General features: G+C 51.4%; 2 protein-coding genes across 10 annotated transcripts; both read left to right on the forward strand.

The window, feature by feature from the left end:
* The first annotated feature begins 77,675 nt into the window (after positions 1-77,675).
* Positions 77,676-399,897, forward strand: LOC147736573 (transmembrane protein 176B-like). 8 transcript variants are annotated; one of them, XM_086953312.1, is made up of 8 exons: positions 77,676-77,760; positions 233,201-233,305; positions 368,839-369,033; positions 379,874-379,984; positions 384,022-384,078; positions 386,331-386,567; positions 397,892-398,011; positions 399,574-399,897. In XM_086953312.1, exons 2-8 carry the CDS (start codon positions 233,228-233,230, stop codon positions 399,676-399,678), a joined length of 903 nt encoding a protein of 300 aa, XP_086809438.1. In that variant the 5' UTR covers positions 77,676-77,760; positions 233,201-233,227; the 3' UTR covers positions 399,679-399,897. The 8 variants fall into 8 exon arrangements, with proteins under 8 accessions (XP_086809438.1, XP_086809439.1, XP_086809435.1 ...); XM_086953313.1 differs by lacking the exon at positions 77,676-77,760 and adding an exon at positions 186,766-186,957; XM_086953309.1 differs by lacking the exon at positions 77,676-77,760 and adding an exon at positions 222,233-222,330.
* Positions 399,898-449,816: 49,919 nt separating this feature from the next.
* On the forward strand, positions 449,817-552,455 carry LOC147736574 (transmembrane protein 176B-like). 2 transcript variants are annotated; one of them, XM_086953316.1, is made up of 8 exons: positions 449,932-450,061; positions 472,315-472,509; positions 499,996-500,106; positions 502,929-502,985; positions 513,991-514,215; positions 549,865-549,984; positions 551,769-551,911; positions 551,947-552,088. In XM_086953316.1, the coding sequence occupies exons 2-7, from the start codon at positions 472,324-472,326 to the stop codon at positions 551,853-551,855; spliced, it is 786 nt and encodes a 261-aa protein (XP_086809442.1). In that variant the 5' UTR covers positions 449,932-450,061; positions 472,315-472,323; the 3' UTR covers positions 551,856-551,911; positions 551,947-552,088. The 2 variants fall into 2 exon arrangements, with proteins under 2 accessions (XP_086809443.1, XP_086809442.1); XM_086953317.1 differs by lacking the exon at positions 502,929-502,985 and having other exon boundaries at positions 449,817-450,061; positions 551,769-552,455.
* Positions 552,456-572,815: the final 20,360 nt, after the last annotated feature.

Genomic DNA, 572,815 nt, shown 5'->3' on the forward strand with positions numbered 1-572,815 from the left:
TTTAAATAGCTAGTCTAACAGTGCTTATTGTTTCCAAGAAGGGGAGAGGTAGAAATCAACTTACGGACAGACGATCACACGATGCCATCCAGAGGGTTGACGAGCGCTAGAACTGAATGCCGATGACACTACGCGTAGTTTGAAAAAACGCGGGTCACGTGTCCAAATAGTGATCGAAAGTGAAGACATACTTCACAATACGAGCAGCTACTGTGTCTTGGTCACGGAGAGCCATCGTGGGTTCCAAACGAAACTCAATTAATTATTTGAGATTTGAAATGGAAGGGCAAAATTGAATAAAAATAATTATAAATAAAATAAAATACCGAATATCCGACCATAATGTCAGGTTCAGGAGAAGGGGAAAAACAAGATATAGAACGGTCCCTCTAAAAGCGATAATCGTGCAACTCTCAAGCATGAGGTTGTAGACGATATTCATGGGAACATTTGCCCTCATATTTGAGAAAACCTTTTCTATCATTTGTTCCACAGCATAGAATTTTTTGAAAAGGATATCCATGAGCTAAATGTAATTCTCAGTAACCTTATTGAGTCCATTGGGAAAAACCCGTGCAATTCTCCACACATGAGATTGAAAACGGATTATATGCCAACGGATGAATTGTAAAATCACAGAGTGTATAGTAAATGACGCAGACCTGGTTACAGTTACATGTCTATTGTCAATGGGTGCACTATCAGACAATACTGTCAAAAAAGGCCACTAATAAAGGCTCGGGCACTTCTCTGGCACGAGAGTGAAACCGAGTACTTTTGTGTTCAAAACGATATTCATGGGCACATTTGCCCTCGTATTTGAGAAAGCCTTTTCTATCATGTTACACAGCATAGAATTTTTTGAAAAGGATATCCATGAGCTAAATGTAATTCTCAGTAACCTTATTGAGTCCATTGGAAAAAACCGTGCAATTCTCCACACATGAGATTGAAAACGGATTATATGCCAACGGATGAATTGTAAAATCACAGAGTGTATAGTAAATGACGCAGACCTGGTTACAGTTACATGTCTATTGTCAATGGGTGCTCTATCAGACAATACTGTCAAAAAAGGCCACTAATAAAGGCTCAGGCACTTCTCTGGCACAAGAGTGAAACCGAGTACTTTTGTGTTCAAAACAATTGATTAATGCAATACAGCTTCATTGGGAATAATGAGGGCAAGGATCTACATATACCCCACTATTAGCCAAGTGCTGCCAATTGGGACAGACTGCTATCCTGTTCATTAAGGCCATTTTTAATAGTGTCCAAAAGGGACATCCATTTTGCTTCACGTGTGTTAAGTACAGTCATGACATTGCCCCCTCTCCTACCGAGGGTTACTTTTTCGACAACCAGCCACCTCAAGTCACTAACTAAGTGGCCACTTTTATGCCAGTGGTCCACCAGAGGTGCCCCTGTCACCTTGCATCTTATCCTGCTGCTATGGGATGAGATCCTTGCTTTCACCTTTTGCCGAGTCTGTCCTACATAGATCTGTTTACATGGGTACAGAATGATGTAAATCACACAGGCCATATTGCAGTTGGTGTGATGTTTCAGGTGAAATGTGCGTCTACCATGTTCAAAACTTTTTGTCTGCATGGTGGTATCACAAGCGGTACATGTCCCACACCTGTAGTGTCCCAACAGATGGGGTAAGTTCCATAGGGTAGTAATGGTGGGTTGACTTGCAGGTTCCAAATAGGAATGAACTACCATGTCCCGTATATTCTTTGCCCTCTTGAAAGAGTGGAGAGGTGGGTTCATGTGTTCGATTTCTTCTGCCACAAGGTGCCAGTTCCTATTGGTAATTTGCTTGATTTCATTGCTGCGAGTCGAGAAAGTGGTGACGCAGACTATGCGGTCCATCTCCTCTTTGTTGTTTGTTTCTGGATTAAGCAGGATGTCCCGAGGGTTGTACCAGGCCCGTTTCCTTGCTCGTCTGACCATCCGAGCCGGGTATCCACGGGTGATAAGGCGATCACACAAAACATCAGATTCTTGAATGTAGTTCCTTCTAGTTGAACAATTTCTTCTGACCCTAAGAAATTGGTCGATTGGCAAATTGTCTTTTAGGCCCCTAGGATGGTGGCTACCATATTGTAGTAGGAAGTTGCGCTCGGTTAGTTTCCTATACAAGGTTGTCTGTAGTCGATCCTCATTGACGTATATGGTGATATCTAGGTAGGGGATACTCACATTACTGGATTCCAGGGTGAATTGTATGTTGGGGTTACATTAATTCAACCATGCATGGAAATTACCCAACTGTTCTTTATTACCATCCCAGATGCATAGAACGTCATCAATGTACCTTACCCAAAGGGTAAGATTGCTCTGGTATGGGTTGTTGCTGGTAAAAATGAATTGTTGCTCGAAATGGTCCATGAAGATAATAGCCAGGTTTGGAGCAAAAGTGGCCCCCATAGCCACTCCCTTAGTTTGTAGGAATTGGCAGCACTTGGCTAATAGTGGGGTATATGTAGATCCTTGCCCTCATTATTCCCAATGAAGCTGTATTGCATTAATCAATTGTTTTGAACACAAAAATACTCGGTTTCGCTCTCGTGCCAGAGAAGTGCCTGAGCCTTTATTAGTGGCCTTTTTTGACAGTATTGTCTGATAGAGCACCCATTGACAATAGACATGTAACTGTAACCAGGCTGCGTCATTTACTATACACTCTGATTTTACAATTCATCCGTTGGCATATAATCCGTTTTCAATCTCATGTGTGGAGAATTGCACGTTTTTTTCCAATGGACTCAATAAGGTTACTGAGAATTACATTTAGCTCATGGATATCCTTTTCAAAGAATTCTATGCTGTGTAACATGATAGAAAAGGCTTTCTCAAATATGAGGGCAAATGTGCCCATGAATATCGTTTTGAACACAAAAGTACTCGGTTTCACTCTCGTGCCAGAGAAGTTCCCGAGCCTTTATTAGTGGCCTTTTTTGACAGTATTGTCTGATAGTGCACCCATTGACAATAGACATGTAACTGTAACCAGGTCTGCGTCATTTACTATACACTCTGTGATTTTACAATTCATCCGTTGGCATATAATCCGTTTTCAATCTCATGTGTGGAGAATTGCACGGGTTTTTCCCAATGGACTCAATAAGGGTACCTGATTCTGTCTGACTGTGAATTACATTTAGCTCATGGATATCCTTTTAAAAAAATTCTATGCTGTGGAACAAATGATAGAAAAGGTTTTCTCAAATATGAGGGCAAATGTTCCAATGAATATCGTCTACAACCTCATGCTTGAGAGTTGCACGATTATCGCTTTTAGAGGGACCGTTCTATATCTTGTTTTTCCCCTTCTCCTGAACCTGACATTATGGTCGGGTATTCGGTATTTTATTTTATTTATAATTATTTTTATTCAATTTTGCCCTTCCATTTCAAATCTCTAATTATTAATTGAGTTTCATTTTGAACCCACGAAGGCTCTCCGTGACCAAGACACAGTAGCTGCTCGTATTGTGAAGTATGTCTTCACTTTCGATCACTATTTGGACACGTGACCCGCGTTTTTTCAAACTACGCGTAGTGTCATCGGCATTCAGTTCTAGCGCTCGTCAACCCTCTGGATGGCATCGTGTGATCGTCTGTCCGTAAGTTGATTTCTACCTCTCCCCTTCTTGGAAACAATAAGCACTGTTAGACTAGCTATTTAAAACCCTGTTTCCTCAATGAGTAACGGATTTTGTTTCCGTGTGCTTAATCCCCTAACAGTAATCGTATGGGACGTAATTAGCAGGTCCAACTCGTCTGGCCCACGCTTTAAGGACCATGTAAGTAATTGCTCCCCTTCTCCCCCCCCCCCCACCCCATTGTTTGCCGCTAAGCTTTGTACTGTGGATTATAAGACAAATGAGCTCGGAAGCAAGAAAGATTATTCCTTTATTTTACTCCACAGAAGTGATTTGTGGGAACTAAGCGCCCTGCCCTTTGATGTGACTAGACCATAGCAGTAAGTGCCGATTTTGTACCGCACAAGGGGGCGGTGCGATACTGTTTAGCTACACACCTCATTCTGTATGTTGCTAATCTTTTTATCGGTCCCATGCTTTTCTGCCGACAGCGTGGCGTGTCTAAATTGAATTCCTCCTGCAACAATGTGCCAATGGTATACATGACCCGTGTGTAGAAAATCTGCATTTCCAACAAGCAGTTTGTTTTTTCTAGATTTCCAAATCTTTTCCAAAACAAGGGTGAGCACTATGGCTATGCCTGCTGAAAGTTGATGTTTTAATTCACAAATCCTTGTATTTAGTGTGATTATGAGACAACAACTCTCTCTATATTAGATCATGAGCAAACCTTTGATTACATTGGTAGTAACCATACCGTATGTGTGGTGAATCCTTTTAAATGTCCACAGGCCTCTATGTTCTGAGATAAATTCTATGATCTGATGTAAGAGGCTTTACCCTCTATGAATCGAATCACTAAGTAACATATCTGTAAGGACTCTTCTTGACCCCAGTGTGTCTAATAATGGACTTCGTTCTCTTAATCTATTCCTCTGTAGTTGGAAATTTTTGTCGTGGCGGTTATCCATTACGATTGAGTGGCTTACCCGAGTTCCTTCACCAGAGCCTTTTGGGGCCTGTTGACCATGGTAATTGTGATTATTAGTAATTTTGACGTCGTATCTACGACGTCTTCTGTTATTTGCCAACATTCGTTGTTACCTTTTTAATGTCTGATACTCTGTTTTGAAATTTTCAGATAATCTTGCCCCATTACCACCTTCCCTGTTTTGTCCTGATGAAGACCCCGCTTAAGGACCTTATCTGACCTATCATACAGGGGTCGAAACGTCGACGGCTTGTGTTTACTTTGACATCCGGTCCAAATCCCTGAGTTTTCCATTGATAGACTGTGACCGCTGAATTTCCTTCTCGAAAATTTTGTTAATTTTGGCCACAAATTTCGGCTTGTCACAATTGAAATGTTTCATTCTATTTTGTCACTGTTTGATTGTTTCTGATTAAATATGCCTAATTCTTTTTGCACTTCACATCTTTGAGCACCCCCCTTCTTTTCCTTTCTCCCCTCTCCTTGGGGCTTCTTAGTAGATACCAATTTTTATTAAGTAATTGTCACCAGTTTAGGTGCTCAGTGTTGTTAATAAACCACAATACTTGGTAATTTGCTTTAAATTGTGTATTTCTTTAGTATCTCTTTAATTGTGTTAAAAAAGTACTAGCCTTCCTAGTGCAATATATCTCTCTTGCGGGGACCCCCCACTTATATGTACCACATAGCGCCCAGGTCCCCACGACTGCATGGGTTGAACCCCTTTTAGTGTAATGGCTTCAGAATATCAAGCATATAAAGGTAAAATGTACAAAACAGGTGAGCAGGCAGGCAAGGCATTGGCAGTTAGGATCAGACAGAGCACAAAAAGTATAATAACTAGTATCCAGGAGAATGGTCGGGAGTTCGTAGAACCACAGGAGATTCTCTAGGTATTTAAAAACTTCTACCAAACATTGTACCGGGAAGAGATGGAGGGGGAGAAGCCACAGGGGAACTATCCGGATGAAGGTGCCAAACTGGATGAGTTAGAGAGGGAAGTATTGGAGAGAGATATGACGGCCAAAGAAGTGCTTGAGGCATTACCAGAGCTAGCAGCTGGTAAGGCAGCGGGGCCGGACAGCATCCCATTGGAGGCTTATAAATGTATGTATAGGGAGGTGGCACCAATGTTATTAGATTTATTTAATGGTATAATAGGCACTTGTAAAATACAGGAGACATGGAAGGACACAAATATAGTGGTATTCCACAAGAAAGGGAAGTCGAAAGAAAACCCAGGGTCCTATAGGCCGATATCGCTTATAAATGCGGACAATAAAATTTATGCTAAAATCTTGGCGAAGCGTTTGGGGAGGGTCATTGTCGGTCTGGTCTCCTGGGTTCATCCCGGGTTGGGGAACAACCGATCATATAAGGCGAGCAATATCCTTGTTGGAGGCACATGCTGTCAAGGGGGAGGGGATGGCCATGATCCTCCTTGACGCTGAAAAAGCCTTTGACCGCGTTAGGTAGGATTATCTGTGGGGGGTACTGGTAGGAAGAGGGTTTGGCCCAAGAATCCTGACCTCCATCAAAGCCATATATTCCGATCCAGTGGCTAAGGTGCAGTTGATGGGTGAAATCTCGGGGAAATTTAATATAACGAGGGGAACCCGTCAGGGGTGTTCCTGTTCACCCATCCTGTTCGCAATGTACATTGACCCACTAATTAGGCAGATTCTGTGTAATGATGAGATCAAGCCGGTTATAATTAATGGATTTGAGACCAAGATTTTAGCTTATGCTGATGACCTGGCAGTAACCTCGGTGGAACCTGCTTCCGCTATGCGGGCATTGGTAGAAATCACCAAGGAATTTGGGCGGCACTCGGGATATCGTTTGAATGAGGGGAAAACCCATGTGATCTGCACTAAAAATATTGCTAAATTAGACAACAGATACGTAGATTCTGCAATATATTTGGGAGTGACAATTAATGCAGCAACAGAATTAATTATAAAGGATAATTTTGTCCCACTATTAAAAACGATCGAGCGGGATCATAAAAAAATGGACACTCTGCATCTGTCACTAATAAGTAGAACTAATGTCCTGAAAATGACTATGCTACCAAAAGTCCTCTACCTGTTTCGTTCCATTCCCTTCTTAATAGACGAGGGGATGATAAAATCAATGGAGGCCATTATTGTGAGCTTTTTATGGCAATATGGGAAGATTAGGCGCTCATTAAAATGTATGTCTCTCTCACAGGAACTGGGTGGTTTAGGAATCCCGAATGTAAGGTGCTATCATTGGGCATGTTTGCTAACCCAAATGGCAATTCTATTTGATCCGTCTTCAAGCAAACCATATACCCAAGATCCGCCACATAGCAATCAAAATGTCGCTTCTATATATGAGTTAATAATGGGGAGGGAGGTGGTGGGGGCTCTGTTAAGGAAAACGGACCATAGGTATTTCAAGAAAATGCGCTGTAAGATACTGGAGATTACCTGGGAGCTGTGGAAAAAACTTCAGAAGATAATATTAATCCCAAAGATCAATGTTCATACGCCACTCTGGAAGTCAGGGTTCTTCCCAAACTTAAGTGTGGAGGGTGCATGGAAATGTTGGGAACAGCAGGCTATCCGGACAGTAGGGGACATAATGAATGGAGATAGTGTGATGAGTTTTGCTGCGATTCAGCAGAAATATGGTATATCTAGCAGTCAAGGCTTCAAATATGCTCATGTCTTGCAAATACTTAAAGCTTTAAGACCTCCCATGTCCCCTGGCAATCGGTGTAATGTAGTGGAGTATTTGTTAAAAGGGGGACACAGGATTAAAATCATTTATAGGGTCCTAATAGATGGGATCCAAGATGATCTGGAAAAAAATGAAGCCGCCTGGGCCATAAAGTTGCATGATCCTGATGTGGACTTGGATAAAGCGCTACATCTAGACAAAGAGATTTTACGCTCGTCTAATTTAAAAGCACAACATTTTAAAACACTATTTAATCTCTATTTTACACCTTCGAAATTATTTGACTGGGGCAAAAGGGAAGATAATAGATGCCCCAGATGCTCGAAAGGGCCTGCGGACCTGTTGCACATGCTCCATCATTGTGAGAAACTAAGTGTTGTTAAAGGGGAGATCGGGACATTCTGGGAGGGGCTGCTAGGCTTAAAGATCAGTCTATCCCGGACCTTAATGATCTTGGGAAATGAAAGTAAGCTCGGTGTAAATAGGGAGACTAAAGCATTTATTTTTTTATCAGTGGCAGTGCTGCGTATTCTTATATCAGCAGCATGGAAGGATGTTACTGCTTCATCTTTTCAGATGTGACTGTCCGGGCTCCTTGGTATCCATAACATCGAGTCTACACTTTAAGCGCATAAGGACAGGAAAACACGGGAGTTTGGGCTAAATATCTGGGCGCCCCTGAAAGTTTGGAGGGACTCACGGATGCAAAAATAGGATGCCCTTTTGTCCTTTCTCTGTACTACTGACCACCTAACTTGCCCAGCAACAGGCTATTTTTAGTACTGGTCAAGCTTGCACATGCGTAGTCAACCCTCTGTATTAGTGGACAGTCATCACTTAGGAATGTCCTTTCAACCTGACCAGTGGTGTTGTAACTCCTCCCATCAGTTGGCTGTGTTCCAAAAAAGTCCTTATATGTACCTAAACCGAGCAAATGTGTTCCGCCTACTCTTTTTATTACTGTAAAACTGTATAAAAGATGTCTTGCACCGATGCTCGGTGTGATACTTCTTGCATTGCTGAAGGGTGCTGTAGGAATGTGCCACCACCCCATGGGGTCTTAATAAACTTGTCTTTTGTATTTTCCAGTTTCCGTGCCAACGTCTGTTTTATGGTATAGCAGGTTTTTGCGGAATATGTAGGCCTGGAGAACCCAATACCACAAATATGTCTATTTATTGTATTTATTGTATTTCCTTTTTGCCCTGTTTGATGGAATAATGTATGGAATTGTGTTTATGGATATTTTGTACCAGTATCAAATTCTCAATTAAATAAATTAAAAAAAGAGTGAGAATAGGAGTAAAAAATAAAAGCATAATGTGGAACAGGTATACAACACATGAACAAAAAATGAGAAAACATGAAAGAAACACTGCTAGGGTGCACTGAGAAGGACAAGAACTAAGCCAGGAAGAAAGAAGAAATATAAGCAAGGATGAAAGAAGGAAGACAGGGCATCTTCTCCTTTAAAGACATAATAGGAAGGAGAAAGAGGAAAACAAAACGAAGAATGCACAGAAGGACGTAAGGTAACACGTATATAAAAAAGGTTCAAGATACAGCGAGGCACACCAGTTGGCCATACTGGAATGGATGCATGAATCAAGGAAGGCTGAATAATGAAAAGAAAAAACAGATAACAAATAAAAGCAAGAAAATTACTCCAACAGGAGAGCATAAGAGATCTCCAACACATGAAAGTGTAAAGAAGAAGAGTGAGGAAAAACCACACCCAAAAGGAGTAATAATCAAGAATGAATTAAAGGTAAACCTTAATTGCCAGGAAAATGTCAGAATGAAAACTTTGCTCAAAATTGCCTAGAACCTGGCATAACTTTAAAAGAACATTAATTAACAGGGGTTCCCTGCACAGAACCGCTGTGAAAACTCTTGAGTGAACATATTGAATGAATAAGAATATGCAGGAGTCGACATCCTAGAACAAAATATTAGAATTATGCGAAATAAAACATATTCTAAATTAAAACCTGTGAGGAAATACACAGTGCAAGAACTTAAGTGAAGGTGCAAAAATTCTGCATTCAAACAAACATAGTAAATTGAATGTTTTATAAAAATATGAAGAAACTGTGAAATACTGTTTGAAATAAATATGGAAAGTCATATCAGACATATCAGACATAACAACAAGCAAACAGAATTACAGTATGCAAAGTTGCAAATGTCATTGAAATTATTTCATGAATAAAGAGAAATATATTGCAGTACAAGCTAAAAACACATTCAAGAATTGTGCAGAACAGGAGCTACGCCAGCAAACAAGATGGCCGCGTAAGATCCCGGCTCCGCCGATCTCCGACTCCTGCCAGAAGATCCTGTTATTTACCCTGTTTCTGCGCCCGGCCTTCGTGTGTATGAACCGGAATGGAGCTTAACGGTGCAATCCCGAGATTTCTATCAGTTTGGTAGACAAAGATAGGTCATGTGGCAGTTTGTGGCCTAGACCAGCCTGGAAGCCGGGGTCTCGAGTACTGGCCCTGCCGGGTTTCAGTTGAACAACATTGGCTGTAGTTGTATGACAGGGTGCCGTCTACCGAGGTGGAAATTGTTTTTCTTGGACCGAGGTTGACGATGGTTGGCTGAATTGGTGAATATTAACGGAGGGGTGACGACGCACAATTGGAGCGGCGGACGGGGGTCCCTGCCCCGGTGGCCCGGTTAGGGCCCTGCCGGTGTTCGCTGGGTTGGGATCTCCGCCGGCGGTGGCTGAGTTCAGATTGTTATTGTCCCCAACGATAAGTCCCCCTCTGAAATCGTCCGTTCCGCATCCACCTATTCCCCCCGGGGAGACCGGGCTCTCTGGGGACGCGAATATGACTGAAACTGAGCTTGATGTTGTGGAGCGGACTGAGTGTGATCCGTCACTACAAACGGTGTTGGCAGCCTTAGGGTCACTTCATTTTGCCATGAAGCCCGCATCCATAAAATGATAGTGTTTTTGTCTGGAACTGGGCGGATGGGACAGGACCCTGGTCGACTACAAGAAACGAAATGACTCGAGATACCCAAGATGGCCACTTCGACAGAGGAAGCAGACTCCATACTATGGGAGACGTTGGAGCCTTTGACCAGAGTTTTGGGTGCTGAGAGCAAGCTTGATGCCGCAATTGGATTGTCGGGCCTACGATCGATGCCGACTATAGATGGATTACCTGATGGACTACCTGATGCTCCCTTTCCGGAGACTTTTGATGGGAACTGTTGTTGGTTTGAAACTGTGTCACTCCCCTATACATGGCGGGGGAAACAACTTTGGGAATCCATGACGGTGTGGGGAGTCTTTGGACTTAGCGGAGTTCTCAACACCTCCATCTCTGCTTCGTCTCGGATTAAACTTTGCTACAGCTTTTTTGTGCATTGACTATCCTGCAGAAGCGACAGTTTGTCCGGAAGGGGCGCACATGTTTGATCGGAAGGGTCAAGGATGAGACTGTGTGATTGAGTTTGCCATCGGGTAGTACTGGACACGGGTTTTGCAACCACTATGTGGAGAAGAGTGGCTCAATGGTTAGAGCGGAAGACCCTAATGCAGAGGTCTGGCCCGGACCATGGTTCAATTCCCGCCTCAGGCGGGTCTTGGGCTAAATTTCCCCGGACCTGACAATTCTCGCCTCGGTGCCTATTCTAATCATGGGTCCCACGCTGCAACTCTGGGCAATAGCTTGCTTAATCTCAACAACGGCCCCAACAGCGCCAGGATGCCTGGCCTCACCTTGGGGGGCCCAGGAGTGGGCACTTTACATGGAAAGGCCAGGAGGCGTTCCAGAGCGGTATGTGTACAGCGCGTTGATACCCTTTGGGGCGATTGTGCGCTATATAAGCACTACAACATTTACAACTAGGCGTTCGGGAGGTTGGGCGGTGTTTGGAGTTTCCCCTGTTGCGCTATGTATTTGCAGCTTAATAGATTTTGAGACCTTAGTCTGGGGATTCTTGGCTTTGCGGGGGGAGGGAGACCGGGGGCATGTTTGAAGATGCCCTCCTCCATTTTCTACTTTTAGTACTTAGTTAGTTGGGGCGACAGGCACACTGCTAGTTGGGGTTAGGCGACAGCCATATGCAGGGGTGCAGAGTGGGGGGATGGGTTTATTGTTTTGTCTTCTTTTTTGTTTTTATGGTTTCTTTTTCTTCACACGCTCTTTCACTTTCCTTTTTACAAGTATAGTTGGTGGAAAATCCTGACTTTGTTGGTATTCCAGTGTCTGGTGCTCATGCTTCTCCTATTATCCTGATTTCATGGGTGGGCAGACTCTGAGAGGTTGCGCTTAATGTGAATTGTATATTGTACTGTGGCACACCCTGTTTCACATACATTGGCGTAGGCGTCTCAGCCATTTCTTCACTGCTTAGTATCCATCCTGTATCTACATCTGTCCGCCTTCTTATTATGTCTGAATGTATGGCACCTGATATGTCTATTACTTTCTTTGTTTTGAAACTAATAAAAAGATTTAAAAAAAAAAAAAGAATTGTGCAGAACATTAGATAAATACATATTGTAGAAGCAAACTCTGGTAAAGAAGTAAAAACAAAGAAATAAAATAAGAAAAATAGTCACTGTTGTCATCAGGAGTGTAGAAAGAAATAAAGTGCTCACGCAATTTCGTGCCATCTTAATGAGGAAGGTCACATTCACTAAGCAGAAAAACATGAAGAGTTGTTAAGGTGCTCCATTGCATTTTAACAATATTGAAATGTTCAAGCGCAATGGAGCCGGAACCACCAGGTGGCACCCTTGAACTAAATCTGTCCTTGAAAGAAAAGTCCAGGTCGAATAAACTTCCACACAACAGATAATAGTTCCACTAATCAGCATTAAGACTGAAGATTGAACTGAAATGCCGGTCGCAAAGTTGAAAACTCTTCAGCAGAGAAAGTCATGGCAGAATGAAAATGTAGAAGACATCAATAAGGTGCAAATCGCAACTTAGAAAACACATCATGTTGGCATAATGAGGAATTACAAACACTTGAGTTGAACAACGATGTTGGTAAAAACTTTATTGAGCTTGACTTTAAAAAAACGTGGTTGGCATGATACATAATGTGCAGGGAAATGCACACAGAGTAAATGGTGAAGGCCACACATAAAATGGCGGCACGCTTTAGACGTGTTTGCAGGGTGGCTCACGGTGCGCTTGTGCAGGGAAACGTCCCCAAGAAAGTAGAAAAGCACAGGAACGTCACAAGAGGACTTAAGGACCTGCGCAAAATACAGGTAAGAGTGCGCGCTCAATGGGGGCTCGTGCCTGCAATTTTAAAAGGAGAACTGACATAGTGAAGGTTGCTATTAAAATCGGTAGAAACATGAAGAACAATTACCGGAAAGCCTAATGCCACCTAAGTCATAAAATTAAGAGTAGGCAAATTTACCAATATCCTTTTCCTCAGTAAGGTTGAAAAAATTACTGCATTGAAAGCAGAAACTGCACAAAATGAAAGTCGTATTAACGTTGCACCCATTGAAAATAAAGATGAATTCAGCTTACAGTGCGCCTCGTTCACAAATGAATTCAGATTACAGTGCTCCTCCATCTGCCAGATGACTAGACAAAACCTCACACTGCTCGATCCTCTATATGCAGAGTAATTTCTCCAGTCCACCACAGGGTTGATGGCAAAGAACTTATTAGTGCGCTGAGGAACTTTGATGTATAGAAACACAGCTGAGAGGAGCATAGAAATGTCAAACTCGCTACTGAAAGTGGAGGACTTTAAATACACGAGCAGGAAGGCAGCAACATCTTTTGAAAACAGCAGGCTAGGCCACCTTAAAGGCAGGAAATTGCAGCAAAGACTGGAATCAAAAAGGCATGAATTGCAGCAGGGACTGGCAGTTTGAAGAAGAGGGCGATAGGTGGAGTTGTCACTGGTGGGGTTATCCGTGTGCCAGTATGCTTCTGAGTAGTAGGGAGAAGTAAACAAAATGCATACCTTGTAGTTAGTTGAATATGGAAAATCCAATGAGCAGCAGGTTGAAGATTGATCAACGAAGGTCCGTTTCAAAAGGAGGAGGCTAAAATTTGCCAAAATCGTCGCCAAAATAAAGTGTAGTGAAGGATGATCAGGAATCCAGGTAGTGGATGAAATATATTTATTTAAATTAAGATTGTACAGGATAGTAGTACATTCATTAGGTAGAAGTAAAGGAAATAAAACCCCACCAGGAGCAGGATGGTACCAGCTAAGCCCTAACTCTCAGCTGAAATCCTAGAGCTCTGTATCATTCTATTACATCATCATGATGTCAACATTCTACAGGGCGAGGCAGGAGACTATGGGGAAGGAAGTATGAAGTGCAGTCCCTACAAGTACATGTGTGGAATTCCATAAAAATAAGATGACTCTGTTGTGGCTGTATCCAAGTTCTGGGTTTATTCTTAGGAAGAAGTTACAGGAGTTGAAGTAGAATAAACAGCATATTAATCCAGGTTATCAAGTACAGCATAGTAAACCCTTCCGGGAGCAGCAACCCCGCTGCTCAGCCTACATAGATAAACTGACAGACACACTTGAAAATACACAGAGGCAACATTCCATGACATCACAGAGACTGGCTGAGCAGCAAAGTACATGACACAATGAAAGGACAGAGTAGAGAAGAAGGCAAGATACCACATATCTCCCTCCCTAACGGAGACAATAAAAACTAAGGAAACGAGTGGTAAGAAAGAGAGCACAGAAAACAGAAGAGAACGGAAACCAAGATACGCAAAACACACACACACACACTCCCTTTACACAGCAAGTAGACGTGTTTAATAACATAAAATGTCCCTGGGCTCCCAGGGACATTTCCATGAAGTAGGCTTAAATAGGTTCAATTAAAAGTACATTTCCAGTCTTTTGTTTTCTTTGTGGTAAAGATGATTCCTTCTTTAATCCCATCCTCGTCGCCAGTGTGGAATTCCATAAAAATAAGAGGACTTTGTTGTAACTGTATCCAAGTTCTAGGTTTATTCTTAGGACATCAGACTGGCTGAGCAGCAAAGTACAAGACACAAAGAAAGGACAGAGTAGAGAAGGTAAGATATCCACACCATGTCTAAAGCTCAACTCAAGAAATCTTCATACAACCACAAACTCAATCTTGTCTCGCCGATATGAACCAAGATGACTTCACTCTATGGCTAATGGACAATGTGAAATCATTTTCATTCACCCTCAGCAAGCCTTCATGCTCAAAGAACATTCAAAGAAGACACTGCTAGGAAAGTCAAAATAGGACGGTATGAGAAATCCTCTCTGAATAAAGCAAAATCTTTCTCCCAGAAATTGATTTTAGAACTTTCTCCCATCTGGATTGGGGGAACAGTTTGATGAGTGGCTGCCATGACTCCCTTTGAAGGTATCATATGTACTGCCATAGCATGTTCCAGGTTCTCTCCTATAACTTGAAAGTGACTCTCTCCATGTGGAACCCGGGAACATATATAGTCATAGGTGGCAAACAGTGAATGACAGGAATTCTTTCATCAAGGGGTTCTGAGTTATGTCAAATAGACAAGAGTGAAGCTCAACTCTCCTATGATGTCAGTCAGAACCCTAAAGCGAAATACATCCCCATAATTCACATTTTACGCATCTATAATGTTATGCTATGCATGCTCCAATTATCATCTACCCCTTCTTTCAAATGCTTCACAGTTATTGAGGAGTCATACATACTTGGCCTCTCCTGCCTATGCCAAATGTAAAGAAAAATACCTTGCCTTCTGCGACCCACACCCACTGCATTGAGAGTCGCCTACCTCTTTCCCTTACCTGCCTTCTAAAAGATGTGCCCTCTGCTATCCATTGATGCAAAGAGCTACTCTGCACTGACAGGCTCTCAGAAAGTGCTCTCACAACAGCCTGGAATCTTTTAATGGTGCAGCAATGGTGAGAAACAAGTTTTATTTCCCACTGTCTCTGCGTTATAGCAGCGTATAGCCACATTTAGAATCTGGTACTCACGAAAAGGGGCCCAGAGGAAGCCACACATAACAATCCACTTTATTGCATGACCAGAATGTTTTCTTAGGCAGACATTGGATACTTAGTGATACACTTTTCATAGTTGTATTTTGTTGAACTGGTTAGTGATTGGACCTGTTTACACACTCCCTACAAATGACGGTATGAGATTACATGAGGTGCAGACTTCTTTACCACACCAATTTATTGGCCGATCTATAGGTTATTAAGGCCATTTTAGCATTGCTTAAATCTGTACCCCATACTACATCCGAAAAGTTCTTTCCTTGAAAGTGTTACTGAAAAAGACAAAGATACATGTGGTCAGGGAGGCTTCGGAAGAACAAATAGGCACACATGTTTGGTCAGACATTATCATTCAGAAAAGCTATGCCTACTGTCTTGTTTTTTCTTATACATCCATGACTATAGGAAATGGACATTGGGGATGCCCTGACTCTTGCTAATGCACCACCATAGTCTGTGGTGGGAACCAGCAAAGAAGGCGTATATGTCCCACTGATGTAATTAACATAATAGCGGACTATGAATAATAAATCATTTCTTACCAGACTTCAATCAAGTTTGTTTGTCTCATGATCAATGTTTCCAGGCAAAAGGGGGCATTGCATCTTGCTTTAACAGTAGTGATTAGAAGATAGTCAAGACAGCAGACAACTGGGTTGTTTTCAGTGCCAAATGTATGCCAAAGACATTTCCCTTGAATATTTGAAAATTGTGTTAACCACTGAAAATGTGCAAATTATTTTAACCACTGAATTTTTCCTTTCACCTATTGACATTTAGTAATATGTGCATGCAATGTCATACGTGCTTGAATCCATGGCTCTTTTTGTGATATAACCATCAACTCATGAAGAACCTGAGGATAATTCTGTAGTGCCAAGTGAGTGACAAAAAGCAAGTTGTCACTTGTACAAATGTTACGTAATTTAATGCTTCTTCTTCCTAACTTTCCTGTGCCTGCCCACGGTAGGCAGTTGCTTGCAACTTTCTTTAACACAGATTTAGGTGCTGGTGAGCTATGGTACTTAGCCTGCTTAGTTTTCCTTTTCGGTCTCTTTTTCCATTGTTCTTCATGAGTAAACATATGTCCTTCATCTTCTTAACCATGGATTAGCCTTACACCTACCTCATCTCCTTGCACAATGTCCTCTGTAGTACATTCACTCACATATGTGAATGTTATGTTGTGTTGTTGTTTTCTTTTAGACTTCTCACCTGTGGCACATTTTATGTTTACTGGTGCAATCCCACACATTATCCCCTCAACAAACTCTTTTATTAGTTTCAAAAAGTCTCCTAATGTCCGATGTTACCTATCATTTAAAACATCTTTTTTTACAGTCCTGAACCAGTTTTCGTCTGTTGCATTAGTGTTTCTATTTTGTCCTTCACCTAACACTATTCCACTCCACAGTGGTAAGGTTGTGACATATTTGCCTAGCAAATTAACAAAGTGTGGACAGCAATTCATGTTTTGCCTCAGAATTTTATTTTCATTTTCAGACTTGAGTGCTTTTTTCTCAGTTTCAGATAAAATGTCTTGAAATAGTTTTTAAAATGGAGAAGACTCTTTTAAGGTGGATTCTTTCAAAAGGTCTTCTGTAGTGTCTGCGTACTGTGTGTCTTCAACTCATCACTACAGAGCTTAATTTATTGTTTGTGGATTGATGCTCTCATTTCTGTCATGTACTCAAAATATGTTTTTGTCTCAGTTTTCACTGTTTGAACGTAGAGTATTCTCCTGAGGTGAACTTTAACCCCTTCAGTGCTCTTGACAAGGTCAACTCGTCATGGGTTTTACCTGCGCTGTGCGTTTGACGAGTTGACCTTGTCATGAACAATGGAGTTCATGATGGATTAGCACTGGACGGGAACACCCCCTAGCACCCAAGGTGTTATTCTCATTCAATTTACTTGCATTTTGGAAAAGGGCAAAGGAGTACATAAACAACTCCATGGCTTCCTTTCTGGCTTACACATTGCTTACTTTATTGTCCATGAGTCTAATCATGTGAGCTGCACAGATATGGACCACAGTCAACGTATTGTTCGCTCCACCAATGCACATGTTCAAACAGTGTTTTAGGTACTGAACAAGCGTAATCTGATTGAAAACCTGCACAGCTGCATGGATCATTGACCCACTGAAGTCTACCTCAACCTTTTGTGGGATGAGTCTGCGGTTGGACAGCTTGAGGAAATCACGACATACACAGTTTAACCAGTGCAGAATGGTTAGTGTGCTTTGGTCAGAAGATAACATTTCTGCATTGGGACTGTATGATTACTAGATGTCCATGTTTGAAGACACAAAGCATAATACAAGACTCTGTGGTGGTTCTCTTTGGGGTTTGCAATGATTGACCCTGTTGCATCAAGAAACAGATAACAATTACCAAATGCCTGAAGGTCCTTCAGCATGTGTAGCTGAACATTGTTATAACATTGTTGTACACATGAATAACAAGAGGGCTCATGCAAATATATTGAATGGAAGCATGAGCAGTCACAATTGTATTATGTTCTTTCTGATTTTGTCTTTGTTGCAGTTCAAGGCATTCTAAAAATACATTTTTATTCCTTCGGTTACTAAGATTCTTTTCAGTGGAAATTTTCTGTGGTTGTTTTGACGGTATTCAGGTTACCAGCTAAAAGTTGTTCTGGATCCGCATTATCTATGGATTTTATATACAGATGAGAGGGTTGTGTCTCTCCTAAACAGGATTTCAGTTTCTCTCTTTCCAGATCACGAGTATGCCTCTCGTGAACATTTTGAATGGTGTGGTTGATTTCACCACTCATCTCCACTTGAATAATGACATTTTTATACTTTGTGGTTTTTTGGCAATTGTGAAATCATATTTGGTGCAGCCATTAAATTTACAATGTCATTTGCCACACCAGTAAACAGATGCTTTTTTTGCGACCCTTTGCATCAGACTCTATTGTATTTGAAAGAAATAACACAGAATGTATTAATTTCATTACGTTTTCTGCAAATTAAGTCAGACCAGCCATTCAATTACAGATGGTACCCCTGCCTGCTCTCTGGTTTTATCTATTTACATTCTTCTTTGGTCAGTTTTATTTTAAATCTTGATGGTAGATTATCTTCCTGTTTTGTACTAGCCATAGATGTATCTGTTAGCATCATGTTTTGTAACGTTGTATGGCTAAAGATTTTCCTTTTTATAGCATCTATTGCTTTTTCAAAAGAGCCGTCTATTTTTGTATTTATTGTTGCATATTCATGTTGGTATTTAGAAGCCATAACAAGCTTTAGCACAGTTGGCTGAGAGACATCTTTATCTTCCCACTTTCAATAGGCAAGAATTGACTGATTCTTTTGGATCCGTACAAGACTGAAGTTGTGATGTGAATAATCTTTTAGGAGATGCAAATGAAACAGAAAAGTATGTGAATATTAATTTCTTGCCACAGTTTTTTTTAAACCATGGTGAAATAGATGCTATATCCATAATGCTTTTATAGCCAATAAAAGTTGGATGACACCATTCTTTAAATGAATCACACTGGGCATATGGTTGTCGTGGGTCATTTCTTTGCCTGCATACACAATATAGATTTTCATCTTCTTGCGGAAATGAGGGTTGATCCTTGACAAGCAAGTCTGTTTTATTTTCTATTTTTATAGGCTAGTGTTTTTGTCTTAATTGCCCTTCTGTCTTCTCTCCAAACATAATAAAGCCATAACCTTGTGCATAGCTTGTTCTGTCCCAGTTTCAATCTAATTTCTCCCCGAACAGAGTTAGACTTACTTTAACCCTAATTGTTTAGAGATGCAATATTTTCATGGAATAACTTTATAAGTTGACTTTCCAAGCTTTTATCGGAAAAAAACTTCCAGGACATTTTCAACAATTTACAATTCTTGCATACATTTCTGTTTGAAAATAGTATTTGATATGAATGTTGCCAACAAACGTTTTAATTACAATGAAGTACCTTATCACAGATCTGTTTAAAGTTAATATTAAGACGTGAGGTGCTTTCTTGGCAACAAGAGCAAGAAGAATCAGGAAAACTGACAACAAGAAAGCAACTTGGCAAAAGAAATAACAATGATGCCAAACATGAAATGTTTGTTCAGGAAATATCCTTTTGCTCTTCTTAGGCTTATTGTAGGAAACAGCGCACTGGTGAAATGGAGCCCTCAAACCTTCGGAGACCAATAGAATGTTACAAAATGAACAACAACATTTCCATACAGTGAATTTGATATGTGAAAAGGTCATGCTTTTTCTATGTTTCTGTACACTGCAAGACTTATCATTATAGCAGATTTCCTTCTGGATCTGCTGCAGGTGCCAAACCACGGAATCTCTGCCACTGGGAAGGAGATAACGCATCAGCTATATTATTGTCCATACCAGGAATATGCTTAACTCTAAAAGTTATATTCAACATTAAGCAACTCAGCTTGAAGCTCTGCAATAACTGAAGCAGGCGTTTTTTCCCTTGCTTTCTAACCCTTGCCCAGATCAACCACAGTTCTGTTATCAACGTAAAAAAGCACCGATTTATTAGCTAGAAACTTACCCCAGACGGACAGTGCTACTATCAAGGGACAGAACTCAAAGAATGCAATACTGCGCTTCTCAATGATACAGTGCTGAGGCCAAGGCTCAGCGCACCAATTTCCATCCCAGAAAAGTCCAAAACCGTTAGCTGCTGAAGCATCAGAAATTATCTGTATAGACCACACAAAATGTTTGTCAATAGACCTAATAGGAACACCATTAAAACTTTGCAGGAACATCAACCAGACATTGAAATCTGCTCTCATTTGAAGAGATACTCTGACCCTGTGATGCAGTAATGACACCCAGCCATGGCAAAACCCAACCTCTTGCAAAAAGATCTCCCAGCTTTCACTACTCTGCAGGCAAATTTCAAATGTCCCAACAATTGTTGCATCTCAAATAGAGTCAGTTTTCGTGCCCCTTTAGCATAATTCAGCAAATGCATAATTCTTTGCACTTTTACCTTTGGTAACCTGATTTCCATTTTTTGCGTATCAATCTCTATGCCTAGGAATATTAGACATGTCTCTGGACCTTCTGTTTTCTCTTTTGCCAATGGCACGCCTAACTCCTGCATCACTGCTTGGAAAAATTGGAGGGCCTTACTGCATAGTTGTGAACCTCTTTGACCAACAAAAAGAAAATTGTCCAAATAATGAGACACGTGCATGTATCCAGACCTGAATGAGAAAAGCCATTGTAAGAAAGAACTGAAATCTTCAAACAGTTGACAAGAGACTGCACAACCCTTAGGTAACACCTTGTCAACAAAGAAATGTCCTTGGAAATGTATGCCAAGTAACTCAAAGTCTTGGGGTTGTACTGGACGCAACCAAAAAGCTGACTTTATATCACATTTTGCCAACTCCGCTCCTGAACCGGCCTTTTCAACTAACTCCAGAGCTACGTCCACTGAAGCTAATTGCAATACAGTGTCCTCTTTTGCTAGGAAATCGTTTACCGATATTCCTTGAGGCCAAGATAAATGTTGAATCATACGGAATTTGTCCCTGCGTCTTCTTAGGAACGACTCCTAAAGGGGAAAAAATAAGATTGGGAAGAGGCCAAGAAAAGAAGGGGCCGGCTATCCTACCTTCAGCAATTTCGGAGTATAACTTGTTAGCTATTACTTGTGGGAAGTGCTTAGCCGATTTTTTAATTTTGCTCAACCCTGCGTTGCCTGGGACCTTGATAGCCTAGCTGAAGCCCTCTTTAAACCCCCACTTCAGTTTTAAAGCTTTCTCTCTGAGAGGGTAAAATCTAAGCCACTTGCATAAGTTGGGAATAGCAATTGGTGTAACCGCCTTTGAAAGGAGGCTGGATAGGGGATCCTCTGCCTCTGCCCTGACCTGTATAAAAGCTGGAGGTTTGTTCGCTAAAACATTGTAACACGGCATGTTTTCCACCGCATTTTGAACATTCATGCTGTATTTGCATGGATACTTCTGACAGAAACCCCTGTTAAAATTCCAGCAGGCTCCTGTGGCATAAGCTGTGTTTTTTGCCCATGATCCCACCCCTCCCAGAGTGGGTCTACTAAAAAAGGGCCGGGGAGTAACAGCTAACCCGCTGGCGGTATGCAGTGCAGCAGGAGGCCTCTGGGGATACATCTACAAAACCGACAACTCGTTATCTACTTCGCCCCAAGGTTTCTCGGGAATTAGCACTAAACAAGCTCTGAACTCCTCGTCATAGTGTAACCATGCAAAACCCCCAAATTCTGCCTGAGCCTTTCTAATTGTTTCTAAATATTTTAAAATTGAGACCGAACGGTCTGGAAACTTTTCACAGTAAACGCTTGCGAAAATCAGATAGGCTGAGGTCCAGGAATCAATGTTAGTGGGAACCCTGGGTCTCCTCGATAGCTCCCATGCCTCTTCACTTGGACCTTCTTTAGATTGGAGCTCTCTATTTAGTAGTTTAAAAACATCTACAAATTTCCCATTCCAAATCTTATCTTTTTTTAAAAAAAATTTAAATATTTTTATTGCGAAATTATAAGAAGGCACAGGTTCACATGGTCGTCCAAACCACTTATACGCAAAAATCAATAACTTGCAGTTCCCAGGACAATACACAGCTATATTTGGGCCACATCCCGGAGGCTGGGCGGCGTAGAATCAGAGCATGTAAAAAGGAGAGGTTCAGCTGTGCTTGAAGGATATGGAACTATTTTTGTATTCGCTAATTTTTCGTTTTTCTATTTTTATTCTGTTTAACATTTAACAAGAAACAAACTCCCCAAGCATGGCATCATTAGTATAGAATTGAACAAATCAGGTTATCTATGTGAGGCCCAGCAAAGGCACAGTCATTTTAGTACAGTAAGGACCTGTAGGGATCACAGCAATTTACAATTATGCGTACCAAGGAATATTAGCGTGCCTGCGTAGGGGTCCACACCGGATCCAAACCCCCCAATTCGGCTCTCTCCCCAGCACACTCAGACTCAGACTCAGCCGGGGTGAATAATTCAGCGCTGGTGGCATCTGAGTCATCATCTGCCAACCCCTCCATGCACAACATCCTCCAAGCAAGTAGATCATCCTGTAGCTTCCCATCTCTGCGAGTGCGCTGCATGTGCGTCTCTTCTGCTAGGGCCCATTCTCTAGCATCCCTCAGCCAGAGGGAAATCTCGGGAGCCTTTTGACCCATCCAGGTGATAGCCACGCGCCTCCTTGCCAAGACTAGCAGTAGTTGTAAGAATTTATAAGACAGCTTCTTCTTTCTAGGTTTGGGCACTAGAACTAGGAGACAATGGAGCGGGTCTAGCAAAATTCTGATTTTTGTGGCCCGACCAATGTGGTCCACTACTTCTCTCCAGAAAGTATGAACCAGAGGACATTCCCACGCTAGGTGGAGGAAACCCGCTTTCTGCGCCCCACATCTAGGACAATTGTGTCGTCTATCAGCTGATATGCGATTCAGAGAGACTGGGGTCAAATAGGTACGGTGGACAAAGTTGAAATGTATAAGTTTAAAACGTGCATTGCAGGAGACCTTACGGGTCAAGAGCCCGATTCTTTTACGTTGTTCAGGTTCCAGCTCCACCCCCAGATCTGCCTCCCAGGCCGCCCAAGCCGGTGCGATCGGAGGGGTCGAGTCCCGACGCATGGCCGAGTAGAGTAGAGAAATCAGCCGTTTACCTCTCCCACAGGATAGAATAATGTCGAGGGTGTAGGTAAGCGGAGGCGCCTCCGGGTATTGGGGCCACGTTGTTCTGGCTATGTCCTGAAGGCTTCTGTAGTGGTGGTATTGTCCCCTACTTAGCTCAAAAGACTCCGTGGCACGTTCAGAGGACACAAAAGAGTCGTCCGGGTAGAGGTCTGCTAGGGTCTCACATCCGCTACAGCGCCACTCTCTGTAGGACATGTTCTCCTCCAACCGGAGCACCGGGGCCAAGATCCACACCGGAAGCTCCCTATGAAACGGGGCCCTTCTCAGTACCTTCTCGACAAATCGCTGCCAGATTTCTGCCGTGTGACGCACCACATAAGGTAGAGTTTTATCCAAATCTTATCTTTAGTATGTTTACTTAAATTTGGCATCCTTTTCTTCCTGAGAAACTGAACCAGATACCTTATCTGGAACCGTATCTGTCTTACGGGATACCTGCTCTTGCAAACTTGTAGACTCACAATGACAACAGACCTTAGCATCCTTGACTTTTTCAGGAACTGTGATTGCTTTAAGTTTTCTAACATTAGATTGAGAACAACTGCCACTAATTTGCCCACCTGTTTGAAGGGGCTTGCTCAGCGATGCACTTTTTCTTGTACTTATTCCGTCTGAGGCTTTGGAGAAATGCTCTAACTGCTTCCAGCTTCTTTCGTATTCTTGTGTCTGTAAAATATTAGCTCGAGAAATCTGATTAACAAGCCCCCCTGTGTGGAAAGAAAATGGGCATTAGAAAGGTTCTCTTGGTAAGCAATCTCATCCTCCTCTAGTTCTGATAAGTCGTCATTATCGTTGTCATAAGAGCTCCGTATAACTGTAGTGGGTTGATCCCATGCGTGTAGGAGGTAGAAGCAGATGCTGTAGACGTAGCCAGGTAGAAGTAGATGAAGTTTAGTAAGTTCTAAGTAGTAGATACAGTAAGCCCCACCAGGAGCAGCCTCCTAGCTGCTCAGTCCATCTCCCAACTGACAACACTAACACAAAGGCACCCAAGCATTCCACTCACACTAACATTCTAACTGAAACACTCACACTTGCTGAGCAGCTAGGTCCAGAGAACATAATGACATGACCTGAGGATATTACATTATCCTATCCCTTTTATACTGAATGGACCTCACAGCATTCTGGGCATTAAACTTTCCAGCCAAAGCCCACTGTACACAGTTGTTAAGTACTCTATTCATACGCTCCACCAAACCATTGGTCTGAGGATGATAGAGTGCACTTTTGGAATGTGTGATACCACCTTGGCAAAGAAAACAATCAAACTCCTGGCTAACAAATTGTACTCCATTGTCACTTACAATTGTGGAAGGGAAAAGCTCTTTCAAGAAATCTATACCATTTCTAGAATTTGGTTCATTAATAAAATGTACTTCTGGCCATTTTGAATAATAGTCTATGGCCACAATCGCAAATCTGGAATTGGCAGGAAGCATTTTGAAAGGTCCAACTAAGTCAATCCCAATCTTTTCCCAAGGTATTTTAGGTAACTCTATGGGTTGGAGAGGTGGTGTACGAGCTTTCAAACTCTTCTCAGAGTTAGAGCAAACAACACACTCCCTAACAAACATGTCAACATCCTTGTCCATTTGTGGCCACCAAAAGTAATCACGTAATCTCCTTTTAGTAAAGGTCTTGCCCAAATGACCTTCATGTGTGCCCGTGATCAACCTAGCTCTAAGCACATCAGGAGGAACTAATCTATCACCCCGTACAAGCAGACCATCATCTACAGAAAGTTCTGAAGACACTTTAACAAATGTCTGCAGAGACAAATTAGCGTTTTTCTCTCTCGGCCATCCACCTTTCACACAATTGATAACTTCACCAAGTAAACTGCTTTGGACAGAAAATCCCTCCACTCTGTTTCACTAACAGCACACATATCGTCCAGCACAAGAGAAGCAACAAAGCAATCTTCATCATCATCATCATTAATTACGTTATCACACTCGACAGGATGTATAGAAAAATAGTCTGCTCTCACATTCTCGTTTCCAGCAATATAAGTGACTTCAAAATCATATTGTAACAGTTTAGTAGACAAACGTGCAATCCTCTGGGTATGTTCTTTTATTCTATCACCAGACAGAATACATCATCATCATCATCATCATTTTATTGTGTGATTAATTAAAATCATTACAACATTTGCGAGAAATTAAAACAGTGCAACAGCAAATACAAAAGGCTATTATACATGAAGTAAAATCAGAATAATCTGTCTCAAAAAATGTCCTCTCTGTGGTCATATATCTTAGAATAAAACATACCAAGTCTGTCCGCATCAGTTCTTTCACTCGATGACCTTTATCACCTAGTGATCAGTCCCTGGTTTACTTTTTGTTCGGGGCGGCAGATGCCTTGTATCTGTTCTTTATCTTGTAACAGCTTTGTTACCTTCGCCATAAATTTGATTCCCCGACATGAAAGGATAGGCGAAACACCGCTTAGCCAGCATATCACCGCCTGCCTGCAGGTACGGATCTTCAATATATTGAAAATTGCCCGGAGATATCTTCTTCTTAAGACCTGCTGCGCTGGACATACACATAGCAAGTGTGTCACTGTTTCATTCTTGTATCCCCTTAATCTGCAGTTAGTGCTTTCAGATTGATGTTTCCAAGAAGGCCTTAGATCTTTTGAATAGTGCATGCCCAGTCGGTACGCTATCAGAGATTTATTTAGGTGTTGGCAGTAGTGTTAGGCTAGGTAGACTTGCAGTTTCTGAGTGGTGTATGAATTGACTACTGTCCAAGGGTGTCGCCGTTTAGTTAAGGTTCTTTTGTCTTTAAGCAAGGAAATCCTTTTTGCTGATCCGTTTACTACTTTGCAGAACTGCTTGTGGTCGATATTTTTTTTCCACACTTCGTGTAGGCCCAATGTTGTCAAACTCGTGCTGAGAAATTTACCCCATTGGGTGATGTTGGGCTTGGCTACCTGAAAGTTTATTTCCTCCCAGCATAGATTGTCCAGTGACTCACTAGTCGCAGATCGAAGCTTATGGCAGAAGTTTGCAAATGTGGACTTCGACCTGATTTCTTGGTTTTGCAAGCCAAATTCTAAAGGAACTTGGGCTGGCGCAGCTGCGTGTGGCAACCCAAATACAACTTTATATATTTTGTTTTGTAAGTTGTTTAGTATCGTTGATCCACCTCCGAGCCATGCTATTAGTCCATAAAACAAAGTTGGAATGATCTGTGCAGCCATTACTTTAAGTAAGTGCATATAATTTGGACCTCCCACTGTCTTTTGCAGTTGCCTATATGCATAAATTAATGATTGCGCCTTCCCTCTTAGTACCTGTATGTGCCTTTTTTTTGTATTGCCCCGCTCAGTGGTCATCCCCAAGTATTTGTATGAGTCCTGCTCTTCTAAAACAGAGTTGTTGATTGACCATCTATATTTTAATTTCTTCCCCTCCATGTTTCGGAGCACTTTTGTTTTGTCTTTGTTCAACTCCAGGTTTACTTGTGCTAAATATGAGGCTAACATGTTTACTAAGCGTTGCAGACCAACTGGGGTTTTGCTTAGTAAAACTGTTGTCGGCGTACTGCATTATAGGCACAGGAACATTGCCAAGCTTTGGTGCGTGACTTTCCGTTGCGTCTAAATTACGTCCAATGTCAGCAAGATATAAATTAGAAAGACTGGGGGTAAGGACGCAACCTTGTTTTAGACCGTCCTGAGTCTCAATTTTGTGTGTGAGGCTGCGGCCGTTCCCTTGTTTAACCTTCGCCCATGTTTCACTATATAGGCTGGTTATTGCATTTATTAAGTAATCCGGCATCCCCCACTTTCTTAGTTTGCTCCAAAGCCTTGGCCTGCTTACGTGGTCGAAAGCTGATTTTATGTCGACGAAGCAACCGTATAGTTGTTGTTTTCTTTTTTGGCATTTTCCGTTAGCAGGCCCAGGGTGACCAGGTTAGTGGTTGTCCCCATCCCCAGTCTGAAACCAATTTGAAACCTAGGGTTTATATTGGTCGATGTTTCGCAGTCCTACAGCCCTTTCAACAGGCACGAGGCGTACAGCTTGGCTTCAACATCTATTAGGGAAATTAATTGGTAATTTCCTGGCTCTTTCCGGTCCCCTTTCTTGTGGATTGGATGGATGATGTTTCCACTCCATGTTGCCGGAAGAGTTCCTTTTTTCAAGATGTGATTGAACAATGTAGCTAAAAGTTCGGCCCAGAAGTCTATGTTTTTTTTGTAAACTGCTGTTGGGAGACCGTTCGGTCCCGGTGCCCCCTCTGGTTTTAATTTTTGGATAAGCCTTTTTTTTTGGGCCCGTGTGATCGATAGTTCTTCAAATTTGAGGTTTGTTTCCGGGATTACGCTGTCGTGCGGTCTTGAACTATCGAAGTTGATCTCCATTGGGGTCCCTTGTTGTTTTTTTTTCAGTTCTTTGGGGTTCCTTTGTTAAGTAGAGGTCCTTCACGTGTCTCCCCCATTCCTTGTTGCTGATACCGGGATCCTGTTGCAGTGCCGCTCCCAAGTTTAGTTCATTAATGATTGCCCAGAACTCTCTGGAGGAAGCTTTTTTGCTGGAAATCAGTAGCTTTGCCCATACCTGTTCTTTGTGTTGGGCTTTTGCTACCCATAGTTTTTTCCGGTATGCCTTTCTCATGCTTCTGAGCTCTGTGGTGTTTGTGCATTGTCCCTTTGCGGACGATTTTTGTGCCCTGGCCAATTTTCTTTTTTCTTGCTTTAGTTCCGCGTTAAACCAGGGCGCAGGTTTTCCTATTGGATCTTTGATTGCTTTCGGCTGATCTGAGTGTTTTTTATTCAGTTCCTCCAGTAAATGTTCCCAGTTGTTTATAGGGTCGCCGTGAAGTGTGAAGTATTGTATTGTATTGTGGCATACTTGTAGAGCGCAACCTGTCACCACAAAGGGCATCCTGGCGCTTAACCCGTACTCAGTTAGAAGCAATAGCTCAAGTCTAGAAGTCTAGAGTCGATTTAACGTTACCGCTCACGTAGATAGGGCACGGCTGAGACTGGCCTTTTTTTTTTACTGTTTAATATTGTTAGGCCCATTGAGGTTATCTTGCCCCATTCGGGTTGATTGACCCCGAATGCTGTCCTTTTTTCTCTGTTCGATCCGCCCCTAACGGTGCTGAGTAGATTGAAATTAAAGTCTCCCGAAATTATCATGGAGCTATGCTTATTGGTTTTTTGTAAGGTTTTAATCAGTTTGAGCAGTGTTTCCAGTTTTTCCTTTTTTGCTTTGCAATCTGGGTGTATGTAAATGTTTAGAAGTAACAATTGGTGCAGGGGTTGTATTGTAATTTGTATTGCTTGAACCCAGTGTAGCCCAACATCCAATATTTCTTGATTCCAGTTATATTTTTGAGAAACGAGGATTGTTAGACCTCCTCGTGGGTGCCCATATTTTGCATGCTTCTCTGCGAGTATGTGGTAATCCGTGAAGCCTGGAATACCTAGTTGAGTCAAGTTCCAGGTTTCTTGTAAGAGTATTATGTCCAATTCATCAAGAAAAATGTGTGTTTCATGGTCCTGCTCCATGGAACTAAAACCATGGACGTTCCAAGAGCATAAGTTAATTAATTCCGCAATTGTTTCTTCCTTCTGGCAGAAATGTGGTCGTTCTCTGGCTGTGGGCGTTATATCAATTCTAGGAACCCTTTTCGCTTAGTACTGTCGGGATCCAAGACCAGTCTTGATTACTGCAGTGAAGCCGATATGTGATTGTCTGTTTTTTTTAAATGGTTTTGTTTCTATTCCTTTCCCAGGAGATGTTGCTCGGGCTGCGTGTAAGCATGATTTTGTCTTGGACCTTTGGGACTCCGTGTCCTTATGGTTATCTAGGCTGTTGTGGAGGGGGTAGGGGTATCTTGGTTGCTTATGTTGCTGTAAGTTGATTCCCCAACTCTCGAATATTGCTTTGTGAGAGTAGGTAATGACTGAATTTTCTATTCCTGGCCTTGCTCCATTTTGCTGGAACTCTACTGCTTCCATGTCTTGCGAAGCTATTCCGTTGAGATCCGGAATTTCCTTAAGCAATTTTAGGATGTTTCCTCTATTGAGGATGTCCTGCCTTCCTTTTGTTACGTATTCTGGGATAAAAGTAACAACAGGTTCGATTTCGTCTGGTATTCTTGACAGAATAGAAACTAACATACTGTGATCCGTGCGCAATTTGAAATGTTTTCCCCAAATGTGCAGACTGAACTTTCTTAATGCCCACCAACATGCCAACAACTGCCTCTTAATGACATCAAAATTCAATTCTGAACCTCGTAATCCATTGTGCTTTGCACGCTTGGGTTCGTATCCCATCCTCGTCGCCATAAATGTAGTGGGTTGATCCCATGTGTGTAGGAGGTACAAGCAGATGCTGTAGACGTAGCTAGGTAGAAGTAGATGAAGTTTATTGAGTTCTTAGGAGTAGATACAGTAAGCCCCATCAGGAGCAGCCTCCTAGCTGCTCAGCCCATCTTCCAACTGACAACACTCACACACAGGCACAAGCATTCCACTCACACTAACATTCTAACTGGAACACTCACACTGGCTGAGCAGCTAGGTACAGAGAACATAATGACATGACCTGAGGATATTACAATAACCCCACTACTTGAAGGCTGAGCCCCATCCCCAACACCACCATCAAAAACCCTCCAGTTCACCGCTTTCTTGAACTGGGAGAGCCTATAATCAGGTAAGGAATTTGGGAACATTTCTTCAACAGCTCTTCTTTGCGTGGACAAAGGCGAGCAAGACGCTAAAAACGTGCTCCATGGCAGTGCACTGCACCTGCTGCCCTTCTGCAGCATTGTCGAAGCGGTAGCCTGCAAGTCGCTACTACTTGCAGGCATGTAGGGTCCTTGAAAATTACCAGGTACCGTGTGAAAAGGTGAGCAAGACGCTGTAAAATCACTGCACCTGGTGCCGTTCCTCAGTTTTGATGCTGAGTTGACCTGCAAGCATGAGAGCTGCCACTACTTGCAGATGTGTGAGGATCAGGCACCTCAAGACTGCCTTTCTCATTCCCTTCCATCCAAACCCAACCGCCCGCTCTAGGAGGCTCACTCGCTGATCTAAAGGGGCTAACATCTGCTCCACCAACCTCGGAGGTTGAAACAACAGTCCTACTCCTCTCACTGACTGGGAAATTCAAAGAAGAAAAACCAGAAGACACCTCAGGAGCCCTATTTTTCCCAACCGTTGAAGGGAGAACTTGTGGTAAAATAGGACCATTCGCTGACAAATTACTGGTATCGGAAGAAATGACAGGAGAAAGTGGCCTGTCACAAGAAGCGGAAGCCTCAGCCTTAGATAATATCATTTTTTTATTAAATATAGGAATATCAGGCCTCACAGACAGTTCTCCAGAAAATGTCTTCAAAACATCACCAGAATTACATAAATGAACATCGACACTAGATGGCGCCAACACCTCAGTATCAGCCATGACACCACCTTCTGAAAAGCTGGATATCCCTTTAAGAAATGCAGATTTCCTAGACCCTCTGCCCCTCACTGAGCGTGTGCGAGCCCTCCCTCTACATTTCACCACAACCGGAGGAGCTGGCTGCTGCACAGAAGTAAGCAGGGAGCCTCTCAAGCCATTTTGTTTAAGGACTTTTCAATTCCTCCATGCACCACCTCAGGGGAACTGTCTGATAATGTGCAGGCAATCACTGCAGCAGACACCCCTTCGGAGGAAGCCCTCCTTTTAAGGGTTAACCCAGTCCACTGCCCTGACTTTATCTGCGGCTTCGGGCATCATAAAAAAACAATTCAAACCTCCCAGAGAGCCAATAAATCATTCAGGAATGGCACAATACAAGCGTGCTTCCTGCCTACCTGACACTGAGACGACCAACTGGCACTAATTAGAACGCAGCGTTTGAAAACGCTGCATTCTAAAGCAGGCGCCTCGCCTGCACGCTCTCGCTCATGGGCGATACCACATGCCCGAAGCTGCCCAGTGATGAACATTCTTTGAATGCCACCCCCAAGCCCCCATTTCCTGGGTTACACAGTGGCTTCATTAGTTTCTGGCTGAGGTAAGGGGGAGACACGAGCAGCGCTACGTCTTTCCTGGCGAGGCTGGAATGCACTGAGGCCTGTTGTTAGGTCACTCGGGAGTGTAAATAACGCATTGGTATTACCTCTCTGAAAACCAGATGGGAGGCGGGGCCATAACACGCTGTAACAGCATGTGATGGCCAAACAAAACGTTCTCTTAGGTAAATCACTAGGGAGGGGGCTAGGCACACAAAGCAGGGGCATTTAAACAAATGCACCAATAACAAGCAGACATTTTTTAAAAGACACTCCTAACAACCAGTGGCAATTTGTTGGTGTGCCAAATGCAGATAGAAGAGAAACAACAGGTCGATCGAGCTTGACTTAAAAATGCTATTGTTGCCTGTCCAAGCAAGGGTTAAAACTAAAGCTTACATCAGGTATTGACTCTGATAAAAAAAAATCACAAACCACTTAAGAATCAGAGATTTGGGGGCACAAATTTACCAATGAAAAATGACAAGGTTATTGTCTTTTCAAAAAGAAAATAAAGTCCACCTCCACCACCTTCCACTTGTTGTTCTTTAATACTACTTACACACTTCACTTGTACTTTGATGCTCTAGAGTCGAGGTTTAGTAAACATATATTAAATAATAATAATAATGATAGTAAAAATAATATTGAAATAAAAGAACATTTCAGCACTGGAAGTGAAAGAGGGCAATGTCGAATACATGTTCAATTGCTACTAAAGATGAACTAGTGGGTAAATGATGCTCATTTTCATGTACCAAAAGGTTTGTGAGGCCAAGCACAGGAGGTTTCCTGAACCCCAAAATGAATCCTCCCTTTTGGAGGAGAGGAAAACTAGCAGGTGTCACTCACCCCTCCCGCTACCTTATGCACTTTTTGAAGTAAAGATTTTAGAAGTCAGACAAAAGTGTCAAAGATACTCTTACACCTGCAGGTGATATTGCTGTTAAACCTCTGAATTAGTACAGGCACAAATAATGATATGTTAAAATGTATTCAAATTTATTGTGTGGGGTTATCCGGCCTGTAAAGCAAAGGAAGGAAAATGAATTCTCATTATAATAATAAAGATCTCAACAACAAAAAATGAAATAAGGATACAAGCGTTGACGACGCATCCACTCTGACAAGAATTTAAACAACCATAATATGAATGGGCACTAATCTCTGAAGGGTGTATAGTCTAAGAGGCATGCATTGGTCGGTGGATTTACCCTTTACCAATGATCGATATTCAATGATTTGTGATTAATAAGCTTCGATTAGTAGGAGGCGGTCGTCCTATTATGGCCCTGCAGAATTATTCAGTGAATTTTGATATGTATGTGTGTTCTTCCTGTTTATTGTATTGAATCATCTTCTATATTGTATAAATATATTTTTGATAATCTACTTAGGATATGACTAATACTGATTCATTTGCTGGAGTTAGGTCAAGATTATTATTGGTTGGATTAGTGTGATACTTACCATGTAGATTGATTAAAAAAGTTTTGTTTAGTTTCTTTGTCCAGACCCGTTGGGATTATTGGGTAGTCCTAATATATCCAATATCTGCCAGTTAGCCCATGAAGAGCATTATGGGGCGCTCCTTGCCAGGTGTTGTGAATAATAAATGAGTTTTCCCTTGTTTGATATACTTATTGTGGGTGTCTCAGTCCCACAAAAAAATGTGTACATTACCAGCGGAGGAGCGCAGTGAGTTGGCTCTCGCCATCTCTGTGGAGCAGATACCAAATACCATTCCCTCAATGCCATCAGGTGATATCCCTGTCACAGTCATCGTCAAACCAGGAAGACCTGCTGAGGATTGCCTGAGGTGAGTTGTCCGCTCCTACCTATAGACAGTGGCTCCCTCAGGGCTGCCCACTCTCACCCCAGCTCTTTGCTCCGGTTGTGGAGATGCTCGCAGTGGAAGCCCATTTTCAGGGCTTCCGTGGGTGGGCAGAGCATGAAGATAAAATCTCCCTGTATACCAACGATATGCTCTTGTACGTTCAACAGCCGTCCACAACAATCCCCCACCTCATGGAAGATCTACAGATCTACAGATATGCATCAGTACTCAAGATAAATTCGGGCAAATCCACAATGGTTCCAATGAAGAGAGACCCGCTGCTGGGTGGGTTGGGGACTGGAGTGTGAGTGGCACAGTGAAGTTTACGCTACCTGGGTATGACTATTGCGCAAACCCATCGGGGACATTGGTTTCTAAACATTACACCATTGCTTGTTAAACTTAACAAGCATTTGCAATGCAATAGGTCTCACATTTATATGGGAGAGTTTGAGCTAATGGCACTGTAAATGACAATTTGTTTTATTTATGTGTTTTGAACACGCAGTGTGTACTTATAGTCGTTGGCAGTAATTGCGCCTCTCTTACTTCCAGCCTTGCTTCTCGTAAGCAAGGACTATAAGTACAAAGTGGGTGTTGTTACGCACCGCTTACAGGCTTTCACAGCATATAAATAAAATACTTTTTTATCGACAATGCCAATAGCTCAAACTCTCGCAAATACGATACCTATTGCATTGCAAATGCTTGTTATTTATTGCACCAGTGGAGACACCCTTACATCTATTCTAATGTCCCTAGCATATGAACATGGAAATGGATGCACAAATTACCCTCACATCTTCAAGTGGCACCCCTGTAATACAACTCTTACTTGTAAATTAGGAGGAAATCAATTACTTGTATGCGTGGCAGAGCAAAGCTACGCCCACAATTAGTGATGCTGTAACCACATAATTAAATAATACTGCCTTTTGACACGACCAAGTTAAATATTTTGAAAATAGATTCTTCCCCCAGTTACATCTTTCTACTCAATTTCGAACAGAAACAAATTCCTCTGCTGACAGTGTTTTTCATATTACCCCACCCGGCAATATTTAAGGAGTCATGCACTTAAGATTTGGTTTTGTTACATAAGAAGTGATCGGTGGGCTTCAGTGATAACATTGAGGCTCAGGAGCTACTCAGATTGTTTTTCTTTATACATCCTGCACTTAAGTCTGACAATGAAGCCTACAACTTGTTCAGACACTAATTAGAGGATAGCGCTTTGTGGCACAAAGTTCCTAGAGGTGGGTTCTTATGATTTGTTCTACATATAGTTAAATTTCAGAGAAAATGCAGATTTGCTTTGTATTGAGGCATGCATCCTGCTCTACATCAGTACAAGACATGCACTTTTATTTGAATTAATCACGTGTCACGTTTATTGCCATCTATTTGTCAGGAGAACGTGTACTATGTATTTGTATTGATCTGATATGTCTGAAATGACTACAGTGATGTGCAATAAGTCCCCCAAGGTGACGAAGGCAGCGTTATCATCGAAGGTGCTTAAATGATACTTTAAGATCTTTAGTCACATGACAAAAGGATGCCTACAAGGATGCCTCAGTATGGGGCACTCCAACGTCCTAATGAAATGTGGTTATCAAGTTATAGGTATATACTCATTTTTGTGAGGGTGAAATAAAGTTGATTAATACAGTTGTATCATCCATTTCATCCCTCCTAATCTGTGCAGCATTCACCATCCCATCACTTCCTTTAGCATTTATTTCAAAACTTTGGCCAAATTGAAAATGTAAACTATCAATTTGCCAATCTAAATCACCTTGATGGAGTACAAAAGAACCCTTAGTATTCCCTTAGCATTTCCGAATTTATGAAACGATAACAGTCCTACAGAGACACCAAAAAGAAACACTTATGCGATTCGGAAACCCATATCAACATAATTTTAAAAAACTATAAAGATTTTGTGTATATACAAGAATTTGTGTGCATGGAGAGAAAACATGCAGATAACAAACAGCTTATTCTAAAGTTCAGCTCTATGGCCGGTTCTTTTTCCTAGATACTCAGTTGGGCATTTCGGTTATTTGTTAATATTTTAGCCAATGATTTGGCAGAGGCAATAAGCCTAATGATTTCTAACTGCAGGTGGATATTAGTGGAATATTTAAGTTAAATATTCAAGCTGATTCTGCTACACTTTCAATCATGCACGCTGAAATCGCTAAACCATTGAGCAATTTCAGCTTCCATCACATCCTTACTACCCTGATATTCCTTAATGTTGCAAGCAGAATTAATAAAGTTAAACAGGATAAGTAACACCCTACACCCTTTTCAACATAGATGAGAGATCACTATGGAAACTGTTACAATGATATGAGGGTCCAGAGGAGGTAGGTTCCAAGAAAGTATTTATTGGAATACAAGGGTACAGAGGTATGATGTTGAAGCCAGGATGGAAAGTAGGCCAGTAAGTATCTCTGTAAATACGCCTCACCAGGAGCTGTCCTCCTGGCAGCTCAGCCTTCAGTCACCAACTAAATCTGTTTACCCATCCAACATTCTATGACATGTACAACATTCCACACAGTCAGACTGGAGAGCAGGGGAAGAGAGAGGATAGAGAAATAACCATACAACATATCCCCCTTCTTTACACTTGAAACAAAAACAAAAGAAGAATCAAAGAATGAATAAAACATGCTAAACGTAATAAACAGTATACCAATGAAAGCAGAAATGTAAACAGAATAAAATAGAAGAATAAGAAGAAAATCGAATGAAAGAACTTTGAAGCTTGAATATAAGAGAGCACACATCTTCTCTCTTTAATGGTAAAAGAACGAGTAAAACACTACAAGAAATAGAGAAAAATAAGAAATAATGGAAAGTTAGTGAAGAGTTCTCGGACACATCGACACACACCAGTTGCCGGGACCAGGGTGGAGAGTAGCCAACGAACAAAAGCACTAAGAATAGAAAAAAACAAGAGAAGTACTCCCAACAGGAGAATTCAAGAGAAAACTCCATTACAAAGTGAGAAAAGAGGAGAGAATATGTACATTGAACAGGAGTACGACCAAGAAATACAAAGTGATGAATTAAATTTGCCAGTAATAGGAAATAAAGCGCATAAAGAATGAAAATCAGGCATCAACTTTAAATACAGGGTTCCGTGCACTGAACCACTGAGAATGAAAAACTCGAGTTTAGATAAATCATCATTAATAATAGTGCAGTTGTAAACATAGACGCTTATCAAAACCACAAACTTAAGTTAATGGTGAAAGAAGAATAAAACCTGCGAAGAAAATTGCAAGAATAATCATAACATGTACGGAATTGAAATGGAATCCATTGACCCAAATGTAATAATATGAAGGGATACCCTCACCCATCAATCACTCAAAAAGAAAACAACTAGTGAAACCCATTGACCCAAATGTAATAATATGAAGGGATACACTCACCCATCAATCACTCATAAGGAAAACACTAGTGGAACCCATTGACCCAAATGTAATAATATGAAGGGATACACTCACCCATCAATCACTCATAAGGAAAACACTAGTGGAATCCATTGACCCAAATGTAACAATATGAAGGGATACATTCACCCTAATACTTAGATTATCACAATAAACTGGGATAGTGCACATTACAGGATATCAATATAAAGGGATGCACTCACTAATCAATCACTCATAAGAAAACAACTAGTGGAATCCATTGACCCAAATGCAACACTATGAATGGATACACTCACCCTAATACTTAGATTATCAAAATAAACTGGGATAGTGCACACCACAGGATTTCCAGAACTGGGACACATAAACACTGCACAAGTTTCAACTAATGTAAAGCACATTACAAATAAGCACAGTCATACACCTAAATAACCAAATAAATAAGAATCAAAGTGCGGTGTGATAACCTTAAAGAAATGACTATGCTAGAATAAAAACTGCTTGATAAAAGTAATGAACATGTCGCAAAAATAATAAGTGTCTTCATGTGAAAGCACAGTGAAATGTGAAGAATGCAGGCAATAATACTACGCAAAAACATGTAACTTAAACCACAGAAGAAATAACACCGGTACCCGACTTAGTACCAGAGTGTGGATTCACATACGAAGAACCTGATAAAAAATAAAGCAGTACGCAATCTGAAAATAAACCAGTAGATGGGGAAATTAGCACAGTATAGGGATGTAAAGAATAAATCTCAAATATTATTCTGTCCTTCTGAAAGTGAAAAAAACAACTCAAAAACGCTGATGTAAAAGAAAAACGTCACGTGACATTGGTACAGGCTGACATCAAGGTTGAAAGCAAGTCCACAAGAAGAAATGTCACGTAGTTTGAAAAATCCACGGATAATGAAGTGTAATCAAACAAATTGCATCGGAAGAAAAATGAATGTACCTTCATGTAAGCTGACAAGAAGAACTCACAACCTCGGTGGTCCATGAAGGCTGTCAAAAGTACCATTAAGTACCTCGGAGCGTTATGTTTCATAATGGCGCTGTTCTCAATATTCGTGATGCAGCAACACCAATTGACAGGAATGTCTACCTAGTACAAAATGGAGGCACGTACGGTGACGCTGCATCGGATGGCTCTCGGCGTCACCGTGCAGAAATTGTTGACAAGCAGCCGCTTTGAAGCAAGACGGAGATTCGATGCGTGAGGCCCCTTTCAAAAGGTAAGCTTCGCAAAAATGACGGTTATCCGTGGCGCAGCAAAGCAAAATGGGCAGACAAGGAATGTACATATCCCACGAAGTAAAGTTCAAAGTAACAGGAATCTCAGCAAATCAGTCAAAAATGTAAATAGAAGGACGTTGAAGAAAAAATTACGCTACAATTTAGACAAAACTTAGATGATGACTGCTCTACAATAATGGAATAAAGACTCTGCTCACATAAATATGCTCATCAAAATGCCACTTATCTTGAAGATTTGAAGAAAACAAACTGTTTGCGATGTTGAAAGTCACTGACTCTGTTATAAATTACACAGAAAAATACAGAAGGGTGATCAGGCCAACTGTAACTGTGAAAAGTATGTCTGAAGAGACAGGGTATCATAAGGCAGAGCACTTGATGAGGAAGAAATCGGCTAACACACAGCAGTCATTTGTTAAAAAAAAAATAGTGAAGCCAAGGCAGACATGAATATCTGAGAGAACTCACCAAGCTTGTGTAGAAAATTGGCATGCCCGAGTTGAGGCTGACGGTGTCACTTTGTCACTGGTGGGGCCGGGGGTGCCAACGGATATTGCTGAGTAGGTACAAGCTTTGGTTCTTTAAAGTAGTGGCAGTCTTTTAAAAAATATATAATTTGCTGTAGAAGAATTTCTAGAGAAGTAAGTCCTTTGAAATAGAATCCACACAGGTTTTGTAATCCAAATCGTCGCCAATGTTACAATGATATGAGGGTCCAGAGGTGGTAGGTTCCAAGAAAGTATTTATTGGAATACAAGGTTACAGAGGTATGATGTTGAAGCCAGGATGGAAAGTAGGCCAGTAAGTATCTCTGTAAATACGCCTCACCCGGAGCTGTCCTCCTGGCAGCTCAGCCTTCAGTCACCAACTAAATCTGTTTACCCATCCAACATTCTATGACATGTACAACATTCCACACAGTCAGACTGGAGAGCAGGGGAAGAGAGAGGATAGAGAAATAACCATACAACAGAAACCAAGCCTGGTAAAACTAATTGTTGACCCAGTGTTGAGCAGCCTGATGTACGCACACCACTAAAGCAGGTCTGCACCATTTGTATTATGCAGTAGGTCCTTAAGTATGTCTGATGTATGCACCATTACAAATGTTCCTCATAACTTTTGATGGAGCAGTTCAATACTGAAATAATAATCTGTCCTCGGTCCCTTATTGCTGTGTGCACGTGTGCAAGATGAGGGGCGCTGGTCATACAGACATAATGTCCCATGAGCCTCAGAATCCACTTCTCAGTCAAACCCTTGACCTCGGATAATATCTTCTCTCTAATCAAAAGCAGCGCTGGTCACTCATGCTGCTGGTGTGATTGCTTGCACTGCCACAGTCCAGACTCCAGGAAAGCATCACGTGCAGGCCTGTGTCAATAGTTGTTAAAGGTGTGTGCTTGTGACACAGCAGACCACAGCTGTGAAATTCATCCACCCTTGTTTATAAAATATCACAACGGCATGTGTTCCCACAGCAATGTAGACACATTCACCCTCTCCTTTATTATGAAGGAAGCAGGTAAGTACCTTAACAACTTTACTGCACGACCAAACAGGAGGACTGCTTCCCGTGGGCACATTCAGAGGCACTCAGATGTGACCAGCTGTGGTGGTGGACAGGCATGTATTTGTTTCTGTAGTTGATGCACACACGTAGCTTCTCTAACTTGTCATACAATTGTAATGATGATTGTGCCATCTTCCTCAAAAAGCAGGCTGCAGGCCGACACTAAGAAAGAGATATTCTTATTTACTTTACAATTCTACATAAGGAAAAGGACATCCATCAGGAGTACGTAAACAGCTCACTTTCTTAGTGTGGTATGGCTACTTGCCAAACATATTTAACTATGCAGACAGGGAAGTAAGATCCTACATGTCTACAGTCTTACACAACAGACACTGCAACGCCACACCCTACATTTCTACGAAAAACTACACGTTAAGGTCACCTACAATACAATCTATTAGCTCCAGAAGATGAGGTATTTGGAAGCAATATATGCATCTCCTAATTTTAAAGTGACTTCCAGCACATGACTCTATTCAAAAATAGTTATTTCTTTCACATCCTCTAGATCAGTTACTGTGTAAGTTACTGAAAGCATTCACCCAAACACAGCTTAGAGCTCTGTCACAGGAGATGACAGTATGTGGATCGACACTAAACGGGGAATACTCCCTCTAACCCATTAGGAAACAACATTTGCTAGGGTAGGCAGTTGCAGGCCTGTGTTCATTTCCATGTTAAACACAAATGATAGACGACGAAGTCTTTGGCAAAACAACTGCGGCTTTTCTTTGTTTTCTAACTGTGAATATGTTATTGTTGTAGGTAAGAAGTGGAGCGTGACATAGCGAGAAAGAAAGAAAGCGAGAGAGAGGAAGAGCAGGGTGCGGGTCACCTAAGAGGGGGCAAACAGAAAACAAAGGTAGATGGGAAGAGGGGTCAGCCTAGCGCGACAGTGAGGCCCTACAGCCCACTCACTGTCTCGCTGCGCATAGGCTGCATTAAATGGCAAGTGCTGATGTTATTAATTAACAAACTTTCACCGTATTCTGAATATTTAGGTATGAACTAATTTCTAATGTATTCAATAATGTTGAAATGTTCTTAAAACGTGCGCCATTAAGTAAAGCATTAATGGTGACAGAGACATCTCAGTTTGTTTGAAAATAAACTGTGGTCATACAATACCAGTGATATCTGTGTAAACAGATCCAACCCTGTGTGCTTGGCTTTTCCATCCTTCTGAAAGGTGTAAAGTATGCTTACACAGTGCCACGTTCTTCTGATTGTTCTTCACAGTTTAAGGGATGCGTGTCAAGAATCAGTACCTGGAATTCCAGATTCCGTGGGAGCGTCTGGCCGAAGTATTGAAGCTTAATTCCCAACTCCCCTACACCGCTGACCCAGAGGACTCTGGACTCAGTGATGAGGGGGAAAGGGGAAGTGGAAGAAAAAAACAGAGAGACTGCCACACTGGTGTCTTCACCTCAATTCTTCTGCAAAGAGATGTGTCACCTGAAACAACAAGCAGACTATTACTACAGTTCTAGTAAATCCTGATTAGAGATTTATGTTTGGAATTCCTGCTCTGCCTCTTTACCTGACTCGGTGTGGGCATTAGCTTCTCTCTTAGTTTTCTAGTTGAAATTATGGAAACTTAAAAGTTAATATAGTTAACTTTTTCTCCAAGGAAATATCTCTTTAGCCTACTTCTGGAACTTTTTACTAAAGGTGGTAAGCAAAAATATATATATATATATTTTCATCTACTTATGAGGTTGCTGTTTGGCTTTCTCTTACTGTAGAACAAATTGAATCCAGAAGGACAAATGGAGAGTTAACTGAATTCTCATAAGAAGCGCTAATTAGTACAGTCAAAAGCGCTCTAACTAGATTTGAACTAATGTCTCAAGCCTCTAATTCAAACAACAAAAGAAGTCTCTGAAAGTCACTGTGGATGCAGTTCACTTGAGGCTGGAAACTCCAAGCACGGAAGAGAGGACTAGTTGAGACACTAGTGCCCCAAATTCTAAGTCGAACGCTGGAATCCACTCAAAGCAATGCGGTAAGAAATAGGGTGGATCTTACCAGCTTCAGAACTATGCTCGGAAGAATTTCTTGACAGGAAACTTCAGACTACTTGAAGTTCTTCAGGAAACAGATCCGCAGACGGAAAGGGACTCGAGCTGCATACTGAAACGGGGTGAAGTGAATACCGCCAATGAAGGCGGTCGAGAAAGGGAGCACGAGAAAGCTGTCGTCTCCCGAGAAATTTCAGTTGACGTGCGCAGCGGCTAAATTGCTCACGCGCCAAATGTCCACCTGAGCGCGCGGGAGGTCAGAACACTAGAACACTAACCCGCAGCGTGAAATAAAGGAAATCGGGAAGTTCTAAACTCTCTGGACAAAGTAACGGGCAACAGACCAGCTCCAAATCAGGGAGGGAAACAATCTGTTTAATCTCTTCTTCGTTCTGTAGAACGGGTAGAAAGGGGCTGAGGATAAAATCTGGACTGGGATTTGCCCATTCCTGACAGTACCCCCCACCAAAGCCCCCTCTCCCGGCTTCAAGGGATGTGCCTTATGGAACTCTTTCACCAATCTTGGGGCATGAACATTAGAGCTTGGTTCCCAGGGCCTTTCCTCTGGACCGTAACCCTTCCAGTCAACCAAATAATAGACCTTGCCTCTCTTAATCTTAGAATCTAATATCCTCTTGACCTCAAATTCCTCAACTGATTGAACCTGAATAGAAGCTGGAGGAAGGACCTGCCGAAGGTTTGGAGGGCTTCGTCTGACCAAAGACACATGGAAGGTAGGGTGGATCTTTAAAGTCTTAGGCAGACTTACCCTAACACTCACAGGATTTACCATTTGCGCTACAGGATAAGGCCCGACAAACCGAGGCTGAAACTTTCGATTCCCTTTCAACCGCATATGTCGAGTCGAAATCCAAACTTGATCCCCTGGCTCAAAAACTGGACCCTCCTTGCGATGCTTATCTGCCTGCTTCTTATAGGCTGCCTTTGCCTTAACTAAATTAGCTGAGGCCGGCTGGTAGGCTTGCTGCAAATTCTGAACAATTTCCCCAGCAGCTGGTACATCTACGTCAACCTTCCCCACTAACATATTAGGATGCCTGCCTGAATTCAGAAAGAAGGGGGAGTAACCAGTAGCTGAGTGGACAGCATTATTATAAGCAAACTCCGCTGTACTAAGAAGAGAAGGCCACTCACCCTCTTGTTCCATTAGATACAAACGGAGATATTGTTGAAGATCCTGATTTACTCTCTCTGTCTGTCCGTCAGTCTCTGGGTGGTAACTGGTGGACAAACGATCCTTTCAAAAAAGATCTCCAAAAACGGGACACAAATTGAGGACCCCGATCTGAGATTACTATCTTGGGTATGTCATGCAACTTTGCCACATGCTGGACAAACAGAGTAGCCAATTGAGAAGCATTAGGAAGGCCCTTAAGAGGAACAAAATGACTCATCTTAGTAAATTGATCGACCACCACCCAAATGACCGAATACCCCTGACTAGAAGGTAGATCCACAATAAAATCCATGGATACTGTATGCCAAGGATAAGGGGCAACCGGCAAGGGCTGGAGGAGACCATGCAGTGATTGTCTAGCATTCTTTCCTTTAATACATTGTTCACAAGTGGCAACATACTGTCTCACCTGAGCGTCCATGCCCGGCCAATCAAAATCTCGTTTCAACAGTTCTAAGGTTTTAGATACTCCTTTGTGACCAGCTAATTGCTTATCATGAAACAAATGAATAGTCTCTTCTTGCAGTTTCTCACCAGGAACAAATAATTTCCCAGAAAAAATGGTTTTCCATCCTTGACTGATCGATCGGGACCCTCAGATTCCCAATTCAGATATTCTTCTTTCAGAAACTCCATTCTGATCCTATCTTCCAAATCATTATCCACAGACACTGCCACAATCTTTTCCTGAGGAATGATAAACTCTTCCTTTTTAACTTCAAAATTTTCACCCAAATTCAGACGAGAAGAGCATCAGCCTTTCCATTTGCTGCTCCAGGCTTGTAAGTGAGAACAAAATCGAAATCTGCAAAAAAGAGAGACCACCTGAGTTGTCGTGGGGTCAAAGTCCGGGCAGATTTCAGAAACTGCAAGTTTCGATCATCCGTGAATACTGTGACCACATGCCTAGCTTCCAGCAAATAATGCCTCCACTCTTGGAATGCTTCCTTGACCGCAAGCAGTTCCTTATCAGCGATTGGATAATTAATTTCAGCAGGTGATAATTTTTGTGAATAATAGGCTACCGGATGGAGCTGCCCAGTATTCTTATGGCGTTGTGACAACTCTCCTCCCACAGCCCAGTTCGAAGCATCAGCTTCAACAAAAAATGGTTCCTTTGGATCGGGATGTTGTAGAATTGGCGCCGAGATAAAGGATTCTTTCAAAAACTGGAAGGCTTCTTCAGTTTCTGGTCCCCACACAAAATGGTCATTATAGGACTCACCTTTTCAGAAAAGTTTTGAATGAATCGCCTGTAAAAATTAGCAAAACCCAAAAAGCTTTGTATTTCTTTAACAGATTTGGGGGCAGGCCAATCCTAAATTGCTTTTAATTACGACTCATCCATTGACACTCCTTTTGGGGAAAGAATAAAGCCTAAAAATTCTACTTTATATGAATGAAAAACACATTTCCCCAATTTGACAAATAATTGATTCTCCAATAAACACTCCAGGATTAATCGTAATTGACGAATGTGTTCTTCTATATTCTTGGAAAAAATAAGAATGTCGTCAATGTAAACAACAGCAAACCGATCCAAGAACTCCCGCAGAATGTCATTCACAAAATGTTGAAACGCTGCTGGTGCGTTGCATAACCCAAAAGGCATAACCTGGTACTCAAATAATCCAAATCTGGTACGAAAAGCCGTCTTCCACTCCTCTCTTTCAGCCATCCGCACCAAATGGTAAGCCCCTCTCAGGTCCAATTTTGTGTAAATATGGGCTTCTTTGACTTGGTCCAAAAGTTCAGAAATGAGTGGTAAAGGATACCGGTTCTTCTTAGTAACCAGATTTAACGCCCTATAGTCAATGCAAGTCCTCAAACTTTTATCCTTCTTGGGAATGAAGAAAAGAGGGGAAGAGACTGGTGACTGAGATGGTCTGCTAAATCCATTGGCCAGGTTCTGCTCGAGATATTCCTTCAAGTGCTGATTCTCAGATTCAGAAAGAGTGTATATCCGACTGCAAGGCAATGATGCTCCCGGCTCCAACTCAATCTTACAGTCATATTCCCGATGAGGAGGAAGTTTCAGCGCTTCCCTTTCATCAAATACTACCTTTAAGTCTTGATATTCTTCAGGGATTTCCGGGACATCAACAGTACAAATCATCTGTGGTTGATTCGCCAAACAAAAGGACTGAGAAGGTTCAACCTCCATGGGACGTGAATGAAAACAATATTCGGAACTTAACTCTACAGTGCGCTTGGCCCAATCTATACGGGGGTTGTGTTCCATGAGCCATGGCAAACCCAAAATCAATTGAAATCGCGGGGCATCAATTAAATTAAAACTGATGAAACTGCGATGTTCTCCTTGCCCCAAAACAGTAATTATCTCAGTGTCAAAAGTAATTGGGCCAGAGGACAGAGAAGTACCATCGACTGCCCCCACAGGTTCTTGTTTAAATTTCTTTACAAACTGGATGCCCATAACTTTAGCAAACTGAATGTCGCAAAAATTTCCAGTGGCTCCAGAGTCAATCATAATGGTTACAGTTGCTAATCTGGCATCCCCAAACAAGATTTGACTAGAAATGATAAGATGAGGAGCAGAACATTGCAAAGTATTTGCCAACAATTGAGGGTTGGGAGTTGTCTTCGAATCAGCTTCCATCAGGGCAAATCCGTCTACTGGTGAAGCCGGTCTTTTACCCATGAAGCAGTCTTGGGCCGTCTAGGACACTCTTTAACAAAATGACCGGACGCACCACAATACATGCACAATTTTCCATCACGTCTCTTTTCTCTTTCTTCTTTGCTGAGCGGTCCTCAAACTGTGCCGATTTGCATTGGTTCTTCCATTGAAACTTCTTCCTTGGCCCTCACCACTTCAGTACGTATTCGGTCAAATCTTGGTGGAATGGGTCGAGAGTCCTTCCGTCGTTCAGATCGTCTTTCCGATTGCCTCTGATCAATTTGTAGAAAGAGATCTATTAACTCTGAAACGTCTGCAGGCCTCTTAGGGATCTGAGCCAAGCCGTCCTTTTATTTGTCCTTCAAACCCCGGTAGAAAATGGCTGCACTTTTGGCCTCTGGCCATTTAGTTTCCACAATTAGTTTATTGTACTGAGCTAAATAAGCCACTAACTCTCTGTTCCCTTGCTTCAAATCCAAGAGTTTGTTATCTGTTGACTGCGAATCTTGAAATTTTCAACATTATATAGCACAGGATCATTGGTGGTTACCAATGGCATGGACCAAGCTGCAGCATCGCCACTCAGGTAAGACAGCATAAACGCCACTCAAGATTGGTCTTCCTTAAAAATAATTGGCTTGCACAGAAAATGAAGGGAACATTGGGTAATAAAAACCTGTGCCTTATGGGGATCTCCCAAGAACCTCTCTGGTGGGGCTAACGGAATGGTTGGGGACATAGCATGCACCACCTGTGTTGTAAGCTCTGAGGAAGAAGGCGACGGATTAAAAGTTTGGGACTTCTGACCCCCAAAATTGGGACTATGGCTAATGGTGAGTTCATTGAGACGTTGTCGAAGATAACTTGTTTCCTGATTAGAAAGGGGCTGAGTATAAAATATGGACGGGGATTTGCCCATTCCCTACAATGCGGTCCGATTTGGAGACGTTTAGACAGAAGAACGAACGAATCCCGAGACATGAAGCGTGCGCACAGCCTCGCAGTGAATGAAAACGGGGATCGTGGAAAGTGAAGCATATTGTACTCCTTAAAGTGTACTGTGAGCAACAAGTGAGATATGCAGGATAATTCAGCACCAGTTAAGCAAGTAGGGTGTTCAGTGGTGGTGGAGCTGTTGTTTCATTCATGTAATTTCGCAGTAGCAGGAGGAATGTACATGAATCAGCCATGCCTCTGCCCTGCAGCGCTCGTGAGGAAAGAACACAATAATGTAAAGCTCCGTGTCCCTGAAGTGGGCGCCGTGTTGTTTAAAAAAAGCAGTTTGGGGTTCAAAAGTATGTAAATAAAGACATGTTTGTATAATTTAAACAGCAACACGAGCGGAAACTCAGGAAGTGATATCACTGCCTGTTAACATGCCGCTAATGCCTGTTGTTGGAATCCCGCTTCGGAGCCATCCACAGACCAGCCCACTAAACCTACGTGGGTTGGGGAAGGGGACGTGTTAGACAAAGAGATGCAATTAATTAACAAATGAAAGTGTACACTATCTACAAGCGGAAAGTCAGGAAGCAGTAAAAATGTATTAGGAACGGAAACGCACAAACATGAATTAACATAAGCCTGAGGCAGACCGAAACAAAAACAAGCCCAATCCTCCGTAAAACAAAACCCAAACTAACATCCTACTAAACAAAAAGCCCAAATCACGGTCGACAGCTAAAATTGCAAAAAGCCTAAAAAATATAACCACGAAGAGGGAGGCATGAAGAAAAAAGTACCCCAATACAACTGTGGAATTAGGAGGAGTTGGGGGGGATACTACATTTAATGTAATCAGCTATTGTGCTGAAACTACACACAGGCAAACTGAAACAGAGAAGGAAACAAAGAAATAAAGTAGTCCCCCAGGGAACAAAGAACTGTAGTGTGATGAGACAATACTTAGTCCCTGCTGCATGGGTGGAACGGAAGAGAGAAAGGAGGGAGAAAAAGGCAGGACAGATTACTGGAAAGCAAGGATTTTTGAAGGACACTGAAACTAACAAATAAAAAGCTAAGGGATTGCTTTAACACAACATAAGAAATTATAATTGGTTGTAACATCCAATAATTGAATGATGAATTCTTAGTTGCTGTGTCAGGATGTATTTTTATTCTTGGTAATCAAATAATCAAGTACTGCATTTAGATAAGGTAGTAATCCAGGTTCCGGTAAAGATTAAGATAAATACCCCACCGGGAGCAGCTGCCCTGCTGCTCAGCCTCCAAGGTAACTGACTGTACACTCAAACATACACAGATCGAACTAATGATGACATCGTAGAGACAGGCTGAGCATCAGAGTACAAGAGACTAAGAAAGGACAATAAAGAGAGAAGAGCAGGGAGAAGCAGGATACAACACACCTTCCCTCTTCAAACGAAAAGTTGTAGAAGATAAAACAGAAAGCAGACGAGAAGGATAAAGGAACAACATAAAACGCATAAAAATAAACACCCTCTTCAGAATGGTGAAGAGAAGACGAAGTGTACAAAATAAACACCCTCTTCAGAATGGTGGAGAGAAGAGATAAGTGCGAGGGTACCAACATTGTACCAACTCCATGAGCTAACAAGAATAAAAGTGGTATGGGAAACCACTTGACAAAATCAAAATTAGAATAAAAATGGAACTGAACACCTCAATGAAAATTTGAGCGATAAAGGTTCAGTACCGTCAACTATAAATGAAATCTGAACACCTCTAAAAATCATAGAGCACTGAAGTGGTTCAGCATACATAAGCACCAACAGAATTGAGCCCTAGGCTCATCACCAGTAATAATAAATAGAACTGTGAATCTCAACGAATAGAACACCTCTAGCAAAGTAGAGCACCAAAGTGGTTCACAAAATGTAAGCATAAATATAACTGAGCACATCTACGGCTCCTCACAAACACTGAGCATGAAAATGTAATATTACCACTGCTAACAAAATAGAGTTAAGCATAGATAACACTGAGCACCTCAACATAAGTCGAGCAAATAAATGGCTCAGTAGCAATACGAATAAAACTGAGCACCGTTATGGCTCATCAAAAACACTGAGCCCTTTATGGCCCATCACCAATAAGCATAAATAGAATGGAGCACCTCAATAAATATTGAGCAAATAAATGGCTCCAACAAACGTAGCAGAATTAAAATTCCTACAACTAACCTTCAGAAGATACAAATGGAAATTAACTCGTCAAATATTTTGAGCATCAAATGGTTCATTTCAGTAAAAATAAACATAGAAAGAATTGAGCGTCATAATTGCTCATTACTTATGATAATAAATAGCATTATACACCTCAAACAAATAGAGCCCTAACAAGGCCCAGGACAAGTAAACTAACAACTGCACAATAAACGGGATAGAGCACCTGAATAAATATATTGAGCACAAAAATAGGTCCCAACAAAAAGATTAGGATGTCCAACTCTGGCCAATCCTGAGCTTGCTTCAAAGGAAGAATTATGAACAGACCTGCATAAAATGGCTTGCATAAAGTATCGCATAACAGGTAATAAATTACAAATAACTGTAACTCAACAGACCAATAGCACAGTTTGTAAATTGATTGAAATGCAAGATGCAATTAGCAATATTTTAAACATAACAAATGAAAATAATAAATGTAGTCACCGTTGTCTGATTTTCGGAGGCAGCTTTCTGAAAACACTGGTAAACTTTCCCATATAGAGACTGTCACCAACTGCAAGAAGATTGTAAACCAGACCAAGTCTACATTGAAGAAGATATGGTGAGCGACATCTCACCCGAACCCAAAAGTGTCTTCACAAAATCATCACCCAACCACCGCAAAAATCCACAAACGGATCCAGGCAGAAAAGAAAATATCCACCAGATCCTTCTCTGAAACTGCCTTGATGAAGTTGCCAAAGGAAAACGCACACAAAGAACCTGGTTGGTGTTATGAATAAACGTGGCGTAGTCATGTAGTTTCTTGAAGCTCCTTTATTCAAGTAAGATAGTAACAAGATAAACAGGAGCGAACCCCACCAGGAGCAGGATGGTTGTCGCTCAGTCCACTCATTCCAACTGACACTCTACCAGTCCACCAGGCACACCAACATTCCACATTGTCATCATGCACTCTAAGGTTCCATACACACACACACATGCAAACTAGCTAAGCTGCTGTAAATGTAGTCACAACATATCCTCTTTCCTTAATGAGACAAAGAGAACAAATAAATAAATAGTTACAACGAATTATAAAGAAAGGAGCAGAAAGCCAAAGATTAAGACAGGCAGAAAAAGTACAGAGTAGAATACGGAAGTGAATGGATGCTAACAGGATGCTACCAAGAAGACGTAGCGAGACACACCACCCCTTCCCTAGGGAACATTATGGAAATATAGAAATAGTCAGAAAGCAATAATAAAATAATGTGTGCAGATTTAAACTAAACACACCATAAAAACGGTACAGGTGAGTACAAAGTAATGTAGACACAAAGTTTACATAGGTAGGATGAAAACAGTGAGACGGATGTGCGCACAACCCACACTGCAGACTAGTTCGAGAGTATAGAGACCAGCTCTAAATACAACCACCCTACGACAAAAAAAACAACCATATAAACTTAGAGCGTCAGCAATACCAAGATGGTCTAAAGAGAAAAATAAGCAACTCACGTAAAATTTGTACCACGTAACATACAATTGAAGTGTGAATAACCAAAAATAAATGTTGCATAAATATTTATAAACACACAGTCTTACCGAAATGCTATATAAATCACAATAAATATTACAGACTTACTGGAGTGCTGTATAAATAATTATAAATATTACAGTCTTACTTAAATGCTGTAAGTATCAATATAAATATTAATAAATATTACAGACTTACTGAATTGCTGCATAAATCACATACATATTACAGTCTTACTGAAATGCTGTAAGTATCACTATAAATATTAATAAATATTACAGACTTACTGAATTGCTGCATGAATCACATAAATATTACAGTCTTACTGAAATGCTGTAAGTATCACTATAAATATTAATAAATATTACAGACGTACTGAATTGCTGCATGAATCACATAAATATTACAGTCTTACTGAAATGCTGTAAGAATTACTATAAATATTAATAAATATTACAGACGTACTGAATTGCTGCATGAATCACATAAATAGTACAGTCTTACTGAAATGCTGTAAGTATCACTATAAATAATAATAAATATTACAGACGTACTGAATTGCTGCATGAATCACATAAATAGTACAGTCTTACTGAAATGCTGTAAAAAGCATTATAAATATTACAGTCTTACTGAAATGCTGTAAGTATCACTATAAATATTAATAAATATTACAGACTTACTGAATTGCTGCATGAATCACATAAATAGTACAGTCTTACTGAAATGCTGTAAGTATCACTATAAATATTAATAAATATTACAGACTTACTGAATTGCTGCATGAATCACATAAATAGTACAGTCTTACTGAAATGCTGTAAAAAGCATTATAAATATTACAGTCTTACTGAAATGCTGTAAGTATCACTATAAATATTAATAAATATTACAGACTTACTGAATTGCTGCATGAATCACATAAATAGTACAGTCTTACTGAAATGCTGTAAAAAGCATTATAAATATTACAGTCTTACTGAAATGCTGTAAGTATCACTATAAATATTAATAAATATTACAGTCTTACTGAAATGCTGTAAGAATTACTATAAATATTACAGACTTACTGAAATGCTGTATAAATAGTATAGTATGGCAGTCTTACTGAATTGCTGCACGAATTACAGACTTAATGAAAGCTGTATAAATAACTATAAATATAGTGTAACAGCCTTACTAAAAATAGCTGTAAGTCATTATCAACATAACAGCCTTACTAAAATCGCTGCTTATATCATTAAAATAGAACATACTTAAGTAAATAGCTGCATGACTTGACGCAAACTCTTTCCTTAATGAGACAAAGAGAACAAATAAATAAATAGTTACAACGAATTATAAAGAAAGGAGAAGAAAGCCAAAGATTAAGACAGGCAGAAAAAGTACAGAGTAGAATACGGAAGTGAATGGATGCTAACAGGATGCTACCAAGAAGACGTAGCGAGACACACCACCCCTTCCCTAGGGAACATTATGGAAATATAGAAATAGTCAGAAAGCAATAATAAAATAATGTGTGCAGATTTAAACTAAACACACCATAAAAACGGTACAGGTGAGTACAAAGTAATGTAGACACAAAGTTTACATAGGTAGGATGAAAACAGTGAGACGGATGTGCGCACAACCCACACTGCAGACTAGTTCGAGAGTATAGAGACCAGCTCTAAATACAACCACCCTACGACAAAAAAAACAACCATATAAACTTAGAGCGTCAGCAATACCAAGATGGTCTAAAGAGAAAAATAAGCAACTCACGTAAAATTTGTACCACGTAACATACAATTGAAGTGTGAATAACCAAAAATAAATGTTGCATAAATATTTATAAACACACAGTCTTACCGAAATGCTATATAAATCACAATAAATATTACAGACTTACTGGAGTGCTGTATAAATAATTATAAATATTACAGTCTTACTTAAATGCTGTAAGTATCACTATAAATATTAATAAATATTACAGACTTACTGAATTGCTGCATAAATCACATACATATTACAGTCTTACTGAAATGCTGTAAGTATCACTATAAATATTAATAAATATTACAGTCTTACTGAAATGCTGTAAGAATTACTATAAATATTACAGACTTACTGAAATGCTGTATAAATAGTATAGTATGGCAGTCTTACTGAATTGCTGCACGAATTACAGACTTAATGAAAGCTGTATAAATAACTATAAATATAGTGTAACAGCCTTACTAAAAATAGCTGTAAGTCATTATCAACATAACAGCCTTACTAAAATCGCTGCTTATATCATTAAAATAGAACATACTTAAGTAAATAGCTGCATGACTTGACGCAAACGTAGAATCTTTTTTAAATAGCAGTATAAATCAATAGCATTAAAACGTTATAATTGTAAAACATATACAAGCCACTATGTAAACTTTAAAGTACACTTAAACCCACTACAGCTGGGTAAAACAATCATGTCCTGTATAGTACGATGTACAGTGAATAATAAAGACTAATGCAGGTCCCAAAAAAATAAATTAAAACAAGAAAAGTAGACACCGTCGTCAGGGAACAAGTTAAATAACGTGCGCGTTGTTGAAGAATAATATGTTGGAGGAAATTAAATGTTAATTTAGCGTGCGCATCGCTGAAGAAATTATAACTTTTACCTTGACCTTTTCCAACCCAGAGAAGCATGCGTGTCGCTGAATTGAGAGGTGATGCATTTAATTAGCGTTGTTTTGTTGGCCTCTTAAGGAATTTAATTTCGATTCAAGTAGCGCTGTAAGAATGTTTGTTGGTTAACGAAAGAATGTCCCTCCAAGGTCAGATGGAATCCAGAAGTCCCCACAACACTATCTCAAATCAGCAAACTTTACAATTGAAAACGCACGAATGATGATATTCATTAATAAGAGTTTCCTTCAAGTCTCAAAATGGAGGCACGTTCTAGACGCTGAGCCGAATGACTCAAGGCACGTTTTTGCGACCGAGCGTCTAAGAGCAGGCCCAGAACGAAGAGACAGGACGAGAGAAGGGCGCATGATGACCTCACACCATGAGAATGCCAGTAAGTAAGATTGCGTGCCTGGAAACACGCGCTGTTTAATTTAAAACTCGGGTTGCAGTTAAACCGGCAAAATGGCAAAACAAAGGCGTAATGGCAAATAACTCGAAAAAAAATATCCTATCTGCCCTAAAGTCACAATGTTGTCATCACTCATTAAATATTGACAGTCTTACCCCAAAGTTCCTCCTCGCAGTCCACAAAACAGATCATGCGCTGTAATCAACTGACGCATGACCCCAATCAACTGCAACTGGCGGGAACTGAAGATGTGCTCTGGGAAACGTTTTCCATTGAAAATGAAAACCTGCAGGCAAATAAAAGTGTAAACAGCCGGGTTTTTATAAAAGTAAATAAATTGTCCCTGTTGACTGCATTTCAGTTATCGCTCTTGAGAGGAAGCTGGCCTCAGTGAACAGCAGGGCAAGTAGGCAGCAAGGCAGGATGATAGTAGGATTGCTAGCAGTCTTCAACTCATTTCTTTCACACGTGGCTGCTCGAGTGCTATTAATATTTCAAAGACAGTTTCCATTTCATTAAGCCGCCGCTCATTTCTTACACCCAAAGTTGCTCAGCTGTTTAATTCGATTTATTCCAGATAGCTATCTCAATAGCTCAGTATGCTCCTAATTTCATCAACATACAGCCAGGCAGGTTGCAGTCAGCTTCAGTGTATTTGAGATAAAGGCAACCACATAAGACTTTACTTGAATGGAGACTGTAATTGACTGAATGTACACAGACCATCTTCTCTTACTCTTTTTGAAAGCAGGACGTTTCAGTGTAACAGCTTATATCTCTTTGTGCTTGTTGAACAGGTTGCCTTTAAAGAACTACTCTTGAATCGGTATTAAATCTTTATCCTTTTTAAAGTTAATGAATGTAAAGAGTGAAAAACGCTGTCCTGATGGTAGCGGACACTGGTGGGGCAAGATGGGCGTTCTTCTCCTATTTTAAATTTAATTTTCTTTAAGAGTTTTACTTATGTAGTTCCTTATTCAGTATATAAATAGTCTCATACCTCAGGTAGCCAGCAGCAAGTAGGGTTTCTTCGCCAGATCGTCGCCAATGTTATGAATAAAAGATGAATAGTCATGTCTTTTTTTTGAAGTTCCTTTATTTAAGTAAGATAGTAACAAGATAAACAGGAGAAAACCCCACCAGGAGCAGGATGGTTGTTGCTCAGACCACTCATTCCAACTGTCACTCTTCCAGTCCACCAGGCATACTAACATTCCACACTGTCATCATGCACTCTAAGATTCCATACACACACCCACATGCAAACTAGCTAAGCTGCTGTAAATGTAGTCACAACAGTTGGCATACTGAGGACTTACACCAACCTGCAGACAGAGCCACGACCAACCACAAAATGGCGGCACGCTTTTGACGCGGCGCAGAGTGGCTCATGGTATGCTTTTGAACGCCAATGGCCATGGTAAAGCGCATATAAAAGTCCATAAAAGTCACCTTTTCCCCAAAGCAGTGCGAAGGATGATACCATCGGGGAGGCAGGAATTTCCTTTAAAGTACACCAAGTAATCTCAGCAGGGTTCACAGATTCTCCGGCTCATCTCAGATGCACAGACAAAATTGCTAATTGTTCACAGCACACCAAAATAGATTATTTCAAAACTCTGATGGTAGCAAAGTTTGTTTCAGAATAAACTATCTACTCATTTTCAGTCACATGAAAGTTGGTAGAAAGCAGCATAAAGCATCCGTAGGCTGCGCAGAGTTCAGACATTCAATGTTTTTGTAGACACAATGTAGGCAGGTTCCAATTCATTCAAAAGTAAGTTCAGTAAGGTGTCTGTGAGTTGATCAGTTTCAAATCTCAAGCTGCACAAAGAAATGTAGTGACAGATTTCAGGCAGCAGGTGACAACTTAAACATCCAACGTTTAGGCGTAATTTAACATGTCCCAAACCCAACTTACTTCTGGCTGTTTGTTGTTGTAGACACCAGTGGGGCCATCAAGGGGTTGGGCATGAGGTTCGGTTAGTTTCTTCTAGTTTCTTTTGCAGTATCTTTTTGATCATGTGTGGTTTCTTTCCATTAATCGTCGCCAGTGTAACATCCAATAATTGAACGATGGCTTCTTATTTGCTGTGTCAGGAGGTTTGTTTTTTCTTGGTAATCAAATAATCAAGTACTGCATTTAGATAAGGTAGTAATCCAGGTTCCAGTAAAGATTAACACCTTAGCTGCGGCGCAATTCCCTCCCCAGTGCTGCGCTGTCCATTCGAACTAGTGCGAACTAGTGCTGAATGAACGTTCAATGGACGTGCGCAGCACATGGGAGGTAGTGCTGCCGTCGGCCAACGCCCCGACGCAGCACTTAAGGGGTTAAGGTAAATGCCCCACTGGGAGCCACTGCCCTGCTGCTCAGCCTCCAAGGTAACTGACTGTACACTCAAACATACACAGATCGAACTAAAGATGACATCATAGAGACAGGATGAGCAGTAGAGTACAAGAGACTAAGAAAGGACAAGAAAGAGAAAAGTGCAGGGAGAAGCAGGATACAACATAGGTCTCAAATGCTCGACCTAAAAATGACCTCAGAGTGTGGGTGGCTGTGCCTCTCACAATAGTGGGTTGTGGTGCATTATTCAAAATGGTTTCCCCTCCCTGCTTCATATATGTTCTACAACATTATCCCTTCATACTGACTCCCACGTTCTTCACAGACCTCCAGATTTAAACTCCACATGTGCCAGTCAACCTATGATGCCTGGTTGGGCTGTTTATAGAATGTACTATTGGGCCTCCCAGATGTTTCAAATCAACGACTGTCTAAACAGTGGTAGTAGAGACCCTTCTTTCACACTCAAGCTGAAACTGATTAACACTCAAGAGATACTAAATATACTCTATGGTAATGCACCTCACTCTCGTCCCTCTCTGACTAGACTGTCTACACTTTGCTGGCAGGTAGGGCTCAAACTTATCAAATGGTATGAAATAATAACAGTGGCGGTTCCGTTATGGTAGGGTACCAACCATGTAGTTGACACAGATGGCCAGACTATCTGGGTTATCTCGGTGGGACCTGATTGGTGTATCAAACCTTGGAGATGTCTGGATGGGGGCTACATCAAATCATTAAGGGACGTAGCAGCTGAGTTTCTTTTCCACAAATCGCGGTTCTATCAGAATTTTACGGTGAAGCATGCCCTAGATACTTGGCTTGACAGCGAAATGGATGTCGCCAAATATAACTCCCTGAAAGTTAAATTAATAATTGATAGGCTGGGTAAAAGGGTTATCCCAACAAGTAGTGTAACATTAGCCTCCCGCCAAGCAGGGGGGGCCCCTGAGGGGTATGGAGCTCCCTTCGGCACTGCGCACGGGTGGCGGGCCCCTGGCCTGAGAGCTTCTGACTGTCTCCTGGGGGTGGTTCCTTGTACTTTGCAGCAGGGCCGGACCGGCTGTAGCGTGCATTCGGCGTTTGTCTGGAAGGGAGATGGCCGTTTTTGTAGCGGTGAGGGCCGCTTTTATTAGTGGAGGCGGGTTTTGCAGCGATGCTGCAATATTGGCCCCCAGTAACAAAAGCGGCAATGCTCGGTTCCGGTTTTGTTAAGCAGCTGTGCTTCCTGCTTGCCGTCCGCCTCCTTCCCACGGGGGTGGAGGCCAGTTTGAAAAAATTGCCAGGGCGCCTTTGGTTTTCCGTCCACCCCCTCTCAAATTTCCTTATGACACTAATCTCAAGGTCATATAAATCCATTGTGATAAACTCTGGCGGCCCATTCCTACAGCGTAGGGCATCATAGGAGGCAGACTTGGCTGACCTCTAGGAAGAGGAATGAATTGATTATGGCCCCAGGGTGCTGGCCATATCCATGCGCTTTCCACTCATTCAACTCAATTATTTTCACGGGTTTTACTATTGCCGTGCACGGCTGTGGCACAGGGGTTGGGTGCAAGTCCTGATGGTGTCAGATGTAATACTGCCCCTGGCACCTTCTACCGCACTCTATGGGAGTGCCCATTTATTGGTAGCTATGGTCAAGCTATAAATGATAAATTGGAAAGTGTGGTTGGTAGACCCTTGGAATTCAACCGTAAGATTGTACTTCTGAGGGTTATGGATAACTTGGGTGGTCCACCTAGTGCCTGCTCCCTGCTGGCCATTCCTGGCAATACAAGCGGGCCATCGACTATGGAGTGGACCAGGGGAATTGACCAATGTGCCAGAGTAGGTATAAAAGACTTTTGGAATATATAAGAAATACATTAAAATTGGGATCCCATGAACCAACCCCAGTGTAGATCCGTGAGGGATTGTGGTACATGGAAGTATGTATTAGTTATCATGCCATGTATAGTCGAGTCATGACTACTGTACATTTTTCTGTGGCATTTCTTTTGTACGCGGAACAAGCTCACGTATGTATTTTTGTCCTTTAAAACCAAATAAAAGTGTTCTAAAAAAAGCCTTATTAAGCTAATAGACAGGCTGATTTAATACACCCAGCCCTTGTTGCCTCAATGTTTACATCAAGCACATGTTCAAAATATGATACGATTTCAATGAAAAGTATAAGATGTTAAATAAAACAATAGTTGTGCACATTGCACAACGCTGCTTAGTACACAATACCAGCAAAGACTTTGCACATGGCCAATCTACAGCCAGGTTCCCAACTTCTGCCCAACAGAGAATAGAAAATACTTCTCATGCTAACATAACAGCAGCAGTAGAGCACGAGCAGTACATATGAGGCAAGTTACCACATAATCGTGTAGCACAAGCAGGACATATGCAGCAAGTTACCACATCATCGTGTGATATCCAAAGCAGAGCACGAGCAGTACAAATGCAGCAAGTTACGACATCATCGTGTGATACCCAAAGCAGAGCACGAGCAGTACAAATGCAGCAGCACGAGCGGTACAAATGCAGCAAATTGTCATATAATCTTGTGACACCAGCAGCGGAGCACGAGCGGTACATATGTGGCAAGTTACCACATTAGATTGTGGCACTAGTAGCAGAGGGCGTGCAGTACATATGTGGAAAGTTACCACATAATCTTGTGACACGAGCAGCAGAGAAGGAACAGTACATATGCGGCAAATTACCACATAATCTTGTGACACGAGCAGCAGAGAAGGAATAGTACATATGCGGCAAATTACCACATAATCTTGTGACACCAGCAGCAGAGCATGAGCAGCACCACATATTCTTGTGGCCCCAGCTGGCTTTGCTTGTGCATCTGCATTTGTGCCAGCCTGGGGGGATAGAAGTCTCTGGAGAGAAGGCAGAGGGTAAAGGTGTAAAGCGGGCAGAAATTAATGAAAGATATGGAAGCAGGGCATGAATGGACAGGGAAGAAAGGGGTAAAGAGAGATGTGAAGGTAGGGTTCATAAAGGAGAAAGATTCAGAAGTGTGCATCCTGATGTCGGCGCCACGCCTGTGAAAGTCTGTGCTGCCTGTGCTTATTTCTTCTTTACCTTTGAGTGAGGAGTTAGTGGTCCTGGGATGAAGTGCCAAGAGGCGGGTTAGTACGCAGTGTAATCTGAGAGGTGGGATCCCTAGCATGAAGCCCAGTGCCATCCTGTGCCCTTGGAGCTCTGAAGTCACTGGCACAGCCCTCCTCCAACCAGGTGACAGAAGTATGACTTTTGACCCCCACACTGACCCCATTAGTCCAGAAATCCTCTCCTCCGACTGAGAGGTCATAGTGTGCTGAGCTGCCTCACTGCTTGTCCTCACTCTCTAGGTGTCCAGTTAAACACTGGGCTGGATGTGGGTGACTTACTGTAGTGTCCCCCTCTTTACCACATTACCCACTAGTTGCACCTTAATACTTATTACAACCCCCTTTCAAGAAAGCATCGCCTTCTTCTGGGAGCCATGGATCCCAAGGGGCCCCATCCCCACACCCCCAGGGATCCTGTTATGTCAGACCACCCGCTGAGGCCAGGACTTAAATAACTAATGACAGAGCAGGCCCTCTTCTTGGATAAGGGGGTGTAGGAGGAGGAGTTAGGACACACAGGGGAGTGCCTGAAATGTGAAAGATGAAGGGACAGAGGCAGAGACTGGAGCAGGCTCGTGAGCATTGCATTGCGGTACTGGACAGAAACTGGACAATGTCCACTGGAGACAAACTTGGAAAGATGTCTCATCCACAGTACAATAAATAATGTAAATAATGCAAAGATAATAGGACACTACAACGCAGAAGAAGAACAGACTACTGTCACAAGCGATAGTTTGGGTGCTCACTAGGAGACAATCTGTCTGTAACTTAAAAGGATCACGATAAATGCAAAGAGCAGTCGTCGCCCAGGCTAGGGAGACACCTAGCTGATCTTAGGAGCTAACATACACCTTTTAGTAATAACAATAATGAAGCATGATTTTTGCCGAATAATCCTCCTTGATCAGATCTACTCATATTTGTGTTATTTACGAAAACAAATGAGTAATGGTGTGAACATTATTAACATGGGAAACTTTTATAAGTTTACGTGAAAAGTACAAGCCAAAGCAAAAACCCGTCTAATAATAATCATAGCATTAGATATGCAGAAAACCATAAATAATGTTGAGTATTCTTTTATGTGAACTAAAATTTTTACGAGAGAAAGAAATTTGAAATAAAACACTGTATTATAAAAGCTTTCACGTAGAACTATAAAAATAATAACAAGAACGCGTTTATGGAAGATGTTACGTGAAAATGCTTCTTTCCTTTCTTTATAACATAAGAGAGACATAATAATCAATGATGAGCTTAATTACATTATGTTTGTGCATCACATCGGAATAATAAATCATTTGCCATAATGACTTCTCTCATACTTCTTTATAATGAAAGTGTACTTTATTTCCTAGGAAAACTGTTGTCGTGCAGTTGATGGTTTTCCTATGAGGGCCTCAAAATCTTGCTGGAGTGATTTTCTTTCCTTAAAAATTTAGGCCTCGAAAGAAAACTTTTTTGTCCTTCACTCGTTCTAAAATGCTTTTTAGTTTGCTCTCTCTTTATATGCTCTGTATTTGTATTTGCTTTTGTATTTATGTATTTATCTTGCTCTTTTATGGCCTTTTAGGCTGAAACAAAGATATTGACTGACTGACAACCACTGGTTGAAACCAGACCTCACAGTCACAGATGTCCTGTCCAGACACTGGCTGAGGATCAGAAATAAACCCATGTGTTTCTACTGAGGGCAGCTGGTTTGATCCCAAACACTTCTTCCTACTGGGGCTGGTTCTACTTTATACTCTTTAATTTATGATTATTAACACCTTAGATGCGCGAAAACATCCCTCCCCAGTGCTGCGCTGTCCATTGGAACTAGTGCTGAATGGACGTCCAATGGTCGTGCGCAGCACTGGGGAGGTAGTGCTGCCGTCGGCCAACGCCCCGACGCAGCACTTTGTTGCACCTACATACCTGATAAAAGTATCGAACTTAAAAGATACGTGAGAAATATAACTAATTTGGAAAAAGAGCTCAAACCATTAGAGGTTGACAGTGCCTGGACGAGACTGACTGGAGGTCTCTCCTCAATAGGTAGTTGGTTTTCTAACCTAGGTAGAAACATTCTGTGGAAAGTACTGATGCCAATAATCGGAATAGGTGTGGTTGTTCTGATCATATTCATCTGCTGTAAATGTCAAAAATGCAAAAGGAGGTCCACTGCAAATAAGAGAGGGGTGAAAAGAAACATTGATGAATTAGAATTGGAAGAATTGAGGAATGAAATATACAAAAAGGTAAAGAATCACCACTCTCATAGAGAAGCCGAAAGAAAAATCAACAATAAGTTCGTTGAGATAGAAATGAATGATATGGAAGAATGAGAGTTGGCATCTGTTTCCGTTATATAGTGATGATAGTAAATATCATCAAAGAGGGGATTGATGGAGCAAGGATTCGCACGTAAAGCGACTTGCTCTCACTCATGAACCTCGTTCAAATTATAATCATATTAATCCAACTGTCCGTCTTGTATTTAGCATTTTCCCCAACATACGGGTGTCCCCAAGAGGCTTGCCTATGTGTCTTTTCATCCTCACAATGCTTGCACTAAAGAAATGGCCGCTTCACTGAAATTCAGTCTGCGCATGCGTCGGTCATACCCATGTGATGTGACGCACTCGCATTCTGGAGGGAATCTGTTGCTCATGCGCACTGTTGCAAACATGGCCGCTTGTCTCTCACCACGCTCTATGCTTGCAACTGCTGCTTTAGCCTATCTGTCTTTTCGCACTAAACTTTAATACTATTGCTGTTATAAAGTAAGGGGTGTGTAAAATTTTATCACGGTATACAGTGTGATCATTTTTATGTGTGATTTTAATTTGTTCTTTCTTACTTTTCATGTATCGCGTCTCTGGGGGCTGGAATATACATAACCGGCGCCATGATGAGGCTCCTCTGAGTATTGCCATGTGACCTGGGAGAAACTCTACTGCGCAGAAGCTGAAACAAGCCAGCTGGCTCCTGAAGCCCAATGCGCCTGAGAACCCAGCACAAGACGATGAAATTCCACCTTGAAACACAGAGACAATGTTGCTATACCCTGTACACTCGTATTTTCTACTGTATTCCTATGGATGGGAACGTGAACCCAAGGGGCGGATAAGCAAAATTTCAATATTTATGATGGGAACGTTGAATTCTAGGAGGTGACAATGTCCGAGCCACCTCTCCTGACCAATCATAATGTGAGAAACTGTCACTTGCAACATTGATGGGTGGTCTAAGGGTCCCCAAACTGTATAATTACCCTAGTGTAGCTTAGGAAAATTGTCCGACTTGTCCGAGTAGCAGACCTGTCACTGACCCTACGAACTCTATAGGTGCTCAATCTAGAGTGCTGCGGAGGCCTCTGTCCATATTTTCCACAATCTCCTAGGGGTGGAAATAGTCTTAAGTGCTGGCGAAGCACTTTGCTGGGAAATTCGAAACCCAATCGGGGTTACTGGCGGATTACTTGCAGAGAGGGGTAACGCAGGCGTTGCATCCGAAGCTGTGGGTATTGGTCGTACCTTGGTGAGCCCAGTCCTGACCCAAATCCTGAGGGGTATCCTGTCCTGACTGCCCGTGAGCTGTACCTGCTCGCATTCTGGCATTCCTTTTCTGAGGGTCCTTGTCCCCGTCCTTCCAAACTGACCCGTGGCCAGGGTTAGTCCTCATTCCTAATTAGGTAAATATTACTTTGTGGGTTTACGTCTTTCTCTCACTTACTCTCCTTTTCCTTAATAAAGCACTCTTGCCTGTGATATTGCCCTATCACCTTGAAATGCAAATTATATGCAATTGTTTATTAGAATTGTTCCACTTCTCTCCCCACCTGTAGGAGATTATCAAAACTGTCATATTTTATTAGTGTGTTCCCGTTTTTCCTTTCCCTTAGCATGGTTGCAGTAAACTAAGTAAGAATAGCATAAGTAGCTTAGTCTAAATATACATTTAGGTCTCTCGTTTAGTTTTAACTTGTGTTGAATAGCGTGTTCACTAAATGCTTATTTTCCATAGTGTCCACTTATACTCAAATGGTCCTTGACCTAATTCATAGCTATATTTTGGTTGTGATCCTAATGCTTGATGTGTTATTTTGTATTTTGCTTATCCTGACATATTCACTTTGAAATCATTAGATAAACTTTTAACCCCATCAGGTGTCTGTGGTTATTTTACAGATTACAGTGTGGAAAATGTATTTTGGTTTATAAAGTATATTCTTTCTTAGGAAAGCTGTCACCTGTCCACTGCTAGCTCCTGATCCGTCGGGAGTAATGTGCCTGTGGTAAGTCAGGTACATGAATAGTAAGTGGTGTAAGAGTCACCCCCCGAATTACTCATAGTGGCGTGTAAGAAATCACCCGGTTCACTGCAAAACTTAGTCTTGGTCACTCGCGTCAGGGCCCAGTGCGCGGGGTGAAAATTGGTAAACTTGTGACCCGGGTGACCTGCGCGCTCTATCACTTTCACTCAATCTCCAATTTGATAAGAACATGTCTCAATCACAGACTCTTTGTAACACGGTGAATCACGTTTTACAGATTGCTTACGCATCCATGAGGGAAGCAGTTTTGTGCCTGCCACGTACTCACCATCCCAAAACTCACCACCGTAGAGCACTAACCACCCTGACTACACCACACTGGGGCACTTACTACCCTAAAACAAACTGCACAGGGTACTCACCACCCCAAAACTCACCACCATAGAGCACTAACCGGCCTAAATACATCGCACTTGGACACTCACTTCCCCAAAACAAACTGCACAAGGTACTCACCATCCCAAAAACTCACCAACATAGGGCACTCACCACCCTAAAACAAACTGCACGGGGTACTCACCACCCCAAAACACACCAGCATAGGGCACTCACCAGCCTAAAACAACTGAACAGGGTACTCACCACCCCAAAACTCACCACCATAGAGCCCTAACCGGCCTAAATACATCGCACTTGGACACACACTTTCCTAAAACAAACTGCATGAGGTACTCACCATCCCAAAAACTCACCAACATAGGGCATTCACCACCCTAAAACAAACTACACGGGGTACTCACCACCCCAAAACACACCAGCATAGGGCACACACCACCCTAAAATAACTGAACAGGGTACTCACCACCCCAAAACTCACAACCGAAGGGCACCAACCACCCTAAATATACCGCACTGGGCACTCACCACCCCACAAACACACCAGCATAGGGCACTCACCACCCTAAAACAAAAAGCACAGGGTACTCACCACCCCAAAACTCTCCACCGAAGGGCACTAACCAGCCTAAATACACAGCACTGGGACACTAACTGCCCTAAAACAAACTGCACGGTGTACTCACCACCCCAATACTCACCACCGTAGGGCACTAACCACCCTAAATACACCGCACTGAGGCACTTACTACCTCAAAACAAACTGCACGGGATACTCACCACCCCAAATACTCACCAACATAGGGCACTCACCACCCTAAAACAAACTGCACGGGGTACTCACCACCACAAATACCCACCAGCATAGGGCACTCACCACCCTAAAACAAACTGCACGGGGTACTCACCACCCCAAAACTCACCCCGTAGGGCACTAACCACCCTGGCACTCACCACCCTAAAACAAACTGCACGGGGCACCATTCCCAAAACTAAACCTACACTGCACTTGGGCACTCACCAGCACACTAGTCTTTGCAATTCTTTCTTATATGACCTTGTCATCCATTAGCTGTTGGATTATTTCTTTTACCTTAGCTCTGGCTGCAAAGGGAACTCTTCTGGCTATGTGCTTTACAGGGATCGTATTTTCTTTTAATTTGATCACATGCTGATAATCTCTGAACTTTTCCAGTCTTGGTTTAAATACATCACTAAACCTATCCAACACATCATCCAGATTGTCAGCATAACTTGCATTCACACTCATGACTGGACATTCCGCTGTGAGGTCTACTTTAATTCCTAAGTCAAATTGGTGTGGCCACCCTAAAATTGGTGGTCCTTCTTGTGCCACATAAACTTTCCCATGAGTTTCTCTTCTTCCAAACTTTATCTTTGCTTCCATGCACCCTACCACGTTAATATCATTCCCTTGATGTGATTTAAGTTTCGCATCAGACCTAGATAAAGTCCCACTCCCCCATGTCCTATCATAGATTTCTTGTGGTATGATGGTGTATAATGAACCTGTATCCACCATCAATGAAACAATTTTCTCATTTAGCTCAAAAACTCGCCTCAGGTCGTGTACTTCTTCTCTCTACCCCACCGACCTCCCTCACATCCACATCACCATCAACAACGACAACTCTATCAGTGGATGTTGAATCATCCACACATGCCACTTTCTCATACTGTTGTTTGCACATGCGCGCAAAGTGTACTTTTTCACCACACTTAAGACAATCTTTCCCAACTGCATAACATTGTTTTGAATCCGCCAAGTGATATGTGCTCCCACATCTTAGACAATGTTTCTCGCCATTTTTTCCTATTGTTCTGTTGAAATTCTTTTGAAACTTGTTTCCATTACTATAGTTGCTCTGAGTCTTGTTCTTTACTGCACATACACTTTCCCCATTTTCTTCCACGATTGAGACTTCATTATTGCTGCTTGAACTTATTTTCATTTCCTTCATGCATTTTTCTGATTCCTCAACCACCTTTGCAATGGCAATAGCATCTTTTAATGTTGGGTCACTCGAGGCCCACGGTCTTTCTAGCGGTTTTTTGCAATGACATTGAACTATTAATTGATCACGAATCATTTCCTCCTGCATTTCGCCAAATTGACACTTAGCCGATAGTTCTCTCAGTCTTGCAACAAACTCGTCAATGCTTTCATTTTCTCTTTGGGGAGTATAAAACTTATGCCGTCGCATAACCACGTTTACATGCTTTGTAAACCTCTTTTCTAGCTTCATGACAGCTTCTTTATATACATCATCCAAATCTTCTCCATCAGGCAGGTATTTGAAAATATGCTGTCCTTCTTTCCCTAAATTTCCTAACAGCAGTGCTTTCTTTCTTGCAGCAGAGAATTCAGTACCATCTAGGGCTACCAAATAGTTCTCAAAACTGTCTATCCAATCGATATTAGGCTCACATGGAGACATCAAGAAAGCTGGTGGAATGAAAAATTGTCTAGCATTCGCGACAAAGAATTTTCAATTCTATTAAGGACACAGAGGCGAGGATTATGCTTCTCTTATCTTTACTGACAAAACAGCAGCCAATAAAGACTTTAAACTGGCATGACCCCGGAAGGACAACCCCCTCCATCAGTCTGCACCAGTCACTGTCCAGACCCATACAAAACCGGAACCTTCCTCTTTCTTTGCGATGTCCTCCGCAGTCCAACCAAGACTGGAGCCCAAAGTGGCAACTATCGCGTCCTCTTGTCCGAAGGGAAAACTTCTCCACAGCTGAGACTCAACTCAGTCCACAGGAATCTTTATTCAGGTCTGTTTGTGCTGATCACCTGAAACGAAAAAATATGTCGTAATGGCTATTCCAACATCAAGGAATACAACAAGCCATAACATCATTTGGGTGGGTAAAATACATCACAGCTTCAAATCGACATACAAAGTACATCACTGTCAACTCGGGTGGGATAATCCTCGCCTCCGTGTCCTTAATAGAATTGAAAATTCTTTGTCGCGAATGCTAGACAATTTTTCATTCTATGTCAGTCCACGGAGGCTCTGATTATGCTAGTTTAAAGTTTCTCCACCACCACCGAGGCTACATCCACAATAGGTTTATGATAAAACGTTTTAAAAGTCGATTCAGATGACCAATCAGCCGCAGTCATGATGTCCTGAAGCCGAGAACCGGCACCAAAGGATTTTGAGGCCATAGCCCCTCTTACAGAATGAGCTCCAAATTTGGAGGAATCAATACCCGCCAGGTTCAACAACCATGAAACCCACCTGGCCAGAGTAGCATTAGCGACTGGGCGGAAAGGTCTCTGTAGAGAAATCAATAATTGACCAAAATCGTTCCTAAACTCTCTAGTACAATCCTCATATACTTCCAAACACTTTACTACACACAATTTACTGTGGTGAGGAAAAGCAGAATAGGAAATACATTTCGAATGTGTTTTAGTACGTTTTGAAATAGTAAAGGAAACTCCCGTGGGAGTAAATACTCTACCTGCCAAATCCAGAGCTCGAATGTCCGAGACTCTTCTGCAGGAAATCAAGCATAGCAAAATCGTAATTTTCGCTGAGAGCTGTTTTCTAGACAGACCCTCATTCGCCGGCCAAGCCGATAAAAAACGCAAGATGACCGAAACGTCCCAAAGCTCCGAATACTTAGGCTGAGGAGGGTTCACCATCCGGATCCCCCTGACAACCTTACACACCAGTGGGTGTTCTCCGACAGGTTTACCATCCACGTGCGGATGTCCCGCCGAAATAGCTGACCGGAAAGTGTTCACTGATCTGTAAGCCAAGCCTGACTGAGCCAAATCTGCCAAGAAATTCGCAATCATAGAGACATCTGATCCCACCGGATCTCCCTGTCGTTCGTTACGCCAACCAACCCAGCGTCTCCAAGCCGACTCATAACGCTTGTGGGTGGAAGGCGCCCATGCCTGTGACAAGAAAAAGAGAGTGTCCTGAGAAACTCCCGGCACTTGCCAGCGTCTCCTGAAAGTCTCCACGCCATGAGAGACAACTGATCCAGAAGGAACAGCGGATGTTGAAGGCCCACAGGGTCCGTCAGAAGGTCTGGGAACTATGAGATTCGCACCGGAGGTGCGCATGCAAGACTCATCGCGACCGGAAACCACGCTTGGGTTTTCCAACATGGGGAGATCAAAATCACCTCTGCCTTCTGCCTCCGAATCTGAGCAAGAACCCTCGGGATCATGATGAACGGGGGGAAAGCATAAAGAATGCCCATCGTCCATGACTGAAGAAAGGCGTCCGAGCTGATCGCCAACGGATCCGGGCGGCAACTGAAAAAATGGGGCAACTGTCTGTTGAGTCGTGAGGCAAACAGATCTAACACACACAGACCCACAAGTGGTCCAAAGCCCTGAAAATCCTGGGATGCAACCTCCAATCACTGGCATCCCTCAAATATCGAGAGTTCCAATCCGCTGTCATGTTGGCAGATCCCGGAATGTACTCTGCCGTCACCGATATTTGATGGTCCAGGCAATAGTGCCAAAAGTCCTTGGCTATCTCTGCAAGGAGCCGAGACCTGGTGCCCCCGAGGCGATTTATGTACCGTACCGCGGACACATTGTCCATGCGTAGGAGAATACAACAAGAGATCTTTTGAGGGGAAAGAGTCCTCACCACAAATGAACCCGCCAGGAGTTCCAGACAATTGATGTGGAGTTTCAATTCTTCACGGGACCAACAGCCTCCGGTCTCCACCGAGCGGCAACGGGCTCCCAGCCCCACCTCCTCGCATCCAACTCTATCACAACTTCTGGGGTGGCAGCAAAGATGGCCCTGCCGTTCCAGGCTTCCAAATGTTCCAACCACCAGTTCATCTCCGTGCGAGCGTCCGTCGACAACAAAACCTGGTGAGCGTAAGTCACGCCCTTGCGAAGATGCAAAGCCTTCAATCGTTGCATCGCTCTCTAGTGCCAGGGGCCCGGGAAGATCGCCTGGATGGACGAGGCCAAAAGCCCCACCAGGCGAGCTAAGGTCCTCAAGGAAATTGTCGCAGAGACAAGCGCTTTCCTCAACTCCTTCTTGATTGCCACCCTCTTCTTGAGCGGTAGGAGCAATTGAGCCTTCACAGAGTCGACCTGGAAACCCAGGAATTCCATAACCTGTGAGGGTGTCAGAATGGACTTCTGCAAGTTCAAAAGGAAGCCCAGTTCTTGAAGGAGGTGAACCGTCCATGATAAATGGAGCGAAACAATCTCCGGAGAGCATCCCAAAATCAGGATGTCGTCTAGGTAGATGATCATTCTTACGCCCCTCTCCCTCAAGCACTGAACTATTGGTTTCATCAGTTTGGTGAAACACCAGGGAGCGGACGGGAGGCCAAAGGGCATGGCGGCAGACTCGAACCACTTGTTGCGCCACTGAAATTGAAGAAACCGTCGATTCGGTGGAAAAATGGGCACCGCCAGGTAAGCGTCCTTCAAATCCAGACGTACCATCCAATCTTGTTCTAACAGAATGTCTCGCAGTAGGTGTATGCCTTCCATTTTTGAAGTGTCGATACACCACCCATGCGTTGAAATCCCTGAGGTTTAAAACCAACCGAAAGCCCTGGTCTTTCTTTGGGACCACGAATACGGTGCTCGCAAAGCCTTGAGCGTGCGACAAAGTTTCCACTATTGATCCTTTTTGGAGCAAAGCCAACACCTCTGAGTCTATGAAACTCTGTTCTCGTAGGGAAAAATGTAGTGGCGCGGGCACTTGACACTGCGCGGGGGAGGCATAAAACTCTATGTGATACCCTTGGACGGATTGCAACACCCAGGGGTCTGTTGTTAGCTCCCGCCACCTGTGAACAAATAAGGCCAACCTGCCTCCCACCTTGTGTTCTGTTGCACAAAGAATTCGTACCTGAATAGGAGTTGTCTCCTGAATTATTTTGCTGTCCTCTGTAATTTCCTTTCTGTCCTCTGCCATGACCTCCTCGATTACGGGAGGGGTAGAAGTTGGGGCGTTGATAACCTCTGCCTCTCTGCTCACCTCCACGGGAGGTCTGATTAAAACCTCGGCCGGACAACGACCTCGCTGACGTCCGGCCCTGTCAAAAACACCGGTGTGAAGCACCCTCTTAATCGTGGTCTGCGCCTTGTCAAGCGCGGAAAAGGTGGCGACGTACTTGCCCATTTCCTTGACGAATTTGTCTCCGAAGAGCATGCCGTTAGCCATAGAACTAGGTTCGTTGGTGGCCATCTCCGCTAATTGGGAATCAATTCGCATCAGAAAAGAGCATCTGCGCTCCGTAGACAGCGCCACATTCACGTTCCCCAAAAAGCACATGGCGCGTTGGGCCCATTCCATGATATCAGACGTGTCCATAGGCACGCCTTGTTCTTTGGCCTTGACTGCGGCCTCCAGAATCTTAGTAAGGGGTCCAGAGACGTCCAGTAATTTGTCCTGGCACCCCCGCCATGCCCTATCCAGTCCTTTTTTGGGATCCTTAGCAAACTTCCTCATGAACGCTGTCATGGTAGGGTCAAGGTCCAGAGTATCCGCCACCTTCCTTGTCACTGAAGGTCTGGGGCATTCCGATCTCAACGTGGCTCGTACCCCACTCTCAAAGCCTTGATGCAAATTATTGGTGACATAATGCGCCACTTCGGCACAGGGCACCCACTCCGTGGATCTAGGGTGAACTATATTATTGGGATCAAACAGAAGGTTCCTAGGGACCTGACTATCATCTGCCTTGAATGCCGTGTGCTTAGTTTTCTTAGTCTTCTTTCTAGAAGCTATTGAATCCACCTCCGAGTCTGAAGTACCAGGTGGCGTCGAGGAGGAATCCCCCGAGGTCTGAAAAGCCATAGAGCCATGGTCCCTCATCACTGACTTGGCCATCTGCGCTATCTTGTGGGCCTGTGACTGATCTGAAGTATCCCCCTTACGTGAGGATTTAAACTTCCTCTTGCCCGATGGGTGATGGGACTTAGTTAAAGGTTTTAACTCCTTAATCAGGGCTTTACTGACAGAGCTATGGTCGTGGGTAGCCAGGGCTTCACCTAAGTTCTCCTCCAGCTGTTCTTCCTCAGACTCATATTGTTCATATTCATTAAATTCGACCCACTGGTCGCCCTCCTCGGCGTAATACGCAATATCCATGGGGAAAGGAGGTGAGGAGGAGATTAATAGGGGGGGAGTAACTCGGGGGTGCCTCTACACACACACTTCGCAACCTCAGTTGCCAACATACCACAGAGGCAGGTCACTACACGGTGGAAGGAGCCCCTAGCACAACCAAAAACTCCCCTAGAGCAAGCTCTTACTCCGGACACGCTCCGGTCAGCGTTAGACTGAGACCAGGGATTGATGCAGTCACTAACGTGCAGATCGCGAGGAGCCGGTAATCTCAAAACGGAACTCGGCTCCTCGCACATGCGCGTTGCATTAGGGGCACACACTCGACTGCTTCCTGCGCGCGGCGAAGCCGCGTCTGCCTCCTCCTGCTCCACCGCCCCCTAACGCGCTCAGGCACACAGCGCACACTGCAGGACGGCAGACCGGGAAACGAAACCCGACGCCAAAAACGTTCGCAAAGGCGCAATAACAAATAGCGTAGAAGCTCTACAACCAGTCGCGCACTCACGCATTCAACACCTATAAATCACACACCATAAACCCCCATCCGCAAAGCAAATAAGGGAAAAGGCACTTAACTCGCTGCTGCAGCAGCAAAGAAAGAGGAAGGTTCCGGTTTTGCATGGACTGTTATGTATGGGACTGGACAGTGATTGGTGCAGACTGATGGAGGGGGTTGTCCTTCCGGGGTCAAGTTTAAAGTCTTTACTGGCTGCTGTTTTGTCAGTAAAGATAAGAGAAGCATAATCAGAGGGGATGCTGTTCTGACCTGTGTGTTGGAGGAGACTTGAGACGCTACCCTTTTCGCTGCTACAGCGCAGCGCCTCGCGGAACCCGCTTCGCGGGTCCCGCTTCGAGTGCTGTTCACCACGGGATATTGGACCTTTGCTGCTACTTTGTCCGGGACCAACGGAGCTTGCTGTGGGTGAGGAAGTGCGTGGGCAGGGCTGCGAGCTGCGGGACTACCTCTCCCAGGAGGCCTCGCCAGACCCAATCACCATCAGCTGGGCCGCTCTCCCTGCCTGCCTGACACGCCCCCCACCATCGGGATTTAATTCTTGGCGTCCTTACTGCTCCTTGGGATGCTGTTCTGACCTGTGTGTTGGAGGAGACTTGAGACGCTGCCCTTTTCGCTGCTACAGCGCAGCGCCTCGCGAAACCCGCTTCGCGGGTCCCGCTTCGAGTGCTGTTCACCGCGGGATATTGGACCTTTGCTGCTACTTTGTCCGGGACCAACGGAGCTTGCTGTGGGTGAGGAAGTGCGTGGGCAGGGCTGCGAGCTGCGGGACTACCTCTCCCAGGAGGCCTCGCCAGACCCAATCACCATCAGCTGGGCCGCTCTCCCTGCCTGCCTGACACGCCCCCCACCATCGGGATTTAATTCTTGGCGTCCTTACTGCTCCTTGGGATGCTGTTCTGACCTGTGTGTTGGAGGAGACTTGAGACGCTGCCCTTTTCGCTGCTACAGCGCAGCGCCTCGCGGAACCCGCTTCGCGGGTCCCGCTTCGAGTGCTGTTCACCGCGGGATATTGGACCTTTGCTGCTACTTTGTCCGGGACCAACGGAGCTTGCTGTGGGTGAGGAAGTGCGTGGGCAGGGCTGCGAGCTGCGGGACTACCTCTCCCAGGAGGCCTCGCCAGACCCAATCACCATCAGCTGGGCCGCTCTCCCTGCCTGCCTGACACGCCCCCCACCATCGGGATTTAATTCTTGGCGTCCTTACTGCTCCTTGGGATGCTGTTCTGACCTGTGTGTTGGAGGAGACTTGAGACGCTGCCCTTTTCGCTGCTACAGCGCAGCGCCTCGCGGAACCCGCTTCGCGGGTCCCGCTTCGAGTGCTGTTCACCGCGGGATATTGGACCTTTGCTGCTACTTTGTCCGGGACCAACTGAGCTTGCTGTGGGTGAGGAAGTGCGTGGGCAGGGCTGCGAGCTGCGGGACTACCTCTCCCAGGAGCCCTCGCCAGACCCAATCACCATCAGCTGGGCCGCTCTCCCTGCCTGCCTGACACGCCCCCCACTAACGGGAGTAACTATAAAAATACCTCGCGTCCCCCGCTGCGCGGGAGCACGCGGGAAAGCGCCGGGAGAAGCCCGGGACAAGGGCGGGACCGTCTGTGGCCGTCAGGGGCCGAAGGAGGCCGGGCTGGGCCTACTCCCTTTCGCCTGCACTTCTTTGTTTGTTCGTGGACCTTGATATAGGTATTGGACATGCCATCACCGGCTATGGAGGGAACACCAGCGAAGTTGGGAGGAGTTAGAAATGGGACTCTGGATGACTATTTTACACGGGCACAGGGTGATGGGGATAAAGAACCCTCCTTTGCGGAGCGCAGAGCGGAGCGCCGCCGCTCTGCGCAGAATATGAAAAATAGGCCTCTTAGTGACATCATTCCTTATCCTATCTCCCAAGAGGGAGGCTCCTTTAACATTAGCCAGGATCTATTATCCCAAGAAGGGGTCCCTCCCCTTTTGCGGGACGGTATTCCTAACCTTTGCTTATCCACTGAGCAGACTTCTGATGTCATCCCCCCCCCCCCCAGTCTCAGCAGTATGGCTGTTGACTTAGTCACTCAAACACCCCCAGTAGTTAAAATAAGGAAAACTAAGCCGAAGCAAATAGTTGTGGCAGAGGTGCATGGCCCTCCACCAAACAAGCGTAGAAGGAAGTTGAGGGGAGGGCAGGGCAAGGCCAAAATCCCCCATTCCGACTTCAGAAAAGCACCTAAGCTCCCTTCCATTTCTGATGGGTTAATATTGGATGTGCATAATGCTGCTCCTGTTAAGGGTACTAATATCACTGATCCTGTTAGCATCCCAGGGGATAATCCACCTAATATATTACCCCCGTTACCTCTATGGGTAATATAGAATTTTTACTTAGATCACTGCTTCTGCCCATCAGTGAGAGCTTGAAGAAAGTGGAGATCAGACTCACTATCTTGGAGGCAACTATAAGTAGCCTGAAAACCTCGGCTATTAAACAGGGCAGACCCCTTGAGTCTAATCCCCCTCCTAAATGTCCCCCTAACACTCAAAACCTTTCAGTTAATGCGGGACTTCCCTTGGTTATTGCTGCTGCCCCCCTTCCGCAACCACTCATGGCCAACTTAGCTCCAACACCACTTAGCAAACCTAATATTCCATCTCTACAACCAGTAGGCCCAGTTCCCCCTGTGACTACCTTTGGGGCTATACCAAATGATAGCATTGCTCCCCTACTCCCTGAGAAGCCTGCCCCCAGACCACGGAGACCCGACTTGCCGCCTGAGGCTAATAGCTTTACGGTGGTTATGGCGGGTGCTCCTCCTCTGGAAGTGGGCGAAGGTGAGAACTTCCACTCACTTAAAAGAAAAATTATCAAATGGTTGAACTGGAACATATCCCTTCCGGCCCATCTCAACAATGAAATTATCATGGTGAGAAGGGTACCTTGGCTGGGGAAAACTAGAAAATCAATAATAGGGGACTGTATCATGGTGAGTTTTCGAGATCCTAGGACAGTTTCACACATATGTGCTGGGTCAAACAGATCTCCTGACTCTACCATACAGACTTTGCCAGTGTCCTTTTTCTTCCCCCCTACCCGTATCCATCATGATTTATCACAAGGCAATTGGACGAGGGTTGAACGGAGAGCTAGATACCGGAGGTATGCTGCACGTCCGGTTTACCGACCTCCGGAGACACCTTTTTATGACTACAACCGATTTAATTGTCTCAATGGACTGGACGGGGTTGATTGACTGCCCTCAGCCCTTGATTCAAACCCAGTCACTTTTGACAATGGACCTGGTGTATCATCTGATTTAAACACAGTCACTTCTGACAATGGTCTTGGTGTAACATCTGGCATCAGCTCTCCTCTTATTCCCACTCTTGTAATCCCCCCCACTGTTGCCCCGGCGTATCCATCCTCCCAGGGAATGAAAACCATTATTATTAATAACCCAGTTGTAGATATGGGCCAATGCCTAGCAGTGAATTCACTAAACAGGGAAACTGTTAGCATAATGTTCTGGAATGTGGCAGGGCTCAGGTCCAAATCATCGAATCCCATCTGGTTAAAAACAATAGAAGAGATTGGGATTCTCTGTCTACAGGATACTTGGACCTTAGAACCCCTCCATCTTCCAGGCTATAAAACACTGTTTACATCTGCAGTAGAGGTTCACAACGGTAGGGCTTAAGGGGGACTAACGACATTTGTATCTAACACCTTAAATTGTAAGAAGATCCACTTTTCTGCCTACAACCCATATTACCAGTTAGTGCGGATTGATGCAAGCAAGGAACTGTGTCTTTTAATTATAAATTTTTATAATAATATCCCTCCTGCTGACCTGGAACCGACTCTTAAGATGCTAGGTAATGATCTAGGTAAAGAAACAGATAAAAATGCTAGGGATGTTTGGGTTGTTTGGGGGGGTGATTTTAACTGTACCATATGTAAAAGAAGCCAGAAAGGAGTATGTGGGCTTATCTTGGACCCGGATACTGACTTAACACACTTTAAACATTCCATCTGTGGAGACCTATTAAATGAGATTCTTCACTCTGAAGATCTAGGGTACGCAAATGAAATTGGCCAAACAGAGCTCCCCTTTGTCCCTACGTTTAATGGCAGGGGTGTTTTGTCCATAATAGATTTTGTAATAACTTCCGTTAGGCACAGACATATGGTCAAAAGGTGTTGGACCCTTGATACCCCTCTTAGCGATCACTACCCGATAATTATGGAGATTATAAATCCCTTTCAGGCAGTGGCTATAGAGGGGAGATCCGTGCAGAACATCTCTGATATTAGTATGGCAAAACAAAATGGCTACGCATTAAAGTGGGACAGGGTGGTCCCAAGTGATTTTCTGCGCAACCTGGTAACCGAATGTTTGCCTAGCTTCTTGACCATTCTGGATGAAAGTGCGACTAGTCAGGAGATCCTTAAACAGTTTGAGGTTATTGCTTCTCAAATTAAGGGTAACCTCTGGGTGGCTTCTAAATCAAGTAAGGAAAAAATGAGAAAATGGTTTGACCACACGTGTACAAAGGCCCACTCTGAGCTTAAGAGAGCTTTACATGCTGTCCCCCGTAATCCTTATCAGAATGCATTGAAAAGTAGGAAGTTGGCAATTAAAACTGAGGCCTGGGAGAAGCTCTGTGAGGGCTCATTGAGTAAGGATGTCTGTGCTTTTTGGAAAGCAGTAAATGCCCCCTTCTTTGATTCAGGAAAAGCACACATTGAAATTGCCATTACTGAGGACTCTTGGGTGGGCCATTATTCCAGCCTGTATAGTACCCCCACCGACGAGCAGATTCCTCCGGTGCAATTACCAATACTTGATCAGGGGGAAATGAGAGCGAATGGTTTGGAATTAAAATTTACCCTAGAAGAAATAACTGAGACCCTCAAAGCAACACGGGGCGGCAAAGCCCCAGGTGCAGATGGCATACCTCCAGACCTGTTTAAAAATAATATTGACCTGTGGGGCCCACTCTTAGTGCAACTTTTTAATGCATCCTTAAAGATGAGCCTACTTCCATCATGGTGTATGTCTGTTATTGTTCCAATTTTTAAAAAAGGGGACAGGCAAAACCCTATGTGCTATCGCCCCATCTCCTTATTGGACAGCACTGTAAAGATATTAGGAAGAGTAATACTAGGTAGACTACAAAAATGGTCGAAAGACAACTCTATAATCAGTGACCTTCAATACGGGTTTCAAAAGGGGCAGGGGACAGTAGATCAGGGCCTAAACTTATTTATCCTCCAGCAGAAATATACCAAGGCACGACGTGAGCCCATTTACTTCACCTTCGTTGACTTGACGTCAGCGTTTGACTGTGTCTCACACAGCAAATTATGGGACATTATGGAATCTCTTGATGTAGAAGGAAATATAATCGCCTTTCTTAAGGACTTGTATTCGGGTGCCATCGCAACAGTGCGTTATGGCAAAAAAGGTGAATGCACTAGATCTTTTGATATTGGACGTGGGGTACGCCAGGGTTGCGTTTTAGCACCTTTCCTATTCCTGGTATATATAAATGGAATAGAGAACGCTCTAGTGGAAACAGCTTGTGATATGCCTAGGGTAGCTAAAAGACCAATTCCTGCGTTACTATACGCAGATGATGCGGTCTTAATGGCTCGCACCCCAGTGGCTCTGCAACGTCTTGTAACATCTTTTAATGCATTCATGACTAATCTGGATTTGAAAATCAACTGCTCCAAGACATTCTCTATGAACTGTGGCCCTGGAGCTAGCAGAAGAAGGAGGCGGATGTTTATTAATGCAACCCCCATAGACTATACTGCCACCTTTTCTTACCTTGGTATTCTATTTCACGAAGCAGGGAACTGGACAGAAGCGATAAAAGTAAGGAAAGCCCTGTTCTGCAAATCTATCACTGCCCTTAAGAATTTCGCAAAAAAGATGGGGAAAAAACCAACTGTAGAACTTTTAAAAATTTACAATGCCACCTGTGTCTCTATTGCGGTCTATGGTGCTGGATTGTGGGGGTATGAAAACGTCAAATCTATACAAGTGGCCGAAAACAAATTTCTGAGACACATCTTAGCTGTACCTGAGAGTGCCTCTAGTTACATTTGTCATACAGAATTGGGCCAATGTTATATTGAAGACATTATCAGAATCCAACCAATACTGCTGTGGCATAGGGCCTGGACAAGTGATGGATGTGTATTGAACCGTGCTATCCTAACTGATGGACTAAGTTTGGATTTTGCTGGGAGGATAAGGTGGTTCATATACATTAGGGACTTCCTTGGAGGTATTGGCTGTATGGGCTATTATGACAATCCCTTGTCCATGTGTAACATCACGCGAAAGGCACTAAAAAGAAAGTGTATGAAACACCTGGAAGAATGTAGGATGACAGTGGAACACGAGAAGAAAACTGTCTTAGCCCATCTACCTGTATCAACAGAAGGAAAAATCCAACCATACTTAACCCTTTCTTTGACAGAATTTTCGCAGTTCATTTTGACCCGATTTAGGTTAGGCATCCTCTTTAGGGCCCTAAGCTTCCCTGCAATGAATTGTTGGTCCTGCAATCTCACCAAATGCCCATGTGATGACCAATCGGAACAGTCTGACATCCATGTCACTTTTTTCTGTAAATATTATACGTTACCCAGGAAAAGATTGATTATTCCAATTCTAAGGGAAATGGGCATGAGACGTTGTAGGGTTGCCTTCCTGGAACTCCAGAAATTAGATGTTATTTTTAATGTTGCCTGTATCTCGGAATTTTTTAGCAATGTTTTTAGATTACGTAAATCAATTTGCACTTAAATTTAATTCATGTTTAAATTGTATATTTCTACCTGTTTGTATGATGTATTGAATATGACATTGTGTTATTATGAACAGTTTTTTATGTACTTTTATGGTTATTATTCTTTTAACCGAATAAAGTCAAATTGAATTGAATAATCAGAGCCTCCGTGGACTGACATAGAATTGCTATTGCAGTACTTACATCCATTATAACACTTGCAGCACCACTTCTAAGCAGAAGATGGCAGCACAATCCTATAATGCTGGTTTGGAATGTTCACAACTGGCCAATGTGAACACAGGTAACAAAATCCTGTTTTCAGAACTGAAATTTACTTCCTTGAAAGACGATTGAGTATTCCCCAGCCTGCACCCTTCAAAACATTCTTACTTTTCCTCCTCAAGAGTGAGTATTCATCCAGATATTTACTCCTTTCCTTTTGTTATGTTTATTTTAATGTGTTCTGTTGCTTCAACTTCACTTTTAGTGCAGGTTTAATTATAATTATATAATTCTTCACTGTTTTTTCTTTTCCTTCGCATTGTGCTTATAGCTCTGTTACCTTTAACTTATTGTTTCTGCCTCGTTGCATTCATCACAGAACAACTAGCGCATTAGCTTCATTTCAGCCAAACTCGCTTTCTTTTTAATTTAACCCTGGAAGCATAGCTCTGACTCGAACTGACTCACGGGCCAGTCATGACGCTCCGTCTGTTTCACAATACACGAGCCCATTCACCTCGCGCTGTGAACTGCGCTTGGCTGCACACACATTGTTTTCTTTTAAATACAAGGCTCCAGCTCTTCCTCACGCTCGAGTGCTAACACTGTGTTGTGATTAATGACATCCAGCACGAGCTTCTTTTCCCGCCTCACTGCACACGAGTGTTTAGATTTAAATTGAAGTCTTGAGCTCTTCTACGCACCACATTGCATGCGCTCAGTTGCCTTATCAAACTGTATTTTCCGCAAATAACTCTTCGCTCCCCATAAGGACTGTACAACAGTACTTTAACACAACAGAATGTTCATTACATGTAGCCGATAATTTCCAAAGTATGACCTTTGCGCTCTCTCTGGTTTTACTCAAACTGAAAACTAGCGCTTTAGTATTTAGACACTGCACTGGATTTTCCTTTTAAATTGTGAACACTTAAGGATTCCTGTACACTTCCTTTGCCTCAAGATATTATTCCTTGAACAATGTACACATCTACTTCCCCTTAACGCCTCACAGCACGATTTATTTTCAAATGCTGGCCTCTACTCCACGAGCTCTTCCTCGCGCCTTACAGCCTGCGCATTGTTTTTCATTAAAACATTAACAGTTCGTGTCATCTTTGTTTACATTTAAACAGCCGGCAGGCCAGTAATTACTAACGCGCTGCCCTTGTAATGTTTCAAACATAAGTTAAGACTGCTCCATCTCGATTTCTAACACGCGCTTCACTGCTCATGCCTTGTTTACTTTTGATCGGCTGGCAGATCAGTAATTAACCATATGCTTCCTTTCAATCCTTTTGACAGTTAACATAAACGCTTGTACATCAATTTCATAATAGCCAATTTTAACATTCGTTACTGCACTTTTAATCTTAGAAATCATTTAAGTATATTCACATTGTCTGTGCTCCTTTACGCTTCACATTTCTCTATAAAGCACGATGCTTGTATGTTCAACGCCTCCTGCGCCAATTATGTGGAAGTTGCTTGGAGGTTACAAGCTTAATTACACAAGTCTCTTCTTTGAAAATGTCTTTTGCACGACTTTCTCCAGAATTATATGTCGTGATTAAATGAAATAAGTCTCTTTTACTTTAACTTAAGAACAGAGGTAACATAGAAGACATTCATTTCTCTTACCCAGCAGCAGGTTACTTTATAAGAGTAAACTCCAGCACTTTTCACAAATTTCATGTTCCTTTACATTATTGCTTGTTCTTTTCCATTTCCTTAAATCAATAATTTATTTTCAACGAGTTGGGTTCTTCTTTCCCACTGTTCAGGATAACTATCATCCTTCATAAAATACTTTCATCCAACTGTCTTGCCAGGTAGAAGACGTCGCCAAATTTGTTATAATAAATGTACAAGGTAGGTCTGGTGGTATTTTCACGTAGGTTTATTCTTCAAAGGAAGACCTGAACATCTTCATGCCAGACACAGCTGGACCAACTGCTCACTGTTGCCACAGGCATGACATCATCTTAGAACCATCTAAGGCATCATAAGGATGTAACATTCTAATGAGTGAAACATGTGAGTAATGATAAAGTGATGAACCACATGATATATAAATATAACAAGCACTATTGGGAATCCTCATGTCCACACATATCCTGATCTCATTAGTGTCTTTTTTGGGACAATGACAATTCGACTTACCCATGGTGTTAGACCTGTTACTCCTTCAATTATATCTTGTTCAAGTAATAATTTAATTTCTTTTTCAACTTGTCCTTGCATGTGAATTGGCACCCTTCTATGTGTTTGTGCCACTGGTTTTATTGCTTCATTTATGTGTAAAGTAATTTTTCATTCTTTAAATTGACATAATCCTTCAAATAGCTTAGGATATTTCTTTAGAACTAGGTGATATGTTGAAATATTGCAATATATTGCCAATAAACCCATGAGTTGTGCAGTTACATTGCTTAATAAACAAGGGCCCGGAACCTCACCTTTTAACACATGTACATCTTCTTTACTTATTATCTCTCCATATTGTAAAGTCTCTTCAAATTTTCCTAAGCATAAAACTGGACGTTTAGCACCCTACTGAAAAACACTAACATTTGACTGAGTCAACACAGGTTGGTCTTTCATTTTCATATATTCAGTTATGCATATTATGTTGCATGTTGCTCCACTGTCTAAAACAAAAGAAACATTTTGCAATCCAACCAATAGATCTACAGACGTCTTTTTTAAATGTTTTCTCTTTTAATCATATTAATTTGTTGACAAATGTTGCTTTCCTGCATCATGTTATTCCTTTGTTTTTCTGACTGTCTAAACTCTTCATCAGACTCTTCTTCCATTTCTTCCATATGTCTTACATATTTTGTGTTTCCAATCTTTTTTTTTTATCAGGTTAATTTGTCTCCAACTTTCTTTAATTTCTTTTTTAAATTTACACACATTTGCAAATGGATTGTATCCTTTACATTATTTGCATTGCTGTCCCTTTGCTGGGCATGTTCTTTGATGTGGAAACTGGAACCCATACCTGTAGCACAATCTTTTCCCTCTAAATTGTGTTTCATTTTTCTTTTCTATATTTGCTTTTTTTTACATTTCTCTAATTTGTTCAATCGCTTTAATCATTCCTCCTTCCATATTTGTAGCATGTCTCTGTGCTTGTGTTTACGTTTTTGCCATGCAAATTATTTCTTGTAAATCATATGTCTTTTCTAAGAGTTTTTTTCTGAATTTTACTGAGTTACATCCTTGCATTACTCTTAGTCGAATAGCTTCTTCATTATTGAATTTATCAAATTCACAAAATGTAACTAATTTCTTAAGTCTAGTCCCATAGTTATACATTGTTTCATTTTCTTGTTGACATGCTATATTGAAATGATATCTTTCAAAGTCTAAATTTCTTTGATCATTCAAATTTTGCATTTAGACATTCCATAATCCCTTCATAAGTATTTCTATCATGTCTGGGAATTGTCTCCTAAAAATTGTACTTGAGATGCTTTCAGTATCATCCTCATTATACATATCTGAATTCATATTTACAACAACTTCATTACTTGTTCCTTCTTCAGTCATATTTTCAATATATATATTCTATGTATATATATATAATTTGTGGTTGTAAAACAAACTATTAGCTTATTAAAGAGAATTTTTTTTGTAAAAAATTATAATTCCTGTATGTTTGCAATGAATTTTATTGTATTTCTTCACTTTGTAAATAGTTAGTTCTTTTACATTTGCGCTAATTTATTTATCCAATTGCCTTCTTTTTTATTTTTCATACATGAACAGCTGATGTTTTGAGTTCACGCAACTTCTGATCTCTTTTAACGAGACTGATGCTATATAAACAATTGATTTGCTGAGCTCGCGCAGCTTCAACTATTTAATTGCACACGCACACAGCTGATCTCTTTTAACGAGACTGTTCGTGCAACGTGCAACAGCTGATCTGAACTCACGTAGCCTCTTATTTTTTTTCTCACGTCTGCGCACACATTCTCAGTGACGCGCTCACGTTGGGGCTTACTTTGGGCTTAAGTTTTTTTTTACATTTATTTTCTCCCTCACACTTGCGCACACACTTTCAGTGACGTGCTTGCGTTGTCAGTCTCTCTCGCGCTTGCATGCGCATGTAGGTGCAACCAACACAAAATCCGAGCGAATTACAAAATTCAGGCTCAAATACACATCCACTGATCTCACTGACCTCCAATCCAGTCAATGGCAGCCACAACTTCAATTTCAATGCCTCTGGAGCCCAAAACTCTTCAAACGGCCAATTCCTTCACAACGGGTCATCAACAGATCAAAGAGGTCTTCGTGAAATCTTCGCTCCTCACGCGTGTCTCCTTCCCTTCGTTGCTATTGTTAAAGGAAGTGCTAGACACGGTAGGCGATCTAATATAGCTTTTATATTGGAGCTTGTAAGTCAGCATTCAATGTAATTTCCATCCGTTAACTGAATACCACAAATCCTCTTTCAAAGCCCCCCATCATTCCTTTTCCAGAAAACATGACATCATAATGTCATTACATGTCATTACATATTCACATCATTACACACTCCATACTGTCACTGCACTGCCCCAGTGTCAGCCAGCTCCACAAGAGCCCAAAGCGCACTCCATACTACCACTGCGCTGCCCCTGTGCAAGCCAGCCCCACAAGAGTCCACGGCGCACTCCAGACTACCACTGCACTGCCCCCGTGCTAGCCAGCTCCCCAAGAGTCCACGACACACTCCATATTACCACTGCACTGCCCCAGTGCCAGTCAGCTCCACAAGAGTCCACGGTGCACTCCATATTACCACTGCATTACCCCAGTGCAAGCCAGCTCCATAAGAGTCCACAGCGCACTCCATACTACCACATCACTGCCCCAGTGCAAGCCAGCTCCACAAGAGTCCACAGCGCACTCCATACTACCACATCACTGCCCCAGTGCACGCCAGCTCCACAAGAGTCCACTGCACACTCCATAATACCACATCACTGCCCCAGTGCAAGCCAGCTCCACAAGAGTCCACGGCGCACTCCATACTACCACTGTACTGCCCCAGTGCCAGTCAGCTCCACAAGAGTCCACAGCGCACTCCATACTACCACATCACTGCCCCAGTGACAGCCAGCTACACAAGGGTCAAGTGTGCACTACATACTACCACCGCACTCTCCCATTCCAGCCAGCTCCACAAGAGTCCACGGTGCACTACATACTACCACTGTACTGCCCCAGTGCCAACCAGCTTCACAGGAATCCATGGCGCACTCCATACTACCACTGCACCAGTGCCAGCCAGCCTCACAAGAGTCCACAGCGCACTCCATACTCCCACATCACTGCCCCAGTGCCAGCCAGCTCCACAAGAGTCCACTGCACACTCCATACTACCACATCACTGCCCCAGTGCCAGCCAGCTCCACAAGAGTCCACTGCACACTCCATAATACCACATCACTGCCCCAGTGCAAGCCAGCTCCACAAGAGTCCACGGCGCACTCCAGACTACTACTGCACTGCCCCAGTGCCAGCCAGCTCCACAAGAGTCCATGGCGCACTTCATACTGCCACTGCACTGCCCCAGTGACAGCCAGCTACACAAGGGTCAAGTGTGCACTCCATACTACCACTGCACTCTCCCATTGCCAGCCAGCTCCACAAGAGTCCACGGTGCACTACATACTACCACTGTACTGCCCCAGTGCCAACCAGCTTCAAAGGAATCCATGGTGCACTCCATATTACCACTGCACCAGTGCCAACCAGCTCCACAAGAGACCATGGCACACTCTATAGTACCACAGCAGTGCCCCAGTACCAGCCAGCTTCACAAGAGCCCACGGTGCACTCCATACTACCACTGCACTGCCCCAGTGCAAGCAAGCTCCACAAGAGTCCATGGCGCACTCCATACTCCCACTGCATTCTCCCAGTGCCAACCAGCTCCACACGAGTCCATGGCACACTCCATACTACCATTGCACTGCCCTAGTGCAAGCGAGCTCCACAAGAGTCCATGGCGCACTCCATACTACCACTGCACTGCCCCAGTGACATCCAGCCAGCTCCACAAGAGTCCACGGGGCACTCCATACTACAACTGCACTGCCCCAGTTGGGACAATGTAACAGCCACCGGATGAAAGGACGTTGGATGTACAGAGGTGGGTGTTCCGGGGTAGTCCCCTACCTCCGAGGCTCCACCACTTCTGCTCTTTACGACTTTGTTCGATAGTGCTAGACCGCCCATTTGGCCCCTCGTGTTCGGGTGGTCGGCATCTCACTGCTGTACTGAGTAAGCCTGTTCAAAGAATTAGCTATTTATGTGCGGGTCATACTGGCAACATGGCTTGATCGGCATGGGGTTAGCAGCGTACTACACACATGGAGGACCACTTCGGTAGAAGCATGTGCATCGTGCAACGGAGCCATGTGTTGGAGGGAACTGAATCCTCTTCAGTTGTGGGCTTTATTGGGATAGGGAGGCTTTCCGGTGGCTGTCGGCTAATGGTTTACATGTGACACGAGTTTGGGGACAGTACTGTTCTGCTGGTTAGTTTCACAGTTCACCCCCCTTGAGAAGGCCTACATGGCTTTTCTTACTTGCCTTTTCTGGGGTGCAAAACGGAACGCATTTTACTCGATAGCGTCTCTACTTAAGATAGGTAAAGTACCAGGACCATCCCTGTAGTGTGGTTTTCAAGGCATTTGATTTCTATCTTCCCTTGAATACTTTGAAAATCATTGCAGGCATATTGGCCTTTTCAATGTGTTCTTGCGTCCCTTTAATTATTTAAGCGTGTGTGCATTTGCTCTTGTTTGAACATGTGTACTTGCACTACTGTAAATAAATCTTGAGTAACCTAAAGCCATGCCAAATCCCTCCTCCTCCACCCAAGCCGTCTCTCACACACTATAGCAGGTTGGGATGCGGCATTACGGCTAGACTGCCGACGTTGGAACTAACAGCCACATGCATCAAAGTTAGCATTTGTGATTTCTTAATTGCGAAAACTAAGGAATCGCAATTAAGAAATCGCAAATTGCTATGCATCAAAAAATCGCATTTTTATTTGCAATTTCTAAAAATTCCTTAATTGCGATTCACAATTTGCGAATCGCAATTATGGAATCCCTTCCCATCGATTCCTATGGGCCAAGAGGCCCAAAGGAATGAATGGGAAGGCATTCACAAATTGCGATTAGCATTTTGCGAATCGCAATTTGTGAATGCATTTTCAAGGGTGCAGAGGGGGGTCCAAAGGACCCCCCCTGCACCCCTGAAATGTAACTTTAAGTGCAAGTTTCACACACACATGTCCCAAGGACATGTATGTGTGTAACATGAAACTTTCAAAAATGCATTTCAGTGCATTTTGAACATTTTCGCAAATTAGCATGAAGGTCAACTTCATGCTAATTTACCCCTTCCTATTTGCGAATTTGCAAATTAAAAATGTTCATGCATTGCATTTAAGAAATCTCAAATTGCGATTTCTTAAATGCAATTGCAATTTTAGAAATCGCAACATGGTTCTGAGTCCTAAAATTGCGAAAAGCATAATGCATCCCAAATTTGAGAATTGCATTCGCAAACGGCCGAAAATTGCGATTCGCACCGTTGCGAATGCAATTCTCAATGATGCATATGAGCATAAAAAAACAGGTTTGCGTCTCCACATCGACTTAACATCTTGTTATTTTGGACACTTTACATACCCTCCCTGTGCCTTAAAAAGAAAAATGAATGTGACTTTGTGTAATATAACTGGTGCTCATGTATAGTGCTCAAATGCCTTCAGGTCGAGTTCGCGCTATATAAAATGCAAACAAATGTACGATTTGCTGATGTTCCCCTGACATGCTTAAGTCTATAAGCACCTTTAGAAGTGTAAGCTACCATTGAGTTCAACCACATGTAACAGCTCCCAGGCAATCTCTGTGCCTTCGCAAGGCAAACGCGTTTATGGACCGTGTTTATTTCTCCTGCTACAAGTCCATTTGTATATAGTCATCAGCAAATATACCTTAATGACTTCATCCACATCTGTTTTTCTGAAGGTATTTTGGCGCTCGGCTTTGGGTACTCAACTTAGTGTTTAGTCGTAGTTTTGAGCTGAATTTTCACAGCATGTACATTTTACTGGTTGTTTCATGCTATGTCATGCGAGCTGTTCGCCGGCAGCAGAAACCTTCCAGGCTTTGGGCAACTTGTTTACGCCCACACTAGTTGCGTTGCTGCGCCGAATCTTAATGCGTGCATCTCATTAACAAGCATTTGCAATGCAATAGGTCTCGCATTTGCGAAAATGTGACCTATTAGTATTGTAAATGATAATGCCTTTATTTATTGTATGTTTTTTAAACATATAAATAAAAGGCATTTCCATTTACAATGCTAGTAGCATGAAATCTCGCAAATGCGAGACCTTATGCATTACAAATGCTTGTTATCTTAATGAGGCTAACATTCTATCCTGACCCAGCATTTCCAATTCCATCATTGACTATTTTTCAGCTGTGACTTTGCAAATTATCACTTTCCTGTCAGTCAAAACCACTTTATTCTATCTAAAAACAGAAAGATGATATAAGTACACATTTATAAAGACAAAATGTAATAAAATATCATGAGTGAAAATATATTAAAAATCCATAAAACAGCAAATAACTGTGAAAAAGACAAAACTCGACCTACAATAAGAAACAAAATTGAGCTAGCGTAAAAGAAAAAACATACTGTACTCATTGACGCACATATCTATAGCAACAGTCAGATTTCCACCGCCCAAAGTGTTGAATTTCCTCCCTCCCCCAACCCAATCTGGCAGCCTCTGTAGCAGCACCTATTCGAAAAGAATGCGTCCCATAGCACAGTGGAGTTTTACCCACCAACGATAATCCTTTTCTCAGTACTGCTAACAATTGAAAACTAGATACCTGACCCCCATCAACATGACAAAATATGATCCCAGTCCGAAAAACAGGTGACTTTAAAAATGACTCCCATTCTTCCAATGGACAACATCCCAACACTCCACTCCCTCCCAGATGTATCCAAGTACCTACCCCTTTTTGGTCTGTCTTTGACTGTCGTAACCTGATCTGTAAAACTGTCTCATTTAAAATTTGTATATCAGACGTTTGTATCCCAGTCTGGTTCCGCAAACCCAATAATTCCAAAACCCGGAAAGCACCAAAGAACATCCATATCATGCACAACCTGAACCTAACCAACTCCCATTCATTATGACAACATCTAGGCAAAGCATCTAATATGCCACGTAAGAATTCAAACATAATAGGTTCCCGCAAATGCAAGGAATGAACTTTGCTCCTACCAAAACTCTTTAACATTCTGCGTAACAAAAACCCCACCCGTACTTCTTTCCCTAACAGCAACTGACTATAAAATGAAATGCCAGCAAGTTTGCCTGAAATCGTCGTGTGCGACAAACCTTCGTCCATCAAATGCAACACAAAACGTAACATGAACTGCTCGTCACACACAGCCGCACCACCTTCATCCTTCGAAGAAGCATAAATTAGAAATTCAGACCACGCTTGCTGGTAACTTCGTCTTGTGGACCTAGCAATGGAGTGTTCCACCAATTCAGCAATCCTCACTTCCCCAGGTCCCAGATGTCCAAAGGAATCTCCGTCTTGCAGCTGTCTGCGTTTGGCGCCAGAGATCAAAATTTCTGAAATTACAACGAGACAGAGCATCGGCTATTGAGTTATTCACACCGGGTATATGCTTGGCTCTAAAAACAATGTTGAGTTTAAGAGTTTGCAACATGAATGCACATAACAATTGCAGCACCCGCACATCCCTAGCCCTCTGCCCATTGACCAAGCTTACCACTGCCATATTGTCAGTGTGAAAGAGTACACTTCTGTCCACGAACTCCTCGCCCCATACCTGCAGTGCCACCAGTAGCGGAAAAAACTCCAAGAAGGCGATACTACGACCTTGTGATATCCAATGTTCCGGCCAACGCTCAGCGCACCAGCGCCCTTCCCAAAACAGCCCAAAACCCTGAGCCCCTGCCGCATCCGAAAAAATCTGTACCTGCCATACGGTGTCATCTTCCACAAAGTTGATCGACACCCCATTGACTTCATCCAGAAACCGCTACCAAATGACCAGGTCCTCCTTCAATTTTCTAGTCAAACGTATGCGGTGGTGTGGCAGGGAAGCACCCGACATAGCAAGACCAAGCCGTCTGCAGAAAGTTCTTCCTGTCCTCATCACTCTACAGGCAACATTTAGAAACCTCACCAGCCGCTGAACCTGCCTGAGCTAGAACTTCCTTGCAGTAAGAACTTCCCGCAAAAAGGTCCTGATTTCCTGTACCTTCTCCAGGGGCACTCTAGCCACCATGGCTTCCGTATCGATTTCAATGCCCAAGAAGACCAATTTCGTGGCTGGACCCTCCGATTTATCTGGAGCCAAGGGCACTCCAAATACTGTTGCCATCCTTTGAAAACAAGCCACCACTCTGCTCCATTGCTCACTCCCCGCCTGTCCAATAAACAAAAAATCATCTAGGTAGTGACAAACTGCTGTATGACCAGACATCCGTACTACACACCATTCCAAAAACGTGCTGAAAGTCTCAAAAAGAGATGAAACAACCCATGGGCAATACACGATCTACATAAAAAGCATCCTCAAAAACATCCCAAGCAACTCAAAATCCAAGGGGTGGATGGGCAGCAACCGAAAAGCCGCTTAAATATCACTTTTTGCCAGCTCTGCACCCACTACCGCCAGGCGAACCAAACGCAAAGCATCATCCACCGAGGCATATGAAACCGCTGCATCCTCCGATGCGATGAAGTCATTGATTGACTTGCCCTCCGGCCAGGACAAATGGTGAATGAGTCGAAACTCACCCTGGGCTTTCTTTGGAATAACCCCCAAAGGCGAGACCATCAAATTGGGCAGGGGACACCTACGAAAAGGACCCGCAATCCTACCCAGTTCCACTTCCTTACTCAACTTGGCTCGCACCACCTGAGGTAAGTCTTTTGCTGATTTCAAATTGTCAGCCCAACGCTGCTCTCGAGGACCTTGCTATCCAATACGAAAACCTACTCTAAAACCCCAGAACAACCGCTGCCGCCCCATCCGGGTAGTCCTCCAGACAGCGTAACATGGTCTGAAGCTTAACTGGGGTAGGAGCCTTTTGGGATAAGAGGTGGAAGGGCCCCCCTGCCTCTCTGCCCCTTCCCTGATCCCCATGGTGATGATTGGGGAAGCACTGAAATATGGCATGTCTACCCAACACACTGAGCACACTCATGCTTGAATTTGCAGAATTGCCTGACACAGGCACCCCTATTGAAGCTCCAACACACTTCCGTGGCAGGCAACTGTGCTCTTCCAATTCCACCCGCCCCCATTGGAGCGGGACGCTGGAGAAAGGGCCATTATGTTAAAGGGAGACCACTTGCCGTATGGATAGTCGCTGAGGATTGATGCACTGACATCCATTGGAGCCACAGCTCCTGGTCCACTTCCCCCCACGGCTTGCCGTTAAAAAGACTCACTCTGGCCCTAAATTCTTTGTCGTAGTTAAGCCAGGTATAGCCCCCCACCTGCAAGTGTGCCCTCCTAATGATGTCGATGTATTTGAACATTGCCACCGCCCTCTCCGGATACCGCTCACAGTATACACTAGCATAAATTATAGTCTGAGGGGGCGCTAGGTGGCGCTAGACCAAGATGGCAGCACTGATGTGAGGCTCCCGACCGACTGAGCGCTTCCTCACATCCTACAGTGATCCTGATGTCTCTCCTTCGATGCCACTGAGCCCCATTGCCTGCCTCTCGATGTGCTGATTCCGGCGATACCTGACTTGCCACGACCAACTGCTCCTGGTCGTGATTGGCGGCCTGTTTCTGCCTGGGCGGCTCCTGGTGCTTTCGTTGCTGCCCTCTGTGTCGGCCTCCCTCTGTCAGGACGGGCCGGTGCTTTGCGGCCTGGTCCAAGATCCTACGTGGCCTGAGATCCTTCCTGTGAAGAGGCGCTAGCCCGCTGACAACGTTGGAGTGCCTCCGACGCCTGGGGGGGGCTCCGACCTTGCATGTGAGAGCTGCCCAATTCCTTTGGGCTCCGCTTGTCGTAGCCTGCCTACCCCCCCCCCCCCCACCTGCCCGCGATTTTGCGAGATCTCCTTCGGGGCTGGGGCGGCCCGGAACAACTGCGCTGAGACGGAGGCCTCTTCGCTGCCCCCCTCCCCCCAGCCCCCCCCCCCCGAGGGCACAGACTGCCTGCACCTGACGCTCCTTTGCATGCCCCGCTTACCTTCATAGGGGCGGGACCGGCTGCCTGCTCCTTCCTGACCCGGCCCGCTGGGCTGCTGCTGTGATCCTCCGGAGCGACTCCCACTCTGCGGTGACAGCCTAGGACCCTGTGGTGCGGCCGGCGCGGCTCTTGTTTCCTTCCTGCAGCGGAGTTTCGGGTGGCGGCTCAACTGCGACTGCATCGGACGCCTGGGGAGGCACCATTCCAGGGGGTGAGTGACGCCGCTGCCTGCCCGGCCCGCCCCTCCGCTCTCCTGCAGGCCCGGCTGGACCCTACATCGTTCGGCTGCACTCGTACCCCCCCGCCATCTTGGACCACCCCCTGCAGGGTCGGGGAGGTCCGGGGGGTTGCGCTGCTGGGACGGCCTCTTCGCTCTCCTCCTGGGTCGCGTTCTGTCTGCTCCTGCTGCCTGGTGCACCCTTCTCCGGGCCGGATCACCCACGCTGCCTGTACCTGTGCCTGCGCCTTGCAGGGACCTTACTCACTTGTACCCAGCAGTTACGATCCTACTGGGCAACTCTGGTTTCTCCTGCTCTACACACACTCGGCCCTGGTGCAGCTCCTCCCCCCACATCCCCCAGCCCCCCTACTTACCTGCCTTGCCACACCTGCTGCTCTCCAGAGGGGCCAACAGTGCCTACAGCCCCATTTACAGCCTGGTGCTCTGCTCTCTCTACCTACCCCACCCCTCCCTCACACCCCCCCGCTGCAGCTGCACTATCTATTGCCTTACTGCCTGTATCCTCACCTTTGGAACCGGCACACTGGATGAATTTGCTGTACTGTCTGCCTGAACTGGGTCACTGCGTGGGACGTCGGTCCGTGGTGCCGCCAGCCCATTGGTGCTGAATATCCTGTGGCAGTATCATCTGGCTATCTTCCTGTGGCCTCCTCGCACGTTGCCTCTCCGCTGCTAGCGAGCTCTCGGCCGGTGGGGCACTGTCTGCTCCCTCGTCCCGGTCTTCCTTGCGACCTGGCGTCCGTCTCCCCATCATCTACGCGGGCGCCCAGAGGTGTCATGGGTCGCAGCGACGCCAGGCAGTCCAAGATACCTTTTGAATCCAAAAAGACTCCCAAATCGATTCCGGAGCCTGACGGAGGTCTGACCTCCCAGGAGCCTCCGGATGAAGACTGGAAGACACTGTTGCTGGGTCTGAAGCAAAGTCTCTCCACGATTGACGCCAAGATTGACAACATCAACACTTGCATGGACAGCGTCGTCTCTAAGCTTGAGCAGCACGACACCCGCATTAAGGAAACGGAGGATAGAATTTCCGTCCTGGAGGATGGCGCCACCTCAACAAGTAAACAGGTCACTCAAATGGATAGACTGCTCAAACTCATCGCTGACAAGAACGATGACTTGGAAGCGCGGTCTCGGCGCAATAATGTCCGTATCCTGGGCCTTGCTGAAACCACCAACACAGGTAGAATGGAGACATTCGTGGAGAACATGCTTGTCGAACTCTTCGGTGGGGAATCCTTCTCGTCACATTTCATTGTTGAACGGGCCCACAGATCCCTGGCAGCTCGCCCGCCTCCTGGAGCAACTCCGCGCCCCATCATTGTGCGCTTCCTGAATTATAGGGACAGAGACTCTGGGTTGCGAAGAGCGAGGGAGGTGGGAACTGTACACTACTGCAACACCACCCTGTCCTTCTTCCCGGATTTCACCTCCACTGTTCAGGAAACAAGACGTAAATACGCAACGGTTAAAAAGAAGCTCCAGGCGCAGGAGATTCCCTATGCTATGCTCTACCCCGCCAGATTGAAAGTGACTGCACTAATGATAGCTGCATTCCTGTGCTGGAAGCATGCTGCAGACGGCTCCTCAAAGTTCTGAGCCCCGGCGCCACTGCACCTGCTGCACTAATGATAGCTGCATTCCTGTGCTGGAAGCATGCTGCAGACGGCTCCTCAAAGGTCTAAGCCATGGCGCCACTGTACCTGCTGCACTAATGATAGCTGCATTCCTGTGCAGGAAGCATGCTGCAGACGGCTCCTCAAAGTTCTGAGCCCCAGCGCCACTGCACCTGCTGCACTAATGATAGCTGCATTCCTGTGCTGGAAGCATGCTGCAGACTGCTCCTCAAAGTTCTGAGCCCTGGGGCCACTACACCTGCTGCACTAATGATAGCTGCATTCCTGTGCTGGAAGCATGCTGCAGACGGCTCCTCAAAGGTCGAAGCCCTGGCGCCACTGCACCTGCTGCACTAATGATAGCTGCATTCCTGTGTTGGAAGCATGCTGCAGACGGCTCCTCAAAGGTCGAAGCCCTGGCGCCACTGCACCTGCTGCACTAATGATAGCTGTATTCCTGTGCAGGAAGCATGCTGCAGACGGCTCCTCAAAGTTCTGAGCCCCGGCGCCACTGCACCTGCTGCACTAATGATAGCTGCATTCCTGTATTGGAAGCATGCTGCAGACGGCTCCTCAAAGGTCTAAGCCCTGGCGCCACTGCACCTGCTGCACTAATTATAGCTGCATTCCTGTACTGGAAGCATGCTGCAGACGGCTCCTCAAAGGTCTAAGCCCTGGCGCCACTGCACCTGCTGCACTAATGATAGCTGCATTCCTGTGCTGGAAGCATGCTGCAGACGGCTCCTCAAAGGTCTAAGCCCTGGCACCACTGCACCTGCTGCACTAATGATAGCTGCATTCCTGTGCTGGAAGCATGCTGCTGATGGCTCCTCAAACGTCTTATCCCCAGCGCCATTGCGGCTGCTCAATCCTTATGTCTGGGTTTTCCCAGCAGTTCTCTCAGAAGAATAAACTTCAATAAAAGTGGTGATTGGTTTTTCCATTTACATCAGTCACCACATAGATCTCTATCGAACACTTACATGGAAAATCTTGAGGTGGCTCCACTAGGAAGCTTGTCTGTGTAGAGCGGGGTGGCATATAGTGGCCTAGAGTGTTTTAAAGTTGAGTGGCGCAGAGGGGCATGGAGTAGAGTGTAATTGAGTGTTGAGGAGTGGACTAAAGTGGAGTGTCGAAGTGGAGTGTAGGGGCGTAGTGTGAAGTGGCATAGTGTCGTAGAGTGAAGTGAAATAGTGCCGAGTGGTGTAGAGTGGAGTAGAGTGGAGTAGAGTGGTGTAGACTGGAGTTGAGTGGAGTAGAGTGGAGTAGAGTGGAGTAGAGTGGTGTAGACTGGAGTTGAGTGGAGTAGAGTGGTGTAGACTGGAGTAGAGTGGAGTAGAGTGGAGTAGAGTGGAGTAGAGTGGAGTTGAGTAGAGTGGAGTAGAGTAGAGTAGAGTGGAGTAGACTGGAGTAGAGTGGAGTAGACTAGAGTAGAGTGGTGTAGACTGGAGTAGAGTGGAGTAGAGTGGAGTAGAGTGGAGTAGAGTGGAGTAGGAGTGGAGTAGAGTGGTGTAGACTGGAGTAGAGTGGTGTAGACTGGAGTAGAGTGGTGTAGACTGGAGTAGAGTGGAGTAGAGTGGAGTAGAGTGGAGTAGAGTGGTGTAGACTGGAGTTGAGTGGAGTAGAGTGGAGTAGAGTGGTGTAGACTGGAGTAGAGTGGAGTAGAGTGGAGTAGAGTGGAGTAGAGTGGAGTTGAGTGGAGTAGAGTGGAGTAGAGTGGAGTAGAGTAGAGTAGAGTGGAGTAGACTGGAGTAGAGTGGAGTAGACTAGAGTAGAGTGGTGTAGACTGGAGTAGAGTGGAGTAGAGTGGAGTAGGAGTGGAGTAGAGTGGTGTAGACTGGAGTAGAGTGGTGTAGAGTGTAGTAGAGTGGAGTAGAGTGGTGTAGACTGGAGTAGAGTGGAGTAGAGTGGAGTAGAGTGGTGTAGACTGGAGTGGAGTGGTGTAGACTGGAGTAGAGTGGTGTAGACTGGAGTAGAGTGGAGTAGAGTGGTGTAGACTGGAGTAGAGTGGAGTAGAGTGGAGTAGAGTGGTGTAGACTGGAGTAGAGTGGTGTAGAGTGGAGTAGAGTGGAGTAGAGTGGTGTAGAGTGGACTAGAGTGGAGTAGAGTGGTGTAGACTGGAGTAGAGTGGAGTAGAGTGGTGTAGAGTGGAGTAGAGTGGAGTAGAGTGGCATAGACTGGAGTAGAGTGGTGTAGACTGGAGTAGAGTGGAGTAGAGTGGTGTAGAGTGGACTAGAGTGGAGTAGAGTGGTGTAGACTGGAGTAGAGTGGAGTAGAGTGGTGTAGAGTGGAGTAGAGTGGAGTAGACTGGAGTAGAGTGGAGTAGAGTGGTGTAGAGTGGAGTAGAGTGGAGTAGAGTGGCATAGACTGGAGTAGAGTGGTGTAGACTGGAGTAGAGTGGAGTAGAGTGGTGTAGAGTGGTGTAGACTGGAGTAGAGTGGAGTAGAGTGGTGTAGAGTGGAGTAGAGTGGAGTAGAGTGGCATAGACTGGAGTAGAGTGGTGTAGAGTGGAGTAGAGTGGAGTAGAGTGGCATAGACTGGAGTAGAGTGGTGTAGACTGGAGTAGAGTGGAGTAGAGTGGTGTAGAGTGGTGTAGACTGGAGTAGAGTGGAGTAGAGTGGTGTAGAGTGGAGTAGAGTGGAGTAGAGTGGTGTAGACTGGAGTAGAGGGGTGTAGACTGGTGTAGAGTGGAGTAGAGTGGAGTAGAGTGGAGTAGAGTAGAGTGGAGTGGCATAGAGTAGAATGCCATGGTGGAGTGGTATAGAGTGTGGTAGAGTGGCATGTGGCAGAGTGAAGTGTTGTACAGTGGAGTAGCGTGCCCTACAGTTAAGTGGCGGAGAGTGGCGTAGAGCAGAGTGGCCTACAATGAAGAAGCTCAACTTTGACATCCTTCATGCCTTGCAGAATTCTGAAGTCCTGCTGCCGTCATTGTTAGACGGACCGGGAGGGTCGGCCGAGGACAAGAGGAGAGGTCTCCGGGGAGAGCCGTCTCCAGCGATCGTACAGACGAATAACTTCCCCCCCACAGACGTACACCACACCAGGATAAGGTTTAACGTTCTTTATAAGCAATCTTTGAGTACGGTAGAATGGTACAAGGAGGTCTGGACTCAGGGGTCCCCTCGATTCTAGTCTCTTGGGCGGAAAGGGGGTAGCGGGACAGTCTTGTTACCAATCTGGTAGATGCGATGATAAGATGGATAGCTCACAATCCTCGAGCTCGGCGTTCTTAGATGGACGGGCCGCGGCGGAGCCAGCAGGTCCCGAGAGGATCGTAGGTAGCGACGGTCCGCGGCGGCGCCAGCAGGTCCCGGTGAAGATGAAGGGTTCAGAAGGTTTGCGGCAGCGCCAGCAGGCAGGACAGTAGTTCACAAGGAGGGGCTACGGCAGCGCCAGTAGTCCGTCAAGGATGAGTTCTTCACAGTGTCTCTCGACTCCAGGATACAACTGCGTTCCTGCTCTGGAGCTGCCCCAGTTATAGGTCTGGCGTCCTTTGATGTCCGGACCCTCGCACCTGGAGGTCAGGAGGTCCGGGATGAGGGAGTCCAGACACCCAGCAGGGGGGTGGAGCCAGCGCCCGGGGGAGCTGGGGGCGATCGGCACCTGGCGGGGGAGAGCCATCGACACTTCTTTCTCCCATTGACCTGCCAAGTGGGCCGCTCACCTCCTGGGTGGATGGTGGTGCTGGGATGTCGGGGCCTGGCCAGGCCCAGGGTTAGGGTCGATCTGAGGCCACGCGGCCTAGTGGTGCAGTGTCCAAGATGGCGGCCGGGCCGGGCGAGGGGGCCGGTAGTGATTCGGCCCCATGATGCAGAGATGTCCGGGGGCAGGAGTCCCGTATGAGACGGGGGTGCGGGTTGGTTCTGTGGGTAACACCTGGAGGGCCGGGCTCGGGCCCTGTCATGCGGGGAGGAAGCAAGCCCTTCACGTGGCCTGTCCAACATGCGTCCCCCCCCAGCTGAAGGCGGGGAGAGTCACCCATCCTCTTGGGGACTCTCCTCGTCGAGGCGGAAAAAGCGTGACAGGCCATCTGCGTTGGTGTGGTCTTGCCCAGGTCGATGTTCCACAGTGAAGTCCATTCCCTGCAGGGAGATGGACCAACGCAATAGTTTTGGGTTTTCCCCCCGCATCTGCATTAGCCACTGCAGGGGCCGATGATCTGTCTGCACCCGGAAGTGGGTACCAAAGAGATAAGGCCGGAGCTTTTTGAGGGCCCACACCACTGCGAAGGCCTCTCTCTCGATGGTGCTCCAGCGTTGTTCTCGGGCCAGGAGGCGTCTGCTGATGAAGGCCACTGGTTGGTCAAGTCCTTCGGGGTTTAACTGGGAAAGGACTGCCCCAATGCCATGGTCGGAGGCATCCGTTTGGACGATGAATTCCCGACTGTAGTCGGGGGCCTGGAGCACAGGGGCAGAGCACATGGCGGCCTTCAGCTTCTCGAAGGCCGCTTGGCAGTCTGGGGTCCAGTTGACCTTCTTTGGGTGATTTTTGGATGTGAGTTCCGTGAGGGGCCCCACAATGCTGCCATAGTCCCTCACGAACCGCCGGTAGTAGCCGGTGAGCCCCAAGAAGGCGCGGACCTCGGTCTGTGTGATGGGGGGCTGCCAGGACTGGATGGCAGCGATCTTGAGTTGAAGAGGGGCCACCAAACCGCTTCCCACTTGGTGTCCGAGATAGGTCACGGACCCCTGACCTATTTGGCATTTGCTGGCCTTGATCGTGAGGCCGGCCCGTTGGAGGGCCTGCAGGACCTCTCGGAGGTGGTGGAGGTGGTCGGACCAGTGGCGGCTGTACACAGCGATATCGTCCAGGTAGGCGGCGCTGAATTCCTCGAGTCCCGCCAAGAACTGGTTCACTAGTCGCTGAAAAGTAGCTGGGGCATTCTTCATGCCGAATGGCATGACCTTGAAGTGGTAGTGGCCATCAGGGGTGGAAAAGGCGGATCGTTCTTGGGCCCTGGGTGTGAGACCGATCTGCCAGTAGCCCGCTGTTAGGTCGAAGATGCTGAGGTAGCGGGCAGCTCCCATGCGGTCGATTAGTTCATCTGCTCGGGGGATGGGATGAGCGTCGGTTCTGGTGACAGCGTTCAAGCCCCGGTAGTCGATGCAGAATCGGAGCTCTGGAGTGGTGCCGGGGGCGGCAGCCTTGGGGACCAGTACCACTGGGCTGGCCCAGGGGCTGTCTGAGGGCTCGATGACCCCGAGCGTGAGCATCTTGGACACCTCCTCCTGGATGCAGGCCCGTACCCGATCTGGTACGCGGTATGCCCGATGTCAGATAGGGGGACTGTCCCCAGTGTCTACGTCGTGCAAGCACCAGGGGGTGACCCCTGGAGTGAGGGAAAACAGAGTTGCAAACTGCAGCAGGAGGTCCCGGCAGCCCTGGCGCTGTTCCGGGGTGAGGGCCTCTGAGAGTCGGACCCCGTCCACGGAACCATCTTTCTCCCGGGTCCTTAGGAGATCAGGGAGGGGCTCGGAGTCTTCTTCGGCTCCGCTGTCCGTAGCCATCAGGAGGCTGAGCTCCGAGCGCACAAAGTGGGGTTTGAGTCTATTGGCGTGGAGGACCCGGAGGGGGTTCCGTGAAGATTCCATATCGATGAGATAGGTGACGGGGCTCTTGCGCTCGACCACTTTGAAGGGCCCCGTCCACTTGTCCTGCAAGGCGCACGGTTCGGTGGGGGACATCACCCACACTTGTTGGCCAGGTTCGAATTCGATGGAGGAGGCATTTTGATCGTACCACTTCTTCATGTCCTCCTGACTGGCCTCAAGATTCGCTTTCGCCATTTCTCTGAATCGCCTGGTCTGATTGCGTAGGGTCAGGAGGTACTTGAAGACATCTGGAGGGGTCTTCAGAGGGGGCATCTCCCAACCTTCTTTGACTAGGCTGAGGGGCCCTCGCACAGGGTGTCCGTATAAGAGTTCGAACGGGCTGAAGCCAAGGGACTTCTGGGGGACTTCTCGATATGCAAAGAGGAGGCACGGCAGTAGCACATCCCACTGGCGACGGAGGGGCTCTTTCAACCCCCCAATCATCCCTTTGAGCGTGCGGTTAAACCGCTCGACTAGTCCGTTTCCTTGAGGGTGATAGGGGGTCGTGAATCGGTAGGTGACCCCGCACTGTTGCCAGAGGGATTTCATATATTTTGAAATAAAGTTTGTGCCTCGGTCGCTGACGACTTCTCGGGGAAAGCCCACCCGGGAGAAGATCCCCATCAAGGCCCGGCCGACCACCGGGGCTGTCACAGTTCGCAGGGGAACAGCCTCGGGGTAGCGGGTGGCGTGGTCCACCAGTACCAGGATGAACCGATGTCCTTGTGCTGTACGGGGGTCCAGGGGCCCCACAATGTCTATTCCCACCCTCTCGAACGGGGTGGTGACAACTGGGAAGGGTTGCAGAGGTGCTTTAAGTTTAGGGCCGCTCTTCCCGCTGGCTTGGCACGTGGGGCAGGACCGGCAGTGGTTGAGGACGTCGTTTCTCAACTTGGGCCAGAAAAAGTGGGTCACCAGGCGACGGTAGGTTTTGTCTTGACCCAGGTGACCAGCCAGGGGGACATCGTGGGCCAAGTTTAGCAAGAAGGCTCTAAAGCGGAGGGGCACCACTAGCACTCGACTGGCCCCTAACTCCGCGATTCTCTGTTCACTGTACAACAGGTCGTTGTCCCAATAGGTCCAATGGCCTCCGGTGGTGTCCCCTGCGCTCTGGGCGAGGGCTTGCTGGCGGAGTCCCTCGAGGGAGGGACAGGTCTTCTGCTCTTGACGGAACTGTTCCTGGGTGGGCCCCCCTTCTTGACGCCACTGAGCCAGGTTGGGAAGGTCCTGGAGCTGAGCGAGCCCTTTGGGGGTTTGCCCTGGGGGGTCGGCACGGTCGGTGTCTTCTACTGGAGCGACCGGGGGAGGAGGTGCTGGCCATTCAGGTTCTTCGGGTCGGGGGATGGTACGGGCAGCCATGGACCGGGTGGTTACGCACGCCCAGTCCGGGAGGCCCAACATCCCCAGGTGCTCTCTTCTCTCTACGGCGGCCCACGGGGAACTCTCAAGATCATTCCCCAGGAGACAGTCCACGGGGGCATCATCTCGGACCGTCACCTTTAACATGCCGGAGACTCCTCCCCATTCGAAGGGGACGCAGGCCATCCGACACAGACTCTCGGAATTGTCGGCTGAACGGACAGGGCAGAGAATGTTTGGCAGGATCTGTTCTGGGGTCACCAGGTGACAGGGGACGGCTGTCACACTGGCCCCTGTGTCACGTAGGGCTTTGGCCCTGCGCCCATTAATGTTCACCCACTGACTATATTTTCTGGTGTTGGCGGGTAGGGGAGCCCGCGGGACCATGTCTCTTCCCCCTAGGCACGCTAGAACCATGGCGGCCGGCTCCCACTCCTGTTGTTCTTGCTCGCATTCCTCTTGCTCTTCGGAGATTTGTTCTTCCCCCAGGGCGGCGGCAGCCATCTGGCGGGTTCTCGGAGTCCGATTCTGAGGACAGTTCGGGTCATTTGCATAGTGGCCGACTCGCTGGCATCGGTGACACGTGACATTGGCTCTGTACCCCGGGCGCACCGGGGGGTTGCCCCGGTTGGCCGGGGGCGGGGTGCTGGCCGCGGAGGCGGCCGGGGCGGTGTCTTTTCCTCGTCCCTGGCCTCCTCCTCCTCCTCGGGGACGGTGCTGACCTTGGTGGTTCCGGTTCTGTTCGTGCGGCCCATTCCGGCTTACTCGGGTAATCTCCCACCGGTCAGCCTCGGCGGCGAGCTGCCGTGGATCTGTCAATTTGCTGTCGAGGAGGTGCTGCCTGAGCTCGACGAAGCAGTTGTTAGAGAGGTGCTCCCACACCATGAGATTAAAAAGTTGCTCGTAGGTTGTTACCTGGCTCCCCTTGATCCACCCCTCGAAGGCTCGGCTGAAATAGTTTACATACTCCACCCAAGTTGTACCCGGGATCCGGGTGCAGTCTCGGAACCTCTCGTGGTACATTTCGGGTGTGAGCCCATATCGGGTGAGGAGGGCAGCCTTCATGTGGTCATAGGAGGTCATCAGATGGTCTGGGAGCTGTAACAGGGCATTGCGGCCCTCATTGACGAACCTCCCCCATAGACCGGCTTCCCAGTCACTTCGATCGATCCTGTGGGAGGTCATGGCGATCTCGTAGGCCTTGAACCACTGTTGTATGTCGTCATCTCGGAAATACTCCCGAACGACATCCTTGGGGATGTGTACTTTCTTTTCTGTCGCTCCGGGAGTGCGCGGTTGCTCGGGCACCCCCAGTTCTTTGTTCTGCTTTCGTAAGTCTATTTCCGCTAGCTTGCGCTCGTGTTCATACGCTAGTCTCTTTTCTTCGAGTTCTCTTTGTCTCTGTTTTTCTTCTCGTTCTTCTCGGAGCCGCAGATGTTCTAGGTTCAGTTTTTGTTCGGCTAATTTGAGTTCACCGTCCATTTTGAGCCGGGCCATTTCTAACTCATGTAGTCTGTTTTTTTCTCTCTCCTGGATCTCTTCCTGCGAGAGACCCGTTCTTCGCTCCTCGGGAGCCGTGGTGCTCCTCTCCGATGCTGCAACATTTTGGTCCGGGGGTCTGGCGGCCCCGGTTTCTGCCCATGACTCAATGGAGTGCTTGAAATCGTCTTTCGTACTCAGACCGGTGGTAGCAATGCCTAGTTCAATGCAGAATTGTTTCAACTCACGATGGCTGTATTCTTCCAATTTCTCCATCTGGAATTTCTCGGTGGATCCGCTCTCTTTGGTTGTCATTGTGGTTTTGTCGTGGGGTGAGCTACTCTCTGTACGATTACGCGTTGATTCGGATCGCGCCGGTAGTAATTCGGCCCCATGATGCAGAGATGTCCGGGGGCAGGAGTCCCGTATGAGACGGGGTGCGGGTTGGTTCTGTGGGTAACACCTGGAGGGCCGGGCTCGGGCCCTGTCATGCGGGGAGGAAGCAAGCCCTTCACGTGGCCTGTCCAACAGTCATTCACACTAAGCAGGATTCACAGAAAAACCCTTCGGTCAACACATGCATTAAAGTGCCAGAACAACCCATGTGGGGGTGATGCTCAGCAGTGGGAAACAACCATTACAACGCGGCTGTTTCCATGCATGCCATTACAATGCAAGTGTTACAATGCATGTGCTATTATAACATGTAGACTTTACTATGCACTTGTTCACTACACATATGCTTTTACCAAGCATACCTTTACAACAAATTATGTGGTAAAGGTATGTATGGTAAAGGCATATGTGTAGTAAACAAATAGATGCAAATGCTTAGAACAGCAATGTTGGGAGGCAATCCACGTTGATAGAGGAAATGGAGAGACTCTTCCTCACTACAATGTGCACCACTCCCTCTGACGAGCTGCCTGCACGAGCCAGGAGGAGAGGGGAGTGGGATTGATCCTGTGGCGGGGGCTATTATTTTAGGGGCTGGGGGGCAGGGGATGTCACGCAGGGGTAGTGTTTTAGGGTTTAGGGAAGGGAAAGGGTTAGGGCTGCAGGGGGTCACGCAGGGATAGGGATTTAGGGTTTATGGTAGGGAGGTTCAAGTTGTAATGGCATTTGCATTGTTCACGTATGTGGTAAAGGCATGCGTTACAACGGAATGTGATGTAACGTCGCACATTCCTCAGCAGTAGGATAAGTGGCAGTTGAAAATATGATGATGTAGAATCTATGAAATGCTTCTTCTCATGCTAATAGTTGAGGACTGACGCATCACTAGTAACATGTGATATTTTGACTTTACACAAAAATACCATGACTCCTTATCCTAGAGTGGCAAATGTCACATCCCTGATGGCGAAACAAGTTTGTCAGTTGCAAGGTGCGCATGCCATCATGTGCTAATTTATATCACGAGTTAATAACAGAGATGCCCCAGGTGGTAATGGAATTAACGACACATGAGTGACAGTGGAAGGACATTGGAGTCACAGAGATCCATACATATATTGCCATGTCAAGTCAAGTCAAGTCAAGAGATTTATATAGCGCACTACATACCCATAGGGTCTCAAGGCGCTTGAGGAAGGGTGGGGAATTACTTGTCGAATATCCAAGTTTTAAGTTGCTTTCTGAATGCTAGGTGGTTCTGAGTAAGGCGAAGGTGAGTGGGAAGTGAGTTCCAGGTTTTAGCTGCCAGGTAGGAGAAGGATCTACCTCCCATGGTAATTTTGTTGATGCGAGGTACAGTGGCAAGGGCTTGGTTGGAGGATCGTAGCTGACGGGAGGGGGTGTAGAAGGACAGTCGTGTGTTGAGGCATTCGGGTCCAAGTTCGTAAAGTGCTTTGTGTGCGTGGGTTAGGAGGCGGAAAGTAATCCTCTTATTTACGGGGAGCCAGTGGAGGTTCTTCAGGTGACCAGAGATGTGTTCTTTATGCGGGATGTCTAGTATGAGCCTGGCTGAAGCGTTCTAGATGCGTTGGAGTTTTTTCTGGAGTTTTGCGGTGGTACCGGCGTATAGGGTGTTTCCGTAGTCCAGGCGGCTCGTGACCAGTGCGTGGGTGACCGTTTTTCTAGTTTCGGTGGGGATCCAGCGAAATGTTTTTTTGAGCATGCGAAGAATGTTGAAGCAGGATGATGAAACGGCGTTGACTTGTCTGGTCATCGAGAGTGAGGAGTCCAGGATGACGCCCAGGTTCCGTGCGTGGTCCGTCGGGATGGGTGCTTTTCCAAGGGCCTCTGGCCACCAAGAGTCATCCCAGGCGGAGGGGGAGGTGCCTAGGATGAGGACTTCTGTTTTGTCTGAGTTCAGTTTCAGACGGCTGTGCTTCATCCACTCGGCTACTTCTTTCATTCCTTCGTGTAAGTTGGTTTTGGCAGTGTTAGGGTCTTTGGTGAGTGAGAGGATCAGTTGAGTGTCGTCAGCGTAGGAGATGATGTTGAGATTGTGTTGGCGAGCGATGGCCGCAAGGGGGCTCATGTATACGTTGAAGAGGGTGGGGCTGAGTGACGATCCTTGTGGCACGCCACAGATGACTTCAGAGGCCTCTGACTTGAATGGTGGGAGGCGGACTCTCTGGGTTCTTCCGGTGAGGAACGAGGTGATCCATTCCAGTGCTTTTTCTTGGATTCCGACATTTCTGAGGCGCTGTAGAAGGGTGATATGACAGACTGTGTCAAAGGCAGCAGAGAGGTCGAGGAGGATGAGGGCGACTGTGTCTCCATTGTCCAGTAGAGTTCGAATGTCGTCTGTTGCTGCGATAAGTGCGGTCTCAGTGCTGTGTTTGGCTCGGAAGCCGGACTGTGAGGAGTCAAGGGATTTGTTGGTTTCGAGGAAGGTGGCGAGCTGGTTCTTGACAGCTTTCTCGATGACTTTGGCCGGGAATGGAAGAAGCGAGATGGGGCGGTAGTTTTTGAGTTCGGTGGGGTCAGCTGTGGGTTTTTTCAGAAGGGCGCTGAGTTCTGCGTGTTTCCAGCTTTCCGGGAAGGTGGCGGAGTTGAGGGAGCAGTTGATGACATTTCGGAGGTGTGGTGCTATGATGGAGTCTGCGTTGTTGAAGATGTGGTGAGAGCATGGGTCAGTTGGGGATCCTGAGTGGATGGAGTTCATCAGGCGGATGGTGTCCTCAGTGGAGATTGGGTTCCAGTCGTTAAGGATGTTCAAGTGGGGTGAAGGTCCTGCAGAAGGTTGGGTGGGTTGGTCTCCGGGTCAGTTGTCGAAGCTGTTGTGGATGTCTGCGATTTTGTTGTGGAAGAAGGAAGCTAGGGAGTTGCAGAGGGCTTGGGAGGGGGTGATGTCGTTGGAGTTGGCTGATGGGTTGGTAAATTCTTTGACGATGTTGAATAATTCCTTGCTGTTGTGGGCGTTGTTATCTAGTCGGTCTTTGAATGCGGCTTTCTTGGCAGACTGGATTAGTTGGTGGTGTATGCGGGTGGCGTTTTTGAAGGCGTCCCTGGTGCTGGTGTTTGTTTTTTTTTCCAGGCCTTCTCGAGGGAGCGACAGAGTTTCTTTGAATTCTTAAGATCATCGTTGTACCAGGAGGCGTTTTTGCTGCCTAGTTTGATTTGACGTTTTTTCAACGGTGCTAGGATGTCGGCGCTGTTGGAAAGCCATTGGGTGAGGTTAATGGCTGCTTGGTCGGGGTTTGAGGAGTGGGCGGGGGGTTTAGAAGAAGCGATGAGGAGATCTGGTCGATGGTGATTTTGTTCCAGTTTCTTCGCAGGGTGGGTTGAGGATGGTTGTGGATTGTGGTCTTATTGTAGATAAAGTGAACGCAGCTGTGGTCCGTCCAGGGAAGAGCTGTGGTGTGACTGAATGAGACATGTTTGCTGGAGGTGAAGATGGGGTCGAGTGCATGACCTGCAATGTGCAAGTTGTTTGAGTCCGATGTTGGCGAGATTGTCCAGAAGGGTGGTGACGCTGCTGTCATTGCTCTTTTCCAGGTGAAAATTGAGGTCTCCCAATAGAATGTAGTCCTCGGAGGGGAGGGCGTGTGGGGTGATAAAGTCAGTGATGTCGTCACTGAATTGTGCACGGGGTCCTGGAGGCCGGTAGAAGAGGGTGCCTCTGAGTGTGGTCTTGGGGTCGGTGTGGATCTGGAAGTGGAGGTGTTCGGCGCTAGCGAGGTTGACGTCTGAGCTGGTTGAGATGCGGATGGAGTTCTTATGGACGATAGCGATGCCTCCTCCTGTTTGCTTAATGCAGTCCTTACGGATGATCTTGTATCCTTCCGGGATGGCAATGGTGATGTCTGGGGCTGAAGAGGCATTCATCCATGTTTCTGTTAGGAAGGCGACGTCCGGGGAGATGGTGTCTAGTAGGTTCCAGAGATCGATGGCGTGTCTGTGGACCGAGCGGGTGTTGAGCAGGATGCATTTTAGGTGGTTGGTGTCAGGTCTCTGTTTGGTGTTGGTGGATGAGGAGTTGGTTTTGGTGCCGTCGAACTTGCAGGAGTTGCAAGAGAAGGGTCCCTGGGTGTGTCCAGGTGCGGCTTGGACGCAGTTGGGGGAACGGCCGGGGTTAAGGGCTAGGATTGTGGTGGCATCGTACGTGATGCGAGTGGGCTGGGCATTACGGGAACCAGGGGGTCTGGCGCAGGGCGCGGACTTGGCGCGGACGGGCGTAGACGGGCTTACCTTTGGCGCACCTTCGGCGCGGCCGCAGCGCGTGGACGCTGCGCGTTGGGACATCAGGCATAAATGAAGTTTGGAGGGGGCGGAGCGTGGGAGGGTCAGCTGGGAGGCGGGGTTTGGGAGGAGTCACGGTAAAAGTAAAACAAACGATATTAAGCGCTCATCAGCTATGCATTTAAATTAGAACAAATCAATGTGAGCAGAAACGATACCAAGCGCTCATCAGCTATGCATTTAAATTAGAACAAATCAATGTGAGCAGAAACGATACCAAGCGCAGTGAAATGAGCTATGCGCTGTAACAGTGCAGCAGGCAGCAGGTATCAGGGCAGGCAAGGCAGGCAGCGAGGGGAAGGCTTTCGTATTGCGGGTGGAGTGCTGGGGGAGCGACCGTAATGGAGGGAATCCAGACGGTCACTGTCAGCTGCAGGATTGAACGTGGAAAGCCGGGTGTGGGTGATTTGTTTTTCTTCTATGGTATATACCAAATGGGGGCTTTAGATTAGAGGTGCTGGGTTTCTGCAGCTCTTGAATTTAAAATGGAGTCAAACCAGCATGTCTCATCAGTGGTGCAGTGCTCAATTCAGCAGCCACAGGAGTGGCCGCCCACCTTGGCTGGCAACCGAGGCTATGCGGTCAACCGAGAAGCCTGAGATGGCCTGCTCAGCAGCAATCAGCTTGGTGTGACTTGTAAAGAAATGTCTAATGGTAGTCAGGTGTATGGGAAGTAGAGAAGTAGCTCTATGAAAAGAAACTCCCACCACTTCACCAAACCTTCAGGTTAATTATGATTAGGGCTCCCGGTTTTATGGTATTTTTTTTTGCCATTTCCGTCTGTATTTATCCATATTTATTTTTGGGACATTTTTTCTATATTTATCCACATTTATTTTTGCCACAAGCAAAATACGACGGTACAGGTAGTATTTTTCCACATGTATTTATTTAAAGTGAAACTGCACACATGCGCTCGGTGCAGAATGTCCCAAATATGCTCAAAGGTACTATCACAAGCCTAATGTTTACATTTTCTTTCTCTAACTACACAGGGAGAGAATTGAGTAACACCAATCTAGTAACAAGCATATGATGATCATCCTTAGGTGTTAGCAAGTTTTTTTTTTTTTTTTAGTTTTGTGACATATAGTTGTATTAAAAAATAAAAAAATATCTGTTGCACCAGTTTGACAGTTAGACCTATTGACTTTGCCAGTGCTTGTTTTCCTTTGACGTTATATGTTGCAGTAAATAGCTGGACTGCAAGTGAAGTGACAGAATCGTAGTCTGGCCAGGTGTGGTTTTGAACTGTGGATGACAGATGCAGTCAGTAGGACCTAGCCAGGTGTGATCTTGTTCACTTTCTATCCTGCCCAGCCTGTTCTGGGGATTGAGATCGTCGCGGTGAAAAATGGCTGCATTCTTTGGCTGCCATGCAGATATCTGTGGTCAAGGATAATACATTCTTCAAATACCCTCTGATTCCCTGACGTCCTTGATGCTGAAATAGCTCATACGGTTAAGCGCCAGCTGCTGAAATTTGCTGAAATCTATGCTCACACTGCTATTAAAGGGTTCCTATCCTGGCTGGTCCACTCAGCCTTTCATCCATGTGAGGTCAATACAAGCCATTGAGTTTAACAACAAAGCATCTATTACAGTGCAGATGCCTGTATGTTATGCTATCTGCTGCCCCAGCTGGAGGTTGGTCTTATTGCCTGTGGAGCTGGTGCCGCTTAATATGGCGCATGCCATGTGTGATCTTGTTGTCTGACTGCCATGAGTACATAGCCGCCAAAGTTTCAGACTGCTATGTGTGACATTTTCATAATTTCAGTGCAAATATGGGTGACATTTCAACGACTTAGAGTGACACTTTCTCGTGATCAAAATCAAGCAACGGACACGAGGAAACATATAAAGTATCAGAAATTACACCGATTGGGGCACTGAGAAAGTTCAAGACGATTTTAAAACTGCTGCAAGGCACCAGAAATGGAAGGGCACTTAGATGGGAATGTGCGAAGCACTCTGCTTCTAAGCACCTCATGCCACTGACCCCCAAAACCTCCACCCCTCCCCAAGTCCTGAGGCGCTCCGCCCTATCATGCCACTCGCACTCCTAAGAGAACACCCAGGCTGCAGGCACAGAGAGCAGGTGCAGTTTTTGCTATTGGTGTAAATGTGCCAAGCGCACTGCTTCTAAGCACGTCATGGCACTGACCCCTGACATCTTCAGCCCTTCCTGAGTTCTGAGGCGCTCCCTTTATCCTGTTATGCCTCTCACCCTCCTAAGGGGACACCGAGGCTGCAGACACTCAGACAGAACTCATGTAGGGTCATGCTACATGTGTGCATGTGTGTGCCGCCCTGAGTCTTAAACACACCACTGCCAACCTGGACCTCTAGCCCTCCTTGGGTTCTGTGGCACTCTCTCTGCCTGACTGTGCCTCTCGCACCCCTAAGGGGACACCCAGGCTGCAGGCACAGAGAGCACGTGACAGATGAGCGGCCTAGATTTAAAATTAAGAGTCGGCGACACACACAGGCATCAGTATTGTTTTGGCAAGAAGTAGCACCAAGCAACTGAGGCACACAGATCACTGACAGCCAACAGCATTATTTCAAAAATTACCCCTCCGCTCACTGACACCAAAAATAATTATATCACTGGCGTTGCCTAATTAAAATGAGTTCGTAAATGCTGTGCGACTTATGTCACGAGGATGCAGGCTCTCTCCACCCCGGGACACCTAAATAGTACTGTATACGGAGCAGCACATTCTGTGCTCAACGTGAAGCAGGGCTGCCGGTGTTCACAGGGTGGGGCCAGAAATGAATGCGCCCTCGGACTCTGCAGCTGTGTCTTCTCAAGGGCAAGCAGCGTGAGTACGTGAGCTAGTAATGTATGGGCAGGGAGACAGCATGACTGCCATCGAGAACTACAAGGGTGCCAGGCAGACTCCATGATCCGCCCTCTTTCCCCGCTGCATTCGCCTGTGCATTTTCTAATTAAGCCTACATTTCCAGGCACAAACAAGATGATGTGCCGAAGAAACACTAAAGGATCGGTCTTTGTTTTTTTGTTTAGAACGCAGCTCGCATTAGTCCAAGTAGCTGACTCAGCCTTTCCACACCACAGCCATCATGGTGCCCCAGGGTGTAACGCCCTCCCTCCAAGACACTCCCCGGAGCGAGCTGAGTTTGTTTAGTCTCGCAATAATGGTGTGAATAGAGGCTCCTAAGCTGACTCTGGCAGGGCCTCTTAGAAGGGGTGAAAGAACAACAAGGACTCATCAACAAGTAAATGGTCTTTTATAGACCTGTGAAGTACTCTGCCGCGGCTGGCAGCTCTGTGTGTGCCCGGTAGGCTGTCTCAGCCGGGCTGACACCTCTTAACCAACTAGTATTTTCCCGTATTTATATTTAAATACAGATAAAGGAAAACTTGTATTCCGTCTGTATTTATATGTAAATATCCGTAAAAACGGGGAGCCCTAATTATGATATGGCTTTCTATTTACATACTTCTCTGACACCTTGTTGCCTTTGACACCCAGCAAATCTCTCTATTCTGCCCTCCCCCCCCTTTTTCCAAACCTGTGATGCAGACCTGCCTGATGTGTCAGTTCCCAACTTTGGGCTTCACCTGCAAGCCCTTGAACATGTGACACACCTTCCAGGCCCAGCATGAGGTTGAAATGTGCTTTACCGTAGCAGTTCCAGGTGTACTGAATAGAAAGATGGACACTTGTGGATTAGTATGGCATGCACTTTCCTTTCTCTAGTGCCCCTTTGAAGCCTTAATTCTGAAGCCCATCTACCTGGTATTGATGAATAGGCTTCGAAAGGCAAAGATGCATTTCAAACAAGACCTGTAGGCCTTGCTCAATGCATGTTAAATTATTATTGTGAGCCTCTGAAGTGGAAAAGGCCAAGTGCCGGAAAAATTTGCAAAAGGTTTTAATCTGCTCCTCAACCTCGAATGTGCCAGCACCTTTCCTATCACCCACTGAGGATCATAGGCAGGCCTTGGAAGTTTGCGATTCTGTGACTTTTAGCATACTTATAGATTTGCTGCTCTTGCCACATAATCCGTCAACCTGAAGGATTTACTAACAATACGTAGACTCCACTCTACTCCACTCCACTCTACTCCACTCTACTCCAGTCTACTCCACTCTACTCCACTCTACACCACTCTACTCCACTCTACTCCAGTCTACTCCACTCTACTCCACTCTACTCCACTCCACTCTACTCCAGTCTACTCCACTCTACTCCACTCTACTCCACTCTACTCCACTCTACTCCACTCTACTCCACTCCACTCTACTCCACTCCACTCTACTCCACTCTACTCCACTCTACTCCACTCTACTCCACTCTACTCCAGTCTACTCCACTCTACTCCACTCTACTCCACTCTACTCCACTCTACTCCACTCCACTCTACTCCACTCTACTCCACTCTACTCCACTCCACTCTACTCCAGTCTACTCCACTCTACTCCACTCTACTCCACTCTACTCCACTCCACTCTACTCCACTCCACTCCACTCTACCCAACTCCACTCCACTCCACTCTACTCCAGTCTACACCACTCTACTCCACTCTACTCCACTCTACTCCACTCCACTCTACTCCACTCTACTCCACTCTACTCCAGTCTACTCCACTCTACTCCACTCTACACCACTCTACTCCACTCTACTCCAGTCTACTCCACTCTACTCCACTCTACTCCACTCTACTCCACTCCACTCTACTCCACTCTACTCCACTCTACTCCAGTCTACTCCACTCTACTCCACTCTACACCACTCTACTCCACTCTACTCCAGTCTACTCCACTCTACTCCACTCTACTCCACTCCACTCTACTCCAGTCTACTCCACTCTACTCCACTCTACTCCACTCTACTCCACTCTACTCCACTCCACTCTACTCCACTCTACTCCACTCTACTCCACTCCACTCTACTCCACTCCACTCCACTCCACTCTACTCCACTCTACTCCAGTCTACTCCACTCCACTCTACTCCACTCTACTCCACTCTACTCCAGTCTACACCACTCTACTCCACTCTACTCCACTCTACTCCACTCTACTCCACTCTACTCCACTCTACTCCACTCCACTCTACTCCACTCTACTCCACTCTACTCCACTCTACTCCAGTCTACTCCACTCTACTCCACTCTACTCCACTCTACTCCACTCCACTCTACTCCACTCTACTCCACTCTACTCCACTCCACTCTACTCCACTCTACTCCACTCTACTCCACTCTACTCCACTCTACTCCACTCCACTCTACTCCAGTCTACACCACTCTACTCCACTCTACTCCACTCTACTCCACTCCACTCTACTCCACTCTACTCCACTCTACTCCAGTCTACTCCACTCTACTCCACTCTACACCACTCTACTCCACTCTACTCCAGTCTACTCCACTCTACTCCACTCTACTCCACTCCACTCTACTCCACTCCACTCTACTCCAGTCTACTCCACTCTACTCCACTCTACTCCACTCTACTCCACTCTACTCCACTCCACTCTACTCCACTCTACTCCACTCTACTCCACTCCACTCTACTCCACTCCACTCCACTCCACTCTACTCCACTCTACTCCAGTCTACTCCACTCCACTCTACTCCACTCTACTCCACTCTACTCCACTCTACTCCAGTCTACACCACTCTACTCCACTCTACTCCACTCTACTCCACTCTACTCCACTCTACTCCACTCTACTCCACTCCACTCTACTCCACTCTACTCCACTCTACTCCACTCTACTCCAGTCTACTCCACTCTACTCCACTCTACTCCACTCTACTCCACTCCACTCTACTCCACTCTACTCCACTCTACTCCACTCTACTCCAGTCTACACCACTCTACTCCACTCTACTCCACTCTACTCCACTCTACTCCACTCCACTCTACTCCACTCCACTCTACTCCACTCCACTCTACTCCACTCTACTCCACTCCACTCTACTCCACTCTACTCCACTCCACTCTACTCCACTCCACTCTACTCCACTCTACTCCACTCTACTCCACTCTACTCCACTCTACTCCACTCCACTCTACTCCACTCTACTCCACTCTACTCCAGTCTACACCACTCTACTCCACTCTACTCCACTATACTCCACTCTACTCCACTCTACTCCACTCCACTCTACTCCACTCCACTCTACTCCACTCTACTCCACTCTACTCCACTCTACTCCAGTCTACTCCACTCTACTCCACTCTACTCCACTCTACTCCACTCTACTCCACTCCACTCTACTCCACTCTACTCAAGTCTACTCCACTCTACTCCACTCTACTCCAGTCTACACCACTCTACTCCACTCTACTCCACTCTACTCCACTCCACTCTACTCCACTCTACTCCAGTCTACACCACTCTACTCCACTCTACTCCACTCTACTCCACTCTACTCCACTCTACTCCACTCCACTCTACTCCACTCTACTCCAGTCTACTCCACTCTACTCCACTCTACTCCAGTCTACACCACTCTACTCCACTCTACTCCACTCTACTCCAGTCTACACCACTCTACTCCACTCTACTCCAGTCTACACCACTCTACTCCACTCTACTCCAGTCTACTCCACTCTACTCCACTCTACTCCAGTCTACACCACTCTACTCCACTCTACTCCAGTCTACTCCACTCTACTCCACTCTACTCCAGTCTACACCACTCTACTCCACTCTCCTCCAGTCTACTCCACTCTACTCCACTCTACTCCAGTCTACACCACTCTACTCCACTCTACTCCACTCTACTCCACTCTACTCCACTCCACTCTACTCCACTCTACTCCAGTCTACTCCACTCTACTCCACTCTACTCCAGTCTACACCACTCTACTCCACTCTACTCCACTCTACTCCAGTCTACTCCACTCTACTCCAGTCTACACCACTCTACTCCACTCTACTCCAGTCTACTCCACTCTACTCCAGTCTACACCACTCTACTCCACTCTACTCCAGTCTACTCCACTCTACTCCACTCTACTCCAGTCTACACCACTCTACTCCACTCTACTCCACTCTACTCCACTCTACTCCACTCCACTCTACTCCACTCTACTCCAGTCTACTCCACTCTACTCCACTCTACACCACTCTACTCCACTCTACTCCACTCTACTCCAGTCTACTCCACTCTACTCCAGTCTACTCCACTCTACTCCACTCTACTCCACTCTACTCCAGTCTACTCCACTCTACTCCAGTCTACTCCACTCTACTCCAGTCTACTCCACTCTACTCCAGTCTACTCCACTCTACTCCACTCTACTCCAGTCTACACCACTCTACTCCACTCTACTCCACTCTACTCCACTCTACTCCACTCTAGTCCACTCTACACCACTCTACTCCACTCTACTCCACTCTACTCCACTCCACTCTACTCCAGTCTACTCCAGTCTACTCCACTCTACTCCACTCTACTCCAGTCTACACCACTCTACTCCACTCTACACCACTCTACTCCACTCTACACCACTCCACTCCAGTCTACTCCACTCTACTCCAGTCTACTCCACTCTACTCCAGTCTACTCCACTCTACTCCACTCTACTCCAGTCTACACCACTCTACTCCACTCTACTCCACTCTACTCCACAATACGTTTCTGGCACGAATAGGACAACAGGTATTTAAACACTGCCATGTCTTTTGCCCTTTTTTGTGCAGTCACCTTTGTTTGCTGACTGCTGTATTTAAGTATTAAACTGACACTACTGAGGTGAAACCTTTATCCACACAGTGTTACAATGTGCAAAAATAATAAACTAGTGATTTAATACTACCATAAAATATGCAATATTATGTCATATAATTTTCCCATCCATGCTATATAATTTAAACAACCTTGCTGCTCAATTTGGTCCTGCCCTGATGCACGATTCCAGTGGCCGCGGTCACAGATGATGCATAAGCAATGCAAGCAGGTGTAAACTACAGTGAGGATCAAATTTAGGGCCTCATTAGGATCGCGAACGGACTTGCGTCCATCCGCGACCCCAGAGCAGGAGGGAACCTCCGCATGGCATGCGGAGTTCCCTCCTGTGCAATTAGGATGTGACCGCCACCCTGGCGGTCACATCCTCTATTTTTAACATTGCGGCGGGTGCGGCTTCAAGCTGCACCCGCAGCAATATTAAAAATGCACGCATTGCATTTGCATGCAGTAAGAGGCAGGCACCGCGCGGTGCCTGCTGCTTTCTGCATGCAAATGCAGGGGGGTACCATAGGTACCCCCCATGTGCACCCCCCACCCCCCTTCACCTAGGGGGCCCGCAACGGGCCCCCACAGTGAAGTTCCGTATGCTTTTCCACGGCAGAAAACCCGCCGCGGAAAAGCATAATTTACAGGCCATCCTAATATGGTGGACGGTGTCTGGAAGACACCGTCACCATATTAGAGCTTTTCCGCCGCGGTTGAAAGCCGACCGCGCCGGAAAAGCTGCGGACGGAAACCAGGACCCACCAGCCATCCTAATGTGGCGGTGGGTCTTTGGTCAGTCCGCTGAGGTTTTTCCGCATCCTCTGGGCCGGCGGTGGCTGCTGGTATTGCTTAGCATCTCTGGAGTAGCTCAGATCATGAAAGGGAGAGGCTAGCCTATGATATATTTTCACTGCTTGTCAATGGTGCGAGCTACTGTTTGGTTAGCACAGGTTTAGTGGTTATTTAGTGGTGTTGTGCGCAAAGCTATACCCATGACCCTCTTTATTTCTCAGCTTGACCCAGCTGCAGCCCTCCCACTGCCATGTTCTGAAAACAGTAATAAGCTAGCCTTTGTAAACGAGGAGACAACTGGCAATGCTGTCAGCAGGATCCATATCCTTTCACTACAAGAATCAATCATGGTCTGATCTAAGCCGACGAGAGCCTTTCACTGAGGATCCCTTCAGGCCAGAGAATGCAAGTTGGAAATGCAAGTTCTCTAATCCACAGCTGGAGGTGTTGACCAAGCACCACACACCATGGACCACATTATGTCATGCTGCCAGATGTTGTTCTTGGCATAAACAGGAGATCATGGCCAAACCTTGAGGACCCACAACCACATGTATCTGAATTCTGAGACTCACCGGAAGAACCCAGAGAGTCCGCCTCCCACCATTCAAGTCAGAGGCCTCTGAAGTCATCTGTGGCGTGCCACAAGGATCGTCACTCAGCCCCACCCTCTTCAACGTATACATGAGCCCCCTTGCGGCCATCGCTCGCCAACACAATCTCAACATCATCTCCTACGCTGACGACACTCAACTGATCCTCTCACTCACCAAAGACGTTATATGTTGCAGTAAATAGCTGGACTGCAAGTGAAGTGACAGAATCGTAGTCTGGCCAGGTGTGGTTTTGAACTGTGGATGACAGATGCAGTCAGTAGGACCTAGCCAGGTGTGATCTTGTTCACTTTCTATCCTGCCCAGCCTGTTCTGGGGATTGAGATCGTCGCGGTGAAAAATGGCTGCATTCTTTGGCTGCCATGCAGATATCTGTGGTCAAGGATAATACATTCTTCAAATACCCTCTGATTCCCTGACGTCCTTGATGCTGAAATAGCTCATACGGTTAAGCGCCAGCTGCTGAAATTTGCTGAAATCTATGCTCACACTGCTATTAAAGGGTTCCTATCCTGGCTGGTCCACTCAGCCTTTCATCCATGTGAGGTCAATACAAGCCATTGAGTTTAACAACAAAGCATCTATTACAGTGCAGATGCCTGTATGTTATGCTATCTGCTGCCCCAGCTGGAGGTTGGTCTTATTGCCTGTGGAGCTGGTGCCGCTTAATATGGCGCATGCCATGTGTGATCTTGTTGTCTGACTGCCATGAGTACATAGCCGCCAAAGTTTCAGACTGCTATGTGTGACATTTTCATAATTTCAGTGCAAATATGGGTGACATTTCAACGACTTAGAGTGACACTTTCTCGTGATCAAAATCAAGCAACGGACACGAGGAAACATATAAAGTATCAGAAATTACACCGATTGGGGCACTGAGAAAGTTCAAGACGATTTTAAAACTGCTGCAAGGCACCAGAAATGGAAGGGCACTTAGATGGGAATGTGCGAAGCACTCTGCTTCTAAGCACCTCATGCCACTGACCCCCAAAACCTCCACCCCTCCCCAAGTCCTGAGGCGCTCCGCCCTATCATGCCACTCGCACTCCTAAGAGAACACCCAGGCTGCAGGCACAGAGAGCAGGTGCAGTTTTTGCTATTGGTGTAAATGTGCCAAGCGCACTGCTTCTAAGCACGTCATGGCACTGACCCCTGACATCTTCAGCCCTTCCTGAGTTCTGAGGCGCTCCCTTTATCCTGTTATGCCTCTCACCCTCCTAAGGGGACACCGAGGCTGCAGACACTCAGACAGAACTCATGTAGGGTCATGCTACATGTGTGCATGTGTGTGCCGCCCTGAGTCTTAAACACACCACTGCCAACCTGGACCTCTAGCCCTCCTTGGGTTCTGTGGCACTCTCTCTGCCTGACTGTGCCTCTCGCACCCCTAAGGGGACACCCAGGCTGCAGGCACAGAGAGCACGTGACAGATGAGCGGCCTAGATTTAAAATTAAGAGTCGGCGACACACACAGGCATCAGTATTGTTTTGGCAAGAAGTAGCACCAAGCAACTGAGGCACACAGATCACTGACAGCCAACAGCATTATTTCAAAAATTACCCCTCCGCTCACTGACACCAAAAATAATTATATCACTGGCGTTGCCTAATTAAAATGAGTTCGTAAATGCTGTGCGACTTATGTCACGAGGATGCAGGCTCTCTCCACCCCGGGACACCTAAATAGTACTGTATACGGAGCAGCACATTCTGTGCTCAACGTGAAGCAGGGCTGCCGGTGTTCACAGGGTGGGGCCAGAAATGAATGCGCCCTCGGACTCTGCAGCTGTGTCTTCTCAAGGGCAAGCAGCGTGAGTACGTGAGCTAGTAATGTATGGGCAGGGAGACAGCATGACTGCCATCGAGAACTACAAGGGTGCCAGGCAGACTCCATGATCCGCCCTCTTTCCCCGCTGCATTCGCCTGTGCATTTTCTAATTAAGCCTACATTTCCAGGCACAAACAAGATGATGTGCCGAAGAAACACTAAAGGATCGGTCTTTGTTTTTTTGTTTAGAACGCAGCTCGCATTAGTCCAAGTAGCTGACTCAGCCTTTCCACACCACAGCCATCATGGTGCCCCAGGGTGTAACGCCCTCCCTCCAAGACACTCCCCGGAGCGAGCTGAGTTTGTTTAGTCTCGCAATAATGGTGTGAATAGAGGCTCCTAAGCTGACTCTGGCAGGGCCTCTTAGAAGGGGTGAAAGAACAACAAGGACTCATCAACAAGTAAATGGTCTTTTATAGACCTGTGAAGTACTCTGCCGCGGCTGGCAGCTCTGTGTGTGCCCGGTAGGCTGTCTCAGCCGGGCTGACACCTCTTAACCAACTAGTATTTTCCCGTATTTATATTTAAATACAGATAAAGGAAAACTTGTATTCCGTCTGTATTTATATGTAAATATCCGTAAAAACGGGGAGCCCTAATTATGATATGGCTTTCTATTTACATACTTCTCTGACACCTTGTTGCCTTTGACACCCAGCAAATCTCTCTATTCTGCCCTCCCCCCCCTTTTTCCAAACCTGTGATGCAGACCTGCCTGATGTGTCAGTTCCCAACTTTGGGCTTCACCTGCAAGCCCTTGAACATGTGACACACCTTCCAGGCCCAGCATGAGGTTGAAATGTGCTTTACCGTAGCAGTTCCAGGTGTACTGAATAGAAAGATGGACACTTGTGGATTAGTATGGCATGCACTTTCCTTTCTCTAGTGCCCCTTTGAAGCCTTAATTCTGAAGCCCATCTACCTGGTATTGATGAATAGGCTTCGAAAGGCAAAGATGCATTTCAAACAAGACCTGTAGGCCTTGCTCAATGCATGTTAAATTATTATTGTGAGCCTCTGAAGTGGAAAAGGCCAAGTGCCGGAAAAATTTGCAAAAGGTTTTAATCTGCTCCTCAACCTCGAATGTGCCAGCACCTTTCCTATCACCCACTGAGGATCATAGGCAGGCCTTGGAAGTTTGCGATTCTGTGACTTTTAGCATACTTATAGATTTGCTGCTCTTGCCACATAATCCGTCAACCTGAAGGATTTACTAACAATACGTAGACTCCACTCTACTCCACTCCACTCTACTCCACTCTACTCCAGTCTACTCCACTCTACTCCACTCTACACCACTCTACTCCACTCTACTCCAGTCTACTCCACTCTACTCCACTCTACTCCACTCCACTCTACTCCACTCTACTCCAGTCTACTCCACTCTACTCCACTCTACTCCACTCTACTCCACTCCACTCTACTCCACTCTACTCCACTCTACTCCACTCTACTCCACTCTACTCCAGTCTACACCACTCTACTCCACTCTACTCCACTCTACTCCACTCCACTCTACTCCACTCTACTCCACTCTACTCCAGTCTACTCCACTCTACTCCACTCTACACCACTCTACTCCACTCTACTCCAGTCTACTCCACTCTACTCCACTCTACTCCACTCCACTCTACTCCACTCTACTCCAGTCTACTCCACTCTACTCCACTCTACTCCACTCTACTCCACTCCACTCTACTCCACTCTACTCCACTCTACTCCACTCTACTCCACTCTACTCCAGTCTACACCACTCTACTCCACTCTACTCCACTCTACTCCACTCCACTCCACTCCACTCTACTCCACTCTACCCAACTCCACTCCACTCCACTCTACTCCAGTCTACACCACTCTACTCCACTCTACTCCACTCTACTCCACTCTACTCCACTCTAGTCCACTCTACTCCAGTCTACTCCACTCTACTCCACTCTACACCACTCTACTCCACTCTACTCCAGTCTACTCCACTCTACTCCACTCTACTCCACTCCACTCTACTCCACTCTACTCCAGTCTACTCCACTCTACTCCACTCTACACCACTCTACTCCACTCTACTCCAGTCTACTCCACTCTACTCCACTCTACTCCACTCCACTCTACTCCACTCTACTCCAGTCTACTCCACTCTACTCCACTCTACTCCACTCTACTCCACTCCACTCTACTCCACTCTACTCCACTCTACTCCACTCTACTCCACTCTACTCCAGTCTACACCACTCTACTCCACTCTACTCCACTCTACTCCACTCCACTCCACTCCACTCTACTCCACTCTACCCAACTCCACTCCACTCCACTCTACTCCAGTCTACACCACTCTACTCCACTCTACTCCACTCTACTCCACTCTACTCCACTCTAGTCCACTCTACTCCAGTCTACTCCACTCTACTCCACTCTACACCACTCTACTCCACTCTACTCCAGTCTACTCCACTCTACTCCACTCTACTCCACTCCACTCTACTCCACTCTACTCCAGTCTACTCCACTCTACTCCACTCTACTCCACTCCACTCTACTCCACTCTACTCCAGTCTACTCCACTCTACTCCACTCTACTCCACTCTACTCCACTCCACTCTACTCCACTCTACTCCACTCTACTCCACTCTACTCCACTCTACTCCAGTCTACTCCACTCTACTCCACTCTACTCCACTCCACTCTACTCCACTCTACTCCAGTCTACTCCACTCTACTCCACTCTACTCCACTCTACTCCACTCCACTCTACTCCACTCTACTCCACTCTACTCCACTCTACTCCACTCTACTCCAGTCTACACCACTCTACTCCACTCTACTCCACTCTACTCCACTCCACTCCACTCCACTCTACTCCACTCTACTCCACTCCACTCCACTCCACTCTACTCCACTCTACCCAACTCTACTCCACTCTACTCCACTCTACTCCACTCTACTCCACTCCACTCTACTCCAGTCTACTCCACTCTACTCCACTCTACTCCACTCTACTCCACTCTACTCCACTCTACTCCACTCCACTCTACTCCACTCCACTCTACTCCACTCTACTCCACTCTACTCCACTCTACTCCACTCTACTCCACTCTACTCCACTCTACTCCACTCTACTCCACTCCACTCTACTCCACTCCACTCCACTCCACTCTACTCCACTCTACTCCAGTCTACTCCACTCCACTCTACTCCACTCTACTCCACTCTACTCCACTCTACTCCAGTCTACACCACTCTACTCCACTCTACTCCACTCTACTCCACTCTACTCCACTCTACTCCACTCTACTCCACTCCACTCTACTCCACTCTACTCCACTCTACTCCACTCTACTCCAGTCTACTCCACTCTACTCCACTCTACTCCACTCTACTCCACTCCACTCTACTCCACTCTACTCCACTCTACTCCACTCTACTCCAGTCTACACCACTCTACTCCACTCTACTCCACTCTACTCCACTCTACTCCACTCCACTCTACTCCACTCCACTCTACTCCACTCCACTCTACTCCACTCTACTCCACTCCACTCTACTCCACTCTACTCCACTCCACTCTACTCCACTCCACTCTACTCCACTCTACTCCACTCTACTCCACTCTACTCCACTCTACTCCACTCCACTCTACTCCACTCTACTCCACTCTACTCCAGTCTACACCACTCTACTCCACTCTACTCCACTATACTCCACTCTACTCCACTCTACTCCACTCCACTCTACTCCACTCCACTCTACTCCACTCTACTCCACTCTACTCCACTCTACTCCAGTCTACTCCACTCTACTCCACTCTACTCCACTCTACTCCACTCTACTCCACTCCACTCTACTCCACTCTACTCCAGTCTACTCCACTCTACTCCACTCTACTCCAGTCTACACCACTCTACTCCACTCTACTCCACTCTACTCCACTCCACTCTACTCCACTCTACTCCAGTCTACACCACTCTACTCCACTCTACTCCACTCTACTCCACTCTACTCCACTCTACTCCACTCCACTCTACTCCACTCTACTCCAGTCTACTCCACTCTACTCCACTCTACTCCAGTCTACACCACTCTACTCCACTCTACTCCACTCTACTCCAGTCTACACCACTCTACTCCACTCTACTCCAGTCTACACCACTCTACTCCACTCTACTCCAGTCTACTCCACTCTACTCCACTCTACTCCAGTCTACACCACTCTACTCCACTCTACTCCAGTCTACTCCACTCTACTCCACTCTACTCCAGTCTACACCACTCTACTCCACTCTCCTCCAGTCTACTCCACTCTACTCCACTCTACTCCAGTCTACACCACTCTACTCCACTCTACTCCACTCTACTCCACTCTACTCCACTCCACTCTACTCCACTCTACTCCAGTCTACTCCACTCTACTCCACTCTACTCCAGTCTACACCACTCTACTCCACTCTACTCCACTCTACTCCAGTCTACTCCACTCTACTCCAGTCTACACCACTCTACTCCACTCTACTCCAGTCTACTCCACTCTACTCCAGTCTACACCACTCTACTCCACTCTACTCCAGTCTACTCCACTCTACTCCACTCTACTCCAGTCTACACCACTCTACTCCACTCTACTCCACTCTACTCCACTCTACTCCACTCCACTCTACTCCACTCTACTCCAGTCTACTCCACTCTACTCCACTCTACACCACTCTACTCCACTCTACTCCACTCTACTCCAGTCTACTCCACTCTACTCCAGTCTACTCCACTCTACTCCAGTCTACTCCACTCTACTCCAGTCTACTCCACTCTACTCCACTCTACTCCAGTCTACACCACTCTACTCCACTCTACTCCACTCTACTCCACTCTACTCCACTCTAGTCCACTCTACACCACTCTACTCCACTCTACTCCACTCTACTCCACTCCACTCTACTCCAGTCTACTCCAGTCTACTCCACTCTACTCCACTCTACTCCAGTCTACACCACTCTACTCCACTCTACACCACTCTACTCCACTCTACACCACTCCACTCCAGTCTACTCCACTCTACTCCAGTCTACTCCACTCTACTCCAGTCTACTCCACTCTACTCCACTCTACTCCAGTCTACACCACTCTACTCCACTCTACTCCACTCTACTCCACTCCACTCTACTCCAGTCTACACCACTCTACTCCACTCTACTCCACTCTACTCCACAATACGTTTCTGGCACGAATAGGACAACAGGTATTTAAACACTGCCATGTCTTTTGCCCTTTTTTGTGCAGTCACCTTTGTTTGCTGACTGCTGTATTTAAGTATTAAACTGACACTACTGAGGTGAAACCTTTATCCACACAGTGTTACAATGTGCAAAAATAATAAACTAGTGATTTAATACTACCATAAAATATGCAATATTATGTCATATAATTTTCCCATCCATGCTATATAATTTAAACAACCTTGCTGCTCAATTTGGTCCTGCCCTGATGCACGATTCCAGTGGCCGCGGTCACAGATGATGCATAAGCAATGCAAGCAGGTGTAAACTACAGTGAGGATCAAATTTAGGGCCTCATTAGGATCGCGAACGGACTTGCGTCCATCCGCGACCCCAGAGCAGGAGGGAACCTCCGCATGGCATGCGGAGTTCCCTCCTGTGCAATTAGGATGTGACCGCCACCCTGGCGGTCACATCCTCTATTTTTAACATTGCGGCGGGTGCGGCTTCAAGCTGCACCCGCAGCAATATTAAAAATGCACGCATTGCATTTGCATGCAGTAAGAGGCAGGCACCGCGCGGTGCCTGCTGCTTTCTGCATGCAAATGCAGGGGGGTACCATAGGTACCCCCCATGTGCACCCCCCACCCCCCTTCACCTAGGGGGCCCGCAACGGGCCCCCACAGTGAAGTTCCGTATGCTTTTCCACGGCAGAAAACCCGCCGCGGAAAAGCATAATTTACAGGCCATCCTAATATGGTGGACGGTGTCTGGAAGACACCGTCACCATATTAGAGCTTTTCCGCCGCGGTTGAAAGCCGACCGCGCCGGAAAAGCTGCGGACGGAAACCAGGACCCACCAGCCATCCTAATGTGGCGGTGGGTCTTTGGTCAGTCCGCTGAGGTTTTTCCGCATCCTCTGGGCCGGCGGTGGCTGCTGGTATTGCTTAGCATCTCTGGAGTAGCTCAGATCATGAAAGGGAGAGGCTAGCCTATGATATATTTTCACTGCTTGTCAATGGTGCGAGCTACTGTTTGGTTAGCACAGGTTTAGTGGTTATTTAGTGGTGTTGTGCGCAAAGCTATACCCATGACCCTCTTTATTTCTCAGCTTGACCCAGCTGCAGCCCTCCCACTGCCATGTTCTGAAAACAGTAATAAGCTAGCCTTTGTAAACGAGGAGACAACTGGCAATGCTGTCAGCAGGATCCATATCCTTTCACTACAAGAATCAATCATGGTCTGATCTAAGCCGACGAGAGCCTTTCACTGAGGATCCCTTCAGGCCAGAGAATGCAAGTTGGAAATGCAAGTTCTCTAATCCACAGCTGGAGGTGTTGACCAAGCACCACACACCATGGACCACATTATGTCATGCTGCCAGATGTTGTTCTTGGCATAAACAGGAGATCATGGCCAAACCTTGAGGACCCACAACCACATGTATCTGAATTCTGAGACTCACCGGAAGAACCCAGAGAGTCCGCCTCCCACCATTCAAGTCAGAGGCCTCTGAAGTCATCTGTGGCGTGCCACAAGGATCGTCACTGAGCCCCCTTGCGGCCATCGCTCGCCAACACAATCTCAACATCATCTCCTACGCTGACGACACTCAACTGATCCTCTCACTCACCAAAGACGTTATATGTTGCAGTAAATAGCTGGACTGCAAGTGAAGTGACAGAATCGTAGTCTGGCCAGGTGTGGTTTTGAACTGTGGATGACAGATGCAGTCAGTAGGACCTAGCCAGGTGTGATCTTGTTCACTTTCTATCCTGCCCAGCCTGTTCTGGGGATTGAGATCGTCGCGGTGAAAAATGGCTGCATTCTTTGGCTGCCATGCAGATATCTGTGGTCAAGGATAATACATTCTTCAAATACCCTCTGATTCCCTGACGTCCTTGATGCTGAAATAGCTCATACGGTTAAGCGCCAGCTGCTGAAATTTGCTGAAATCTATGCTCACACTGCTATTAAAGGGTTCCTATCCTGGCTGGTCCACTCAGCCTTTCATCCATGTGAGGTCAATACAAGCCATTGAGTTTAACAACAAAGCATCTATTACAGTGCAGATGCCTGTATGTTATGCTATCTGCTGCCCCAGCTGGAGGTTGGTCTTATTGCCTGTGGAGCTGGTGCCGCTTAATATGGCGCATGCCATGTGTGATCTTGTTGTCTGACTGCCATGAGTACATAGCCGCCAAAGTTTCAGACTGCTATGTGTGACATTTTCATAATTTCAGTGCAAATATGGGTGACATTTCAACGACTTAGAGTGACACTTTCTCGTGATCAAAATCAAGCAACGGACACGAGGAAACATATAAAGTATCAGAAATTACACCGATTGGGGCACTGAGAAAGTTCAAGACGATTTTAAAACTGCTGCAAGGCACCAGAAATGGAAGGGCACTTAGATGGGAATGTGCGAAGCACTCTGCTTCTAAGCACCTCATGCCACTGACCCCCAAAACCTCCACCCCTCCCCAAGTCCTGAGGCGCTCCGCCCTATCATGCCACTCGCACTCCTAAGAGAACACCCAGGCTGCAGGCACAGAGAGCAGGTGCAGTTTTTGCTATTGGTGTAAATGTGCCAAGCGCACTGCTTCTAAGCACGTCATGGCACTGACCCCTGACATCTTCAGCCCTTCCTGAGTTCTGAGGCGCTCCCTTTATCCTGTTATGCCTCTCACCCTCCTAAGGGGACACCGAGGCTGCAGACACTCAGACAGAACTCATGTAGGGTCATGCTACATGTGTGCATGTGTGTGCCGCCCTGAGTCTTAAACACACCACTGCCAACCTGGACCTCTAGCCCTCCTTGGGTTCTGTGGCACTCTCTCTGCCTGACTGTGCCTCTCGCACCCCTAAGGGGACACCCAGGCTGCAGGCACAGAGAGCACGTGACAGATGAGCGGCCTAGATTTAAAATTAAGAGTCGGCGACACACACAGGCATCAGTATTGTTTTGGCAAGAAGTAGCACCAAGCAACTGAGGCACACAGATCACTGACAGCCAACAGCATTATTTCAAAAATTACCCCTCCGCTCACTGACACCAAAAATAATTATATCACTGGCGTTGCCTAATTAAAATGAGTTCGTAAATGCTGTGCGACTTATGTCACGAGGATGCAGGCTCTCTCCACCCCGGGACACCTAAATAGTACTGTATACGGAGCAGCACATTCTGTGCTCAACGTGAAGCAGGGCTGCCGGTGTTCACAGGGTGGGGCCAGAAATGAATGCGCCCTCGGACTCTGCAGCTGTGTCTTCTCAAGGGCAAGCAGCGTGAGTACGTGAGCTAGTAATGTATGGGCAGGGAGACAGCATGACTGCCATCGAGAACTACAAGGGTGCCAGGCAGACTCCATGATCCGCCCTCTTTCCCCGCTGCATTCGCCTGTGCATTTTCTAATTAAGCCTACATTTCCAGGCACAAACAAGATGATGTGCCGAAGAAACACTAAAGGATCGGTCTTTGTTTTTTTGTTTAGAACGCAGCTCGCATTAGTCCAAGTAGCTGACTCAGCCTTTCCACACCACAGCCATCATGGTGCCCCAGGGTGTAACGCCCTCCCTCCAAGACACTCCCCGGAGCGAGCTGAGTTTGTTTAGTCTCGCAATAATGGTGTGAATAGAGGCTCCTAAGCTGACTCTGGCAGGGCCTCTTAGAAGGGGTGAAAGAACAACAAGGACTCATCAACAAGTAAATGGTCTTTTATAGACCTGTGAAGTACTCTGCCGCGGCTGGCAGCTCTGTGTGTGCCCGGTAGGCTGTCTCAGCCGGGCTGACACCTCTTAACCAACTAGTATTTTCCCGTATTTATATTTAAATACAGATAAAGGAAAACTTGTATTCCGTCTGTATTTATATGTAAATATCCGTAAAAACGGGGAGCCCTAATTATGATATGGCTTTCTATTTACATACTTCTCTGACACCTTGTTGCCTTTGACACCCAGCAAATCTCTCTATTCTGCCCTCCCCCCCCTTTTTCCAAACCTGTGATGCAGACCTGCCTGATGTGTCAGTTCCCAACTTTGGGCTTCACCTGCAAGCCCTTGAACATGTGACACACCTTCCAGGCCCAGCATGAGGTTGAAATGTGCTTTACCGTAGCAGTTCCAGGTGTACTGAATAGAAAGATGGACACTTGTGGATTAGTATGGCATGCACTTTCCTTTCTCTAGTGCCCCTTTGAAGCCTTAATTCTGAAGCCCATCTACCTGGTATTGATGAATAGGCTTCGAAAGGCAAAGATGCATTTCAAACAAGACCTGTAGGCCTTGCTCAATGCATGTTAAATTATTATTGTGAGCCTCTGAAGTGGAAAAGGCCAAGTGCCGGAAAAATTTGCAAAAGGTTTTAATCTGCTCCTCAACCTCGAATGTGCCAGCACCTTTCCTATCACCCACTGAGGATCATAGGCAGGCCTTGGAAGTTTGCGATTCTGTGACTTTTAGCATACTTATAGATTTGCTGCTCTTGCCACATAATCCGTCAACCTGAAGGATTTACTAACAATACGTAGACTCCACTCTACTCCACTCCACTCTACTCCACTCTACTCCAGTCTACTCCACTCTACTCCACTCTACACCACTCTACTCCACTCTACTCCAGTCTACTCCACTCTACTCCACTCTACTCCACTCCACTCTACTCCACTCTACTCCAGTCTACTCCACTCTACTCCACTCTACTCCACTCTACTCCACTCCACTCTACTCCACTCTACTCCACTCTACTCCACTCTACTCCACTCCACTCTACTCCACTCTACTCCACTCTACTCCACTCTACTCCAGTCTACTCCACTCTACTCCACTCTACTCCACTCTACTCCACTCTACTCCACTCCACTCTACTCCACTCTACTCCACTCTACTCCACTCCACTCTACTCCACTCTACTCCACTCTACTCCACTCTACTCCACTCTACTCCACTCTACTCCACTCCACTCTACTCCACTCTACTCCACTCTACTCCACTCCACTCTACTCCACTCTACTCCAGTCTACACCACTCTACTCCACTCTACTCCAGTCTACTCCACTCTACTCCAGTCTACACCACTCTACTCCACTCTACTCCACTCTACTCCACTCCACTCCACTCCACTCTACTCCACTCTACTCCACTCTATTCCACTCCACTCTACTCCACTCTACTCCACTCTACTCCACTCTACTCCACTCTACACCACTCTACTCCAGTCTACTCCACTCTACTCCACTCTACTCCACTCTACTCCACTCTACTCCACTCCACTCTACTCCACTCCACTCTACTCCACTCTACTCCACTCTACTCCACTCTACTCCACTCTACTCCACTCTACTCCACTCTACTCCACTCTACTCCACTCCACTCTACTCCACTCCACTCCACTCCACTCTACTCCACTCTACTCCACTCTACTCCAGTCTACACCACTCTACTCCACTCTACTCCACTCTACTCCACTCTACACCACTCTACTCCAGTCTACTCCAGTCTACACCACTCTACTCCACTCTACTCCACTCTACTCCACTCTACTCCACTCTACTCCACTCTACTCCACTCTACTCCACTCTACTCCACTCTACTCCAGTCTACACCACTCTACTCCACTCTACTCCACTCTACTCCACTCTACTCCACTCTACTCCACTCTACTCCACTCTACTCCACTCCACTCTACTCCACTCTACTCCACTCTACTCCACTCTACTCCAGTCTACTCCACTCTACTCCACTCTACTCCACTCTACTCCACTCCACTCTACTCCACTCTACTCCACTCTACTCCACTCTACTCCAGTCTACACCACTCTACTCCACTCTACTCCACTCTACTCCACTCTACTCCACTCTACTCCACTCCACTCTACTCCACTCCACTCTACTCCACTCCACTCTACTCCACTCTACTCCACTCCACTCTACTCCACTCTACTCCACTCCACTCTACTCCACTCCACTCTACTCCACTCTACTCCACTCTACTCCACTCTACTCCACTCTACTCCACTCCACTCTACTCCACTCTACTCCACTCTACTCCACTCTACTCCAGTCTACACCACTCTACTCCACTCTACTCCACTATACTCCACTCTACTCCACTCTACTCCACTCCACTCTACTCCACTCCACTCTACTCCACTCTACTCCACTCTACTCCACTCTACTCCAGTCTACTCCACTCTACTCCACTCTACTCCACTCTACTCCACTCTACTCCACTCCACTCTACTCCACTCTACTCCAGTCTACTCCACTCTACTCCACTCTACTCCAGTCTACACCACTCTACTCCACTCTACTCCACTCTACTCCACTCCACTCTACTCCACTCTACTCCAGTCTACACCACTCTACTCCACTCTACTCCACTCTACTCCACTCTACTCCACTCCACTCTACTCCACTCTACTCCAGTCTACTCCACTCTACTCCACTCTACTCCAGTCTACACCACTCTACTCCACTCTACTCCACTCTACTCCAGTCTACACCACTCTACTCCACTCTACTCCAGTCTACACCACTCTACTCCACTCTACTCCAGTCTACTCCACTCTACTCCACTCTACTCCAGTCTACACCACTCTACTCCACTCTACTCCAGTCTACTCCACTCTACTCCACTCTACTCCAGTCTACACTACTCTACTCCACTCTCCTCCAGTCTACTCCACTCTACTCCACTCTACTCCAGTCTACACCACTCTACTCCACTCTACTCCACTCTACTCCACTCTACTCCACTCCACTCTACTCCACTCTACTCCAGTCTACTCCACTCTACTCCACTCTACTCCAGTCTACACCACTCTACTCCACTCTACTCCACTCTACTCCAGTCTACTCCACTCTACTCCAGTCTACACCACTCTACTCCACTCTACTCCAGTCTACTCCACTCTACTCCAGTCTACACCACTCTACTCCACTCTACTCCAGTCTACTCCACTCTACTCCACTCTACTCCAGTCTACACCACTCTACTCCACTCTACTCCACTCTACTCCACTCTACTCCACTCCACTCTACTCCACTCTACTCCAGTCTACTCCACTCTACTCCACTCTACACCACTCTACTCCACTCTACTCCACTCTACTCCAGTCTACTCCACTCTACTCCAGTCTACTCCACTCTACTCCAGTCTACTCCACTCTACTCCACTCTACTCCAGTCTACACCACTCTACTCCACTCTACTCCACTCTACTCCACTCTACTCCACTCTAGTCCACTCTACACCACTCTACTCCACTCTACTCCACTCTACTCCACTCCACTCTACTCCAGTCTACTCCAGTCTACTCCACTCTACTCCACTCTACTCCAGTCTACACCACTCTACTCCACTCTACACCACTCTACTCCACTCTACACCACTCCACTCCAGTCTACTCCACTCTACTCCAGTCTACTCCACTCTACTCCAGTCTACTCCACTCTACTCCACTCTACTCCAGTCTACACCACTCTACTCCACTCTACTCCACTCTACTCCACTCCACTCTACTCCAGTCTACACCACTCTACTCCACTCTACTCCACTCTACTCCACAATACGTTTCTGGCACGAATAGGACAACAGGTATTTAAACACTGCCATGTCTTTTGCCCTTTTTTGTGCAGTCACCTTTGTTTGCTGACTGCTGTATTTAAGTATTAAACTGACACTACTGAGGTGAAACCTTTATCCACACAGTGTTACAATGTGCAAAAATAATAAACTAGTGATTTAATACTACCATAAAATATGCAATATTATGTCATATAATTTTCCCATCCATGCTATATAATTTAAACAACCTTGCTGCTCAATTTGGTCCTGCCCTGATGCACGATTCCAGTGGCCGCGGTCACAGATGATGCATAAGCAATGCAAGCAGGTGTAAACTACAGTGAGGATCAAATTTAGGGCCTCATTAGGATCGCGAACGGACTTGCGTCCATCCGCGACCCCAGAGCAGGAGGGAACCTCCGCATGGCATGCGGAGTTCCCTCCTGTGCAATTAGGATGTGACCGCCACCCTGGCGGTCACATCCTCTATTTTTAACATTGCGGCGGGTGCGGCTTCAAGCTGCACCCGCAGCAATATTAAAAATGCACGCATTGCATTTGCATGCAGTAAGAGGCAGGCACCGCGCGGTGCCTGCTGCTTTCTGCATGCAAATGCAGGGGGGTACCATAGGTACCCCCCATGTGCACCCCCCACCCCCCTTCACCTAGGGGGCCCGCAACGGGCCCCCACAGTGAAGTTCCGTATGCTTTTCCACGGCAGAAAACCCGCCGCGGAAAAGCATAATTTACAGGCCATCCTAATATGGTGGACGGTGTCTGGAAGACACCGTCACCATATTAGAGCTTTTCCGCCGCGGTTGAAAGCCGACCGCGCCGGAAAAGCTGCGGACGGAAACCAGGACCCACCAGCCATCCTAATGTGGCGGTGGGTCTTTGGTCAGTCCGCTGAGGTTTTTCCGCATCCTCTGGGCCGGCGGTGGCTGCTGGTATTGCTTAGCATCTCTGGAGTAGCTCAGATCATGAAAGGGAGAGGCTAGCCTATGATATATTTTCACTGCTTGTCAATGGTGCGAGCTACTGTTTGGTTAGCACAGGTTTAGTGGTTATTTAGTGGTGTTGTGCGCAAAGCTATACCCATGACCCTCTTTATTTCTCAGCTTGACCCAGCTGCAGCCCTCCCACTGCCATGTTCTGAAAACAGTAATAAGCTAGCCTTTGTAAACGAGGAGACAACTGGCAATGCTGTCAGCAGGATCCATATCCTTTCACTACAAGAATCAATCATGGTCTGATCTAAGCCGACGAGAGCCTTTCACTGAGGATCCCTTCAGGCCAGAGAATGCAAGTTGGAAATGCAAGTTCTCTAATCCACAGCTGGAGGTGTTGACCAAGCACCACACACCATGGACCACATTATGTCATGCTGCCAGATGTTGTTCTTGGCATAAACAGGAGATCATGGCCAAACCTTGAGGACCCACAACCACATGTATCTGAATTCTGAGACTCACCGGAAGAACCCAGAGAGTCCGCCTCCCACCATTCAAGTCAGAGGCCTCTGAAGTCATCTGTGGCGTGCCACAAGGATCGTCACTCAGCCCCACCCTCTTCAACGTATACATGAGCCCCCTTGCGGCCATCGCTCGCCAACACAATCTCAACATCATCTCCTACGCTGACGACACTCAACTGATCCTCTCACTCACCAAAGACGTTATATGTTGCAGTAAATAGCTGGACTGCAAGTGAAGTGACAGAATCGTAGTCTGGCCAGGTGTGGTTTTGAACTGTGGATGACAGATGCAGTCAGTAGGACCTAGCCAGGTGTGATCTTGTTCACTTTCTATCCTGCCCAGCCTGTTCTGGGGATTGAGATCGTCGCGGTGAAAAATGGCTGCATTCTTTGGCTGCCATGCAGATATCTGTGGTCAAGGATAATACATTCTTCAAATACCCTCTGATTCCCTGACGTCCTTGATGCTGAAATAGCTCATACGGTTAAGCGCCAGCTGCTGAAATTTGCTGAAATCTATGCTCACACTGCTATTAAAGGGTTCCTATCCTGGCTGGTCCACTCAGCCTTTCATCCATGTGAGGTCAATACAAGCCATTGAGTTTAACAACAAAGCATCTATTACAGTGCAGATGCCTGTATGTTATGCTATCTGCTGCCCCAGCTGGAGGTTGGTCTTATTGCCTGTGGAGCTGGTGCCGCTTAATATGGCGCATGCCATGTGTGATCTTGTTGTCTGACTGCCATGAGTACATAGCCGCCAAAGTTTCAGACTGCTATGTGTGACATTTTCATAATTTCAGTGCAAATATGGGTGACATTTCAACGACTTAGAGTGACACTTTCTCGTGATCAAAATCAAGCAACGGACACGAGGAAACATATAAAGTATCAGAAATTACACCGATTGGGGCACTGAGAAAGTTCAAGACGATTTTAAAACTGCTGCAAGGCACCAGAAATGGAAGGGCACTTAGATGGGAATGTGCGAAGCACTCTGCTTCTAAGCACCTCATGCCACTGACCCCCAAAACCTCCACCCCTCCCCAAGTCCTGAGGCGCTCCGCCCTATCATGCCACTCGCACTCCTAAGAGAACACCCAGGCTGCAGGCACAGAGAGCAGGTGCAGTTTTTGCTATTGGTGTAAATGTGCCAAGCGCACTGCTTCTAAGCACGTCATGGCACTGACCCCTGACATCTTCAGCCCTTCCTGAGTTCTGAGGCGCTCCCTTTATCCTGTTATGCCTCTCACCCTCCTAAGGGGACACCGAGGCTGCAGACACTCAGACAGAACTCATGTAGGGTCATGCTACATGTGTGCATGTGTGTGCCGCCCTGAGTCTTAAACACACCACTGCCAACCTGGACCTCTAGCCCTCCTTGGGTTCTGTGGCACTCTCTCTGCCTGACTGTGCCTCTCGCACCCCTAAGGGGACACCCAGGCTGCAGGCACAGAGAGCACGTGACAGATGAGCGGCCTAGATTTAAAATTAAGAGTCGGCGACACACACAGGCATCAGTATTGTTTTGGCAAGAAGTAGCACCAAGCAACTGAGGCACACAGATCACTGACAGCCAACAGCATTATTTCAAAAATTACCCCTCCGCTCACTGACACCAAAAATAATTATATCACTGGCGTTGCCTAATTAAAATGAGTTCGTAAATGCTGTGCGACTTATGTCACGAGGATGCAGGCTCTCTCCACCCCGGGACACCTAAATAGTACTGTATACGGAGCAGCACATTCTGTGCTCAACGTGAAGCAGGGCTGCCGGTGTTCACAGGGTGGGGCCAGAAATGAATGCGCCCTCGGACTCTGCAGCTGTGTCTTCTCAAGGGCAAGCAGCGTGAGTACGTGAGCTAGTAATGTATGGGCAGGGAGACAGCATGACTGCCATCGAGAACTACAAGGGTGCCAGGCAGACTCCATGATCCGCCCTCTTTCCCCGCTGCATTCGCCTGTGCATTTTCTAATTAAGCCTACATTTCCAGGCACAAACAAGATGATGTGCCGAAGAAACACTAAAGGATCGGTCTTTGTTTTTTTGTTTAGAACGCAGCTCGCATTAGTCCAAGTAGCTGACTCAGCCTTTCCACACCACAGCCATCATGGTGCCCCAGGGTGTAACGCCCTCCCTCCAAGACACTCCCCGGAGCGAGCTGAGTTTGTTTAGTCTCGCAATAATGGTGTGAATAGAGGCTCCTAAGCTGACTCTGGCAGGGCCTCTTAGAAGGGGTGAAAGAACAACAAGGACTCATCAACAAGTAAATGGTCTTTTATAGACCTGTGAAGTACTCTGCCGCGGCTGGCAGCTCTGTGTGTGCCCGGTAGGCTGTCTCAGCCGGGCTGACACCTCTTAACCAACTAGTATTTTCCCGTATTTATATTTAAATACAGATAAAGGAAAACTTGTATTCCGTCTGTATTTATATGTAAATATCCGTAAAAACGGGGAGCCCTAATTATGATATGGCTTTCTATTTACATACTTCTCTGACACCTTGTTGCCTTTGACACCCAGCAAATCTCTCTATTCTGCCCTCCCCCCCCTTTTTCCAAACCTGTGATGCAGACCTGCCTGATGTGTCAGTTCCCAACTTTGGGCTTCACCTGCAAGCCCTTGAACATGTGACACACCTTCCAGGCCCAGCATGAGGTTGAAATGTGCTTTACCGTAGCAGTTCCAGGTGTACTGAATAGAAAGATGGACACTTGTGGATTAGTATGGCATGCACTTTCCTTTCTCTAGTGCCCCTTTGAAGCCTTAATTCTGAAGCCCATCTACCTGGTATTGATGAATAGGCTTCGAAAGGCAAAGATGCATTTCAAACAAGACCTGTAGGCCTTGCTCAATGCATGTTAAATTATTATTGTGAGCCTCTGAAGTGGAAAAGGCCAAGTGCCGGAAAAATTTGCAAAAGGTTTTAATCTGCTCCTCAACCTCGAATGTGCCAGCACCTTTCCTATCACCCACTGAGGATCATAGGCAGGCCTTGGAAGTTTGCGATTCTGTGACTTTTAGCATACTTATAGATTTGCTGCTCTTGCCACATAATCCGTCAACCTGAAGGATTTACTAACAATACGTAGACTCCACTCTACTCCACTCCACTCTACTCCACTCTACTCCAGTCTACTCCACTCTACTCCACTCTACACCACTCTACTCCACTCTACTCCAGTCTACTCCACTCTACTCCACTCTACTCCACTCCACTCTACTCCACTCTACTCCAGTCTACTCCACTCTACTCCACTCTACTCCACTCTACTCCACTCTACTCCACTCTACTCCACTCCACTCTACTCCACTCTACTCCACTCTACTCCAGTCTACACCACTCTACTCCACTCTACTCCACTCTACTCCACTCCACTCTACTCCACTCTACTCCACTCTACTCCAGTCTACTCCACTCTACTCCACTCTACACCACTCTACTCCAGTCTACTCCACTCCACTCTACTCCACTCCACTCTACTCCACTCTACTCCAGTCTACTCCACTCTACTCCACTCTACTCCACTCTACTCCACTCCACTCTACTCCACTCTACTCCACTCTACTCCACTCTACTCCACTCTACTCCAGTCTACACCACTCTACTCCACTCTACTCCACTCTACTCCACTCCACTCTACTCCACTCTACTCCACTCTACTCCAGTCTACTCCACTCTACTCCACTCTACACCACTCTACTCCACTCTACTCCAGTCTACTCCACTCTACTCCACTCTACTCCACTCCACTCTACTCCACTCTACTCCAGTCTACTCCACTCTACTCCACTCTACTCCACTCTACTCCACTCCACTCTACTCCACTCTACTCCACTCTACTCCACTCTACTCCACTCTACTCCAGTCTACACCACTCTACTCCACTCTACTCCACTCTACTCCACTCCACTCTACTCCACTCTACTCCACTCTACTCCACTCTACTCCACTCTACTCCAGTCTACACCACTCTACTCCACTCTACTCCACTCTACTCCACTCTACACCACTCTACTCCACTCTACTCCACTCCACTCTACTCCACTCTACTCCAGTCTACTCCACTCTACTCCACTCTACTCCACTCCACTCTACTCCACTCTACTCCACTCTACTCCACTCTACTCCACTCCACTCTACTCCACTCTACTCCACTCTACTCCACTCTACTCCAGTCTACACCACTCTACTCCACTCTACTCCACTCTACTCCACTCCACTCCACTCCACTCTACTCCACTCTACTCCACTCCACTCCACTCCACTCTACTCCACTCTACTCCACTCTACTCCACTCTACTCCACTCTACTCCACTCTACTCCACTCCACTCTACTCCAGTCTACTCCACTCTACTCCACTCTACTCCACTCTACTCCACTCTACTCCACTCTACTCCACTCCACTCTACTCCACTCCACTCTACTCCACTCTACTCCACTCTACTCCACTCTACTCCACTCTACTCCACTCTACTCCACTCTACTCCACTCTACTCCACTCCACTCCACTCCACTCTACTCCACTCTACTCCACTCTACTCCAGTCTACTCCACTCCACTCTACTCCACTCTACTCCACTCTACTCCACTCTACTCCAGTCTACACCACTCTACTCCACTCTACTCCACTCTACTCCACTCTACTCCACTCTACTCCACTCTACTCCACTCCACTCTACTCCACTCTACTCCACTCTACTCCACTCTACTCCAGTCTACTCCACTCTACTCCACTCTACTCCCCTCTACTCCACTCCACTCTACTCCACTCTACTCCACTCTACTCCACTCTACTCCAGTCTACACCACTCTACTCCACTCTACTCCACTCTACTCCACTCTACTCCACTCTACTCCACTCCACTCTACTCCACTCCACTCTACTCCACTCCACTCTACTCCACTCTACTCCACTCCACTCTACTCCACTCTACTCCACTCCACTCTACTCCACTCCACTCTACTCCACTCTACTCCACTCTACTCCACTCTACTCCACTCTACTCCACTCCACTCTACTCCACTCTACTCCACTCTACTCCACTCTACTCCAGTCTACACCACTCTACTCCACTCTACTCCACTATACTCCACTCTACTCCACTCTACTCCACTCCACTCTACTCCACTCCACTCTACTCCACTCTACTCCACTCTACTCCACTCTACTCCAGTCTACTCCACTCTACTCCACTCTACTCCACTCTACTCCACTCTACTCCACTCCACTCTACTCCACTCTACTCCAGTCTACTCCACTCTACTCCACTCTACTCCAGTCTACACCACTCTACTCCACTCTACTCCACTCCACTCTACTCCACTCTACTCCAGTCTACACCACTCTACTCCACTCTACTCCACTCTACTCCACTCTACTCCACTCTACTCCACTCCACTCTACTCCACTCTACTCCAGTCTACTCCACTCTACTCCACTCTACTCCAGTCTACACCACTCTACTCCACTCTACTCCACTCTACTCCAGTCTACACCACTCTACTCCACTCTACTCCAGTCTACACCACTCTACTCCACTCTACTCCAGTCTACTCCACTCTACTCCACTCTACTCCAGTCTACACCACTCTACTCCACTCTACTCCAGTCTACTCCACTCTACTCCACTCTACTCCAGTCTACACCACTCTACTCCACTCTCCTCCAGTCTACTCCACTCTACTCCACTCTACTCCAGTCTACACCACTCTACTCCACTCTACTCCACTCTACTCCACTCTACTCCACTCCACTCTACTCCACTCTACTCCAGTCTACTCCACTCTACTCCACTCTACTCCAGTCTACACCACTCTACTCCACTCTACTCCACTCTACTCCAGTCTACTCCACTCTACTCCAGTCTACACCACTCTACTCCACTCTACTCCAGTCTACTCCACTCTACTCCAGTCTACACCACTCTACTCCACTCTACTCCAGTCTACTCCACTCTACTCCACTCTACTCCAGTCTACACCACTCTACTCCACTCTACTCTACTCCACTCTACTCCACTCCACTCTACTCCACTCTACTCCAGTCTACTCCACTCTACTCCACTCTACACCACTCTACTCCACTCTACTCCACTCTACTCCAGTCTACTCCACTCTACTCCAGTCTACTCCACTCTACTCCAGTCTACTCCACTCTACTCCAGTCTACTCCACTCTACTCCAGTCTACTCCACTCTACTCCACTCTACTCCAGTCTACACCACTCTACTCCACTCTACTCCACTCTACTCCACTCTACTCCACTCTAGTCCACTCTACACCACTCTACTCCACTCTACTCCACTCTACTCCACTCCACTCTACTCCAGTCTACTCCAGTCTACTCCACTCTACTCCACTCTACTCCAGTCTACACCACTCTACTCCACTCTACACCACTCTACTCCACTCTACACCACTCCACTCCAGTCTACTCCACTCTACTCCAGTCTACTCCACTCTACTCCAGTCTACTCCACTCTACTCCACTCTACTCCAGTCTACACCACTCTACTCCACTCTACTCCACTCTACTCCACTCCACTCTACTCCAGTCTACACCACTCTACTCCACTCTACTCCACAATACGTTTCTGGCACGAATAGGACAACAGGTATTTAAACACTGCCATGTCTTTTGCCCTTTTTTGTGCAGTCACCTTTGTTTGCTGACTGCTGTATTTAAGTATTAAACTGACACTACTGAGGTGAAACCTTTATCCACACAGTGTTACAATGTGCAAAAATAATAAACTAGTGATTTAATACTACCATAAAATATGCAATATTATGTCATATAATTTTCCCATCCATGCTATATAATTTAAACAACCTTGCTGCTCAATTTGGTCCTGCCCTGATGCACGATTCCAGTGGCCGCGGTCACAGATGATGCATAAGCAATGCAAGCAGGTGTAAACTACAGTGAGGATCAAATTTAGGGCCTCATTAGGATCGCGAACGGACTTGCGTCCATCCGCGACCCCAGAGCAGGAGGGAACCTCCGCATGGCATGCGGAGTTCCCTCCTGTGCAATTAGGATGTGACCGCCACCCTGGCGGTCACATCCTCTATTTTTAACATTGCGGCGGGTGCGGCTTCAAGCTGCACCCGCAGCAATATTAAAAATGCACGCATTGCATTTGCATGCAGTAAGAGGCAGGCACCGCGCGGTGCCTGCTGCTTTCTGCATGCAAATGCAGGGGGGTACCATAGGTACCCCCCATGTGCACCCCCCACCCCCCTTCACCTAGGGGGCCCGCAACGGGCCCCCACAGTGAAGTTCCGTATGCTTTTCCACGGCAGAAAACCCGCCGCGGAAAAGCATAATTTACAGGCCATCCTAATATGGTGGACGGTGTCTGGAAGACACCGTCACCATATTAGAGCTTTTCCGCCGCGGTTGAAAGCCGACCGCGCCGGAAAAGCTGCGGACGGAAACCAGGACCCACCAGCCATCCTAATGTGGCGGTGGGTCTTTGGTCAGTCCGCTGAGGTTTTTCCGCATCCTCTGGGCCGGCGGTGGCTTCCGCCGGCCCCGAGGATGCGGAAAAACCGCAATCATAATGACCCCCTATGTGTGCAAAAACGTCTTTGCATTCTACATTTTACATGAGTTATTTATTTATTTATTTATTTAGAAGCTTGTAAAGCGCACGGCTACCTCCGGCGGAGGTGTCCCGGCGCTAAGATTACGTGAGAGTCCCCAAAGAGAGTAACCAGGATCAAATCCAACTGAGGGAAAAAGAAAATACTGAAGACCTATCGTTTAGTGAACAACCAGGTCTTAAGTTAAAGTCTTCAATCCCACTTCTATGATTTGATGTAAAGGCAGGCTTACTAAAATAACATGAGCAGGCTTTGGGTGAAATCCTAGCAGCAAATGAAACCCAATGCAAACAATGGGCAAGCAGAATGTAGCGTGACACTCCCTAAACAGAACTTGTAATTTGTGCTTTCAATGGCTGTTTGTCTTCACATAGCCTTGATGGTGTACCTTTAGTACGAATTTCACGTAAGACACCGCTGTCTGACCTTTGTGCGTGACAATGCTTAGTATCATTGGGTGAGGACGGTGGACATAAATATTTTTTACTGTTTGCACATTGTAGCACTGTGCACTTTCACGCAGTGTTATGCAGTCCATCTTTTTGGTAAATTTGGGCTGAAGAGTAATAGAATGATTTGGATAATCAGTTTCTTTTTTTTTTTTTTTTTTTAACAACAATTAGAAAATACCAGAACTTTTATTAACCTTTAGTAAATACTGTGCGCCTTATACCCCAGGCAGTTCTTACATACTAGCCTTGCTGTTTCCTCCTTCGAGGTTTCCAATTGCTCCAGAATGTATTTGGGACAGCAGGAAATGGGGAGGTGCTCCCAGGCTCAGTATCTTGACTTCAACCTCTGTCTCCTAGCCTGGGTTTTGAAACACGAATGCCTAGATGCATCAACCTTTTTAGGAAGTGCAAACGGTGCGAATCGCAAAAATCGGCCGTTTGCACTTCCTAAATTGGTTTCTGGGATGCATCAAGCATTTCTGGAAAATCGCTATTTTTAGCGAATTCCCAAAATGCGATTGCTTTTAAGGAATCGCAAATTTGCGATTCCTTAAATGCAATGCATCATTCTTAAAACATTTGCGATTTTACAAATTGCAAGTGCAAATTACCACAAAGTTGAACCTCGTGGTAATTTGCAAAGTTGTTTAAAAATGCACAACAATGCATTTTTTAAACTGTTAAGTTACAGACACACATGTCCTTAGGACATGTGTGTATGTAACTTACAGGTAAAAGTGCATTTCATGGGTGCAGGGGGGGTCATTTGGACCCCACTCTCCACCCTTGAAATGCTTTGTTGAATTCCGATTTCAAATTGCGAATTCGCAATTCCCATTCATTCCTATGGGCATTTCAGCCCATAGGAATGAATGGGAATTGCAAATTCACAATTTGAAAAGCGCATTTTTTATGCGATTCGGTAAAAATTGCGATTTTTACCGAATCACAAAAAAAATGCGAAAAAAATGATGCATACCATTTTGAGATTCCTAATTTGCGATTCGGTAATTTTCGCAAATTAGGAATCGCAAAAAAGTACTTTGGTGCATCTGGGCAAAAGAACGCAATCTGCATACATCAACTCCTTCAAGTGCACGGACACGGCCTCGAAAGCTTTGAGTTGTTAATACAGGGATTCCTCCCTGCCTGAAAAGAGTGGAAGTTTTCATTTCTTTTATTTTGGAAACAACTGCATTGCAGTGCCTCTGCTTTCAGCGTGACCCTGCTGTAATAGTTTTTGTATAAGGAGCTTCATGGCACATTTTTGCAGCTTTTTAAATTCTTTAAATAACTGGTTTGTGTAATTTAATGGTGAGAGAGGAATACTAGGGAAACAACATTTAAGGTTTCTTTTTCCCCCTTTTTTTCCAGACGATTGCCATCTAATGTCCATTGTCCACTATTCATTTAATAACGGACAGCACTTGCACATACTTTCACAACTATTGTACTTTTTAAAAGTCAGCACGCTTTTGGTGCATGCTCGTGCGTCTCCGCTGTCCGTTTCATGTTACAGAACTTGATGCTCCGTACTTGTAATGCATGAAATAATACATATACATTTCACCCAGTGATTGTTCTTTGGGATAGGCAGTTTCCCACATTTTTGAAGTGTTGGTTATCAACAGCATCAGTGACTGAGCACCTTTGTTTCCTTTCTTTGTGTCTCATTTTCAGTGGGGAGGGATGAGTGCACTTACTGTGCAAATCTATAAGTGGAAACAACGGCAGCCATTGAATTCTGTGATGACGCCTTGCTGTTTTTCAAGCTTCATACAACATGAACTGCGAGTTTCCTTGCCATCCAATGGCAAGGCAGGCGCCTAGAGTTATGGGCTTTTCAGATGGCACTCAGTTTCATCTTTAAACCACTGGCATTTGTGTCGACTTCAGGATGCACAGACAATGCTGGTATTGCTTAGCAGCTCTGGAGTAGCTCAGATCATGAAAGGGAGAGGCTAGCCTAGGATATATTTTTACTGCTTGTCAATGGTGCGAGCTACTGTTTGGTTAGCACAGGTTTAGTGGTTATTTAGTGGTGTTGTGTGCAAAGCTATACCCATGACCCTCTTTATTTCTCAGCTTGACCCAGCTGCAGCCCTCCCACTGCCATGTTCTGAAAACAGTAATAAGCTAGCCTTTGTAAACGAGGAGACAACTGGCAATGCTGTCAGCAGGATCTATATCCTTTCACTACAAGAATCAATCATGGTCTGATCTAAGCCGACGAGAGCGTTTCACTGAGGATCCCTTCAGGCCAGAGAATGCAAGTTCTCTAATCCACAGCTGGAGGTGTTGACCAATGAGATTGTAAAGCACCACACACCATGGACCACATTATGTCATGCTGCCAGATGTTGTTCTTGGCATAAACAGGAGATCATGGCCAAACCTTGAGGACCCACAACCACATGTATCTGAATTCTGAGACTGTGAGAATAGAAGGTACATGCCAACCTCGATATACCAATAGCCCATAATGAAAGAATCGGATGCCAATACGTGAAACATGGTACTTATGTACAATCAGCAAGAACTCTGGAGAGGGAAAATCAGTTTGTGACTCATTACTTTATACTGTAATCCACGACCCACAACACCTGTGATTAGTGCTTCAGGATACCCAGGATGCAACGTCTGTGTAATTTGTCAGTGGTAAAATGTGTTAGAAGATGCCAGAGAACAGATACCTTGTCTCTAAGTGAACTGGCATGCATGTTTCAGTTTCATAATGCATTGACAAAATGTATGCAACAGATTGCCACTGGTATGGTTGCAGGGTGTCATTATTTGTACCAGGGACAGCACATATGACCACAGAACAACAGTATAAAGGAATGTTAGACATATTAAAAGATCCGTTCATCGGCACAGGCCCTAGGCATCCCTATATGCATGCCCTTTCAATGAATTTCATATAATGCTTGTTCCTAAGTACCACTAGGCATAGGTGCCAACAATACATGTTATGTTATGTTATGTTATGTTAAATTGGTCTTTTATAGCGCACGGCTACTCCGATAGAGTGTCCCGGCGCTTTTATTGGCATCCCGAAACAGACAAACACAACACAGTGAGAAAAAAAACAGAGCAGTAAGAGTAAAAACAGATCCAGCAATAGAAAAAGAGCTCACTAACGGGAAAAGAGCCATGTTTTGAGGCCTTTCCTAAAAGTCAGTAAATTAGATGTGCTGCGTAATGCCTGTTGAAGGTGAGCCCATAATCCTATCAATGCCCAGGCTGCTGGCGCAAACCGCCTCTTAGTTTCCATTCCGAATAATTTACCAAATAAAGAGACGGGCGCTGGGAGCAGGAATCAAGAACAGAGTTTATTTCTCATGAGGAGAGCCAGTCATTTCGGACACGAAACACAGTGTCTTTCGGGAGGTGCTCTAACAAGTGAGCGTGAGACTCTGGCATTTATACATTTGCAGAACATTTGATGATACAATCAGGTCAGTGTGTCGCAAAAGGAAAACATTCCTATAATCCTCGTGATGATCCTACTCCACATACGTTCACAATGGGGACCCTTGACCTGCTGATAAGAGGGAAGAGCGATCGTGCAGCTGAGTGTGTCGTAGGATGTGTGCGCCTGATCATGGCCCAGGGGGTGGGGTGGCTAGGCATACAATAAGGGCAGTAAATGGTATCTCCTGGCTTAGGCGATGGCCTCGGACATGTGTGGTCAGCCGAACTCGGGGGAAGGGGTCATCAAAGGAGTGGTATTCATGCCTGCGTGGACAATCGAGCGCGGAGGGAGGGCTCGTCAATAGAGGGGCATTCATGGAAGGGAAGGAGGTGCTGGTCAGGCGCGGCCATGACTCTCAAGGACAGGGCTTTGCGAAAGAAGAGGGTTTATGACTTGCTCATATGAGGAGAAGGAGGGGGGGGGGTCAGGGTGCATGCAGGGCCAGAGTCGCGCAGAGAGAGAGAGAGAGAGAGAGAGAGAGAGATCTTATGACCTGTATATGAGAGAACAGGGGCAGTCAGATACAACTGGGGGGGCTATGTCAGCTGAGGCGAAGGGTGCCTCTTCAAGAGGGAAAATGGGGGGGGGTTCCTGGGTCAAGCAGGAGGGTTGCCTTTCATAGCAGGGTCGCGCAGAGTGCCGGGTTTCATGGTCTATGTATGTGAGAGTGGGAGAGGGGGGGTGTGCTCAAATGCGCGCAGGAGGGAAGCCAGTGATTCTAATGAGTGGGCAAGAGGCCAAGGTGCCTAAAATGGCTATCATGTACACGTGGGTACAGGCCTTTGCGGGCTGAGGGATGCAGTCAATGCTTTACAATATTCATGGTGCGTGCAGGGAGGGGAGTGGGAAAAGGGAAATGAACGTTGCCTATGTACATCAATACTTCTTATTTTCTACAGTCGCCCCTTTTTACATAGCAAAGTTCATTTTTGCAGTCGCATATATATATATCGGGGACAGTAGCTGGGGTCGATCAAGTGGGGCGGGGACGCTTCGGGCATTCGTGCTTGGGTGCAAAGGGGTGGGGCAATCTGGGCATTGGGGGTCAATCTGGACCTTGGCGCTTGTTTCTAACGATAAAAAATTAGGATGCCATTGACATATAGTTCCCCTATAAAAGGCCAAATTGGGGGACCTTAGCCGTCTTACCTGTCCTTTCCTTCTCAGCCAATTCAAGTTCATTCATTTTGCAGAAAGGAGAGGCAGTAACATGGCGAGATACAGTCATTTTAGTTTCGGTCAATTTCGCTGAACACCTTCGTGTTCAATATGTATCAAATCAGACTGGTGCCGGTGGGGCACAAATTTACCAAAAAGAGGGAGAGAAAATAGGGAGACTCTCATAGAGAGTGAGAGTCGTCCGCAATCTAAACGAGCCATTCGGTACACGTATGACGTGTAGAGAGAGAGAGAGAAAGAGGGTGGAGAGAGAGAGAGAGACGTGTACGAAAATAGGTCATTTAGTGCGCTCACAACGCAGAACAGCAAAGGTCGGGTAACAAGCAGATATAGACAGAGGGGAGACATATATTCGTACGTTACACACACACAAACTCAGACAGGGAAGACGGCACATGTATTACACATATACAAGACATTCACAACAAGACAGAAAACAATTGTTAGTCTACAACATCTGTTTTTATATATATCCTACGTATCTTTACTATCCTATTTATCTACGTGCTTAGCTCTTTCTGCCCTTCCCCCCTTTTCCTTCTCGTTTGTCACGCCTGCGAGCGTACCCAATTACCAATACTCACACCTCCGTTTAGTTGATCGGAAATTAACCTGGTCGTGCTAGTTACCCATGGTTGGATCTTAAACCATTTTCTGTTCCCTCCTTTGGTGGGAAGTTCTCCAGGCTGAGGCAACGGCAAGTATTGATCGGGAAAACAGTCGGACAGCTTGGCTATATCTGTAAGAGTGTGAGAAAGGGGGCAGTGCATTTTGAACATCGGCAACATTTCTAGCTTCCTAGGCTGGTGGTGCCGTGGCAACCCTTACCCGTACAATTTTTCTTTGTCCTTTCCCTACCTAGTCAAAACGTCCAGTTACATTATTTAACGCGTCGTTTCTAGTCAAAAATTTTTGTCATTCAGTACTTGTCCAGTCTCTATGTCAGTCCATCCTCCCGTTGATATGTTCTAAGGAGGAACAGTCATGTTTAAGTCTACGTCTTTAAAAAACTTTTATTTGTCCTAAGGACCATGCTCATATTCCCCTTTTCCCCCTCTCATCGGCGGTTCGGTCGTCGTCCATCCATACATCAGCCAGTGTTCCGACGTGACCTGCAGAAGGGAGGAAAAAGAAGGGGTGGGGGGCAACATTCAAAACCTTATCAACGTGCAGTAATCCGGAAACGCTTTACCTACCACATACTCGACCTATTTTCACGTAGTGCATTTCCCTACCATCACGGCGTTTAAGCCCAGATGGACCAGAAAGGTCAGACAGATAATCATTGACGATCTGTGCGACATGAGCTACTTGGTCGTAACCCCTTTTGATCGGGTACAAGGGTGGCGGTCAGGTGGCATTTCTGTGGTGTCGTTTTTAGGGCTTCTAAAGCACCTTTCCGGCTGCCTGTCACACATAGTGTGGCTGCTAAATATCGGGTCCTTTTTAACCTTTAGCCTTCATCATACTTTCTCGTTGCTCATAGTAGTAATACATTCAAAACTCATTAATGCAATCCGCTACAACGATGCTTTCGTTTCCAAAATACCTTTAATAAAAGAGGGTTGACACATAAATACAGGCCTACAACCCGGTGGGCTAGCCACGGAGCAGATTGGAGCTGTACATGGGAAGAACGAAGCTGGTGGCAGTTCATTGCATAAAGTGCGGCAGTGCAATAAAATCATATTAAATTCCCCTACAGAGCAAGCATGGTGCATGTCAGTAATTCATCTTTAATAAATTCATAAATACATTATCCAATGTTCATTCATTACCTTAAATTACACCAATTCATTCTTTAACTCATAATCGGTACCCACCCTTAAGTCAATTCATTGTCCAAGCACATACTCAATATCCTTCATATCTACTTTCATTATCCAAACGTTATATATCTCGGGGTAAAAAGCTTGCGCAATCAGGGTGCAACAAAGTTCATTAAAAACGTCTCATTTTGGGTCGGCGCCATTTTGGGTGGGGTCAGGCAAGTTCTAGCACAGTCAGAGTGTCTCTAGTCTCGCAAGGTTGGCCCAGAACTTTCCATTGGCAGTTCAGAAAGTCTCGTGCAATGTGGTTAACAATCTAACAAATATGGACCATGAGTCAAAGAGTGGGAAGGGCGGCAACAATTTTCCTACCGGGTCATTCTGGTGTTCCTCCGGAACTGAACAAGCCTGTGCCGTGGCGGCATCTTAGCCATTTCCGATCCGAGTCTGGTGCCGGCAGGAGTAGCACCGATGTCGTCGTTCCCAGTGAAGGGGGCGGGGGCACCCATGCAGAGGGTCGGGGGCCCCCCGGCTCTTATAGAATCTTCAAGGTCGAGGAGAGGCGATATGGAGCGTGTGCCCGTCCTGGGCAGAAGACCTCTTTTTGATGTTGACCCTCTTTAAGCGAAGAGTGTTGGGGTGTCGCTGGAAGCCTCCACCTGGAGGGAGGTGGGGGAGGGTCGTTCGCGGCACCTCCCCCTTCCAGCGACCCCGCGCCGTTCCCCGGCTCCATCGTTTTCGACATTGGCCGTGCCAGCCATTGATGATGGGGGGGGGGGGTGGTCGGCGGCTGAGGCAAGACAGCCCCCCCCCTCCCTTTTTGACATGTGGCGGGACTACCTGATTCTCCAGGGAGCCCGAAATGTGGCAGGACTGCCTGTGCCTATGAAGGCGGCGGCAGGCGGCGAATTTGGCATCTGGCGGGACTACTTGATTTGCCGCCGTTCTTGCCTTGGCTTCGGCTCTGGACCAGCAGGCGATGGCATGCGGCGAATTTGAAATGTGGCGGGACTACTTGATTCGCCGCCGTTCTCGCCTTGGCGTCGGCCTTTGGCAAAAGCCGGATCGGGTGAGAGAGAGGGGTGGTCGGTGGCCGAGGCAAGACAGCCCCCTCTCTCCCCGCGGCCTGCAGGGCGGCAGAAGGGAGAAGACGGAGAGGTCCTTGTCATCCTTTGGACCGCCTGCCCAACATCATCTCCTCCTGACCGTGGGCAGGCGAGTCCCTCGTGCCTCCAGGCCTCGCCTTCCGGATGGGCGTAACCGCGGACCTGTTGCACTTCGGGAGCTTCCGGAACGGGGGTAGGTACCTATTGAGTTGTTTCTATTTCATGTGACCGTTATTTGGGCGGGGCGGGCAATGAGGCAGACATGTTGGGAACAGGAACAGGCAGTGAAGCCTAGCTACTTCGTGGCTATGTTCTGATATCGAATCTTTTCGCCATTTTACATTTCTTATTACGAACTACTTCTAATGTTTCTTATTTTTGGTGAAGTCAAAAGCTCATCAGGGGGTTACTGACTTAGCCTGATTTCTTTTTATTTTTCCTTCTCTTCCTTAGCGTGTTTCGAGCTAAAGCTTTCTGTTAGTAGGGAACGGTGATCACTTCATATTTTTATGTGTCCTTTTCACTAGGGGGGGTACATCTGGACGGACCAGACGAGTCCCCTCCAATAAATGGTCCGGGGTGGAACGAGATTATCGATCAAAAGGGGAACATATATTCCTTCATTAGGGTATCATCCTGGACAGACCGAGCGATGTACTTCCACTTACTAGGGTAGCCTCCTGGACGGACCAGTCGGTCTATTTCTATTAAATGGCCCATGAGTAGAGAGCATATGTCCTCCATAAGAGTAGTCTCCTGGGCGGACCATGCGAGCTACCCCACAATAACCAACCAGTGGGGAGTGGGTAGGACTGACGAATTCACAAAGGGGCATAACCTACCCTTTTCTACTTGCAAAGACTAGACAGAGTGTTTCTATTTCACGTTGTTTGCAAATAGAAAATACCTCAAACGAAACAATTCCTGGAACAACAATGTCCAGGCAACCAACCAATCAGTGGGGAGAAAAACAGGCATGACGGATTACAACGGGGACAAATGTCTGCATTACCTGCCCTTCGCTATCCATAAAGGGAACAGAATATTCCTATTCGTCTCTGTTTGTGGACAGGGAAGATCTCAAAGAGCAACAATCGATTATTAATCGACTTCAAACAATCAGTGGGGAGAAAAGTAGGCATGACGGATTACAACGGGGACAAAAGTCTGCATTACCTACCCTTCTCTATCTGCAAAGAGGGACGACGTTCCTATTCGCCGCTGTTTGCAAACAGAGAATGTCTCGTTCTCAAAATATAAACCAATATGTCAAGTAGCCCTCAAAGCTAAATGAACCAATACCAACAATGCCAGTATACAAATACCGGTTTTCAATACAAACAATCGATCAATCAGGTGGACAGAGCCACCCTACCAATCAGGCGTAAAAACACCCTACTTAATCTTACCCGGACCGGACCATACGGACAGTTCTTCGACTCCCTCCTCCAGCGCCCGATCGTTCTCTTACTCCATGTAGCATTCCTGTGGGATTCCAGTCAGGACAATAGGTCACTCAAGAGAGGTCCGTTCAGAATTGGTGAAGTTCTGTCGATCGGCAGCCGGGCTAGGGCCCTCTCAAGGCAGGTATACTCCGATCATTTTAGACGTTCACTTCTTCGCCTGGATCTCTCTTACCGAACCCTATGTCACTGATGGACCCCGCGTTGGGACGCCAATTGTTGAAGGTGAGCCCATAATCCTATCAATGCCCAGGCTGTTGGCGCAAACCGCCTCTTAGTTTCCATTCCGAATAATTTACCAAATAAAGAGACGGGCGCTGGGAGCAGGAATCAAGAACAGAGTTTATTTCTCATGAGGAGAGCCAGTCATTTCGGACACGAAACACAGTGTCTTTCGGGAGGTGCTCTAACAAGTGAGCGTGAGACTCTGGCATTTATACATTTGCAGAACATTTGATGATACAATCAGGTCAGTGTGTCGCAAAAGGAAAACATTCCTATAATCCTCGTGATGATCCTACTCCACATACGTTCACAATGGGGACCCTTGACCTGCTGATAAGAGGGAAGAGCGATCGTGCAGCTGAGTGTGTCGTAGGATGTGTGCGCCTGATCATGGCCCAGGGGGTGGGGTGGCTAGGCATACAATAAGGGCAGTAAATGGTATCTCCTGGCTTAGGCGATGGCCTCGGACATGTGTGGTCAGCCGAACTCGGGGGAAGGGGTCATCAAAGGAGTGGTATTCATGCCTGCGTGGACAATCGAGCGCGGAGGGAGGGCTCGTCAATAGAGGGGCATTCATGGAAGGGAAGGAGGTGCTGGTCAGGCGCGGCCATGACTCTCAAGGACAGGGCTTTGCGAAAGAAGAGGGTTTATGACTTGCTCATATGAGGAGAAGGAGGGGGGGGGGTCAGGGTGCATGCAGGGCCAGAGTCGCGCAGAGAGAGAGAGAGAGAGAGAGAGAGAGATCTTATGACCTGTATATGAGAGAACAGGGGCAGTCAGATACAACTGGGGGGGCTATGTCAGCTGAGGCGAAGGGTGCCTCTTCAAGAGGGAAAATGGGGGGGGGTTCCTGGGTCAAGCAGGAGGGTTGCCTTTCATAGCAGGGTCGCGCAGAGTGCCGGGTTTCATGGTCTATGTATGTGAGAGTGGGAGAGGGGGGGTGTGCTCAAATGCGCGCAGGAGGGAAGCCAGTGATTCTAATGAGTGGGCAAGAGGCCAAGGTGCCTAAAATGGCTATCATGTACACGTGGGTACAGGCCTTTGCGGGCTGAGGGATGCAGTCAATGCTTTACAATATTCATGGTGCGTGCAGGGAGGGGAGTGGGAAAAGGGAAATGAACGTTGCCTATGTACATCAATACTTCTTATTTTCTACATGCCAAGGGCAGAGAATTCCAAAGCTGCGGTGCACGCAACCTGAAAGAGTGGCCTCCAATGTGGGCCTTTTTAGGGCTCGCCTGCTGTGCGCATGCGCATAGCTGGCGAAGCTCTAAAGTGGCTTAAACAAAGTTTAAACACTGGCGATAACACTGGCGATTACTTGCAGTGCATGTGCGCTTTTTAGGTCATTGCGTAAGCGCAAGCCCTAAAAAGCGCGTGCACAATGCCACCAGCCGCCTGCCTGCCTGCCTTGCATTACCACATCAAAGACAAGCTTATCAGCGTGCGCTCAGCATTTCTCCTCCCAGCGCATTCCTCATCCCCTAATTATTCACGGCTAACATTAAATCATGGTAGCTCGCCTGTCTTCCGCAACTTAGTGATTTTCTCCTGGCTGATATTTTTTTACCTCTGTGTTGCTTTCATTTGTATGTTGCCATTGCATACTGCCATGTAACATCCCACACGTTTTTCAAACAATGATGCAACACACGAAGAAGGGATGGTGAAGTTATTCTGGTCAGGAGGCTTATTTGTACTTAAAACCAACACTTTGGTATGACGAAATTTAAATACACAGCTCTTCAAATAGAAGTGTCAAATAATCACGTTGTTTACGCAAATTAACAAAAATTGGTGCACACGCGAAAAATACTATTGCATTTTCATAGTATTGGAAAAATGCAGCATACATTTCTCTCGTGGATTTCTTAATATATGTATTGTTTCCAAATATTCTAGTTTTGCTCAAATATCCAGTTTTCATAGTTTATGCCCATGTTAGACTTTAAATTAAAAGAAAGTTTCTACACTTAAAGATGGTCGGCATGTTTGTGTAGTGATTTCAGATGCTTGCCTCTTTTGCAGACTTATTTGTCTCTTTTGTGTTTTTACTACCGCACAGCAAGGCTGGAGCTTTGGGTCATAGTGGTGTACGCATAAGCACATGATCTGTGCATTAAGATTGCCCGATTGTATTGCAGGGCTGCTTTGTGAAATGGTAAGGGGGACAGCCTCTCCTTACCTCCACGAGCCTGCCCAGTATAAGTTGCTGCAAAGACAGCACAATGGTGACCGCAGAGGTGACACTGCCAGGATCATGTCCCCTTCGGAGTCTCCCTTTTCTTCCACCCACTGCACAAGCCTGCTCTCCCTGATTCGCGTGGATGTTGGGGTGGCCTTACACAACAGTTGGAAGCGGCGGGTAGAACTTGCACCCTGCTTGTCCAGTTGTCCCGCTTAAACTGTGCATCCTAGCTTCCTTCTATGTTGAAAAATCATCCTGCACTTTACAATTGCAGAGGAAAGTTGTTTCGACGTGCAACACAAGTGCGGCATTGTCAGCGGAAGGAGCAAACCTTTCTAACTCTGGGTGGAAGTTGTAAAGTTTGCTTCCTCCCCACAAAACAGATGCAGCACCGGCAACAGCAGATCAAAAATGTGTGTTGGAACTGCATACCCTTGCCTGCTACCCACACACTGCCTCTTTTGTTTATTAATCACGTTGCTTAACTTTTCACCAGTTAAAACGATTGGCATTGTCTGTTCTTGTTTGTCTGTGTCTCCGGGGCAGGGTTTGTTGGATTGGCTCAGTGTCTCACACAGATGTGACTCTTTACCCTGCAAGCCTACACAGTCATGGCTCAACACACACACCTCTTTAAATATTCTTTGCATCCCAATCACCCGCAGACAAACTAAGCCACTTAGGTTAAAAAAAAAAAGCATTTGCAATGGAATATGTCTCGCATATCCGAATCTTTGACCTATTGGTATTGTAAATAATGCCTTTTATTTATGTGCACTGCACCGCAGACCTCCATACAGCTCCACCAAGGCACCCACCACACAGCTCCACCGATGCACCCACCACACAGCTCCACCGAGGCACCCACCACACAGCTCCACCGATGCACCCACCACACAGCTCCACCGAGGTACCCACCACACAGCTCCACCAAGGCACCCACCATACAGCTCCACCGATACACCCACCACACAGCTCCACCGATGCACCCACCACACAGCTCCACCGAGGCACACACCACACAGCTCCACCAATGCACCCACCACACAGCTCCACCTACACTGCTCCACCGATGCACCCACCACACAGCTCCACCGATGCACCCACCACACAGCTCCACCGAGGCACCCACCATACAGCTCCACCGATGCACCCACCACACAGCTCCATCGATGCACCCACCACACAGCTCCACCGAGGCACCCACCACACAGCTCCACCAATGCACTCACCACAAAGCTCCACCTACACAGCTCCACCGATGCACCCACCACACAGCTCCACTGAGGCACCCACCACACAGCTCCACCGAGGCACCCACCACACAGCTCCACCGATGCACCCACCACACAGCTCCACCGATGCAGCCACCACACAGCTCCACCGACACAGCTCAACCGATGCATCCACCACCCAGCTCCACGATACACCCACCACACAGCTCCACCGACACAGCTCCACTGATGCAGCCACCACACAGCTCCACCGATGCACCCACCACACAGCTCCACCGGGTCACCCACCATATAGCTCCACCAAGGCACCCACCACACAGCTCCACCAATGCACCCACCACACAGCTCCACCGATGCACCCACCACACAGCTCCACCGATGTACCCATCACACAGCTCCACCAATGCACCCACCACACAGCTCCACCGATGCACCCACCACACAGCTCCACCGATGCACCCACCACACAGCTCCACCGATGCACCCACCACACAGCTCCACTGATGCACCCACCACACAGCTCCACTGATGCACCCACCACACAGCTCCACCTATGCACCCACCGCACAGCTCCACTGATGCACCCACCACACAGTTCCACTGATGCACCCACCACACAGCTCCACTGATGCATCCACCACACAGCTCCTCCGAGGCACCCACCACACAGCTCCACCGACACAGCTCCACCGAAGCACCCACCACACAGCTCCACCGAAGCACACTCCACACAGCTCCACAGATGCACCCACCACCCAGCTCCACCGAGGCACCCACCACACAGCTCCCCGAGGCACCCACCACACAGCTCCACCGATGCACCCACCACACAGCTCCATCAATGCACCCACTAAGCTCCACTGATGCACCCACCACACAGCTCCACCTACACAGCTCCACCAATGCACCCACCACACAGCTCCACCGATGCACCCACCACACAGTTCCACCAAGGCACCCACCACACAGCTCCACCAATGCACCCACCACACAGCTCCACCGATGCACCCACCACACAGCTCCACCGACACAGTTCCAACGATGCACCCACCACCCAGCTCCACCGATGCACCCACCACACAGCTCCACCGACACAGCTCCACCGATGCACTCACCACACAGCTCCACCTATGCACCACCCACACAGCTCCACCGAAGCACCCACCACACAGCTCCACCAAAGCACCCACCACACAGCTCCACCGATGCACCCACCACACAGCTCCACAGATGCACCCACCACACAGCTCCACCGATGCACTCACCATACAGCTCCACCGATGCACCCACCACACAGCTCCACCGATGCACCCACCACACAGCTCCACCGATGCACCCACCACACAGCTCCACCGATGCACCCACCACACAGCTCCACCGATGCACCCACCACACAGCTCCACCGATGCACCCCCCACACAGCTCCACTGATGCACCCACCACACAGCTCCACCGAGGCACCCACCATACAGCTCCACCGATGCACCCACCACACCGCTCCATCGATGCACCCACCACACAGCTCCACCGAGGCACCCACCACACAGCTCCACCAATGCACCCACCACACAGCTCCACCTACACAGCTCCACCGATGCACCAACCACACAGCTCCACCGATGCACCAACCACACAGCTCCACCGAGGCACCCACCACACAGCTCCACCGAGGCACCCACCACACAGCTCCACCGATGCACCCACCACACAGCTCCACCGACACAGCTCAACCGATACAGCTCAACCGATGCATCCACCACCCAGCTCCACGATACACCCACCACACAGCTCCACCGACACAGCTCCACCGATGCAGCCACCACACAGCTCCACCGATGCACCCACCACACAGCTCCACCCATGCACCCACCACACAGCTAATCCAATGCACCCACCACACAGCTCCACCAATGCACTCACCACACAGCTCCACCGATGCACCCACCACACAGCTCCACCGATGCACCCACCACACAGCTCCACCGAAGCACCCACCACACTGCTCCACTGATGCACCCACCACACAGCTCCACTGATGCACCCACCTCACAGCTCCACCTATGCACCCACCACACAGCTCCACTGATGCACCCACCACACAGCTCCACTGATGCACCCACCACACAGCTCCACTGATGCATCCACCACACAGCTCCTCCGAGGCACCCACCACACAGCTCCACCGACACAGCTCCACCGAAGCACCCACCACACAGCTCCACCGAAGCACCCACCACACAGCTCCACAGATGCACCCACCACCCAGCTCCACCGAGGCACCCACCACCCAGCTCCACCGAGGCACCCACCACACAGCTCTGCCGAGGCACCCACCACACAGCTCCACCGATGCACCCACCACACAGCTCCATCAATGCACCCACTAAGCTCCACTGATGCACCCACCACACAGCTCCACCTACACAGCTCCACCGATGCACCCACCACACAGCTCCACCGATGCACCCACCACACAGTTCCACCAAGGCACACACCACACAGCTCCACCGATGCACCAACACACAGCTCCACCGATGCACCCACCACACAGCTCCACCGACACAGTTCCAAAGATGCACCCACCACCCAGCTCCACCGATGCACCCACCACACAGCTCCACCGACATGGCTCCACCGATGCACTCACCACACAGCTCCACCTATGCACCCACCACACAGCTCCACCGAAGCACCCACCACACTGCTCCACAAAAGCACCCACCACACAGCTCCACCGATGCACCCACCACACAGCTCCACAGATGCACCCACCACACAGCTCCACCGATGCACCCACCATACAGCTCCACCGATGCACCCACCATACAGCTCCACCGATGCACCCACCACACAGCTCCACCGATGCACCCACCACACAGCTCCACAGATGCACCCACCACACAGCTCCACCGATGCACCCACCACACAGCTCCACCGATGCACCCCCCACACAGCTCCACCGATGCAACCCCACACAGCTCCACCGATGCACCCACCACACAGCCCCACCAAGGCACCCACCACACAGCTCCACCAATGCACCCACCACACAGCTCCACCGATGCACCCACCACACAGCTCCACCTACACAGCTCCACCGATGCACCCACCACACAGCTCCACCGATGCACCCACCACACAGCTCCACTGATGCACCCACCACACAGCTCCTCCGAGGCACCCACCACACAGCTCCGCCGAGGCACCCACCACACAGCTCCACCGATGCAGCCACCACACAGCTCCACCGACACAGCTACAACGATGCACCCACCACCCAGTTCCACCAATGCACCAACCACACAGCTCCACCGACACAGCTCCACCAATGCACCCACCACACAGCTCCACCGATGCACCCACCACACAGCTCCACCGATGCAGCCACCACACAGCTCCACCGATGCAGCCACCACACAGCTCCACCAATGCAGCCACCACACAGCTCCACCGATACACCCACCACCCAGCTCCACCGATGCACCCACCACACAGCTCCACCGACCCAGCTCCACCGATGCACCCACCACACAGCTCCACCGATGCACCCACCACACAGCTCCACCGATGCACCCACCACACAGCTCCACTGATGCACCCACCACACAGCTCCTCCGAGGCACTCACCACACAGCTCCGCCGAGGCACCCACCACACAGCTACACCAATGCAGCCACCACACAGCTCCACCGACACAGCTACAACGATGCACCCACCACCCAGTTCCACCGATGCACCCACCACACAGCTCCACCGACACAGCTCCACCAATGCACCCACCACACAGCTCCACCGATGCACCCACCACACAGCTCCACCGAGGCACCCACCACACAGCTCCACAGATGCACCCACAACACAGCTCCACCGAAGCACCCATCACACAGCTCCACCGATGCACCCACCACCCAGCTCCACTGATGCACCCACCACCCAGCTCCACCGATGCACCCACCACACAGCTCTGCCGAGGCACCCACCACACAGCTCCACCAATACACCCACCACACAGCTCCACTGATGCACCCACTAAGCTCCACCGATGCACCCACCACACAGCTCCACCTACACAGCTCCACCGATGCACCCACCACACAGCTCCACCGATGCACCCACCACACAGCTCCAAGGCTCCCACCACACAGCTCCACCGATGCACCAACCACACAGCTCCACCGATGCACCCACCACACAGCTCCAACGATGCACCCACCACCCAGCTCCACCGATGCACCCATCACACAGCTCCACCGACACAGCTCCACCGAAGCACCCACCACACAGCTCCACCGAAGCACCCACCACACAGCTCCACAGATGCACCCACCACCGCCGAGGCACCCACCACACAGCTCCACCGATACACCCACCACACAGCTCCACCGATGCTCCAACTAACCTCCACCAAATGCACCCACCACACAGCTCCATCAATGCACCCACTAAGCTCCAATGATGCACCCACCACACAGCTCCACCTACACAGCTCCACCGATGCACCCACCACACAGCTCCACCGATGCACCCACCACACAGCTCCACCAAGGCACCCACCACACAGATCCACCGATGCACCCACCACACAGCTCCACCGACACAGTTCCAACGATGCACCCACAACCCAGCTCCACCGATGCACCCACCACACAGCTCCACCGACACTGCTCCACCGATGCACCCACCACACAGCTCCACCTACACAGCTTCACCGATGCACCCACCACACAGCTCCACCGATGCACCCACCACACAGCTCCACCGATGCACCCACCACACAGCTCCACTGATGCACCCACCACACAGCTCCACTGATGCACCCACCACACAGCTCCACTGATGCACCCACCACACAGCTCCACCGAGGCACCCACCACTCAGCTCTGCCGAGGCACCCACCACACAGCTCCACCGATGCAGCCACCACACAGCTCCACCGACACAGCTACAACGATGCACCCACCACCCAGTTCCACCGATGCACCCACCACACAGCTCCACCGACACAGCTCCACCAATGCACCCACCACACAGCTCCACCGATGCACCCACCACACAGCTTCACCGAGGCACCCACCATACAGCTTCACCAAGGCACCCACCACACAGCTTCACCAAGGCACCCACCACACAGCTCCACCGAGGCACCCACCACACAGCTCCACCGAGGCACCCACCACACAGCTCCACCAAGGCACCCACTACACAGCTCCACAGATGTACCCACCACACAGCTCCACAGATGCACCCGCCACACAGCTCCACCGAAGCACCCACCACACAGCTCCACCGATGCACCCACCACACAGCTCCACTGATGCACCCACCACCCAGCTCCACCGATGCACCCACCACACAGCTCTGCCGAGGCACCCACCACACAGCTCCACCAATACACCCACCACACAGCTCCACTGATGCACCCACTACGCTCCACCGATGCACCCACCACACAGCTCCACCTACACAGCTCCACCGATGCACCCACCACTCAGCTCCACCGATGCACCCACCACACAGCTCCACCAAGGCACCCACCACACAGATCCACCGATGCACCCACCACACAGCTCCACCGATGCACCCACCACACAGCTCCACCGACACAGTTCCAACGATGCACCCACAACCCAGCTCCACCGATGCACCCACCACACAGCTCCACCGACACAGCTCCACCGATGCACCCACCACACAGCTCCACCTACACAGCTTCACCGATGCACCCACCACACAGCTCCACCGATGCACCCACCACACAGCTCCACCGATGCACCCACCACACAGCTCCACTGATGCACCCACCACACAGCTCCACTGATGCACCCACCACACAGCTCCACTGATGCACCCACCACACAGCTCCACCGAGGCACCCACCACACAGCTCTGCCGAGGCACCCACCACACAGCTCCACCGATGCAGCCACCACACAGCTCCACCGACACAGCTACAACGATGCACCCACCACCCAGTTCCACCGATGCACCCACCACACAGCTCCACCGACACAGCTCCACCAATGCACCCACCACACAGCTCCACCGATGCACCCACCACACAGCTTCACCGAGGCACCCACCATACAGCTTCACCAAGGCACCCACCACACAGCTTCACCAAGGCACCCACCACACAGCTCCACCGAGGCACCCACCACACAGCTCCACCGAGGCACCCACCACACAGCTTCACCAAGGCACCCACTACACAGCTCCACAGATGTACCCACCACACAGCTCCACAGATGCACCCGCCACACAGCTCCACCGAAGCACCCACCACACAGCTCCACCGATGCACCCACAACACAGCTCCACAGATGCACCCACCACCCAGCTCCACCGATACACCCACCACACAGCTCCACCGATGCTCCAACTAAGCTCCACCAATGCACCCACCACACAGCTCCATCAATGCACCCACTAATCTCCACCGATGCACACACCACTCAGCGCAACCACAGCCTCACTCTGCGCAACCACATCACTCAGCGCAACCACAGCATCACTCAGCGCAACTACAGCATCACTGGTTCAAACATGTTCTTTCAATGTTTCAAGCTGTTTTCAAGCTTTCATGCTTTATTACAAATCACAAAAAGATAATAATATTTCACTTCTGTTCTTGGATTTTCGTCACAATAAAAAACACTGAACATAATCTTCACAAAATTTATTTACAAAGTTTAAGCTATTGACATTGCCATTGTTATTTGTCTAAGTCACGTAAATACACAACATAGCATTACAAATGCTATACGTGTTTGCGAAAGTTATAACTATTGGCATTCTAATTGACAAAGCTATTACTTTATCTATTTTAAAAAATAACACATAAATTAAAAAAAATTCATTTATAAGACCAATAGCTCAAACTTTCCTAATGCGAGCCCTATTGCATTTCCAATGCTTGTTGTACTTGAGGAAACACTGCAAGGAACAATGATTCAGATCTCAGAAATCGAGCCGGATGGTAAAAGGCAAGCCTCCTTTGGAGATATTTAGCTCCCGAGGCATACAGGCCTTGTGAGCCAAGGTCAAGGCCTTAAACACTATCCACTTCCGGATCGGCAGCCAGTGGAGTGACTGCAAAAGGCCAGAAACTCTGGCTCGCCTGTGAAGGCCAAAAATGGCCCGCGCGGCCGTATTCTGGACCACCTGCAGACGTTGCAGGAGATACTCTGGCAGGCCAAGGTATAATATGTTGGAGTAGTCCAATCTTGAACCAATTAAGGCTTGCACCGTAGTCTTCCTATGATCTTCTGAGAGCAGGGGGAGAAACTTCCGGAGCATCCTGAGGAGGCCAAAGCAAGTTCCCGTGAGAGCAAGGATCTGAGATCTTAGCGTCAGCCCATTATCAATCTTGATTCCCAAGTTCTTTGCTAGCTGGGACGAGCGCGCTGGAGGGAACATATTAGCAGGCCACCATTCATGCCAGTCTGGGTCAAGAGGGCAACTGAAGAAGAGTACCTCAGATTTATCTGAGTTGCACTTGAGGCTGTTAAGCTGGAACCAATTGAAAACAGCCCCAAGGCACTCACGGATACTCTCTCCGTCAAAATCTTCTCCTTTCCTGCATGTAAAGAGGAGCTGGGTGTCGTCGGCATAAGATACAATCCGGGCCCCAAAAGACTCCACCAGTGCCGCCAGAGGGGTCATAAAGATGTTAAAGAGAGTCAGGCTCAACACGGAGCCCTGAGGGACTCCGACTCCCAGAGGCGGCATCACGGCTGAGCTAGGTGAGGGCCAGACCGTTTGTCGACGGCCAGCCAAAAAAGATCTAAACCAGCTGAGCATCGTCCCCCTCAGACCGATCTCATGAAGTCTGGCGAGGAGACCCTCGTGGGGGACGGTGTCAAAGGCCGCCGACAAATCAAGCATAACAAGCATAGCTTTGCCTCCCGAATCCAGCGCCTCTTTAATGGCTTCGGACACCTCCAAAAGCGCCGTCTCTGTGCTTAAATTGGGGCGGAAACCAGATTGAGAGGAGTGTAACAGATTGTGGGATTCCAAAAAATTGGAAAGCACGATATGCACATGCTTCTCCAAGATCTTAACCAGTGCTGGGAGGAGAGAGATGGGCCTATAGTTCCAGAGCCTCAGGGTCGAGGCCAGGTTTCTTGAGGAGGGGAATGACAATCGCCTGCTTCCAAGCCTGAGGGACCATACCCCGACTCAAGGAGAGATTCAAAAGCGGATTTGCCAAGGGATTTACGACTGCCTCCATTTTCGCCAGAAATTTGGACGGGCATGGGTCAAGAGGTGACCCGGATTTAAGATTGGCCATAAGTGCCAATGACGAGGAGACTGAAAATGACAGAAAGTCTGCCAAGACTGGACCCAAAGGGGCCGATGGAGCTGGCCGATCCTCGAGGCTGGGAGAGACTTCGACCACCCTCAAGGGAAAAGAGTCCCGGATCAACTTTATCTTAGAAGTAAAAAAGTTGGCAAGGGCAGAGACCCATGACTCGGAGGGGGTGGCCTGAGTCGAATTAGATCGTGGGGCCGTAAATTCCCTGACAATCGTGAAAATCTCCTTGCAGGAATTGGATGCAGCCTCAATCCTCCTGGCAAAATTGCCTTTTTTCTCCAGGAGGATTTCCCGGTGGTAAGCTTTAACCGTTGTCCTATAGACAAGCCTGGCAGCGGAATCAAACTGTGACCGCCAAGCCCTTTCAGCCACCTTGCAATGCCTTCGAGAGACCGACAGCGCTTCGGTGATGTGTAGATGTGCACTACTATGCCAATTGAAATTGCTCCATCAATTCAATTCAATTCAATACTTTATTTCGGTCTATTTAGACCATAAAAGTTCATAAAATAAATTACATCACATCTGTTTCAGGATCACAGCGATTTTGCAACTTTGCCAGTGTTAAACTAAAAGGTGGTCAGAGTTTTCCACCATTTCATCGTCTATTTACAATTAAAACAATTAATTACAAATTCAATAAATATAGATTTAAAAAACAATAAAAACGATTAAGAATCACTTGCTTTTATGAGAATCAAATATTCCATGACAGATCACAATATTACTGTTAGGTCGAACCAATAGTAATTAAATGGCAACAGTTTAAACGGTTTCGGACAGATCATTATTGAAATAGAATAAGCTGATTATGCCCATTAGTTATTAGCGTTTTGTCTTACTGCTTTTACAATTTCAGACAATTTTTAGCTCTAAAATACATTACATTACAAAGGAATCTCGATACACAGAAAACCACCAGTTGTGTAGTGTCAGATCGTAGAATCCGCTCTGCCTGCCCACAATGTTTTAATTTTAAGACGCTGCATAAGGGTTTGATCCACCTTTTTCTTGAGCATTCATATGCGAGACAAAAAATAAAATATGCATGTCGTCCTCCTTTGCTTGTGACAAATTTTTACTAAAAGTGTACTTATCAGAATCTTTCTCATTTGCATTACTACCCCATTTGGATGTCTTATCATTGGTTTGCAAAACCTCATATCTGAATTTCAGGTATAATGACTTGGCAATCGGTGGGTTTACCTCATCCAACAATGTTTCAAATTGAGGGATGTCCTTGAACAAGAGAAAAGATGTGGTTAAGGGTCCCAAACTGGGATCATGTAGCAAATTGGTACTTAAGTAGTTCCAGAATGATAATTTTACTATCTTGCTACATGCCCTAGTTAGGTCTAGATGATTATTACAATAATGTGATAATCCTATTTTTTAAACCAACTCGAGATGTGTTTGAACCATGGAATACCCTTTAAAAGACCAAAAGGCATTATCTCCAGTAACCCCTTTTTATAGTGCAAAAGCTCATCCGTAGACCAAATTCAAACCCAAAATAAGAGAGGGCGGAATGGGGCAAGACTATCAGTGCGCTTTAAATTAATGTAAAGAAAAACTGGAAGCATTGGAGTTCTATTTAGTTGTAGCAGTAGCTTACGAATAAATTCATTTTCTTCAATTTCGAAGCTACGTTGCGGACCCCAAAGTTTACAAACGTGGCGAGCAGGCCGCGGGCGTGTACCAGCGCTGCTGATGTATTTTAATTGCTATCCAGCTGACTACGAGCTGTTTATATATTTTTAAATTTGACATTTGTGTTATGTGCTACTGCGCCCGCATCTCCCACTCTTGGATACGGTAACTAGCTTACCTCATTACCCTCGCTCTCGACCCCGGTCTGCCCCGGCAGTGTGCCGTTTGTGCGGAGGGTCCACTACACGAGCGCCACTTCCTGCTCTGCACCACTTCCGCCCTGCCTCTCCACCGTGCAGGTGAGCGGTCTAGTGGTTCACGTCAGGCAGTATATATGGCGACCTGGAGGAAGCGCAGCGGACGAGTGCAGCAGGAGCACCGACTTCGCGCCGAAGTCGCGCACAAGTCAAGCCCGTCTGCGCCCATCCGCGGCCGACCGAGGCCCGGGGCCATGCATGCTGCCTGTCGCATTACTTACTCCTCCCAGGACCTCCCCTCGTTTTACTGCTCTGCCCCCTTACCCCCCACGTTGCTACTATTGCCCAGAATTGTGGCATATTGTCCTCCCACTCCTCTTATACCCCTCTGGCTTCCCCCCTGCCCCCTCCCTCCATTGTAACGCCGTCCCCCCATTCACCAGGATTAGCTCTTTTGATGCTCACTCCATCTCGATTGTTTACCTTAACACCCGCTCACTTCCTAAACACCAACTCGAAGTGTTTCAATTACTGGATAATGGTAACATTGATATCCTGCTCCTCTCAGAAACCTGGCTTCATGAGGACTCCTTCCCCGACATTCTGGCCACCATCCCCACAGGATTTTATATCCTTCAATCTAACAGGACCTCAGGCAGACCGGGCGGTGGAGTAGCTGCCATTATCCGTTCTAAACTACAATTCACGTCCCTAACAACTACTCCTATATTAAACTCTGAAATACTCACTTTGAAGTTCACGTCCCCTAAATATTCTTTCATTTGTGTCTTAGTATACCGCCCTCCTGTTAACATGCCTTCCTTCTCATCCCTGTTTGGTGATCTTATTTCTCAGTTGGTCATTAATTCCGCCAGGATCCTGATTATAGGCGACTTTAACTACTGGCCACTAGACCCCCATGAAACTGCCTTATCCGTTGAATTTACAGACCTACTACTTGGCCTTAATTTTCTGCAACACATCTCTGCTGCAACTCATAACAGGGGCCATATCCTCGACCAGGTATGGACAACTAACTTGGACATCCCCCCCCCCTGGTCTACCCCTGCACTTGGTCTGACCATTCCTTTATTTCCTTTTTTGAAACTTTCACTACCCACTCGTCCTCCACTAGTGTCGAATTTCTCAGCACGCAACTGGAAACATGCTGACATTCCCCTTTTTCACTCGATCCTTTCTACTACACTCCCCAACGACCACGCCGATCTGAATTCCCAAACCACTACCGTGGATCAATGGTTGACCCAAGCCAGTGATGTGGTTGCCCCTGTGAAAACCATCAAATCCAAACGCCCACATGACGCACAGCGTTGGTTCACCGAACAACTAAAGGCAGATAAATTACTTCTCAGACAAGCTGAGCGTCGTTGGAGGTGAAATTATGACCCCTCATTAAAGATCATCTACTCCGATCTATTAAAATCATACAAACAATCTATTATCTTGGCCAAATCCTCTTACTACTCCCAGAAAATCATTAGCTCAGCATCAAAAACTAAAGATATCTTCTCCATTGTGGCTGAACTCTCCCTTCCTGACCGTGTCACGGCCCAGCCTCAACCTTCGCAGGCCTTGTGTGACTCTCTCAACTCATTTTTCATAGACAAAATCTCCACCATTAAAAATAATATTCCCCCCCCCCTTCCTTGTCTAAGGTCAGTGCTCTCCCTCCTTCGAATCCCTGTTGTCTGCACGAATTCCCTCCTATTTCTCTAGATGAATTCTTCTCGATACTACGTGTAGTTAGCTCTGGCTCTCCCCATGACTGCTGCCCCCCCCCCAAATTTTAAGGGATGCTTTCATGGCCTGCCCAGGTCCTCCACTTGATTTGCTTAATCGCTCCCTTGCTACAGGCTCTGTCCCCGATGCTTTCAAAAAAGCTGTGGTAGTACCTATGCTGAAAAAACACGGTTCTGACCCTGCTGTCTTAGGTAATTATCGTCCTATCTCCCTTCTCCCCTACTTGAGGAAGGTATTGGAGACCCATGTTACCCGCTGCCTGAGCGCCTTCATCGAGAAAATTCACTTTCTTGATGACCAGCAGGCAGGTTTCAGACCGGCCCACTCTACGGAGGCAGTGGTGGTAGCGGTCATGGATGCTCTGAGACAGGGGGCGGACAAGAACTCGGCCCAGGCCTTGGTGTTATTAGATCTCTCGCCCGCTTTTGACACGGTCGATCATGTCATCCTGATCGACCGTGTCAGAAACGCGGGCATCCAGGGCCTGGCCCTGTCATGGATTGGGTCCTTCCTTCAACACCGCTCCCAATCGGTCCAGCTGTCCACCTTCTCTGCCCCCCAAATCTCACTTTCCTGTGGTGTCCCCCAGGGTTCCGCTTTGTCCCCTCTCTTGTTCAACCTGTACATGCAGCCCCTTCTAGCCTCCCTTCGTCACTCTTCTGTCACTATTTTCAACTACGCAGATGACCTGCAACTAATCTTTCCCATCGACTCTTCCCCTCTCTCTTGCTCTAATTTTCAATCAATCATGCTTACCATCTATGAGTGGATGTACTTCAGCCAGCTGAAGCTCAACCCCAGCAAGACTGAGTTGGTTCTGATCGGTGGGTCCACGAACCCTTGGAGTCCTAATTTCTGGCCCCTTGCCCTTGGTTCCCCCCCTGCCCAGTCAACTCTGTGAAGAGCCTTGGTGTCATCATTTCCAGTGACCTATCGATGAGGCCCCAAATCAACGCTGTCACCTCGGCCTGCTTTTATCACCTACGCAGAATCGGGAAAATCCGAAGGTTCTTATCATCAGAGGCTCTCATCCTTGTAATCATGGCCCTGGTTACCTCACATATTGATTATGCCAACTGTCTGTACGTGGGGATTCCCGCATAACACCTTCACCGGCTCCAGCTGGTACAAAACCAGGCAGCCAGATTGGTCTTTTAACAGCCCAAATACCAACATGTCATGCCCTTGTTGAAAAGACTGCACTGGCTCCCAGTAGCGTACCGCTGCATCTTCAAAATGGGATGCACTGTCTTCAAATCTCTATCTGCTTCTGCCCCTGCCTTTATTTCTCTCAGCCTTCACCCTCACGTTCCCTCACGGCACCTTAGGTCCTCTGCTCACAATCTCTTGATCACTCCCAGGTTTAAACGGAAGAAACACGGCGGTGCCTGCTTCTCTTTCCTTGCTCCGTCTACCTGGAACTCCCTTCCCCTCTCAATTCGGCTCACTCCGGACTACATCACTTTTCGTAAACACTTGAAAACTCATCTGTTCCATCTAGCCCATGATTAGCCCTTTTACCCTCCTGCTTCCTCTCTCCACTTGTCTCTGAGCGCCATGAAACCAATCGGTGACCGTGCGCGGTAACAAGCATTTTTAACATAACATAACATAACATAACAAAGTTCTGCCCCATACAAGGCTGCTAACTGGGCCTTGAATTTAAAAACCTCAATGGCGGGAGAAACCGCCTTAGAGGAACTCTAATTGTGTTTTTTTATAATGGGAGTAGAATTTTGGAGCAGGACTAGTCTGTTTTTCTCTAACTGCGGTTTCCATGACAATTTAGAATCCAATGTGATTCCTAAGTAGCTAAAGCTACTCACATATTCTAACCTTTGACCATTTAACTCCAGGTTCTTTTTAAAAGCTTTAATTGGGTTGATAGACATATATTTAGTCTTAGTAGGGTTGATCTCAAGTCCCTTCTTAGCACAGTACATATTAAAGGAATTTAGCAAGTTTTGGAGGCCAGTGGGGGTTTGTGAGAATAAAATAGTGTCGTCAGCGTAGAGTAGTGCGGGTATCAGTTCCCCCCCAACTTGGGTGAGTCATTTTTACATCCTTCCAGGGAAGAGGGAATATCATTTACATATAAAGTGAACAAGGTAGGTGCCAACACGCAACATTGTCGTACACCTCGCTTCACATGTATTTCTCTTGTAAGTTCTCCCCTCGGTCCCCATCTCACTTTTACATAATTCCCTTCATGCACCCTAATTATCTGGACTAATAGTTCGATTGGCATCCCTAAGTTCTTCAGATGGACCCAGAGGCTACTTCTGGGAACCAGATCGAACGCGGCTCTCAAATCCACAAAAGCTACATACAAAGTGCCCTGCCTTAGCATTATATATTTCCAGCAAAGGCATAGGAACCTGAAGACTTGGTTAATGGTACTTGTCTTCTTTTTAAACCCTGCTTGAAATTTTGTTAATAAGTCAACCATTTTCAATCCAGGACAACAAGCAAGACAGTATGTGCCTGGCAAATACTTTTTGTGGAATATCAATCAGACTGATTGGGCGATAATTCGCCGGATCAAGTCTGTTCCTCTTTTTAAAAACTGTTACTATCTCTAACCCCCTTCCAAGTGTTTGGTATCAGACCAAAGTTTACAATCGCATTACACAAGGCTTATTTATATATGGACCCCAAATATTCAAATCATGTTTTAAAAGGTCACCGGGAATTTTATCCGGTCCTGGGGCTTTGCCAGATTTAACTATTTCTAAAACTTGATTTGTTTCCTTTACTGTAAAATGCAAATTGGCTGCCTTTGCTATACTAATTATGTCCTCCGTCATTTCAAATCTATCTCCATTGGATTCAGTGTAAAGTGCGGAGAAATGATTTACCCAGGTACCCTCATCCAAGAAAAGATCTCTTTGTACTTTACCTGTGCTATTGCCCCTAGCTATCAAGTTCCAGAATCCAGTCTGATCCTTAGCCTTGGCTGCACGTATTAGGTCTGCCCATATCTCCTCGTCCCATGCTCTCTTTGCGGTTTCTTGTGTCTTATTATAAATGCGCCTTTTTTCCCTCGTGTTTCCTATCTCCTTGCCCTGTATAGCTTTGATTAGCTCATGTTTTGCGGTTTGGCATTCCTTGCTATACAATGGCTTACCATGGCTTACTCTTTCAGATATTTCTGACTTCCTTGCTTTAGGGATTTTACTTAGTACAGAGCCTAAAGCATGTACCAATCTACCATGGAGGTCAGTCATCTTTATTGGATCTATGTTTTTATCTAGTGAGGGTGTCTGCGAAGATTGAGTAGATACTAGTCATCACTTTTTTGTCCCCTAAGATATTTGGCCAATGTACAACTTGGTTATTCCCCTTCAATATAATTTCATCATCTAGGCTACCAGTATCAGAAAGTACTATAGAAAGGATTTCTGGTGAAATTTTCAGACTTAGAGGTAGATGATCACTCTCTGTTCTAAAGTCTATTTTAAGGTCACACAGATAGCACCAGCAGCCTAATGTCACCAAGATATAATCTATATAACTTCGCGAGTTACCTCTATAGAACGTATGGTCTATCGGATGGAAGTCGCCCATTACAGGCTCTAAGACCGTGAGCCAATGTTAGTCCTAAAAGTTGGGTCACAGCTACTGTACACTTAACATCCTTTTTGCTAGCCAGTTCTGGTATATTATATGCTTGACCTTCAGTCTCCAACAGCTCACCAAATCCCACTACGGGCTTGAAGTTGCAATTAAAATCGCCCCCTATTACAATATTGGGGTTGTGTCCTAAAGAGTTAAGTACAAGATCTAAGTGGCTAATCACCGCTGACTCACCGTGTGTGGGGCAAGGTCTGTTATAGACGTTAAAAAGATATATAGCCATACCATCCTTGGCCATTAATTTTAGGCCCAATATATCTTTAGAAGAGGCGTCCAGGGGAACAATATCAATTTTTAAGGAAACTCTAATCCAAATGATCAAGCCTCCAGGCGGTCTACCTTTTGTTGAGGGTATCACCCCTATCCAATATGTTTTATAACCAACCTTGTGGGGACTATCTAAGTGCCAAGTCTCTTGCAAGAGAATAACATCATAGTTCTCCATATATTCATGCCAGGTAGGGTCCATCAAATTCTTATTCAACCCTGTACTATTCTAAGATACAATATGCAGGTCTAACGACTTCTTAGGATCACTGGGGAATAATAATTAATTTCCCGGTATTCTAGTAATTAAATTTGAATCAGGGTTAGTTGATGAGTTAAGGGGCAGAAATTGAGTATTAACCCCCGTGGAACATCATCTGAATTTTCTGCTATTATCACTGCAGCCTCCTCGGCCATACAAACTTCCTGCCTTAATTGACAGCCCAACCCCATGTGATTCCCCCCTATGGAACACCCATCTATACACTTAATCCTTTCACTAGATATAGGGAGCTCTAGGTTTGTGTGTGTAACCTTTAGATGTCAATCTTTATCCTCAAGGTTGGAGAGAGCCTTGAACTAGTTGTTCTGTTCCACCATTGGGTTGAAATTAATAACGAAGCCACTCTCTCTGGGTCTGGAAAAATAACCCAGAGGTAGGGCACTAATGCTTGTATACCCCTGATCAGTCATATCTTAAATTCCTAGGATTGCTCTAGTTAGTTGTGGCTGTCTACAATTTACTCCACTTATGTTCTTCCTGGAATCACCTACCCAGCCTACCCTGCGTACCATCAAAATGTCGGCTTCCCTCATTGGGTTGAATTGCCTGAATTTTGTCAACCAGTTAATTACTTTATTTTTCGGGCTTGACCAATTCTCCTTCTGCTCTCTCCTGAGCACTGGTACCCTTGTTAAAATTAGTGTATACGGACATGATGCTGGCGGAAGCCTAAGAATCTCTTCATTAGGGATTAAATCTGTACCTTTTGGGCTGTATAAAGGTAATTTATCATTTTTATCCCTGTGACTTCCTAGATTAGCTCTTGTAGTGGATTCTGTTATCTCATGAGCTAGTATGCTGCCCCCTGACTTAGTCACCATAGATGCTTCTCTAATTGCAGTCGGAGGTTTATTTTTTTAAACTGGGGTTGCTCCCAACCTGATCTCGACAGATGGTTTTCACGGGTTCAAGAGGGATGGGCCTGTACTCTGGGCGTAAATTTGCTCTTTGAGAATTTCCTTGCTCTTTAGATCTATCCACGTGGCAAAGCTGCTAGTGCACCACTGCCCTATAGTGTTCTGAAAAAGTTCCAGCTTCTCTTCTAATGGTTTTAGGGCCTCACCAATATGCAATGCTAAATCAATTAGGATTCCTTCCCTAGCAGAATCTAAAGATCTCTTTAGAATAGACTCAATATCCATTTTGTAGTCAAAAGGAACAGAGTAGCATTCATTATTATAGGGCTCTGTCTGAGTAGACATGTTTCTCCCAGGAGCTCTGATTGTTTCTATACTGGTTGCTGCTTTCCCTCTTGACGCTGTGCCTCCAACACCCCTAGCCCTGGATTTCCTAGGGACTGGTATTTTCTTCTTTGTATTTTTAGTGTCTATTTTATTCCCCAGTGACTGATTTTTATTTCTTGATCTAGTCTTCATAAGTAAGCTTGATTTATCATTGGGTTCAATGGAGACCGATAAATTGATACAATCCGGGGGAGAGTCACCCTCTTTCCCAACATCTGAGGCTAGCTGCAGTGGGGTTAACAGAGACCCTGAGAGCCGTGATGGAATTAAGGGAGTCCCTGAGAGCCGCGGTGAGTTACTCTGTGCAAAAATAGGCTCTAGGGACAGTCTTTTTTTCGGCAATTTGAATCTCGTGATTTAAAAGAGATTCTGCCCTAAGAATAAAAGCATCTAAAGTGCCCACCGCTCCCTTACGCTTACTCATGATTGTTTCCTTAATTACAGTTTAAATACAAATCGCACAATTAAGCAGCCAAAAGCAGGAGAGGGGAACAGAAATAGGAGAAAAAGTTACAGCTATTCCTAGTGATCAGGTCTTACCAAATGTCCAATCCCTATGAGTAATCAAATGTCAGAGAGGTGGCCCAGTCCATTCTCTGTCAGGCTATGACGGGCACCGACGGGCACGCCCTTGGCCAGGGGTTTCGCCCGGGCACGTCCGCGCGCATCCCACGCTGCCGTAGCCCTATAGTGGATCTAAGCACCTCCTGGTGCACGTGACCCCGTCTAGAGCTAGCGTGCGGGACGCTGGGATGTGTAGTCCCCACACGCCAGCTAACAATGGCGGCTCTCGGCAGCGCTCGCAAATCTCCTTAAGCGCGGCGGCCCCCTCAGGACTCCAGGCTCACTCCCGTGGCAGCAGATAAAAGTTATGGGCACAAGGCAGAGTTGCAGCAGGGTGTGTGAAAGGCTTCCGCGCCGCGGTAGCCCCTTCGTGGATTTAAGCACCTCCTGGTGCACGTGACCCCGTCTAGAGCTAGCGCGCGGGAAGCTGGGATGTGTAGTCCCCACGCGCCAGCTAACAATGGAGGCTCTCGGCAGCGCTCGCAGATCTCCTTAAGCGCGGTGGCCCCCTCAGGACTCCAGGCTCACTCCCGGTGGCAGCAGATAAAAGTTATGGGCACAAGGCAGAGTTGCAGCAGGGTGTGTGAATTGCTCCATCAGTGCTAGCCATCAGGACCACACCAATGGCAAGTACCACTGCTGCCTCTGTATCTACCATCACTCATACCTTAGAGGACATCAGTCCACAACCTCCATGATGTCCACCATAGTCAACTCAGCTACACCTACGACTGTTGTACCAACAGAAACCAGACAGCCCAAGTCACTGTTCAGAGCTCTACCTTTGCTGGTGCTGGTAGCAGCCTCTCTACAACAACCAATACAGTGCCCATTGTAACATCTGGAGAGGTCCAAGTCCCTTAAGTGGATATATTAGTTTACTAAGACACCATACTAATACTTTCTATTTCTTCTGGGTCTTCAAAATAACTATAATCGCACACATTACTGTGGAGACTTGAAAATGACTATAATCACACTACCACTGTAGGTACTTGAACATCACTGTGTTCATACACTATCTCTATGGGGAATTGAACATGTCTATAATTACACACTATCTCTGGGGTGCCCTCGGCATCAATATAATCAATCAAATACTATCTTTGTGGGGAATTGAACAAGACTATCATCACACACTATTTCTGCGGAGACTGTGGGAACACTATAAACATACACCAACTCTGTGTTGAACTGAACATCTGTGCAATTACACACTATGTCTGTGGGGACCTGGGCAGTCATATAATCACACTCTTCTTCAAGCGCCTTGAGACCCTCTGGGTATGTAGCGCGCTATATAAATTAATTGACTTGACTTGACACTATCGATGAGGAGACCAGGGTGTGTCTCTAATTTCACACTATCTATGTGGGGACCTGGGAATAAATATACATTCACTTTGTGGAGACTTAAATATGACTGCCATCCCATACTATCTCTGTAGGCACAGCTTCATGTCTATCATAAAAGACTGTCTCTAGAGGGACTAGAACTCGACAGTTATCGCACACTTACTCTACAGGTCTACAATCACTATATCTGTGGGGTATTTGGGCATCCCTATTATCACGCACTATCGCTTTGAGGACCTGGGCTTCACTAAATATCACACAATATCTCTGCACCACAAGAGCATGACTTTAATCACAAACTATCTGTGCAGGCGCCTGGACATCACTATAATCACATACTACTCTGTAGGGACCGGTGCATAACAATTATAATACACCATCTCTCCAGTAACTTCAACATTACGACCATAACACTATCTATGTGGGGACTTGAACATGGCTGTAATCACACACAATCTCTGCAGCGATGTGAACAAAAATGATTGCACACCATATGTGAAGGGACTTGAACATGAATATAATCACATACTATGTCTATGGGGACTTGAGTGACTACAATTAAATGCTATATCTGTTGGGATACGGTTGACACTATTTCTGAATGAATATTTGAACAACACCATCAAAATACTTTCTGTGTGGGGGCTGGAATCGGATTATAATCCCGCACTATATGTGTGGGGATCTGGGCATCCAAGTAATCGCACACTATCTCGGTGTGGACCTAAGCATCCCTATACTCACACACTCTCTCTATGGGGACCTGGGCCTCCTTATACTCACACACTATCTCTATGGGGACCGGGGCACCCTTATACTCACACACTATCTCTGTGGGGACCTGGGCATCCCTATAATCACACACTGTCTCTGGGGACCTGGGCACCCCTATACTCACATACTATCTCTGTGGGGACTTGAGCCTCCCTATACTCACACACTATGGCTGTGGGGACCTGAGAACCCCTATAATCACACACAATCTTTGTGGGGACCTAGGCATCAATATAATCATATAATCAATCAAATACTATATTTGAACTTAACTATAATCACAAACTATCTCTGTGGGACCTGGGTATTACTCTAAAGGCACATGCATCAATGGTAATTGCATTCGCAAAGGGTGCGAATCGCAAAATTCGGCCGTTTGCAAATGCAATTTCATTATTTGGGATGCATCACAATTTTTGTATTGTTCGCAATTTAAGAAATCGCAAAATTGCAATTTCTTAAATTGCAATTGCATTTAGGGATTCTCAAATTGAGATTCCTTAAATGCAATGCATGAAACTTAAAAAAATAGCGAATTCACACTTAGGGGGAGCAAATTACCATGAGGTTGAACCTCATGGTAATTTGCGGAAACTTTGAAAAATGCACTTTTGTGTATTTTTCAAAGTTTCATGTTGTGCACACACATATGTGCACAGATTGATTTCAGGGGTGCAACAGGGTGTCCTTTGGACATCCCTGCACCCTTGAAATCGCATTCTCAATTTGCGATTTGCAAATTGCAAATCGCAAATTGAGAATGTCTTCCCATTCATTCCTATGGGCCTCTATTCCCATAGGAATGAATGGGGAGCTATACCTTAATTGCGATTCGCAATTTGCGAGTCGCAATTAAGGAATTTTAAGAAATCACAATTTATTCAGCAATTTCTTTATGCATAGCCATTTGCGATTCCTTACTAGCGATTCCTTATTTTTCGCTAATAAGGACCCGCAAATGGCCATGTTGATGCATGTGGGCCTAAGAGCACTATTTCTACATGAACTGCAGCTTGACTGTTATCATTCACCAACACCAAACACAATATCTGTAGAGACCTGGGCATGACTATAATCACACACTATCTCTGTGGTGACCTTGGCATCCCTATAATCACACACTACCTCTGCGGGGACCTGGGCATCCATGTACTCACACACTATATCTGTGGGGACCTGGGCATCCATATACCCACACACTATCTCTGTGGGGACCTGGGCATACATGTACTCACACACTATCTCTGTGGGGACCTGGGCATCCATGTACTCACACACTATATTCGTGGTGACTTTGGCATCCCTATAATCACACACTATCTCTGCAGGGACCTGGGCGTCCGTATACTCACAAACTATCTCTGGGGACCTGGGCATCCATGTACTCACACACTATATCTGTGGGGACCTGGGCATCCTTATAATCACACACTACCTCTGTGGGGACCTAGGCATCAATATAAAAATATAATCAACCAAATGCAACTTTTGAACTCAACTACAATCACAAACTATCTCTGTGGGACCTGGGTATTACCCTAAGAGCACTATTTCTGCATGAACTGCAGCACAAAACAAAACAGAATACCTGTCGAGACCTGGGCATGACTATAATCACACACTATCTCTGCGGGGACCTGGGCATCCATGTATGCACACACTATCTCTGTGGGGACCTGGGCATAACTATAATCAGACACTATATTTTGGAAGATTTGAACAAGACTATAATCACATACTATCTGAGTGGCAATTTGGGAATCCCCTTAGTGACACACTATGTCATATGACTTCAACATAACTATTATTACGCACTATGTTTATGGGTGCTTGAAAGTAACTGTAATTAAACACTATATCTGTGAAGAGCTGGCATCAATATAATCAATAACAAAATTCTATTGCCCCTCAAGGAATCATTCCACTCAATCTTTTTTTCAAAATAATGTCACAGTCGTGATCAATATTTGATTCAAAGCAGGAAACAGTCAACCAATACAAATAGCCAACTGTATCAAAAAACAAGTTTTATTCTTGTATTTTCATTTTTCTTATTATATTTTCTTTATACTTTGGCAACAAACACAAAACTGAAAATTTACATTTGCTTACAGTCGTGTAAAATCACCATTTGCCAAAAATATGGACTTCTGAAATACCATAATATGCGACAAAATCACAATCATACATGAATTTGTGTGTACTCCAGTTACAACAAATAAGCAAAATGGTGATATTATGTCGACGTTTCGGTCCTCCTTTTGGTCTAAAAGATCCTTAGGACCATCATCAGGACGATGTAGTTGCACATGTATATCTAATGAGAAAACAAGCTTGTGCTTTAGTAATTCACCTGCATATCAATATTCGTATTGCTTCACACAGCTGAACAACAAATAAAACCTTATAAACCAAACTACCCAGTGAATGAGTGAAACAAGAAAGTTCCAATGTCCCACACCGAGTGAAAAAGTAATGTGAAAAATTATATTCCACACTAATTAAAAGCATGTTAAAAATGTGTCATCTGGGCTTCAAGTGTATTCACCCTATTCACGATAGTTCCATCCCACAGGAGAACAAAATAAATTTCCTCTGTCACGTTTCTCAAATAATGGTCTATAACATAATATAAATCAATCAGAATCGCCCTGATCTGCTAATGTCTCAGAGTAACGCGAAAATATATGAAACAGTGACATGGATACTTACATCAACGATTAATGATTCAACAATAACCTGCAGAGACATAAATCAATGGTGGAACTTCAATACATAAGTTCACAATGTGACCATACATATATATCCAAAGACCAATATATCAATACACCCAAAGTGCCCGAGGGAAGGCACTCACTGAATGAAGAGTGTCGACTACCGATCACCTACATACAAAAGCAACAACAACAAACGGTCACTAAAACGGAACAACTCGAGACCTCCGATATCATACTGGACAGCCTAACATTCAAAAAAAACATATAGATGCTGACTTACTTAGATGCATAGCAGGATGCGTCTCATAGATCGCTCCTTCAGCTCAGCTACAAAGAGACCGAGTAACCCGAGTCCCGATATCGCCATGTTTAAACCAAATCACAACACACGTTTTTGGATGACGTCAGTGTTGGATCGAACGCGGCGGCCATCTTGTAGTGGGTCTATGGTTATTCAATACACAGCCCGATATAAGTGCATAGTAGTCGGAGTTAAGTGTCCTATACTACTTTATCCCACAAATTATGTTTTAACTAGATTGTGCCATATGCAGGGCTCGCACATTGTCGACATTGACAAAAACCATCAGCTTCATTCTGCCCTCTATCAGTAATGGGACAGTCATGTATATGGATGCACCAAAAAGGTTATCACGTTATATATGGTACCCTTTGATTGAATTATGCATCAGGTACCATAGCACACCATAATACTACTGGGCACAGTATATACCATTGATGTAAATGTTAGATTTAACGTAAGGTAGCCAGAGTGTGCCACACAATAAGTGAATTCAATCCCTCTTCTACTGTTCTACATGACCAGATCCATTTGTTCTCCCTCTGTGTGAGCAAACGATCTATGTTAGTGCATCTCTTAGAGGTTTTAACAACTTCAAGCACAAACCATTTCATTTGTGTTGGGGTATGTGTCAATATTTGGTACTGTTCAACTAATGGTGGGGTCTGTATGTTGCACCGAATGCGAGATTGATGCTGTAAGATTCGTTTTTTTACTGCTTGTGTCGTTTTTCCAATATAGGTTAGGTCACAAGGGCACTGCACACAGTAAATTAAATTTTTGGTCAAACAATTCGAGTTATCACGTAATACAATTTCTTTTCCATTAAGATTACACATCTTCGGAGTCACAGTGGTGGCACATGCAGTACAATTTCCACAAGCATAATGTCCTACTATAGGTGGAACTCCCCATAGGTTATGTATTGTAGTGGGTACTGGATTTTTATATGCCCTCACTAAATAGTCACGTAGATTTCTTCCTCTTTTGAAGGCAAAATGTGGTGTTTGTAATTGCGGTTCCTGCTTTCCTTATCAAATGCCAGTTGGGTTTTATTATTTTGACTATGGCATTTGATTCTGTTCCAAAGGTAGTTACACATGTGATTGGTTGTGGAACCTGTGTACTGTCATTGCAATCATTTCCTTTGTGTAATAATGACTGTCTGTCATAGTACCACGCACGTTTCATTGCATGTTTTGTTAATCTATATGGATATGCTCTTGTGACAAGTTTAGTTAGCAGCAGCTTTGCCTCTCTGAAATAATTCTCCCTCTTGGTACAATTCCGTCGCAATCTCAGGAATTGTCCAAAAGGGAGGTTATCCCGCAGATTTCTAGGATGGTGGCTGCTGTACTTTAGCAATGTATTACGAGCAGTTGGTTTTGTGTAGAGACTCATTGACAAATGACCTATATCGTGTGTAATTTTTAGGTCCAAAAAGCTGATCGAATGTGAGTCACTGTCCAATGTGAATTGTAAATGTTCGTTTTGTTCACTTAACCAGATGTGGAAATTATTTAAATCCACATAAGAACCTTCCCACACAATGCATATGTCATCTATATACCTTAGGTATTCTGCCAGATTGGAACTGAAAGGGTTATTATTGTAGATTATATTGTCCTCAAAGGCAGCCACGTACAAGTTCGCTATGTCTGGCGCAAAAATTGCGCCCATGGCAACGCCTTTTACTTGGGCGTAAAAATCAGTGTTGAATAAGAAGTAATTCTCTTCTAATTCTATTTGTGCACAGTCAACAATGAATCTTGTGGGAACTTGGTGGGGGCGAGGTCGTTTATCCGACACCTCCTCAATTACCCTCAGAGCTTGGTCTTGTGGAATGCTTGAATACAAGCTTTCTATGTCCATTGTGGCCAGGATGTTGCATTGTGGATTAAACTCTCTCCCTTCTAGTTTATTGATCACCTCTCTACTGTCCTGTGTATATGAGCGTGTTTTTGCTACAAAGGGTTTTATGAAAAAATCAACATACTCAGGCAATGGTTCTAATATCGACTGACATCCGGACGGACGGAGCTCGAGCAAGCTCAATGGAAACCTTCCACACCTGTTTGCTGGAAATGTGCCTCTGGCTCAATCAGAACTCGCTAAAATTCAACAGTGGGAAAACTGAAATACTGCATTGCACAGTAGGAAAAATCCCCAAAAGTTTACCGCCAGATTTCTAGCCTCAGTCGCTAGGGGACTCACCCACCCCAGTGAGCTCTGTAAAAAATCTTGGAGTCACTATCAACAACAAACTGAGCCTAGAGACCAACGTCAATAAGCAGGTTAGCTGCTGTTTCGCCTTATTAAGAGGACTCCGAAGACTGCTACCTCTCCTGCCTCCACAGACCAGAGCCGACATAGTCAGGAGCACTATCCTCAGCCGCCTGGATTACTGCAATGCCCTTTTGCTGGAATCCCCTGCCTATCTTATTTCCAGACTTCAAAGTGTCCAGGCAGCAGCAGCCAAACTGGCACTTTCCCGTGAGTGAAGATCTTCTACCACTCTTGCCCTGGCTGACCTACATTGGCTGCCCATACATCAAAGGATTTGCTTCAAATCCCTATGTATTGTTTTCAGGGCAGTTCACGGGCTAGGTCCCCGACCACTCCAGAACAAATTCAAGTGGTACGAGCCCACTCGGTCTCTCCAATCCTCATCCTTAAACTTCATCAGCATTCCTAGGATCAAGAAAGCCACCTGTGGAGGACGAGCTTTCAGTATAGCTGCAGCCCACTTATGGAACAACCTCCCCATCGACATTAGAAAAACTAACGATCTTCTGACCTTTCGAAAAAAGGTGAAAACTTGGCTTTTTCCAAAAACCCATCACAATAAATAATTCTACTCGGTTCTGCATCTTGTCCATGCTCCTGTCCCCACAAAGCTTTTAGCTATGTACCTAAGTGCCAGGATGCCGTAGGGTTACAGAGCGCTCTACAAATGCTATAAATAAATAAATAAAATATAAATAAATAATCCTGCCACAATTGGTCTTCCTGGTGGTTTTTGACTGCACTTATGACTTTTTGGCAAGGTGTAGAATGCCGGAATGGTATAATCTTTTTTATTTAGATAGTCAAATTCTTTTTTGTTTAGCCATCACCTTTCTAATCCAACAGTAGTTAATGTCAGAATATCCTTTCGGATTCTAGGTGTAGGGTCACTCAAATGTTTTTTGTAGTGTGAGCGGTTCTCTAGTTGTCTTAGCACTTCACAATCATAATCAGTTTTGTTCTGTAAGATTATTCTGCCCCCCTTGTCCGCGGGCTTAATAATTAGATCATCGCGGTTTGAAAGGGATTGGACTATGTCACGTTCTTCTTTTGAGAAGTTGAATTTAACAAACTTTTTATCCTGAAATATCTGTTCCACTTTCGTTAAGATCACATTTTCAAATGTAATCAATATAATCATGCAGTAAATATGACTATCATCACACACTCTCTCTTTCTGTCAGCTCCAGAACATTACTATAATCTTGTGTCATATATTTGGGAGCTATTAATGCAGAGCCATACCAACATGATGCCAATTGGTGAAGTTGATGAAAAAGATCTAGGTGGTCAGATGGCAACTTGGTTTTGCCACCTGACCACATTGCAGGATCTTTGGCCTCTAAATGAATTTAACTGTGTTGTTTTCATAGTCATTAAAGTCAGTGAGCACTCAGTAATAGGCTAGATATCTGTGAATACCTTTCCATGCACTTGATATACTATGCTGAAAAATGCGTTCTCATAAAAATCCATTTTTAGTGTGCTCCTAGAATACAATGAGCTATTCATATTTGAGTCAAGTATCATCTAATTTAGGTACAGCACTGAAAAATACCATTTAGCCATTTGATTATGAATGTATTCAATCACAAAGGATAATTATTGAGTAAGCCCCCGCAAGGATGGTAACACATGTTCAAGTCCCCACAAAGATGGCTCTGTGCGCGTGATTAAATAACAACATATTTGCAGAATTGAAGCAGGATCCAGTATTATGAATTTTTTCTTAACATTTTTCTGTTATTGGTATATTTTTAAAACATTGGGAAGTGTTAGTCCCCATAAGGCTGGTGTTTACACATAGTCCCCACAAGGATGGTAACACGTGTGTGGGTGTGTGTGTGTCACTGTAAACAGCCTGGAGTTCAGAACATGACCTCCAAAGCAACTGGAATGTAGACATCAATGGTTAGTGCTCCAGCAGCCTGAATGGCCACATGTAGACCACACCCCTTTCAATCCAAACAAGTCTTCACAAATTGAAGCACAGCCATCCTGACACACAGAAGGATGTTCCCGCACATAAGAGGAAAGTAAGTGAGTCAAAGTATTTGAGCTATGACAAACAAAGTGTTCTACTTGTAGGATGGCTGATGACCCACATAGTGTTTTAACATGCCCTAATCAGGTGCCACAAGGTGACATTCTGATCCCAGTAAATAATCAAAGTCGGGAGTGGATAGGTTATGCCTGGAGGGCAAAAGAGGTAGACACGTCCTCCTCTAGTCAATCTATAAGAAACATAGGGATCCTTCCCAGAAGGATATGAGTCTGTGTTCTCCTAAACTAGGTGTGTCTCCTATAATGGTGGAAAAACACAGTTTTGTTTAAAAACACCTCACACACCAAAAGGCCCCTTGGTGTCATGCTTCATCGTGGGGGTCTTACCGCCCCGCTGCGGGTGGGGCGTGCTGCAACCTATGACTACCGGAAGCACTATTGGTTTAGACAAAGCTATGTGTTGTGTAGGTATATGAGTGGAAGGGCCAGGAGTGAGTGGAGGAATGAGTATATTAAAAAATACCTGGCTCTGTCTAAAAAAAACATTAATGTTCCATTGAGCTGGTATTGTTAAAAAATGAGGAAGAGAGATGGAGGGACTGGGCTATAATTAGCTGTTCCTCCTTTGTCAACATGTTTCGAAGCCCTCCCCTGGCTTCTTAGTCAGGACCACGAGATCCCTTCTACACTCAAACTTTCAGAAAAAATGTGTATTTACATGTAGATATTACTACGTGGTGAGAAACATGTAAAAAATAAACATGCACTGTATACAGCACTTCAATAGGTATGCTACATATTAAAGTATTTTTTCAAATAAGGAAAGTTGCCTCATGAGCCTTAGACCGGGGTGGGAAGGAGTGTCTGTAGTCAACAAATCTTGAGAGCCCTGCCACTCCAGGACACTGCCTCCCCGCGGCTTTGCTGTACATTGGAAGAGATGAACAAGTTACTTACCTTCGGTAATGATATATCTGTAAGAGACATATATTAGTTATAGATTTCTTACCGTAGAATTACCCCCAGGCCTCAGACTGGATCCCGAGAAATGTCAAGTTGGCGACCGCGAGTGAGCAAAATGACATGCCAGCAAGACTTTTTCCTCGTTCGCGATCAGCAACATCAAGTTGAAGATCGCGAGAGCAGAAAATAAACCTCCTGGCTAGATTCTCAACGTGGGGAGGCCAGGTTTCTCATTGTGAGTGGTCGCGTATGCTCGCGACCGCTCGCGATGAGAAACTACCAGTCCGTGTTGAGTAAACTGCCGCTCAAGTACAAATCTACTCCAGCGGCAGAAAACGACCGCTTGCACTGTGCAAGATGCCGTTTACAATGATTGTACAGTGCAGACAAGCATCCGGCACTGTGCAATAGTTGAGAACAGAATTTCCCTACTGCACTATGCAGTTCGCGTAGTGCTACGCCTAGCTCGCGTAGTGCAAAGTGCACTTTGCGTAGCTACTACGCAACTACGTGAACTATGCTCAGGGTTACACAAAACTAGGGGCCTGAATGGGAGTCCCTTACAGTAGAAATCAGTTTGCAGAACAAAGAAGATGGGTGGGGCGGTAAGGAATCTATAACTAATATATGTCTCTAACAGATATATATTGTTACCGAAGGTAAGTAACTTCTTCATCTGAAAGAGACTATTAGTTATAGATTCCTTACCTTAGAATAGATACCCCAGCAATACCAACCCCGGAGGTGGGTCTGCGAACCAAGTTCACACCAGAAAGTCGTGGAGAACTAAATGGCCAAAGAAGCCATCTCTCCGGACTTGGCTGTCCAGGCAGTAGTGTTTTGTGAATGTTTGCAGGGATGCCCACGCAGCTGCCTGGCAGATGTCACCGAGTGGGACTCCAAGTCCCAGAGCAGTAGTGGCTGCCAACGCCCTGGTGGAGTGGGCTCGCAGTCCTACCGGAGGCTCCTTTTTCGCCAAGGAATAACATATTTTAATGCAAATGATGACCCATCGAGAGGTGGTCTGTTTTTGCATGGCCCGACCTTTGTTGGTGCTCACATAGCCAACAAAGAGTTGCTCATTCTCTTGGAATTGTTTTGTGCGATTCAGATAAAAAGATAGCGCATTTTTTGGATTCAGACGTTGGAGTTTCTCTTCCTCCTTGGAAGGGTGCGGGCGGGAAGAAGGTGGGCAAAATGATGGTCTGTCCTATGTGGAAAGACAAAAGAAGGTTGAGTTCAAAGGACAACTTTGTCTGGATGAACAGCAAGGAAAAGAGGTTTAGAAGAAAGAGCCTGAAGCTCACGCATCCTGTGAGCAGATGTGATGACAACCAGGAAAGCAGTCTAGAGAGTCAAGAGTCTGTGAGGACAATATTGTAATGGCTCAAAAGGAGCACACATAAGGTACTTTAGAACCAGATGCAAGTCCCACTGGGTCATTACGAAGGGAATAGGACGAAAGAGGTGAGTAATGCCCTTAAGAAATTTATTTACAATAGGGGACTTGAAAAGAGAAGGCTGATCAGGAAGCCAAAGAAAGGCCGAAATAGGCAAAAGATAGCCCTAGAGGGTGCTCAGAGCAGAGCCCTGCTGGGCTAAAGAAAGAATGAAGAGGAGACCCTCTGAAAGAGGGGCAGAAAGGGAATCCACAGCCTTTGCTTTGCACTGTGCCACAAATTTTTTCCCTGTACAGGTTTATACCGTTTTAATGGAGGGCCGTCTGGCCGCCAAGATTACATTACAGACTTCGGGAGGAAGATCGAAAGCTGTCAAATGTCGCTGCTCAATCTCCACTAAGTAGGTAGAGACTGGACAGGTTCGGATGGAGGACTGTCCCCTGCTGTTTCGACAGAAGATCCTCCTGAAGAGGCAGTCTGATTGGAGGATCAATGGCCATGTGCAATAGCTCGGAACTGCGCTCTGTCCAGAACCACCCCGATGAAAAGGAGCTTCTGAGAGGGAATCAGGTGTGACTTCGGCAGGTGGATCCTGAACCCCAGCGAATGCAGGTCTGCCATAGTCTGGAGGTGGGAGATGACAGCCTGGGGCGAACTCACCTTCAACAGTCAGGCATCGAGATAGGGTAAGACTGGAACCCCTGATCTGCGCAGATGAGCTGCGACCACCCCCATCACTTTTGTGAACACCTGAGGGGCGCTGGTAAGGCCCAAGGGGAGCGGGGTGAACCGAAAATGCATGTGGCCTACCGTGAACCGTAGGTACCGCAGGTGGGCAGGCAAGACGGGGAAGTGAAAATAGGCGTCCTGCAAGTCCAACGCTACCATCCAGTCTCGTGGGTCAAGGGCAGGCAGGACCTAAGCTAATGTCAACATTTTGAACTTCTCCTTCCGGAGGAAGCAGTTGACGTCCCTGAGATCCAAGATAGGACGCAGGCCTTTGTCCTTTTTGGGTACCAGGAAGTAGTAGGAATAACAACCACGACCTACTTCTGGCAGAGGGACTTGCTCGATAGGTCCCTTGGCCAAGAGAGCTGTAACTTCCTAATGGAGAAGGGCCAAATGATCCTCTGAAATGCAATAGAGTGTGGGTGGCATGGAGGGAGTGGTAGTCTTGAATGGTAGGGAGTAGCCCCTTCAGACTATCTGCACAACCCACATGTCCAACGTGATGTTGTGCCAGTGGGGGAGGTGATGGCGAATCTTGCCGCCCACTGGCAACTGGTGGCCCTGAAAAGTCGAACTAGGATGGTTTGGAGGCTGCTGCAGAGGGGGCGCTGGTGGACTGTCCCGCCTGCTGGCCTCCCGACCCTGGGTCCCACGTCCCCGGCCATGCAGAGGCTGGGTAGCTTGCGCAGGCCTGTGGTTCTGGGTGGAACTTGGTGTGGCATCCCTTCTGTAGGTAAACCAAGTGGGTTGCTGAACTGTTCCTTAGGAAAAGAGGAATTAAGTGTATCTGGCGTGACCGGAGGTGTAGATGCAACACCTTTGGGCATCCATTTTGTTGGATGTATTTGCCTCACACACCCATATGGGTGTCATGCTTCATCATAGGCGTTGCTCCTCGTCGGGGAGGCGGTGCAATCCCCGACGGGCTCACCTCTGAGAGGGGCTGTTTGGCGGAGATCTTTTATATCCAACTGCCTTATGGTGAAGTGCGGGTGTGTGGGTGGAGTAGCAAGTTGCCTAGGGGAGTGATTTAAAATGTAGTGGGGGGTACCGGAAACCACTTTATTCTGGGGGTCCCCCTACTGCAATTAAAAACGTGAATCTAGCTCGCTAGGTGCCAAACGGTTAGGTATAGTGGCCCTAGACGAGACTAGAGGAGGAATTGGTCGACATGTTTCTCGCGTGTGGCCATTTGCCCGCTGCAACAACACAGTCACGCTATTCTGATGCTAGTTGTAATTCACCACCACTAGCATGATACACTGTGTTTTTGCCCTGGCCCTGACCATGTATGCTTTCTGGTGGAAACGAAATGCTATTAATTCTGTATTTTTTTCCCCGTTTAGGCATAGGATAAAGCCACAGAGGTAAACTACACCCACACTACACACATGACACCAGCATGTTGTTGATTGAATGTAGTTTTTATCACTTATAGGTCCTGATGAATTACGGGCAAACGGCCACACGCGAGAAACATGTCGACCAATTCCTCCTCTAGTCTCATCTAGGGCCACTATACCTAACCGTTTGGCACCTAGCGAGCTAGATTCACGTTTTTAATTGCAGTATGGGGACCCCCAGAATAAAGTGGTTTCCTGTACCCCCCACTACATTTTAAATCACTCCCCTAGGCAACTTGCTACTCCACCCACCCACCCGCACTTCACCATAAGGCAGTTGGATTCAAAAGATCTCCGCCAAAGAGCCCCTCTCAGAGGTGAGCCCGTCGGGGATTGCACCGCCTCCCCGACGAGGAGCAACGCCTATGATGAAGCATGACACCCATATGGGTGTGTGAGGCAAATACATCCAACAAAATGGATGCCCAAAGGTGTTGCATCTACACCTCCGGTCACGCAGATACACTTAATTCCTCTTTTCCTAAGGAACAGTTCAGCAACCCACTTGGTTTACCTATGCTTGACGTGGGCACAGGCTGATAATGGACCTTCCACCCTTCTGAGTGGTAAATAGTGTCCGATTGATCAATTGATCACTCTCCCTTCTTTTGACGATTGCATCCCTTCTGTAGCCATGAAAGGGGCGAAAAGCAGACTGCATGGGGTGAGAGGTGATAGCGAGGCCCAATGATCTGGTGGTAGCCCTAGAATCCTTAAAGCTCTTGAGCGTTGTCCGCTTTGTCGCCAAACAAATGACGGCCATCAAAGGGCATGTCCAAAAGAGACGATTGGACATCGCTCGAAAAGCCACTGGACCTAAGCCAGGCGTAGCGTCTCAGGGATACCGCCAGCATCAAAGGCCTAGAACCCCCAGCCGAGTCCGCAGGGCCCAAAGGAGCGCCAGCGGAGTCTGGCTGCCCAAAGATGGAATTCAGGGCTTCGTAAAAACTACGAAGTTGGGCAGGGGTTGCTCCGGCTCTCAGGAAGGGAGGGAAGCTCAGAGCCGACCCAGTAGGCTCCACAGGCGGAGACGAAGGATGACGACCTTCCGCTTCCTGCGTTGGCTGACAGACAGGGAGAACACGAAGAGCGATGATGCATCTTCGCCTTCTTTTTGTGCCTTAACTTACCTGAAGACTTCAAAGAAGGGTGTTTGTGGTGACTCCGCGACCAGACACGTGACCTCCCTCTTGACCGGGACCTCGAGCAGCACGGAGCTAACTGGCGGGCCTCCAGAAGCCTTTGGGACCGCTCCCCCAAAGACTTCGGATTCATGGCCTGACAGTTGGAGCACAACTTTGGGTCGTGGTAGTGCTCTAGGCACCACAAGCACACAAGGTGTGGGTTTGTAAACTGCATCAATTTGTGACAGGAGTCACAAGGTTTGAAGCTGGTCCGCCTATGTGACATCCCTGTGCACCAGTAGTCGAATGACTCCAAAAAGATGTCGACAAAAAGTTGAAAAAGGCTAATCAAAAATGTACTAAGGTACCGCTCTCTACGGAACTGCTTTGGCTGGCACATAAAAAGAAAGAACTGATGTCAGCGTGCAGAGGCGTTATCTAATTAGATACCGCGATGTCATCCTGGCAATCACGATGCCGACGACAAACGCAAAGTCGACTGACACCACCTACTGATGCGCAAGGGTACTGCTACGAAAGAATTTCTCCGGATCCAGTCTGACGCCTGGGGTTAATTCTAAGGTAAGGAATCTATAACTAATAGTCTCTTTCAGATTTATTTTATGGACCACCATCAAGCCGGATTTCATTCTGGTCAAGGTACTGATGTTGTGGTATTATCACCTTAGACAAAGTGAGAATAGCAGAACAAGGGCAAGGCCATAATCTTGATCTTACTGTACCTATGGCGGCCTTTGACACCATCAACCATTCCAATATGATCTCCAAACGTCAGGATATTGGTATCAGTGGAATCAACTCTAAAAGCTAAGCTTTATTGTTGAAGATAGATATGATACCCTAAACCATCTCCCCCTTTATTGAAGACCAGTTTCACATCATTGTAGTAAATGTTCTTCTACAATCTAGATTTGATTATGGGAACTCTGTTTATCTTTCTTTCTTGGGGTCCACTAAATATCATTTGCAACTGGGCCAGAACCCAGCAGCTGAACTTATTATAAAGTTTCCTAAGAGTGGTTACTTCACTCCTGTACTTCAGCAGCTTCATCGGCTACCCATAAAGCAAAGGATAATATTTAAATCACTGGTAACATTACATACAGCCCTCTGAAAACCCGGAAGTGATTGCTAACATGTTTTTGTGGCACTCTTCCAGTTAAACCCTACGGCCAAGCTATGAATTCTTTGCTGTCATCCAAAAACTAGGAACTTAAGCTTTGGTGATGGAGCCTTCTCTGTGGCAGCCGATAAAATTAGGAATGCCCTTCCCATATATCCTCGCACCAACCCACTCTTCTTCACTTTATAAAACTTTAAAGACTCAAGCATACCTAATAGATGCTTATGTATCATCAATAACTTCATACTTCTTACTAAACCTCTGTTCTTACTTTTTCAGCAAGAATCTTCTGCATACTTTGCAATCTATAAGTAATATGGCCCAGTGAGGTGGGGTCGTGCAGTGAGTTGGAACTTGTCCACCACATGGAACCTACTGCCCACTTCCAGAGCAAATGCTTGATTACAAAGACAATCATTCCCTGTAAGTTTAGGATTCATGTAAGCAGGACCTGAACGTTTCCTCACGTTGTGCTCCCATGTACCCAGTAACTCCAGAAGGGGATTACCAATTATCTCAGTTCCTTTGAACTTAAATTCACGATGGGATGAACTGGACTTGCACAGGCCCTTTATCCTTGAATGTGGCACCTATATCACCCATGTTACTCTTGTGAACCTGACAATGTCTTTGCCCGATCAATAGATTTTACCCCCTACTGTATGACTTGCTTCAACTACCCACGGAGTAGTTTGAGAGGTTGGCAAGAGTATAATATTCGTGGGTGCAATGTGTTCATCCCCAAGCACACTGCCCCAATCCCTTTTCAAGGTTGCTATGCCAAGTTGATATGCCATGACTAATCTTTCCCTCAGTTATATTATTCATTACCAGTGGTATTGTTGATCATTTGGAACTTACTACATCTGTAGCAAAGAGGCCTGCATTTGGCTACCCAAAGACAAGTCTGGATCTGGTTATCCTGTTGATGTTGTGCTTGCCAACTGACATTTCACTGCACAACCTTCTGTCCTGTGTAGGAGACGGACAAGACACATTTCCGAGACTGCATGTTTTTTGCCATCTTAATCTCATGCAATGGAATAAGCAAGAGAGGGCAGCCTGCTCCCTCATCAATTTGAAATATCGCCAGCCACCACTGTGTAGAGTGTCATGGAGCGGCGTAGAATAGAGAGGTATAAAGTGGCATGGAGTGGTGTAGAGTGGAGTAGCGCAAAATGGAGTGGCATAGAGTGGTATGGAGTGGCTGTAATAAAAGAGCCAGTCTTGTGATTTTGGCACCCTATGATGACCCTCAACCACCACCATTTTAACTGGCTTTAGTGTGTTATTTTACCCTAGCCTTAATGTAGGATGGTCCTGCATATGCCTGCTTCTCTTCTGTCCTGTAATCTTACTGTCTTTCAATGGGAGTTGTTACGGATTGGAACAGTCTTGCCAAGAGCATAGCGTGTGGGATGTGCATTTGAAGGCGTGTAGTTGTGCAGGAATGTGTACTGTATTGTGCATTGGTGAGAATTATGAGTTCTTACTATTGGCTTTGACATGGTTTAATGTCATTCTGTTTTCTGACTTTACCTTGCTTTATGGCAGTGCTTACTATTTATTAGATTTGACATGCTTTCATGTCATCATGCTTTTCAATTCCATTTTTGGGCCTTTCTGTGTGCATGGCCTAACCAACTCCATTTTCATGACTGAAGCTATTTTCTGTGCTTGCACGTAGCTGCAAAGTGGCGAGGGCATGATCTGCTCTTCCTCCTGTTGTTTGTACTTTACTGACTAGAGAAAACCGGTTCTTATCAGAGGAATGTACTTGGTTCATCTCAAAGCCATAGCAAAGGCCTGATCAACCGATGCTGTGGTCTTGGAGCAGACTGGTACGGGCTCTCATGAGAATGAGGGGGCGAGGCTTGCTAGAAGCTTCGTTATGTTCGGATTTGTATTAAAAAGGGGAGCCTCCACTGGTCTGGCGGGAGTTTGGATTCCGAGCGAGGGCAGACGTGTCTATCTCGGTTTGAACGCTGATTGCTGAGCTCTGATCTCCGGCTGTGTGACGACTTCCCCCGGCCAGAAGTGGGCAGTGTACGCATCAGGTGATGTATTGAGTTTTGTGGTTATTGCCATTGTGATGTGAGCCAGTGGCTGTGATCGTTTGAGGTGTTTCTTTGTGGTGTGGGAGGTGCACATCCAGCGTGATCCTCTACTGTATATATATGTTATGTTTATCTCATGCATAATCCTTGGCTGGGCTCGTGACTTGCGCTGGGCTCGTGGAGGCATGTTCTCGTGCCTATGAGCCAGGGTTCTATCACGGAGCCGTTGGAAGTAGTTTGAATTCTGGCACTGCAGGTCGGGTTTTCTGCGTCTTTACTCGACGGATAAACAGTGTCTTTACCAACGTAATCGGCACCAATCGTCTTATTTACAACAATATATACATATATATCTTTCTGATCTCTTGCAGGACGTCCAGTGTATCTTATCTTATCTCAGTTATTGCTTGTTTATTAATCAGTATTATAGTTTGCTCAGTTATTGATTCATGCCTTTAGATTATAAGTTTGCTACATATATTTGAATCTTACGCATTTGGTATCTGAGACAGCCTTTGTTTATGTAGTAAACCCCAAGCCTTATTCTAGAAGAGAGAGAGTCTCTACATTTTGTTTTACTTGTTCATTTAAACGTGTTTGATACCAATGAATCCGCATTTACTGATATATTTGGCCTACCGTTCATTAATAAAATCATGTGTGTTATTTCAAAGCACCTGAATTGGTCTTTTGACTCCAAAGTGGGAGTGCTGTGCAAAGTGTGTGTGTGTTTTAAAGGTGCAGTGGTGAAAGGTACCTCACCTTAAGGGAGTGTTGAGTTTTACCTCTGTCTTAAGGGAGTGTTGGGGTACTGGGTGCGGCTTGATGGTGAGCAGCCACATTCAAAACAAGTGGCATAGAGTAGAGTGGTGCAGAGACATGTAGAGTGGCGTATAGTAGATTGGAATGGCCTAGAGTGGAGTGGAGTAGAATGACATAGATTGTAGTGGCGTTGAGTGTAGTGACGTTGAGTGGAGTGGAGTGGTGCAGAGTAGAGTAGACTGTCGAAGAGTGGCGTAGAGTAGCGTAGAGTGGAGTGGAGTGGCATGGAGTAAGGGGCATAAAGTGGTCTCATGATGTGGAAAGGTGTAGAGTAGAGTGCCATACAGTAGACTTGAGTAGAGTAGAGTGCAATGGTGTACAGTGGAGTGGCATGGAGTGGTGTGGAGTGGTGTAGATTGGTGTGGGCTGACGTAGAGTGGATTGACATAGAGTATAGTGGAGTAGTGTAGAGTGGAATGGCGTAGAGTAGAGTGGGTGTGTGGTGTGGAGTGGCAGGAAGTGGCATGGGGAGAGGGGCAGAGTAGAGTGACATAGAGGGGAGTGGCATAGCCTGGGGTGCAGTGGAATAGTGTGGCATTGAGTGGCGTAGAGTAGCAATGTGTGGAATAGAGTAACGTAGAGTCCCAGAGAGAGGACTGTGTGAAGTGGAGTGGCATAGAGTAGAATTGCATAGAGTGAAGTGTCATGGAGTGGAGTGGTGTAGTGTGGAGTGGAGTGGAGTGGAGTGGCATAGAGTAGAGCAGAATGACATAGAGTGGAGTGATGGGGAGTGGCGTAGAGTGGAGTGACGTACAGTATATTGGAATGGCAGAAAGTTGAGTGGAATGGTGTGGCGCAGAGTGGAGTGGCAGAGAGTGGAGTGGATTGTAGTGAGTGGAGTGGAGAGGCATAGAGTGGAGTGGCATAGCATGGCATAGAGTCAATTGGCTTAGAGTTGCATAGGGTGGAGTTGAGTAGATTAGCATAAAGTTGCGTTGAGGTTTGTGGAGTAGAGTGGCGTAGAGTAGAGTTGCATAAAGTGGCGTTGAGTGGTGTAGAGTGGAGTAGCGTAGAGTGGAGTGGCATAGAATAGAGTTGTGTAGAGCAGAGTGGAGTGGCATAGAGTAGAGTGGAATAGAGTGGCTTGGAAACATGTACAGTGGTGCAGAGTGGTGTGGAATGGAATGGAATGGAATGGCATAGATTAGAATGACATAGAGTAGAGTGGAGTGTCATAGAGTGTATTGGTGCAGTGTGGAGGTGGAGTGGAGTGGCACAGAGTGGAGTGGCGTAGAGTGGAATTGTGTGGCAAAGGGAAGAGTGACGTAGAGTGTCATTGTTTGCAGTTGAATGGCGTTGTGTGGAGTGGCATTGTGTGGGATATAGTGGGGTGGCGTAGAGTGGAGTGGTGTGGTGTAGAGCGGTATTGTGTGGTGTGGAGTGGCATTGTGTTAGTGTGGAGTAGTGAGTACACTGTGTGGAGTGGTCTGTAGTAACATGGAGTGGAGAGGAGTAGAGTTGAGTGGAGTAGAGGAGAGAGACATGAGGTTTCACAGAATGGCGCAAAGTGGCGTGGAATGGAGTGATGTGGCGTAGTGTGGCATTGTGTTGTGTGGAGTGGTGAAGAGTGGCACTGCGTGGAGTGGACTGTTGTGGAGTGGCATAAAGTGGAGTGACATAGAGCAGAATGGCATACAGTGGAGTAGAGTTAAGTGGAGTAGAGTGACATGAGGTGGCAGAGAATGGCACAGTGTTGTGAAATGGAGTGGCATGATGTATAGTGGTGTCGATTGTAGTGGCAAAGAGTGGAGTGGGGTGGAGTCGAGTGACATGGAGTAGAGTGGCATGGAATCGAGTGGCAGAGTCGAGTGGCATAGAGTTGAGAGGCATGGAGTCAAGTGGCATGGAGTCTAAATGGCATGGAGTTGAGTGGCGTAGAGTGGCACACCCTGGAAATTAGGAGTCAGCAAAGAAAAGTGATAATTGTTAGATTTGGGGGTCTCTGGTTGGCACAGGTAAAGACTTGTGACAAGCAGGGACCCTCTCCTCTAGTCAGGATAAGGGGATCACCCTCTAAAATAACCCCTGCTCAACCTTTAGGTAGTGTGGCGCAAGCAGACCAGGCCTATCTCAAAGCGTCATAGGTTAAGCATTTGTGAACACATACTGTAATTCAATGACAACACCACATATGGACACAACTCTAGGGTTTGTATAAAAATAAGGTTTCTTTATATAGGTTTAGCACAAGACCGAATCATGTAAAAATAGGCCACAATACTATGAGCAAATCAAGTGTTCTTTAAAAATGTGTGTCTTTCTGTTCCATGCACTTCGCACTGGCTCTGCGGCTCGTTCGGGGAAGATCGTACCTTAAAAAGAGTTAACTAAACGTTGCGGACTCTCCGGTCCAGTGCGCACACAGGCTCAGTTCGAATTGTACAGTACCTTTGATCGAGGTGTCCGACGTGGACGGTGCGGTGAAGAATTAAAGGCGAACCAGGGACTCAGTCAGCCTCACTGCGGTGCAGACCCGGAGTGCTGTAGGCGTCTTTGCGAGGCATAGAGCGGGGATCCGGAGGAGCGAGGTGGATGATGCTGGTTTGAAGCGTTCACGCACACAGCGTTGTGCGCGTCGTCCCTTCAGAGCGGGGGATGCCGTACAGTCCCAAAACAGCGCGTTGCGGGGCAGATGGTACGCTGCAAACGTGCGAGTCGTACTCCGCCCTGCGGTGCGCTGCGTATGTCAGAAGGCCAGCGGCTGGGACACGGCAACCGGTGCGGATCGAAGCCGGAGGGTGAAGCAGTGTGCGGTGCGGCCCATGTTGCTTTCGGTGCGAGCTACGGCTCGTTCGTAACAGGAGTGGAGTCACACAGCTCTGGGCGGCGTGGGCACAGGTTTCACGTCATTCAGTTCTTCGGGGCACACTTTGGATTGTGGGGCACAGTAGCAGGGGACAAATGGCAATTTCCAGCAGCTCTTGGTGAAGGGGTTGGAAGTCCAATAGTCCTGGGACTCCGTTCAGGGGGCAAGCTCACACACAAGCCCTTGGAGATCTTTTGAAGCACAAGTCTTTTAGAAAGTAGCAAATCTTTGTAGGTTCTTCCTCTCCTTTCGCAGCAAGGCAACCACTGCAGGCCAATCCCCCAGGACAGGGACAGTCTTCCTCCTTCAGCTTTCCCGGTTCCTTCTCCTCAGGCAGAGGTTTCTTCTTGGTTCAAGCAGGATCTGATTTCTTAGGAGCAGGGCTCCTATCTTTATACTGCATTTCTTTTGTTCTCGCAGGCCAGGGGGCCTGAGCCTAGTTCAGTCCAGTTTTGAAGCACTTTGTTTTGGAGACTCTGGCTTCTTCTTTCTGGTTGCAGGGCAGAGACATCAGATGCTCCGAAGGAGGTGGAGCCTGCATTGTGGTGGCAGAGCACAGCCCTATTCAGAGTCCAGGGGCACCCCTCCCACCCATCCTGGTGTAATCTCTCCATTCACCACATGGCAGCCCAGACTGTCTCCTGGAATTCCCCAGCTCTGTCACACACAGAAACCAGACAGCAGATACACATCCAAGCAGAGGCGGGCTGAAATGGTAAGGCAAGCAAATGGCAGCTTGCTAAAAGTGGCATTTGCAAGCACAGGATATTAAAATAAACTTTACTAAAAGATGTATTTTATTATTCTGAGTTCAGGCATACTAAACTTGACTTTCTACCATGTTCCCTGAGTCTGTTAGGAATGTATGATGTAACAATTCCCTCAGCCCATTCTGGCCTATGAGAGAACAGGTAGCCTTACAATAGTGAACAACGAAAATTGCTGTAATTCACTATTAGGACATGCCACACACATCAGGGCTTGTCCTACCTTATGCTTACAATGCACTCTGCCCTTGGGCCTACCATAGGGGTGACTAATATGAAGTTAAGGGAAGGTTTAGAGACTGGCAAGTGGGTGCCCTTGCCCAGTCAGCATGACAGTACCAGACTGCACGCAGGTTCTGCAGTGGCAGACCCTAGACACATTTTACAAGGCTGCTTCTGTGGGTGGCACAACCAGTGCTGCAGGCCCACCAGCAGCATTTGGACTTACAAGCCCTGGCACTCCTGGTGCCCTTTACTGGGGTCTGACAGTAAACCAAATAAGCCAATCATGGAAACCAATCATCATATACACTTTATATAGGGAGCACTTGCACTGTGGCACTGGATGGCAGTGGCACAGTGCCCTGAGCAGCTAACACCAGCAAAACCCACGAGGCAACAACAGAAAAATGGAAGGGAGACCCACGCCAATGGTGCCAGGTCTAACAATAATGAAGCCAATGAATGGTAAACAATGGGCGCACTCCAAACCTTTTATTGTAAAAATACTCGCATGCAAGGGTGCAGTGAAAATTATTATGACAGACAAGTGAAATTGAATGTCTATATTTTCGAACAGCCTATAATACTTTTGGTTTATTAGCCATTTGTAGGGAAATTATGCCGAAGAAAAGTGCATCATTTTTAATACCTTTGATGTATTAGCTATTTTTTTACAAAAATTGTACGGAAGAAGATTGTACCTGTTGGCCACTATATTTCAAAGGTTTCTCCAGTGGGGTAACCCTACAATATCACTCTGAGCTTGTTTGACGCAACATGGCCATATTGGAGCATATGATTTATGCCTTTAGAAATATTGCTTTGTTGCCACTTTATGTTAAGAATGTGACTTAAATGAATTTTAAAAAAGCAGGGTAGATTCGGGTAGAGTGAAGTGCGGTAGATTGGGCAAGAGTAGAGTGGTGTAAAGTAGAATGGGGTAGAGTTGGAAAAAATAAGATATACTGTAGTAGAGTAGATTGGGGTACAGTGGGGGGGAGAGTTGGACAAAGTGGGGTAGATTGGAGTGGGGTAGAGTGGATTGGGGTACATTAGAGTGGGTACAGTGGGTTAGATTAGAGTGGAGTAGAGTGGGGTAGATTGGAGTTGAATGGGATAGATTGGAGTGGGGAGAGGGGTAGATTAGAGTGGGGTCGATTGGTATGGGGTAGATTGAGGTCGATTGGGGTAAAGTGAGGTAGGGTGCAGTAGATTGGCGTACAGTCGAGTGAGGTAGATTGGAGTGGAGAGGGTTAGATTGGAGTAGGGTATACTGGAGTGGGGTGGAAGGAGTGGAGTGAAGTGGGGTAGATTGGAGTGGGGTAAACTGGAATGGGGTAGATTGGATTAGAGTGGAGAGGGTTAGACTGGAGTGGAGTGGGGTAGACTACATTAGAGTGGAGTTGGGTGGATTGGTCTAGACTAGGGTGGAGTGAGGTAGATTAGGATAGAGTGAACTTTTTTTTCTAACCTACACACCAATCAGGTCCACCCGGGCGCACATCATGTAAATGTAAATCTAAATGTAGTATACTTGTAAAGCGCACAGCTGCCCCAGCAACGGGGCGTCCCAGCGCTGTATAACGCTGTGGAACCCTTCCTGGCTCTCCCTGTGAGATATCCCTCCTGGGCACCCCCAAGGAGAAGCTAGGCATCCCAGTGTTGTTGGGGCCGTTGTGGAGATTAAGCAAGCTATTGCCCAGAGTTGCAGCGTGGCACCCATGATTAGAGTAGGCGCCGAGGCGAGAATTATCGAGTCCGAGGACATTGAGCCAAAGACCCTGCCGCGTCGGGACTTGAACCCTGGTCCCGGGCCTGATCTCTGCTTCAGAGTCTGCTGCTCTAAACAGTGAGCCACACTTCTCATCCGCACCTACATCATGTCCTCTACTTTTCCGGATGACTGGATACTTGCAGAAATCAACACCATCCTTGAGGAGCCCACAGCTAATCATATCAACTGAGCGACTTCCTGCCCATCTCCTTGCTCCCCTTCCCAGCCAAAGTGATTAAGAAAGCCATCAACAAGCAACTCCATGAGATTGGCATACAAGGATCTGCTCTCAAACGGATCTGTTCCTTTCTCATGGGAAGAAGCCAAAGGGTCAGGCTGTCACCCTTCACATCAGGCAAGAGACTTATATGGGGAGTCCCACAGGGATCATCCCTCTTCCCACTATCATCTTCTTTCCTGATGACACCCAACTCATCCTCTTCCTGATGGACAGGACAACCACCACCAGGACTAACTTCACCAACTGCATGACAATGGTAGCAGACTGGTTGCAGCAACAATCTGCAGCTCAACTTCGACAAGATGGTAGCACTGGTCTTTGGCAACAAGACCTCCCCATGGGACTCCTGCTGGTGACTGTCTAAGCTAGGACCAACACCCACAGAACACACACAAATCTAGGGATCATCCCGGGCGACAAGCTCAACATGGCGGCTCAAGTCAACGCAGTGTGCACCTCCTGCTTTCACAGATGAAGCTAAGTGTAGCGCTGAAGGAAAGATTGCTTTAACTCTTGCACTGACCTGAATTTTCTTATTTGCACAGTCTCTATTGCCCATTTTGAATTTTAGCCACATTTTTAACAAACTATTTAATCTGTCTCTGCACTAACTCGAGTTTGCTACTTGTAAACCACATTTCAACATACCCGTCCCTTACTCTTGGTCCGCCGCGGGAGGTCCCGTTTGTGCGGAGGAGTACCGGGATCTTTTCTGTAACTTTGGTGCGAGCGCCAGTTTAGGGGAAGAGGGTTGGCGCTCTAGTCGCTCGCCACTTCCTCGGGGAAAGCCTTAAAAGACAATGCATGGCAGGACACGCAGCAGGCGCGCCGGAGGCACACCCAAGGCAAAACTGTCTGCGCCCGTCTGCGCCCGATTGGGACCATGGGCCAGAAACTATGCCCTAATTCCACCAATCAAAAATTAACCCCTCTCCTACACAACGTAAGAACTCTTAGCCATAGGAGTTACAGTTAGTTCAGACAGGGTATGTATAAGAGCATCCCCCACCGAAATGGAAGGTCCATTTTCTTGCAAGCATTGTAAATGGGGTAGCTATGATATACAAGCTTGATACCCAGAGAAAGAATCAAATCCTAATGTCCTGGATTTGAACGGTATCTATTTTAATTCCAGATCACTCCCCAAACACAGCATCGAGATCTGGGAGACATTGGATGATCTGAGCCCAGACCTGGCCTTTGTTACTGAAACCTGGCTAGTTGATAACAACACCCCAGACATTGTCACTGTCCTACCATTAGGATATAAAATATTAAAACAAGATAGGAAAGGCGGTAAGGGAGGAGGAGGGATATCAATTTTATATAAAGATAACTTCACCTGTGTTCCCATTACGGTCACGGAAGCAGGCACACATGAGATTCTAGCATCCTCAGTGTCTGTGGATGACTGTAATCTATTTGGAGGGGCAGTCATTTATAACCCGCCAGGCTATCAACCTGGTTTACGTTCTAGCTTATTAACACAACTTCTCCCCCTCTGCTTAAAACAAAATCAGGTTCTAGTTATTGCAGATTTTAACCTTAACTATGAAAAGCCTACAAACCCGGGGGTTAAACACCTGGATGATGACATGGCTATAATGCAGCTACTCCAGAGGATCACTAAACCAACTCACGTGGCCGGCCACACCCTAGATTTATTGTTCTCTAACATAGAATCCATGATCATCCATGAATCTAAACCTCTATTCTGGACTGATCTCTTCCTAATTTCCTTCTCTTTTAGCCTGCCCAATAATTCACCTAAGACTGAGACAACGTACCAGACAAAGACTAGGCCTTGGAATCAAATTACGGAGGAATCATTTAGTGCCTTCTTCCCCTGTGTTTCTAGGCCACAGTATGAACACCCTATAAACACACTAGCTATACAGCTACAACAAGATATCGAAAAAACTCTTGATCAGTGTGCCCCTAAACTTACTCGGAAACCAGTCACTAAAACACAATCAGAAAAGTGGTATACATTGAAATTAAAACTTATGAAAAGAGAGTGTTGAATCAAGGAACACAAATGGAGACTCTCAAAAACTACCACAGATAGATAGATTTACCTAGCTGAACAAAAAACCTATCATGGGGCCTTAAAAGATGCTAAAACCAAATACTATACAGAAAGGATCGACTAACTGGTAGTTCATCCAAAGAACTTTATAAAGTAATTCGGGAACTTCGTAAGCCCCCCTCGCTGTCCCAATCTATGGCGCCCTCGCACGAGAATTGTGAACTACTGAACAACTTTTTAATAGCTAAGGTGACAAAAACCTATGCAACCTTCATTCCCACCAACAACGAATACAATACGGTCTGTGAAAATGTAGCTCCTCACCCTGCAGCCCACATTTGTTTAGATAGTCTGTCACCTTTAGCCTAAGAACAAGTGGCTAAAGCCATGTTAGAGGTTAAGGCAGGATGAAATGAAATGAAAAGTCAATTTGTAAAGCGTGATTGCTGCCCTGGGGCGTCCAAGCGCTAGCGGCCAAAATTGCTTAAAACAGAGGGGAAAATGCTGAGGATTTAATGTGGGGCATTAAACAGAAAAGTCTTCAGCTGTTTCCGAAAAGAGGAAAGGATGGAATTGGACCTGAGTTGAAGCGGAAGAGAATTCCATAGCCTGGCGGCGTTTTGAGTGAACATCCTGCCGCCAGCTCTTGCCCTTTTTATTCTAGGGATTATAGCCATATATGCCTTGCTAGAACGCAGATTTCTGTTAGGTTGGTACTGTTTTATTAGGTCCCGAAGAATAGCCGGTCCTGTATCCCAGAAAGCTTGGTGGGATATACACATCGCCTTGAAGGCGATTCTCTGGCGCACTGGAAGCCAGTGCAGACTGCTCAGTCCAGGTTTGGCTGACAGTCTGCGCGGCAACTTGAGCAGTGTGCGAGCCGCACAGTTTTGCACTATCTGTAACTTACGCAGTGTGTATTCAGGGACACCGAGATAGAGGACATTGCTAAAGTCCAGGCGAGACTGAATCAGACCCTGAATGGCCACCTGCTTGGCCTCCGCCGGCAGAAGATGGAGAACTTTCCTCAACATCCTAAGGGGACCAAAGCAGGGAGCCGAGAGTTTTGTAGCCTGAGTATTGAAAGATAAGGCTTTGTCCAGCCAAATCCAAAGGCTCTTTATGTTGTCCTTGGGTGTTGGAGGAGCACCAAGACATGGGGGCCACAGGGAGTTGAAAAAAGTGGGGTTTGCGGGGCCCAAGAGCATCAGCTCTGTTTTATCCCCATTAAGCTTGAGGAAAGAAGAAGTCATCCATCCCTTTACTTCCTCTAGGCATTTTGCCAGCTGACCCGAAGATGGTAAGCCCGGCTCCTGCGCCAGGGAGACCACTAGCTGAGTGTCATCCGCGTATGAAATGATCTTGATGCCATACGGACGGACCACCTCAGCCAGTGGTCTCATGTAGATGTTAAAAAGCGCAGGGCTTAGGGAGGAGCCCTGCGGTACTCCGCACCTTAGCGGCCTGCTTGTGGATACCATGTCTCCATCAAAAATTTGAAAGCACCTGTCGCTCAAAAAAGATTTGAGCCAACGCCATGATCCGCCAACTATTCCGACACTCGAACAACGGCCCAGCAAGGTGTCATGGCTGACCGTGTCGAATGCCGCGCTGAGGTCAAGGAGTATCACTGCCACTGATCCCCCTTGGTCCAGGATCTTTCTGGTTTCCTCGGTGACCACCAGCAGAGCAGTCTCCGTTCCATGTCTAGGTCTAAAGCCCGTCTGGGTGGCATCTAACAGCTGGTTGTTCTCGAGGAAGTGCACCAGGTGAGTATTGATGTGCCTCTCGAGAATTTTGCTCACCCAGGGGGGCAGAGAGATCGGACGGTAACTGCTGAAGTCACCGGGGTCCAGGTTGTTTTTTTTAGCAGGGCACGCACCATGGGATCTCCATGAAACACATGTCCACACTTCATTTTTTCCCGCCTGGTGTCAGTATTATGCCCCCAGGTCACCAAAGCTCTCAACCAATCTTTAGAGCTTGCATCTTTCCCAGATATATGGAAAAAACAGTAGTTTTCCCCCTTTTAAAGAAACCAGGTCTCGAAATCTATGATCCAGCCAACTGTAGACCAATCTCCCAACTACCATGCATGTCTAAGGTCTTGGAGAAATTGGTCAATAAACAACTCACGACTTTTATTGAAACCAATAGCCTATTGGATCCTTCACAAACCGGTTTTAGGGCAAAGAACAGTACAGAGGCCACCCTGCTGGCTGTGTCAGATAATATCAGGTCATTAGTTGATCAAGGCAAAGCTGTAGCACTGATCCTTTTGGACCTCACTGCGGCTTTCAACACTGTATCCCACAGCAAACTACTACAAATCCTCTATGACAAAGGGCTCTGTTCAAAAGCCCTAGCATGGTCCGCGTCATTTCTCAAAGGCCGAACCCAGATAATTCAAATGGGTCCCTACTCCTCCACTGAGAAAAGAATTGATTATGGAGTTCTGCAGGGAGCTACCTTGAGCCCTACTTGCTTCCCTAGAAGACGTCAGCAGGAAATGGAGTTTTGCGATATGTTCCTATGCTGACGACACACAATTGATAATTCCCTTGTTTGATAGACTGACAAAAGTCGGCCCCAAAGACAATCTGATCCCCTGCCTTACAGAAATTGCGAGTTGGATGTCTGGACATTGCTTAAAACTAAATGCCGGAAAATCAGAGATCCTACTATTCGGAGGCGCTCATGCAATTTGGGATAATTGCCGGTGGCCCCAAGCATTGGGCCCTGCCCCTGAAAAGAGGCAGGCTGCTAAGAATTTGGGCACGCGCTATCCATGCAGAATCAAGTACGCCTATTGTGCGGGAAAAGCTTTGCTACATTAAAACTTTTTAGACTACTTTTTCCCTGGATCCCTTGTTCTTGTGAGCAGGCTGGACTATGGCAATGCACTGTATGTTGGCATGGCTGATTATCTTTTTACCAGACTCCAAGTGGTCCAAATCGCTGCTGCTAAATTTTTGTATGAAGGAGTTACACTGGCTACCAGTACGCCAAAGAGCCAACTTCATGCTCATGTGCTATGCACATAGAACACTATATAATGCAGGCCCACAAATCCTACATGGTAAATTAGATTTTTATGTACCCTCGCGCAACCTGAGATCCCGCCATCAGGCACTGGCATCAGTCAAGGGTACGACTAAAGTCAGGATGGGTGACCGATCGTTCTCAAAATCAGCAGCGGTCCTCTGGAACAAACTCCCACCGGAACTTCGCCTGACTGAAGATTACCTAATGTTTAGGAAAAAGCTAAAAACCCACCTATTCCCCAGTTACTAACCTGATAATTAGAATGTTTACACTCTTACATTTACCTGCACTCTGCTTTGTCTTAGCGCTGTGATGTCCCTTGGGATGAATGTCGCGCTCTACAAGTATCTATAAATAAATAACACCCTGTGCATGCTAGGAAAGATCTTCAAATAGTTGCCTCAGAACACGACGGACCGTCACACAACCACTCATCGCAGGCAGGCTGGACTGTGGCAACATTCTCTATGCCGGAATCTCCAAACAACTACTACACAGACGCCAGGCCATCCAGCACACCGCTGCAAGACTCATACTCGAACTCCCATGCTGCACCAATTCACAACGCACTTCAAGAAGCTTCACTGGCTCCCAATTCACTCGCTCGGCTCACACAACACAAGACCAGAATAACTGAACAGCAGCATGCACTTTCACCAACCCACCAGACACCTATGCTCTACCTCACTCCCACCTGCACACATTCCACACATTTGCAAAAGCAAAACTGTAAGTCGCTTATTGTCCTACACCACACCCAAGACATGGAACAACCTCCCTCAACACATCAGATACTCCTCCTCTATTCTTGAGTTCTGCAAGAAGTTGAATACCTGGCTTTTGGTATAAGCACCTTGGCGTCCACACACTTGCCCAAGCACCTGGATAACCTCTTGGGTGGTTAGTGGGCTCTACAATTCAATATTATATGACATAACAGTGGAGTAGGTAGATTGGGTGGATTGGAGTAAGGTGTATTGGAGTGGAGTAGATTGGAGTGGGTTATACTGGAGTGGAGTTGGGTAGACTGGAGTGGAGTGGGTTAGACTGGAGTGGAGTGGGGTGGACTCTAGTGGAGTAGGGTGGAATGTAGTGAAGTGGGCTGGGGTCGATTGAAGTGTAGTAGACTGTGTTAGATTGGAGTGGGGTAGATTGAAACGGAGTGGGGTAAATTGGAGTGGGATAGATTGGAGTGGGGTAGATTGGCATTGGATAGAATGGTGTGGGTTAGAGTGGAGTGGGGTAGATTGAAACGGAGTGGGGTACATTGGAGTGGGATAGATTGGAGTGGGGTAGATTGGCATTGGATAGAATGGTGTGGGTTAGAGTGGAGTGGGGTAGATTGGACTGGGGTAGATTTGAATGGAGTGTGGTAGGTAGGGGTAGATTGGAGTGGGTTAGATTGGGTGATTTGGAGTGGGATATATTGGAATGGAGGGGAGTAGAGTGGGGTGCAGTTGGGTGGGATAGATTGGGGTAGATCAGAGTGAGAAAGATTGGAGTGGGGTAAATTAGAGTGGATTGGGCTAGAGTGGAGTGGGGTATATTGGGGTAGAGTGGGATAGAATAGGGTATAGTGCTATCTTGGAGGGGAGTAGGGAAGACTGCAGTGGGATGGAATATACTGGAGAAGAGTGGGGTAGGAAGGAGTGGAGTTGGGTGGACTGGGTAGACAGGTGAGGGGCAGATTGGAGTGGAGGGGGGTAGACTATGGTAGAGTGGAATGGGTAGGTTGAGGTAGAGGGGAGTGGAGTGGTGTAGACTGGAGTGGAGCAGGGTAGATTAGGTGGATTGGAATGGGGTAGATTGGGTAGATTGGAAAGGGGTAGATTCGAGTGGATTGGGGTAGAATGGGGTGTAGTGGGATAGATTAGGTGGATTGGGGTGTGGTTTCTTGTGTAGATTGGAGTGGAGTGTGGTTGATTGGAGTGGGATAGAATGGAGTAGAGTGGAGTAGGGTAGATTAGAGTGGAGTAGATTGGGGCGAAATGGGGTAGATTGGAGTAGAGCTGGGTAGATTGGAGTGGAATAGAGTGGAGTAGACTGGGGTGTGTGCAGTTGAGTAGATTGGAATGGGGTAGATTGGAGTGGAGTGTGGTAGATTGGTATGGGGTGGAGTGGGGTAGATTGGAATGGAATGGGATAAATTATACTGGGATAGATTGGAGTAGAGTGGGGTAGATTGGTTTGGGGTGGAGTGAAGTGCATTGGGTGGAGTGGGGTAGATTGGAGTAGGGTGGGGTAGGTTATGTAGATTGGAGTGAATTTGAGTAGACTGGGTGGATTGGAGTGGTTAGATTGGAGTGGAGTGGGATAGATTGGAATGGAGCAAATTAGGTTGGAGCAGATAGGAGTGGGATAGATTGGAGTAGAATGAGGTAGTTTGGAGGGGAGTGGTGTAGAGTGGAGTAGGGCAGATGTGGGTGGAGTGTGGTAGAGTGGAGTGGGGCAAGGTGGAGTGGGGTAGATTGGTGGAATGGGGCATATTGGAGTGGAGAGGGGTAGATTGGAGTGGGGTTGATTGGAGTAGATTGAGGTAGATTGGAATGGGTGCATACGATGTCAATGAATACTGTGATCTGTGCAGACCCATCAACGGCAATACCAACAAATGCAATATCAATGTGTGCCTGTGCCCACCCAATCCTGCTGATACCGACAGTCCATGTACGAATGACAAGGCTGTTACCAGTAAAAGCAATGTCAATGTACGTCATGATCTAGGAAGCATAACTATGTCAATATCAGTAAAGACAATATCAATGGACGCTATGACATCTGTACACGCAATGTTAAGAATGTCGATAAAAACAACACCAGTTACTGCCACATTACTTTCAGGAGTTCCAGTGAACTTTCTTCATTGCTATTGGGTTTACCCAAGGTAACCTCTCCATCGTCTCTGAGTCAGAGATACGCGGTCAGGCAGGCCCAGCGACCCACACACACACACCCACACACACGTCCATTCAATAACAGGTCTCAGATGGGGCCTCTCTTAAGCCAAAGACAAACTCGCACCCAGGGAAAACCCTGATCGGTCTCACAGATAGATAGTTGAACCACAAACAAATCTGAGGCAATTGGCCCTAATAAAACACGTTTGGCCAAAGGCTTGCATTCCCCAAAAATACCACAAAGCTAGATACCACATGTAGATATGAACACTCAGCCAATCAAGACACGACATGCACACCACACGTAGTGATCACACGTTCTTTATGCCAGGCATCTGGGCACGTACACACTGGTCCTCATTAGCTCTTCCCAAGGTCGAGAGCCATCCGAGTCCTTATCAGATGGGCAAACTTTTTAATTTATGGTTGAGATGCCTTTTCAGGAATGCAGAAATTATTTATTTTGCCTCACAGTTGTGTATAATGTCAGCCAAAACCTTTTACACTGACAGACTTTCCTTGGACTCAGTTTAAGTTTATTGTTTCAGTTAATTAAAACCATACAAATGTTGCATCTTAAAACCATAAAATATTACAGTTAATAGCATAATGAAATAACACACCTTAGCAAAAAGTGCAACTAGTCATTTTACCCTAAGATTACATGATTACTGTGTGAGAGACGCACTGAAGGGGGGGGAGAACGACCCGTAGAAGAGAAGCTGTTCCACTCAGAGGGTTAGATATAGAGTAACGCTTTATTCTGCACGCCAAAAGTCTAACAGAAACAACAGGGCTCTCGGGGTTCCGAGATAACACAAAAAGGTCCACAGTTCTGGACGGTTATGGCTTCCTGGTCCGGCCGGTGTGGATCGTCTTACAGCCGGGGTCCACGTCTCAACCACCGAAGGAATCCGGCTCCAAAGGCACTCGAAATAAGGAAAGAAGAAACCCGGGGTTACTGGCGCTGCCAGACAACTGAATAGAAAGGAGGAAGAAACGGGGAGTGAGGGGGATCACCAGGGACCGATACCACAGTGATAAAACAGAACCTGCAAGCGTTTGTGTGCATACAACCGGGGGGGTGCGAAAAACGCCTCACACATGTACACACGTCCCGTGACCACCCACCACCCCTACCCATTCCCTCCCTGTGAAGACCAGTCCCCTTAACCTGGCCCGTACCTTGTGGAGCCACACTTCTCCTCCTGAAGTGTGGCGGGGCGGAGCATGGTCTCGTTGGCCTCCCGGCTTTCTCTCATCTCGGGGCGAAACGGCTTCCAAGTCCTCTTTCCTGGCTTCCTGGGACGATACCGCTTCCACGTTCTCTCTCCTTGGGGCAGCGTAGTCTTCCCGAGACTCTCTGGATCGCTCCTGCTCTCCTGATCCACTCGCCGCGTTCTCTTTCGGGTCCCGCGCTATGAGCGCCAGCGTCGTTCCTGATTGGAGGGAGGGTGATGACGACAGCGGCGGAGTTCCCTCCTCCGGGAAGGCCCACGCTGCCTTAAAGGGACCGTATCCGATCTGTGGCTGGGGCGGAAAGGAATACGGGTTATTGTCGTCACCCGAACCTTGGCAGGCAGGAAACCCCTGACATACTGCTACAGTATTTTTTAAAACCAATTAGTTTTAAAAAACTTAGTTGTTAAATATAGTCAACATCCATACAATTTTTATATCCTTGGACTCATTCTGTCAAGACTCTCCTGGCCGCTGCATTTAATTAAGTCAGCGTGTTCCTGTTTAGCCAAACGCCTCTTGTCTTTTCATTTTTTAAGGTAAATTCTTATCTGAGCAACAGTATACTGTGGAGTTGAATAGTTTAGAGTGAAGATTGGAGTGGGGTGGAGTGGTGTAGTTTGAGTGTAGTGAGGTAGATTGGAGTGGAGTGGATTAGAGTGGAGTGAGCTAGATTTAAGTAGAGTGGGGTAGATTTGAGTAGGGTAGATGGGGTACCTGTGGTGGATTGGGTGGGGTAGAGTGTACAAGGGTAGACTGTGATGAGTTGGAGTTGGGTGAAAAGTTATGAATAAATACAGAAAAGAATGCAATCCTCAGATTAGGTTTATTCATATGCACCCTAACCATCAGCTAACAACCAGCAACTGACATTACAAGAATCCCTCATACAGAACATTCCATAGAAACCAAAAGTAATAGAAATGGAGAGAATACGACCATCCCGACGCTCTCGGTGGCGGTCGCTCCCCATGCTCCCTGCTGACCTGTGACCTAGCTGAGCAGTGATCCTCTCTCACGCCGTGCACAACTGCTGCCTGCTGCCTGCGGTATCGTTGTTTAACTGCTGCCTGCCTTACGATTGTGCTCTGTGCACAACTGCTGCCTACTGCCTGTGATATCATTGTTTAACTGCTGCCTGCCTTACGATCGAGCGCTGTGCCTCGCTAATATTGGTCCATTTAGTGTGTTATGCTTTTTGTGCTCTCCTAGTCTGCATCGCTCGATAGTGTAATTAAGACCTTCATTTGTTTATTAATTTCGCTCGTCTCCCACAGCTTATCCCCACTTTGTGCCACATCCTGGTCCGGTTTCACTTTTGCGGCCATTTGGTGATTGTTGTGCCTCGGAGCCCGCCCTCTCCACCCCGCTCCCGCCTCCCAGCTGCTCCTCCCTCCCACGAACTGGTTAGGCAAGCCCCGTCCCCAGAAGCGCTGTGACCATCCCGACGCTCTCGGTGGCGGTCGCTCCCCATGCTCCCTGCTGACCTGTGACCTAGCTGAGCAGTGATCCTCTCTCACGCCTAGCACAACTGCTGCCTGCGGTATCGTTGTTTAACTGCTGCCTGCCTTACGTTCGTGCTCTGTGCACAACTGCTGCCTGTGATATCATTGTTTAACTGCTGCCTGCCTTACGATCGAGCGCTGTGCCTCGCTAATATTGGTCCATTTAGTGTGTTATGCTTTTTGTGCTCTCCTAGTCTGCATCGCTCGATAGTGTAATTAAGACCTTCATTTGTTTATTAATTTCGGTCGTCACCCCCAGCTTATCCCCACTTTGTGCCACATCCTGGTCCGGTTTCACTTTTGCAGCCATTTGGTGATTGTTGTGCCTCGGAGCCCGCCCTCTCCACCCCGTTCCCACCTCCCAGCTGCTCCTCCCTCCCACGAACTGGTTAGGCAAGCCCCGTCCCCAGAAGCGCTGTGACCATCCCGACGCTCTCGGTGGCGGTCGCTCCCCATGCTCCCTGCTGACCTGTGACCTAGCTGAGCAGTGATCCTCTCTCACGCCGTGCACAACTGCTGCCTGCTGCCTGTGGTATCGTTGTTTAACTGCTGCCTGCCTTACGATCGTGCTCTGTGCACAACTGCTGCCTGCTGCCTGTGATATCATTGTTTAACTGCTGCCTGCCTTACGATCGAGCGGTGTGCCTCGCTAATATTGGTCCATTTAGTGTGTTATGCTTTTTGTGCTCTCCTAGTCTGCATCGCTCGATAGTGTAATTAAGACCTTCATTTGTTTATTAATTTCGCTCGTCTCCCACAGCTTATCCCCACTTTGTGCCACATCCTGGTCCGGTTTCACTTTTGCGGCCATTTGGTGATTGTTGTGCCTCGGAGCCCGCCCTCTCCACCCCGCTCCCGCCTCCCAGCTGCTCCTCCCTCGCACCTCCCCCCTCCACTTATGACAGATGCGTTTGCGCGCAGCGGTCGCGCCGAAGGTGCGCCAAAGGTAAGCCCGTCTACGCCCGTCCGCGCCTGGACCGCGCCCAGCACCAGACCTCCTGGGCCCCCCAAACCGCACTCCTCCCGCATTACGTATGACGCCGCCACCCTCCTAGCCCTTAACCCCGGACACACACCACAATGCTACGAGGCTGCCCCAGGACGTACCCATGGACCCTTCGCCTGCCACTCCTGCAAGTTCACCTGCACCAAGACCCACACCAAAGCCACTAACTCCAAACACAGTTCCGACTCTAACCACCTGAAGTGCATCCTGCTGAACGCCCGCTCGATCCACAGACACGCCACTGAACTCTGGGACCTATTCGACACTGCTTCACCGGACAGCGCCTTCCTCACAGAAACCTGGATGAACGCATCATCAGCACCCGACATCGCCATAGCCATCCCGGACGACTACAAAGTCATCCGAAAAGACCGCACCAACCAAACTGGAGGAGGCATCGCCATCGTTCATAAGAACACCATCAGAATCACGACCAGCTTCGACGATAACCTTGCAACCGCCGAACACCTCCACTTCCAGATCCACACCGACCCCAGGACCACACTTAGAGGCACCCTCATCTACAGGCCACCAGGAACCCGTAAACAATTCAGCGAAGACATCACTGACTTCATCAGCCCACAAGCCATCACCTCCGAGAACTACATTCTACTGGGAGACCTCAACTTCCACCTGGAAAAGAAAAACGACAGCACCACCACCACCCTTCTGGACAACCTGGCCAATCTCGGACTCAAACAACTAGTTGACACCCCCACCCATGTAGCCGGACACACGCTCGACCCAATCTTCACCTCCAGCAAGCACATCTCCTTCGATCACACCACAGCTCTCCATTGGACGGACCACAGCCTTGTTCACTTCAGCTCCAAAACTACCTCGACCCACAACCCCCCACAACCTATTCAGCGAAGAAACTGGAACAAAATCACCACCGACCAACTCCTCACATCGCTCAAACAAAACCCTCCCGCCCTCTCATCGGACCCAAAACAAGTTGCCACCAAACTCAAACAATGGATCACTCACAGCGTTGACGAATTAGCACCCTCGAAAAACCACCAAACCAAACAAGGTAACAAAAAGGCCACCTGGTTCAACGATGACCTTAAGAAATCCAAGAAACTATGCCGTACTCTCGAGAAAACATGGAGAAAAAACCCAACCACTGACAACCTAACCACCTTCAAGACAGCCACCCGCAAACACCACCAATTGATCCGATCCACCAAGAAATCAGCATTCAAGGATTGACTCGACAACAACGCCCATAACAGCAAGGAACTATTCAACATCGTCAAAGAAATTACCAACCCCACCACAGCCTCAAACGACATTACTCCCTCCCAAGACCTCTGCGATTCGTTATCCTCTTTCTTCTACAACAAAATAGCCGACATACATAACAGCTTTGAGAACATTTCCAATGAACAGTCCACTCCACCCACCTCCGAATCTAAACCGCCCTCCAACAACCTTAGCGCCTGGAACCCAATCACCACTGAAGACACCATCCGCCTAATGAACTTCATCCATTCAGGCTTGCCAACCGACCCCTGTCCCCACCACATCTTCAACAAAGCAGACTCCATCATCGCACCCCATCTCCGTGATGTCATCAACTGCTCCTTCAACTCCGCTACCTTCCCAGAAAGCTGGAAACACGCCGAACTCAGCGCCCTCCTGAAGAAACCCACAGCAGATCCCTCTGAACTGAAGAACTACCGCCCCAGCTCCCTCCTCCCATTCCCTGCCAAAGTCATTGAGAAAGCTGTTAATAGCCAGCTCGCCGCCTTCCTTGAATCCAACAACTCCCTCGACACCTCACAGTCCGGCTTCCGAGCCAAACACAGCACCGAAACCGCCCTAATTGCAGCGACAGACGACATCCGAACGCTTCTGGACAACGGAGAACCAGTTGCCCTCATCCTACTCGACCTCTGCGCCGCCTTCGACACTGTCTGCCATAGCACCCTCATACAACTCCTCAGCAACATCGGCATACAAGGAAAAGCCTTGGACTGGATCATCTCGTTCCTCGCCGGGAGAACCCAGAGAGTCCGACTCCCCCCATTCAAATCAGAGGCCACCGAAGTCATCTGCGGAGTACCACAAGGATCATCACTCAGTCCCACCCTCTTCAACGTTTACATGAGTCCCCTCGCATCCATCGCGCGACAACACAACCTTAACATCATCTCATACGCTGAGGACACCCAGCTGATCCTTTCCCTCACCAAAGACCCTAACACCGCCAAAACCAATCTTCACGAAGGCATGAAAGAAGTAGCCGAATGGATGAAAAACAGCCGCCTTAAACTTAACTCAAACAAAACGGAAGTCCTCATCCTAGGATCATCCCCCTCTGCCTGGGACGACTCATGGTGGCCATCGGCCCTGGGCACGGCACCCATACCCACAGACCACGCACGTAACCTAGGCTTCATCCTAGATTCCTCCCTCTCGATGACCAGACAAGTCAACGCCGTCTCATCCTCCTGCTTCAACGTACTTCGTATGCTCAAGAAAATCTTTCGTTGGATCCCCACCGAAACAAGAAAGACCGTCACCCACGCACTGGTCACTAGCCGACTGGACTATGGAAACACCCTCTACCACGGAACAACAGCCAAATTACAGAAAAAACTCCAACGCATCCAAAACGCATCAGCCAGACTCATATTGGACATCCCTCGCCAAGCTCACATTACCGGTCACCTGAAAGACCACCGCTGGCTTCCCGTCAACAAGAGAATAACGTTCCGTCTCCTCACCCACGCACACAAGGCCCTTTACAAACTAGGACCCGAATGCCTCAACACACGACTGTCCTTCTACACACCCACCCGCCAACTAAGAGACTCCAATCAAGCCCTCGCCACAGTTCCGCGCATCCACAGATCCACCATGGGAGGAAGATCCTTCTCCTACATGGCGGCCAAGACCTGGAATTCTCTACCCACTCACCTCCGCCTTACACAGAACCACATTTCCTTCAGAAAGGAACTTAAAACTTGGCTATTCGATAAATAATGCACCCTCTCCCCCAAGCGCCTTGAGACCCTCTGGGTGAGTAGTGCGCTATACAAATTCCTGAACTTGAACTTGAACTCTTTCTTATAATTAAAAGCTGAAACAATACTGAAAAGAACAAAGAAGAAAACATGAGAGAATAAACATTCAAAATGAGCACAGAATATAATGCTAAGATAATCATGCAGAAACATAAAGAAATCCTTATCTTGTATAATCCTTTAGATAAGATGGAACTCTCTTTATGCGAGAGCTAAGTCTTTGCTGAGTTACATTTGCATCATCACAACAAACAGAATTCTTTACAATAGTTTTATCAACAATCGTGAAATCCTTTACAATATCAACACGATTTAAATTCCAAATCTTTCCATTTTCCAATTTGACAGAATTTTTAAAACATTTTATGACATGCATAGGTGCAGAGTATTTTGACCAAGCCAAAGCACCTACCGGTGCTCTGACCCTAACTACATCACCAACTTCAATTTTCCCTTCCTTTACTCTTTTCCTTTCATCATAGCATATTTTATTTCTTAGCTGAACTTTCTCCTCTCTAACCCTCCAATCACCAATTCCATTGTTTATTAAACCTTTACCCCAACACATCCAAGCTGGACTCAAACTCGTGTTGGGAATTCTCCCTTTAAATAGTTCAAAAGGAGTTTTCTTGGTTGTCATTTGTGGAGAAAATCTATGTGCTAGAATGCACTTTTGCAATTCCTCCTTCCAATCCATAGAATTTACCCTAGAAAGCTGTACATTTTCCTTAATTACCCTGTTGAATCTTTCAACAGTTCCATTGGTTTCTGGGTGATAAACAGAAGATCTTTTATGTTTTATCCCACAAAACATTAAAAATTCTGACATCATGCTCGAGCAAAATTGTGGACCATTGTCTGATAAAAGAGACTTCGGAAAACCTTCCCTTCTAAAAAGTTCTTTAAGAAAAGAGATGACACATGAAGAAGTAACTTCAGAAACAGAAGAAACTTCCACCCACCTAGAATAAAGATCAATCAAAACTATCAGATAAGGTGTACGATGCTCACCAGCAAGAGTACCTACAATATCTATAGCAATTTCCTCCCAAGGACCTGTTGGAAGATAGCGACAAACCATGGGAGTTGTGCGTGATATTAAAATGTTGTCGCTTACCCTACATTGCAAACACTCTCTCACCTCTCTTTCTATTTCCTGATCCATCCCCGGCCACCAAAATGAACACCGAATTCTTTCCTTGGTTTTAACAATTCCTAGATGACCCTGATGAGCCTTCTCAATCAATCTTCTCCTCAAAGAACCTCGAAGAATTAACTTCGTACCCCTCAAAAGAATTCCATTCTCCACCGACAACTCATTTTCAACTAAATGCCATACTTTTTCAAAAGAGCCGTCCCAATTAACTTGCCCTTTGACTTTAGCAATTATTTTCCCCATTTCGGAATCCTTACCAATTTCCTCCAACCACTCATCTTCAAGTATAGCCCCTGAGGTAATCTCACATACATTTACTTTATTTTCACATATTTCATCTTCATGATCAACACCCTGAACCTCATCCACCAAACGTGATAAACAATCAGCAAATACATTATCAACTCCTGGTATATAGTCAATACTGAAATTAAACTCCTGAAGACCAATAACCCACTTTCGAATCCTTGATGAAACACTATCTAAACCTTTCATCATAAAGATCTCTCTTAAAGGCTTATGGTCTGTACAGACTATGAACCTCATACCCCATAGAAAATTCCTAAACTTTCTTAGTGCCCAATATATAGCCAGAGCCTCCTTTTCTATAACCAAATAGTTCAGTTCAGCGCCCCTCAAGCTCCTAGAGGCACAAGCATTCAGTTTCTCTTGACCATTCCTTCTTTGTTACCAAACAGCACCCACACCCTTTGAACTGGCATCCGTTACCACAAAAGCCTCCTCAAAGGGTACAAATGCTTGCAAATCTGGAGCATCAACCAAATCCTTTTTAACATCCCAAAACTCTCTTTGACATTCATCTGTCCACTTAAATTCTTTATTCTTACCTAGTAGATATCTCAAATTACTTGTTTTACCTGCTAGATTGTTTATACATTTTCCATAGTATTCAACCATTCCAAGAAAAGAAAAATAACTTCCTCCTTGTTTTTTGGTGATACCAGCTTCTCAATGGTCTCAACCAACTCTTTTGTAGGTGTGATTCCATTTGCTGAAATATGATGTCCCAAATAATTCACCTCATTGACCAAGAATCTACATTTTTCATATTTCAATGTTAAACCAGCATTTTCCAATCTTTTCAGCACCATTCTTAGAGACTTGTCATGTTTTTGTTGATTAACACCATATATTAATAGATCATCCTGATAACATTTTACAGATTTTATCCCTCTCAAAATTGAATGCATGACCCGTTGAAAGACGGACGCAGCCGACACAAGACCAAACGGCATTCTTTTATATTTGAATGCACCCATCGGTGTGATAAATGCCGTTAAATCTTGTGATTCCTGTGTCAACTCTATTTGATGGTATGCCTGTGTTAGATCTAAAGTTGTAAACACTTTCGAGTCACCTAAGGATGTTAAGAGCTCATCTGTATTAGGCAGAGGAAATTTATCCACTACAACTTCTCTGTTTAAAGACCTTAAATCACAGCACAGTCTTATCTCACCATTGGGTTTGTTAGCGACAACAATTGGCGCCAACCATTCAGTTGCTTCTACAGTGGTAATGATGTCCTGTTTTTGCAATTTCTTTAGTTCTTGCTCCACCTTCTCTTGTATTGCTATTGGAATTCTCCTAACTTTTGCAATAACAGGTACAGCATCTTTTCTCAATTTTATACCATGTTTATAACCTTTTAAACATCCTAATTCTGAACGAAAAAGTTCAGGAAATTCTTCCATAAATGTATTCGCTTTTGATTCAACTTCTTGAATCTGCACTTGAGGATCAGAGTTTGGATTCAAAATTACGCCCAATAAACGTTGATGGGGCCACCCAATCAAACAATCACCAACCTTTGAAACATAGATCTTACCCACCGTTATTCTCTTCCCCAACTCAATGGATGCATTAAAATAACCCATCATGGTAATGGGAGCACCTCCATATCCACCTGGACACACATCCATTCTATTAAGCTTATTTTTACTTTTAAAATGTTCCTCATACATTTCTTTTGAAATAATTGTAATGCGTGCGCAAGAGTCAAATTTCACCTCTATTTCTGTATCATCAATCTTGATCATACCAGTGGGATGATCTTTCTGGGCTTTAACTTTAATCTGACATATAACCTCCTTTATCTCTTTGTTTACCACTTTCCTTTCCTTTGCTTTACAGAATTTTACAAAGAGTCCCTTTTTACCAAATCCATGACAAACAAAACTCATAGCTGGACAAAACTTTGAGTTAGCCTTGTGACCTGACTTTCCACATCTAAAACAGATAATACTAGACACATTAGTCTCCTCTTTACTCATATTTTTTAGAGCAGGCTTTACTTCCTTAATTTGAGAAACATCCTCCTTAACCTCTTCCACCTTTTCTTCAGTCTTACCTTTGTCATTTTTTAACTCATTTACACATTTCAACATATGCTCTACTCTTTTTGCTATACCAATTACTTCTTCCAAAGGTGGTTCATCCTTAAGCCACATTTCTTCCCTGATCTTATCCTCTCTACACTTCAAAACAAATTGATCTCTAATACGTTCTTCATTCGCAGCACCATACTTACAGGTAGAAGACAATTTCCTTAGAGCAGTTATATATTCTTCCACTGACTCATCTTTTCCTTGTTCACGTTTCCCAAAATGATATGTAATGTAATGTAATGTAATGTATTGCGACTTATATAGCGCACGTATCACCCGAAGGCATCAAGGCGCTTGCCTTGGGAACCCGTCCTGGCTTTTTCCCTGTGAGATAACCCCTACTGGGCATCCCCAAGGTGAAAGCCAGGCATCCCGCAGCGGGTGGGCCCCCGTGGTGGAGATTAAGCAAGCTATTGCCCAGAGTTGCAGCGTGGGACCCCATGATTAGAGTAGGCACCGAGGCGAGAATTTTGAGTCTGTGGACATTTTTGGGCTCAGGACCCTGCCGCGTCGGGAATTGAACCCTGGTCCCGGGCCAGACCTCTGCATCAGGGTCTGCCGCTCTAATCAGTGAGCCACACTTCTCCACATATCTATCCATAATAGTACTCACACGTGGTAGATAATGTTTATCTAATTGCAACAAACACACTTCATATTCATCCAAACCCCTTTGCTCTTGTTGCGACAAATCTGGTAAGTTTTCAAGCACTTCCTGCCCCTCACTCCCAAGACAATGTAACAACAACAAATGTTTTCTTTCCGCACTTAAATTAGTACCACATACCTTTGCATAATGTGCAAATATCTTTTTCCACTTACTCCATTTGACTATTGGCTCACCTGGATCATTCAAGAAAAATGGAGGTGTGGTCACATTCTGCATTTTAGACTTGAAATATTAAACCTTTTATACAATTTTATACAATGTTTTTTTTTTAAAAGATATTGCCAATTTTCATTTAACTAAACTAAATAATACTTGTCATAGCTGTAGTAAAAAAAAACATTAAAAATAAACGCAAAAATGTTTCCTTCCTGATCTAATATTATTATATTTCATACACCTAAGTGAAAATCATTGAACAATAACATTAAATTCGTATTAATTGCCCAATACTAAAATTCTTAGTCACTTTTCCAGTTAACAGATGCACTTCTCTCTTCATACAATGCTTTTTTAAATAAACCAACTTGCACTAACACAATCAGCCGAAAGCGTTCCTTTCTCGCTGGGTATCTTCAAACAGAATTATAAATATTCCTTCAAACAGAATGTCTTCGTTCAAAAACGATCTCTTTCAGTTTCACGTTTCCTTTCAGTGCGCAAAATCGTTTCCTCACACAGCGACCTTTGCCACTCCTGCGCAATGACGTATTCCTGACGCAGCGTCTTTTGTTGACACTTCACGCGTTGCTCCTCGCTAGCCGTTCACCGAATCCCACAACCTGATTCTATTGCGTCATCACTTGTCACAAACTCCCGACCAGGAAAGAGCTCCTCTGGCAAAGAAAAACGGTAACGGTCAACTCCTCATCCCTTCAAAGAGTAATATGTTTCCTCTGTTTCTCTCGTTAATTTAGATTTTCCTTCTTTGCAATTATTCCACAAATGCTTATCACTTTAAAAAATGTCTCCAATTCCTTCCCTTCCTCGTCTTTAAATTACTGCCGCTGGGGAACCTTAAAGCCTCCCTTTTTAAACTACTGCCGCTGGGGAAGTTCATACATAGATTCACACGCACTCTGGTTTAAATGTAAAATCCCAGAAATTGTTTTTCATCCTTCTTTTACATATATCAAAGTTTCCACGAAGATTCCAGTCATTCAAATTTGAAAAGTACGTACCTTGATGTTAAGGTGCTCTTCACTTTTCCTGTATCCCGTCCTCGTCGCCAATGAAAAGTTATGAATAAATACAGAAAATAATGTAATCCTCAGATTAGGTTTATTCATATGCACCCTAACCATCAGCTAACAACCAGCAACTGACATTACAAGAATCCCTCATACAGAACATTCTAAGTTCCATTGAAACCACAAGTAATAGAAATGGAGAGAATACTACATTGGGTAGATTTGAGTGAGGTGCTGTAGATTAGAGTGGAACTGGGTAGATTGGAGTGGAGTGGGATACATTGAAGTGGAGTGGAGAATGGAGTGGAGTGGTGAAGGATGGAGTGGAGTGGTGCAGAATGGAGTGGGGTAGATAGGAGTAGTTTGAAAAGGGGTAGATCGGGGTAGATTGGAGTGGAATGGGGTAGATAGGAGTGGAGTAGAGTGGGTAGATTGGGGTGAATTGGAGTGGAGACGGGCACATTGGGAAAGACTGGAGTGCAGTAGAGTGCAGTGGGGTGAGGTACATTGAGTGGATTGAGGTACATTGGAGTGAAGTAGGGTAGATAGGAGTAGAGTGGAGTGTGGTTGATTGCAGTGGGGTGGACTAGATTGGAGTGGATTGGGGTATATTGGAGTGGAGTGGAGTGGAGTAGAGGGGCATAAAGTAGAGGGGTGTAGAGTAGAGTGGTGTAGAGTGGAGAGGAGAGGCATGTTGAAGAACAGTGTGGGATGGCATGTCGTAGATATAGAGTGGAGGGGCGTAGAGTGGCGTGGCCGGCCGTGGCGTAGAGTGGATTGGTATAAAGTAGATTGCCATGGAGTGTCGTAGAGTGGAATGGCATGTCGTTGAGTGGAGTTGAGTGGCGTGATGTGGCGGGCCTAGAGTGGAATGGTGTGTTGTAGAGTGGAGTGGTAGCACACACCTGTTACAGACAACACATTTTCAGTCGGAATGCCCGTTACATCTACACAGACATGCAGTTTTAATGTGCACAAATGCTAATCTGTAGAAATGTCCTCACCCAGTGTATAGGTGTCTTTTGATTGTATTCATAAATATGTTTCCATCACACTTCAGAATTACAAAAAAGTGCTACATTTGTACTTTCCTAATTCTGATATGTTCTGAAATATCAGCACAGCTCGTTTGCAGACATTTAATAGTTGCTGTGTTAGAAAAGAGCCTTTCCTTCAACAGCAAGATTGCCACATGAAATCTCCCACTTTGAAACAATAAGTAAACACCAAGCTCCCTTGGAAGACAGAGCTTGAAATGTGATCTGTGTCTTTGAATGCACAGCATACGTGACAACGTGGATCAAAATACGTGGATCAAAATAGCGGACAGTCTTTCATCGCCTTTGGCGGTGGGTCAAGGTGTTCCCCAAGGCACTATTCTTGCACCCACATTGTTCAATCTCTATTTGGAACCTCTGGGAAATCTCCTAAGTAAATCTGGGGTCAACTATCATCTCTACGCAGACGACACTCAAATCTACCTCAAGGTTGCCTCCACTCACGATCTCTCTGTCCTAAGCTCTACCCTTGACTCCATTCATAACTGGATGTTGTAATATCCTAGTCTGGGCCTAGGAAATAGATGAGGCTGGACACATGTGCTGCTGTTAGTGGCGGGTATCTAACCTGACCACGCCCAGAGCCCTGGGCCTTTTATTACCTGCTTTGCGTGTCCACGCTTTCGTTGGACTCAACCAAAGTCCCCTTACGCTCGAGGGGTAAACTGGACAGGAACAGTGGGAGGGGGCGTGTGCTGCAGTGGTACACCCCACTGTCAGCGACACTACATTCCTCCTTTACCTAGGGATAAAAAAAACTGAACAATACCATGGCACACAAATGTCTCTCTGGTCAGTGGGTGTGCTGTAACAATTATAGCCGCTGCATTCAACAAAGTTCACCAAACTGTCTCTGGCGCAGTCTCTGAATTTACTGCGAGATCCATAACATACAGGATATAAAACAGAACAGTCTTACTTGATTCTCGGCGGGGTCAGCCATCTCGGTCAGTTCAACGCCAGCACTGGGCCACAAAGTCTCGGTACCTCTGGGAGGGTTTGGGGTGCGGTCGTAGACTGTATCTTGCTTGGCTTCGCCCCTCCGCCGTAGCTGGGGGTTGTTCTCCTGATTCTCTAGCCACGTTGGCGCTGGGGTCTTCTGCCGGTCTCTCTGGCTCCTTTTCGCTCGGAGTGATGTCACCTGTCTGGTGTGCCCTGGGGTCTGTTCCGGTTGGCTCGGACGGTCTGCGCTGGGGGGTCAGGTGCCAGTCATCCGGTTCCGGGTCATCTCCATTCTCTGGTATTTGTTTGAAGAACGAAATGTTCCATGTGACTACTTCTCCGTTTCTGACAGCCGTGACCATTGTCCCGTTCACCTCCGTTATTCTCCAGGGGTCTAGCTCGAACGGTAGACGGAATTTCCCGCCAGGATGGCAAACCTTTACAAGGACCCGGTCCCCGACTTGAATTGGGCTGTCTGCTGCCCTCTGTCTTCGGGATGCTTCTTGGTTGTTTTTGGTGCGCTGTTCCATGGACCGGTTCCTGGGGTTTGGGGCTAGCTCCCACGTGGGGTGGTGCGGGATGGTGTCAGCGATAGCCCGGTTAAAGGAGAGTCAGCTTGGGGAGACTCCTGTGGTGCAATGTGGGGTCAGGCGATATTCTCGGAGAAATTGGTAGATGGCTAGCTCCAGACAGTGGCCATCGGCAATTGCAACTTGGATTGTTTTGTTTAAAGTTCTCATTAGCCTTTCGACCTCTCCGTTGGCCTGAGGCCATCTTGGTGTTATCCGTTTGTGTTTGATGCTATGGCTTTGCAGGTACTCTGTAAACTCGCTGCCATTGAATGGGGGTCCATTGTCCGTGCGGACTTCAGCCATGAGCCCGTGGGTGGCGATGATTTTCTCAAACTTAGGGATCACTTCAGATGCCGCTGTCGATGTCACGATTTCCACTTCGGGGTAGCGAGAGAAGTCATCTACTACGACGAGCATGTACTTGCCCCCGGGGAGGCTGCCGAAGTCTGCACTCACTCGTACCCACGGGGACGTTGGCCCTTCTTCGGTGATCACTGGTGCTGGAGGGTTTGGTAGGCTCGTCGCTAGGCACACTGGACAACTATGGACTACTTCTTCGACTGCTCTGTCGAGTCCTGGGAACCACAACTTGCTTCGGAGTCTATTTTTAGACTTGACGATCCCTTGGTGTGACCCATGTGCCAACAAGGCAGCTTGTTGGGCGAGGCTGCTGGGCAATACAAGGCGAGGGCCTCTCAGGAGGCATCCTTCGGCTGAGATGGATAGTTCGTGCCTGACTTGATACAGGGCTTTCAGGACGGCTTGGGCGTCTGGAGTGCGGAAAGATGCCGGGCTCTGCAGCGCCTTCCAGTCGCCAGATTCTATGGCATGGATTGCAATCTGGAGGCAGTCATCATCTTTGGTGGCCCTCGCTACTTCCTCTAGGGACATCGGTCGTGGCCTTGACCGTTCGACGATTAGCCGGACGTATTCTTCTGTGGCTGCTGCTTCGGCTGCCTCAGCTTCGGTGACTGGACGGGCATGTCTTGATAGATAGTCCGCGGGGTTCCGCGTACCGGGCCGGTATTCCACTGTAAACTGGAACTCTTGCAACTGCAGCACCCATTTCTCGATTCTGGGAGGTGGGCGAGAGGAAAAGCCTTGGAAGAGTGGTATGAGGGGCTTATGATCGGTGATCACAGAGAAAGGGTGTCCATAGAGGTAGATATGGAAATGGCGGCACCCCCATAGAATGGCGATGGCCTCTCGTTCAATTTGCGAATAGCGTTGTTCGGTAGGCGTCAGTGTACGGCTGGCGTACGCCACAGGGGCCCATTCTCCGCATGCCTGTTGTTGTGATAGGACAGCCCCGAGGCCGGTGGGGCTGGCATCAACTAGCAGTTGTGATTCGTGTTGCGGGTTGAAATAGGCCAGGGTTGTGTCAGCCGACAGGGCTGCTTTAGTGTTCGTAAATGACTCTTGTTGCTCCGGGCCCCACGTCCAGGCGGCATTTGACTTTGTGAGGTCGCGGAGGGGTCCTGTCAGGTCCGACAGATCCTTGAGGAAACGCCCACAGTATGTCACCATACCCAGGAAGCTGCGGACGGCCGTCACAGATGTGGGGGCTGGCGCGTTGTGGATGTTTTTGACTTTCTCTGGGTCTGGGCACACTCCTTGATCGGAGAATCTGTATCCAAAGAAACTGATGTCTTTGCGTAGAAATTCACATTTGTCCTTGTGGAGAGTTAGTCCTCTCTCCTTCAGCCGGTTGAATACTGCTTGGAGGCGTCCGATGTGTTCTTCCAAGGTCGGGGCGTGTACCAGAATATCATCTCTCACATTGAGCACTCCGCCGAGGCCTTGTAGGACGTTGTGAATGATGTTTTGAAACACCTCCGCTGCGCTTGATATGCCGAAGTTTAGCCTCGTGTATCTCCACAGGTCTGCGTGGGTGGAGAAGGTCGTGATCGGGCGCGAGTCTGGGTGAAGGGGGATCTGATGGTATCCCGACCTCAGGTCCATCTTGGAGAACCACTTGGACCCTGTGAGCTCCCCGATGATGTCGTCAATGGTCGGCGTCAGGTGACGTTCTCTCTTAATTGCTAGGTTGGGGAGGCGCATATCCACGCATATTCTTACTGCCTCGGGTTGCTTTGGCTTTTTGGCTACTACAATGGGGGATACCCACGGTGTGGGTCCAGTCACCCGTTCGATGATGCCAGCCTGTTCAAGCATCCGCAGCTCGGCTTCAACTTTGGGCCGGAGGTGAAAAGCGATCCGTCTGTGCCGGAGGGCTACTGGGGCCACTGACTGGTCAATGTGGAGTCGGACGGGGGGCCCTCGTAAGCATCCGATGCCCTCGAACAGCGAGTAGTGTTCTGAAACCAGATGATCCAATCCTTGGGCTTGTACTGTTAGGGCAAAGTGTATGAGCCCGAGCTCCCGTGCTGTTCTGCAACCAAGAATCCCCTCTTGGGATACGTAGATTTTTGTCTGTAGCTGCGTTGAGTCGTGGGACACAGCCGTCCGGAATACTCCGCACAGGCGCAACGGGCGCCGGGTTCCGTAGGCAAACACTTGCGCTCTTGTGGGGTGAAGTGTGGGGGCCTTTTTGAGGCATTGGTACATGCTGGCGGCCATGAGGTTTATTGTTGCGCCGGTGTCGATGAGGGCTCTGACTGCTTGGCCATGCACTTGGACGGTGCACATTGGTTCGGTCGAAGACGTGGCTGCTAGGGTGTTGAGCATGTGCACGACGTGGACTGACGCGGCGTCTTCTTCGTCGTCGTCCATGTCGCTGCTGTTTGACGTGTTCGGTAGTGGCGCCATCTGTCGCACCCTCCTGGGTGGGCCACTCTACTTCTTCCTTTGCGATGATAGGCAGACGCTCGCAAAGTGATTGGCTTTGCAAATGCGCTGCAGATTTTGCCGTGGGCTGGGCATGCGCCTTTGTGGGGAGTGGCACCTCCGCACCACATGCAGGCTTGATCGTGGGTGGATTGGGCCTGCTTCGGCCGCCCTTTTCTGGGAGGTCTCGTCCGGTTGTCTGTAGGTTGCGATTTGATGGCGCACACGGGTTCCGTCTTGACTGTGACCACTGGTTTCGGCTCCATGTGGGCAGCACGGGCCTTGGAAAGTTCTTTAGACCGCCCCAGGGCCAGGATGTCGCGCATAGACATGGCGTCCGTTTCTAGCACCCTCTCCCGCAGTTTCAGGGAGGCGCATCCCTGTATGAATTGGGCGCGAATTTCATCCTCCGCATCCGGGAGCGTGCACGTGCTGGCTAACTTCTTGAGCCGAGTTTAGAACACATCTACGGATTCCTCTGGGAGTTGGCGTGCTTGGCGGAGTAGGAAGCGTTCGTAATCCGCGCTGGCGAACGGCTCAAAATACCTTGTGATGGCATCCCTTAGGGTGTTATACTTGTGAGGCGGGTCTCCCTCCGTAATGTCTTTGGAGATGTCGTGGATGGCTTCACCCCCTAGGTGTAACAGCATTGCGCGCCGTCGTTCTGCTGCAATGTCCGCTGCGATGAAGTAATTTTCAAGCCGCTCGACCCACTTCCTCCACCGGGCAGCTTGGGAAGGGGGGTTCCCGTGACCGCGAATGGTTCCAGAGGCGGTACGTTGGCCATGATGGCCGACACTCAGCAGGGGAGGTCGGTAGGGGGGCTCCAGGCAGTTGCAGCAGGCCTCAGCAGCAGCCAGACAAGGAGCAAACCAGTGGCAGGCACGCTGGTACAGTGGAGGGCTAGCAGGCCTCGTTCCGCGGAAAGCGTGAGGTTTGGGAGGGCCGATGGCACGCGCAATGCGTGAGGATTGGCAGGGAGGCCGCGTAGCGCGTCTGACATGTGGTGCGGGGCGCACACAGCGCGTGCGCGGGTCCACCGGGGAGCTGCAGGGATTGGGCCCGGTACTTGAGACGTGGCTTGGGGGCCGGAGGCCGCGGGCAGCGGGCAGACGCTTTGGGGGTACCTGGCAGTGGCGCTCAGGGCCACGCAGCAGCGGAAGTTCCGTGGACCGCTGGGAGGCCGAGCGAAGGCGCTCCGGGGGCACCGGCAGACACAACCGAAGGCAGCAGCAGGTAGGCTGGCGGTGATGCCGGGGTGGGCCACGGCGGGCAGTCGGCAGCACAGGGGGGGGCGCTGGGGGAGCGCCACGCAGGCAGGACTGGAGGTTGGCAGCCAGGAATAGTCTGAGCGGCGGTGGCAGGGCACGCAGTGGGCTGGACATACAGCCACCTCGTCGCCAGTGTAATATCCTAGTCTGGGCCTAGGAAATATATGAGGCTGGACACATGTGCTGCTGTTAGTGGCGGGTATCTAACCTGACCACGCCCAGAGCCCTGGGACTTTTATTACCTGCTTTGCGTGTCCACGTTTACCTTGGACTCCACCAAAGTCCCCTTACGCTCGAGGGGTAAACTGGACAGGAACAGTGGGAGGGGGCGTGGGCTGCAGTGGTACACCCCACTGTCAGCGACACTACAGATGTCAATACATCAACTGATTCTGAACCCCTCCAAAACTGAATTCCTCCTCCTCTCCTCCTCACTTTCTCCTCCCCCGGTTCAATCATGGATGGACCAGATGAATCTGCTGAACAATAAACCCATCATTGTCGACAGCGCAAAATCCCTTGGTGTCATACTCGACACAAAACTCAATCTACTCTCCCACATTAATTCAATTGCAAAGTCTGCCCGATACCAACTGCGCCTTCTTTGGGGTATTCATCGCTTCTTCCCGGAGCATGACCTTAAAACCTTGGTCCAATCGCTGGTCCTCTCCAGACTGGACTACTGCAATTCTCTTCTGACTGGCCTCCCCAAATTCCACCTGCCCCCCCTTAAATCTGTTCTCCATTCAGCAGCTCGCTTCATATATGGGGCCAAAAGAAGCGACCACATCACACCCATGCTATCCACCCTTCCCTGGCTTCCCATTGAGGCAAGATCTATCTATAAGACTGCCTGTTTCACCCACAAAGCCTTGCAATCCTCTCCTCGCTACCTGGCGAATAAACTGAAACTCTCTGGAGGCTCAAGACCTTCACGAAATGCGGAAAATCTACTGTTTGAACCTCCCACTTTCAAGAAGGAAAGATCGATGGCCCAATCCTTTTCAGGCAACGCAGTGAGAATCTGGAACTCACTTCCGCCTCAGCTCCAGACCACCTCCTCCCAGGTCTTCAAAACGGACCTCAAAGTTCTCTTCCGTCAAAGACACTTCCAAATGTAATCCATGCCCTCTCTATTATCTGAAGGAAGCCCTTCAATTATTGAACAATCTACTTTACATGACTATGGAAGTGTCTTCCCAGTGTGTTCTTATGGTTTGAGAATCTGCCATTTATTGCAGTATTATCCTTCTACCTGTGTCTGGTACTCTTTTGTAACATGCACCCGTCACTTTCTCTTGTAACACACTGTTTTCTACCTCTTACTTTTGTTTGTTCTCGATACCTGCACAAGTGCCACCACTGCCCACATAGCGTTTGTTCTTGTGTTTGAGTGTCCTCCATATATTGCAGTATTACACCTCTGTCTACTTTGCACGCTTTTGTAACCTGCACACGTCACTTTTTCCTCCTGTAATGCACCGTTTGCTACTCGTGTACTTTGTTTGCTCACGATTGTCATTTTTGCTTCATTTAATGTAACGTTTGCTTTTGTATTTTGTCCACTTGTAATGTTCTCATGTATCAGTTCTGTTCCTATTGTGAAGCGCTCTGACACCTTCGGGTAAAGTCCGCGCTATATAAAAACGCATAAATAAATAAATAAATAAAAGTAAGGGAGCATGGCGCGTGAAAGGGGGGGACAAGAGAGAGCAGCCTCGAGCCCTGCGGCGGGAGGACCCAGGAAATACTTGCGGTGGGCTGAGGAGGCGGGGCTGAAGATGGACACGGAGAGCGGTCGAATAAGAAGCCAGGGAGAGTGACAATGAAGCCAAGCCAACCAATGGGAGCCGTGGGAGGGCTATACCACTGTTTGTGTTGGGAGGCTGGCGGTAGGTGAGTGCCAGCCAGACTCGACCCAAACAAAGCAGGAGTGGGTGAGTAACTCCTCCGCGGACGGGGGGTATGGGGGCGAAGGTTTCGCATTAGCCCGATTGCGCATCCTGTTCTGTTGCTGTCAGACCCCCGCTCCCCTGACCCCCCTCCCACTCCCTCAATGCGCTGCAGGTGAAGTTCAAAGCGCTCTAGTTTGCCAGGATCGAGCATCAACCAATGCAGGTTTGTGAAGTGCATTTTGGGAGTATTTGTCATGATTTTATAAGAGGTTAAACAACACTACAAGTCCCAGAATGCAATGGAACACTTCGTCCTACACGTGCACCTCGAGCGTCTTGTGCGTGTCCCCCTCCGCACACCTCCCGCTGCTCTGCGGGGCCGCACCCCAGTGGCAGGGCTTGATTTACAAATCTGGGGTGTGCAGAAGTACTTTCGCTTCCTACACGGAGGAGTGAGCAGTGTCCCCGCCCCCTCTCCTGTCCTCCGGACGCCATCATCACAGCTCTGCGGCTGCGTGACTGGCTTTGTTGTGCTCCCGGTGTAGGAAGTGGAGGTGAGGAAGCCCCGCAGGTACAGGCGCCTGCTGCAGCGCGGAGGGGCTCAGCGGGTACAGGCGCCTGCTGCAGTGCAGAGGGGCACAGCGGGTACAGGCGCCTGCTGCAGTGCAGAGGGGCACAGCTGGTACAGGCGCCTGCTGCAGTGCAGAGGGGCACAGCTGGTACAGGCACCTGCTGCAGCGCGGAGAAGCACAGCTGGGCTGGCAGAGGCACCTGCTGCACAGAAGGGCAGAACTGGGCTGGCAGAGGCGCCTGCTACAGCGCGCAGGGGCACAGCTGGGCTGGTGCAGGCGCCTGCTGCTGGGCGGAGGAGCATAGCTGGGCTGGTAGAGGCACCTGCTGCAGCGCGCCGAGGAGCTCAGCTGGTACAGGCGCCTGCTACAGCGCGGAGGGGCTCAGCTGGTACAGGCGCCTGCTACAGCGCGGAGGGGCTCAGCTGGTACAGGCACCTGCTGCAGTGCAACGCCGAAGGGCACAGCTGGGCTGGTGCAGGCGCCTGTTGCAGCGCGGAGGGGCTCAGCTGGTACAGGCGCCTGCTGCAGTGCAGAGGGGCTCAGCGGGTACAGGCGCCTGCTGCTGGGCGGAGGGGCTCAGCTGGTACAGGCGCCTGCTGCAGCGCGGAGGGGCTCAGCTGGTACAGGCGCCTGCAGCATCGCCGAGGGGCTCAGCAGGTACAGGCGCCTGCTGCAGCGCGGAAGGGCACAGCTGGTACAGGCGCCTGCTGCAGCGCCGAGGGGCTCAGCTGGTACAGGCGCCTGCTGCAGCGCCGAGGGGCTCAGCTGGTACAGGTGGCATTCGCGTGAACTATGGGTCGACCTATTTCTGGGTGCCCCGTGTGTGGGTTAGCAGTGCCTATGTATCTGTGTGTTACTGTCTTATGCTATCGGAGTCGGACTGTGTCTGGGTGTTACATGCTGTGAGTGTCCGCTTGTGTGATTGGTGTCTGCTGGCAGTGATGTGTTGAGTGTCTGATAAGAGCGAGGGTAAAGCTCTGTGTTCTGATATTTGACCCGTCTCTTGTTATTTGGAGGTCTGTGGGTAATTAGCCTGGTGGTAACTGGGGACTTGCTGGTCTGTGGGTTTCGGGCAGTGCCCGTGGGCACCCAGCTGTCTGTACATACCTCCCGGCGTCCATTGGTGTCTGTATGCTGCTGGTCTGTGGGTTTCGGGCAGTGCCCGTGGGCACCCAGCTGTCTGTATCTACATCCCGGCGTCCACTGGTGTCTGTATGATGCTGGTCTGTGGGTTTCTGGTGGTGTCAATACTTGTTTGGAATCGTGAGTCAGTGGACAAGAGGAGCAGTGACGTCAGAGCCAGCGCAGCCGACTTTGGGACTGGTGGGACCGGGGTCCACACCGGGGCTGGCTCGAAATCCTTTGATTTTGGGTAAATCACCGAATCTCCCCGCGCCAAATTAAAAAAATATATGTATTACTTCGTGTATAGTAACTCGTGCGCATGCAAAGCGCTGCAATGCCCTGGCCTAGCTGGCGCCATGCACAACATCAAACAATAGCTGTCTTCTGCATGCTCTGGACGCGTCTACTTTCCTGCACGGGGGAGCGGTTTGTGCAGTTTCCGGCAACGAGGTTGAATCTGCGCCGGCTGAGATCTGGAAAGTCCCACATTGCACAATCTTAGAAGAGGGGAGGCCGAACAAACAAGCAGAAACCCTGTCCTCGGGACTTCAAGCCCTTTTAGAAGTAATAATTGGGGCTAAGTGGGCCTCTCTGGTCCCCGGTGCCACTGTACCCGGTGCACCAGTGGGAGCTACGCCTCCTCCCTTTTTTGCCCCCAAGAATATGTAAAGTTTGTAGTGTTACGGTTTTGTGCATAATCGTGGCCCACATTTCATCAATCTCAAGATGATGAAATGACGGAGCAACGTCCTGGGGATATGACCGGGTCACTTGAAAGTTACAGATGAATTTCAGCCGCTGGTCCTTAGCCAGGGCTTTAAGTGGGATGAAAAAACGGGGGGGTCTCTCAAAGTGGTGCGGCCAATGTATAAAGCGTGGCTTAAAAACTCGCAAGATAAAAATCTGTGCTTAGCATAGTGTGCCGCCGGACTAGTATATTCATATTTGTCTCTCATCCAGATATGATACAACAAGTAACATCATACCTACAAGTCAGGACTATTGGCTTTGTCAATGGTTGTTGGTTGCATAAAATAAATAAGCAGCAACTATGGCTTATATATAATACAAAAAAACTTCCACTTAAAGCCCTGGTGACCCCACCACAATGTTGCTTCTGCTGAGAATCAAAAAGAGAGGGAAATCCAGAGAGAAAATGACTCTTTAAAGGATTTCCCTTCGCGCTCACCTGGCATGACGTCATGCCGTAAGGTCTCCACTAGTGAGAATTGTGTGCAGCGCACATCGATGCACTGGTGATAAGTGAGCAGTGTGAGCAGCGCACATCGATGTAGTGTGCAGTGTGAGCAGCGCACATCGATGCACTGGTGAGCAGTGTGAGCAGCGCACATGATGTAGTGTGCAGTGTGTGCAGCGCACATCGATGCACTAGTGAGAAGTGAGCAGTGCGAGCAGCGCACATCGATGCACTGGTGAGAAGTGAGCAGTGCGTGCAGCGCACATCAATGTACTAGTGAGCAGTGTGAGCAGCGCACATCGATGCACTAGTGAGCAGTGTGAGCAGCGCACATCAATGTACTAGTGAGAAGTGAGCAGCGCACATCGATGCACTAGTGAGAAGTGAGCAGTGCGAGCAGCGCACATCGATGCACTAGTGAGAAGTGAGCAGTGTGAGCAGCGCACATCAATGTACTAGTGAGAAGTGAGCAGTGTGAGCAGCGCACATCGATGCACTAGTGAGAAGTGAGCAGTGCGAGCAGCGCACATCGATGCACTAGTGAGAAGTGAGCAGTGCGAGCAGCGCACATCGATGCACTAGTGAGAAGTGAGCAGTGCGAGCAGCGCACATCGATTTGCCTGCTGTCACTGCAGTGCGTAAATAAACGGACCGCCGATGAATTTCTGCAGCTGGTCCATGGCCCGTTTTTGATCACTTTAGATACGTTTTTAACCTGAATACTCGAGGCCAGAGTGAAGCGAAGATTTAGTTCCACCTGTGGGGACGAGTAAACTAACTTTCTAACCTTTTGCCTAATTTTGCACAACTCTATTAAATAACTTTGTCCTCATAAAAGCCCTTTGGTCTGAAAATGATCCTGCAGATAGTTTGAGTGGATTCTTTTCAGCAGCAAGCACCCCGTCCACATGAGGCCCACAATCCTATCAGGGTAGGTCAGATACACTCCTTAAATTCGGAGGCAATAGATAAAGTATTTCTGAAACAGTTAAAACAGCAAACCGTTGAAACCACACAAAAATAATCCACACCAGGTTAGAACAAGCATTTGCAATGCAATAGGTCTCGCATTATTAAAGTTTGAGCTATTGGCATTGCTAAATAATGCAACACTAATAGCTTTTATTCATGTTTTACAAAAGAAAAACAAACAAAAAAAACCCAAGGTCATTTACAGTGTCAATAGCTCAAAATAATGCCAGTGCGAGACCTATTGCATTGTAAATGCTTGTTCTTAAACGGGTCTTCAGTTTGTTTCTGAGCTCAGCAGGCATAGCATTAGGGGTCAAATGCGAGAAGTCTTTACCCCCCCCCCCCCCAATCTAATCCTTTAGTAGTCACGCATTGGACGACCTTGGGGTCCTGCCGTGGGTGTAAGTTACCAGAAGGACCCCTTACCAATCAGGGTCCTTTCTGGTTAGTTCCCCTCTGCGCCGAGTGGAGCGCATTGAAGTTTATCCTGACCTCCACCGGAAGCCAGTGCAAGGAGGCAGATAACTTTTTGGGTTTCTGGAGGATAGTTCTTGCTGCCACATTTTGGACTATCTGGGGTGTCGTGAGCCCAAATCTAGGGAGTTCCCGTAGTCTGAGCAGGAAAGAGTCTGCAGCCTCTTGGTGGTATTTCCTATGATCAGAGTCCACTCCGCTGGTACCGCACTGGTATTTGATTCCGAGGGTTAGTCTATGGACAACAGCAGACGTGGCTGGAGAGAGAAACGGTTTGGATACCTGCTGGGATGGACTTTGTGAATTATGTGGGTGCTGCGGTTTTCACATAATTATGGGTTTGCTGTATTTGTCACATAATCCATCACCTGCTGCATAATTTGCAGATTTTACCCAAAAAAGTATGTTTCTATCTCTAATGATTCAAAAGTTACTAAAAATGCAGCCACATGTGTTGCCACACTGTGGAAGGGCCTTAGCAAAGGTTGGTTGGGAACCATTCTATTGCTTATTGCTATATGTGGGTGTTTAACTATTACTGATGAGGGGCAGCCTGTGCCCAGACAGGGTTAGCAAGTGTAAACATGACAAAGACAAGGAAGTACTTCTATTACAAAATTTGCTGTGTTATGCCACACAATTTGCCTTTTCTTGCAGCATAGTTTAGTCAACCCTGCCGCATAATTTGAGCTTCTCTTGCTGCATAATTCCAGTGGCCCTGATTCTGAGATGTTCAAAAGCTGCCCTGGTATGTAGCTAGTCAGAACCAGCAGTTGTTGACACAATGAAGGTGCCCGGCTTGGGTGAAGGAGCTTCCTGCAGTGGACTGAGCACCCTTCTCTGCTCCTTCCCGGACTCTGGCTTAACCTTTGTTTTCCGTTTATCTGCACCTTTGCCAATCTGTTCACTCTCGTTGCCCCTGCCACTGCTGCTGAAAACAGAATCCACGTGCTTCGGTCTGTGTTTTACTAACCCACAGTCCATGTTTGCCACACTCCGCCAATTCTTGTGTCTTAACTCATCTATGCAGTTTGTATGTATTTAATGACGTGTGGGACTACAGGTCCCAGAATCCACTGTTCTGTTGGCTACAACCCCGCGGAAGGCTCAAGGTACCGCTTACGCCACGGGGCCAGTTGCCAGCTCTGCACAAGTGAGGACTTTAGGCCTACTTCCAAGGGTTCAGGTCTGGGGTAGCAGCACTTGGCAGGGCAGATTCACAGATGGTCGAGTCCAGGTGCAAGTTGGTTGGAAGTCTTTTCTGTCCCTGAGACGTCAGAAAACGGGACACCAATTTAGCTGGTCCTTGGAATCACTCTGGATTCAATAGATGTAAGTCCAGTCTAGGGGGCAAGAGGTTAGCACAGCAAAGCAGGAGTCTAGCAGAGTGGCAGTCCATGTAGCAGTACAGAAGTCCTTCTTCCTGGCAGAGTATCCGCAGCTCCAGAAGTGTACTGAAGTGGTGGAGTCTGAGGTCCTGTATTTATGTTTAGGTGCCTTGGTTCTGAAAGGTGGGAGAAGCTTCTAGGCAGTGGCTTTGAAGCACAGGAAATCCCATTCCTCGGTGCGCCAAGCTGGCTGGAAAGGCAATACAGTAATATTTTAGGACTTATCAATTAAAATCCAACTTTACCTTTTGGTTGTGATTTTAAATTGTGAGTCCAGAGACCCCAAACTCAAAATATCCATCTTTCCCCAATTAAAAATGACACTTATAAAATCTAATAAGGTAATCCCAATGTAAACCGATGGGAGAGATAGGCTTGCCATAGTGAACAACAAATGTAATAGTTTTTCACTAACAGGACATGTGAAACCTAAGAGTACCTGTTCAACTCTTGAAATAAAGCAAACACAGAGATTATTGTCAGAGCGCTGACATGTTTAAAACACTCTCCCCCAGTCACAGATCTGAGTTTAATCCGTCATCGTTCTTTAGCTCACTTCGCCACCCCAGTTCAGATCCAGCTATATGCACATCAGTCTTGACCCTGTCTCTCATGGGAACAGTCCAGCCCGAACTGCCAAGCCAGGTATTCCCCGAACTGAAAACAAGCATCCTGGAACCAGTTTCTGGCTAACACCCTTCATCAGCCAGGCTAGCTTGAATCCAGTGGCAAAGTGAGCAGTCAATCAGGGATTTGTGAAGCACACTACTCACCCGTGAAGGCCCCCAAGGCTCGGGGGGGGGGGGGGGTTGCAGCTTTGAGTCACCTGAAGAGCCAAGTCTTGAGGCTCTTCCTGAAGTTGTGCAGAGTGGAGGAGTGTCTGATGTTGATTGGGAGCTGGTTCCAGGTCTTTGCTGTGATGTAGGAGAAGGCTCTTTCACCTGGTCTGGCTCTGCGGATGCATGGGGTTTCGGCAAGGTCAGTGGACCAGAGGTTTCTCTTGGGTACGCGGAAGGAGACTCTTTGGGTAAGGTATTGGGGTCCGGTGTTGTGAAGGGATTTGTAGGCATGAGTGAGTAGCTTGAAGCTTACACTCTTCTCGACAGGGACCCAGTGGAGGTCTCGCAGGTGCTGGGTGATGTGTTCATGTTGTGGTATGCCGAGGGCGAGTCTGGCTGTGGTGTTCTGGATGGTCTAGAGTTTGGGAGCAGGGATTTGTTGATTCCAGCTTAGAGGGCATTACCGTAATCCAGTCTGCTTGTTAGGAGTCTGTGGGTGACTGTCATTCTGGCCTCGGGGGTTGGGGGGGATCCATTTGAAGGTCTTGCAGAGGGTGTTGAAGCAAGTGGAGGCGACGGCGTTGATCTGTTGGGTCATGGTGTGGGAGGAGTTGAGTATGATGCCGATGTTCTGGTCGTTGTCCGTATGAGTCGAGGGAGGGGGATTGTTGCAGAGGGCGGTTGGCCACCAGGTGGTGGTCCATGCTGAGGGAATCGGTCCAAGGATTTCTGTCTTCTCCGAGCTGAGCTTCAGACAGCTGCTGCTCATCCAGGATGCTAAGTTTTTCATTCCTTCCTTGAAGCTGAGTCTGGTGGTGTTTGGATCCTTTGTGAGGGAGAGGATAAGCTGGGTGTCGTTGATGTAGGATACTATGCTGAGTCCATGATGTCTGACAATGGCGGCGAGGGGGGCTATGTAGATGTTGAAGACTGTGGGGCTGAGCGATGATCCTTGGGGTACTCTGCAGTTGATCTCTGTGGGTTCGGAGAGGAAGGGTCGGAGTCTGATTCTTTGGGTTCGGCCAGTGAGAAAGGAGCGGATCCAGTCGAGGGCAGTTCCCTGTATGCCGGCATCGTGGAGTCCTGTGGTGGGCGTGTGATGAGAGACAGTGTCGAAGTCAAAGAGGTCTTGTACGATGAGGGCAGCGGTGTGGCCCTGGTCGAGGAGAGTGCCGATGTCGTCTGTGGCGAGTAGTGCTGTCTCGGTGCTGTGCTTGCTGGGGTATATGGATTGTGAAGGGTCGAGGATGTAGTTGTCTTTGATGAAGTTCGTTAGCTGGATGTTGACGAGCAAGGGACCCAACTTGGGGCAAACATAGCCAACACAAGGAGATGATGGACGGAGCGCTGAAACTTTTCAGGCTCCGAACTGGGGTGGCGAAGTGTGCTAAAGAACGATGATGGATTCAACCTAGATCTGTGACTGGGGGTGAGTGTCTGAAAACTTTCAGCGCTCTGTCCATCATCTCTCTGTGTTTAACTATTGAAATACCCTACCTTAGGGGCGACATATGTATTAACAAACATTGGCATAGCCAATAGGTCTCGCCTTTGGGACCTTTCATAAGTGTTTAGTTATCCAGCACAATATCCTTGGTGCAACAACATCAACTGTTGCATGGCTAAACACTTAAGGTCCCAAAGGCGAGACCTATTGGCTATGCCAATAGGCCTCACCTTTTAATATGCAGACATTTACAAATTGGGTTTGCTGATGCTTGTTAGCTTTAGTCAAAGGGTAATTATACTGTGTTTTAACTTGCAAAGTATCATCCTTGCCACCCGCTTATTCTGTATCCTACTCTCCTCCACCAATCTATATATGCCATGTTAGTAGTGTCATTTTAGATGGAGCCATCGCGGCCAGTATTGAGGGGACTCCATGCCCCAGAATCCCACACTGCTTGTCCTGGAAAAGGTGCTGTAACAAGCTTAAGTGTCCACGCATTCCCGCGACGTGGGACACCACAACCATCGCGGCCAGTATATGGGGACTCGAAGCCCACACTGCTTGTCCTGGAAAAGGTGCTGTAACAAGCTTAAGTGTCCACGCATTCCCGCGACGTGGGACACCACAACCTTTGCGGCCAGTATCGAGGGGACTCCAAACCCGAGAAGCCCACACTGCTTGTCCTGGAGGAAATTTGCCAATTCATTTCCATCGAGCGAGAGCTTTCTCAAGGGACCACCATAGCATCAGGGGCATGTGGCGTCCATAGGAGAAGCAGAGGGTGTTTCTTTCTTGCTTGGGCATAGCTTATTTACTTTAAGCGAGTTAGTAAGTGTTCTTGTTCACAATGTTAATGACCACAAATGCTATTTGATTATATGCTGATGTCGGCTTAGAGTATTATGGTTAAAATGCGATAATCACATTGATCACTAAAATATTTCAAGACTAGGCTTAGAGCTGCAATTTAAGTAGTCCCAGGTCACTGTTCGTTTATTATTATCTAAACTTCAAATTATGTGGTTTTAACAAAAAGCGACCAACAGTACCAATTTATAGAGGAGATTTTCCATCGCAATTTTTCTCCATCAAAAGATTTTCAACAAAAATCGCGTGATCCCTGAAGACTCCACTTTCCTGGCAGGCTTATCAAGACTCTACAGAAACACTTTCCAGAGTGACTTTTGCCTTTGTAGTACTTTATTCGATAAGAAGTTTATCATAAAAGTAAGTACAATTTCATTTGTAAAATATTAAAAATACAGAGAGAATGTATACAGTTAAAAGACCATAAGGCATAAAATGCAGTGAAAGGCTTTCCATAATCAACCAGATTAATTAGTCGTTGTTTACTAGCTTATTTTCAGCTGGATAAGTTTTGAACGAATCTGCCAGGCTCTTCCCAAGTACTTTGCTAATCCACAAATGACCATCATAGAGGTTGTGTCCGTTCTCAAAATCCGAAGGGCCATCATGCAATGTCTCACTCCTAGTTCTCTGCATACAGGTTTCAGCCATTTCTTTCTGGCTCCCCTATATGCGCTGCAAGTAAACAGAAAATGTGCTAGGGACTCGGTGGGATTGGTACATCCTGGGCAAGAAGCTTGGTGGTACACAGAAGATTTCCAGCGTTTGGTGAATTCGTTCAGCGGGAGTGTCCCATACCTCAGTTTTAGGTAGAGGGTTCTATCACTAGGTGTTTTAATGAAGTCTAAAAAGGGTTCCAGCTTCTTCTCCGGTTTATGTTCTAGAAACTGGTCGGTTAAAGTGCTCCATCTAGTGTCTTTTAGATCCTTGCCTTGCACCCAACCCCAAAACATTTTCTTGACCGTTTCTTTCGGAGGGGGGGACTGGGATAGCCACACTTCGCTCAGCCCTAGATTGTTAACCAACTCCTTCAGTTTGTTCAGCCATACAATTTTCTTTGATCCATTCAAATTGATTAGTTCATCGAGTACTGCAGCATAGCTTGCCAACTCTGGTGTCCTTCTTAGACGCACCCAGCACAACAATGGGCGAAGGTAAACTATGTCTTTAATGGATCGCCGCCCCATGTCGTGTAGAAGTGGTTTTAAAGGGGTAGACTGTGGGAGGCCAACTAGATCTCTTAGAAACTTATTCTCTGCTTTAACTAGGCCTGCAGTCTCATCAAAACCCCATAGTTCGGACCCATATACTGCGGCGGCCAGAGCCTTCCCATCGTAAACTGCTAAAGCGGGGGCAATGGGTCTGCTGTAGGAAGCTCGATCTCTTGAGATGGCCCCTGGAACTCTTTTGAGGTTTAAAACCATTTTGGCTACATGGTTGTCCCATTTCATTCTTTGATTGACCCTTACTCCCAGGTAGTCAAAAGCATCCACCTCCTCAAGCATGGTTCCGTTAAGGGTAACGTTGATCTTTCTAAGTTTTTTTTTTGTCTGGGATAGTACCATCAGTTTGGTTTTGGTTGTGTTGATGGTTAAGCCTCGTTCTTCGCAGAACAGATGGAACCTGTCTAGGAGTTTCTGGAGGCCAGAGGGGGTTTTAGACATCAGGAGGGTGTCGTCCGTGAAAAGGAGGGTCGGTGTTTTTTCTCCCGCCATTTTCAACAAAAATAGCGTGATCCCTGAAGACTCCACTTTCCTGGCAGGCTTATCAAGACTCTACAGAAACACTTTCCAGAGTGACTTTTGCCCCATTTGCCCCCTCCTTACGCTTCCAGCAATACCATTTTGAAACAATCTGAAGTACATGTAAGTACGGTGCGCCACAAGGCAATACATGAAATAAAACAAAGAAATTAAAGCCTTCTAATGCCATGATTAGTCAAAGGCTTCCTAAACAAACGGGCACTGTCGCCGACTTCGCACCGATGCACAATGCACTGCTGCAAAGGGTGCTGTGCATTTGCAAGGGTCCTTTAATGTCACTCTTAGTGGACTGGCACCCATAACGTCCGCTTTTATCTCTTTCAGAACCAGTACAAGGCGGATCTGAACTCGATGGAAGGAGTTGGGGGGATGGCTGCTGAGTCCTTGACGATGGAGCAGGCAAAGAAAGCGGGAGAACTCAATGACAAGGTGAGACGTGTGACAGCTCGTTAAAGACTCGACCGGCTGCATAATGCGCGGACGGCTCCGCTGTGAAAATGTACATACAGTGCACTGACCAAGTAAAGAGCGGGATGGGTCTGGCATTCACAGGCATGCAAACGCACACTCCCCACTAACGAAAGCACCTACTGTTATTTTGAGGGAATACTCATACACCGCGTTATCCTGACAGCCCCTGGGTCAAGAAGGAGATTTGTGCAATGGATGGCTGCATGAGTGAAGACTCGAACCCGTCCTCTGGTTCATAACTTGAGAGCGAAACCCCAGAGTGCATGTACGCACATACAGATCAACACACAGACACACATGAACAACAGTGACACGTGAACAACAGTGGCACGTGACCGTAGAGCATAAGTAATCCATTGCCACATAATTATTTGAGCGATGTGCTGATCTTAAGCAACAGGAATAAAGTTGATGAGAAAATTATTTACCAGCTTCCTCGTCACATCATTTTGAAGCTCCAATGGCATGAGGGGGTGTAGGGAGGAGGTAGCTGCGGCCCAGGAGACGGAGCGAAGAGGAGCTGCTCGGAATGGGAAGCAGTTAGTAAGATAGGAGTTGCACAGCATCGTGCAAGAAGTAAATGTTATGTTAATATTTATTTATAGAGCGCACGTACACCCGTAGGTTTCATAGCGCTAGTGTCAAAGGCCCAGATACCACCCCTATATGTAGGTCTTCTTGAATAACCACGTTTTCAGGGACTTCCTGAAGGCCAAAAGATTGTCACAATTCCTGAGTGAGATGGGAATGGAGTTCCAGAGGGTAGCCGCCAGAAAGGAGAAGCAGCATCCTCCTTGCCTTTTCCTATTAAAAGAAGGGATGGGTACCAGACTGAGATGGGCAGAGCGTAAGTTGCACTGGGGTTTATAAACAGTTAACATCTGTCTAACAAATTTGGGGCCGTTGCCATGCAGAGCTTTAAAGGCATTGCAACCGGTCTTAAAGGCAATCCTTTGGGCCATCGGTAACCAGTGAAGTTTTTCACAAACCAGGTCTGGCTGACTACCATTTGGGTTGTTTCCAGATGAGTCTTGCCGCCTGATTTCTGACCATCTGGAGTCGTTTCAACAATCCGGCTGGAAGCCCAAGGTACAGGACGTTCGAGAAGTCCAGGCGGGAGAGTAAGTAAAGGCGGGTTTACGAGCACTGATCTGCAGCGAGTGAATGACGTCACTGGAGTGCTTTATAGTATGGTGCTGGACTCGGTAGTTAATAGTTCCAGTTACTGGCTTAAGTCTGTAGGTTTAGCTGATGCGTATGAACTGCGAAATTTTTAACTACGCAGATGATACCCAGCTATTAGTCTGGCTGGATGACACCAAAGAGGTCCAGGAATCGGCGAGGAACTTGCTCAGCTTCACGGTCAACTGGATGACCAACAATTTGTTGAAAGTGAATGCTGACAAAACGGAGGTGCTGGTGATCAGCAACAAAGAGGACCCCTGGAGTGACCTGTACTGGCCTCCAGAATTGGGCACCACCCGTCTCCTGGCACTGTAGTAAAAAGCTTAGGGCTTAGGATTGACGTGGATCTTTCAATGGCCCCTCAAGTTTCTGCTGTCGTCGGATCCTGTATTGGTGTTCTGAGGCAACTACGAAAATTAGACCCCATTTTATCTGCCACCACCCTGCAATCAGTCGTATCTGTCACAGTTATCTCAAGAATCGACTATGGCAATGCTTTGTATCTTGGCCTGCCACAGAAGCTGCTGAGGAAGCTGCAGGTAATACAGAATGATGCAGCCAGGTTGATTCACTCCCTGCCCAGAAACTCGCATGCAACCCCCCCTGCTTCAGAAGCTGCACTGGCTTCCAGTGAAATTTCGAGTCCAGTTCAAATGTCTCTGTGTGGCCCATAAGGCACTTTTTGGAAAAGCCCCAGAGTACATTAAACAACGTTTGAAGAGATATATTCCTGGAAGACCCTTGCGCTCTGGAACAATCTCCAATTTGATTCAACCTCGGTTTAAATTAAAAACCAAAGGAGGCAGGGCCCTGTCTGTGCTTCTTCCACAACTGTGGAATGAGCTCCCGCCCACCCTGAAGGAGGAATCACAGCTTTTACCCTTCAGAAAGAAACTAAAAACCCATATTTTCAGGAAGGCTTTTATGACAGTCTAGGCGGTAGAACAGCTGAGGGTTTTTCAAGGGCATCAGTGTGTTATGATTTTTCTGTTAAGCGCTTAGAGACCGGCGGTGATAGGCGCTATATAAATACTCCTAACATAAACATAACAACATAAACATTACAGTAAAGGTGCCTGGTCCAGAATATTCTTAAAGATTTACAAGAAGGCAACAACTGCGTGTTATAACAAGCGCTGGTCAAATGCCGCACCCAGCACACAAAAAAAACAAACAGGCGAGTGCTGCGCGCCGTGCACGCTGCACTAATTAACAAGCAGCCGCTGTTTTCGGGAGTGGTGCGTACGCGTGCACTCTTCGATATTTAAGCACTGCACTCGTGCTTGTGGCGTGCCCTGCTCGCTCCCGCAAGGTGAATGCCGCCACAAGCACGAGTGTGTGCTTGAAAATGAGCAGAGCAACGGCTAAAAGCCCTCCTATGTAGCGCATGTGCGCTGTGTAGGCGAGACCCAAAAAAGGAAGGTTTGAGCCTAGCATGAGGGTCATGTTGCCAGGTCGAAATGGCATTTTATAACTGCAAACAGGCTCTGTAATGGTAGACCATGGACCTGTTGACAGGGCTACTTCAGTGGATGACCTAATCAGTGCTGCATGCCCACTAGGAGCTTTTAATTACAGGCCCTGAGCACATGTAGTGCACTTTACTAGGGGCGTATAAGTAAATTTAATATATCCATTACGGATAAGCCAATATTACCATGTTTTAAGTAGGGAACACATGTGCTTTAGCACTGGTTAGTAGTAGTAAAAGTGTCCAGAGTCCTAAAGCCTACAAAAACAAGGTCATAAAAAGAGGAGGAGGAAGGCAAAAAGTTTGGGGTGACCCTACAGAAAGGAACATTTCCAACACTACCCCTGTCCTGCCTAAAGCCAGGGTAGACCAATCATTACCTTGATGGACTTCCCTGCCCGCGGCCAGACGGGCTGTAGTGGGCACCATGTGTTTTACAAGTGGACTGGAAGGGTGGGGGTGGTTTTCAGCCAGTAGGGGCCGGTTTTGTTACTGGGGGCCAGGTTTGCAGCAGTAACGGAAGCAGCACTGCTGCCTCTTTTGACTGCGACCCTGCCCCTATTCAGGTGGTGGTACCCACAGACTGGTCACTCAGCCCAGTGTCTGCCCCCAGAGGCTGAACTGGAGATCAATGCATGCTCTCCCTCAGCCTGTTCCTAGCTCTGGGGTCCTGTACCCAAGGCTTTAAGTGGGATGAAAAAACTGTGGGGTGTCTCAAAGGGGCGTGGCCAGTGTTATTAGGGGCGTGGCTTTAAATTACTTAGGCTAAAAATCTTTGTTTATCATAGTGTGCAGCCCCACTTGTACTTTGCTGTGCCTGTTTCTGTCATTACATCCATTCCAGATATGTGGTACAACAAGTAACATCATACCTACAACAAGTCAGGACTATTGGCTTTGTCAACGGTTATTAGTTGCAGAAGATAAATAAGCTACAACTATGGCTTGTTGCAATTAATATTGAAAAAGCTTCCAATTAAAGCCCTGGTGACCCTACCACAATGTTGCTGCTCTTGCGTTTCGGAAAGGGAAGGGAAATCCAGAGAGAAAATGAGTCCCTTTAAAGGATTTCCCTTCCCACACAACGCTCACCTAGTGAGAAGTGAGTAGTATGGGCAGCGCACATCGATGTGCCTGCTGTCTCGAAACGGGTCTCAATCGGGCTGTTTTGCGCCCTGGCACTTTTTTCCGGACTGCAGTGACAGCAAACTGCTGTCACTGTAGTCCAGAAAAAAACAGGACCGCCTGTGCCAGGGCTCAAAACAGAGCCCGATAGAGACCCGTTTCGAGGCCCCTTTAAAAAAAACTGCCAGTGCTCAGACCCCTTGAGACCCAGCCCACTTAAAGCCTTGCCTGTACCCTTTGTTTGTGAGTGGTACTCCCAGAAAACTGAACTGTTAGGACACCTGAGGGGGCTGCCCCTTCCTCTTCCCCTGACACCAGTGGCAACTCATTCCCCAAAATGCAGTCTGTGGGCATCTGGGGACTAACTATGACCCTCCCCTGGGTCACCTCCATACCCAACTCTATGGATACCAGGGCCATTGGGAGGAAGAAATCCTGCCCCTGGGCTGGAGGTACCCAACATATCTGACCGGTGTACTACTCTGGGGCAACTAGCTTTTCCACAACCATGGTCCGGCTACCCCGCTGTCCCTCAGAGCAGTGACTGGGACCCAATTCTCTTTCACCTGCTGGAAGTGATGACTCTCACCCTCCGGGGTCACCAACTCACCCTCTGAGTCCACCTCCCAACTGAGGGATATCGCTGCATGGTATGTGACCTGCCCCTGGAGACGACTACTACGCCGGTTCTCGTGGTGTAGTGGACTAGTGCGCCAACTGAAGGGGCCAGTGTTTGCTCTTATGGTCACAGGTTCAAATCCCAGCAGGTACACTCCGCATTTCATCCTTCCGAGATCAATAAAATAAGTACCATTGAGCTGGGAAACAATAAACATCATGTTATTCGGCACCAAGATACCCTTGTGTGTGAACCTGCGCTTTACAAATGCACATTATGCTCCTTACCCCTAAGGACACGTTGACCACCCCTATAGAGGTACCACCAGTGGGCGCTTTCGTGGGACATAGTCACCTCAGGGCTACAGAACATTCCCCCGCCCCCACATACCCAAACCCGCAAAGGAAACACAGACAATTAGAAGTTTGGGTAAAAATTGCTGCAGGATTTATTTACATACAACATATGTAAAGATGGTGGGTTAGCTTACGGGCGATCCAGGACAGGCCGCATTCTCGCCACCTGCCCGCCTGTTTGAGCCAAACAGCACAGTGGCGAACCACCCAACTGCTGTATAATAGAATTAATTACTGACACACCCATTGCTGGGCGTGACTAGGCAAACCCCCGGTTGCACAGGCCCACAACCGCCCGAAGGACTACTGGGGCGCCGACACGAATTCCTGCACCTCCCGTGAGGTTACAGGTTAGGCTCTGGCACCCCTATGTGCCCGCTGAAGTACATCATTTGCACCTCTCTTCTTCCGGATCGCCCCGTAACTCCGCCTGCAACGAAAAACAAACACATTAAAACGCCCCCCAACCCCAACTACTGACACTCTGGGTAAGAGGAAGGGAGGGAAAAGAGTGTCCCGCAAGTTCACGACGGCGTCTGGGCGGCAAAGAGGCTCTGCAGAAGGGCACCGTGGCATAAGTACCCTGGAAGCCCCTCCCCGCCGCCCGGACGAGATTCACGGCCAGCCGCCTCCTCCAACCGGTGAGGCGGATGTACCGGACATACAGCTGGGGGCGGGACCGCCCTCCGTGACTAGGTGCCCGCCCTCTTAATGGCCACTGCGTGGCCTCGGGCAGGCGCATAGTCACCTCAGGGCTACAGAACATTCCCCCGCCCCCACATACCCAAACCCGCAAAGGAAACACAGACAATTAGAAGTTTGGGTAAAAATTGCTGCAGGATTTATTTACATACAACATATGTAAAGATGGTGGGTTAGCTTACGGGCGATCCAGGACAGGCCGCATTCTCGCCACCTGCCCGCCTGTTTGAGCCAAACAGCACAGTGGCGAACCACCCAACTGCTGTATAATAGAATTAATTACTGACACACCCATTGCTGGGCGTGACTAGGCAAACCCCCGGTTGCACAGGCCCACAACCGCCCGAAGGACTACTGGGGCGCCGACACGAATTCCTGCACCTCCCGTGAGGTTACAGGTTAGGCTCTGGCACCCCTATGTGCCCGCTGAAGTACATCATTTGCACCTCTCTTCTTCCGGATCGCCCCGTAACTCCGCCTGCAACGAAAAACAAACACATTAAAACGCCCCCCAACCCCAACTACTGACACTCTGGGTAAGAGGAAGGGAGGGAAAAGAGTGTCCCGCAAGTTCACGACGGCGTCTGGGCGGCAAAGAGGCTCTGCAGAAGGGCACCGTGGCATAAGTACCCTGGAAGCCCCTCCCCGCCGCCCGGACGAGATTCACGGCCAGCCGCCTCCTCCAACCGGTGAGGCGGATGTACCGGACATACAGCTGGGGGCGGGACCGCCCTCCGTGACTAGGTGCCCGCCCTCTTAATGGCCACTGCGTGGCCTCGGGCAGGCGCATAGTCACCTCAGGGCTACAGAACATTCCCCCGCCCCCACATACCCAAACCCGCAAAGGAAACACAGACAATTAGAAGTTTGGGTAAAAATTGCTGCAGGATTTATTTACATACAACATATGTAAAGATGGTGGGTTAGCTTACGGGCGATCCAGGACAGGCCGCATTCTCGCCACCTGCCCGCCTGTTTGAGCCAAACAGCACAGTGGCGAACCACCCAACTGCTGTATAATAGAATTAATTACTGACACACTCATTGCTGGGCGTGACTAGGCAAACCCCCGGTTGCACAGGCCCACAACCGCCCGAAGGACTACTGGGGCGCCGACACGAATTCCTGCACCTCCCGTGAGGTTACAGGTTAGGCTCTGGCACCCCTATGTGCCCGCTGAAGTACATCATTTGCACCTCTCTTCTTCCGGATCGCCCCGTAACTCCGCCACAGCCTGTGCGGTGGTAACCGCTGCCGCACAGGCCCCCCACCATTGTTACCTATTCTACCTGCAACCTCTGCTCATGAGTGCTTCTTTTAAGTCCAGCAGGAAGAGGTCTAAGCCTACAGGCGTGAGGTGAACACCATCCTCCTCGAAGTACCCCTTCACCTTTTCCTGAATCAAATCATGTTTAATGAAACCCAGCCCTCTGCGCTGCGTACATTTTTTCATGGCCACATTTATGCGCCTTCTTGCTCTCTCGATTGCCTCGCTGGACTTAGCACCCCGCCAGTGTCTCCTAGGCACTATTTCGGACCACCAGACCTCGCAGTCACGCAACAGGCTGCCAATGATACCCAGGTCGGTTTTCATTTTGAGAAGTAGAGCGGATTTCCCCACGGAGGTAATGTCATTGCCACCCAGGTGGATCATTAAATGATGGGGAAGAGGTCCACCCTGGGCAAGGGCCTCCCGCAGTCGAAAGAGTAGGCTATGCCAACGCATGCCCGGGAATCCCAACCACACGCATTCTATCTCTGAAAAGGTGCCAGTCCACTGCGTGATGGCAGCCCATCGTGCCAATCTGCTGACCATAGAGTGCCCCAAGACCCACACACGTGAACCTGTCAAAGAAAGACGCGATATGTTCAAGGGTGTTTATTCAAAATTTCACATGTTATACACAAATATCACGAAGCACAGCAAACAAAATCAACACAAAACTGAAATGGGATCAAGGCCTAACATAACGCCTATAACAAGCTGATTCCCAGCGCCCCACCGACTGTACCTGCCCTGGAGACATCCCAGCGCGGAAGGCCGATGTGGCCGCCCCTATACGGAAGGAGTGACTAGAGAACTTCTTCCCTTGAACCAACAAACCAGCCCTGTCAAGGCAAGCCAACATGATCTTGTCCATCTGGTATTTCGTTAAGGGGCTGAGGTCGGCATGCACTAGGAGGTAACCCGGCCCAGCAGGGCGCAATGCGAGGAAGGCTCGTAGGACTGCCACTGGGCAGAAACGAAAATCCCCAAGGGGGGAGAGTCTAATAAGAGACCCTTTACCAGACTGATCTGTCTTAGACCTCCTCAGCGTAATAGACAACCCACCCTCGAAATTAATATCCTCCACACCCAGAGCATCCCGAGAGGTATCAGACTTGGAACGAGCCACTAGCTCACTACTCCTAAAAGCGCAGAAGAAAGCTAGGACAAAGGCAGCAGAAAAAAGGGCCGCCTCATACCGAGAGTGCACAACTGCCTGCAACACCTGTAACATGGCCTGGAGAGAAGGGAAATCAATGGGAGACCTGTCATCCGGGGCCCTAGGATCCTCCCGCGCCCAACCTTTCAAGGCGGCCCTAATCACAAAGGACGAGGTGGGATCCTGCCCCCCACCCAATCTAGCCTCATGACCAATGGCCGCTAGGTGGCCGCAAACCCAGGAATGCGATCTCTTCTGCTTCTTGGCCCATACTATAAAGGCATGAACTCTCTTCTCTATTGGCCACGCTTGCAAACCCAGGTCAGAGATAACTTTAGTGAACGTAGCACGGTGACTTGCGTAGCGTTTACGTGTACTCAACGCTAAGGATTTCTCTCCTAGTTCCCTCATGTGCTGCTCCACTCCAAGATGTGCCAAAGCCTTGGCGCAAAGGGGGTCATCTCCTCTCTCGCCTGAGGGCAAGCTGCCCGGAAACGATCCAGCTGCAAACGAGAGAGAGCGTCAGCTGCGACATTGGTGACCCCTGCAATGTGTCTGGCTCTAAATTCAACATTGCAATACAGGCACCTGCTACCCAATTCCCGAAGTAGAGACAGCACTAAGGGGCAGCTGGCAGACAACCCGTTGATAGCCTGTACCACCGCCATGTTATCTGACCAAAACAAGACCTTTCTGTTAGACAGGACCTCCGGCCATAGGTGTAGGGAAATGACAATGGGGAAGAGTTCCAGGACAGCAATGTTAGTAGTAATACCCCGCTTGCGCCAAGAATTGGGCCAACCCTGCGCGCACCACTGCTCTCCCAGAATGGCCCCGAAGCCCTCGCGGCCCGAGGCGTCCGTGAACATGTTCAACTCAGGACTCTCCACCCACGGGGACCTCCACATCACAGTCCCATTAAAATCTGACAAGAAAACATCCCACATCTGCAGATCCTTCTTGAGACCAGAGGTCAACCTGACAAAATGGTACTGTTTGTTAATCTTAGCGGTAGCCTTGGCTAAGCGTCTTGCAAAGACGCGCCCCACAGGAATCACTCTAGCAGCAAAATTTAGTTTACCTAGCAGGCTCTGAATGACCCCCAGAGGTACTTTGTCTCTGCCTAGCAAAGCTTGAATGTCATTCTTCAAGGCCACCACCTTCTCTGCCGGGAGACGAGACACTCCCTGGACCGTGTCAAGCTCAATCCCCAGGAAGGACAGCACCTGAGCAGGGCCCTCGGTCTTACCTGGCGCCAGTGGCACACCCAAGCGACTTGCAAGCTCAATAAAACAGTCCAGGCCCTCCTGACACTCCTGCGTGCCCTCCCTCCCAATGAAAAGGAAATCATCTAGGTAGTGAGACACTGCTGCCACTTTATATTCCTCTGTGAGGGCCCACTGAAGGAAGGTGCTGAAGGCTTCAAAGAAGGCACACGAGACAGCGCAACCCATTGGCATACACTTGTCGAAGTAGTATCCCCCCTTCCACTTGAAGCCCAAGAGGTGCTGGCTGTCAGGATGGACCGGTAACAAACGGAAAGCTGCCTCTATATCTGCCTTAGCCAGCCAGGCCCCCTCCCCTGCCCTCCTCACTAAGTCTATGGCCATGTCAAGGGAACAGTAAGAGACAGAGCAGGCCGCCTCGGGAAGCCAGGAGTTGACAGAGTTCCCCTCTGGGAAGGACAAGTTATGTATCAACCTGAAAGCCCAGGTTCTTTTTTAGGGACAACACCCAAAGGGGACACGACAAAGTCGCGGAACTCGCAATCATACAAGTACCACCCCATCCCCGATGTTGCTTCCGCTTCGTTAATTATTACACTATTGTATTGGAAAAGACCCTTCGCCTGCTCTGGGAAACGCTCAGTTATGACAGCCGCCAGGATGGCAAATGCCTGGCGCCAGTTTTTTATTGTCTTCTCGGGCCAGGTTTGGAAGCGTGCTTTCTTTTCTTCGTCCTTCGACCCCATCCTTCTCACATCCACCCCATCCGCCCCCAGCATGAGGAGCGAGAAAATGTCTATGAATTCCCTCCGCCAAATGCCCTCCTTAGCCGCCTGAGGGACTTGCCAGGCCAGGGAACATTTGCCAGACAGAAGAGGTGCCATAGTCATCAGAACTGTGGGCGCGGGGATGGACACCACAGCTGTCGGAGGGGCCACAGAACTGACAGCTGGCAAGGGTGGAGGAGCGGCAGATGCACCCACCTGGGGCTGGACTGGGACCACCACGGGCGAGAGGGCCTCCTGGGACACACTCTGCGCCGGCGGCAAAACCAGTGGGAGAGGCGCTCCAGTCACCAGACTGGGAGGAGAGCTGACCAGAGGAACAATAGGAACATTGATGGGACCAGCATTATCCCCCCCTTGGGCAGAAGTACCTCCCCACACTTGCACCACGACTGCCTCCCCGGCGGAAGGAAAAGGGGCCACTGCTGGCAGTGGCAAAATCTCAGATTGCATTGAAACAGGTGACCGTGCCTGGGCAGGGCACAAACTGGCTCTTATTTCCGACATAAAAGACGCCAGTGAGTCTGTAATCTTACCCAGATCTTCCCGGGTAGCGAATTCCGCACTAGAAGCCGCCATGCGAGGGGGCGAGGGAGGGCACACCCGGACCACCGCAGGGGGGGATGCCGGGGCGTGCACTATCACATTCCTGACCGGGTCAGCCGCCCTGGTCTTAGAGGGGGGTTCCGCTGGGAAGTCTTGACTGTTGGCTTCCTCGTGCGCTTGGACCTCACTGTGGCTGTGTCTTCTGCCACCTCTATTTCAGTTATTTGTGGGGCGGGGCCGGCCCCGGTGCTTTAGGGGGGTTGGCTAGTAAAAGTCCACTGGCCCACGCCACCCCATTGATCTTTATCATGTCCAACAGGGCTTTCATCTGAGGGTCCTGAGACGGTCCTAGCCCTGAATCCTCAACCTGGGATGTCTGCGAAAAAAGAGAGGGGGACCCCTGACTCTCCATGGTGCCTTCGGATGTATCCTGCAAAAAGAGATAACCGTGAGCAACTAAATTCAAACGACTTTGTCAAACCAGCACGCACGCACCACCCCATGTAAGCTATGACCCACTCACGTCCCCATGTCACGGGACCTGTGGAGGGAAAAAGACTTGATACACAACTCGGGGGGGGGGGGGGACCATCCGCCGGGCCCCCTCCCCCTAGAGTAGGCCCACCCATCGCACTTACATACCTCTGATACTATTCACGTGAGCTCGCGCAATCCGAGACTAATGTTCGGCCCCGATGCTGTTCCTCGACCGGGTAAAAATTGCCTGAAACAAACAAAGGGAGGTAAAACACTTTGTCTTGAAACACAAAATTGCCCTTACCGGGACGCAATGAGCACCAAAAGTTCATGTATAACTGGTAAACGGCCCCGGGGCTACGGCCCAAGCAATGCAGGAAGCGAGAAAACCCGTGATAGACAACCTAATCGCTCACTCACTCGATAAAACATACCTTGCGCTGGCACTGTGTGAGCAAGGGCGCCGGGGGGGGAGGGGGTGGATGCACGGGTGCGGACCTGGATACCCCGGAAGGCCTAGGTGCGACAGCGATTGCACGACAGGGCCGAATTCTCAAAGCACGAAAAGAGTGTCCCGCAAGTTCACGACGGCGTCCGGGCGGCAAAGAGGCTCTGCAGAAGGGCACCGTGGCATAAGTACCCTGGAAGCCCCTCCCCGCCGCCGGACGAGATTCACGGCCAGCCGCCTCCTCCAACCGGTGAGGCGGATGTGCCGGACATACAGCTGGGGGCGGGACCGCCCTCCGTGACTAGGTGCCCGCCCTCTTAATGGCCACTGCGTGGCCTCGGGCAGGCGCAGTGTCTCCCGCTTGTGTCCTAGCTGGTGCTGAATCTGCGCCGGATTTTAGGGACTCCCCGGGGGTCCCCACGACTAGAAGTGGGGATGTGCTTAATGTGGCTCTAAGGTGGCCGCCCTTTGGAGCGGGCATCCTGGGCAGCCGCATTCTCTCTCCCATTCTGGGGCAGTTTGTGATTTTCCTAAAGCATTCCCTATGGCCTCCATTAGTTTCCTTAAGTTGAAACAGTAGACAGGAGGAGGAAGTGGCGTCGGGCCAGAGCAGCCGACTCTGGAAGGTGGGGCGGGAGGGGGTTGGGCTCCTGACCCAGCCTTGACTCAACAACATCCTGTTATTCTGGGAATTCTCCCCATCTCCCGCGCCAAATAAATTCAAGAAAGAATCTGATATCGTGTGTTGTAACTGGTGCTAATGTAAAGCGCTCCAATGCCCTTGGCCGAGTTGGCGCTATGCACATCAGCAAACAGCCGTCTTCTGCGTGCTGACATGGTTTTCGCTTTCCTGCACGTGGGAGTGGTTTGTGTACAGAGTTTCTGGTTTCTTCTTCCAGTAACGAGGTTGAAGCTGCGCCAGGGGAGGTTTGGGAAAGTCCATCTTTGCACAATCTGAAAGGAGGGTAGAGGCCGACCAAAAGTTGGAAACGTGTCATCAGAACTTCAAGCCTTGATAGGAGCAAATAGAAGTAATTTGTTTCGAAACAATTCTTTTCAAAGCTTCTTATAATGTCTCTCATCAACAGCGGAGCCAGTCAGTAATGTGCCCCGGTGCAAGGAAGGAAACTGACTCCTGGCTGCTCTCTGAATGATGAGAGACGGCAGTAATTCAAGAGAGGCGCCGGTGCCACTGCACCCGGTGCACCAATATATACGCTCCTTCCCTTTTTTGCCCCCCGAGAATATGTAAAGTTTGTAGTGGAACTGTTACGTTTTCGTGCATAATCGTGGCGCACATTTCATCAACCTCAAAATGATGAAATGGCGGAGCAACGTCCTGGGGATATGAACGCGTCACTTGGAAGTTGCTGATGAATTTCAGCAGCTGGTCCGTGGCCCGTTGTGACCCCTCTATGACCCTTCCATAGAGGAGTTTTTAACCTGAAAACTCGAGGCCAGAGTGGAGCGAAGATTCTGTTCCACCGGTGGGGACGAGTAACTAACGTTTTAGGAAAGTTTCAACCTTTTGCTGAATTTCGCATAACTCTAGTAAATATTTTGTCTTCACAAACGCCTCTAGAATCATCCTCCCCTGAAACTCAAGAAATCAATACAGATCCCCTCTGGAGCCTGGTTCAAGAAAGACCTGAACAATGAAAGGGGCCAACTCCGTTGAGCTGAAAGAAACGGGAGACAACAGCCATCGGGATCCCAATCACTCATTCCTCCAGACTGAACGCCCAAAATACAAAACCCTTTTTCAAAGAAAAATCTACCACCTCCCAGATCAACTTGACCTGTCTAGGAACAGACCTAAAGACCTTTTCACCATCAGCAAACCTTCTCCGGCATTCAAGTAACAACTCTTCAGAGTGCTGTGAAGAAACACCACAGCCTTGACGCTGGCGGTGGTACAGGGAGAGTGACGTAGGCGGTGAGTGACGCAGGCGGTGAAGGCAGTGGTGCAGTGAGAGCTGCAGGAAGAGAGCTGATTAGTGAGTTATTGGGCTAGGTGCAAACGAGTGTCTCGGGTATATACACCCATACACCCCTCTTCTCTCCCCCCCACCCCCTCCCCCTCAGCGATCAGAGCTCCTTGTCAAATGCCAAAATATTTAAATTACTGAACTTTGTTTTTAAATATCCTTGTAATAGGTTGTGTAGTCCTATTGGCTTTAACCAAGACTACAACTCCCAGAATGCATCCTTATGTTAAATCAAAACTCAGGACAGGTAATGTTATGTCTTAATGAGTCATCCTACGGTGGCAGATTGGAGCACAGGGACAGGCGGAGGCTGGTATTGGCCTCGGGAGCCAGACAAAAAACATGGAGTGGCACTGGGAGAAGGGCTGCAGGCAGCAGTGTGGCACTGAGAGAAGGATTGCTGGCAGTGTGGCACCGGGAGAAGGGCTGCAGGCAGCAATGTGCCACCGGGAGAAGGGTTGCAGGCGACAGTGTGGCACCGGGAATGGTTGCAGGCAGTGTGGCACTGAGAAAAGGGTTGCAGGCAGCAGTGTGGCACTGGGAGAAGGGCTGCAGGCAGCAGTGTGGAACTGAGAGAAGGGTTGCAGGCGGCAGTGTGGCACTGGGAGAAGGGTTGCAGGCGGCAGTGTGGCACCGGGAGAAGGGTTGCAGGCGGCAGTGTGGCACCGGGAGAAGGGTTGCAGGCGGCAGTGTGGCACCGGGAGTAGGGTTGCAGGCCGTGTGGGACTGAGAGAAGGGTTGCAGGCAGTGGGAGAGGGGAGCAGGCAGTGACCCAGTGAGGGAGATGGTGGCAGTGACGAATGCATGCTGATACAGAGTCACTCCCAGAGCCGGCCGCAGGAGGGCGCCAGAGCCTAACGGAAGGCCCCGCTCCTCCTCTTTCCACCCCCGCAGATGGAGGCCGCTTGTCCTCGGCACAGGCCCAGTCCTCCTGACCCGAGGCTGACCGGGGAGTCTGAAGGAGGAGGGGCCTACCCGAGGCAGGACGCACAGAGGCGGTAGAGGGCTGGGGGAGGAGAGCTGTGCAGGTGAGGACTGGCGGGGGTGAAAAGAGCTGTGCCGGTGACTTGGCAGATCCCTCCCTCCCTTACTTTGTTAGTGTGAAGAAGGGGGGCGGGCAAGTGAAGGGGAGAACTCTGCAGGAGAGCGGTGCAGGTGAGGAGGGGTCCAGGTCAAGAGCAGGAGAGCTGTGCAGATGAGGAGGGGTCCGGGTCAAGAGCAGGAGAGCTGTGCAGGTGAGGAGGGGTCCGGGTTAAGAGCAGGAGAGCTGTGCAGGTGAGGAGGGGTCCAGGTCAAGAGCAGGAGAGCTGTGCAGGTGAGGAGGGGTCCAGGTCAAGAGCAGGAGAGCTGTGCAGGTGAGGAGGGGTCCGGGTTAAGAGCAGGAGAGCTGTGCAGGTGAGGAGGGGTCCGGGTCAGGAGCAGGAGAGCTGTGCAGGTGAGGAGGGGTCCAGATGAAGAGCAGGAGAGCTGTGCAGGCGAGGAGGGGTCCAGATACAGAGCAGGAGAGCTGTGCAGGTGAGGAGGGGTCCAGATGAAGAGCAGGAGAGCTGTGCAGGTGAGGAGGGGTCCAGATGAAGAGCAGGAGAGCTGTGCAGGCGAGCAGGGGTCCAGATACAGAGCAGGAGAGCTGTGCAGGTGAGGAGGGGTCCAGATGAAGAGCAGGAGAGCTGTGCAGGTGAGGAGGGGTCCAGATGAAGAGCAGGAGAGCTGTGCAGGTGAGGAGGGGTCCGGGCCAAGAGCAGGAGAGCTGTGCAGGTGAGGAGGGGTCCAGGTCAAGAGCAGGAGAGCTGTGCAGGTGAGGAGGGATCCAGGTCAAGAGCAGGAGAGCTGTGCAGGTGAGGAGGGGTCCAGGTCAGGAGCAGGAGAGCTGTGCAGGTGAGGAGGGGTCCAGATACAGAGCAGGAGAGCTGTGCAGGTGAGGAGGGGTCCAGATGAAGAGCAGGAGAGCTGTGCAGGTGAGGAGGGGTCCAGATGAAGAGCAGGAGAGCTGTGCAGGTGAGGAGGGGTCCAGATACAGAGCAGGAGAGCTGTGCAGGTGAGGAGGGGTCCAGATACAGAGCAGGAGAGCTGTGCAGGTGAGGAGGGGTCCAGATGAAGAGCAGGAGAGCTGTGCAGGTGAGGAGGGGTCCAGATGAAGAGCAGGAGAGCTGTGCAGGTGAGGAGGGGTCCGGGCCAAGAGCAGGAGAGCGGTGCAGGTGAGGAGGGGTCCAGGTCAAGAGCAGGAGAGCTGTGCAGGTGAGGAGGGATCCAGGTCAAGAGCAGGAGAGCTGTGCAGGTGAGGAGGGGTCCAGGTCAGGAGCAGGAGAGCTGTGCAGTGGGGAGGGGTCCAGGTCCAGAGCAGGAGAGCTGTGCAGGTGAGGAGGGGTCTGGATCAAGAGCAGGAGAGCTGTGCAGGCGAGGAGGGGTCCAGATGAAGAGCAGGAGAGCTGTGCAGGTGAGGAGGGGTCCAGGACAAGAGCAGGAGAGCTGTGCAGGTGAGGAGGGGTCCGGGCCAAGAGCAGGAGAGCTGTGCAGGTGAGGAGGGGTCTGGATCAAGAGCAGGAGAGCTGTGCAGGTGAAGAGGGGTCCAGGACAAGAGCAGGAGAGCTGTGCAGGTGAGGAGGGGTCCAGGTCCAGAGCAGGAGAGCTGTGCAGGTGAGGAGGGGTCCAGGTCAGGAGCAGGAGAGCTGTGCAGTGGGGAGGGGTCCAGGTCCAGAGCAGGAGAGCTGTGCAGGTGAGGAGGGGTCCGGGTCAAGAGCAGGAGAGCTGTGCAGGTGAGGAGGGGTCCAGGTCAGGAGCAGGAGAGCTGTGCAGGTGAGGAGGGGCCAGGTCAAGAGCTGGAGAGCTGTGCAGGTGAGGAGGGGTCCAGGCCAAGAGCAGGAGAGCTGTGCAGGTGAGGAGGGGTCTGGATCAAGAGCAGGAGAGCTGTGCAGGTGAAGAGGGGTCCAGGACAAGAGCAGGAGAGCTGTGCAGGTGAGGAGGGGTCCGGGCCAAGAGCAGGAGAGCTGTGCAGGTGAGGAGGGGTCTGGATCAAGAGCAGGAGAGCTGTGCAGGTGAAGAGGGGTCCAGGACAAGAGCAGGAGAGCTGTGCAGGTGAGGAGGGGTCCAGGTCCAGAGCAGGAGAGCTGTGCAGGTGAGGAGGGGTCCAGGTCAGGAGCAGGAGAGCTGTGCAGTGGGGAGGGGTCCAGGTCCAGAGCAGGAGAGCTGTGCAGGTGAGGAGGGGTCCGGGTCAAGAGCAGGAGAGCTGTGCAGGTGAGGAGGGGTCCAGGTCAGGAGCAGGAGAGCTGTGCAGGTGAGGAGGGGCCAGGTCAAGAGCTGGAGAGCTGTGCAGGGAGGAGGGGTCTAGGCCAAGAGCAGGAGAGCTGTGCAGGTGAGGAGGGTTCCAGGCCAAGAGCAGGAGAGCTGTGCGGGTGAAGAGGGGTCCAGGTCAGGAGCAGGAGAGCTGTGCAGGTGAGGAGGGGTCCAGGTCAAGAGCAGGAGAGCTGTGCGGGTGAGGAGGGGTCCGGATCAAGAGCCGTAGAGCTGTGCAGGTGAGGAGGGGTCCAGATCAAGAGCTGGAGAGCTGTGCAGGTGAGGAGGGGTCCAGGTCAAGAGCAGGAGAGCTGTGCAGGTGAGGAGGGGTCCGGGCCAAGAGCAGGAGAGCTGTGCAGGTGAGGAGGGGTCCAGGTCAGGAGCAGGAGAGCTGTGCAGGTGAGGAGGGGTCCAGGTCCAGAGCAGGAGAGCTGTGCAGGTGAGGAGGGGTCCAGGTCAAGAGCAGGAGAGCTGTGCAGGTGAGGAGGGGTCCAGGTCAGGAGCAGGAGAGCTGTGCAGGTGAGGAGGGGTCCAGATCAAGAGCAGGAGAGCTGTGCAGGTGAGGAGGGGTCCGGGTCAAGAGCAGGAGAGCTGTGCAGGCGAGGAGGGGTCCAGGTCCAGAGCAGGAGAGCTGTGCAGGCGAGGAGGGGTCCAGGTCCAGAGCAGGAGAGCTGTGCAGGTGAGGAGGGGTCCAGGTCTAGAGCAGGAGAGCTGTGCTGGTGAGGAGGGGGCTGGATCAAGAGCAGGAGAGCTGTGCAGGTGAGGAGGGGTCCGGGTCAAGAGCAGGAGAGCTGTGCAGGCGAGGAGGGGTCCAGGTCCAGAGCAGGAGAGCTGTGCAGGTGAGGAGGGGTCCAGGTCAAGAGCAGGAGAGCTGTGCAGGTGAGGAGGGGTCCAGGTCAGGAGCAGGAGAGCTGTGCAGGTGAGGAGGGGTCCAGATCAAGAGCAGGAGAGCTGTGCAGGTGAGGAGGGGTCCGGGTCAAGAGCAGAAGAGCTGTGCAGGTGAGGAGGGGTCTGGATCAAGAGCAGGAGAGCTGTGCAGGTGAGGAGGGGTCTGGATCAAGAGCAGGAGAGCTGTGCAGGTGAGGAGGGGTCTGGATCAAGAGCAGGAGAGCTGTGCAGGTGAGGAGGGATCCAGGTCCAGAGCAGGAGAGCTGTGCAGGTGAGGAGAGGTCCAGGTCAAGAGCAGGAGAGCTGTGCAGGTGAGGAGGGGTCCAGGTCAAGAGCAGGAGAGCTGTGCAGGTGAGGAGGGGTCCAGGTCAAGAGCAGGAGAGCTGTGCAGGGGAGGAGGGGTCCAGGCCAGGAGCAGGAGAGCTGTGCAGATGAGGAGGGGGTCCAGGTCCAGAGCAGGAGAGCTGTGCAGGTGAGGAGGGGTCCGGGTCAAGAGCAGGAGAGGTGTGCGGGTGAGGAGGGGTCCAGGTTAAGAGCAGGAGAGCTGTGCAGGTGAGGAGGGGTCCAGGTCAAGAGCAGGAGAGCTGTGCAGGTGAGGAGGGGTCCAGGTCAGGAGCAGGAGAGCTGTGCGGGTGAGGAGGGGTCCGGGTCAAGAGCAGGAGAGCTGTGCGGGTGAGGAGGGGTCCGGGTTAAGAGCAGGAGAGCTGTGCAGGTGAGGAGGGGTCCAGGTCAAGAGCAGGAGAGCTGTGCAGGTGAGGAGGAGTCCAGGTCAAGAGCAGGAGAGCTGTGCAGGCGAGGAGGGGTCCGGGTCAAGAGCAGGAGAGCTGTGCCGGTGAGGAGGGGTCCGGATCAAGAGCCGTAGAGCTGTGCAGGTGAGGAGGGGTCCAGGTCAAGAGCAGGAGAGCTGTGCAGGTGAGGAGGGGTGCTGTGCAGGTGAGGAGGGGTCCAGGTCCAGAGCAGGAGAGCTGTGCAGGTGAGGAGGGGTCTGGATCAAGAGCAGGAGAGCTGTGCAGGTGAGGAGGGGTCCAGGTCAAGAGCAGGAGAGCTGTGCAGGTGAGGAGGGGTCCAGGTCAAGAGCAGGAGAGCTGTGCAGGTGAGGAGGGGTCCGGGCCAAGAGCAGGAGAGCTGTGCAGGGAGGAGGGGTCCAGATGAAGAGCAGGAGAGCTGTGCAGGTGAGGAGGGGTCCAGGTTAAGAGCAGGAGAGCTGTGCAGGTGAGGAGGGGTCCAGGTCCAGAGCAGGAGAGCTGTGCAGGTGAGGAGGGGTCCAGGTCAAGAGCAGGAGAGCTGTGCAGGCGAGGAGGGGTCCAGATGAAGAGCAGGAGAGCTGTGCAGGTGAGGAGGGGTCCAGGTCAAGAGCAGGAGAGCTGTGCAGGCGAGGAGGGGTCCAGATGAAGAGCACGAGAGCTGTGCAGGTGAGGAGGGGTCCGGGTCAAGAGCAGGAGAGCTGTGCAGGTGAGGAGGGTTCCAGGTCAAGAGCAGGAGAGCTGTGCAGGTGAGGAGGGGTCCAGGTCCAGAGCAGGAGAGCTGTGCAGGTGAGGAGGGGTCCAGGTCAAGAGCAGGAGAGCTGTGCAGGCGAGGAGGGGTCCAGATGAAGAGCAGGAGAGCTGTGCAGGTGAGGAGGGGTCCGGGCCAAGAGCAGGAGAGCTGTGCAGGTGAGGAGGGGTCCGGGTCAAGAGCAGGAGAGCTGTGCAGGTGAGGAGGGGACAGATGAAGAGCAGGAGAGCTGTGCAGGTGAGGAGGGGTCCCGGTCCAGAGCAGGAGAGCTGTGCAGGTGAGGAGGGGTCCGGGTCAAGAGCAGGAGAGCTGTGCAGGTGAGGAGGGGTCCAGATGAAGAGCAGGAGAGCTGTGCAGGTGAGGAGGGGTGCTGTGCAGGTGAGGAGGGGTCCAGGTCCAGAGCAGGAGAGCTGTGCAGGTGAGGAGGGGTCCTGTGCAGGTGAGGAGGGGTCCGGGTCAAGAGCAGGAGAGCTGTGCAGGTGAGGAGGGGTCCAGATGAAGAGCAGGAGAGCTGTGCAGGTGAGGAGGGGTCCAGGTTAAGAGCACGAGAGCTGTGCAGGTGAGGAGGGGTCCGGGTCAAGAGCAGGAGAGCTGTGCAGGTGAGGAGGGGTCCAGGTCAAGAGCAGGAGAGCTGTGCAGGCGAGGAGGGGTCTGGATCAAGAGCAGGAGAGCTGTGCAGGTGAGGAGGGGTCTGGATCAAGAGCAGGAGAGCTGTGCAGGTGAGGAGGGGTCCGGGTCCAGAGCAGGAGAGCTGTGCAGGCGAGGAGGGGTCCAGGTCAGGAGCAGGAGAGCTGTGCAGGTGAGGAGGGGTCCGGGTCAAGAGCAGGAGAGCTGTGCAGGTGAGGAGGGGTCCGGGCCAAGAGCAGGAGAGCTGTGCAGGCGAGGAGGGGTCCAGATGAAGAGCAGGAGAGCTGTGCAGGTGAGGAGGGGTCCAGGTTAAGAGCAGGAGAGCTGTGCAGGTGAGGAGGGGTCCAGGTCAGGAGCAGGAGAGCTGTGCAGGCGAGGAGGGTTCCAGGTCAAGAGCAGGAGAGCTGTGCAGGTGAGGAGGGTTCCAGGTCAGGAGCAGGAGAGCTGTGCAGGCGAGGAGGGTTCCAGGTCAAGAGCAGGAGAGCTGTGCGGGTGAGGAGGGGTCCGGATCAAGAGCCGTAGAGCTGTGCAGGTGAGGAGGGGTCCGGGTGAAGAGCAGGAGAGCTGTGCAGGTGAGGAGGGGTCCAGGTCTAGAGCAGGAGAGCTGTGCAGGTGAGGAGGGGTCCAGGTTAAGAGCAGGAGAGCTGTGCAGATGAGGAGGGGGTACAGGTCCAGAGCAGGAGAGCTGTGCAGGTGAGGAGGGGTCCGGGTCAAGAGCAGGAGAGCTGTGCAGGTGAGGAGGGGTCCAGATGAAGAGCAGGAGAGCTGTGCAGGTGAGGAGGGGTCCAGGTCAAGAGCAGGAGAGCTGTGCAGGCGAGGAGGGGACAGATGAAGAGCAGGAGAGCTGTGCAGGTGAGGAGGGGTCCAGGTCAAGAGCAGGAGAGCTGTGCAGGTGAGGAGGGGTCCAGGTCAAGAGCAGAAGAGCTGTGCAGGTGAGGAGAGTTCCAGGCCAAGAGCAGAAGAGCTGTGCTGGTGAGGAGGGGTCTGGATCAAGAGCAGGAGAGCTGTGCAGGTGAGGAGGGGTCCAGGTCAAGAGCAGGAGAGCTGTGCAGGTGAGGAGGGGTCCAGTTCAAGAGCAGGAGAGCTGTGCAGGTGAGGAGGAATCTGGATCAAGAGCAGGAGAGCTGTGCAGGCGAGGAGGGGTCCATATCTATAGTAGGAGAGCTGTGCAGGTGAGGAGGGGTCCAGGTCAAGAGCAGGAGAGCTGTGCAGGTGAGGAGGGGTCCAGGTCAGGAGCAGGAGAGCTGTGCAGGTAAGGAGGGGTCCAGATGAAGAGCAGGAGAGCTGTGCAGGTGAGGAGGGGTCCAGGTCAAGAGCAGGAGAGCTGTGCAGGTGAGGAGGGGTCCAGGTCCAGAGCAGGAGAGCTGTGCAGGTGAGGAGGGTTCCAGGTCCAGAGCAGGAGAGCTGTGCAGGTGAGGAGGGTTCCAGGTCAAGAGCAGGAGAGCTGTGCAGATGAGGAGGGGTCCGGGTCAAGAGCAGGAGGGCTGTGCAGGCGAGGAGGGGTCCGGGTCTAGAGCAGGAGAGCTGTGCAGATGAGGAGGGGTCCGGGTCAAGAGCAGGAGAGCTGTACGGGTGCGGATGAGTCCAGGTCTAGAGCAGGAGAGCTGTGCAGGTGAGGAGGGGTCCAGGTCAAGAGCAGGCGAGCTGTGCAGGTGAGGAGGGGTCTAGGTCAAGAGCAGGAGAGCTGTACGGGTGAGGATGAGTCCAGGTCTAGAGCAGGAGAGCTGTGCAGGTGAGGAGGGGTCTAGGTCAAGAGCAGGAGAGCTGTACGGGTGAGGATGAGTCCAGGTCTAGAGCAGGAGAGCTGTGCAGGTGAGGAGGGGTCCGGGTCAGGAGCAGGAGAGCTGTGCAGGTGAGGAGGGGTCCGGGTCAAGAGCAGGAGAGCTGTGCAGGTGAGGAGGGGTCCAGGTCAAGAGCAGGAGAGCTGTGCAGGTGAGGAGGGGCCCAGATACAGAGCAGGAGAGCTGTGCAGGCGAGGAGGGGTCCAGGTCAAGAGCAGGAGAGCTGTGCAGGTAAGGAGGGGTCCAGATGAAGAGCAGGAGAGCTGTGCAGGTGAGGAGGGTTCCAGGTCAAGAGCAGGAGAGCTGTGCAGGTGAGGAGGGGTCCGGGTCAAGAGCAGGAGAGCTGTGCAGGTGAGGAGGGGTCCAGATCAAGAGCAGGAGAGCTGTGCAGGTGAGGATGAGTCCAGGTCGAGAGCTGTGCAGGCGAGGAGGGTTCCAGGTCAAGAGCAGGAGATCTGTGCAGGTGAGTAGGGGCCAGGTCCAGAGCAGGAGAGCTGTGCAGGTGAGGAGGGTTCCAGGCCAAGAGCAGGAGAGCTGTGCAGGTGAGGAGGGGTCTGGATCAAGAGCAGGAGAGCTGTGCAGGTGAGGAGGGGTCCAGATGAAGAGCAGGAGAGCTGTGCAGGTGAGGAGGGGTCCAGGTCAAGAGCAGGAGAGCTGTGCAGGTGAGGAGGGGTCCAGGTCAGGAGCAGGAGAGCTGTGCAGGTGAGGGGCCCAGATCAAGAGCAGGAGAGCTGTGCAGGTAAGGAGGGATCCAGGCCAAGAGCAGGAGAGCTGTGCAGGTGAGGAGGGGTCCAGGTCAGGAGCAGGAGAGCTGTGCAGGTGAGGAGGGGTCCAGGTCAGGAGCAGGAGAGCTGTGCAGGTGAGGAGGGGTCCGGGTCAAGAGCAGGAGAGCTGTACGGGTGAGGAGGGGTCCAGGTCGAGAGCAGGAGAGCTGTGCAGGTGAGGAGGGGTCCGGGTCAAGAGCAGGAGAGCTGTGCAGGTGAGGAGGGGCCAGGTCAAGAGCAGGAGAGGTGAGCAGGGGTCCAGATCTAGAGCAGGGGAGCTGTGCAGGTGAAGAGGGGTCCGGGTGAAGAGCAGGAGAGCTGTGCAGGTGAAGAGGGAGGTCAGGTGAAGAGCAGGAGAGCTGTGCAGGTGAGGAGGGTTCCAGGTCAAGAGCAGGAGAGCTGTGCAGGTGAGGAGGGGTCCGGGTCAAGAGCAGGAGAGCTGTGCAGGTGAGGAGGGGTCCAGGTCAAGAGCAGGAGAGCTGTGCAGGTGAGGAGGGGTCCGGGTCAAGAGCAGGAGAGCTGTGCAGGTGAGGAGGGGTCCGGGTCAAGAGCAGGAGAGCTGTGCAGGCGAGGAGGGGTCCGGGTCAAGAGCAGGAGAGCTGTGCAGGCGAGGAGGGGTCCAGTTCCAGAGCAGGAGAGCTGTGCAGGTGAGGAGGGGTCCGGATGAAGAGCAGGAGAGCTGTGCAGGCGAGGAGGGGTCCGGGTCCAGAGCAGGAGAGCTGTGCAGGCGAGGAGGGGTCCAGGTTAAGAGCAGGAGAGCTGTACAGGTGAGGAGGGGCCAGGTCAAGAGCAGGAGAGCTGTGCAGGTGAGGAGGGTTCCAGGTCAAGAGCAGGAGAGCTGTGCAGGCGAGGAGGGGTCCAGGACAAGAGCAGGAGAGCTGTGCAGCTGAGGAGGGGACAGATGAAGAGCAGGAGAGCTGTGCAGGTGAGGAGGGATCCAGGCCAAGAGCAGGAGAGCTGTGCAGGTGAGGAGGGGTCTGGATCAAGAGCAGGAGAGCTGTGCAGGTGAGGAGGGGTCCAGGTCAAGAGCAGGAGAGCTGTGCAGGTGAGGAGGGGTCCAGATGATGAGCAGGAGAGCTGTGCAGGTGAAGAGGGAGGTCAGGTGAAGAGTAGGAGAGCTGTGCAGGCGAGGAGGGGTCCGGGTCAAGAGCAGGAGAGCTGTACGGGTGAGGATGAGTCCAGGTCGAGAGCTGTGCAGGTGAGGAGGGGCTCAGGCCTAGAGCAGGAGAGCTGTGCAGTGGGGAGGAGTCCCGGTCTAGAGCAGGGGAGCTGTGCAGCTGAGGAGGGGTCTGGATCAAGAGCAGGAGAGCTGTGCAGGTGAAGAGGGAGGTCAGGTGAAGAGCAGGAGAGCTGTGCAGGTGAGGAGGGGTTCAGGTCAAGAGCTGGAGAGCTGTGCAGGTGAGGAGGGGCCAGGTCAAGAGCAGGAGAGCTGTGCAGGTGAGGAGGGGTCCAGATGAAGAGCAGGAGAGCTGTGCAGGTGAGGAGGGGTTCAGGTCAAGAGCTGGAGAGCTGTGCAGGTGAGGAGGGGCCAGGTCAAGAGCAGGAGAGCTGTGCAGGCGAGGAGGGGTCTGGATCAAGAGCAGGAGAGCTGTGCAGGTGAGGAGGGTTCCAGGTCAAGAGCAGGAGAGCTGTGCAGGTGAGGAGGGTTCCAGGTCAAGAGCAGGAGAGCTGTGCAGGTGAGGAGGGGTCCAGGTCAAGAGCAGGTGAGGAGGGTTCCAGGTCAAGAGCAGGAGAGCTGTGCAGGTGAGGAGGGGTCCAGGTCAAGAGCAGGAGAGCTGTGCAGGTGAGGAGGGGTCCGGGTCAAGAGCAGGAGAGCTGTGCAGGTGAGGAGGGTTCCAGGTCAAGAGCAGGAGAGCTGTGCAGGTGAGGAGGGGTCCGGGTCAAGAGCAGGAGAGCTGTGCAGGTGAGGAGGGGTCCGGGTCAAGAGCAGGAGAGCTGTGCAGGTGAGGAGGGGTCCGGGTCAAGAGCAGGAGAGCTGTGCAGGCTAGGAGGGGTCCAGATGAAGAGCAGGAGAGCTGTGCAGGTGAGGAGGGTTCCAGGTCAAGAGCAGGAGAGCTGTGCAGGCGAGGAGGGGTCCGGGTCAAGAGCAGGAGAGCTGTGCAGGCGAGGAGGGGTCCAGATGAAGAGTAGGAGAGCTGTGCAGGCGAGGAGGGGTCCGGGCCAAGAGCAGGAGAGCTGTGCAGGCGAGGAGGGGTCCGGGTCAAGAGCAGGAGAGCTGTGCAGGTGAGTAGGGGTCCAGGTCAAGAGCAGGAGAGCTGTGCAGGTGAGGAGGGGTCCAGGTCAAGAGCAGGAGAGCTGTGCAGGTGAGGAGGGGTCCAGATGATGAGCAGGAGAGCTGTGCAGGTGAAGAGGGAGGTCAGGTGAAGAGTAGGAGAGCTGTGCAGGCGAGGAGGGGTCCAGGTTAAGAGCAGGAGAGCTGTGCAGGTGAGGAGGGGTCCAGGTCAGGAGCAGGAGAGCTGTGCAGGTGAGGAGGGGTCCAGGTAAAGAGCAGGAGAGCTGTGTAGGTGAGGAGGGGCCCAGATCAAGAGCAGGAGAGCTGTGCAGGTGAGGAGGGGTTCAGGTCAGGAGCAGGAGAGCTGTGCAGGTGAGGAGGGGTTCAGGCCAAGAGCACGAGAGCTGTGCAGGTGAGGAGGGGTCCAGGACAAGAGCAGGAGAGCTGTGCAGGTGAGGAGGGGTCCAGGCCAAGAGCAGGAGAGCTGTGCAGGTGAGGAGGGGTCCAGATGAAGAGCAGGAGAGCTGTGCAGGTGAAGAGGGAGGTCAGGTGAAGAGTAGGAGAGCTGTGCAGGTGAGGAGGGGTCCAGGTCAAGAGCAGGAGAGCTGTGCAGGTGAGGAGGGGTCCAGGTCAAGAGCAGGAGAGCTGTGCAGGTGAGGAGGGGTCCAGGTCAGGAGCAGGAGAGCTGTGCAGGTAAGGAGGGGTCCCGGTCCAGAGCAGGAGAGCTGTGCAGGTGAGGAGGGGTCCAGGTCAGGAGCAGGAGAGCTGTGCAGGTAAGGAGGGGTCCCGGTCCAGAGCAGGAGAGCTGTGCAGGTGAGGAGGGGTCCAGGTCAGGAGCAGGAGAGCTGTGCAGGTAAGGAGGGGTCCCGGTCAAGAGCAGGAGAGCTGTGCAGTGGGGAGGGGTCCAGGTCCAGAGCAGGAGAGCTGTGCAGTGAGGAGGGGTCCAGGTCCAGAGCAGGAGAGCTGTGCAGGTGAGGAGGGGTCCGGGTCAGGAGCAGGAGAGCTGTGCAGGTGAGGAGGGGTCCGGGTCAAGAGCAGGAGAGCTGTGCAGGTGAGGAGGGGTCCGGGTCAAGAGCAGGAGAGCTGTGCAGGTGAGGAGGGGTCCAGGTCAGGAGCAGGAGAGCTGTGCAGGTGAGGAGGGGTCTGGATCAAGAGCAGGAGAGCTGTGCGGGTGAGGAGGGGTCTGGATCAAGAGCCGTAGAGCTGTGCAGGTGAGGAGGGGGTCCAGGTCAGGAGCAGGAGAGCTGTGCAGATGAGGAGGGGGTCCAGGTCAGGAGCAGGAGAGCTGTGCAGGTGAGGAGGGGTCCGGGTCAAGAGCCGTAGAGCTGTGCAGGTGAGGAGGGGTCCAGGTCAGGAGCAGGAGAGCTGTGCAGGTGAGGAGGGGTCCAGGTCAAGAGCAGGAGAGCTGTGCAGGTGAGGAGGGGTCCAGGTTAAGAGCTGGAGAGCTGTGCAGGTGAGGAGGGGTCCAGGCCAAGAGCAGGAGAGCTGTGCAGTGGGGAGGGGTCCGGGTCAAGAGCAGGAGAGCTGTGCAGGCGAGGAGGGGTCCAGGTCAAGAGCCGGAGAGCTGTGCAGGTGAGGAGGGGTCCAGGTCAAGAGCAGGAGAGCTGTGCAGGTGAGGAGGGGTCCAGGTCAAGAGCAGGAGAGCTGTGCAGTGGGGAGGGGTCCGGGTCAAGAGCAGGAGAGCTGTGCAGGCGAGGAGGGGTCCAGGTCAAGAGCCGGAGAGCTGTGCAGGTGAGGAGGGGTCCAGGCCAAGAGCAGGAGAGCTGTGCAGTGGGGAGGGGTCCGGGTCAAGAGCAGGAGAGCTGTGCAGGCGAGGAGGGGTCCAGGTCAAGAGCCGGAGAGCTGTGCAGGTGAGGAGGGGTCCAGGTCAAGAGCAGGAGAGCTGTGCAGGTGAGGAGGGGTCCAAAGCAGGAGAGCTGTGCAGGTGAGGAGGGGTCCAGGTCAGGAGCAGGAGAGCTGTGCAGGAAAGGAGGGATCCAGGTCAAGAGCAGGAGAGCTGTGCAGGTGAGGAGGGGTCCAGGTCAGCAGCAGGAGAGCTGTGCAGATGAAGAGGGGGTCCAGGTCAGGAGCAGGAGAGCTGTGCAGGTGAGGAGGGGTCCAGGCCAAGAGCAGGAGAGCTGTGCAGGTGAGGAGGGGTCCAGGCCAAGAGCAGGAGAGCTGTGCAGGTGAGGAGGGGTCCAGGTCAAGAGCAGGAGAGCTGTGCAGGTGAGGAGGGGCCCAGATACAGAGCAGGAGAGCTGTGCAGGTGAGGAGGGATCCAGGTCAAGAGCAGGAGAGCTGTGCAGGTGAGGAGGGGTCCGGATACAGAGCAGGAGAGCTGTGCAGGTGAGGAGGGATCCAGGCCAAGAGCAGGAGAGCTGTGCAGGTGAGGAGGGATCCAGGCGAAGAGCAGGAGAGCTGTGCAGGTGAGGAGGGGCCCAGATACAGAGCAGGAGAGCTGTGCAGGTAAGGAGGGGTCCAGGTCAAGAGCAGGAGAGCTGTGCAGGTGAGGGGGGATCCAGGCCAAGAGCAGGAGAGCTGTGCAGGTGAGGAGGGGTCTAGGTCAAGAGCAGGAGAGCTGTGCAGGTGAGGAGGGGTCCAGATGAAGAGCAGGAGAGCTGTGCAGGTGAGGAGGGGCCCAGATGAAGAGCAGGAGAGCTGTGCAGGTAAGGAGGGGTCCAGGCCAAGAGCAGGAGAGCTGTGCAGGCGAGGAGGGGTCCGGGTCAAGAGCAGGAGAGCTGTGCAGGCGAGGAGGGGTCCAGATGAAGAGTAGGAGAGCTGTGCAGGCGAGGAGGGGTCCGGGCCAAGAGCAGGAGAGCTGTGCAGGCGAGGAGGGGTCCGGGTCAAGAGCAGGAGAGCTGTGCAGGTGAGTAGGGGTCCAGGTCAAGAGCAGGAGAGCTGTGCAGGTGAGGAGGGGTCCAGGTCAAGAGCAGGAGAGCTGTGCAGGTGAGGAGGGGTCCAGATGATGAGCAGGAGAGCTGTGCAGGTGAAGAGGGAGGTCAGGTGAAGAGTAGGAGAGCTGTGCAGGCGAGGAGGGGTCCAGGTTAAGAGCAGGAGAGCTGTGCAGGTGAGGAGGGGTCCAGGTCAGGAGCAGGAGAGCTGTGCAGGTGAGGAGGGGTCCAGGTAAAGAGCAGGAGAGCTGTGTAGGTGAGGAGGGGCCCAGATCAAGAGCAGGAGAGCTGTGCAGGTGAGGAGGGGTTCAGGTCAGGAGCAGGAGAGCTGTGCAGGTGAGGAGGGGTTCAGGCCAAGAGCACGAGAGCTGTGCAGGTGAGGAGGGGTCCAGGACAAGAGCAGGAGAGCTGTGCAGGTGAGGAGGGGTCCAGGCCAAGAGCAGGAGAGCTGTGCAGGTGAGGAGGGGTCCAGATGAAGAGCAGGAGAGCTGTGCAGGTGAAGAGGGAGGTCAGGTGAAGAGTAGGAGAGCTGTGCAGGTGAGGAGGGGTCCAGGTCAAGAGCAGGAGAGCTGTGCAGGTGAGGAGGGGTCCAGGTCAAGAGCAGGAGAGCTGTGCAGGTGAGGAGGGGTCCAGGTCAGGAGCAGGAGAGCTGTGCAGGTAAGGAGGGGTCCCGGTCCAGAGCAGGAGAGCTGTGCAGGTGAGGAGGGGTCCAGGTCAGGAGCAGGAGAGCTGTGCAGGTAAGGAGGGGTCCCGGTCCAGAGCAGGAGAGCTGTGCAGGTGAGGAGGGGTCCAGGTCAGGAGCAGGAGAGCTGTGCAGGTAAGGAGGGGTCCCGGTCAAGAGCAGGAGAGCTGTGCAGTGGGGAGGGGTCCAGGTCCAGAGCAGGAGAGCTGTGCAGTGAGGAGGGGTCCAGGTCCAGAGCAGGAGAGCTGTGCAGGTGAGGAGGGGTCCGGGTCAGGAGCAGGAGAGCTGTGCAGGTGAGGAGGGGTCCGGGTCAAGAGCAGGAGAGCTGTGCAGGTGAGGAGGGGTCCGGGTCAAGAGCAGGAGAGCTGTGCAGGTGAGGAGGGGTCCAGGTCAGGAGCAGGAGAGCTGTGCAGGTGAGGAGGGGTCTGGATCAAGAGCAGGAGAGCTGTGCGGGTGAGGAGGGGTCTGGATCAAGAGCCGTAGAGCTGTGCAGGTGAGGAGGGGGTCCAGGTCAGGAGCAGGAGAGCTGTGCAGATGAGGAGGGGGTCCAGGTCAGGAGCAGGAGAGCTGTGCAGGTGAGGAGGGGTCCGGGTCAAGAGCCGTAGAGCTGTGCAGGTGAGGAGGGGTCCAGGTCAGGAGCAGGAGAGCTGTGCAGGTGAGGAGGGGTCCAGGTCAAGAGCAGGAGAGCTGTGCAGGTGAGGAGGGGTCCAGGTTAAGAGCTGGAGAGCTGTGCAGGTGAGGAGGGGTCCAGGCCAAGAGCAGGAGAGCTGTGCAGTGGGGAGGGGTCCGGGTCAAGAGCAGGAGAGCTGTGCAGGCGAGGAGGGGTCCAGGTCAAGAGCCGGAGAGCTGTGCAGGTGAGGAGGGGTCCAGGTCAAGAGCAGGAGAGCTGTGCAGGTGAGGAGGGGTCCAGGTCAAGAGCAGGAGAGCTGTGCAGTGGGGAGGGGTCCGGGTCAAGAGCAGGAGAGCTGTGCAGGCGAGGAGGGGTCCAGGTCAAGAGCCGGAGAGCTGTGCAGGTGAGGAGGGGTCCAGGCCAAGAGCAGGAGAGCTGTGCAGTGGGGAGGGGTCCGGGTCAAGAGCAGGAGAGCTGTGCAGGCGAGGAGGGGTCCAGGTCAAGAGCCGGAGAGCTGTGCAGGTGAGGAGGGGTCCAGGTCAAGAGCAGGAGAGCTGTGCAGGTGAGGAGGGGTCCAAAGCAGGAGAGCTGTGCAGGTGAGGAGGGGTCCAGGTCAGGAGCAGGAGAGCTGTGCAGGAAAGGAGGGATCCAGGTCAAGAGCAGGAGAGCTGTGCAGGTGAGGAGGGGTCCAGGTCAGCAGCAGGAGAGCTGTGCAGATGAAGAGGGGGTCCAGGTCAGGAGCAGGAGAGCTGTGCAGGTGAGGAGGGGTCCAGGCCAAGAGCAGGAGAGCTGTGCAGGTGAGGAGGGGTCCAGGCCAAGAGCAGGAGAGCTGTGCAGGTGAGGAGGGGTCCAGGTCAAGAGCAGGAGAGCTGTGCAGGTGAGGAGGGGCCCAGATACAGAGCAGGAGAGCTGTGCAGGTGAGGAGGGATCCAGGTCAAGAGCAGGAGAGCTGTGCAGGTGAGGAGGGGTCCAGATACAGAGCAGGAGAGCTGTGCAGGTGAGGAGGGATCCAGGCCAAGAGCAGGAGAGCTGTGCAGGTGAGGAGGGATCCAGGCGAAGAGCAGGAGAGCTGTGCAGGTGAGGAGGGGCCCAGATACAGAGCAGGAGAGCTGTGCAGGTAAGGAGGGGTCCAGGTCAAGAGCAGGAGAGCTGTGCAGGTGAGGGGGGATCCAGGCCAAGAGCAGGAGAGCTGTGCAGGTGAGGAGGGGTCTAGGTCAAGAGCAGGAGAGCTGTGCAGGTGAGGAGGGGTCCAGATGAAGAGCAGGAGAGCTGTGCAGGTGAGGAGGGGCCCAGATGAAGAGCAGGAGAGCTGTGCAGGTAAGGAGGGGTCCAGGCCAAGAGCAGGAGAGCTGTGCAGGTGAGGAGGGGTCCCGGTCCAGAGCAGGAGAGCTGTGCAGGTGAGGAGGGGTCCAGGTTAAGAGCAGGAGAGCTGTGCAGGTGAGGAGGGGTCCGGGTCAGGAGCAGGAGAGCTGTGCAGGTGAGGAGGGGTCCGGGTTAAGAGCTGGAGAGCTGTGCAGGTGAGGAGGGGTCCAGGCCAAGAGCAGGAGAGCTGTGCAGTGGGGAGGGGTCCGGGTCAAGAGCAGGAGAGCTGTGCAGGCGAGGAGGGGTCCAGGTCAAGAACCGGAGAGCTGTGCAGGTGAGGAGGGGTCCAGGCCAAGAGCAGGAGAGCTGTGCAGTGGGGAGGGGTCCGGGTCAAGAGCAGGAGAGCTGTGCAGGCGAGGAGGGGTCCAGGTCAAGAGCCGGAGAGCTGTGCAGGTGAGGAGGGGTCCAGGTCAAGAGCAGGAGAGCTGTGCAGGTGAGGAGGGGTCCAAAGCAGGAGAGCTGTGCAGGTGAGGAGGGGTCCAGGTCAGGAGCAGGAGAGCTGTGCAGGAAAGGAGGGATCCAGGTCAAGAGCAGGAGAGCTGTGCAGGTGAGGAGGGGTCCAGGTCAGCAGCAGGAGAGCTGTGCAGATGAAGAGGGGGTCCAGGTCAGGAGCAGGAGAGCTGTGCAGGTGAGGAGGGGTCCAGGCCAAGAGCAGGAGAGCTGTGCAGGTGAGGAGGGGTCCAGGCCAAGAGCAGGAGAGCTGTGCAGGTGAGGAGGGGTCCAGGTCAAGAGCAGGAGAGCTGTGCAGGTGAGGAGGGGCCCAGATACAGAGCAGGAGAGCTGTGCAGGTGAGGAGGGATCCAGGTCAAGAGCAGGAGAGCTGTGCAGGTGAGGAGGGGTCCAGATACAGAGCAGGAGAGCTGTGCAGGTGAGGAGGGATCCAGGCCAAGAGCAGGAGAGCTGTGCAGGTGAGTAGGGATCCAGGCGAAGAGCAGGAGAGCTGTGCAGGTGAGGAGGGGCCCAGATACAGAGCAGGAGAGCTGTGCAGGTAAGGAGGGGTCCAGGTCAAGAGCAGGAGAGCTGTGCAGGTGAGGGGGGATCCAGGCCAAGAGCAGGAGAGCTGTGCAGGTGAGGAGGGGTCTAGGTCAAGAGCAGGAGAGCTGTGCAGGTGAGGAGGGGTCCAGATGAAGAGCAGGAGAGCTGTGCAGGTAAGGAGGGGTCCAGGTCAAGAGCAGGAGAGCTGTGCAGGTGAGGAGGGGCCAGGTCAAGAGCAGGAGAGCTGTGCAGGTGAGGAGGGGTCCAGATGAAGAGCAGGAGAGCTGTGCAGGTAAGGAGGGGTCCAGGCCAAGAGCAGGAGAGCTGTGCAGGTGAGGAGGGGTCCCGGTCCAGAGCAGGAGAGCTGTGCAGGTGAGGAGGGGTCCAGGTTAAGAGCAGGAGAGCTGTGCAGGTGAGGAGGGGTCCGGGCCAAGAGCAGGAGAGCTGTGCAGGTGAGGAGGGGTCCAGATGAAGAGCAGGAGAGCTGTGCAGGTGAGGAGGGGTCCAGATACAGAGCAGGAGAGCTGTGCAGGTAAGGAGGGGACAGGTCAAGAGCAGGAGAGCTGTGCAGGTGAGGAGGGGTCCCGGTCCAGAGCAGGAGAGCTGTGCAGTGGGGAGGGGTCCAGGTCCAGAGCAGGAGAGCTGTGCAGGTGAGGAGGGGTCCAGGTCCAGAGCAGGAGAGCTGTGCAGGTGAGGAGTGCTCCAGGTCAGGAGCAGGAGAGCTGCGCAGGTGAGGAGGGGTCCGGGCCAAGAGCAGAAGTGCTGTGCAGGTGAGGAGGGGTCCAGATGAAGAGCAGGAGAGCTGTGCAGGTGAGGAGGGGTCCAGATACAGAGCAGGAGAGCTGTGCAGGTGAGGAGGGATCCCGGTCCAGAGCAGTAGAGCTGTGCAGGTGAGGAGGGGACAGGTCAAGAGCAGGAGAGCTGTGCAGTGGGGAGGGGTCCAGGTCCAGAGCAGGAGAGCTGTGCAGGTGAGGAGGGGTCCAGGTCCAGAGCAGGAGAGCTGTGCAGGTGAGGAGGGGTCCGGGTCAAGAGCAGGAGAGCTGTGCAGGTGAGGAGGGATCCAGGCCAAGAGCAGGAGAGCTGTGCAGGTGAGGAGGGGTCCAGGTCAAGAGCAGGAGAGCTGTGCAGGTGAGGAGGGGCCCAGATACAGAGCAGGAGAGCTGTGCAGGTAAGGAGGGGTCCAGGTCAAGAGCAGGAGAGCTGTGCAGGTGAGGAGGGGTCCAGGTCAAGAGCAGGAGAGCTGTGCAAGTGAGGAGGGGTCCAGGTCAGGAGCAGGAGAGCTGTGCAGGTAAGGAGGGGACAGGTCAAGAGCAGGAGAGCTGTGCAGGTAAGGAAGGGTCCGGATGAAGAGCAGGAGAGCTGTGCAGGTGAGGAGGGGTCCGGGTCAAGAGCAGAAGAGCTGTGCAGGTGAGGAGAGTTCCAGGCCAAGAGCAGAAGAGCTGTGCTGGTGAGGAGGGGGCTGGATCAAGAGCAGGAGAGCTGTGCAGGTGAGGAGGGGTCCAGGTCAAGAGCAGGAGAGCTGTGCAGGTGAGGAGGGGTCCAGTTCAAGAGCAGGAGAGCTGTGCAGGTGAGGAGGAATCTGGATCAAGAGCAGGAGAGCTGTGCAGGCGAGGAGGGGTCCATATCTATAGTAGGAGAGCTGTGCAGGTGAGGAGGGGTCCAGGTCAAGAGCAGGAGAGCTGTGCAGGTGAGGAGGGGTCCAGGTCAGGAGCAGGAGAGCTGTGCAGGTAAGGAGGGGTCCAGATGAAGAGCAGGAGAGCTGTGCAGGTGAGGAGGGGTCCAGGTCATGAGCAGGAGAGCTGTGCAGGTGAGGAGGGGTCCAGGTCCAGAGCAGGAGAGCTGTGCAGGTGAGGAGGGTTCCAGGTCCAGAGCAGGAGAGCTGTGCAGGTGAGGAGGGTTCCAGGTCAAGAGCAGGAGAGCTGTGCAGATGAGGAGGGGTCCGGGTCAAGAGCAGGAGGGCTGTGCAGGCGAGGAGGGGTCCAGGTCTAGAGCAGGAGAGCTGTGCAGATGAGGAGGGGTCCGGGTCAAGAGCAGGAGAGCTGTACGGGTGAGGATGAGTCCAGGTCAAGAGCAGGAGAGCTGTGCAGGTGAGGAGGGGTCCAGGTCAAGAGCAGGCGAGCTGTGCAGGTGAGGAGGGGTCTAGGTCAAGAGCAGGAGAGCTGTGCAGGTGAGGAGGGGTCCAGGTCAAGAGCAGGAGAGCTGTACGGGTGAGGATGAGTCCAGGTCTAGAGCAGGAGAGCTGTGCAGGTGAGGAGGGGTCTAGGTCAAGAGCAGGAGAGCTGTACGGGTGAGGATGAGTCCAGGTCTAGAGCAGGAGAGCTGTGCAGGTGAGGAGGGGTCCAGGTCAAGAGCAGGCGAGCTGTGCAGGTGAGGAGGGGTCCAGGTCTAGAGCAGGAGAGCTGTGCAGGTAAGGAGGGGTCCAGATGAAGAGCAGGAGAGCTGTGCAGGTGAGGAGGGTTCCAGGTCAAGAGCAGGAGAGCTGTGCAGGTGAGGAGGGTTCCAGGTCAAGAGCAGGAGAGCTGTGCAGATGAGGAGGGGTCCGGGTCAAGAGCAGGAGAGCTGTGCAGGCGAGGAGGGGTCCAGGTCTAGAGCAGGAGAGCTGTGCAGGTGAGGAGGGGTCCAGGTTAAGAGCACGAGAGCTGTGCAGGTGAGGAGGGGTCCGGGTCAAGAGCAGGAGAGCTGTGCAGGTGAGGAGGGGTCCAGATCAAGAGCAGGAGAGCTGTGCAGGTGAGGATGAGTCCAGGTCGAGAGCTGTGCAGGCGAGGAGGGTTCCAGGTCAAGAGCAGGAGATCTGTGCAGGTGAGTAGGGGCCAGGTCCAGAGCAGGAGAGCTGTGCAGGTGAGGAGGGTTCCAGGCCAAGAGCAGGAGAGCTGTGCAGGTGAGGAGGGGTCTGGATCAAGAGCAGGAGAGCTGTGCAGGTGAGGAGGGGTCCAGATGAAGAGCAGGAGAGCTGTGCAGGTGAGGAGGGGCCCAGGTCAAGAGCAGGAGAGCTGTGCAGGTGAGGAGGGGTCCAGGTCAGGAGCAGGAGAGCTGTGCAGGTGAGGGGCCCAGATCAAGAGCAGGAGAGCTGTGCAGGTAAGGAGGGATCCAGGCCAAGAGCAGGAGAGCTGTGCAGGTGAGGAGGGGTCCAGGTTAGGAGCAGGAGAGCTGTGCAGGTGAGGAGGGGTCCAGGTCAGGAGCAGGAGAGCTGTGCAGGTGAGGAGGGGTCCGGGTCAAGAGCAGGAGAGCTGTACGGGTGAGGAGGGGTCCAGGTCGAGAGCAGGAGAGCTGTGCAGGTGAGGAGGGGTCCGGGTCAAGAGCAGGAGAGCTGTGCAGGTGAGGAGGGGCCAGGTCAAGAGCAGGAGAGGTGAGCAGGGGTCCAGGTCTAGAGCAGGGGAGCTGTGCAGGTGAAGAGGGGTCCGGGTGAAGAGCAGGAGAGCTGTGCAGGTGAAGAGGGAGGTCAGGTGAAGAGCAGGAGAGCTGTGCAGGTGAGGAGGGTTCCGGGTCAAGAGCAGGAGAGCTGTGCAGGTGAGGAGGGGTCCGGGTCAAGAGCAGGAGAGCTGTGCAGGTGAGGAGGGGTCCAGGTCAAGAGCAGGAGAGCTGTGCAGGTGAGGAGGGGTCCGGGTCAAGAGCAGGAGAGCTGTGCAGGTGAGGAGGGGTCCGGGTCAAGAGCAGGAGAGCTGTGCAGGCGAGGAGGGGTCCGGGTCAAGAGCAGGAGAGCTGTGCAGGTGAGGAGGGGTCCAGGTCCAGAGCAGGAGAGCTGTGCAGGTGAGGAGGGGTCCGGATGAAGAGCAGGAGAGCTGTGCAGGCGAGGAGGGGTCCGGGTCCAGAGCAGGAGAGCTGTGCAGGCGAGGAGGGGTCCAGGTTAAGAGCAGGAGAGCTGTGCAGGCGAGGAGGGTTCCAGGTCAAGAGCAGGAGAGCTGTGCAGGCGAGGAGGGGTCCAGGACAAGAGCAGGAGAGCTGTGCAGCTGAGGAGGGGTCTGGATCAAGAGCAGGAGAGCTGTGCAGGTGAAGAGGGAGGTCAGGTGAAGAGCAGGAGAGCTGTGCAGGTGAGGAGGGGATCAAGAGCAGGAGAGCTGTGCAGGTGAAGAGGGAGGTCAGGTGAAGAGCAGGAGAGCTGTGCAGGTGAGGAGGGGTTCAGGTCAAGAGCTGGAGAGCTGTGCAGGTGAGGAGGGGCCAGGTCAAGAGCAGGAGAGCTGTGCAGGTGAGGAGGGGTCCAGATGAAGAGCAGGAGAGCTGTGCAGGTGAGGAGGGGTTCAGGTCAAGAGCTGGAGAGCTGTGCAGGTGAGGAGGGGCCAGGTCAAGAGCAGGAGAGCTGTGCAGGCGAGGAGGGGTCTGGATCAAGAGCAGGAGAGCTGTGCAGGTGAGGAGGGTTCCAGGTCAAGAGCAGGAGAGCTGTGCAGGTGAGGAGGGGTCCAGGTCAAGAGCAGGAGAGCTGTGCAGGTGAGGAGGGGTCCGGGTCAAGAGCAGGAGAGCTGTGCAGGTGAGGAGGGGTCCGGGTCAAGAGCAGGAGAGCTGTGCAGGTGAGGAGGGTTCCAGGTCAAGAGCAGGAGAGCTGTGCAGGTGAGGAGGGGTCCGGGTCAAGAGCAGGAGAGCTGTGCAGGTGAGGAGGGGTCCAGGTCAAGAGCAGGAGAGCTGTGCAGGTGAGGAGGGGTCCGGGTCAAGAGCAGGAGAGCTGTGCAGGCGAGGAGGGGTCCGGGTCAAGAGCAGGAGAGCTGTGCAGGCGAGGAGGGGTCCGGGTCAAGAGCAGGAGAGCTGTGCAGGTGAGGAGGGGTCCAGGTCTAGAGCAGGAGAGCTGTGCAGGTGAGGAGGGGTCCCGGTCCAGAGCAGGAGAGCTGTGCAGGTTGAGGAGGGGTCCAGGTCAAGAGCAGGAGAGCTGTGCAGGTGAGGAGGGGCCAGGTCAAGAGCAGGAGAGCTGTGCAGGTGAGGAGGGGTCCAGATGAAGAGCAGGAGAGCTGTGCAGGTGAGGAGGGGTCCGGGTCAAGAGCAGGAGAGCTGTGCAGGTGAGGAGGGGTCCAGGTCAAGAGCAGGAGAGCTGTGCAGGCGAGGAGGGGTCCGGGTCAAGAGCAGGAGAGCTGTGCAGGTGAGGAGGGGTCCAGGTCAAGAGCAGGAGAGCTGTGCAGGCGAGGAGGGGCCAGGTCAAGAGCAGGAGAGCTGTGCAGGTGAGGAGGGGTCTGGATCAAGAGCAGGAGAGCTGTGCAGGTGAGGAGGGGTCCGGGTCAAGAGCAGGAGAGCTGTGCAGGCGAGGAGGGGTCCGGGTCAAGAGCAGGAGAGCTGTGCAGGCGAGGAGGGTTCCAGGTCAAGAGCAGGAGAGCTGTGCAGGTGAGGAGGGGTCCGGGTCAAGAGCAGGAGAGCTGTGCAGGTGAGGAGGGGTCCAGATGAAGAGCAGGAGAGCTGTGCAGGCGAGGAGGGGTCCAGGTTAAGAGCAGGAGAGCTGTGCAGGCGAGGAGGGGTCCGGGCCAAGAGCAGGAGAGCTGTGCAGGTGAGGAGGGGTCCAGGTCAAGAGCAGGAGAGCTGTGCAGGTGAGGAGGGGTCCAGGTCAAGAGCAGGAGAGCTGTGCAGGTGAGGAGGGATCCAGGCCAAGAGCAGGAGAGCTGTGCAGGTGAGGAGGGGTCCAGGTCAAGAGCAGGAGAGCTGTGCAGGTGAGGAGGGGCCCAGATACAGAGCAGGAGAGCTGTGCAGGTAAGGAGGGGTCCAGGTCAAGAGCAGGAGAGCTGTGCAGGTGAGGAGGGGTCCATATCTATAGTAGGAGAGCTGTGCAGGTGAGGAGGGGTCCAGGTCAAGAGCAGGAGAGCTGTGCAGGTGAGGAGGGGTCCATATCTATAGTAGGAGAGCTGTGCAGGTGAGGAGGGGTCCAGGTCAAGAGCAGGAGAGCTGTGCAGGTGAAGAGGGGTCCAGGTCAGGAGCAGGAGAGCTGTGCAGGTGAGGAGGGGTCCAGGTCAGGAGCAGGAGAGCTGTGCAGGTAAGGAGGGGTCCAGATGAAGAGCAGGAGAGCTGTGCAGGTGAGGAGGGGTCCAGGTCAAGAGCAGGAGAGCTGTGCAGGTGAGGAGGGGTCCAGGTCCAGAGCAGGAGAGCTGTGCAGGTGAGGAGGGTTCCAGGTCCAGAGCAGGAGAGCTGTGCAGGTGAGGAGGGTTCCAGGTCAAGAGCAGGAGAGCTGTGCAGATGAGGAGGGGTCCGGGTCAAGAGCAGGAGGGCTGTGCAGGCGAGGAGGGGTCCAGGTCTAGAGCAGGAGAGCTGTGCAGATGAGGAGGGGTCCGGGTCAAGAGCAGGAGAGCTGTACGGGTGAGGATGAGTCCAGGTCTAGAGCAGGAGAGCTGTGCAGGTGAGGAGGGGTCCAGGTCAAGAGCAGGCGAGCTGTGCAGGTGAGGAGGGGTCTAGGTCAAGAGCAGGAGAGCTGTGCAGGTGAGGAGGGGTCCAGGTCAAGAGCAGGAGAGCTGTACGGGTGAGGATGAGTCCAGGTCTAGAGCAGGAGAGCTGTGCAGGTGAGGAGGGGTCTAGGTCAAGAGCAGGAGAGCTGTACGGGTGAGGATGAGTCCAGGTCTAGAGCAGGAGAGCTGTGCAGGTGAGGAGGGGTCCAGGTCAAGAGCAGGCGAGCTGTGCAGGTGAGGAGGGGTCCAGGTCTAGAGCAGGAGAGCTGTGCAGGTAAGGAGGGGTCCAGATGAAGAGCAGGAGAGCTGTGCAGGTGAGGAGGGTTCCAGGTCAAGAGCAGGAGAGCTGTGCAGGTGAGGAGGGTTCCAGGTCAAGAGCAGGAGAGCTGTGCAGATGAGGAGGGGTCCGGGTCAAGAGCAGGAGAGCTGTGCAGGCGAGGAGGGGTCCAGGTCTAGAGCAGGAGAGCTGTGCAGGTGAGGAGGGGTCCAGGTTAAGAGCACGAGAGCTGTGCAGGTGAGGAGGGGTCCGGGTCAAGAGCAGGAGAGCTGTGCAGGTGAGGAGGGGTCCAGATCAAGAGCAGGAGAGCTGTGCAGGTGAGGAGGGGTCCAGATCAAGAGCAGGAGAGCTGTGCAGGTGAGGATGAGTCCAGGTCGAGAGCTGTGCAGGCGAGGAGGGTTCCAGGTCAAGAGCAGGAGATCTGTGCAGGTAAGTAGGGGCCAGGTCCAGAGCAGGAGAGCTGTGCAGGTGAGGAGGGTTCCAGGCCAAGAGCAGGAGAGCTGTGCAGGTGAGGAGGGGTCTGGATCAAGAGCAGGAGAGCTGTGCAGGTGAGGAGGGGTCCAGATGAAGAGCAGGAGAGCTGTGCAGGTGAGGAGGGGTCCAGGTCAAGAGCAGGAGAGCTGTGCAGGTGAGGAGGGGTCCAGGTCAGGAGCAGGAGAGCTGTGCAGGTGAGGGGTCCAGATCAAGAGCAGGAGAGCTGTGCAGGTAAGGAGGGATCCAGGCCAAGAGCAGGAGAGCTGTGCAGGTGAGGAGGGGTCCAGGTTAGGAGCAGGAGAGCTGTGCAGGTGAGGAGGGGTCCAGGTCAGGAGCAGGAGAGCTGTGCAGGTGAGGAGGGGTCCGGGTCAAGAGCAGGAGAGCTGTACGGGTGAGGAGGGGTCCAGGTCGAGAGCAGGAGAGCTGTGCAGGTGAGGAGGGGTCCGGGTCAAGAGCAGGAGAGCTGTGCAGGTGAGGAGGGGCCAGGTCAAGAGCAGGAGAGGTGAGCAGGGGTCCAGGTCTAGAGCAGGGGAGCTGTGCAGGTGAAGAGGGGTCCGGGTGAAGAGCAGGAGAGCTGTGCAGGTGAAGAGGGAGGTCAGGTGAAGAGCAGGAGAGCTGTGCAGGTGAGGAGGGTTCCGGGTCAAGAGCAGGAGAGCTGTGCAGGTGAGGAGGGGTCCGGGTCAAGAGCAGGAGAGCTGTGCAGGTGAGGAGGGGTCCGGGTCAAGAGCAGGAGAGCTGTGCAGGTGAGGAGGGGTCCGGGTCAAGAGCAGGAGAGCTGTGCAGGTGAGGAGGGGTCCGGGTCAAGAGCAGGAGAGCTGTGCAGGCGAGGAGGGGTCCGGGTCAAGAGCAGGAGAGCTGTGCAGGTGAGGAGGGGTCCAGGTCCAGAGCAGGAGAGCTGTGCAGGTGAGGAGGGGTCCGGATGAAGAGCAGGAGAGCTGTGCAGGCGAGGAGGGGTCCGGGTCCAGAGCAGGAGAGCTGTGCAGGCGAGGAGGGGTCCAGGTTAAGAGCAGGAGAGCTGTGCAGGTGAGGAGGGTTCCAGGTCAAGAGCAGGAGAGCTGTGCAGGCGAGGAGGGGTCCAGGACAAGAGCAGGAGAGCTGTGCAGCTGAGGAGGGGTCTGGATCAAGAGCAGGAGAGCTGTGCAGGCGAGGAGGGGTCCGGGTCCAGAGCAGGAGAGCTGTGCAGGCGAGGAGGGGTCCAGGTTAAGAGCAGGAGAGCTGTGCAGGTGAGGAGGGTTCCAGGTCAAGAGCAGGAGAGCTGTGCAGGCGAGGAGGGGTCCAGGACAAGAGCAGGAGAGCTGTGCAGCTGAGGAGGGGTCTGGATCAAGAGCAGGAGAGCTGTGCAGGTGAAGAGGGAGGTCAGGTGAAGAGCAGGAGAGCTGTGCAGGTGAGGAGGGGTTCAGGTCAAGAGCTGGAGAGCTGTGCAGGTGAGGAGGGGCCAGGTCAAGAGCAGGAGAGCTGTGCAGGTGAGGAGGGGTCCAGATGAAGAGCAGGAGAGCTGTGCAGGTGAGGAGGGGTTCAGGTCAAGAGCTGGAGAGCTGTGCAGGTGAGGAGGGGCCAGGTTAAGAGCAGGAGAGCTGTGCAGGCGAGGAGGGGTCTGGATCAAGAGCAGGAGAGCTGTGCAGGTGAGGAGGGTTCCAGGTCAAGAGCAGGAGAGCTGTGCAGGTGAGGAGGGTTCCAGGTGAAGAGCAGGAGAGCTGTGCAGGTGAGGAGGGGTCCAGGTCAAGAGCAGGAGAGCTGTGCAGGTGAGGAGGGGTCCGGGTCAAGAGCAGGAGAGCTGTGCAGGCGAGGAGGGGTCCAGGTCAAGAGCAGGAGAGCTGTGCAGGCGAGGAGGGGTCCGGGTCAAGAGCAGGAGAGCTGTGCAGGCGAGGAGGGGTCCAGGTCAAGAGCAGGAGAGCTGTGCAGGCGAGGAGGGGTCCGGGTCAAGAGCAGGAGAGCTGTGCAGGTGAGGAGGGGTCCAGGTCTAGAGCAGGAGAGCTGTGTAGGCGAGGAGGGGTCCCGGTCCAGAGCAGGAGAGCTGTGCAGGTGAGGAGGGGTCCGGGTCAAGAGCAGGAGAGCTGTGCAGGTGAGGAGGGGTCCAGGTCAAGAGCAGGAGAGCTGTGCAGGCGAGGAGGGGTCCGGGTCAAGAGCAGGAGAGCTGTGCAGGTGAGGAGGCGTCCAGGTCAAGAGCAGGAGAGCTGTGCAGGCGAGGAGGGGCCAGGTCAAGAGCAGGAGAGCTGTGCAGGTGAGGAGGGGTCTGGATCAAGAGCAGGAGAGCTGTGCAGGTGAGGAGGGGTCCGGGTCAAGAGCAGGAGAGCTGTGCAGGTGAGGAGGGGTCCGGGTCAAGAGCAGGAGAGCTGTGCAGGCGAGGAGGGTTCCAGGTCAAGAGCAGGAGAGCTGTGCAGGTGAGGAGGGGTCCGGGTCAAGAGCAGGAGAGCTGTGCAGGTGAGGAGGGGTCCAGATGAAGAGCAGGAGAGCTGTGCAGGCGAGGAGGGTTCCAGGTTAAGAGCAGGAGAGCTGTGCAGGCGAGGAGGGGTCCGGGCCAAGAGCAGGAGAGCTGTGCAGGTGAGGAGGGGTCCAGGTCAAGAGCAGGAGAGCTGTGCAGGTGAGGAGGGGTCCAGGTCAAGAGCAGGAGAGCTGTGCAGGTGAGGAGGGGTCCAGGTCAAGAGCAGGAGAGCTGTGCAGGTGAGGAGGGGTCCGGGTCAAGAGCAGGAGAGCTGTGCAGGTGAGGAGGGGTCCAGGTCAGGAGCAGGAGAGCTGTGCAGGTGAGGAGGGGTCTGGATCAAGAGCAGGAGAGCTGTGCGGGTGAGGAGGGGTCTGGATCAAGAGCCGTAGAGCTGTGCAGGTGAGGAGGGGGTCCAGGTCAGGAGCAGGAGAGCTGTGCAGATGAGGTGGGGGTCCAGGTCAGGAGCAGGAGAGCTGTGCAGATGAGGTGGGGGTCCAGGTCAGGAGCAGGAGAGCTGTGCAGGTGAGGAGGGGTCCGGGTCAAGAGCCGTAGAGCTGTGCAGGTGAGGAGGGGTCCAGGTCAGGAGCAGGAGAGCTGTGCAGGTGAGGAGGGGTCCGGGTCAAGAGCAGGAGAGCTGTGCAGGTGAGGAGGGGTCCAGGTTAAGAGCTGGAGAGCTGTGCAGGTGAGGAGGGGTCCAGGCCAAGAGCAGGAGAGCTGTGCAGTGGGGAGGGGTCCGGGTCAAGAGCAGGAGAGCTGTGCAGGCGAGGAGGGGTCCAGGTCAAGAGCCGGAGAGCTGTGCAGGTGAGGAGGGGTCCAGGTCAAGAGCAGGAGAGCTGTGCAAGTGAGGAGGGGTCCAGGTCAAGAGCAGCAGAGCTGTGCAATGGGAAGGGGTCCGGGTCAAGAGCAGGTGAGCTGTGCAGGCGAGGAGGGGTCCAGGTCAAGAGCCGGAGAGCTGTGCAGGTGAGGAGGGGTCCAGGCCAAGAGCAGGAGAGCTGTGCAGTGGGGAGGGGTCCGGGTCAAGAGCAGGAGAGCTGTGCAGGCGAGGAGGGGTCCAGGTCAAGAGCCGGAGAGCTGTGCAGGTGAGGAGGGGTCCAGGTCAAGAGCAGGAGAGCTGTGCAGGTGAGGAGGGGTCCAAAGCAGGAGAGCTGTGCAGGTGAGGAGGGGTCCAGGTCAGGAGCAGGAGAGCTGTGCAGGAAAGGAGGGATCCAGGTCAAGAGCAGGAGAGCTGTGCAGGTGAGGAGGGGTCCAGGTCAAGAGCAGGAGAGCTGTGCAGGTGAGGAGGGGTCCAAAGCAGGAGAGCTGTGCAGGTGAGGAGGGGTCCAGGTCAGGAGCAGGAGAGCTGTGCAGGAAAGGAGGGATCCAGGTCAAGAGCAGGAGAGCTGTGCAGGTGAGGAGGGGTCCATATCTATAGTAGGAGAGCTGTGCAGGTGAGGAGGGGTCCAGGTCAAGAGCAGGAGAGCTGTGCAGGTGAGGAGGGGTCCATATCTATAGTTGGAGAGCTGTGCAGGTGAGGAGGGGTCCAGGTCAAGAGCAGGAGAGCTGTGCAGGTGAGGAGGGGTCCAGGCCAAGAGCAGGAGAGCTGTGCAGGTGAGGAGGGGTCCAGGTCAAGAGCAGGAGAGCTGTGCAGGTGAGGAGGGGCCCAGATACAGAGCAGGAGAGCTGTGCAGGTAAGGAGGGGTCCAGGTCAAGAGCAGGAGAGCTGTGCAGGTGAGGAGGGGTCCAGATACAGAGCAGGAGAGCTGTGCAGGTGAGGAGGGATCCAGGCCAAGAGCAGGAGAGCTGTGCAGGTGAGGAGGGATCCAGGCCAAGAGCAGGAGAGCTGTGCAGGTGAGGAGGGGCCCAGATACAGAGCAGGAGAGCTGTGCAGGTAAGGAGGGGTCCAGGTCAAGAGCAGGAGAGCTGTGCAGGTGAGGGGGGATCCAGGCCAAGAGCAGGAGAGCTGTGCAGGTGAGGAGGGGTCCAGGTCAAGAGCAGGAGAGCTGTGCAGGTGAGGAGGGGTCCAGATGAAGAGCAGGAGAGCTGTGCAGGTAAGGAGGGGTCCAGGCCAAGAGCAGGAGAGCTGTGCAGGTGAGGAGGGGTCCCGGTCCAGAGCAGGAGAGCTGTGCAGGTGAGGAGGGGTCCAGGTTAAGAGCAGGAGAGCTGTGCAGGTGAGGAGGGGTCCGGGCCAAGAGCAGGAGAGCTGTGCAGGTGAGGAGGGGTCCAGATGAAGAGCAGGAGAGCTGTGCAGGTGAAGAGGGAGGTCAGGTGAAGAGTAGGAGAGCTGTGCAGGTGAGGAGGGGTCCAGATGAAGAGCAGGAGAGCTGTGCAGGTGAGGAGGGGTCCAGATACAGAGCAGGAGAGCTGTGCAGGTAAGGAGGGGACAGGTCAAGAGCAGGAGAGCTGTGCAGGTGAGGAGGGGTCCCGGTCCAGAGCAGGAGAGCTGTGCAGTGGGGAGGGGTCCAGGTCCAGAGCAGGAGAGCTGTGCAGGTGAGGAGGGGTCCGGGTCCAGGTCCAGAGCAGGAGAGCTGTGCAGGTGAGGAGGGGTCCAGGTCAGGAGCAGGAGAGCTGTGCAGGTGAGGAGGGGTCCGGGCCAAGAGCAGGAGAGCTGTGCAGGTGAGGAGGGGTCCAGATGAAGAGCAGGAGAGCTGTGCAGGTGAGGAGGGGACAGGTCAAGAGCAGGAGAGCTGTGCAGTGGGGTGGGGTCCAGGTCCAGAGCAGGAGAGCTGTGCAGGTGAGGAGGGGTCCAGGTCCAGAGCAGGAGAGCTGTGCAGGTGAGGAGGGGTCCGGGTCAAGAGGAGGAGAGCTGTGCAGGTGAGGAGGGATCCAGGCCAAGAGCAGGAGAGCTGTGCAGGTGAGGAGGGGTCCAGGTCAAGAGCAGGAGAGCTGTGCAGGTGAGGAGGGGCCCAGATACAGAGCAGGAGAGCTGTGCAGGTAAGGAGGGGTCCAGGTCAAGAGCAGGAGAGCTGTGCAGGTGAGGAGGGGTCCAGGTCAAGAGCAGGAGAGCTGTGCAGGTGAGGAGGGGTCCAGGTAAAGAGCAGGAGAGCTGTGCAGGTGAGGAGGGGTCCAGGTCAGGAGCAGGAGAGCTGTGCAGGTAAGGAGGGGACAGGTCAAGAGCAGGAGAGCTGTGCAGGTAAGGAAGGGTCCGGATGAAGAGCAGGAGAGCTGTGCAGGTGAGGAGGGGTCCGGGTCAAGAGCAGGAGAGCTGTGCAGGTGAGGAGGGGTCCAGGACAAGAGCAGGAGAGCTGTGCAGGTGAGGAGGGGTCCAGGTCAAGAGCAGGAGAGCTGTGCAGGTGAGGAGGGGTCCAGGTCAAGAGCAGGAGAGCTGTGCAGGTGAGGAGGGGTCCGGGTCAAGAGCAGGAGAGCTGTGCAGGTGAGGAGGGGTCCAGATCAAGAGCCGGAGAGCTGTGCAGGGGAGGAGGGATCCAGGTCAAGAGCAGGAGAGCTGTGCAGGTGAGGAGGGGTCCAGATCAAGAGCAGGAGAGCTGTGCAGGCGAGGAGGGGTCCAGGTCAAGAGCAGGAGAGCTGTGCAGGTAAGGAAGGGTCCGGATGAAGAGCAGGAGAGCTGTGCAGGTGAGGAGGGGTCCGGGTCAAGAGCAGGAGAGCTGTGCAGGTGAGGAGGGGTCCAGGTCAAGAGCAGGAGAGCTGTGCAGGTGAGGAGGGGTCCAGGTCCAGAGCAGGAGAGCTGTGCAGGTGAGGAGGGGTCCAGATCAAGAGCAGGAGAGCTGTGCAGGTGAAGAGGGAGGTCAGGTGAAGAGTAGGAGAGCTGTGCAGGTTAGGAGGGGTCCAGATGAAGAGCAGGAGAGCTGTGCAGGCGAGGAGGGGTCCAGGTCAAGAGCAGGAGAGCTGTGCGGGTGAGGAGGGGTCCAGGTCTAGAGCAGGAGAGCTGTGCAGGTGAGGAGGGGTCCAGGACAAGAGCAGGAGAGCTGTGCAGGTGAGGAGGGGTCCAGGACAAGAGCAGGAGAGCTGTGCAGGTGAGGAGGGGTCCAGGACAAGAGCAGGAGAGCTGTGCAGGTGAGGAGGGGTCCAGGACAAGAGCAGGAGAGCTGTGCAGGTGAGGAGGGGTCCAGGCCAAGAGCAGGAGAGCTGTGCAGGTGAGGAGGGGTCCAGGTCAGGAGCAGGAGAGCTGTGCAGGTGAGGAGGGGTCCAGGTCAAGAGCAGGAGAGCTGTGCAGGTGAGGAGGGGTCCAGGGGTCCAGGACAAGAGCAGGAGAGCTGTGCAGGTGAGGAGGGGTCCAGGTCAGGAGCAGGAGAGCTGTGCAGGTGAGGAGGGGTCCAGGTCAAGAGCAGGAGAGCTGTGCAGGTGAGGAGGGGTCCAGGTCAAGAGCAGGAGAGCTGTGCAGGTGAGGAGGGGTCCAGGTTAAGAGCAGGAGAGCTGTGCAGGTGAGGAGGGATCCAGGTCAAGAGCAGGAGAGCTGTGCGGGTGAGGAGGGGTCCAGGTCAGGAGCAGGAGAGCTGTGCGGGTGAGGAGGGGTCCAGGTCAGGAGCAGGAGAGCTGTGCAGGTGAGGAGGGGTCCGGGTCAAGAGCAGGAGAGCTGTGCGGGTGAGGAGGGGTCCAGGTCAAGAGCAGGAGAGCTGTGCAGGTGAGGAGGGGTCCAGGTCAAGAGCAGGAGAGCTGTGCAGGTGAGGAGGGGTCCAGGTCAAGAGCAGGAGAGCTGTGCAGGTGAGGAGGGGTCCGGGTCCAGAGCAGGAGAGCTGTGCAGGTGAGGAGGGGTCCAGGTCCAGAGCAGGAGAGCTGTGCAGGTGAGGAGGGGTCAGGGTCAAGAGCAGGAGAGCTGTGCAGGTGAGGAGGGATCCAGGTAAGAGCAGGAGAGCTGTGCAGGTGAGGAGGGGTCTGGGCCAAGAGCAGGAGAGCTGTGTAGGTGAGGAGGGGTCCAGGTCAAGAGCAGGAGAGCTGTGCAGGTGAGGAGGGATCCAGGTAAGAGCAGGAGAGCTGTGCAGGTGAGGAGGGGTCCGGGCCAAGAGCAGGAGAGCTGTGCAGGTGAGGAGGGGTCCAGATACAGAGCAGGAGAGCTGTGCAGGTAAGGAGGAGACGGGTCAAGAGCAGGAGAGCTGTGCAGGTGAGGAGGGGTCCCGGTCCAGAGCAGGAGAGCTGTGCAGGTAAGGAGGGGACAGGTTAAGAGCAGGAGAGCTGTGCAGTGGGGAGGGGTCCAGGTCCAGAGCAAGAGAGCTGTGCAGGTGAGGAGGGGTCCAGGTCTAGAGCAGGAGAGCTGTGCAGGTGAGGAGGGGTCCAGGTCCAGAGCAGGAGAGCTGTGCAGGTGAGGAGGGGTCCAGGTCAGGAGCAGGAGAGCTGTGCAGGTGAGGAGGGGTCCAGGTCAGGAGCAGGAGAGCTGTGCAGGTGAGGAGGGGTCCGGGTCAAGAGCAGGAGAGCTGTGCAGGTGAGGAGGGGTCCGGGTCAGGAGCAGGAGAGCTGTGCAGGTGAGGAGGGGTCCAGGTCAGGAGCAGGAGAGCTGTGCAGGTGAGGAGGGGTCCGGGTCAAGAGCAGGAGAGCTGTGCAGGTGAGGAGGGGTCCGGGTCAAGAGCAGGAGAGCTGTGCAGGTGAGGAGGGTTCCAGGTCAAGAGCAGGAGAGCTGTGCAGGCGAGGAGGGGTCCAGATGAAGAGCAGGAGAGCTGTGCAGGTGAGGAGGGGTCCAGGTCAAGAGCAGTAGAGCTGTGCAGGCGAGGAGGGGTCCGGGTCAAGAGCAGGAGAGCTGTGCAGGTGAGGAGGGGTCCCGGTCCAGAGCAGGAGAGCTGTGCAGGTGAGGAGGGGGCCAGGTTAAGAGCAGGAGAGCTGTGCAGGTGAGGAGGGGTCCAGGTGCTGAGCAGGAGAGCTGTGCAGATGAGGAGGGGGTCCAGGTCAGGAGCAGGAGAGCTGTGCAGGTTAAGAGGAGTCCAGGACAAGAGCAGGAGAGCTGTGCAGGTGAGGAGGGTTCCAGGTCAAGAGCAGGAGAGCTGTGCAGGTGAAGAGGGTTCCAGGTCAAGAGCAGGAGAGCTGTGCAGGTGAGGAGGGTTCCAGGTCAAGAGCAGGAGAGCTGTGCAGGTGAGGAGGGGTCCGGGTCAAGAGCAGGAGAGCTGTGCGGGTGAGGAGGGGTCCAGGTCAAGAGCAGGAGAGCTGTGCAGGTGAGGAGGGTTCCAGGACAAGAGCAGGAGAGCTGTGCAGGTGAGGAGGGGTCCGGGTCAAGAGCAGGAGAGCTGTGCGGGTGAGGAGGGGTCCAGGTCAAGAGCAGGAGAGCTGTGCAGGCGAGGAGGGTTCCAGGTCAAGAGCAGGAGAGCTGTGCAGGTGAGGAGGGGTCTGGATCAAGGGCAGGAGAGCTGTGCAGGTGAGGAGGGGTCCAGGTTAAGAGCAGGAGAGCTGTGCAGGTGAGGAGGGATCCAGGCCAAGAGCAGGAGAGCTGTGCAGGTGAGGAGGGGTCCAGGTCAAGAGCAGGAGAGCTGTGCAGGTGAGGAGGGGTCCAGGTTAGGAGCAGGAGAGCTGTGCAGGTGAGGAGGGTCCAGATGAAGAGCAGGTGAGCTGTGCAGGCGAGGAGGGGTCCAGGTCAAGAGCCGGAGAGCTGTGCAGGTGAGGAGGGGTCCATGCCAAGAGCAGGAGAGCTGTGCAGTGGGGAGGGGTCCGGGTCAAGAGCAGGAGAGCTGTGCAGGCGAGGAGGGGTCCAGGTCAAGAGCCGGAGAGCTGTGCAGGTGAGGAGGGGTCCAGGTCAAGAGCAGGAGAGCTGTGCAGGTGAGGAGGGGTCCGGGTCAAGAGCAGGAGAGCTGTGCAGGTGAGGAGGGGTCCAGGTCAGGAGCAGGAGAGCTGTGCAGGAAAGGAGGGATCCAGGTCAAGAGCAGGAGAGCTGTGCAGGTGAGGAGGGATCCATGCCAAGAGCAGGAGAGCTGTGCAGGTGAGGAGGGGTCCAGGCCAAGAGCAGGAGAGCTGTGCAGGTGAGGAGGGGTCCAGGTCAAGAGCAGGAGAGCTGTGCAGGTGAGGAGGGGCCCAGATACAGAGCAGGAGAGCTGTGCAGGTAAGGAGGGGGCCAGGCCAAGAGCAGGAGAGCTGTGCAGGTGAGGAGGGGTCCAGGCCAAGAGCAGGAGAGCTGTGCAGGTGAGGAGGGGTCCGGGTCAAGAGCAGGAGAGCTGTGCAGGTGAGGAGGGGTCCAGATGAAGAGCAGGAGAGCTGTGCAGGTGAAGAGGGAGGTCAGGTGAAGAGTAGGAGAGCTGTGCAGGCGAGGAGGGGTCCAGGTTAAGAGCAGGAGAGCTGTGCAGGTGAGGAGGGGTCCAGGTCAGGAGCAGGAGAGCTGTGCAGGTGAGGAGGGGTCCAGGTAAAGAGCAGGAGAGCTGTGTAGGTGAGGAGGGGCCCAGATCAAGAGCAGGAGAGCTGTGCAGGTGAGGAGGGGTTCAGGTCAGGAGCAGGAGAGCTGTGCAGGTGAGGAGGGGTTCAGGCCAAGAGCACGAGAGCTGTGCAGGTGAGGAGGGGTCCAGGACAAGAGCAGGAGAGCTGTGCAGGTGAGGAGGGGTCCAGGCCAAGAGCAGGAGAGCTGTGCAGGTGAGGAGGGGTCCAGATGAAGAGCAGGAGAGCTGTGCAGGTGAAGAGGGAGGTCAGGTGAAGAGTAGGAGAGCTGTGCAGGTGAGGAGGGGTCCAGGTCAAGAGCAGGAGAGCTGTGCAGGTGAGGAGGGGTCCAGGTCAAGAGCAGGAGAGCTGTGCAGGTGAGGAGGGGTCCAGGTCAGGAGCAGGAGAGCTGTGCAGGTAAGGAGGGGTCCCGGTCCAGAGCAGGAGAGCTGTGCAGGTGAGGAGGGGTCCAGGTCAGGAGCAGGAGAGCTGTGCAGGTAAGGAGGGGTCCCGGTCCAGAGCAGGAGAGCTGTGCAGGTGAGGAGGGGTCCAGGTCAGGAGCAGGAGAGCTGTGCAGGTAAGGAGGGGTCCCGGTCAAGAGCAGGAGAGCTGTGCAGTGGGGAGGGGTCCAGGTCCAGAGCAGGAGAGCTGTGCAGTGAGGAGGGGTCCAGGTCCAGAGCAGGAGAGCTGTGCAGGTGAGGAGGGGTCCGGGTCAGGAGCAGGAGAGCTGTGCAGGTGAGGAGGGGTCCGGGTCAAGAGCAGGAGAGCTGTGCAGGTGAGGAGGGGTCCGGGTCAAGAGCAGGAGAGCTGTGCAGGTGAGGAGGGGTCCAGGTCAGGAGCAGGAGAGCTGTGCAGGTGAGGAGGGGTCTGGATCAAGAGCAGGAGAGCTGTGCGGGTGAGGAGGGGTCTGGATCAAGAGCCGTAGAGCTGTGCAGGTGAGGAGGGGGTCCAGGTCAGGAGCAGGAGAGCTGTGCAGATGAGGAGGGGGTCCAGGTCAGGAGCAGGAGAGCTGTGCAGGTGAGGAGGGGTCCGGGTCAAGAGCCGTAGAGCTGTGCAGGTGAGGAGGGGTCCAGGTCAGGAGCAGGAGAGCTGTGCAGGTGAGGAGGGGTCCAGGTCAAGAGCAGGAGAGCTGTGCAGGTGAGGAGGGGTCCAGGTTAAGAGCTGGAGAGCTGTGCAGGTGAGGAGGGGTCCAGGCCAAGAGCAGGAGAGCTGTGCAGTGGGGAGGGGTCCGGGTCAAGAGCAGGAGAGCTGTGCAGGCGAGGAGGGGTCCAGGTCAAGAGCCGGAGAGCTGTGCAGGTGAGGAGGGGTCCAGGTCAAGAGCAGGAGAGCTGTGCAGGTGAGGAGGGGTCCAGGTCAAGAGCAGGAGAGCTGTGCAGTGGGGAGGGGTCCGGGTCAAGAGCAGGAGAGCTGTGCAGGCGAGGAGGGGTCCAGGTCAAGAGCCGGAGAGCTGTGCAGGTGAGGAGGGGTCCAGGCCAAGAGCAGGAGAGCTGTGCAGTGGGGAGGGGTCCGGGTCAAGAGCAGGAGAGCTGTGCAGGCGAGGAGGGGTCCAGGTCAAGAGCCGGAGAGCTGTGCAGGTGAGGAGGGGTCCAGGTCAAGAGCAGGAGAGCTGTGCAGGTGAGGAGGGGTCCAAAGCAGGAGAGCTGTGCAGGTGAGGAGGGGTCCAGGTCAGGAGCAGGAGAGCTGTGCAGGAAAGGAGGGATCCAGGTCAAGAGCAGGAGAGCTGTGCAGGTGAGGAGGGGTCCAGGTCAGCAGCAGGAGAGCTGTGCAGATGAAGAGGGGGTCCAGGTCAGGAGCAGGAGAGCTGTGCAGGTGAGGAGGGGTCCAGGCCAAGAGCAGGAGAGCTGTGCAGGTGAGGAGGGGTCCAGGCCAAGAGCAGGAGAGCTGTGCAGGTGAGGAGGGGTCCAGGTCAAGAGCAGGAGAGCTGTGCAGGTGAGGAGGGGCCCAGATACAGAGCAGGAGAGCTGTGCAGGTGAGGAGGGATCCAGGTCAAGAGCAGGAGAGCTGTGCAGGTGAGGAGGGGTCCAGATACAGAGCAGGAGAGCTGTGCAGGTGAGGAGGGATCCAGGCCAAGAGCAGGAGAGCTGTGCAGGTGAGGAGGGATCCAGGCGAAGAGCAGGAGAGCTGTGCAGGTGAGGAGGGGCCCAGATACAGAGCAGGAGAGCTGTGCAGGTAAGGAGGGGTCCAGGTCAAGAGCAGGAGAGCTGTGCAGGTGAGGGGGGATCCAGGCCAAGAGCAGGAGAGCTGTGCAGGTGAGGAGGGGTCTAGGTCAAGAGCAGGAGAGCTGTGCAGGTGAGGAGGGGTCCAGATGAAGAGCAGGAGAGCTGTGCAGGTGAGGAGGGGCCCAGATGAAGAGCAGGAGAGCTGTGCAGGTAAGGAGGGGTCCAGGCCAAGAGCAGGAGAGCTGTGCAGGTGAGGAGGGGTCCCGGTCCAGAGCAGGAGAGCTGTGCAGGTGAGGAGGGGTCCAGGTTAAGAGCAGGAGAGCTGTGCAGGTGAGGAGGGGTCCGGGTCAGGAGCAGGAGAGCTGTGCAGGTGAGGAGGGGTCCGGGTTAAGAGCTGGAGAGCTGTGCAGGTGAGGAGGGGTCCAGGCCAAGAGCAGGAGAGCTGTGCAGTGGGGAGGGGTCCGGGTCAAGAGCAGGAGAGCTGTGCAGGCGAGGAGGGGTCCAGGTCAAGAACCGGAGAGCTGTGCAGGTGAGGAGGGGTCCAGGCCAAGAGCAGGAGAGCTGTGCAGTGGGGAGGGGTCCGGGTCAAGAGCAGGAGAGCTGTGCAGGCGAGGAGGGGTCCAGGTCAAGAGCCGGAGAGCTGTGCAGGTGAGGAGGGGTCCAGGTCAAGAGCAGGAGAGCTGTGCAGGTGAGGAGGGGTCCAAAGCAGGAGAGCTGTGCAGGTGAGGAGGGGTCCAGGTCAGGAGCAGGAGAGCTGTGCAGGAAAGGAGGGATCCAGGTCAAGAGCAGGAGAGCTGTGCAGGTGAGGAGGGGTCCAGGTCAGCAGCAGGAGAGCTGTGCAGATGAAGAGGGGGTCCAGGTCAGGAGCAGGAGAGCTGTGCAGGTGAGGAGGGGTCCAGGCCAAGAGCAGGAGAGCTGTGCAGGTGAGGAGGGGTCCAGGCCAAGAGCAGGAGAGCTGTGCAGGTGAGGAGGGGTCCAGGTCAAGAGCAGGAGAGCTGTGCAGGTGAGGAGGGGCCCAGATACAGAGCAGGAGAGCTGTGCAGGTGAGGAGGGATCCAGGTCAAGAGCAGGAGAGCTGTGCAGGTGAGGAGGGGTCCAGATACAGAGCAGGAGAGCTGTGCAGGTGAGGAGGGATCCAGGCCAAGAGCAGGAGAGCTGTGCAGGTGAGTAGGGATCCAGGCGAAGAGCAGGAGAGCTGTGCAGGTGAGGAGGGGCCCAGATACAGAGCAGGAGAGCTGTGCAGGTAAGGAGGGGTCCAGGTCAAGAGCAGGAGAGCTGTGCAGGTGAGGGGGGATCCAGGCCAAGAGCAGGAGAGCTGTGCAGGTGAGGAGGGGTCTAGGTCAAGAGCAGGAGAGCTGTGCAGGTGAGGAGGGGTCCAGATGAAGAGCAGGAGAGCTGTGCAGGTAAGGAGGGGTCCAGGTCAAGAGCAGGAGAGCTGTGCAGGTGAGGAGGGGCCAGGTCAAGAGCAGGAGAGCTGTGCAGGTGAGGAGGGGTCCAGATGAAGAGCAGGAGAGCTGTGCAGGTAAGGAGGGGTCCAGGCCAAGAGCAGGAGAGCTGTGCAGGTGAGGAGGGGTCCCGGTCCAGAGCAGGAGAGCTGTGCAGGTGAGGAGGGGTCCAGGTTAAGAGCAGGAGAGCTGTGCAGGTGAGGAGGGGTCCGGGCCAAGAGCAGGAGAGCTGTGCAGGTGAGGAGGGGTCCAGATGAAGAGCAGGAGAGCTGTGCAGGTGAGGAGGGGTCCAGATACAGAGCAGGAGAGCTGTGCAGGTAAGGAGGGGACAGGTCAAGAGCAGGAGAGCTGTGCAGGTGAGGAGGGGTCCCGGTCCAGAGCAGGAGAGCTGTGCAGTGGGGAGGGGTCCAGGTCCAGAGCAGGAGAGCTGTGCAGGTGAGGAGGGGTCCAGGTCCAGAGCAGGAGAGCTGTGCAGGTGAGGAGTGCTCCAGGTCAGGAGCAGGAGAGCTGCGCAGGTGAGGAGGGGTCCGGGCCAAGAGCAGAAGTGCTGTGCAGGTGAGGAGGGGTCCAGATGAAGAGCAGGAGAGCTGTGCAGGTGAGGAGGGGTCCAGATACAGAGCAGGAGAGCTGTGCAGGTGAGGAGGGATCCCGGTCCAGAGCAGTAGAGCTGTGCAGGTGAGGAGGGGACAGGTCAAGAGCAGGAGAGCTGTGCAGTGGGGAGGGGTCCAGGTCCAGAGCAGGAGAGCTGTGCAGGTGAGGAGGGGTCCAGGTCCAGAGCAGGAGAGCTGTGCAGGTGAGGAGGGGTCCGGGTCAAGAGCAGGAGAGCTGTGCAGGTGAGGAGGGATCCAGGCCAAGAGCAGGAGAGCTGTGCAGGTGAGGAGGGGTCCAGGTCAAGAGCAGGAGAGCTGTGCAGGTGAGGAGGGGCCCAGATACAGAGCAGGAGAGCTGTGCAGGTAAGGAGGGGTCCAGGTCAAGAGCAGGAGAGCTGTGCAGGTGAGGAGGGGTCCAGGTCAAGAGCAGGAGAGCTGTGCAGGTGAGGAGGGGTCCAGGTCAAGAGCAGGAGAGCTGTGCAAGTGAGGAGGGGTCCAGGTCAGGAGCAGGAGAGCTGTGCAGGTAAGGAGGGGACAGGTCAAGAGCAGGAGAGCTGTGCAGGTAAGGAAGGGTCCGGATGAAGAGCAGGAGAGCTGTGCAGGTGAGGAGGGGTCCGGGTCAAGAGCAGAAGAGCTGTGCAGGTGAGGAGAGTTCCAGGCCAAGAGCAGAAGAGCTGTGCTGGTGAGGAGGGGGCTGGATCAAGAGCAGGAGAGCTGTGCAGGTGAGGAGGGGTCCAGGTCAAGAGCAGGAGAGCTGTGCAGGTGAGGAGGGGTCCAGTTCAAGAGCAGGAGAGCTGTGCAGGTGAGGAGGAATCTGGATCAAGAGCAGGAGAGCTGTGCAGGCGAGGAGGGGTCCATATCTATAGTAGGAGAGCTGTGCAGGTGAGGAGGGGTCCAGGTCAAGAGCAGGAGAGCTGTGCAGGTGAGGAGGGGTCCAGGTCAGGAGCAGGAGAGCTGTGCAGGTAAGGAGGGGTCCAGATGAAGAGCAGGAGAGCTGTGCAGGTGAGGAGGGGTCCAGGTCATGAGCAGGAGAGCTGTGCAGGTGAGGAGGGGTCCAGGTCCAGAGCAGGAGAGCTGTGCAGGTGAGGAGGGTTCCAGGTCCAGAGCAGGAGAGCTGTGCAGGTGAGGAGGGTTCCAGGTCAAGAGCAGGAGAGCTGTGCAGATGAGGAGGGGTCCGGGTCAAGAGCAGGAGGGCTGTGCAGGCGAGGAGGGGTCCAGGTCTAGAGCAGGAGAGCTGTGCAGATGAGGAGGGGTCCGGGTCAAGAGCAGGAGAGCTGTACGGGTGAGGATGAGTCCAGGTCAAGAGCAGGAGAGCTGTGCAGGTGAGGAGGGGTCCAGGTCAAGAGCAGGCGAGCTGTGCAGGTGAGGAGGGGTCTAGGTCAAGAGCAGGAGAGCTGTGCAGGTGAGGAGGGGTCCAGGTCAAGAGCAGGAGAGCTGTACGGGTGAGGATGAGTCCAGGTCTAGAGCAGGAGAGCTGTGCAGGTGAGGAGGGGTCTAGGTCAAGAGCAGGAGAGCTGTACGGGTGAGGATGAGTCCAGGTCTAGAGCAGGAGAGCTGTGCAGGTGAGGAGGGGTCCAGGTCAAGAGCAGGCGAGCTGTGCAGGTGAGGAGGGGTCCAGGTCTAGAGCAGGAGAGCTGTGCAGGTAAGGAGGGGTCCAGATGAAGAGCAGGAGAGCTGTGCAGGTGAGGAGGGTTCCAGGTCAAGAGCAGGAGAGCTGTGCAGGTGAGGAGGGTTCCAGGTCAAGAGCAGGAGAGCTGTGCAGATGAGGAGGGGTCCGGGTCAAGAGCAGGAGAGCTGTGCAGGCGAGGAGGGGTCCAGGTCTAGAGCAGGAGAGCTGTGCAGGTGAGGAGGGGTCCAGGTTAAGAGCACGAGAGCTGTGCAGGTGAGGAGGGGTCCGGGTCAAGAGCAGGAGAGCTGTGCAGGTGAGGAGGGGTCCAGATCAAGAGCAGGAGAGCTGTGCAGGTGAGGATGAGTCCAGGTCGAGAGCTGTGCAGGCGAGGAGGGTTCCAGGTCAAGAGCAGGAGATCTGTGCAGGTGAGTAGGGGCCAGGTCCAGAGCAGGAGAGCTGTGCAGGTGAGGAGGGTTCCAGGCCAAGAGCAGGAGAGCTGTGCAGGTGAGGAGGGGTCTGGATCAAGAGCAGGAGAGCTGTGCAGGTGAGGAGGGGTCCAGATGAAGAGCAGGAGAGCTGTGCAGGTGAGGAGGGGCCCAGGTCAAGAGCAGGAGAGCTGTGCAGGTGAGGAGGGGTCCAGGTCAGGAGCAGGAGAGCTGTGCAGGTGAGGGGCCCAGATCAAGAGCAGGAGAGCTGTGCAGGTAAGGAGGGATCCAGGCCAAGAGCAGGAGAGCTGTGCAGGTGAGGAGGGGTCCAGGTTAGGAGCAGGAGAGCTGTGCAGGTGAGGAGGGGTCCAGGTCAGGAGCAGGAGAGCTGTGCAGGTGAGGAGGGGTCCGGGTCAAGAGCAGGAGAGCTGTACGGGTGAGGAGGGGTCCAGGTCGAGAGCAGGAGAGCTGTGCAGGTGAGGAGGGGTCCGGGTCAAGAGCAGGAGAGCTGTGCAGGTGAGGAGGGGCCAGGTCAAGAGCAGGAGAGGTGAGCAGGGGTCCAGGTCTAGAGCAGGGGAGCTGTGCAGGTGAAGAGGGGTCCGGGTGAAGAGCAGGAGAGCTGTGCAGGTGAAGAGGGAGGTCAGGTGAAGAGCAGGAGAGCTGTGCAGGTGAGGAGGGTTCCGGGTCAAGAGCAGGAGAGCTGTGCAGGTGAGGAGGGGTCCGGGTCAAGAGCAGGAGAGCTGTGCAGGTGAGGAGGGGTCCAGGTCAAGAGCAGGAGAGCTGTGCAGGTGAGGAGGGGTCCGGGTCAAGAGCAGGAGAGCTGTGCAGGTGAGGAGGGGTCCGGGTCAAGAGCAGGAGAGCTGTGCAGGCGAGGAGGGGTCCGGGTCAAGAGCAGGAGAGCTGTGCAGGTGAGGAGGGGTCCAGGTCCAGAGCAGGAGAGCTGTGCAGGTGAGGAGGGGTCCGGATGAAGAGCAGGAGAGCTGTGCAGGCGAGGAGGGGTCCGGGTCCAGAGCAGGAGAGCTGTGCAGGCGAGGAGGGGTCCAGGTTAAGAGCAGGAGAGCTGTGCAGGCGAGGAGGGTTCCAGGTCAAGAGCAGGAGAGCTGTGCAGGCGAGGAGGGGTCCAGGACAAGAGCAGGAGAGCTGTGCAGCTGAGGAGGGGTCTGGATCAAGAGCAGGAGAGCTGTGCAGGTGAAGAGGGAGGTCAGGTGAAGAGCAGGAGAGCTGTGCAGGTGAGGAGGGGATCAAGAGCAGGAGAGCTGTGCAGGTGAAGAGGGAGGTCAGGTGAAGAGCAGGAGAGCTGTGCAGGTGAGGAGGGGTTCAGGTCAAGAGCTGGAGAGCTGTGCAGGTGAGGAGGGGCCAGGTCAAGAGCAGGAGAGCTGTGCAGGTGAGGAGGGGTCCAGATGAAGAGCAGGAGAGCTGTGCAGGTGAGGAGGGGTTCAGGTCAAGAGCTGGAGAGCTGTGCAGGTGAGGAGGGGCCAGGTCAAGAGCAGGAGAGCTGTGCAGGCGAGGAGGGGTCTGGATCAAGAGCAGGAGAGCTGTGCAGGTGAGGAGGGTTCCAGGTCAAGAGCAGGAGAGCTGTGCAGGTGAGGAGGGTTCCAGGTCAAGAGCAGGAGAGCTGTGCAGGTGAGGAGGGGTCCGGGTCAAGAGCAGGAGAGCTGTGCAGGTGAGGAGGGGTCCGGGTCAAGAGCAGGAGAGCTGTGCAGGTGAGGAGGGTTCCAGGTCAAGAGCAGGAGAGCTGTGCAGGTGAGGAGGGGTCCGGGTCAAGAGCAGGAGAGCTGTGCAGGTGAGGAGGGGTCCAGGTCAAGAGCAGGAGAGCTGTGCAGGTGAGGAGGGGTCCGGGTCAAGAGCAGGAGAGCTGTGCAGGCGAGGAGGGGTCCGGGTCAAGAGCAGGAGAGCTGTGCAGGCGAGGAGGGGTCCGGGTCAAGAGCAGGAGAGCTGTGCAGGTGAGGAGGGGTCCAGGTCTAGAGCAGGAGAGCTGTGCAGGTGAGGAGGGGTCCCGGTCCAGAGCAGGAGAGCTGTGCAGGTTGAGGAGGGGTCCAGGTCAAGAGCAGGAGAGCTGTGCAGGTGAGGAGGGGCCAGGTCAAGAGCAGGAGAGCTGTGCAGGTGAGGAGGGGTCCAGATGAAGAGCAGGAGAGCTGTGCAGGTGAGGAGGGGTCCGGGTCAAGAGCAGGAGAGCTGTGCAGGTGAGGAGGGGTCCAGGTCAAGAGCAGGAGAGCTGTGCAGGCGAGGAGGGGTCCGGGTCAAGAGCAGGAGAGCTGTGCAGGTGAGGAGGGGTCCAGGTCAAGAGCAGGAGAGCTGTGCAGGCGAGGAGGGGCCAGGTCAAGAGCAGGAGAGCTGTGCAGGTGAGGAGGGGTCTGGATCAAGAGCAGGAGAGCTGTGCAGGTGAGGAGGGGTCCGGGTCAAGAGCAGGAGAGCTGTGCAGGCGAGGAGGGGTCCGGGTCAAGAGCAGGAGAGCTGTGCAGGCGAGGAGGGTTCCAGGTCAAGAGCAGGAGAGCTGTGCAGGTGAGGAGGGGTCCGGGTCAAGAGCAGGAGAGCTGTGCAGGTGAGGAGGGGTCCAGATGAAGAGCAGGAGAGCTGTGCAGGCGAGGAGGGGTCCAGGTTAAGAGCAGGAGAGCTGTGCAGGCGAGGAGGGGTCCGGGCCAAGAGCAGGAGAGCTGTGCAGGTGAGGAGGGGTCCAGGTCAAGAGCAGGAGAGCTGTGCAGGTGAGGAGGGGTCCAGGTCAAGAGCAGGAGAGCTGTGCAGGTGAGGAGGGATCCAGGCCAAGAGCAGGAGAGCTGTGCAGGTGAGGAGGGGTCCAGGTCAAGAGCAGGAGAGCTGTGCAGGTGAGGAGGGGCCCAGATACAGAGCAGGAGAGCTGTGCAGGTAAGGAGGGGTCCAGGTCAAGAGCAGGAGAGCTGTGCAGGTGAGGAGGGGTCCATATCTATAGTAGGAGAGCTGTGCAGGTGAGGAGGGGTCCAGGTCAAGAGCAGGAGAGCTGTGCAGGTGAGGAGGGGTCCATATCTATAGTAGGAGAGCTGTGCAGGTGAGGAGGGGTCCAGGTCAAGAGCAGGAGAGCTGTGCAGGTGAAGAGGGGTCCAGGTCAGGAGCAGGAGAGCTGTGCAGGTGAGGAGGGGTCCAGGTCAGGAGCAGGAGAGCTGTGCAGGTAAGGAGGGGTCCAGATGAAGAGCAGGAGAGCTGTGCAGGTGAGGAGGGGTCCAGGTCAAGAGCAGGAGAGCTGTGCAGGTGAGGAGGGGTCCAGGTCCAGAGCAGGAGAGCTGTGCAGGTGAGGAGGGTTCCAGGTCCAGAGCAGGAGAGCTGTGCAGGTGAGGAGGGTTCCAGGTCAAGAGCAGGAGAGCTGTGCAGATGAGGAGGGGTCCGGGTCAAGAGCAGGAGGGCTGTGCAGGCGAGGAGGGGTCCAGGTCTAGAGCAGGAGAGCTGTGCAGATGAGGAGGGGTCCGGGTCAAGAGCAGGAGAGCTGTACGGGTGAGGATGAGTCCAGGTCTAGAGCAGGAGAGCTGTGCAGGTGAGGAGGGGTCCAGGTCAAGAGCAGGCGAGCTGTGCAGGTGAGGAGGGGTCTAGGTCAAGAGCAGGAGAGCTGTGCAGGTGAGGAGGGGTCCAGGTCAAGAGCAGGAGAGCTGTACGGGTGAGGATGAGTCCAGGTCTAGAGCAGGAGAGCTGTGCAGGTGAGGAGGGGTCTAGGTCAAGAGCAGGAGAGCTGTACGGGTGAGGATGAGTCCAGGTCTAGAGCAGGAGAGCTGTGCAGGTGAGGAGGGGTCCAGGTCAAGAGCAGGCGAGCTGTGCAGGTGAGGAGGGGTCCAGGTCTAGAGCAGGAGAGCTGTGCAGGTAAGGAGGGGTCCAGATGAAGAGCAGGAGAGCTGTGCAGGTGAGGAGGGTTCCAGGTCAAGAGCAGGAGAGCTGTGCAGGTGAGGAGGGTTCCAGGTCAAGAGCAGGAGAGCTGTGCAGATGAGGAGGGGTCCGGGTCAAGAGCAGGAGAGCTGTGCAGGCGAGGAGGGGTCCAGGTCTAGAGCAGGAGAGCTGTGCAGGTGAGGAGGGGTCCAGGTTAAGAGCACGAGAGCTGTGCAGGTGAGGAGGGGTCCGGGTCAAGAGCAGGAGAGCTGTGCAGGTGAGGAGGGGTCCAGATCAAGAGCAGGAGAGCTGTGCAGGTGAGGAGGGGTCCAGATCAAGAGCAGGAGAGCTGTGCAGGTGAGGATGAGTCCAGGTCGAGAGCTGTGCAGGCGAGGAGGGTTCCAGGTCAAGAGCAGGAGATCTGTGCAGGTAAGTAGGGGCCAGGTCCAGAGCAGGAGAGCTGTGCAGGTGAGGAGGGTTCCAGGCCAAGAGCAGGAGAGCTGTGCAGGTGAGGAGGGGTCTGGATCAAGAGCAGGAGAGCTGTGCAGGTGAGGAGGGGTCCAGATGAAGAGCAGGAGAGCTGTGCAGGTGAGGAGGGGTCCAGGTCAAGAGCAGGAGAGCTGTGCAGGTGAGGAGGGGTCCAGGTCAGGAGCAGGAGAGCTGTGCAGGTGAGGGGCCCAGATCAAGAGCAGGAGAGCTGTGCAGGTAAGGAGGGATCCAGGCCAAGAGCAGGAGAGCTGTGCAGGTGAGGAGGGGTCCAGGTTAGGAGCAGGAGAGCTGTGCAGGTGAGGAGGGGTCCAGGTCAGGAGCAGGAGAGCTGTGCAGGTGAGGAGGGGTCCGGGTCAAGAGCAGGAGAGCTGTACGGGTGAGGAGGGGTCCAGGTCGAGAGCAGGAGAGCTGTGCAGGTGAGGAGGGGTCCGGGTCAAGAGCAGGAGAGCTGTGCAGGTGAGGAGGGGCCAGGTCAAGAGCAGGAGAGGTGAGCAGGGGTCCAGGTCTAGAGCAGGGGAGCTGTGCAGGTGAAGAGGGGTCCGGGTGAAGAGCAGGAGAGCTGTGCAGGTGAAGAGGGAGGTCAGGTGAAGAGCAGGAGAGCTGTGCAGGTGAGGAGGGTTCCGGGTCAAGAGCAGGAGAGCTGTGCAGGTGAGGAGGGGTCCGGGTCAAGAGCAGGAGAGCTGTGCAGGTGAGGAGGGGTCCGGGTCAAGAGCAGGAGAGCTGTGCAGGTGAGGAGGGGTCCGGGTCAAGAGCAGGAGAGCTGTGCAGGTGAGGAGGGGTCCGGGTCAAGAGCAGGAGAGCTGTGCAGGCGAGGAGGGGTCCGGGTCAAGAGCAGGAGAGCTGTGCAGGTGAGGAGGGGTCCAGGTCCAGAGCAGGAGAGCTGTGCAGGTGAGGAGGGGTCCGGATGAAGAGCAGGAGAGCTGTGCAGGCGAGGAGGGGTCCGGGTCCAGAGCAGGAGAGCTGTGCAGGCGAGGAGGGGTCCAGGTTAAGAGCAGGAGAGCTGTGCAGGTGAGGAGGGTTCCAGGTCAAGAGCAGGAGAGCTGTGCAGGCGAGGAGGGGTCCAGGACAAGAGCAGGAGAGCTGTGCAGCTGAGGAGGGGTCTGGATCAAGAGCAGGAGAGCTGTGCAGGCGAGGAGGGGTCCGGGTCCAGAGCAGGAGAGCTGTGCAGGCGAGGAGGGGTCCAGGTTAAGAGCAGGAGAGCTGTGCAGGTGAGGAGGGTTCCAGGTCAAGAGCAGGAGAGCTGTGCAGGCGAGGAGGGGTCCAGGACAAGAGCAGGAGAGCTGTGCAGCTGAGGAGGGGTCTGGATCAAGAGCAGGAGAGCTGTGCAGGTGAAGAGGGAGGTCAGGTGAAGAGCAGGAGAGCTGTGCAGGTGAGGAGGGGTTCAGGTCAAGAGCTGGAGAGCTGTGCAGGTGAGGAGGGGCCAGGTCAAGAGCAGGAGAGCTGTGCAGGTGAGGAGGGGTCCAGATGAAGAGCAGGAGAGCTGTGCAGGTGAGGAGGGGTTCAGGTCAAGAGCTGGAGAGCTGTGCAGGTGAGGAGGGGCCAGGTTAAGAGCAGGAGAGCTGTGCAGGCGAGGAGGGGTCTGGATCAAGAGCAGGAGAGCTGTGCAGGTGAGGAGGGTTCCAGGTCAAGAGCAGGAGAGCTGTGCAGGTGAGGAGGGTTCCAGGTGAAGAGCAGGAGAGCTGTGCAGGTGAGGAGGGGTCCAGGTCAAGAGCAGGAGAGCTGTGCAGGTGAGGAGGGGTCCGGGTCAAGAGCAGGAGAGCTGTGCAGGCGAGGAGGGGTCCAGGTCAAGAGCAGGAGAGCTGTGCAGGCGAGGAGGGGTCCGGGTCAAGAGCAGGAGAGCTGTGCAGGCGAGGAGGGGTCCAGGTCAAGAGCAGGAGAGCTGTGCAGGCGAGGAGGGGTCCGGGTCAAGAGCAGGAGAGCTGTGCAGGTGAGGAGGGGTCCAGGTCTAGAGCAGGAGAGCTGTGTAGGCGAGGAGGGGTCCCGGTCCAGAGCAGGAGAGCTGTGCAGGTGAGGAGGGGTCCGGGTCAAGAGCAGGAGAGCTGTGCAGGTGAGGAGGGGTCCAGGTCAAGAGCAGGAGAGCTGTGCAGGCGAGGAGGGGTCCGGGTCAAGAGCAGGAGAGCTGTGCAGGTGAGGAGGCGTCCAGGTCAAGAGCAGGAGAGCTGTGCAGGCGAGGAGGGGCCAGGTCAAGAGCAGGAGAGCTGTGCAGGTGAGGAGGGGTCTGGATCAAGAGCAGGAGAGCTGTGCAGGTGAGGAGGGGTCCGGGTCAAGAGCAGGAGAGCTGTGCAGGTGAGGAGGGGTCCGGGTCAAGAGCAGGAGAGCTGTGCAGGCGAGGAGGGTTCCAGGTCAAGAGCAGGAGAGCTGTGCAGGTGAGGAGGGGTCCGGGTCAAGAGCAGGAGAGCTGTGCAGGTGAGGAGGGGTCCAGATGAAGAGCAGGAGAGCTGTGCAGGCGAGGAGGGTTCCAGGTTAAGAGCAGGAGAGCTGTGCAGGCGAGGAGGGGTCCGGGCCAAGAGCAGGAGAGCTGTGCAGGTGAGGAGGGGTCCAGGTCAAGAGCAGGAGAGCTGTGCAGGTGAGGAGGGGTCCAGGTCAAGAGCAGGAGAGCTGTGCAGGTGAGGAGGGGTCCAGGTCAAGAGCAGGAGAGCTGTGCAGGTGAGGAGGGGTCCGGGTCAAGAGCAGGAGAGCTGTGCAGGTGAGGAGGGGTCCAGGTCAGGAGCAGGAGAGCTGTGCAGGTGAGGAGGGGTCTGGATCAAGAGCAGGAGAGCTGTGCGGGTGAGGAGGGGTCTGGATCAAGAGCCGTAGAGCTGTGCAGGTGAGGAGGGGGTCCAGGTCAGGAGCAGGAGAGCTGTGCAGATGAGGTGGGGGTCCAGGTCAGGAGCAGGAGAGCTGTGCAGATGAGGTGGGGGTCCAGGTCAGGAGCAGGAGAGCTGTGCAGGTGAGGAGGGGTCCGGGTCAAGAGCCGTAGAGCTGTGCAGGTGAGGAGGGGTCCAGGTCAGGAGCAGGAGAGCTGTGCAGGTGAGGAGGGGTCCGGGTCAAGAGCAGGAGAGCTGTGCAGGTGAGGAGGGGTCCAGGTTAAGAGCTGGAGAGCTGTGCAGGTGAGGAGGGGTCCAGGCCAAGAGCAGGAGAGCTGTGCAGTGGGGAGGGGTCCGGGTCAAGAGCAGGAGAGCTGTGCAGGCGAGGAGGGGTCCAGGTCAAGAGCCGGAGAGCTGTGCAGGTGAGGAGGGGTCCAGGTCAAGAGCAGGAGAGCTGTGCAAGTGAGGAGGGGTCCAGGTCAAGAGCAGCAGAGCTGTGCAATGGGAAGGGGTCCGGGTCAAGAGCAGGTGAGCTGTGCAGGCGAGGAGGGGTCCAGGTCAAGAGCCGGAGAGCTGTGCAGGTGAGGAGGGGTCCAGGCCAAGAGCAGGAGAGCTGTGCAGTGGGGAGGGGTCCGGGTCAAGAGCAGGAGAGCTGTGCAGGCGAGGAGGGGTCCAGGTCAAGAGCCGGAGAGCTGTGCAGGTGAGGAGGGGTCCAGGTCAAGAGCAGGAGAGCTGTGCAGGTGAGGAGGGGTCCAAAGCAGGAGAGCTGTGCAGGTGAGGAGGGGTCCAGGTCAGGAGCAGGAGAGCTGTGCAGGAAAGGAGGGATCCAGGTCAAGAGCAGGAGAGCTGTGCAGGTGAGGAGGGGTCCAGGTCAAGAGCAGGAGAGCTGTGCAGGTGAGGAGGGGTCCAAAGCAGGAGAGCTGTGCAGGTGAGGAGGGGTCCAGGTCAGGAGCAGGAGAGCTGTGCAGGAAAGGAGGGATCCAGGTCAAGAGCAGGAGAGCTGTGCAGGTGAGGAGGGGTCCATATCTATAGTAGGAGAGCTGTGCAGGTGAGGAGGGGTCCAGGTCAAGAGCAGGAGAGCTGTGCAGGTGAGGAGGGGTCCATATCTATAGTAGGAGAGCTGTGCAGGTGAGGAGGGGTCCAGGTCAAGAGCAGGAGAGCTGTGCAGGTGAGGAGGGGTCCAGGCCAAGAGCAGGAGAGCTGTGCAGGTGAGGAGGGGTCCAGGTCAAGAGCAGGAGAGCTGTGCAGGTGAGGAGGGGCCCAGATACAGAGCAGGAGAGCTGTGCAGGTAAGGAGGGGTCCAGGTCAAGAGCAGGAGAGCTGTGCAGGTGAGGAGGGGTCCAGATACAGAGCAGGAGAGCTGTGCAGGTGAGGAGGGATCCAGGCCAAGAGCAGGAGAGCTGTGCAGGTGAGGAGGGATCCAGGCCAAGAGCAGGAGAGCTGTGCAGGTGAGGAGGGGCCCAGATACAGAGCAGGAGAGCTGTGCAGGTAAGGAGGGGTCCAGGTCAAGAGCAGGAGAGCTGTGCAGGTGAGGGGGGATCCAGGCCAAGAGCAGGAGAGCTGTGCAGGTGAGGAGGGGTCCAGGTCAAGAGCAGGAGAGCTGTGCAGGTGAGGAGGGGTCCAGATGAAGAGCAGGAGAGCTGTGCAGGTAAGGAGGGGTCCAGGCCAAGAGCAGGAGAGCTGTGCAGGTGAGGAGGGGTCCCGGTCCAGAGCAGGAGAGCTGTGCAGGTGAGGAGGGGTCCAGGTTAAGAGCAGGAGAGCTGTGCAGGTGAGGAGGGGTCCGGGCCAAGAGCAGGAGAGCTGTGCAGGTGAGGAGGGGTCCAGATGAAGAGCAGGAGAGCTGTGCAGGTGAGGAGGGGTCCAGATACAGAGCAGGAGAGCTGTGCAGGTAAGGAGGGGACAGGTCAAGAGCAGGAGAGCTGTGCAGGTGAGGAGGGGTCCCGGTCCAGAGCAGGAGAGCTGTGCAGTGGGGAGGGGTCCAGGTCCAGAGCAGGAGAGCTGTGCAGGTGAGGAGGGGTCCGGGTCCAGGTCCAGAGCAGGAGAGCTGTGCAGGTGAGGAGGGGTCCAGGTCAGGAGCAGGAGAGCTGTGCAGGTGAGGAGGGGTCCGGGCCAAGAGCAGGAGAGCTGTGCAGGTGAGGAGGGGTCCAGATGAAGAGCAGGAGAGCTGTGCAGGTGAGGAGGGGACAGGTCAAGAGCAGGAGAGCTGTGCAGTGGGGTGGGGTCCAGGTCCAGAGCAGGAGAGCTGTGCAGGTGAGGAGGGGTCCAGGTCCAGAGCAGGAGAGCTGTGCAGGTGAGGAGGGGTCCGGGTCAAGAGGAGGAGAGCTGTGCAGGTGAGGAGGGATCCAGGCCAAGAGCAGGAGAGCTGTGCAGGTGAGGAGGGGTCCAGGTCAAGAGCAGGAGAGCTGTGCAGGTGAGGAGGGGCCCAGATACAGAGCAGGAGAGCTGTGCAGGTAAGGAGGGGTCCAGGTCAAGAGCAGGAGAGCTGTGCAGGTGAGGAGGGGTCCAGGTCAAGAGCAGGAGAGCTGTGCAGGTGAGGAGGGGTCCAGGTAAAGAGCAGGAGAGCTGTGCAGGTGAGGAGGGGTCCAGGTCAGGAGCAGGAGAGCTGTGCAGGTAAGGAGGGGACAGGTCAAGAGCAGGAGAGCTGTGCAGGTAAGGAAGGGTCCGGATGAAGAGCAGGAGAGCTGTGCAGGTGAGGAGGGGTCCGGGTCAAGAGCAGGAGAGCTGTGCAGGTGAGGAGGGGTCCAGGACAAGAGCAGGAGAGCTGTGCAGGTGAGGAGGGGTCCAGGTCAAGAGCAGGAGAGCTGTGCAGGTGAGGAGGGGTCCAGGTCAAGAGCAGGAGAGCTGTGCAGGTGAGGAGGGGTCCGGGTCAAGAGCAGGAGAGCTGTGCAGGTGAGGAGGGGTCCAGATCAAGAGCCGGAGAGCTGTGCAGGGGAGGAGGGATCCAGGTCAAGAGCAGGAGAGCTGTGCAGGTGAGGAGGGGTCCAGATCAAGAGCAGGAGAGCTGTGCAGGCGAGGAGGGGTCCAGGTCAAGAGCAGGAGAGCTGTGCAGGTAAGGAAGGGTCCGGATGAAGAGCAGGAGAGCTGTGCAGGTGAGGAGGGGTCCGGGTCAAGAGCAGGAGAGCTGTGCAGGTGAGGAGGGGTCCAGGTCAAGAGCAGGAGAGCTGTGCAGGTGAGGAGGGGTCCAGGTCCAGAGCAGGAGAGCTGTGCAGGTGAGGAGGGGTCCAGATCAAGAGCAGGAGAGCTGTGCAGGTGAAGAGGGAGGTCAGGTGAAGAGTAGGAGAGCTGTGCAGGTTAGGAGGGGTCCAGATGAAGAGCAGGAGAGCTGTGCAGGCGAGGAGGGGTCCAGGTCAAGAGCAGGAGAGCTGTGCGGGTGAGGAGGGGTCCAGGTCTAGAGCAGGAGAGCTGTGCAGGTGAGGAGGGGTCCAGGACAAGAGCAGGAGAGCTGTGCAGGTGAGGAGGGGTCCAGGACAAGAGCAGGAGAGCTGTGCAGGTGAGGAGGGGTCCAGGACAAGAGCAGGAGAGCTGTGCAGGTGAGGAGGGGTCCAGGACAAGAGCAGGAGAGCTGTGCAGGTGAGGAGGGGTCCAGGCCAAGAGCAGGAGAGCTGTGCAGGTGAGGAGGGGTCCAGGTCAGGAGCAGGAGAGCTGTGCAGGTGAGGAGGGGTCCAGGTCAAGAGCAGGAGAGCTGTGCAGGTGAGGAGGGGTCCAGGGGTCCAGGACAAGAGCAGGAGAGCTGTGCAGGTGAGGAGGGGTCCAGGTCAGGAGCAGGAGAGCTGTGCAGGTGAGGAGGGGTCCAGGTCAAGAGCAGGAGAGCTGTGCAGGTGAGGAGGGGTCCAGGTCAAGAGCAGGAGAGCTGTGCAGGTGAGGAGGGGTCCAGGTTAAGAGCAGGAGAGCTGTGCAGGTGAGGAGGGATCCAGGTCAAGAGCAGGAGAGCTGTGCGGGTGAGGAGGGGTCCAGGTCAGGAGCAGGAGAGCTGTGCGGGTGAGGAGGGGTCCAGGTCAGGAGCAGGAGAGCTGTGCAGGTGAGGAGGGGTCCGGGTCAAGAGCAGGAGAGCTGTGCGGGTGAGGAGGGGTCCAGGTCAAGAGCAGGAGAGCTGTGCAGGTGAGGAGGGGTCCAGGTCAAGAGCAGGAGAGCTGTGCAGGTGAGGAGGGGTCCAGGTCAAGAGCAGGAGAGCTGTGCAGGTGAGGAGGGGTCCGGGTCCAGAGCAGGAGAGCTGTGCAGGTGAGGAGGGGTCCAGGTCCAGAGCAGGAGAGCTGTGCAGGTGAGGAGGGGTCAGGGTCAAGAGCAGGAGAGCTGTGCAGGTGAGGAGGGATCCAGGTAAGAGCAGGAGAGCTGTGCAGGTGAGGAGGGGTCTGGGCCAAGAGCAGGAGAGCTGTGTAGGTGAGGAGGGGTCCAGGTCAAGAGCAGGAGAGCTGTGCAGGTGAGGAGGGATCCAGGTAAGAGCAGGAGAGCTGTGCAGGTGAGGAGGGGTCCGGGCCAAGAGCAGGAGAGCTGTGCAGGTGAGGAGGGGTCCAGATACAGAGCAGGAGAGCTGTGCAGGTAAGGAGGAGACGGGTCAAGAGCAGGAGAGCTGTGCAGGTGAGGAGGGGTCCCGGTCCAGAGCAGGAGAGCTGTGCAGGTAAGGAGGGGACAGGTCAAGAGCAGGAGAGCTGTGCAGTGGGGAGGGGTCCAGGTCCAGAGCAAGAGAGCTGTGCAGGTGAGGAGGGGTCCAGGTCTAGAGCAGGAGAGCTGTGCAGGTGAGGAGGGGTCCAGGTCCAGAGCAGGAGAGCTGTGCAGGTGAGGAGGGGTCCAGGTCAGGAGCAGGAGAGCTGTGCAGGTGAGGAGGGGTCCAGGTCAGGAGCAGGAGAGCTGTGCAGGTGAGGAGGGGTCCGGGTCAAGAGCAGGAGAGCTGTGCAGGTGAGGAGGGGTCCGGGTCAGGAGCAGGAGAGCTGTGCAGGTGAGGAGGGGTCCAGGTCAGGAGCAGGAGAGCTGTGCAGGTGAGGAGGGGTCCGGGTCAAGAGCAGGAGAGCTGTGCAGGTGAGGAGGGGTCCGGGTCAAGAGCAGGAGAGCTGTGCAGGTGAGGAGGGTTCCAGGTCAAGAGCAGGAGAGCTGTGCAGGCGAGGAGGGGTCCAGATGAAGAGCAGGAGAGCTGTGCAGGTGAGGAGGGGTCCAGGTCAAGAGCAGTAGAGCTGTGCAGGCGAGGAGGGGTCCGGGTCAAGAGCAGGAGAGCTGTGCAGGTGAGGAGGGGTCCCGGTCCAGAGCAGGAGAGCTGTGCAGGTGAGGAGGGGGCCAGGTTAAGAGCAGGAGAGCTGTGCAGGTGAGGAGGGGTCCAGGTGCTGAGCAGGAGAGCTGTGCAGATGAGGAGGGGGTCCAGGTCAGGAGCAGGAGAGCTGTGCAGGTTAAGAGGAGTCCAGGACAAGAGCAGGAGAGCTGTGCAGGTGAGGAGGGTTCCAGGTCAAGAGCAGGAGAGCTGTGCAGGTGAAGAGGGTTCCAGGTCAAGAGCAGGAGAGCTGTGCAGGTGAGGAGGGTTCCAGGTCAAGAGCAGGAGAGCTGTGCAGGTGAGGAGGGGTCCGGGTCAAGAGCAGGAGAGCTGTGCGGGTGAGGAGGGGTCCAGGTCAAGAGCAGGAGAGCTGTGCAGGTGAGGAGGGTTCCAGGACAAGAGCAGGAGAGCTGTGCAGGTGAGGAGGGGTCCGGGTCAAGAGCAGGAGAGCTGTGCGGGTGAGGAGGGGTCCAGGTCAAGAGCAGGAGAGCTGTGCAGGCGAGGAGGGTTCCAGGTCAAGAGCAGGAGAGCTGTGCAGGTGAGGAGGGGTCTGGATCAAGGGCAGGAGAGCTGTGCAGGTGAGGAGGGGTCCAGGTTAAGAGCAGGAGAGCTGTGCAGGTGAGGAGGGATCCAGGCCAAGAGCAGGAGAGCTGTGCAGGTGAGGAGGGGTCCAGGTCAAGAGCAGGAGAGCTGTGCAGGTGAGGAGGGGTCCAGGTTAGGAGCAGGAGAGCTGTGCAGGTGAGGAGGGTCCAGATGAAGAGCAGGTGAGCTGTGCAGGCGAGGAGGGGTCCAGGTCAAGAGCCGGAGAGCTGTGCAGGTGAGGAGGGGTCCATGCCAAGAGCAGGAGAGCTGTGCAGTGGGGAGGGGTCCGGGTCAAGAGCAGGAGAGCTGTGCAGGCGAGGAGGGGTCCAGGTCAAGAGCCGGAGAGCTGTGCAGGTGAGGAGGGGTCCAGGTCAAGAGCAGGAGAGCTGTGCAGGTGAGGAGGGGTCCGGGTCAAGAGCAGGAGAGCTGTGCAGGTGAGGAGGGGTCCAGGTCAGGAGCAGGAGAGCTGTGCAGGAAAGGAGGGATCCAGGTCAAGAGCAGGAGAGCTGTGCAGGTGAGGAGGGATCCATGCCAAGAGCAGGAGAGCTGTGCAGGTGAGGAGGGGTCCAGGCCAAGAGCAGGAGAGCTGTGCAGGTGAGGAGGGGTCCAGGTCAAGAGCAGGAGAGCTGTGCAGGTGAGGAGGGGCCCAGATACAGAGCAGGAGAGCTGTGCAGGTAAGGAGGGGGCCAGGCCAAGAGCAGGAGAGCTGTGCAGGTGAGGAGGGGTCCAGGCCAAGAGCAGGAGAGCTGTGCAGGTGAGGAGGGGTCCGGGTCAAGAGCAGGAGAGCTGTGCAGGTGAGGAGGGGTCCAGATGAAGAGCAGGAGAGCTGTGCAGGTGAGGAGGGGTCCGGGCCAAGAGCAGGAGAGCTGTGCAGGTGAGGAGGGGTCCGGGTCAAGAGCAGGAGAGCTGTGCAGGTGAGGAGGGGTCCAGATGAAGAGCAGGAGAGCTGTGCAGGCGAGGAGGGGTCCAGGTCAAGAGCAGGAGAGCTGTGCAGGTGAGGAGGGGTCCAGATACAGAGCAGGAGAGCTGTGCAGGTGAGGAGGGATCCAGGCCAAGAGCAGGAGAGCTGTGCAGGTGAGGAGGGATCCAGGCCAAGAGCAGGAGAGCTGTGCAGGTGAGGAGGGGCCCAGATACAGAGCAGGAGAGCTGTGCAGGTAAGGAGGGGTCCAGGTCAAGAGCAGGAGAGCTGTGCAGGTGAGGGGGGATCCAGGCCAAGAGCAGGAGAGCTGTGCAGGTGAGGAGGGGTCCAGGTCAAGAGCAGGAGAGCTGTGCAGGTGAGGAGGGGTCCAGATGAAGAGCAGGAGAGCTGTGCGGGTGAGGAGGGGTCCAGGTCAAGAGCAGGAGAGCTGTGCAGGTGAGGAGGGGCCCAGATACAGAGCAGGAGAGCTGTGCAGGTAAGGAGGGGTCCAGGTCAAGAGCAGGAGAGCTGTGCAGGTGAGGAGGGGCCAGGTCAAGAGCAGGAGAGCTGTGCAGGTGAGGAGGGGTCCAGATGAAGAGCAGGAGAGCTGTGCAGGTAAGGAGGGGTCCAGGCCGAGAGCTGTGCAGGTGAGGAGGGGTCCCGGTCCAGAGCAGGAGAGCTGTGCAGGTGAGGAGGGGTCCAGGTTAAGAGCAGGAGAGCTGTGCAGGTGAGGAGGGGTCCGGGCCAAGAGCAGGAGAGCTGTGCAGGTGAGGAGGGGTCCAGATGAAGAGCAGGAGAGCTGTGCAGGTGAGGAGGGGTCCCGGTCCAGAGCAGGAGAGCTGTGCAGTGGGGAGGGGTCCAGGTCCAGAGCAGGAGAGCTGTGCAGGTGAGGAGGGGTCCCGGTCCAGAGCAGGAGAGCTGTGCAGGTGAGGAGGGGTCCAGGTTAAGAGCAGGAGAGCTGTGCAGGTGAGGAGGGGTCCGGGCCAAGAGCAGGAGAGCTGTGCAGGTGAGGAGGGGTCCAGATGAAGAGCAGGAGAGCTGTGCAGGTGAGGAGGGGTCCAGGTCCAGAGCAGGAGAGCTGTGCAGGTGAGGAGGGGTCAGGGTCAAGAGCAGGAGAGCTGTGCAGGTGAGGAGGGATCCAGGTAAGAGCAGGAGAGCTGTGCAGGTGAGGAGGGGTCTGGGCCAAGAGCAGGAGAGCTGTGTAGGTGAGGAGGGGTCCAGGTCAAGAGCAGGAGAGCTGTGCAGGTGAGGAGGGATCCAGGTAAGTGCAGGAGAGCTGTGCAGGTGAGGAGGGGTCCGGGCCAAGAGCAGGAGAGCTGTGCAGGTGAGGAGGGGTCCAGATACAGAGCAGGAGAGCTGTGCAGGTAAGGAGGAGACGGGTCAAGAGCAGGAGAGCTGTGCAGGTGAGGAGGGGTCCCGGTCCAGAGCAGGAGAGCTGTGCAGGTAAGGAGGGGACAGGTCAAGAGCAGGAGAGCTGTGCAGTGGGGAGGGGTCCAGGTCCAGAGCAAGAGAGCTGTGCAGGTGAGGAGGGGTCCAGGTCCAGAGCAGGAGAGCTGTGCAGGTGAGGAGGGGTCCAGGTCCAGAGCAGGAGAGCTGTGCAGGTGAGGAGGGGTCCAGGTCAGGAGCAGGAGAGCTGTGCAGGTGAGGAGGGGTCCAGGTCAGGAGCAGGAGAGCTGTGCAGGTGAGGAGGGGTCCGGGTCAAGAGCAGGAGAGCTGTGCAGGTGAGGAGGGGTCCGGGTCAGGAGCAGGAGAGCTGTGCAGGTGAGGAGGGGTCCAGGTCAGGAGCAGGAGAGCTGTGCAGGTGAGGAGGGGTCCGGGTCAAGAGCAGGAGAGCTGTGCAGGTGAGGAGGGGTCCGGGTCAAGAGCAGGAGAGCTGTGCAGGTGAGGAGGGTTCCAGGTCAAGAGCAGGAGAGCTGTGCAGGCGAGGAGGGGTCCAGATGAAGAGCAGGAGAGCTGTGCAGGTGAGGAGGGGTCCAGGTCAAGAGCAGTAGAGCTGTGCAGGCGAGGAGGGGTCCGGGTCAAGAGCAGGAGAGCTGTGCAGGTGAGGAGGGGTCCCGGTCCAGAGCAGGAGAGCTGTGCAGGTGAGGAGGGGGCCAGGTTAAGAGCAGGAGAGCTGTGCAGGTGAGGAGGGGTCCAGGTGCTGAGCAGGAGAGCTGTGCAGATGAGGAGGGGGTCCAGGTCAGGAGCAGGAGAGCTGTGCAGGTTAAGAGGAGTCCAGGACAAGAGCAGGAGAGCTGTGCAGGTGAGGAGGGTTCCAGGTCAAGAGCAGGAGAGCTGTGCAGGTGAAGAGGGTTCCAGGTCAAGAGCAGGAGAGCTGTGCAGGTGAGGAGGGGTCCAGGTCAAGAGCAGGAGAGCTGTGCAGGTGAGGAGGGGTCCAGATGAAGAGCAGGAGAGCTGTGCGGGTGAGGAGGGGTCCAGGTCAAGAGCAGGAGAGCTGTGCAGGTGAGGAGGGTTCCAGGACAAGAGCAGGAGAGCTGTGCAGGTGAGGAGGGGTCCGGGTCAAGAGCAGGAGAGCTGTGCGGGTGAGGAGGGGTCCAGGTCAAGAGCAGGAGAGCTGTGCAGGCGAGGAGGGTTCCAGGTCAAGAGCAGGAGAGCTGTGCAGGTGAGGAGGGGTCTGGATCAAGGGCAGGAGAGCTGTGCAGGTGAGGAGGGGTCCAGGTTAAGAGCAGGAGAGCTGTGCAGGTGAGGAGGGATCCAGGCCAAGAGCAGGAGAGCTGTGCAGGTGAGGAGGGGTCCAGGTCAAGAGCAGGAGAGCTGTGCAGGTGAGGAGGGGTCCAGGTTAGGAGCAGGAGAGCTGTGCAGGTGAGGAGGGTCCAGATGAAGAGCAGGTGAGCTGTGCAGGCGAGGAGGGGTCCAGGTCAAGAGCCGGAGAGCTGTGCAGGTGAGGAGGGGTCCAGGCCAAGAGCAGGAGAGCTGTGCAGTGGGGAGGGGTCCGGGTCAAGAGCAGGAGAGCTGTGCAGGCGAGGAGGGGTCCAGGTCAAGAGCCGGAGAGCTGTGCAGGTGAGGAGGGGTCCAGGTCAAGAGCAGGAGAGCTGTGCAGGTGAGGAGGGGTCCGGGTCAAGAGCAGGAGAGCTGTGCAGGTGAGGAGGGGTCCAGGTCAGGAGCAGGAGAGCTGTGCAGGAAAGGAGGGATCCAGGTCAAGAGCAGGAGAGCTGTGCAGGTGAGGAGGGATCCATGCCAAGAGCAGGAGAGCTGTGCAGGTGAGGAGGGGTCCAGGCCAAGAGCAGGAGAGCTGTGCAGGTGAGGAGGGGTCCAGGTCAAGAGCAGGAGAGCTGTGCAGGTGAGGAGGGGCCCAGATACAGAGCAGGAGAGCTGTGCAGGTAAGGAGGGGTCCAGGTCAAGAGCAGGAGAGCTGTGCAGGTGAGGAGGGGTCCAGATACAGAGCAGGAGAGCTGTGCAGGTGAGGAGGGATCCAGGCCAAGAGCAGGAGAGCTGTGCAGGTGAGGAGGGATCCAGGCCAAGAGCAGGAGAGCTGTGCAGGTGAGGAGGGGCCCAGATACAGAGCAGGAGAGCTGTGCAGGTAAGGAGGGGTCCAGGTCAAGAGCAGGAGAGCTGTGCAGGTGAGGGGGGATCCAGGCCAAGAGCAGGAGAGCTGTGCAGGTGAGGAGGGGTCCAGGTCAAGAGCAGGAGAGCTGTGCAGGTGAGGAGGGGTCCAGATGAAGAGCAGGAGAGCTGTGCAGGTGAGGAGGGGCCAGGTCAAGAGCAGGAGAGCTGTGCAGGTGAGGAGGGGTCCAGATGAAGAGCAGGAGAGCTGTGCAGGTAAGGAGGGGTCCAGGCCAAGAGCAGGAGAGCTGTGCAGGTGAGGAGGGGTCCCGGTCCAGAGCAGGAGAGCTGTGCAGGTGAGGAGGGGTCCAGGTTAAGAGCAGGAGAGCTGTGCAGGTGAGGAGGGGTCCGGGCCAAGAGCAGGAGAGCTGTGCAGGTGAGGAGGGGTCCAGATGAAGAGCAGGAGAGCTGTGCAGGTGAGGAGGGATCCAGGTTAAGAGCAGGAGAGCTGTGCAGGTGAGGAGGGGTCCGGGCCAAGAGCAGGAGAGCTGTGCAGGTGAGGAGGGGTCCAGATGAAGAGCAGGAGAGCTGTGCAGGTGAGGAGGGGTCCAGGTTAAGAGCAGGAGAGCTGTGCAGGTGAGGAGGGGTCCGGGCCAAGAGCAGGAGAGCTGTGCAGGTGAGGAGGGGTCCAGATGAAGAGCAGGAGAGCTGTGCAGGTGAGGAGGGGTCCCGGTCCAGAGCAGGAGAGCTGTGCAGTGGGGAGGGGTCCAGGTCCAGAGCAGGAGAGCTGTGCAGGTGAGGAGGGGTCCAGGTCCAGAGCAGGAGAGCTGTGCAGGTGAGGAGGGGTCCAGGTCAGGAGCAGGAGAGCTGTGCAGGTGAGGAGGGGTCCGGGCCAAGAGCAGGAGAGCTGTGCAGGTGAGGAGGGGTCCAGATGAAGAGCAGGAGAGCTGTGCAGGTGAGGAGGGGTCCAGATACAGAGCAGGAGAGCTGTGCAGGTGAGGAGGGATCCCGGTCCAGAGCAGGAGAGCTGTGCAGGTGAGGAGGGGACAGGTCAAGAGCAGGAGAGCTGTGCAGTGGGGAGGGGTCCAGGTCCAGAGCAGGAGAGCTGTGCAGGTGAGGAGGGGTCCAGGTCCAGAGCAGGAGAGCTGTGCAGGTGAGGAGGGGTCCGGGTCAAGAGCAGGAGAGCTGTGCAGGTGAGGAGGGGTCCAGGCCAAGAGCAGGAGAGCTGTGCAGGTGAGGAGGGGTCCGGGTCAAGAGCAGGAGAGCTGTGCAGGTGAGGAGGGGACAGGTCAAGAGCAGGAGAGCTGTGCAGTGGGGAGGGGTCCAGGTCCAGAGCAGGAGAGCTGTGCAGGTGAGGAGGGGTCCAGGTCCAGAGCAGGAGAGCTGTGCAGGTGAGGAGGGGTCCGGGTCCAGAGCAGGAGAGCTGTGCAGGCGAGGAGGGGTCCAGGTTAAGAGCAGGAGAGCTGTGCAGGTGAGGAGGGTTCCAGGTCAAGAGCAGGAGAGCTGTGCAGGCGAGGAGGGGTCCAGGACAAGAGCAGGAGAGCTGTGCAGCTGAGGAGGGGTCTGGATCAAGAGCAGGAGAGCTGTGCAGGTGAAGAGGGAGGTCAGGTGAAGAGCAGGAGAGCTGTGCAGGTGAGGAGGGGTTCAGGTCAAGAGCTGGAGAGCTGTGCAGGTGAGGAGGGGTCCAGGTCAAGAGCAGGAGAGCTGTGCAGGTGAGGAGGGGCCCAGATACAGAGCAGGAGAGCTGTGCAGGTAAGGAGGGGTCCAGGTCAAGAGCAGGAGAGCTGTGCAGGTGAGGAGGGGTCCAGGTCAAGAGTAGGAGAGCTGTGCAGGTGAGGAGGGGTCCAGGTCAAGAGCAGGAGAGCTGTGCAGGTGAGGAGGGGTCCAGGTCGGGAGCAGGAGAGCTGTGCAGGTAAGGAGGGGACAGGTCAAGAGCAGGAGAGCTGTGCAGGTAAGGAAGGGTCCGGGTCAAGAGCAGGAGAGCTGTGCAGGTGAGGAGGGGTCCAGGTCAAGAGCAGGAGAGCTGTGCAGGTGAGGAGGGGTCCGGGTCAAGAGCAGGAGAGCTGTGCAGGTGAGGAGGGGTCCGGGTCAAGAGCAGGAGAGCTGTGCAGGTGAGGAGGGGTCCAGGTCAAGAGCAGGAGAGCTGTGCAGGTGAGGAGGGGTCCGGGTCAAGAGCAGGAGAGCTGTGCGGGTGAGGAGGGGTCCAGATCAAGAGCCGGAGAGCTGTGCAGGGGAGGAGGGATCCAGATCAAGAGCAGGAGAGCTGTGCAGGTGAGGAGGGGTCCGGGTCAAGAGCAGGAGAGCTGTGCGGGTGAGGAGGGGTCCAGGTCAAGAGCAGGAGAGCTGTGCAGGTAAGGAGGGGTCCAGGTCAAGAGCAGGAGAGCTGTGCAGTGGGGAGGGGTCCAGGTCAAGAGCAGGAGAGCTGTGCAGGCGAGGAGGGGTCCAGATCAAGAGCAGGAGAGCTGTGCAGGTGAGGAGGGGTCCAGGTCAAGAGCAGGAGAGCTGTGCAGTGGGGAGGGGTCCAGGTCAAGAGCAGGAGAGCTGTGCAGGTAAGGAGGGGACAGGTCAAGAGCAGGAGAGCTGTGCAGGTGAGGAGGGGTCCAGATCAAGAGCAGGAGAGCTGTGCAGGCGAGGAGGGGTCCAGTGCAAGAGCAGGAGAGCTGTGCAGGTAAGGAAGGGTCCGGATGAAGAGCAGGAGAGCTGTGCAGGTGAGGAGGGGTCCGGGTCAAGAGCAGGAGAGCTGTGCAGGTGAGGAGGGGTCCAGGTCAAGAGCAGGAGAGCTGTGCAGGTGAGGAGGGGTCCAGATCCAGAGCAGGAGAGCTGTGCAGGTGAGGAGGGGTCCAGATCAAGAGCAGGAGAGCTGTGCAGGTGAAGAGGGAGGTCAGGTGAAGAGTAGGAGAGCTGTGCAGGTGAGGAGGGGTCCAGATGAAGAGCAGGAGAGCTGTGCAGGCGAGGAGGGGTCCAGGACAAGAGCAGGAGAGCTGTGCAGGTGAGGAGGGGTCCAGGACAAGAGCAGGAGAGCTGTGCAGGTGAGGAGGGGTCCAGGCCAAGAGCAGGAGAGCTGTGCAGGTGAGGAGGGGTCCAGGTCAGGAGCAGGAGAGCTGTGCAGGTGAGGAGGGGTCCAGGTCAAGAGCAGGAGAGCTGTGCAGGTGAGGAGGGGTCCGGGTCAAGAGCAGGAGAGCTGTGCAGGTGAGGAGGGGTCAGGTCAAGAGCAGGAGAGCTGTGCAGGTGAGGAGGGGTCCAGATGAAGAGCAGGTGAGCTGTGCAGGCGAGGAGGGGTCCAGGTCAAGAGCCGGAGAGCTGTGCAGGTGAGGAGGGGTCCAGGCCAAGAGCAGGAGAGCTGTGCAGTGGGGAGGGGTCCGGGTCAAGAGCAGGAGAGCTGTGCAGGCGAGGAGGGGTCCAGGTCAAGAGCCGGAGAGCTGTGCAGGTGAGGAGGGGTCCAGGTCAAGAGCAGGAGAGCTGTGCAGGTGAGGAGGGGTCCAAAGCAGGAGAGCTGTGCAGGTGAGGAGGGGTCCAGGTCAGGAGCAGGAGAGCTGTGCAGGAAAGGAGGGATCCAGGTCAAGAGCAGGAGAGCTGTGCAGGTGAGGAGGGATCCATGCCAAGAGCAGGAGAGCTGTGCAGGTGAGGAGGGGTCCGGGTCAAGAGCAGGAGAGCTGTGCAGGTGAGGAGGGGTCCAGGTCAAGAGCAGGAGAGCTGTGCAGGTGAGGAGGGGTCCGGGTCAAGAGCAGGAGAGCTGTGCAGGTGAGGAGGGGTCCGGGTCAAGAGCAGGAGAGCTGTGCAGGCGAGGAGGGGTCCGGGTCAAGAGCAGGAGAGCTGTGCAGGCGAGGAGGGGTCCAGGTCCAGAGCAGGAGAGCTGTGCAGGTGGGGAGGGGTCCGGATGAAGAGCAGGAGAGCTGTGCAGGCGAGGAGGGGTCTGGATCGAGAGCAGGAGAGCTGTGCAGGTGAGGAGGGTTCCAGGTCAAGAGCAGGAGAGCTGTGCAGGTGAGGAGGGTTCCAGGTCAAGAGCAGGAGAGCTGTGCAGGTGAGGAGGGGTCCAGGTCAAGAGCAGGTGAGGAGGGTTCCAGGTCAAGAGCAGGAGAGCTGTGCAGGTGAGGAGGGGTCCAGGTCAAGAGCAGGAGAGCTGTGCAGGTGAGGAGGGGTCCGGGTCAAGAGCAGGAGAGCTGTGCAGGTGAGGAGGGTTCCAGGTCAAGAGCAGGAGAGCTGTGCAGGTGAGGAGGGGTCCGGGTCAAGAGCAGGAGAGCTGTGCAGGTGAGGAGGGGTCCGGGTCAAGAGCAGGAGAGCTGTGCAGGTGAGGAGGGGTCCGGGTCAAGAGCAGGAGAGCTGTGCAGGCTAGGAGGGGTCCAGATGAAGAGCAGGAGAGCTGTGCAGGTGAGGAGGGGTCCGGGTCAAGAGCAGGAGAGCTGTGCAGGTGAGGAGGGGTCCGGGTCAAGAGCAGGAGAGCTGTGCAGGCGAGGAGGGGTCCAGGTCAAGAGCAGGAGAGCTGTGCAGGTGAGGAGGGGGCCGGGTCAAGAGCAGGAGAGCTGTGCAGGTGAGGAGGGGTCCAGGTCTAGAGCAGGAGAGCTGTGTAGGTGAGGAGGGGTCCCGGTCCAGAGCAGGAGAGCTGTGCAGGTTGAGGAGGGGTCCAGGTCAAGAGCAGGAGAGCTGTGCAGGTGAGGAGGGGCCAGGTCAAGAGCAGGAGAGCTGTGCAGGTGAGGAGGGGTCCAGATGAAGAGCAGGAGAGCTGTGCAGGTGAGGAGGGGTCCAGGTCAAGAGCAGGAGAGCTGTGCAGGCGAGGAGGGGTCCGGGTCAAGAGCAGGAGAGCTGTGCAGGTGAGGAGGGGTCCAGTTCAAGAGCAGGAGAGCTGTGCAGGCGAGGAGGGGCCAGGTCAAGAGCAGGAGAGCTGTGCAGGTGAGGAGGGGTCTGGATCAAGAGCAGGAGAGCTGTGCAGGTGAGGAGGGGTCCGGGTCAAGAGCAGGAGAGCTGTGCAGGCGAGGAGGGTTCCAGGTCAAGAGCAGGAGAGCTGTGCAGGTGAGGAGGGGTCCGGGTCAAGAGCAGGAGAGCTGTGCAGGCGAGGAGGGGTCCAGATGAAGAGCAGGAGAGCTGTGCAGGCGAGGAGGGGTCCGGGCCAAGAGCAGGAGAGCTGTGCAGGCGAGGAGGGGTCCGGGTCAAGAGCAGGAGAGCTGTGCAGGTGAGGAGGGGTCCAGGTCAAGAGCAGGAGAGCTGTGCAGGTGAGGAGGGGTCCAGGTCAAGAGCAGGAGAGCTGTGCAGGTGAGGAGGGGTCCAGATGATGAGCAGGAGAGCTGTGCAGGTGAAGAGGGAGGTCAGGTGAAGAGTAGGAGAGCTGTGCAGGCGAGGAGGGGTCCAGGTTAAGAGCAGGAGAGCTGTGCAGGTGAGGAGGTTCCAGGTCAAGAGCAGGAGAGCTGTGCAGGTGAGGAGGGTTCCAGGTCAAGAGCAGGAGAGCTGTGCAGGTGAGGAGGGTTCCAGGTCCAGAGCAGGAGAGCTGTGCAGGTGAGGAGGGGTCCAGGTCAGGAGCAGGAGAGCTGTGCAGGTGAGGAGGGGTCCAGGTAAAGAGCAGGAGAGCTGTGTAGGTGAGGAGGGGCCCAGATCAAGAGCAGGAGAGCTGTGCAGGTGAGGAGGGGTTCAGGCCAAGAGCACGAGAGCTGTGCAGGTGAGGAGGGGTCCGGGCCAAGAGCAGGAGAGCTGTGCAGGTGAGGAGGGGTCCAGATGAAGAGCAGGAGAGCTGTGCAGGTGAGGAGGGGTCCAGATACAGAGCAGGAGAGCTGTGCAGGTGAGGAGGGGTCCAGGTCAGGAGCAGGAGAGCTGTGCAGGTAAGGAGGGGTCCCGGTCAAGAGCAGGAGAGCTGTGCAGTGGGGAGGGGTCCAGGTCCAGAGCAGGAGAGCTGTGCAGTGAGGAGGGGTCCAGGTCCAGAGCAGGAGAGCTGTGCAGGTGAGGAGGGGTCCAGGTCAGGAGCAGGAGAGCTGTGCAGGTGAGGAGGGGTCCGGGTCAGGAGCAGGAGAGCTGTGCAGGTGAGGAGGGGTCCGGGTCAAGAGCAGGAGAGCTGTGCAGGTGAGGAGGGGTCCGGGTCAAGAGCAGGAGAGCTGTGCAGGTGAGGAGGGGTCCAGGTCAGGAGCAGGAGAGCTGTGCAGGTGAGGAGGGGTCTGGATCAAGAGCAGGAGAGCTGTGCGGGTGAGGAGGGGTCTGGATCAAGAGCCGTAGAGCTGTGCAGGTGAGGAGGGGGTCCAGGTCAGGAGCAGGAGAGCTGTGCAGATGAGGAGGGGGTCCAGGTCAGGAGCAGGAGAGCTGTGCAGGTGAGGAGGGGTCCGGGTCAAGAGCCGTAGAGCTGTGCAGGTGAGGAGGGGTCCAGGTCAGGAGCAGGAGAGCTGTGCAGGTGAGGAGGGGTCCGGGTCAAGAGCAGGAGAGCTGTGCAGGTGAGGAGGGGTCCAGGTTAAGAGCTGGAGAGCTGTGCAGGTGAGGAGGGGTCCAGGCCAAGAGCAGGAGAGCTGTGCAGTGGGGAGGGGTCCGGGTCAAGAGCAGGAGAGCTGTGCAGGCGAGGAGGGGTCCAGGTCAAGAGCCGGAGAGCTGTGCAGGTGAGGAGGGGTCCAGGTCAAGAGCAGGAGAGCTGTGCAGGTGAGGAGGGGTCCAGGTCAAGAGCAGGAGAGCTGTGCAGTGGGGAGGGGTCCGGGTCAAGAGCAGGAGAGCTGTGCAGGCGAGGAGGGGTCCAGGTCAAGAGCCGGAGAGCTGTGCAGGTGAGGAGGGGTCCAGGCCGAGAGCTGTGCAGTGGGGAGGGGTCCGGGTCAAGAGCAGGAGAGCTGTGCAGGCGAGGAGGGGTCCAGGTCAAGAGCCGGAGAGCTGTGCAGGTGAGGAGGGGTCCAGGTCAAGAGCAGGAGAGCTGTGCAGGTGAGGAGGGGTCCAAAGCAGGAGAGCTGTGCAGGTGAGGAGGGGTCCAGGTCAGGAGCAGGAGAGCTGTGCAGGAAAGGAGGGATCCAGGTCAAGAGCAGGAGAGCTGTGCAGGTGAGGAGGGGTCCAGGTCAGCAGCAGGAGAGCTGTGCAGATGAAGAGGGGGTCCAGGTCAGGAGCAGGAGAGCTGTGCAGGTGAGGAGGGGTCCAGGCCAAGAGCAGGAGAGCTGTGCAGGTGAGGAGGGGTCCAGGCCAAGAGCAGGAGAGCTGTGCAGGTGAGGAGGGGTCCAGGTCAAGAGCAGGAGAGCTGTGCAGGTGAGGAGGGGCCCAGATACAGAGCAGGAGAGCTGTGCAGGTGAGGAGGGATCCAGGTCAAGAGCAGGAGAGCTGTGCAGGTGAGGAGGGGTCCAGATACAGAGCAGGAGAGCTGTGCAGGTGAGGAGGGATCCAGGCCAAGAGCAGGAGAGCTGTGCAGGTGAGGAGGGATCCAGGCGAAGAGCAGGAGAGCTGTGCAGGTGAGGAGGGGCCCAGATACAGAGCAGGAGAGCTGTGCAGGTAAGGAGGGGTCCAGGTCAAGAGCAGGAGAGCTGTGCAGGTGAGGGGGGATCCAGGCCAAGAGCAGGAGAGCTGTGCAGGTGAGGAGGGGTCTAGGTCAAGAGCAGGAGAGCTGTGCAGGTGAGGAGGGGTCCAGATGAAGAGCAGGAGAGCTGTGCAGGTGAGGAGGGGCCCAGATACAGAGCAGGAGAGCTGTGCAGGTAAGGAGGGGTCCAGGTCAAGAGCAGGAGAGCTGTGCAGGTGAGGAGGGGCCAGGTCAAGAGCAGGAGAGCTGTGCAGGTGAGGAGGGGTCCAGATGAAGAGCAGGAGAGCTGTGCAGGTAAGGAGGGGTCCAGGCCAAGAGCAGGAGAGCTGTGCAGGTGAGGAGGGGTCCCGGTCCAGAGCAGGAGAGCTGTGCAGGTGAGGAGGGGTCCAGGTTAAGAGCAGGAGAGCTGTGCAGGTGAGGAGGGGTCCGGGCCAAGAGCAGGAGAGCTGTGCAGGTGAGGAGGGGTCCAGATGAAGAGCAGGAGAGCTGTGCAGGTGAGGAGGGGTCCAGATACAGAGCAGGAGAGCTGTGCAGGTAAGGAGGGGACAGGTCAAGAGCAGGAGAGCTGTGCAGGTGAGGAGGGGTCCCGGTCCAGAGCAGGAGAGCTGTGCAGTGGGGAGGGGTCCAGGTCCAGAGCAGGAGAGCTGTGCAGGTGAGGAGGGGTCCAGGTCCAGAGCAGGAGAGCTGTGCAGGTGAGGAGGGGTCCAGGTCAGGAGCAGGAGAGCTGTGCAGGTGAGGAGGGGTCCGGGCCAAGAGCAGAAGTGCTGTGCAGGTGAGGAGGGGTCCAGATGAAGAGCAGGAGAGCTGTGCAGGTGAGGAGGGGTCCAGATACAGAGCAGGAGAGCTGTGCAGGTGAGGAGGGATCCCGGTCCAGAGCAGGAGAGCTGTGCAGGTGAGGAGGGGACAGGTCAAGAGCAGGAGAGCTGTGCAGTGGGGAGGGGTCCAGGTCCAGAGCAGGAGAGCTGTGCAGGTGAGGAGGGGTCCAGGTCCAGAGCAGGAGAGCTGTGCAGGTGAGGAGGGGTCCGGGTCAAGAGCAGGAGAGCTGTGCAGGTGAGGAGGGATCCAGGCCAAGAGCAGGAGAGCTGTGCAGGTGAGGAGGGGTCCAGGTCAAGAGCAGGAGAGCTGTGCAGGTGAGGAGGGGCCCAGATACAGAGCAGGAGAGCTGTGCAGGTAAGGAGGGGTCCAGGTCAAGAGCAGGAGAGCTGTGCAGGTGAGGAGGGGTCCAGGTCAAGAGCAGGAGAGCTGTGCAGGTGAGGAGGGGTCCAGGTCAAGAGCAGGAGAGCTGTGCAGGTGAGGAGGGGTCCAGGTCAGGAGCAGGAGAGCTGTGCAGGTAAGGAGGGGACAGGTCAAGAGCAGGAGAGCTGTGCAGGTAAGGAAGGGTCCGGATGAAGAGCAGGAGAGCTGTGCAGGTGAGGAGGGGTCCGGGTCAAGAGCAGAAGAGCTGTGCAGGTGAGGAGAGTTCCAGGCCAAGAGCAGAAGAGCTGTGCTGGTGAGGAGGGGGCTGGATCAAGAGCAGGAGAGCTGTGCAGGTGAGGAGGGGTCCAGGTCAAGAGCAGGAGAGCTGTGCAGGTGAGGAGGGGTCCAGTTCAAGAGCAGGAGAGCTGTGCAGGTGAGGAGGAATCTGGATCAAGAGCAGGAGAGCTGTGCAGGCGAGGAGGGGTCCATATCTATAGTAGGAGAGCTGTGCAGGTGAGGAGGGGTCCAGGTCAAGAGCAGGAGAGCTGTGCAGGTGAGGAGGGGTCCAGGTCAGGAGCAGGAGAGCTGTGCAGGTAAGGAGGGGTCCAGATGAAGAGCAGGAGAGCTGTGCAGGTGAGGAGGGGTCCAGGTCAAGAGCAGGAGAGCTGTGCAGGTGAGGAGGGGTCCAGGTCCAGAGCAGGAGAGCTGTGCAGGTGAGGAGGGTTCCAGGTCCAGAGCAGGAGAGCTGTGCAGGTGAGGAGGGTTCCAGGTCAAGAGCAGGAGAGCTGTGCAGATGAGGAGGGGTCCGGGTCAAGAGCAGGAGGGCTGTGCAGGCGAGGAGGGGTCCAGGTCTAGAGCAGGAGAGCTGTGCAGATGAGGAGGGGTCCGGGTCAAGAGCAGGAGAGCTGTACGGGTGAGGATGAGTCCAGGTCTAGAGCAGGAGAGCTGTGCAGGTGAGGAGGGGTCCAGGTCAAGAGCAGGCGAGCTGTGCAGGTGAGGAGGGGTCTAGGTCAAGAGCAGGAGAGCTGTGCAGGTGAGGAGGGGTCCAGGTCAAGAGCAGGAGAGCTGTACGGGTGAGGATGAGTCCAGGTCTAGAGCAGGAGAGCTGTGCAGGTGAGGAGGGGTCTAGGTCAAGAGCAGGAGAGCTGTACGGGTGAGGATGAGTCCAGGTCTAGAGCAGGAGAGCTGTGCAGGTGAGGAGGGGTCCAGGTCAAGAGCAGGCGAGCTGTGCAGGTGAGGAGGGGTCCAGGTCTAGAGCAGGAGAGCTGTGCAGGTAAGGAGGGGTCCAGATGAAGAGCAGGAGAGCTGTGCAGGTGAGGAGGGTTCCAGGTCAAGAGCAGGAGAGCTGTGCAGGTGAGGAGGGTTCCAGGTCAAGAGCAGGAGAGCTGTGCAGATGAGGAGGGGTCCGGGTCAAGAGCAGGAGAGCTGTGCAGGCGAGGAGGGGTCCAGGTCTAGAGCAGGAGAGCTGTGCAGGTGAGGAGGGGTCCAGGTTAAGAGCACGAGAGCTGTGCAGGTGAGGAGGGGTCCGGGTCAAGAGCAGGAGAGCTGTGCAGGTGAGGAGGGGTCCAGATCAAGAGCAGGAGAGCTGTGCAGGTGAGGAGGGTTCCAGGTCAAGAGCAGGAGATCTGTGCAGGTGAGTAGGGGCCAGGTCCAGAGCAGGAGAGCTGTGCAGGTGAGGAGCGTTCCAGGCCAAGAGCAGGAGAGCTGTGCAGGTGAGGAGGGGTCTGGATCAAGAGCAGGAGAGCTGTGCAGGTGAGGAGGGGTCCAGATGAAGAGCAGGAGAGCTGTGCAGGTGAGGAGGGGCCCAGGTCAAGAGCAGGAGAGCTGTGCAGGTGAGGAGGGGTCCAGGTCAGGAGCAGGAGAGCTGTGCAGGTGAGGGGCCCAGATCAAGAGCAGGAGAGCTGTGCAGGTGAGGAGGGATCCAGGCCAAGAGCAGGAGAGCTGTGCAGGTGAGGAGGGGTCCAGGTTAGGAGCAGGAGAGCTGTGCAGGTGAGGAGGGGTCCAGGTCAGGAGCAGGAGAGCTGTGCAGGTGAGGAGGGGTCCGGGTCAAGAGCAGGAGAGCTGTACGGGTGAGGAGGGGTCCAGGTCGAGAGCAGGAGAGCTGTGCAGGTGAGGAGGGGTCCGGGTCAAGAGCAGGAGAGCTGTGCAGGTGAGGAGGGGCCAGGTCAAGAGCAGGAGAGGTGAGCAGGGGTCCAGGTCTAGAGCAGGGGAGCTGTGCAGGTGAAGAGGGGTCCGGGTGAAGAGCAGGAGAGCTGTGCAGGTGAAGAGGGAGGTCAGGTGAAGAGCAGGAGAGCTGTGCAGGTGAGGAGGGTTCCGGGTCAAGAGCAGGAGAGCTGTGCAGGTGAGGAGGGGTCCGGGTCAAGAGCAGGAGAGCTGTGCAGGTGAGGAGGGGTCCGGGTCAAGAGCAGGAGAGCTGTGCAGGTGAGGAGGGGTCCGGATGAAGAGCAGGAGAGCTGTGCAGGCGAGGAGGGGTCCGGGTCCAGAGCAGGAGAGCTGTGCAGGCGAGGAGCGGTCCAGGTTAAGAGCAGGAGAGCTGTGCAGGTGAGGAGGGTTCCAGGTCAAGAGCAGGAGAGCTGTGCAGGCGAGGAGGGGTCCAGGACAAGAGCAGGAGAGCTGTGCAGCTGAGGAGGGGTCTGGATCAAGAGCAGGAGAGCTGTGCAGGTGAAGAGGGAGGTCAGGTGAAGAGCAGGAGAGCTGTGCAGGTGAGGAGGGGATCAAGAGCAGGAGAGCTGTGCAGGTGAAGAGGGAGGTCAGGTGAAGAGCAGGAGAGCTGTGCAGGTGAGGAGGGGTTCAGGTCAAGAGCTGGAGAGCTGTGCAGGTGAGGAGGGGCCAGGTCAAGAGCAGGAGAGCTGTGCAGGTGAGGAGGGGTCCAGATGAAGAGCAGGAGAGCTGTGCAGGTGAGGAGGGGTTCAGGTCAAGAGCTGGAGAGCTGTGCAGGTGAGGAGGGGCCAGGTCAAGAGCAGGAGAGCTGTGCAGGCGAGGAGGGGTCTGGATCAAGAGCAGGAGAGCTGTGCAGGTGAGGAGGGTTCCAGGTCAAGAGCAGGAGAGCTGTGCAGGTGAGGAGGGTTCCAGGTGAAGAGCAGGAGAGCTGTGCAGGTGAGGAGGGGTCCGGGTCAAGAGCAGGAGAGCTGTGCAGGTGAGGAGGGGTCCGGGTCAAGAGCAGGAGAGCTGTGCAGGTGAGGAGGGTTCCGGGTCAAGAGCAGGAGAGCTGTGCAGGTGAGGAGGGGTCCGGGTCAAGAGCAGGAGAGCTGTGCAGGCGAGGAGGGGTCCGGGTCAAGAGCAGGAGAGCTGTGCAGGTGAGGAGGGGTCCGGGTCAAGAGCAGGAGAGCTGTGCAGGCGAGGAGGGGTCCGGGTCAAGAGCAGGAGAGCTGTGCAGGCGAGGAGGGGTCCGGGTCAAGAGCAGGAGAGCTGTGCAGGTGAGGAGGGGTCCAGGTCTAGAGCAGGAGAGCTGTGCAGGTGAGGAGGGGTCCCGGTCCAGAGCAGGAGAGCTGTGCAGGTTGAGGAGGGGTCCAGGTCAAGAGCAGGAGAGCTGTGCAGGTGAGGAGGGGCCAGGTCAAGAGCAGGAGAGCTGTGCAGGTGAGGAGGGGTCCAGATGAAGAGCAGGAGAGCTGTGCAGGTGAGGAGGGGTCCGGGTCAAGAGCAGGAGAGCTGTGCAGGTGAGGAGGGGTCCGGGTCAAGAGCAGGAGAGCTGTGCAGGTGAGGAGGGGTCCGGGTCAAGAGCAGGAGAGCTGTGCAGGTGAGGAGGGGCCAGGTCAAGAGCAGGAGAGCTGTGCAGGTGAGGAGGGGTCCAGATGAAGAGCAGGAGAGCTGTGCAGGTGAGGAGGGGTCCAGGTCAGGAGCAGGAGAGCTGTGCAGGTGAGGAGGGGTCCAGATGAAGAGCAGGAAAGCTGTGCAGGTGAGGAGGGGTCCGGGTCAAGAGCAGGAGAGCTGTACGGGTGAGGAGGGGTCCAGGTCGAGAGCAGGAGAGCTGTGCAGGTGAGGAGGGGTCCGGGTCAAGAGCAGGAGAGCTGTGCAGGTGAGGAGGGGCCAGGTCAAGAGCAGGAGAGGTGAGCAGGGGTCCAGGTCTAGAGCAGGGGAGCTGTGCAGGTGAAGAGGGGTCCGGGTGAAGAGCAGGAGAGCTGTGCAGGTGAAGAGGGAGGTCAGGTGAAGAGCAGGAGAGCTGTGCAGGTGAGGAGGGTTCCGGGTCAAGAGCAGGAGAGCTGTGCAGGTGAGGAGGGGTCCGGGTCAAGAGCAGGAGAGCTGTGCAGGTGAGGAGGGGTCCGGGTCAAGAGCAGGAGAGCTGTGCAGGTGAGGAGGGTTCCAGGTCAAGAGCAGGAGAGCTGTGCAGGTGAGGAGGGGTCCGGGTCAAGAGCAGGAGAGCTGTGCAGGTGAGGAGGGGTCCGGGTCAAGAGCAGGAGAGCTGTGCAGGCGAGGAGGGGTCCGGGTCAAGAGCAGGAGAGCTGTGCAGGTGAGGAGGGGTCCGGGTCCAGAGCAGGAGAGCTGTGCAGGTGAGGAGGGGTCCGGATGAAGAGCAGGAGAGCTGTGCAGGCGAGGAGGGGTCCGGGTCCAGAGCAGGAGAGCTGTGCAGGCGAGGAGGGGTCCAGGTTAAGAGCAGGAGAGCTGTGCAGGTGAGGAGGGTTCCAGGTCAAGAGCAGGAGAGCTGTGCAGGCGAGGAGGGGTCCAGGACAAGAGCAGGAGAGCTGTGCAGCTGAGGAGGGGTCTGGATCAAGAGCAGGAGAGCTGTGCAGGTGAAGAGGGAGGTCAGGTGAAGAGCAGGAGAGCTGTGCAGGTGAGGAGGGGATCAAGAGCAGGAGAGCTGTGCAGGTGAAGAGGGAGGTCAGGTGAAGAGCAGGAGAGCTGTGCAGGTGAGGAGGGGTTCAGGTCGAGAGCTGTGCAGGTGAGGAGGGGCCAGGTCAAGAGCAGGAGAGCTGTGCAGGTGAGGAGGGGTCCAGATGAAGAGCAGGAGAGCTGTGCAGGTGAGGAGGGTTCCAGGTCAAGAGCAGGAGAGCTGTGCAGGTGAGGAGGGGTCCGGGTCAAGAGCAGGAGAGCTGTGCAGGTGAGGAGGGGTCCAGGTCAAGAGCAGGAGAGCTGTGCAGGTGAGGAGGGGTCCGGGTCAAGAGCAGGAGAGCTGTGCAGGCGAGGAGGGGTCCGGGTCAAGAGCAGGAGAGCTGTGCAGGCGAGGAGGGGTCCGGGTCAAGAGCAGGAGAGCTGTGCAGGTGAGGAGGGGTCCAGGTCAAGAGCAGGAGAGCTGTGCAGGCGAGGAGGGGCCAGGTCAAGAGCAGGAGAGCTGTGCAGGTGAGGAGGGGTCTGGATCAAGAGCAGGAGAGCTGTGCAGGTGAGGAGGGGTCCGGGTCAAGAGCAGGAGAGCTGTGCAGGTGAGGAGGGGTCCGGGTCAAGAGCAGGAGAGCTGTACGGGTGAGGAGGGGTCCAGGTCGAGAGCAGGAGAGCTGTGCAGGTGAGGAGGGGTCCGGGTCAAGAGCAGGAGAGCTGTGCAGGTGAGGAGGGGCCAGGTCAAGAGCAGGAGAGGTGAGCAGGGGTCCAGGTCTAGAGCAGGGGAGCTGTGCAGGTGAAGAGGGGTCCGGGTGAAGAGCAGGAGAGCTGTGCAGGTGAAGAGGGAGGTCAGGTGAAGAGCAGGAGAGCTGTGCAGGTGAGGAGGGTTCCGGGTCAAGAGCAGGAGAGCTGTGCAGGTGAGGAGGGGTCCGGGTCAAGAGCAGGAGAGCTGTGCAGGTGAGGAGGGGTCCGGGTCAAGAGCAGGAGAGCTGTGCAGGTGAGGAGGGGTCCAGGTCAAGAGCAGGAGAGCTGTGCAGGTGAGGAGGGGTCCGGGTCAAGAGCAGGAGAGCTGTGCAGGTGAGGAGGGGTCCGGGTCAAGAGCAGGAGAGCTGTGCAGGCGAGGAGGGGTCCGGGTCAAGAGCAGGAGAGCTGTGCAGGTGAGGAGGGGTCCGGGTCCAGAGCAGGAGAGCTGTGCAGGTGAGGAGGGGTCCGGATGAAGAGCAGGAGAGCTGTGCAGGCGAGGAGGGGTCCGGGTCCAGAGCAGGAGAGCTGTGCAGGCGAGGAGGGGTCCAGGTTAAGAGCAGGAGAGCTGTGCAGGTGAGGAGGGTTCCAGGTCAAGAGCAGGAGAGCTGTGCAGGCGAGGAGGGGTCCAGGACAAGAGCAGGAGAGCTGTGCAGCTGAGGAGGGGTCTGGATCAAGAGCAGGAGAGCTGTGCAGGTGAAGAGGGAGGTCAGGTGAAGAGCAGGAGAGCTGTGCAGGTGAGGAGGGGATCAAGAGCAGGAGAGCTGTGCAGGTGAAGAGGGAGGTCAGGTGAAGAGCAGGAGAGCTGTGCAGGTGAGGAGGGGTTCAGGTCAAGAGCTGGAGAGCTGTGCAGGTGAGGAGGGGCCAGGTCAAGAGCAGGAGAGCTGTGCAGGTGAGGAGGGGTCCAGATGAAGAGCAGGAGAGCTGTGCAGGTGAGGAGGGTTCCAGGTCAAGAGCAGGAGAGCTGTGCAGGTGAGGAGGGGTCCGGGTCAAGAGCAGGAGAGCTGTGCAGGTGAGGAGGGGTCCAGGTCAAGAGCAGGAGAGCTGTGCAGGTGAGGAGGGGTCCGGGTCAAGAGCAGGAGAGCTGTGCAGGCGAGGAGGGGTCCGGGTCAAGAGCAGGAGAGCTGTGCAGGCGAGGAGGGGTCCGGGTCAAGAGCAGGAGAGCTGTGCAGGTGAGGAGGGGTCCAGGTCAAGAGCAGGAGAGCTGTGCAGGCGAGGAGGGGCCAGGTCAAGAGCAGGAGAGCTGTGCAGGTGAGGAGGGGTCTGGATCAAGAGCAGGAGAGCTGTGCAGGTGAGGAGGGGTCCGGGTCAAGAGCAGGAGAGCTGTGCAGGTGAGGAGGGGTCTGGGTCAAGAGCAGGAGAGCTGTGCAGGCGAGGAGGGTTCCAGGTCAAGAGCAGGAGAGCTGTGCAGGTGAGGAGGGGTCCGGGTCAAGAGCAGGAGAGCTGTGCAGGTGAGGAGGGGTCCAGATGAAGAGCAGGAGAGCTGTGCAGGCGAGGAGGGGTCCAGGTTAAGAGCAGGAGAGCTGTGCAGGCGAGGAGGGGTCCGGGTCAAGAGCAGGAGAGCTGTGCAGGTGAGGAGGGGTCCAGATGAAGAGCAGGAGAGCTGTGCAGGCGAGGAGGGGTCCAGGTTAAGAGCAGGAGAGCTGTGCAGGCGAGGAGGGGTCCGGGCCAAGAGCAGGAGAGCTGTGCAGGTGAGGAGGGGTCCAGGTCAAGAGCAGGAGAGCTGTGCAGGTGAGGAGGGGTCCAGGTCAAGAGCAGGAGAGCTGTGCAGGTAAGGAGGGATCCAGGCCAAGAGCAGGAGAGCTGTGCAGGTGAGGAGGGGTCCAGGTCAAGAGCAGGAGAGCTGTGCAGGTGAGGAGGGGCCCAGATACAGAGCAGGAGAGCTGTGCAGGTAAGGAGGGGTCCAGGTCAAGAGCAGGAGAGCTGTGCAGGTGAGGAGGGGTCCATATCTATAGTAGGAGAGCTGTGCAGGTGAGGAGGGGTCCAGGTCAAGAGCAGGAGAGCTGTGCAGGTGAGGAGGGGTCCATATCTATAGTAGGAGAGCTGTGCAGGTGAGGAGGGGTCCAGGTCAAGAGCAGGAGAGCTGTGCAGGTGAGGAGGGGTCCAGGTCAGGAGCAGGAGAGCTGTGCAGGTGAGGAGGGGTCCAGGTCAGGAGCAGGAGAGCTGTGCAGGTAAGGAGGGGTCCAGATGAAGAGCAGGAGAGCTGTGCAGGTGAGGAGGGGTCCAGGTCAAGAGCAGGAGAGCTGTGCAGGTGAGGAGGGGTCCAGGTCCAGAGCAGGAGAGCTGTGCAGGTGAGGAGGGTTCCAGGTCCAGAGCAGGAGAGCTGTGCAGGTGAGGAGGGTTCCAGGTCAAGAGCAGGAGAGCTGTGCAGGTGAGGAGGGGTCCAGGTCAAGAGCAGGCGAGCTGTGCAGGTGAGGAGGGGTCTAGGTCAAGAGCAGGAGAGCTGTACGGGTGAGGATGAGTCCAGGTCTAGAGCAGGAGAGCTGTGCAGGTGAGGAGGGGTCTAGGTCAAGAGCAGGAGAGCTGTACGGGTGAGGATGAGTCCAGGTCTAGAGCAGGAGAGCTGTGCAGGTGAGGAGGGGTCCAGGTCAAGAGCAGGCGAGCTGTGCAGGTGAGGAGGGGTCCAGGTCTAGAGCAGGAGAGCTGTGCAGGTAAGGAGGGGTCCAGATGAAGAGCAGGAGAGCTGTGCAGGTGAGGAGGGTTCCAGGTCAAGAGCAGGAGAGCTGTGCAGGTGAGGAGGGTTCCAGGTCAAGAGCAGGAGAGCTGTGCAGATGAGGAGGGGTCCGGGTCAAGAGCAGGAGAGCTGTGCAGGCGAGGAGGGGTCCAGGTCTAGAGCAGGAGAGCTGTGCAGGTGAGGAGGGGTCCAGGTTAAGAGCACGAGAGCTGTGCAGGTGAGGAGGGGTCCGGGTCAAGAGCAGGAGAGCTGTGCAGGTGAGGAGGGGTCCAGATCAAGAGCAGGAGAGCTGTGCAGGTGAGGAGGGGTCCAGATCAAGAGCAGGAGAGCTGTGCAGGTGAGGATGAGTCCAGGTCGAGAGCTGTGCAGGCGAGGAGGGTTCCAGGTCAAGAGCAGGAGATCTGTGCAGGTGAGTAGGGGCCAGGTCCAGAGCAGGAGAGCTGTGCAGGTGAGGAGGGTTCCAGGCCAAGAGCAGGAGAGCTGTGCAGGTGAGGAGGGGTCTGGATTAAGAGCAGGAGAGCTGTGCAGGTAAGGAGGGGTCCAGGTCAAGAGCAGGAGAGCTGTGCAGGTGAGGAGGGGTCCAGGTCAAGAGCAGGAGAGCTGTGCAGGTGAGGAGGGGTCCAGGTCAAGAGCAGGAGAGCTGTGCAGGTGAGGAGGGGTCCAGGTCAGGAGCAGGAGAGCTGTGCAGGTAAGGAGGGGACAGGTCAAGAGCAGGAGAGCTGTGCAGGTAAGGAAGGGTCCGGATGAAGAGCAGGAGAGCTGTGCAGGCGAGGAGGGGTCCAGGTCAAGAGCAGGAGAGCTGTGCAGGTGAGGAGGGGTCCAGGTCAGGAGCAGGAGAGCTGTGCAGGTGAGGGGCCCAGATCAAGAGCAGGAGAGCTGTGCAGGTAAGGAGGGATCCAGGCCAAGAGCAGGAGAGCTGTGCAGGTGAGGAGGGGTCCAGGTTAGGAGCAGGAGAGCTGTGCAGGTGAGGAGGGGTCCAGGTCAGGAGCAGGAGAGCTGTGCAGGTGAGGAGGGGTCCGGGTCAAGAGCAGGAGAGCTGTACGGGTGAGGAGGGGTCCAGGTCGAGAGCAGGAGAGCTGTGCAGGTGAGGAAGGGTCCGGGTCAAGAGCAGGAGAGCTGTGCAGGTGAGGAGGGGCCAGGTCAAGAGCAGGAGAGGTGAGCAGGGGTCCAGGTCTAGAGCAGGGGAGCTGTGCAGGTGAAGAGGGGTCCGGGTGAAGAGCAGGAGAGCTGTGCAGGTGAAGAGGGAGGTCAGGTGAAGAGCAGGAGAGCTGTGCAGGTGAGGAGGGTTCCGGGTCAAGAGCAGGAGAGCTGTGCAGGTGAGGAGGGGTCCGGGTCAAGAGCAGGAGAGCTGTGCAGGTGAGGAGGGGTCCGGGTCAAGAGCAGGAGAGCTGTGCAGGTGAGGAGGGGTCCAGGTCAAGAGCAGGAGAGCTGTGCAGGTGAGGAGGGGTCCGGGTCAAGAGCAGGAGAGCTGTGCAGGTGAGGAGGGGTCCAGGTCAAGAGCAGGAGAGCTGTGCAGGTGAGGAGGGGTCCGGGTCAAGAGCAGGAGAGCTTTGCAGGTGAGGAGGGGTCCGGGTCAAGAGCAGGAGAGCTGTGCAGGCGAGGAGGGGTCCGGGTCAAGAGCAGGAGAGCTGTGCAGGTGAGGAGGGGTCCAGGTCCAGAGCAGGAGAGCTGTGCAGGTGAGGAGGGGTCCGGATGAAGAGCAGGAGAGCTGTGCAGGCGAGGAGGGGTCCGGGTCCAGAGCAGGAGAGCTGTGCAGGCGAGGAGGGGTCCAGGTTAAGAGCAGGAGAGCTGTGCAGGTGAGGAGGGTTCCAGGTCAAGAGCAGGAGAGCTGTGCAGGCGAGGAGGGGTCCAGGACAAGAGCAGGAGAGCTGTGCAGCTGAGGAGGGGTCTGGATCAAGAGCAGGAGAGCTGTGCAGGTGAAGAGGGAGGTCAGGTGAAGAGCAGGAGAGCTGTGCAGGTGAGGAGGGGTTCAGGTCAAGAGCTGGAGAGCTGTGCAGGTGAGGAGGGGCCAGGTCAAGAGCAGGAGAGCTGTGCAGGTGAGGAGGGGTCCAGATGAAGAGCAGGAGAGCTGTGCAGGTGAGGAGGGGTTCAGGTCAAGAGCTGGAGAGCTGTGCTGGTGAGGAGGGGCCAGGTCAAGAGCAGGAGAGCTGTGCAGGCGAGGAGGGGTCTGGATCAAGAGCAGGAGAGCTGTGCAGGTGAGGAGGGTTCCAGGTCAAGAGCAGGAGAGCTGTGCAGGTGAGGAGGGTTCCAGGTGAAGAGCAGGAGAGCTGTGCAGGTGAGGAGGGGTCCAGGTCAAGAGCAGGAGAGCTGTGCAGGTGAGGAGGGGTCCGGGTCAAGAGCAGGAGAGCTGTGCAGGTGAGGAGGGGTCCGGGTCAAGAGCAGGAGAGCTGTGCAGGTGAGGAGGGGTCCAGGTCAAGAGCAGGAGAGCTGTGCAGGTGAGGAGGGGTCCGGGTCAAGAGCAGGAGAGCTGTGCAGGCGAGGAGGGGTCCAGGTCAAGAGCAGGAGAGCTGTGCAGGCGAGGAGGGGTCCGGGTCAAGAGCAGGAGAGCTGTGCAGGCGAGGAGGGGTCCAGGTCAAGAGCAGGAGAGCTGTGCAGGCGAGGAGGGGTCCGGGTCAAGAGCAGGAGAGCTGTGCAGGTGAGGAGGGGTCCAGGTCTAGAGCAGGAGAGCTGTGTAGGCGAGGAGGGGTCCCGGTCCAGAGCAGGAGAGCTGTGCAGGTGAGGAGGGGTCCGGGTCAAGAGCAGGAGAGCTGTGCAGGTGAGGAGGGGTCCAGGTCAAGAGCAGGAGAGCTGTGCAGGCGAGGAGGGGTCCGGGTCAAGAGCAGGAGAGCTGTGCAGGTGAGGAGGGGTCCAGGTCAAGAGCAGGAGAGCTGTGCAGGCGAGGAGGGGCCAGGTCAAGAGCAGGAGAGCTGTGCAGGTGAGGAGGGGTCTGGATCAAGAGCAGGAGAGCTGTGCAGGTGAGGAGGGGTCCGGGTCAAGAGCAGGAGAGCTGTGCAGGTGAGGAGGGGTCCGGGTCAAGAGCAGGAGAGCTGTGCAGGCGAGGAGGGTTCCAGGTCAAGAGCAGGAGAGCTGTGCAGGTGAGGAGGGGTCCGGGTCAAGAGCAGGAGAGCTGTGCAGGTGAGGAGGGGTCCAGATGAAGAGCAGGAGAGCTGTGCAGGCGAGGAGGGTTCCAGGTTAAGAGCAGGAGAGCTGTGCAGGCGAGGAGGGGTCCGGGCCAAGAGCAGGAGAGCTGTGCAGGTGAGGAGGGGTCCAAGTCAAGAGCAGGAGAGCTGTGCAGGTGAGGAGGGGTCCAGGTCAAGAGCAGGAGAGCTGTGCAGGTGAGGAGGGGTCCAGGTCAAGAGCAGGAGAGCTGTGCAGGTGAGGAGGGGTCCAGATGAAGAGCAGGAGAGCTGTGCAGGTGAAGAGGGAGGTCAGGTGAAGAGTAGGAGAGCTGTGCAGGTGAGGAGGGGTCCAGGTCAAGAGCAGGAGAGCTGTGCAGGTGAGGAGGGGTCCAGGTCAAGAGCAGGAGAGCTGTGCAGGTGAGGAGGGGTCCAGGTCAGGAGCAGGAGAGCTGTGCAGGTAAGGAGGGGACAGGTCAAGAGCAGGAGAGCTGTGCAGTGGGGAGGGGTCCAGGTCCAGAGCAGGAGAGCTGTGCAGTGAGGAGGGGTCCAGGTCAGGAGCAGGAGAGCTGTGCAGGTGAGGAGGGGTCCGGGTCAGGAGCAGGAGAGCTGTGCAGGTGAGGAGGGGTCCGGGTCAAGAGCAGGAGAGCTGTGCAGGTGAGGAGGGGTCCGGGTCAAGAGCAGGAGAGCTGTGCAGGTGAGGAGGGGTCCAGGTCAGGAGCAGGAGAGCTGTGCAGGTGAGGAGGGGTCTGGATCAAGAGCAGGAGAGCTGTGCGGGTGAGGAGGGGTCTGGATCAAGAGCCGTAGAGCTGTGCAGGTGAGGAGGGGGTCCAGGTCAGGAGCAGGAGAGCTGTGCAGATGAGGTGGGGGTCCAGGTCAGGAGCAGGAGAGCTGTGCAGGTGAGGAGGGGTCCGGGTCAAGAGCCGTAGAGCTGTGCAGGTGAGGAGGGGTCCAGGTCAGGAGCAGGAGAGCTGTGCAGGTGAGGAGGGGTCCGGGTCAAGAGCAGGAGAGCTGTGCAGGTGAGGAGGGGTCCAGGTTAAGAGCTGGAGAGCTGTGCAGGTGAGGAGGGGTCCAGGCCAAGAGCAGGAGAGCTGTGCAGGTGAGGAGGGGTCTGGATCAAGAGCAGGAGAGCTGTGCAGGTGAGGAGGGGTCCGGGTCAAGAGCAGGAGAGCTGTGCAGTGGGGAGGGGTCCGGGTCAAGAGCAGGAGAGCTGTGCAGGCGAGGAGGGGTCCAGGTCAAGAGCCGGAGAGCTGTGCAGGTGAGGAGGGGTCCAGGTCAAGAGCAGGAGAGCTGTGCAAGTGAGGAGGGGTCCAGGTCAAGAGCAGGAGAGCTGTGCAGTGGGAAGGGGTCCGGGTCAAGAGCAGGTGAGCTGTGCAGGCGAGGAGGGGTCCAGGTCAAGAGCCGGAGAGCTGTGCAGGTGAGGAGGGGTCCAGGCCAAGAGCAGGAGAGCTGTGCAGTGGGGAGGGGTCCGGGTCAAGAGCAGGAGAGCTGTGCAGGCGAGGAGGGGTCCAGGTCAAGAGCCGGAGAGCTGTGCAGGTGAGGAGGGGTCCAGGTGAAGAGCAGGAGAGCTGTGCAGGTGAGGAGGGGTCCAAAGCAGGAGAGCTGTGCAGGTGAGGAGGGGTCCAGGTCAGGAGCAGGAGAGCTGTGCAGGAAAGGAGGGATCCAGGTCAAGAGCAGGAGAGCTGTGCAGGTGAGGAGGGGTCCAGGTCAAGAGCAGGAGAGCTGTGCAGGTGAGGAGGGGTCCAAAGCAGGAGAGCTGTGCAGGTGAGGAGGGGTCCAGGTCAGGAGCAGGAGAGCTGTGCAGGAAAGGAGGGATCCAGGTCAAGAGCAGGAGAGCTGTGCAGGTGAGGAGGGGTCCAGGCCAAGAGCAGGAGAGCTGTGCAGGTGAGGAGGGGTCCAGGTCAAGAGCAGGAGAGCTGTGCAGGTGAGGAGGGGCCCAGATACAGAGCAGGAGAGCTGTGCAGGTAAGGAGGGGTCCAGGTCAAGAGCAGGAGAGCTGTGCAGGTGAGGAGGGGTCCAGATACAGAGCAGGAGAGCTGTGCAAGGGAGGAGGGATCCAGGCCAAGAGCAGGAGAGCTGTGCAGGTGAGGAGGGGCCCAGATACAGAGCAGGAGAGCTGTGCAGGTAAGGAGGGGTCCAGGTCAAGAGCAGGAGAGCTGTGCAGGCGAGGAGGGTTCCAGGTCAAGAGCAGGAGAGCTGTGCAGGTGAGGAGGGGTCCGGGTCAAGAGCAGGAGAGCTGTGCAGGTGAGGAGGGGTCCAGATGAAGAGCAGGAGAGCTGTGCAGGCGAGGAGGGGTCCAGGTTAAGAGCAGGAGAGCTGTGCAGGCGAGGAGGGGTCCGGGTCAAGAGCAGGAGAGCTGTGCAGGTGAGGAGGGGTCCAGATGAAGAGCAGGAGAGCTGTGCAGGCGAGGAGGGGTCCAGGTTAAGAGCAGGAGAGCTGTGCAGGCGAGGAGGGGTCCGGGCCAAGAGCAGGAGAGCTGTGCAGGTGAGGAGGGGTCCAGGTCAAGAGCAGGAGAGCTGTGCAGGTGAGGAGGGGTCCAGGTCAAGAGCAGGAGAGCTGTGCAGGTGAGGAGGGATCCAGGCCAAGAGCAGGAGAGCTGTGCAGGTGAGGAGGGGTCCAGGTCAAGAGCAGGAGAGCTGTGCAGCTGAGGAGGGGTCTGGATCAAGAGCAGGAGAGCTGTGCAGGTGAGGAGGGGCCCAGATACAGAGCAGGAGAGCTGTGCAGGTAAGGAGGGGTCCAGGTCAAGAGCAGGAGAGCTGTGCAGGTGAGGAGGGGTCCATATCTATAGTAGGAGAGCTGTGCAGGTGAGGAGGGGTCCAGGTCAAGAGCAGGAGAGCTGTGCAGGTGAGGAGGGGTCCATATCTATAGTAGGAGAGCTGTGCAGGTGAGGAGGGGTCCAGGTCAAGAGCAGGAGAGCTGTGCAGGTGAGGAGGGGTCCAGGTCAGGAGCAGGAGAGCTGTGCAGGTGAGGAGGGGTCCAGGTCAGGAGCAGGAGAGCTGTGCAGGTAAGGAGGGGTCCAGATGAAGAGCAGGAGAGCTGTGCAGGTGAGGAGGGGTCCAGGTCAAGAGCAGGAGAGCTGTGCAGGTGAGGAGGGGTCCAGGTCCAGAGCAGGAGAGCTGTGCAGGTGAGGAGGGTTCCAGGTCCAGAGCAGGAGAGCTGTGCAGGTGAGGAGGGTTCCAGGTCAAGAGCAGGAGAGCTGTGCAGGTGAGGAGGGGTCCAGGTCAAGAGCAGGCGAGCTGTGCAGGTGAGGAGGGGTCTAGGTCAAGAGCAGGAGAGCTGTGCAGGTGAGGAGGGGTCCAGGTCAAGAGCAGGAGAGCTGTACGGGTGAGGATGAGTCCAGGTCTAGAGCAGGAGAGCTGTGCAGGTGAGGAGGGGTCTAGGTCAAGAGCAGGAGAGCTGTACGGGTGAGGATGAGTCCAGGTCTAGAGCAGGAGAGCTGTGCAGGTGAGGAGGGGTCCAGGTCAAGAGCAGGCGAGCTGTGCAGGTGAGGAGGGGTCCAGGTCTAGAGCAGGAGAGCTGTGCAGGTAAGGAGGGGTCCAGATGAAGAGCAGGAGAGCTGTGCAGGTGAGGAGGGTTCCAGGTCAAGAGCAGGAGAGCTGTGCAGGTGAGGAGGGTTCCAGGTCAAGAGCAGGAGAGCTGTGCAGATGAGGAGGGGTCCGGGTCAAGAGCAGGAGAGCTGTGCAGGCGAGGAGGGGTCCAGGTCTAGAGCAGGAGAGCTGTGCAGGTGAGGAGGGGTCCAGGTTAAGAGCACGAGAGCTGTGCAGGTGAGGAGGGGTCCGGGTCAAGAGCAGGAGAGCTGTGCAGGTGAGGAGGGGTCCAGATCAAGAGCAGGAGAGCTGTGCAGGTGAGGAGGGGTCCAGATCAAGAGCAGGAGAGCTGTGCAGGTGAGGATGAGTCCAGGTCGAGAGCTGTGCAGGCGAGGAGGGTTCCAGGTCAAGAGCAGGAGATCTGTGCAGGTGAGTAGGGGCCAGGTCCAGAGCAGGAGAGCTGTGCAGGTGAGGAGGGTTCCAGGCCAAGAGCAGGAGAGCTGTGCAGGTGAGGAGGGGTCTAGATCAAGAGCAGGAGAGCTGTGCAGGTGAGGAGGGGTCCAGATGAAGAGCAGGAGAGCTGTGCAGGTGAGGAGGGGTCCAGGTCAAGAGCAGGAGAGCTGTGCAGGTGAGGAGGGGTCCAGGTCAGGAGCAGGAGAGCTGTGCAGGTGAGGGGCCCAGATCAAGAGCAGGAGAGCTGTGCAGGTAAGGAGGGATCCAGGCCAAGAGCAGGAGAGCTGTGCAGGTGAGGAGGGGTCCAGGTTAGGAGCAGGAGAGCTGTGCAGGTGAGGAGGGGTCCAGGTCAGGAGCAGGAGAGCTGTGCAGGTGAGGAGGGGTCCGGGTCAAGAGCAGGAGAGCTGTACGGGTGAGGAGGGGTCCAGGTCGAGAGCAGGAGAGCTGTGCAGGTGAGGAGGGGTCCGGGTCAAGAGCAGGAGAGCTGTGCAGGTGAGGAGGGGCCAGGTCAAGAGCAGGAGAGGTGAGCAGGGGTCCAGGTCTAGAGCAGGGGAGCTGTGCAGGTGAAGAGGGGTCCGGGTGAAGAGCAGGAGAGCTGTGCAGGTGAAGAGGGAGGTCAGGTGAAGAGCAGGAGAGCTGTGCAGGTGAGGAGGGTTCCGGGTCAAGAGCAGGAGAGCTGTGCAGGTGAGGAGGGGTCCGGGTCAAGAGCAGGAGAGCTGTGCAGGTGAGGAGGGGTCCGGGTCAAGAGCAGGAGAGCTGTGCAGGTGAGGAGGGGTCCAGGTCAAGAGCAGGAGAGCTGTGCAGGTGAGGAGGGGTCCGGGTCAAGAGCAGGAGAGCTTTGCAGGTGAGGAGGGGTCCGGGTCAAGAGCAGGAGAGCTGTGCAGGCGAGGAGGGGTCCGGGTCAAGAGCAGGAGAGCTGTGCAGGCGAGGAGGGGTCCGGGTCAAGAGCAGGAGAGCTGTGCAGGTGAGGAGGGGTCCAGGTCCAGAGCAGGAGAGCTGTGCAGGTGAGGAGGGGTCCGGATGAAGAGCAGGAGAGCTGTGCAGGCGAGGAGGGGTCCGGGTCCAGAGCAGGAGAGCTGTGCAGGCGAGGAGGGGTCCAGGTTAAGAGCAGGAGAGCTGTGCAGGTGAGGAGGGTTCCAGGTCAAGAGCAGGAGAGCTGTGCAGGCGAGGAGGGGTCCAGGACAAGAGCAGGAGAGCTGTGCAGCTGAGGAGGGGTCTGGATCAAGAGCAGGAGAGCTGTGCAGGTGAAGAGGGAGGTCAGGTGAAGAGCAGGAGAGCTGTGCAGGTGAGGAGGGGTTCAGGTCAAGAGCTGGAGAGCTGTGCAGGTGAGGAGGGGCCAGGTCAAGAGCAGGAGAGCTGTGCAGGTGAGGAGGGGTCCAGATGAAGAGCAGGAGAGCTGTGCAGGTGAGGAGGGGTTCAGGTCAAGAGCTGGAGAGCTGTGCAGGTGAGGAGGGGCCAGGTCAAGAGCAGGAGAGCTGTGCAGGCGAGGAGGGGTCTGGATCAAGAGCAGGAGAGCTGTGCAGGTGAGGAGGGTTCCAGGTCAAGAGCAGGAGAGCTGTGCAGGTGAGGAGGGTTCCAGGTGAAGAGCAGGAGAGCTGTGCAGGTGAGGAGGGGTCCAGGTCAAGAGCAGGAGAGCTGTGCAGGTGAGGAGGGGTCCGGGTCAAGAGCAGGAGAGCTGTGCAGGTGAGGAGGGGTCCGGGTCAAGAGCAGGAGAGCTGTGCAGGCGAGGAGGGGTCCAGGTCAAGAGCAGGAGAGCTGTGCAGGCGAGGAGGGGTCCGGGTCAAGAGCAGGAGAGCTGTGCAGGCGAGGAGGGGTCCAGGTCAAGAGCAGGAGAGCTGTGCAGGCGAGGAGGGGTCCGGGTCAAGAGCAGGAGAGCTGTGCAGGTGAGGAGGGGTCCAGGTCTAGAGCAGGAGAGCTGTGTAGGCGAGGAGGGGTCCCGGTCCAGAGCAGGAGAGCTGTGCAGGTGAGGAGGGGTCCAGGTCAAGAGCAGGAGAGCTGTGCAGGCGAGGAGGGGTCCGGGTCAAGAGCAGGAGAGCTGTGCAGGTGAGGAGGGGTCCAGGTCAAGAGCAGGAGAGCTGTGCAGGCGAGGAGGGGCCAGGTCAAGAGCAGGAGAGCTGTGCAGGTGAGGAGGGGTCTGGATCAAGAGCAGGAGAGCTGTGCAGGTGAGGAGGGGTCCGGGTCAAGAGCAGGAGAGCTGTGCAGGTGAGGAGGGGTCCAGATGAAGAGCAGGAGAGCTGTGCAGGTGAAGAGGGAGGTCAGGTGAAGAGTAGGAGAGCTGTGCAGGTGAGGAGGGGTCCAGGTCAAGAGCAGGAGAGCTGTGCAGGTGAGGAGGGGTCCAGGTCAAGAGCAGGAGAGCTGTGCAGGTGAGGAGGGGTCCAGGTCAGGAGCAGGAGAGCTGTGCAGGTAAGGAGGGGACAGGTCAAGAGCAGGAGAGCTGTGCAGTGGGGAGGGGTCCAGGTCCAGAGCAGGAGAGCTGTGCAGTGAGGAGGGGTCCAGGTCAGGAGCAGGAGAGCTGTGCAGGTGAGGAGGGGTCCGGGTCAGGAGCAGGAGAGCTGTGCAGGTGAGGAGGGGTCCGGGTCAAGAGCAGGAGAGCTGTGCAGGTGAGGAGGGGTCCGGGTCAAGAGCAGGAGAGCTGTGCAGGTGAGGAGGGGTCCAGGTCAGGAGCAGGAGAGCTGTGCAGGTGAGGAGGGGTCTGGATCAAGAGCAGGAGAGCTGTGCGGGTGAGGAGGGGTCTGGATCAAGAGCCGTAGAGCTGTGCAGGTGAGGAGGGGGTCCAGGTCAGGAGCAGGAGAGCTGTGCAGATGAGGTGGGGGTCCAGGTCAGGAGCAGGAGAGCTGTGCAGGTGAGGAGGGGTCCGGGTCAAGAGCCGTAGAGCTGTGCAGGTGAGGAGGGGTCCAGGTCAGGAGCAGGAGAGCTGTGCAGGTGAGGAGGGGTCCGGGTCAAGAGCAGGAGAGCTGTGCAGGTGAGGAGGGGTCCAGGTTAAGAGCTGGAGAGCTGTGCAGGTGAGGAGGGGTCCAGGCCAAGAGCAGGAGAGCTGTGCAGTGGGGAGGGGTCCGGGTCAAGAGCAGGAGAGCTGTGCAGGCGAGGAGGGGTCCAGGTCAAGAGCCGGAGAGCTGTGCAGGTGAGGAGGGGTCCAGGTCAAGAGCAGGAGAGCTGTGCAAGTGAGGAGGGGTCCAGGTCAAGAGCAGGAGAGCTGTGCAGTGGGAAGGGGTCCGGGTCAAGAGCAGGTGAGCTGTGCAGGCGAGGAGGGGTCCAGGTCAAGAGCCGGAGAGCTGTGCAGGTGAGGAGGGGTCCAGGCCAAGAGCAGGAGAGCTGTGCAGTGGGGAGGGGTCCGGGTCAAGAGCAGGAGAGCTGTGCAGGCGAGGAGGGGTCCAGGTCAAGAGCCGGAGAGCTGTGCAGGTGAGGAGGGGTCCAGGTCAAGAGCAGGAGAGCTGTGCAGGTGAGGAGGGGTCCAAAGCAGGAGAGCTGTGCAGGTGAGGAGGGGTCCAGGTCAGGAGCAGGAGAGCTGTGCAGGAAAGGAGGGATCCAGGTCAAGAGCAGGAGAGCTGTGCAGGTGAGGAGGGGTCCAGGTCAAGAGCAGGAGAGCTGTGCAGGTGAGGAGGGGTCCGAAGCAGGAGAGCTGTGCAGGTGAGGAGGGGTCCAGGTCAGGAGCAGGAGAGCTGTGCAGGAAAGGAGGGATCCAGGTCAAGAGCAGGAGAGCTGTGCAGGTGAGGAGGGGTCCAGGCCAAGAGCAGGAGAGCTGTGCAGGTGAGGAGGGGTCCAGGTCAAGAGCAGGAGAGCTGTGCAGGTGAGGAGGGGCCCAGATACAGAGCAGGAGAGCTGTGCAGGTAAGGAGGGGTCCAGGTCAAGAGCAGGAGAGCTGTGCAGGTGAGGAGGGGTCCAGATACAGAGCAGGAGAGCTGTGCAGGTGAGGAGGGATCCAGGCCAAGAGCAGGAGAGCTGTGCAGGTGAGGAGGGATCCAGGCCAAGAGCAGGAGAGCTGTGCAGGTGAGGAGGGGCCCAGATACAGAGCAGGAGAGCTGTGCAGGTAAGGAGGGGTCCAGGTCAAGAGCAGGAGAGCTGTGCAGGTGAGGGGGGATCCAGGCCAAGAGCAGGAGAGCTGTGCAGGTGAGGAGGGGTCCAGGTCAAGAGCAGGAGAGCTGTGCAGGTGAGGAGGGGTCCAGATGAAGAGCAGGAGAGCTGTGCAGGTAAGGAGGGGTCCAGGCCAAGAGCAGGAGAGCTGTGCAGGTGAGGAGGGGTCCCGGTCCAGAGCAGGAGAGCTGTGCAGGTGAGGAGGGGTCCAGGTTAAGAGCAGGAGAGCTGTGCAGGTGAGGAGGGGTCCGGGCCAAGAGCAGGAGAGCTGTGCAGGTGAGGAGGGGTCCAGATGAAGAGCAGGAGAGCTGTGCAGGTGAGGAGGGGTCCAGATACAGAGCAGGAGAGCTGTGCAGGTGAGGAGGGGTCCCGGTCCAGAGCAGGAGAGCTGTGCAGTGGGGAGGGGTCCAGGTCCAGAGCAGGAGAGCTGTGCAGGTGAGGAGGGGTCCAGGTCCAGAGCAGGAGAGCTGTGCAGGTGAGGAGGGGTCCAGGTCAGGAGCAGGAGAGCTGTGCAGGTGAGGAGGGGTCCGGGCCAAGAGCAGGAGAGCTGTGCAGGTGAGGAGGGGTCCAGATGAAGAGCAGGAGAGCTGTGCAGGTGAGGAGGGGACAGGTCAAGAGCAGGAGACCTGTGCAGTGGGGTGGGGTCCAGGTCCAGAGCAGGAGAGCTGTGCAGGTGAGGAGGGGTCCAGGTCCAGAGCAGGAGAGCTGTGCAGGTGAGGAGGGGTCCGGGTCAAGAGGAGGAGAGCTGTGCAGGTGAGGAGGGATCCAGGCCAAGAGCAGGAGAGCTGTGCAGGTGAGGAGGGGTCCAGGTCAAGAGCAGGAGAGCTGTGCAGGTGAGGAGGGGCCCAGATACAGAGCAGGAGAGCTGTGCAGGTAAGGAGGGGTCCAGGTCAAGAGCAGGAGAGCTGTGCAGGTGAGGAGGGGTCCAGGTAAAGAGCAGGAGAGCTGTGCAGGTGAGGAGGGGTCCAGGTCAGGAGCAGGAGAGCTGTGCAGGTAAGGAGGGGACAGGTCAAGAGCAGGAGAGCTGTGCAGGTAAGGAAGGGTCCGGATGAAGAGCAGGAGAGCTGTGCAGGTGAGGAGGGGTCCGGGTCAAGAGCAGGAGAGCTGTGCAGGTAAGGAGGGGTCCAGGACAAGAGCAGGAGAGCTGTGCAGGTGAGGAGGGGTCCAGGTCAAGAGCAGGAGAGCTGTGCAGGTGAGGAGGGGTCCAGGTCAAGAGCAGGAGAGCTGTGCAGGTGAGGAGGGGTCCGGGTCAAGAGCAGGAGAGCTGTGCAGGTGAGGAGGGGTCCAGATCAAGAGCCGGAGAGCTGTGCAGGGGAGGAGGGATCCAGATCAAGAGCAGGAGAGCTGTGCAGGTGAGGAGGGGTCCAGATCAAGAGCAGGAGAGCTGTGCAGGCGAGGAGGGGTCCAGGTCAAGAGCAGGAGAGCTGTGCAGGTAAGGAAGGGTCCGGATGAAGAGCAGGAGAGCTGTGCAGGTGAGGAGGGGTCCGGGTCAAGAGCAGGAGAGCTGTGCAGGTGAGGAGGGGTCCAGGTCAAGAGCAGGAGAGCTGTGCAGGTGAAGAGGGAGGTCAGGTGAAGAGTAGGAGAGCTGTGCAGGTTAGGAGGGGTCCAGATGAAGAGCAGGAGAGCTGTGCAGGCGAGGAGGGGTCCAGGTCAAGAGCAGGAGAGCTGTGCGGGTGAGGAGGGGTCCAGGTCTAGAGCAGGAGAGCTGTGCAGGTGAGGAGGGGTCCAGGACAAGAGCAGGAGAGCTGTGCAGGTGAGGAGGGGTCCAGGACAAGAGCAGGAGAGCTGTGCAGGTGAGGAGGGGTCCAGGACAAGAGCAGGAGAGCTGTGCAGGTGAGGAGGGGTCCAGGACAAGAGCAGGAGAGCTGTGCAGGTGAGGAGGGGTCCAGGCCAAGAGCAGGAGAGCTGTGCAGGTGAGGAGGGGTCCAGGTCAGGAGCAGGAGAGCTGTGCAGGTGAGGAGGGGTCCAGGTCAAGAGCAGGAGAGCTGTGCAGGTGAGGAGGGGTCCAGGGGTCCAGGACAAGAGCAGGAGAGCTGTGCAGGTGAGGAGGGGTCCAGGTCAGGAGCAGGAGAGCTGTGCAGGTGAGGAGGGGTCCAGGTCAGGAGCAGGAGAGCTGTGCAGGTGAGGAGGGGTCCAGGTCAGGAGCAGGAGAGCTGTGCAGGTGAGGAGGGGTCCAGGTTAAGAGCAGGAGAGCTGTGCGGGTGAGGAGGGGTCCAGGTCAAGAGCAGGAGAGCTGTGCAGGTGAGGAGGGATCCAGGTCAAGAGCAGGAGAGCTGTGCGGGTGAGGAGGGGTCCAGGTCAGGAGCAGGAGAGCTGTGCGGGTGAGGAGGGGTCCAGGTCAGGAGCAGGAGAGCTGTGCAGGTGAGGAGGGGTCCGGGTCAAGAGCAGGAGAGCTGTGCGGGTGAGGAGGGGTCCAGGTCAAGAGCAGGAGAGCTGTGCAGGTGAGGAGGGGTCCAGGTCAAGAGCAGGAGAGCTGTGCAGGTGAGGAGGGGTCCAGGTCAAGAGCAGGAGAGCTGTGCAGGTGAGGAGGGGTCCAGGTCAAGAGCAGGAGAGCTGTGCAGGTGAGGAGGGGTCCGGGTCCAGAGCAGGAGAGCTGTGCAGGTGAGGAGGGGTCCAGGTCCAGAGCAGGAGAGCTGTGCAGGTGAGGAGGGGTCAGGGTCAAGAGCAGGAGAGCTGTGCAGGTGAGGAGGGATCCAGGTAAGAGCAGGAGAGCTGTGCAGGTGAGGAGGGGTCTGGGCCAAGAGCAGGAGAGCTGTGTAGGTGAGGAGGGGTCCAGGTCAAGAGCAGGAGAGCTGTGCAGGTGAGGAGGGATCCAGGTAAGAGCAGGAGAGCTGTGCAGGTGAGGAGGGGTCCGGGCCAAGAGCAGGAGAGCTGTGCAGGTGAGGAGGGGTCCAGATACAGAGCAGGAGAGCTGTGCAGGTAAGGAGGAGACGGGTCAAGAGCAGGAGAGCTGTGCAGGTGAGGAGGGGTCCCGGTCCAGAGCAGGAGAGCTGTGCAGGTAAGGAGGGGACAGGTCAAGAGCAGGAGAGCTGTGCAGTGGGGAGGGGTCCAGGTCCAGAGCAAGAGAGCTGTGCAGGTGAGGAGGGGTCCAGGTCCAGAGCAGGAGAGCTGTGCAGGTGAGGAGGGGTCCGGGTCAAGAGCAGGAGAGCTGTGCAGGTGAGGAGGGGTCCAGGTCAGGAGCAGGAGAGCTGTGCAGGTGAGGAGGGGTCCAGGTCAGGAGCAGGAGAGCTGTGCAGGTGAGGAGGGGTCCGGGTCAAGAGCAGGAGAGCTGTGCAGGTGAGGAGGGGTCCGGGTCAGGAGCAGGAGAGCTGTGCAGGTGAGGAGGGGTCCAGGTCAGGAGCAGGAGAGCTGTGCAGGTGAGGAGGGGTCCGGGTCAAGAGCAGGAGAGCTGTGCAGGTGAGGAGGGGTCCGGGTCAAGAGCAGGAGAGCTGTGCAGGTGAGGAGGGTTCCAGGTCAAGAGCAGGAGAGCTGTGCAGGCGAGGAGGGGTCCAGATGAAGAGCAGGAGAGCTGTGCAGGTGAGGAGGGGTCCAGGTCAAGAGCAGTAGAGCTGTGCAGGCGAGGAGGGGTCCGGGTCAAGAGCAGGAGAGCTGTGCAGGTGAGGAGGGGTCCCGGTCCAGAGCAGGAGAGCTGTGCAGGTGAGGAGGGGGCCAGGTTAAGAGCAGGAGAGCTGTGCAGGTGAGGAGGGGTCCAGGTGCTGAGCAGGAGAGCTGTGCAGATGAGGAGGGGGTCCAGGTCAGGAGCAGGAGAGCTGTGCAGGTTAAGAGGAGTCCAGGACAAGAGCAGGAGAGCTGTGCAGGTGAGGAGGGTTCCAGGTCAAGAGCAGGAGAGCTGTGCAGGTGAAGAGGGTTCCAGGTCAAGAGCAGGAGAGCTGTGCAGGTGAGGAGGGTTCCAGGTCAAGAGCAGGAGAGCTGTGCAGGTGAGGAGGGGTCCGGGTCAAGAGCAGGAGAGCTGTGCGGGTGAGGAGGGGTCCAGGTCAAGAGCAGGAGAGCTGTGCAGGTGAGGAGGGTTCCAGGTCAAGAGCAGGAGAGCTGTGCAGGTGAAGAGGGTTCCAGGTCAAGAGCAGGAGAGCTGTGCAGGTGAGGAGGGTTCCAGGTCAAGAGCAGGAGAGCTGTGCGGGTGAGGAGGGGTCCAGGTCAGGAGCAGGAGAGCTGTGCGGGTGAGGAGGGGTCCAGGTCAGGAGCAGGAGAGCTGTGCAGGTGAGGAGGGGTCCGGGTCAAGAGCAGGAGAGCTGTGCGGGTGAGGAGGGGTCCAGGTCAAGAGCAGGAGAGCTGTGCAGGTGAGGAGGGTTCCAGGACAAGAGCAGGAGAGCTGTGCAGGTGAGGAGGGGTCCGGGTCAAGAGCAGGAGAGCTGTGCGGGTGAGGAGGGGTCCAGGTCAAGAGCAGGAGAGCTGTGCAGGCGAGGAGGGTTCCAGGTCAAGAGCAGGAGAGCTGTGCAGGTGAGGAGGGGTCTGGATCAAGGGCAGGAGAGCTGTGCAGGTGAGGAGGGGTCCAGGTTAAGAGCAGGAGAGCTGTGCAGGTGAGGAGGGATCCAGGCCAAGAGCAGGAGAGCTGTGCAGGTGAGGAGGGGTCCAGGTCAAGAGCAGGAGAGCTGTGCAGGTGAGGAGGGGTCCAGGTTAGGAGCAGGAGAGCTGTGCAGGTGAGGAGGGTCCAGATGAAGAGCAGGTGAGCTGTGCAGGCGAGGAGGGGTCCAGGTCAGGAGCAGGAGAGCTGTGCAGGTGAGGAGGGGTCCGGGTCAAGAGCAGGAGAGCTGTGCAGGTGAGGAGGGGTCCGGGTCAAGAGCAGGAGAGCTGTGCAGGTGAGGAGGGTTCCAGGTCAAGAGCAGGAGAGCTGTGCAGGCGAGGAGGGGTCCAGATGAAGAGCAGGAGAGCTGTGCAGGTGAGGAGGGGTCCAGGTCAAGAGCAGTAGAGCTGTGCAGGCGAGGAGGGGTCCGGGTCAAGAGCAGGAGAGCTGTGCAGGTGAGGAGGGGTCCCGGTCCAGAGCAGGAGAGCTGTGCAGGTGAGGAGGGGGCCAGGTTAAGAGCAGGAGAGCTGTGCAGGTGAGGAGGGGTCCAGGTGCTGAGCAGGAGAGCTGTGCAGATGAGGAGGGGGTCCAGGTCAGGAGCAGGAGAGCTGTGCAGGTGAGGAGGGGTCCAGGTCAGGAGCAGGAGAGCTGTGCAGGTGAGGAGGGGTCCGGGTCAAGAGCAGGAGAGCTGTGCAGGTGAGGAGGGGTCCGGGTCAAGAGCAGGAGAGCTGTGCAGGTGAGGAGGGGTCCGGGTCAAGAGCAGGAGAGCTGTGCAGGTGAGGAGGGTTCCAGGTCAAGAGCAGGAGAGCTGTGCAGGCGAGGAGGGGTCCAGATGAAGAGCAAGAGAGCTGTGCAGGTGAGGAGGGGTCCAGGTCAAGAGCAGTAGAGCTGTGCAGGCGAGGAGGGGTCCGGGTCAAGAGCAGGAGAGCTGTGCAGGTGAGGAGGGGTCCCAGTCCAGAGCAGGAGAGCTGTGCAGGTGAGGAGGGGGCCAGGTTAAGAGCAGGAGAGCTGTGCAGGTGAGGAGGGGTCCAGGTGCTGAGCAGGAGAGCTGTGCAGATGAGGAGGGGGTCCAGGTCAGGAGCAGGAGAGCTGTGCAGGTTAAGAGGAGTCCAGGACAAGAGCAGGAGAGCTGTGCAGGTGAGGAGGGTTCCAGGTCAAGAGCAGGAGAGCTGTGCAGGTGAAGAGGGTTCCAGGTCAAGAGCAGGAGAGCTGTGCAGGTGAGGAGGGTTCCAGGTCAAGAGCAGGAGAGCTGTGCAGGTGAGGAGGGGTCCGGGTCAAGAGCAGGAGAGCTGTGCGGGTGAGGAGGGGTCCAGGTCAAGAGCAGGAGAGCTGTGCAGGTGAGGAGGGTTCCAGGTCAAGAGCAGGAGAGCTGTGCAGGTGAAGAGGGTTCCAGGTCAAGAGCAGGAGAGCTGTGCAGGTGAGGAGGGTTCCAGGTCAAGAGCAGGAGAGCTGTGCAGGTGAGGAGGGGTCCGGGTCAAGAGCAGGAGAGCTGTGCGGGTGAGGAGGGGTCCAGGTCAAGAGCAGGAGAGCTGTGCAGGTGAGGAGGGTTCCAGGACAAGAGCAGGAGAGCTGTGCAGGTGAGGAGGGGTCCGGGTCAAGAGCAGGAGAGCTGTGCGGGTGAGGAGGGGTCCAGGTCAAGAGCAGGAGAGCTGTGCAGGCGAGGAGGGTTCCAGGTCAAGAGCAGGAGAGCTGTGCAGGTGAGGAGGGGTCTGGATCAAGGGCAGGAGAGCTGTGCAGGTGAGGAGGGGTCCAGGTTAAGAGCAGGAGAGCTGTGCAGGTGAGGAGGGATCCAGGCCAAGAGCAGGAGAGCTGTGCAGGTGAGGAGGGGTCCAGGTCAAGAGCAGGAGAGCTGTGCAGGTGAGGAGGGGTCCAGGTTAGGAGCAGGAGAGCTGTGCAGGTGAGGAGGGTCCAGATGAAGAGCAGGTGAGCTGTGCAGGCGAGGAGGGGTCCAGGTCAAGAGCCGGAGAGCTGTGCAGGTGAGGAGGGGTCCAGGCCAAGAGCAGGAGAGCTGTGCAGTGGGGAGGGGTCCGGGTCAAGAGCAGGAGAGCTGTGCAGGCGAGGAGGGGTCGAGGTCAAGAGCCGGAGAGCTGTGCAGGTGAGGAGGGGTCCAGGTCAAGAGCAGGAGAGCTGTGCAGGTGAGGAGGGGTCCGGGTCAAGAGCAGGAGAGCTGTGCAGGTGAGGAGGGGTCCAGGTCAGGAGCAGGAGAGCTGTGCAGGAAAGGAGGGATCCAGGTCAAGAGCAGGAGAGCTGTGCAGGTGAGGAGGGATCCATGCCAAGAGCAGGAGAGCTGTGCAGGTGAGGAGGGGTCCAGGCCAAGAGCAGGAGAGCTGTGCAGGTGAGGAGGGGTCCAGGTCAAGAGCAGGAGAGCTGTGCAGGTGAGGAGGGGCCCAGATACAGAGCAGGAGAGCTGTGCAGGTAAGGAGGGGTCCAGGTCAAGAGCAGGAGAGCTGTGCAGGTGAGGAGGGGTCCAGATACAGAGCAGGAGAGCTGTGCAGGTGAGGAGGGATCCAGGCCAAGAGCAGGAGAGCTGTGCAGGTGAGGAGGGATCCAGGCCAAGAGCAGGAGAGCTGTGCAGGTGAGGAGGGGCCCAGATACAGAGCAGGAGAGCTGTGCAGGTAAGGAGGGGTCCAGGTCAAGAGCAGGAGAGCTGTGCAGGTGAGGGGGATCCAGGCCAAGAGCAGGAGAGCTGTGCAGGTGAGGGGGATCCAGGCCAAGAGCAGGAGAGCTGTGCAGGTGAGGAGGGGTCCAGGTCAAGAGCAGGAGAGCTGTGCAGGTGAGGAGGGGTCCAGATGACGAGCAGGAGAGCTGTGCAGGTGAGGAGGGGTCCAGGTCAAGAGCAGGAGAGCTGTGCAGGTGAGGAGGGGCCCAGATACAGAGCAGGAGAGCTGTGCAGGTAAGGAGGGGTCCAGGTCAAGAGCAGGAGAGCTGTGCAGGTGAGGAGGGGCCAGGTCAAGAGCAGGAGAGCTGTGCAGGTGAGGAGGGGTCCAGATGAAGAGCAGGAGAGCTGTGCAGGTAAGGAGGGGTCCAGGCCAAGAGCAGGAGAGCTGTGCAGGTGAGGAGGGGTCCCGGTCCAGAGCAGGAGAGCTGTGCAGGTGAGGAGGGGTCCAGGTTAAGAGCAGGAGAGCTGTGCAGGTGAGGAGGGGTCCGGGCCAAGAGCAGGAGAGCTGTGCAGGTGAGGAGGGGTCCAGATGAAGAGCAGGAGAGCTGTGCAGGTGAGGAGGGGTCCAGATACAGAGCAGGAGAGCTGTGCAGGTAAGGAGGGGACAGGTCAAGAGCAGGAGAGCTGTGCAGGTGAGGAGGGGTCCCGGTCCAGAGCAGGAGAGCTGTGCAGTGGGGAGGGGTCCAGGTCCAGAGCAGGAGAGCTGTGCAGGTGAGGAGGGGTCCAGGTCCAGAGCAGGAGAGCTGTGCAGGTGAGGAGGGGTCCAGGTCAGGAGCAGGAGAGCTGTGCAGGTGAGGAGGGGTCCGGGCCAAGAGCAGGAGAGCTGTGCAGGTGAGGAGGGGTCCAGATGAAGAGCAGGAGAGCTGTGCAGGTGAGGAGGGGTCCAGGTCAAGAGCTGGAGAGCTGTGCAGGTGAGGAGGGGTCCCGGTCAAGAGCAGGAGAGCTGTGCAGGTGAGGAGGGGTCCAGGTCAGGAGCAGGAGAGCTGTGCAGGTGAGGAGGGGTCCGGGCCAAGAGCAGGAGAGCTGTGCAGGTGAGGAGGGGTCCAGATGAAGAGCAGGAGAGCTGTGCAGGTGAGGAGGGGTCCAGATACAGAGCAGGAGAGCTGTGCAGGTGAGGAGGGATCCCGGTCCAGAGCAGGAGAGCTGTGCAGGTGAGGAGGGGACAGGTCAAGAGCAGGAGAGCTGTGCAGTGGGGAGGGGTCCAGGTCCAGAGCAGGAGAGCTGTGCAGGTGAGGAGGGGTCCAGGTCCAGAGCAGGAGAGCTGTGCAGGTGAGGAGGGGTCCGGGTCAAGAGCAGGAGAGCTGTGCAGGTGAGGAGGGGTCCAGGTCAAGAGCAGGAGAGCTGTGCAGGTGAGGAGGGGCCCAGATACAGAGCAGGAGAGCTGTGCAGGTAAGGAGGGGTCCAGGTCAAGAGCAGGAGAGCTGTGCAGGTGAGGAGGGGTCCAGGTCAAGAGTAGGAGAGCTGTGCAGGTGAGGAGGGGTCCAGGTCAAGAGCAGGAGAGCTGTGCAGGTGAGGAGGGGTCCAGGTCGGGAGCAGGAGAGCTGTGCAGGTAAGGAGGGGACAGGTCAAGAGCAGGAGAGCTGTGCAGGTAAGGAAGGGTCCGGATGAAGAGCAGGAGAGCTGTGCAGGTGAGGAGGGGTCCGGGTCAAGAGCAGGAGAGCTGTGCAGGTGAGGAGGGGTCCAGGTCAAGAGCAGGAGAGCTGTGCAGGTGAGGAGGGGTCCAGGTCAGGAGCAGGAGAGCTGTGCAGGTGAGGAGGGGTCCAGGTCAAGAGCAGGAGAGCTGTGCAGGTGAGGAGGGGTCCGGGTCAAGAGCAGGAGAGCTGTGCAGGTGAGGAGGGGTCCAGGTCAAGAGCAGGAGAGCTGTGCAGGTGAGGAGGGGTCCAGGTCAAGAGCAGGAGAGCTGTGCAGGTGAGGAGGGGTCCGGGTCAAGAGCAGGAGAGCTGTGCAGGTGAGGAGGGGTCCAGATCAAGAGCCGGAGAGCTGTGCGGGTGAGGAGGGGTCCAGATCAAGAGCAGGAGAGCTGTGCAGGTGAGGAGGGGTCCGGGTCAAGAGCAGGAGAGCTGTGCGGGTGAGGAGGGGTCCAGGTCAAGAGCAGGAGAGCTGTGCAGGTAAGGAGGGGTCCAGGTCAAGAGCAGGAGAGCTGTGCAGTGGGGAGGGGTCCAGGTCAAGAGCAGGAGAGCTGTGCAGGCGAGGAGGGGTCCAGATCAAGAGCAGGAGAGCTGTGCAGGTGAGGAGGGGTCCAGGTCAAGAGCAGGAGAGCTGTGCAGTGGGGAGGGGTCCAGGTCAAGAGCAGGAGAGCTGTGCAGGCGAGGAGGGATCCAGATCAAGAGCAGGAGAGCTGTGCAGGTGAGGAGGGGTCCAGATCAAGAGCAGGAGAGCTGTGCAGGTGAGGAGGGGTCCAGATCAAGAGCAGGAGAGCTGTGCAGGTGAGGAGGGGTCCGGGTCAAGAGCAGGAGAGCTGTGCGGGTGAGGAGGGGTCCGGGTCAAGAGCAGGAGAGCTGTGCAGGTGAGGAGGGGTCCAGGTCAAGAGCAGGAGAGCTGTGCAGGTGAGGAGGGGTCCAGGTCAAGAGCAGGAGAGCTGTGCAGGTAAGGAGGGGTCCAGGTCAAGAGCAGGAGAGCTGTGCAGTGGGGAGGGGTCCAGGTCAAGAGCAGGAGAGCTGTGCAGGCGAGGAGGGGTCCAGATCAAGAGCAGGAGAGCTGTGCAGGTGAGGAGGGGTCCAGGTCAAGAGCAGGAGAGCTGTGCAGTGGGGAGGGGTCCAGGTCAAGAGCAGGAGAGCTGTGCAGGTAAGGAGGGGACAGGTCAAGAGCAGGAGAGCTGTGCAGGTGAGGAGGGGTCCAGATCAAGAGCAGGAGAGCTGTGCAGGCGAGGAGGGGTCCAGGTCAAGAGCAGGAGAGCTGTGCAGGTAAGGAAGGGTCCGGATGAAGAGCAGGAGAGCTGTGCAGGTGAGGAGGGGTCCGGGTCAAGAGCAGGAGAGCTGTGCAGGTGAGGAGGGGTCCAGGTCAAGAGCAGGAGAGCTGTGCAGGTGAGGAGGGGTCCAGATCCAGAGCAGGAGAGCTGTGCAGGTGAAGAGGGAGGTCAGGTGAAGAGTAGGAGAGCTGTGCAGGTGAGGAGGGGTCCAGATGAAGAGCAGGAGAGCTGTGCAGGCGAGGAGGGGTCCAGGACAAGAGCAGGAGAGCTGTGCAGGTGAGGAGGGGTCCAGGACAAGAGCAGGAGAGCTGTGCAGGTGAGGAGGGGTCCAGGCCAAGAGCAGGAGAGCTGTGCAGGTGAGGAGGGGTCCAGGTCAGGAGCAGGAGAGCTGTGCAGGTGAGGAGGGGTCCAGGTCAAGAGCAGGAGAGCTGTGCAGGTGAGGAGGGGTCCGGGTCAAGAGCAGGAGAGCTGTGCAGGTGAGGAGGGGTCAGGTCAAGAGCAGGAGAGCTGTGCAGGTGAGGAGGGGTCCAGATGAAGAGCAGGTGAGCTGTGCAGGCGAGGAGGGGTCCAGGTCAAGAGCCGGAGAGCTGTGCAGGTGAGGAGGGGTCCAGGCCAAGAGCAGGAGAGCTGTGCAGTGGGGAGGGGTCCGGGTCAAGAGCAGGAGAGCTGTGCAGGCGAGGAGGGGTCCAGGTCAAGAGCCGGAGAGCTGTGCAGGTGAGGAGGGGTCCAGGTCAAGAGCAGGAGAGCTGTGCAGGTGAGGAGGGGTCCAAAGCAGGAGAGCTGTGCAGGTGAGGAGGGGTCCAGGTCAGGAGCAGGAGAGCTGTGCAGGAAAGGAGGGATCCAGGTCAAGAGCAGGAGAGCTGTGCAGGTGAGGAGGGATCCATGCCAAGAGCAGGAGAGCTGTGCAGGTGAGGAGGGGTCCAGGCCAAGAGCAGGAGAGCTGTGCAGGTGAGGAGGGGTCCAGGTCAAGAGCAGGAGAGCTGTGCAGGTGAGGAGGGGCCCAGATACAGAGCAGGAGAGCTGTGCAGGTAAGGAGGGGTCCAGGTCAAGAGCAGGAGAGCTGTGCAGGTGAGGAGGGGTCCAGGTCAAGAGCAGGAGAGCTGTGCAGGTGAGGAGGGGTCCAGATGAAGAGCAGGAGAGCTGTGCAGGCGAGGAGGGGTCCAGATGAAGAGCAGGAGAGCTGTGCAGGTGAGGAGGGATCCAGGCCAAGAGCAGGAGAGCTGTGCAGGTGAGGAGGGATCCAGGCCAAGAGCAGGAGAGCTGTGCAGGTGAGGAGGGATCCAGGTTAAGAGCAGGAGAGCTGTGCAGGTGAGGAGGGGTCCAGGTCAAGAGCAGGCGAGCTGTGCAGGTGAGGAGGGGTCTAGGTCAAGAGCAGGAGAGCTGTACGGGTGAGGATGAGTCCAGGTCTAGAGCAGGAGAGCTGTGCAGTGGGGAGGGGTCCGGGTCAAGAGCAGGAGAGCTGTGCAGGTGAGGAGGGATCCAGGCCAAGAGCAGGAGAGCTGTGCAGGTGAGGAGGGATCCAGGCCAAGAGCAGGAGAGCTGTGCAGGTGAGGAGGGGCCCAGATACAGAGCAGGAGAGCTGTGCAGGTAAGGAGGGGTCCAGGTCAAGAGCAGGAGAGCTGTGCAGGTGAGGGGGGATCCAGGCCAAGAGCAGGAGAGCTGTGCAGGTGAGGAGGGGTCCAGGTCAAGAGCAGGAGAGCTGTGCAGGTGAGGAGGGGTCTGGATCAAGAGCAGGAGAGCTGTGCAGGTGAGGAGGGGTCCGGGCCAAGAGCAGGAGAGCTGTGCAGGTGAGGAGGGGTCCAGGTCCAGAGCAGGAGAGCTGTGCAGGTGAGGAGGGGTCCGGGCCAAGAGCAGGAGAGCTGTGTAGGTGAGGAGGGGTCCAGGTCAAGAGCAGGAGAGCTGTGCAGGTGAGGAGGGATCCAGGTAAGAGCAGGAGAGCTGTGCAGGTGAGGAGGGGTCCGGGCCAAGAGCAGGAGAGCTGTGCAGGTGAGGAGGGGTCCAGATACAGAGCAGGAGAGCTGTGCAGGTAAGGAGGAGACGGGTCAAGAGCAGGAGAGCTGTGCAGGTGAGGAGGGGTCCCGGTCCAGAGCAGGAGAGCTGTGCAGGTAAGGAGGGGACAGGTCAAGAGCAGGAGAGCTGTGCAGTGGGGAGGGGTCCAGGTCCAGAGCAAGAGAGCTGTGCAGGTGAGGAGGGGTCCAGGTCCAGAGCAGGAGAGCTGTGCAGGTGAGGAGGGGTCCAGGTCCAGAGCAGGAGAGCTGTGCAGGTGAGGAGGGGTCCAGGTCAGGAGCAGGAGAGCTGTGCAGGTGAGGAGGGGTCCAGGTCAGGAGCAGGAGAGCTCTGCAGGTAAGGAGGGGACAGGTCAAGAGCAGGAGAGCTGTGCAGGTAAGGAAGGGTCCGGGTCAAGAGCAGGAGAGCTGTGCAGGTGAGGAGGGGTCCGGGTCAAGAGCAGGAGAGCTGTGCAGGTGAGGAGGGGTCCAGGTCAAGAGCAGGAGAGCTGTGCAGGTGAGGAGGGGTCCGGGTCAAGAGCAGGAGAGCTGTGCAGGTGAGGAGGGGTCCAGATCAAGAGCCGGAGAGCTGTGCAGGGGAGGAGGGATCCAGATCAAGAGCAGGAGAGCTGTGCAGGTGAGGAGGGGTCCAGATCAAGAGCAGGAGAGCTGTGCAGGCGAGGAGGGGTCCAGGTCAAGAGCAGGAGAGCTGTGCAGGTAAGGAAGGGTCCAGATGAAGAGCAGGAGAGCTGTGCAGGTGAGGAGGGGTCCGGGTCAAGAGCAGGAGAGCTGTGCAGGTGAGGAGGGGTCCGGGTCAAGAGCAGGAGAGCTGTGCAGGTGAGGAGGGGTCCGGGTCAAGAGCAGGAGAGCTGTGCAGGTGAGGAGGGGTCCAGATCAAGAGCAGGAGAGCTGTGCAGGCGAGGAGGGGTCCAGGTCAAGAGCAGGAGAGCTGTGCAGGTAAGGAAGGGTCCGGATGAAGAGCAGGAGAGCTGTGCAGGTGAGGAGGGGTCCGGGTCAAGAGCAGGAGAGCTGTGCAGGTGAGGAGGGGTCCAGGTCAAGAGCAGGAGAGCTGTGCAGGTGAGGAGGGGTCCAGGTCCAGAGCAGGAGAGCTGTGCAGGTGAGGAGGGGTCCAGGTCCAGAGCAGGAGAGCTGTGCAGGTGAAGAGGGAGGTCAGGTGAAGAGTAGGAGAGCTGTGCAGGTGAGGAGGGGTCCAGATGAAGAGCAGGAGAGCTGTGCAGGCGAGGAGGGGTCCAGGTCAAGAGCAGGAGAGCTGTGCGGGTGAGGAGGGGTCCAGGTCTAGAGCAGGAGAGCTGTGCAGGTGAGGAGGGGTCCAGGACAAGAGCAGGAGAGCTGTGCAGGTGAGGAGGGGTCCAGGACAAGAGCAGGAGAGCTGTGCAGGTGAGGAGGGGTCCAGGACAAGAGCAGGAGAGCTGTGCAGGTGAGGAGGGGTCCAGGACCAGAGCAGGAGAGCTGTGCAGGTGAGGAGGGGTCCAGGCCAAGAGCAGGAGAGCTGTGCAGGTGAGGAGGGGTCCAGGTCAGGAGCAGGAGAGCTGTGCAGGTGAGGAGGGGTCCAGGTCAAGAGCAGGAGAGCTGTGCAGGTGAGGAGGGGTCCGGGTCAAGAGCAGGAGAACTGTGCAGGTGAGGAGGGGTCCAGGTCAAGAGCAGGAGAGCTGTGCAGGTGAGGAGGGGTCCAGGTTAAGAGCAGGAGAGCTGTGCAGGTGAGGAGGGGTCCGGGCCAAGAGCAGGTGAGGAGGGGTCCAGGTCAAGAGCAGGAGAGCTGTGCAGGTGAGGAGGGATCCAGGTCAAGAGCAGGAGAGCTGTGCGGGTGAGGAGGGGTCCAGGTCAGGAGCAGGAGAGCTGTGCAGGTGAGGAGGGGTCCAGGTCAGGAGCAGGAGAGCTGTGCAGGTGAGGAGGGGTCCGGGTCAAGAGCAGGAGAGCTGTGCGGGTGAGGAGGGGTCCAGGTCAAGAGCAGGAGAGCTGTGCAGGTGAGGAGGGGTCCAGGTCAAGAGCAGGAGAGCTGTGCAGGTGAGGAGGGATCCAGGTAAGAGCAGGAGAGCTGTGCAGGTGAGGAGGGTCCGGGCCAAGAGCAGGAGAGCTGTGCAGGTGAGGAGGGGTCCAGATACAGAGCAGGAGAGCTGTGCAGGTGAGGAGGGGTCCAGGTCCAGAGCAGGAGAGCTGTGCAGGTGAGGAGGGGTCCAGGTCCAGAGCAGGAGAGCTGTGCAGGTGAGGAGGGGTCCAGGTCCAGAGCAGGAGAGCTGTGCAGGTGAGGAGGGGTCCAGGTCAGGAGCAGGAGAGCTGTGCAGGTGAGGAGGGGTCCGGGTCAGGAGCAGGAGAGCTGTGCAGGTGAGGAGGGGTCCGGGTCAAGAGCAGGAGAGCTGTGCAGGTGAGGAGGGGTCCGGGTCAAGAGCAGGAGAGCTGTGCAGGTGAGGAGGGGTCCAGGTCAGGAGCAGGAGAGCTGTGCAGGTGAGGAGGGGTCCGGGTCAAGAGCAGGAGAGCTGTGCAGGTGAGGAGGGGTCCGGGTCAAGAGCAGGAGAGCTGTGCAGGTGAGGAGGGTTCCAGGTCAAGAGCAGGAGAGCTGTGCAGGCGAGGAGGGGTCCAGATGAAGAGCAGGAGAGCTGTGCAGGTGAGGAGGGGTCCAGGTCAAGAGCAGTAGAGCTGTGCAGGCGAGGAGGGGTCCGGGTCAAGAGCAGGAGAGCTGTGCAGGTGAGGAGGGGTCCCGGTCCAGAGCAGGAGAGCTGTGCAGGCGAGGAGGGGGCCAGGTTAAGAGCAGGAGAGCTGTGCAGGTGAGGAGGGGTCCAGGTCCAGAGCAGGAGAGCTGTGCAGATGAGGAGGGGGTCCAGGTCAGGAGCAGGAGAGCTGTGCAGGTTAAGAGTAGTCCAGGACAAGAGCAGGAGAGCTGTGCAGGTGAGGAGGGTTCCAGGTCAAGAGCAGGAGAGCTGTGCAGGTGAAGAGGGTTCCAGGTCAAGAGCAGGAGAGCTGTGCAGGTGAGGAGGGTTCCAGGTCAAGAGCAGGAGAGCTGTGCAGGTGAGGAGGGGTCCGGGTCAAGAGCAGGAGAGCTGTGCGGGTGAGGAGGGGTCCAGGTCAAGAGCAGGAGAGCTGTGCAGGTGAGGAGGGTTCCAGGACAAGAGCAGGAGAGCTGTGCAGGTGAGGAGGGGTCCGGGTCAAGAGCAGGAGAGCTGTGCGGGTGAGGAGGGGTCCAGGTCAAGAGCAGGAGAGCTGTGCAGGCGAGGAGGGTTCCAGGTCAAGAGCAGGAGAGCTGTGCAGGTGAGGAGGGGTCTGGATCAAGGGCAGGAGAGCTGTGCAGGTGAGGAGGGGTCCAGGTTAAGAGCAGGAGAGCTGTGCAGGTGAGGAGGGATCCAGGCCAAGAGCAGGAGAGCTGTGCAGGTGAGGAGGGGTCCAGGTCAAGAGCAGGAGAGCTGTGCAGGTGAGGAGGGGTCCAGGTTAAGAGCAGGAGAGCTGTGCAGGTGAGGAGGGGTCCAGATGAAGAGCAGGAGAGCTGTGCAGGTGAGGAGGGGTTCAGGCCAAGAGCAGGAGAGCTGTGCAGGTGAGGAGGGGTCCAGGTCAGGAGCAGGAGAGCTGTGCAGGTGAGGAGGGGTCCGGGTCAAGAGCAGGAGAGCTGTGCAGGTGAGGAGGGGTCCGGGTCAAGAGCAGGAGAGCTGTGCAGGTGAGGAGGGGTCCAGGTCAGGAGCAGGAGAGCTGTGCAGGTGAGGAGGGGTCCAGGTCAGGAGCAGGAGAGCTGTGCAGGTGAGGAGGGGTCCGGGTCAAGAGCAGGAGAGCTGTGCAGGTGAGGAGGGGTCCAGGTCAGGAGCAGGAGAGCTGTGCAGGTGAGGAGGGGTCCGGGTCAAGAGCAGGAGAGCTGTGCAGGTGAGGAGGGGTCCAGGTCAGGAGCAGGAGAGCTGTGCAGGTGAGGAGGGGTCCAGGCCAGGAGCAGGAGAGCTGTGCAGGTGAGGAGGGGTCCCGGTCCAGAGCAGGAGAGCTGTGCAGGTGAGGAGGGGTCAGGGTCAAGAGCAGGAGAGCTGTGCAGGTGAGGAGGGGTCAGGGTCAAAAGCAGGAGAGCTGTGCAGGTGAGGAGGGATCCAGGCCAAGAGCAGGAGAGCTGTGCAGGCGAGGAGGGGTCCGGGCTAAGAGCAGGAGAGCTGTGCAGGTGAGGAGGGTTCCAGGTCAAGAGCAGGAGAGCTGTGCAGGTGAGGAGGGGTCCGGGGCAAGAGCAGGAGAGCTGTGCAGGTGAGGAGGGTTCCAGGTCAAGAGCAGGAGAGCTGTGCAGGCGAGGAGGGGTCCGGGCCAAGAGCAGGAGAGCTGTGCAGGTGAGGAGGGGTCCAGGTCAAGAGCAGGAGAGCTGTGCAGGTGAGGAGGGGTCCAGGTCAAGAGCAGGAGAGCTGTGCAGGTGAGGAGGGGTCCAGGTCAAGAGCAGGAGAGCTGTGCAGGGTTCCAGGTCAAGAGCAGGAGAGCTGTGCAGGTGAGGAGGAGTCCGGGTCAAGAGCAGGAGAGCTGTGCAGGTGAGGAGGGGTCCAGGTCAAGAGCAGGAGAGCTGTGCAGGCGAGGAGGGGTCCGGGTCAAGAGCAGGAGAGCTGTGCAGGTGAGGAGGGGTCCGGGTGAAGAGCAGGAGAGCTGTGCATGTGAGGAGGGGTCCAGGTTAAGAGCACGAGAGCTGTGCAGGTGAGGAGGGGTCCAGGTCAAGAGCAGGAGAGCTGTGCAGGTGAGGAGGGGTCCAGATGAAGAGCAGGAGAGCTGTGCAGGTGAGGAGGAGTCCAGGTCAGGAGCAGGAGAGCTGTGCAGGTGAGGAGGGGTCCAGGTCAAGAGCAGGAGAGCTGTGCAGGTGAGGAGGGGTCCGGGTCAAGAGCAGGAGAACTGTGCAGGTGAGGAGGGGTCCAGGTCAAGAGCAGGAGAGCTGTGCAGGTGAGGAGGGGTCCAGGTTAAGAGCAGGAGAGCTGTGCAGGTGAGGAGGGGTCCGGGCCAAGAGCAGGAGAGCTGTGCAGGTGAGGAGGGGTCCAGGTCAGGAGCAGGAGAGCTGTGCAGGTGAGGAGGGGTCCAGGTCAGGAGCAGGAGAGCTGTGCAGGTGAGGAGGGGTCCAAGGTGAGGAGGGGTCCAGGTCAGGAGCAGGAGAGCTGTGCAGGTGAGGAGGGGTCCGGGTCAAGAGCAGGAGAGCTGTGCGGGTGAGGAGGGGTCCAGGTCAAGAGCAGGAGAGCTGTGCAGGTGAGGAGGGGTCCAGGTCAAGAGCAGGAGAGCTGTGCAGGTGAGGAGGGGTCCAGGTCAAGAGCAGGAGAGCTGTGCAGGTGAGGAGGGGTCCGGGTCAAGAGCAGGAGAGCTGTGCAGGTGAGGAGGGGTCCAGGTCCAGAGCAGGAGAGCTGTGCAGGTGAGGAGGGGTCCGGATGAAGAGTAGGAGAGCTGTGCAGGTGAGAAGGGGTCAGGGTCAAGAGCAGGAGAGCTGTGCAGGTGAGGAGGGATCCAGGTAAGAGCAGGAGAGCTGTGCAGGTGAGGAGGGGTCCGGGCCAAGAGCAGGAGAGCTGTGTAGGTGAGGAGGGGTCCAGGTCAAGAGCAGGAGAGCTGTGCAGGTGAGGAGGGGTCCGGGTCAAGAGCAGGAGAGCTGTGCGGGTGAGGAGGGGTCCAGGTCAAGAGCAGGAGAGCTGTGCAGGCGAGGAGGGTTCCAGGTCAAGAGCAGGAGAGCTGTGCAGGTGAGGAGGGGTCTGGATCAAGGGCAGGAGAGCTGTGCAGGTGAGGAGGGGTCCAGGTTAAGAGCAGGAGAGCTGTGCAGGTGAGGAGGGATCCAGGCCAAGAGCAGGAGAGCTGTGCAGGTGAGGAGGGGTTCAGGCCAAGAGCAGGAGAGCTGTGCAGGTGAGGAGGGGTCCAGGTCAGGAGCAGGAGAGCTGTGCAGGTGAGGAGGGGTCCGGGTCAAGAGCAGGAGAGCTGTGCAGGTGAGGAGGGGTCCGGGTCAAGAGCAGGAGAGCTGTGCAGGTGAGGAGGGGTCCAGGTCAGGAGCAGGAGAGCTGTGCAGGTGAGGAGGGGTCCAGGTCAGGAGCAGGAGAGCTGTGCAGGTGAGGAGGGGTCCGGGTCAAGAGCAGGAGAGCTGTGCAGGTGAGGAGGGGTCCAGGTCAGGAGCAGGAGAGCTGTGCAGGTGAGGAGGGGTCCGGGTCAAGAGCAGGAGAGCTGTGCAGGTGAGGAGGGGTCCAGGTCAGGAGCAGGAGAGCTGTGCAGGTGAGGAGGGGTCCAGGCCAGGAGCAGGAGAGCTGTGCAGGTGAGGAGGGGTCCCGGTCCAGAGCAGGAGAGCTGTGCAGGTGAGGAGGGGTCAGGGTCAAGAGCAGGAGAGCTGTGCAGGTGAGGAGGGGTCAGGGTCAAAAGCAGGAGAGCTGTGCAGGTGAGGAGGGATCCAGGCCAAGAGCAGGAGAGCTGTGCAGGCGAGGAGGGGTCCGGGCTAAGAGCAGGAGAGCTGTGCAGGTGAGGAGGGTTCCAGGTCAAGAGCAGGAGAGCTGTGCAGGTGAGGAGGGGTCCGGGGCAAGAGCAGGAGAGCTGTGCAGGTGAGGAGGGTTCCAGGTCAAGAGCAGGAGAGCTGTGCAGGCGAGGAGGGGTCCGGGCCAAGAGCAGGAGAGCTGTGCAGGTGAGGAGGGGTCCAGGTCAAGAGCAGGAGAGCTGTGCAGGTGAGGAGGGGTCCAGGTCAAGAGCAGGAGAGCTGTGCAGGTGAGGAGGGGTCCAGGTCAAGAGCAGGAGAGCTGTGCAGGGTTCCAGGTCAAGAGCAGGAGAGCTGTGCAGGTGAGGAGGAGTCCGGGTCAAGAGCAGGAGAGCTGTGCAGGTGAGGAGGGGTCCAGGTCAAGAGCAGGAGAGCTGTGCAGGCGAGGAGGGGTCCGGGTCAAGAGCAGGAGAGCTGTGCAGGTGAGGAGGGGTCCGGGTGAAGAGCAGGAGAGCTGTGCATGTGAGGAGGGGTCCAGGTTAAGAGCACGAGAGCTGTGCAGGTGAGGAGGGGTCCAGGTCAAGAGCAGGAGAGCTGTGCAGGTGAGGAGGGGTCCAGATGAAGAGCAGGAGAGCTGTGCAGGTGAGGAGGAGTCCAGGTCAGGAGCAGGAGAGCTGTGCAGGTGAGGAGGGGTCCATGTCAAGAGCAGGAGAGCTGTGCAGGTGAGGAGGGGTCCGGGTCAAGAGCAGGAGAACTGTGCAGGTGAGGAGGGGTCCAGGTCAAGAGCAGGAGAGCTGTGCAGGTGAGGAGGGGTCCAGGTTAAGAGCAGGAGAGCTGTGCAGGTGAGGAGGGGTCCGGGCCAAGAGCAGGAGAGCTGTGCAGGTGAGGAGGGGTCCAGGTCAGGAGCAGGAGAGCTGTGCAGGTGAGGAGGGGTCCAGGTCAGGAGCAGGAGAGCTGTGCAGGTGAGGAGGGGTCCAAGGTGAGGAGGGGTCCAGGTCAGGAGCAGGAGAGCTGTGCAGGTGAGGAGGGGTCCGGGTCAAGAGCAGGAGAGCTGTGCGGGTGAGGAGGGGTCCAGGTCAAGAGCAGGAGAGCTGTGCAGGTGAGGAGGGGTCCAGGTCAAGAGCAGGAGAGCTGTGCAGGTGAGGAGGGGTCCAGGTCAAGAGCAGGAGAGCTGTGCAGGTGAGGAGGGGTCCGGGTCAAGAGCAGGAGAGCTGTGCAGGTGAGGAGGGGTCCAGGTCCAGAGCAGGAGAGCTGTGCAGGTGAGGAGGGGTCCGGATGAAGAGTAGGAGAGCTGTGCAGGTGAGAAGGGGTCAGGGTCAAGAGCAGGAGAGCTGTGCAGGTGAGGAGGGATCCAGGTAAGAGCAGGAGAGCTGTGCAGGTGAGGAGGGGTCCGGGCCAAGAGCAGGAGAGCTGTGTAGGTGAGGAGGGGTCCAGGTCAAGAGCAGGAGAGCTGTGCAGGTGAGGAGGGATCCAGGTAAGAGCAGGAGAGCTGTGCAGGTGAGGAGGGGTCCGGGCTAAGAGCAGGAGAGCTGTGCAGGTGAGGAGGGGTCCAGATACAGAGCAGGAGAGCTGTGCAGGTGAGGAGGGTTCCAGGTCAAGAGCAGGAGAGCTGTGCAGGTGAGGAGGGGTCCGGGTCAAGAGCAGGAGAGCTGTGCAGGTGAGGAGGGGTCCCGGTCCAGAGCAGGAGAGCTGTGCAGGTGAGGAGGGTTCCAGGTCAAGAGCAGGAGAGCTGTGCAGGTGAGGAGGGGTCCGGGTCAAGAGCAGGAGAGCTGTGCAGGTGAGGAGGGGTCCGGGTCAAGAGCAGGAGAGCTGTGCAGGTGAGGAGGGGTCCGGGTCAAGAGCAGGAGAGCTGTGCAGGTGAGGAGGGGTCCGGGTCAAGAGCAGGAGAGCTGTGCAGGTGAGGAGGGTTCCAGGTCAAGAGCAGGAGAGCTGTGCAGGCGAGGAGGGGTCCAGATGAAGAGCAGGAGAGCTGTGCAGGTGAGGAGGGGTCCAGGTCAAGAGCAGTAGAGCTGTGCAGGCGAGGAGGGGTCCGGGTCAAGAGCAGGAGAGCTGTGCAGGTGAGGAGGGGTCCCGGTCCAGAGCAGGAGAGCTGTGCAGGTGAGGAGGGGGCCAGGTTAAGAGCAGGAGAGCTGTGCAGGTGAGGAGGGGTCCAGGTCCAGAGCAGGAGAGCTGTGCAGATGAGGAGGGGGTCCAGGTCAGGAGCAGGAGAGCTGTGCAGGTTAAGAGGAGTCCAGGACAAGAGCAGGAGAGCTGTGCAGGTGAGGAGGGTTCCAGGTCAAGAGCAGGAGAGCTGTGCAGGTAAAGAGGGTTCCAGGTCAAGAGCAGGAGAGCTGTGCAGGTGAGGAGGGTTCCAGGTCAAGAGCAGGAGAGCTGTGCAGGTGAGGAGGGGTCCGGGTCAAGAGCAGGAGAGCTGTGCGGGTGAGGAGGGGTCCAGGTCAAGAGCAGGAGAGCTGTGCAGGCGAGGAGGGTTCCAGGTCAAGAGCAGGAGAGCTGTGCAGGTGAGGAGGGGTCTGGATCAAGGGCAGGAGAGCTGTGCAGGTGAGGAGGGGTCCGGGTTAAGAGCAGGAGAGCTGTGCAGGTGAGGAGGGATCCAGGCCAAGAGCAGGAGAGCTGTGCAGGTGAGGAGGGGTCCAGGTCAAGAGCAGGAGAGCTGTGCAGGTGAGGAGGGGTCCAGGTTAAGAGCAGGAGAGCTGTGCAGGTGAGGAGGGGTCCAGATGAAGAGCAGGAGAGCTGTGCAGGTGAGGAGGGGTTCAGGCCAAGAGCAGGAGAGCTGTGCAGGTGAGGAGGGGTCCAGGTCAGGAGCAGGAGAGCTGTGCAGGTGAGGAGGGGTCCGGGTCAAGAGCAGGAGAGGAGTGCAGGTGAGGAGGGGTCCGGGTCAAGAGCAGGAGAGCTGTGCAGGTGAGGAGGGGTCCAGGTCAGGAGCAGGAGAGCTGTGCAGGTGAGGAGGGGTCCAGGTCAGGAGCAGGAGAGCTGTGCAGGTGAGGAGGGGTCCGGGTCAAGAGCAGGAGAGCTGTGCAGGTGAGGAGGGGTCCAGGTCAGGAGCAGGAGAGCTGTGCAGGTGAGGAGGGGTCCAGGCCAGGAGCAGGAGAGCTGTGCAGGTGAGGAGGGGTCCCGGTCCAGAACAGGAGAGCTGTGCAGGTGAGGAGGGGTCAGGGTCAAGAGCAGGAGAGCTGTGCAGGTGAGGAGGGGTCAGGGTCAAGAGCAGGAGAGCTGTGCAGGTGAGGAGGGATCCAGGCCAAGAGCAGGAGAGCTGTGCAGGCGAGGAGGGGTCCGGGCTAAGAGCAGGAGAGCTGTGCAGGTGAGGAGGGTTCCAGGTCAAGAGCAGGAGAGCTGTGCAGGTGAGGAGGGGTCCGGGGCAAGAGCAGGAGAGCTGTGCAGGTGAGGAGGGTTCCAGGTCAAGAGCAGGAGAGCTGTGCAGGCGAGGAGGGGTCCGGGCCAAGAGCAGGAGAGCTGTGCAGGTGAGGAGGGGTCCAGGTCAAGAGCAGGAGAGCTGTGCAGGTGAGGAGGGGTCCAGGTCAAGAGCAGGAGAGCTGTGCAGGGTTCCAGGTCAAGAGCAGGAGAGCTGTGCAGGTGAGGAGGAGTCCGGGTCAAGAGTAGGAGAGCTGTGCAGGTGAGGAGGGGTCCAGGTCAAGAGCAGGAGAGCTGTGCAGGCGAGGAGGGGTCCGGGTCAAGAGCAGGAGAGCTGTGCAGGTGAGGAGGGGTCCGGGTGAAGAGCAGGAGAGCTGTGCAGGTGAGGAGGGGTCCAGGTTAAGAGCACGAGAGCTGTGCAGGTGAGGAGGGGTCCAGGTCAAGAGCAGGAGAGCTGTGCAGGTGAGGAGGGGTCCAGATGAAGAGCAGGAGAGCTGTGCAGGTGAGGAGGGGTCCGGGCCAAGAGCAGGAGAGCTGTGCAGGTGAGGAGGGGTCCAGGTCAAGAGCAGGAGAGCTGTGCAGGTGAGGAGGGATCCAGGTCAAGAGCTGGAGAGCTGTGCAGGTGAGGAGGGGTCCAGGTCAAGAGCAGGAGAGCTGTGCGGGTGAGGAGGGGTCCGGATCAAGAGCCGTAGAGCTGTGCAGGTGAGGAGGGGTCCAGATCAAGAGCTGGAGAGCTGTGCAGGTGAGGAGGGGTCCAGGTCAAGAGCAGGAGAGCTGTGCAGGTGAGGAGGGGTCCGGGCCAAGAGCAGGAGAGCTGTGCAGGTGAGGAGGGGTCCAGGTCAAGAGCAGGAGAGCTGTGCAGGTGAGGAGGGGTCCGGGCCAAGAGCAGGAGAGCTGTGCAGGTGAGGAGGGGTCCGGGCCAAGAGCAGGAGAGCTGTGCAGGTGAGGAGGGGTCCAGATGAAGAGCAGGAGAGCTGTGCAGGTGAGGAGGGGTCCAGATACAGAGCAGGAGAGCTGTGCAGGTAAGGAGGGGACAGGTCAAGAGCAGGAGAGCTGTGCAGGTAAGGAGGGGACAGGTCAAGAGCAGGAGAGCTGTGCAGGTGAGGAGAGGTCCCGGTCCAGAGCAGGAGAGCTGTGCAGGTGAGGAGGGGTCCAGGTCCAGAGCAGGAGAGCTGTGCAGTGGGGAGGGGTCCAGGTCCAGAGCAGGAGAGCTGTGCAGGTAAGGAGGGGACAGGTCAAGAGCAGGAGTGCTGTGCAGTGGGGAGGGGTCCAGGTCCAGAGCAGGAGAGCTGTGCAGGTGAGGAGGGGTCCAGGTCCAGAGCAGGAGAGCTGTGCAGGTGAGGAGGGGTCCAGGTCAGGAGCAGGAGAGCTGTGCAGGTGAGGAGGGGTCCAGGTCAGGAGCAGGAGAGCTGTGCAGGTGAGGAGGGGTCCGGGTCAAGAGCAGGAGAGCTGTGCAGGTGAGGAGGGGTCCGGGTCAAGAGCAGGAGAGCTGTGCAGGTGAGGAGGGGTCCGGGTCAAGAGCAGGAGAGCTGTGCAGGTGAGGAGGAGTCCGGGTCAAGAGCAGGAGAGCTGTGCAGGTGAGGAGGGGTCCGGGTCAAGAGCAGGAGAGCTGTGCAGGTGAGGAGGGTTCCGGGTCAAGAGCAGGAGAGCTGTGCAGGTGAGGAGGGGTCCGGGTTAAGAGCAGGAGAGCTGTGCAGGTGAGGAGGGGTCCGGGCCAAGAGCAGGAGAGCTGTGCAGGTGAGGAGGGGTCCAGATACAGAGCAGGAGAGCTGTGCAGGTGAGGAGGAGTCCAGGTCAAGAGCAGGAGAGCTGTGCAGTTGAGGAGGGGTCCAGATGAAGAGCAGGAGAGCTGTGCAGGTGAGGAGGGGTCCAGGTCAAGAGCAGGAGAGCTGTGCGGGTGAGGAGGGGTCCGGATCAAGAGCCGTAGAGCTGTGCAGGTGAGGAGGGGTCCAGATGAAGAGCAGGAGAGCTGTGCAGGTGAGGAGGGGTCCGGGTCAAGAGCAGGAGAGCTGTGCAGGTGAGGAGGGGTCCAGGTCAGGAGCAGGAGAGCTGTGCAGGTGAGGAGGGGTCCAGGTCAGGAGCAGGAGAGCTGTGCAGGTGAGGAGGGGTCCGGGTCAAGAGCAGGAGAGCTGTGCAGGCGAGGAGGAGTCAGGGTCAAGAGCAGGAGAGCTGTGCAGGTGAGGAGGGGTCCAGGTCAAGAGCAGGAGAGCTGTGCAGGTGAGGAGGGGTCCAGGTCAAGAGCAGGAGAGCTGTGCAGGTGAGGAGGGGTCCGGGTCAAGAGCTGGAGAGCTGTGCAGGTGAGGAGGGGTCCAGGTCAAGAGCAGGAGAGCTGTGCAGGTGAGGAGGGGTCCGGGCCAAGAGCAGGAGAGCTGTGCAGGTGAGGAGGGGTCCAGGTCAAGAGCAGGAGAGCTGTGCAAGTGAGGAGGGGTCCGGGCCAAGAGCAGGAGAGCTGTGCAGGTGAGGAGGGGTCCGGGCCAAGAGCAGGAGAGCTGTGCAGGTGAGGAGGGGTCCAGATGAAGAGCAGGAGAGCTGTGCAGGTGAGGAGGGGTCCAGATACAGAGCAGGAGAGCTGTGTGTAGTAAATAGCTGGAGACCACAGGTGTACCACAGGAGGTTTATTGCAGGAGAAAAGCATGGAGCAACCTCAACACAAGCTGGCCAGGCACAAACTGTCACCAACTAGAACACTAGAAGGAGGCAGAGCCATCTACATTCTGGAATGAATGACACAGGTAAGAACCATGGTAGAGCATGGAAATAGAGGAAGGATAAATATACAACACATCTCCTCTCGTAGAATAAAACACAAGATAAAAGGAAACTTAACACAAAAAGAAGTAATTGTCATGGAAAGGAATTTGGCCAAGATGGCCCTCGTGGGCCAAAGAAATGAGTTTGGGTCTCAAGTCAACAGGAGGCACAAATTTGTCGCCACGCATGACAACATTATCATTGCAAACAGACAGATCATCAATGACCTTAAGGAAAGGGCGAACAGAAACATGGAGACAGCTCTCCCTGCGGGAACCCAACCTTATCAACTGGATGACTTCCTGTAAAACATTGTCCCTGGACATAGCTTCGACCCACTCAGAGCAAGAAAAGGAACCCTCAGTTAGCAGAAGAACATCATCAATCCAGGCAACATTCTCATCAAGACCGTCTAGACTGAAACCAACATCAGTACCAGGTGGAACGGCCAACCTAGACAGACAGTCAGCCTGGAAATTTCTCCACCCAGAGATGTGGGAAATATCAAAATGGTATTCTTGGAGTTTGGAGGCCAACCTTGCCAATCTTGGGGAACCAAATGCCCCACCCCCGGGAGAAAGAATGCGTATAAGGGGTTTGTGGTCAGTCTTAAGGTTGAATCGAATGCCCCATAGGTAAGGTCGAAAGTGATGAGCACCCCACGCAGCAGCCAAAGCCTCTTTCTCGATAACAGAGTAATTCTGTTCACACTTGGAAAGAGTACGTGAGGCAAAAGCAACCAGCCTGTCGCCGTCCTTGTGGGACTGAAGTAGGACTGCACCAAGACCATGGGCACTGGCATCAACACAACGTTTTTGAGCCCCTTGAAAATTTCGCTGACCAACCTTTGGAAGACACTCGCCGCCGAAATCAACCCGAAGGGGAGGCGAGTAAATTGGAAGATCCCCTCCGGGGTGATGAAGGCGGTAAGATGCTTCGAGGATTCATGGAGCTTGACCTGATGGTAGGCACTCTTCAGGTCGAGTTTGGAGAAGTACCTCGCCCCCTGAAGAGTGGAAACCATCTCCGTAATGTTTGGTAAAGGAAAGGTGTCTGCAACGACACACTTGTTTAAGGACCTGAGGTCCACACAGAATCTCAATTTTCCGTCTGATTTTTTAGAAATCACGACGGGCGAAACCCATGCTGATGCTTCTGTGGGTTCAATAACCCCGGATTGAAGCATCTCCTCAATTAGGAGTTTCACTTCATTGCGGATGGAGATAGGAATCCTCCTTACACGATGCTGCACAGGCAAACAATCTTTCTTCAGTTTTATAAGATGGGCATACCCCCGAAGCTCACCCAACTCCTCCCTGAAAACAGACCCAAATTCAGAGAGAATAAACTCAACAGAGTCATCATCCACCACCATTATTTGGTTCTTTGCCCTGGGATTGATAACAATATAAAGGTCATATTGATGTACCCACCCTAAGATGGGAGGGCCATCAATAGAAACATAAACCTTCCCAAAGATAGACCTCTTCTCAAAGGTAATCTCGGACTCAAAGAAACCAAGGATTTCAATTTTCTGCCCATTGAAACCCTTAGGGGAAATATCACTGGGATGTAAGCTGACCCCCTCCCAAAAGGCATCAAAGGTAGACTTAGGTATAATAGTATGACGAGAACCAGTGTCAACCATCAACAACACTTCGTGGGAGTCAATCATAAAAATGGCTTTGGGTCTGGTTTGTCTAGGATCATCACAGATGACATCCACATCATCAATGACCAGGAGTCTATCGGGCTCAACTCCAGAATCATCCACATAGTCATCGACAATATTCACTCTCTGCTTGGCTTTGCCCTTGCACATTTTGGAGAAGTGCCCAACTTTCCCACACTTCAAACACTCTTTGTTAGAGGCAAAGCAAAACCTTGCGTCGGAAGAGTGACTACTGCTGCCACACCTGTTGCAGACCTTGCTCACTGAGGTTTTCTTCGCAGAAGGTCTGGGCCTGTTTTTCACTACAGCAACATTGTCTCCAGAGCAGTGCTCACACTCCACAACACCACCTTTGTCCTTTATATTGTTATCAATCCCACCCTCGTCGCCAAAAATTGTAGTAAATAGCTGGAGACCACAGGTGTACCACAGGAGGTTTATTGCAGGAGAAAAGCATGGAGCAACCTCAACACAAGCTGGCCAGGCACAAACTGTCACCAACTAGAACACTAGAAGGAGGCAGAGCCATCTACATTCTGGAATGAATGACACAGGTAAGAACCATGGTAGAGCATGGAAATAGAGGAAGGATAAATATACAACACTGTGCAGGTGAGGAGGGGTCCAGGTCAAGAGCAGGAGAGCTGTGCAGTGGGGAGGGGTCCAGGTCCAGAGCAGGAGAGCTGTGCAGGTGAGGAGGGGACAGGTCAAGAGCAGGAGAGCTGTGCAGTGGGGAGGGGTCCAGGTCCAGAGCAGGAGAGCTGTGCAGGTGAGGAGGGGTCCAGGTCCAGAGCAGGAGAGCTGTGCAGGTGAGGAGGGGTCCAGGTCAGGAGCAGGAGAGCTGTGCAGGTGAGGAGGGGTCCGGGTCAAGAGCAGGAGAGCTGTGCAGGTGAGGAGGGGTCCGGGTCAAGAGCAGGAGAGCTGTGCAGGTGAGGAGGGGTCCAGGTCAGGAGCAGGAGAGCTGTGCAGGTGAGGAGGGGTCCAGGTCAGGAGCAGGAGAGCTGTGCAGGTGAGGAGGGGTCCGGGTCAAGAGCAGGAGAGCTGTGCAGGCGAGGAGGGGTCAGGGTCAAGAGCAGGAGAGCTGTGCAGGTGAGGAGGGATCCAGGTAAGAGCAGGAGAGCTGTGCAGGTGAGGATGGATCCAGGCCAAGAGCAGGAGAGCTGTGCAGGCGAGGAGGGGTCCAGGTCAAGAGCAGGAGAGCTGTGCCGGTGAGGAGGGGTCCGGGGCAAGAGCAGGAGAGCTGTGCAGGTGAGGAAGGTTCCGGGTCAAGAGCAGGAGAGCTGTGCAGGTGAGGAGGGGTCCGGACCAAGAGCGGGAGAGCTGTGCAGGTGAGGAGGGGTCAGGGTCAAGAGCAGGAGAGCTGTGCAGGTGAGGAGGAGTCCGGGTCAAGAGCAGGAGAGCTGTGCAGGTGAGGAGGGGTCTGGGTCAAGAGCAGGAGAGCTGTGCAGGTGAGGAGGGGTCCAGGTCAAGAGCAGGAGAGCTGTGCAGGTGAGGAGGGGTCCAGGTCAAGAGCAGGAGAGCTGTGCAGGTGAGGAGGGGTCCAGGTCAAGAGCAGGAGAGCTGTGCAGGTGAGGAGGGGTCCAGATGAAGAGCAGGAGAGCTGTGCAGGTGAGGAGGGGTCCAGGTCAAGAGCAGGAGAGCTGTGCAGGTGAGGAGGGGTCCAGGTCAAGAGCAGGAGAGCTGTGCAGGTGAGGAGGGGTCCTGGTCAAGAGCAGGAGAGCTGTGCAGGTGAGGAGGGGTCCAGATGAAGAGCAGGAGAGCTGTGCAGGTGAGGAGGGGTCCAGGTCAAGAGCAGGAGAGCTGTGCAGGTGAGGAGGGGTCCGGGTTAAGAGCAGGAGAGCTGTGCAGGTGAGGAGGGGTCCGGGCCAAGAGCAGGAGAGCTGTGCAGGTGAGGAGGGGTCCAGATACAGAGCAGGAGAGCTGTGCAGGTGAGGAGGGATCCAGGTTAAGAGCAGGAGAGCTGTGCAGGTGAGGAGGGATCCAGGCCAAGAGCAGGAGAGCTGTGCAGGTGAGGAGGGGTCCAGGTTAAGAGCAGGAGAGCTGTGCAGGTGAGGAGGGGTCCAGGTTAAGAGCAGGAGAGCTGTGCAGGTGAAGAGGGAGGTCAGGTGAAGAGTAGGAGAGCTGTGCAGGTGAGGAGGGGTCCAGGTGAAGAGTAGGAGAGCTGTGCAGGCGAGGAGGGGTCCAGGTTAAGAGCAGGAGAGCTGTGCAGGTGAGGAGGGGACAGGTCAAGAGCAGGAGAGCTGTGCAGGTGAGGAGGGGTCCAGGTCAAGAGCAGGAGAGCTGTGCAGGTGAGGAGGGGTCCAGGTCAAGAGCAGGAGAGCTGTGCAGGTGAGGAGGGGTCCAGGTCCAGAGCAGGAGAGCTGTGCAGGTGAGGAGGGGTCCAGGTTAAGAGCAGGAGAGCTGTGCAGGTGAGGAGGGGTCCAGGTTAAGAGCAGGAGAGCTGTGCAGGTGAGGAGGGGACAGGTCAAGAGCAGGAGAGCTGTGCAGGTGAGGAGGGGTCCAGGTCAAGAGCAGGAGAGCTGTGCAGGTGAGGAGGGGTCCAGGTCAAGAGCAGGAGAGCTGTGCAGGTGAGGAGGGGTCCAGGTCCAGAGCAGGAGAGCTGTGCAGGTGAGGAGGGGTCCAGGTTAAGAGCAGGAGAGCTGTGCAGGTGAGGAGGGATCCAGGCCAAGAGCAGGAGAGCTGTGCAGGTGAGGAGGGGTCCAGGTTAAGAGCAGGAGAGCTGTGCAGGTGAGGAGGGGTCCAGGTTAAGAGCAGGAGAGCTGTGCAGGTGAAGAGGGAGGTCAGGTGAAGAGTAGGAGAGCTGTGCAGGTGAGGAGGGGTCCAGGTGAAGAGTAGGAGAGCTGTGCAGGCGAGGAGGGGTCCAGGTTAAGAGCAGGAGAGCTGTGCAGGTGAGGAGGGGACAGGTCAAGAGCAGGAGAGCTGTGCAGGTGAGGAGGGGTCCAGGTCAAGAGCAGGAGAGCTGTGCAGGTGAGGAGGGGTCCAGGTCAAGAGCAGGAGAGCTGTGCAGGTGAGGAGGGGTCCAGGTCCAGAGCAGGAGAGCTGTGCAGGTGAGGAGGGGTCCAGGTTAAGAGCAGGAGAGCTGTGCAGGTGAGGAGGGGTCCAGGTTAAGAGCAGGAGAGCTGTGCAGGTGAAGAGGGAGGTCAGGTGAAGAGTAGGAGAGCTGTGCAGGTGAGGAGGGGTCCAGGTGAAGAGTAGGAGAGCTGTGCAGGTGAGGAGGGGTCCAGGACAAGAGCCGGAGAGCTGTGCAGGTTGAGGGGGGAGTCCAGGTGAGAGCGAGAGCTCTGTTGTTGAGGGGCTGTCATTGCCAGAGGTGGGAGAGCAGACGACGAGGGGGGTGTGAGGTAGCAGGAGCCCCTGGAGAAGGATAAGGAAGGAGAGTTGGTTTTCAGGGGCAACTGAGGGTTTGGACTGAAACGCGATGGAGAGAAGTGAGGGTGCAGGCACTGCACCCTCTTCCGGGGGGCGACTTCCATGCGCTGCAAGCACTTCTGCCCTCACCATTGTAGGAGCCCCTTTAATTCCTCCCGGTGGCAGGTCCCGACTACAACTCCCAGAGTGCATCCGGCTGTCTTGGGAAGGCATCTGTCCTGGCGGTGAACACCACCGGTCCGGAGCAGCTCCGGGCTGTCATGTGACGCCCATTCAAAGGCCTGACGTATAATATTCAAAACGCCTCTTCTTGGCCCCACTTCAGCCCCACAGGTGCCTTCTGAGGGTAATGCTCGGTGCACCTGGGGGACGGAAGGAGTCGACAGGTACAACCATGGACCAGCTGATCCTACATCCTAAAACAGCCGCGGCACTATCACCCTGAGGTCTGAGGGCTTCAAGGTATTTATTTTAAAAAAGGGAGGGCTTGTGCAGGGGTCAGGTATTTGTAAAAAGGCTGGGGGTGGGGTTGCGACAGGGACCGGTTTTAGGGTTCAGGGCAGGAGTCTAGAAAAACTTTTACAATGCATATGCCTTTAACATTTGTGCTTTTACAACGAAATTCATGGTAAAGGCGTGCGTGGTAAATGCGTGCGTGGTAAAGGCATGTGTGATAAAGGCATATTCGTTGTTATAAAATTTGTGGTAAAGGTTATGCCTGGCAAAGGCATTTCCCGAGGCTGGGCACGCGTGGCAAAGGCAATTCCCGTTGCTGGGCACGCGTGGCAAAGGCAATTCCCGTTGCTGGGCACGCGTAGCAATGGCAATTCCCGTTGCTGGGCACGCGTGGCAAAGGCATTTCCCGTAGCCACGCACGCGTGGCAAAGGCAACTGCTGTTACAGCGCACGCATGGCAAAGGCATTCCCGTTGCAACGCGTGGGAAAGGCATGTGTTGCAGTGGAATGCATTGTTCCGTCATACAATCAATAATGGATGTACTGGGAATGACCTATGCAGTGTCACACGTCAAGTTAGACTGTAACCTGGATAAATAGATAAACTTTTTAAAGGCGCATCATAAGAATTGCCAAAGCGTTTGTCATTGGCCGCCAGCCTTTTTGATTGGTTAGGGTTTGCTTCGTTTGGTTAGGGTTTGCTTCGTTCTTTCATGTTTTTGAAAGCGGACATTGTTTTTAATCTCAGAGGTGCTCCTTCCCACCGTGGTCCCTGGCGCTTAAAGCAACTACTTTGTGTGCGGATACCTGCTCCTTGTAACAGGGCAGAATGCCCTCACTCACATGGAGTCAGTCCATGGCGGAAGTTGGCAGAACCACTGACTACGGTGTAGTGGACAGATAAAGACATATAATTAACACCACAGCAGAACAATGAAATAATATGCCTGGGTGAAAGCCCCTAAAACTAGAAGTAAGTGTAATATATATAAATATATATTAAATACACCAGAAGTTCTTTGCTAATGCCAGACAAATAAGCCATTTCACAGAAGTCCTTCACGAATATAATATGCAGTACTTATGCATTTCATTGATAATTTACTGACCGCTTTATCATGCCAACCCCCCTTCACAGTCCTTCCTTGAGGTTTGGTTTGCATTGGCATTAGATACTCAACACAGAAGCTTCCTTTCTTATGTTTTTTTTTTAATTGTTCTGTCAGCTCCTGGTGAGATTGCTTCTTTGAGCATTTCATGTTTTCACCATTGACCACCCCTGAGTAAGGAAAGTCTACCCCTTGCCCCCCCCCCCGCTGAGTTGTGCGCTATACAAATACACATATGAGGGTGCCCCATCCACCTTCCTGCTGTTCACTCTTAAACTTGACAGCTCTGCTCTGCTCTGGGTTTAACTTGGTCTTGTGCTAACACAATATGCTCATGTCTCCTCCTAGGCAGACGCCATGTATTCATTGCGCTCTCCTCTCTTGTGCTAACCCCATATGTTCATGTCTCCTCCTAGGCAGACACCATGTATTCCAGCGTCCTCTCTTGTTCTAACCCCATGTGTTCATGTCTCCTCCTAGGCGGACGCCATGTATTCCGCTGTCCTCTCTTGTATTAACCCCATACCTTCATGTCTCCTCCTAGGCAGACACCATGTATTCCGCTCTCCTCTCTTGTGCTAACCCCATACCTTCATGTCTCCTCCTAGGCGGACGCCATGTATTCCGCTGTCCTCTCTTGTGCTAACACCATATATTCATGTCTCCTCCTAGGCACTCGCCATGTAGTCCGCTCTCCTCTCTTGTATTAACCCCATACCTTCATGTCTCCTCCTAGGCAGACGCCATGTATTCCGCTCTCCTCTCTTGTGCTAACCCCATACCTTCATCTCTCCTCCTAGGCGGACGCCATGTATTCCGCTCTCCTCTCTTGTGCTAACCCCATGTGTTCATGTCTCCTCCTAGGCGGATGCCATGTATTCCGCTCTCCTCTCTTGTGCTAACCCCATGTGTTCATGTCTCCTCCTAGGCAGACGCCATGTATTCCGCTCTCCTCTCTTGTGCTAACACCATATGTTCATGTCTCCTCCTAGGCGGACGCCATGTATTCCGCTCTCCTCTCTTGTGCTAACCCCATACCTTCATGCCTCCTCCTAGGCGGACGCCATGTACTCCAGCGTCCTCTCTTGTGCTAACCCCATGTGTTCATGTCTCCTCCTAGGCAGACGCCATGTATTCCGCTCTCCTCTCTTGTGCTAACCCCATACCTTCATGTCTCCTCCTAGGCGGACGCCATGTATTCCGCTCTCCTCTCTTGTGCTAACACCATATGTTCATGTCTCCTCCTAGGCGGACGCCATGTATTCCGCTCTCCTCTCTTGTGCTAACACCATATGTTCATGTCTCCTCCTAGGCAGACGCCATGTATTCCAGCGTCCTCTCTTGTGCTAAACCCATGTGTTCATGTCTCCTCCTAGGCAGACACCATGTATTCCGCTCTCCTCTCTTGTGCTAACACCATATGTTCATGTCTCCTCCTAGGCAGACGCCATATATTCCGCTCTCCTCTCTTGTTCTAACCCCATACCTTCATGTCTCCTCCTAGGCGGACGCCATGTATTCCGCTCTCCTCTCTTGTGCTAACACCATATGTTCATGTCTCCTCCTAGGCGGACGCCATGTATTCCGCTCTCCTCTCTTGTGCTAACCCCATGTGTTCATGTCTCCTCCTGGGCAGACGCCATATATTCCGCTGTCCTCACTTGTGCTAACCCCATGTGTTCATGTCTCCTCCTAGGCGGACGCCGTGTATTCCAGTGTCCTCTCTTGTGCTAACCCCTTATCTTCATGTCTCCTCCTAGGCGGACGCCATGTATTCCAGTGTCCTCTCTTGTGCTAACCCCTTATCTTCATGTCTCCTCCTAGGCGGACGCCATGTATTCCAGTGTCCTCTCTAGTGCTAACACCATATGTTCATGTCTCCTCCTAGGCGGACGCCATGTATTCCGCTCTCCTCTCTTGTGCTAACCCCATACCTTCATGCCTCCTCCTAGGCGGACGCCATGTACTCCAGCGTCCTCTCTTGTGCTAACCCCATGTGTTCATGTCTCCTCCTGGGCAGACGCCATGTATTCCGCTGTCCTCTCTTGTGCTAACCCCATGTGTTCATGTTTCCTCCTAGGCGGACGCCATGTATTCCGCTGTTCTCTCTTGTGCTAACCCCATGTGTTCATATCTCCTCCTAGGCGGACGCCATGTATTCCGCTGTCCTCTCTTGTGCTAACCCCATGTGTTCATGTCTCCTCCTAGGCGGACGCCGTGTATTCCAGTGTCCTCTCTTGTGCTAACCCCTTATCTTCATGTCTCCTCCTAGGCGGACACCATGTATTCCAGTGTCCTCTCTTGTGCTAACCCCATGTGTTCATATCTCCTCCTAGGCGGACGCCATATATTCCGCTGTCCTCTCTTGTGCTAACCCCATGTGTTCATGTCTCCTCCTAGGCGGACGCCGTGTATTCCAGTGTCCTCTTTTGTGCTAACCCCTTATTTTCATGTCTCCTCCTAGGCGGACGCCATGTATTCCGGTGTCCGCTCTTGTGCTAACACCATATGTTCATGTCTCCTCCTAGGCGGACGCCATGTATTCCGCTCTCCTCTCTTGTGCTAACCCCATACCTTCATGCCTCCTCCTAGGCGGACGCCATGTACTCCAGCGTCCTCTTTTGTGCTAACCCCATGTGTTCATGTCTCCTCCTGGGCAGACGCCAGGTATTCCGCTGTCCTCTCTTGTGCTAACCCCATGTGTTCATGTTTCCTCCTAGGCGGACGCCATGTATTCCGCTGTTCTCTCTTGTGCTAACCCCATGTGTTCATATCTCCTCCTAGGCGGACGCCATGTATTCCGCTGTCCTCTCTTGTGCTAACCCCATGTGTTCATGTCTCCTCCTAGGCGGACGCCGTGTATTCCAGTGTCCTCTCTTGTGCTAACCCCTTATCTTCATGTCTCCTCCTAGGCGGACACCATGTATTCCAGTGTCCTCTCTTGTGCTAACCCCATGTGTTCATATCTCCTCCTAGGCGGACGCCATATATTCCGCTGTCCTCTCTTGTGCTAACCCCATGTGTTCATGTCTCCTCCTAGGCGGACGCCGTGTATTCCAGTGTCCTCTCTTGTGCTAACCCCTTATCTTCATGTCTCCTCCTAGGCTGACGCCATGTATTCCAGTGTCCTCTCTTGTGCTAACCCCTTATCTTCATGTCTCCTCCTAGGCGGACGCCATGTATTCCAGTGTCCTCTCTTGTGCTAACACCATATGTTCATGTCTCCTCCTAGGCGGACGCCATGTATTCCGCTCTCCTCTCTTGTGCTAACCCCATACCTTCATGCCTCCTCCTAGGCGGACGCCATGTACTCCAGCGTCCTCTCTTGTGCTAACCCCATGTGTTCATGTCTCCTCCTGGGCAGACGCCAGGTATTCCGCTGTCCTCTCTTGTGCTAACCCCATGTGTTCATGTTTCCTCCTAGGCGGACGCCATGTATTCCGCTGTTCTCTCTTGTGCTAACCCCATGTGTTCATATCTCCTCCTAGGCGGACGCCATGTATTCCGCTGTCCTCTCTTGTGCTAACCCCATGTGTTCATGTCTCCTCCTAGGCGGACGCCGTGTATTCCAGTGTCCTCTCTTGTGCTAACCCCTTATCTTCATGTCTCCTCCTAGGCGGACACCATGTATTTCAGTGTCCTCTCTTGTGCTAACCCCATGTGTTCATATCTCCTCCTAGGCGGACGCCATATATTCCGCTGTCCTCTCTTGTGCTAACCCCATGTGTTCATGTCTCCTCCTAGGCGGACGCCGGGTATTCCAGTGTCCTCTCTTGTGCTAACACCATATGTTCATGTCTCCTCCTAGGCGGACGCCATGTATTCCGCTCTCCTCTCTTGTGCTAACCCCATACCTTCATGCCTCCTCCTAGGCGGACGCCATGTACTCCAGCGTCCTCTCTTGTGCTAACCCCATGTGTTCATGTCTCCTCCTGGGCAGACGCCAGGTATTCCGCTGTCCTCTCTTGTGCTAACCCCATGTGTTCATGTTTCCTCCTAGGCGGACGCCATGTATTCCGCTGTTCTCTCTTGTGCTAACCCCATGTGTTCATATCTCCTCCTAGGCGGACGCCATGTATTCCGCTGTCCTCTCTTGTGCTAACCCCATGTGTTCATGTCTCCTCCTAGGCGGACGCCGTGTATTCCAGTGTCCTCTCTTGTGCTAACCCCTTATCTTCATGTCTCCTCCTAGGCGGACACCATGTATTTCAGTGTCCTCTCTTGTGCTAACCCCATGTGTTCATATCTCCTCCTAGGCGGACGCCATATATTCCGCTGTCCTCTCTTGTGCTAACCCCATGTGTTCATGTCTCCTCCTAGGCGGACGCCGGGTATTCCAGTGTCCTCTCTTGTGCTAACCCCTTATCTTCATGTCTCCTCCTAGGCGGACGCCATGTATTCCAGTGTCCTCTCTTGTGCTAACCCCTTATCTTCATGTCTCCTCCTAGGCGGACGCCATGTATTCCAGTGTCCTCTCTTGTGCTAACACCATATGTTCATGTCTCCTCCTAGGCGGACGCCATGTATTCCGCTCTCCTCTCTTGTGCTAACCCCATACCTTCATGCCTCCTCCTAGGCGGACGCCATGTACTCCAGCGTCCTCTCTTGTGCTAACCCCATGTGTTCATGTCTCCTCCTGGGCAGACGCCATGTATTCCGCTGTCCTCTCTTGTGCTAACCCCATGTGTTCATGTTTCCTCCTAGGCGGACGCCATGTATTCCGCTGTTCTCTCTTGTGCTAACCCCATGTGTTCATATCTCCTCCTAGGCGGACGCCATGTATTCCGCTGTCCTCTCTTGTGCTAACCCCATGTGTTCATGTCTCCTCCTAGGCGGACGCCGTGTATTCCAGTGTCCTCTCTTGTGCTAACCCCTTATCTTCATGTCTCCTCCTAGGCGGACACCATGTATTCCAGTGTCCTCTCTTGTGCTAACCCCATGTGTTCATATCTCCTCCTAGGCGGACGCCATATATTCCGCTGTCCTCTCTTGTGCTAACCCCATGTGTTCATGTCTCCTCCTAGGCGGACGCCGTGTATTCCAGTGTCCTCTCTTGTGCTAACCCCTTATCTTCATGTCTCCTCCTAGGCGGACGCCATGTATTCCAGTGTCCTCTCTTGTGCTAACCCCTTATCTTCATGTCTCCTCCTAGGCGGACGCCATGTATTCCAGTGTCCTCTCTTGTGCTAACACCATATGTTCATGTCTCCTCCTAGGCGGACGCCATGTATTCCTATGTCCTCCGAGTGAAGGGGCTCGAGATCGCCTCCGGCATCTCTCAGCCAACAGTCATCACCATCAACCTTAACCAGCCCTCTGGACTCTACAGTCTGGTCGAGATGATGAAGTCCAAGTGGAAGGGGAAGACGGCCTCCCCAGCAGTACCCAAAGGGGAGCAGAAGGTGTTGGGGGTACGTATGACCATGGGTGGAACACGTAAGCATTGTTGTGATGTTAAACCACCCAAGCAAGGTGCTTAAAGGATACTCAGCAGAAGACTGTATTTTGCCATTGTATACAGTAGAGGTGGTTTTTGGTGTAATGCTCTTACGCGGGACATTGGCCTTCCATCGGACAGTCTACGGACTATGAATCTATGAAAAACTGCATGATGTCGTGCAACTGGCTACAGAGGAGGTCATTTTCATCAGCGTACAAGGAGCCCACATGGTTCTTATAGATATAGTAGAATTTCACATTAACCAGGATTACTTCATATATGTAGTATATTCTTCGTCATGCTGAAGTCTCAGATACACACTCTCTCTGCAATACATTTGAATTGCTGGGTAACATTCACCAAACACCAGGTGCTCAATGAACTGAGCATTTAAAAAAAAATTATTTTGCAGTTTCATATAGCGTGAACTCGACCCAAAGTTATTGTAGCACTTTATTTATTTATTTGAAATTTTGTATAGCGCCAACATGACCCAAGTGGGTATTAGAGCACTTTACATACGGTTGAGGAAGACAGGAAAACAGCTAGGGGAGAAAAATCAATCTAACAGTGGGACAATATACAACAGGAGCAGGATGACATTAAGGTGGACATAGGAAGCAGGCTGGGTGAGAACGATAAGTAGGGCAATATACATCAAAAGCAAACAAGACAATATGGGAGGCGACAATGGGTCGCAACACCTGATATGTATTCAGTAGGCTAGAGGCAAGAGGAGAAAAGCATCTAGTTCAACGCATTGTTCATTAGTAGAGCTTAGACTTCCCTTTTGAAGGCCAGTGTAGTGGAAATCAGTCTTGCTTCCACTGGCAGGGAGTTCCAGATTCTCCGGGCGATGCTAGAGAATGTACGCTTGTAGGTTTTAAGTTTATTACATTGCTTTACATAAACAGCCATTGCATTACATACATTTAGGCATTGAGCGATTAAGTGATTTGCTCAGAATCACAGGATGTTGAGCTGTTGCCTAAACTCGAACCAGATTCCCCCATAGTCTGCGCTCTAGCAGTTGCGCCTCATCCTCCTCTGCAGAAACTCATTCCACTTGGTTTAAAAAAATACCTAAAGTATGTTGCCAGCTTCCTGTACTGTGGCATGTAGCCTGCCAGAATGCGCCATTAACTCAAAATGAGTCTGTTTGTTCACATGCAGGTAGAATATGTACTTAAAAATTCTATGAATTTTCTGCAATCACATCCTACAACCTACTTAAGAGGCGTTGTTTCTAGTGCTCTTGTAAATGACAACACAACGTAAACAGCAAATTATAATGAATGCAACTGTCATGAGAATATTTCATTAATAAATCTATATCCCTGTGATCTATTGTATTGAACAGGAACAGGCAAAAATGAAAAACTTTTACGTGTTTCCAATCAGGAGGACTTCCTAATGTCCCCCTTGGTGCTTGCTGTGGTGTTTGAACCTCCTGAGACAGATAATCTAGGCATAGAGAAGAAGGGATGTTAGTCCAGGACACAGGGCATATTGTATCTCTATGTGACCTATTGCAGATTCTTGAGAATGCATCTAAAACTGGTAACCGCTTAGAGAATACACTGAGGGAGACTTCCCTTCGGGTTTAAAATTAAATGTGACAGGTTCTGTACCCCTATAGTGGTTTTGATTCCGGAGAGATCGCATGACTCCAGTTAACACCGCAAATGACTGTAAAAAAAGTTTGGGCAGACACACAGTTGTGTGAAGATCTAGTAACGGTGTATAAAAATAACATGGTGGCACCATGTGAGGCAAGTGCAACCAAATGGTTCCAGTGTCACTAATGGACTGAGTTACTCTGAGCAATTGATAGTAACTCCCTGAGTACTACTACATAATAAGCAACACAAGCCTATGTGAATCCCTGAAAAACTCCTTCACAGATTAGACTTATAGATGTTAGTTATATTGGGGAAGAGGTGGGGGGGGTTCTAGAACTGCCCTGGGAAAGGGAGGAATGTTAACCGCTGATTTTTGAAGGTTAATTTACCCCTTGACCACCCTACCTGTTCTTCTGAAGAAGCTAATTAGTACAATACCTGTCCAGAGTGAGTCAAGGCAACCGTAATTACATGGATATGCCACAGTTAAATTTATGGTGCATTGTTCTGTGCTTAACATTTTTGGTGCAATTGTTACTCGGGAGAAAAAGTTGCAGATAGTGCAGAATTCTGGAAGTCCCTTTAATCGCCCTCCACTGACTGGGCCATCAGCAATGCCTGCTTCCTTGCGTATGCAAACATTGTTATTACTAATTTGAAAAAGCTAATCCGCATTCCCAAAAGAATCAGCGATTTTTCAGGTCAAGAAGGTCTAATCCTGAGGGGGGAGGGTAGAGGAGGTCCACTTGTATCCACATCATGAGGCATGAATACTGACAGAGTAAAATGTTATACCATATTAGGGAGGCAGGATACAAACGCATGCAAAGAAATAAGGGCACAGAAGTGGCACACAATATTTGTGAAATAATGACGAGTCACTAGAAATACCAAATATAAATTGATCAACTTTAAATGTATACAAAGAGTGCATTTGATGCCAGAACCAATGAACACATTAAATTCCAGGAAAAGTCGACACTGCCCCAAGTGTAGAGTAAACACTGGCACATACAGACATGTGGTGGAAACGCCTTAGGTTTGGAAAATTGTTCCAGGAAGAAACACAAACCAAGCACACTCACTAGTATTACATTACAACCAACCATACTCCAGTTCTTACTAGGTTTGTTTACAGGTAACAAAAGACACAGCAATGTGGAAGGTTGTGGAGCTGGGCGAAGTGCTGCCTCACATAGCAATGGTGATACACTGGAAAGACCCGTGTGCCGCAGGGTGCAGAAAATGGGAAGCAGGCATGGCTGGATGCTGAAAAGCAGAATGTAGGGTGAGGAAGGAACTGCTATTTGACAGATGGTACTCACATGATTGGCTTTGAAGTCACCTATTTGTACTGTTTGATTTATTGATTTATCTGTCTGACTATGCTCCCTCATGTACCCCTCTATGTAACCTATTTGTACTGTTTGATCTATTGATTTATTTGTATGATTATGCCCCTTCATGTACCCCTCTATGTAAAGCGCTCTGATATATGCAAAGATCTTGTCCGCGCTATATAAAACTTTCAAAATAAAATAAATAAATAAATAAACTGCAGCATCAAATGGAAGAATGAAGCCCAAATGTGATAAAAGGCCTTGAGAACACCTGAAGGAAAATGGATAATTCACGCCGGTTTTGAATGATATTAAAAAAACACATCACTTTATTTGGGCCTGGCCCTATAATCTAGGTTGGGTGAACACCCAGACTACTATTACTAGTATGACTTTTAACTTTTATTTATCACGGAGAGACACTCACTCTAATGTTGTAAAAATAACTGTGTGGCCGCGGCAAGTACTTGATGCAGAGATGTTCCCATCAAATTTATATTTGTGTATATAGGAAGTGATGTCGCATACAAACGTCAGTGTTGTTTGAAACCATCTCATCCGGATCTTTCTGGCCAGTGAAGTTGTCTTTTCCCGTAATGCAAAGGTTTTTCAAGTAATTAGGGGCAGATTTATTATTATTTTTTTTTTTTAATTTTTGAAAACCTTTATTGCACAATAGAATCATACAAATACGGGCCTACAACCATCCGGCCGGCCTCGGTAGCATCTGGAGTGCAATAGCAAATGGTAAAGGCGTCCCGGCAACATAGGAGCACAAGCAGGATAGTATCAAGTTACACTGAAAACACATGCGCCGCCGGGAAGCAGGAGAAGTGAGGTTTAATTTAAAAGTTTTTAGTATGTCCAGAAAAGGGGCTAGAAAGGATCTGAGGCAAAATAGACCATCCAGGACATAAGTGGGCTAGTATCAGCATCATCATTACGCAAACAATTTCCGTTCAGCAATTGACCGCAGAGGACCAGACAGGAGAAAAATAAGCTAGCATTACTACGGTCGGCAGGTACCACCCACACCATATCGATCCACCCAAAAACCCCAGGAAAAAGTGGGAGAGAAAGAATAAAAGTAGGAGAGTAAAAACCAAGGCCCATAGTAACAAAAGAAACATAAGTACACCCGCCCCACCCTACACACATGCAGAGGCTACGGCCTACCCCCCCCTCGCAGAGTGCCTGTCGCCCCAAAAGAGTACCCGAAATGCAGAAGAGAAGAAAAGAGAGAAAGGAATTCACAGAAGACCGGGGGAGGGCCCAGGCAAAGGAAACATACAGTCAATAAAACCACCCTCGGCCATCCCTCCTCAGATCCCGACCCGACACCGTAATAGCATATACCATCCCAACAGTACCAATTTTCCGTCAACCATGTAGCATCCGACCGCGTTCAAAACTTAAATAGTGTCAGCCTTGTCCCCGTCGATCCAACCCAACAATGAAGTCCAGGCGGGCAGCGGCCATCTTGAACACGAGGTGCAGATGTAAAGACCACCACCAGTTCAAAAGCCCCTCGCAGAGATCTGTCCCACGTAGTGCCGAACAAGCAGGAGTTACCCAGTTAAGGTGGAAACCCAGCAGCAGTACCTGAAGGCCGATTGGCCAGGGCCGTTGCAACAATCTCTTGGCAGAGCAGGGGGGCCCTCCGGAGGACCCCCAGGTGGACACGGGGCAAGTCGACCAGCAAGCGCTCTCCAGCCGGTGGGCAGGGTCCAGCGTCGCACTCCCCAGCATCCCCAGAGTAGAGGGCCCAGCAGCCGAGTCGTCCGGGGGGTACCATGTCTCGACACACGGCGGGATACACAGGTCCCACCCGCCGGTCACCGGGTACAGCAGGTCCGGCGGGGAACAGCCAGCAGCACAGTCGTCCGGGAGCTCACCAGGCATCACTCCATTTAGTCGGTCTCCCAGGTCACGGGCGCAAGCCCGCATAGATGACCGCAGATCATGCAGGGCAATGAATACATCCGCAAGGGCAATGGGCTCCACAGCAGCAGAGTCCCGCACCCGGAGGGCGTCGCCATGTTGTCGTCCACTGTAGTGGCTGCCGGAGCCCATCACAAAGGCAAAGCCGATAGTGCAAGCAGTGGGCGCAATCACCACTAAGCCACGATGAAAGTTAATCTCCCGCCGTCCGGGTCCTGCCGTAAGCAATTTTCATCATGGAGAAAGTCTCTTGGAAACCCCCGGGGATTACCAGCAGAGGTGCAGGGCGCCTGGTAAAATGGCGTCTACCGCAGCGCCAAAGGATAGTGAAATCACCCAGCGCCGGACCTGGGACGGATGAGGGATACAATGCAGCTCCTGCTACAGTATCGAAGCAAACATGGAAGCGCGGGCCGGGCGGCACACTGTAGCAATCATTGCAATAGTAGCACAGCAGCCTCCGGCCCCTCCCGCTGCAGGCGTCCGCTGCTGCCGAGTCAAGGGGCAGCCTCTCCGGAGAACAAAGACCCGATCCCTCACACGCCGCGGTGGGGCAGGGCAAAGGCGAATCTCCGGTTCCACAGCGAGCTGACCGACGGGGAACACACCATTCGAGGCGGAAGCTCAGCCGGGCTCCGAAGCGCCGGTTTTCATTCAGGATAGAGATCAGGATCCGCTGCGCTTTGGGCAGACAGCGGGCGGGTCAGCGGAGCCGAGGAGTCAGGCGGCCATCGCGGTTGCTGGCTTGGCTCCTCCCCCGGCAGATTTATTTTTAACATGGGAAAAGTGATGCCAAAGTGGCACATGGGACTTGTTAATGAGCCCCTCCGTGATCAGCGTAGGCCCGATAGGTCTTGTTGAGTGGTATTCGTAAAGCACAGCGTCTGAGAGTTTATTTGCCTTTATGTGTTCATGAACCTTTCATCAGCATTCAGGATTTACGCCATTGAAGGATTTAATGAGAGCAGAAAAATAGCCCATTTGTTGCGTTGAGACTTTAAGACGAGCAGCTGGTTCTAGATTTCTAAATAATATTGAATGTGTTGTAACTGGATGTGTTCTGTTCTAGTTAATATCATTGAAACAGTCTAGTAACAATGTAGTGTAGCTGTTAATATCACAGGTCTCTTTTTTTGCTTCCTTGTCTGTGTAACAGATACATTTAATGTGCACTTCTCATTGCATACGACATTGATGATTTGCTTTGCTTAGGTTTGTTCTGTTTGTTCTCCTTCTGATGCTTAGATCAGTTTGGGTGGTGGTGTCGGAGTAGCAGGAGGAATCTAACCTAACAGATCCCGTTTACTTCTATCCTACCTTGCCTTCCATTGCCAGTTCTAGTTCCTGCAGGCCACAGGCCACGCAGCGCGTGTGCCAGTCCTTGTACCCGCTGGGAGTTGGCAAGAAGTACCAGTGGGCTGATGGCCGCCTTTTCCTTAGTCGCTAATTGAAAGATTTATCTGGTTGAACACGATCCTCTAACAGCGGACAGTGATAACTCTTCGAGTGGGGACCTCGCTTTCCCTTAAAAAGGCAAGGCAAAGCTAGGGTTTGAGCTGTTTTGAAATGAATGGTTTTGGCACAAAAATAATTTTTACTGGTGTGAGAATTACCATTTTTGTGGTCACTCCCATTTTGCTCACTGAATGTTATTGCTGGTTTGCAGACTCTGCACACTGGAGGGTCGTGGCCGTCCAGTGCCCAGTGGTTCACTTCTCAAATTCCATATTCAACTATATTAATTCACCACTAATCCTGCATAGCGTGCGTCAACACCCCATCAGGGGTAACAAGCGCGATATATTTCAAACCTTTGTCCTCCTCTATCCTTCTGCTATCATTCCAAATCCAAATAACTGACTAACCTATCCACCACTTAAAATGTAACTGCATGTTTCACTATACTAATTCAACACTAACCCTCTATGGGTTCCGGAGTAGCTTGCTACTCGCCGAAAAAGCGCTTCCACGCCTCGTCAGGGGTAGTAAACGCTATATAAATGCAATTACAATACAATACGTGCAAAGTTGCTGATCCCTGATCGGGAAGCTTAACTGCCCTGTAAAGCCGTAATATATGGTATAGAAAGTACCATTGTGGCACAGGACGTTAAATTTTCCCTATGTGTAATGTAATGTGTAATGTATGTGTCTTGTAAAGCGCACTGCTCGTTGAGGCGTCCTGGTGCTGTAGACCGCTGGGGAACCCGTCCTGGCTATCCCTGTGAGATGGTCCCTGCTGGGTATCTCCAAGGTGAAACCAGGCATCCCCGGCGTATGTGGGGGGCCGTTGTAGAGATGAGGCAAGCTTAATGCCCAGAGTTGCCGAGTGTGATCCCTGGTTAGAGTAGGCACCGACGCGAGAATTATCGAGTCCGCGGACCCTGGTCCACGACCCTGCCGCGTCGGGAATTGAACCCTGGTCCCGGGCCGTCCTCTGCTTTCGGGTCTGCCGCCTCTAACCAGTGAGCCACACCACTCCACTATGGACTGCGGCACTTTTTGCGTCATTCCCTAGTATGACCAGGCAAACCTGGCTTCAAGGCTTACAGTGAAGCGTAACTGCCTCCTTTTACACCAGCCATCTGACCTGTTAAAATATCCCTTTTCATAAGGGAAACCTTTCTTTTAAATAATAAGTCACACCCTATGTAGGACACGCAGCCCACAAGATGTCGTGTATGGTATTTAAAAGTAGGAGCAGTAGAAATGTAATGTTTCCATGTACCTACATTGACAAGCCGCTAAAAGCTATGTTTACTGCAGAAGACTCTGGCTGTCCTATGAAGAAAATTAGAGCGCAAATTAATATATTTTGGGATTTCTGACTTGAAACATGCTAGAGAACTGTTCAAACACTATTTTTGATATTAAAAACCAAACTCGTTGGAGAGGTTAGATGTTTAATAAAAATGTAGTATAAATATCCTTTTAGAGAATTATCTTCTCCCTGCCTGAAGGTAATTTTCATTTGCAAGTCACCAGCTGCCCCTGCCAGTGCTTGATCTTAACATGCAGCTAGCACAACTCCCAGGTGAACAAAATAGCCTTGTCCTGGCGAGAGGATGGGCTGGTGTGCAGGATATGATGCATACCCACTCGAGATGGGTAGCTAGGAGGATCCAGGAACTTCATTAACGGCAAAGGGGCAAGGTGAGGTCTTCCCGTTGGAAATTTAGTGTACGGGAGACCTGTGGAGAGGAAAGGCTTTTGTCTTTAGGCATTGGGTCGCTTGTCGGGCACCCGCCCATAGGAGGATGGCCTGTTCCCAGAACGAGTTTGATGTATCTGAAGAGTAAGTAGGGGATTGCCGATTGTCCCTAAACCTACCCCTGGCTGGCTCACAAGCTCCCTTCAGGGGCCGAAGGACTGTGTCATCCTGGATTTTCTTAAAACGGCTCACTCAAGAGCGTAGGATGAAATCCGGGCCGGGGAAGGCGTACCCGGACCCAATGGGGGCCTGGGGCACACGCCGCCGAAAGGCGGGAAGGCCCCCCCCCCCCCCCCCCTCTCATTGCAGAAGCCTCTGGGAGATCTGCCTTGTCTAAACTCCACTGGCTCCCCATCAAGGAGCGAATTAAATTTAAGTCCTTATGCTTTGCCCACCGTATCGCCCATGGCACTGGTCCAGGATATCTTCATTGTTTACTCACAATACATCGGCCTACCAGGAATTTGAGATCTTCTGGAACGATGTTGTTCAAAATCCCTAAAATCACCAGAGCCAGGATGGGTGGCTGTTCGCTCAGATATTTGGCTGCCAAGGGCTGGAACGAGCGCCCACTCGAGATTCGTACGGAACCCTCCGAAATCAGGTTTCGGGGAAAACTTAAAACTTTCCTATTCCCTCGCTCTTAATTACTATTCCTTCCCTTGCCCTTGTTGGACCTACCTGTGTTCCTTCCTCTGAGCTCCTTTGCAGTATTCAGCGCGGGGACACTCTGTTTTTGAGTAACCAGGCGCTTTACAAATGGCTTCTATTCTATTCTATAAGCCAGCGAAAAGATGGATCACCAGGATTGGACGCCCCAGGGTAGCCAACGCCCTCACCCCCCCTCCAATCAGGGGGCGAGGCGTCAAGAAGGCGGGGGGTTAAATAGGGGCACAAGGCCCAGAGATAGCACCCCCCCTTACCGCCCCTGCAAGAACACGCAGAAGAAACCAAGGAAAGATACACAAATGAGAGAAAAATTACTAGAGGGAGATGGAAGGCTCACACTGTGTCCCAGGGGCACTGAGGGAGATCATGACGGCACAAAGGCAGAGTTGATGGTGCTTAGGATGCTTCATGGCAGGGGTGCTGAGGGGGCTAAATATCGGGTCGCAGCCACAGGCAGAGTAGATGTAATGCTCACACAGGAGGGTCTTTGGGATGCCACACTGCAGGGGCCCTGAGGAGCAGGTGAGTGACCAACAAAGGGTCCAGGGCAAGCGGAACGGCACTTGCAGCCCGGGCAGGTCCTGACGGATGCCCACAAAATTTGGTAGCAAAGTGAAGCCTGGAACTGCAGACACAAAGGCTCAGCAGAAGGGGCACCCCGCAAAATATATGGTCTGTGAGCGAACAACGACGATGAATGTACAAAGACCATGAAAAGTATGCAATAACCTGGAGGTTTAGTAATGACCTGATGATTTGCGAAATGTACAACCATGTTATGTTTTGGATAAACTGCGACCTTTTAAGGCACCAAATCACGTTGTCAGTGGAGTCATTAAAAGGTGAAAGGGACTCAGTTATGTGGGGGGGGGGTGTATGTAAGCAGGATTAGGCCCTGGGAGGGGTTTGTCGTCTTGCACTTTTTTCCCCATTGACTAAGGAGTCTCCAGGAGTGAACCCCACCGGCTACTGAACTGTACAAACTTGGACATCAACACCAGGTCCAGAGAAACCTTTCTGGTCCTGCAGAAGAAAAGAACAAGAACTGAACCTGCTGTTTGAGACCGACCGGGCTACTCCTTCTCCCACTTGTAACTAGAACAAAGTTGTGGGATCTCTTGTGGCTACAGGAACATCCCAATCTGCAGGAGTCCTTCATCTAAAAGGACCAGTTACAACTGGACCTGCTCTGGACCCTTCTGGTGGTCTCTGTTGGAGTGAGTGCTGGCCCCTAAGTGCAGTCTCCCGCAGAGCCTGGGAGCCCTAGCCGGGTACAGCTGAACTTCTCCTGCAGTCTCTGAAACATTGGGACTTGAAAGGATTTGGGCTTCTTAGACCCCCAGAGGACCAGCATCAACCACCCAGGCTGATCGGACCATGGCGGGCAAGACAATCCAGTTGCTCCCCTTGGGAGTTTTTTGTTCCCTAGAAATTCAGGTCAGGGGATCCTTCCAACATCAAGTACTTAAAATGGGTAGAAACAGTCGGGCACTGAGCGCATTCCCTTCTTTAATTTTAAATGACCATTTCAGTCGCTCCTAACACATATACTGAGAACCGGGCCTGAGACTTTGCTTAGTTGTTTGTGAATTCAGATAAGTGAGAGGCGGTGACCACCTCGTTTAGTATCCGAGGTGTGGTAGAAGGTCTTCATGTATGCAGTAAGTGATGGTGGTGAGCAGTGCTGTGTGCATTTGCAGGAATCAAGAAGTCCTTTTGTATACACTGTCATCTCCACAGAAGCTATTCAGAGAGATGCTGGTGTGTTTAAGGGAGGAAACTCTTGGGTGTGTGCACCTCCGAAGCTGTGACACGTGGGTTTGTTTTGAAAGAGGATATTTGGGGCCACGTGTTGAATGACACAGGACATATGTTTGTAGGTGTAATGAGGACAGCGAAGCCAAGAAAATGTTTAGAGCAGGAAAATTGGGTTGAAGTAAAAGGAGTCCTTTCTAGTACAATTTGGTGCCCATTCTAAAGTTTTGTAGGAGTCTGAATATAGTTACTGACCTTTTCTTGTGCCAACAGGCAGTACTGATCATGATCGGCCTTGTGTGTGTGTCCATGGGTGTGCTGATCTGCTTCCCGGCAAGAACGAGCATGTACTGGAGCGGCTCCTGCTTCTGGACCGGCGTTTCGGTGAGTTATGTTCTGTCCTTTCATGCGACAGTTAGAGGTACTTATAGAGTCCACTGAAACATCCCTTGGCCAGGGAATCTCTGGCCAGGGGCAGCCAGAGCTCTTCATCCTGCTGAGTAGCCACCTCCTGACCCGGTGTGCAGGTGGTAGTGTTGTGACCTGGGCTTGTAGTGGGGCTGGAGTGAACCCCAAATCAAGCTCTTGGAGAGCTGCCCTTGTGACTATGATTTGATGGACTAGTTTCCTCTCTGTTTCTACTACAGTTGTGGTTCTTGCCATGGATACTGCGTGTTGGTGGTACATCCATCCACAGATTCAGTTGATTCATCCCTGCGTAGAGCTGGAGCGAACACTTGATTCAGGATCAAGTTTGCATTTCAGCCAATGAGTATTATCAATAATTTTGGAATCTAACTGCAGAGGTCAGGTTTACTCAATACTAAAATCTGTTTTTTCAGATCATTTGTTTAAATGAACACATCAATAGTATACTTCCACGAGAGGTAATTTTTTTCCTTAAAAGGAAGTGCTCTCATCAGCCACAATAACGTCATCACACCTACAACCAACATGAACTTTACATGCTGGTAACTACTCAGAGATAATAGTCTGTAGCAAGCAAGCTTGTGTTACTATTCGAGTTCTCTCCAAACATAATGGTTCCTCAGTCCATAATGATGTGATTGTTTATCTGCTTCTCCATCATTTCCACGTTAGAAGAGATTGCAACATGTTTCGGCTGTAGGCATGAGCGGAACGAAACTTGAGGGGGGTTCCCTGCTAGGTACGTGGAAGGCTCCCTCCAGGCTCAATCAGAAGCTCTCCGGCCAGAGGGCAGTGCTGAGAGGGCAATCCGCACCGGAAGGGTGGCGGGGGCCTTTGTTACACCCATGGCTGTATGTTTTTATTCACATAGCCTTCTTCAGGACATCTAAGAATACAATTTAGCTACTGTTTCCCATGTCAGCAATAGCTTGGTGTTTTGGATGATACAGAATCCTCTGTCAAATTTCCAAAGAGGTTTCAGCTTGGCACATGCCACCCAGTGTCTGACATACAATCTCCTGAATGAAATTCTGTTTTGCCCATTAAAACGCCCTGAGCACTGTGTGATTTAGGCTGTGCTACATCACAGTCCTATAGATTTCCACTTTTCCTGTATATAAAGAGTACACCTGTCAGCTTAAAGTGATATAAGCTTAGCTTATAGCACCTAAATATTGAAATAAAAATGTTGGTATTACATATATTTAAATTGCATACATTAAGTTGACAAATCCTGCTTAAGTAATCATGAAAAATATTTCATTCACTTCAGCTCCTTGATTCACTTAGTCGTTCTTGGGAGATGAGCCCAGCTCTTGAACAGCTTCCTCTTAAAAAAAAAAAAAAAAAAAAAAAAAAAGCATTCCACCCCCCCTCTGCCCCATAATTGTACATTGAGCGATAAACTGCCTGGTCAGGATAGCCTACATTTTCCTTATCTGTCTAGTTCAGCCACATGATGACTACTTGAGGAGTTAGCAGCGTTAGGCCACGTGGACATGCCACGAGTAGTGTTGTTAATCACTGCAAGCACTTGTGCATGCCTCTGGCCACACACAGACCTGTGGAACTCCCCGCCAGGTTATGCTCTTATCCACAATATCTAAAATATTGACCTCCGGTCTTTACTTCTTATGCACTTTCTTCAAAGAGTCGTCGTACTTTACTGAGGCAGAGACTTTCCAAATGACATTTGTAAGGTTTTGCACTCCGCAGGATCCACGTGCAGCAACAATGCTCCACCTCCGGACCGACCGAACACCCTGAAGTATAAACACAGGGTGCTCAGATGATACGGCGAGGGAAAAAACCCCAAAAGGGGAAAAAACCCAGAAAGAATAAAGAGAAGAAGGAAGGGGCAGCAGGGATAAAGAAACTGGAAGACAAAAATACATAGGTTAATACATTACTTAATCCTACTCTCATTAGTTCTTACTAACACCATACCCCCAATGTATTCACCTGTAAACGATTGACTCTACACCACCCTTTTGCTGTATCTCCCGTCTTCCTTCCTGATCAATACAAGAGAAAGGTATTACCACCAAGCCTGGTTGTAAAGAGTAAAAGCCTTAAAAGCTGACTTAAACATACCCCACTGAGGTAACAAAAGGAGATTGTAAATGGTTCCAGAATACAAGGAAAGGGCACTTCCTGTACTTAAATGATAAACGATAATTCACACTGATTTGTCTCTTATTTCCTTGCACTCTCAAGAATACCCAAACACGGCAGTGTGTAGTTCATTTACTACCGCACTCCGCTTTGGTATTTATTCCACAAGTTATATGTTCAGAGTTAACTGTACCCTTGATGTGAAACTAAACACGGCAGTGCGTAGTTCCTTCACTACCACACTCCGCTTTGGTATTTGCTTTGCCACAAAATTAAAGTATAAATGAACCCTAGAACATGGGTTCGTGACGGCAGTGCGGAGGTCCTACAATCCCCTCCTGCACTCCGCCACTTGCAGGTTCTTTGTTACACCAAAACGCTCGCAATCCGTTAAGCCTTTAATCAATAGAGCGAAGCGCTCAAAATCCCAAATGTTTCCTCACAGCCGCGAGGCGAAAATCCAAACCTCAACCGTCTCTCTGATTTCTAAATCGGAAATCCACACAATGTCAAAACATCACGTAACGCGCTAGCAAAGGAACAGAACATACGGCTTCCGTAAATACCGGTCAAGCAGGAACCTCTGGAATAGCGCCGATCCAAGGAGCAGCCGCCGCCTCCGAACCCAGGAAGAATCACTGACACCGGATTTCCTGGTTGGCCCAAAGATATCCCAGAATCCCCGCCGGGAATTCTGGGTAATGTAGTTCCGCGCCCAGGACAGTCGGATGATGTAGTTTTTTGGGCAGGCGCGTTGGGCTAGATCCTGACAACATTCTTAGCATTAAACCTACATCCGGTCCCCTCTGTACATTCATCCATCAGTCTGGCCACTCGTGAGCGCGGAAGCTGAGCCCCGGGTGAGGCACACAGCTTCACTCCTCAATACACCCGATCATCTGCTTCGGTTTTGCATCTCTGCTGTGCACTTCTTGGGGTGACTGACCTATCTATGTGAAGCCCCTTTACTTCACCACTAAAGGTATTATAATCCATTTAACAAGAAGTGTCCAGTTGTCCTGCTTTCTGGTCAAAGTGCCCCTGTAATCTTCATGGCTAGTGTTTGTCCCTGGTGAGTGATGGGAGAGAATGTAGTCCTGCGCTGTGAGGGGACGGTGGGCCACACTACAGTCTTTCCCCTCTACTGCTTGGCCCTCCTCTGGATTAATCTTATTAAATCGAAGTACAGCAGATGAGGCTCAGCCTAGGGGTGTCGGGGTGTCTGGGTGGCTCCTGTGCCTGCTGAGGAGCAGCCTAGGGGTGTCTGGGTGGCTCCTGTGCCTGCTGAGGCGCAGCCTAGGGGTGTCTGTGCCTGCTGAGGAGCAACCTAGGGGTGTCTGTACCTGCTGAGGAGCAGCCTAGAGGTGTCTGGTGGCTCCGGCGCCTGCTGAGGAGCAGCCTAGGGGTGTCTAGTTGGCCTCTCTGCCTGCTTAGGAGGTGCCTAGGGGTGTCTTGTGGCTCCTGTGCCTGCTGAGGAGCAGCCATGGGGTGTCTTGGTGTCTCATGTGCCTGCTGAGGAGCAGCCTAGGGTTGTCTGGATGACCCCTGCGCCTGCCGAGAAGCAGCCTAGGGGTATCTGGGTGGCTCCTGTGCCTGCTGAGGAGCAGCCCAGGGATGTCTGGAATACCCCTGCGCCTGCCGAGAAGCAGCCTAGGGGTATCTGGGTGGCTCCTGTGCCTGCTGACTAGCAGCCCAGGGATGTCTGGATGGCCCCTGCACCTGCTGAGGAGCAGCTTCAGTTATATCAACCTCCCTCCCACTGCACAGGTGAATTGCTGCTGTACCTCCTCCTCCTTCTTTGAGATCTGTGTAGTATAACAAATCTTGCTCTGAATTCCACTTGTTTGTTTCTCACATTTATTCTGTTTCCCCTTCAGTTTATTGTCACCGGAGCAGTAGCTGTACTCAGTGAGAGACGCCCCAGCTGCTTATCGGTAAGTGTCTGCCTTCACTGCTTGCTCCTTTCACCTGCTGTGGTTTCTTCCTAAGCCCTCGGCCATCTTTCGTTTCCCTCTGACAACATTAACCACCTTATTTGACTAATGGCGTCTTTCACTGCCTCCTTCATTCAGTGGTGTATTTCTCTGCCTCTTTTGCCCTCTGGTATGTTTCTGTGCCCCCTTGCCCTTCGAAGTGCCTGTGCTTGTTTAGCTCTCTGGTTGTGTATGCCCACCTGGTGGGTGTCTTTGGCCCATTAGACCTCTGGCCTGTTTCTGTGCCCCTTTTGCCCTCTGCATATTTATGACTCTCTTTTGTGCCTGTGTGTTATTTCTGGTGTGGGCCTGTCCACCTCTGGAGTGTGACTGAGTCCAATTGCCCTCTAATGTGTTTCTGTGCCACTTTTGCCCTCTAGTGTCTGTGCTCCTCTGGTGTGAGTCTGGGCCCCTTTTGCCCTCGGGTGTGAGTCTGGGCCCCTTTTGCCCTCGGGTGTGAATCTGGGCCCCTTTTGCCCTCGGGTGTGAGTCTGGGCCCCTTTTGCCCTCGGGTGTGAGTCTGGGCCCCTTTTGCCCTCGGGTGTGAGTCTGGGCCCCTTTTGCCCTCGGGTGTGCGTCTGGGCCCCTTTTGCCCTCGGGTGTGCGTCTGGGCCCCTTTTGCCCTCGGGTGTGCGTCTGGGCCCCTTTTGCCCTCGGGTGTGCGTCTGGGCCCCTTTTGCCCTCGGGTGTGCGTCTGGGCCCCTTTTGCCCTCGGGTGTGCGTCTGGGCCCCTGGCGCCCTCGGGTGTGCGTCTGGGCCCCTGGCGCCCTCGGGTGTGCGTCTGGGCCCCTGGCGCCCTCGGGTGGCGTCTGGGCCCCTGGCGCCCTGGGGTGTGCGTCTGGGCCCCTGGCGCCCTGGGGTGTGCGTCTGGGCCCCTGGCGCCCTGGGGTGTGCGTCTGGGCCCCTGGCGCCCTGGGGTGTGCGTCTGGGCCCCTGGCGCTCTGGGGTGTGCGTCTGGGCCCCTGGTGCCCTGGGGTGTGCGTCTGGGCCCCTGGCGCCCTGGGGTGTGCGTCTGGGCCCCCATTTACCCTTTTGTGTGTCTGGGCCCCCAGTTGCCCTTGTGCGTTTGTGTCTAGGCCCCTGGTGCCCTCGGGGTGTGTGTCTGGGCCCCCAGTTGCCCTTGTGCGTTTGTGTCTAGGCCCCTGGTGCCCTCGGGGTGTGTGTCTGGGCCCCCAGTTGCCCTTGTGCGTTTGTGTCTAGGCCCCTGGCGCCCTGGGGTGTGCGTCTGGGCCCCTGGCGCCCTGGGGTGTGCGTCTGGGCCCCTGGCGCCCTGGGGTGTGCGTCTGGGCCCCTGGCGCCCTGGGGTGTGCGTCTGGGCCCCTGGTGCCCTGGGGTGTGCGTCTGGGCCCCTGGCGCCCTGGGGTGTGCGTCTGGGCCCCCATTTACCCTTTTGTGTGTCTGGGCCCCCAGTTGCCCTTGTGCGTTTGTGTCTAGGCCCCTGGTGCCCTCGGGGTGTGTGTCTGGGCCCCCAGTTGCCCTTGTGCGTTTGTGTCTAGGCCCCTGGTGCCCTCGGGTGTGTGTCTGGGCCCCTGGTGCCCTCTGGGTGTGTGCCTGGGCCCCTGGTGCCCTCGGGGTGTGTGCCTGGGCCCTTTGTGCCCTCTGGTGTGTGCCTGGGCCCCTTTTACCCGTGTGTGTGTGTGTGTCTGGGCCCTTTTTACCTGTGTGTGTGTGTGTGTGTGTCTGGGCCCCTTTTGCCCTTGTGTGTGTGTGTGTGTGTGTGTGTGTCTGGGCCCCTTTTACCCGTGTGTGTGTCTGGGCCACTTTTACCCGTGTGTGTCTGGGCCACTTTTACCTGTGTGTGTGTGTGTGTGACTGGGCCCCTTTTGCCCGTGTGTGTGTGTGTGTATCTGGCCCCTTTTGCCCGTGTGTGTGTGTCTGGGCCCCTTTTGCCCGTGTGTGTGTGTGTGTGTGTGTGTGTGTGTGTGTGTGTGTGTCTGGGCCCCTTTTCCCTGTGTGTGTGTGTCTGGGCCCCTTTTCCCTGTGTGTGTGTCTGGGCCACTTTTACCCGTGTGTGTGTCTGGGCCCCTTTTGCCCGTGTGTGTGGGTCTGGACCCCTTTTGCCCGTGTGTGTGTGTGTGTCTGGACCCCTTTTGCCCGTGTGTGTGTCTGGACCCCATTTGCGCTAAGCTGTGTTTTGGGGCCCTCTTTGCTCTGCCTTGTTCCTCCACCTTGTCAGCCTTGTTGGTCACCTGTGTTTTCTTCCTTCTCTGTAGCGCTCGGCCGCCATGTTCTTCCATCTCGTCAGCTTCGGTGTGGCCATCGGAGGGATCGTTATGGTTTCAGGTGATCTAACTCCATACGAGTGGTCAGGGAGGTGGTCTTGGGATCTGGATCAGCTGTGCAAGACTCGGCGTGACGATGGCTACTACAGACGCTACTATGAAACTACGACCCCGGAGCCTTACGACCCTAGGGTGGAGGAGTGCAAGAACGCGTTCTACAAACTCTTGGTAAGTTGGGGCCTTCACTGTGTGTGGGGGTGGCATCTTATCGCCTTATTCATAGCGCAGCTGAAGGCGGGCATGTGCATAGAGCTGTATCTGGCCCTGGGAGGGGGCAGTAGTCCCCCAAACTCTTTTCACTATGGGAAAGCAACTTTGTTTTTTTTTAAGGGTTGGAGCATTGTGCCTCGCGACCGCCTGTGCTGCGTCTCAGAAGCGGATCATGCGCATGCCCATTGGTGGCATGGAGGCTGTGGGCAGTGCCATGGCACTCTGCCATGCAGTAGGGTGAGGCCTTCCAAACAGCCCTGCTATACCTCCCTATACTGGGGCTGGGAGAGTTTGTAGACGTGAGCGTAGGGGTCTTGGTGAGAGGAGACTGGTTTAAATGGGACATGAGGTCAACTAGAGAATGAGGGGGGCTGGGGCATGTTTTCAGTTGTGGGCCCTAAGACCCTCCAGAGTAGGCGCCTCCCATCAGAAGGGACGAAAGGTGACCAGGTCAGTAAGGAGACATGTGGACAACGGCACGATGGACGCATCCGATCACGATGAGTCAAGATGGTAAAGCGCTGAGATCTGAAGGCATCTTGGCACCAAGGCGCGGGGGTGTACCTGCGTTTATCACATAGATTCTGAAGATAGCAGAGTGGAGAGGACAGAAGAAAGTTAGGGGAAATGTTGGGATGTTAACCATTAGAGAACAGTTTGTGGTGAACAGGAGGACAGTGAGAATTAGGGGAGAGACCAAACAGGGGTGTGAAGGGTCAGGATGATACTGGGAAGGACAATTTAATGATTGGGAGGGGGTATATGGAAAATGGAGGAACAGAGAGAGTAGAGGAGACACACATTGTGATCAAGAAGCAGAGAGACTGCAGAGGAGTTGTGTAAAGAAGGCAGAGACCAGCATCATGAGAACAGACCGGCCGAGACCTTCTGAACGTGGCAGAGGAAGACTTTTGAGCAAGCAAGTGCATTACTAGGTTGGTTTTCAGGCAATTCATGTTGACGACCAAGGGCGCCCTATTACGGTCTGCGGTTCTTGTTGGTGACTGTCTGTTACACCATATCTTATTCAACGCCAAGATACCCATGGGTGAACGTGCGCTTTACAAATACACGCTATGCTACATAATCTCTTTGAAGTCCACAGGAAGGGCCACTAATGATCAGTGTCTGCTTCTTCTGGGGTTTCTCACTGTTGTTGCAGGGGCAAGGAGTTTGCAGCCGAATATCACAGAGTGACGTAACTACTAGTCTGGCTTGGGTCACGCTGCATCACCCAGACCGCTACCTTACACATTATAGACGATGCCCTCTTGACCACAGATGAAGATGACCCCTGATATTGCTGCATCTCTCGGCTGCCTTCGACATAGTCGAACATCCCACCTTCATATATACTCTGGATTTGTGAATGGAATTCACTGCCAATGTCCTTCACTGGTTCTCCTCCTACCTTTCCAGCCGCGACTAGTTTGTTTCCAAAGTCACATCAAGATCTCAAATGATGCCATCATCTTTGGAATCGGACAGGTTTCCACCCTCCCCCTTCCCCCGTCATGGGGCTGCAGCTTGGTGCTTCACTAACCGATAATAACATCAGGATTCACCAGTAGTGCTCGCACATCATACAGACCTGGATGCTTGCTTGCCTGAAGTTTAACCCAACCAAAACAGCATTCCTGTCATTTACTAAGGGCAACACGCAAGAGGTTGAACAGACCTGGCTCAATTAATAAAATGAACCTTGACGATGGCAAACTCCACCTTTCACTAAATGCCAAGTTACTGGATTCAACTTGAACAACTATCTTACCCTAAAGGAACAATTTCCTCCTGCCGGTTCGGTCTTCTAAAGAATGTCAAACCATTTCTTCCAGAAAGACAACTTCAGAACTGCAGTTCGACCCATCGTACTGTCATGTTTGACATTCACTGGGGAATGGGTGTTATGACAATCCACAGGAAGAGAGGCACGTCAAGGAGAAATGAGGATGGGGCCTTAACTCCACCGAAGCCAGCCTTGGCAAGAGTGCAATGCAACTTTTTGGTAAGAGTGTACATGCACTGGGGAAATCTGGAAGCCTAGCAGTACCAGACGATAGTGGAAAACGACCATGTAAATAGATGTTTTTTTAATAGATGCACACTTCCTGAAACCAGGGAGAGCACGCGCCAGGGGTCTGAGCAAAGCACCCGCGGGGAGACAGAGCATAAATTCATAGTTACTTGGAGCTCAGAATGTGTTTTAGGTTGGCCGTGAACATCTAAAGAATGTGGAGCAGAACTGTGAACATGCTCCGTATGAGACCCTTGACACCAGCACTCACCAGCTTCCGCCCGAGGGTCCTGCGCAGTGTGCCTTCGAATCGTAGCGCTCAATTTTGTCACACCTTTTCTGCACGAGAACGCAGGCTCCACAATCATATCGTCTTATCAGAAATTTCCTTTTCTCCAGCAAAAGTACATCCGGGGCCGTGTTACATAAGGTGCCCCGTGGGCGCAACGGCCATTTGCGCTTTCTTTGCCGCCCCCAGGCACTTTGGTATTATAGAAGGGGGCGCAGATGCTTGTGTGTCCCCTTCTATAATACAGTTTGCGCTGGCGCACTTATTGCGCCAGCACTACCTTCAGAGGGCGTTCCCTCATTTGCATAGGAGCGTGGCCTGTGCAAATGAGCGAATTCATTTGAGTCTGAGCCCGCGCCATATTACAGACGCGGGCGCTGAGTCAAAGAAACCTTCAGTAGGCGCACTCAGTGTGCAATTTAACCCCTTGGCTGCTGGGGCTATTCCCCTGCTGTGCGGGTTGGCGCGCACAGGGCCCCAATGCTCATGACGAGCTCAGCTCATCAGGAGCCATGGTGCTCCGGTGCGCATGACGAGCTGAGCTAGTCACGACCACGCCCGTTTAATGGAACGCTCAGCACAGCAGGGGAATTTGCCCAGCATGCGAGCTTTCCACGGGCCATGACTAGCTCAGCTCGTCATGAGCACCGTAGCACCGTGGCTCCTGATGAGCTGAGCTCGTCATGGGCATGGGAGGGTTCAAAAGGTGGCGCACTGTTAGTGCGCCTCCTGAGCGCAGCCCTCTGCAGGTGGTATAAGGGGTCCCCCCAGACATCCCCTTGCAGGATCAACATTGTAATACTTGGAAGTGTTTGTTGTATGCGTGGCAGGTCAGGACCTTTCCTTTGTTCCGAAGGTCGCTGCCATTGAAGTGGGAGTGACCTCTACGCGATATGCAAATGCTCTCAACCTTGCACCGCATTACAGCTGCAGAGGAGCAGAATCCACTCCCTCATTCTTACAATCTGATAAAGGACCCTACCTCCCCAGCCATGGTTTCAGTACATGTGCTTCCATAATGCCGAGATGTTCAGAGCTCTGCTGAAGTTAGCGAAATGAGTGTTGGCAAATAATGGACGGTAATGGCCAGTGGTGCAACACTCCAAAGTTTCTATTTTTGTTTTTGTTTAATTCAGTATAGTCTTCCCTGACTGGGTCGAATGGTATATTAGCATTCTAGCTGTCATGTTGTCCGATGTAGTAGTTTTTGAATAGTTGCTCTCAATTTAATGTGGTAAGGATTTGGCTTTCAGGAAGTAGTTTAATCGTTTCAGCCACCTGCAGTGAGTGATGATGCTACAATACCGCACTTATACAATTCAGTGTGGGAAAGCCAATCTGTATCCTCATACTGATGTTTATCTGGTACCTCAGTCACCCCAGATTGGTAAATTTGTAGAGGGTTGTGAGAAAGTGTTGTCCATTCACGCGCCACACTGACAGCCTGGCATCTATCAGTAAGTGGCTATCATCCCTTACCCTCCTCGACAGCTCTGTTGTGGCTTCAGCCCGCAAGTCATGCAAGGCCAGTAACAAGCACTTGTGATTCCCACCCCCTTTGATATGTTCTTTGTCGCTATTAGGTTATCGTCTAGCTTGTTTGATGTTATTTCATACCAAATGGGCCAGTCCTTTGCTTTGTGCCAGCGGAGGCCGGCACGTGCCACACATCAGTGGTGGTAGCACCTTCGCAGTTCAGATAGCCACGTCTGCATTTCATTGCTGCAGCTTATAACGGCAACTGAAGAGCACCTGCAATTTCCTAAGTCACTGAAGATTGGACTCTTAAGCGTGTACAGCCCAGAACAACACTGTTTATTTCTCTTCTTAATAAGACAATAGTATTTAATGATGAGATGTTGATTATATTCAGCCTCGCCTGTCCTACTATTGACGTGGGGGGTCTTTGATTCTGTTAGGATTAATCACTGATATCTTAGAATCCCTCATGCTTTCACCCAAGGGTTTTGAGATGTCCTGTATCCAGCCATTGTTTTGTCTCTTTACTGCCTTAAAATCCTTACGTTCGATAGTCTTGGTTTAAAAACATTGGTGGTGCATCAGAGTGACCTTCAGAACCAGGGCCTTTGGATCACTGGTATTGAAAACCCTCTGGTTTGGTCCTCTGCTCTTGAGCTCTTGCTCTCGGTCCTCGTGGTCTTGTAGCCTCTTTTGATGGATCTGGTAGACTGGCTTTGTTGCTGCAATTACTTGCTCTTGGCTACTGTTGACATGGGTCACTCAAGCAGTAGATTTGTAGAGCGCTGCTTGTCACCTGTGAGTAGGCGCGGGCAGGGACAAGTTGACTAGCCGTATAGCCAAGTCTTCAGGAACTTTAGGAATAGATGAAAGAGCAGCTCCTCCAATTTCTTCGCTGCTAAGTAGAGGGGCGAGGGTAGTGAAGGGACGTGGAGCTTAGGGAGGTACATGGTGTGCTGATGGAAGTTCAGGCGTTGGTTCAAGTAGGTGTATCTGTAGTTGTTTAGGGCTCTGTGTGCATGGGTCAGGAGCTTGAACTTGCATTGTTTCTGAACAGGGAGCCACTGGAGGTTTGAGGTAAGGTGTGATATATATTTGTCTAATGAGATCCAGGACGAGTCCGGCTGCGGTGCTCTTTATGATCTGTATTCGGAGGAAGAGGTGCGCTGCGATCCCTGCGTAGTGTCTCGCTCTGGTCCAGTCGTTTGGAGATGAGGTTGTGGGTGATCGTGCGTCTTGAGCTTTGAACTAGCCATTTGAATATCTTACAAAGCATGCAGAGGATGAAGGAGGAGGAAGTGAGAGCTCTCCGTAGTCATCATAATTAGCTTGTTGTCCAGAATGATGCCTGGATTTAAAGCGTGGTCAGTGGGGGTAGGAGTAGGTCAGGGTTCTGAGGGCCACCGGAATGCCTCCCATGGTTGGCTTATGTATCTGAAAATCAGTACCTCCGACTTGTCCGTGTAGAGCTTTAGACTGTCACGCAGTTGATCGCTTCTTCAAAACCCCCCAGCCCACTCCTCAAACCCAGACCAAGCAGCCACCAACCTCACCCAATGGTTATCCAACAGCGCCGACATCCTAGCACCACTGAAAAAACGACAAATCAAACTAGGCAGCAAGAAGGCCTCCTGGTTCAACGATGATCTTAAGAAATCCAAGAAACTCTGTCGCTCCCTTGAGAAGGCCTGGAAAAAAGACCCAACCACCAGCACCAAGAACGCCTTCAAAAACGCCACCCGCATACACCACCAACTGATCCGGAATGCCAAGAAAGCCGCTTTCAAGGACCGACTAGATAACAACGCCCACAACAGCAAGGAATTATTCAACATCGTCAAGGAATTTACCAACCCCTCAGCCAACTCCAACGACATCACCCCCTCTCAAGCCCTCTGCGACTCCCTAGCCTCATTCTTCCACAACAAAATTGCAGACATCCACAACAGCTTCGACAACCGACCCAAAGACCAACCCACCCAACCCCCTGCAGGACCCCCACCCCCCCTGAATATCCTCAATGACTGGAAGCCAATCTCCACTGAGGACACCATCCGTCTGATGAACTCCATCCACTCAGGATCCCCCACAGACCCATGCCCTCACCACATCTTCAACAAAGCAGACTCCATCATAGCACCACACCTTCGAGACGTCATCAACTGCTCCCTCAACTCCGCAACCTTCCCGGAAAGCTGGAAACATGCCGAACTCAGCGCCCTCCTGAAGAAACCCACAGCTGACCCCACCGAACTCAAAAACTACCGCCCCATCTCACTCCTTCCATTCCCGGCCAAAATCATCGAGAAAGCGGTCAACAATCAGCTCGCCGCATTCCTCGAAACCAACAAATCCCTCGACTCCTCTCAATCCGGCTTCCGAGCCAAGCACAGCACTGAAACCGCCCTCATCGCAGCAACAGACGACATTCGAACTCTACTGGACAATGGAGACACAGTCGCCCTCATCCTCCTTGACCTCTCCGCAGCCTTCGACACGGTCTGTCATAGCACCCTTTTACAACGCCTTAGAAACGTCGGAATCCAAGGAAAAGCACTGGAATGGATCACCTCGTTCCTCACTGGAAGAACCCAGAGAGTCCGCCTTCCACCATTCAAGTCAGAGGCCACTGAAGTCATCTGCGGCGTACCACAAGGATCTTCACTCAGCCCCACCCTCTTCAACGTATACATGAGCCCCCTTGCAGTCATCGCACGCCAACACAACCTCAACATCATCTCCTACGCCGACGACACTCAACTGATCCTATCACTCACCAGAGACCCCAACACTGCCAAAACCAACCTGCATGAAGGAATGAAAGAAGTAGCCGAATGGATGAAGCACAGCCGTCTGAAACTGAACTCAGACAAAACAGAAGTCCTCATCCTAGGCACCTCTCCCTCCGCCTGGGATGACTCTTGGTGGCCAGAGGCCCTTGGAAAAGCACCCATCCCGACGGACCACGCACGGAACCTGGGCGTCATCCTGGATTCCTCACTCTCAATGAACAGACAAGTCAACGCAGTTTCTTCATCTTGCTTCAACATTCTTCGCATGCTCAAAAAAACCTTTCACTGGATCCCCACCGAAACCAGAAAAACAGTCACCCACGCTCTGGTCACGAGCCGACTGGACTACGGAAACACCCTCTATGCCGGTACCACCGCAAAACTCCAGAAAACTCCAACGCATCCAGAACGCTTCAGCCAGGCTCATATTAGACATCCCGCGTAAAGAACACATCTCTGGTCACCTGAAAAGCCTCCACTGGCTCCCCGTCAATAAGAGGATTACTTTCCGGCTCCTAACCCACGCACACAAAGCACTCTACGAAATTGGACCTGAATGCCTCAACACACGACTGTCCTTCTACACGCCCTCCCGCCAGCTACGATCCTCCAACCAGGCCCTTGCCACTGTACCTCGCATCAACAAAACCACCATGGGAGGTAGATCCTTCTCCTACCTGGCAGCTAAAACCTGGAACTCACTTCCCACTCACCTTCGCCTTACTCAGAACCACCTAGCATTCAGAAAGCAACTTAAAACGTGGATATTTGACAAGTAAGTCCCCACCCCTCTTCAAGCGCCTTGAGACCCTCTGGGTATGTAGCGCGCTATATAAATTTATTGACTTGACTTGACTTGACTTTGTGTGTCGTTGGTGTAGGATATAAGTCTGTGGGTTTTGTCGATGCGGGCTAGAGGTGCCATATACGTTTTGAAGAGGGTGGGACTGAGCGAGAATCCTTGGGATACTCCGCAGATTATTTCCTTGCATTTGCGGTGAAGGCAGACTGTTTACATTCTTCTGGTGAGGAAAGAGGTGATCCATCTGAGAGCAGCTTGGATGCCTGTGTTGTGCAGCCTTATGATGAGTGTGTGGTGTGAGACCGTATCAAAGGCTACTGATGGGTCTTAGAGGATCAGAGCCGCAGTCTCTCCTTGGTCGAGTAGGGCTCGATGTCGTTGGTAGCCGCTAAGAAGGCTGTCTCTGTGCTGTGGTTGCTGTAGAATCCAGATTGGGAGACGTTGTGTAGGCGGCTCCCTTTCAGGTGCAAGGAGAGTTGCTGGTTGATGGCTTTTTGTAATACTTTGCCTGGAAACTGGAGCAGGGAGGTCAGTCGGTAGTTATTGAGTTTGCTGGGGTCTGCTGATGGTTTCGTTAGAAGGGCGTTGACTTCTGCATGTTTTCAGCCCTCTGGGAAGCTGACCATTGCAATTAAGGTGGTGAACAAAGTGGAGAGTATCTGGCTGATTCTGGCTTCACCTAGGTTGAAGGTATGGTGAGAACATGGATTTATTGGGGCCCCTAAGTGGACCGTGTTTATGATGGAGACCGTGTTCGGAGGGGTGAGCCAGCTCCATTTGGTTGCTCGGTGTGTGGTGGTAGCAGGTCATTGTGTTGCTTGAAGAGGTTGGTGGCCGTGGTCTGGCGTTTGAAGTTTCAGTCGATATTGACCATCTTCTCATGGAAGACCTTTGCAAGGTAGTTCCTGTGAGGGGGTAATGTTTGTTTCAGCTGAGAGGTTGGAGCATTCTTTGTCTATGTTGAAGAGTTCTTTGCTGGACTAAATGAACGTATTTCTAATATTGAGTCGCAAGAATAGCAAGTGGATGTGTGATGAGGTTCACATACGGCGTGCCGTTATTGTGATGCGGTGTAATGTGATCATTGTATTAGTTTGAACTCTGATGAGACCTTCATGAATAATGGTAGAGCTGTTGCTTGCCACGCATGTGGTCTTGTTTTGAATGGTGGTGGGTGTACTTTTGGGTGAGGCGTGTAGTAATATGAGGGGAATATCTGTTTGAAGTAGTGATGTGTGTGTGTGAATTTCTTAGGGGTGTGTATTTCTTGCAGAATCTACACATCTATAATACACAGCCCATGTAGTTCTAATGCAGTGGAGCTTTCGTATGAAAATCTTGTTTTTTTCGCAGGCGTTTTTGTACAAGAGTGCGATTTGTGTACAGTCACTGGTGGATCAGTCTAAGCAAAGTATTCGGGAAATGTGGGAAGCTCGACAACCTACTGGTCGATAATCAGGAGCTACAAGGGTCTGTACACGCCGGTTGAAACCTTTGCACACTCCCTATATAGCCCCGCGTGGGAAGGATTTTCCATAATTTGTGGCCAGAACGGCATCACATTTTCGAAGGTGATCGCTCTCTGCTTGAGCTTTCCTTCCAGAGCGAATAGTTTAAATTGAACTAATCTTCCATGAAATCCAAAAATACGATCAAGAAAGTAAGATTCTGTTCAAGTGTTTCACTGTAATACAGAAATGATGCCCAGTGGAAGGCAGGCTGAGACCAAAAGTCTCATGTTACTAATGAGGTCACTGTTGTAATAATGTAATAAAGAAACTACTTAATATTAATATTATTTAGGCTTCAGTCACTTCAAATCCATGTTAAGTTCTCATGTCCACTCTGAGGTTTGGGGCCAGGGCTTCAGAGGGTCAGAGCACCAGGACTGCGTCCACTCTGAGGTTTGTAGCCAGGGCTTCAGAGGCTCTGGAGCACCAGGACCGCGTCCACTCTGAGGTTTGCGGCCAGGGCTTCAGAGGGTCAGGGGCACCAGGACTGCGTCCACTCTGAGGTTTGTAGCCAGGGCTTCAGAGGGTCAGGGGCACCAGGGCAGAGTCCACTCTGAGGTTTGTAGCCAGGGCTTCAGAGTGTCAGGGGCACCAGGACTGCGTCCACTCTGAGGTTTGTAGTCCGGGCTTCAGAGGGCAGGGGCACCAGGACTGCGTCCACTCCGAAATTTGTAGCCAGAGCTTCAGAGGGCGGGGGCACCAGGACAGAGTCCACTCTGAGGTTTGTAGCTAGGGCTTCAGAGGGTCAGGGGCACCAGGACCGCTTCTACTCTGAGGTTTGTAACCAGGTCTTCAGGGGCACCAGGGCAAAGTCTCTGCCCTGGTGCCCCTGAAGCCCTGGCTACAAACCTCAGAGTGGACTCTGCCCTGGTGCCCCCACCCTCTGAAGCCGTGGCTACAAACCTCAGAGTGGACTCTGGTGCCTCTGAAGCCCTGGCTACAAACCTCAGAGTGGACGCAGTCCTGGTGCCCCCGCCCTCTGAAACCCTGGCTACAAACCTCAGAGAGGGCTCTGCCCTGGTGCACCAGAGCTTCTGAAGCCCTGGCTACAAACCTCAGAGTGGACTCTGTCCTGGTGCCCCCGCCCTCTGAAGCCCTGGCTACAAACCTCAGAGTGGACGCGGTCCTGGTGCCCCAGAGCATCTGAAGCCCTGGCTACAAACCTCAGAGTGGACTCTGCCCTGGTGCCCCTGACCCTTTGAAGCCGTGGCTACAAACCTCAGAGTGGACTCTGCCCTGGTGCACCCGCCCTCTGAAGCCCTGGCTACAAACCTCAGAGTGGACTCTGCCCTGGTGCCCCTGACCCTCTGAAGCCCTGGCTACAAACCTCAGAGTCCATTCTGAGGTTTGTAGCCAGGGCTTCAGAGGGTCAGGGGCACCAGGACAGAAGTCTATTCTGAGGTTTGTAGCCCTGCCTTCAGAGGGTCGGGCACTAGGACTGCAACCCCTCTGAGGTTTGTAGCCAGGGCTTCAGAGGGTCAGGGGCACCAGAGTCCTCTCTGAGGTTTGTAGCCAGGGCTTCAGAGGGTCAGGGGCACCAGAGTCCACTCTGAGGTTTGTAGCCAGGGCTTCAGAGGGTCAGGTGCACCTGAAGATCCATGCGCGCTGCGCACATGAGAATGTGGCTTATTTCTTGAGCAGAACCATGATCTGGCTCTTCCGGACAAAGGTGAAAGGCTCGTTTAAACCCCTGAATCTGAGGTTTCCAGAGAAGATCTTTCCCTAACGGAGAATTGGAACCTCCATAGATTGGGTCAACATTTAGCAGGCTCGACCCTATATAGATGGATGGATGGATGGATGGATAGATATTGAAGCAAACAGGATTATTGTCCTACTGTGACCTTCCAAAATATCCAGTCAAACCTTTTAATGCAAAGATGACATTTTGCTGTCAAATGACCCTCAGTTCAGCTGGTGGAGGGAGGGCTCAGGGTATAGAAGGTCTGTTGATGCTTTGATTCTGAAGTGGGAGTGCAAGTGGGAAGAGCAATGTGACTGACACTCAACCTTAAGGGCTCGATATGTAACCCCAGAGGCTAGTTCGTACCCAATGTGCCTTGGCACCACTCAAATGGGATGGAAAAGTATTTGGATTAGACAACCCTCAACTTTAAGTAACCTGAATACTGCATCATCAGAGTTTTGACAACTTTTGAAAGAACTTGGGCATGCACTCCCATGTTTATGATTAGGATTAATCCCTGGTAATTGGTGGTATCTGGGTTACCCATGGTTGGGGGCACTTTATCCCATGTGTGTTTATTGTTTGATCCAAGTGCCCATTTATGCACCACTGCATGAGTTAAAGAATCGTCCTCAGTGCTCTCCATGAGTGTGCGTAAAGGTGTTGAAGTTGCAGCTCGCCTGATACTGTTCATCGTATCTTTTGCAGGCCGTGTTCAATGGTGTGAAGGTGGTGGTGCTGGTGTTCACCTGCCTGGCTCTGTGCATTTCCCTGTACTCTCTGGGCTCTGGCATCAAGGGCCTCTGCTGCACATGTGCCCCTAAGAAGGTAACTATGAGAATGCAGACTGGCTTCCTATTATATCTGTGCAATTGACCGCTCTGGAGATCGCCGCGGAGCCTGGTAAGTCACTCTTGAGCACCTCGGTAGTACTCTGCGAAGGGGTGCAGGGTCTGTGCCTCCAGACTGCAATGTGCCACCTCAGCTCTGCACCTAACCCTGCCACCACATTCTATTCTCTTGACCACAGTCCTCTTTCTCCATCACTTTCCTGCCTGATGCTCCTCCGAAGACTGCGGCTCTTTGCCCCTGAAAATGTGGATGCGTTTAATATGGGACACTCAGAGTGAGCCAGAGTTTAATTCCATCATGGCTGCCAGAGTTCTGTTCGCATGTGCTCTGTTACCACCAGGTATTCTAACACCAGAAGTTTGTGTGTTCAACAGCTGTGTTCTCCTACTTTGCGTGCTGTTAGGGTACACATCAGTCACCCGCATCCCTGACCCTGCATGTTACAACGGGGTCCTTTCAGCGAAAGCATTGTGACAACATGCGGGGTGAGGGAAAGTGGGAAAAGGAGGCATATTCGCTGTTAGTGTTTCATCGTGCAACTTCTTCAGAGGGAGATGTTTGGCAGTGCGTGTGCAAGGACCAGGGACTTGTTGCAATTTATTTTCCCTTTTCTTGTTGTAATTGCTGGTGATCCATTTCTGGATGACCAGCTATTCCAGAAGAATGGTCTTTTTGTCTACCTATTGCTACAAAGTTTCAGCAGCATGAGGTTCTCCTGTCAGCGGAGAGATGCGTTTATGGGAAACCCAAAAACATTCCCACATGCCAACTTTCTTGGATAACGCAAAGAGCTTGTAATACAAAAATAACTGACACTCATTGGGAGGCAGACGGCGGTCAGAATCCTCATGTCCCTCTCCTACGCTGCCAATGTTGGGTTTGAATCTGTGCACCTAGTGGTGAAAGGCTTCTATGACAGCACAGTGTTGTGCCACAGTGGCTACTGTGTACAATTCATGTTTTGCAACTTTGCAACCATGCCTGGAACCACAAACCAACACCCCAGGTGTGCACATGGCAGGGAGAAGGGTGAAGTGCTGCAGATGCTGTTGCGGCTGGTAGACGTCTATTGATCTAGTCCTGCTCTTGCGTGTTCAGGGTGCATGTGGTGAAGGAAGTTTAGAGTAGATCTCGGTCTCCCCTCATGGGGTCAACCCGTGTTCGCCTTCTCTCTCTTCAGTCAGGAGATGCAAGGAGAGGTGTGTGAGATGACATTAGGCTGGGAACCCGGAGCAGACCACCTGATTTGACTCCTCATCCTGGGCAGGGTTAGGGCTACTTTGCACCACCTTCCACCCAAATCTAAGGCAGATCTTGGCCAGTCCAGACTATCTATAGCTCCCCCACTCCAGGGGACTTCTAGGTCCAGTTCTCTGGGGTTTGCATTCCGCTCCCCCGCTTTGATTCTATCCTCAAGTTAACCTCCCCTGTCGTCTGGTCGATGATCCTATTGGCTCCTCTTCCAGATCTCCCCTTCGGTCTCTCCTGTGTCTTCACATCCGCCTCCTGCAGTTAACTTCCGCTCTGGTTTTTTACAGGAAGAGGATGAGCGGCAGCCCGCCCCGGGGCCGGACAGTGAGCCGCTGCTGGCAGCCCAGCCCCCCGCGTACGAAGAGAAGGTCTCGGGGGTGCAAACCGTTTAGACGCTCTGTTTTTTTTTGGACGCGAGTGAGACCAGTGCTGACCGCAAGATTCTAAATACAGAAAGAGGATGTCGCTTGCTTTCACCTTCATCACTCTCGCCAGCTTTACCAATAATGATTTAATTCACGATTTATGTTAAATATATGCTACGTATAACCTTGCAATTCTATCCCACAGTAGTTTGTACTTCTTAAAAAAATAAAGGACTTAGTTAAGCAGTTTTGTATTCTGATATTTATTTTCAGTTATTTAATCTTTTAATGTAACTTTCTCCCTTTGGTCAATTCCAGGCTTTGAAAGTGCTTCAGAGAGGATGTAAAAGAGGTGTGTTTGTGGCAGGGGAGAGGCTTCTAAATGGGATGTGGCCTAAGACTCTGATCCAAACAAGAGTCCAGGCCTCTGTAAAGAAGGATGAGGCTTAAGTTACTTATTTAACAGTTCTTATGGCACCATTAGTCTGTGCTATAACTGAAGAGCACTTCTAGGGAGTGTGCCAGCTCCCTCCCTGTGATGTAAGTCCTCTTTAACATGACTTCAGGGTCCCCAAAGGGCATTCAATAAAGAGGCGTGTATGTGTGCGCCCTGTTGTACCTCTGAGGTAGTGTGGTTGGATGGCTGTAGACTGCGAGATAAGGGAGAGCCTATCTAGCATCACCTGCAACAAAGATATGAACTTTTAAAAAAGGGTCCTCTTTTAAAAAGGTGATGCATCGTGGGGCAGATTTACTAGCCCCTTGCACTGTCAGTACGTCACTTTTTGTGACGCGCTTGCAGCGCATTTCTCGGCCCCATATTTACAACAACAGGAAAAGTCACCCTCCGTGACTTTTCCTGTCCTTCTAAATACAGCCCCTTTACACGCAGCACTTTGCATGAAAGGGGCGTTTCATGGATGTTGCTGTGGATGTTACAACGCAACACCCATGGAACAAGACACATTTCCAGATTTACAAGGAATTGTAAATCTGGAAATGTGTGTGAACTCTATGCCTTCCAGGAGAGGCTTAGGGAGGCGCAATGAGGAGAAATAATTTAATTTCTCCTAGTTTTTTCCTCTTTCAATGCATGCTGCATTCTACAGCACGCATTGAAAGAGGAAAATGCCTGTAGTGATTGATTTTGTGCAGGAAGGTGCCCCTTCCTGCACAAACGCAATCTCTCCATGAGGCAGGCATCCTTGCACACTGGTGCAAGGGGCCTGTGCCGGCGTATGGTAGCTCATTGTGCGCCAGCGCAGGGGAGAGCACAGGAATGTGACATATTGTAAATATGTTTCATTCCTGTTCTCTGAAAATGCTGCAGCGTGGCTGTTGGACAGGCCACATGAAGGGCCGCTCCCCCCCTCGGCCCGACCAGGCCCGAGCCCGGTCACACAAGTGCCACACACCACCACTGCTCGTCTTCCGTCCCCTCCGGGACCCCGGCCCCTGAACATATCGACCTCGTGGGCCCGACCCACCACTGGCCCGCGCGCCCAGCCTGGGCGCCATCTTGGACACTCCACCACGAGGCCGCCTGGCCCCCGATCGACCTCAACCCTGGGCCTAGCCAGGCCTCAGACATCCCGGCACCACCATCCACCCAGGAGTTGAGCGGGCTACTTGGCAAGTCAATGGGAGAAAGAGGCGTCGATGGCTCTCCCCCGCCAAGTGCCGCTCGCCCATCGCCTCCCCGGGCGCTGGCTCCACCCCCCTGCTGGGTGTCTGGACTCCCTCATCCCGGACCTCCCGACCTCCAAGTGCGAGGGTCCGGACATCAAAGGGCACCAGCCCTATAACTGGGGCAGCTCCAGAGCAGGAAGGCAGTTGTATCCTGGAGTCGAGAGACGCAGAGAAGAACTCATCCTTGACGGACTACTGGCGCTGCCGTAGCTCTGCCTTGCGCATCATCGTCCTGCCTGCTGGCGCTGCCGCAACCTTCGTAACCTTCGTAAACCTTCATCGTCGTCGGGACCTGCTGGCGTGGCCGCGGACCGTTTGGAACTACCATCTTCATCGGGACCTGCTGGCTCCGCCGCGGACCGTCGCTTCCTTCGTCCATCTCGGGACCTGCTGGCTCCGCCGCGGCCCGATCATCTAGAACGCCGAGCTCGAGGATTGAGAGCTATTCCCATCTTTTGGTAACAAGACTGTCCCGCTACCCTTCTCCCAAACCAGAGACCAGAATCGAGGGGACCCCTGAGTCCAGACCTCCTTGTACCATTCATCGTACTTAAAGAATTGCCTATAAAGTATCGTTGAACTTTACCCTTGTGTGGTGTCCGTCTGTGGGGGGGGAAGTTACTTGTCTGTACGATCGTCGGAGACGGCTCTCCCCGGAGACCTCTCCCCTTATCCTCGGCCGACCCTCCCGGTCCGTCTAACATTGGTGGCCAGCGGCGCGATCCGAATCACCGCATTATCGTACAGAGAGTAGCTCACCCCACGACGAAATCACGATGTCAAACAAAGAAAGCGGATCCACCGAGAAATTTCAGATGGAGAAATTGGACGAGTACAGCCATCGTGAATTAAAACAATTCTGCATCGAACTAGGTATCGCTACCACCGGTCTAAGTACCAAGGACGATTTCAAGCATGCCCTAGAGTCTTGGGCAGAAACCGGGGCTGCCGGAACCCCCGATCAAAACATCGCAGCAATAGAAAAACACACCACAGCCCCTGAAGAGCGAAGAACGGGTCTCTCGCAAGACGAGATCCAGGAACGAGAAAAAACCCGACTACACGAGCTGGAAATGGCCCGGCTCAAAATGGATGTTGAACTTAAGTTGGCCGAACAAAAAATAAACTTAGAGCACCTGCGTCTCCGAGAAGAAAGAGAGGAAAAACAGAGACAAAGGGAGCTCGAGGAGAAGAAATTGGCATATGAACACGAGCGAAAATTAGCTGAGATCGACCTACGCAAGCAGAATAAAGAAGTAGGGGTGCCCGAGCAACCCCACACCCCAGGGGCAACAGAGAAAAAGGTACACATCCCCAAGGATGTCGTTCGAGAGTACTTCCGAGAGGACGACATCCAGCAATGGTTTAAGGCCTACGAAATCGCTATGACCGCCCACCGGATCGATAGAAGCGACTGGGGAGATGACCAGATGACCTCCTATGACCATATGAAAGCTGCACTCCTCACCCGCTATGGCCTCACACCCGAGATGTACCGTCAGAGGTTCCGAGACTGCACCCGCATCCCGGGTACAACTTGGGTGGACTATGTAAACTATTTTAGCCGAGCCTTCGAGGGCTGGATCAAAGGAAGCAAGGTCACAACTTACGAACAACTCTTCAATCTCATGGTATGGGAGCATCTATCGAACAATTGCTTCATTGAGCTCCGCCAGCACCTCCTCGACAGCAAATTGACCGATCCCCGGCAGCTCGCAGCCGAAGCTGACCGGTGGGAAATCACCAGAGTGGGCCGGAATGGGTCCTATGAACAGAGCCGGAACAACAACGGTCAGCACCGTCCCCGAGGAGGAGGAGGAGGCCAAGGACGTGGAAGAGACAACGCTCCGGTCGCCCCCGCTACCAGCACCACCCCCCCGGCCAACCGGGGCAGCACCCCGGCGCGACCGGGATATCGAGCCAATGTTACGTGCCATCGATGCCAACGAGTCGGCCACTATGCAAATGACCCAAACTGCCCCCAGTATCAGAGCCCAAGACCCCGCCAAGTAGCCGCTGCTGCTCTGGGGGAGGAACAGATCTCAGAGGAACAAGAAGAATATGAGCAAGAGCATCAAGAATGGGAGCCAGCCGCCATGGCTCTAGCCTGCTTAGGGGGGAAAGACATGGTCCCGCGGGTCCCCCTACCCGCTAACACCCAGAAGTACAGCCAATGGGTGAGCGTCAATGGACGCCGGGCCGAAGCCCTCCGTGACACCGGGGCCAGTGTGACAGCCGTCCGCTGTCACCTGGTGGCCCCAGAACAGTTCCTACCAAACATTCTCTGCCCTGTCCGTTCAGCCGATAACTCAGAGAGTCTGTGTCGGATGGCCTGCGTCCCTTTCGAATGGGGAGGGGTCTCCGGCATGTTGAAAGTAACGGTCCGAGACGATGCCCCCGTGGACTGCCTCCTGGGGAATGACCTTGAAAGCTCTCTGTGGGCAGCCGTAGAACGACGAGAACACCTGGGGATGTTAGGCATCCCGGACTGGGCATGCGTCACCACCCGGTCCATGGCCGCCCGTGCCAAACCCCGACCCGAGGAACCCGAATGGCCGGCGCCTCCGCCTCCGGTCGCCCCAGCCGAAACCACCGACCGTGACGTCCCCCCAGAACCAGCTCAACCTCCAGACCTCGCTAACCTCGACCAGTGGCCTCAAGAGGGGGGGCCCACGCAAGAACGGTTTCGCCAAGAACAGAAGACCTGTCCCTCCCTCGAGGGACTCCGCCAACAAGCCCTCGCCCAAAGCGCAGGGGATACCTCCGGAACACATTGGATCTACTGGGACAATGATCTGCTATACAGTGAACAAAGAATCGCGGAGTTGGGGGCCAGCCGAGTGCTAGTGGTGCCCCTCCGTTTTAGAGACTTTCTGCTAAACCTGGCCCACGATGTCCCCCTGGCTGGACACCTGGGTCAAGATAAAACCTACAGCCGCCTGGTGACCCACTTCTTCTGGCCCAAAATGAGGGACGATGTACACCAGCATTGCCGATCTTGCCCCACGTGCCAAGCCAGTGGAAAGAGCGGCCGCAAACTAAAAGCCCCCCTGCAACCTTTTCCCGTGGTCACCACCCCGTTCGAGAGGGTCGGGATAGACATTGTGGGGCCCCTGGACCCGCGTACAAAACAAGGCCATCGGTTCATCCTGGTGCTAGTGGACCACGCCACCCGCTACCCTGAGGCTGTTCCCCTGCGGACTGTGACAGCCCCGGTAGTCGGCCGGGCTCTGATGGGAATCTTCTCCCGTGTGGGCTTCCCCCGAGAAGTCGTCAGCGACAGAGGCACGAACTTTATTTCCAAATATTTGAAGTCCCTCTGGCAACAATGTGGGGTTACCTACCGATTCACGACCCCCTATCACCCTCAAGGAAACGGACTCGTTGAGCGGTTCAACCGCACGCTCAAAGGGATGATTGGGGGGTTGGAAGAGCCCCTCCGTCGCCAGTGGGATGTGCTGCTGCCGTGCCTCCTCTTCGCATATCGGGAGGTCCCCCAGAAGTCCCTCGGCTTCAGCCCGTTTGAACTGCTGTATGGACATCCAGTACGGGGGCCGCTCAGCCTGGTCAAGGAAGGCTGGGAGATGCCCCCTCTAAAGAACCCCCCAGATGTTTTCCGATACCTCCTAACCCTCCGCAACCAGACCCGGCGGTTCCGAGAGCTGGCAAATGCCAACCTAGAGGCCAGTCAAGAGGACATGAAAAAGTGGTATGACCGGAATGCCTCCTCCATCGAATTTGAACCTGGGCAACAGGTATGGGTGATGTCCCCCACCGAACCCTGCGCCCTGCAAGACAAATGGACGGGGCCCTTCAAAGTAGTCGAGCGCAAGGGCCCTGCCACCTATCTCATCGACATGGAATCTGCCCGGAACCCCCTCCGGGTCCTCCACGCTAATAGACTGAAACCCCACTTTGTGCGTTCAGAACTCAGCCTCCTGATGGCCACAGACAATGGGGCCGAAGAAGACTCCGAGCCCCTCCCTGACCTCCTACGGACTCGGGAGAAAGACGGCTCCGTGGATGGGGTCCGACTCTCGGAGGCCCTCACCCGGGAACAACGCCAGGAGTGTCGAGACCTTCTGTTGCAGTTCGCCAGCCTGTTTTCCCTCACCCCGGGTGTCACTTCCTGGTGTGTGCACGACGTGGACACGGGGGACAACCCCCCTATCCGCCACCGGGCCTACCGCGTGCCAGATCGGGTACGGGCCTGCGTCCAGAAAGAAGTAACCAAAATGCTCACGCTCGGGGTCATCGAGCCCTCAGACAGCCCCTGGGCCAGCCCTGTAGTCCTGGTCCCCAAAGCAGCCGCTCCCGGCACCACACCAGAACTCCGGTTCTGCGTCGACTACCGGGGCTTGAATGCGGTCACCCGAACAGACGCACATCCCATCCCCCGGGCAGACGAACTAATCGACCGCATGGGAGCTGCCCGCTACCTCAGTATTTTCGACCTGACGGCGGGCTACTGGCAGATCGGCCTCACACCCCGGGCCCAAGAACGTTCTGCCTTTTCCACCCCTGATGGCCATTACCATTTCAAGGTCATGCCCTTTGGCATGAAGAATGCTCCAGCAACATTTCAGCGGCTCGTCAACCAGGTCCTGGCAGGGCTCGAAGGATTCAGCGCCGCCTACCTAGACGACATCGCTGTATACAGCCACCATTGGCCCGAGCACCTCCACCACCTCCAAGCGGTGCTACAGGCCCTCCAGCGGGCTGGCCTCACGATTAAGGCCAGCAAATGCCAAATTGGTCAGGGGTCCGTAACCTACCTCGGACACCAGGTGGGAAGCGGTCTGGTGGCCCCTCTGCAGCTCAAGATTGCCGCCATCCAGTCCTGGCAGCCCCCCATCACCCAGACCGAGGTACGCGCCTTCCTGGGCCTCACGGGCTATTACCGAAGGTTCGTGAAAGACTATGGTACCATAGTGGGGCCCCTCACAGAACTCACGTCCAAAAATCAACCCAAGAAAGTCAACTGGACCCCGGATTGTCAAACAGCCTTCGAACAATTGAAGGCCGCCATGTGCTCCGCCCCTGTGCTCCAGGCCCCCGACTACAGCCGGGAGTTCGTCGTCCAGACGGATGCCTCCGACCATGGCATTGGGGCAGTCCTGTCTCAAGTGAACACCGAAGGCCTTGATCAGCCAGTGGCCTTCATCAGCAGGCGACTCCTACCCCGAGAACAACGCTGGAGCACCATAGAGAGGGAGGCCTTCGCTGTGGTATGGGCCCTCAAAAAGCTCCGGCCCTACCTCTTTGGCACACACTTTCGGGTGCAGACCGACCATCGACCCCTGCAGTGGCTGATGCAGATGCGGGGGGAAAACCCGAAACTACTACGTTGGTCCATCTCCCTACAAGGGATGGACTTCACTGTTGAGCACCGGCCTGGGCCAGATCACGCCAACGCGGATGGCCTGTCCCGGTTTTTCCGCCTCGACGAGGAGAGTCCCCAAGAGGATGGGTGACTCTCCCCGCCTTCAGCTGGGGGGGACGCATGTTGGACAGGCCACATGAAGGGCCGCTCCCCCCTCGGCCCGACCAGGCCCGAGCCCGGTCACACAAGTGCCACACACCACCACTGCTCGTCTTCCGTCCCCTCCGGGACCCCGGCCCCTGAACATATCGACCTCGTGGGCCCGACCCTTTACTGGCCCGCGCGCCCAGCCTGGGCGCCATCTTGGACACTCCACCACGAGGCCGCCTGGCCCCCGATCGACCTCAACCCTGGGCCTAGCCAGGCCTCAGACATCCCGGCACCACCATCCACCCAGGAGGTGAGCGGGCTACTTGGCAAGTCAATGGGAGAAAGAGGCGTCGATGGCTCTCCCCCCTCCAAGTGCCGCTCGCCCATCGCCTCCCCGGGCGCTGGCTCCACCCCCCTGCTGGGTGTCTGGACTCCCTCATCCCGGACCTCCCGACCTCCAAGTGCGAGGGTCCGGACATCAAAGGGCACCAGCCCTATAACTGGGGCAGCTCCAGAGCAGGAAGGCAGTTGTATCCTGGAGTCGAGAGACGCAGAGAAGAACTCATCCTTGACGGACTACTGGCGCTGCCGTAGCTCTGCCTTGCGCATCATCGTCCTGCCTGCTGGCGCTGCCGCAACCTTCGTAACCTTCGTAAACCTTCATCGTCGTCGGGACCTGCTGGCGTGGCCGCGGACCGTTTGGAACTACCATCTTCATCGGGACCTGCTGGCTCCGCCGCGGACCGTCGCTTCCTTCGTCCATCTCGGGACCTGCTGGCTCCGCCGCGGCCCGATCATCTAGAACGCCGAGCTCGAGGATTGAGAGCTATTCCCATCTTTTGGTAACAAGACTGTCCCGCTACCCTTCTCCCAAACCAGAGACCAGAATCGAGGGGACCCCTGAGTCCAGACCTCCTTGTACCATTCATCGTACTTAAAGAATTGCCTATAAAGTATCGTTGAACTTTACCCTTGTGTGGTGTCCGTCTGTGGGGGGGAAGTTACTTGTCTGTACGATCGTCGGAGACGGCTCTCCCCGGAGACCTCTCCCCTTATCCTCGGCCGACCCTCCCGGTCCGTCTAACAATGGCACAGCCAAAGAGCTTGCGATGCTGCGGCACATTCTTGTAGAACTGCCCCAATGTGTACATATGCGCTGTAGGTGTGAAGGTGGTGTTGGCGGTGGTAATTGAGGGATCCATGATTATGGATACAATTCCACGCCTAGATGTCATTGTAGCCACAGTGCGAGGTGTTGTTACTTACCAGTGAGCCATATGTCAACAACATTCTCAGCAACCAAGTGATGTAGAAGAGCTGACTGACGGAAGATGTGCCATTTTGCGCTCTTCCAGGAAAGTCTGCATACACCTCAGTGAAAAGACAATTGACAGAGCACAACCAAAATGAGGATATACTTGACTAAAATAGTCAAGAAAATGATTTATTATACACAAAAAGAAGACACATGACACTTTGTTCAGCATATAGATTTTCACCGCTATTGCCTAGTTGTCGCAGCAATGGTACAGCACACGTGTTTCGTCACAATTTGCGACTTTTTCAAGGCTTCAATATCTGTATGAGGGAAAATTCTCGTAAAGCGCACTCGTATAACATTTCTATGGATATCCGTCGTCCAGATCCCTGGCACGATATCATTTGAAGTTAGTAGGCTCAAATGTTAAGATGTCTATGTTGCGTTTCCTTCCCCAGAATAGTGTATTCCATAAGCATAGGCAGGCTTAGCTCTTCGTATTCTCAAAAACGGCTTCACCCGCCAAATTGAGGTTTGTCCATAAAGAAGTCCCACGTCAATCCCCCGGCGTTGTGTTTTCGCGTCGGTGTGATTAGTATTGCCTTACTCCCAAATAGGATTTATAAGTCTCCCGCCGTATATTCAGAGAGAGTTACTCGCCCATAAAGTCTGGCGTCCGGTGCAGGACACGGGACTCTGGGAGACGGACGCAAGACTTTATGGGCGTGTAACTCTCTCTGAATATACGGTGGGACACTAATAAATCCTACTTGGGAGTAAGGCGAAAACACGACTAATTGTGACCATAGGACGAGTTTTCTTTGAGAATTTTCCCTCCTACAGATATTGAAGCCTTGAAAAACACGTGTCTGCTGTACCATTGCTGCAACAACCTGGCAGTAGGGGTGAAAATCTATGTGCTGGACAAAGTGTCATGTGCCTTCTTATTGTGTATATTAAATAATTTTCTTGACTATTTTAGTCAAGTATATCCTCATTTTAGTTGTGCTCTGTCAATTGTCTTTTGTACTGTTGTTTATATATAGAAAATTCTGTATAGGGTTATTAGCACTGTGGGTGGCACGGTGCAGAGGCATGGAGCTCGCATAAAACAAAGTGTGTATTTTTTCTGACTGTTGTGCAAATAAAACAGAGGAGCTGGCTTTTATAGAGTATCCACTGCCATCATTTTTGTTGTATACACCTCAGTTGAGCAGCCCCTATTGTTGCATACAGCTAGCATGGTGGTGTAGGTCCAGCGGTGTCTGTTGTGGAAAAGGTGTGCTGTGTGTTGACTGAAGCACCATGTCAGTGAAGTTCAAGGCACAGACCAAATGATGGAACTGGGAAAAAACAGTGACCTATCCTTGAAACCCTTTGCGCTGGTGAGTATGGCACAGTGAGAAACTGGTGCACTCTCTGAGGCGACTCAGAACCTGATGCAAGCATTGAGACCTGTGTTACACCAATGTTGTCCGAGGCGACCCTCTGGCGCACACTTGTAGCCATGAAATGGAGTGCAGCATTATTGTGACTTGGGAAGGGATAGCCTGAGTGCTGGCAGTAGGTGAACCGGGCTCCTGCTTCCAGTCCCAGCCATGTCCAGGAGCACTACAGGTGAGAAGCAGCATCTGGCAAGGATGTGCTCCCTGGACATTCCAAAGATGTTGATCCTTTGCCCTCGCTCTCCTCCTGAAATGTCCCTCCAAATGATTGACAAAGGAACAACCACGTCCACGGATACAGTGAAGGCAGATGAAAATGTTTGGTGTGAGTTAATTTCTGATGTAGTCAGCCTGGCAGTGACTAGTTGATGTTGAAATGTGTTTCCCTGGTAGATGGTTGGAGTTCTAAGCAATCACTCCTTGCATTACCAGGTGTCACAAATGTTGTATGCTTTATTATAAAATGCGACAGAAAACAATGATGGTGCTCAAATAAAATATAGCCTTGTTATAAAAATCGACAGTATTCCATTTGACTAAAAAATGGGCCTTAAATACGCTAATAAGCAGTACGCTAATAAGCCGTGTTATGCTTATAAACAGGATTTACTAACAAAATAAAAATTGTATGATTGATCAAGAAACATCACACACTTACAAACTTTCAGCTATTAGGCTTTTCCAAAAAGCCAAAAACTATTTTCCAATACCTAGTACAGTAATTATTTTCTATGAGGTTGTGTTGCAGTACCAGTGCTTGGCCAAGTGTGTTGCTGGACTAACTCTGAGGCTGAGCTGGAGTAGATTTATTATTGTGTGGCTGTAATAATTTTAGGAGTGCAGTTGGTGATTAGTAATTGTGTTCTTTTGTTGGTGGGTGCAAGTCTCTCCTTAAACGCCCCTTGTCCCTCTATAATGCCTTCCTAGCCCGACCTAAAACCCTCCCATTTTGTAGTGAAATTCTCAATTTTCCCTCCACAGCTAGACCTACACCTATTTATTACAAAAATGCGTGCGTTCTTGTGCGGAGACTCCACACTGGGGTGGGGAACTCCGCATATAAACATATCAGCAGCTAAGGTTGAGACTTCCACACAAGTTTGGGAAAAAGTATTTTGTAGTATGTGAGCGGTACTGCCAAATCTGCTACAAAATTCAGTTTTCTAAACCGGCCCCGCGTGCTGGTATATCAAAGGCAACACTTCAAGTCAAAACAATAATGTTCAAACTATAGTTATAATCTTTTTTTTGCTTTTTTGATGGGACTGTTCTGGCATTTGACAATATCCAGTGTCTTTGTTAATCTCTTGTCCCTTGCCCCTTTCCCCCGGTCCACTGGACAACGCCACAATGGTATTGTAAAGTTGGCGAATTGTCAGTCAAATCTCCACGCTCTTGTTGGTAATGGATTTCCAGGTTAGTGTGTCCTGACAATCTATTTACACAAAACATACTTGCCAGAATTTTTGAGTTCTTCATGAACTCTTGTTAGTATGGGCCAGATGTACGAAGCATAGTCACAAAATACTGGTCGCAACTTGCAACCTGCATATCTGGGACTACTGCGGTATTTTGCAAACCAATCCATGTACGAATAGGTCGGTTTGCAATATAGGCATTCCCAGTGGGCCACAAATCTACCTACTTCTGGTATATCATTGAGGTAGGTTGCAATGTGTTACCCACTAGGAATCGCAGCAATCGCAGGGATGGTGGCCTGCTGGGGTCAGCCGACCTGATTGCTTTTAAATAAAGCAATCTTTTATTTTTTTTCCCCTCCAGTGCAACTCGTTTTTTTTTTTTAAAGTAAAATGGGATGTATTTAAAAACGATTTTTTAACTATTTTTAAGAGCATTCTCTTATAAAATGTTTTGCCTTTCTCAAAGGAGAAAGGGTAACCTGATGATCCCTTTTCATTTGTGAATGGCTTACCATTACATGTCTGTAGTTAATAAAGTATTAATCTTTTGCAATCCGATTCCGGTAGCAAAATAATACATGCCATTCAAACTTGCTATTTGGAAAGGGCTCCCTAAAAAAAAAAAATAAACTGGTATTAGGTTGCAAAATTGCAACTCAGAAAGGTTTTTCATGAATCCCAATTTGTGGTTTGCAGATATCAAAAGGCAGTTTTACAACTGCAAACATGTCCCATCCACAAATTGGGCTCATGGTGACCGCTAAAAGTCTTCGTACAGCTGGCCCTATGTCTTTAACGACCTTTCTCAATGGTCTGTCCATGCTGCTCCTTTTTGATCTACTACTGTTCCTCAGTGAGGTCAGTGTAGTGCAGGATTCTCCTAATTGTATATCGTGTTATTTGTAAAAAGCTCTACTGTCCACATGGCTACATCTAAACTATATAAACCGATATAACAAATTAAATAAATACATTGGATGAATGCATCGGTCTTATAGGCCAAACAAACCCTCCCCAGTTCTAAGGAGGCAAATCTAAACGTTGTATAATGTGCATCATGTAAAAGGAATCTCTTAATTGGACTTTGGAGCAGAGATTAGAAAACGTTAAATTCGGACACGGACAAGCCAAGCAAGTATTTGCAATAGGATTGGGACATTGGCTGGGAAACCCTTGAAAATCAGGTTACACCACATATTGCACCACACTGGTATACTATAAAGTTTCAACAAATAAAGTTCGCAATTGTAGATTCATATCCTGTTGACAAAATATTTGTGTGTTCACTCCAGTTTATTATGTTGTTAAATGTGTATATCTCTTTAGTGCCATGGGTATGACGTACATTTGCAGTCTAAAGGTCAGTGTACCTTTATGACTAGGATCCATATCGGCCAAGTCGGGGTCATCTGACTGCCCTTTCCTGTGGCTCCTTGCATCACAAAGCTTCCAGTTCATTTTTGCCAGAAAGTGCTGCCCTGTTTCTCAACTCTTCCCATAATCTGCCTTGAAACAGTGATGCCTCCAATCCTAGGAGGGGGGAGTGTTTTACTATTCTAACCCCAGCCCCTTAAACACTACATAAAGATCATATATTTGATTCGATTTACAATTCTAACTCTGCAGATAAATTAAGGAAAGTGCTTAAAGAGGGGTGTGGGAATTAGATGATCTACTCTAACTAATGTCCTGCAAATAACAGGGAAAATGCATCTGTTTTTGGTGGGGGAGGGGTCAGAATAAATATTCCAACTCTAGTCCTTCAAACACTGATGGGGAATGCGATTTTGGGGGCGGTCATATTTACTTACTCTAACTGCCGTCCCACCAATGATCTGGAAAATAAATAGGACTGTGATGGGTTGAGGTAAAATTTAGTAGTTTAGTTCACTCCCATAAAGACTAGAGAAAATGCATCTATAGGGGAGGGTTCGATTTTTGCCACTCTTATTTCAGTCCCGCTGACATTGGATAGAGATTCTACATTGGTGTGGTGTGACCCATTTACTATTCTAGCTCCAGCTAAACCTATATTAGGGAAAGTTCATATTTAAGTGGCGAGGGTAGATGTATTATATACATTATATTGTTCTAAATACAAATATATTTATATTAGTTTCCAAAGTCGCCAAAATAGCGTCGGTCCCTTTCGTGACTGGTGCTGCTACTCGCGGAGACAATTCTCCGTTCTATTCTTAAACTTCCAACAGGAATCGTAGCGCACTCAGGAGTATGTTTTACAAAATTCTTTATTCAGCCACCATTATGCTAACAAAAGCGTTTTGGCCTTACCAGCTTTATCAAGGCTGATAAAGGCCTGCAAGGCCGAAACGCATTTGGCAACATAATGGTGGTTGAATAAAACATTTTGGAAAACATACTCCAGAGTGCGCTGCGATTTGAAGTTGAAGTTAAAATATTTATTAAGTGCACGTTTACCAGCCGGTTCCTTGGCGCTGTGGATGCAGACCCAAGTGGGCGAAGGGTGAATGCTTATGACGGAAAGGCTTGCGAGAAAAGTGAGGCCTTCAAGGCTTTGCGAAAGTCGAGGTAGGAGGGTCTGGATCTGATAGTGTAGGGGAGGGTGTTCCAGAAGGTGGGGGCAAGGACGGAAAACTTCACGCCCCCAGATTTTTTCTTCCTGAAGCGGGGTATGGTCAGGAGGGACTGGGTAGAAGAGCGCAACTCTCTACTGGGAGTATAGATTTTGATTGCCGAATTGATAAAGGCTGGAGCAGTTCCAGCACGAGTTTGGAAGGTCGTGCAACCCATTTTAAATAGGGCGCGTTCCCGGATGGGGAGCCAGTGCAAGGATTTAAGTAGGGGAGTGACATGGTGGAATTTCGGAAGATCAAAAATAAGACGAGCCGCCTGGTTTTGGACCATCTGAAGGCGTCTCAGGTCATAGGCGGGGACGCCGTTGTACAGAATGTTGCTGTAGTCGAGGCGTGACAAAACCATAGCCAGTAGAGTCAGTTTAAGAGCACAAAAGGAAAAGAACCGAGAAATCTTACAAATAATGCGAAGGACTAAAAAACATGACACCACTGAGCTGATCTGGGAGTGGAGAGTGAGGTGATTGTTGAGTGATCCATAGTGTCTTAACTGAGGAAGAAGGTGAAGGAGAGGCACCCAAGGAAGAAGGCCAAAACAATGGGGTCCAGGGACTGGAGCTGCCACCTGTGAGAAGTAGTTCAGTTTTGTCTGGATTTAATTTAAGGTGGTTGCAGTTCATCCAGTCCCTGATAAAAATCATAACCGATTGAAAATTGTGAATAGACTCCGGAGAGGAAGAAAGGTTCAAAATAAGCTGGAGGTCATCGGCATAATTGAAGACCGTGACCTCCATCTGCTGTAAACCAAAAATGAGAGGGAAGATGTATATATTAAAAAGGAGAGGAGAAAGGGAAGAGCCTTGAGGAACGCCACACTGGACCTTGCATGGGGGTGCGGAAAAGTCGGCCAGATGGACGGCCTGTGTGCGGCCGCTCAGAAAGGAGGTAAGCCAAGCCAGAGCATGTCCCCCGATGCCAGCCGCCTCGACACGGGAAAGAAGGAAGGAATGATCAACCGTGTCGAAGGTGGCAGACAAATCGAGGAGGACCAATGCCTGGGGCGCTTTGACATCCAGCCCCTCTCTGAGCTTGTCCATGACGGACAGAACTACCTTTTCCGAAGAATGAGATGGGCGAAAGCCCACCTGGCAGGGGGCTAAGCAGCCGCTGTCCTCCATAAAAGCACTCCGAACTTTGGTGACGTGACTTTCAAGGACTTTACCCAAGTATGGGAGAAGGGAGATAGGGCGATAATTAGGGAGGGAAGTAGGGTCGGTGCCACGTTTCTTAAGGATGGGGATAATGATTGCTGATTTGTGAAGGGCAGGGACCGTGCTCTGGGTCAAAGAGTCATTGAGGCAAGTGAGAGGGGGCAGGGGACAGGCCATAAATATCTCCCTTAAGATGTAAGCCGGGCAAATGTCTGAGGAGGATCCTGATTTAACTCTTAATGAGCAAGGCCAAAAAAGATTCTCTGGTCAGAGGAGGAATGTGATCCAAGTGTAGCTGATTGGAAGGGATTTGAGGGTCAATAAAGGATGGGGAAGGAGGTGGAATGTTAGATTTCATGACAACTATTTTCTCAATGAAGTACTCATTGAGAGAGTCACAGAGGGTTTGGGAAGGGGAGGGTTTGAGGGTGGTTCTGTCTGAGGAGGCCAACTTGTGGACGGTAGCAAAGATTTCCCTGGGTTGATTTTCGGGCAAGAGGATTTTTGTGGAGAAATAGTTGGTCTTGGCCAGAAGAATGGCATTTTTGTATTCATTTAATACAGAAGTGTACTGCAATTTCAACGCGGGGCAGTAGGCGCGTCTCCAGTAGGCGTTGTGGGGGGTTTAAAACATATATGATATTGCCTATGGACAGTCCCCAGTAGGAAGTTAAGATGTAGTTTCCATAGGAACAGCATATTTTCATTTGCAAAAAACTTGGCATCGCTGAGGAATCCTCACAAAACTTTCAAAACTAGTATGACGCTCAATCCAGTTGCCATCTGAATGTTTCGTGGTGAATCGTCAAGCAGTAGCTGGGAAAAGGGGGGGGGGGTTCTAAAAAGTGTTTTCCCCATGTTACTTCTCATTGAGATATTAGGAACGACTACAGCCCGAACTGCTGAAAGGAATGATACCAAATTTGGCATAAAAGTAGCTGATGGTCCAGAAAGCGGCCTCTTTATAAATTGGCATACATTTGGTCAGTAGTTTTAGAATATTATAGAAAATCCAAATTTGTATATATAGGATTGCAGATCCCCTGAAGATCTGACGGTCCTCAGGCTCAAATCTGATTGGCTGCTAACACTTCAAACCAGACAGTGTTGACAGCCATCTTGGGACTCTGCTTGAGTCCCAACAAAAAAAAAAAAAAAAGAGAAGAGGGCAGGGTAGAAATACCCGAACCCCCTCTGCCTCTTAAGGGGGTTCCAGAGGTTGCCAGCATGGGCAACATTATGAGAAAAAAAGGGCTGCTCCGCCACCTCCCCTGTGCAGGCCCTACAATAAGAAAGCAGGAAGGCTGCATGCTCACCCCCTCCCCCCCCCCGCCTGGAACCTTTGATGGCCATTGGGACGCCCCTCCCAGGACTCCCTCCTATGTCCGGGGTTGCCCACCCCATGGACACAGCTGTTTGCTGTGGCTTGGCAATTGCTCTACCGCTCACGCCAAGCCACAGCAAATGCTCTGTTTGCAACAAGCGAGATCATAGTTATAGTTAGGACCTCGTTACCGTAGGAAAATCGCAACATTCTATTCCCAATAATGTTGGCACCAATTGACGAATCTTCGCAAAATTTTCAAGACTTATGGCCCGCTCCGGTCTGCTCCTACCTTGAAAGTTTCAGGGTGATTCGGCAAGCGGGGGCCAAGGAAAAAGCTAGGTCCCAAAACATGTTTTTCCCATGCAATTTTCCATAGGAAAATTAAAATACGGCTACAGCTCGAACTGCTGAATGTAATTACACCAAATTTGGCAAAAAGGTAGCCCTTGGTTCAGAAAGAGACCTTTTTGTTAAATGGTTTAAATCCGTTCAGTAATTGCTGAGAAAATCTAAATTAAAGAATATTGATATCTAGAGGCGCGCAGGAACCGCGCACCCTCCCGATCACGAGCTGCATGCTAATTGGCTTTCAACACTCCAAACCAGGAAGTGTTGACAGCCATCTTGTGTCTCGGTAGAACTGAGGCACAAGAAAAGAGAAAAACAAACCTGCAAAACACGAAAAGTAAGCATGGTAGAAACACCCTGACCCCCAAGGTCTACTCAGGGTGTCCCACAAGGACAAGGCGTTAAAAAACGCGGGATGCGGGGAAGATCCGCGGATCAGGCTGCGAAAGAAAAAATGAAGTTTTAATATTTAGCCCCAAGGGGACCAAGCCCCGGGGCAATCTTTATATTGTAATGGGCCAAAAGGGGGGCTCATGGTCACCCCACAGACCCAGGGACCGCCACCACCCGGGGCTCGTATTTTTTTAAAAATATAAAACCTTGTGTAGGTGGAGGGCCTGAAATTCCCCCCCCCCCTAATCCCAGAGACCGCCACCTCCCTGGGGCTCTAAATATTAAAATTGAGGGGTCTGTGATGGACCCCCAAGCCCTGGGGACCACCACCCCCCCGGGGCTTTGTAAGTGGTGGGAGGGGGCCGCGCGGCCCCCCTCCTGGAGCCCTCGATGGCCCGGGGGACCACCACCCCCAGGGCCAGCTCCTGCTGTGTCCCGGGGTGCCCACCCCAGGGACACTGCAGCTTGCTATGGCAGGGCAGGAACCGATGCTCCTGCCCTGCCATAGCAAACTCTACTTTGGTTTTTGGAAGAGAGAGCAGGAAACCTGCTCTCTTTCAAAAACCAAAGCAGATTGCTTTTTCACATGGGAGCTACATCTTAGCTGCTCCCAATGTGGAAAAGCAATGCTGGCTCCCACAGGACGCAGGGAGCCAGCGGGACCGTGGGGGTATAGGGGACCCCCCAAAGGTCCCCAACGGTAATGGTCGGCCCCAGGAGATGGGGTCCCCGGGGCCATAAGTGGCCCGGGAGGGGGGGCACGCAGCCCCCCTCACCCATTATAAAAAATATATAGATCTAAAAAAAATAAAGGCCGGCCCGGGGGATGGTGTCCCCGAGGCCAAGAATAAAGTTAACTAAAAAAAATAGGCCATGCCCCGGAGGAATCGGGTCCCCGCAGCCGATTATGGCCTCAGGAGGCCCCTGGGGGATGGGGGTCCCCAGGGCCAATAAATTAGGAAAAGAAGGGGCCACACAGCCCCCCTTCTTAAAAGAAAAAAGACTGGCATTGCGCCGCAGGCCCCGCCCCCTCCCTGCAGCACTCTGCAAACGCGCCACCTGGCGGTGTTCAGAGGCCACGACCCTTTTTACAGCTCTCTGCAACGCAGCTCTGTGGCACTTAATGGAGGTACCTGGTGGGCTAGTTGCACCCAGGGACCCTCAGGATTCAAGCGGAGTTAATCCCCCAACTTAAAACGTGCCACGGGGCGTTTCCACAGTGGTGAAGGGAGAGGGCAGGGCCTGAGGTGACGTATACAGGAAGAGATGCAGGAAGGCTGAGGCACACAGGAGAGATGGAGGAAGGCTGAGTCACAGGAAGAGATGCAGGAAGGCTGAGGCACACAGGAGAGATGGGGGAAGGCTGAGGCACAGGGAGAGATGCAGGAAGGCTGAGGCTCAGGAAGAGATGGAGGAAGGCTGAGTCACAGGAAGAGATGCAGGAAGGCTGAGGCACACAGGAGAGATGGAGGAAGGCTGAGGCACAGGGAGAGATGGAGGAAGGCTGAGGCACAGGGGGCGATGCAGGAAGGCTGAAGCACTGGGAGGGATGAAGGAAGGCTGAGGCACAGGGAGGGAAAGAGGAAGGCTGAGGCACACAGGAGAGATGAAGGAAGGCTGAGGCACAGGGAGAGATGGAGGAAGGCTGAGGCACAGGGAGAGATGCAGGAAGGCTGAGGCACAGGGAGAGATGGAGGAAGGCTGAGGCACAGGGAGAGATGCAGGAAGGCTGAGGCACAGGAAGAGATGGAGGAAGGCTGAGGCACAGGGAGAGATGCAGGAAGGCTGAGGCACAGGGAGAGATGGAGGAAGGCTGAGAGACAGGGAGAGATGCAGGAAGGCTGAGGCACAAGGAGAGATGAGGGAAGGCTGAGTCACAGGAAGAGATGCACGAAGGCTGAGGCACAGGGAGAGATGCAGGAAGGCTGAGGCACATGCAGAGATGCAGGAAGGCCGAGGCACGGGGAGATGAGGGAAGGCTGAGGCACACAGGAGAGATGCAGGAAGGCTGAGGCATAGGGAGAGATGCAGGAAGGCTGAGGCACAGGGAGAGATGCAGGAAGGCTGAGGCACAGGGAGAGATGGAAGAAGGCTGAGTCGCAGGAAGAGATGCAGGAAGGCTGAGGCACAGGGAGCGATGCAGGAAGGCTGAGGCACAGGGAGAGATGGAGGAAGACTGAGGCACAGGGAGAGATGCAGGAAGGCTGAGGCGCAGGGAGAGATGCAGGAAGGCTGAGGCACGGAGAGATGCAAGAAGGCTGAGTCACAGGGAGAGATGGGGGAAGGCTGAGGCACAGGGAGAGATGCAGGAAGGCTGAGGCACAGGGAGAGATGCAGGAAGGCTGAGGAACAGGGAGAGATGCAGGAAGGCTGAGGAACAGGGAGAGATGCAGGAAGGCTGAGGCACAGGGAGAGATGCAGGAAGGCTGAGGAACAGGGAGAGATGCAAGAAGGCTGAATCACAGGAAGAGATGCAAGAAGGCTGAATCACAGGAAGAGATGCAGGAAGGCTGAGGCACAGGGAGAGATGGAGGAAGGCTGAGGCACAGGGGGAGATGCAGGAAAGCCGAGGCACATGGAGAGATGCAGGAAGGCTGAGGCATAGGGAGAGATGCAGGAAGGCTGAGGCATAGGGAGAGATGCAGGAAGGCTGAGGCACAGGGAGAGATGCAGGAAGGCTGCGGCACAGGTTGAGATGCAGGAAGGCTGAGGCACAGGGAGAGATGGAGGAAGGCTGAGGCATAGGGAGAGATGCAGGAAGGCTGAGGCACAGGGAGATATGCAGGAAGGCTGAGGCACAGGGAGAGATGCAGGAAAGCTGAGGCATAGGGAGAGATGCAGGAAGGCTGAGGCACAGGGAGAGTTGGAGGAAGGCTGAGGCACAGGGAGAGATGGAGGAAGGCTGAGGCACAGGGAGAGATGCAGGAAGGCTGAGGCACAGGGAGAGATGGAGGAAGGCTGAGGCACACAGGAGAGATGCAGGAAGGCTGAGGCACGGGGAGATGAGGGAAGGCTGAGGCACGGGGAGATGAGGGAAGGCTGAGGCACAGGGAGAGATGCAGGAAGGCTGAGGCATAGGGAGAGATGCACGAAGGCTGAGGCACAGGGAGAGATGCAGGAAGGCTGAGGCACAGGGAGAGATGCAGGAAGGCTGAGGCACAGGGAGAGATGCAAGAAGGCTGAGTCACAGGAAGAGATGCAGGAAGGCTGAGGCATAGGGAGAGATGCAGGAAGGTTGAGGCACAGGGAGAGATGGAGGAAGGCTGAGGCACAGGGAGAGATGCAGGAAGGCTGAGGCACAGGGAGATATGCTAGGAAGGCTGAGGCACAGGGAGAGATGCAGGAAGGCTGAGGCACAGGGAGAGATGGAGGAAGGCTGAGGCACACAGGAGAGATGCAGGAAGGCTGAGGCACAGGGAGAGATGGATGAAGGCTGAGGCACACAGGAGAGATGGAGGAAGGCTGAGGCAGAGGAGAGATGGAGGAAGGCTGAGGCACACAGGAGAGATGGAGGAAGGCTGAGGCACAGGGAGAGATGGAGGAAGGCTGAGGCACACAGGAGAGATGCAGGAAGGCTGAGGCACGATGAGATGCAGGAAGGCTGAGGCATGAAGAGATGCAGGAAGGCTGAGGCACAGGGAGAGATGCAGGAAGGCTGAGGCACAGGGAGAGATGCAGGAAGGCTGAGGCACAGGGAGAGATGAAGGAAGGCTGAGGCACAGGGAGAGATGCAGGAAGGCTGAGGCACAGGGAGAGATGCAGGAAGGCTGAGGCACAGGAAGAGATGCAGGAAGGCTGAAGCACAGGAAGAAATGCAGGAAGGCTGAGGCACACAGGAGAGATGAAGGAAGGCTGAGGCACAGGGAGAGATGCAGGAAGGCTGAGGCACAGGGAGGGATAGAGGAAGGCTGAGGCACAGGGAGATATGGAGGAAGGCTGAGGCACAGGGAGATATGGAGGAAGGCTGAGGCACACAGGAGAGATGGAGGAAGGCTGAGGCACACAGGAGAGATGGAGGAAGGCTGAGGCACAGGGAGAGATGAAGGAAGGCTGAGGCACAGGGAGAGATGCACGAAGGCCGAGGCACAGGGAGAGATGCACGAAGGCTGAGGCACAGGGAGAGATGCAGGAAGGCTGAGTCACAGGGAGAGATGCAGGAAGGTTGAGGCACACAGGAGAGATGAAGGAAGGCTGAGGCACAGGGAGAGATGCAGGAAGGCTGAGGCACAGGGAGGGATAGAGGAAGGCTGAGGCACAGGGAGATATGGAGGAAGGCTGAGGCACACAGGAGAGATGCAGGAAGGCTGAGGCACACAGGAGAGATGGAGGAAGGCTGAGGCACAGGGAGAGATGCAGGAAGGCTGAGGCACAGGGAGAGATGCAGGAAGGCTGAGGCACAGGGAGAGATGCAGGAAGGCCGAGGCACAGGGAGAGATGCACGAAGGCCGAGGCACAGGGAGAGATGCACGAAGGCCGAGGCACAGGGAGAGATGCAGGAAGGCTGAGGCACACAGGAGAGATGCAGGAAGGCTGAGGCACACAGGAGAGATGCAGGAAGGCTGAGGCACAGGGAGATATGCTAGGAAGGCTGAGGCACAGGGAGAGATGCAGGAAGGCTGAGGCACAGGGAGAGATGGAGGAAGGCTGAGGCACACAGGAGAGATGCAGGAAGGCTGAGGCACACAGGAGAGATGCAGGAAGGCTGAGGCACAGGGAGAGATGGAGGAAGGCTGAGGCACACAGGAGAGATGGAGGAAGGCTGAGGCACTCAGGAGAGATGGAGGAAGGCTGAGGCACAGGGAGAGATGAAGGAAGGCTGAGGCACACAGGAGAGATGCAGGAAGGCTGAGGCACGAAGAGATGCAGGAAGGCTGAGGCACAGGGAGAGATGCAGGAAGGCTGAGGCACAGGGAGAGATGGAGGAAGGCTGAGGCACAGGGAGAGATGAAGGAAGGCTGAGGCACAGGTAGAGATGCAGGAAGGCTGAGGCACAGGGAGAGATGCAGGAAGGCTGAGTCACAGGAAGAGATGCAGGAAGGCTGAGGCACACAGGAGAGATGAAGGAAGGCTGAGGCACAGAGAGAGATGCAGGAAGGCTGAGGCACAGGGAGGGATAGAGGAAGGCTGAGGCACAGGGAGATATGGAGGAAGGCTGAGGCACACAGTGGAGATGGAGGAAGGATGAGGCACACAGGAGAGATGGAGGAAGGCTGGGGCACAGGGAGAGATGCAGGAAGGCTGAGGCACAGGGAGAGATGCACGAAGGCCGAGGCACAGGGAGAGATGCACGAAGGCTGAGGCACAGGGAGAGATGCAGGAAGGCTGAGTCACAGGAAGAGATGCAGGAAGGCTGAGGCACACAGGAGAGATGCAGGAAGGCTGAGGCACAGGGAGGGATAGAGGAAGGCTGAGGCACAGGGAGATATGGAGGAAGGCTGAGGCACACAGGAGAGATGCAGGAAGGCTGAGGCACACAGGAGAGATGGAGGAAGGCTGAGGCACAGGGAGAGATGCAGGAAGGCTGAGGCACAGGGAGAGATGGAGGAAGGCTGAGGCACAGGGAGAGATGCAGGAAGGCTGAGGCACAGGGAGAGATGGAGGAAGGCTGAGAGACAGGGAGAGATGCAGGAAGGCTGAGGCACAGGGAGAGATGGAAGAAGGCTGAGTCGCAGGAAGAGATGCAGGAAGGCTGAGGCACAGGGAGCGATGCAGGAAGGCTGAGGCACAGGGAGAGATGGAGGAAGACTGAGGCACAGGGAGAGATGCAGGAAGGCTGAGGCGCAGGGAGAGATGCAGGAAGGCTGAGGCACGGAGAGATGCAAGAAGGCTGAGTCACAGGGAGAGATGGGGGAAGGCTGAGGCACAGGGAGAGATGCAGGAAGGCTGAGGCACAGGGAGAGATGCAGGAAGGCTGAGGAACAGGGAGAGATGCAGGAAGGCTGAGGAACAGGGAGAGATGCAGGAAGGCTGAGGCACAGGGAGAGATGCAGGAAGGCTGAGGAACAGGGAGAGATGCAAGAAGGCTGAATCACAGGAAGAGATGCAAGAAGGCTGAATCACAGGAAGAGATGCAGGAAGGCTGAGGCACAGGGAGAGATGGAGGAAGGCTGAGGCACAGGGGGAGATGCAGGAAAGCCGAGGCACATGGAGAGATGCAGGAAGGCTGAGGCATAGGGAGAGATGCAGGAAGGCTGAGGCATAGGGAGAGATGCAGGAAGGCTGAGGCACAGGGAGAGATGCAGGAAGGCTGCGGCACAGGTTGAGATGCAGGAAGGCTAAGGCACAGGGAGAGATGGAGGAAGGCTGAGGCATAGGGAGAGATGCAGGAAGGCTGAGGCACAGGGAGATATGCAGGAAGGCTGAGGCACAGGGAGAGATGCAGGAAAGCTGAGGCATAGGGAGAGATGCAGGAAGGCTGAGGCACAGGGAGAGTTGGAGGAATGCTGAGGCACAGGGAGAGATGGAGGAAGGCTGAGGCACAGGGAGAGATGCAGGAAGGCTGAGGCACAGGGAGAGATGGAGGAAGGCTGAGGCACACAGGAGAGATGCAGGAAGGCTGAGGCACGGGGAGATGAGGGAAGGCTGAGGCACGGGGAGATGAGGGAAGGCTGAGGCACAGGGAGAGATGCAGGAAGGCTGAGGCATAGGGAGAGATGCACGAAGGCTGAGGCACAGGGAGAGATGCAGGAAGGCTGAGGCACAGGGAGAGATGCAAGAAGGCTGAGTCACAGGAAGAGATGCAGGAAGGCTGAGGCATAGGGAGAGATGCAGGAAGGTTGAGGCACAGGGAGAGATGGGGGAAGGCTGAGGCACAGGGAGAGATGCAGGAAGGCTGAGGCACAGGGAGATATGCTAGGAAGGCTGAGGCACAGGGAGAGATGCAGGAAGGCTGAGGCACAGGGAGAGATGGAGGAAGGCTGAGGCACACAGGAGAGATGCAGGAAGGCTGAGGCACAGGGAGAGATGGATGAAGGCTGAGGCACACAGGAGAGATGGAGGAAGGCTGAGGCAGAGGAGAGATGGAGGAAGGCTGAGGCACACAGGAGAGATGGAGGAAGGCTGAGGCACAGGGAGAGATGGAGGAAGGCTGAGGCACACAGGAGAGATGCAGGAAGGCTGAGGCACGAAGAGATGCAGGAAGGCTGAGGCATGAAGAGATGCAGGAAGGCTGAGGCACAGGGAGAGATGCAGGAAGGCTGAGGCACAGGGAGAGATGCAGGAAGGCTGAGGCACAGGGAGAGATGAAGGAAGGCTGAGGCACAGGGAGAGATGCAGGAAGGCTGAGGCACAGGGAGAGATGCAGGAAGGCTGAGTCACAGGAAGAGATGCAGGAAGGCTGAAGCACAGGAAGAGATGCAGGAAGGCTGAGGCACACAGGAGAGATGAAGGAAGGCTGAGGCACAGGGAGAGATGCAGGAAGGCTGAGGCACAGGGAGGGATAGAGGAAGGCTGAGGCACAGGGAGATATGGAGGAAGGCTGAGGCACAGGGAGATATGGAGGAAGGCTGAGGCACACAGGAGAGATGGAGGAAGGCTGAGGCACACAGGAGAGATGGAGGAAGGCTGAGGCACAGGGAGAGATGAAGGAAGGCTGAGGCACAGGGAGAGATGCACGAAGGCCGAGGCACAGGGAGAGATGCACGAAGGCTGAGGCACAGGGAGAGATGCAGGAAGGCTGAGTCACAGGGAGAGATGCAGGAAGGTTGAGGCACACAGGAGAGATGAAGGAAGGCTGAGGCACAGGGAGAGATGCAGGAAGGCTGAGGCACAGGGAGGGATAGAGGAAGGCTGAGGCACAGGGAGATATGGAGGAAGGCTGAGGCACACAGGAGAGATGCAGGAAGGCTGAGGCACACAGGAGAGATGGAGGAAGGCTGAGGCACAGGGAGAGATGCAGGAAGGCTGAGGCACAGGGAGAGATGCAGGAAGGCTGAGGCACAGGGAGAGATGCAGGAAGGCCGAGGCACAGGGAGAGATGCACGAAGGCCGAGGCACAGGGAGAGATGCACGAAGGCCGAGGCACAGGGAGAGATGCAGGAAGGCCGAGGCACACAGGAGAGATGCAGGAAGGCTGAGGCACACAGGAGAGATGCAGGAAGGCTGAGGCACAGGGAGATATGCTAGGAAGGCTGAGGCACAGGGAGAGATGCAGGAAGGCTGAGGCACAGGGAGAGATGGAGGAAGGCTGAGGCACACAGGAGAGATGCAGGAAGGCTGAGGCACACAGGAGAGATGCAGGAAGGCTGAGGCACAGGGAGAGATGGAGGAAGGCTGAGGCACACAGGAGAGATGGAGGAAGGCTGAGGCACTCAGGAGAGATGGAGGAAGGCTGAGGCACAGGGAGAGATGAAGGAAGGCTGAGGCACACAGGAGAGATGCAGGAAGGCTGAGGCACGAAGAGATGCAGGAAGGCTGAGGCACAGGGAGAGATGCAGGAAGGCTGAGGCACAGGGAGAGATGGAGGAAGGCTGAGGCACAGGGAGAGATGAAGGAAGGCTGAGGCACAGGTAGAGATGCAGGAAGGCTGAGGCACAGGGAGAGATGCAGGAAGGCTGAGTCACAGGAAGAGATGCAGGAAGGCTGAGGCACACAGGAGAGATGAAGGAAGGCTGAGGCACAGAGAGAGATGCAGGAAGGCTGAGGCACAGGGAGGGATAGAGGAAGGCTGAGGCACAGGGAGATATGGAGGAAGGCTGAGGCACACAGTGGAGATGGAGGAAGGATGAGGCACACAGGAGAGATGGAGGAAGGCTGGGGCACAGGGAGAGATGCAGGAAGGCTGAGGCACAGGGAGAGATGCACGAAGGCCGAGGCACAGGGAGAGATGCACGAAGGCTGAGGCACAGGGAGAGATGCAGGAAGGCTGAGTCACAGGAAGAGATGCAGGAAGGCTGAGGCACACAGGAGAGATGAAGGAAGGCTGAGGCACAGGGAGAGATGCAGGAAGGCTGAGGCACAGGGAGAGATGCAGGAAGGCTGAGGCACAGGGAGGGATAGAGGAAGGCTGAGGCACAGGGAGATATGGAGGAAGGCTGAGGCACACAGGAGAGATGCAGGAAGGCTGAGGCACACAGGAGAGATGGAGGAAGGCTGAGCCACACAGGAGAGATGCAGGAAGGCTGAGGCACAGGGAGAGATGCAGGAAGGCTGAGGCACAGGGAGAGATGCACGAAGGCCGAGGCACAGGGAGAGATGCAGGAAGGCTGAGGCACACAGGAGAGATGCAGGAAGGCTGAGGCACACAGGGAGAGATGGAGGAAGGCTGAGGCACAGGGGGAGATGCAGGAAGGCTGAGGCACAGGGAGAGATGGAGGAAGGCTCAGGCACACAGGGAGAGATGGAGGAAGGCTGAGGCACACAGGAGAGATGCAGGAAGGCTGAGGCACACAGGAGAGATGCAGGAAGGCTGAGGCACAGGGAGAGATGCAGGAAGGCTGAGGCACAGGGAGAGATGGAGGAAGGCTGAGGCACAGGGAGAGATGGAGGAAGGCTGAGGCACAGGGAGAGATGCAGGAAGGCTGAGGCACAGGGAGAGATGCAGGAAGGCTGAGTCACAGGAAGAGAAGCAGGAAGGCTGAGGCACACAGGAGAGATGCAGGAAGGCTGAGGCACAGGGAGAGATGCAGGAAGGCTGAGGCACAGGGAGGGATAGAGGAAGGCTGAGGCACGGAGAGATGCAGGAAGGCTGAGGCACAGGGAGAGATGCAGGAAGGCTGAGGCACAGGCAGAGATGAGGGAAGGCTGAGGCACAGGGAGAGATGCGGGAAGGCTGAGTCACAGGGAGAGATGCAGGAAGGCTGAGGCACAGGGAGAGATGCAGGAAGGCTGAGGCACAGGGAGAGATGCAGGAAGGCTGAGGCACAGGGAGAGATGCAGGAAGGCTGAGGCACCGGGAGAGATGGAGTTAGGCTGAGGCACAGGGAGAGATGGAGGAAGGCTGAGGCACAGGGAGAGATGGAGGAAGGCTGAGGCACACAGGAGAGATGGAGGAAGGCTGAGGCACACAGGAGAGATGGAGGAAGGCTGAGGCACAGGGAGAGATGCAGGAAGGCTGAGGCACAGGGAGAGATGCAGGAAGGCTGAGGCACACAGGAGAGATGGAGGAAGGCTGAGGCACACAGGAGAGATGGGGGACGGCTGAGGCACAGGGAGAGATGCAGGAAGGCTGAGGCACAGGGAGAGATGCAGGAAGGCTGAGGCACAGGGAGAGATGGAGGAAGGCTGAGGCACACAGAAGAGATGGAGGAAGGCTGAGGCACAGGGAGAGATGGAGGAAGGCTGAGGCACAGGGAGAGCTGCAGGAAGGCTGAGGCACAGGGAGAGATGCAGGAAGGCTGAGGGACAGGGAGAGATGCAGGAAGGCTGAGGCACAGGGAGAGATGCAGGAAGGCTGAGGCAAAGGGAGCGATGGAGGAAGGCTGAGGCACAGGGAGAGATGCAGGAAGGCTGAGGGACAGGGAGAGATGCAGGAAGGCTGAGGCATAGGGAGCGATGGAGGAAGGCTGAGGCACAGGGAGAGATGCAGGAAGACTGAGGCACAGGGAGAGATGCAGGAAGGCTGAGGCACAGGGAGAGATGCAGGAAGGCTGAGGCACAGGGAGAGATGCAGGAAGGCGGAGGCACAAGGAGAGATGCAGGAAGGCGGAGGCACAGGGAGAGATGCAGGAAGGCTGAGGCACAGGGAGAGATGCAGGAAGGCTGAGGCACAGGGAGAGATGCGGGATGGCTGAGGCACAGGGAGAGATGCGGGAAGGCTGAGGCACAGGGAGAGATGAGGGAAGGCTGAGGCACAGGGAGAGATGAGGGAAGGCTGAGTCACAGGGAGAGATGCAGGAAGGCTGAGGCACAGGGAGAGATGCAGGAAGGCTGAGGCACAGGGAGAGATGCAGGAAGGCTGAGGCACAGGGAGAGATGCAGGGAGGCTGAGGCACAGGGAGGCTGAGGCACCGGGAGAGATGGAGGAAGGCTGAGGCACAGGGAGAGATGGAGGAAGGCTGAGGCACCCAGGAGAGATGGAGGAAGGCTGAGGCACCCAGGAGAGATGGAGGAAGGCTGAGGCACACAGGAGAGATGGAGGAAGGCTGAGGCACAGGGAGAGATGGAGGAAGGCTGAGGCACAGGGAGAGATGCAGGAAGGCTGAGGCACAGGGAGAGATGCAGGAAGGCTGAGGCACACAGGAGAGATGGAGGAAGGCTGAGGCACACAGGAGAGATGGGGGAAGGCTGAGGCACAGGGAGAGATGCAGGAAGGCTGAGGCACAGGGAGAGATGCAGGAAGGCTGAGGCACAGGGAGAGATGGAGGAAGGCTGAGGCACACAGGAGAGATGGAGGAAGGCTGAGGCACAGGGAGAGATGGAGGAAGGCTGAGGCACAGGGAGAGCTGGAGGAAGGCTGAGGCACAGGGAGAGATGGAGGAAGGCTGAGGCACAGGGAGAGATGCAGGAAGGCTGAGGCACAGGGAGAGATGCAGGAAGGCTGAGGCACAGGGAGTGATGCAGGAAGGCTGAGGCACAGGGAGAGATGCAGGAAGGCTGAGGCACAGGGAGAGATGGAGGAAGGCGGAGGCACAAGGAGAGATGCAGGAAGGCGGAGGCACAGGGAGAGATGCAGGAAGGCTGAGGCACAGGGAGAGATGCAGGAAGGCTGAGGCACAGGGAGAGATGCGGGATGGCTGAGGCACAGGGAGAGATGCGGGAAGGCTGAGGCACAGGGAGAGATGCAGGAAGGCTGAGGCACAGGGAGTGATGCAGGAAGGCTGAGGCACAGGGAGAGATGGAGGAAGGCTGAGGCACACAGGAGAGATGCAGGAAGGCTGAGGCACGGGGAGATGAGGGAAGGCTGAGGCACACAGGAGAGATGCTGGAAGGCTGAGGCACAGGGAGAGATGCAGGAAGGCTGAGGCACAGGGAGAGATGCAAGAAGGCTGAGGCACAGGGAGAGATGCAAGAAGGCTGAGTCACAGGAAGAGATGCAGGAAGGCTGAGGCATAGGGAGAGATGCAGGAAGGTTGAGGCACAGGGAGAGATGGAGGAAGGCTGAGGCACAGGGAGAGATGCAGGAAGGCTGAGGCACAGGGAGATATGCTAGGAAGGCTGAGGCACAGGGAGAGATGCAGGAAGGCTGAGGCACAGGGAGAGATGGAGGAAGGCTGAGGCACACAGGAGAGATGCAGGAAGGCTGAGGCACAGGGAGAGATGGATGAAGGCTGAGGCACACAGGAGAGATGGAGGAAGGCTGAGGCAGAGGAGAGATGGAGGAAGGCTGAGGCACACAGGAGAGATGGAGGAAGGCTGAGGCACAGGGAGAGATGGAGGAAGGCTGAGGCACACAGGAGAGATGCAGGAAGGCTGAGGCACGAAGAGATGCAGGAAGGCTGAGGCACGAAGAGATGCAGGAAGGCTGAGGCACAGGGAGAGATGCAGGAAGGCTGAGGCACAGGGAGAGATGCAGGAAGGCTGAGTCACAGGAAGAGAAGCAGGAAGGCTGAGGCACACAGGAGAGATGCAGGAAGGCTGAGGCACAGGGAGAGATGCAGGAAGGCTGAGGCACAGGGAGAGATGCAGGAAGGCTGAGGCACAGGGAGAGATGCAGGAAGGCTGAGGCATAGGGAGAGATGCAGGAAGGCTGAGGCACAGGGAGAGATGCAGGAAGGCTGAGGCACAGGGAGAGATGCAGGAAGGCTGAGGCACAGGGAGAGATGCAGGAAGGCTGAGGCACAGGGAGAGATGGAGGAAGGCGGAGGCACAAGGAGAGATGCAGGAAGGCGGAGGCACAGGGAGAGATGCAGGAAGGCTGAGGCACAGGGAGAGATGCAGGAAGGCTGAGGCACAGGGAGAGATGGAGGAAGGCTGAGGCACACAGGAGAGATGGAGGAAGGCTGAGGCACAGGGAGAGATGGAGGAAGGCTGAGGCACAGGGAGAGCTGGAGGAAGGCTGAGGCACAGGGAGAGATGGAGGAAGGCTGAGGCACAGGGAGAGATGCAGGAAGGCTGAGGCAAAGGGAGCGATGGAGGAAGGCTGAGGCACAGGGAGAGATGCAGGAAGGCTGAGGGACAGGGAGAGATGCAGGAAGGCTGAGGCATAGGGAGCGATGGAGGAAGGCTGAGGCACAGGGAGAGATGCAGGAAGACTGAGGCACAGGGAGAGATGCAGTAAGGCTGAGGCACAGGGAGAGATGCAGGAAGGCTGAGGCACAGGGAGAGATGCAGGAAGGCGGAGGCACAAGGAGAGATGCAGGAAGGCGGAGGCACAGGGAGAGATGCAGGAAGGCTGAGGCACAGGGAGAGATGCAGGAAGGCTGAGGCACAGGGAGAGATGCGGGATGGCTGAGGCACAGGGAGAGATGCGGGAAGGCTGAGGCACAGGGAGAGATGAGGGAAGGCTGAGGCACAGGGAGAGATGAGGGAAGGCTGAGTCACAGGGAGAGATGCAGGAAGGCTGAGGCACAGGGAGAGATGCAGGAAGGCTGAGGCACAGGGAGAGATGCAGGAAGGCTGAGGCACAGGGAGAGATGCAGGGAGGCTGAGGCACAGGGAGAGATGCAGGGAGGCTGAGGCACCGGGAGAGATGGAGGAAGGCTGAGGCACAGGGAGAGATGGAGGAAGGCTGAGGCACCCAGGAGAGATGGAGGAAGGCTGAGGCACCCAGGAGAGATGGAGGAAGGCTGAGGCACAGGGAGAGATGGAGGAAGGCTGAGGCACAGGGAGAGATGCAGGAAGGCTGAGGCACAGGGAGAGATGCAGGAAGGCTGAGGCACACAGGAGAGATGGAGGAAGGCTGAGGCACACAGGAGAGATGGGGGAAGGCTGAGGCACAGGGAGAGATGCAGGAAGGCTGAGGCACAGGGAGAGATGCAGGAAGGCTGAGGCACAGGGAGAGATGGAGGAAGGCTGAGGCACACAGGAGAGATGGAGGAAGGCTGAGGCACAGGGAGAGATGGAGGAAGGCTGAGGCACAGGGAGAGCTGCAGGAAGGCTGAGGCACAGGGAGAGATGGAGGAAGGCTGAGGCACAGGGAGAGATGCAGGAAGGCTGAGGCACAGGGAGAGATGCAGGAAGGCTGAGGCACAGGGAGTGATGCAGGAAGGCTGAGGCACAGGGAGAGATGCAGGAAGGCTGAGGCACAGGGAGAGATGGAGGAAGGCGGAGGCACAAGGAGAGATGCAGGAAGGCGGAGGCACAGGGAGAGATGCAGGAAGGCTGAGGCACAGGGAGAGATGCAGGAAGGCTGAGGCACAGGGAGAGATGCGGGATGGCTGAGGCACAGGGAGAGATGCGGGAAGGCTGAGGCACAGGGAGAGATGCAGGAAGGCTGAGGCACAGGGAGTGATGCAGGAAGGCTGAGGCACAGGGAGAGATGGAGGAAGGCTGAGGCACACAGGAGAGATGCAGGAAGGCTGAGGCACGGGGAGATGAGGGAAGGCTGAGGCACACAGGAGAGATGCTGGAAGGCTGAGGCACAGGGAGAGATGCAGGAAGGCTGAGGCACAGGGAGAGATGCAGGAAGGCTGAGGCACAGGGAGAGATGCAGGAAGGCTGAGGCACAGGGAGAGATGCAGGAAGGCTGAGGCACAGGGAGAGATGCAGGAAGGCTGAGGCACAGGGAGAGATGCAGGAAGGCTGAGGCACAGGGAGAGATGCAGGAAGGCTGAGGCACAGGGAGAGATGCAGGACAGCCTAAGGCACAGGGAGAGATGCAGGACAGCCTAAGGCACAGGGAGAGATGCAGGAAGGCTGAGGCACTAGGAGAGATGCAGGAAGGCTGAGGCACAGGGAGAGATGGAGGAAGGCTGAGGCACAGGGAGAGATGCAGGAAGGCTGAGGCACGGAGAGATGCAAGAAGGCTGAGTCACAGGGAGAGATGGGGGAAGGCTGAGGCACAGGGAGAGATGCAGGAAGGCTGAGGCACAGGGAGAGATGCAGGAAGGCTGAGGAACAGGGAGAGATGCAGGAAGGCTGAGGCACAGGGAGAGATGCAGGAAGGCTGAGGAACAGGGAGAGATGCAAGAAGGCTGAATCACAGGAAGAGATGCAAGAAGGCTGAATCACAGGAAGAGATGCAGGAAGGCTGAGGCACAGGGAGAGATGGAGGAAGGCTGAGGCACAGGGGGAGATGCAGGAAAGCCGAGGCACATGGAGAGATGCAGGAAGGCTGAGGCATAGGGGGAGAGATGCAGGAAGGCTGAGGCATAGGGAGAGATGCAGGAAGGCTGAGGCACAGGGAGAGATGCAGGAAGGCTGCGGCACAGGTTGAGATGCAGAAAGGCTGAGGCACAGGGAGAGATGGAGGAAGGCTGAGGCATAGGGAGAGATGCAGGAAGGCTGAGGCACAGGGAGATATGCAGGAAGGCTGAGGCACAGGGAGAGATGCAGGAAAGCTGAGGCATAGGGAGAGATGCAGGAAGGCTGAGGCACAGGGAGAGTTGGAGGAAGGCTGAGGCACAGGGAGAGATGGAGGAAGGCTGAGGCACAGGGAGAGATGCAGGAAGGCTGAGGCACAGGGAGAGATGGAGGAAGGCTGAGGCACACCGGAGACATGCAGGAAGGCTGAGGCACGGGGAGATGAGGGAAGGCTGAGGCACGGGGAGATGAGGGAAGGCTGAGGCACAGGGAGAGATGCAGGAAGGCTGAGGCATAGGGAGAGATGCACGACGGCTGAGGCACAGGGAGAGATGCAGGAAGGCTGAGGCACAGGGAGAGATGCAAGAAGGCTGAGTCACAGGAAGAGATGCAGGAAGGCTGAGGCATAGGGAGAGATGCAGGAAGGTTGAGGCACAGGGAGAGATGGAGGAAGGCTGAGGCACAGGGAGAGATGCAGGAAGGCTGAGGCACAGGGAGATATGCTAGGAAGGCTGAGGCACAGGGAGAGATGCAGGAAGGCTGAGGCACAGGGAGAGATGGAGGAAGGCTGAGGCACACAGGAGAGATGCAGGAAGGCTGAGGCACAGGGAGAGATGGATGAAGGCTGAGGCACACAGGAGAGATGGAGGAAGGCTGAGGCAGAGGAGAGATGGAGGAAGGCTGAGGCACACAGGAGAGATGGAGGAAGGCTGAGGCACAGGGAGAGATGGAGGAAGGCTGAGGCACACAGGAGAGATGCAGGAAGGCTGAGGCACGAAGAGATGCAGGAAGGCTGAGGCACGAAGAGATGCAGGAAGGCTGAGGCACAGGGAGAGATGCAGGAAGGCTGAGGCACAGGGAGAGATGCAGGAAGGCTGAGGCACAGGGAGAGATGAAGGAAGGCTGAGGCACAGGGAGAGATGCAGGAAGGCTGAGGCACAGGGAGAGATGCAGGAAGGCTGAGTCACAGGAAGAGATGCAGGAAGGCTGAAGCACAGGAAGAGATGCAGGAAGGCTGAGGCACACAGGAGAGATGAAGGAAGGCTGAGGCACAGGGAGAGATGCAGGAAGGCTGAGGCACAGGGAGGGATAGAGGAAGGCTGAGGCACAGGGAGATATGGAGGAAGGCTGAGGCACAGGGAGATATGGAGGAAGGCTGAGGCACACAGGAGAGATGGAGGAAGGCTGAGGCACACAGGAGAGATGGAGGAAGGCTGAGGCACAGGGAGAGATGAAGGAAGGCTGAGGCACAGGGAGAGATGCACGAAGGCCGAGGCACAGGGAGAGATGCACGAAGGCTGAGGCACAGGGAGAGATGCAGGAAGGCTGAGTCACAGGGAGAGATGCAGGAAGGTTGAGGCACACAGGAGAGATGAAGGAAGGCTGAGGCACAGGGAGAGATGCAGGAAGGCTGAGGCACAGGGAGAGATGCAGGAAGGCTGAGGCACAGGGAGAGATGCAGGAAGGCTGAGGCAAAGGGAGCGATGGAGGAAGGCTGAGGCACAGGGAGAGATGCAGGAAGGCTGAGGGACAGGGAGAGATGCAGGAAGGCTGAGGCATAGGGAGCGATGGAGGAAGGCTGAGGCACAGGGAGAGATGCAGGAAGACTGAGGCACAGGGAGAGATGCAGGAAGGCTGAGGCACAGGGAGAGATGCAGGAAGGCTGAGGCACAGGGAGAGATGCAGGAAGGCGGAGGCACAAGGAGAGATGCAGGAAGGCGGAGGCACAGGGAGAGATGCAGGAAGGCTGAGGCACAGGGAGAGATGCAGGAAGGCTGAGGCACAGGGAGAGATGCGGGATGGCTGAGGCACAGGGAGAGATGCGGGAAGGCTGAGGCACAGGGAGAGATGAGGGAAGGCTGAGGCACAGGGAGAGATGAGGGAAGGCTGAGTCACAGGGAGAGATGCAGGAAGGCTGAGGCACAGGGAGAGATGCAGGAAGGCTGAGGCACAGGGAGAGATGCAGGAAGGCTGAGGCACAGGGAGAGATGCAGGGAGGCTGAGGCACAGGGAGAGATGCAGGGAGGCTGAGGCACCGGGAGAGATGGAGGAAGGCTGAGGCACAGGGAGAGGTGGAGGAAGGCTGAGGCACCCAGGAGAGATGGAGGAAGGCTGAGGCACCCAGGAGAGATGGAGGAAGGCTGAGGCACAGGGAGAGATGCAGGAAGGCTGAGGCACAGGGAGAGATGCAGGAAGGCTGAGGCACACAGGAGAGATGGAGGAAGGCTGAGGCACACAGGAGAGATGGGGGAAGGCTGAGGCACAGGGAGAGATGCAGGAAGGCTGAGGCACAGGAAGAGATGCAGGAAGGCTGAGGCACAGGGAGAGATGGAGGAAGGCTGAGGCACACAGGAGAGATGGAGGAAGGCTGAGGCACAGGGAGAGATGGAGGAAGGCTGAGGCACAGGGAGAGCTGCAGGAAGGCTGAGGCACAGGGAGAGATGGAGGAAGGCTGAGGCACAGGGAGAGATGCAGGAAGGCTGAGGCACAGGGAGAGATGCAGGAAGGCTGAGGCACAGGGAGTGATGCAGGAAGGCTGAGGCACAGGGAGAGATGCAGGAAGGCTGAGGCACAGGGAGAGATGGAGGAAGGCGGAGGCACAAGGAGAGATGCAGGAAGGCGGAGGCACAGGGAGAGATGCAGGAAGGCTGAGGCACAGGGAGAGATGCAGGAAGGCTGAGGCACAGGGAGAGATGCGGGATGGCTGAGGCACAGGGAGAGATGCGGGAAGGCTGAGGCACAGGGAGAGATGCAGGAAGGCTGAGGCACAGGGAGTGATGCAGGAAGGCTGAGGCACAGGGAGAGATGGAGGAAGGCTGAGGCACACAGGAGAGATGCAGGAAGGCTGAGGCACGGGGAGATGAGGGAAGGCTGAGGCACACAGGAGAGATGCTGGAAGGCTGAGGCACAGGGAGAGATGCAGGAAGGCTGAGGCACAGGGAGAGATGCAGGAAGGCTGAGGCACAGGGAGAGATGCAGGAAGGCTGAGGCACAGGGAGAGATGCAGGAAGGCTGAGGCACAGGGAGAGATGCAGGAAGGCTGAGGCACAGGGAGAGATGCAGGAAGGCTGAGGCACAGGGAGAGATGCAGGAAGGCTGAGGCACAGGGAGAGATGCAGGAAGGCTGAGGCACAGGGAGAGATGCAGGACAGCCTAAGGCACAGGGAGAGATGCAGGACAGCCTAAGGCACAGGGAGAGATGCAGGAAGGCTGAGGCATTAGGAGAGATGCAGGAAGGCTGAGGCACAGGGAGAGATGGAGGAAGGCTGAGGCACAGGGAGAGATGCAGGAAGGCTGAGGCACGGAGAGATGCAAGAAGGCTGAGTCACAGGGAGAGATGGGGGAAGGCTGAGGCACAGGGAGAGATGCAGGAAGGCTGAGGCACAGGGAGAGATGCAGGAAGGCTGAGGAACAGGGAGAGATGCAGGAAGGCTGAGGCACAGGGAGAGATGCAGGAAGGCTGAGGAACAGGGAGAGATGCAAGAAGGCTGAATCACAGGAAGAGATGCAAGAAGGCTGAATCACAGGAAGAGATGCAGGAAGGCTGAGGCACAGGGAGAGATGGAGGAAGGCTGAGGCACAGGGGGAGATGCAGGAAAGCCGAGGCACATGGAGAGATGCAGGAAGGCTGAGGCATAGGGAGAGATGCAGGAAGGCTGAGGCATAGGGAGAGATGCAGGAAGGCTGAGGCACAGGGAGAGATGCAGGAAGGCTGCGGCACAGGTTGAGATGCAGGAAGGCTGAGGCACAGGGAGAGATGGAGGAAGGCTGAGGCATAGGGAGAGATGCAGGAAGGCTGAGGCACAGGGAGATATGCAGGAAGGCTGAGGCACAGGGAGAGATGCAGGAAAGCTGAGGCATAGGGAGAGATGCAGGAAGGCTGAGGCACAGGGAGAGTTGGAGGAAGGCTGAGGCACAGGGAGAGATGGAGGAAGGCTGAGGCACAGGGAGAGATGCAGGAAGGCTGAGGCACAGGGAGAGATGGAGGAAGGCTGAGGCACACAGGAGACATGCAGGAAGGCTGAGGCACGGGGAGATGAGGGAAGGCTGAGGCACGGGGAGATGAGGGAAGGCTGAGGCACAGGGAGAGATGCAGGAAGGCTGAGGCACAGGGAGAGATGCACGAAGGCTGAGGCACAGGGAGAGATGCAGGAAGGCTGAGGCACAGGGAGAGATGCAAGAAGGCTGAGTCACAGGAAGAGATGCAGGAAGGCTGAGGCATAGGGAGAGATGCAGGAAGGTTGAGGCACAGGGAGAGATGGAGGAAGGCTGAGGCACAGGGAGAGATGCAGGAAGGCTGAGGCACAGGGAGATATGCTAGGAAGGCTGAGGCACAGGGAGAGATGCAGGAAGGCTGAGGCACAGGGAGAGATGGAGGAAGGCTGAGGCACACAGGAGAGATGCAGGAAGGCTGAGGCACAGGGAGAGATGGATGAAGGCTGAGGCACACAGGAGAGATGGAGGAAGGCTGAGGCAGAGGAGAGATGGAGGAAGGCTGAGGCACACAGGAGAGATGGAGGAAGGCTGAGGCACAGGGAGAGATGGAGGAAGGCTGAGGCACACAGGAGAGATGCAGGAAGGCTGAGGCACGAAGAGATGCAGGAAGGCTGAGGCACGAAGAGATGCAGGAAGGCTGAGGCACAGGGAGAGATGCAGGAAGGCTGAGGCACAGGGAGAGATGCAGGAAGGCTGAGGCACAGGGAGAGATGAAGGAAGGCTGAGGCACAGGGAGAGATGCAGGAAGGCTGAGGCACAGGGAGAGATGCAGGAAGGCTGAGTCACAGGAAGAGATGCAGGAAGGCTGAAGCACAGGAAGAGATGCAGGAAGGCTGAGGCACACAGGAGAGATGAAGGAAGGCTGAGGCACAGGGAGAGATGCAGGAAGGCTGAGGCACAGGGAGGGATAGAGGAAGGCTGAGGCACAGGGAGATATGGAGGAAGGCTGAGGCACAGGGAGATATGGAGGAAGGCTGAGGCACACAGGAGAGATGGAGGAAGGCTGAGGCACACAGGAGAGATGGAGGAAGGCTGAGGCACAGGGAGAGATGAAGGAAGGCTGAGGCACAGGGAGAGATGCACGAAGGCCGAGGCACAGGGAGAGATGCACGAAGGCTGAGGCACAGGGAGAGATGCAGGAAGGCTGAGTCACAGGGAGAGATGCAGGAAGGTTGAGGCACACAGGAGAGATGACGGAAGGCTGAGGCACAGGGAGAGATGCAGGAAGGCTGAGGCACAGGGAGGGATAGAGGAAGGCTGAGGCACAGGGAGATATGGAGGAAGGCTGAGGCACACAGGAGAGATGCAGGAAGGCTGAGGCACACAGGAGAGATGGAGGAAGGCTGAGGCACAGGGAGAGATGCAGGAAGGCTGAGGCACAGGGAGAGATGCAGGAAGGCTGAGGCACAGGGAGAGATGCAGGAAGGCCGAGGCACAGGGAGAGATGCACGAAGGCCGAGGCACAGGGAGAGATGCACGAAGGCCGAGGCACAGGGAGAGATGCAGGAAGGCTGAGGCACACAGGAGAGATGCAGGAAGGCTGAGGCACACAGGAGAGATGCAGGAAGGCTCAGGCACAGGGAGATATGCTAGGAAGGCTGAGGCACAGGGAGAGATGCAGGAAGGCTGAGGCACAGGGAGAGATGGAGGAAGGCTGAGGCACACAGGAGAGATGCAGGAAGGCTGAGGCACACAGGAGAGATGCAGGAAGGCTGAGGCACAGGGAGAGATGGAGGAAGGCTGAGGCGCACAGGGAGAGATGGAGGAAGGCTGAGGCACACAGGAGAGATGGAGGAAGGCTGAGGCACTCAGGAGAGATGGAGGAAGGCTGAGGCACAGGGAGAGATGAAGGAAGGCTGAGGCACACAGGAGAGATGCAGGAAGGCTGAGGCACGAAGAGATGCAGGAAGGCTGAGGCACAGGGAGAGATGCAGGAAGGCTGAGGCACAGGGAGAGATGGAGGAAGGCTGAGGCACAGGGAGAGATGAAGGAAGGCTGAGGCACAGGTAGAGATGCAGGAAGGCTGAGGCACAGGGAGAGATGCAGGAAGGCTGAGTCACAGGAAGAGATGCAGGAAGGCTGAGGCACACAGGAGAGATGAAGGAAGGCTGAGGCACAGAGAGAGATGCAGGAAGGCTGAGGCACAGGGAGGGATAGAGGAAGGCTGAGGCACAGGGAGATATGGAGGAAGGCTGAGGCACACAGTGGAGATGGAGGAAGGATGAGGCACACAGGAGAGATGGAGGAAGGCTGGGGCACAGGGAGAGATGCAGGAAGGCTGAGGCACAGGGAGAGATGCACGAAGGCCGAGGCACAGGGAGAGATGCACGAAGGCTGAGGCACAGGGAGAGATGCAGGAAGGCTGAGTCACAGGAAGAGATGCAGGAAGGCTGAGTCACAGGAAGAGATGCAGGAAGGCTGAGGCACACAGGAGAGATGAAGGAAGGCTGAGGCACAGGGAGAGATGCCGGAAGGCTGAGGCACAAGGAGAGATGCAGGAAGGCTGAGGCACAGGGAGGGATAGAGGAAGGCTGAGGCACAGGGAGATATGGAGGAAGGCTGAGGCACACAGGAGAGATGCAGGAAGGCTGAGGCACACAGGAGAGATGGAGGAAGGCTGAGGCACACAGGAGAGATGCAGGAAGGCTGAGGCACAGGGAGAGATGCAGGAAGGCTGAGGCACAGGGAGAGATGCACGAAGGCCGAGGCACAGGGAGAGATGCAGGAAGGCTGAGGCACACAGGAGAGATGCAGGAAGGCTGAGGCACACAGGAGAGATGCAGGAAGGCTGAGGCACACAGGAGAGATGGAGGAAGGCCGAGGCACACAGGAGAGATGCAGGAAGGCTGAGGCACACAGGGAGAGATGGAGGAAGGCTGAGGCACAGGGGGAGATGCAGGAAGGCTGAGGCACAGGGAGAGATGGATGAAGGCTCAGGCACACAGGGAGAGATGGAGGAAGGCTGAGGCACACAGGAGAGATGCAGGAAGGCTGAGGCACACAGGAGAGATGCAGGAAGGCTGAGGCACACAGGAGAGATGCAGGAAGGCTGAGGCACAGGGAGAGATGCAGGAAGGCTGAGGCACAGGGAGAGATGGAGGAAGGCTGAGGCACAGGGAGAGATGGAGGAAGGCTGAGGCACAGGGAGAGATGCAGGAAGGCTGAGGCACAGGGAGAGATGCAGGAAGGCTGAGTCACAGGAAGAGAAGCAGGAAGGCTGAGGCACACAGGAGAGATGCAGGAAGGCTGAGGCACAGGGAGAGATGCAGGAAGGCTGAGGCACAGGGAGGGATAGAGGAAGGCTGAGGCACGGAGAGATGCAGGAAGGCTGAGGCACAGGGAGAGATGCAGGAAGGCTGAGGCACGGAGAGATGCAGGAAGGCTGAGGCACAGGGAGAGATGCAGGAAGGCTGAGGCACAGGGAGAGATGCAGGAAGGCTGAGGCACAGGGAGAGATGCAGGAAGGCTGAGGCACAGGGAGTGATGCAGGAAGGCTGAGGCACAGGGAGAGATGGAGGAAGGCTGAGGCACACAGGAGAGATGCAGGAAGGCTGAGGCACGGGGAGATGAGGGAAGGCTGAGGCACACAGGAGAGATGCTGGAAGGCTGAGGCACAGGGAGAGATGCAGGAAGGCTGAGGCACAGGGAGAGATGCAGGAAGGCTGAGGCACAGGGAGAGATGCAGGAAGGCTGAGGCACAGGGAGAGATGCAGGAAGGCTGAGGCACAGGGAGAGATGCAGGAAGGCTGAGGCACAGGGAGAGATGCAGGAAGGCTGAGGCACAGGGAGAGATGCAGGAAGGCTGAGGCACAGGGAGAGATGCAGGACAGCCTAAGGCACAGGGAGAGATGCAGGACAGCCTAAGGCACAGGGAGAGATGCAGGAAGGCTGAGGCACAGGGAGAGATGCAGGAAGGCTGAGGCACGGGGAGATGAGGGAAGGCTGAGGCACACAGGAGAGATGCTGGAAGGCTGAGGCACAGGGAGAGATGCAGGAAGGCTGAGGCACAGGGAGAGATGCAGGAAGGCTGAGGCACAGGGAGAGATGCAGGAAGGCTGAGGCACAGGGAGAGATGCAGGAAGGCTGAGGCACAGGGAGAGATGCAGGAAGGCTGAGGCACAGGGAGAGATGCAGGAAGGCTGAGGCACAGGGAGAGATGCAGGAAGGCTGAGGCACAGGGAGAGATGCAGGAAGGCTGAGGCACCGGGAGAGATGGAGTTAGGCTGAGGCACAGGGAGAGATGGAGGAAGGCTGAGGCACAGGGAGAGATGGAGGAAGGCTGAGGCACACAGTAGAGATGGAGGAAGGCTGAGGCACACAGGAGAGATGGAGGAAGGCTGAGGCACAGGGAGAGATGCAGGAAGGCTGAGGCACAGGGAGAGATGCAGGAAGGCTGAGGCACAGGGAGAGATGCAGGAAGGCTGAGGCACACAGGAGAGATGGAGGAAGGCTGAGGCACAGGGAGAGATGCAGGAAGGCTGAGGCACAGGGAGAGATGGAGGAAGGCTGAGGCACACAGAAGAGATGGAGGAAGGCTGAGGCACAGGGAGAGATGGAGGAAGGCTGAGGCACAGGGAGAGCTGCAGGAAGGCTGAGGCACAGGGAGAGATGGAGGAAGGCTGAGGCACAGGGAGAGATGCAGGAAGGCTGAGGCACAGGGAGAGATGCAGGAAGGCTGAGGCACAGGGAGTGATGCAGGAAGGCTGAGGCACAGGGAGAGATGGAGGAAGGCTGAGGCACACAGGAGAGATGCAGGAAGGCTGAGGCACGGGGAGATGAGGGAAGGCGGAGGCACGGGGAGATGAGGGAAGGCTGAGGCACACAGGAGAGATGCAGGAAGGGTGAGGCACAGGGAGAGATGCAGGAAGGCTGAGGCACAGGGAGAGATGCAGGAAGGCTGAGGCACAGGGAGAGATGCAGGAAGGCTGAGGCACAGGGAGAGATGCAGGAAGGCTGAGGCACAGGGAGAGATGCAGGAAGGCTGAGGCACAGGGAGAGATGCAGGAAGGCTGAGGCACAGGGAGAGATGCAGGAAGGCTGAGGCATAGGGAGAGATGCAGGAAGGCTGAGGCACAGGGAGAGATGCAGGAAGGCTGAGGCACAGGGAGAGATGCAGGAAGGCTGAGGCACAGGGAGAGATGCAGGAAGGCTGAGGCACAGGGAGAGATGCAGGAAGGCTGAGGCACAGGGAGAGATGCAGGAAGGCTGAGGCAAAGGGAGCGATGGAGGAAGGCTGAGGCACAGGGAGAGATGGAGGAAGGCTGAGGCACCCAGGAGAGATGGAGGAAGGCTGAGGCACCCAGGAGAGATGGAGGAAGGCTGAGGCACACAGGAGAGATGGAGGAAGGCTGAGGCACAGGGAGAGATGGAGGAAGGCTGAGGCACAGGGAGAGATGCAGGAAGGCTGAGGCACAGGGAGAGATGCAGGAAGGCTGAGGCACACAGGAGAGATGGAGGAAGGCTGAGGCACACAGGAGAGATGGGGGAAGGCTGAGGCACAGGGAGAGATGCAGGAAGGCTGAGGCACAGGGAGAGATGCAGGAAGGCTGAGGCACAGGGAGAGATGGAGGAAGGCTGAGGCACACAGGAGAGATGGAGGAAGGCTGAGGCACAGGGAGAGATGGAGGAAGGCTGAGGCACAGGGAGAGCTGCAGGAAGGCTGAGGCACAGGGAGAGATGGAGGAAGGCTGAGGCACAGGGAGAGATGCAGGAAGGCTGAGGCACAGGGAGAGATGCAGGAAGGCTGAGGCACAGGGAGTGATGCAGGAAGGCTGAGGCACAGGGAGAGATGCAGGAAGGCGGAGGCACAGGGAGAGATGGAGGAAGGCGGAGGCACAAGGAGAGATGCAGGAAGGCGGAGGCACAGGGAGAGATGCAGGAAGGCTGAGGCACAGGGAGAGATGCAGGAAGGCTGAGGCACAGGGAGAGATGCGGGATGGCTGAGGCACAGGGAGAGATGCGGGAAGGCTGAGGCACAGGGAGAGATGCAGGAAGGCTGAGGCACAGGGAGTGATGCAGGAAGGCTGAGGCACAGGGAGAGATGGAGGAAGGCTGAGGCACACAGGAGAGATGCAGGAAGGCTGAGGCACGGGGAGATGAGGGAAGGCTGAGGCACACAGGAGAGATGCTGGAAGGCTGAGGCACAGGGAGAGATGCAGGAAGGCTGAGGCACAGGGAGAGATGCAGGAAGGCTGAGGCACAGGGAGAGATGCAGGAAGGCTGAGGCACAGGGAGAGATGCAGGAAGGCTGAGGCACAGGGAGAGATGCAGGAAGGCTGAGGCACAGGGAGAGATGCAGGAAGGCTGAGGCACAGGGAGAGATGCAGGACAGCCTAAGGCACAGGGAGAGATGCAGGACAGCCTAAGGCACAGGGAGAGATGCAGGAAGGCTGAGGCACAGGGAGAGATGCAGGAAGGCTGAGGCACAGGGAGAGATGGAGGAAGGCTGAGGCACAGGGAGAGATGCAGGAAGGCTGAGGCACAGGGAGAGATGCAGGAAGGCTGAGGCACAGGGAGACATGCAGGAAGGCTGAGGCACAGGGAGAGACGGAGGAAGGCTGAGGCACAGTGAGAGATCGAGGAAGGATGAGGCATAGGGAGAGATGCAGGAAGGCTGAGGCACAGGGAGAGATCCAGGAAGGCTGAGGCATAGGGAGAAATGCAGGAAGGCTGAGGCACAGGGAGAGATGCAGGAAGGCTGAGGCACAGGGAGAGATGCAGGAAGGCTGAGGCACAGGGAGAGACGGAGGAAGGCTGAGGCACAGTGAGAGATGGAGGAAGGATGAGGCATAGGGAGAGATGCAGGAAGGCTGAGGCACAGGGAGAGATCCAGGAAGGCTGAGGCATAGGGAGAAATGCAGGAAGGCTGAGGCATAGGGAGAGATGCAGGAAGGCTGAGGCATAGGGAGAGATGAGGGAAGGCTGAGGCACAGGGAGAGATGCAGGAAGGCTGAGGCACAGGGAGAGACGGAGGAAGGCTGAGACACAGGGAGAGATGCAGGAAGGCTGAGGCACAGGGAGAGATGCAGGAAGGCTGAGGCACAGGGAGAGATGCAGGAAGGCTGAGGCACAGGGAGAGATGCAGGAAGGCTGAGGCACAGGGAGAGATGCAGGAAGGCTGAGGCATAGGGAGAGATGAGGGAAGGCTGAGGCACAGGGAGAGATGCAGGAAGGCTGAGGCACAGGGAGAGATGCAGGAAGGCTGAGGCACAGGGAGAGATCTAGGAAGGCTGAGGCATAGGGAGCGATGGAGGAAGGCTGAGGCACAGGGAGAGATGCAGGAAGGCTGAGGCATAGGGAGCGATGAAGGAAGGCTGAGGCACAGGGAGAGATGCAGGAAGGCTGAGGCACAGGGAGAGATGCAGGAAGGCTGAGGCACGGAGAGATGCAGGAAGGCTGAGGCACAGGGAGAGATCCAGGAAGGCTGAGGCACAGGGAGCGATAGAGGAAGGCTGAGGCACAGGGAGAGATGCAGGAAGGCTGAGGCATAGGGAGCGATGGAGGAAGGCTGAGGCACAGGGAGCGATGGAGGAAGGCTGAGGCACAGGGAGAGATGCAGGAAGGCTGAGGCACAGGGAGAGATGCAGGAAGGCTGAGGCACAGGGAGAGATGCAGGAAGGCTGAGGCACAGGGAGAGATGGCGGAAGGCGGAGGCACAGGGAGAGATGCAGGAAGGCTGAGGCACAGGGAGAGATGCAGGAAGGCTTAGGCACACAGGAGAGATGCAGGAAGGCTGAGACACAGGGAGAGATGGAGGAAGGCTGAGGCACAGGGAGAGATGGAGGAAGGCTGAGGCACACAGGAGAGGTGGAGGAAGGCTGAGGCACACAGGAGAGGTGCAGGAAGGCTGAGGCACAGGGAGAGATGCAGGAAGGCTGAGACATAGGGAGAGATGAGTGAAGGCTGAGGCACAGGGAGAGATGCAGGACGGCTGAGGCATAGGGAGCGATGGAGGAAGGCTGAGGCACAGGGAGAGATCCAGGAAGGCTGAGGCACAGGGAGAGATCCAGGAAGGCTGAGGCATAGGGAGAGCTGCAGGAAGGCTGAGGCACGGGGAGATGAGGGAAGGCGGAGGCACGGGGAGATGAGGGAAGGCTGAGGCACACAGGAGAGATGCAGGAAGGGTGAGGCACACAGGAGAGATGCAGGAAGGCTGAGGCACGGGGAGATGAGGGAAGGCGGAGGCACGGGGAGATGAGGGAAGGCTGAGGCACACAGGAGAGATGCAGGAAGGGTGAGGCACAGGGAGAGATGCAGGAAGGCTGAGGCACAGGGAGAGATGCAGGAAGGCTGAGGCACAGGGAGAGATGCAGGAAGGCTGAGGCACAGGGAGAGATGCAGGAAGGCTGAGGCACAGGGAGAGATGCAGGAAGGCTGAGGCACAGGGAGAGATGCAGGAAGGCTGAGGCACAGGGAGAGATGCAGGAAGGCTGAGGCATAGGGAGAGATGCAGGAAGGCTGAGGCACAGGGAGAGATGCAGGAAGGCTGAGGCACAGGGAGAGATGCAGGAAGGCTGAGGCACAGGGAGAGATGCAGGAAGGCTGAGGCACAGGGAGAGATGCAGGAAGGCTGAGGCACAGGGAGAGATGCAGGAAGGCTGAGGCAAAGGGAGCGATGGAGGAAGGCTGAGGCACAGGGAGAGATGGAGGAAGGCTGAGGCACCCAGGAGAGATGGAGGAAGGCTGAGGCACCCAGGAGAGATGGAGGAAGGCTGAGGCACACAGGAGAGATGGAGGAAGGCTGAGGCACAGGGAGAGATGGAGGAAGGCTGAGGCACAGGGAGAGATGCAGGAAGGCTGAGGCACAGGGAGAGATGCAGGAAGGCTGAGGCACACAGGAGAGATGGAGGAAGGCTGAGGCACACAGGAGAGATGGGGGAAGGCTGAGGCACAGGGAGAGATGCAGGAAGGCTGAGGCACAGGGAGAGATGCAGGAAGGCTGAGGCACAGGGAGAGATGGAGGAAGGCTGAGGCACACAGGAGAGATGGAGGAAGGCTGAGGCACAGGGAGAGATGGAGGAAGGCTGAGGCACAGGGAGAGCTGCAGGAAGGCTGAGGCACAGGGAGAGATGGAGGAAGGCTGAGGCACAGGGAGAGATGCAGGAAGGCTGAGGCACAGGGAGAGATGCAGGAAGGCTGAGGCACAGGGAGTGATGCAGGAAGGCTGAGGCACAGGGAGAGATGCAGGAAGGCGGAGGCACAGGGAGAGATGGAGGAAGGCGGAGGCACAAGGAGAGATGCAGGAAGGCGGAGGCACAGGGAGAGATGCAGGAAGGCTGAGGCACAGGGAGAGATGCAGGAAGGCTGAGGCACAGGGAGAGATGCGGGATGGCTGAGGCACAGGGAGAGATGCGGGAAGGCTGAGGCACAGGGAGAGATGCAGGAAGGCTGAGGCACAGGGAGTGATGCAGGAAGGCTGAGGCACAGGGAGAGATGGAGGAAGGCTGAGGCACACAGGAGAGATGCAGGAAGGCTGAGGCACGGGGAGATGAGGGAAGGCTGAGGCACACAGGAGAGATGCTGGAAGGCTGAGGCACAGGGAGAGATGCAGGAAGGCTGAGGCACAGGGAGAGATGCAGGAAGGCTGAGGCACAGGGAGAGATGCAGGAAGGCTGAGGCACAGGGAGAGATGCAGGAAGGCTGAGGCACAGGGAGAGATGCAGGAAGGCTGAGGCACAGGGAGAGATGCAGGAAGGCTGAGGCACAGGGAGAGATGCAGGACAGCCTAAGGCACAGGGAGAGATGCAGGACAGCCTAAGGCACAGGGAGAGATGCAGGAAGGCTGAGGCACAGGGAGAGATGCAGGAAGGCTGAGGCACAGGGAGAGATGGAGGAAGGCTGAGGCACAGGGAGAGATGCAGGAAGGCTGAGGCACAGGGAGAGATGCAGGAAGGCTGAGGCACAGGGAGACATGCAGGAAGGCTGAGGCACAGGGAGAGACGGAGGAAGGCTGAGGCACAGTGAGAGATCGAGGAAGGATGAGGCATAGGGAGAGATGCAGGAAGGCTGAGGCACAGGGAGAGATCCAGGAAGGCTGAGGCATAGGGAGAAATGCAGGAAGGCTGAGGCACAGGGAGAGATGCAGGAAGGCTGAGGCACAGGGAGAGATGCAGGAAGGCTGAGGCACAGGGAGAGACGGAGGAAGGCTGAGGCACAGTGAGAGATGGAGGAAGGATGAGGCATAGGGAGAGATGCAGGAAGGCTGAGGCACAGGGAGAGATCCAGGAAGGCTGAGGCATAGGGAGAAATGCAGGAAGGCTGAGGCATAGGGAGAGATGCAGGAAGGCTGAGGCATAGGGAGAGATGAGGGAAGGCTGAGGCACAGGGAGAGATGCAGGAAGGCTGAGGCACAGGGAGAGACGGAGGAAGGCTGAGACACAGGGAGAGATGCAGGAAGGCTGAGGCACAGGGAGAGATGCAGGAAGGCTGAGGCACAGGGAGAGATGCAGGAAGGCTGAGGCACAGGGAGAGATGCAGGAAGGCTGAGGCACAGGGAGAGATGCAGGAAGGCTGAGGCATAGGGAGAGATGAGGGAAGGCTGAGGCACAGGGAGAGATGCAGGAAGGCTGAGGCACAGGGAGAGATGCAGGAAGGCTGAGGCACAGGGAGAGATCTAGGAAGGCTGAGGCATAGGGAGCGATGGAGGAAGGCTGAGGCACAGGGAGAGATGCAGGAAGGCTGAGGCATAGGGAGCGATGAAGGAAGGCTGAGGCACAGGGAGAGATGCAGGAAGGCTGAGGCACAGGGAGAGATGCAGGAAGGCTGAGGCACGGAGAGATGCAGGAAGGCTGAGGCACAGGGAGAGATCCAGGAAGGCTGAGGCACAGGGAGCGATAGAGGAAGGCTGAGGCACAGGGAGAGATGCAGGAAGGCTGAGGCATAGGGAGCGATGGAGGAAGGCTGAGGCACAGGGAGCGATGGAGGAAGGCTGAGGCACAGGGAGAGATGCAGGAAGGCTGAGGCACAGGGAGAGATGCAGGAAGGCTGAGGCACAGGGAGAGATGGCGGAAGGCGGAGGCACAGGGAGAGATGCAGGAAGGCTGAGGCACAGGGAGAGATGCAGGAAGGCTTAGGCACACAGGAGAGATGCAGGAAGGCTGAGACACAGGGAGAGATGGAGGAAGGCTGAGGCACAGGGAGAGATGGAGGAAGGCTGAGGCACACAGGAGAGGTGGAGGAAGGCTGAGGCACACAGGAGAGGTGCAGGAAGGCTGAGGCACAGGGAGAGATGCAGGAAGGCTGAGACATAGGGAGAGATGAGTGAAGGCTGAGGCACAGGGAGAGATGCAGGACGGCTGAGGCATAGGGAGCGATGGAGGAAGGCTGAGGCACAGGGAGAGATCCAGGAAGGCTGAGGCACAGGGAGAGATCCAGGAAGGCTGAGGCATAGGGAGAGCTGCAGGAAGGCTGAGGCATAGGGAGAGATGAGGGAAGGCTGAGGAACAGGGAGAGATGCAGGAAGGCTGAGGCACAGGGAGAGATCCAGGAAGGCTGAGGCATAGGGAGCGATGTAGGAAGGCTGAGGCACAGGGAGAGATGCAGGAAGGCTGAGGCACAGGTAGAGATGCAGGAAGGCTGAGGCACGGAGAGATGCAGGAATGCTGAGGCACAGGGAGAGATCCAGGAAGGCTGAGGCATAGGGAGCGATAGAGGAAAGCTGAGGCACAGGGAGAGATGCAGGAAGGCTGAGTCACAGGAAGAGATGCAGGAAGGCTGAGGCACACAGGAGAGATGAAGGAAGGCTGAGGCACAGAGAGAGATGCAGGAAGGCTGAGGCACAGGGAGAGATGCAGGAAGGCTGAGGCACAGGGAGAGATGCAGGAAGGCTGAGGCACAGGGAGAGATGCAGGAAGGCTGAGGCACAGGGAGAGATGGAGGAAGGCTGAGGCACAGGGAGAGATGCTGGAAGGCTGAGGCACAGGGAGAGATGCAGGAAGGCTGAGGCACAGGGAGAGATGCAGGAAGGCTGAGGCACAGGGAGAGATGGAGGAAGGCTGAGGCATAGGGAGCGATGGAGGATGTCTTGGGAAAGAGTTGCAGGCAGTGTGGCACCGCGAGAGGGGAGCAGGCAGTGTGGCACTGGGAGGGGTTGCTGGTAGTTTGGCACCAGGAGAGAGGGGCAGACAGTGTGGCACTGGGAGAAGGGTTGCAGGCAGTGTGGCACCGGGAGAAGGGTTGCAGGCATTGTGGCACTGTGAGAAGGGTTGCAGGCAGTGTGGCACCGGGAGAAGCTTTGCAGGCAGTGTGGCACCGGGAGAAGCTTTGCAGGCAGTGTGGCACCGGGAGAAGCTTTGCAGGCAGTGCGGCACTGGAAGAAGGGTTGCAGGCAGTGCGGCACTGGAAGAAGGGTTGCAGGCAGTGCGGCACTGGGATAAGGGTTTGCAGCAGTGCGGCACTGGGATAAGGATTTGCAGCAGTGCGGCACTGGGATAAGGGTTGCAGGCAGTGCGGCACTGGGATAAGGGTTGCAGGCAGCAGTGTGGCACCGGGAGATGGTTTGCAGGCAGTGTTGCACCGGGAGAAGGGTTGCAGGCAGTGTGGCACCGGGAGAAGGGTTGCAGGCAGTGTGGCACCGGGAGAAATGTTGCATGCATGGCAGGCACTGTGAGAAGAGTTGCAGGCAGTGTGGCACTGTGAGAAGTGTTGCAGGCTGTGTGGTACTGTGAGAAGTGTTGCAGGCAGTGTGGCACTGGGAGAAGTGTTGCAGGCAGTGTGGCGCTGGGAGAAGTGTTGCAGGCAGCAGTGCGGCCCCGGGAGAAGGTTTGCAGGCAGCAGTGTGGCACTGGGAGAAGGGTTGCAGGCAGTGTGGCGCTGGGAGAAGTGTTGCAGGCAGCAGTGCGGCACCGGGAGAAGGTTTGCAGGCAGCATTGCGGCACTGGGAGAAGGTTTGCAGGCACTGGGAGAGGTGGGCAGGCAGTGTGGCACTAGGATAGGGGAGCAGGCAGTGTGGAGCAAGGAGAAGTGCTGCAGGCAGTGTGGCACCGGGAGAGGGGAGCAGGCAGCGTGGCACTGGGAGTGGTGGGCAGTCAGCGTGGCGTTGGGAGAGGGAAGCAGGCAGCGTGGCACTGGAAGAGGGGAGCAGGCAGTGTGGCACCGGGAGAAGGATTGCAGGCAGTTTGGCACCGGGAGAAGGGTTGCAGGCAGTGTGGCACCGGGAGAAGGGTTGCAGGCAGGGTTGCAGGCAGTTTGGCACCGGGAGAAGGGTTGCAGGCAGTTTGGCACCGGGAGAAGGGTTGTGGGCAGTTTGGCACCGGGAGAAGGTTGCAGGCAGTGTGGCACTGGGAGAATTGTTGCAGTCAGTGCGGCAGTGGGAGAATGGTTGCAGGCAGTGCGGCACTGGGAGAAGGGTTGCAGGCAGTGTGGCACGTGTGGCATTCGGAGAGGGGAGCAGGCAGTGTGGCATCGGGAGAAGGGTTGCAGGCAGTGTGGCACTGGGAGAGGGGGGCAGTGGAAGAGGGGAGCAGGCAGTGACCCAGTGAGGGAAGTGGTGGCAGTGACTAATGCATCTGATACAGCGTCACTACCAGAGCCGGTCGCAGGAGGGCGCCAGAGCGTTAATAACAGAAGGACCAATCCCTCCTTATCCCGCAGCTCCAGGCATCCGGACCTCGGCCACAAGCCCAGCTCTGGTGGCCCAGTGCCCGAAGCAGGGGTCACCCGAGGCCGCACCAGCCCAGCCCAGCCCCGGCTGTCCTAAAGCCCCTGACAGAAGTGTGAATAACAGTTGCTTTCGAGCTGTGCGCCTCATGTCTAAAGTTTCTAGTACTCAATGGTGGCAGCTAGTGCCCTGAAGTTAAGCGCTGCGCAGCGTTTGTCTCCAGAAGCCCTCACGTGCAGAGGAGCACACGTGCAGAAGCCAGCACGTGCAGAAGAGCACACGTGCAGAGGAGCACACGTGTCCAGATCTTCACAATGGAGAGTCCCCTGTGACGGAGCTGAGCCGCTCTACTCGCGAGGTATTTGTGAATATTGGGGAATGGTACCATTGCTGCCCCTGTGACAGCGCAGGGGGCGCCCCCCAGGCTGGCATGGGGTGTCAAGGCGCCCTGGCATGTGTTTTAGTGCCGTAGACATATAGAAAATTACAAAAAACAATTTGATGGACAGAATGTAGATCAGTAGTGCCGTAGACATATAGAAGCCAGCCTGGCCTTCCACCGAGGGTTTAGGATTCCAGATTTAAATGCTATATGTGAATGATAGCACCTCCTGGCCCCCCTCCCTATCCTGTGCCCACCCACGGCTGCCCTCTGACCTTTGGCACCAGGCTTGGCGTCAGTCCAGCTCATGGCCACCTATGCTGTGACGTGTGGGCCTTCTCATAGCGCCTAAGACACCTTTCGGTACAGGTCGAGTTGAACGCTTTTCTATGTCGTCACTCACAGGGCTTTGCCTGTCTTGGGAGCACGTGCCGCCTCCTGCTGCAGGAGTGATACTGCGCGTGCCCCACAGGCCTCCGCTGGCCCACCCCTGCACTGCCCCCTAGCGTTCACAGGCTTGCTTGCCTCGTGTCTGTTTACAGAAGGCAGGGATGAGAGAATAAGAACCAGCAGGCTTGTTGTCACTGAAAACTTATACCAGTTTATTATCTGGGCCTCTGCCTTACATAGCTCATTTGGACATACTGTTATCACCAAAAACAACATTGGTAATCATTTTAATGAGTGTTGAAAAGATGAAAGTCTGAGTCGGTCTAGCTGGGATTTGAATGTGCTGATCTCAAGCAAACCACAGCAACACGACACGAACTCGCTGAGCTACTTTTCATTTTTAGGTTTAAAGCATTTTTTATTAAAAACGAAAGAAACATGGGGAAGGGAAGTAGGAGGTCAAGGTTACATACAGTACAATGAAAAGAAAAAGAGAAATGTTGCAACAGTTCTGGTCGAAAGGGGGGAGGTTGGTGGTCCAGGAGGGGAAGGGGAAGCATCAGCTGTAAGGCAGTAAGGCAGTGCGTACAACCCTCCTATATTCCCCGACCTCCCAACCAAAGCTAAGAGCAAGTAACTTCCTGCAACACAGCAAAGCACAACGCAGTCCCTCCAAGCCCCCCGCCCCCAAAAAAGGAAAAAAAAAAAAAGGAAACAATACCCCAACATTCCCGTCCAATAGCCCTTAATAGAAGCATCCGCCCCAAACAACCTACCCCCAACCCCTAATCCCCCCAGCCCCATCCCTCCTAATCTGCCGGGGGCGCCGGTGGCGTCAGCCTAAGAAGGCGTAGGTACCTCGGACATGTGAGCTCCCGGAATTCTGTGGACAGCAGTGCCAGGAAGGGGCGCCAAAGCTCCTCGAACTGATCTACATTTCCAGCCACTGTAAGCGACATCTTCTCCATACCCAGTACCTGCCAGAGTCTATGTAGCCAACCAGTGATGGAGGGGGCAGTGGAGGTGCGCCAGTGGATAAGGATATTTTGGACCGCTGAGCCTAGCGCAATAGCAATCTGCCTACCCCTGCGGGACTTCAGCAGGTACATTAAGTCGTTGGGCAGGCCTAGCAAGACATACGCCGGGAAGCGCGGCAGCTCAATCTCAAAGTGTCTATCCACCTCATCCAGGACCTCTTTCCAGTAAGCAGTCAGTACCGGGCAATCCCACAGAATGTGCGATAGAGCACCCTCCTGTCCGCAGCCCCGCCACCATCCCTTGTCGGTGAGTTTGTGCATCTCATAGAGCCTCTCCGGGGTGTAATACCAGTAGGTGGATACCTTAGTAAAGGTCTCCGTCAGCCCAGTGTGGTATGCAGAGTGCCTCGCCCGATATGCGATCTTGTCCCACTCCTTGTGACTCAGGGTCCTGCCCAACTCTCTGTGCCAGCGCTCCCTCCCCGGATTATGGAAATGGGACGTAGGGGGTTGGAGAAACTTATATAGGTCGGAAATAAGCTTGGCCTCCGAGGTCCGGGTCACTAGCCACCGTTCGTAAGGAGTGATCTGACGGGCTGCAACGTTGCGCACCTGGGGTTGGAGAGCCCAGTGGCGAACCTGCATGTAGCGCAATCTGTCTACCTCCGTCAGGCCAAATTCCTGTCGAAGTTGCTGGAAAGGAAGCACTCCCTCCGGCCCGTAAATCTGAAAAAGTGCCCTCCAACCCGCGCTCACCCAGTGGGAAAAAGCTCCCGGCTCCAAGCCCGGAGTAAAGTCCGGGTTACCAACTATAGGTGTAAACGGTGATGGGAAGGTAGTTAGCTCACGGAGCTCGCAAACCGCATCCCACACTCGCAGGGGAACCCGGGTGACAAAGGAGGCGTAGAGGTTAGCCGGGCGATGTGCGCGCTGCAGGAATGGAACCTCCTGAAGGGTACTTCCCGCTACCGCCTGATCCTGAAAAAGCCAGTGCTTGTCAGATTCCCACCTGCTCCATTCCACCAAATATCGAAGTTGCGCCGCCTGAAAATACTTCCGGAGATCCGGGATACCAAGACCCCCCGCCTCCGGAGCGAGCGTGGAGAGAACTCTCTTCATCCGAGGCCTGCGGCCTTGCCACACGAAACGGGAGATGTCAGCCTACGCTTGCTGTATCCAACCCACAGGGGGCTGGAGAGGCAGAGCGCGAAAAAGGTACAAGATCTGAGGCAGCACCGTCCTCTTCACCGCCGCGATACGGCCCAGCCACGAGAGCAGGCCCTTGTTCCATCGGCCGAGTTCCTCCTTAATCTTCTTGCTAAGGGAAGAGTAATTTGCTTGAACCATTTCAGGCAGCGAAGGCGCCAGCAGGATCCCTAGGTATGGCACCGTGGAAGAGGACCACTGCATGGGGAAGAGACGCTGAAGGTCTCTCCTGGTGTCCGCGGCAAGCGACACGTCCAGGGCAGCCGATTTAGCCATATTCATTTTAAAGCCGGCCACGCGTGCAAAGGCGTTCAGTTCCTGGACGCAAGCAGGGAGTGACCTCCTGGGGTCATCCAGGGTCAACAGGACATCGTCCGCATAAAGGCTAACAGTATGGGTATATTGACCCATCTTAACCCCAATAGCGTCCGGATTATCACGTATCCTCTGGGCAAACGGCTCCATGTAGAGGGCGAACAAAAGCGGCGAGAGGGGGCAGCCCTGTCTCGTACCGCGCTCAATGTCAAAACTACTAGAGCTGTGCCCATTGACCCGTACCGATGCTGATGGTCTTTTATAGCAATTGAAGATCATGGTGCGAAACTTCTCGCCGATTCCCAGTTTCCCGAGAACCAGCTCCAGGTACGGCCAATGAACTCTATCAAAGGCCTTCTCCGCGTCGACCGACAGTAAATGTAAATGTAATGTAAATGTGTAGGCATTTATATAGCGCACTGCTACCCGTAGGCGTCCTGGCGCTTCGACCGCTGCGAAACCCTTCCTGGCTTCCCTGCGAGATGGTCCCTTAATGGGTATCTCCAGGGTGAGACCAGGCATCCCCGGCGGTCTGGGGGGCCGTTAGTGAAGATGAGGCAAGCTAATGCCCAGAGTTGCCGAGTGTGATCGCTGATCAGAGTGGGCACCGAGGCGAGAGAATTATCGAGTCCGCTGACCCTGGTCCAGAAACCTGCCGCGCCGGGAATCGAACCCTGGTCCCGGGCCGTCCTCTGCTCTCGGGTCTGCCGCCTCTAACCAGTGAGCCACACTACTTCACTAACATCCGCTCCCCCGGGACGCGCAAGGCCTTTTCTAATATGTGTGTCACCCTCTTGGTGTTGTCAACTGTCTGTCTCCCGGGTACAAAGCCAGCCTGGTCCGCCTCCACCAGGCCCGGTAGGTGCAGTCCAAGTCTGGCCGCTAGGATCCCTGTGTAGAGCTTAAGGTCAACATTCAGAAGTGAAATAGGCCTATAAGAACCACACAGGGTCCGGTCCTTCCCGGGTTTCGGGATAACCGACACCGTCGCGGAAAGAAGGTCCGGCGGAATAGCCCCCGGTTCGGAGAAGGAGTTGAACAGGCGAGCCAGGATAGGCGCCACTGTGGAACAGAAGGTCTTGTAAAACAAGGCCGTGTAGCCATCTGGGCCCGGGGCCTTACCGTGTTTCAATCGTGCTATGGCGGAGATGACCTCCTCCACATGGATGTCCCGCTCTAGGTGGTCAGCTTGGGCGGGCTCCAGCACCGGGAGGGTTACCGACTCCAAATACTCCTCAGCGTCCCTCGGCGAGGAGGGTTCTGCGGCATATAACGCCTCGTAGAAGCTACGAAAGGAGTCCGCCACCTCCGCGTCACCGGAAACAGAAACCCCGTCTGCACCCACTAGCTCCTTTACCACATTGCGTTGCTGCGCAGCCCTGAGCCGATGGGCCAGGAGCTTACCGCATCTGTCCCCGCCCGTGTAAAAGGCATGCTTCAGACGCAACGCCGCATATTCCGCTCGATCTAGATCCAGCGCAGAAAGGAGTTTCCTCGCCGCTTTCAGCTGCCTCCAGACTCGAGGAGCCCCCGTGCGGCGGTGAACCTGCTCAAGTTCCCTGACCTGCGCAGTCAGTTCGTCTCTCTTACATTGCCGCTCCCTGTTCTCAGCCGAGGAGATGGAGATAAATTCCCCCCGTAGGACCGCCTTCAAGGCCGCCCACTGCGTCGCTTGAGACGTGTCGGAGTTGCCATTGTGGACCAAATAGTCCTGAATGACCTCCTCCACTCGATTCACGACCGACTTCTTATGTAAAAGAGTATCCCGACGCCGCCACAACCCTCTGGAGGGGGAGGCCGCCGGCCATGCAAAAACGCCGGAAACCGGTGCATGATCGGACAGGGACAGGACCCCGATGTCCGCCGCCGTGGCGGCCGTGCGCAGCGGTCCACTCACCAGGAGGTAGTCTAACCGCGAATAAGTGCGGTGCGCGTGGGAGAAATAGGAATAGTCCCTATCGGTGGGGTGCATAGCGCGCCAGAGGTCATGCAGATCCAGCTCTGCAATCCTGTCTTGCACCACGCGGGAAAGCTCCCCCGTCTGTGGGGAACGCTGGGCAGACCTATCCATAGCCGAGTTGAAGACAATGTTCAGGTCTCCCCCCAAGACAACATGGCGATCGGGCGAGGCAGTGACGTCCACCAACACTGATTCCAGAAAACGATCCTGATGATCATTCGGGCTGTAAACGGAGCCAACCGTGAAGGCAATACCCCCAAGCCGCATGCGATACGCTAGGAGCCTCCCCTTTTGTTTGGCATATTTGTACAATACTTCGCCCCTGAAAGAGCTAGCTAAAAGAATGGCTACGCCTGCAGTCTTGGTCGCCGCCGAAGAGAAGAATTGGGTGGGGAACTTAGCAGAGCGCAGCCTATGACAATCTTTGGGTAGCAGATGAGTTTCCTGCAAAAGGCATATGTCCGCTTGCGTCCCTTCTAGTAGGGATAGGATCGCTCTACGCTTCACGGGATTGTTCAGACCCTTAACATTAAGGGTCACCACTTTCAAGGATGGCATCTCCCCCAGGGAATCGAAGCGCTGTGCAGCAGGCGAGGGATCAGCGGAGGGGGCGCGCGGGGCAGGCGCGCAGGGTAGGCCAGGACCGGCCTCACGTGTGCTTGGGCATTATCGGACGGGACCCTACCAACAACAAAACAACTCTTAAGCCCTCCCAAAACCAACCCATGGCAACTAGCCAAAAACACAAACAAGTAGAAACACCCCATTGTCTCAGTCCAGCCCGGACGGGCAAGTCTGTAGAAAACATTCCAGTGGACGTTCAGCCACTCACCTCCAACCGTTCCCACCCAACCCCCAGCCCCAACCCAGCATCGTAGAAGCTAAGCAACTCTCCCCCCGGAGTGAAATCAGGCCGTCAAGGCCACGCCGTTGGAGTCAGGCAAGTTCCTGGCCGCCGTTCTCAGGGCTTCCTCCATATCTGCCCTGATGGTAGGGGAATCAGGGCGACTCGCAGTCGCCGACGATCGTCTCCTCGTCGATCTCCGCCGGCTCCGTCTCTCCGAGCGCCTCCATGTGGGCGTCGCTCCGTCTTCCTCCGTGGCCGTGAGTCCCAACACCCCACAGATGTCTTGGAGGGAGCGCAGCTGGTGTAACACTCCTTTCCATCGAAAGATGAGGCGAAAGGGGTGACCCAAGGAGTAGGGCGTCTCATGCTCCCGCAGAAAGTCTGTAGCAATCCGGAAGGACCTGCGCTTCTGCAGCGTGATGGCGGACAGGTCTTGATAGAGCGCCACAGGCCGCTCTCTGAAAGTGAAAGGCTGCTTCCTGCGGGCCTCTGCCATGATGCGCTCCTTCAAGGGGAAATCAGGCAGGAACGCCAGAATGTTCGGAGGGGGTGCTGAAGACTGGCGCTGTCGGCCCACTCTGTGCGCTCTATCTATGCGGATCGGGAATTCTGCGTCCTCTCCCAAAATCTCCCGGAACAAGTCCTGTAGATAGGCCACCAGATCCGTCCCCTCGTCCGCGGATGGGACACCCCGCACCCGGATGTTGTTCCGTCTGGACCTGTTCTCGAGGTCCTCAGAGTGGGCCTGGAGCTCGACACACTGCTCTCGGAGACGGAGAACGTCCTGCTGGAGATGGACTATCTCCTCATCACGGCGCTGGGCCGCCGTTTCCACGATGTCGACACGCTCGCCAAGGCCCTCCACCTCCTTGCGCACTTCTCGCACCTCGCTGGCCACTTCCTTCTTTAGCGTCTGGAAGTCGTCCTTGAGGGAGCTAAATAAGTCCTCCATAAAGGACCTCGTGACCGGCGGTTCGCCTCCAGTTGCGTCTGCCGAGGCCCGGGAGGACCCCGGCGACAGCTGCGTCCTGTCCCTTAGCTGCTGGGCCCTGCTGAGCATGTCCGGCAGAGTGCGATCACCCCTTTTCGAGCCTCCTCTCCCAGTCATCGTGGCCACTGCAGTGGGCAAGGTTCAGGGCCGGCCGCTGTAGATGCGTTCAGTCGCCCGCGGGCACCAGATGTGAGACCCCGCCAAAGACAAGGGTGCTGCGTCACGGGCGACAAAATGGCGGCTCAGGCCGGGGCGAGACAATCGTCGTACCGACCAGGGTGGCAATCGGGGGTCCAAAGTCAGGGTCTTTTAGAAGCGCACCCCTTGGGTGATTAGGTCATGAGCCAGTGCGAAAGTAGGCACCCGCCCGCCAAAGGCACGGGTGGAGGTCGCCAGCTCCAGCTCCTCAGAGAGAAGATGGCGGCAGGGCGGGCCCGAGAGAGCTGCCCGTGCTGGCGAGACAGTCGGCGACCCCCGGGGCACAATAATTAAGGAAAGTCCACAGCTAGTGTCTCACAGTTTCGCCAGTGGGTCCGCCCAGGTCGGCTTCTGCGTAGATGCCTCCGTTCCTCGCCACCAGGTCCAGGCCCACGGCGCGCCATACACCGTTGTCGGTAGCGAGGGGCCAAAGTGCCAGCTAAGGTCCAGGGTCCGCTGCGCGTCGGTGGCACCGGTTACGTAGGCTTCGGCCGGGGGGCGCTGTTATTCTCCGGAGCACGTCGGGTCCGAACACCCGGGATCACCAGCTTTCAGCACCAGGCCCAGCCGAGGCGTCTGGACAGCACTGCAATACGCTCCACCTCCCAGGCTCTCCTCCGTGCTCCGAACTTTGAGCAAACTTTCGGGTTACTTCCCCCGGGGCGATAGGAGTCAAAGTAGGATTAATAGGTGCACCAGGATCTCCGACACATTCCTCTCACCCGCAAAGCAGCCGCGGGGGGAGAGAAGTGAAGAAATCGGGGCTCGAGCTGAGCCGGGCCGGAGGAGCTACGGGAGGAAGCGTCCGCTCACCCCGCCATCTTGGCCACGCCCCTCTACTTTTCATTTTTGGCATTTTATAAAGCGAGAACCCGGCCCGAAGGCGTCGCAGCGCTTTACTTAAGGGCACGAGCAGCAGACACGCTACCTAGGGTCACGCCTTCGTTCCTTCTAGGAGCACGGGTTGGCGCTAGTTGAATAAGTGGCTGGCATTCCCGCTCCGAGGTCGCTGGTGCCACCTGGAAACTCACACTTCTGTCTTTTTGTTTTGGGTGAATGGAACTGGATTCTAATGTTTGTGCTTGACTTTCCCAAGGCCATTCATGTATCTTTCCTAACACCTGTTTTTGTATCTAGAGCAAGGGGTGCTTGTCCAGCAGGTGTTATTACATTTTAACTGGTATCTGTTGAAAAGCAGAATTGATGTGGTGGATTTTGTTTAAATGTCTTTGAGCTGCATTTACGGAATAAAACGTAGAGAAAGGGGGCGGTGTCCTTAAAAAGAACATGCAATGCACAGAGGGCCAAGCCTAAAATCCTCCCCTCCCCCACGACCCCATGCAATGCTAAAAGCTGTGGGGCAGATCTACAAGGAAGGCCGCAGCGCGGCACCGCAAGCCCTTTGGCTGCGCCAGGCTGCGGCACTTTCAGAGCACAGAGATGCGACATATTTACAATAATATGTCGCATTCCTGTGCTCTCCCCTGCGCGGGCGCACAAACAGCAGCAATGCGCCGGCGCAGGTCCCTTGCACCTTGGTGCAAAGATGCCTGCATCGTGGGGAGATTGATTTTGTGCAGGAAGGGACACCTTCCGGCGCAGAAACAATCACTACAGGCAGTTTCCTAATTTAATGCGTGCTGTAGAATGCAGCACGCATTAAAAGAGGAAAAAAAGAGGAGAAATTAAATCATTTCTCCTCGTTGTGCCTCCCATGTGGAGGCGTAGCAGTTACACGCAATTCCAGATTTACAATTCCTTGTAAATCTGGAAATGTGCCACGTTCCATGGGTGCTGCGTGGGAACACCCACAGCAAAACCCATTGAACTCCCCTTTCACGCAAAGTGCTGCGTGTAAAGAGGCCTTATTTACACGGGCAGGAAAAGCCATGAAGGGTGGCTTCTCTTTTCCTTGTAAATATGGGGCAGAGAAATGCGCTGCCTGTGCGTCACCAAAAGTGACGTACTGGCAGCGCAAGGGGCTTGTAAATCTGCCCCAAAATAATTTCTCCTCGTTGTGCCTCCCTAAGCCTCCCCTGGGAAGGTGTAGCGTTCACACGCATTTCCAGATTTACAATTCCTCTTAAATCTGGAAATGGGTCTGGTTCCATGGGTATTCTGTGGGAACACCTACAGTAACACGCATGGAACGCCCCTTTCACGCAAAGTGCTGTGTGTTAAGGGGACGTTTTTACAAGGACAGAAAAAGCCACGCAGGGAGGCTTTTCCTGTCCTTGTACATATGGGGAGAGAAATGCGCTGCCAGTGCGTCACAAAAAGTGACGTACTGGGAGCGCAAGGGGCTTGTAAATCTGCCCCTTTTTTTTATTTGGGTATGTGTCTTTAAATAGAAACATATATGCCCCTTATCCTGGACAAAGCACCTAGGTGCTTTGGGTGGGCGCTAGCATGTCCCAACATATGTTTTTCGAGATCATAACAGTGTGGGTCTGTGGAGTGGCCAGTGTGCGAAGTGTGCTGGTTTGGTGCATGACGGCCACATTTTTGTTTATCTTGTGATCTGCGTGTGCAAAGTCAACATGTAGTGTAATGAAAGAGATAAACAGCACAACCATATAATGTACCAATTCTAATGCTAATCGAAGCTCGATGCCACCTGTCGAGACCAGCAAGCATTGGCTAAGCCAGGAGGTCTCACCTATGCATAATCTGTTGACTTTGGCAATGTTTTGTTGGCCAGGTTGTACAGTGCGGCAACCATGCAGCATGGCTGAAAGTAAAATAAAAAAGCTGTGCTGCTGGCAGCATTGACCACGTCATAGTGCTTTTATGTTTTACTTTCAGCCATGCTGCACTGCAGCTGCACCGCTGTGCCACATGGCTAAACATTAACAAAGCCAATACATCTTGCATAGGTGAGACATGTTGGCTTAGCCAATGCTTGTTGTCATTTTATCTAGCGTTGTAACATCCTTGCCGAGAAGTGATTTTACAGAATTGCTCACATGGAGGCCTTAATGGTAGTGCCAGTCCTGTCCATTCACTGTAAGGTAGCTCTGCTGAGAAATGTTCCACTAGCCCAGCACAGATATGCCGGCCCGCGGAAACGTTTCCGTGTTATCCAGTAAAATTCTAATAGCACCACTGAGCTGTGTTTGCACTGTCCCATATAAGTATTATTGCCTTGCTTAGAAGTGTCTACCATCCCTTATAGGTATGATTGCCCTGCTGAGGAGTGTCTGTACCGTCCCGTATAAGTATGGTTGCCCTGCTGAGGAGTGTTTTTACTGTCCCTTAAAACTATGATTTCCCTGCTGAGAAGTGTGTGTACCGTCCCATATAAGTATGATTGCCCTGCTGAGGAGTGTCTGTACCGTCCCTTATAAGTATGATTGCCCTGCTGAGGAGTGTCTGTACCGTCCCTTATAAGTATGATTGCCCTGCTGAGGAGTGTCTGTACCGTCCCTTATAAGTATGATTGCCCTGCTGAGGAGTGTCTGTACCGTCCCTTATAAGTATGATTGCCCTGCTGAGGAGTGTCTGTACCGTCCCTTATAAGTATGATTGCCCTGCTGAGGAGTGTCTGTATGGTCCCTTATAAGTATGATTGCCCTGCTGAGGAGTGTCTGTACCGCCCCTTATAAGTATGATTGCCCTGCTGAGGAGTGTCTGTACCGTTCCTTATAAGTATGATTGCCCTGCTGAGGAGTGTCTGTACCGTCCCTTATAAGTATGATTGCCCTGCTGAGGAGTGTCTGTACCGTCCCTTATAAGTATGATTGCCCTGCTGAGGAGTGTCTGTACCGTCCCTTATAAGTATGATTGCCCTGCTGAGGAGTGTCTGTACCGTCCCTTATAAGTATGATTGCCCTGCTGAGGAGTGTCTGTACCGTCCCTTATAAGTATGATTGCCCTGCTGAGGAGTGTCTGTACGGTCCCTTATAAGTATGATTGCCCTGCTGAGGAGTGTCTGTACCGTCCCTTATAAGTATGATTGCCCTGCTGAGGAGTGTCTGTACCGTTCCTTATAAGTATGATTGCCCTGCTGAGGAGTGTCTGTACCGTCCCTTATAAGTATGATTGCCCTGCTGAGGAGTGTCTGTACCGTCCCTTATAAGTATGATTGCCCTGCTGAGGAGTGTCTGTACCGTCCCTTATAAGTATGATTGCCCTGCTGAGGAGTGTCTGTACCGTCCCTTATAAGTATGATTGCCCTGCTGAGGAGTGTCTGTACCGTTCCTTATAAGTATGATTGCCCTGCAGAGGAGTGTCTGTGCCGTCCCTTATAAGTATGATTGCCCTGCTGAGGAGTGTCTGTACCGTCCCTTATAAGTATGATTGCCCTGCTGAGGAGTGTCTGTACGGTCCCTTATAAGTATGATTGCCCTGCTGAGGAGTGTCTGTACCGTCCCTTATAAGTATGATTGCCCTGCTGAGGAGTGTCTGTACCGTTCCTTATAAGTATGATTGCCCTGCAGAGGAGTGTCTGTGCCGTCCCTTATAAGTATGATTGCCCTGCTGAGGAGTGTCTGTACCGTCCCTTATAAGTATGATTGGCCTGCTGAGGAGTGTCTGTACGGTCCCTTATAAGTATGATTGCCCTGCTGAGGAGTGTCTGTACCGTCCCTTATAAGTATGATTGCCCTGCTGAGGAGTGTCTGTACCGTTCCTTATAAGTATGATTGCCCTGCTGAGGAGTGTCTGTACCGTCCCTTATAAGTATGATTGCCCTGCTGAGGAGTGTCTGTACCGTCCCTTATAAGTATGATTGCCCTGCTGAGGAGTGTCTGTACCGTCCCTTATAAGTATGATTGCCCTGCTGAGGAGTGTCTGTACCGTCCCTTATAAGTATGATTGCCCTGCTGAGGAGTGTCTGTACCGTCCCTTATAAGTATGATTGCCCTGCTGAGGAGTGTCTGTACGGTCCCTTATAAGTATGATTGCCCTGCTGAGGAGTGTCTGTACCGTCCCTTATAAGTATGATTGCCCTGCTGAGGAGTGTCTGTACCGTTCCTTATAAGTATGATTGCCCTGCTGAGGAGTGTCTGTACCGTCCCTTATAAGTATGATTGCCCTGCTGAGGAGTGTCTGTACCGTCCCTTATAAGTATGATTGCCCTGCTGAGGAGTGTCTGTACCGTCCCTTATAAGTATGATTGCCCTGCAGAGGAGTGTCTGTGCCGTTCCTTATAAGTATGATTGCCCTGCTGAGGAGTGTCTGTACCGTTCCTTATAAGTATGATTGCCCTGCTGAGGAGTGTCTGTACTGTCTGTATACGTATGATTGCCCTGCTGAGGAGTGTCTGTACCGTCCCTTATAAGTATGATTGCCCTGCTGAGGAGTGTCTGTACCGTCCCTTATAAGTATGATTGCCCTGCTGAGGAGTGTCTGTACCGTCCCTTATAAGTATGATTGCCCTGCTGAGAAGGGTTTGAAGAACTCTTTGATGATGCAGAAGAGCTCCTTGCTGTGGTTCGAGCTGGCTTCGAGGCAGGTGGTGAGGGCAGTTTTCAGGTGGGTGTTGGTGGGTGGTATTCGTTGAGAGATTGTTGAAGTTGGCTCAGCTGTTGGCTGTTTTGCTGATGCTTCAGACCCTTTGTAGCCTATTGCAGTTGATTTTAGTGGATTTCAGTTCTGGAGTGAACCAGCTGTAGTGTTTGGAGGGTTTGCTGTTTTGGTGGGTTTGAGGGATGCGGCTATGTTGGCGCTGTCAGTGATCAATTTGTTGAAGTTTTCGATGGCCACCTCGAGGTTAGAGATGGTGTCTGGGGGGGGGAGGGTATGGGGGAGAGGGGCGCTGAGGAGATTCTGCGAACGTCCGATGGAAGAGAGTTCCATATCTTTGGGGCAGCGCCCAAGAAGGCTCAGTAATAGGTTCTCTTTTTGCTAAGGATGAGTGGTTTCAGGAGGAAAGTGTTAGCACTTCTTGAGGGTCTGCTACCACAGGATTGTTCAAGCTTTTGCGCTAGGTACCTTGGAGTTTTGAGATGCACAGCTTTGTGCGCCAGAAAAGCAATCTTTAACTGAATTTGAGCTTTGTAAGGCAACCATTTAAGAGATTTTAGGATTGGGGATATGTTCTCATTTAGTTTGGTACCTGTGACCAGCCTAGCTGCAGCGTTCAATGATGCCCTTAGGGGAGTCAGGGTGTATTTGGGAAGGCCACAGAGCGTTGCGCTGCCGTAGTCTAACCTTGGCAAGACAAGCGCTTGGACTAAATGCTTGAGATCCTTTTGTGGAAGGAATGGTTTGATATTTCTAAGTATCTTCATCGAGTGATTAGCTCCCTTAAACACATTGCTGATAAGGGTTTTCATATTCAGGTGTTTGTCCAGGGTGATTCCAAGTTATTTGGCAGAGTCTATGATGAGAGGGGTGCAGTTGAAAGCAGTGAGGTGATTAATCCAAAAGTCTATCATGGGGATGTGGTTCGGGGGAGAGATGAGAAGGAATTCAGTTTTGGAGGTGTTGAGCAGGAGGTGGTTCTCAGTTAAACAATTTTGAGTAGACGTAAGGGTAGTGTTGAGTGAGATTATGCTATCCGGGGATGAGATTTTCAAATAAAGTTGCGTGTTGTCCGCATACATATGAAAGAGAATGTTGGTGGAATTTAGTGAATTAGCTAATGGTTCCAAGAAAAAGTTCAAGAGTATAGGAGATAGGGCGTACCCTTGGGGAACCCCCACGAGCACTAGAGAGGGATGGGAGAGAATGATTTGCCTTGACTCTTTGTGATCTGTGGTGGAGGAAGGACGAGAACCATTGTAACACCGACCCGAGAAACCCATCCTGTTCTTCAAAATGGATAGGAGGTTGTCGTGATTAAGCGTGTCGAATGGGGAGGAAAGGTCAAGGAGAATCAGGAGGCAGGACTCATTTTGGTCAATCATTTTTAAAATGTCATCCATAACATGCGTGAGAGCTGATTCGGTGCTGCGCCCCTTCCGGAAGCCAGATTGATGTTGGTCTAAGAGTTGGAAATTCTCAATATGAGCACAACGTTGGGATTGTGCGCATTTTTCTAGAAGTTTGTCTAGGGTGGGGATGTTGGAGATAGGGCGGAAAATATTGAGGTTAGCTTTATCTGCATTCGTTTTTAAATCTCGCACCTGGCGACTCAGCGCAAAGCGCTGTCGCCAGTGAGACCTATTGTCGTCGACTTGGCTCTCAAGGGCTCTCAAGGGAGACAGGAGATGGGCACGCGCAGGCCGGACTGGAACTGTGAACGTGCGCGTTCACCACGTACAGTCACACGATGTTCCCATCTCCTGTCCCCCTTCCTCACGGCGTCAAATACACCAAATGGCCAAGAAGTGGCAGCACACTGGCGCTTACAATAAAATATGCATCGATGGAGTGGCCCGCAACGCAGGACCGCTCAGGACAGGCACTCGCTAGTGCCAGCATGCAGCCCCACTCACCGGGCTGCTGTGTAGACTCCGTTTCTTGTCTTCTTGTTTATTTATTTTTGTATTTATTTATTTATTTATGCATTTTTATATAGCGCAGACTTTACCCGAAGGCGTCAGAGCGCTTCACAATAGGATCACAAATGAAACATGATGAGAACATTACACAGGAACCGATTACAAAAGTAGACGTTACATTACATAAGGTAAAAGTGACAATTGTGAGCAAAAAAAAACACGAGGTAGTAAAAATTGTGAGCAACCAAAAATACATGAGGTAGTAAAAAGTAGACGTTCCATTACATAAGGTAAAAGTGGCAATTGTGAGCAAATAAAACACATGAGGTAGTAAAAAATGTGAGCAACCAAAAATACATGAGGTAGTAAAGAGTGCACAAGAGGAAAAAGTGACAAGAGTGCAGGATATAGGAGAAATCAAGGTATAGTTAGAGGTATAATACTGCAATATGAGCTAGGCACAAGGACAGGCATTAAATAGGCAAAGGAGGCCCTTGTGCAGGTATCTAAGGCAGAAACAAGTGAGAGGTAGCAAACCGTGTGTTACAAGGGCCAAGTGGTGTGTGCATGTTACAAAAGGGTACCAAACACAAGTATATGGAAAATACTGCATAAAAAAGGCAGGCATTCCAACCACAAGAACACACTGGGGAAGCACTACCATGGTCATGGAGAGTAGAGTTTTCAGTAGTGGGAGTTGGCGGCATTCTCGTGGGATTCCCAGGCGACGCCCTGCAGGGGCTCCCTCAGCATACATGAGCCCCTGCAGGAACAAACCTCGCCTCTCCACTTCACCCGGTCCCCCTTATGGGACCCGGGACTTCTGAGAACTTCAGCGGCTACCGGGGGGTCTCCTTTCCTCATGGGAGCCCCGCAAGAACGAGCCACGCCAGCCTCTTCCAGCCGCGTCACAGGCCCCGCCCATGTCACGGACAAGGATGCCTGACTTCCTGGTTTCGCCCCCCCGGGCCGCCAACTTCATGTATCTTTGTGCTAAACTCGAATGCTCAGTGCCTCTTTAGACCATCCTTCCTATTGCAGCACTATTAAGATTTTGCCCGCCTTAATGATCATGCGTTGAGTACTTTACAGTAAATGACCTGGGCCTGTGAGGACAAAGGAGAGTTGCGTGCCTCGAGATACATGCGGCTGCCTCCGAAATGCCTTGCGACCCTGCGCTCTCATGGACGCGCACTTCACCTTAGTGAGGGATGTCAGGCCCGTGGCTGCGCAGCAAACCTGCCGCCGGGCCTCGGGGACGCGAGACGGGATAGGGTTCCACAGGCCCTTGCCTTGCGAGTGACTGCACAACTAGGTTGTTTCCGTGGTAACAGACCAGCACGACACACTTCCAGTGGCTCTGGGAGAATGCTCTGTGCGCGAGACTCCCTGTGCCACTGCGAACCACGTGGTGGTGATTCAGCCCTCGTCCCACCAGGGCTCAGGAGTGCAGCGGGATGCGGCGTCTGACGTGGCAGGGAGCGCGTGTGGCATGCTTTGGTCTCTGCCCTCTGGGAACTTATTTACGTGCTTTGGTTAATTTTCTGCATGGGTGTGGTATAAGCAGGGCTTTTAGTGGGCCGGGTCTCACCGGTGCTTAGCACCGGCAGTTTTTTAAAGGGGGCATCGAAACGGGTCTCTATCGGGTTCTGTTTTGTGCCCTGGCACAGGCGGTTCATTTTTCACTGGACTGCAATAGCAGCAGGCACATCCATGTGCGCTGCTCACACTGCTCACTTCTCGCTAATAGATGTTGCGGCATGATGTCATGCCAGGTGAGCTGCAGGAGAAGGGGAATGCTTTAAAGTGAGTTGTTTTCTCTCTTGATTTCCTCTCTCTCTCCACCCCCGTTTTTACATCTCACTGAAAGCCCTGGGTATATGTACTGAAGCCACTTGGGTTCTCCACACTGCGCACTGATTACTCACCTCATATGAACTCTTCACAATGTCCACCAGAGTCTTCTCCAGTCCTCACGCTGCATCAGTGTCAGACCCCCCCACACACACACACGACATGCACCACCCACCACACACTGTTTTTTTCATGTTTAACTTTGTGGTTCATCATACTTTATTACAAACTCGGAACTGCAAGTCCCAGAATGCTCCGAAACATTTGGCTAGATGAGCTAATAACAGATTGGCTTCGGAGCGCGCTGCTAATAACCTGCGCCTGCGTTTTACGACTTAAACTGGCTATTGTGACAACTCTTCGTACTGCCCACTATTGCTTTTACATATGAACAGGTTGTTGGTGCAGCTGGCTCAATTAAAATGAGTAGCTAGTATAAACCCCAAAATGCACTGTCTGTACGTAAAAGAAAAGTTCAGGAATGGAAACGTGGTGACTTCAGGACAGGGGTAAACATGTTCGCAGCAGCGGCAAGGAGGGTCCATCCCTTCGAATTTTGCGGGTCTTACAAAGAGCCCTTGCCACAGTGTATCACTTTTTAGGTCTCGCACCTGGCGGGCAGCGCAAAGCGCTGTCGCCAGCGAGACCTATTGTCATCGACTTGGCTCTCAAGGGAGACAGGAGATGGGCACGCGCAGGCCGGATTTCATTCATCCATCATCCTAACTCCAGCAGACATCTCTCTGGTGTACATAGATTCGTACTTTCAAGGGGCTCACACATCTTCCCACAATATCTATTTACATGGGAGCATCCACACACCATGTGAAACAAGCATTTGCAATGCAATAGGTCTCACATTATTAAAGATGCGAGAGATAGACAAGATAAGAGACAGACAAGACAAGAGACAGACAAGAGACAGACAAGACAAGAGACAGACCGGAGACAGACAGACAGAGATAGGGAAAGACCAAAGACAGACAGACAAAGGGACAGACTAGAGGCAGACAGAGAGGGACAGACCAGAGACAGACGGACAGAGGTAGGGACAGACCAGAGACAGACAGTGTTAGAACTTGGGGTCTCTAGTTGGCAGGGGTAGGTACCACTGTCCAAATAGGGACCCTTGCTTCTAGTCAGGGTAATGAGGAAACACTCTTTAGATAACATCTGCTCACCCCTTGGGAGCTTGGCACAAGCAGTCAGGCTTATCAAAGGCAATGTGTAAAGTATTTGTACCAACACTCACAGTAACACAGTGAAAACACCACAAACTGACTCTACAACAGTTTAGAAAAATAAAGGTATTTTAATCTAAACTATACAAGACCAAAACGACAAAAATCTAACATACACAGTTCAAGAATATGGTTCCAAAAATGTTCTTTTAGTTGCGATAGAATAATCCACAGTTGTGTGAAAAGTTCACAGTTGCGTCACAGTACCTTTAGTTGCGACAAAGTTCCAAAACAGAAGCTGGTGCGGTGGAAAACAAGCGATGCGTCACTCGTGAGACCTTGGGGAGGCGATGCGACAACCCAACTGGATGTAGCGGGCGTGTTGCGACAAATCCGGTCTGTATGGGGAGGGAGGCGATACCTTGTATGAATTCCGGTGCGGAGGTTCCATAGGAATGCTTGCAAAGGCACGATGCGTGGATCTTCGGGGGCTGCGACGATCTCCGGGGCGACGATGAGTGGTCCAGCGGTGATCTTCCTCGCGCAGCTCCTCGATGCGATGGCTCTGCGACGATGCTCGCAGCGACGTGATGCGGTCCGCAAGCAAGCGGTGCAGCGATCTCACCCAGCGATGACCGGCTCTGCGACGAAGCTCGCAGCGATGGTAATCTTCCCGCAAACAAATGATGCAACGTCACAGGCAGTGGCAACAGGCGCTGCGATGATCTCAACCTCCGTAGTGGCGGCAATTTCCTCGCACTGTCGGGGATGCGCTCCGCAAGCGAACGATGCGACCAAACTTGCAGAAAGTCTCTCAAATCTTAGTTTCCAGCTTCCTAACACAGGTACAACTTCCAGAGGCACCACACATGAGCCACGCACTCCAGGAAGGACAGAACTCTGTCAGCAGAGTTCAGGGAAGCTGGGGGTGAAGTCCTTTAGTTCCTGGGACTTCTTAACAGGGAGCCAGCTCTTCTCAGGCCCTTGGAGATTCCTTCAAGCAAGGGGACACAGCACAAAGCAAAGTCCTTCCCCTCTCCTTGGCAGCAAAGCAACTGCAGGTCAGTCCAGCATCACACAACAGGGCAGTCCTTCTTCTTCAGTCTTCCATCTTTCTCCTTGGCAGAGGTTCTTTATTGATTCCAGGATGATCTAATTTTCTGTAGTAAGGGGTCCTGTACTTATACCCCTAAAAGTCTTTGTTCCCTTTTTGCAGGAGGGCTCTGTGCCCGGTCTGAACCAGTTCTGGGTGTTCCTTGAGCACTTTGTTTTTCTTTCTTCTCCTTTCCTTTCAGAGAGAGGGGCAGGGTCGTAAGCCGCCCAGCAGTAGGTGGAGCCAGCATTGTGGAAGGCAGGCACAGCCCTATTCAGGCCCAGGTGCTATCCCCTCCCACCACTCAAGATGCAGATGCAGTCATTCAGCCTAGGGCTGACTCAGCCAGCCTCCTGGGGGCTCCCCAGCCCCTGTCACTCTCAAACCAGACAGTCAATTCACAAACAGGCCAAGGCACACAGAAAGGTCAGACAAGAGAACAGCAACTTTCTAAAAGTGCTGTTCTCAAACACAGGATTTAAAAACAACCTTTCCTAAAAGATGTGTTATTAAATTCTGAGTTCAGGGATACCAGACTTGTATGTCCTATCTTGCTCCTATGGAAAGATATGCTGGTAGGCACTGTAGCCAGCATCACCCATGATAGCCTATGAAGCAAGATAGCCTTACAATAATGAAAAACGAAAATGGCTGTAATTCACTACCAGAGCATGTCACCTGCACTAGTACATGCTCTACCTATCACATACACTGCACCCTGCCCAGGGGGGTACCTTGGGCCTTCCATGGGGTGACCAATGTGCACAGAAGGGGAAGGGCTAGGCATGGTCAGTGGGGACACTGACCAGGAGGACATGGCAGTTCAAGGACTGCACACAGGCACTGCGGTGGCAGGCCTGAGACACCATTTTGGGGCTACTCATGTGGGTGGCACAATCAGTGCTGCAGGCCCACTAGTAGCATTTGTCATTACCAGCCCTGGCACACCCAGTGCACTTTACTAGGGACTTCTTGGTGATACAAATGTGCCAATCGTGTATACCCAATCACAATAACAATTTACACCGGGAGCACTTACACTCTGACACTGGGGTGCCCTGAGATACCGGTGCGATGCAACTCCTTGCATCAGTTATAGATAAAAACTTGTGTAGGTTGGACCGCCTGCCATTAAATCCAATAGGACGAATGGCTGTTTTCTAAATTATGTGTCTCCCACAATATCTCTATATTCTGACGAACTTTCCCCATCTGATCTCTTGGACCTGGTTCCGATCCATAACTTTAAAAAATGGCAGCCTCCTTTTGGGCGGGGGCGACACCAGGTGGCCTCTGACACAAATGTGATGATACTACCTTCTTATCAATGAACGATACCTTGTGATGATAAACCTAATCAAATATGGTTATACAAAAACATAGGGGGAGGTTGAATGGAACCTGTATCCTTTTCGATGGCGACCTTGGCATGCCTGATGTTTACGTCTAGTACCTTGTTGCACACCTGGTCCCAGTCAGTGAGTGGTTTACAGGGGCATGGGAGGATCTGGCATAGCGGCTTGAGCTGCACCTCATTGGTCTTGATGGTCTCTTTGGCCAGCGTTATGGCAACCCGATACCTCTATCAACTCCCTCTTCTAACCAAGGGACACTGCTTTGTTGGAGAACGTCTTTGCGTTTTATCTGTTGGAATCACCGCCTTACGGACATGACACCACTGTGACAGGGTACATGGCTTGAGCAGGTGTTGGGGTTTCTGGCTATCGCCCAGTGAAACCGCATAGGAGTCACTTAAGTAGGAGATGTTCGCAGAGGGGCGGCGTTGATGTCCTTGTAGGAAATGCGAGCTCAGTACAGTCTCTCCCACACACAGTTCTTTCGGTATCTGTAGTTGTGTCACGCTTTGATGGTCCACCTCCAAGTAGATGACCAGAACCCTGAATACAGTCCCCTTGAAGCCACGCTGATGATAGGTTGAGTGTGTAAAGGAGTTATATCAATGATTTCTGGCTCCCTGTTGATCAATGCCCGGACCAGTTCCTCTTTCCCCGACAGAGATGGGAGGTCTGGGTGGGTGAGCTTGATGATGATGACTGGAGGGCTGGATGCTTGGCCCAAACAGGCAAACTCCTCAAGGCCTCAGATGATCCAAACCAGCTATCTCCATGTGACATGTCTGACCCCCACCAGTTTCAGCGTGTGAGCCGTGTGACTCAGGCCGCATGTGCGAGATGTTCTTTCCCTGGTGTTGACTTCTTTCATGTGGTCTGGTCCTTATTACCTTTTTGGGGCAGGTTGGGGTAGAAGATCTCCGAGATGCTGAGTCACCGCATAAACTTGAGTCCCCAGGTGGCACTGCTGGGTCGCGGGGAGGAAATTGGGGGCTGAGAGTCAAAAGAATCCTCATAGGAGTGGCCTTCATTGTGGCCAAAAGGGATATTGCTCGAAGCTGGAACTGGCTAGAACCCTCCTCTGGAGAAGGGGAGCGGACTGGTGTGCACGGCAGGAAAAACCAATGTATGAGTTTATGAGGTAAGAATAAGAAGCTGCCCTCAAAAACACAAAACGATATGGGGTGTATGGCGGTCATACCATTAATTTTCACCGGGAGGAAGATGTTGATACTTATGGCTGCAACTGTGTAATAATTTGTTCTGACATGAATGTGATGATATTACTTTCTTTCCAATGGATGGTACCTTGTGATGTTAAACCTAATAAAATTAGGTTATTAAAAAACCATAGGGGGAGGTAGAATGGACCCTGTACCTTGGATGTAGGTGGAGATAGCCAGAAACACAAAGGAAGGTAGGAAGAGGGATGGGATGAAAACATAGGGAGAGGTGAGCATTGTCACACGTTGTGTGTAGGACCTCTGTTCTTGAGTTGCGTGCCGGTAGAGCGTGAGCTGCAGTTCGCCACATGAAAGTGGGTGCGCGTGGTAAAAGGGGGAGACAGATGAGTTCTATAAGTTACAACACATTGACTGACGCTGAGGGAGGTGGAACATACTTGGGAGTTGATAGAGAAAGACATTTAACATTAATGACGGGCTCCGAGGCACAACAACAACAAAATGGCTACAGAATCAAAAACCGGAACCGGTTGGGCCAACAACAGTGAAAAACTTCGTGGGCAGAGGCACGATCACAATAATTCAGCAATTAATGCAACAGGTTCACAATTAAAGCGAGCGTTACGCGAGGCGGGTAATTTAAGCAGTAATGAGGCAATGCAGGCGCTACTATGAAAACAATGCTAAAACGAGCAGCACGCTACAAAATGCAGGCAGCAGTGAGGAGAACAATCTTAGGCAATGGCGCAATGTAAGCAGCAGAACGCTCTCAGCAAGGGCCAGGGGCTGTGGGGAGCGACCCCAGGTTGTATGCTGTGAAGGGTAAAAGCAAAAAAATTTGAATTACATTACAACAGACCAAAGAAAGAAGAGGCTAGCTCAAAGCCCCTATATATAAGGATATTATACATATAATTTACTAACATCAAAAGGACTTGGATAACGCCAGACCCAAAAAAAGGCGTTTGAAAGAAGTCCCTGACCAATGTAATTGAAGTAGAAGAGCATTTAATTGATACTTTACAGACTGCTCTGCCATGCCACCCCTCCACAGCCCATTCTTTAGATTCCACCTGGTTAAATCCACACCAGGGCCATCCATGTTCTAGTTGGCAGTCAAGTTTTGTAAATGTCCGAATGGGTCTCGGCTCGATCGCGTCACTGTGCTTCTCCCATGGTCTGGGTGCTCACAGTCTGCCTTCCAGCTGTTCATTCCTAAACTTGACTGGTTCAATGTTCACCCGGTTTGACTTGGGCTTGTGTTAACCACCATACACTGCTTTCTCCTTCTAGGTGGACGCCATGCCTTCCAGTGTCGTGCGAGTGAATGGGGTCGCGGTGGCCACCGACGCCTCCAAGCCGACAGTACTCAACATCAACGTTAACCAGCCCTCTGGACTCACCGTCCTCCGTGACATTTTCAAGTCTCAGTGGAAGGGGTGTACGACCACCTCAAGGACGCACATAGGGGAGCAGAAGGTGTTGGGGGTATGTATTACAATAGGAGTAATAAACAAGCATTTTTGCAAAGTTCAGCCACCCAGGATAGGTTGATGAAGGACACATCTCAGCAGAGAAATGGAATTTGCAATTGTATTTAAATGTTTTGGTCATGCGACACTCTGAAACTTTCATTGCAACATCTATGGAATATTAACCTGTGAGAACCTGTGCGATGCTGCGTAACAGGCTACCAATGATTTCGCTTTCATCAGTGTATGAGGTGCACACTTGGGGGCATATTTACAATGGCTTTATCTCTGCCAAGGAGGTCGCAGATTTGCAATATTGGCCAGACTTTGGAACTCCTTCCCTTTGGAGATCCGGGCCTGGAGTAAACTCTTAGATTTTAGAAGACTGCTAAAAACGTGGTTGTTCACACAGGCCCACGTATAGTCCTCTGCGGTCCCTGCTCACACCTGACTCAGCACCATGAAACCTGACGGTGTACGTGCGCTTTACAAGATACTATTAACATAACATAACATCACCCTATTTACAAGAGGGTGCTAACATGCATAATCGCATGTTAGCACCCTTTTTCCCAACGCCTCCCTTTGCATCTGTAATGAGTTGCAAAGTGGGCATCACTGGGCGTACCCCGGATGGACAACCTTGCAAATATCGCAGATGTTCATATCACGATATTTACAAGGCTGCCCCAGCATTTTAGCACAAGTTAGTTTTTGGAGAAAACCGCTGTTTTCTCCCAAAACTAACTTCTGCTAAAATGCAGACTTACCTATCCCTAACATTGGGGTGGATTATGCTGATACAAACCTGTGGGTCGTATCAGCAAGGTTATCGCCATTTTGCAGGGAACATCGCTGGAAAAGGATGTTCCCTGCAAAAGGGCGATAACCTCGCTATCTCCTGGAGTAACACGTTGTTAATAACGGGCTACCAGGGCGATACATTCCAGAGATAGCCTGCGATAATATAATTATCGCTAAGCACGGCCATCGATAATTATCACTGGCCGTTGTTAATATGCCCCTTGGTTATTCTTGATTTTGTAGAAATTCAGAGTGACCAATATGACTTCCTCTAAATATTAGACTCTTCACAATGCTGAAGCGTCTCTGATACACATTCTCCCTGCAAAACACATGAACCTCAGTGTAACATTCACCCTATATCAGGTGATCAATGAAGTTAGAAGCTTCAGAAACTTTATCCGCCTGCTTGAAAAAACCCATATGGAAAGTATTTCACAGCAAGGCTATGCAGGCATGTGGCCTGCCAAAATGCACCAGAAACAAAAAATCAGTCCATCTGTGGAAAAGCAAGTAGAGCATTTGCTTGTTTTTAAAAACGATAGACTTAAGAGTACTACTTTCTAGTGCTCTTGCAAATATGCTTTCTCCAGCACAAAAACAAATAATTGTATAATAAATGCATTGGTTACATTTAAGAGTAAATGTGTGATAAGTAAAAATCTGCAAAATTAAAGTAACTCAAGGACAGTTCAATATTAAATTTATTATCCTGTGATCTATTGGATTTAACCTACACAGGCCAGAAAAAGGAAGGACAGACTTCCTTCTAGTTATCTCCTACGAAGAGGACTTCCAAAGGTCACCCTTCGCATTTGCTCTGGTGAATGAACCTCTGGTGCAAGTAATCAGATATAGACACTGGGCCTGATTCACAGAATGAACTTAAGACTCAATCTTAAACTTAAGACTCAATCTTAAACTTAAGACTCAATCTTAAACTTACTACTTTTGCCATTCACAGAATGCACTTACTACTTTTGCCATTCACAGAATGAACTTACTACTTTTGCCATTCACAGAATGAACTTACTACTTTTGCCATTCACAGAATGAACTTACTACTTTTGGTATTCACAGAATGAACTTACTACTTTTGGCATTCACAGAATGCACTTACTACTTTTGGCATTCACAGAATGAACTTACTACTTTTGGTATTCACAGAATGAACTTACTACTTTTGCCATTCACAGAATGAACTTACTACTTTTGGTATTCACAGAATGAACTTACTACTTTTGGTATTCACAGAATGAACTTACTACTTTTGGCATTCACAGAATGAACTTACTACTTTTGGCATTCACAGAATGAACTTACTACTTTTGGTATTCACAGAATGAACTTACTACTTTTGGTATTCACAGAATGAACTTACTACTTTTGGTATTCACAGAATGAACTTACTACTTTTGGCATTCACAGAATGAACTTACTACTTTTGGTATTCACAGAATGAACTTACTACTTTTGGTATTCACAGAATGAACTTACTACTTTTGCCATTCACAGAATGAACTTACTACTTTTGCCATTCACAGAATGAACTTACTACTTTTGGTATTCACAGAATGAACTTACTACTTTTGGTATTCACAGAATGCACTTACTACTTTTGGCATTCACAGAATGAACTTACTACTTTTGCCATTCACAGAATGAACTTACTACTTTTGGTATTCACAGAATGCACTTACTACTTTTGGTATTCACAGAATACAATTACTACTTTTGGCATTCACAGAATGAACTTACTACTTTTGGTATTCACAGAATGAACTTACTACTTTTGCCATTCACAGAATGAACTTACTACTTTCGGTATTCACAGAATGAACTTACTACTTTTGGTATTCACAGAATGCACTTACTACTTTTGGCATTCACAGAATGAACTTACTACTTTTGGTATTCACAGAATGAACTTACTACTTTTGGCATTCACAGAATGAACTTACTACTTTTGGTATTCACAGAATGAACTTACTACTTTTGGCATTCACAAAATGAACTTACTACTTTTGGTATTCACAGAATGAACTTACTACTTTTGGTATTCACAGAATGAATTTACTACTTTTGGCATTCACAGAATGAACTTACCACTTTTGCCATTCACAGAATGAACTTACTACTTTTGGTATTCACAGAATGAACTTACTACTTTTGGTATTCACAGAATGCACTTACTACTTTTGGCATTCACAGAATGAACTTACTACTTTTGCCATTCACAGAATGAATTTACTACTTTTGGTATTCACAGAATGAACTTACTACTTTTGGTATTCACAGAATGCACTTACTACTTTTGGCATTCACAGAATGAACTTACTACTTTTGCCATTCACAGAATGAACTTACTACTTTTGGTATTCACAGAATGAACTTACTACTTTTGGTATTCACAGAATGCACTTACTACTTTTGGCATTCACAGAATGCACTTACTACTTTTGGTATTCACAGAATGAACTTACTACTTTTGGTATTCACAGAAGTTAGGATTTTGTCTTAAATGTGTCTTAAGACAGACTTAAGAGAGACTTAAGACAAAATCCTAACTTAAGTCGGCCTTAAGTCTGTCTTAAGTCTGTGTTAAGTTTGTCTTAAGACAAACTTAAGACAAAATCCTAACTTCTGTGAATACCAAAAGTAGTAAGTTCCTTCTGTGAATGCCAAAAGTAGTAAGTGCATTCTGTGAATACCAAAATAGTAGTAAGTTTAGGACTGTGTCTTAAGTTCATTCTGTGAATCGGGCCCTCAGAGATGAGTGTATATTATCTGACGACCATGGGGTATTATATCACTATATGCCGATGACATATTGCTGATGGTTGAGTGAAGGCCCAGCTCAGGGCGCCCAAGCCATAACCCGGCGGAATGCTCTAGAGCTAAATTCAGAAAATGGCCGCTGAAGTCTGCTTGCTCCAAGGACAAAGGAGCACAAAGCCAGCAGTGAAATTCGCTTAAAGAGGCGCTGGAAGTTGGGGAGGGGCCAGGTCACCAAGGTGGAAGAGCGATAAAAAGGTCATGGTTCACAGATGGGCCATCTGTTGAGATTGGTTCTAGCAGGCCAATCAGTCACTGGAAAACACCAAAAAAGTATGGATAAAGGGGGCCGCCTCTTCTGGGTAAGCACGAATCCTCCACTTGGCTGCAACAACATTTTCTAACCACTGGTTCCAGGACAATGGGAATAAAGGGCATGATCAAAAAGGTAATCAGCCGCAGGAGGGAAACAGGAAAGGGCAATCAGGCTATTCAGAATAAAGACCCCAACTCACGAATTGGCCCAAGGGAGGGCATCAGATAACAAAGCAGGCTTAGGACGGCAAATGCTATGGCCATCTGGAAAAGAAAAGGATGGGTTAACCCCCGAAGAACACACCCCGCTCGCAGCCCCAACCTTCCTGGCGGCTGGCGATTATGGGCTAGCTGATGGTTAGTGAGCGAAGCCTAGAACCTGTTGGTGGGAGAACCAAAAACAGAATTGAAGACAAAAATACTCAAGTGGTTCAACCTAAGGACAATGATTATTATTAGCAATACACTTTACATTACTATTCTATTTTCTTAAATATGATTAACAATGTGTAACCGCCTGCGAGTGGCCACCTTCATTGTTTGCTCCAATAAAGCTGCCGCCATTCATTGCTACAGTTTGTCTCATCAATAGTTGGTTGGTAAATGGGCCTGTGCATCAGTCTTCCATGTATTGGTTGGGTCTGGTATTGCTCTGTTTTCTATACTTCTCTTGTTTTTTGGTTGCCATCTTCAGATCTTCTTTTCTGCTACTTGGTCTGGATGCAACGGAGAGGTCCCGGACGAGCAAAAGAAAGAAGTCAGATTAATGGTCAAAACACCAGACTTCATATGTAAAGAAAAAGGCGTACCCCGACTGTAAATCCTAAACCGGGGTAATTAAATCACGTGTGAATAAAATACATTTAGGAAAGAAAATACCAATTCGGACCAAAACAATCGGCAGTGACCCAGTGAGTATAGATACCATGAAGAATACATTTAGTTTAACAGTGTTTGACTTCTGTGAAATTCATATGGTCAGAATACACAATTTCTCAATAGATACAGTAACCAACAATGTCATGGCTAAGCAATATACAGTTTTCAAAGGAGTCTGGAAACAAGATGGAAACGGTGCGCATACATGGCGGCAGCACCTTAGAAGTGTCAGCCGAAACGCGCGTAGGATCGACTATATTGCTTAGCCATGACATTGTTGGTTACTGTATCTATTGAGAAATTGTGTATTCTGACTATATGAATTTTACAGAAGTCAATGTTTAAAGATGAATATGAAATATAATACGAAATGAACAAATAAATAAAATAAAACATTTAAACACTGTTAAACTAAATGTATTCTTTATGGTATCTATACTCACTGGTTCACTGCCGATTGTTTAGGTATGTATTGGTATTTTCTTTCCTAAATGTATTTTATTCACGCACAAAACACCAGACTTCTTCACCACCGAAGAACAAGTACCAAAGGAGGCCGAGGAAAATTGCTGATTCCCACCAAAAACCTTGGGATTTCACCCATAAACCTCACTGGGCTATTGGCCACATGCAGCTGGGAATGTAGGTGGGCCATGGGGCGCATTACCTGGTGTAACCTCTGCCTACCAAAGAACCATGAAACAGAGGCTGCAGCGCCTGTGCTGAATTCCAGCTGAAAACACTCAAGGCTCACTCAAGCACAGAAGGGCGCACTATGCCATGGCACAGAAGCATACTCCAAGGAAGGAAATTGAGGTCTACAGCGATGACACTGAGATGTCCGGATGCTGGAAGGGAGAAAATGTTGAGGAGATCAACGGCGCAGGACACTAACGTCCAGAAAAACAAGGTAACACCTCAGGGGCAACCAGAGGCAGAGCAGAGAGCATTGGACCCCCCCAGTCCACACCAACACCAAAAGCCATGGTGGTGGAGGGCAAGCTCAAGCCCACAGACCCCTCTGATATAAAACCCAGGGATCCGCAGGTGGCAAACCCTTAGAACCGGCCTCGACTCTGAATGGCAATCAAGAGCAAGGGAGGGAGAAGGAATCCTGCAACGCGAAACCTTTGGCACCGAAAAGGAAAAGGAGGCGTCAACGACTCCATGAAGGTCTGGAGAATTCCCCTCCAGTCCTTAACCCCTCCCATGCTCGTGATGGAACCGTTCCATCACGAGCCTCGGGTGGGCTGTGCTGGTGATGGAACGGTTCCGTCACGGCCCGCTCGCCACGCCTGCGCGATGCAAATTCCGCGCCTGCGCTGACGTTCTGAAGCGTGGGCAGGGCCGTGACGGAACCGTTCCGTCACAAGCACAGCTCACCCGCGTGCCGTGACGGAGCGGTTCCGTCACGAGCACGGGACCGCCGCGCGGCCCCACCTCTCCATTAGCACTGCGGCGGAATAGCCGCCGCAGTGAAGGGGTTAAAGGAGAAAACGAGACAGGAACTGGAGCTGATGACGATGTCAGAACCAGCGGAAGACCTGGAAGATGAAACCTTCAAGTACAAAGAAAACTTTAAGGTAAGCCCTTTTCAGCAAGGAACCTTTGAATCTGACACCTCAGAAGAAGGATGGCAGACGCCAACCCCTCGAGACCATCGCCACTCGATGACGTCGCTGTTTTATTACACAATGGTAAAGACGGCTGCTGATACCTACAGAAAGAAACTCCAGGAGGAGCCGTCTGAATTCTTTTTTGGTTACCTCCTACACAGCGCTGTGCTTGGGAAATCTATTGTTTTCAATATAAACTTAAAAGGGAGTTGCATCCTGCCTCCTCTCTTTCCTTGTTTCTCATTGGTTCCTGAGCGTGCCACTTACCTTTTCTCCATTTCTATAATTTATTTCCTGCATTTACCAATGCTTGTTCCTCGTCTGCTTGTCTGATCAGCTTCCCGCTACCAAAATACTGTTAACACCGGCTTTGGTGGAACTATATTTCCATAAAGATTTGTCACTTACTCTTGCAGCATAATTTACATAACAATTTATCACCCGGAGAGATTAAGTAATTTGCATAGAATCACAGGTTGTTACGTGGTGCCGCGGAGACTCGAGCAGGATCCCCAGCTCTTGAGTCAGCAGCTCTGGCACTGCGTCACATCCTCTCCTCTCCCATGTTATCTGTCAGGAAATCCTTTCCTTCTCCTGGACAATGATTGATGAAAAAAGCTCTTTATTAATTACATAGGCAAAGCCAATGCATTACCAATGCTTGTTCTTGTTGGAAACACTGCTACCCTCTCGGAGAAAGATCCAAATACTGCGCATCATGCAGCACTGATGCTGCAGGGAGCTCACAAAACCACCACCTGACATCAAGGCAAAGCCAAGACACACAGCAAATTAGATCAGCTGCTCCACAGGCTGGAAGAGAAAGATCTGCTACACTGCAGGCTGGAAGGGAAAGATCTGCTGCACCACAGGCTGGAAGGTAAAAATCTGCTGCACCACAGGCTGGAAGGGAAAGATCTGCTGCACCACAGGCTGGAAGGGAAAGATCTGCTGCACCACAGGCTGGAAGGGAAAGATCTGCTGCACCACAGGCTGGAAGGGAAAGATCTGCTGCACCACAGGCTGGAAGGGAAAGATCTGCTGCACCACAGGCTGGAAGGGAAAGATCTGCTGCACCGCAGGCTGGAAGGTAAAAATCTGCTGCACCACAGGTTGGAAGGGAAAGATCTGCTGCACGGCAGGCTGGAAGGGAAAGATCTGCTGCACCACAGGCTGGAAGGGAAAGATCTGCTGCACCGCAGGCTGGAAGGTAAAAATCTGCTGCACCACAGGTTGGAAGGGAAAGATCTGCTGCACCACAGGCTGGAATGGAAAGATCTGCTGCACCACAGGCTGGAAGGGAAAGATCTGCTGCACCACAGGCTGGAAGGGAAAGATCTGCTGCACCACAGGCTGGAAGGTAAAAATCTGCTGCACCACAGGCTGGAAGGGAAAGATATGCTGCACCACAGGTTGGAAGGGAAAGATATGCTGCACCAAAGGCTGGAAGGGGAAGATCTGCTGCACCACAGGCTGGAAGGGAAAGATATGCTGCACCACAGGTTGGAAGGGAAAGATCTGCTGCACCACAGGCTGGAATGGAAAGATCTGCTGCACCACAGGCTGGAATGGAAAGATCTGCTGCACCACAGGCTGGAAGGGAAAGATCTGCTGCACCACAGGCTGGAAGAGAAAGATCTGCTGCACCACAGGCTGGAAGGGAAAGATCTGCTGCACCACAGGCTGGAAGGTAAAAATCTGCTGCACCACAGGCTGGAAGGGAAAGATATGCTGCACCACAGGTTGGAAGGGAAAGATCTGCTGCACCACAGGCTGGAAGGGAAAGATCTGCTGCACCACAGGCTGGAATGGAAAGATCTGCTGCACCACAGGCTGGAATGGAAAGATCTGCTGCACCACAGGCTGGAATGGAAAGATCTGCTGCACCACAGGCTGGAAGGGAAAGATCTGCTGCACCACAGGCTGGAAGGGAAAGATCTGCTGCACCACAGGCTGGAATGGAAAGATCTGCTGCACCACAGGCTGGAATGGAAAGATCTGCTGCACCACAGGCTGGAAGGGAAAGATATGCTGCACCAAAGGCTGGAAGGGGAAGATCTGCTGCACCACAGGCTGGAAGGGAAAGATCTGCTGCACCACAGGCTGGAAGGGAAAGATCTGCTGCACCACAGGCTGAAAGGGAAAGATCTGCTGCACCACAGGCTGGAAGAGAAAGATCTGCTGCACCACAGGCTGGAAGAGAAAGATCTGCTGCACCACAGGCTGGAAGGGAAAGATCTGCTGCACCACAGGCTGGAAGGGAAAGATATGCTGCACCACAGGCTGGAAGGGAAAGATCTGCTGCACCACAGGCTGGAAGGGAAAGATCTGCTGCACCACAGGCTGGAAGGGAAAGATCTGCTGCACCACAGGCTGGAAGGGAAAGATCTGCTGCACCACAGGCTGGAAGGGAAAGATCTGCTGCACCACAGGCTGGAAGGTAAAAATCTGCTGCACCACAGGCTGGAAGGGAAAATCTGCTGCACCACAGGCTGGAAGGGAAAGATCTGCTGCAGAGCAAAGGCTGTAGAAATAGTTCCAAACAGGGGACAGGGATAAGTGTCTTCTCCATCTACTTCTTGGTCCCACAACAGGACGAGTCCCTCAGACCCATCATAGACCTCGGGCGCTAAACAGGTTCCTCAAGATGCAGAATTTTCAGATGCAGCTCTGCAGGAAGTTATCTTCCATCTGCAAAAGGGGATTATATGGCAACAATAGACCTGAGGGATGCATTCTTCCACCTGCTGATGAACCACAGAAACAAAAGAATCCTGCGGTTCACCGCACTCAAGCTGCATTACCAGTTCACCATGTTACCTTTTGGTGAACCGCACCCAGGGTCTTCACTAAACGCCTCGCTGCAGTGGTTTAAAGGATGCTTGTTTTGCTGGTAAAGGCAAAGTTGTTCAAACTATAAGAGCATTACACAATCTGGGTTTTTCCTTTTTTCTGGCAAATGTCGCCATTCCTAGGTGCCAGACTGAACCCAAAGAAGGGAAAGGATTCCCTTTGGACAAGAGCATCCTAACACTGTCAAAGAAAGTTTGCTTTTACCAGAAGGCAGAGCCTCTGACAGCGAGGGTGGTGGGTACGCTGGTGGGTGTGATGGCATCAAGCATACCACTCATAACAAATGCAGGGTACACATGGGACCACTGTAGGAGCGGCTACAGAGGAGAGAGTCACAGGCACCAGGGAGCTGTCACAGGCAAGAATGCACAAGGAAATTAAGAGGTGAAATACAAAGAACTTCATAATAACTAGATATTTCAAACAAGCAGCTCCCTCAGAATTCAAAGCAATGGATGCCTCCCACACTGTGTGGGGACCTCTTACAGGGGGATTGAACCTCAGAGGCTTATGGAGCCCAGAGGAAGCAGTAAAACACACACACTCCAAATGAGCTCAGGTGTTGTTCCAAGCCCTACAAGCTTTCCAGTCACATGTCCAGGGGTAAACAAGTGCAGGTTCAGATGGTCAATACAACCACCATGTTCTGCCTCAACAAACGGGGTGTCTCATGCTTTCCACACTAGAACAGGACACATGGACATGGCCATAGAGATACATGTACCAGTAGCAATCCACCTACCAGGAGTCCAAAAGGCAGAAGTGGACAGGCTAAGCTGACAGGTCAATGCCTCACATGAGTGAGAAGTAAAACAGGTAGTAGATAGGATCTCGGAAGGTGGGAAACTCCTCTCGTACAACTGTTTGCAACGCGGGAAAATGTGCACAAAGGTATGCATCCAGAAAGCCAAGCCATCAGTCGCTGGGGAATACACTGTCAATAGACTGGTCAGGGGCATCTCCATACTCCTTCTCCCGAATTCAACTCATCTAGCTCATGATAGAGAGGAGCAAATAAGCACCTACGATCCTAATCCTCAATTGCACCCAAACGGACTCGGCACACAGGGCTCTTTGACCAAGAGAATTAGAGTAGAGACAAGAAAGGAAGTTAGTAGCACTTTCTAAAGCACGCATATGCCGGGGCGTCTTAGCGCTAAGCATTGCTGAAATGGAAATACCCATCTACTGGGTGTCAATAGAGAAGAAACTGGTTTTTACAATTTTCTAAAGGAGGATCTGTTGGGTTGGGAATCTCAGGATGAGTGGATAAGAGTTCCACACCCTCAAGCCTAACAAGAAAAGCTTCTTCCTCCCCATCTCGCTTTCTATATTTTGGGAACTGCCACCAATTTTGCAGTGCCAGATGTTGAACTGCGTCTAGGCACATGCAAGAAAAAGGACTTCCTAAAATCAGCGGGACCGCCACTATACAGGGACTTGTGAACAATACAGAGGACCTAAATTTGCACTCGGTGATGGAATCACATTTGGGATCCTCGAGAACAAAAGGGCACAGCATTGCAAAGCTTCAGCTGCAATCTTTTCTACATGGCACATTTTTAAATGGCACCGCTCACCCACGTCGCCCGACTGCACGACCTCAACATCATCTCCTTCGCTGATGACTCCCAGCTGATCCCCTCCCTCACCAAGGACCCCCACACCACCAAAACCAACCTCCATGAAGGAATGAAGGCCGTCGCCGAATGGATGCGGAACAGCCGACTGAAACTGAACTCGGACAAGACGGAGGGCTTCATCCTCGGATCCACCCCCTCGGCCTGGGATGACTCCTGGTGGCCGATGGCACTGGAAACAGCTCCAACACCCACCGACCACGCACGCAACTTAGGGGTCATCCCCGACTCCACCCTCTCCATGACTAAGCAGGTCAACGTTGTCTCTTCTTCCTGCTTCAACACCCTCCGCATGCTCCGTAGGATCTACAAGTGAATACCCACTGAAACGAGAAGAACGGTCACCCAGGCCCTCGGAGCAGCAGGTTGGACTACAGAAATGCCTTCTACGCAGGAGCCTCAGCCAAACTTCTGAAACGACTTCCAAAGCATCCAGAACACCTCTGCACGCCTGATCCTCGACATCCCTCGCCCCAGCCACATCACACCCCACCTGAGAGACCTGCGCTGGCTCCTTGTCAACAAGAGGATAACCTTCAAGCTCCTCACCCACGCACACAAAGCACTCCACAACACCAGACCAGCATACCTCAACTGACGACTCAGCTTCTACACCCCCACCCGCCAGCTCCGCCGACCTTGCCCTCGCCCCAGTCCTCCGCATCTGAAGAGAGAACGGCAGATCGTTCTCCCACCTTGCCACCAAGACCTGAAACACCCTCCCCATCCACCTACGGCAGACCCAAGACCAGCAGACCTTCAGAAGACTCCTCAAGACCTGGCTTTTCGAGCAGTAGCAGCATTCCCCACCCCGGCGCCTTGAGACCCTCACGGGTAAGTAGTGCACTTTACAAATGCTATGATTGATTGATTTCTGGATGCCCAGATAAAGTTCATTGCAGGGCTCTATCCTTGCTGGGACTAATGCAACAATGACCAACTTCTGCATTTCTGCAGGAATGAAAGGAAACAGTCCTCAACACCCGGAGGAGAAGAAAAGAAGAGGATGAGACCATATTCATTTGGTCAGAAAAGCAAATTTGTCATGTCAGTGCCAGCAAGGCATACCTACCATCCAGAAGGGTCAGATGTTGCATCAAGAACCAAAAACGCTGACTCGAGGACAGAGGTTGTAGACATTTGGAACTCCTGCAAAGAACCAAGGAAGTCCTCACAGAGGCAAGGAGACCGGCGACAAGGAAGTGTGACACTGCTGAATGTACAAGATCAGAAACTGCTGCACCACATAAGCAGATTCCCTGCCCTGGATGGAGGGCGCCACGACCCTAAAATATCTGACCTATCTACTGGACGAGGGGCTCTCTATGCCCCTCTTAATTTACATTTGGCAGACATTGTGGCATACCCAAGGGGGTTATAGAAGGAGGTTCTTTTTTTTTCCTCAAACAGCAGCTGTCAAGAGAGTCCTAGACATGGCAAAGACACGGGCACTGCCAAGACCAGGCCCCACACATACGTGGAACCTGATCCTGGTGGTAGCATAGCACACGAACCGATGCACAGTACAGGGCTCGTGTTCCTAACACTAAAGGCGGCCTTCCCTGTGGCATCTCAGGGTACGTGAGCTCCAAGCTCCCACAGCACAGGAACCCCAGCTTCAAATCCACAAGGATAGAGTGATGATGAGACCCAACATGAGCGTCTTACCCAAGGTGGTCGATCAGACCATACAACTGCCACCCAGGCAGAACGCGCCCTCCACACACCTGGCACCAAGAGGGCGGGGAGGCACTGTTTGCAGCAAGGCTCTCCGACCATTTCTGTAATAAGAGCAACTTATGTTCAATAAAAATCACCCAGAGCTACTAACATTAGAGATGTCATACCGAGCACCTCATACAAGATTGTCAGCAGTGAGCACATCCATGCACCAGGCAGGGCTTCCAGCAGTGATGCAAACAAGGCTTCGACTATTTGAAATGTTGCATAGCTGGAGAGGGCTGCATAAATGTTATGTTATGTTAATTTATTTTTATAATGCGTGCAGCTACCCAAAAAGGGTTTCCCAGCGCAATAGATGGTAGAGTTGCACTGAAAGATATAGATAGATAGATAGATAGATAGATAGATAGATAGATAGATAGATAGATAGATAGATAGAGTGAGGGCGATAGATAGATAGATAGATAGATAGATAGATAGATAGATAGATAGATAGATAGATAGATAGATAGATAGATAGATAGATAGAGTGAGGGCGATAGATAGATAGATAGATAGATAGATAGATAGATAGATAGACAGATAGATAGATAGATAGATAGATAGATAGATAGATAGATAGATAGATAGATAGATAGATAGATAGATAGAGTGAGGGCGATAGATAGATAGATAGATAGATAGATAGATAGATAGATAGATAGATAGATAGATAGATAGATAGATAGATAGAGTGAGGGCGATAGATAGATAGATAGATAGATAGATAGATAGATAGATAGATAGATAGATAGATAGATAGATAGATAGATAGATAGATAGATAGATAGATAGAAGGACAGACAGGTACATAGGTGGTACAAAGGTAGAAAGACAAGTAGGTTGGCAGACAGACGAATAAATATGTAGACAGGTAGATGATTAAAAAGATGAGACTGGTAGATAGGAAGACATATCGATAGGTAGACAGACAGACAGGGTTGCAAATAAAGATGGCTGTTGGAATAAACAGCACAGCTCCACTTAGTAATATAATAGTAAAATGTCTGCATTGTTTCAACTTACAAGAGCACTGAAAGCAGTCTAGAAAGCCACACCAGCAGGACAGTCTCTAAACTAATCTACAAGTATAACTGGAAGCCTCAAGCTACATACCAGCGTGACACACAAGAGTGCTGTTATGAATGCGATTCATTGCATGCAAGAGAAAAAGACGGTAACATTAATGAGGGCCCTAGCACTTATCTATGTACTAATTAAGCACTATATCACACAGAAGCTGACAGGGCTGGAATGTGCCCTGTGCAACATCTGGTAGAAATCAGAATCTGATCATGCACAGTTAAGTAATTATAAAGTAAAAACGAAAACACTGGCATTAAAGGCAGCTCCCTTATGTGCAGATGTACTTTTCTGAAAGAGCAAAATGCCCCCACTCAAAGTGAAGTCAGCCAGTGGCTGAAGTGCGCTGGCCCATTGCCCTGTACTGTGTGCTGTCCGGGTGGCTGAAGTGGGCTGACCCATTGCCCTTTACTGTGGGCTGTCCGGGTGGCTGAAGTGGGCTGGCCCATTGCCCTGTACTGTGTGCTGTCCGGGTGGCTGAAGTGGGCTGACCCATTGCCCTTTACTGTGGGCTGTCCGGGTGGCTGAAGTGGGCTGTCCCATTGCCCTGTACTGTGTGCTGTCCGGGTGGCTGAAGTGGGCTGACCCATTGCCCTTTACTGTGGGCTGTCCGGGTGGCTGAAGTGGGCTGGCCCATTGCCCTGTACTGTGTGCTGTCCGGGTGGCTGAAGTGGTCTGGCCCATTGCCCTTTACTGTGGGCTGTCCGGGTGGCTGAAGTGGGCTGGCCCATTGCCCTTTACTGTGAGCTGTCCGGGTGGCTGAAGTGGGCTGGCCCATTGCCCTTTACTGTGGGCTGTCCGGGTGGCTGAAGTGGGCTGACCCATTGCCCTGTACTGTGGGCTGTCCAGGTGGCTGAAGTGGGCTGACCGATTGCTCTGTACTGTGGGCTGTCCAGGTGGCTGAAGTGGGCTGACCGATTGCTCTGTACTGTGGGCTGTCCGGGTGGCTGAAGTGGGCTGACCTATTGCCCTGTACTGTGTGCTGTCCGGGTGGCTGAAGTGGGATGACCCATTGCCCTGTACTGTGTGCTGTCCGGGTGGCTGAAGTGGTCAGACCCATTGCCCTGTACTGTGGGCTGTCCGGGTGGCGAAGTGGTCTGACCCATTGCCCTGTACTGTGGGCTGTCCGGGTGGCGAAGTGGTCTGACCCATTGCCCTGTACTGTGTGCTGTCCGGGTGGCTGAAGTGGTCTGACCCATTGCCCTGTACTGTGGGCTGTCCGGGTGGCTGAAGTGGTCTGACCCATTACCCTGTACTGTGGGCTGTCCCATTGCCCTGTACTGTGTGCTGTCAGGGTGGCTGAAGTGGTCTGACCCATTGCCCTTTACTGTGTGCTGTCCGGGTGGCTGAAGTGCGCTGGCCCATTGCCCTGTAGTGTGTGCTGTTCGGGTGGCTGAAGTGGTCTGACCCATCGCCCTGCACTGTGTGCTGTCCGGGTGGCTGAAGTGCGCTGACCCGTTGCCCTGTACTGTGTGCTGTCCGGGTGGCTGAAGTGCGCTGACCCGTTGCCCTGTACTGTGTGCTGTCCGGGTGGCTGAAGTGCGCTGGCCCATTGCCCTGTACTGTGTGCTATCCGGGTGGCTGAAGTGGGCTGACCCATTACCCTGTACTGTGTGCTGTCCGGGTGGCTGAAGTGCGCTGACCCATTACCCTGTACTGTGGGCTGTCTGGGTGGCTGAAGTGGGCTGACCCATTGCCCTGTACTGTGTGCTGTCCGGGTGGCTGAAGTGGGATGACCCATTGCCCTGTACGTTAGGCTGTCCGGGTGGCTGAAGTGGGCTGACCCATTGCCCTGTACTGTGTGCTGTCCGGGTGGCCGAAGTGGTCTGACCCATTGCCTTGTACTGTGGGCTGTCCGGGTGGCTGAAGTGGGCTGACCCATTGCCCTGTACTGTGTGCTGTCCGGGTGGCTGAAGTGGGCTGACCCATTGCCCTGTGCTGTGTGCTGTCCGGGTGGCTGAAGTGCGCTGACCCATTGCCCTGTGCTGTGTGCTGTCCGGGTGGCTGAAGTGCGCTGACCCATTGCCCTGTGCTGTGTGCTGTCCGGGTGACTGAAGTGCGCTAACCCGTTGCCCTGTACTGTGGGCTGTCCAGTGGTTGGACACTCCGGCCGACCATAGGACAATGAACAAGTGCTAAAATCTCCGTTAGTAAGTGTATTGCGCATGTATAAAACGGAGACTCTTGTGGACCCACCACTGGATGGCGGAATAATGCACAGCATTTGAATCCAGAAAGCTTTAGTCTGCAAACCCCTCCTACAGGTAAATAACCATTTTGATATTTGAGTAACCAAATGATTAAAGTTCCCAATGGGTGACTTGCTCTAGTAAAATGACAGTTACTCCCAGAGTACTTTTTATTACGTAACACATCACTATGCAAGTCCCTAAAAATTATTTCACATACTGGACCTATCAATGAGGTTGTTATATAGGGAGGGAGGTGAAGCCAGAGAGCCCTGGACACCCGAAGACTGCCCTGAGACCAGGGAGGAATGCAGGCACTGGATTAAAACGACAATACGTAGTACCCTGGTTCAAAACTGAAATCGGCAACCTAAAAGGTGAAATAAACCAGAGGGGTAATTTACCACTGCCAGTGACGTACGTCCCTACCCCTTCTTCCAAAGAAGGTAGTTAGAGCAATTCCTGTACAGGTGGGCGCCATAGTAGAGATATGGGGGCATATTTACAAGGTTTGGTGCATCTCTGCTAATCAGCAGGGATGCGCCAGAACGCTTGCGACAGGCAAAACCACCCGCGCGCCACCACTGATGGTCCGCATTTACAATACAGCGCACCGTGTGCACGGATGGGCAGATGCGTGTTGCATCCCCCAGCAGAAATGCGGCGGATTGCCGGAGTCGCGTCGTAAGCGCAACTCGGCTCCAGCAAGGCTCGGGTGTGCCCTATGCCTAACATGCTGCGTCACTCTTTACACCTGATTCAAGGAGGCGCAGGGTTTTGACACAGCATTGCCGTAAAAGTGACTCAGTGAAATCTTGTAGAGGCGTACCTGTGAGGGAACGCCCACCCTGTGCCGAAATGCCCACATGAAACCTGACGCAGGTTTCATGTGGTGCAGGGGTTTACAACGTGACACATCTCCTTAGATGTGTCACGTTGTAAATACGGCGCAACATGGCGCATGGTTTACGCCGTCGCTGTGCCACAGAAGTGACGCAATGACGGCATAAATGTGTCACAAAGGGCGTGTAAATCTCCCCCCTTGAACGCAACAGTAAGACAAGACAATCATAAGCACACCTGCCACGACTAGTATGATGACACTGTGCGCCTCTTTACCTACTTTTGTGAAAAGTGCTAATGAGGTGACCCTTCAGTGACTGGAGACGAGGGCTAGGACTATCAGAATTCCGACCTGATTGGACAGCAGCAGGGCCAGCTCCCTGACGTGCGAGAATTGTGATAATCGTGCAAAGGAGCTTGTCGAAATTCACAAAAGAGATAGAGATGCACAAGGTCAACCAATTAGTCCTAGGGCTGGGGGCATGGGTGTTGGGGTAAGGTATTATCTAGTGGGCAGGATACTGACAGAGTAAAAGGTTAGACCATATTAAGGCGGAGAAATACTGGCACAGAGGAGTACAAAATATTCACAATATGCTGAGAAGTCACTAGAAATGCCAGATTTAATTTTATTAGTGATAAATGTGCACTGTATATGTTTATGATACCACCAATCATACAGAAAATATATCATGAATTTAGTGACTGTTGACCAGTGCTTATTTTGTATTAAAAATGTTTAAAAAGCGCCATGCTTCTCGGCAGGAGGCCACTGCAACTTGCACTTCCCGTGCTCTGCCAATGACAGCACCAACACAATTACTAACCATCACACTCTTACAAGTGTGACAATTCAGACTTTTCCAGGCCCCCAAAGCTACCAGAAGGGCTTGGGTGGCAGTATTAGTAATTTTTATTATGTATATTGAATTAGTAAACAACTGTTGCTGTGCTCATTTCTAGATTAGACAGAGGGCGCCACCATGTGGCAGACTGTCACAAGTGCTGGTGTTGACAATTAAGTGTGGGTGCCAAGCACCAGAAACCACTGGCTCAAATTAAGCTCTGCGTCTGGCTCAAATGAAGAATTTTTTTGGCACATATAGAAAAACGTGATGGCGATGTGGAAGGATTGGAACATTCTTCCAAAAGTGGCACACAAACTAAGACCACTTACTGGTATTACATTACAACCAACTATACTCATATACCTATTGGAGTTGGTCAAGGATAGCTGAAGTGGGCATGGTGCTGGTTTAAAGAAAAATGCTGAAAAAAGGAGCCAGGATTCAATGGGTGGGAATGTGGACTAAGGAAGCAACTGCAGTATTAAAGAGGAGATGCTCACTAAATCCTCATTTGGAAAATGGTCTTGACTGATATAGAACATTAGAGAGAAAAAAAGGTAAAGAGAACCAGGAATCAGGCACTGATCCAGTGTGATCCCTTTACCTGAACCATGGTGCCCGGCACAGATAATATACCATGGAACGCTGCAAGTTAAAAGGAGGAGCAAACTGTGACACATGTAGCCCGGTCTGATGGCTTAGTGGATTAATTAGCCCACTGTATGGCCCTGTGCTTGACCTCATGTGCATAGGTTCAAATCCTGCAGGTCCACTCAGCCTTTCATCCTTCTGAGGTTGAATAAATGAGTGAAATTGAGTTGAGTAACCATAATCATCTGTTATTTAGTGCCAAGATACCTTTCTAGGTGAATGTGCGCTTTACAAATAGATCTATGTTATGATACCACTGTACAATGAAATACACATACATAACACGAGAACTTCCTTTGATTGCAGCCAGTATCAGCCAGAACAAAGCTGATTTTGCCAGAATTTGATGGCCTGATAGAAGATGCTTGTTTGGACATAAAATCCTTCTCAATCAATCAATCAATCATGTGCTTGTTACGCACGACTACTCACCCGTAAGGGTCCCAAGGCGTTGGCGAGGAGTCTGGTCTTTATCTACTGAAATTTCATTTAACACTTAGTGCAACACCCACATTGACTCATTCATTCCTGTTTCGACTATCAAGATGTGTCATAAGGGTGTCACAAAACGTTTTTTCATCTACCTGATGTATATATTTATAAATGAGTGTATATTATTTAGTAGTGTGTGTATAATGCAGGTACATTTCCATTTTCAAAGTAAAAGCACTGAATGGTAGTGATTTACTGAGTGCTATTGTTGATTGGCTGTGGATGGAGATCACTAGTCCCCACCACCTCTCCTGAGTAGATTACTAGCCCACACCACCTCTCCTGATGCCTAGCCCACACCACCTCTCCTGAGTAGATGCCTAGCCCACACCACCTCTCCTGAAGCCTAGCCCACACCACCTCTCCTGAGTAGATGCCTAGCCCACACCACCTCTCCTGAAGCCTAGCCCACACCACCTCTCCTGAGTAGATGCCTAACCCACACCACCTCTCCTGAGTAGATGCCTAGCCCACACCGCCTCTCCTGAGTAGATTACTAGCCCACACCACCTCTCCTGATGCCTAGCCCACACCACCTCTCCTGAGTAGATGCCTAGCCCACACCACCTCTCCTGAAGCCTAGCCCACACCACCTCTCCAGAGTAGATTACTAGCCTACACCACCTCTCCTGAAGCCTAGCCCACACCACCTCTCCTGAGTAGATGCCTAGCCCACACAACCTCTCCTGAAGCCTAGCCCACACCACCTCTCCTGAAGCCTAGCCCACACCACCTCTCCTGAGTAGATGCCTAGCCCACACCACCTCTCCTGAAGCCTAGCCCACACCACCTCTCCTGAGTAGATGCCTAGCCCACACCACCTCTCCTGAAGCCTAGCCCACACCACCTCTCCTGAGTAGATGCCTAACCCACACCACCTCTCCTGAGTAGATGCCTAGCCCACACCGCCTCTCCAGAGTAGATTACTAGCCTACACCACCTCTCCTGGGTAGATGCCTAGCCCACACCACCTCTCGTGAGTAGATCACTAGCCCACGCCACCTCTCCTGAGTAGATTACTAGCCCACACCACCTCTCCTGATGCCTAGCCCACACCACCTCTCCTGAGTAGATGCCTAGCCCACACCACCTCTCCTGAGTAGATTACTAGCCCACACCACCTCTCCTGATGCCTAGCCCACACCACCTCTCCTGAAGCCTAGCCCACACCACCTCTCCTGAGTAGATGCCTAACCCACACCACCTCTCCTGAGTAGATTACTAGCCTACACCACCTCTCCAGAGTAGATTACTAGCCTACACCACCTCTCCTGGGTAGATGCCTAGCCCACACCACCTCTCGTGAGTAGATCACTAGCCCACGCCACCTCTCCTGAGTAGATTACTAGCCCACACCACCTCTCCTGATGCCTAGCCCACACCACCTCTCCTGAGTAGATGCCTAGCCCACACCACCTCTCCTGAGTAGATTACTAGCCCACACCACCTCTCCTGATGCCTAGCCCACACCACCTCTCCTGAGTAGATGCCTAACTCACACCACCTCTCGTGAGTAGATCACTAGCCCACGCCACCTCTCCTGAGTAGATTACTAGCCCACACCACCTCTCCTGATGCCTAGCCCACACCTCCTCTCCTGAGTAGATGCCTAACCCACACCACCTCTCGTGAGTAGATCACTAGCCCACACCACCTCTCCTGAGTAGATTACTAGCCACACCACCTCTCCTGATGCCTAGCCCACACCACCTCTCCTGAGTAGATGCCTAACCCACACCACCTCTCCTGAGTAGATGCCTAGCCCACACCACCTCTCGTGAGTAGATTACTAGCCCACATCGCCTCTCCAGAGCAGATTACTAGCCCACACCACCTCTCCTGAGTAGATTACTGGCCCACACCACCTCTCCTGATGCCTAGCCCACACCACCTCTCCTGATGCCTAGCCCACACCACCACTCCTGAGTAGATGCCTAGCCCACACCACCTCTCGTGAGTAGATTACTAGCCCACACCACCTCTCTTGAGTAGATTACTGGCCCACACCACCTCTCCTGAATAGATGCCTAACCCATACCACCTCTCCTGAGTAGATGCCTAGCCCACACCACCTCTCGTGAGTAGATTACTAGCCCACACCACCTCTCCAGAGCAGATTACTAGCCCACACCACCTCTCCTGAGTAGATTACTGGCCCACACCACCTCTCCTGAGTAGATGCCTAGCCCACACCACCTCTCCTGAGTAGATTACTGGCCCACACCACCTCTCCTGATGCCTAGCCCACACCACCTCTCCTGATGCCTAGCCCACACCACCTCTCCTGAGTAGATGCCTAGCCCACACCACCTCTCCTGAGTAGATTACTAGCCCACACCACCTCTCCTGAGTAGATTACTGGCCCACACCACCTCTCCTGATGCCTAGCCCACACCACCTCTCCTGATGCCTAGCCCACACCACCTCTCCTGAGTAGATGCCTAGCCCACACCACCTCTCCTGAGTAGATTACTAGCCCACACCACCTCTCCTGAGTAGATTACTGGCCCACACCACCTCTCCTGATGCCTAGCCCACACCACCTCTCCTGATGCCTAGCCCACACCACCTCTCCTGAGTAGATGCCTAGCCCACACCACCTCTCTAGAGCAGATTACTAGCCCACACCACCTCTCCTGAGTAGATTACTGGCCCACACCACCTCTCCTGAGTAGATTACTAGCCCACACCACCTCTCCTGAGTAGATTACTAGCCACACCACCTCTCCTGATGCCTAGCCCACACCACCTCTCCTGAGTAGATGCCTAACCCACACCACCTCTCCTGAGTAGATGCCTAGCCCACACCACCTCTCGTGAGTAGATTACTAGCCCACATCGCCTCTCCAGAGCAGATTACTAGCCCACACCACCTCTCCTGAGTAGATTACTGGCCCACACCACCTCTCCTAATGCCTAGCCCACACCACCTCTCCTGATGCCTAGCCCACACCACCACTCCTGAGTAGATGCCTAGCCCACACCACCTCTCGTGAGTAGATTACTAGCCCACACCACCTCTCTTGAGTAGATTACTGGCCCACACCACCTCTCCTGAATAGATGCCTAACCCATACCACCTCTCCTGAGTAGATGCCTAGCCCACACCACCTCTCGTGAGTAGATTACTAGCCCACACCACCTCTCCAGAGCAGATTAATAGCCCACACCACCTCTCCTGAGTAGATTACTGGCCCACACCACCTCTCCTGAGTAGATGCCTAGCCCACACCACCTCTCCTGAGTAGATTACTGGCCCACACCACCTCTCCTGATGCCTAGCCCACACCACCTCTCCTGATGCCTAGCCCACACCACCTCTCCTGAGTAGATGCCTAGCCCACACCACCTCTCCTGAGTAGATTACTAGCCCACACCACCTCTCCTGAGTAGATTACTGGCCCACACCACCTCTCCTGATGCCTAGCCCACACCACCTCTCCTGATGCCTAGCCCACACCACCTCTCCTGAGTAGATGCCTAGCCCACACCACCTCTCCTGAGTAGATTACTAGCCCACACCACCTCTCCTGAGTAGATTACTGGCCCACACCACCTCTCCTGATGCCTAGCCCACACCACCTCTCCTGATGCCTAGCCCACACCACCTCTCCTGAGTAGATGCCTAGCCCACACCACCTCTCCTGAGTAGATTACTAGCCCACACCACCTCTCCTGAGTAGATTACTGGCCCACACCACCTCTCCTGATGCCTAGCCCACACCACCTCTCCTGATGCCTAGCCCACACCACCTCTCCTGAGTAGATGCCTAGCCCACACCACCTCTCTAGAGCAGATTACTAGCCCACACCACCTCTCCTGAGTAGATTACTGGCCCACACCACCTCTCCTGAGCAGATTACTGGCCCACACCACCTCTCCTGAGTAGACTCTGGACTTCTCAGCTTCGCTACCCTGACAAAGTCAAACACTACAATGGAATGCTTGGATCCCATTAAGGAGACAATTGTGGACCTGTTACTTCAGTAGGACTCACACCCTGCAGAGCTAATCACCCAGTTTCTTTCATCTACCTTCACCTGTCTTCCATCCCCACAAAGAGTCCATGAAAAACTCGGATCATGCAGTGTTTCTGCAGTCACTGTACTTGGTGTGGAGTTTGCAAGAGTTAGCAGTAGAGCAGTAGACCTCCTAAACGTGGCTGGAAGATGTAGTTTTTCTTTTGTTTTGCATGACTCTCTGGGAGCTGTTCATGGTGACCCAGTCTCTGTGCACCCTTACCAGATAGGTTTTTTCTGTCGAACTGAACTCTGGAGGGAGTTTGGCCGCTTTGGACTGAATGGCTTTGGCACTGAAGTTGATTTTGATGGATAACGACTACTCCTTTTGGTCCATCCTGGGGAAACTTTGCTCTGACAAACTGCCAGAGCCCCTTTGATCCTCCACTCTCAGCATACCTTTGACCAAGGTACGTTGGTCCTACCCCTTAACATTACTCTGGCGGGGCTTGTCCCTTCTGGAACAGCACCACAAGAGCTGGCATGGAACAGAAGCCTGGTACAGGACAATAATCCTCATCTCAATGCTTTGAGTTTACCACGTTTTTTGTCATTTTCACAAGCATTTTTACAAGTATTTATTTTAAAATGCTTTTTGAACATTGTTGTGCAGATAGGTCTTGGCCACCAGTTGCAGTAATTCTAAGTCACTTATGATAGTAACTAGATGAAGCTGCTAAAGACTGGGGGGCTTTGTAAAACTGTAAAGTGTGACTGTTCTATCTGGAAGTGCAGTTAGTGTACTTAATCAAATAATCAAGCTCCTTGATAAATGGAGCCCTCTGCACATTTTTTGTGTGTCGTAGGGATCCGGATTAGCGGAGGTGTGAGGAAGGTTTGTGAAATCAGATGTGATTGTTGACATATGCTGGGCCAGTGTTTTGTAGTGCCTTCAAAGTGTGGGTGAGGAGTTTGAATTGTGCCCGTTTGTGAATGGAAGCCAGCAGAGCGCCTTCAGGTGTGGTGTGATGTGATGTGAGTGCGGTGGGGAAGGTTGAGAGTGGATCTGGCCACTGAGTTCTGAACAGTGCAGCTTTCGGATGAGTTTTTTGTTGATCCCGGCATGGAGGGTGTTCCCGTAGTTCTGCTTGCTTCTGACTAGGGCATGCATGATTGTTTGTGAGTGGGGCTTGGGAGCCATTTGAAAATCTTCCTCAGTATCTTCAGGGTATGGAAGCATGAGGCGGGGACTGTGTTGACTTGGATGGCCATGTCGAGTTTGCTGTCGATGACGATCCCGAGGTAATTGGCGTGGTTTGTGGGGGGTTGTTAGTTCTAGCTTTTGCAGTTATTCTTGTCAGTGTTCAGCTTTGGACAGTTGTTCTTCATCTTGTTGGCCGATTTCAGTCATGCAGGCACTGAACTTGATTTGGATACTTAGCGTCTTGTCCGTGAGGCAGAGAATAAGTTGCATGTTTTTGGCGTAGGAGATTGCGTTGATGTCATAAGAGTGGACAATGTTCGCTAGAGGGATCGTCTGTGTGTTTCAGAGGGTCGGACTGTGGGAGGATCCTTGCGGAAGTCTGCAGAGGAGGTCACAGGCATCTAAGGTGCACGATGCAAGAATGACTGAATTAGCACTTCTCGTCAGGAAGGAGCAGATCCATCAGACCACATGTCTTTGGATATCGATGTCATGTAGGCGTTGGATGGGGATGGGGTGGTAGACCATGTTAAAATCTGTGGAGGGATCCAGGAAGATTGTGGCTGCCATGTCTCCTTTGCCCAGAGTCATGCAGATAACATCCATAGAACCGTCAATCAATCAATACATTTGGAGAGCGCACAACTCACCCGTGAGGGTCTCAAGGTGCTGGGGACGTGGTGCTGCTACTGCTCGTACAGCCAGTTCTTGAGGAGTCTTCTGAAGGCCAGAAGGTCCAGGGTCGTTCATAGGTGGATGAGGAGGGTGTTCCAGGTTTTTGCGGTGACGTAGGAGAACGATCTGCCGCCGGTGGTCGCTCGACGAATGCGGGGGACGGTGGTGAGGGCGAGGTCAGCGGAGCGAAGCTGACAGTTCGTTGTGTAGGAGGTGAGTCATTCGTTGAGGTACGCTGGTCCGGTGTTGTAGAGAGCTTTGTGAGCATGGGTGAGGAGCTTGAAGGTGATCCTCTTGTTGACGGGGAGCCACTGTAGGTCTTTCAGGTGGGCTGTGATGTGGCTGTGGCGGGGATGTCAAGGATGAGGTGTGCTGTATGCGTTGTAGTCGTTTCTGGAGTTTGGCTGATGTTCCTGCGTAGAGAGCGTTGCCGTAGTCCAGTCTGCTGGTGACAAGGGCCTGGGTGACTGTCCTTCTGGCACCGGTGGGGATCCACCTATAGATCTTGTGGAGCATGCAGAGGGTATTGAAGCAGGAGGAGGAGACGGCGTTCACTTGTTGGATCATTGACAATGCAGAGCCCAGGATGACTCCCAGGTTGCGTGCGTGGTTAGTGGGCATCGGTGCAGCTCCCAGTGCGGCCGGCCACCATGAGTCGTCCCAGGCGGAGGGGGTAGATCCGATGATGAGGACCTCCATCTTGTCCAAGTTCAGTTTCAGGTGACTGATCATTATCCATTTGGCGATGGCCTTCATTCCTTCGTGGAGGTTGGATTTGGTGGTGGTGGGGGCCTTGGTGAGGGATAGGATCAGCTGGGTGTTGTCGGCGTATGAGACGATTTTGAGGTCGTGCGATCTGGTGAAGTTGGCGAGCAGTGCCATGTAGATGTTGAAGAGTGTCGGGCTGAGGGCCAATCTTTGGGGTATGCCGCAGATGATCTTAGTGTCTTTAGAGCGGAATGGGGGAGGCAGACACTCTGGGTTCTGCCGGTGATGAAGGAGGTGGTCCAGTCCAGTGCTTTGTCACGGATCCCTGCGTTGTGGAGGCATGTGCGGAGGGTGTAGTGGCAGACGGTGTCGAAGGCTGCCGAGAGGTCCAGGAGGATGAGGGCCGCAGTTTCTCTGTTGTCCGTCATGGCCCTGCTGTCCTCGGTTGCGGCGATGAGGGCTGTTTCAGTGCTGTGGTTGCTGCGGAAGCCAGATTGGGATGGGTCCAGGATATTGTTCTTGTCGAGGAAGGAGGTCAGTTGCATATTGACGATCTTCTCGATGACTTTCGCCGAGAACAGGAGGAGGGAGATGCACCGGAAGTTCTGAGGTCCATCGGGTCAGCTTTGGGGGGTCTGGACTAGGGAGTTGATCTCGACGTGCTTCCAGCTCACCGGGAAGGTTGCGGTCTCGAAGGAGCTGTTGATGATTTTGCGGAGATGGGGTGCGATCGTGGAGCTTGCTTTGTTGAAAATATGGTGCGGGCAAGGGTCAGATGGTGAACCGAAGTGGATGGTGTTAATGATTTTGATGGTGTCTTCGTTGTTGTCGTGGGTCCAGGAAAGCAGGGGGTCGATGTTGATGTGGCTGGGGGGCCGTGAGTCTGAGGTGTCTGTGTCTGTCGGGGAGGACTGGTTGCTGAAGCTGTCATGGATGTTTGCGATCTTGCGGTGGAGGAAGGTGGCTAGGAAGTCACAGAGGTCTTGTGATGGTGGGATGTCATTGGAGTTGGAGCTGGGGTTGGAGAGTTCCTTCACGATGTTGAAGAGCTCTTTGCTGATGTGTGAATGCAAGGGCATGCGTGCTGACGAAGTTGGAGATGGAGTCGCAGAATTGTGGCCGGGGGCCGGGTGGTCTGTTGATGAGGGTTCCTCCGAGGGTGGTGTTGGGGTTGGTGTGGATCTGGAAGTGCAGGTGTTCGGCGGCGCTCAGGGTGTCGTCAGTGCTGGTCGAGATTCTGAGGGTGTTTCTGTGGATGAGGGTGATTCCTCCTCCTGTTCCTTTGGTGTGGTCCCTGCGGGTGATCTTGCAGCCATCAGGGATGGCTATGGCGATGTCCGGTGCTGAGGAGGGGGTTCATCCAGGTCTCCGTCAGGAAGGTGACATCTGGGGAGGTGGAGTCGAGTAGGTCCCAGAGTTCGATGGCGTGTTTGCGGGTGGAGTGGGTGTTGAGTAGAAGGCAACGGAGGCTGGAGCGGTGTTGAGTAGAAGGCAACGGAGGCTGTTGCAACCTACCCTGGTGGGTGTGGTGGTGGTTTGGAGACTGGTGTAGCAGCAGTTCCGGCAGGAGAAGGGTCCATGGGTCCGCTTTGGGGTGGCCTGGAAGCAGGTGTGTGATCAGCCAGCATTTAGTGCATGGAGGCTGCTGACATCGTAGCGGCATCAGGTGTCGTGGCGTTTGCAGGGGTCAGACGGTCTGGCGTTGTGCGCAGTCCAGGCGTTGACGGGTGCGGCCGCCATTATAAGGGGAGGTTGGAGGGAGGAGCAGCTGGGAGGCGGGAGTGGGAGAACAAATGGGCAAGCAGGGGGGCGGGACGCAGGGGACGCAGCAGCGGGAAAATGGGCGGAAGGAGAGCAAGGGCACCAGCTGGGGCAAGGCGAGGGGGCACAGAGGACAAAAGGGGGCAGACAGGAGATAACAGTATCAATGAAACAATTTACAATGCAGATCACCACTCACACAGAGGGGCCTAGAGCCTATGGCGGAGCAGAGAGCAGAGGGACAACGAGCACACAGGTGGTGCTGTGCAGCGTGGGGGAGCGACCTACCTGAAATCAGGGTCACGGGTCGCTAGAAGCAATGAGGTCAGTTTACATGCTGTGGTTGTGTTTGAAATCAGACTGAGTGGTTTTGTGATTTGAGCAGGAAACTAAGGTTGAAGGAAACGGGGGGATTTCAAATGCATTAAGGGGCCCATTTTAAAGTAAAGTAGGAGCCTGAATGAATCTATTCTTCTCCCCACAGGCAGTGCTGATCATGATCGGCCTTGTGTGCGTGTCCATGGGTGTGCTCATCTCCTTCTTGCAAATGGGGAGGTTGTACTGGAGCGGCTCCTGCTTCTGGACCGGCGTTCCGGTGAGTATGCTCTGTCATTTCATGCGGACAGTTAAGAGGTGCTTATGGAGTCCACTGAAACATCCCTTGTCCAGAGACTCTCTGGCCAGGGACAGCCAGAGCTCTTCTTCCTGCTGAGTAGCCACCTTCAGACCCGGTGTGCAGGTGGTAGTGTTGTGACCTGGGCTTGTATTGGGGATGAAGTGAACCCCAAATCAAGCTCTTGGAGAGCTGCCTTTGTGACTACGATTTGATGGACTAGTTTCCTTCCTATTTCTACTTCAGTTGTGGTTCTTGCCATGGATAATGCGTGTTGGTGTTACAACCATCCACAGATTCAGTCGATTCGTCCCTGCGTAGACTGTGCGAGAACCGGAGCTAACACTGGATTCAGAATCAAGTTTGCATTGCAGTCAATGAGTATTATCTATAATATTGTAATCTAACTGCAGAGGCCAAGCTCACTCAATACTAAAATCTGTTTCTTTCAGAGTATTTCTTTTAAATGAACACATCAGTGGTATACATTCATGAAGTGTATTGTTGTAATTAATCATATCATTCTATACCTTAATGCCTTGGGTGTTCCCTGACCCCTCTGTCCTCCAAGATATTGGTCTAGTCCAGTTATAGAACCTTCGTGTTGAACTTCCTCTTCCTGTCCGTTGAAGCACCCAAGGACCGTCAATCAATCAATCATGGTTTGTGGAGCGCACTACTCACCCGCGAGGGTCTCAAGGCACTGGAGGGGGTGTGAGCAGCTCCGTTGGGGTCATTCGAAGAGCATCCTCAGAGCAGGTGGACTGGGATGTTGGTTCTTGGTTTTGAGTTGCAATAAAGTCCATGAATAACCTTCACTTTGAGTGTCCGTGAGCATGACAGGTCCATTGGTATTTTTAGTGACAATGCTTTTCAACCAACGGGAACTTTCCACAGTCGTACTGTGGAAACCCAAAATTTCACTTAGACACTCTGCATTAAGATTCATAGTGTAACTTCATCTTAAATAGCTGTGAGGAGCTAAGTACCAAATCCGGACTTGCTCCAAATAATAAAGTTAACACAGGCTGTATAGATGAATATACATATTGCACAAAGATACACAGCCAATGAGAGCCAGTTGCTCGGTGAAAGAACTGGAGTTTTCCTCTCATTCATTCAATCATTAATCAGAATAAATCATTTGGCTATGCATGGGCATTGATTTATGGCGACAGCCAAAGAAGCATAGTAGCGGGTTGTCACCACCAACACGCCTGTTCTGCGGTCTCACTTATTGAGTGTCACAAAATGGAACCTAAATCAAAATGGATTCCACAAACCTCATTCGCTCCGAGAACGTCTGTAGCATGCGCACCTGTATAAACAGACGAGTTCTCTCCAAATATGACGAGTGTGATGTTACTCTGTCCGTAATCGCATGACTCTTTAATTGCATCTCTGCCCTATATCCACTACAGAACTATCATTGATTCCAAACCGGCTTCGTATGAAGGTTTCCATGTACAGACCCTTCTATTCACAGACCCTTCTTCAGGACCTACTCTTATGCTGCAGTTTCTGTAATGTTGGCCTCAGGTTCTTACTTCTTCAAACAGTAGCTGTACTTTTAAGGAAGAGCCTTAAACCTACATCCGGTCCCGACAGTACATTCATATATCACTCTGGCCACTCGTGAGCCCTGAAAATGAGCCCCAGGTGAGGCCCACAGCTTCCCTCACCCTGCCACCAGATCATCTGCTTTTGTTTTGCATCCCAGCTGTGCACTTATTGAGGTGACTGACCAAGCCCCTTTACTTGCACTATAATCAATTTAAAAAGAAGTGTCCACTTGTCCTGCTTCCAGGTCCAAATTGGCCCTGTAATCTTTGTTGGTACTGTTTGTGCTTGATGAGGAATAGGGGAGAGTACAGCCCTGTGCTGGGAGGGGGGTCACTACTTGTCCCTTTCACAACAATTTTCCCCCTGTACTGCTCCGCCGTCCTCTGGATGTGTCTTGTTGAATCTGTGTACAGCAGGTGAGCCGCAGAGGCACAGCCTAGGGGTGTCTGGGTGGCTCCTGTGCCTGCTGAAGAGCAGCCTAGGGGTGTCTGGGTGGCTCCCGTGCCTGCTGAGGAGCAACCTAGGGGTGTCTGGGTGGCTCCTGTGCCTGCTGAGGAGCAGCCTAGGGGTGTCTGGGTGGCTCCTGTGCCTGCTGAGGAGCAGCCTAGGGGTGTCTGGGTGGCTCCTGTGCCTGCTGAGGAGCAGCCTAGGGGTGTTTGGGTGGCTCCCGTGCCTGCTGAGGAGCAGCCTAGGCGTGTCTGGGTGGACCCTGCACCTGCCGAGGAGCAGACTAGGGGTGTCTGGTGGCTCCTGTGCCTGCTGAGGAGCAGCCTAGGGGTGTCTGTGGCTCCTGTGCCTGCTGAGGAGCAGCCTAGGGGTGTCTGGGTGGCTCCTGTGCCTGCTGAGGAGTAGCCTGGGGTGTCTGGGTGGCTCTTGTCCCTGCTGAGGAGCAGCCTAGGGGTGTCTGGGTGGCTCCTGTGCCTGCTGAGGAGCAGCCTAGGGGTGTCTGGGTGGCTCTTGTCCCTGCTGAGGAGCAGCCTAGGGGTATCTGGGTGGCTCCTGTGCCTGCTGAGTAGCAGCCTATGGGTGTCTGGGTGGCTCCTGTGCCTGCTGAGGAGCTGCCTAGGGGTGTCTAGGTGGCTCCTGTGCCTGCTGAGGTGCAGTTTCAGTTTCAACATCCTGCCCCACTCCACAGGTGAATTTCTGCTGCACCTTCTTCACTGTGTAGTATAGCAAGTCTTGCTCTGAAAGCGTGCTCTTTCCACTCGTGTGTTTCTCACATGTAGTCTCTTTCCCTTCAGTTTATTGTCACCGGAGCAGTAGCTGTACTCAGTGAGAGACGTCCCAGCTGCTTATCGGTAAGTGTCGGCCTTCACTGCTTGCTCTTTACAGCTACCCCAGGCTTCCTCCCAAGCACTCTGGTATTTTTCACTGCGCCCTTTAACCCTTTTTTGACATCAGCTGTGAGAAGCTGAACTGGTATGTGATGTCCACTAATTAAAGTGGGTACCTTGCACCAGTCCAGACAACCCTTATGGGGATTTAAGAGGTCACAGACAACTTTACAAAGCTCTCTCGGTGGTAGCTGTGAAGAGCAGCCTCCAGGCTTAGTCTTAAAGGAGTGTAAAGCAGCTTGTTTCACCAGAATGCAATTTTATAGTATAGATTAAATGAAAAGAAAACCACACAGTAGGTATAAAAATATATATTTATTATATAACACTATTATCCAGTACGTCAGTACGTAACAGTATCTTCTACACGGAGACAGACACAAAGCACACAATACTTAAGCAAAGAAATCACAGTAAATAGCACTAATACACAGTGGGCCCAAGGGGGGGGGACCCAACCATATATTAAGAAAGTGGTATAAGAACCAGGACTCGATTCAAGACAATGTCGAGAGTATGTAGAATTGCTGGGACCACAAGGAACCACCCAAGGTGAGTAGATAGGGACCACATAGAGTGCTTGTGCAGTGTGAGAACACGACCACATACTCCGTACAAGTCTATGTGAAAGACGCGGTTGGAATTTTAGAGTTTAAGGATCCTTCCCAGTGGACTTTGAAGAAACCCAGTGGAAGACAGAAGATTGAAGAGCCACCACAACTGTGGATACCAAAGTACCCAAGTTACCTAACCCAGGGAAGCCGGGTGCATAGGTGTGAAGTGGCGTTGGAAACCGCAGTCGAACCCATTAGAGGACTTCAAGAAAGTGCCTCTGCTGGGAGAGTAGAAAGTGTCTGTTGGAACCCAAATGTGGATTCTTGTTGAGGAGTACCTGAAAGCAGAGGGGACAGAGTCTGGGTCACTTGATAGTGACCAGGGGCTCGGTAGACGAATGCCCACCGATGTTGGGTGCTTCAGGATAGTTGACGATGACTTTGACCCTGCAGCTGCGGGGACCAGGCGATGCTGAGGATAACCAGGAGCTGGATAAGAGCTGTCCATCAAAGTATGTCGAGTGCTGTGGGGTCGGTATCCGGCCGGAGCACCAACAAGCCTAGGCAAAAGCAACCCACACAGGAGGTCAAGGAAGTGTACGGTTCGAACCAGCATAGTCCGGGAGATTCACCACACACAGGAGAGTTGGGCAGGCTCAAGCAATCGAAAGTAAGCAAAAGTTTGCAGTGCACAGGTGTTCGGGTAATGCAGCCCCCATGAGGGATTCTGTCCTCAAACTGAGTGAGAGGGCAGCTCGGGCCTCCAGGGATATAAGAACCCACCTCCTGTGTTGCTGAACCCTTTGGAGTCTATAGGAACTCAGGATCAGCAGACCGATCAGCAGTGTTGCTGTGCCTGCAAATGCAGGGGAGTGTCTCCCACTTCATGGGAGATTATCTTCAGGTGTCTTGGATGCTCCACAGGTCCTACACGGAACCTGTATGTATGCACAGGCACAGACGATGCAGTAGACTGAGAGGGAGACAAAGTCAGGCCCAAACGAAGTCCAGCAAAGTCCAGAGTGCTTAGACGGTTGAAGTGCAGTGGTTTAAGTTCTGAATCTTGTCCATGACGAATCTAAGGTCCTACAGCCAGGTAAGCCCTTAAGTACCCACGGAAGAGGGTTGGAAACATTCAGGGGGGGGGGGTCTGGACAAAGCGGAGGTTACTCCCATGTCTTTTGTCCAGTTTTGCACCAGAGTGGGAGCCAACAGCTCCCAGGACTGGTTTGAACTGGACTATGCACAGGGATACAAAATGTGCCCCTCATGCAAACTTTCAGGCTTTGGCAAGCTCACCCTGCCAGCTCCAATACACTAAATTCTGTCTGGTAGGTGGTCACACTTCTCTATGACAGGATGCTTATTGTCCTGCTTTCCCCTGCTCGAGCTCGGCTCAGCAGCAGGAGGGCAGAAAGGTGTCTCTGGTCAGCAGCAACCATTTTGTGCTGTCAGGGACTAGAAGGCTGGTACCAGGACCACAGAGAGCCCACAGAGGCAGGACTCATATCTCCCACACCAGTTATCCAGGTGGGTGTATGATTCCAACAAGTTTGACAATAAACACAATAGGGTTTGTTTCAGCCGTTTTAGAGTTGGTCATCATGCGGTGGCATAATGCCCCTCTATACTAGTATATGGCTGTTTCACTGACAACATGGGAGAATGGTGCCGCTCGTAGTCACATTCTTTGGCTAGGCTGTTCCCCTGCTGGACTCTGGGGCGTATCCTGGTTCTTCTACGGACACTGCTGAACTTGGGGCTGTTCACTACCTGGCTCCGACGCTTCGTGGGACTGCGAGGACCAGCGTGCCTTGCGGCTAGGTGATCTGCCGCATCTGGTCCTCTTCCCGCCTACACTCTCCGGCTCCTTAAAATGACTCGCGGCCCCCGCTCCGCGGGAGCCACTCGTAGTCGCATTCTTTGGCTAGGCTGATCCCCTGCTGGACTCTGGGGCGCATCCTGGTTCTTCTACGGACACTGCTGAACTTGGGGCTGTTCACTACCTGGCTCCGCCGCTTCGTGGGACTGTGATGACCAGCGTGCCTTGCGGCTAGGTGATCTGCCGCAGCTGGTCCTCTTCCCGCCTACACTCTCCGGCTCCTTAAAACGACTCGCGGCCCCCGCTCCGAGGGTGCCGTTCGTAGTCTCATTCTTTGGCTAGGCTGATCCCCTGCTGGACTCTGGGGCGTATCCTGGTTCTTCTATGGACATTGGTGAACTTGGGGCTGTTCACTACCTGGCTCCGCTGCTTCGTGGGACTGCGAGGACCAGCGTGCCTTGCGGCTAGGTGATCTGCCGCAGCTGGTCCTCCTTCCCACCCACACTCTCCGGCTCCTTAAAACGACTCGTGGCCCCCACTCCGCGGGAGCCGCTCGTAGTCGCATTCTTTGGCTAGGCTGATCCCCTGCTGGACTCTGGGGCGTATCCTGGTTCTTCTACGGACACTGGTGAACTTGAGGCTGTTCACTACCTGGCTCCGCCGCTTCGTGGGACTGCGAGGACCAGCGTGCCTTGTGGCTAGGTGATCTGCCGCAGCTGGTCCTCTACCCACCCACACTCTCCGGCTCCTTAAAACGACTTGTGGCCCCCGCTCCGCGGGAGCCGCTCGTAGTCGCATTCTTTGGCTAGGCTGATCCCCTGCTGGACTCTGGGGCGTATCCTGGCTCTTCTACGGACACTGGTGAACTTGGGGCTGTTCACTACCTGGCTCCGCCGCTTCGTGGGACTGCGAGGACCAGCGTGCCTTGCGGCTAGGTGATCTGTCGCAGCTGGTCCTCTTCCCGCCTACACTCTCCGGCTCCTTAAAATGACTCGCGCCCCTGCTCCGCGGGAGCCGCTCGTAGTCGCATTCTTTGGCTAGGCTGATCCCCTGCTGGACTCGGGGACGTATCCTGGTTGTTCTATGGACACTGGTGAACTTGGGGCTGTTCACTACTTGGCTCCACCTCTTCGTGGGACTGCGAGGATCAGCGTGCCTTGTGGCTAGGTGATCTGCCGCAGCTGGTCCTCTTCCCGCCTACACTCTCCGGCTCCTTAAAACGACTTGCGACCCCTTTGGTATTTAATCACATACATACCCACGTCTCGCGGGACGTGCGCGGGCGAAGCCCGGGCAAAGGGCGGGCCGTCTGATGCCGTCCGAGGTCATTAGAGGCCGGGCTGGGCCACCTCCACTTTATTCCGGGTTGTGCTAAGCATCATTACTATATCATAAGCTTCTACCCTAATTATATTGTCGTTTTTTGAGTTTAAGCTCCAGTTCTCCAGTTACTATGGCACTACGTTCTGGGAAAGATAGAACTGTACATGTCTCAACTACGAGCTGGGTGGTAACGGGAACCTTGGACCAATTCTTTAAACGGGCAACAGGAATTCTGGAAAAATAAATAGCCCTTACAGAGAAGCGCTTGTCCCTAGATCTTATAACGGGAAAACGCTTGTCCCTTGGTTTAATTGGGTCTGCAGTCTCCCACGATCCACCAAGTTTAATAGTCCCCTCTTGTCCTAGCCTTACGCCGGTAGTTCTTGACAACGAGGCGGACTGTTCCACGCTAAACACAACCATAATTAGTACAGCCTCGAGTGGTTCAAACCACATAGTCTGTAATTCCCGCTCGCCACATAGACCCCTTCCAATTAACTCTAAAACCAGTAAAAGGAAAAGAGGGGGTGGTAATCAGAAGGGGGGCACAGCTAAAATTCCTAAGAAAAACAGCACAATTCAGACCTCACATGTTACAATTCACCCCCCAGCGCCCCCATGGCGCCCATCGACCTAATTGAACAATCTCTCTTTTGCAGTGCAGAAGATGGGCTTCTGTGTAAAATAGACATTTTAGTTAAATCCTTGATGTTACCCTTATTAGAACGTAGAAGAATGATCAACTCTAAATTAGATAAGTTGGAGAAGCTAGTTATAGCTAATTCTAATACGCTGGATACATTAGAAAAAGGTATGGAAAACACAAAGGGCCCAGCCATTGATCCCCAAGTTTTAGATACTGGTGTTGGAACAAGGGTGACTCTTCCAGTTATTATTGATACATCCAACATCCATTTAGGGCGACCATGCACGGAGAAGCTCACTGCATGTAAAAACTCCTCGGGCATTTCTAGAGGCAGGGACCTGTTGGCAGGCGCGGTGCCCAGAACACAGCCCACTCCCCGTGCAACAGACACAGGTAGTCAGTTAAATGAGCACCGCTCATCTGGGAAGAAGGTTATCAAACAGCGTCTCCCTTGTGTCAACCTAACCCCTGAATCCGCACCATATACGATTATATTGGTGGGAGTTCCAGCAATTGGGGAGGAGAAATTGGAATCACATAGGGAGCTGAAAAATAAAGTAATGTTTTGGCTTATTAAGAACAGAACTCTCCCTCCCTCCTCCAATACTGAGATACTGAGTGTTAGAAGGGTAAGCTGGGTGGGACATTGCCCAAAGGATCTAGAGGGAGATTGCATCATTATAAACTTTGGAGACCCTTGGGTGGTTGACTTTGTTCGTAGAGAACCAAGGTTTGGGAGGGTGGGTGAAGTCCAATCTCTAGGCCTCAACTATTTCTAACCTCAAAAAAACAGTGAGCTTTTTATCCCCCACCTAACCCCCGAAGGAGAAGACCTTTTGATGGATACCCCTTGGATCGAGTAGCGCACTTCCTCCCCTTGTCTAATCGGTTTGAGCCCTATATATGCTTAGAGGGGGTTGATTGACTCTGGAATGTGCATGGTGGTTATACTCAGTTCAGGAGATCTGGAAGGGATTCCTTGGGGGTATGCAAACCTGATGTTGGTGTGGCTGTTGGTAGTGATTCTGCATATTGCAGGTCCATAGGGGTGGTTAAGGTCGGACAGGATGTCGGGAACGGAGCGGGTTGGTCTCACCTGGGTTCCCCTTTAAGAGAGCCCCTAGCCAGTGAACCCCCAATAGAGGGTGGGGGGTTATCAGATCTTAACTTTGGGGTGGTAAGTCCAAGACAGTCGACCACTCTGGATAATAGTCTCATGGAATATTGCAGGATTAAAAGGTAAATTAGCCATAGGAGAGTGGATCGATTTTGTAGACGAACAAGATATTCTAATATTTCAAGAAAGTTGGGCCCCCGAACCCATTTATCGTCTGGGGTATCTTCATTTTTATAAACCTGCCATATGGGGCAAAAAAGGTAGAGCGTCTGGTGGCTTACCCATTTGGGTGAGGCAGTCTCTTAGCTATAAGACCACAGAAGTGTAAGTGCACAACCCAGATATTCTTGGGATTAAGCTCACTAGGAAAGATCATCAGGAGTTTTGTATTGTTAATATTTATGCACGTGGCCTCCCCGGAGGGCGTAGTCTGACGATCATTAACGAGCTCGATCTCTTCCTCAACCTTATTGGGAGAGATAAGTTCATAATTGTGGCTGGGGACCTCAACTGTACTTTTGAACCCCTTTTATGTGAGGGTGAGGACATCTATGCAGAAGAAGAAGAAGATGCGTTATGGAAAGTCCCACACCTTGAATTAAATCCAATAAAGAAAGGGACTGAAGCAGCACCTCATTGTTTGGGATTGTGCCTTGAGTGGGGGCTGAGAGCGGTTAATGGCTGTTCATATTCCGATAAAACAGGCCGGGCAACATTCGACAATGGTTTTAGCACAAGTCGAATTGATTATATTTTAATTAAAGTTGAGTATTGGTCGCTACTTGAGGACATGTTAATTTCCGCTCGTCCCGAGAGTGACCACAATCCGTTGGTTAAGTTTAAAACTTGAGGATAGCCCGGGGAGCATTAGAGCCACCGAGTGTGCCACAGCAGATGCCATCCTAACCAATGATTGACGTAGGGTTCGGGGGGGTAGGGTAGTAGAAGACCCCGCCATTTTAGATAGGATCTCCCATGAAGTCTCATCTACCCTGCGTGCCTTTCATGCACTGGGCGATCCACTGGTCCACTCAGTGCATATAAGCGCACTCCATGAGCAGCTTTTTGGTACCCTGAAATCACTCTTCACCAAAACTCATAAATCCAGGAAAGTTTCGGTATTAAAATCAGGGAACAAATGGTACAATAAATCGTGCCGACAGGCTCATAGCTCACTGGTTAAAGCCATAAAATCCAGAGTGGTTGTAGATATTAGAACAGGAAGGCTGGAGTACAAAAAGGCCCAAAGGGAGGCTAAGAAAGATTGGGACGACCGTCGCTGGCAGGACTTATATGAGGCAAGTAAGTCTTCAAAACAGATCAGGTTCTGGCAGGTTGTTAAATGGGGTGGGAACCTGGATTCGCAAATCCCGGCGAACCATGTCTCTGCTGAGGATTGGGTTGCTCACTTCGCGTCCCAGTTTAGGGGCCTTGAGTTGGAATCTGCGAGTGTTCCGTTAGTGTTTGAGAACAAAGACGCAGAGATTGCACTGGGTTTGGTTCAAGCCGGTAAAGCCCCAGGTATGGACTGCATCCCGGCCGACTTATTTAAGTATGATTTATCGAATTGGGTGCCTTATATTACGATATTGGCCAATGCCATCGCGAATGGGGCTCCGATCCCGGATTCCTGGCGAGGGGCCGAAATATTACCACTATTTAAAAAGGGGGATCGCTCGGCCCCGGGGAATTATCGCCCCATTAGCTTAATAGATGCCATTTAGAAAATCTTAGCTAGGATGGTGTTGGCCAAAATCCAGGTCTGGATGGATACTGAGAACATTCTATCCCCCTTGCAGGCTAGCCTTAGATCCTGTGTCAGTACAATCGACCAGGTCTTTAGATTTATTCTGTTATACTGGAAAGTGGTGTTCTTGGGTGGTGGAATTATTTATGCACCATTCGTAGATCTCAAGTCCGCTTTCGATCTCGTCCCAAGAGATAAGTTATGGGCTGCACTGGGAAAAATGGGAATGCCGCGTGAACTTTTGGATTTAGTAATAAGATAACACGAGGCTAACTTTGCGCAGGTTAGATGGGGTAGGCAGGGACAGGTTACTGAGCGATTCCCTGTTACTCGTGGTGTCCGTCAGGGGTGTGTTCTTGCTCCAACTCTGTTTTTGTTATTTATCAACCGAGTTGTGCAGTACTTTGTAGACACACCAACAGATGCCCATGCCTTGGGTGGCGTAAAGTTTCCGCTCCTTATCTTCGCGGATGACAACCTTATCCTATCTAAAACACAGAAGGGACTTCAAACAGCATTAAATAAGTTCGAGGATTTCTGCAAACATAATGACCTTCAGGTCAATGTGAGCAAAACCAAATTCATGGTACTAACCAAAAATAGGCCGCTGAAGGGTCATGTTAGCATGAATGATATCGAGCTAGAGCAGGTGGAAGTCATGACCTATTTAGGGGTAGTTTTAGAAAATAGGCTTAGATGGAAACCGCAGCTTGATGCACTCTGCTTGAAATTTGCTTAACTAACGGGGTGCCTAATTAAGGAACAAAGAACATCACTAACTAAAAGGATAGCGCCCGCACTAAAAATATATAATGCTAAAATAAGTTCAGCAATCCTGTACGGTGCGGACTCATGGGGTTTTTCGGACCTATCTTCGTTGGTTAGAGTTCAAAATAAATTATTTCGCAACCTGGTCGGCCTCCCCCAATCTAGCCCTATTAAACCTGTGTTACTTGACTTGGGCTGTCATTCCATTGATGATGTTGCGCAGTTTTGGATGGTAGCACTGTGGAGGAGGATATGGACAACTCCGGAACTGGCACCCTTTGCCAATGAAATTACAGATCTCAGATCTATTGTGGGTTCAAGTAATCTACCCTGGTTCAGAAATGTAAAATCTATATTGGGAAATATGGGTCTCAGTCAGCTGTGGTTGGCCCCTGGAAACGTTGCTTTTCCTTCTAAAAAGGAATTTAAAGCACTTTATTGGGCGACCGTAAGACACCAACTGATTATCCAGATAGATCCCACCTCTCTAACTGGTAGGTTTTTGGTCCACAAGACCGATCCCTCACTGGAGGAATATTGGGATGTCATCACTAGGAGTAGCGATAGAAAGGTATATCACCAGTTTAGGGTCGGGACGCTACCCTTGAGATCATTTACAAATAAATGGCGTGGCCAGTTTTTAGAGTATTGCCCTTGGTGTAGGGACCAAAAGGAGTCAATAGGCCATGTTTTCTTTGCTTGCCCCGCTTACCTAGCCCCCCGGAGAAAATGGTTAAAACCAATTTGTATCAAAATGAGAATACGGGTGGGTATGGAGGCGTTATGACTTTTGAGGACTAATACTTCAGAGATTGTGGCCATAGCGGTGGCACATTTTTGGGGTGGGTATGGATAATTAGAGCCAGGTACCCCCAAGAGAGTTGACAAATTTATTGTTTTTTTGTAACATATATTTACTATGTCTTTAACTGCACATTTAATCATGTTTTATGCATCCTATTTATTCAGTTTATGTAATATGTTCTTCACACTATCTAGTGACTATCTGTGTGTTGAAATCAATATATGTATACAAGGTGTTATCAATTAGTTTTAATGTTTTTACTACTATGTAGGGTATATGTTGTATATTGCCAAGAGTAAAATGTTTTATGAATGTCTTTTATGATGAAATATCTCGAAATAGACGTATGAACTGAACTGACTCCGTAGGCTGAAAGGGTGCCCTGCTCATGCAGGGCCACCCTCTCACATAGAAACAAGCACCCTGCCATCAAGATTGTAAAGGAAGGCCTGCTATAGGGGTGACTTATAGGTTTTAAGTGCAGTGACCCTTAGATATAGTAAACCTATATCTTTAGTAAGTGGTGCATGCACCAACTTACACTGGCTACAATGGCAGGCATTTAGCTTCATTTTAAATGGTGTCTCATGGGTGGCATAACAAATGCTGCAGCCCATGGGAGACATCTGGGGTTCCTATGCCCTGGGTACATGCCTACCTTATACTAGGGACTGACAAGGGTACCCCAATATCCAATATGGAGTGTACCTAAGTACATAACATAACAGTTTAGGGAGAGAGTAGATAGACTGGGGTCCTGATTAGCAGGACCCCAGTCAGACTAGTCAATAACCGCATCACATCAAGCAAAAAGTGGCGGTAACCATAAGAAGCAGATCCTACTTTCCTAAATCAGCCATTTTATTTTCAATATTGTCTTTCACTGCCATCTGGTGTGTTTCTGTGCCACTTTTACCCTCCGGTGTGTTTCTGTGCCACTTTTATCCTCTGGTGTGCTTCTGTGCCACTTTTATCCTCTGGTGTGTTTCTGTACCCCTTGTACCCTCTGGTATGTTTTTGAGCCCCTTTTTTCCTCATAAGCACTTCTGTGCCCCATTTGCCCCCTCTGGCATATTTCTGTGCCACTTTTACCCTCTGGTGTGTTTCTGTGTCACTTTTATCTGTCATGTTTCCTACACAACATCTGGATCCAGTTCAGAAGAACATGATGAAAAAAATAACATTAAATCTCTTTTTGCCTTGTAGCATTGCAGAAACCATAAACAGTGGTGTACATTTTTGGGAACTGCTGTAGTATTAGAAGAAAGCTTTGTCTGAGTTATCATAATAGGAATACATTTCCAAGGAGTAAAACTAATTTGGGACTCTGCACAGACTTGCATTCCACACATGAAAATAGTATTTCTTATCAGTGATCTGGTTCATACTTCATTTTTGACCTGTGTTTTCTTCCTTCCCTGTAGTGCACAGCCGCCTCGCTCAGCCTCATTGTTGACCTGTGTTTCTTTCCTTCCTTGTAGTTCACGGCCGTCTCGCTGAGCCTCGCTGTTGACCTGTGTTTCCTTCCTTCCCTGTAGAGCACGGCCGTCTCGCTCAGCCTCTTTGTTGACCTGTGTTTCCTTCCTTCCCTGTGGCGCACGTCCGTCTCGCTCAGCCTCGTTGTTGACCTGTGTTTCCTTCCTTCCCTGAAGTCCACGGCCGCCTCCCTGAGCCTCGTTGTTGACCTGTGTTTCCTTCCTTCCCTGTGGCGCACGGCCGCCTCGCTCAGCCTCATTGGTGACTTGTGTTTCCTTCCTTCCCTGTAGTTCACGCCCGCCTCGCTCAGCCTCGTTGTTGACCTGTGTTTCCTTCCTTCCCTGTAGTGCACGGTCGCCTCGCTCAGCCTCGTTGTTGACCTGTTATGTCCTTCCTTCCCTGTGGCGCACGGCCGCCTCGTGCAGCCTCGTTGTTGACCTGTGTTTCCTTCCTTCCCTATAGTGCACGGCCGCCTCGCTCAGCCTCGTTGTTGACCTGTGTTTCCTTCCTTCCCTGTGGCGCACGGCCGCCTCGCGCAGCCTCGTTGTTGACCTGTGTTTCCTTCCTTCCCTGTAGTGCACGGCCGCCTCGCTCAGCCTCATTGGTGACCTGTGTTTTTACTATGTTTTTATGGACATTGGGGGGTTTGTAATGATTTTAATTAATCAAACAATAAACTTACTACTACTGTGTTTCCTTCCTTCCCTGTAGTGCACGGCTGCCTTCCTCCTGCATCTCGGCAGCCTTGGGGTGGCCATTGCGGGGCTGGTTTTTGTGTCACGTGATCTAAGACCAGACGTGTGGTACCATATGTGGTCTTTGGCTCCAGAGTACCTCTGCAAGTCTCAGCTCGGCAGTTATGAAGGATATAGGGACGCCCCGTACCCGGACGAGTACAGGGTTGCCCACTGCAGCAACAAAGTCAAGAGATTACTGGTAAGCAGGTGATATGTTCTCTAGAGCAACACCATTTGTTTTACTAGATCCCCCAGCACCAAGGATGTGACGCCCCAAATCTGGAATGTTTGAGTAAGATGTGCTTCTGGTAATGACCGGTCTCATGAGACAAGACAGGGACAATTAGTGGAACCCTAAACCCTCATTCATTACTGAATGCCATACCCAAAGAGCAATAGAAAATAAAATATCTATTTTAAAACGTTTATTTTAAAATGCTGATTTAGTGCATTTGATATGAAATGTAACCACACAGAAGATAAGCATAGCAGTGAAAACGTTTACGAATAGTGAGAACAGCAAAAAATAAAATGTTTATTATATTTATAGCACTGCTGATCTTATTGCTACGTCTAGGCACTATGATATTCTTTACAGTTTTCTAAATTAAAACCCTTAGAACAGCCAGGCCTATAATTCAGTTTAATGCCAATCCTGATACTTGCAGCTCACAGGAGCAGCTGTGAGTAGGACAGCCAGGAAACACCAGGTGCCTTTCATTAGCCTTTAGTTAGAATGGATGCATCAAGTGTGTCTGCCTTGCAGTGTGGAACTCCTCTCTAAACAAGAGAACATGTTGCAAATTGTCAAAGTAAACAGTCAACAGAGAGTGGAGACATGTCTTTCAGCTATTTTCATTCTGTTAGACGGTGTTTGTAGGAGGCTGGCTTAGTATATGGTGCACATTTATTTAAGTGTAGCACCCTGCACTAATCCGGATAACCCTTATGGTGATTTTAGTGGTCTTAGACAACCTTAGAAAGCTCTCTAACTGGTAGCTGTGGAGAGCAGCCTTCAGGCTTAGTCCAGAAGGAGTGTAAAGCAGTTTGTTAAACCAGATCTAATCATACGATGTAGGTTAAGTAGTTATAAAGATATGTTTGATTATAAATACTCACTAATACATTGCAATATCTCCTCCCCGGCGATATAATCAGAATACACTCAATACTTCAGTAATAGAAGAGGTAAGTCGCACAAATACACAGAGGTCTCTAGGGGGAGACCAAACCATATACTAAGAAAGTGGAATGCGAACTATGACCTAAGTTGAGACTGGACCCAGAAGATGTAGAAGAGCTGGGGACCCAAAGAACAACCCCAGGTAAGGAGCCAGGAACCCCAAAGAGCAGAGTCAATGGGTAAGTCATAGTTGCAGTTTTTAAGAAGAAGGACCCTTCCCAGAAGGCACTGTGGATACCCCAGGATCCAAGATACCTTCACCAAGGAAGCTGCGTGCATAGGTGCGAAGGATCGTTGGAAACCACCACAGGCCACAATGGAGGACTTCAGTGAAGATGCCGCTGGCGAAGAACGTGAAAGCGTCTAGTGGAACCCAAAGTTGGATTCAAGATGAGAAGTATCTGCAAGCATACGGGACAGAGTCTATGCCACTCAGAAGTGACCAGGAGGAACAGGCAACTAGTTCCCACCGATGTCGGTAAGTGCAGGAGCATTGATGGTGCCCTGGAAGTTTCAGCTATGCGGACCAGGCGATGCTGTGGAAGACCAGGAGCCGTTTACGAGCTGTCCCACATCAGATGTCAGGAGCCAGAGGGACGGTGTCTGTCAGGAGCACAAAACAAGCCTTGGTAACGACAACAAACTTAGCATGCGAAAAAGGTGCGGTGTCGGGACCACCGAGGTCAAAGTGACTCACCACAAGCAGGTAAGTCAGAGCAGGACCCAAACAAACAGGGGAACCCACTGGAGCCAAAGAAGACCCTCAAGAGGACCCACAGGCCGGAGGCACATGAGTCGCAAGAGGACCGCGAGCAGCTCACCAATGATGAAGGCTCACGGTGCGTAGGAAGCAGTGAGGATGAAGATCTTGGTAGCAGGAGATGCTTGAGGCTGGAGATTCTTGGAGCCTGATGATGTCTGGAGGACAAAGTCAACTAGCCTGGCAATGGCAAGTGGTCACAGTGCACAGGGGTACTGCTCAAGCAGTTCAGATGAGTGATAGTGGCTTCAAACTTGCTGTGAAGACAGTGCAGGGCTCGAGGGAGTGGAAGAACCACCACCTGTTTTGCTGAGCTTTTCTGAGCCCGTGGGACCCAAGGATCAGCAGACCCGTCAGCTGCGTTGCGGTGCCTGCAGATGCAGGGGAGTAGCTCCTTCACTCCAAGGGAGATTCCTTCGTGTGACTGTGGACGTCCTGGAAAAGAAACTGTATGGAGCACAGGCACAGGTGACACAGAAGACTGGCAGGACGACGAGACCAAGAGCAATAGGAGTCTTCCCAGTTGCTGTCTCGGTTCCCAAAGCGAAGTCCAATGTGCCCAGATGGTTGAAGAAGATGTTTTGGATCTTAATCTTGTCCCACGATGAATCTAGGGACCCACCCATAGGTAATCCCTTAAGCAGGATATGCAAAGGGTTGGGACAATTCAGGGGTCCCTCCCAGAGGAGGAGCTGGACAGTTGGTAGGATACTCCCATGTCCTTTGTCCAGTTTCGCACCAGAGTGGGAGCCACTGGCTTCTACCACTGGTTTCAACTGGAGTATGCAAGGACGGCACCACATGTGCCCTTCAAGCAGTCTCAGTTGCACTGGCATGTGCCCCCACCCTGTCCCAATACACTAAGTCCTGTTATGGAGGTGGTCACACCTTCCTGTGACAAGACACCTATTGTCCTACCTACCTTCCCCTGATCACGCTTGGCTCAGCAGCAGGAGGGCAGAATTGTGTCTGTGGTCGGCAGCAGCCATATCTTGCTGTCCGGATCTAGAAGACTGGAACTGGGAGCACCCTAGGGCCCCCTGAAGAAGCTTTGCCGTGCATGCAATCATACCTCCCACACTGGCTGCAGTGTGGGGGTATGATTCCAACACCTTTGACCAAACATGACAGGGTTCGTTACGGCCAGTTTAAAGTTAGCCATTTTGTAATGACGCATGGCCACTCTATGTATTGTAATGACTGATGCACTTTCAAAGCCTGGCGAATGGACTCAGGCGTTTGTAGGCGGTGTTCTGCTCATACAGGGCACGCTCACGCTTAGAACCGAGTACCCTGCCTACTGGATTGAAAGGCCTACCTTAGGGGTGACTTATAGGTTTTAAGTGCAGTGACCTAAGATATAGGGAGACCTATGTCTTTCATAAGTGGTGCCAGCTCCAGTTCACACAGGCTGCAATGGTAGGCCTGTAGTTACAAATTGAGTGGCCTCCCATGGGTGGCATAATACATGCTTCAGCCCATGGAGGACCACTTGTGTACCTATGCCCTGAGTACCTTAGTACCAGATACTATGGACTTATAAGGGTACATAAGTAGCCAGTCTGGGGGGTACCTAAGTACTCACCATGTCCAAATGTGGGAAGAAGCACAGAGACTGGGGTCCTGATTTGCAGGATCTCAATCAGACTAGTCAAAAAAACATAATGACACCAGCAAAAAGCGGGGTTAACCATGAAAGCACTTTCCTACAGTGTTCTTTGGAAAAGGCAAAAAAAGGAAGTTCGCAATTGTTAGTCTTCTATAAACTCTACTGTGTCATAATCAAGAGCTAAAAATGAAACCGTCCTCTTCAAGCATAAGAGGCCACCAATTTATCCACGAAAGCTGATTGTCATATGCACTAAACAAAATAGATCATGGGAAGAACGAGAGCTTGATTGTTCCATACACTTTCTAATTCATTCATTAGTTCACGATATTCACAGGAAACAACGATGGAATGTCCTGCGAAGGAGGGAAAAGCCGTAATATGTCTGACACTGGGGCACTTTGCCTTTGCTTTGTGTGGGAGGCACTGGGAAGCGGCGACATCTTATCACATTATTCATAGTGCCGCTCAAAGATGGGTGTGTTCATATAATAGTGCCTGGTCTTGGAATGAAAACATCATAAATATCAAGAAACCACACAAGGGAACAAATGCCCTCCACATCCCACCCGAAGGATATATGGGAGCTGTTCTTGGAGTGGTCAAGGGTGTCTACGGAACAGGAGCTGCAAGAAGATGGGTGTGTGGAGTCGGAGTCAGTAATATGCTAATACTGTATGGGCTAATATGACATGAATTTCTCTGATAACCCTTGTGGTCTGAAGTTGTACCCCCTTCTTTGATATATGTCTGTAACAGGAGGTATATCATGATGTGATAATGATGGTGTAGAGATGTGTAGAAGAGCTGGACACGCCTCCTGCATTGTTGCACCTCTGCGGTTCCATATCATTCTTGTCCCACGGAATGTATCCCAAACGCTAATGTGTAAAGATTCCTTGTATGGCGCTGCAACTTGTGCTACATACGAAATGCTGTGATGTACGTTACTCTGTGTGATTTATCCATCATATGACTGGCTAAATGTTGGCACACTGTGCCTTTGTTTTGTTTTCTGTAAAAAAGGAGGCCATTCATCATTCATTAATAACAAAAACATGAACACATTAATCTCGTGTGTCTAGTCAAGTCAAGTCAAGTCATAATATTTATATAGCGCACTACATACCCAGAGGGTTTCAAGGCGCTAAGGAAGGGGAGGAGGATTATTTGTCAAATATCCACGTTTTAAGCTGCTTTCTGAACGCTAGGTGATTCTGGGTGAGGCGAAGGTAATCGGGGAGAGAGTTCCATGTTTTGGCAGCCAGGTATGAGAAGGATCTGCCTCCCATGGTGGTCTTGTTGATGCGAGGTACAGTGGCGAAGGCTTGGCTGGAGGAGCGAAGTTGGCGGGAGGGGGTATAAAAGGACAGTCGAGAGTTGAGGCATTCTGGTCCGATGTCGTAGAGTGATTTGTGTGCGTGGGTAAGCAGTCTAAAAGTGATCCTCTTATTGACGGGTAGCCAGTGGAGGTCTTTAAGGTGACCAGAGATGTGTTCGTTGCGTGGGATGTCTAATATGAGCCTGGCTGAGGCGTTTTGGATTCGTTGTAGTTTCTTCTGGAGTTTTGCGGTAGTACCTGCGTAGAGGGTGTTTCCGTAGTCCAGTCGGCTCGTGACCAGAGCGTGGGTGACTGTTTTCCTTGTTTCGGAGGGGATCCAGCGAAATGTTTTTCTGAGCATGCGAAGAATGTTAAAGCAGGAAGAGGATACGGCGCTGACTTGTCTGTTCATAGAGAGTGAAGAATCCAGGATGACGCCTAGGTTCCGTGCGTGGTCTGTCGGGATGGGTGCTTTTCCGAGGGCTTCCGGCCACCAAGAGTCGTCCCATGCGGAGGGGGATTTACCTAAGATGAGGACTTCTGTTTTGTCTGAGTTCAGTTTCAGACGGCTTTGTTTCATCCATTCGGCGACTTCTTTCATTCCCTCGTGTAGGTTAGTTTTGGCGGTGCTGGGGTCCTTGGTGAGGGATAGGATCAGTTGAGTGTCATCCGCGTAAGAGATGATGTTGAGGTTGTGTTGGCGGGCGATGGCCGCGAGGGGGCTCATGTATACGTTGAAGAGGGTGGGACTGAGTGAGGATCCTTGTGGTACGCCGCAGATGATTTCAGAGGCCTCGGACTTGAATGGTGGGAGGCGAACTTTCTGGGTTCTTCCGGTGAGGAACGAGGTGATCCAATCCAGTGCCTTTCCTTGGATTCCGATATTTCTGAGGCGTTGTAGAAGGGTGCTGTGGCAGACTGTGTCGAAGGCTGCAGAGAGGTCGAGGAGGATGAGGGCGACTGTGTCTCCATTGTCCAGTAGAGTTCGAATGTCGTCTGTTGCTGCGATGAGGGCGGTCTCAGTGCTGTGTTTGGCTCGGAAGCCAGATTGTGAGGGGTCGAGTGATTTGTTGGCTTCGAGGAAGGCGGCGAGCTGGATGTTGACAGCTTTCTCGATGACTTTGGCCGGGAATGGAAGGAGCGAAATGGGGCGGTAGTTTTTGAGTTCGGTGGGGTCTGCTGTTGGTTTTTTCAGAAGGGCGGTGAGTTCGGCGTGTTTCCAGTCTTCTGGGAAGGTAGCGGAGTTGAAGGAGCAGTTGATGACGTCTTGGAGGTGCGGAGCTATGACGGAGTCTGCTTTGTTGAAGATGTGGTGAGGGCATGGGTCTGTGGGGGAACCAGAGTGGATGGAGTTCATCAGGCGGATGGTGTCCTCAGTGGAGATAGGGTTCCAGGCGTTAAGGGTGTTAACGGGGGGAAGATGGTCAGCTGATGGTAGGGTGGGTTGTCTTCCGGGTTGGTTGTCAAAGCTATTGTGGATGTCAGCAATTTTGTTGTGGAAAAAAGAAGCTAGGGAATCGCAGAGGGTTTGAGAGGGGGTGATGTCGTTGGAGTTGGCCGAGGGGTTGGAAAATTCCTTGACGATGTTGAAAAGTTCCTTGCTGTTGTGGGCGTTGTTGTCAAGTCGGTCTTTGAATGCTGTTTTCTTGGCTTTTCGGATCAGTTGGTGGTGAGTGCGGATGGCGCTTTTGAAGGCATCCTTGTTGCTGGTGGATGGGTCTTTTTTCCAGGTCTTCTCAAGGGAGCGGCACAGTTTCTTGGACTTCTTGAGGTCGTCGTTGAACCATGAGGCCTTCTTGATGCCAAGTTTGTGTTGACGTTTTTTCAGTGGTGCTAAGTTGTCGGCCTCATGTCATTTTACTTTTTAATTCAGTATATCTATTGTACTTGAACTTCATATCCATCTGGAACATTCAACAGCAGAAATTTAGACGAAGGAACCAACAATGACAAATCACGATAGCAATCCAATTACCACATGTAATAAAAACACTGTATACGGAACAAACCAGAATTGGGGCTAATATGTCCAGAAAAAATCACTCCAGTATTTTTCTACCCCTCACTAATGGCATGTGATTGGATAGCGTATTGTGTATTACCACACTCAAAAGAGTCCCAATGGTGTTGGTACTTCCTTTTTTCTGAAGGGAGATCAGATATTTTTGGAATCTTAAATAGAAATGCTATCCTTGTGGTGGTACTTCCAATCAATTCCCATGTAACAGTGCTAACACGTTTCGACCTCATGAAGGAAAGGGGTATATGCAGTTTCCCCTGATTGGCCAGCCTTAGCAGGCTTACCCAAACTGCTTTGATGAGGTGATAAGTGGCCTACACAGAGACAAGGGTTATCTGATGGGGGGAACGCTGCAGCTAAAGAGAACAGGCCAGGTCGGGGGCTAGGTAAATCAACCGGTACTTCATAGAGAGCAGAACAGTAAGAATAAAAGCCAGGCCTACCCCCTCTTCCTGTACCCCGACATCGACATCGAGAGTCAATGAGACTACGTCTAATCCTGAGCTGGCCTGGATTTCAGGTTTGTCCTGCTGAAAGCTACAGAGCTCAAGACTTCCAGGAGTTGACTGGGTTCGGCTGCTGAACCAACCCCACAAAGCTGCTGTGAATCCGGCCTGCTGGAGAGGCCCACTAGATGTTGAAAGAAAATCCGCCAGAAAGGTTTTTAAGTACGAAGGTAAAATGTTGATCGAGGCCTCTCCGCTTAGTGAATCTCACCCTAGCTCCATCGAGGTCGGCCTCAAACGTTTACTTTGTACCCGTTAAGCACGACCAGATGTCCCAATTTGATGCTATATGTTTTTAAGCACTTGTAAGTGTTTATTCTTTATAAAGTCATATCTGTCTTTCTGCATTGGATGTTTGTCGTTTTGGTGTCATTTTCAAGATAAAAATATTTCCTATTTTTATAAATTGGTTTGGGACATGTATTGTGTGTTTTGTCTTGCTTATTCAATGTATTGGTGTTTTTAAATGCTTCACACACCTGTCTCCTAAGTTAAGCCTGCCTGCTCGTTGCCGGCTATTAAGTGTTGAGCAAGGGAATATTTTATTGAGACCATTACTGGATCTTATATTGCATTGGTGGCCTTATTACTAGTGGTAGGTGCATTCTAGCCCCTACCAGTATCCCACCTTTGAACAATAATAGATAAGTTAGCAACCATGAATGCTAAAATATAAATTTCAAACATGATCCATCATGCACCACTCATCAGTGAGTCCCTTTTGGACTTGTAGGATTGTATTTATTCTATGCATGGCATCCATGGCCTCTATCGACCGCGTGTGCTCCAATTTCTCCTCTCTAACAGCTAGCAGCTCCATGGCTCAAGTCTGGTCTGATCACGTGTTAGTACCATTTAAAATGAACTTCCCAGGATTCATTCACCCTCTTAACTAAAGTGCACCTCATTGCCAAACCGCAAATGTGCTAAGATGTTAGCAAACCCTGTATTAACCCAACTGCAAAGCGACACCCTACCAATTCTATCAGCTAACACTTTAGAGGACACTTGCCGCTTTAACGAATGGATAACAGAAATCAGTGAGAAATTAGCTCCTGTAGAGCAAGGAAAAAAAAAACATAAAGTTAAAACTTCAGCACCCTGGTTTAAACCCATACTAGCAGGACTCCATCTCCAATGCAAACAACTAGAACACAGATGGAGAAGAATTTACAGGGCATAAGAATGGAACCTCTTCAAACTAAACAGAAAAAAATATCATGCATCAAATCAAGCTAGCAAAAAAGGAGTATCTTTTCAATAAAATCTTAGAGGCCTGTAATGATCAAAAAATGATTTTCACAGTGGTAGCATCCTTCCCTGACACAAAAGCGTTAGCCAAGGAGATCCCACCATCACAGATGCAATGTGACCAGATCTCAGTCTTTTTTTAAGAGAAAATTCCTAATATTCAAAATGAATTTAATACCCTACGCACACACACACTGAGGGAATCTCACTAGAACAGTCATGCCAAGCCATCATTGCTTGTAAATCAGGATACCCATTTGACACATTTCCCCCTGCGGTCCTTCACAAGATTTTGGACATTGTTAATCCAGTAGTTAACAAGATAATTAATTCATCTTTAACTACAGCGATAATTCTGGAAGAACCGAAAATAGCATTTGTCAAACCACTGCAAAAAAAACATAGACCACTCCACTCTCTCCAATCTCCGTCCTATATCACTACTGCCCATTCTTGGAAAAATTACGGAAAACTTGTCAATAGACAACTAAGTGACTTCCTCGAGAAAGCCAAGATACTTCACCCCTGCCAATCTGGCTTTTGACCTAAACATTCAACTGAGTCTGCACTGCTGGAAGTATTAGACACACTAAAACTAATGCTAGACAAAGGACACACTGCAGTACTGATCCTATTAGACCTGTCGGCCGCATTTGATACCAATTCGCATTGTATCCTTTTCTCAAGAATCAAACAAAGCGGTGTATCCTTAACAGCTCTGGCCTGGTCACAATCCTTCCTTACTAACCGTAAACAAACCGTGGCCCTAGGACATTTCCTCTCAACTGAACACCAGATTACCTCAAGCGTTACTCAAGGCTGTTCTCTCGGTCCGCTCCTATTTAATATGTACATGGCTCTGTTGATCTTGTTAATATCCTCCTTCAATGTTGATACAACCTTATACACAGACGACACACAATTGATCTTGGCCATGAATAAAGACACAACCAAACCTGAGCTTAATTTTAGGCTATGTATAACAGAGGTCATCCATTGGATGAGACTAACCAACCTTAAATGATACGAACCCAAGAAACCACCAGACCTTGCGGAAGCACGACTTCACAGATGTACATAGAGACGGCTGCACCGACCGTCTTAAGCATTCTCCTTCATTTGGAGGTAATACCACACCAGGATATCCTATCCTCCAACCCGTACCTGCCGGGTCGGAATTATCACCGGCATACCAAACCCATGACTACATAACCATTGAAAGCCCTGAAGAGTCACGGGTACAGCACCCGCATGACGAAACACGTGTCGGCTGGTTATTTGCTTTGATGTCATCCTTCCTATCAGGATGGCTAAATATATTTCATTTGGAAAAATAACACTTCAGAACTGTCTACCTTGTTTCATTGAATGCGGCTATTTGTTTTACCATGAGTATCATGCCCATAGCTTAATCTTTACGTGTGCACAGGGCTTTTTGTTCTAACCTTAAATGTAACACGAATAAAACTGAGATTTTACTGATTTGCAAAGACAATCTTTTTAACCCAATTCAATGGTGGCCAGAAGATGCACCTGCCCCACCTAATACAGTGGAAATCGCCAAGAATCTGGGAGCAAAACTTGATGCCTCTCTCTTATTTTGGCCACAGGCTCTTGCAGGAATGTGCTTTAACCTCATATAAACCCTCAAAAACATTTTCAATTACTTTTCCTGCTCTGCAAGGAAGACATTGGTAGTGGCACTGATCCTTTCGAGATTAGACTACTGCCGTAACCTTTTCGCAGGAACCAACAAACAAGTAGTAAAAAAGCTACAGATCGTACAGAATGCAGCAGCCCGTCTAGCGCTGGAAATGCCTCGTTATTCATCAGCCACTTCAGCTCTCAAGACGCTGCATTGGCTGCCTATACAGATAATAATTTTATTTAAGATTTTGGTGATTATTTTCAGAGCCTTTCGAGACACTGGATCTGAATACCTGGCACCCAAATTCACTCATTATATTACGGCTAGGACCCTCTGATCCTCCACAGCGAACCTTTTTAGGCCCCCCACCTTTAGGTATTAAACGGATGTATGATGTTACAACGCGTACTTTTAGCACGCATACCATTACAACGGATTTTTTACAACGCAGGTCATTTTACAACGGATACCATTACAACGCAAAACACTACAACGCTCATACTATTACAACGCATACCATTACAACGTAAGTATAGGTAAGTATATGATAATAATATATAATTTTAAAATATGTTGTAAATATTTATTAATGTATTATTTAATTTAATTATTTGTTATATATTATTTTAATAAAATTATTAATTAAATTAATTTTAATTTTTTAATTTGTAAAAATAGGTTAAAAATACCCCTCTACCCCAAAACCCAAACCCAGCCCTAAAACCTAAAAATACCCCTGTACCCCAAAACCCAAACCCAACCCTAAAACCTAAAAATACCCCTGTACCCCAAAACCCAAACCCAACCCTAAAACCTAAAAATACCCCTGTACCCCAAAACCCAAACCCAACCCTAAAACCTAAAAATACCCCTGTACCCCAAAACCCAAACCCAACCCTAAAACCTAAAAATACCCCTGTACCCCAAAACCCAAACCCAGCCCTAAAACCTAAAAATACCCCTGTACCCCAAAACCCAAACCCAACCCTAAAACCTAAAAATACCCCTGTACCCCAAAACCCAAACCCAGCCCTAAAACCTAAAAATACCCCTGTACCCCAAAACCCAAACCCAGCCCTAAAACCTAAAAATACCCCTGTACCCCAAAACCCAAACCCAGCCCTAAAACCTAAAAATACCCCTGTACCCCAAAACCCAATGTTTATAAAAAAAGATAAACTTACCTATAATTATACTTACGATATAATGGTATGCGTTGTAATAGTATGTGCATTGTAGTGTAATGCGATGTGAAGGTATCCGTTGTAAAATGACCTGCGTTGTAATAGTATCCGTTGTAATGGTATGCGTTGTAAAAAATCCGTGGTAACAGTTGCATACCGTATTAAACCAATAGAAGAAAATCCATCACATTCTTGGGCACAAGAGCATGGAATCTCATGCCTGCACACCTAAGGGCAATGGAATCAGAGACTCAATTCAGAAAATCACTGAAAACCTGGATTTTCGGGCTCACTGATCCATTCTGCTTCTCACTGGTATATCAGTATCTCTCTCATAGTTACCCAGTCAATCTGGTTTCTTCTGTGTAGCGCCAGGATGCTCCCTTCGGAGCAATAGCTGCGTTTTACAAATATCTAAATAAAATAAAATCTATTGTTTACATCAACATCTAAATCTGGTAACTCCCAGCTATGACGTAGCATCAGTTGTAAACAAAACTTGCTACTCACTGTTGCTATAATGCTTTCCAGGCCACTCTGAGTGGGCTCTCTGAGAGCGTGTCAGCACAGCGCTTCTTGTCTGCCATGACTCCAAGCAGAAAGCACAGCTGCAGGAGGGGGAAGGGAAGCAGAGAAGGCAGTGGGGTTTGTTAAGGATGGTAGGTTAGGTATGTTTTTTCACATTTGGATTAGGGAGGAGAGACCATGTTATGTATGGCTCACCCTTTACTCCTATGCCCCAGCGTAGAAGTCGAAAACATGGGCAGATGAATAAAAGGGCCCTATGTGACAGAAAAGTGTATTATGGGGATGTTTTTTCACCAAGAGGCATTAAGTGACATCAAATAGACAATGAAAGCCAAGCTCAAGTTGTTTATGAGATCTCGTACCATATCCTAATAACGAGACTCCATGACCCCGGCATCCGTGGCAAGGCCTTGCACTGTATCCACTCCTTCCACACTGGCCGAACTCAACCAGTCACACTGTGCCTGTTTCACTCCGAACCTACACAGATCGGCTGCGGAGTGCCCCAGGGCTCCTCCCTGAGCCCCACCCTCTTCAACTTCTACATTGCTCCCCTCGCCGCCATCGCAGGAAACCACAGACTTAACATCGACTCCTACACCGACAACACCCAGGAGATCATATCCCTCACCAGCGAAAACTCGGCCACCAGAATCAGCTTCCACAGCTGGATGAAGGCCATTGCCTCGTGGTTAAAGGACAGCCGCCTCAAACTCAACTTTGACAAGACTGAAATACTCATCCTGGGACCCACCCCCTCTGCCTGGGAGGACTCTTGGTGGCCTGCCGCACTGGGATCCCCACCCCACAGATCACGCAGGCAACCTCAGCATCATACTGGACTCCACACTCACAATGAACTGCTAGATCAAAGGCCTGTCCTCCTCATGCTTCCACATTCTACGCTTGCTTCAAAAGATTTTCAGATGAATCCCACCCAAGCAAGAAAGAGGGTCGCAACGCACTCTACTCTGGCATCACCCAGAAACTCCTCAGGAAACTGCAGAACATTCAAAACGCATCAGTCAGACTGGTCCTCAACATCTCTCGCTGCAGCCAAATCACTGAACTCATTTGTGAACTTCACTGGCTCCCAGTCGACAAAAGAATCACCTTCAAGCTCCTCACGCACACCTACTAAGCTTTCCACGATGCTGGACCACCATATCTGAACCACCACCTTGCATTTCACTTAACTGCCAGACGCCTCTGTTCTAACCAACTGGCCCTTGTCTCCGTCACTTGGATCCACAAGACAGGAACCGGAGGAAGATCCTTCTTCTACCTCGCCACCAAGACCTGAAACACCCTGCCCATTCACCCCAGGCAATCCCTGTCACTGACCCAATTCAGGAAGGATCTCAAGACCTGAAACACCCTGCCCATCCACCTGAGGCAATCCCTGTCACTGACCCAATTCAGGAAGGATCCCAAGATCTGGAACACCCTGCCCATCCACCTGAGGCAATCCCTGTCACTGACTCAATTCAGGAAGGATCTCAAGATCTGGAACACCCTGCCCATCCACCTGAGGCAATCAGCGTCACTGCCTCAATTCAGGAAGGATCTCAAGACATGGCTCTTCGACTGAACCCAGATGGATCAGCAACCCCCCCCTCTCCTCGAGCGCCTTGAGACCTGCACAGGTGAGCAGCTGCGCTATACAAACCCCTCATTGATCGATGATGTCACTCAGAACTGAGAGATGAAAAACATCCCTATAATTCAATTTTTACCCATCTATAATTTTACGTTATCTATTGCTTAATCATGCAATACCTCCGGCAGACATGTTGTAAAACGGAAAGTTGTCAGTTAGATGTCCCGAGAAGCAGCATGTGCCTCAGCGTCTGTTATCTTGTTCTCCTGCACCCTAATCAAGGAGATTTTATATATTATTTTATAGGATGTGCCTGAAGCTGGAGGGGCTCTTTCCTTAGGTCCTGAAAAACAAGCCAAACTTTGTGCTTTCATATAAAAAGTGCAATCTATCAAAACTTCCCTGACCACTCTAATCTGACAAACGTGGAATTAAACACCAACCCACCCGTCCCCGCGAGTGTACACAGTTTGGGATAGTTCAAGGCTTTCTTGCCTGAAAGCATTCAGAGGGCACTGAAATCAGCCAAATCAAACATTCCACTCGACATCTGTCTCCCTAGGATTGCAGTACGATTTTCCAAACGTATTGCTCTGCTTGCTTAATCAGTTAGCGCAAGGGAAATCCCCTTTGCTTGGAAGGCTGCTCAGGTAAGGCCCATTCAAATGACGGCCAATATGGCCTCCACCAACCGTACTATCAAGTCAAGTCAAGTTTAAATTTGTATAGCGCACTACTCACCCAGAGGGTCTCAAGGCGCTTGAGTGAGGGGGGGAGCTTTACTTATCAAATATCCAAGTTTTAAGTTGTTTTCTGAAGGAGAGGTGGTTCTGTGTGAGGCGGAGGTGGGTGGGGAGGGAATTCCAGGTCTTGGCCGCTAAAAGGAGCCTCCTACTGGATACATACAACTCGTGGAGTATCTCGAGGACAACAAAATCCTGGACCCATCTGAGTCGGGGCTCAGGCCATCACACAGTACAGAGACAGCCTTGGTTGCAGTCACGGACCGCATAAAACTCTCTCTGGATACTGATAGTCCTTCCATGCTAGTGCTGCTGGATTTTTCCGCAGCTTTTGACACTGTGTCCCAACCACAGACTGCTCCAAAGGATATTAGAATCCATGGGACAGCCCAGAAATGGTTCAGTGATTTCTTAACTAATAGAACTCAAACCATCTCTCTGGACATGTATAAATCATGTACCATGTTAATTGACATTGGAGGTCCACAAGGGTCATGTCTGAGCCCCACATTGTTTAACATATACCCTGCTTCCCTGTCCAAAGTCATTAAATCCTTTGGTTGCAAACTGCAGTCCTATGCCACGCAGTTAGTCATCTCTTTCGATGAACATCCAACCACAGTAAAAGAACTGTTCTTAACTGGTTAACTGCAATCGTTACCTGGATGAGCAACAACTACCTTCAGTTGAACGCTAAAAAAACTGAACTCATGATGTTCGTAAAGCCCAACAACTTTGGCTCCCTGACTTGTGCCTCTGGAACTAAGGGGCATATTAACAAGGCAGCGCTATAAAATTATCGCCACTTTTGCGGCCGTTTTCAGCCGAAAAGCGGAGATAATTTTATCGCCTTATCAGCAAAGACACGCTGTCGCGTGTTTTGCTGACTTGGTGCCCGTTTCCAGCTCGCCTAACTTTGCATCGCTAATGAGATGCAAAGCAGGCGTGGCTGTGAAACCAACCAGGGAAAATATCGCGAAGGCAGCTTTGCAATATTAACAAGGAAGAGTAGCAATTATTTAAATCACGTTGAGCATGCCTTAACGCAGGAATTTAACATCTGTTAAATTCCTGACTAAGGCATACTTAACATGGGGAGTGGATTCTGTGGCTAAGACCACAGGCCCTATCATCTAGGATATCGACGTTTTCCACCATGGAAAACAGCGATATCCACACTATTGCTGGAACTTTTATCGCCTCGGCGATGTGCGTTGTTGATAACGCGCTAACCGGGTGATAAATTCCAGGGATAGCCGGCGATAAATATGCAAGCGCTAAGCACGCTTTGCAATATTTATCGCTGGCCCTTGTTAATATGCCCCTAGGTTCTGCCTCTACACCGAAACAGATTGTGAAGAACTTGGGCATTAGTTTGGACCTAGCCTTGACCATGAAAGAGCAGGACCATGCCACTACGGGAGCCTGCTACAATATTATTATGTGCCTGATGAGGAAAGCTATCAGCAAGGAAGACTCTGGTACAAGTACTTATAATGAGCAGATTGGATTGCGGCAATGCGTTACTCCTCGCTGCAAATGAGACGTTATTAGCCAAATTACAAGTTGTTCAGAATACGGCTACCTGTTTCATCCACAACCTCTATATGGCCTACTATACTGGAATTTGCTAACTTACTACATGTTCACATGCTCTGATCATTTGGAATTCAGGAAATTGCTCAAGACAGAATTATTTTGATTTGGTTGCTTCCTTTGCCTGCAATTGTTCTGCGCACCCTCCCAGGTTCATTCACATGCTATATAAGCTAAACTAATTTAACAAAAAGCGCTGACATCTGTTACTTCCTGAACACCACTGGCACAGAAACCAGAGCTTCTGGCAAGGCATTACTGCAAAGTTTTAATTTGTGACCACAGCTGGTGTAGTTGAGCAATGGAGAATGGAAAATTTGCCTTGAGCTAAAGCTGCACAGAATAGTTCATTTGGTGGATCTCCACACATTAACTAAACATTATTTTGCTTGTTTTTTACTAGGGGAAAGAATAAACATTGGCCATCATAGCCGACAGCACCAAGATGCAAAAGCAAGCACAAGACCCACCCCACAGGTCTGCAAACGGGGTGACTCGTACTGCAGAAGTGTAATTGTAAACTGCGATTGGGAAGGCTCTTTACAGCACCTTCTCTAACAAAATGTTCTACAACACCATGGTGCTCATGATACCCTGGGAACATCAGACAGACTTTGTTTAGATAAGCAACACACAGCCACACGAACAATAATAGTATCTTCTGTTGCAAAGAACTAACTGGTAGATTTTAGCACAAGGACACTGCATGCTCAAACGGGCCAATTCTCAGAATTGGCCCGTTTGCGAACGGGAAAAGGCCTTTTGGGATGTATCATCCAAAAAGTGTACCGCAAATTAGAGAATCGCACAATTTGCGATTCTCTATTTTACAATTACATTTAAGGAATCGCAAATTGCGATTTCTTAAATGAAATGTCTGAAGCACCTAAGTTGTGCAAATTTGGCAAAAGAAATAGCAAATTACCACCAACTAACAGTTGGTTGTAATTTGCGAATTCTTTGAAAAAAGCACTTTTTAGCTTTTTTCAAAGTGCCATGTGCCACACATACATGCCCTTAGGGCATGTAGGTACACCAAATATGCACACATACATATTTCAGGGGTGCAACAGGGTGTCCTTCAGACACCCTGGCACCCTTGAAATTTCACTTTCAATTTGCGATTCTAAAATTGTGAATCGCAAATTGAGAATGTCTTCTCATTCATTCCTATGGGCCTCCTAGCCCTTTTGAATGAATGGGAAGGTATTCCTTAATTGCAATTAAGGAATGCCAAGAAATCGCAAAATATGTGCGAATTATTTATTACATACCGTTTTGCGATTCTCAAATAGCGATTCTCTAAAAATTGCTATTTGAGAATCGCAATGACGGTATTTGATACACATGCCCCTGTGTCACCAGGGAGAGTGAGAAAGCATACATACCAGAGAACAGTGTGTGACAGACGTGTGTATCCACCAAAGCAAGAAGGTTATAGAGGGCCTAGAGGTTTCAGAACACATGTTATGTCGAAAGAGATGACACAAGGGATGCCTACAAAGAACATCCTCAAGGTAATTCTCCATTGGAGAATGAGTCAAGAAGCTGAATTGGGAATGCTAGGCAGATGGTGCAATCGGCGTCCTAAAATCTGAGAACGTAGAACAAGAATCAAAACATATGTGGTAAAAGTTGAGAATATCAAGGACAATTTTTGTCCAGTAATATTGGGGTGACTGAAACACCTGAAGGAGAGGAAGAATTAGAAATGGAATAATTACTTGCAAACCTGATTGAACGAAAGATGGGAACCAAAATGCGTGTTTCTTATGATCAAGAAAGTTTGGTGTCCCTGGCAAACAACAAAAGTAAGGAGAATCCCAAGAGCAATCAGTCCCAACCTGTTAAACTATCGAGGCAGCTATGTTAGCTTAAGTGAAAAGCTTATAGGAAGCCCGGACCTTTGTAGTTGTCTTACTAAGCATCTTCCTCAACTTTAGTAGCATGGAAGTCTTATGTTACAGTGAAGACGAGCTTCGAGTCTCAAAGCTGAATGTCTGGTGATCACCCTTGTTGGAAATGGGGGAATTAATGTTGGTCTTGAGAAAGTTCAAAGGTAGCCGGGGACAGAGCAGAAAACTAGGAACCCATAGACTAAGTTCCCTTAGGATCAGGAGATGGAGTACAACCCCCTGAGAATGAGGATCTTCCAGAAGAAGAGTAGGAGGAAGAGGAAGGCTCAGAAATAGAAGAGCCTGAAGATCAGGATTAGAGGGTGACCCAGGTACAGATTGGTAGGCTTAACCAGGCCAATCTAGACCTACATGGGAGTGGAGAGGGCCAGCACCTCCCCAGATCCCATAACCTAATTCTCCCAGGCAACAGGAGGGTGAGATCTCCAGATCAGCGCTTAGAGGCCCCGGTGGCTATAACGCGCTATACAAATCAAATAAATAAAATAAATAAATAAATAAATCAGGGGACTCTCATGTTTCTAGTGTCTCAAGAGAATCTCAAAGAGGAATGACTTCCTCCCAGAGGAAAGAGCATAGGGCCAGGATGAGGGCTGTCCAACTCCAAATAGAAAGGGAAGAGGTAGCCTTGGCTCAAGCTAAACTTGCTTTAGCAAGAGAAAGAAAGTTGTGTGGCTTAGAGGCCACTGGTGGTAGCAAAGTTCCTAAAGAAAAAGACAGGGCCTATGATAATAGAAACCTGACAAAAATTGTGCCCCCCTACAAGGAAGGGGATGACATCCACAAATGGATGACTGCTCTTGAGAGGGCCTGCATGGTACAGCAGGTCCCTGAGGATAAGTGGGCAGCAATTTTATGGTACTCCTTTTCTGAGAAAGGGAGGGATAGGCTCCTCACTGTTAGACCTGAGGATGCCAAAAACTACTCTGTCCTGAAGAGTGCTCTTATTGAAGGGTTTCGCCTAACCACTGAGCAATACAGGTTGTTGTTCAGAGACACCCAAAAAGCACAGACTCAGGACTGGACTGATTTTGTTGATTGTGCCACTAAGGCTCTGGAGGGTTGGCTGCAGGGAAGTAAAGTCTCAGACTATACAGGATTGTACAATCTTATAATGAGAGAGGAGATCCTTAATAACTGTCAGAACCAGCTGTTGCATCAATACCTTATTGACTCTGATTTGACCTCTCCCCAAGAATTGGGAAAGAAGGCAGACAAATGGGTCAGAACAAGGATTAAGCAGAAACCCCAGAACCAAGGTGACCAGAAGAAAACAGACCAGAAGGGTGGGAATCAGAAAGATAAAGTAAAGGACCAGAAGTCTTCAGGCCCCCAAACTAGTAATAAGGAGGGTGGTTCCCAAAATGACAAAAAGAAAAAGAAGAATGATGGCCCAAAGAAACCTTGGTGTAATACCTGCAAATCAGTTTCACACTGGGGCAGTGAGTGCACTAAGAAAAACCCAGTCCCTGCCACTGCAGCTCCTAAAGCAACGGCACCCCATAGTACAGTCAGCAGTGGTAGTGCACAACCTAAGGGGATAGTAGGGTTAACCTTGGGTACTGAGGTGGAAACTGGCCTAGTCAGAATCCCCACACAGGCAGTTCTCCTATATGATGTGGACTTATCTTTGACCACTGCAGTAAGCCCCAGTAACCTGGGCAAATATAGGCAGACTCCCTTAATCAATGAGAAACTGGCTCAGGCCTACAGGGACACTTGTGCCAGTGTCACTATGGTGACACCAGCCTTTGTGGACCCTGGTCAGATTGTACTAGGTGAAAGTTACCTAGTGACCAATGCAAGCAACTCCACTACTTCACATAGTGTGGCTGTTGTGAACTTCTCCTGGGGAGGGGTAGATGGCCTGAAGAAAGTTGTTGTGAGTGCAGACCTCCCAGTAGACTGTCTGTTAGGCAATGATCTTGAAACTCAGTTTGGTCAGAAGTGGAGTACAGGACTCATGCAGAAATGCTAGGGATTTCAGCTCATGTCCTTGCAGTGACAAGGTCTCAGGCTAAGAAGTGCCTTCCTGAACCAGTGGTGGATCTTGAAACATTAGACCAACCACAACCCAAGAGGAGGAGCAAGAGGGTTAAGGCTGTGCCTTCCCCCTTGCCCCAGGTTGAGGATCAAGTTTCACAGGAAACTGATTCTGCAGTCCAAGAAGAGACTGTCTCTGAGGAGCTTGAACCTGACCAGGTTGAGTTTCTGGGGACAGGGGGACCCTCAAGGGCAGACCTGGGGCAGGCCCAATTAGATTGCCCTTCACTTGAACCCCTCAGACAGCAAGCTGCTGCTGAGGCTGCAGGGAATGCTCAAGGTGCCCATAAAGTTTATTGGGATGAAGGACTCCTTTATTCAGAGGCTAGAGACCCCAAGCCTGGCACCACCAGGAGGTTGGTTATACCTTTGAAGTTTAGGGGTTTCCTTATCACCTTGGCCCATGATATTCCCCTTGCAGGACACTTAGGCCAGAATAAGACTTGGGACAGGCTTGTTCCACACTTTCACTGGCCTCGCATGTCAGAAAATGTCAAGGAGTTTTGTCGCTCCTGTGTCACTTGCCAAGCCAGTGGTAAGTCAGGTGGCACAACAAAGGCCCCCCTGATACCACTACCTGTGGTGGGGGTACCCTTTGAAAGAGTTGGAATAGATATTGTGGGTCCCATGGATCCTCAAACAGCATCTGGGCACAGATTTATACTGGTGGTAGTGGATCATGCCACCAGGTACCCAGAGGCAATTCCCCTGAGGACCACCACAGCACCTGTGGTGGCAAAAGCCCTCATTGCAGTTTTCTCAAGAGTGGGCTTTCCAAAGGAGGTTCTTTCAGACAGAGGTACCAACTTTATGTCTGGATACTTAAAAGCAATGTGGAAAGAGTGTGGAGTAAACTATAAGTTTACCACACCCTACCATCCGCAGTGCAATGGGCTTGTTGAAAGGTTCAACAAGACCCTAAAGGGAATGATAAAAGGTTTACCAGAGAAGCTTAGGCGGAAATGGGACATCCTTTTACCCTGCTTGCTCTTTGCTTACAGAGAGGTCCCACAGAAGGGGGTTGGCTACAGCCCTTTTGAACTTTTGTTTGGCCACCCTGTGAGGGGTCCATTGTGTTTGGTGAAGGAAGGATGGGAGTTACCTCTCAAAAAGCCTAAGCTAGATATTGTGGACTATGTACTTGGTCTCCGCTCCAGGATGGCTGAATACATGGAGAGAGCATCCAAAAACCTTGAGGCCAGTCAAGAGTTACAGAAAGCTTGGCATGACCAAAAGGCTGTTCTGGTTGAGTTCCAGCCAGGGCAGAAGGTGTGGGTGTTGGACCCTGTGGGCCCAGCAGCACTCCAGGACAAATGGACTGGACCCTACCCTATCATTGAGAGAAAGGGAGAAGTCACCTATGTGGTTGACTTTGGCACCCCTAGGAGCCCCCACAGGGTGCTCCATGTAAACCGTTTGAAAGCATTTGTTGACAGGGAGGACATGAGTCTCCTCATGGCCACAGATGGGGATCAGGAGGAAGAGAGTGACCCTCTCCCAGACCTGCTTTCCCAGAACCCTGATGATGGTTCAGTTGATGGTGTAGCCTTGGCAGGCAGCCTCACTGAGCAGCAACAGGAGGACTGCAGACAGGTGTTGCAGGCCCACAGGCATATGTTTTCACTCACACCCAGTCAGACTAACTGGTGCACCCATGAGGTGGACACTGGTGACAATCTGCCTGTCAAGAGGTCCCTCTAATAACACGGACAGAGGTTTGTTTTGACATCCAGAAGTAACACACCATGTAGGGGTTTTAGCACAGATCTTTATACCCCAAAAATCTTTGTTCTCAAAAATTCACAAATCACTGAACCCAGCCAGAACCAGTTTGGTGTCGTCCTGGAGCACTTTGTTTACAAGGCGGCATCCTGCCTTTCAGGAAGAGGGTGTCTGACTTCGGACGCACAGTGGGAGGTGGAGCCATCATTCACCTTGCCAGGCACAGGCTTGCTCAGATCAAAGGGTCACCCCTCGCCATACTTCAACTGCAGAGCCCACTGGAATGCTTAGGCAAGAAAATACCTACTTCCTAAAAGTGGTATTTTCAACCACAGAAAATAGAAATAAGCTTGACTACCAGATGCACATTAATACTGTGAGCTCAGGGATACTTAAATTAGGCTTTCCTATCATGTTCCGTGGGATAATTAGGATTATAGAATGTAATACAGTCAATTTACAATAGGGAGCATTCGCGCTGTGGAACTGAATGGCAGTGGCACAGCGCCCAGAGCATCTCACACCAGCAAACACAGAGGGGACAAAAGCGAAAAATGAAAGGGAGACCCACGCCAATGGTGCCAGGTCTAACAGTCATGATTCAATTTTGCATCGGTTTTCAAAATATAAGAACTGTTACAATAGTTAAAATGTGAAATGAGAAAAAGAAACAGTCCCCTACACTCACACCTCATTCATATGACCCACAACTATATCACTAGCATACTACACACTTCCATACCGCGCCCCAGACCAACACTGCATGCACAGATAGTAAAGAACGGGGTGACAGCATCCACCTTCGTTTGCTGTGCTGATGTCTGGGGTGTCACACTCTCTGGCCGACATACGTTTCAATGGACAAAATCAATGGTCTCCATCATCATCAGGACCTGTTATTTGCATGTATTTATAACTGGCGAAGGTTTGGGGAATATAAAGACAAAAAGTTTGTGGGAGAAGCAAAACAATTTTATTTATTACTTATCTATTTTAAAGGGCCCAGGAGTTATCTTACATTAATCCTTCTGAATATATTAAAACAAAATGAGTGAATGCTCATCATTCAAACGTGTCACAGAAACCATCACCATAGTTGAAGAAGTGCTACATATCATTTCGCTGGCACTTTGTCCCCTGGTACCTCTGTGACTTCTACATGTTTTGACTGTCCCTGGTTCTAGATCAGTAGGGTCAAAATGTAACTGAGGCCTAGTTGTATTGTTGTATTGTGGTACTCTTGCATCACGTAATGTGTCGTATGGGCAATGCAGTAATTAAATCAGATTTACAAAGCAACACAAGGCCAGCATGTGTGGCCCTGCATTGCTTGGTCATTTGAAGAAACAAAAGTTAGCACAATTCACTGTTTTACATTACTCTGAACACCATAATCTACACTGCTGATAAATTTCACATACATCTGTATGCCACCCCACTATACGCCACTAAACTATACACCACACCACTCTATGGTATTCCAGTATACGCCATTCCAGCGTACACCAGTCTACTCTATGCCACTTCACTCAAAGTCACTTTACTGTACGCCACTCCACTCTCCGAAGTCTGAGACTCCATGCTATGCCACTTCACGCTATTACACTGTACACAACTCCACTGCATGCGCTTAAATTTTATGCACCTCCAGTCTACACCACTCCACTGTATGCCACTGTACTAGGCACTATTCCACTAAGTGATGCTCCTCCCTAGGCCTTACCACTGTACGCTACTCCACTATACGGTATTCCAGTCTATGTCACTCGACTCAAAGCTATTCCACTGTATGCCACTACATGATACACTGCTCCACTCTATGCCTCTCCACTCTACGCCCCTCCGCTATATGCCACTCCAATCTACTCTACTCCACTATACACCACTCCACTCCACTCTACACCACTCTGCTCTATTCCACTGCATGTTACTCTGCTCTACGACACTTCAGAGTATGCTATTGTACTGTATGCTACTCCACTATATGCTACGCCACTCTACGCCAACCCAGTGTACTCTCTTCCACTCTATATAACTTCACTCTACAAAACTCTACCACATTCTCTGCCTGTACACTTTGTTTTACAACACTCTACTCCACTCCGCACCAGTTTCCAATAATGTACAACACAGCACTCCACTCTACTGTGAGATACCCACTCCAATTCACAACAGTGTCCTTGACGTCTTGAATGTGAGCCACTCCACTCAACGCTATTGCACTATACCCTAGTCCACTGTACACCACTCCACTCTACGCTATTCCACTCAATGCCACTCCAATCTTCTACACGCATTGTAACGGAATTCCACTGCATGCTACTCCACTGTATGCTAGTCCTCGGTATGGTATTCCACTGTACAATAATCCACTCTATGCCATTACAGTATATGCCGCACCACTCTACACCACTCCATTGTACGGCACTCTCCTCCGTGATATATAATCTCACTCTACAAAAGTCTACTTCACTTTATGGAACTCTACTACATTCTACTCCTCTCTATCCCCATACACTCCACTCTCCAACTCTATACTACACTATATGCCCATACACGCCATTGTACAACACTCTGTTCCGTTATGCGCCACTTTTCCATACTCCACGACAGAGCACTCCACTCTAATGTATGAGACCTCACTCCAATTCATAACAGTTTACTATCTACGCTCCGTCACTCCACTCCCCTTATTTACACTCTTCTCTATGACACGCTAATACACGGACCCTGATACTTGGACCCTCCACCGAAAACACGCATGCACCATCCTCACCCTCAACACAGGATGCCACACTGCCTGCCATCTTCTCCTGCTGGAACTGCAGCCACACCTTCACCCACACCAACACACCAGCTCCTCTTGCCACCCAGCTGACCAACAGAACACCCGACCGACTCAACTGCATCCTCCTCAACACGCACTCCCTCCACATACACACCACATAAATCTGGGACTTCCTCAACGTCACCTCCTTGGACATCACCTTCTTCATGAAAACCTGGACCAACCCCCTACTTTGGTCCAGAAATCGCCAACGCCAATGCCATCCCTGATTGCTACAAAGTCACCTGCAAGGGCCGCGCAGACCGACTAGGAGGAGGTATCACCACTGTTCACAAGAACACTCTCTGTCTGACCACTCACTTGGACAACCCAACGACAACCATGGAACACCTCCACTTCCAGATCCAGACCAACACCACCCTCCACAGCACCCTCCTCTACAGGCCCCCGGCACCCGCCCACTCTTCCCCAGTGCCATCGTTGATCTCATTGCACCCCAGTCTCTCGCATCTACCGATTACATTTACTCGGTGACCTCAACTTCTACCTGGACAACCGCAGTGAACAGAACACCACTTCCCTTCTGGAGAACCTTGCCAACATCGGGCTCATGCAACTAGTCACCACACAGACGCACAGAGCCGGACTTATGCTCTACCTCGTCTTCTCCGCCAGTGGGAACATCACCTACAGCCACACCACCGAACTCCTCAGGACCGGCCACCACTGCGTGGACTTTGCCTTCACCACTCCCACTGCCCCCCTTCATAGCTAGAACAAGGCCACTAAGGAACTTCTCTTTGCCTCCCTCAGCACTACCGGACCGCCGACCGCCACAAAGGCCAACTCCTCGACACAACCTCCACCAATGGATCTCTAACTGGTGCCGACACCCTGGCATCCCTCAAGAAGACACTAGGCAAGCAACACTCCAAGAAAGCCAACTTGTGTACTCCCCCCTCCAGATGCCCCTGCAGACGATTTGAGAAGAAATGGAGGATAAATAAAACCCTGTAAACCCACGCAACCTTCAAAACCGGTGTCAACACACACCACGCCCTCCTCAGAACCACAAAGAAAACGCCCTCCAAGACAGAATCAACACCAAAGCACACAAAAGTAAGGAACTCCTCGCCATCGTTAAGGAGTTTTCCAGGCCCAACAGTGAGACGACAGACACCTGCAATAAACTCTGCACCTTCTTCTTCAACCACAAGATCAGGCAGATCAATGACAGCTTTGGCACCCAAGACCCCACCACAACGCCCATCACCAACTCACTCAGTCACACCACACCCCAACGGATCCTTACTCAACTGGACTCACCACAGACAACACACTCAAGATAATGAAGAGCATCCACTTTGAAGCACCATCTGACCCTTGCCCACATCACATCTTCCATAGAGCAGCCACCTCCATTGCCCTGAGCTCCACCACACCATCAACTGCTCCATTGACACCGCCACCTTACCTGATGACTGGAAACACACCGAGATCAACCCCCTGCTGAAGAAACCATCTGCAAACTAGACAGATCTCAAGAACCTCAGACCAATCTCTCTTCTCCCCTTCCCAGCCAAGGTCATCAGGAAGGCCATCAAAGCCCAACTCCCTGAGTCCATCAAAGAGAACCACGACCTGGACATCTCGCAATCCGGCTTCCAAAGCAACCACAGCACCAAGACTGCACTACTCACCACCAGCAATGACCTCCGCTCCCTCCTCGAGCAAGGCGAAACCCCAACCCTCATCTTGCTGGACCTCTTGGCTGCCTTCGACACCGTCTCCCACCTCACTTTAATCACGAGACTCCACAACTCCGGCATCCGCAACAAGGCACTGGATTGGACCCACTATTTCCTTACTGGCCGACCACAGCTAGTCTGACTACCTCTGTTCCTCTCAGCACCTACAGAGATCAGTTGCAGTGTGCCCCAGGGTTCCTCCCTGAGCCCTACCCTCTTCAACGTCTAAATGGTCCCCCTCGCAGCCATCATCAGAAGCCAAGGACTGAACATCCTCTCCTACACCAACAACATCAGCTGTTCCTCTCCTTCGCCAACGAACCCTCATCCACCAAAATCAACTTTCACAGCGAGATGAATGCCGTTTCCACCTTGATAAAGGATAACTGCCTCCAGCTGAACTCGGACAAGACCAAAATACTCATCCTGGGACCCACCCCCTAAGCGTGGGACAACTCCTGGTGGCCAGCCACACTAGAAAACCCCCCATACCCACGGACCACGCACCAAACATTGGCATCAAACTGAATTCATCATTTACAATAAATTGCCGGATCAACGCCATCTACTCATCAGGTTTCCATTTGCTTTGCCTGCTTCAGAAGACATTCAGATGGATCCCCACAGAATCCAGATATATGGTCACCCATGCACTCATCACCAGCAGACTTGACTATGGCAATGCACTCTACGCCAGTTTGTAGTTGTACAAATTCCATAGTCGTTAGAAAATACAGAGTTAAGGCCTGCCATATTCCAACTTATTATCCTAATCATGTCTCAAGACCCTCTCTCTCTCACTCAACGATACTTCACTCTATGCCACTCCACTGTATAACACTTGACTCAACTGTATGCAACGTCACTTCACTCTGCTTGACTCCACTCTTTTGCACCCTACAATACTCCACTCTATGACACATGACTCTAAACACTCTCCTTCACTGTACTGTACAGCACTCCATGTTATGACACTCCAATAAATGACACCCAACACCACGATTTGAAGCACATTTTTTTTTAAAAAACATTGACATGCAATTAAATAAACAACGGTTGAGGACACAATATAGTTAGAAACCCTTAATTTATTATTTCTATATAAACCAAACAAAAAATACACAAACATTAAAAAGGGTAAAGTTACAGTTATAATTTCAATATAGAAATTACGCACCACCTTTAAATTACTATAAGTCGTGCTCCTCCAAACACGGTCTTGTTTTCTCACTAGCCAGCCTACATGTACTATAACTCATGCTATTTCCTTGCACTGGCTATACCCTTGCATACTACATTACTTATAGCATGTGAAATCATAGCGTTCATAACAACACTTATAGCTTCTCAAATTACATAATTTGTCACAACACAGTGCATGGTAGAGCGTCAGGTAATAATTGGTGTTGTTTGGTTAGCGAGCTGAACAGTATAGTAACAAGGTTATGTTATGTTATATTAATTTATTATGCGCACAGCGACTCCAGCGAAGGAGCATCCTGGCGCAGAGACAAGGAGAAACATAACACAACAGGAAAAGATAAGACCTAAAAGGGATAACTAAAACAGGAATGTTTTAATGGCTCTCCGAAAAGACAACAGGTCATCAAGCAGACGGATTTCAACTGGGAGGGTGTTCCAGATTAGTGCAGCTTTCACCCTGAAAGAACGACCCCCCATCCGGCTGAGCCTGAATCTGGGGACAACAGCAAGGGCCTGACCTTGGGATCGAAGGTTACGGGTGGGGACATAGAAGGAGATACAGTTGGACAAAATTTCAGGGCCTATACCTCTTAAGATTTTAAAGGTCAGACAAAGGACCTTGAAAAGAATACTCTTCCTAACAGGAAGCCAATGCAGGGAGCGGAGGACATTAACCACCGGGCAGAATCTAGGTAGGCCAACAATGGCCCTAGCCACGGCGTTTTGAACCCGCTGCAGACGAGTTAACTCAGCCTGGTTGGCCCCAGCCAGAAGAGAGCTAGCGTAGTCCAGGCGAGAGATGATAGTTGCCTGGACTAGAAGCTGTCTGGTTGGGGGGTCAAAGAATTTAAGAACAGGTCCTAAACCTCTTAACAGTCCAAAGCAACAGGCTGCAGTTTTTGTCTAGTATGCCCTACAAAGGTGAGACCCGCGTCCAACCAGACTCCTAGATTTTTCACCTCCGACACCGAGGTCGGAGTAGGGCCCAGCTCAGAAGGCCACCACTGATCGCCCCAAAGCTCAACTCCCTTCCCGACAACCATTACCTCCGTTTTCGTGGCATTAAGCTGGAGACAGTTTCCTGTCAACCAGCTAGCCACCGCCTTCAGTCCAGACTGAAACCTGGGGGCATCTTGTTCCGCATCCCCGCTGAGAGTAACCGCCAGCTGTGTGTCATCGGCATATGAGACCAGAGTATGCTAATTAAAATAATTCGAGGAGTTAGTTTGAAGCCGCAGAACGCAATTGTGATTCGACGCCGACCCTCACCAACGCTACTTTGTCTTTTCTCAGACTTAAACAATAGTTATTCCGGTAGATGGCAGTTTGAAATGTATTAGAATGCATCAAATTACATATCATATAATGGGGTGCCAATTAGCAGACTCGCCCTTACAAGTAGGGGTGAGCGTAGTTGGTGGAGTACTACTACACGGAACTCAACGAAGTTTAACCAACACAAAAACTCAGTGAATTCCGACTCCTTCGCTCTGTTGGACTCCCAATTAATAAACAGAAACCTCGTATACTTTTGGTAAAATAACAAGTATCTCTGTCTGTACATGCTAAAATGCATATAGTAATTTCACAAACGTCAAAATGAAAATTTAGCAAGCAGTGATAGAGGTGATGATTTCTGATCCTCCGTAACCTAAGGAATAAACCATGAAGATGCCTTGAAAACAAGGAGACATCTTGCTGAACGATTCGGTGGTGGTCCTATCCTCTTAGGACCACCCCAAGCACAGTTATGGGCAAAAACACAATCCCAACCAAAGGCCCTGCAAAGCATCATGGGACGAGATTAGCAGTGGCAGTGAATATTATAGTATCCAATATCAAAATAATTCTACAAAGAGCTGCAGTTCAACTAGTCGTTACTAGGAGTCCCTCACAAGTCAAATGCAAAAGCATTGAAACCCTTTCACCAAGCTGCAGTTCCACTAGTCGTTACTAGATGTCCCTCATGAGTCAAATGCAAAATCACCCAGTTCCCCCCCCATATTTTACTAAAGGGCAGGGACTCTGTTTTGTCCACCATAGCAGAGCCCTTCAAACTATCCCTTGAAACTTGCAGCTCCGTCAGTCAAAGAGCCAGGTCTTGAGTGTCTTCCTGAAATGCAGGCAATTCCCGAATGCAGTGGTTTACATGATTTGTTAAAGTCCTCTTGCAGTTGGATGATGTTGGCATAATTCGAAAGCCCAGAGTTCATCTCGGGGTTTTTGCAGCGCCTGCGTGGGAATATTTCATATTTGTTGATGTATGTTGAGGTTGTTGGTATTCCCTATGCACAAAACTATACGTTCAATGTAGCTATTGCTTACAGGTGAATTCAGTATTGCTGCTAGAGTATCTGTATTGAGTTCTGAAGAACATTCACGCTACTTTTAGCTTCAGCAATCCCACCTACAATGAGTTTACATTTTACAATGCCACCCAAATTCATCCGCTTGTGAAACACTTTTTAAAATCGTTTTATTTCTACTTTTAACTGCTCTTAAACTTGAAACTGGTTACCTTCTGCACAGCATTGCACGCAGCACTTTATTTCTGAACCAGTCCCCGGTCCACCACGGTCTTTAGCGGCCGCTTGTTGTGGAGGGATGTGGCTCCTCCCCCTGCCCCTTCATTTCCGGACAGGGGAACGGCATTTAACCCCTTCCATGCTGGGCCGTTTCCGCCACTGTGCGGTAAACAAAAGAACAGGGCAGGGCCGTGACGAACCCCAGCCGTCATCAGCACACGAGCGCCGCAGAGCGTGACGGCTGGGGTTCGTCACCAGCATGGAAGGGGTTAAACCAGATGGGGGCCCGGCCGCGCAGCGGGCACACCGGCGGCGCGCCAAAGGCAAGCCCGTCTATGCCCATCAGCCTCCCGGAGGCAGCTGGAGCTAGGAGTTCTGCCGGTTTCGTACTGAAACCGGAAAAGGTATTAACCTACGGCAGAGAGACTCTTATGGAGCTGGGCTCTATACATAGGTGTAAGAATGTGATCGACGTGTGGATAGGTGACTCACTACTGTGCTGTCAGTACAGTAACTTGGAAGCCACAAACCTCACTTTAAATGAGATAGAGGCACTCAATATGTTGAGAAAGTCCATGCCTAATCAGGTTTCAGTGCTTCAGAACCAAGAGCACATTAATGCACTCCTGCTTAATTGCCGGTCATTAAATAAACATGATTTATTCATATATGACATGATATGTGAGACCAAACCAGATCTCGTGTTTTGGACCAAAACATGTCTATCGGATACGTCGAATCTGATAGTTGCTTCAGCCATTCCCCCAGGTTACTCCATTTTGAGGAAGGATCGTGCTGGAAGTAAAGAGGGTGGAGTTGCAATTATTAGCAAACTGGATGTCTCCATCACATGCATTCCTATGGAAGAAACTGAAAGGGCGGAGTGCCTTAGTTTTCATGCTACCCTCTCCCCCATCAGTGCTTGCTTAGCGGGAGTTCTTACATATAGACCCCCGGGTCACGCAGGGATCTTCTTCAAGTCCCTTAGCGATGCCATCGTGCCAGTGGCCTCTATATTTAAACAGTTTCTTGTTTTGGGGGACTTTAATGTTCATATGGACATTCAGGATAACCCTGACACCATCTCTCTGTTGGAATCCATGAACGCACTTAATCTTGCTCCATATGTCTCTGCCCCAACGCATGTTAAAGGCCATACCCTTGACAAAATAATTTCCAGTTGTAAAATTCAGACAGAGGTTCCCCTACCTTTACTATGTTCAAACCACTACCTAGTGGGTTTTGGGTTATCGAAATTAACGAGGCATACACTGTCCCAGGTCCAGCGTCCGTCTTTTACATCTAGGCCTTTTCACAGAATTACTCCGGCTGTTCTCAAATATGAACTAGACCAACACCCTCTTATGCCGAGCGGCAATATAGAGCAGGATGCTGAGGGCAATAGGTAACTGGGTCTCACAAGCGACCTTGGCCCTCGCTCCTTTGATCTCTCGCCCCCTTAGAATTACTAGATGTGCAGCCCCTTGGTTCAATGATATCTTGCAACAGTGTAGAAGGGATTGTAAGCGTCAGGAAAGAGTATGGAGGAAAGACTTTTGTGAGGAAAATAAAAGGAATCACAAAGAATCCTTAAGCGACTACCATAAAAGGATACAGGAAGTGAAGAAGAGCTTTTTGCATCAAAAATTGAGTCAGCAGGGAATAAGAGCAGAGAAATATTTAGTATTGTCTCTTCACCTAGTGCTGAGACAAGACACTTCTCTCCCTCAGCCGATTGGACTGGAAAGTTAGTTAATTTCTTCCATACGAAGATCATAACAATTAAATCTTCTTTTGATGCCTTGATAGAGAAAGATGTGCAGGTCTCTCCATCGACTGCCCCCCAGAATCAGGTGGGCAGTGCCTCCCTTCCCTCTTTCCTCCCTTGTCCTTAGAGATATCCTTGTCAATTATGAAGGGTCTCAAGTCTGGCTCACCCGCGGACCCTTGCCCTGCTAAATTTCTGGCTTCAATGTCAGAGATTCTGAACGTGTCTCTTCATAGTAGTCAGGTCCCGGTAAGTTGGAGTGCAAAAATAATTCCCCTATTAAAAAAACCTACGGCTGATCCCATGGAATTATCTAATTACAGACCCATCTCTTTGCTGTCTTTTTTGCAAAGACAAGAGAGAAATGTGTTCACTCGGTCATTAGCGATTTTGCCGAAGCCAATAGCCTTCTTCACCCGAGTCAGTCTGGTTTCAGGCAGGACCTTAGTACAGAGACGGCGCTGCTGGAGGTCTCCGAATCTATCAAAGAGACCCTTGATAAAGGAGGCAAAGTGGTCCTTGTTCTTTTAGACCTCTCTGAGGCTTTCGACACCGTGCCCCCATGGTCACCTCCTGCAGAGGTTACGGGAATGTAGACTTGGCTGTATGGTGTTTAAGTGGTCCTCCTCCTTTTTGAAGGATAGAAACCAAGGGGTCTGGGTGCCTCCGTTTGCAGCCAGTATCCCGCCTTTGAACATCGGCGTGCCACTGGGATCTATCTTGAGCCCAGTACTTTTTAATCTGTACATGGCTCCACTGGCTACCCTGGCAGAAGCGCGTGAGGCTATGATTATATCCTACGCTGACGACACTCAACTGCTGTTTACTTGTAAGAAGGGGGAAGAGTTTAATGGGAATAAGATAAATAAATGTCTGAGAGAAATCTTTGCTGGTTCAAACACAACCATCTTAAATGTAACCCGGAAAAGTCAAAAATTATCTTTTTTGGCACCCCACCTTTGGACACCTGGAAACAATGGTGGCCTACTGATACGTCTTCACCCCAGTCAGCAGTTAAGACTGTAAAAAACCTGGGAGTGAAAATGGACAATGCCTTATCTATGACACCTCAAGTACAGGCGGTGGCAGTGGCAGGCACGTGTTTTGGTCTCCTGAAAATGCTCCGCAGGTTTCTCTTCCTATTGCCGACCTCTCACAGACAGACGGTCGTACAGGCCTTATCGCCTCCAGATTAGACTATGCCAACGTCCTCTATCTGGGCCTTCCAGAGTTCTTGCTGAATAGACTACAAGTCGTGCAGAACGCAACAGCCAGGGCAGTCCTGGGACTTGGACCTAGAGACTGGATCTCCCACCATCTGAAGAATCTGCTTTGGCTGCCTGTCCGTTGGAGAATACTCTTCAAGCACTGGTCCTGGCTTTCAAAACTCTGCACGGCACGGGGTGCATTACATCCGCAGAAGAGTCTCATATTATGTGCCTGGCAGAGCCCTTAGGTCAGCACACCAACACCTAATTTACACTCCAAATTGTCTAAGAAGTCTCCACGGTGGATGGTCTTTTCAAGTGCAAGGGGCTAGATTCTGGAACAGGCGGACACTTCCACTTAGATAGGCCACAAACATACTAAAATTTAGGAAACAACTGAAAACCTGTCTGTTCCAGCAAATAGTATAATGGCCGCTCTCCCTGGTACCGGTGTTCTCCTCCTCCTAGCCTCTGTATCTTTCTGTCTCAGCGCTGGGACACTCTCTTGAGTAGCTGCGCGCTCTACAAATCTATTTTAACATATAACATACTAGCAGCCCGTCCCGACGTTGCCCGGGAGCAATTATGCTTCAGGGCCTCCTCCCGCCCCGCTTTTGTAACCTGCAGACGTAACTTTTCCCTCCTGTATTTTACTTTGCTTCTGTGGCCCCGCCTGCCCCACTTTTGTAACTGCACATGGCTTCCCAGAGTAAGACTGATCTGAAAGTTCATCCTCCTCACTCTGTTCTCCCAAAGAATGAGTGTGTTGTTGTCAAACATCATACATAAGGATACTTGAATTGAGGTAAAAAAACTTGTGCAATGGCGTGCTGCCTAGTGCTGTCTCAATGATCTTTCCCCCTCCCCCAGCCCCCACCACTGCACTGTGGTCAGTTACTGGAAGGCATTTCCCTCCAGCCCCACATTTCCTATTTTTCTTAATGCAGTACCTGCTGTTTGAGATGCTCCTGTCACAATAAGCAGTGCTGTCCGAAAAGCGCTCTGTTGCTCTCTGGAGGCTTCTTTGCTCTTTGATAATGGCCACTGTTTTCAACGAAATTTCACGTTGGACAGTGGCAGCCCCCACTCTACAGATTCAGACAGCAAAGACTCCAAAGGCATTTTTCTTGTTTTTCAATTAGTCTAATTGTCATGCGCCATGGTTTTTGCAGGTGCCTGTTTCTGTGTTATGTTTTAAACTTTATTAAGGAGTAATCGTGCACTATACTTCCTTTATTTATGGCAATCCCTATTTGTTCAGGATTATGTTTAAAACCCCTCAAATGTTTCCCGAGTTAATATGCATTGAGAGCTCATTATGGGTCGCTCACTACGGGAAGGTTATCCTTCTGTAAACAATTCCCTTTCTTGGTTCTGCTCTTCCCGACCCCCGCCTGCCCCTACATGAGTTCACTTACCTCTTCTGGCGCTGCTCTGCCTGTCAGCTCGCACTACCGCTCCTCCCCTGCGCCATGTTCGCCGCTCATCTTCCTTCGCCGGTCCTCTGCTCCTGACGTCACCACTCCTCCCCCGCGCCATGACCGCAGCTCCTGGCACGCCGCTCCTCCCCTGCTCCTAACGTGACGACGCACCTCGCGGCCGGCGCTACTTTGGGGGGACTACTTTTTTTTTAAATTAATTTTTTTATTAAGGTTTATTTTTAAAGTTAATATCGCCTATAACCATCTACACACCCTGCCGATTTCAACGGTGTATCAGGTGTGTAGATTGGCGCAGTGGTTCCCGCGTTTACCCGCCTCAAAGCCTGAAAGTTTCTGCTTTATTATAGTAGTATAGATATATGTTCAGGGAGGGGGCTCGTCTGATGGTGATCAACAGCTCGTTCCAGGTCTTGGCCGCGATGTAGGGGAAGGTTCTTCCACCTGTTCTGGCTTTGCGGATTCAAGGGGTTTCGGCCAGGGCGAGGTTGGCGGATCGGAGGTTTCTCTTGGGTACATGGAAGGAGATTCTCTCATTTGTAGGCGTGGGTGAGTATCTTGAAAGTAACTCTTCTCAACGAGGAGCCAGTGGAGGTTACGCAGGTGTTGGGTGATGTGTTCATGTCGAGGGATGGCGAGGACGAGTCTGGCTGCGGTGTTTTGTATGGCCTGGAGTTTGTGGAGCAGTGACTTGTTGATCCCGGCTTAGAGGGCATTTCCGTAGTCCAGTCTGCTGGTTAAGAGTGCGTGGGTGACAGTTTTCCTTGATTCGGGGGGGGGGGGTCCATTTAAAGGTCTTTTGGAGGATGTGGAGGGTGTTGAAACAGCTGGAGGTGACAGCGTTAACCTGTTGGGCCAATGAGAGGGAGGAGTCGAGCACGATGCTGAGGTTCAGGGCGTGGTCGCTGGGGGTGGGAGGGCTGCCGAGGGCAGTGGGCCCCCAGGTGCTGTCCCACGCGGAGGGGGAGGGTCTAAGGACGAGGACCTCTGTCTTCTACAAGTCGAGCTTCAGCCCCCCGTCCCCCCTCCTCCCCAGTCCAATGCATTGTTATAGAAAGTTGCCATTCTGTCAGATGGCCCTTCCTCGGCAGATTGAGGGTGGAGGATATACAAGGTCTGTTGATGTCTTGATTCTGAAGTTAGAGAGAAAGTGAAAATAGCAGCTTAATACTAAAGCATTGTAATGCAACACTCTATCTTTTAGGGTATCTTATGTGGCAGCAGAGGTTAGAGAGTGACCGATGTGCTATGACACTATTTGTCTGACATTAAGTAATGCATGAACTAAATAACACCCAACCTTAAGTAGGCACTTCCACGTATGTGGTTGGGGAAACCCCCGGTGAACTTGCATCGTCTGGACAATGCATGGTTTGGGGTACATTATTCTGTGTATGTTTTTGCTGGGATGTATGATCTAAGTGCCAGCTTTTTGACCATCACTTGAGCTACGGATGATAGTGTTTTACATGTGGTTCAGTATTTATGCAGGTGTTGATGATGCTGCTGACTTGATATTGTTCGTTGTATCTTTTTCAGAGCACCCTCAGGGGCGTCCAGTGGATTGTACTGGTGTCCACCTGCTTGGCTCTGTGCATTTCTCTGTACTCTCTCCTCTCTGGAATCAAGGGCCTCTGCTGCACTTGCGTCCATCAGCAGGTAAATATGGGGAGAACAATCTGTTCTCATATCTGTAAAATGTATGGCTCTAGCACAGATACTGGAAGGTTCAGGAGGAAACAAATGTTTCATTTGGTAAATCACTGTTGAGCACCTCAGTAGTACTCCGCGAGTAGTGCAAGGTCTGTGCTTCCAGGTTGTACTGTGCTACTTGCTATACACCTAATGCTGCCACCTCAGTCTATTGACTTCACCATGTTTCCCTGACTCCATCACTTGCCCGTCTGCTTACACCCCCTGCAAATGTAAATGTAAATTGATACTTGTATAGCGCACTACTCACCCGCAAGGGTCTCAAGGCACTTGTACGAATGCCGCTGTGGAACCCATCCTGGCTTTCCCTGTGAGGCGTCCACTCCTGGGCACCCCCAAGGTGGAGGCCAGGCATCCTTAGCGTTGTGGGGGCCGTTGTGGAGATTAAGCAAGCTATTGCCCAGAGTTGCAGAGTGGGACTCCATGATTGGAATAGGCACCGAGGCGAGAATTATCAGGCCCGTGGAATTTTGAGCCCAAGACCCACCGAGGCGGGGAATTGAACCCTGGTCCCGGGCTAGACCTCTGCATCAGGGTCTGCCGCTCTAACCATTGAGCCACACTTTCTCCCCTGCTGCTCTGTGGACTATTACTCCCTGTGTCCTGAAAATCTGATGCCCCAACATTTTGCATCTAAGGAGTGAACCTGAGTACAGTTCCATCATGGCTGCCAGAGTTGTGCCCCCCTACAGTATGGTACCACAAGGCAACACCAGACCTTTCTTTGTGTTCACCCCTAAGTTCTCCACCGCACACATTTTATTTTCTAGCTCACTACTTCTTCAGGCACTAAGAACTGATGGCATTTCTTCTCAAGATTGTGGCAATTGCTGTTCATCCATTTCTGCAAAAGTCTTTTGCCTTTTTTGCCTGAAAGTGTAAGTAGTGTCAGTTGAAGTACCTTACCCAGGAGAGAGAGATAAGTTGACTTTGAACTAATTTTACTTGAAATCCCAAAATATTTTTTATGTGCCTCATCCAAGAAAGGATGATGTTGTGTAAGTGTTTGTAACACACTAAGATATGACACCCATTGGAAAGTCAGGCTGAGATCCAAAGCTTCATGTCCTGTGTCTAGACTACCAAAGTTGGGTTTGAATCTGTGCACCTAGTAGTAAAGCACGTATAATGCAGCATATTTTGTGTTGTGTCCCCACGTCCCCCAGCTACAAATATGATCTGAGAGCCATTTACCGAAGGTGAGTAATGGCGGTAAGAACAGTGTAGTGCTGCAGTTTGTGCAGCTGCTGCTAGACAGCTGTTGATCTAGTCCTGCTCCTGTATGCTCAGGGTGCACGTGACGTATGGAGTATAGAGCAGGTCTGGGCCTCTCTTGGTGGAATCTTCTCTCTCCCTCTCCTCAGTGAGAAGATATAACGCACAGTTTGGGCAGGTGGTTGTGAAGCCATTGAGCTGGGAACTGATTTCACTCTTCACCCAGTGTGGGGAGCCTAGCTACTTTCCACCACCCTCTACCAAGCGAAAGGCAGGTCTTGACCAGTCCAGACTACTTATAGTTCCCACTACAGAGCCTTTTAGGTCCAATTCTCCAGAATATGCATTCAACTCCAGAGCCTTGACTCTGTCATCAGATGAACAGCCCCTTCGCTCTGGTCTATGATCTAGTCTTTTGATTCCACTAGTGGTTCCTCTTTCAGATCTCCCCTTCTGTCTCTCCTTTGTCTTTACTCCCACCTCCTGCGTGTAACTTCTGATCTTACTTTTTACAGGAGGAGGAGGAGACCACCTTGGGTCAGGGCAGTGAACAACTACTGGCCACAGAGACTGCACCAAATGAGAAGTGCACAGAGATGTAACCTACTCAGATGATGTACATTGTTTAGGTTGTGAGTAAGGCAAGTGGAGACAACAAGCTTTCATCAAAGAACCATGCAGACAACATCGCTCGCTTTCATCGAAGAACCATGCAGACGACATCGCTGGCTTTCATAGAAGGACAATGAGGGGACATCACTCGCTTTCATAGTACCACGCAGAGGACATGTTATGTATAGTCCAACAGCTGCCAATGGTTTCCACAAGTGTTTACTGATGTCCGAGATACATAGTAAAAAACAAGTACAGGAACCCAGAGGATCAGCAGCCACTGACTCTGGAGTTCTAACCCTTTTCCCAACAAATTCTAAGAACTCAATTATATGTAATACAGGCTCCTAGGTAACTCGGACACACAAACATTCTATGCACCACTTTATATTATAAACTACAATATATATACTACATAATCACCACAGGACATCGCTCACTTTGATGTTAAACACTCATGCTTCCTTAGCAAATGGAGATTTAGAACCCCCCATAATTCACGCCTGATGTCATATATGTGTTATTAATAACCTTATAATGTTATCCCCCAGTAGTTTGTATTTCTAAAACATAAAGGTTTTAATTAAGAAGTGTTGTGGTTTCATATTTAGGCTGACAGATCTCATTTATCTGGTGGTTTGCATTTCTCACTTGGAGAAAAAGACCTGTGTGTGTGTGTGTGCGCGTGTGTTGTTCAAATTCTAGTCATTGAAAGCAGTGCTTTAAATGGGGTGGAAATAGGTGGGGGCTCTAAGTGGGAACTGATTAAGGAATCATATCTGAGTAAACTAAACAAGAACCACAACCTCTGTTACTACGGGTGAGGTCTAAGATATTTATTTGGAAAAGAAACAATTGATGGACGGAATGCTCAATAATACAAACATTCACCCCCAGTCACAAGGATCTGGGTTAAATCCATCATTCTTTTGCTCACTTTACCACCCCAGTTTGGACCCAGCCGTATGCAAATCAGTCTTGACCCTGTTCCTTTTTTTAGTGTATCTTATATAGCGACGGCTACCCCAACGGGGTGTCCCGGCGCTTGCATTGGGAACCCGTCCTGGCTTTTCCCTGTGAGATAACCCGTACTGGGCATCCCCAAGGTGAAGGCCAGGCATCCCGCCGCAGGGGGCCATAGTGGAGATTAAGCAAGCTATTGCCCAGAGTTGCAGAGTGTGAACCCATGGTTCGAGTAGGCACCGAAGTGAGAATTATCGAGTCCGTGGACACTTGGGCTCAGACCCTGCCGCGTCGGGAATTGAACCCTGGTCCCGGGTCTGACCTCAGCTTCCGGGTATGCCTCCTCTAACCATTGAGCCACACTTCACCACTGTCCCCACTTGCTTGTGGGGACAGTCCAGCCCGAACTGCCAAGCCAGGTCCTTCCCCGACTGGAAACAAGCATCCTGGGACCGGTTTCAGGGCATCACCCCTCATCAGCCAGGCTAGCTTGAATCCAGTGGTGTAGTGAGCCCGGGACCCACGTCTGGGCATATCCTTCCCACTTAGAGCGACATATGCAAAAGAAACAATTGATGGACGGAATGCTGGACAATGCAAACATTCACCGCCAGTCACAAGGATCTGGGTTAAATCCATCATTCTTTTGCTCACCACACCACCCCAGTTTGGACCCAGCCATATGCAAATCAGTCTTGACCCTGTTCCTTTTGGGAACAGTCTAGCCCGAACATTTATCAGCAGCTTATATAGCTCCATTATTTTTTGCTATTACTGAGAAACACTTGACAAGTTAAATGTAGGTGTAAAGGATGATAACATATTCAGTTGGAATGCAATAGTATCGTAGTGATGGAGCGGTAATTTCTTCTGGTAGTTTCTCAATGCAAAACCTTCATGCTACCTCTAATTTACTGCTCAAAAGGTGTTGGGCCCTTCACACCATGTATTACCTTCAGGAGACTTTAAATAAAGATGAACAGTCAAAAATTCAATTGTTATTTTAAGCCAATAAAGAGAGTTGTTGAGTATTTAAAGGGTTTTATTTTCTAGTCAAAAGTTAATTTTTCTCTGACCCTTTATTAATTAGTAAAATATCAATCAGGTTACAGAATTTGGAAAACAGGAAAAATAGCATTAATACAGAACATATTACAGTCTGCATATAAGCATTACATATAGGAAATAAATTGTGGCGCAAAATGTCATTCAAAATTCTTAAAGAGTTTCTAGGAAAAAATTGTCTTGCAAGGCTAATCAAAAATCAAATAGTTTGCAAAAATCTCTCATTAAGAGAAATAAATGCATAAATCAAAAATAATCTTTTCAGACCTAATTAATTAGTCAAAGCATACACCTATAGTTTAGCATCTAAATCTAAAAGGCCTTTCTATCTGTTTGGTGCCCTGTGCATCTCTGTGTCTAAAAAGCAAAAAGGAGCAAGACAGCCCGCCCTTCACCAGACCTGCAGTGCCAAGATATGACGTGGAAGCAAGAAACCTCCCCCTGACACTCCTCGGACGCCACTCCTACCTTCAGCAATCTCCCGGGACGTTTCTCGTACGTAACCCATAGAATGAAGCAAAGCCTCAGCCAAAATGAGCAAGAAGCCAGCTGAGCTAAGAAAGCCAGCCCCTCTTCCGGAGAGGTCAGAATGTATACACAAAATGTTGGCAGACTACACAAAATGTTACAACTTCAGGAAAACCTTACGTGATTGGTCAGTCATGATGGCATGAGTTCTCACAACCCTGACTCATTCTAAAAAACCTGACTTTATCAGTTTTAACAAAAGAAGCATACATGAATAACTACATTGTATAAGTTTGCAACAATTGCTAGGGAAAATGTTTCTATAGTTCCTTCCTTCCTGTCACAGTGCAGCAGGACGGATACTTTAGTTAGCTGGTACATTGGCACAATCACAAGAATGTACAGTTCAAGCTGTCCTTGACTCCTTCCGCAGTTTGAGTCAAGCTGCCACAGTCTGCGCATGCTCTCTTCTCTTTCAAAGCAAGCCATAGCCTTGCTGGTTTCACAGGCAGACATTTAATGGTAGGCCCCAAAATAAAACAAACACAAAGATAATATTAATTTCATGTACAAATGTTTACCTAGCCAAGCTACTAGTGTAAAGCAGCTTTTCTATTATTTATGAAAATAAATGGGCAATGTGCAACAAAGAAAAAGAGGTGTTATTAACTGAAAATATTTATCAAAATATGCAACAAGTCAAAGTCTCTTAAGACAGAAATAGTGGATTTAGATTATAAGGGATGAGCTGGGAAGAGAGAAACACATTCCATTAATCTTCAAAGCTAAAAAGGCCACTTTTCTCTACATTGCAAAAAACATATGTTAATTCAGCAAAAGCATTTGAGAGTGAATAGGCCTCACTTTCATATTTTTCATGTGCCATGTTTTTAACTTGCACCAAAATGTGCGTGGCAATTTAAATGCAGTCTGTCTGAAGCACACAAAATAAAACAATGCCTGACTGCAGATGAAATCTGCTCCATCAATCCACCCTTCTGATGATTCAAATCATAATAAGATGATTTATAATTCATGACACATATTTAATTTCAAAAGTGACATTTTTATTTTTTTTTAAATTGCAAAAGCTGAGCATATAACAATTTTACTTCTATTTCTAAGGCAAACTTTTCTTTAAAATAAGTAACTAAAATAATAAAAAAGGAATTCAACAGGACAGTTTCAGCATTTCTTTGCTCTTTGTCATCAGCTTGCCATCAGAATGGCTCATTGGCATTCTGTACCTTTTTCAATGCAAATTAGACTACTTAGGTGCTGAGAAACTCTGACAGAGCACCATCAATCTCTTGCACTTTTTCAACCAATGCCTTTCACTCTTATTTTCACTTTGATCAGATTCAGATGTTTCACCACAGCATCTCTCAGATCAAAGCTGTTGCACCATCCATTATGCAGATCTTGTGTAGCAGCTGCAATCTGGTGAGAAACTGCACACTGTACATCAACCAGACCTACACAGCAATGGCTAGTGTTCTCCTCAGTGTTTTCCACAAGTGCATTTGCATATGCATTTTCAAGCCACTTTGGTGATGCTGAAGCACCGTCTTTTGCAAAAGGTAACTCAGTGCTGCCATTGTGTTGCTTTATTATCCTTGACACTTCAGGCAGATAGCTGCAATCCATTCCTTGTCCAATCTGTTGTTCTGCACTCATTATCTTTAAGACCACATTATGATCTGATTTCAGAGAAACTGGCAATCTATACCTGGGCATCAGTCTTTGCAATAACACTTTTGCCACTTTGCAGTTTTCACTTTTCCCGAAAACAGTTCTGATACAACCCTGTTGTGCTGCATCAAAAACATTTTCTTGAGCCTCTTTTAATTCAACTGTGAAGATTCCATAGAATGTACATGCTAACAGAACACAAATGTGTGTAACTGAATAAGCATTTCTCTCTTCCATGACAACAGTGACTCTCATTTGAGCAGATATACTGCATGTTATGGTAAGGGCAAGCAATTTCGAATTTTGGGCTGGGGCAACTACTGAGAGCCATGAAGCTTTGACAACATAATGCATAAGGAGCACAGCATGTGCTGCTTTTAATGTGTCACCTTTCAAACATGGGCCATCTACAAAATGGACATTGTTGGGCTGACTCAGACGTTCATCTTTAAAGTCTGATTTTGGCATAAAGCATATTTTCATGATATTTAGACACTCATATTCAGTTTCATCACAATTCAATTCATTTGCTGACATTTTTGTGAAGTTAGGGTCAAAGGTCATTGGGCAATACATCACAGACCTTTGAAAACATTCATCTTTTTGAATAGGCAATGAGAGAGTGCCGCCCTCCCTCTCACTGCAAATTGGTGTATTTTCTTTCAAATAAACTTTCAGTCCTAGTGCTGGGGCGCAACATTCTTTCTCTTTCAACTCTAGGAATGCTTTTGTGCAATTGTTGTCCAATGGAAGCGGATCAGACACACCCTTGTGTGTCAGCCTCAGTAAAGGCTTAGCCACTAGGGAAAGCTTTAGTAACTACTCTCTACAGCAGCTAACCATTCCCAAAAATGTCCTGACTTCTTTCTTTATTTGAGGTGTATTTATCTTGGAAATTATTTCCATCCTCACTGGTGACACCTTTCTACCTCCCTTTCCAATTTTGTGTCCCAGATATTCATCTTCTTTTTGACAGTACTCCTGACTATTCTCATGCAATGGCACTGTTACATGGACTTTGCAAAAATCAATAACAGTAAGCCATTGTTCAGCACATGGAATGTGAAAAAATATATTGGCTGGATTCGGTACCACAGGACAACATGAAAAAAAAATGCTTTTAATCTCCTGCACTATTCTGTTCTTATCATTTATTTTCTGTGAACCTGTGATCAGAAAGTTACATAAACTTCTAATCAATTCCATCAAAAATCCTTTTATTGGTAAAATTCCTGCAACTGATGGTGTTCCTGAATTCATGTCATTTAGTTCTAATTTTAATAAGACATGTTCTGCACATTTTATTAATCTGGCATCCTTCCCTGTGAACTCTCTTATTTCTGTGTTAATTATTTTTTCCAAAGCAGATGGTAATTTTTCAACTGTCTTTTCTGAAAATAATGCTACAGCTGTTTCTTGTTGGGCCATTTTAAAATGTACATACTCATCAGGAAAATGAAAATTAACATTATCTGGTGTACAGTATTCTGTGCTGTTTAATTTGCAAAACAATTGTTTTTCTGCTAGGCCAGAGTCACAGACAACAGTTTTGTAATTTTCCTCAAATGGGCCTAATTTTGGTGTACATTTTTCTAAAACTGGGTTTGTAATTTCTTTGTTTAAAACTCCTGCAACTAAATCTGGACTTTCCTCTGCCTTCACAATGCACTTGGTAAATTCTGAATTGTGAGTGTTAAAACGCTCATTTTCAAACACAGCAACCTGTTGGACTAGGTTCTGATTTTGCCTCTGGAAATAATTCACATTTGCTCTGGACAACTTATTTAAATGAATGTTAGCATTTTCCATATTTTGTGGGACCATCTGTGCTTGAAAAGTTCCTGCCATAGGTACCTGTTTCTGAACTGACATTTGCATTTGCTTAGCTTAGCTGGTATATTTTGCATCTGCATTTCTCCATGTTTAAAGTTATTTTTCTTCTTCCAATGCTCAAATCTGCTATAAAGATGGCAAAAGGACATATTTTCCAGCAGTACAACATCCATACCTGAATTTTCACAAACCAGAACACCTTTACTTCCATACTGTGTTATTTTAATCTGTACCCAATCAACATCCTTTGCTGGCACTTTGCCCTTCAGGAAAGTAATCACTGCTATATTTTCCTCCATACCAACAGAAAATGATGGTGCATTCATGCAAACCCTTTTCATTGCCTCTTCACTTGGCCTTTTAATAACTTTAGATTCAAACCACAAATCATTCTGCATGGCAATGTAAAAGAACATTTCCAAATTAATGCACAGCTCTTTTAAAATCTCAACAAATCCCTCAAGATTTGGGTACCACAGCATCATTCTGTCTCTCAAGTGTGGGAATGTGTTCAGAAATGCTGCAAGTTCGCTTTTATTCTGTGGCATAGGAACATGCACTTCTCCCACTATTTTACTCAATGAGTAAGCAAAAGCTTCTCCCTCATTCTGCTTATTATTTTTCTCAACTAAATCTGGTGGCTTCTTTTCCTTTTCCAGTTTCTTTGCTAGGTCTGGTGGTTTCTTTTTCTTCTCATGTTTTCTTGCCCATTTGTCTCCTAATTTCTCAACCCCATTGCATTTAAAAATATATTTTATTTCTGCAATGTGCAATTGCATTCCTGAAGAACACATTTTCTCATTTGCTCCATCATCCATATGTACCCTAAAACTTTTCTGAGATGGAAAACTTCCCGAAACATAAATTTCAAAATTTTGAGACAAACCTGTCAGGCCATTATCTGTAGTTAATGCACATGCAACTGTTTCCTTACTCAGGGAAATTAATTCTTTTTCCTGACACTTGTTCACATTTTCATTATTTAAACAGCATGGACTGTTATTTTCTCCATGTTCAAGTGCTGTATTTAAAAGACTAAGCTGTTTCTCTTTTTCAGGGCATGTGTTAATATGTTCTCCTATGTTTTCAATCTTTTTAATCACTGCCGCTTCCTCAAAGCAGGTTTGAGAAATCCCATTTTCAAATATATTTATTTTATCCTGTGCTGTAGATGTTGTAAAGGCCATTTTTCCCTCACCTTTCAGTGCTTGGGGTAATTTCTGTTCAATAATCTGTGAATTCTGAGTTTCTGAAATAAACTCTGCCATAAACACTCCTTCCGCAGCTCTTTGAACCTTTTCAGTAGGGACCATATTAATTGGGACAGTCATACTTTTTCTATGCATTATATGTGCATCTGCACTTAGCAATTCTTGCATCCATTATTTTATCCCCTGAATCATTATTTATTTGAAGCTCTTTATCATCATTAATTATCTTCTCCTGTATTTGGTGCTTTACTTTTTTATCCTCACTTGCTTTCTCTCTTGCTACCCTTTCTCATATCCTTAAGGCCTCAAATTGTGCAGCTTTAGATGGTGTCTTTATTTCACATAAGACTTCCCTTAATTTGTCAATAATTTGCAATTCAAAAGTACCATCTTTTGGAAACCTCAAAACACCCTCTTTTTCAGTAATCTTGCACCATTGGTGAACCCACATACATGTATTTTGTCCCAAATTGGTAGACATAAAATGCACAGGTGTTCCTTCAGGAGCATCACCAATAAAAAAAATAATTTTTCACTTTATCTCCTAACAGCTTCTTTAAGCCTTCAAACAATTTCATTTTTGCAATAGTTTAATGCAATTTCTTTTTACCAAAGCTGTCAGTCTCAATTTTAGTCAGTTTTACTCCTACTACTGACCCTCCACAAAACCTTACTGCAATATTTTCTTAGTCAATACCTCTGTTAGTAACAACATAAATACATTCGCTACTCTGTCTGTTGTGCTAAATAAAGGATAGATTTATATTCACTGCGAGTAACACATTCCGCTTACCCTTCACAAAGTAAGACTCTCCGTTTACTCTTCAAACACTACAGGTAAATCTCTTCCGCTAACCTTTCACACAAGCTCAGAAGAACCTGTTACTCCTTTGGACTTATCCTTCAGGATATATCTTAGGCCAAAGTTTCACCAGCGAACCCTTTTGCTATCAATCAAGGTCAGAAGAACCTGCTACTCCTTTAGTGTGACCCTTTCTAGGTGATATCAGACCAAAGTTTCACCAGCGAACTCTTTGCTATCAATCATTCACACAGAAAAAAGTCCCTAATTTAACACTGCCAGCCCTACCTAGCTTCTCAGTGTTATTCCAACAGACGAGTAACCTCAGTGCAGTGTGGCTTCCATTTACCACCCGCTATTCCTTCCCGGGATTCCACAGGTGTGCATACCTGCGTGTTCAGACAACATAGAACAAGACACTAACTTAACATGAAGAGTTAAAACATGTAATCAATAACCAAAAAAAATATGTCCTATGAAATTACCAATATAATCAATAACACCATCAATTCAAAATGAGCAAAATGTCACCAACAGTAAATTAAAACCTTACTATTTTCAACACTTCAAAAATACATCCTAGCATATTAACAACATTTCACAACCCTATTGATACTCACACCACTTCTTGCATCACCTTCCAGTACTGCTTTGCCAGTCTTCAGATTCTGAGCATTGGAGTCAGGAATCAGGACTTCGACATTTATCTAACTAGGGCAATTATATTACTTCCCTCTTAAGGTCAATGATCCATTAGTTGAGTAGTTGATGGTGAAATCAATAATCATTAATCACCAAACTAATCAATAATGACTGTAGGAGAGTAGGGTCTGCTATCCTATGGTCACCCCAAATTTTTGCTTTTTGCTTCACTGGTTCCTGACTTAATGTGGCTGTGGGCCTGCTAATCAGACCCACAGCCTGCTGTTCTCTCTCTAAATTACTGCCAATGCACTTTAGGTGCATTACGAATTGGAACTGGTTCACCTTATAGGCCCCTGTAACAGTGTACCATAGGTACCCAGGGCATAGGTATATCCAAGGCCTACCAGGGGCTGCAGCATGTATTGTGCCACCCCTGGCCTGGCCTCCATATTTGACACAACTGGCTGATCACTCAGCTGGGGTAAGTTGGTGTAATCACCTCTTACTGAGGTACAGTATGTCTGTGCCTAACCCTAAACTGGACACATATGTTCCTATCAGCCACTCCTATGGAAGGCCTCATCAATCCTGGAGGCAGAGTGCTTGGAAATATGTGAGATGGTGCTCTAGCATGAGCTGAGCCTGTCTGCAGCTGTCGGGAACTACTCCCTAAGCTGTTCCGGGATATTGCCATACCATATACTCTTAAGTGCATTATAATCCTCGCGGTTATTTACTATCTTTGGTTTGGCTTTATCAAAACATGTCGAGTAAGGTGTCATACGAATTGGAATACTATGTAAATGTAAATGTATGTATAGGCATTTATATAGCGCACTACTTACCCGTAGGGTCCCAAGGCGCTTCGACCGCTGCGAAACCCTTCCTGGCTTCCCTGAGAGATGGTCCCTTAATGGGTATCTCCAGGGTGAGACCAGGCATCCCCGGCGGTCTGGTGGGGCCGTTAGTGAAGATGAGGCAAGCTAATGCCCAGAGTTGCCGAGTGCGATCGCTGATCAGAGTGGGCACCAAGGCGAGAGAATTATCGAGTCCGCTGACCCTGGTCCAGAAACCTGCCGCGCCAGGAATCGAACCCTGGTCCCGGGCCGCTCTCTGCTCTCGGGTCTGCCGCCTCGACAGTTCTGTCGACGGGGATAGCATTCCACCCTTCTAGAGGGACACGACATGTGCGTAGCCTTAACCCCGGTTAAAGTCAACCAGAGCCTCAGCATCACAAAATGGATGCTACCACCACAGACACGAGTCTGGCCTCCTGCTGCTGACCGAAACTCGGCAGATGGTGGCCTGGACAAAGGGTTTCCTGCCTTGGGAGGTGCGAGCACCACCCCAGACAGGGTTTTGTGTATTGGGTAGGACAGGGCTGAATAGAATCAGACATGCCCGGGGCACACAAGGTGTCCCCGTGCATAGGCCAGTCCAAACCGGTCCTGGGACTTTCCAGACCCAGGCTTGGCGTGGAACTGGACAAAGGAAAGGGGGTGTAACTGCCCCCCTTCCTGGTTCCTCCCAGAGTAGGGACCTAGTAGGTGATCCACCCCTCAGATTGGGAATAAGAGTGGGAGCAGTGCCATTGCACAGCAGATCATCCTGAATCAACTTGAAATACAGAAGAAGACTGGACTTCGACATTCTGCTGCTCAGAAGACTGAAGAGAATCTCCCTTGTGGCCTAGGAGTGGCCACCCTGTGAACACAGGCACCAACCAGCAACTCGACGTCTGCTTTGCCGCCGCCTCCCGCCGGAGCCGGAGCCCAGAGCCCGACAAGAACCAGACTCCCAGACCTCTCCGAGCCCGATCCACAGTCCCTGCAAAGAAGGGACCCATGGAGGCACCGAGTGACGTGGGACCAGACCTCTTGGAAGACACTCGAAAATCTGACTGCGCAGCTTCTGAGGCATCCTCGACGTTGTGCTTTGGGGACTGAGAACCCCCACCACCGAGCAGCCCTTGCACCGAAGATCAGCCCTCCAGCATCTCCACGATCTGCGTGGGGCCCTTTTGCATTGTGCCACTCGACGCGCCATCCCGGCCACTAGCCACGTGGTCAGCGGCCATCTTGGCAACGAAACTGACAAACAACACAGCAGGTCTGGTTGCTCCAGACCTACCCAAGCTCCTGTGAAAAGGAGCACTCGCTCTGACCTTGCTGGTCCGAGTGTTAAGCATCTTTTGATTCCTGCGTGGCTTGCATTAGCCAAGGCCTGTTTGCTCCGATCAGGTCGCCGACACCGCCAACAGCGAGAAGCCTGCATGGGACAGCTCGTGACCGACTCCTGGATGTCCTCGACCCCCGGTGTCCACGTGGCTGCAGAGAGAAGCTACACGACAACGCCTGTTTGCACCCGACATCGCCTGGTTCCAATCTGGTTCCATGGTAGTCACTGGCTAGTGACTTTGAACATTGTCCCCTCTGCTTTCAGGTCTTCACATCTTCAGATCCACCCTTGGATCCACCGGAACTCTTCACATCGAGCCGCCTGCAGCATCTTCAGCTCCAAGCACCATCTACCAGCGTGACGAAACCCGACACTACTTCGACCCTGTGCACCCGCTTACTGTGGGTGAGGTAACTCAGCTCCGCCAGTGTTCCTACACTGGTACACATCTCAAGGGCCTGTGTCTTAAGTTTCAGCCCCGTAGGTCACTCGGAAGGTTCCTAACTTTCTAACTTTGTACTTTTTACGCACCATAGACTTTGCATTGGAAAGTGCGTGCACTTTGAACACTGCACCCGAGTCCCGCGGGCCTTTCCCGACTTAGTCACTGCTAGTCTCGAATAGCTCCAGCGATTCCCAAGGCCCTAGGCCTGTTCCCTTTCCTTTTGGTATCTCTTATACCACTTTCTTAGTATATGGTTTAGGTGGCCCCTAGGGCTCATCCATATTGTGCAACTTTTGTGTATTTTAAACTGTCTTGTGATTTAACGCTTGTGCTTCTGTGCTCATAAAGAGTCCAGGGGATTTTATAGTTAATAAATCAATATATATTTTCAATATATATCTGTGTGGTGTCCCTTTCATTTGGTATTCAAGGGGGTTGTGTGTGGTAATGCAGCTGGCTTCACATGCCTTTCAGAGTTTAGCCTAAGACTGCTTTGTCCACGTTACCACTAGGATAACTGGTCTACAAGGTTGAATTACAACCATCATCATAAGGGTTGCTTGGCATGGTACAAAGTGATCACTAAGAATTGGTGAGCATTATATACCAGGCCAACTTCTCACATTGGTGAGCAGCGGATTGGGATTTGAGCTTGCTGTTGTTTTACCATTACAATCTTTGAGATTATCATTTGAAAGATCATACAGGTAACTGCTAGGTACATATAAAACAAGACTAGTATACATAAGTTCTACTGAACTTAGTTGTTGTAGAGCAAAGGGAGTAGCACACCCTAGCTACAACTACTAGATAGGTTTAGTAGGTAAACACCAGTGTAGGTAGATTGCAACACATCCACCCACACTAGAGCAATGTCTGGAGCAGAGGGATCCACTGGGAACACCCCTGTTGAGAGTGACCCTCCAAGGGCACCATCCAAATTTGCTATTTTCTCCTTTAAGGAATTAAGACAGCTTTGTGTCTTAAGGGGTCTGAAGACAGGGCCTTACCCTACTATAGACCACCTAAGAGAGCTCTTAGACCAGTCTGAGACTCTAAAGCCCTCTAAGGCAAACCCCACAGGGAATGCTGAAGGAGGCCATCCTTCAGAGGATGACACTGTAGACACCCCTGGTCCTATCATCCTGGTAGATGAGGAAGCCCCCATCACTGGAGCCCCTCAGGTAGATGAGGAGAAAGAGGAAGAGGAAGAAGAAGAAGAGGAGGAGGGGGGAAGCAGTGAGTCAGATGATGACAGAAATAGTCAGGTGCTGGTCAGTAGACTGAACCGGGCTAACTTAAGCTTACTTGGGAATGAATCAGGTAACAACCCATTCAGACCCCCAGGTGGACTTAACCAGAAGCCTAGGAGGAGAAGGACTCACTCAGGTGACTCTGACAACTCCCATGCTTCTAGAGGCTCTCATGGTCACTCCAGAAGGGAGATGACTAGCCCTCAGAGAAGGGAACATGAGGCCAAAATGAGAGAGGCTGAGCCTAGGATCCAGAAGCGAGAACTAGAGGTTGCCCTGGTCCAAGAGAGACTTGCTAGAGCAAGACAGCCTAGAGAGAGTGGAGTAATAGAACCCACTGGTGGCAGCAATATCCACAAGGATAAAGACAGGTCTTTTGATAACAGAAACCTGAGTAAGATTGTGCCCCCCTACAAAGCTGGGGATGACATCCATAAATGGATTACTGCAATGGAGAGAGCCTGCAGAGTACAGCAGATCCCTCAAGAGCAGTGGGCAGCAAATCTTGTGGCTCTCCTTTGAAAGTAGAGCCCGATACAGACTCCTCACAGTTAGTGATGGGCATTCTAGAAACTACCTGGTCCTGAAGAGTGCTCTGATTGATGGGTTAGGCTTAACCACTGAACAGTACAGGTTAATGTTCAGAGATACCCAGAAGACACAGACTCAGGACTGGTCTGAATTTGTTGAGTGTGCCACTAAGGCTCTGGAGGGATGGTTGCTGAGAAGCAAGGTTACAGACTATGAAGGATTGTATAATTTGCTGATGAGAGAACACATTTTAAATAATTGTCAGAACCAGCAGTTGCATCAACATTTGGTTGACTCAGATTTGACCTCTCCCCAAGAATTGGGAAAGAGGGCAGATAAATGGGTAAGAACCAGAGTTAAGCAAAAGAACCAGAACCAGAATTAGGGTGGTGACCAGAAGAAAACAGACCAGAAGGGTGGGGAGCAGAAAGCTAAAGACCAGAAGTCTTCAACAGGGCCCCAAAATGATACAGAGGGTGGGTCCCAAACGTCCAAGAAGAAGAAGAAAGAAGGTCAGAAGAAACCCTGGTGTAAAACTTGTAAAAACACCTCTCACTGGACAAGTGAGTGTAAAAAGGGTGGAGCCCCCAGCACTGCAGCCCCTAAGGCAACTGCACCCACTAGTACAGCTAGCAGTGCTGGTCCTCAAACCAAGGGGGTAGTGGGTATCACCTTGGGAACTGAAGGAGATTCTGACCTAGTCAGAACCCTTACTCAGGCTGTTCTGATTTGTGAAGGGGACATAGATTTGACCCCTGACATAAGCCCCAGTAACCTGGGCAAATACAGACAGACGCCTTTGATTAACAACAAAGTGGCTCAAGCTTACAGGGACACATGTGCCAGTGTCACTATGGTGACACCTAACTTTGTGGACCCTGGACAATACATGCCAGGTGATAATTACCTGGTGACCAATGCCAGCAATGTCACTACTACACATAGTGTGGCACTTGTTAACTTTTCCTGGGGAGGGGCAACTGGCCTAAAGAAAGTTGTGGTTAGTGCTGATCTCCCAGTAGAATGTTTGTTGGGCAATGACCTGGAGAACTCTCTATGGTCAGAAGTTGAGTATAGGACTCATGCAGAGATGTTAGGGATATCATCACATGTCCTTGCTGTGACCAGGTCACAGGCCAAAAAGTGCCTCTCTGAACCTCAGGTCTTGGATCCTGGAACAATGGACCAAGCACCTTCCAAGAAGAAGAACAGGAGGGTTAAGGCGGTGCCTTCCCAACTGCCTGCAAGTGAGGATCAAGCTTCACAGGAAGCTGGTCTTGAGACCCCTGAAGGAACTGTCTCTGAAGAACTTGAACCTGACCAGGTTGAGTTTCTGGGGACAGGGGGACCTTCTAGGGCAGACTTGGGGCAGGCTCAGTTAACCTGTCCTTCTCTTGAACCCCTCAGACAGCAGGCTGCTGCTGAGGCTGCTGGGAATGCTCAAGGTGCCCATAAAGTTTATTGGGATGAAGGACTCCTTTATACAGAGGGTAGAGACCCCAAGCCTAGTGCAACCAGGAGGTTGGTTATACCTCTGTAATTTAGGGGTTTCCTTCTCACCTTAGCCCATGATATTCCTCTAGCAGGACACTTAGGTCAGAATAAGACCTGGGACACGCTTGTCCCTCATTTTCACTGGCCTCACATGTCTGAAGACACCAAGGAGTTTTGTCGCTCCTGTGAAACCTGCCAAGCCAATGGTAAAGCAGGTGGAACAACAAAGGCCCCCCTAATACCACTACCTGTGGTGGGGGTTCCCTTTGAAAGAGTGGGGATTGATATTGTAGGTCCAATGGACCACCCTACAGCATCTGGGCACAGATTCATACTGGTGGTAGTGGATCATGCCACCAGGTACCCAGAGGCAATTCCACTTAGGACCACAACAGCTCCTGTTGTGGCCAGGGCCTTACTTGGAGTTTTCTCCAGAGTGGGGTTTCCTAAGGAGGTAATATCTGATAGAGGTGCCAACTTCATGTCAGGATATTTGACAGCTATGTGGAAGGAATGTGGTGTCAACTACAAGTTCACCACTCCTTATCATCCACAATGTAATGGGCTTGTTGAGAGATTTAACAAGACCCTAAAGGGCATGATCAAAGGATTACCTGAAAAGCTCAGGCGAAGATGGGACATCCTACTGCCCTGCCTTTTGTTTGCTTACAGAGAGGTCCCTCAAAAGGGGGTTGGCTTCAGCCCCTTTGAATTGTTGTTTGGGCACCCTGTAAGAGGACCCCTGTGTCTGGTGAAGGAAGGATGGGAGTTACCTCTCAAAAAGCCTAAGCAAGACATAGTGGACTATGTACTTGGTCTCCGCTCCAGGATGGCAGAGTACATGGAAAAGGCATCCAAAAACCTTGAGGCTAGCCAAGAATTACAGAAAGCTTGGCATGACCAAAAGGCTGTCCTTGTTGAATTTCAGCCTGGGCAGAAGGTATGGGTGTTGGAGCCAGTGGCCCCAGCAGCACTCCAAGACAAGTGGTCTGGACCCCATACAATTCTGGAGAAGAAGGGAGAGGTTACCTACTTGGTGGACCTAGGAACTCCCAGGAGCCCCCACAGGGTGCTCCATGTTAACATATTGAAGGCATATGTCAACAGGGAAGGCATGGGCTTGCTCATGGCTACAGATGAGGGACAGGATGAAGAGAGTGACCCTCTCCCAGACCTGCTCACTCAGAACCCTGAGGATGGCTCAGTTGATGGTGTGGCCTTAGGTGGCAGCCTCACTGAACATCAGCAACATGACTGCAGACAAGTTCTACAGGCATACAGGCATATGTTCTCATTGACACCCAGTCAGACTAACTGGTGTACACATGTGGTGGACACTGGTGACAGTCTTCCTGTAAAGAGCAAGATGTACAGGCAACCTGACCACGCCAGGGACTGTATAAAGACTGAGGTGCAAAAGATGCTGGAATTAAGTGTTATTGAGCCTTCAGAGAGCCCCTGGGCTAGCCCAGTGGTTCTGGTCCCCAAACCTCACACCAAAGATGGCAAGAGAGAGATGAGGTTCTGTGTGGACTACAGAGGACTCAATGCTGTCACCAGGACAGATGCACACCCTATTCCAAGGGCAGATGAGTTCATTGACAAGTTGGCTTCAGCCAAATATTTGAGCACATTTGACTTGACAGCTGGCTACTGGCAAATCAGGTTAGCTGAGGAGTCTAAAGCCAAGACAGCATTTTCTACCCCTAGTGGGCATTATCAATTTGTGGTGATGCCCTTTGGTTTGAAAAATGCACCTGCCACCTTCCAAAGGTTGGTGAATCAAGTCCTTACTGGGTTGGATGACTTTTGCGCAGCTTATCTGGATGATATTGCTGTCTTTAGCTCCACCTGGGAGGATCACCTGGTCCACCTGAAGGAAGTGCTTGAGGCTCTGCAGAAGGCAGGCCTCACTATCAAGGCAACCAAGTGCCAGATAGGGCAGAGTAAGGTTGTATACCTGGGCCACCTTGTAGGTGGAGGCCAAGTTCAACCGCTGGAGAGTAAGATCCAGACCATCAAGGACTGGTCCCCTCCAACCACCCAGACTCAGGTCAGAGCTTTCTTGGGCCTGACTGGGTACTACAGGAAGTTTGTTAAGAACTTTGGGTCCATTGTGACTCCTCTTAATGATCTGACATCTAAGAAGATGCCCAAAAAGGTTCAGTGGACAGAAGTCTGTCAAAAGGCATTTGATGACCTGAAGAAGGCCATGTGCTCGGCACCTATCCTGAAGAGTCCTGACTACTCAAGAGAGTTCATTGTCCAAACAGATGCTTCTGAGTTGGGAGTGGGAGCAGTGCTTTCACAGCTTAATGTAGATGGCCAGGACCAGCCCATTGCTTTCATTAGCAGAAGGCTGACCCCCAGAGAGAAACGTTGGTCAGCTATAGAGAGGGAGGCCTTTGCTGTGGTGTGGGCCCTGAAGAAGTTGAGACCATACTTGTTTGGCACTCACTTCAAGATTCAGACCGACCATAAGCCCCTCTTATGGCTTAATCAGATGAAGGGTGGAAACCCCAAACTACTCAGGTGGTCCATTTCCCTACAGGGGATGGACTTTACAGTGGAGCACCGCCCAGGGACTGACCATGGCAACGCAGATGGTCTCTCCAGGTACTTCCACTTAGAACATGAAGACACAACTGGTCAAGGTTAGTCTAATGTCCCTGCGTTTGGGGGGGGGGGGGTTATGTAGGAGAGTAGGGTCTGCTATCCTATGGTCACCCCAAATTTTTGCTTTTTGCTTCACTGGTTTCTGACTTAATGTGGCTGTGGGCCTGCTAATCAGACCCACAGCCTGCTGTTCTCTCTCTAAATTACTGCCAATGCACTTTAGGTGCATTACAAATTGGAACTGGTTCTCCTTATAGGCCCCTGTAACAGTGTACCATAGGTACCCAGGGCATAGGTATATCCAAGGCCTACCAGGGGCTGCAGCATGTATTGTGCCACCCCTGGCCTGGCCTCCATATTTGACACAACTGGCTGATCACTCAGCTGGGGTAAGTTGGTGTAATCACCTCTTACTGAGGTACAGTATGTCTGTGCCTAACCCTAAACTGGACACATATGTTCCTATCAGCCACTCCTATGGAAGGCCTCATCAATCCTGGAGGCAGAGTGCTTGGAAATATGTGAGATGGTGCTCTAGCACGAGCTGAGCCTGTCTGCAGCTGTCGGGAACTACTCCCTAAGCTGTTCCGGGATATTGCCATACCATATACTCTTAAGTGCATTATAATCCTCGCGGTTATTTGCTATCTTTGGTTTGGCTTTATCAAAACATGTCGAGTAAGGTGTCATACGAATTGGAATACTATCCCCTCGACAGTTCTGTCGACGGGGATAGCATTCCACCCTTCTAGAGGGACACGACATGTGTGTAGCCTTAACCCCGGTTAAAGTTAACCAGAGCCTCAGCATTACAAAATGGATGCTGCCACCACAGACACGAGTCTGGCCTCCTGCTGCTGACTGAAACTCGGCAGATGGTGGCCTGGACAAAGGGTTTCCTGCCTTGGGAGGTGCGAGCACCACCCCAGACAGGGTTTTGTGTATTGGGTAGGACAGGGCTGAATAGAATCAGACATGCTCGGGGCACACAAGGTGTTACCGTGCATAGGCCAGTCCAAACCGGTCCTGGGACTTTCCAGACCCAGGCTTGGCGCGGAACTGGACAAAGGAAAGGGGGTGTAACCGCCCCCCTTCCTGGTTCCTCCCAGAGGAGGGACCTAGTAGGTGATCCACCCCTCAGATTGGGAATAAGAGTGGGAGCAGTGCCATTGCACAGCAGATCATCCTGAATCAACTTGAAATACAGAAGAAGACTGGACTTCGACATTCTGCTGCTCAGAAGACTGAAGAGAATCTCCCTTGTGGCCTAGGAGTGGCCACCCTGTGAACACAGGCACCAACATGCAACTCGACAATCTGCTTTGCCGCCGCCTCCCGCCGGAGCCCGAGCCCAGAGCCCGACAAGAACCAGACTCCCAGACCTCTCCGAGCCCGATCCACAGTCCCTGCAAAGAAGGGACCCGTGGAGGCACCGAGTGACGTGGGACCGGACCTCTTGGAAGACACTCGAAAAGCTGACTGCGCAGCTTCTGAGACATCCTCGACGTTGTGCTTTGGGGACTGAGAACCCCCACCACCGAGCAGCCCTTGCACCGAAGATCAGCCCTCCAGCATCTCCATGATCTGCGTGGTGCCCTTTTGCATTGTGCCACTCGACGCGCCATCCCGGCCACTAGCCACGTGGGCAGCGGCCATCTTGGCGACGAAACCGACGAATGACACAGCAGGTCTGGTTGCTCCAGACCTACCCAAGCTCCTGTGAAAAGGAGCACTCGCTCTGACCTTGCTGGTCCGAGTGTTAAGCATCTTTCGATTCCTGCGTGGCTTGCATTAGCCAAGGCCTGTTTGCTCCGATCAGGTCTCCGACACCGCCAACAGCGAGAAGCCTGCGTGGGACAGCTCGTGACTGACTCCTGGACGTCCTCGACCCCCGGTGTCCACGTGGCTGCAGAGAGAAGCTACACGACAACGCCTGTTTGCACCCGACATCACCTGGTTCCAATCTGGTTCCACGGTAGCCACTGGCTAGTGACTTTGAACATTGTCCCCTCTGCTTTCAGGTCTTCACATCTTCAGATCCACCCTTGGATCCACCGGAACACTTCACATCGAGCCGCCTGCAGCATCTTCAGCTCCAAGCACCATCGACCCGCGTGACGAAACCCGACACTACTTCGACCCTGTGCACCCGCTTCCTCTGGGTGAGGTAACTCAGCTCCGCCGGTGTTCCTACACTGGTACACATCTCAAGGGCCTGTGTCTTAAGTTTCAGCTCCGTAGGTCACTCGGAAGGTTCCTAACTTTCTAACTTTGTACTTTTTACGCACCATAGACTTTGCATTGGAAAGTGCGTGCACTTTGAACACTGCACCGAGTCCCGCGGGCCTTTCCCGACTTAGTCACTGCTAGTCTCGAATAGCTCCAGCGATTCCCTAGGCCTGTTCCCTTTCCTTTTGGTATCTCTTATACCACTTTCTTAGTATATGGTTTAGGTGGCCCCTAGGGCTCATCCATATTGTGCAACTTTTGTGTATTTTAAACTGTCTTGTGATTTAACGCTTGTGCTTCTGTGCTCATAAAGAGTCCAGGGGATTTTATAGTTAATAAATCAATATATATTTTCAATATATATCTGTGTGGTGTCCCTTTCATTTGGTATTCAAGGGGGTTGTGTGTGGTAATACAGCTGGCTTCACATGCCTTTCAGAGTTTAGCCTAAGACTGCTTTGTCCACGTTACCACTAGGATAACTGGTCTACAAGGTTGAATTACAACCATCATCATAAGGGTTGCTTGGCATGGTACAAAGTGATCACTAAGAATTGGTGAGCATTATATACCAGGCCAACTTCTCACAATGACCATCCTCTGATTACCAAAAACTGATGGAGCGGTAATTTCTTCTGGTAGTTTCTCAATGCAAAACATTCATGCTACCTCTAATTTACAGCTCAAAAGGTGTTGGGCCCTTCACACCATGTATTACCTTCAGGAGACTTTAAACAAAGATGAACAGTCAAATCAAATCAAATCAAAATCAACTTTATTCGGTTTTCATATTTTGAAGACCATAAAAGTACATAAAAACATAATAAATATTTAAAAATACATTCAATTTAACTCTGGTAATTCATAAAGCATTATTGTTGGGCATCTAACAAGTTCATAAATTCAATCGATGCTTAATACAAAGTTTAAGATATTGGGCAATCGATTTAGTCATCAAATTGTTTTCCAGGAATTGTAATGCCAGAAACGCAGGGCGGCATCTACGGATTTTTAGTGCTTTTAGTACTGGTATTATCCATCGTCTACGAAGTGGGATGTAAAATTTGCAAAAGAATAAAACATGAATAGTAGACTGAGATGATGTTTGGTCACAGGGACACAGTGAGATGTTATGTGTCCAATCATTTTGTTTGGGAAACAAAACCAGATAATGAAATAAATTAAACCTAAAACGGGTGAGAAGAAATTTTTCAAATTGTGTCAAATCATATTGCAAATAAGGTTGGATGGTAGGGACCAGCTGGATCATTAAACAATGCTGGACTGAGGGCTTCCCTATTTCTGTCATCAACCGAATTTGGGATAAATGTGACATACAAATTAATTTGAGTTCCTTCTTTGATATATCTGTGACCGATGATGGGTCGGAAAAAAACCCTGAATGACCAATGTCTGTGAAAAAGGATTCCACGTAGGCCAGCCATTTTATCTTTCTTGCTTTGTCTAGTTTCAGACAATCCTGGATTATTGTTCTTGTAAGATGGCACTCATCCGTCGCCCATAT

This window comes from Lissotriton vulgaris, chromosome 1_2 (assembly GCF_964263255.1).
Source record: "Lissotriton vulgaris chromosome 1_2, aLisVul1.2, whole genome shotgun sequence".
Classification (NCBI taxonomy): domain Eukaryota; kingdom Metazoa; phylum Chordata; class Amphibia; order Caudata; family Salamandridae; genus Lissotriton; species Lissotriton vulgaris.

Bases quoted from the DNA above. Each gene is read 5' to 3' on its own strand.
- LOC147736573 (XM_086953308.1), top strand. The intron at 369,034-379,873 runs GTACGTATGACC...TTGTGCCAACAG, and splicing joins GGGAGCAGAAGGTGTTGGGG to GCAGTACTGATCATGATCGG. The intron at 386,568-397,891 runs GTAAGTTGGGGC...TATCTTTTGCAG, and splicing joins ACGCGTTCTACAAACTCTTG to GCCGTGTTCAATGGTGTGAA.
- LOC147736574 (XM_086953316.1), top strand. From the start codon at position 472,324: ATGCCTTCCAGTGTCGTGCGAGTGAATGGGGTCGCGGTGGCCACCGAC. The intron at 500,107-502,928 runs GTGAGTATGCTC...CTTTCCCTTCAG, and splicing joins GCTTCTGGACCGGCGTTCCG to TTTATTGTCACCGGAGCAGT. The intron at 502,986-513,990 runs GTAAGTGTCGGC...CCTTCCCTGTAG, and splicing joins GACGTCCCAGCTGCTTATCG to TGCACGGCTGCCTTCCTCCT.